General features: G+C 45.4%; 2 protein-coding genes, 3 long non-coding RNA genes, 1 other non-coding gene and 1 pseudogene across 27 annotated transcripts; 2 read left to right on the forward strand and 5 right to left on the reverse strand.

The window, feature by feature from the left end:
• The first annotated feature begins 3,631 nt into the window (after nt 1-3,631).
• Nucleotides 3,632-4,902, forward strand: LOC101701498 (uncharacterized protein C3orf38 pseudogene; annotated as a pseudogene).
• A 73,390-nt stretch (nt 4,903-78,292) lies between these two features.
• LOC147824041 (uncharacterized) lies at nt 78,293-94,821 on the reverse strand. Of its 3 annotated transcripts, XR_015442965.1 has the most exons (4): nt 93,232-94,821; nt 91,620-92,242; nt 85,436-90,743; nt 78,293-84,591 (listed from the first exon to the last, which is right to left on the reverse strand). It is a non-coding gene; the product is annotated as an uncharacterized LOC147824041 (long non-coding RNA). The 3 variants fall into 3 exon arrangements; XR_015442966.1 differs by lacking the exon at nt 78,293-84,591 and having other exon boundaries at nt 84,652-90,743; nt 92,127-92,242; XR_015442964.1 differs by lacking the exon at nt 78,293-84,591 and having other exon boundaries at nt 84,652-90,743.
• A 62-nt stretch (nt 94,822-94,883) lies between these two features.
• Nucleotides 94,884-430,792, forward strand: Oxr1 (oxidation resistance 1). 18 transcript variants are annotated; one of them, XM_087190810.1, is made up of 18 exons: nt 94,899-95,000; nt 164,361-164,493; nt 256,713-256,909; nt 310,373-310,486; nt 365,251-365,333; nt 368,825-368,932; nt 369,841-369,954; nt 380,811-380,963; nt 383,802-383,986; nt 386,701-387,452; nt 390,694-390,862; nt 393,385-393,547; nt 420,215-420,295; nt 422,037-422,162; nt 422,844-422,996; nt 424,838-424,933; nt 425,909-425,982; nt 428,908-430,792. In XM_087190810.1, exons 5-18 carry the CDS (start codon nt 365,295-365,297, stop codon nt 429,041-429,043), a joined length of 2,349 nt encoding a protein of 782 aa, XP_087046936.1. In that variant the 5' UTR covers nt 94,899-95,000; nt 164,361-164,493; nt 256,713-256,909; nt 310,373-310,486; nt 365,251-365,294; the 3' UTR covers nt 429,044-430,792. The 18 variants fall into 18 exon arrangements, with proteins under 18 accessions (XP_004850332.1, XP_087046933.1, XP_087046936.1 ...); XM_087190803.1 differs by lacking the exon at nt 310,373-310,486 and adding an exon at nt 118,453-118,653 and having other exon boundaries at nt 94,952-95,000; XM_087190805.1 differs by lacking the exon at nt 310,373-310,486 and adding an exon at nt 284,828-285,988 and having other exon boundaries at nt 94,990-95,652.
• On the reverse strand, nt 305,386-305,492 carry LOC147824042 (U6 spliceosomal RNA). Its single transcript, XR_015443002.1, has one exon. It is a non-coding gene; the product is annotated as a U6 spliceosomal RNA (small nuclear RNA).
• Nucleotides 336,988-355,754, reverse strand: LOC147824043 (uncharacterized). 3 transcript variants are annotated; one of them, XR_015442967.1, is made up of 3 exons: nt 354,101-355,754; nt 338,791-353,882; nt 336,988-338,448 (listed from the first exon to the last, which is right to left on the reverse strand). It is a non-coding gene; the product is annotated as an uncharacterized LOC147824043 (long non-coding RNA). The 3 variants fall into 3 exon arrangements; XR_015442969.1 differs by having other exon boundaries at nt 338,791-353,191; nt 353,736-355,754; XR_015442968.1 differs by having other exon boundaries at nt 338,791-344,367; nt 345,641-355,754.
• A 2,575-nt stretch (nt 430,793-433,367) lies between the features above and the next one.
• Nucleotides 433,368-440,034, reverse strand: Abra (actin binding Rho activating protein). Its single transcript, XM_004850281.3, has 2 exons — nt 438,971-440,034; nt 433,368-434,977 (listed from the first exon to the last, which is right to left on the reverse strand). Exons 1-2 carry the CDS (start codon nt 439,798-439,800, stop codon nt 434,500-434,502), a joined length of 1,308 nt encoding a protein of 435 aa, XP_004850338.2. The 5' UTR covers nt 439,801-440,034; the 3' UTR covers nt 433,368-434,499.
• A 32,234-nt stretch (nt 440,035-472,268) lies between these two features.
• Nucleotides 472,269-477,281, reverse strand: LOC147824044 (uncharacterized). Its single transcript, XR_015443001.1, has 3 exons — nt 476,884-477,281; nt 476,249-476,496; nt 472,269-472,404 (listed from the first exon to the last, which is right to left on the reverse strand). It is a non-coding gene; the product is annotated as an uncharacterized LOC147824044 (long non-coding RNA).
• Nucleotides 477,282-576,716: the final 99,435 nt, after the last annotated feature.

A 576,716-nucleotide genomic window follows, 5' to 3' on the forward strand; every position in this document is an offset into this window, starting at 1 on the left:
TACTTATTTTCTCATAGTCTTGAAAATTGAGAACATTCAAGGGACTTTCAAATGAATATTTTGTAGGCTTCTAGTAAGGAATCTTCAAAATTGAACATAACTCTCAAATCACACAGTCGATAGATAACTTGATTATTGAAGGAAATGTTAGCTTTTCTACAATGGAGATAGGCAGGCATCACAGTGGACAAACGGAGCAAAAATGTACAAAGCAGAAGGACGACTGCGCATGTCACTGTGGAGATCTGGACCCGACTCCTCTCCTGAAGGTTCATCTTCCAGTTCCTAGAGGACACCTAGGAGCTTAACGTCACTTTCTTCCAACTGCAGTATTTTTAAGTTTCCCCTTGAAATATTAGACGATTTAAAACTCCAGACAGGAAGGAGCTTTTCCCTGCAACATCTCAATAGTTTATTCCTTGTTAAATCCAGAAACAAAGAGAACAGAAAACAACAAAACCTCAAGACACAGCGAGACGCTTTTCAGCAGCAGCACCGTGCCCAGCTCTGCACTGAGCTTCCTTTTTTCTTGCTGTTGCAGACATTAAAGGTGGAAATGAATCTGCTGATTTCTGCTCAGCCGCTGAGCAGCAGCACCTGCAGGCCTGATTAACAGCAGGTCCTGCCAGCTCTGAGGGAGATCTCTGACTAGTTTCCTTCAGTCCTGTGGGGGGGACGCGGATGGAAAGCGAGCTGACCAAGAAGGCGTTTGGGGAACGTGGAAGAACACTGAAAGGTAATCAGTCATCTAAGGAAACTGCCAGGGGCATTCTCTACCTAGCGTGGAAAGGAAACGTGACCCTGATTTACTGCATCAAGCAACAGTTTTCCAAGCACAGGAAGCTGTGTTTACCAACAGAGAACGTCAGGCCGCTTGGTGGTTATGAGGCCCAAGAATTAAAATGAACTCTATCACTACCGCCAGATTCCCGGAAGGACGATGACCTGGTGTAGGCTGCATGTGCGAGGGCGGTGGCCGAGAGCGCCCCTTATCCACCTGCCAGCAGCACCAGGAGAGAAGCAGCGATGCACATCGATCGGTGAGGTGGGGCAGGGAGCCCACTATGAAGGAGAGCTGATAACTACGGCACCTGAGAGAATCAAAGCAGCTCGAGCCACACATGCAATGTCGGAATCATTTCAATTCCCTGGGTCTCTTCTATTCTCTGTCTAAAAATAACTGGAAGAAATCCCATCTGTTTAAAATTCAGGGTACAAAATTTAAAACATAGAACATTAGAAACCAGTGTTCAGTGATGACATCTTTGCATGTAGATTGAAGACAAAATATACAGGAAGAACAGGAAAATAAAAACAAAATGTTAAAAAAAATAAGATTACAGCCAAATCTTCGTCAGAAGCAAGCAAAACCAAGGGGATAATAGTCCACCTGTGATTTTCCACATGACTCCACTCCTTTAAATAATTTGTAGAAGTATTTGGTCAGTTCTGGACTTGCAAGGACTCCAGCTAAAAGAATACAAAATTTTGTTATGACTCTGTCATCTCACCTGAATCTCACAAACTTGCCTCTGTCGGCGTTAATTTTGACAATGTAAAGTGCCTGGGATTCCTTAAACTGGGCCCTCAGGATTTTAAACATCTCACCACCGGTAAGTAAAACTCATTCTGGGTATAAGAAGCTACATAAAATAAATTTCAAGTGTGAGTTTCTGATCACACACAGTACGATCTAAGAGGATAGATCAACCTGACTCAGAAAAAGTAATCTGAAAAATTTCATTCAAATACTCCCACCGTGAAGTTGGCTTCCATCACTGTGATGCACGCATCCCCCGTCCGGGCTGGTCATGGCCGTCTCCATGTGCTGTCGAGCTGCGTCTGGGCATGTACATCTGCCTTCACATCCCTGTGAGTCCACGGCCATTCCCTGGATCCACCCCAACCTGATGGCTTCATTTAAGTTTGGTAAAGAGAGGCCCTCAAACAGGTCACATTCTGAGGAACTGAGACTGAGGGCCACAGCATAGCAAGTTTGGAGACACAGTCCACTCAGAGCAGCACATAGTAGGTATTCAATTACAGAGTAATTGTGAACAAAGAATAACACCTAGGTGGACACAGATGTTGTGATTGATTAATTTATTGTAGTGGTGACAAAGGGTCTTTTAGTTTATACACAAAAGGTCTAGATAATATATGAATGGACCAAAAGAATAGAAAAAGGATATGGTCAGATCACTGTGATGATGAAAACAATCTGCAAATTTAGTGTGTATGTATCTATAATAAAAACTTTTGTTATTTGTAACACTTTCAATTCATGTTAGGAAATTTTCAAAAAGAATCTGCAAGTCCTGAAGTACTTATTGTTTTTAGTAAATAAATTGCTCTAAACATTCAGAAACAAGCAATTTTGGAAATAAAAATTTTTAGTCACCAGAGAGACACATGTCTCACCATCCATGGTAATTTAAAAAGCAGTGTCAATGTAGTAGAAATGATAATCATTGGTAGATATTAAGTTTATGAAGGTGAGAAAATCATGAATAAAGTTGTACTAAGAATAGCTCAGGTTTGGGTACATTCACCTTGTTCAACACCTTTAAGCTTTCTAATCAACAACAGCGGAATGTACATTCTTTATCAGTGCATGTCATATATTTATCAAGATAAATCATATCCTGGGCCTATTGGCAGGTCTCAAACAAATTCAAAATATTCAAGACATATAAACTGCTTTCTCTTACTACCATGATATTAATCAATAACAGAAATAGTCCCAGAGAAGTCCCAAAATACATGGAAACTAACCCCCTTCAAAATAAATCATGGGTTAAGGAAGAAGTCAAAAGGAAAATTGTGGTGTCTTGAACTGACTGAAAATTAAAATGCTGTATCAAAATTTGTGGGATGATGGCTGGGGATGTAGCTCAGTAGTTCTACTGTCTGCCTCGAAAGCACAAGGTCCCAAGTTCGATCCCCGGTACCCAAAAAAAAAAAAAAAATTGTGGGATGCTGATAAAGCAATAAATAGAAAAAAACTAAATGCCTGTCTTTAAAAAAATGGATCTCAGATTCTACTTTAAAAAAACCCACAGATTTAAAAAAAATAAAAGCAAACAGAAAAAAAGTGTAAAGTTCAGGCAGGGCAGGATCTATGGACTAGAAATCAGAAAAGGAACAAAGAAAATCCATAAAATCTCAGCATGGTTATCAATAAAGTTGGGAAACCTCCAAGTGGCTGGATCAGATGACTCAGTGGGATTGGGGTTTGGACATTTCCTCAGAGTGCCCAGAGCTCTGCCAGTCACCATCAGGGCCCAGCTTTCTTGATGGTGGACCCGAAAAAGGACACCTTCCTGCTGTCTCGTCTGCCCCCGCCTCTTCGGGCTCTCCTTGGGGCTGCTGATGGGGTTTCCACTTCACTGAGTTCTAATAGCTTCATGGGTACCATACTCACCCTAGACACAGAGCTTCTGCAGACGAGGTGGACAGGTGTTGGAAGAGAGGAATATGTAAGATACCCAGCGTGTACAAGGGGAACTCGCAGAGTGCCTGAAGGGACTGCAGGATATTTCTCTTGCTCATGGCTTCTAATTTGCTTTATCCTAGTAGGGAGTCCAAGCCTCTTTTAACATTCCTTGTCCACCTATATTTTCTCTTTGAAGGATTGCATTCTCATACGTTTTTTTCACTTTTTATTGTTTTTGCTTACTGGCTTCTAAGTTTCCCACTTTACAAATGAAAAGCTACCCAAAATATGATATATGAAATCTATTAAATATTCTTCAATGGGGTCAAGATGTCTGGGCTCAGTCAGTCAGAGATGGAAGGCTGTCATAATCTGCTCAGCCTACTGGACAACGACGAGATCATGGCCCTGTGCAACACCATCACCAACTGCCTGGTGCATCCTGAGAACCGCCAAGATGCTATTCGAGCAATGCTAGCATACAGTCAAAGTGTAGAAGAACTTCTGAGGCATAGAAAAGTCCACTGAGAAGTCATATTTAAATATGTAAGTACTTGGCAACATGGGAGATTGTTGTATCTCCTGCTGCTGAGAAACACAATCTTATTCAGCACGCCAAAGATTGCTGGGACAAGCGATCGAAGCTGAAACTGAAAAAAATGCCAGAGCCAGTTACAAAGAAGGAGGATATCCAACTCTTTCAACAGCAGGCAAAAAAAAGATAAAAAGGCTGAAAAAGTTGATTTTCGTCGCCTAGGAGAAGAATTTTGTCACTGGTTCTTTGAACTTCTCAATTCTCAGAATCCTTTAATGGGACCACCTCAAGATGAATGGAGGCCACGGCACGTCTGGCATGATGTCACGCTTCAGTTTTACTACAACACATCAGAACAAAATGTGATGGGCTACCACGGAGCAAGAGTTGTGGCCCTTCGCTTGCTGTCACTAGTAAAAGAAGAATTTCTTTTTCTTAGCCCCAAGTTAGAGTCTTGTGGGCTGAAATGTGCTTCTTCTCCCCATGGATTAGTTATGATTGGAGTTGCAGGGACTGTCCACCGAGCGGACACTTGTTTAGGCATTTTTGAACAAATCTTTGGACTATCCACTGTCATTTTGTGGAAAATACTTGGAAGATCAAATTTATCAGCCTGAGAATCATTGGAGAAAATTCCCTTGCTCTTGGAAGAGTACTGAAACCTGCTGTTACATTTCAACAGTAATCTAGAGGCTTTTTATAATGTCATCCCTTAGTGTGATAACATTGGAGTAAGACTTAATGTAAAGCGGGCACTGGACATTGGGACTGGAGACCAGGCTGCATGTAGTGGAAATGAGGCATTGTTAAACAAAAGAGAACCCAGGTTACCTAACCCTCTGAAGCACTGACTGTGTATCATCTTAAAACATCTTTATACAGAAACTCTTGCAAATACACCAGTAATTTCTAAGTGATTTCAGATGTGACAATTGACATATTTTCATTGAAACACCTTTCTCTACTACACACTTACATATTAGGTGAATATTTGCCTATTTCTACCTGAGTTATAGTAAAAGTTCTGAGAAGTTCCTGGAGTTCATCAAATAAATCCCACTTTAGATGTAATTAACCGTGTGTCTTAGAAACCAAGTAATATCTTCATTGTACTATTCTACCACTATCTATACTTCCCACGTGGGAAAGGATTACTAGTGTTCAAGGCTTCCTTAAGTTATTTATTTACTTTTCTCTAAATCCAGATATTGGATATTTTACAAATGCATCTCACTCCCGTGTTCTTTTTTAAAAACTTAAATATTGTAGAGATATTTAATGTAAACTCAGGGTTCTCATTTTAGAAAACCCAAATGACATTCATGCAAAAATCTAATAATTTAGCAGGGAAAGAAAAATTTACTGCCTCTTTGTTTATAGAACATTTCTCAAAGTTACTGCTCTTGTCGAAGCTAAATAATTCTCATAATCTACAATATGTTTCTTATTATTTTGGGCAACAATGACTGTTATTCTTAAAATAGATCTTATTCCTAGCTAGGCTTAAGCTAACAGCTTTATTGAGCATTTATTAAAACAACATAGAGGAAATATACTGTTGAAATTTTAAAGGGATACCCAGTTCTAAATTTTAAGTGAATTATTACTGTTATTCTTGATTGATCTTGTCAGACATGAAACCCCGTGAACTTACAACGTGGTTATACATATACATGTGTCAACATACACCCCACATCGTAATCTTATTAAGAATTATCTCTAATTTGTGTTGCTAGGTCTGAGTCACAAAGTTGGATTGCTGGTTTAATAACATTGATGCTTTAAAATTTAAATTCCTAATTATCCAGCAACTTTGTTGATCCTGGATTTAGTTAAGGAATTTTAATGTATAAAAGTGCCACTTAGGAATAAAATTCAACTGGAAAGTACAATGATGTATAGGTTAAGTTTTAACATATGTCATGATCCTCTAGGGAGACTGATACAAATATTGGAAGCAGTAGAAAAACACTCATCTTTTTTGTATATTTAATGACATTCCTCTTAGGAGTACAAATTGGTATGTCTGAAAATAAGAACTTTAATAAAGGAAGGAAATCCCTTTTGTCTGTGTAAAACACAAAAACAAAAAATATTCTTCTAACATTTTATTGTTTTGTATTAGGAATAAATTCTTAATTCACTATTTTTGTATCACCTTTATTTTCTTCCAGAATAAATGTTGGTTATAGCATCACTTATATGAAATAAACAGTTGAATTTCCTGTAGTATTGAAATGCAGGAACTTTGATACAAAGAGTTTCTATATACAATGAAAAATATATTTTAGGATTCTTTGTTTTTCCAAAAGTATTTTTGTTTTGTTCCAATATTAATATCCATCTACTATATTTATACTGAAGTTAACAAGTCCCCACAAATTTTTAAATTGTTTATTGGTTATTTTAGATTTTATGGCTATATAATGCTATCATCTGCAAATGCAAAATGTGTTTCTCCTTTCCCAATATTTAACATTTTTTTCTTATTTTATTGTTCTGGCCAGAATTACTGTCAATATCATGGCCCAGGGATAATTTGGAGTATTCCTAATTCCTGATTTTAATGGAAATGACTTAGCCTCTCACTAGTGGGTACATTTGCTTTGGGCTTGGCAAATGGCCTTTATTGTGTTTAAATATTTGTTTGTATTCCTTTTAAAATCTGAATTTTTTACTTCACAAATAGGTATTGAGAAGCCTAACTTATGAAAATATAATTATTTAAATGTAGAATGCAATAATATAAAGTTGGTCTAATCAGTTAACTTTAATTATGGATGAGATTTTATTCTTATTTTAGTTAACATCTTCATTTAGAACATATACTAAATTTTATTAAAGCACTTTTAGGGCCAGGGGTTTAGCTCAGTGGTTCCACCGCCTGCCTCGCAAGTGTAAGGACCCGAGTTCAATCCCCAGTACCAAAAAAAAAAAAGAATAAAGCATTTTTATCATCAATTATATAAACAGCAATCCCCCACCTATAATTTGTAGATGTGTTTAATGATTCTAATCATGATATGTATTATATTGTTGACTGAAATTGTTTTCTTAGAATAAAGCTTATTTGGTCATGTTGAATTAATCTTAACTTACTGATGAATTTAATAAATGGATATTAGAGATTTTACATATTTATAAGTGAATTAGAGCTATGCTTCCTTTTTTGTACTTATAACACATACATACATATATATATATCATGTAGAACGTATTTGCATTAATTTGATGCTTTCAAAAATATTATTCTGTTTTCTAAAATGATTCAAGTGCAATAAGAAGCAAGTCCTCCTTAAAAATTAAGTGAAAATGAGCCACAAACCCAGGCTTACACCTTCTTAATGTGGCGACTTTTCAATTATCATTACAAGTTCTTATTAGGCATCGATCTATTTCACTGCTCTGCTTCTGTGGATCAATTTTTGTAGTTTTCTTTGTAGGAAATCATTTTCTTCAGATCCTTAAATTTCTTGCCATACATTCTTGTTTGGTTTTTTTGTTTTTTGGTACCGGGGATCAAACTCAGGTCCTTGAGCCTGTGCAGCAGGCGGTGAAACCATTGAGCTAAATCCCTGGCCCAGCCATACATTTTTTAGAGTTATGCAAAGTTATATAAAATAATCTTCTACCATTCTAAAATTACTTCTAAATCTCTATATATTCCCTGAATATTAATATCAGGTTTTTTCCTGTCTCTGTTTCCTTAATCTGGAATGCCATAGTTCTATCTATCACATTGCACAAAGTATAAACTTTTTGTTTCATTTATCCCTCCTATTGCTGGTTGTTTTGAATTTCTTTCAACTCAGACTTTAGTAAAAGTCTTAATTACTGTTGGCTTGACAACAAGGCTCTGAAAGACTAGCTTTTAGACCTAAAGTGTTCATGTTTCTTTGTGAACGGAAAAGCTAAAGTCTCCCTGAGGAATCTACTGCATATTGAATGTCTTCTGTGTCCACGTTGCCACTGGTGCTTATCTTTCCCAGATTCACTGGTGAAGCAGAAATACCTTGGAAGGGAGGACATGGAAGTCACATGCAGGCTTCGTAAGGAACTGACCCCTCCATAAAGGTGAGCCTATTTATGCTCTGCGCTGCAGGCTCACTGTGTGAACTCTCATGCCTGCTTTGGAGCTTTTCCTGGGACCACTAGATTCTTTCACCAACTAAAGGGGAAGTTGAGCACAGACAAGAGCAGTCTCTAGCTATGATGGCAAAAAGAAAGGATGCAAGGAGATTTAAGGCAAACCCAAAGCAAGTAAGACTCTTTTTCTCTAAGATAATTATGTCTTGTGTCTGTTATCTCTATTCATGTCATTTGTCTTACCCCCAAAAGTTCTTTTAAAAACTTGAGTTCTACTAAACAAAACTTCTGTTTACGTTAAATTTGTCACAAGCACTACAATAACCTGACAAATCTCCAGCACCTGTGAGTATCACCTTTCAGTCCAAAGCGTGAAGGTTAACATTATTTGGAAAAAGGGTCTTTGTGGATGTCATTAAGATCCTGTGATGAAGACACAATCCTGGATTACTCTGGGCTGTGAACACCCTCAGAGTGTCCTTAGCAGAGGACAGGAAGGCCTGACAAAGACACACACACATACAGGAGAAAGTGAAGCAGGGACAAGGTGGTGTGGCCACATGGCTGGAGCATGGAGAAATGTCCACAACCAGCAGGCAGCAAGAGGCAGGGCCAGAGTCCCTCTTCCTGTGGGGACGCGTGGGTTTTAGGCTTTGCTGCCAGCTCTGAGGGGGGAGGGTGACTTTCTATTGATTTAGGTCAACAAATCTGTTATAGCGGCCCTAGGAATCTATTTGGATCATTTTATGTCATAAATCCAGACTTTTAAGATATGTCCAGCAGCAAGCTTTAGAGTCTAACATAATCGTATCTCTTGTCATTTTGGATAGGAACTGAAATACTTGTTCAGTTCACAAAGATTTGTTTTAAATAGACATCTTTCATGGAGACCAGGGAGCTGAAGGCCAATCAGTAAAACTTCTCTGACTCCTGGTCCTAAGCCTGAGGACATTTCCTGCCCATGTGTGTAATGATCTTGGACAAAGAACTCAGTGTTCATTAAAATCCATCAGCGGATGAGCAGAGATTTGTGTCTCACTGATTTCAGTTGCATGAGTTTCCTTTTTTTTCTTTTAGATATCCATAAGCTGATGCTTGATGGAGAGAACTTTTGGAAAGGCCAAGCCAAGCAAAATTTTATTTATCTACATCTTCTAACTTTTTATTAATACTGAAATTAATGTGTAATCAGATTCCATTATAATAAAAACGGAAGGATTATCTTGCCTTAATTATAGAGACTCATTTGCACATGAATCACCAGGCTTTATCTCCATCTTACAGTGGTTTTGAAAAGTATGTTTTAGTATTTGCATTTTAGAAATGAGATGGATCAAAATTAGAGAGGTTAAGTCACTTGCTGAAGGTCATAACCCTACTAAGGTAGAAACAGAAGACTCGGTGGCTCCTAAGCCTCTGTTACTTTCCCTGGACCCTGACGCCTGCTGCCCCACCCTGAATGAAGAAAATAAAACTTAACAGGGTAAGGTTGGAGCTGCCTCCTCTTTGTCCCTTTCTTCTCCTCCCCAATCCCTCATCTCTTTTCTTCTCTTCTTTAATCAAAAGTGTCATTGAGTTGGCTGGAGAGACAATCAAAATTATCATTTTTAAATAAGAAAATATATACTGAGTTCCTATGCCTGGGTTCACATAATTAGGAAAAAATCGGTGTCAGCACTGAATTTTCTTGTGCTACATCTGCTGTGCTCTGCTGTGTCTCAAGTTATTTTGGTCTAAATCCCTCAAGAATATCACGTGTACTTAGGAAAGTATTTAACTCTCTGATTTTGCCTATTCTCCTACTCTAACTTATTATATACCTCATGGTATATAATCTCTCCAACTGCCCAAGAAACAAGTCTCCAAGTCATCTGCAGCTCTGTCTACTCCTCCCGTCGCAGCCTCTCCTTGCACGTCATAGAGAACTGCTTGTTAACGTCAATCATCTATCCTGCCTACAAATGGCAGTTCTTATGTCCTACGAATGGAGGTCATAGACCCACCGAACATCTAATAAAATGCCCTACAGGCAAGAGCATGAGGCTTCGCGGAGTTCTCCGACGTACTGGAACACCCTCAGACCCTGGACTCACAGCCTCAGCCTGGTGAGACTCTCCTTCATAGGCCTCAGCTTCCTACCCCCTTTCCTCGTTTTTCTTGTAAGTTAGGGTTTAACCCTTCATCCAGTTCTCCAACCCTGTCCCAGTCAATTCACTAAGCACATGGCAAGACAGTCATTCAAGAACAAATGCCTGAGCATGCCACACCCTGGCAACGATGTTCTGGAGCAAGCTCCAGCAGCTGGCAAGAGTGGATGTCGGCACTGCTTCGCAGTTTCCGGTTCAGGGACATCAAGTGACATCTTGAAATCAACCACAGTGGGGCCTTTTCCCTCACAAAAATTGAAGAATGTCACAATTTGGAGAAGGGGTTCACCAACACACTAACGTCTACATTTTCCAACATTGGTATTTCCCATTACCTACAAACTCTTCAGCGTGTACAGCCTCTGCAATCTGGCCTTCAACTTCCTGTCCCACCCCACAGTCAGCCATTCTCTGTGGACCGCACATCACGGTCTCCACCCTCACCAGCCACTCCTTGCTTCCTGATTGCACCAAATGGTTTTCCACCCTGCAACTCAGCAGGTGCCAGTCCCAGCGCGGAGAACCCCTCCTCTCAGAACCACTGTGTTCCAAGCCAGTCTTCAGTGCTGCCCTTCTTATCAGGTCTTCTCTAAGACACCACTCCAAATAGGCGCTACTCGGAGATCCAGTACTGCTTTACCCTGTCATGACATTTTGCAGCTGTTTAGTAAGTGTGAATTTATTGAGGGCCTTCTAGGCACTGATAATACTTTTCTATCGGTTCTAAATTTATTGTAAACGCCTTCTGGGAAAAGATTGCATTATTTATTTTCGATCCTCCACAGTGAGCCACTGTGCTAACTACAGAACTTTTCCCATTGGTCAATAAAACTGTCGAGTTTAAGTTATTTCTGGTTCCAGTACAATTCAATACCTCATTTGATTTTTCATAGCGCCCCAGTAGTGAAGCCAGAATTAGCTCAATATATGTGTCCTATTTAACATTCAGTCAAGTTGAAAATGTTTATCAACTATTAAGACAGTAGAAGATAATGTCCCTACACACTCCTTTGTCTTTAAAGCACACCTAGAAGTACTTCCGGGTCATTGGTTTCTTGCAGGTTAATTTGGGACCTGCTTGACTTTGTGCTGTGAACCCCAGTGAGAACAGAGTTTGGTAAAGCGACTTTTAGAAGTGGCTCTGCCAAACTTTGGTGGATATTAACTGGGCTGGGTGTCACATCTTCTCAGTGACTCATTCCTCAGAGCAGTCAGGAAGAATGAATATTTCTATTCCTAAATTCCCAAAGTGGAAAGGAAGGCAAGGAGATGTGTGGTTTGTCTGCATTTAGCATGAAATGTGTGCAGCATATGCACTGTCACAAGTGGCCAGACAGCATTTTAATTGCTCGTGTAACCTCCAGAAAGAGTCACCATCTGCTGGAACTGAAGACTCGAAGATCTAAAACCTGACAGAAAACTGAGAGCTCATAATAAGCCATAAAACCTAGTCACAAATCTCGGGAAACAGCCACAGTAGAATGTAATTTATCTACAAATAGGAAAAGTATAATGGCACCAATTAGAAGAGATGCATTCCTGGGGGAAGAGTGCAACATGACAGAGAGCTTTAACCTTTGGAGCACAGCCCTCAACGTAAGCACTGTCATTGTGGCCAAGGTGCCAGCCCCCATCCCAATCGACCCTTAGCCCTGCAAAGACTATATATTCACCATCAAGACTAGTTTCCATCAAGCGATCCAAGGCTAGATGACACTTTCACAGCACCAAGCTACTCCCCTTTGGAGATGTCAAAGTTGTGCGGCAGATCATTTGCTACCTTCATATTTTGCAAGAAATATTGGTCAATATTAGAACCAAACTGCTGTCCCCATGTGCTTCTAGGTGCACGACACAGTCCTCAAAGGGTTGAAAGTCTCCTAGCAAAGTCCTAGCAAGTCTCCTTCTCTGCTCCCAGAGTCCCTGGCTGGCTTACAAGGCTGAGCTCTAGGTAACATTTCAGCGAAGCCCTGCCCTAACCACCCACCATCACCACTCAGCAAACACTGGTTCATTACAACGGCAGCCCACGCTCCTTGGGGTCGTCTGAGTTTCACCTCATTCTTCCCTTCAGTCTTCACCACGTCTCTCTGAGATCAGCACCATCAGCCCCACTTTGCATTAAAGAAAACTGGACATCAAAAGTTGTTTGGTTCTTGTTTTTAGGGTTGTGCTCAACATGATGGGAAGTGAATATTAAAGCTGACATGCCAACCTGGGCAGTCTGGGACCAGTGCCCATACATTTAGCCACATATAATATGCACTAATAACTTGCATGCGGTGGAACTTTCTTTCTGAGCTTGGGTCTCGGGGCTCATGTTCGGGGGTAAACTAGACACATTCATTTTTAATTATTAAATGTCTGCTGTGTGCCAGGCACCTAGTGCTGCTGGGAATCTGCAAACCAGTCACATGTGGCCTTGCCATTTGTATCTTGGGAGAGAGGAGACCTCTGTGTGACAAAGCCTCGGGGCATGGTGTGGCTTGATGGCAGGACAGCACAGAGGTCTGAGAGAGGACACAGCACCACGAGACCCAGGCCATGGAGATTAGGGAAGAAGCTGCTGTGTAGGGCTTTGCAGGTGGAATTCAGTTTCAATCTTGCTATGAGCTTATCCTGAAACACCCAGGGAAGAACAACATAACAGAATGCACTGTAGCACAATGCAGTGTAGTCATCTGCAGAGTGACACCGTCAGGAATGTGTGTTGTCATGGGTGCTACGACTGTGAGCACTGTCACAGGATGTGGATACCCATGTGCTTCTGGACTGGGGCTCTTCTTAGATGCAGTTCTTTCCGTCATCCTTGGCCACTGTATAAAAGCATCTCCTGTAATTCTTTTGTACCACCTGAGTTTCTTTTTCTTTTCAAAGCAGTTAATGCATTTTAACTAAACAACTGCTGCTTTGCTTCTTTAGTGTCTTTCTTTCACTGAGCTGCATGGCCTACTGATGCAGAAACATGTCCACATGCACTCTGCCTAGCACAGCACATGGTGCCTAAGCAGCATTCAGTAAATGCTGATGGTGCACAGGTGGGGTCCTGAGGTGCCTCACCCTGGCGGAGAGAATGTAGCAGTGAGGCCCTCCAGTGGCAGGAATGGCTCAGTGTGTGTGGAGCACAGGGGTGAGGGGCCACTCTAAGTAGCACGCTTCCTGACTATTCCCGATGGCAAAAAAGTACCATTGAGATGTGTTTTGAGGTTGGAGGTGGCAGTTATCAGAATTGTTTTACGTAAAACAATCTTCTTCCAATATTGTAGGGTATAATCATTAGGGGCACAGGCCAGAACAGGAAAACACTTACAAGATTTCTACCCCAGTCAAAGCAGGCAATAGGAGACGGGATGTGGAGAGCAGGCAGCCTGCTTACACAACAATGAGGAGTCGCTCGTTTTCTTTTAAAAGCTTTACTCTTGGCAAAAGTAAAGAACAAGTGTTAATTAAACCGTTTTATTAGTCCTTCCTTCTGTTATATTTTGGCTCAATAATTTAGATTTCTAGAGAATTTACGGTTGTTAGAGTTCTGAGAACATGGTTAATATAGAAAGCATTTCACAGAATTAAGTCAGCCAAAAGCCAACACTAATATTTCTTCCAGGGAAAATTGTTTTCCATTACCAGCAAAAATAAGAAAAAGCATGAAATTTTGGAATTTTTCTAGTTCTTATACTGCTGTGCCCAGATTGATCATCTATACCACTAAACAGTAATATTTTTGTGACTTAAATTTGTTATGTGGCCAATTGTATTTAAAACAATATTAAATCAGCCTCATCTTTGCAACATCAATGAGCCCACAATTCAGAGTGCTGTTGCGCTTTTCTAACACCTATGAAGATATTAATCATGGCAAACGGTATTTGCTTACCGCTAACAGCATTCCGTCGTGTCGCCACCAAGGGGGGCAGCAAGGAGGCCAGGACTGTGAGCGCTGCCCCTGCAAATGGAGCAAATCAGGTCGCAAAAGAAGCAAACACGAGTCATAGTGTGAGGAGCTTCGCTCAGACTGCACATCCACCGTGTCTGTGTGGGGCAAACAGAGACCAGTTTCTTTTCACCTGGGAAATGATAGCGGCAGTCAAGGAATCTAGAAGGTCTCTGTTTTCCACTGCTAATATACTATGCAACAGCTTAAATCACTCCAACAGAAACCGTTTTCCTTTACCAGCCAAAATGAAAAAAGCAGAAATTTTTAGAAAAAAGAAATTTCAATCTTTAGGCTGCTGGTTAGTCTGAAAGAGAATGTTCGCTCTAAGGAAATCCTAATTCTTCAACTTTCTTCTAGACCAGATGTATTAGTACACAATTTTGCAAAGTTTTTGTTACTGTTCCTTTGTTTCTTTCTGCAGTGTTTATGGTTCTGAGTGTATGGCTACATGAGAAGACACTAGAATACAGTATGTATATATATAATTTACTAAGCTATTTTTGGTCACAGAGGTTTAATATGATACTGCAGAATAAATGTGAACCACCTTAAATCTAGGCAATCTGAAACCTAAGAAATCTTTTATGTCATATTTCTCAAATATTTCAAGCCAATAAAATATAAAACTGATGGCAAAATTGTAATCACTAGTTTTAGATGTAAAGTGATAAGTTTGTAAAACCTAACAAGTGAAGGTTTGCTTTATAATTCCTCATTTTAGTCTAGTTTTTAAATCAGTGGTATTTACCAAATATCCACATGATGAATTAATTGAATCAAGTGCTCCCTTACCAAACCACCGTACTGTAACCAACTAATACATAATTCAGCAAAATCTCATTACTTTCTTTTCTGTTATTTTGGAATATGTAGTGGTCTAAACAGGTTGAGCTTCAATTTATCTTCTAGATATTATAGATTTTTTTTTTAAATTGCCAAATTCCAATATTGTTAACAAGGGATCTATCTAATTGGCTTAAAAGTTAAGGTCACCCAATTACTTGGGGGATTTACAAAAAAGAAACTACTTTAATCACAGTAGTTGCAGAAAATACAAAAGGTAAGCTGAAAACTTAAAATTTTCTCCGGCCTTTATGCCCAGCTAACATTTTATTTTTTATTTTTATGCAAAGATGTTTAAGTGTATGTATGAGAATTATAAATATTTATAATTTAAAATATTTATATAACTTACATATACTTGGAAATATTCAAAGATCTGTATATATGTGAATGTATATATAAGTATATAATGTATATAATATGCTACTAAATCCTTTGCTTAATAATGTTTTTGATTTATTTTATAGCTCAGATTTTCTCCACGAGAATTAAATCCATGTAATAATCCAAAGAAAGGTAAAAGATATACACATAGATGAATATTATCTTGCTATTATACCATAAATATATGTGGTAAACTAGAAAGAGAGGTCTATAGTAATAAAAATTTAAGTGAGATACAAAAAACTAACACAATACAAAATACTGACTAGACCAAAATGAAAGTAAAATGCTGATGTGTACCGTAATATATACTTTTATTACACCTGTATGGGTGAAGAGATTTTTCTCATGAACATTAATGATACATTTACATATATTTCAGTGCATATCAAAATCCTGCAAGATAAAGAGTTTGAAAAACTTTAAAAAATATATAGTGCCTTAAGATAGATGTCTTACATGCGCATTATGAGCACATATATCGAGCATATATCTAAAGTTCACATTTCACATGTGAAGAAACACATTTCCCAGTTTCTTAGACCGTCTAGACTTGGGGAACCCAATTGGTACCGAGTTGCTCAGGTTCTGGTTTTTCAGACAGAACATTCTATCCTATCACCAATGGGCATCACAGTGTTTTCACTTCTGTGTTAGGAAAAATGTTTATTATTCACATGGACAGATTTCTGAATTTATTAAATTCTCACTATGGTCAGTGTTTCTCTCATGCCTTTTGAATTTTTTCCAAGGGAAGTCTTCTCTGGCATTCTAAATCTAAACAATAACAATACGTTGCATTCCATAGCTTTGTCCAAAATTGTAGGCAAGCAAACTAGAAATAAGAAATATCTTTTGAACTTTGAGATTAATTAAAATCTATGTATGTGTTTTGTAATTTAACTCTGTATATATTGAGAGATTTAAAGAAAATAGCAATTAAAATAACTTGTCATCTGATTGCAGATAATAAAGCAAAGCTGGCTAACTCTGCCATCTGAAACGTCAGAAATGGTCTCTGACCATCATTTTTTCCACTATTACCCATCTTTTTGTTTGTTTTTGGGTTTTTTGTTTGCTTTTTGTGGTGGGCTTCACGGTGCTAGACGTGAACTGTGCCGCAGGAGCCTCCTGTCTGATACAGTGCATTTCGGCAACACTGTAACGGAGCATGTCTGTGCGTGCAGAGCATATTTCACGTCTTTTCTTCTGCCGGGAATCGCTGCCACTTTCTCTCCCGGCTCACCTTTGCGTGGCCATTCACTGCGGCAGCTCTCACCCCCCCCCCATCCCCGGGGAACTGCCCTCCCTCACACAGGCCTGTGGCTGTGGAATTCCCACATTCCTCCCTGGGGCCGATTTAAACTCTTTCCCCATGTCCGACTTGCTCGTGTGCCTGCTGTCTAAAGACGGGGCCCCCTCCCTTCTCAACACTAGAATAGCCAACTTTGACTGTCCTCTGTGTCCTCTGTGTGATGTTCTACCTGCCGCATCCTCGGGGAAAACACGGCTTGAATAACTTCTCAGAGCCCAGATTCTTTTCCCTTTCAGTCCTGTGACTCAAGCCCATGGCTGCTCTACCACTGAGCGACAAACCATTTTTTATTTTTTATTTTGATACAGAGCTCACTGAGTGGCCCAGACCCCAGGTAGCTTTGAACTTTACAGCCTCCCAGCTCTGCCTCCCTGTAGCTGGGATTACAGGCCCGAGCCGCCATGCCCAGTGCCATGAAATTCTGCATAGTACTTATCACAATAGTATGTTTATATATATACGAAATTATTTTTCTTTTAGAATATTTAATTTGCTCCAGTTTTACACACCTTCCTGGACTTCGCTGTTGTACTCAACAATACCAAAGGAAAGGCTCTGTGTCAGCTACTATTCCTGTCTCAGATGGGCCCTGGAAACAGACAAATGCTCATTAGTTCATTTATTAATTGTTGAACATTAACATTGTTGCCAGGTTTCAGTTACTGTGTACAGTGCTAAAGTAAAAATCCTCTACATTCATATTTTATGTGCTGACCTAGGGGATAGTTTCTAAGGATTTAGACACTACTTTTAAGAATTCACATATTTTACATTGTTATGAATATGATCAGGTTGAGTTCTTGAAAAGCTACAAAATCTTATAATTTTAAAAAAGAATACATAGAATTCCAGTTACCCTATGAACCTGCCAGCAATAGGTGATAAAGATATGTCCTCAGCCTAATGAGAGTAAAGCAATATGTCCTTAATTTTAATTTTTAATGTTAATGAAGTTTGAAATCTTTCTGTGGATTTGTTGGCTATTTGGATTTATTTCCTTTTGTATTGCCTATCAGTATATATTGCCTATTTTCCTTTTCATTATTTTTCCTTATTTATCAATATGTAAAAGATTTTTTGATACATTACATATATTAGCTCTTTGTGTGAAATGTGAATTACAGTTTTTTAAATTCACATATTTGTGAATTGGTATTATAGTATTTTATGCCTTGTAAGCATTTCATATTTTAAATGCTTTAACTATTAGTTTAAATAATTAAATGTTTATCTTCTTTTATATCCCTGCTGTGTCTCAGTTAAGAAGTATCCACTTAACTTTACATACATTCATAGTGTTTCTTGCAAAATATTTACTTGTATATTTATTTTTGGGGTTTAATATTAACCTACCTATATTCTGAATATGGTGTAAGATGTGCTTACTTTTAATTATTCTAAGATAAATTGCCAGTTGATCCAGCATGGCTTAATAAGTAATTTCTTTTCTTCACTGATGTGAAATTAGTTTTGGTAAATGTGATAGATTTGTATGTGTAATAGGTCTATTGCTGGATTTTTCTATTTTGTTCTATAATTTATCCACTCTACATCAATAGCATATCAGTCTGGTTACAAAAGTTTATTTTTTAGTATTTTGATATCTTAAAAAGAGATACACATTATTCTTCTAATTCTTCATATATCTGGCTGTATTTTGGTGTTAAATCTGCTAAATATATTTAAGGTTATTTTGAACAATTTTCCCTACTTTTCAGTAATAAGTTACCTTTGCCTACAAAGTTATCGGGATTCCAGGAAGTTTATAAACGCATAATATTGTAAGTTAAATTAATTTTTGAAACTCGTATTTTCTCCTGTGTGCCTTACCATCAAAGACTATTACAAGGCCCTCCCATGCTTGCCCTGGCTGCTGACCGCAGGTCTGCTGGCTTTTGGTCTTTGCGGGGAGCTCTTTCCTCTTGCGACCTGCAGGCACTGGTCTATCTCTTCCTGCGGTCCTGGGCCGGCGAGAGGTCCAGAATGGCTTTTATGTTCTACTCCTCTGCAGACGCCTGCCCTCCAGACGGATGCCACCGTCGTGCAGTCCTGCAGGAACCTGCCCAGGTGGGTGCTGAGGGTGAGACCCCTGTGGCCTGGGTGGAGTTGGGGAACCTTTCCACCGGCCACTGGGAGCTTCTTCAGTTCGGAGGGAAAACAAAACTTAAAAACAATCACCTTCTCATATCTGTTCCGTTTTCCTCTCAAGATCTTTATTTCTCACCTTTTGATTCTCCTGGATCTACCCACTAACTCGCTTGTATTTTTCAGTCTATACGGCCAACTTTTATTTCCCTCTGTACTTTGGAACATTTGAGCTTGATCTTCAGGACTCAACTCTGTAACTCAAGTCTCGACAGAAATCCTTCTGCCCTCCGTTTATAGACTGGGTTGTGGAATTCGCATTTCAGCTCTGAGACTCACCTCTTCGTGCCTCTGAAGCGCTGTCTCGCGTGGGATCTGTCTGGTTTTCCCCATCTTCCTGTTTCCGACTGGGCTCCATTGTTCAGTCTGCCCCCAGGTGCTGCTGACTGTGCGGTGCAGGGTGCTCACAGGGGTGCCGGTCTCTGTGTTCCTCGGCCCCCAGTCCGGACGCCCGAGTCAGCCCCGCAGAGGCCCTGCCAGAGGGAGATGCGCTGTTCCTGCTGCTCCTGTCCTCTCTGAACCCAGCGAGCTCGGGCCATACCTCAGTTCCTGCGGCTCTGGGTAGGGACACATGGCCCGAGGCTCAGGCTCCTGGCCTTCACCTGCAGGGCCACCCTTCCCTGAGGGTCCGCGCCCTCCCTTCCTCCCCCAGGCTCCCTGCCTGTCTGCAGTGGTCCCCGGACCTGCAGGAGAGAAATCCCGGTACCGATTTCCTCAGCGGGATGCCGCCATCTGCACACCTCTGCTGGCCGGGTCTGGAGCCCCCGCCTCCTGAGAGTCACGGGCCGCGACAAGCGGACCAGGGACAGGAGAGTTCTGCTTTGGTTCCCACAACAGCTCTCCCGGGTCTCCTCTGAGAGCCGTGTCCCACTGACCACGCTGTCTGTCCAGCCCCTACCCGGCCCTGCAGCAAATTAATGCGGCTCTCATCAGCCTTCTCCAGAGTGCGCGTTTGTCCTATGAATCCGCAAAGAATTTTTCAGTTAAGCAGTCGGCCCACTTTTCTTCCTTCTCTGCCCTGCGTGTACGCCTCGCAAGATGTTTCCGAATCAGGCGCGTGCTAAACTTGCCGCACAGAGTCTTCGGGCTTTCTCTGTTCAGCCGATGAGTCTCAGTGACTCCCTGGCGCCCGGGCTGTCTCAGAGAAGAGAGGAGGAAAGCTTCCTCCCCGGCAGACTTCGTCCCCCAGGACAGGATGCGCCCGCCTCACCTGGGAGCGACCAGTTTCCCCTAGAGCCAGAGACTCCCGAAGCCACTTGGTGGGAGCTGGGCGAGCACCAGAGACCAGGCTTTCCCAAGGTAGCGAAAAGCCCGTGGAGCGCTCTCCCCTTCCTCTTCCTCTGGAGCGGGCCGTCGCCCGGCCTGACAGCAGCTCTCTTCGTGCTCAGGCCGACAGTGCACAGGTGGAAAGGGCAGCCCGCCCGGGCCTCTTCGCCGGGAACTTTCCATGAACGCCCCGCTAGCTCCCTTCCCGGCGCCCTGCTCCAGTGCCCACCACGGTGTCCACCGCGCCAGCGGTCCTCACGCTGTGGACGTTATAACCCAGCGTCCCACCGGGCCCACATCTGGGCGTGGAAGCCAAGGACAAGGGTTAAAGACCTGCTTCTCGCTACTTAGGCTGCCAAATGCTGGCGCACTGGCAGCCCCGGGAACCTGGAGAAAATCCAAAACTCAGGCACCAGGGTCAGGCGGCTGAGCCAGGCTCTGAAAGGCTCCCTGATGATAAATATGCGCTCTGCAGGGCCAGAAATCTGAGAAGATACTGCACTGTGGCAGGAAGGAATGGGCCCTGAGCCTCTGGTGAGGAGACACTGCGCTCTCCACCTCTGTATGCATGCAGAATGCCTCGATGCATTCTCACGCCATGGCTCCCGGTGTGCACAAACTCCATGCTGGATTCGAACAGGATCCACGGCATTTATCAGGTACTTTCAGCACACAGTGGAAGTGGTCTGTGCTTCTCTCCACCCCAATAATATGGATTCTCTAATTCCAAAGAGGCAGGGGAAACCACTCACTCCTCCACTTGATCCTGGGAAAACTTACTCTGAATAATAAGCAAAAAATTCCTTCCTAGGTCTTTCCATGAATACTTACTAAATGCTTAGGACACACAAGGCTCTACCTTAGCGCTAGAATACAGCATAACGAAGAACAAAATTCCTTGTTAATGACAAATATTAAACTAAACAGATAAGGTCCCTGCCATCACTGATATTATATTCTAATGTAAGGCCCCAGATACACAGATAGAGGAGTAGGCAGTTAGATATTAAGCTAGCTAGAGAGACGGATAGATATGGTGATCTTAAACTGGAGAAATATTAAATGTAGCAAGAAAGATGGGGACTGGGTACTCAGAGAAACTCATTTTAAGAGAGAATTCTGTAGCTGAGACCCAAATAAAGAGAAGTTTTAGGCATGAAAGAAGAACAAGCGAATGCATTCTTCAGCAGAGAGGAGCCCAGATGATGGAAAAGCAGGGAGTGGAGACAGGAACCTCCTGGGAGCGAGGACCCAGAGCGCCGCCCCTTTGGTGGGTCCTGCAGGCCCTGAGCAGGACAGGATTTAGGGCATTAGGCACAGTGGGAAGCCGTTAGAACATTTTCACAGTAAAGTCTTTCTCTGCAGAAGAAACCCTTCTGAACTTCACCATCCCCAAACAACGATGCAGGGGTTCAGGCTCCCGCCCTCAAGTGCCTCTGCCATTTTAAGCAGGTGGTTTCCTTAGAAGGAAAAAGAATCAGAACTCACACGTGGAAAGTTTTATGTGCCAGGCCTCCAAGGGATGACAGTCTTGTCTTCATACTTCATCAGCTAGAACTCGACACAATGCTGTCCCCAGCTACAAGAGAAACTGAGAAGTTTAGGCTACTGAGCTCAGTGAGAAGAGGATCTGGGTTTAGTGATTACCTAGCTGCCTGCAGCTGTGATGTCTTTAGCTCAGATTTTAATCCCCAACTTCTACTACTGGGAGTACTAAGAACAAGACAGGAACTGTAAGAGTGGCTCTTCACCCTGGAGTTTTTATCTAATTCTTCTACTTCTCCAAGCAGAATGTCTTACTAACTCCCACATTCAGTACTATTATGCCTGAGTACTTCTACTGCTGGCATCCAATACTGAATACAAACCATGCCAGAGACTCTACCCATCTCCCAGTATCCATTCTTCCCTCCTTGTACAGTAACTTAACACCCAAAGTTCAGCTTGAGGCAGGCTGTGTGGACCAACATTTCCCTGCCTCACGTGTGACCAGTTTACAATACGACTGTGTTTGGGCAAACAAAATGATACCTAGAGCTAGAACATGTATCTGAACTGCAAGTTGGAAGGCATACTACACACCATAGAGCAGTAGGTGACAGGAGCTTGGCTCCTTCATGATTTTGGAGCTGCCATGCCAGAGTGGAACTTGCTTACATTCGTATGAGAGGAAAACTAATTTATGATAGGTATGGAGTCTCCATTATCTTGAGTTTTCCTTACTTGTTGCTGGGTGCAGTAATCCTTACCAATACCCTAACTTTGCACCATGTTTGATACTAGGTGCTTTATAAGCATTATACACTTTGAATTGTATAGCATCTCAAAAAGTGGGCACCATTTTACCCACTGCATAGGTAAAACCAGGGCTCAGTACAGTTAAATAATTGCTCATAGCTAGTAAATAATTGCACACCAAAGCAAGTCTACCCATTTCGAAGCAAGTGTTATCCACCAACATAGCATATTGTCATTCAGAGAATAGAATCTACTTCACGTTTTAGGTTCAATTTAGCCACAAGTCAGAGAGACACTCCCGGAAACATAGCCATGACTCTCCCTTACCACAGTGCCCCACTGAGGCTTTGGTAATCTTGTATCCTCTTCCAAGACTTGAGCTTCTTGTGCCTTGGTAGTGCCTAGTAGTGAATTCCAGCACTGAACTCCAATTTCGGTGAGTTGAACTCTTGCAAATCCTGCAACCTCCCCCTGGCCTTACCAACTTTGCCAACGCCTTGGCCCACGGAGGATCTAATGTCCCTTCTCTCGGCCTTGGTGCTGTGCTTGGGTCAACCCCGGTTATCTGTGCTGTGCATCGCTTGTCCACCACGTTACTGTCCTCCTCTCATCATGTCATAGCCCTGCTGGTCCCCTGATCCTACTCAGGAGTGTGGTGAGGGAGGTCTGGGATATAGACTGTCTGGCGTAGCCTGGCCAAACTCAGACATGAACTTTAGCGTTAGCTCCCTTAGGGCTGGGCAGTTGCCTAACCTGCCCAGGCTTCAGCTTCTTTCTTCTTCCAAAAACAAAAATTGAAGAGGAAGAGGAGGAAGAGAAGCCACAGGATTTTTATGAGAGTTAAGAGAGACAGTTTGATAAGGCTTGCATAAGTCTACTTAGAAAATGCTAGTTACTGTTGCTGTTATCAGCGGCATCTTTAGCTCTGATTCCAAGATAAATCACATCTGACCTCTTCCTGTGCATCCGCTTCCTGTTTCTAAGTAATGACTTTCACTGCTTCTCATCGACTCTATCAAATTTTTCACAAGAACTGCTCTAAATCAGGTTATTTGTCTACTTGTCCCTTTCCTGTAATAGATTGAAAGGCTCTTAAGGGAAAGAAGATGTCTCACTCAATGTTACTTCCTCTAAAACATACTGAGTACACAAATATATTTCATAAATTCTTTAAGACCATAAAGTCAAAATGACTCATTTTAGAGAAGAAAATTGAGCCTCAGTACAATAAAACTTCTGGCCATGTCAGTAGAGCTAGTTAGTGGGGAAACTGAACCAAAAACACATCAAAGGTATTCTTGCTACAGGAATCTTTCAAAGCCAAGATCCAATGTTCCCTTCTTTATTTTCTTCTTCTGAACCTTATTCATGGCTATATCACTGTCTCTCTTATAAAACACGGTGCTCTATTTTCATATTAATTCCTCTATTGCTGGTGAAGTCACAGATACTGCAATAACTTAGTTATCAATTGTTCCAATAGCATCTGAAGCAGTTCCTAAAACATGAAGGTTGACAACAAATGTGTGCTGAATTTAATTAAAAAGAGTAAGCACCCTTGATATTTCTGTCTAAATCCCAGGCACACTGTGGCCAGTCCTTTAGTAGAGGAGGGACCCACGGTTTAGTAAAATTTCACCTGGGAGCGTCCGAGCAGCCCAGCAGAGTTCAGGCTTGCAAGGAGCCCATGATATCCAGAGGTGCTCTAACCCTTACCCTGCTGTACAGGACACAAACACCGCTGCCCAGCAGAGAAGCACCCCAGGTAACCACCCTCCTCTGTCAGCTGCTGAGCTCCCGGGAACCCTTGGCGATGTCACTGGGCACCGGAATCATTTTTGCCCAAAGGGTGCAAAACTCAGTCCACTGAGCAGCTAAGAATCATCACTTGGGGTGGAATTTGTGAAGGTCGAGACTTTTCAGAATGTGTGCTCCTCCCAAATGTGCTGATAGTCAGGAGTCTGGAGAGCAGTGGGCCTGGAGGGGGCACTGAAGGGTGGAAAAGGACGTCCTCTCTGGGTGCGTCAGTATGGGTTGCTTTGTCTCTTGCAGCCTCTGACTTGGTTTTTGTTCATTCCCTAAGTAACCCTCATAGATTCAGGAATTAAAAGCTTGGATCTGGAGTTAATTCAGGTTTATCTTCATGTTGAAAAGTCTGACTACCACCATGAAAACAGATTCCCTTTCTTTCAGGTTGACAAGAGCAGCAAAAGGAAGAAGGAAAAGAAGGAAGGGAAGGAAGGGAAGGAAAGAGAAAGGAGTTAGGCAGGGCCGACTGGAGGAGAGAGGAGCTTGCTGTCTGCGCACAGAGGTCATCTGGCGTGTCCGCACCACGCAGGTGAGAGGTGCCGTCCCCGAGGCAGCCGGGAGGACAGAACCGGCGACCCGAGACAGTGCTCTCCATCCCCACTCCCACGGCCCGCCAGCACGGGAGGCCCAGCCTCTTCTCTTCGGACCGGTCACGTCTCGGCAAGGCTCAGGGCGAGGTGAGGACCGGACCGAGCCCCACCCTGAGGAAGGTACAAAGTGCCGAGTAAGGGCTCACTGCTTCTCGCGTCTCTTGAGCTTAATTGTGGTAGCTTTTAGAGATCGGTGAAGATTTCCTGGCTCATCCCCAGGAGCAGGGCAGTACTTAGCCAGTGCGCTGGTGAAATGCAGTCAGTACCGTAACCCAACACCACCCCGTAGCAAATACTGGTTCAGTTCTTACTTAACTCCGCGACAAAATTGAAAAAGGAAATTTTTAGATTAGAAGATGTTAGAACACAAAGCTTATTAATCTCTAAGAGCTAATGATTTTTGTTTCTGACTCCAAGTTAAGTATGTTAACCACAAAGCAAACCATATGGGCTTCTCTCAACTGTTATCATACTGAATGAGTCCAGGTGGAGCACACATTTCCAACATGCCTTCTATGGGATTTAGCTTCCGCCTCAGCCCGCTCACTGCCAAATGGGATAGCTTTTTTCACACAGTATCTTACAGCCACACGTACAGCATAACCGTCCCCAAAATGGTGTTAACTTGTAACTTAGAGAGGGAAAACCTCTAATTCTGCTTTGTTGAACTCCTTCCCATTCGTTTGTCAAACAAACAGAAACTTCCTCACTGTGTCTCTAATTCATAGGTTGCCTCCCCTTCACACGGAGCTACATCTCCAGCCCTTTTAGGGACAGGGTCTTGCTAGGTCGCTAACTGGGCTTCAACTTGTGATCCTCCTGCCCCAGCCTCCCAGGGTGCTGGGATCACAGGCGGGCACCACCACGTCCCGCTGCCCATGTTCTTCCTTATCCATTCTCCCTCATCCTTGTTGGAATGTCAGCTCTGACATATTGAACCATGAGGACAGGGCTCCAGGGAGCTAGGCAGGGCTGGTCCCTGAGGTCTGGCAGCAGAATTGCTGTCCCCGCCGCGCCCTGACCTGCAGACCTCCCAACTGAAGACAGAGGCACCTGCGTCCTCTTCAAACCACTCTTGCTTGTTGTGGCTTAATCACCCGCACCTGCAGTGAAGTCCAGCTGATTTAACATCCAAGGCAGAGTGTATAGAGATCTGAGCACACTCAGGCTTTGACCAGTGTGTGGGCGGCACCCACAGCTGTGATCCAAATGCCAGAACCACTCCAGGAACAAAAGATATGGACATCTTCAAGGGGGAGGACACAGCCTTGCTGTAAAAGATTGCTTGGCCAAAGTTATTAATCATAAAAAAATAAATATGGCTCACTTAGATATACGACATCCCTAGGGGCATGATGGCAATCTGAGTCTGGGTTATTTGTCTGGAATAATGTCATCTGACTTTGAGCTGAGCCTGGGAGAACTCTCCTTTTGAGATGATGTGTGACTAACCCTGGGGACTAGATGCAATGACGTTTGGGGAGGAAACAGTTTGCAGACGGCCTGGCCCGGAGCTGCCCTGCCTCTGTCTGCTCACTCACCCTGGGGCTGCCACGCAGAGCTCCCTGTGAAATGTCACGGCAGGGTGCAGACGACAAGGCCAACTGTCACAAGGCAAGGACAACCTGACCACATGACTAGCTCCCAAGTCGCAGATTCAAAGTGAGTGCCCTGGCCAGTCCGTTCCCTCGGGAGCACTCCATCCTGGGGCCTCTCCAGGACCCCAGGCCTCCACCTGCTCCATTTCCTCAACATCCACGCTCTCCTTTCCACTGCTTCCTCCCCATGACCTGCAGAGCTTCCAGTCTGGCTCTTCTGCTCTTCTTCCTTCCAAGCTTTCTAGCTTCTTGCCTTTACAGCAAATGTCTTAGAAAGCATTTCTTGCTGGTTCTTGAAACTGGCTTCGTTGTTGTGAGCACCACCCCGGCTCTGATCAGCTGCTTTATTCGGGCTCGTGAATACCGGCCCACGTGCATGGACTTTTCTAGGCCTGGTTCTGCTCGATCACTGGTGCTCCCAGTTGCCTCTGAATCTCAGCCTCCTCTCAAGCCACTGTGCTCTGGTAGCCACTGCCCCTGCAGGTCCCTTCCTCTCAGCCACGCCTCCTTCACAGCTGTCCTGAGCTACAGTGGTCGAGGTCTCTTCCTCCTTCTCTGATGTCTTCTGACAGTTTCTCTTGCACAGTTATTTTCCCAAAATTAGATATATGTCCCTCAAAGTCTATACCCAGCACATCCTGCTTCTCCCTGTGTGCTGCCTGAAAGAAATACTCGCTCACGGTCAGCTCCATGCAAATGATTCTCTAATAAAATGTCTCAAGCCCCAAAATCCCTTTCAAGCTCCAAACCAGATGGTCTCTGTACACCTTACACACCTGTGGTATAAAGCATTAAGCAATCAAAGTATTCAAACAGAGCCACCTCTCACCCCTCCACTCTCTCTCCTGCTTCTGCCTGCCTGGCCCCACTTCATGCCACTCCCTCTGAGGTTCCTAACCCAAGGGACCTATTCCCAGCTCTTGAACCCATTGCCAGCTCTAAGTAAGCAGGGGACACTGCCCGGGCTGTGGCCAGTGTGAAGATCAAGCACAGATCCTTGAAGGGGCCTTAGTCGCGCGCCAGCCCTGACCCCTGAGCACACGCACTGACCCTCGTCACCCGCTCACTTTCCTCCTGACGGACTCTGACCCAGCCGCACAAGCCCTCCCTGTCCATGTTACAGCCCACAGTCTCTCTGCACGCTCCCATACTCAATGATCCTTCACATGGTTTCCATAGTTACCGATGCTAAAAGAAATCCAATCCAGTTGTTGGTCTCATTAAAAATAATAAATAAAAACCTTCAGTTGCTCTCCATTGCACTCGGAACAGAATCTCTGCTCCGCCCAGAACATACACCTCGACACAGCCCATGTGTAAGCCTGCGGAAATGACCACGAGCACAGCCACCCAGCCCATTCCAGCTGCTGCAGCCCACGGCGTCTGCCCTGGGAGGGCTGTCCGGGCACCTGAGGGCCACCCAGTTATGAATGACACACCAAGAAACCAGAATGTTTATGGAGCAGCAATAAGAAAAAATGTCAAGCAGTTGACACTAATTCAAAAGTAATTCCAGTCTTTATAAGTTCTTCTTGGAAAAGATTACCAGAAATTCAATTTATACCCCACAGCATTGCTCTGCACAAAACATTTTTCTCTCTTGTCCACTCAAATTCCCTCTTTCTAGGGCCTATTGTTTGCTAAATCCTTAAAAAAATCTTTCTGGTCTACTGAAGTGCTGTTCAGTTTCTCACTCTGGCTTCACATTTAATGTTTTTTTATTTTTTTGTGGGGGGGCTTTGCTTTTTTAATCAGTTTCTGGGTTCTGCAGCACAAAAGCAAACAAAGGCAGGGATCAATCCTTTTCTGTAGCCACTCAGGCCTGCCTGTCTCATTATTCCCACAAAGGCCCAGAAATAGGGCTGGAAAAGAAGGACCCCAAGCAGCACAATTTGGGACGGTTCACATGTTTAAAATATTCTGTCTTCAGATAAAAAAATGACCAGAATTTCCCTGCTGGGGTTACCATGCAAGGAGCATGAGGAAGAGGGGCAGAGACAGCCCCACAGGGTGACATCCGAGTTGAGCGGGAAGAATGGGCTCAGGAAGGGCAGGGTCAGAGCTGGAAACCAGTGCGGGGCTCTGTCCCAAGGCCGCGGAGTACAAGCCAAGTCCCAGCTCTGCAGGCTGGTAAGGAAGACCAAGGAAGCAGCCCCTGTAGCTGCGGGGTGTGTGTGTGTGTGTGTGTGTGTGTGTGTGTGTGTGTAGCCGTGCACTAGTGCAGTATGCTGAGTCACCCCTGACAGCTGGAGGTGTTAGTGTCAGTGTCGGCTCACTGAGAACTGGGCCCTGCCTGCCTCCTGCAGCCCACTGTCTAGGCTCCTAGGTGGACGCCCTCCCGAAAGGCTGCACTGCGCCTTCTTGGGCCCTTCCTGTGTTCCAAGGGATGAAATCTGGATGAACTGGAATGCACTGCTCCCGACCCGCGGATGAGCCGCAGTGAGCTGGGAGAGAGGAGGCAAGGAGAACGCGGCCGCTGTCTCCCACCCTCCCACCCTCCCAGAGTTACGCCCCTGCAGGTTTCTCCGTTCTCGTGTGGACCCTTGGTATGTGCCGTAGGGGCACAGTGGTACTTCGTATGTAGCACTTATTCCTTTCTGCAAGATACGGCATTATGACTAGTGTGATGAATATCCGTTTTCTCACTTTAGCTCTTATTTGTGCATTTAATTTTCTACCTCATAATTCATAGTCATGAAACCGCAAGCCAATCCGATCGTAAAATGTTACTGAAACTTAGCATCTGCAGCACCTGTCTCCTGCTCTCCCAAGCATGCAACTCAGAACAGATTAGTGGTTCTCATACTGGTTTGGCAGTGCATGGATGTATGATTAAACAATATATCTTGCCTCTTTTCAACTTTTAAAAAGTTTCAACTTAAACAATATTGTGAAAAGTGAATTACTTTTCATTTAATATCACGCTATAAAAATGCATCCATGTCGTTGTGCTTAGATGTGGATCATTTACTTTCATGGTTATGAGCAAATTCACCACTACACAAGTGGACTTTCAAAGCCTGCTGTCGGACCACTCCCTGAGCCCAGGATGCTCAGGCACTTGGCTTCGAATGGAGCTCCTCCGACTGCTTTCCCCAGACCGAGAGATGACAAAAAATGCTGGAGTTAGCAGGCAAACCCAAGAAAGCAGTTATTCTAAATATGTTTAAAGACATAAAGTAAATAAACAAGCAAAGATGGGGAGAGTGAGAGTAGAAAATGGAGCTAGGAAAACCAGAGGAACTTTCAGAACTAAGAAATACGACATCTGAGATGAGACGTTCACGGAATGGCTCAGAAAGACTGGACACTAGAGAAGAACAGGCCAGTGAACTCAGGATGATTCAGCAGAAACTGTTCAAACTGAAGCACCGAGGGGAAAAGGGCCAGGGCCAGGGGACTGGGCTGTGTGACCCTTGGAGTGACGATGAGCTCTGAAACAGATGAGTAATTAGAGTCCCAGTAGAGGAGAAAGACATGGAGGGGGGGAAGCGAAGGAAGAGAGGAAGAATGAATAAAAGAAAGAAAAAGGAATGCCCCAAATCTCTCAAATTTGACAAAAAATACTAACACACAAATCAAAGGTGCTTAACAAACCCCAAACAGGGGAAAGCCCCAATTAGAAAGAAGAAATGTGAACAATTCCTTCTTTTCTCTCAGTACCGAGATTGAACCCAGCGCCTTTGCACTGAGCTAACATCTCCACTCGTTTTTATTTTTTATTGTAAGGCAGGATCTCACTAAGTTACTGTTTTCCAGGCAGGGCTCAAACTTGAGATCCTGCCTCAGCCTCCCAGAGTAAGAAGAACCTTTTAACAGGAATCAATAATAATTCTGTGAACGGGCAGGAGAAGGTAGCAGCTCACTGTGCAGCCTTCGGAGATGACTCTCAGGGCCTAAGTCTCTGCATTTCATTCATCTAGGGGGAACTCGAGCAAGTGCCTTTTCTGTGTCCCCATCTGCAAGGACACGGTCGGTCGGGCCCAGGCTCCCCTCCACAGTCTCGTGTGCAAGTCCACGAGCGGACACACGAACAGCATCTGGAGCAGCCTCGACATGTGGAGCACAAACATCCTCCTTTTAAGTAAAAGGAAAATCCTTCAGGGAAAACCCCTAAAGTAAATAGGGCACTACAAAGACCTCCCACCGTTTTGAACTATATGTAAATGCATTTATTTTGCCCCTTGCAAGTTTCTGCATTATCTAGCTATATGTCCCCATGCGTCCATCTCCTAAAACTCAACACATCTACGACAGTAGGGGCTACATTCAAACAAAGGACAAACCCAGATATTTTCAAATTGCCAATATTCTTGACATTAAGTATAAGAATACAACATTCTTTGTCTAATACATGTTCTAAATGTACAGAATATTTGTGACTTGCAAAGTGGATCTTCATGCTAGGCATATTCTTTTTCAGCCCCTATGTCATTATAATTTCTAGAGGTAGATTCACTTTTTGTGTAATCAACAGTAACAGATTGTCTATAGCTTAACAGGCACAAAATATAGCATGTATGCATTTGCAGTACTGGGGTCTGACCCCAGCACCTTCACACTGCACTACATCTTTAGGCCATTTTTTATTTTTGATTTTGAGGCATGGTCTCTACGTTGCTAAGGTGCTCAGGATGGGATTGAATTTGCAGATCTCCTGCCTCAGCCTCCCTGTTCTGGGATTACAGGCATGCACCACCACACCTAGCCATACCATGTTACCTCTTTTATTGTTCACTAGTAATGTCTTTCCTTGTTATCCGAATTTAGTTTTAAAGTATTCATTCACTCAAATTATTGATTACACAAAACCTAAGTTGACTTTTGAAAATAGTGAGCTAGTGATAATTTAAAAAAATTATTTGGCCTGACTAGAAACTAATTTAGCTCTATGGCTAAATCTGTAGTTACCTTTTCCAAAATCATGACTCACTTAATAGTTTTACTGATCAAAAACATTCAGAGCACATTTGACTGCAGAATATAGGGAAGACTTTAATCCACTTCTTCAATGGCTATTGAGGTACTATGCTTTGGGACATGTACATGAATAAAATGAAACACTAGCTGTTCTTTAAAAATTAACTGTCCAAATATTCTCAATCGACAGCTCATGGATATTTATTAGACAATTCAATGAAAAAAATAGCCACCTCAAAGGACTTAACACTTCATGATAATTTTTTAGAAAAATATTTTGCTACCTCCCTCCCAGTTTCCTATTTAATGTTTGCCCTTCTGCATCTATATAACATAATTATAAATTGACCCCCAAAGATCTAGGGTGTCCACATTCTTTCTATATCACCATAGAAATGGTTATTTTTCTTTTTAAAAAATGATTTCCTTTTCATCCATGCTTTTCACAGCTTAAGTACAAACTTCTCTCTGACAGTAGTTCCATGGCATGGCAAGGACGGGACAGGTGACAGCAGAGTTCTGAGTCGTCTTGTGATAGACTGCTTTGTGGCTTCGGGCACATTGCTTACACTGTGAAGGCCCAGCTTTATACTCTGGAAACTGGGAAGACTGTGCCGGGAATTTTGTAAAATCCCTTTGAGCAGCGAGATGCTGTGACTCTCTGATTCTCGCTGTAATTCTGCCACTCGTGGTCTATCCCTTAATCCCAGCTGTCTTTGGGGTATTTTCATTTGGATGTCCCATATCCCGAAATTTAGTATGTAAAAAAATCAATAGAATCTAAAACAATGTTTCTATCCAAAGTTTATTTTCTCCATGTCCTTGTCATCGTTATGCAACTCTATCCCCTTCTTTATGTTTTTAAACCCATGAGAAATTACCTATCGCCCTTGCCACTCTGAGTCCAGCCAGTCAATTTAAGAAAGATGGAAGACAGAAAGAGAAAGAAGAGAAGATCACTCACTTATCTTCAAACCACACCAAAACTTTGGTGACATTTATGAGAGCTTCTAAAATTTTTTCAGTCAATGCCAGACTTAAGAAGTGAACCTTATCTAAGGTCTATTCCAGGACCGAAATATTGGTTTAGTTTCCGAATTTGCTTCTAGTGGTGCATTCAAAATGAATTGGACTTCAGAAAGCACTCTGCCTTCTCTGCCCCTCTGCACTCGGGTTCCATGCTGTCCGGAGAGCAGGAGCAGCAGAGCCAGGCCTGCTTCCCACCTGAGACCTGCCCTGCCCGAGGCCCCCAGAGCGGGGCTCAGGCACAGGCAGCAGCTGCAGGAGGCAGAGAGGCAGCCGGGGGAGGCCGGGCTTCCTGGACGCCCCCCTTCTGACTTCTGTGCATTCAAAGCGGAACTTAGCAGGGATCTTATTAGAAAATTTGACTACAAACACTTGAGACATTTAATAAAACTGAAAGAGAAGCCCAGGTTTGTCTCCAAATAGCCTTTACCCCTTTGTAGATTTCTAATCTGGGTTAGATAAGTGGCCAGAGGTTTTTGAGGGGAGATGCATTTGTCAAACTAACCCAATACCAGAAATAATCACTTCTATCCACTGGGGTGTGGGACAAGGATGCAAACAGAAGAGCAAAACACCTCGCTGTCACTCTGTTCCACAGCAGCTTCTCACCTGGAAATAGCCTCACTGTTCACAGGTACCTCCTACACAGAATTATGAAAAGAACCACTTTGTAACGATTCTCATATTTTTATAGCTGATCGTCAGACCTGGTAAACACGGGGTGCCCCAGACCACGATGTCTCACATCTGTCTGCTCTCCTAACCGCACGCAGCCCTCGCTGCTCTCTGAGGAGGCGATGTCGCGTCCACCGCGGGTCCCTGCACACGTGGCCTTAGCCTGGCCACTCTGAGCAGGCCTGCAGTGGGCCGGGAGGGAAATGCAGTTTGCTGAAAGATGCCAAAACAGTGTGTGAAAAAGGGTTCCAGCTCTCGTACCTGGGACAGTGTACCAGTTTTCTCCTTCTCTGAAATGGTCTCACCCAGCCCAGCGGGATGCAAACAAAATTAGCCTGGTGCTTCACAAGCATTCCCCCAGTAAGAGAAAACTCCAAGCTCTGCCTCCTACTGCGGAGCTCACTCCCCTGGAGCGCCGAGGGCTCCCCGGCCGTACAGGCTTAGGAGACAGGCTTTCTGCGGCCTGCTTCTCTCCTCAGAAATTCTCATCCATGCAAGTCGGACACGACCAGCCGCACAGGGGCCACAACTCCCGCCCACAGATGTCTCCACACGAGCCAGGTGCTGAGGAAGAGCCTCTGGGGGGGGGCGTGGGCTCGCTCCGCGCCAGCGCTGTGTACAGAGTCGCGTGTTCAGCGCAGTTTAACTTGGAGTAAAGGTGCTGAGAGTGGACGTCTGCCTCTCTCTGAGCAGCAGAGAGAGGGCCCATGAGTTAGGGTTAGGATACCAGAGTTAGGGTTTTATGGGTTTGAATGAAGAGTTAACTTCTATTCTTCGTTCCCCAGTTCCTCTCACAAGCGGATGCTAGATCTTGTCAGGCACTTTTTGTCCATATTTTGAGATGACCTCATGGATTTTCTTCTTTATGCCATTAATAAGGTAAGCTAAATCGGCAGATTCAGAACGAGAGGTCAAGCTTGCACTCCTGTGCTCGTAGTCGCTCGCATCTGTCACCAGCCTGGGGAATGATCAGTTTCTGCACAATCAGCTGCTGGCTTTCTATTTCACGGATTACTTGATCGTATCTTCATTTCCTTGTAGTAATTCGCACTTGTCCTCCCCTTATTTTGTAGCTCTTCTCCTCCTTCTATCCTGGGACTGAACTCAGGGCCACTATGCCCCTGTGCGATGCTCCCAGCCCCTTTTCATTCTGAGACAGAGACTAACTTGCCCAGGCTGCTGAGAGCTTCCCATCCCCCTGCCGCAGCCTCCGGAGTAGCTGGGATCTAGCTTGCTACTATGTAACCATAAGTCGTTAATCTTCAACCTTCTTTTCATGCTAATGTGAGTATTTAAATCCATAAATGTCCCCATTGGCCCTGCTTTTCCTGTGCTGTATTTTCATTATTATTCATTTTAAAGCACATTCTAGATTCTTTGTGATTTCTCCTTTTACAATAATTTTTATTTAATTTTCAAATATTTTATGATTTCCTAGTTATTCCAATTGCTATTTATATCGAATTTCCTTTCCTAAGGAAAAAACAAGCCATCTTTGAAAATATACTGTGATGTGTTATATGGGCTACCATATGATCTATGTTGGTAAATGTAGTGTTTGTGCTTTCTCAAATGTATGTTTTGGTGTTATATAAATGCCATTTAGTTCAATGTGATCAGTAATGTTGTCTGGATCAATATTATTTTTATTAATCTTCTGTCTAGCTGTTCTGTAAGTTGATGACAGAGTGGCTTTAAAACCTCCAAACCCGATAGTGCAATTGTTAGATTTTGTCTAATTATATCATGTATTTTGAAAGACTTTAAAACTTTCAAGTATAATTTACCCCTCCTGTCGTCTGTATCATTGTATGTATTTTTGCTGTATACATGCTTTATTGTTGTTGTACATAAATTCTACAAAAGTTTCAATCATTGTCCATAGTTAATATTCCATTATATTTCTACACAAATATGCCCTTCTTGAACTTCCATTTTTTATCTGATAATATTTTCCTTCTGAGTGGAAATTTTTCCTTAAGTTATTGTTTAAAGTTTGCTTTGTTCCAAGCAAAGACCTTCTGATGATAAATTACCTCAGTTTAGTTTGTCTGAACACATACTTGTTGCCATTTAATTTTAGACAGGTATTTCCACTGAATATAGAATCCTAGGTTGGAAGCTATTTTTATTAAGTACTTTAAATATACTTGTCTTTTGTCTCATGGCTTTCATGGTTTAATTTTTTATGTTGAAAAGACAACTATCAGCCCTGCTATTGGTCCTTCAAATTCCTATGCATTCTTCTCTCTTTGCAGCTTGTATTTCCTCATGTTCTTTGGTTTTAGCACTTTGAATTTGGTATCTTCCTTGGGTTTGTCTTCCTTGAGGCCAACCAAGAATTTGAATATATAGGTTTATGCTTTCATGAGTCTTTTTAAATTCTCAACCTTTATCTCCTTGAATATTGTCTCTGCAGTATCTTCTCTATTCCCAATTATTCATATGTCAGTTGAATGTGTCCTACATACCTCTTAGAGTGTATTATTTCAATTTTTTATTATATTCTCTCCCTGTGCTTCATTTTGCTAATTTCTATTGACCTGTCTCAAGTTTACTAATCCAAGTGAGTTCAGTCTTCCATTACACCTACCTTTGACTTCTTAATTTCAAAGTTTATTTTCAGTTCTATAATTTCCTTCTCATCATTTTTAATAGATTCTACTTCCCTTATAAAGTTGTATCTTTTAATCCATTTTTTCCATTTTCCATCTATTAACATATTAATTGTAGCTGCTTTAAAATTGTCTATTCTCGGATCTGAGAGTTAGTGAAATTATGTTTCCATAGTCTTTTTTTCCAATTTTTATTTTTAGCACATAATGATTACATTCCTTATGGAGAGTTGGTACTTGTACAAAGCACATATCAGTTCTTTTTTCAAGCTTTTAAAAAATCTTGGTTTTATGTCATGTTTTCACATCTCTTCATAAATTCTTGAAATTCTTTACTGTATGTAGACATTGCTTGAAAAGAAACTTTAAGCTCTAAACAATGAGGGCTTTGCTTTTTGGCAGTTATCTGGAGGGCAAATCACTGGGGTACAACCAGGGATTGTACTGTGCTGAGACTGGAGTTTGGAGGATGTTTTCTGACCCTAAGGCCACCCAAGTGTATTAGTTTCATTTTGTTGTCCTGACAAATTACCACAAATTTAGTTTGTGAAGTCTTGTATTTGCTTCCGTGTCACTGGCACACAGTAACTGACACGCACAACTTAAAGGAGGAGAGGCTTAATCTGGCTCATGGTTTTGGGGATTCAGTCCATGGCTGGCTGGCTTCAAGATAGAAACATCATGGCGGAAGGGTATGGCAGAGCAAAGATGGCTCATGGTAGCCAGGAAGCAGAGCAGGGGAAGAGTGCAGGGAAGGAGGGGTGAGATGTCAGACATAGACCCCAAGATCACATGCCTATGACTCACTCAGATATACCCAGAAGTGTGCTTTACTAATCCCTGAGGGAGGTATCAAACTAATCAAAGTTCACGCTACACCGTAAGTGTTGCAGTCAGAAGTCTAACACAGATCACCCTTGGTTAAAATCAAAGTGTACCCAAAGCTGCTTCCCTCCTGAAGAATACAGCATGCAATCTGTTCCTCTGCCTTTTCCTTGGCTCGTGGCTCCTTCTACCCTTAAAGCCAGCAGTTTAACCTCTGTCTGTCTCTCTGTCTCCCTCTCCTCTCCTCCCCTTCCCCCCTCTCCTCTCCTCTCTTCTGCCCTCCCTCCCAAACTTCCCTTAAACCCTCCGCCTTTTGAGGACCCTTGTGATTACACTGGGCATGTCCAGATGAGCCAGATAATCTCCTTCACGGCCCTTAAGTGCCTTGTGTGTTCATAGCCCTGTTGCCATGTCTGTGACTTTTCCTCTAGGAAGAGGGTGTAGACACCTTCAGGGAGTATTGTTCCACCTATCACACCAGGCTTTGCTTTTGTTCCTCAAATGTGGCTGTCCAGGTTTTGCTTCACTGCCTGGATCTGGGTAGATTCAGGAAGACTTAGCTCTGCCCGATGGGGATGTGAGCCCGTATTTCCTTCTCCTGCTGAGAGGCATAGGCACTATTTTATGCAGGATGGAAAAATTCTCTGAGGACCTGAGGCACGATCAATTCCTGAGCACATGGGGAATGTCCTGGAATTCATGGGGAAGAGCATTTCAGGAACAGAAGTGCACTCAGATGTGCTGAGGCAGCAGCACACTGTGCACACTAAGACATGATGTGTTTCTAAGCCCAGAGTGGCTGCAGTGTAATAAAGGTGAATAGTGGAAAACAGTTGGAAAATTACCTCTCACCCACATAACCTAAGGCCCTTAAAGCTAAGCAGCAGGGTCTATATTTTAATTTAGTTAGAATCAGAAGCCTTTGGGAGGTTTTGCAGGGTAGAGTAACTTGATCTAATTTGCTACTTTTAAATTTATCTCATTTCCCATCATAGCTGTGTCACCTTTCCACTGCTGTGACAAAATAGATGAGATCATCGACTTTTAACAATAGAAGGTTTCAGGCACATGGCTTCACAGGTTTCCATCCATGGTTATGGGTGCCATGGTCCTGGGGCTTTTGGGGAGGAAGAACGGGGAATGGGGTAGGTTGTGGAGCAAACCTGCTCACATCATGGTGGTGGAGAGGCAGAGAGAGCGTGCGGCCAGACTGGGGTCTCAATGTCCTATTCAAAGCCCACCCCAGTGACCTGAGCCTTCCCAAGGCCCCACCTAAAACTCCCGCCACTGCCCAGCTGCAGGACAGCCCAGTGACTGGTCCTGTACATGGGCCTGTGGAGCCACTTAGAAGCCAAACCATAGCAATAACTCTACCATGAAGCCCCCACAATCCTCCCGGAATTAGAGTACTAATGAGATATTATACAGTATAGGTACACACATGCATGTGCATACATATGCTAATCATATATACTATGAATTGAGTAACTGAGGCTTAGATTAGTTAAATGATTTCTCAAATGTATACTGTCAATAAGTGACAGAGCTTGAATATTTAATCCTTTCATCTTTAAAACTACCCATAATCCTGCTTCACTCTGCATCATAATTGAGATTTGCTCACACATCTATTGTACTGACCACCGCACAGAATGTTTGAGATGTATTAGTTCTTGTTTCAAATGTTAGTTGCTAAGAGCATTGCTAAGAGCGATGGGCTTGAATTTGACTCCTTTTTAATTTGAGTTTCAGCACCTTCTTATTATGCATATAAAAAGAACTTTTCAGTAGAAATAGATTCCAGCTTCACTTTTTAAGGAGAAAACCTAAAACAGCTTTTGTAAAATCTCCATTAAATCTCAGTAACCTTGCCACCTGATCTCTCATTCAGTCAGCCTTTCAAAGACAGTCCAGCAGTCAGGAGACAACTTAGAAGTACTGGATTCCTTTAGAAATGTCCCAGACTCTTGCTTTCTAAACCACCATATTACCTTAAGTGGCTATTAAATATGAAAAAATGGACAAAAGAATGAAATGGTTTCATCTAGCACTAAATTTGTTAATGTTCCACTGACCTGGAATACAGCGCAAGTAGGTGAACAATAGAAAAAGGAAACCCTACCACAGCTGCAGTTGCCGCGTGCCCTGCAGTCGTTTGATGAACATCAGCCTGCCTTGACTTTACGTAATGCCTGAGAGAGAAGAGGAACGGAAGGGCTAGGATGCCACACTCCCACGTCCCACTTCTCTCCCAAGTGAAGAGAGGCTGCCTGCCCCGGTGCCAGACTGTCTGCTTTAAAGAACCCAGGGGACAAAGAAGTAGAGAAACGTCTAACACTATGCATACTTTAAACAATCAAATTTCAAATTTATAGAAGAAAAACTGAGAATAACTAACAACTCAGATAAAATATTTCGATCATCTTACATAGATGAATAAGAAAATATAAATAAATACAGAAGTTAAAAATGCCAAAATAAAAAAAGAAAGAAAAAGAATCAAGTCTCTCTGTTCCCCAGGCTGCTTCCAACCTGAGAGTTCATTTTTCAAACTCAGCTCCTTAGAGCTCCCGTCATATCCATTGTAGTTAACTTTTAACTCTCCAATGAATAAATTAATGAAATGTAACTCACATTTTCAGAAGACAACACACAACCATCTATGAATGTTCTGTGTATTCTCTTGATCTCAGAAAATAGCACACATACATTGCTACTGTAATCTCCCAAGCAACAAACAACAGGAATGATAAGTGGCAGACACAGTACTAAAGCGCTGGTTTCTCAGGAAGAAAATAACCTTCCATTTGGGCTATTAGAACTATCCTGGAAACAGAAGTATGGTGGGTTAACCTTGGTTGTCTACTTGATTGCCTGGAGAGAAATAGGAGATTAGCAAAGCCGACTTCTGGGTGTGTCTGGTGGTGTTAGGGTGTGACTTGAGGTTTACACTGCCTTCCTCCTCGCTTTCTGCTTCCTGGCTGTCAGGACATGAGCAGCTTTCTTCCTCCACGCCCTTCTGCCATGATGTTTCTGCCTTGGAGCCGAGTGACCATGGACTATAATGTCTGAAGTTGTGAGCAAAAATAAACATCTCTTCCTTCAAGTTGTAAGTGTCAGGAACTTTCTTCCAGGAATGGGAAAGCTAATACAGTAAACAAGACTTCCATTTAGCAATTAATTTGAGCTAATTTATAAATATACAAAGCAGCATTAGGAAAAGCATCCCAGAAGAAATTGCTGGATGTGTATGTGTTGGGGGGGGGGCACCTCTACCTTACAATTTACATTGAAAGCTCACAAGTTAGAATGGATAGAAACTATGGCTAAAGAGCTTTTGGCTCCTTGAAAACTCTCATACCGTGAAAGACGATGGTTGTCTCCAATGGTCATGAGCTGTCTGTCACAGGAAGTGTTCAAACACAAGCAGTCTAACACTGATTAGTCGTATTAGTCATGCACCAGAGGACTGGAAGGAATAGGTTTCCACCAAAGCCCCTTCCCCCCCTGGAGCACTGTGATTCGATAATAATGTGTTTAACGAGAATAGGGGAGGGTTAAAAATAGGGAGGTATTGATTAAGTCAAACTAGAGAACTGATCAAGGGAAAAGATAGTGAATAAAGCACTGGAGAACAGCATCAATGTATCTTTTGCAGCAGTTTAAAACACTGATTCTATATCACTTGTCACCTAGTAGAGTATTTAAAATTGAAAACAATCACTTTTCTTCTTAACATAGTTACTTCAGAAGTATTTAAATTATTTTGGAGAAACATTTACAGCCTTTGCAATTTTTGTGGAAATCTCTCGTGATTTTAAAATTTTATTTTTTTAGGGCTTGGGTTTCCGACCGGCTGCCCTCAAGACCCTGCACACGCTCAGACTTATGACCTTGAAACACAGACATTCTCTGCAGCAAGGACACATCAATGCAGACACAAGAATTAAAAGAAAAACACCTATTTGCACCTTAAGTAGGTCGACGTAGTGCTGCCTCTTTGTTTATTCTTTCATCTCATCCTTGGTTTATACTCTTGATAAATGAACTCCCAAACATCAAATGAAGAAAACAGAAAATGTGATTCAAGATGAATCTTAGTGAATAGTCACTGCTGTGGCCAGCATGGTGTGGGTCTTGCAAGGAACCTGGGAGTAAATATTACTGTGAGAGGCTGTTCTCCTGCCTCCTGTCTCCTTTGCACATCAGAGCATCTAGGTCAGCTGAGCCTGCTTCCCTGGTGACTCACAGGAGATTATATAAATTGTTGGTCATGCTGTAAAGGCTTGCTTAAAATAAAACTTATTTCAGGGAATAGAAATGTTGTTTTCCAATTTCTTCACAATTCCAGTTTGCCGTTAAAATGTACCATGAAAGGTAAAGAAAGCCTTAACACGATTTTGTTAAATGTTGAACATCAGATCAGATTCTTCTGTCTGTATTTGCACGTTAAAGGACCAAGTATGAATGCGTATTCGTCCTCCACAATAGTGAAACAGCACGTCACAGTTAGGTCACTCCCTCACCAGCATTTAATTGGTATTAAAGAGCTCACTCTATGAGGAGCTCTCACGGTCTGCGTTCCTGTTGGCCACTTACTTTCACATTGCGAGTGTCAACGATCTAACATGATTTGGGCAGCATAACTTCAACACTATAAAAAAATTAGATTCCTTTCATGAATAAGTCTTGGAAAAATGAACTTTTGTGGAATGATTAGAATATGAATTATCTGAGTTGATTATTTCTGTCTGTTCTCTGCTCCAGCTTTGGAAGTTCACCCCGTTTCTGGATCTCTCTGTTCTCTCCTCGTACTGTTTCACCCCAGTACAGTCAATGAAGTCTCCACAGAGGCCCTGACTTGGGCCATCCCGTGTAAGGAGGCCATCAGAGCAGGCCAGTGCAGGACAGCAGTTCCTATGGCTCCTTGGAGCTCGCCTGTTTCCAGGGTACACGGTTCTGGTATTACTGAAGAAGGGTTTTTCCTTTTGAACTCCTCCTTTTGGGGTACACTGCAGTATTCCTAGTTCAGTTTTCATGGCTTTCATTTCCAGCTCTTTCCTTATACAAAAAAGTATCCCTCCTCCTAAAGTCTTTGTGAATTTTCCTAACCTCTGTTTTTCCTACTTGTTTATTTGAGGAGATGATTTAAAGGGCTCATTTCCTGGGATGCCTTGTCCAGTTCATCTGTCCTACATTAAGACAAGTTCTCAAGGCAGATATCTCCCCTGTTCACATTGTGAAACCCAGAGCTGGATACACATATCTGTCTTGTGTTAAAGTCTGAAAACCTCTCTCCATCACAGCCAGTTATTCCAATGTCAAATATATAAATGAGGCAGACTGTGCCACTTCCCGCAGTGAAACTGTGTCGGAAGCCTACGAATACCACTGAAGAGCGAGTGGGCACCGGCCAGTGCTAACTGCGCTCGCATGCGCTGTCTCCCTTAGTCCTGCCAGCGCTCTGATTAAGTGTGTGTATTTTCAGCAAAAAGATAATGAAAGCAGAACCCAGAAAAGTGAGTAACTCACGAAGTGCGCAAAGCTAAGAACTAGCAGGGATGGGATTTAAGGTCAGGGCTCCTCAATTTAAGTCTAGTGGTTATTTTTCTCGTTTTTCATTTTTAAAAGTTAATTTTATTGCTACATTTTAGGTATACAGAAGTCACATTTATCATAGGGCGTTTGTACCTATGCATGACCCTATCTTAATTCTTCTTTTTTCCCGTTCACCTCCCCTTCCTTAACCTCTCTCCCCCTTCTCATTTACAGAAGCTTTGTTTCCATTTTTTTCTTCTAATCTCTCTTTTTCTTTTCCCTTTCTTCCTTTCCCACTCCTCCTGCTCTAGTTCCCCTTCCCATTGGAACATTTTCTTCCTATTTCACAATACCTGTTACACGTTTTGGTCCTTATTTACCCTTTCTGTTTCTCACCCCAGAGAAACAATGCAATGTTTAAACATCTATGTCCAATTTATTTCACTGAAGAGTGTGGTCTCAAGGTGCATCCATTTACCTAGAAATGTCTCAAGTTTATCCTTCTTTGGTGCAGAGTAGTACTCCATTATATAAAAAACCACATCTTCTCATCCATCGATCAGTTGATGGGCACTTGGGCTGTTGCCAAGCTTTAGCTATTACAGACTGTGCCACTATGAACACGGGTGAGCATATATTCCTGTGGCGTGATGCTTTTCATTCTCTTGGGAAGATACCAAGAAGGGGGATAGCTGGGTCAAATGGGACCTCTAGCTTTAGTTTTTTGAGGAATTTCTAGGCTGATTTCCACAGTGGTTGCACCAGTCTGCACTCCCACCAGCAGTGGAGAAGGGTTAATTTCTCCCTATAGCCTGACCAATGTGTTTATTTTTCTTACCATGCTTCCCATACTCTGTCAAGTGTCAAAATCAGAATGAGGATATGGAAGTTGAGTTCATACTGGCCTCCTGCCCAGCTGTGTGGTTTCATGTTGACCTTAACTCTTCCATACAGAAGCTTTCCTGTTAATAAATTATTTACCACTTTATGGAGATGTTTTTTAAAATTTGTGAATATAAAGATAATCATGAAAATAAACTCTTGTACCTATGCCTTTGGCAGAATCAGCCTAAATCCAATGGGAACTAATCAATAAGCCTTAGGAAAATCTAAAGTGTGTCATTTTCCCATAGGAACCAGTGCGGGGTCTTGAGGATGCATTTCTAGCAGGCAAAGAATTCTACACAGCCTTGAAAAGAGTAGATCATGATTGCTGCATGCCAGTGGATCTTATGGAGATGGAGCCATTTGAAATATTTCAAAACAAATTGTATATTAAGGACCTAACAACTTCTATAGAGTATGTTGTCATTGAACGAAGGAGAGATTTTTCTAGGAAAAAGCGGATCTTCTCATTTGAACTAAGTCTCAATGAGAGTAGCGGGAAAAGGAAAGGCAAGAACTCCAATCTTTGATCAGAATGGAAAGAGATAATTCCACCATCTGCCTCACTCCTCCTTTGGGGCACCCAAAACAAAGTTTGGAAAGGGATATGTGCAAAGAAAGAAATCCAGCAGTTGTAATTGTCTTGGGATGAACTAAATACATCTTAGATGCCCCGCCACATTACACAGCTCAACTGCAGTAACCCTGCCTTCCTTGTCTAAGCACGTCACCTCCTCCCTCCTTTTCCCTCCTGTCCCTCCTTAAACAATAGTATGATTTTATTCTTTATGTTATGATCCCATGGAATAGCAGAGCATTTTCAAGAGTTCATGTTTTTAATTTGATCTTAAGCAAATAACTTAGTCTTTGAGTTCTCTTTCCTTATCTCCTTTCTAGCTACAAGCTGTCTCTAATCCCTGGGAATGGCCTGGACACAAATCTGATGGAGGTTTCTGAAAGGGTTGTGTCATATCTGACATATTCATCGCTGAACAAAGAATGCAGTATATAACAAGAGTAACATAGATATTTGATGACTGAGGAGTTATTTTGTCTTTAAACAAATGTTTGACCATATTAATGAAACTCCAAGTTTCTCAGCTCAAGATGTGTTATTGCAGCTTAACTTCAAATATTTACCTAATCTGCTTCTCATATGACCGTCTGAACCCCTCTGTGCCGGGAGCCCAGACAGTGGAGGGCAGGCATGAATTCAGCAGGGCTGTGGTCTGGGGGTGGTGTCAGCTGAACTGTGCTGGGGTCCAGGGAGAAAAGAAGGATCATGTCACAGAGGGACTGTGTCAATGGCATCTCATCCTAATGGACATCAAGCCAGGGCTGCATCCAGAGCCAAGGGCAGGTCAAAATAATACTAGAAACTAGCAATAATGGATCAAATTGGAGGAAAGACAGTCAGGGGCCTCCGTGGTCGCTGCTGGGTTGTGGGTGCGCTAACCCAGATGCGCAGGTCCTACAGATGTGACCCTTTCACACCAGGGAGAGACAACAGGAGCCCAGATATAGGGCAGAGGGTTTCCCTTAGGTGAGGCACCTCCCTGTTCCCGGGAAGCTTCCGGTCTCTGAAGGTTATCCCTGTGTTCTCGCGATGCTGGGCAGCCCAGCGTCAGTATGTAACAGAATTATCCTGCAGAGCTCAGGAGGAACTGAGGTGCCAAGCTTCTCAGTTATCTTGTGGGAAATGTTCACTCTTTCCTGTGGTGCAGAGAAGTGGGAAAAAAACAGGCAAAACAATGGAAGTGAGAAGAAAGAAGGAATTTAGAACAATAATTATTTTAAAAGTTTACCATGAATCTAATTGAAACGCGCTGGCTGGTGGTTTAACCAATGCTTTGTGCATGTATGTTTTAGACTAAGATTCGGTGCTCGGAGGCACAGCGTGTGTTAGCAGAGACATAAAGTGTTCAGGCTGTTCCGGTGCCACAGGGGACAGCACTAGACTTTTCGATCTGACACTGTAAAGAGAGATCTATAGCTTGGATCTAAGACAGTAACAATTTACAACCGAGTCATGCCCTTGTTCTCCTCGTGTCCGAGAGGGATCCACTGATTTCTGAATCTCTTAGTTTCTGGAAGTAGGTGAGCTCACTATATCTTGCAGGGTTTTCTTCAAAGCCCTACTAAATCTTAATTACTATCTTAATTGACAAAGGATAAAGACATTTTTCAAAATTGCCAAATCAAGGTTAGAGGTCATTGAAATAGTAATCAGTGTCAAAGCTTTGGTGATGAACTTGATTCCCCATAATATTTGGCCGCTTCTGCCTTTCACTTTTCTATAAATGGGCAACCCCCCTTGTCAAGAGGTCTCGTGAAACTCAATTTATAGTCCACATTATTCTTTAACCTCTCTCCTAGTATTTGTTGTGTATATTACTTTTATAAACTAAAACAAACATGTCCAATAATATTATCTTGCCTATGGTTATTCTTCGTAAAAACATCCCCAGTAGGTTTTAGCATATAACTGCCATATCTATGATACAACTTGTCTCTAAAAATGAGACTTTCAGAACGACGATTGTGCTTCGCTGATTACAGCAATCAGTGCTATCTTGGGCCAGGAAAATTCATGCCCAAAGGAAAGGAATCAGAGCCAGACACAAAAGCCACGAATGCAAAGTGAACACCAAAGAAGACCTTCTCTTTGCTCATCCCACCCATAGAATTTGTTTTATCAAGATTTCTTTTAATATCTAGAATGGCAAATGAAGAATTAACATATAAGGATAAAAAGTCCTCTAAATATTTCCCTTTGGCTTCCACAGCAGCTTTTCTCAAAATGTGCTCTAATAAAAAAGTTCCACAAGTTCCCTATGGGTGAGAAAAATAGTAGACAATTCTATTTTCAAATAAAGATCCAACACTGTAATTCTCTCCAAGATTTACCCTAATTACTAGCATTTTAAAAGTTCTGTAAAAACTCTACTATGAAGAAAACTATTCTATTTTATTCTGCTTAGCATTTCCTAAATGCATTTGACCATGGTATGCTTTTATTGCTAACCATGAACTAGAACACATTTTAGGGATCTCCACATTACTGAAATTTCATATATGAAATATGAAAAAGAGAAAGAATGACCTTCTAAATTAGGAAGCCAGAATGCAGAATGCAGGGGTTGCTTGGCAGAGCTGCAAAGGTCTATGTTATGGTTTATATTTGGATGTCACCCTAAAGTCTCATGCGCTCAGAGGTGAGGCTTCTGGGAGGTGATTAGATCATGGTGTGGGCTACTTGACTTGCATGTGTGACATTGGATCATGGGAGAGTGATACTCATCGCTGGATTAGTCCACTGATAGGTTTAGAGTTGGGTGTGATTTTGCAAGGTGAATGTTGGTAGAAAGAGGTAGGTCACTCTGGATGTGGCCTGGAAGGGTGTCTGTCTCTCCTCTTCCCTTGATCCCTCTCTGCTTCCTGCCTGCTCTGCCATGAGCTCTTTCTCTTCAGCCATGCTGCCCTGCCTTGGGGCCAGCTGACTATGGACTGAAATCTCTACAAACTGTGAGCTAAATAAACCTCTCCTCCTTTAACTTATGGGTGCAGGGTATTTTGTCCCAGCAAAGAGAAAGTAACTAAGACTGTCTAGGACCAAAGAGTCTCAAATTTCAGAAGGAATTCAAATTTTCAGTGTTTTTCTAAACAAAATCTCTCCCCAGATTAAAGAAAAAAATATCCCAGAGAAACACATATGCAGATTCACATATGCACATAAACAATGCAGACCAGAAATCACAGCTGAAGTGATGGCTAATAATAGACCATGATGACCAGCTAAGAATGTTCCATTGTCCATCTGAGCCACCTTCACAAAGATGACACATGGAGTCCACCCCTTGTCCAATCATTTACCAATGTTCCACTGGTTTATGGAGACTACGTTCAGAATAACAATTTCTCTAGGTCATTTTTGCCACATTCCAGCTCAAACAGGAATTGGAAATATGCACGACCTGCACCCGTGCGTGTCTGGCTGTCACTACTTTCCTCTCCTCAGCAGTGAGACTGCTTGATCATCTCATGTGGAACTCCGTGTTCCCTGCCCCGGAGGATTTCAGGAAGATCCCGTCTGGTACTCAGCAGTGAGTATACACGTGGGTGCCTCTCGCTGGACAGCCTAATGTCCAGCTTCACCAGCCGAGTCAATGCTGGGTGACTTATAGTCTTAAAATTCATTCCCAGCTGAGACCAGAGATTGTGTTTCTGGTCTGCACTCTGTGCCTTGAGCCCAAATCAATTCCTGGATGTATACAGGGCATTTAGATTTCCTACAACTGCAGAGCAAGTGGGCTTACCCACAGGCTGCAGGGAAAGCTAAGAGCGGAGACAGGGCGCGGTGTCCCAGCTGGCCTGGCAACAAGGCTGTGTGATTCTCATCGCCCAAAATCGGGAACTCGTGTTCCTTAAACAACAACACATCCAGAAACAGTCCCAGAACCTTACTGGGCCAAAGACTACAGATGGGGAAAATGGGTCTCTGTAAAGATAAACATTTCGAAGGCAAAGAGCGGACTGAGCTTCTTGCTTCTCAATGTGCCCCTAGTATGAAAACTTCTACTCCTCCTGTATCTGTGAATCCAGCCTCCAGCTGCCAAGAAGAGTAGAAAATGAGTAGACAAATAATGTCATTTGAGTCACTTCAACTATGGGATAATAGCCAGATAACTGTGGGACAAGGATGTCAGGATTTTTTTTTACATTATCTTGAGTTTCTGGTATAATCCTCACCATTTTCTTGGGGGCCACATTGGATCAGTCATTCCCCCACTACTGCCATCTACTCCATTAATAATCAGTATTTATTAGTAGCTTGTGGTATTAGTTCTGCATGAAGCCATCTCAAGGAAAAAATTTACTTTAAGAATCCAGATTTCCAACAAAATAAATGGAAAATTGCTTGGGCTATTTGGCTTGTCAATTGAGACCTTAGTTTATGTCCCTGACCTTATTTTTATGTCAGAATTTAAGGGTCTACTGTCCAATGTCTATTGTTGTCTACATGACACAATAATCCATTATGGTTTTAAATTAATTTGTCTTTTATAATCATTAAATTTTACAACATACCCATAAAAGTTTCTTTGAAACATTCTAACTTTGTCTTTCAAAGCATTTTGTGGTACAATTCTAGTTTTAAATTTTGTGTTGAAAATTTATGCTTAACAGAAATAAAAAAATGTTCTGGATTTTTAAAATCTCTGAGTATGAACCTTGAAATAAATTAGAATTTAAAAAGGCTGGAACCAGAAATGCTGGTCATCAATCTGCCACATTCTCTATTTGTGCCTACTTACTGAGTATTATATTAAGCTAAGGGCAACACTTCAGCTTCTTCCTGTGAACATGTTCTGTTGAATGTGCTACAAAAAGGATAATGTTCTAAAGGAGCCCAGAGTTGATGTGAAAACTTTAACCTACTTATAATTTTAGTTGTTCACATTCAGCTTGCTCAAGAACAGTAACTTCGTGATTTTTTAGCAGTTCAATCCCCTTTTGGGTAATACAGCATGTGTTAGTCACTTTTCTGTTGCTGGAACAAATTACCTGACACACATAATTTAAAACAGAAATTTGTTTTGGCTCATGACATCAGAGAGTTCAGTGCATGGTCAGGTAGCTCCATTGCCTTTAGGTTGTGGTGAGGCAGAAATATAACTGTGGAACAGTGTGGTTGAGGAAAGCTGCTCACCTCATAGCAGCCAGGGAGCATAGTAAGCAGGAAAGAGCAAGAAAGACAGGGGGTGGAAACAAGATCTACCCCTGTGACCCCCTTCTTCCAACCAGGCTCTACTCCTAATAGCCCACTCAGTTATACACTCATCACTGGATGAATCCACTCGTAAGATGAACACCACATGATCAGGATCCAGTTGCCTCTTTAGGCCCCTTCTTTGAACACGGCTGTGTGGGGGACCCAGCCCTCAATACACAAGTCTCTGGGGGGACACTGGCACTTAACCCCTAACCTAGTGCTTAGCCCAAATTTGATTGGTGAGCTGGAATCTCAATGTCCTCAGACTATTGCAGGGGCTTCCCTGGTTCTCTGGGGGTCAGAGTTGTGTCCTTGAACCCCAGAACAATGGCTGGAGAGCCAAAGCAGCATCTGATGCCTATGTCTATGGCCTGCCAGCTACCATCTGCTTCTGAACATCCTCCCTACACTCTGTTACACATCAAGTGGCACACGGCTGTCAAATTGGCTATCCAGCGGACTCTTCCTTCCTACCCTCTGCCACATGCTGCCTGCTGCTGTGTGGATTTGCTGTTTTACCAGCTGAGAATCACATTGTGAAGGCAGATCCATAGTTTCAGACCTCTCACCTGGTGTGTTTGCATTTTCCTCTCTGTATAGGCCTGTGTCACAGAACACTTAAAGGCTGTATTTTAAAAAGCTATTTTTCACAGCTATATCAGAGACATAATCCTACTTGATACAGAACAGCTACACAATTTTTTTTCCTATTCAAACCTACAAGGAGTGGCCAAATAACCATAAGGTGTTAAAAATAGAAATATGTGGCAATCAGTGTGATTGCTAGCCTTACAAAAACAGATAATCCTGGGAAGGTTTCTGAGTGCTAAAAAGACAAAATGAGGATAACTGCAAACAGCAAAGCTTGGAGAAAGTGAAGAGTAGAAAATTAAAATGATAAATACCAGGGGCCTTGAGAGGCATAGGTTCTCTAGGAAAAACATCCATGTTCCTTCCTAACAAAGATATATATTAACACAGCCCTAGCCTGTGCTAGAACCTGGAAAATCAGCAATTTGGAAGGTTGAAAAGAGGCTTTTATAGAAGTTAGCACGCTCCGGACTGTAGTAGATTCTCAATGGGTGCTGATAGCGTGGTATAAGAATCTCAGGAGGAAGTGCAGGTGGTAGAGTGTCAGCTTGGCCCCGAGGTAGGCAGCTTGAGGTACCCACATGGAGATGTGAAGAGGTCAGATGGAGTTACAGTGGTGCACCAGGAGATCCCACTCAGAGATGTATATCCGGGAGTTATCTGCTCAGAACAATGGGACACACACCTGCACTTATCTGGACCACGTTGCACTGGACAACTAGGACTTTGACTGGAAGATGGAGAGATAATTAAAAAGAAGCAGACAACACTGCAGGTCCAAGAAAGACTAAACACAGTCATTAGGACAAAGAGCAACACCAATCCATTGACAAAACTGGAAGTGGGCATTGATGTTCTCACAAGGAAGAGAATAGGCAGGACTCCTGATAAATTCCCAAAACAACAAACATGATACTTTTTTTGAAAAACTTTCCTAGGCATCCTACAGAGAACACTGTCTCCATAAGCCCTCAAAATGTGAGACAGGATTCAAAAGGAGGGTGATGCATAAATTAATCCTCTAAGGGTTCTTGCATAATTTCCTTTAAAATCAGGCTTGACTCATTCATTAAAATTCTAATTATACTTATTTGTGTTGCTACCCATTTCACGGTCTGAATCCCAGATGCTGCAGCTCTATGATGCCTGGGAAAACGTCACTGTTATCCACCCAGCAATGTACGTCAGGCTAGCCTGTGCATGGTGATATGGTAGGCACACACGGAGACTTGCCTGAGTGAATGACCGGATGGCTTGTCTTCTTATCAAGTATGGAGATTAATATATGTGATAATTTGCTGAGTGGATATACTACATGAACCCATGGGTGTTGAAAGGATTCAGAGGTCTTCTGTTCCAAGCCTGAATTTGGATCTGTTCTATAGATAGATTTTCAAAGACTAAAGATGTTAATGAGTAAGTATTTTAGACCTTTGCATTTAAAAAAAAATTCACATCCTATCTGACTTCTGATCTTAGAAATAATTTCAGTGATGAAACATAAAAGGTAAAAGGTGATATAATTAATGGTTCATTATTTCTACTCCCACATGGAACATTCTATTCATGGTTTAATTTCATTTGAACAGCGTTCTTCTTTTCCTTGCTTTCATACAGAAAATATTAACCCACAGCCAGGAATAAAATGTATACAAAAATCAGATCAAATAATCTTCTTCACTTCTCAATAAAAGTCATTTTGACACAAAACTTTCAATAGTTCTGAGCTCTAATGTACAGGGGGGAAACTAGCTCTCTTCTGAGGGCCTTTCTAGGGATTTTCTCCATCTGGCAATGGTGAGGGAGACGAATTTATTTTTAATTAGCTAGTTATTTTTCAGCTGGATGTTTTGTTTTTAATGCAATGGTCCTTTCAGGGTCTCCTTTTCTTTCTGAACCAAATTTGGCTTAGTATCGCATGACGTGTACTTAAGGGACATTTTGGAATTCTTCTTTTCCTTTAGCGTCATCTTCCCAGCTGGTGTATTCCCCAGTCTACCCATAACGTGTAACCACTGCTCGCTTATTTTCTGCCCCCACCCCTCCACCTTCCCCATTCCCTCCAAGCTCCTCTCTGAGCAGAATCAGCCTTAGTTGCTTTCATTCCGCAGTTTCAAGGATGGCGTCCGTCTGTCTGCACCTAGTGCACAGGTTCAGCCATAGCTTCAGGATCTGCCTCTGCCCCTTCAGCTCACCTCACCCTCCCTCTCACCAAGACTCCCTCCATCCTGCTATGAAACATGGTCTCCCTTTATTTGAATTCTGATAGCTCCGTGTTTATACTTTGTGGAACATATAAACATTTATTTGTATAGAAAGTGCTCGTAAGTAGAAGCATTCCACCAATTTCTAATCTTCAAGGCCAGGCTCTGAGCCCTTGAGACCATATAATTAACCTTCACTTTGCCTTAGTCTGTATTATTTAACTACATTGATTATTTCATTATTTACATTATAATTACCACTAACTCAGGTCTAGGAAACATTTCACAGAAATCACAATTTAGCCATTTAGTCTCTAGTCGTCTTCATCAAGAACCTAAACTGTGGGAACATTTTATACTTAGAAATAACAGAACACTGACCTTTATGGCATATCATGAAAGATTTTATCAGACGAAAAGTAGACTGATTTTCTGAAAGCTAATTATCCAATCCAAGTCCTCCTTGTGAATTCCGCTTCGGTCCACGTGAAGTCTCCTCATGCTAAGACATTTTCCCATTTAACACAGATGAGGCACTGTTCCCTTCAACTTGCATCCCTAATTTATGTCACTTTGAAGCCTTCACGAATGTCCTCAAGGTCACCACCAACCGGGCTATCATCTTGGTAAAACAGCACTGCTTCATCAGGCCATTTTTCCTTCTAAGTCATTTACTTCATTTAGTTGGCGTGACCTCAATCCTTTGCTACAGCCATTCTGGGGAAGTGAAAACAGAATGTTTTAAGGTTATTTTGTTGCTTAACTTGTACTCATTTTTTTTAAAAAAAACTATTCTCTGAAATGAGTGTGGGAATTTAGAAAACAAATAGAGTTATCACTGATTTTTTTCCTTCTCAAGTTTTTCTTCTTTAAAATAACAAATAATGGTGTAAGAAGGCAAGGAGAAGCATAGCACATGCAACCTTAAGTGAGTCAAAGTCCCTTGCACCAAGCCTCTGAGTAAATGAGTCGGTAGGTGTGTCCCATTCAGTCATGTGAGGAGGGTCAACAGACAGCAAAGATGGGGCCCACTGTGTCCAGGGGGAAGGTGAGACGCGTATGCTCAGTGCGTGGTTTTAGGGCTTGATCAAAGAGAAGTTTAAGTGCATCCATATGAAGCCTTCGCTGTGTAAACCGTAGCTCTCTGGGAGTAGCTGCATCTGTCCCGGAAACCCCGAGGCAGGAAAGAAAGAGAGCAGGATGGCCAGTAGAACTGGGTCTCAATGACTGTGATCCACTCAGGATCACAGAGAATGATTCAGTGCGTGCAAATGTCTTCCTTGCTTATGGCAAAACTAACCCATGGTCTACGCAAACAAAATGAAACGTAGCTAGAGAGAAGTAAGGTGGGGAGTTGGAGTCGTGTGTTGGATGAGTGGAAAAATACTTACTTTTGTCTCTGGAATACAAGGAACCAGGCCTATTTGTGAAAACTTCCTTCCTACTCCCTTAGCCAGTTCACTTCCCCGGGCCTCTTGAGTTGGAGAGTCAGTCTTTCTTCTTTCCTATTGGTTTCCCAAACTACCCAGCTGCTGACTTTGATGCCAAGATTCAGAGGTGCAACGAAATCAGCACTCCACCCGAGCGCTCCTACTCTGTCTCTTTCTCCCTCTCTGTGCGGCAGCCCTGCTGTGCTGAGCTGATGTGACAGGGAGGGACATCTTCACACATCTGGACTCGGCTTCCTCTGCTCCGAGCTCAGCTCTGACCCTTCTGACTGCAGAAGGAAGTTACTGCAAAGCCGGAGCCTGAGCCCTTCATGTATAGCACTGATAAACACAAACACCATCAATACTCCTTTCAATCCCCTTTTTCCAGTGAAGCAAATGTTTGAAATGCTATAGTTTTCAGATATTTAGTCCGGAGCTGGGGGTGTCTGGGGCAGGAGCTGGGGGTGTAAAGGATGATGCTGGTAACTCTGTGGCGGTTTCTTCCTATATCTGCGGTTCCCTAACCCTAACCCTGATCCTCCCTTCCTGCACGGCAACCCTTGTGCAGAGCCAGCTCTCAGAGCAACTTTGAGTTTCAGGAAAGGGTCAGAGCCTCCAGAGAGGAGTTCTTGATTACTCCAAGCCCATGAGGCCATGACAAGTCCATGTCTCCTGCCAGGGACTGGCTTAGGGAAAGTCTTGCCGTCTGATTCTGGAGGAGACAGGAGAGAATCGCTGGTAAATAAGTCATGCTCTTCGGAAAATTATTTTTTTCCCCTTTAAAAAGAAAAAAGAGGTTGTCGCTGTTGCTGGAGCGTTGCTGGGGAAAATGTGATGGTTGCTCTTTTGCAGCCGTCTGGACGCCAAGAGAAGTCAAAAGGAGGGCAAGGCTGACCTGTGAAGGAGGAAACCTGCCCTCTCAGGCCTCTTCCACAGGAGGTTAGAGGCGGACCTGAGCTGGCTGAAGCTGGGTTGAGTTTCTTCCTTACAGCAGGCAGCACAGCCCCGGACTCAAGGTCCTCCTGAGTTGGGTGAGTGAGGAGCGAGGTCAGGGGCCAGGTGTGGACTTCTGGCCACCCCGGATGAGGAGGACGGATCACAGTGGCATCATCCAGGGCTTCCTTCATAACAAAGGACCCCAAAACAACAGACCAAAGGAAGCTCGCTGGAACCTCGCGTGGTCCAACTTCTATGCAATGTCACATTAAAAATACAGCCGTCTCATTTTGTAAAACTCACAAATCAAATAATTCCAATATTTCCTTGGCTCCTCAAAAACACCAAGAGCTTGTAATGAGATTACTACATTTCTAATTTACAGCAAAAAGTTGGGGGGTAAAAGCCTTTTTCTGCTTCAATGTTGTCCACAGAAATGTTGGTTGCTCCCCAAAACCTCTTTTGCAACCAATTTTAACTCAGTCGGCAGCTGCTCACCACCCCATGCAAGCTCCTCTCCGCCAAGTCTGTCTGGTCAGGTGTCAGGACAGCTCGATGGCAGTCCTGACTTCCCCAAGCCCGTCGCTGTTCCGTGTTGCCTGGATTCTGGGGCACCAACTTCCAAGAAGTGACCTGGCAGTGTGAGGTTTCTCTAGGGCCCAGCGGCCGGAGCTGTGAGCACTCACACTTCCGACGGTGCTACTGCTGTGTTCTCAGAACTCACAGCTCCCAACCATGTGTGGGACACTCAGCAGGACAAGCGACCTGCTTTCTTCAGCAAGGACTTTTGAAGAGGGGAGGAAGAAAAAGATCAAGATGAGAGGAGAACTGAAGCATACGGTGAATTGTGTTTATGTGCACGGTATGCTGGTCACACTTTTGAACTGTCATTAACCCCCAGAGACGTTTACTAAAATATCCGTCGATCTGCTTACGTGCTTGGGTATTTGCTTCTAGTGGAAGCGGCCACCAATTGATCATTGTTGAAGCTGGTAAACGAGTCAATCCTATTCTTAGAAGTATACTACACGTTTCTGTCTTTTTCTGTTAGTTGTTGAAATCTGCAATAAAAGAGAAAGAAAATGAGGCCGGGAGGGAGGGAGGAAAGCAGGCAGGCGAAAAGAAGATTTGAGAGAAAACCCCGTGGCGGACGCGGAGGAGCCCGACCCTGGGAGCTGGGTGAGTGGGGCCCCTTGTTCTGGCCTTGGAGGAAGCTCCGCAGAGACCACGTCCCATCCGAGAGCCCCTTGGAGTCCCGGGAGCCCGGAGCCGCCGCTGCTGCGCACTTCCTCACCCGCATTAGCACCTGCAGCCGGCGCTGCACCGAGCTCGCTGGGTTCTGAAGGACACAGCGGCCTTTCCAGCCTCGCCCAGCTCCGGCCTGCTGACTCTGACGTCCCCACGGGAAGCTCGCGCGCCACGGCTTTGCTGACAGACCTGCAGCCGGACGGAGGATAAGACCGTCTTTAGACAGATTTGTGGCGATGATTTTGTCCTCTATGCCATGAACCATGTGCCAAATGAGTTTTTAAACCTGCCTTTTTTATTTCATGTAAATGTGTGTATTTATCTTCTCGTTTCTTCTCCATATTTAATACAATCTGCGTGTGAAGAGAAGGCCATAGGCCAACTTATATTTAAATATCTCATTTGAAGTTCTCTCAGAAAATATAAAATTATATTTTCAATCATTATGACTCACTCTTCTATAAAAAAACCATAAGTCCAGATTCTAATACCTGTAAAATATGTGCTCAGTTTTATTCATCTGTTAATGGTTCTGCTGCAGGATTTTTTCACAGCTGATTTTCATTTCTATAATACAGGGCCAGTTTCCAAGTCTGCAGAGCTGATGTGAGTCTGAGCTACTGAAGCTTACATGGCTGTCAAATGCTGAGCACATGCGTCTCCCTTTAACTTAGCGTTTACCTTGTACAAATATATCTGAAAGCATCAGCTCCTTACCTTTAAGCTGTGGCGTTCTTTGGGACACGTGAGAAGCTCAGGTTGCAGGACAGTGGTCAACGACGGTTCCCAAGGAAGACTGACAGAGACTGTAATCAGATGGGGGACATGGACCCAAGCATAAAAAGGGTAGAGGGACCTTACTTGGGGGGACATTCATCTTTTCTTATCTATGAATCCCTTTTATATTTGTAAAATTATCCAAGGCTAAAGACGCAATAGCAAAAGGCCGCCAACCCCAGTGGATGGGTTTCCGAGCCCACTGTGATGCAGGCTCAGCGGATCAGAGGGTCTGGAGCCTGGAGCCACTGACAGAGAGCAGCAGGGACTCGGGAAAGTGAGTCCTGCTGCAGGAGAAGTAGGCCCAGCACAGGGTGCCCACGGGCTGGCAGTGTCACCATGACAAAGCGAGTGCCCAGTGCCGGGTAGGATGTGGGTGTGAACCCTGGCAGGGGCAGCAGCGCTAGTTTTCCTATCAGGCTGCTGCTCCAAACTAGATTTCTCTTTTGATTCTGCTCGCATAATCGCCTTTTATTCTCATACTTTACCCTTTTCCTGAGCCGACCCCTCGTGTCTGCCCAAGTTGCTAGCCCACCACGAGCTCACCCGCATCGTCCCCTTGGGCCCTCGCCAGGGCGTTAAGTCAGTCTGCCTTTACCCAAGCTGAGTGTTACCGAACCCGCCCGAGCACCCCACGTCCGGGGCCCCACTCCTCACAGCTGCTCAGGCGCAGCTTCTGGGAGCCTCTGACCTCACGTTTCTCAGCTGAGACCATGCTAGACGCGTTTCTCAAACTCCCCTTAAGTCTTTCCTCCTTTCATCCTCGTGCCATCTTGTCTTCCACAGGTGAAAAATCTTAACCATTCCTCCTTTCCTGCCAGGCAACCATGAGACTCAGCTCCCAGTCCCGTTCCTCAAGTGAGCTCCTGGACCACCACCACCACCCTCCCTGCAGAAGGGATGGGTCAAAGATGCCCACAGGTGCCGGTGCTCTTGGCTGGATACCTGTGGGGGAGACAGACTGGGTAGAGGAAAGACCTGACTCTGGGAAGTCGGGATGACCCCCTCCAGAGCTGTCCCCAACTGGGGACAGGAGCTGAGGCACCACCCAGCAGGGTTTGGCAGCTTCTCCATCTGAGCACATCTCCGAAGCAAGGGGCAGCCCAGTGCTATCTGCAGAACCCCAGGAGCCCCGGCGGACATGCTTAGCGTATACAGAGCATAACTCTGCCACCGGAAGTCACCGCTTCACCTAGGGGACAGGAGGACCAGGGGACCCCTGGGGCAACTAGTGCTCCCGGGACTGTTGGGGAAAATAATGGAAAAGTAGAGGAACACATATGGCTAGACTCTTTTAACTGGCAGCATGCGACTTTGCAGATAACAATACACACGCCCTTAAGAGTCTACACACAACAGTATTTTTGTAGGGAGCTGTGTGGGCATTCCTCCTAGTCTAACCTTCAGGATTTAGGTAGACAAGGAGGAGAGGAGGGGCTTGCAGGCAGCGACGCAGCAGGACAAAAGCCTAACACAAAGAAATGATCAGTGCACGGGGAAACATTTGATATCAAAGTCTTTGCACCGGAAATAAAGGTTTGAAGGTGAAAACCTCCAAGTGTATTCCTTGCGCACCTGGACAAATCAATCAAAGTATCACGTATCTACATTGCCCAAGTTATTGTGTACATTTTGAATGATAAATCAGTGTGATCTTTGTTTGCTGGTAAAGCTACAACTGTAATCTTACATTGCTCATAATTAGCCTTTCTTGCTTGTCCATTACTTTATCGTGTTCAGCATTCAATCCCAAATGGTCTCAGGAGGAAAGCAGCACTACAGCTTTATTTGTGTGATCGACCAGACTGGCTCAGCTGGACGTCTCGGTCACTGACCTGCACTGGTGCCCTCCGAACACTTTCTCATGCGTTTGCATGTTGTCTCTGCAGCAGGGTGGATGTTGAACTCTTCCCTATTAGTCATTCTGTTGCTGGCTAATCTGCCTGCTCAGAGTGGCAGGAGTGCTCAAGCTGGTCACAGCGGGACACAGTGGCTTTCTGCAAATATCTCGGGGCTCCCTGGGAAGGCACTGCATAGCCTTCCATGCCATCTGGGTCCTAAATAGACCCTCTAATCCCTGCTCAGTTAGTCTACCTGATGCTCATCAACACATATTTATTTAGTGCCTACTATGTGAAAGAAATGTAGAAAGGTGATTTGTGGAAGAATTGTACATTGGGAAGAATGTACGCAAAGATTTTCTTCACATTCAAATGTGTGCCTGCAAATATGCATTTTATTCAGCCTTTCAATGATCAAGAAAAGGTATAAATCTATATATGTGAATTGATGATAGCAGTATGGTGTTCTAAGCCATCTGTCTTCAGGTAATTATACTAGTCATGAAAGGAAGGGAGGAGCCATTGCCCTCAGCTGGTGAAGCCTCACCCATTCCCCATCCTCAAATGAGCAGATGTCCTGAGAGAAATAGAAGGAGAGGCTGGGTAGGGCAGAGGGGAGTCCTCAGAGAAGCAATTCTCCCCATCATGCATGCAGCCATTGATATTACTCCACATTACTTCTGCTCTCTTTATTTATTTTATTTTTATTTTTTATTTTTATTTTGGTTTGAGACAGGTCTTGCAATGTAGTCCGGGCTAATCTTGAACTTACTATGTAGCCCAAGCTGGCCTAGAATTTATGGCAATCCTCTTGCCTCAGCCACCCATGTGCTGGGATTCTAGGTGTGTGTCGGCACACCCAGCTTCTTGTACTCTCTCTATAAGGGAAAAAATCCTGCCAAGAAGTGAAAATGGGAAGAATGTGCTTGAGTATTGCCCATTGCAGATGATGCTGTTTCCTCAGTGTCTGGGCAGACTTGTGTTTGTGGAGCACTTGCCACCAGCACTGGCTGAGTTACAGAGTAGTGTTTCAGTCCTCACAGGGTGATGTCCGCACCAGCAGTGAGGAAGGGGTGCCCAGTGTGTCCTGGGCATTGCTCTGCACTCACAGTCAGGGCACGAGCCCACCGCTGCCATCACGGTGTCCCCGCCCGATGCAGCCAGCTCCTGGGACTCTCAGAGGTGAGAGCAGCACCTGGGTGGGTGTCGGTTCCCTGGGTCTGGAAGCAGCAGGGTGAGAGTGAGGCCATCCTGGACTGGGAGGGGGATCAGGAGCTCCGGTCAGCACCCATGTGGGGCTTGGACCTGTGTGAGCTTCACTCAGACAGGGAGCTCACAGCCTGGAAAGGCGAGGCCACTACTCATGGAGCAAGCTGAAGCGCTTTTCATGTCCCTCTGGAGCTCCGAGCTCTTAAATCCCGTTATGGGCCCTACATATTTTTTCTTGTGTTGCATGGGACAAATCTCTATTTCACATGATGTCGCATAAATATTCGGTGTTTTTGTTCATATTTCCACTTTGGTCCCTTTGTTCTGTTTTAAAGTGTGGTGTCATTTAGCAAAGCGTGTCCAAATGGACCACAGTGGACAGTCTCCTTTTTAAGCTTTAAAACAGTCCTGGCATTCAGCAGGAAATGCACCACATGGGTGCGGTGAGGCCACCATCGGGTCCTTTTTATTTTCCTATACTTTTCTTGAGGCCCAAGAGCCCACTAGTTCCTCCAGTGAAGGATGGAGTGAGCATGAGGCCAGCTGCAGAGCATGAGGCCTCCCCACAGCCAACTCCCTCAGGCTGGCCGCCCCTGTGTCATGGCGCCGTCTTAACTCCTTACCATTGAGATCATCCACCACAGTGGTGATCATCCTGTTTGTACCACTGAATGTCGTCTCTCGTTGAAGTCCATAACACTATGTTACTGTATCTTCTCCCGTAATTAGGCATTTTTTGGTAAATGAAAGAAAAATAAAGGACAATTTTAATAAAACTATGAAACTTCATTAATCTACATGGATTCTAGAAAGTTCTTCAAGATAGCTAATTAGAGTCTTGAGATTAAATCTCAACATGATTATATATTTAAACAAGAAAAATCTGGAATTCTTCAGTTGGAATATAAAAAGGAAGTAGCCTGGAAATATTTCCTTTTATTTTCTTCAAAAAATAAAAATACAGGCAAAGTGAAAAGAAGCTTAGAACATTAAAATGTAGCTGGCATAGCAGATGTAGAATAAATGTAGAATGAAATCAAAAGTCTCTTTAATCCAGGGACTCAGATGTGAGAGCTATGTCCTTAAATACAGGAAATGACTACTATCTGTTCTTTTCTTTTAAAGTACAGGGCATACTGTATTAAAAGAAAAATCAGACAGCAGAAAGAACAAAATAAATTATTTGTCAACATTTTAGGAAGGAAGTTATTACAATTTTTCTCACTCTCGGATTGCTTTTTGCAGTGTGCAGGTTGAATGCACTTGAGCAAACACTGGAAAACATCCAGGATATTCTGGAAATTATGAACTAACTAACTGGAGACTGTGAGACCAGATGGTAGCTACCTGAAATTTTAAATAAACCCAAGAATGAAATTGCTGAATGGTGACTCACTGTCCAGAAACCGTTCTCTGAAAGTGCAGTGGTGGGAAAGATGGAGAGTTGGGCCTGAGGAGGCCTTGAGCGTGAGACAGGACCCCAGGAGACGCCGGAGACAGCACCCAGCAAGTCACTGTCAGGCGTCAAGTCACTGCAGCGCTAACCTCTCCAAACCAAGATTCCTGGTCTCTGAGGAGGAAATCATGCTGGAGCAGTGAATGTGGAGGGAGAAGAACAGAAACATGCCTGTCCATTCTGCAAACATCGACGGGGTCCCTGCCTGGTGCCAGGGAAAAAGATACATTTCAAAGTATTCCCAAACCCAAGAATCTCAACTTAGTTTGTGGGGGGAAAAAAAGCAAATCGATATAACGGTGCTTAAAACTTGGTGGCTTTCTGAGGAATCTCCATACTGATTTCCATAGTGGTTGTACTGGTTCTCATTCCCACCAGTAGCACAGAAGGAGTTCCTTTTCCCCTCAGCATTGCCAGCATGTGTTATTATTGATTTCTTGATGGTAGCCACTCTTTCTGAAGTAAGATGGAGTCTCAATGTTGTTCTAATTTGCATTTCTCTAATGACCGGGGATCTCGAGCATTTTTTCATGTATTACTGGCCATTTGTACTTCTCTTCTGAGAAGTGTCTGTTCTCACAATGAATGTAATCAAATACCACAAATACGTACTATCAGTAAAAACAAATTTTTTAAAAACTTGGATTTTCCAGGACGTACACTTCCATATCCTACAACAGCTTTGCCTCAAAGAATGTGGAATCCAGAACCCCTCTGTGTACTTGTCTTTCACTTCATCGTGGCCAAGCTCAAACCTGCTGGACTTGGACAGGAAGGCATGTTGGAAGCAGAAGACTCGGAGGACAAAATCCCACGGACAGGGGAAGGGAAGTCACAAAAGAGGCCATGGGCTTAAAGAGCAGGGTGGCAGGGAGTTCGAGGGAACACATGGCAGCTAAGCAGAGGTCTAGATGTCTGTCCTCCCTCTGCCACATTGGCTTGGGGAGTTTCTGACACTCTTGCATTATTACCTCAAAGAATGTGCCCAGCTCAAAGTCACAGGAAAGATTTCTAAAGAGAATTGCTATGGGGCAGACACACAAGTATGTGAGAAGCTGTAACTCCATTAGGCGAGTCTAACAAGCAAAAGATATGGTGAAAAATTGAAAATACTTCATCTCTGAGAGCAAGAGGCCAACTCCACTCACAGAATCCAACAGTACCGAAGCAGACCTGTCCCACCTCCTCCTCCCCGAGCAGCCCATTCAGGCAGAGCTGAGATGGAAAAGGAGACACAGGCGTGCTCTGGCGACCTGCTCCTGCCGGACTCACCAGCGAGGCTGCCCCTGGGACCCATTAGGCACTAATATGGCCACTCCAGCTCATCCACCTGGGATAAACCCAGGCGGATTTTAAGTGTCTACAATTTTTTTGATCCAATGTTTATCTTTAAATGAAGAGAAAAAATTATGAAGATATGAGAGTTGCTTTAAGTTGGGGACAGAGAAAGGAAAAGGTAGACACAGAGAATAAACAGATACAGAAGAGCATTTGATGCAGTGATTTGAAAATCATGCCCAATAAGACGTTATTGTTTTGTTGTTCCACTTCTAAAGGGTAAAAGTTCAAATATTTTAGCGCCAACAATAAATATCATACGGGCTTACAACAATCTCATTCATTATTTAAAATGAAACTCCTTCCTAGCCTAGGCCTCATTCTCTAGCTTCCTTATCATCTTTAGTAAAAAGGAAAGAATAAATAAGTTACCGCTGGAATTAGGCTAGGGCTCCCTGATGCTCATGGCAGCTCACTGCAGTTTCCCCTTGCTGTCTTTCACAGTTGAACGTAGTAATTCTTCACGAGACGCCTGTCTGTATTTCTTGCATCGACTTCAAAGCTCCAGAGTGGCCTGGATTTGCCCACCACTGAGTCCTAGGACCCGTCCTGCTGTGGACACATAGTAGGTTGTCAAATATTTGCTAAGGAATGAATGGCAGCATAAATAGCAGGAGCAGGAATGGGTTCCAGGGTCAGGGTGCTGTACAGCTCAGTGGCAGGGCCAGGGTATCTGCTAGGAGTCTGGCTTGGTAACATAATAGGAGACAGAGCACAGAGACATGTGTTTCCAGAATCAGAGTGAGTAGAAACCTGCTTCCCCATGCTCAAGTGTGTCTCCTACATTCTCTGTGTGGAGGTAAGGACAGCATTGTAGGTGCCATTACTTGCTAATAATGACTCCGCGCATCCCCTGAGCTGCTCGCTTTGCCTCGCCCACCTTGTTGTACCTGTGTTAGACTTCACCACAGTTTGACTTGGGCCAAAGTTGATATTTAAGCAGCTCACACCCATCTACAGTTAGTCCTTTGAACAGCTCTGCCTTTAACCCGAGGATCTCTAAAGAAAGGCAGCCCACCCCTGGATGGCACAGAGAGTTCACTTCACTTTGTTATGGTGTGTGTTTTGCTCAGTGCCCAGGGACATGGACTTGCACTGCGAGGGCTGCGGTCGCTGACTCGGCATCCCCCTTCACAGCCGGTGCTGAGGGAGGAACAGGCGGCGCTCGGCTAAGCCAGAACAGCATGGAACCTTTTGCAACTCACAAACATGGATTCAGTTTAAATCATAAGGAAAAATACATGTGCAGATGGAAAGAAATGTTTTATTGTATAACATTAATAGATTTGTATGGCATAATATTAACGTATTTGCCTTTATCCCAGTTGAAATTTATGATTTTTTAAAATTTTATGGAGAAAGAACCCCACAAATGCAAAATGATCTTGTATGGGCTCTGAGGAGGAAGTGGCTTGGGTAAACCCATCCACCATCCTGAAGAAATCTCTGGTCTCAGAAGATGCGCTCCACTCCAATCAGGGTGCACGCTGGCCCAGCCTCTCCTGTATTTTATTTTACTGCAAATCAATCTTTAGAAATGGAAAATTTCATTAAACACAATTACTTCCATTTTGTAAATATCTTTCAATGCTTTTCAGAGCTAAAGACTTAAGTTGCCCTGAGGCTGCTAAAGTGCAGACAATTAGAACAGGCATGAACTATAACCCTCTATTTGATTTATTTCATTCCCTTGGTGTATGTGTGTGTACCGAACTGGGGGTGAACCCAGGGCCTCTTGCCTGCGGGACAAGGGCTCCACCACACAGCTACACCCCCAACCGTCAGCCATCAGTTTTTCAATTCATCTATGTTTTTAAATTTACTTGTGGGAAAGATCGACCCTCCTCCAGCCCCATGCTAATCCTATCTCCAACGTGTGGTAACTACAATGGCTTCCATGGCAGAGCAAATAAAAGAACAAGACAGGGGCAGGGTCTAGCAGAAAGTTTGCAAGCCTCACATGACAAGTGTAATTGAAAGCTGTCCCTCACGCGATACCCACACTGCTTGCACACCCACTAACGGCTTCGGTGCCCTCTGTACAATGGGAACAATAGTTAAGTTCATAGGAATGGAACGTTTAACACCTTGCTATTTCCCCTTTATCTACCTCCTAAAAGAAGAACCCAATCAAAAGTGCTCAATCAAAGGTAGAAGCCGCTATTTTGAAAAGATGCAATTACTTAGCCACTGACTGAATTGCCATAGTGGAGAAAGATCTCCTCATTAGGACAATTTTCAGTAGCCCAAGATAATCATGCAACTACTTGCATCTAGGACACAGTGCCAGTGAGTGCGGAAGGGTTGGCATCTGATTGGTTAACATTACTGTAAAGATTTGGAATGAAGTTGATGGAAAATGTAGGACATGATTCAATGATAGCATGGACTCCTGGTAACCATGATGGCTGCTGCTTCATATACAGTTTCTGCATTGAAACTGAGTTATAATTATCGAATAAAGAATCTCCTGTTTATTGAATGCAGGTATCTGATTGTTGCTCTTGAGTTCAGGATATCCATTTTTAGACCTCAAAGGCATAATCCTGTACATGTGTTTTGGCTATTTAGAGATGGTTTGTCTAGAATTGTCTGTATCTCCAAGCTCAGATGCCAGCAGAGTCTATAGTCCCACCAGACCAGACTGAAATATGCATTAATATTGATATCTATCTCATAATTAGTATTAATTTCCCTGAGGTTATTTTAATGATCCTAAACATGCCTTGGCACTTGGAGATGCTGATGGACCTTCTCCAGGCTCCCAAAGCATTTTCTGAATTTGGCTGCATATTTTTGCTTAGTGGAACAAGTTTGAATCTTGCAAATCAAATTTTAATTAAAATAAATTAGCTCGATTGTAGGCTTTCTGATTTTTTTAGTTGCACTGTTTTAATTATTCATATTAAGTAAAGAGCTGAGTTGAGGGAAAGCTGCCGAAGATGATAGATGTTTTTCTTGAGCCAAACAGAAGCATAAGGAGTAGGGAAAGTCATAGGTAGCCAAGCTAAAGCCGTCTGGTTAGTTTTACTTTAATAAGCAAGTATGTTTTTTGAACCAGAGCTCAAAGTCTTGTACCTTTTTCTCCTAAAAAGCTGGTAGAAGACAGTGAGTTTTTCCTCTCCTCCAAGCCTAGCATATATTAAAAAGGGAGAGCAAAAATCATTTAGCAGTGTTTTCCAAAGGAGAGGGGCAGCAAACATCCTAGGAGATAGTCTCCAGTTCCTGTGACGGAGTTCAGAATAAATGCACGGATGCTTCACTAAGAAGATTCAATGATTCCTGCCCTGAACTAAGAAAAAAGAAGCCAAGTGCTACCTGATGAAGGTGCGGGCAGGCAAGAGTCCAAAGAGGACATGAAGTCACAAGAGAGACCCTGTGAGATGTCCAGTCCTCCATCAAGGGCCCAGGGATTGAACCCTTTGCAGACTCCACAAAATCCTTCCCTCGCTTCAGCAAAGCCACATGATTCTGGGGCCCCTAGAAGAGCTAGAAGTGCACTTCTTGAGCCTGAATTACAGTTTTGCATTGGATATTCTCCCAGACTTCATTTTGTGTCTAACCAGCAAAGGGAAAAGTGCTTCATACCTTCTTTCAATATTAAGTGGTGATGCTAAGGAAAACTAACTTGAATTTATTCTGTTCAGCCTAATCAGTATGAAGGAAAGGACAGATGGTCCTGTCTTTTTGTTTGCTTGTTTGTTTTTGCTTTTGCATTCTTTCCATATACAATATCAAGTCTTTTCTGGAAAGAGGTGAGTCCTATGCCAGAGTCTAGGTATTTCGGAGAAAGTATATAATCATTTTGGGGGCTTTAAGATACAAATTCATTGGGAGTGCTACTTTTGTAATAGTAAGAGGGAGTTTTGGATCAGTGCGGAAGTTGGAGAAGCCAGGATTCAGTTCACAGAATTGCACTAGTCCCTGTATGTGACTGGACAAAGCCGTGCCCTGGAGGAGGACTCTGCTCTCCTAGAGCAGAAAGGAGGGACTTTGGCTTGAGGTGCTATGCCACTTCCAAGCACAATGGTAAGAGGACACAACACAGAAACTGCAGTGCTCCTGGGCCCCAACCACAGTTCTAAATAGGAAGGGTCCAGGACCCACGAGGGACGGAAACACCACCACCAGATTCAAGAGTCAAAGAGCCAGGTGATCCATCCACAGGCATTGACTTGTTTAATATGAAGACAAATAGGTCCTGCAAGTTCACTGCAGATGTTGGAAGAAAAATGAGCTTGTGCCAACTAAACATGTCCTGGGTCTTGTTTCTGATATTAGGATGGCATTTTAAATCTTAGCTGGAGAAGATCACTGATCAGGAAAATGTGTTTTCTTTATTTTTTTAACTATATTTTTAGTAGGTAATTTATTCACCAATTTCAAAGTTGAAAACCAAGGAAAGGAGATGTGATGGAGACGGTAACTTTCACCCCTGTGACCCAGCCTCTTCCTTCATGGCCACTGCCATTATCGACTTCTTGAATTTGCTGCCAGAGATGCATTATAGGAGTGCATGCTCATTGTTCTCATCTCTTCTTGCATAAAGAGTGCTGCACTGCATGTGTGTCCTGGAAAACATTCCAATTCTGTACACAAAAAGAATGTCTGCAGATTGTTCCAAACTTAATTTCTCTCATAAGATGGCTGGCATATCAGTTGCTTCCAGTCCATTGCTATTACAACCCTAATGCTCCAATGAGTATTCTTCAATGAGTAGTCTTTACATAGTACAAATATATTTGTGAAATAAATTCCCAGAAAGAGAAATGTAAGATCATAGTATAAATGCATTAGCGCTTTTGGTAACTGTTGCCAAATTATATCCCATAGAAGTTATAGCAGTTAGCAGGGCATGGTGGTGCATGCTTATAATCCCAGCACTCTGAGAGGCTGAGGCAGGAGAATTACAAGTTTGAGCCCAGCTTGGGCAACTTTGTAATTTAGTGAGACCCTCTCTTAAAACAAAAGGTGAAACAATAAGCTAGGGACGTAGCTCAATGCAAAGGCCTTCAACTCAATCCTCAGTGGTACAAAAAAAAGTTGTTAATGTATATTCTCGCCATTGTTTACATAATGTTATTACATGTGATACTGCTCATTTTATATATGAAAAAATAAGATATCAGATTGGTGGTAATTTGACTTTTATTATGATAGAGGTTGAATATCTTTCCATATAATAATATTTGTATCTATTGCTGGGACATATCATGCCATCCACATAAAAATAAATTGTTCGTGATTCTCATTCGGGTTATGAGGTCCCTGTTCCGATTAACTGATCATTTGTAGGCCTGTGTGAAAGCTGTTAAAATACTACCTGCTTCACAACTAGGATTGGTTATGAAAGTGTTCATAATATTAATATATATGAAATAAAACATTCATCTCCAAGCAGAGGATATAGAAGGCTATAGAGTAGAGGGCTTAAATCCCATATCAAAACCTTTACCATTCTGGAATAAGTCTGAGTACTGGGAAAGGACCTGTTTTGGAGGGAGGCCTGCCTTATGACTCTATCTTTAGGATGCTGTGTTCCTAGCAGGTAAGATCAGGGGAAAGGGGAAAATGAAACAAAGTAAAACATTTCATGTGCAAATTAGGCCATGCTCATACCCTACTGTAGGTATATTTTGTCATAACCGCCATGAAGACATTTGAACTTTTAAGTGAAGCCCGAGTAAAGGAAGTAAAAATGAAACTCATTTGTATGCTGCATTTATATGATAAATATGATTCATGGAAAAATATGTCAAAAATTTAGCAAAATAATAAATGTATGAACTGTTCCATCAATTAAATCAGATTGAAAAACTCATGACTTTATCATTTACCAAGACTATCAAGTAGAAATTCAAATTTCTTTTGAACACATAGCAGACAAGTTACGGGTTAATTATTTAAAAAGAAGTCATGTTTCATAGCCCAAGAAAATATCATTTTAACAGCAAAGTGTGAGACATTAAGAAGTTTTACTTAGATTTGACTTTTCAGTGTCTGTCCAGTCTTGCTCCGTGTGGGGATAAGCCATTATGCTCGCAGCCCTGCTTTGACACATCCTTCACCAAAGCATGTCTGGAAATCACACATGAGGACCTCATCCTCTATCCATATCAGAAACCAGCAGTGGGGCTTAATATTAATTATGTGTAATTGTGCACCTAGATGGAGTCTCTAGGTGAAAACTGAGCTTTATGGAAGAATCAAAGTATTCTATCACTACTACTGGGTGAGAAAATTTATGCAGACAGATAAATGTCAGTGGAGACTTGTGTACACAGAGGGGAAGCCAGTCGGGCTTCCTGGTCTGCAGACAGAGTTGTAACGTGGACAGGATCTCTTTAAGGCACCCAGACTGCAAGGTCCATGTTTGTATTGGCACGAATAAGTCAGTAAACATTTGCTGGTGCCCCAAGTGGTGGGGAATTCAAAATAAATTTTGTTTATAAAAATTTAACTTGGATAAATAATCAGTCTAATATAATTAAAATGACTAATGGAAAAGTATATAGAAGTTTTAAGAATCAGACCAAGAGTGTACACAGGCAGGAAATTGGACAGTTCCATGGAGCTAAATCATATTTAGGTTATAAAATTTACCTGGACCCATCCAATATTTATGAAATACACTGAATAAAGAAGTAGTTCAGGGCCGGGGATTTAGCTCAGTTCTGCTGCCTGCCTTGCAAGCACAAGGTCCCAAGTTCAATCCTCGGAACCACAAAAAAAAAAAAAGTAGTTCAAATTGAAGCAGATGTTGCTAATGACTGGAACCCCTGAGAACTGGCTGAGTTTTAGGGCCAGCAAGGTTATGGAAATCCATGAGCACTGCTGTGGTGTGGGTGGAGATGTGTAAGACAGTCCACACTTAAGTCTAGGTCAGACTTTGCCAATATTAAGAGGAAGAGGCTATTCACTGGTAACAAATACCTAGTGGAAGAATAAAACTTGATTTAATGGTCATACAGAAGTATCAACCAGTGTTTCAAAATAATTATCATATATAATTTACAAGTTAACATAGAAAGAGCTGATAATAGCTATATAGTTAATCAGCCACTGCCATACATTGTGCTTTTAGTTGTGGCTTATTATTTTCCCCCTTTTATTAAAGAGTGGCATATCTGCAAAAAAGTGCACTAATTATAAGCATATACTATGTTAAATGATTATGAGTGGAAGACATCTACTTAGGCCAAGGGATAACAAAGGATTCCTCATGGCCCCTGCCGATTTCCAGCTCTGTAGAGACACTCTGACTTTAAGCAGGCTCGATTACTTTTACTTGGTATAAATCTTACAGATCACATACCACTTTGTTTCTGGATTCTTTTGTTCAGGGCTGCATTTGTGCATTTCTTCAGTGTTTGCTTATGTTTGTTTCCTTTTCTCAATGGATAAAGAATCATGATCTCTTGAGAACAGTGCACTAGACAGCTGAGAGCATCAGTGACGCCCGTTCATTTTCCTTTCTCCTAAAGTGAACTGCCCCATTTGCCAGCCTGATGCTCCTCATCTGACTGCTTGGGTCAGAATTCTAAACTCATGTTCACTGCAGCACACATAAAAGTATCTGCTTCGCCCTGAGAGACTGGTATTGCATACCCAACCACCCCATCTGTGGAAAAACCCAGAAATTCTAGTAACTGTCCCCCAAAGAAACCAATGGCGATTTAATTAAAGCACCTTATGTTATATCAGATTATAACTGATGTTGTTGATATAGGGGGAAGAGATGTAACTCCCAAACCTACTAGATATCTGAAATGAGAGTTTGTGTTCTTTAAAATTGAAGAATGAATTCTAGGAACAATGGAGGTTAAGAGTAGGAAAAATTTATTGGGAGAAAGAAAGCTTCTGTCTAAGAGAGACAGAAGGGGGACCGGAAAGTGGGCTGCCTGCCCACCCCACATTTCAAAGATGTTTTATACAGCAAAGCTAGGTGGTGAGGGGGGTACAAACTGGGACAAAACTATGACCAACCAATAAGATTACAAGTACAGTCACCCAGCTAATATTGATTAAATGGGGATCAAATGGGAAGACAAGTCACATACAAGGAATTTCCCATTTAGAATATCAATCACTGCTCTCTATCTCTAGGGGAAGTAGTACTTCTTTTCCTTTCTATAATACTAACCAGTGAATGTGCCTCAATTGTTCCCCATGTTGGTTCCTTGCTGTGTTGGCTCCTGGAGGGCTGGTGCCTTAAGGGAGGCTCTGTCTACCTGCCAACAAGATATCTAACTAACTTACCTATCTATAATATTGTGCCTCTTAGGGGGACATCCCTGTAAGGTTCCATTGCCCTGAATTAATTCTGTCACTTCTGCAACTAAAGGAAATCAGTGCTTTTCAGAATGAAGTAAGAGCATTTGGGAGATACTCTGAGAACTGGGGATATCACACTTGGACTCAAAGGCTAAGAAAACCCAGACCTGCTTTGATTTGTAAATTATCTTAGCCTGCATCTTAAATTAGTAAAAAATGGAAAAGCATAGAGATGGACGTTAAGTGAGCACAACCCTGGACTAAAGCTACGAGACAAGTTGATGGCTATGTGGAACTTGTGGATGGAGGACCCTTCAACCTCAGAGGAGAAGGCTTCTGCCTAGCAACTGGCAACCTCTCTGGGATCCGGCTGGGGCCTATTTTTAGTTGTCTTCTGTTACTGAGCCAGATGAATTCTGCTCCTTCTTTCATTTGGCTTTGGAAAGTGGCCAAATTCTAGGATCTACTGTTCTTTAAATAGTATAGCTGCCATCTGTTTGCAATCATTAGGAAAAAGTGGAGACGTGGAATAGGCCATGGTCTCTTGGTTATTCCTGTCTGATTGGACTGCAAGAGATTAAGCTATCTGTCATGTGACTTTGCCTCCTTCTCTTTTGACATGTGGAACTGGCAAACTGTCCTTGAGTGGAATGAGACAGCAAGGTTTCATCTAGGTTTTTCCTGGGAAATAATTGACATAACTACTAACAAGTGAAATAAAGTGAAACTACAGCATATCTTGTATTCCTTCCTGCAGAATATCCTGACAGTTTGGCATGTCTTCTCAATTCCCTGATAAAGGACTCATGTGTCTAATATGGTTTACGCGTCTACCCATAAACCAATCAACTTCGACTGGGAGAGGACCCCGTTGTACAACACAAAGTAACTGCCATGGTACGAGGCTGTAAATTGTAAGAAAACGCACCCACGTAGAGCCATGGGGACAGTCCATGGGTGACCAACCCCGCCACTCCTGTCTTTGAGCGTGGTGTTTGGTGATGGCCTTCCAGCTAGAATCTTGCTATTGTTGTATGTAAGGACTTTATTTCCGTGTCCCTTTCTATTTTTCCTGACCCCGGTCTGCCTCAAGTGACATAAACAGCTTCAGAAGTGAAGGCTGGGTCTCCGACCATCTTCACTTGACCATGTCTATCCAGTTTGATGACTCACCCAAATCTTGTGATGAACAATTTTAAAGAAAAGACCTCAGGGCACTTAATATATTGAGATAATATAAAAAATAGGACAAATGGTTCCACTTACTCATTTATTTCTGTATTCATTAAAAATATTTATTGGGCACTTTAATATGTGAGACACTGAACTCGATGAGTTATGATGCCTTTGAAGACACAGAAGATGTGACCTCACTTTCATGGACAATACTACTAAATTTATTTCACACATTTGACATTCTAAGTCCTGATATTGGGAACTTGGCTGTGAGCCTAGCCCCAAACTCACTTATTCTTGTGTGGTCATTTGGAACAACTTTGTAGTAAGTCAGTCTGGAAAAGATACATCACAAGTCATAAAAATGTTTGCATAATTTAACCTAGTGATTCATGTTTAAGATTTATCCCAAGAGAAAAGCACACAGAAGATATTTATTGGATCATTGTATTTATTATTAAAAAAACCAAGAAAACTTCTGCCTGCACAAAAATGAGAAAGAGAATTGAAAGGTTATGTCAATAGCATTGAACAAATAACTATTAAAATTCAACAAGAAAAAAAACAAGTATCTCTATTAAAAAATGAGCAGAAGATCTGAAGACTTCCCTCAGCAAAGAAGATATGCAGATGGCAATATGAGAAGATTATCAACATCATATGTCAAAAGGTAGTTGAAATTTAAACAACAATGAGCTACTACCATATAAGTATTCAAATGACTAAAATCCAAAATCTGTCAAGGAGTTTGAAAAAGAATCTCTCCAACTTATTATGGTGACAGTGCTAAATAATGTGGCCACTTTAGAAGACTGCCTGTTTCTTGCAAAACTAATTCTGCTTTTATGATCCAGCAACAGCTCTCCTTACATTTACCAAACAAGCTAAAAACTTGGTTCTACTCAAAACTCGGAACACAATACCTGTAGTAGTTCCAAAACTTGGAAGCAACCAAGGTGCCCTTCAGGGAGTAAGTGAAATGCAGTGCACCTGTATAGTGGAAGCTTATTTAGTGATATAAACAACCCTACCCTACCCGAGTGCTGCTGGATGAAAGGAGGCAATCGGAAAAGGCTGCATATTCTGCTTCCAACTCTGCAGCATTCTAAGCAAGGCCAAGCTGTGGACACAACGGAAGTGTCTATGGTTTCCAGGGCTGGCAGGTAGGAAGGAGGGATGTGTAGATGGAGCACAGGGACTGTATAGAGTTGTGAAACCATTCCGTGTTGTATTGTCACAATGGGTACGTGTTATTTTTCATTTGTCATAACTCACAGAATTCATGACTCAACCTTAATGTAAGCTGCTGTGGACTTTCCTTAATGACAGTGTGACATTTTTAGCTCATTAATTATAGCAAATGTTCTGCACTGTGCAACTATTTAGTACCAGGTAGAACCAGGTGGGGTAATGAGGTGCTAGGGATGACAGTATACTGAGAAAGGCTAATTTTGGATTAATTGTTCTGTAAACTCCATACAGCTTCTTAAAAATTAAGTAATTAATTTTTTAATGAAGTAAAAATAGATTGGCTCTTGTGAGCTCTTTACGTATTTCTAAAAATCAAATATTCCTCATAGTCGCTCTTACACAGCGTGGGATCAAAACATACAGTGAATATTTAAATTTTTTGAAAAATAATTACAGCAAAAGACAAATTGTCATTAATCCCCCTTAAAACACTCCCTTCACTTTGAACACATTTACCCCACTATTCTTGCCACTTCCTGAAACAGTTTTTTTCTGAGTGTCTTTAGTTGCACTGTTGTGCCTGCCTTAATTCCTGAATCAACTGAAAACATTGACCTTTTGTCTTAGCTAGTTTTCTCATTGCTGAGACAAAATACCCAACACCCAAATTAAAGGAGAAAAGATTTATTGTAGCTCAAAGTTTGTAGAGGTTTCAGTCTATAGTTAGCTGGTTCCAAGGTAGGGTGGCCTGGCAGAGAGGCATTGCAGAGGAGAAACAGTTCATGGTGAGCAGGTAGCAAAGCAGCAAGCAGCAGCAGCCTCTCCCTTTTATCACTTCCAGGATACCAGCCTTTTGGGTGGTGCCACCTACACCCAGGGTGGGCCTTCCCATTATTCACACTGAGAAGTATGCTGAACCAGTCAGTGGACTAACTGAGTAATCACACACTCTTGATCCCAGCATCACACACTTTACCCCAGTGTCACACACCCTAGATTCAGCCACCTCTGAAAAGTCCCTCCTCTGCCCACATGAGGCTTTGAGGGGACATCTAGACACAAGCCATAACACTTTCTATGGGCTTTGTGTCTGGGGAAGACCCAGAATTCACATGGTGCTAGATCCATGAGTAAGGTGGATGAGGACATGGCATACTGTTTTTATTTGATGGAAATTGCTGCAAACATATTGAATTTCTTCAAGACTCTGAAGCAGTCAGGAAAAGACAGTCACAAAAGAGGAATTTCAGAACTTTCAGAAAATGGCAGGAAAGATGAGATAAGTGTGTCTAAAGAGGGGAAAGTATTTTGAGGGGCATCAATGGCAAGATGTTTTTTACTGTAATAATTTTTTTAAAAAATTCAATTGAAACATTCACCAAAGTTTTGGATCATATATCCTACTTTCTTTAGTAGATAGTACTTTCTCCACAGATTTGCCCGAATAAATCCTGTATGGAATGAATAAAGGAGATGTTCTTTTGGTCATCAGATCCTGTATAAGAAACCTGGCCTTGAAACTTCAAAATGTAATCTTATAATCTTGAAATTATAAGTGAATTTATACTACTCTATATGGTACAAACTAAAAATATGAGTTAAAATTAAATTTCAAATTTTAAGATAACAAATTTATTTCTTATCTAAGAGACTAAGACAAGTTCTCTATTGGATTTAACTATATGGTAAAATACTGGAAGTAAATCAAACCAGTTAAATGACTCTGGCACCAAGATTTGGTAAGATAATATTATTTTGGCCTCTTTTAAGAAAATCATGTGTTAGAAGAACCCATCTTTATTAATGTTAACACTGGATCCAAAATAGATCTTCTCTTGTGAGCTCCTGCTTCTAATTAAAGTGTGGAAATTTCTCAAGTTAATTAACTGGCTCTGGTTGAATTTCCCTAATGGTGGATTTTCCCACTCATGAGAAGCGTAGGAAGAAGACTTCTGTTTCAGTGAACAATGCATTCGGTACCAATATTTTCATACCTTATAGTGAAATCACAGTTTGTATTTGGGGTCTTCTGAGTGGATTATTTCTAAAGGCCTCCTCCTCTTTGATTCCCAGCCCAAGCTTACTTGGTCCTGGAAAGTTTTCAGGGCATTCCCACTCATTTTGGTAACTCTGCATGGACTCCTGCCTGCAGCACCCACCTCTGCCTCTCTCTCTGTCAGGCCCCCCCAAAACTTGGCTCTTCAGACCCTAGCTCCTGCAGGGCCGTTCTTGATGTATTGTCACAGTTCAAGTGCCTATCACAGTAGGTGTCTAATGAATATATGTTGTTGAGAACAGTAGTATTCATATCTTTGCATTCTAAGGAATTATACCCTCAAAGTATTTTAAGTGATAATGTAACTACTTAAAGAAATGATGCTCTTGGTTCAGAAAGGAATTGTGGCACCTTAATGGCATTGTCCAGCTAAGAACTAGTGTCTTACGGAGAAGCTTAAGTCTGTCATAGTAATGTGCACGATTGAGAGACTCAGAGATGAAATACAGCATTCCATGAACCTGCCTTTAGGATTGAAATCTCATATTCAACCCATTTTTATGTGAGTAATGATGTGAAAATGAGTCCTTATTAGCGTTTGCTAAGAACCAGATAGCATATTGCTACATTATATTTAGTGTGTGCTATCATATTATAATCATTAGGTAAAAGTTGCTTTTCCCATATATAATCTCAATATATGATATATATTATCTTGATCATTTTTATCTCCTTTCCCCACATGTTCCCTTCACCCTCCTCGTCATATCTGCTTCCTCAGCTCCAAAATGTCTACCTCCCTGTTTCCAAATTCTCTCCTTTATTTTGTTCTTTAAGTTATTTATATTTTGGTTTACCATATAAAGAAACCATGTGATACTTAATTTTCTGCATCTGATTTATTTCATTTAATATTAATATTATACTCTTTCTTCATGACTGAGTAGTACTTCATTTTCTTTATCCATTTATCTGTTTATGGATATGTGGGCTGTTTCTAAAATTTAGCTACAGTATTGTGAATTTGGCTGCTATAAACATGGATGTGCAGGTACCACTGTAACGTTATGTTTTTAGTTTTTTGCCAAAATACCCAGAGGAGGTATAGCTGGGTGAAATGGAATTTCTGTTTTCATTTTATGAGGAATCTTCACACCGATTTCCATAGTGGCTTGCTAGTTTGCATTCCCATCAAGAATATAGAAGTTTCCTTTTACTGCACATACTGTCCAGCATTTGTTGTTTTTTGAGTTCTCCTGATGGTAGCCATTCTTTCTGGAGTAAGATAGAATCTCACAGTCATTTTGACTTGCATTTCCCTAGTGGCCAAAGATGCTGAGCACTTTTTCACGTACTTTGTGCTTCTTCTGGGAAGTGTCTATTCTTTTCGGTTGTCCATTGTTTTGATTTGGTCTTTTGTTTTGGGGCCTCATTTTTTAGTTGTTTATATATTATAGGTATCAGTGCTATACCAGAGGAATTTTCCCCATTCTGTAGGCTATCTCTTCACTCTCTTGAATAATTGTTCTTGGATAAAATCCCAACCCACTGCCAGGATCCCACTGCTAGGCCCTCACCAATCCCACTTCCTACCTGTCCCTCCTTGCTCTCCCAACTTTAGCTAAGTGTCCTTTACAGTTTATACTTGGGCATCCCTCTGAAGCCTCACACACTCAGTAATTGGACTGTGGCAGTGCACTGCTGCACCTGCTATGGTTTTGGGGAGACGTAGCTGGCCGGAAGAGGTGGGTCACTGGAAGTTGCATCTCACTCCCCAGCTCCTCCCTTCTCTCTCTGCTTCCCAGCCATGACTTGAGCAGCTTTCTGCTGCCACACACTTGCCCCACCATGCTGTTTCTGCCCTGGAGCCAGCCAACTAGGGATTGAAACCTCTAAAAACTGTGAGCCCCAATAAACTTCTCCTCCTTTACTTTGCATGTATTGGGTGCTGTGTCGCAGGAATGAGAAAATGACTGAGGCAGTGTCCTTTTTAAATGTCTCCAGCCATTGCTCCAGGCTCTTCCTAACCTTGAAGCAGTTGCACACCTGTCTACCTCAGAGCTGGGAACCCTTTCCCCTTCCTCTTCACCAGCTACCTCCTACTCATGCACCAGGTCCCAGTTCACCTGCCACTTCTGAGACAACTCCTCCAGCTCCTTCCCACATCGAAATCTGGTCCTTCTTATTGTTCCCTCTCACAATACCCATTCTTGTCTTCCATACTTCTCATTAAAATGAGATATGTAGTGAGATCTTATATTAAAAAATAAAATAAAATAAAGGGCTAGGAATGTATCCCAGTGTGAAGGCTCTGGGTTCAATTCCCAGTGCATGCAAGCAAGCACATGTGAACACACACACACACACACACACACACACACACACACAGAGCTGCTGTAAGCCCAGTTACACATGAGCAAGTGGATGACTCTACTCCTACAGGGCATGTGCAGTTGGGGACAGCACTGCAGAGCCGGGTGTCAAGTGGAGACCCCAAAGCAGAGCTCCCACATTGAGCTACAGAGGAGTCACCCATGATGTGTAACCCCTGCCTGGCTTGGTCGAGAAATCCATGAGATGTTTCTGAGAAATGTGTCTGCACTCAATTTTGCTGAAGATGTTTCTGCTGCTGGAAATGACCAAGCCCTTAGTCAAGGAAAACAGAAGAAAAGGAAAAACTTTCAGAGAAAACTGATTTGGAGATGGAGAAAGGAAACAAAGTCAGTCTTGCTGAGGAACAGGACAGTGAAGGCAGTCTTCAAGAGAGGAAAATGTAAATATAAGACCAATACAGAGAAACTAGGAAGATCCTTTCCAAATAGATGGAGCAACAAGAGATAGAGGGAGTCTGGAGGGGGGAGGCAAAGGGGATGGGGAAAAGAACTGAAAGGAGAAAATGATGAAAACAGAGCTTCTGCAAACGTGAAGGAGGGTTCTTCCAACCAAGAGCTGGAAGAATCAGGGAGAGAGGGGAGGGGTAAGGAAAGAGAAAAAACAAAACAAAACAGTATTAAAATGTATTGTGTACACATACCAATTCCCGACAAGACATGCAATCATTATGCATTGCAAACGTACTAATAAAAAAATTGAAGAAGAACCACGTGCAGCCTGAGGCCAAGAACCCCTACACCCCACGCAGAACAGGGAGGAGGAGCCCCAGCGGTGGGGGAGGCGGACAGAGCAAACGCAAATGTGCACGGGGCGCAGTAAGAAGAAGTGGCTGAGGGTGTGGAGCCTGTGGAGCCTGAGGTTCCAAAACCGGAAGAGGAAGCTGGGGTTCTTCCTGGTGGAAGGAGGTGAACGTCGTGCTGCTGAGTTCAGGTGTTGGAGGCCTCAGGGCAGGAAGGCCGAGGCTGGGAGGCCTGACCTCTACAACCTGTCCAGTCAGAAGACAGCAGTCTGCGGAAAGAGGAAGAAGATGAGAGTGGCATCGAACTTGGCAGAGCAAGGGGTTCTGGGGGCCAGAGTCAGGCGGTTCCAGCCCCGAGGAGCAGTGGGCCCTCGCCCTTTGGAGAAACCACCGGCACGGAGAAGGACCTCGCGAAGTTCCACATCCCCTTCCTACCTAAGACTCTGTCTTCAGAAAGCTAAAGAGTGCTGCCGCCACCGCCTGTCCTCCCAGCTTTGCTGTCCAGCTGAGCAGAACCCTCGTCCAGCTCCATGGAAGTCGCCTGTGGGCTGCACAGGAACATGACCCGGGCGTTCACGGAGACAGACTGGGGCACCCTGGTCAGCCCCCGAGCCTCTCCGAGTGGCCTCCAACCGAGCAGAGCCGAGGCCCCTCCGCGGGTGCCCACCCGCCAAAGAGAAGGCCCAGGTCATGGACTTCTGAGCACAGCACAGCCCCTCGCTTTTGGACAGGGCATTAACGTTAAAAGCACTCGCGCTATGTATCTAGCAATCGTTCTATTGAAATGCCGCCTTCCTCACGCCCTCATTTGTAGAAGGCTCTTCGTATTTTTGAGTGGATTATTATAGCAAAGAGGAGCTAGAATTATAGAAAATATACTTCACAAAATACAATTTTAAGTGACTTTATTTTAAAATAATGTTATCCAAAAATTTATGTTTGGAAAAAAGGTATGTGTCTATAATTTCAATAGCTTCTTGTCTCTTTTTTTAATAACTCACATAAACAATTTTTAAAAACCATTCCTTTTGGGGTCCCTGCCTGCCTCACAAGCGCAAGGTCCTGAGTTCGATCCCCGGGACCAAAACAAACAAACCATTCCTTTTAAAGTTAATTTTTTTCTCATAGAATTACAAGCCATCTTCTAAGAAGCAGTCCTTTGATTTTGTCACAGAGAAAGTTGAAGACAATATTCAGAATTTCACACATGGAATCCTTCACAACATCAAGTTTGAAGAAAGGCTAGTATTTTCATGGGCCCACTTACCACAAGTCTCCTTTTGCAAACCTTTTGAAAATGGTTAACCAGTGCCACAGGGCCTTCTCCTATTCTAAGATCTCCAGTTTTAAAAAAAGTTCCACAGTACTTATAAAGCACTCATTTTTCAACTCATTGTATATAACTGTGAGTTAATGCTTTACTTTTCATTTATCTTCCCAGATAGATTTAATGCTTCTTCTAGAGAGTAGAGGCTGTTTTTCACATTTAAAAATAAACTGTCCTCATTGCGATACAGAGCACTTGGATTGCACAAGTATTTGCTAAATAAATTGATTCCCAATTATTTTATTGAGCCAAGGAGTCAAAATGTAATAACCAGCTGAAAGTTTTGATCTTGATGCTTTTACAGGGAGTAGGAAATAATTGCAGAAAGGTCCATGCTGTTTGTCCAGTAGGTCATTGAGAGAATTCTCTGAAGAGGGCCTGGCTTACTGAACAATTATGTGCCAGAGTTCTAATAGATATTCATCGCATTTGATACTCTCAACAGCCTTATGGAGTTGACATTATGGTTATTATTCTGCAGTTAACGAAACTAATCCTAAGTTAAATTTTTAAAAAATGTACATTATTTTTAAGGTTCATGCTTGGTGCTGTACATTCTACTACTTACGACAAATGCAAAATTATATGTATCCACCATTAAAATGTTATACAGAGCAGTTTCACTACTCTAAAAATCCTCTATCAAATGCCTATTCATCCCTCTTCCTTTCCTAACTCCTGGGAGCTGCTGATCCTTTTGGGGTCTCCATAGTTTTCTCTTTTCCAGAATGCCATATAGTATGTAGCCGTTTGGGGTTTGCTTCCTTTTCTTAGCATTGTCCATCTAATTTTCCTTGCGTCTTCTCCTGACTTGGTAGATCATTTCTTGTTATCAATGAGTAATGCTCCATTTATAGGTTACCACATGTTAGTATCCATTTGTCTAGCGAAGGGCACCTTGGGTGCTTCCAAGTTTTGGCAGTTATGAATATTGCTGGTAGACATTCATTTGTAGGTTGTTGATAGTCAAGTATGAAAGCCATGTAAGTGTCCATTGAAGGATGAAGGGATAAAAGAAACATTTGTGCCTATATACAATAAAATATTTCTCAGCCTTAAAAATGTAAGGAATTCCATTATTAGGAACACCGTGGATGAACCTGGGCGATGTTATGCTAAGGCACAGCAAGGTAATACCACATGTTCTCTAGCCTATATGGGAATCCCAAAGAATCAAACTCATGGAAAACAGGGAGTAGGAGGGAGGTCACCAGGGGCTGGCAGGTGAAAGAAATGAGGGAGCATTGGCCAAATACTAAAGTTCTTCAGTTTTTGGTTGATTATGTCTAAAGACCTAATATACAGCATGGAGATTGTAGTTAATGTATTATATGCTTGAAATTTGCTAAGACCATAAATAAGAGTTCAGATCACTAATAAAGAAAAACTCAGTAACTCTGTGAGGTTATGGATTTGCACATTAGCTTAATTGTGGTAATGATTTCACAGTGTACATGGATGTCAAAATGTCACTTTGCACATGATAAAAATGTACAGTTTATACTTGTCAGTCACATCTCAATCAAGCAAGGGGAGGCTAAGGGTAGAGCAAAGCAGGACTTTAAAACTTTAGGAGAATAAGTTACTTATTTCTTGGGTAAACAAAATTATTACATCTATAGTTCTTTCAATCCTATTGTTTCAGATAGAAATTAACACTGCCACATACCTTTAAGAGAAGATTTTTCCTCTAATATAGTAGTAACATCAGGAGGTTGGAAATATCCATTCCATCATTCAGATATTTTCAGCCCACAGGAGGAAGAGAAAATTATGCTAAACTAATGGACCAAAATGATGATTTTTGAACTCACAAAGAAGTGCCCTAATAAAGTTGCCATTCATATAGATATATGTATATATGTGAATGTATGAATAAATAAAACGTACAGTAAAATTCCCAGAAAGCGCAAGTCGTTGGTAGTGCCAACCCTTAAGGGAATCAGAGGCACAAAGTGATTAAGAAACACAATTCTGGGGGGCTGATCAGAACTGAAACTCAGGGGATACAAATTTCAGGCAGGCTGAGGCGTGGTATGGGGTCTTTCAGATATCAGAGCAGTATTACAGGCAGAACCACCTGGTGATGCAGGCAGGCAGCAAGAAAAAGGTTGGGTAATTCAAGAACATATGGAAAGCAGTTCTCAGAAAAGGAACAGAGAAAGGACAAAAAGTCAGGAAAGGAGGAAGAGGCAGGCCAACGTTGGCAGCTCTCTGTAGGGTTGGAATAGTCTCTGATGGACATGCTGCCTTCCAGCTCAGGAACCATGGGATGTAGCAAGTTTTGCCCTTGTGGAGTTTCAATCTATGCTAGAGAAAGGATGTGTATGGCTCACACAGCGTCAGAAATTTGTTTTGAGGAAGATGTGATTGATGCTTGTGCTCCCTGTATAGTCTTTTAGGGTAACGTGATCTGCTTTTATCTGTTTAATTTTAATTTTCCCAATATAGCCATCTGGGTATCATGCTAAGATGGTAGGCTCATGCATAGGGACATTTTTGTATTAAAAAACTATCTGCAAAATTTTTTTGCTAAATAGTCTTCCTGAGTTTCAATGTGAAAGTACAGAATATTTTTCTGACTTTTTTCAAAAATTATTAGGAGTTTTAAATGTCACTTCAGTCTGGACACCCATTATTATTGGGAATAGGGTTTTAGGTATCATCCTTTGGATTCTACATAAGTCATTGTCAGTTCCTTTGAGCATACAGAGATCATGATGCTACTGTGGATGTCGCCTTCACAACTTGAAAAAATCCTACAACTAATTAAAGTATGTTTTACTAACATTTGTAGGGTTTTTTTGGAAAAATTTATTTTTCTTTAAGAAGTCTTGGTTACTTTGAACTTTTAAGAACTTGTGTGATTCTGTAAGACTTGTTTTAAAATTACCCCAAAGTATTAGAATGTGACATTTTGATAATAATTTTTTTTTGGTATGGAACTTTGAACTGGCAGTAAACAATGAGAAGATGGAAAAATGAATTTGAAGCCACTGAATGGATCTGTTGACCACACAACCCAATATCTCAACCCAAAGGAAACAAGCACACTGGATTCCTAGTTCCTGGCCTCCCCACTTGCAGAAGGCACCAGCACAGGCTTCCCCACAGTGTGTCCTGAGCAATGATAAGCCCACAAGACGTTCATTCCCAGCGTGGCTGGACGTCACGGTCCGTTAGGGAATGATGCATGTCAGACCCACTCTCTGGGCAGTTGCTCAGACTTAATAGCAAAGAACTTGCTTTGTTTTGTAACATCTGATGTTTCTTAAATGTACATGGTAGAAACTCCTTTCCTGCCCCACCCTCAGGGAGAAGCTAATGATTTTTTTCAGACCTCAGAGTCCAAGGAGCAAACCTTGTAAAAATTTCTCACATAGGGTTTAACTTGAGAACTATAACACAAACAACCAAAATCAAAGAGGCAAAAAGTAAGGGGAGTAAACAGTTGTAACTATAGCACATATTTCATTTAAAACTCATATGTAGTTCAATGATTTGCATGGTTTCATGTCCATATCTGCTTATGTTCCTTTGGAAAGCAAAGTTCCCAAATGTGCAAGAACACACAAGTTATTCTAAGTGAGCTTACTTTGACCCATTATTAAAAACTGCCTAATCAGGGGCGGGGCTTTAGCTCAGTGGTGCCATCTCCTGCCTCACAAGCACAAGGTCCTGAGTTCTATCTCTGGTACCACCCCCCCGCCAAAAATACCCAAAAGCTGCCCAGTCAGTGTTAAATGACACTGTGGATTCCATGGGTGCCCACATATATTTGCTGTAGGCATAGATGGGTGTGGGTTTCATGCTGTGTGACTCAGGAAGGCAAAAAGAGATCGAGGTGTACAGGAGCAGTTTCTTCCCAGGGGTCAGTTTTCCTAGGTCTTATTTCTTTGCATCGAGCTTTGGCAGATTTTTGCATGGGGTTGAAACATCACAGCCAGCATCACCCGAGAGGAATGAGCCAGCAAGACTCCAAGGCTGTCCGCGAGCCTCATCATTCCAAGCAAAACAAATCAGGACCTGAGCCTTTCTACCCATCCACTCCCTCTGCAGGACACCTGGCAGGACCTGCACCTACAGACAGATGCAGAGTGGCATTTGTGCCAATGGTGACTCACAAAGAGCAAACAACAGGAAGTGAGAGATGCTACCTCCGAGATGATGGCTCTGAGAAACGCCTCTCATGAATGCGTCTCTGAAATGGTCAACAATTATTTGATTTAAATTTGTGTAATTGGAGAATTAATCTAGTTGGAGGGAGAAAAGCAGGTAGAAGCCAGAGAGTGCGCAACAAAGGTGTACAGTGGTGGCATGAGAAGATCCGTGAGAATGAGCAGCTCACACTGATGGGTGGTGAAACAGTCTGGTCTGATCGCAGCAGCCAAGCCTCCACCTGGGCCATGAACCAGGATGGCAGAAGCATGCAGCATGTCCTCTGTTGGGCGTGACTTCTCCGCACTGCTTCTTTTAGAGCTGTCGTTCAAGATAAATGCTCTCATCTCTTTGCACCAAAGACAAGGAAGTTCTAGAAATTCCCTCGTTACTCTGATGGTGTCCAATAAAGAGAAAATGGAAGAGAAAGAAAAGGAGGGGGAGAAGGTGGTTTTCCTTCCGGTCACAAAGCTACAGCAGAACACCCAGCCTTATGTCCATGACATAGCCTGAAGGAAACAGCACTTCTTTGGGGGCTTATTATCCAGAGGAACTTCTCCCTGGAAGCGCTCCTCACAGCTTGCTCTTCTGAGTGGGGCCTCGTGTCCTGGGCCAGGACTTGCAAAACAGGGCAGTGCGCTGCTTCTGTAAAGCACATGGTCACTGCTGGCCAGCAGAGGTCATTGGAACAAAACCATGGTGTTGTCAGGGAAGAAGGAAGTAGGAACGGACTCTGAGCCAACATCTCCCCCGCCCTGTGGTTTTTCTTTGAAGAAGTCTTTATTTTGCAAGACCAGTATTTATATCCCTTTGCTCTTGTCTCCTTCTGATTGGTAGAGGTTCTTCAGCATCCAGCCTCCCTTGGTGTGGTAGGGGCACCCGCTCCCCCGTGGCTTGCTTGTGTTTTAAGAGCATATGTGAGCTGAGGGTTCGGGCGGGGGCAGTATGGGCCAGAGATCCGGCCCGGTCCAGCTGCTTGGTCAGCCCCTCTGCCCTCGGCCTGGCCTTGCCCGGTGATGGCACCTTTGCAGTGCTTGCTGCCCACCTGGGTCTTGCCACAACCACCTCCCCATTCTCAGGTGACAGGGTTGCCTTGGAGTGATGCCCCGCTCAGTGGAAAGGATTGGCACGCCATGCACACATCCTCACAGAGCAGTGAGCATCGTCACTGGGCCAGGACATCTGTGGTGTAAGCCCCGTGCAAGAGCAGGTACATCCATCGGCTGAGGCAGAGAGGGTCTCCCAGCCTGAGGACACCACCCGGCACCTGGGTCCAGCCATGCCTGGAGCTGACCTTCCTGTGGGCATTTCCATTGTATGGCCCATGTGCTACCTTTCTCAGTCTCCAGATGAACTCTTGCCACTGCCTAATAAGCACGTCACCTTCCTCCTGCTGCCCTTTGGAAGCACATTTTTTACTTCTTTTAATAAATGTCCTGTACTTATCCGTTGGCATGTCTTCATTGTTCTTGGCCTCCACAGATTTTTGTTCCCCACCAAACACTGATGAACGATGACAGGGGAAATAAACACTCCATTCTACAGGAAGGCCTTCTGGATTTCCTCCACTGGAAATAACCTCCCTTGCCCTTCAGTTCCCATGAGCTGTCATTCACTAACCTGTCACTTTTCGTGAGCTTTCTAAAGCAGTACTGCTCTTTATTATACAGTATCTGGTGCACTTAGAACCCCAGGAGCATCTTGTTTATGATTTGTTTGTTACCTGAAATTAGTAGAATAAATGAATGAACAAATAAATAAATAACAGCCAAACATCCTTAGATAACATTTTGTCTCCTTTGTATTTTAAATTTGTAACAAAGTTTAGCCTTTATTTTAAAACTGATGAAGTTTCAGAGACTACTTTCTTTTAGGTAAAACAGCTAGATGAATTCTAGTTTAAATAATTATGAACGTCTAACTTTTAATATTATGTAAAACTTGTCTTGGCTTGGGCACTGCGATGGCTTCACGTGACTTCCCTGTTCCCTGGGAAAACAGAGTCTTGCGCTCTGGCCAACCCCACTGCCAAGGCAGTTTCTAAAGGGAAGAAGACCCAAGCCAGTCACCCAGGGCAGGCGCAGAGCAAAGGCTGGGGCACAAAGACAAGTGGCAAAGAGCAGGTGATGACTTGTAATAGGGATGGAAACACTGAGAGACAGTGTAGGTGAAGAACAGATATCAGATGCAAAACTGGTAGAAGCACACAGCTACCACTACTGTGTTCTACACTTGACTAGTCAAGAGAACCAGATCTCATGTCTAGCGTTCTTACCAAAGCAAAGTAAAATTTTAAAGAATAATACATGGTAGAAACAAATCAAATGTCTACCCCTCCCCCCAAAAAAAACATTTCATAGAACTCTGCTATTTTTAAAGCATTGTCCCAGAACTCCAGGTACTGCCTAGTGGCATTTGAGATTTAATATATATAATTTCAAATTAGAAGCCAAAGTGAAAAGCAAGGAATAGCAAAACCTAGACAAGTCTGAAACCTCCAATTGTAACTTATAAACTAGTTTTCCTTTTACTTTGTATTCAAGAAAGTACTCAAGAATTCCACTGACCTTTTTTTCCTTTTTTTCAACACTGCCAGGTCTGTAACCTTGTCCAAGTATCTGTTGCATCTCTTACAACAACTCTAGGAATTCTAGGCTTCATTATTTCCTTCATTTCCTGATGAGGAAACTGAACCCCAGGGAAGTTGTTCCTGCAGCATCAGTCTGAGGAGCAGCATTTTCTAAGAAGAAAGCTTTCATGTCCTGACTTTCACCTCAGAACAAGTATTCGTAATACAATATGTGTCTAGTACGTACTATTCATGTGCTTCCTGAGATCCTGAAAATAGGAAATTTAGCAATCAGTCTACACCTAGCTGAAGACACAAACATGGAAGGCGATCAGGAGGGGGCATTGGTGGGCTGTTCAGTGGCTTCTCTACACTTCCTTTCAATCCTCCCGAGTCACAGGATTCTGATAGCTTTGCATTCTCTTGCTCTTTTTCTTCCTCCACATTTTTCCTATCTTGCATTGAATAGATAGGCACACGGTAGTGATTAGGGAAGCTAGCCCAGGCTGCACCGTATTGGACAAACTAGCTCATGGCGGAAGGTCTTGGACTTCTTTCATGAGATCAGGCATACTTAGGAAAGAACTGCTTGTGCAAGGTTTCATGAGTGACAGCGCAGTATGAAAGGAGAGAGCCTGCCAGTGTGTGCTGACATCGCCTCACTATTTTACACAAGGTGGTGCTTTTTACTGAACCTTTGGGAAGACAGATATTTTGTTGGAATATCAGAACCGTAATCGGTGAGATTTCCAGAACACAATAGCACTGAGTTCTGTTGTGCTGCCTGTGTGGATAGATGCTGAATCATCTCTCTTTCCCTACTTGACAAGAACTTTTAACACATCTGTCTACCTGACATTCAGATTTCTAATTTTCTTTGTGAGAAAAACAAAAACTCTGTGACACCCTGGCTGAGCAAACTGCGTAGGAAGAAAGAAATCTGTCTGTTTCCATTTGGGAGAAAGGGCTAAGGATGCTGGTTTAGGACATGAGAAGGAAATTGAGAGAAAGTGAAAAGATGTACAAACCATTTGGAGACATTGGGAAGAGATGATAATAAAGCCGGCACCAATTTGTGCTTAACATTTACCCTTGGCTCTGGCAGGGTGGTTATTTATCCTTGTGAGTGGCCCGTGGTCCCAGTTGGCTTGTGCCTTCCTTTTAAATCCAGCACCTAGCTGAAAGCTTTTCTCTGCAGTGATTGCCAAAAATCCTTGGCTGTCTACACATCATAAAGAGCAAAATGAAGATTTGAAGAAAATGCCTAAAGACAAGTCTCTGTTTCTGTAAATCCTTAACTAAAAAGAGGATCATCCCCCAGGAAAGGGAAGAGAAGCAATTCCTTCAACGGTGAGAGGACTGGTATGGAGGAGACTTGTTCTAGTCTTGGAAGCAGATGAAATCCCTAAAGTTTATGAATAGCAGGGCCTCAGAAAATGGCCAGGGGTCCTACCTGCACGTGGGATAGAAAGAGGTATGTGGCCTTCATGGAGGCCAGCTGTGACTGATCAGTGACTGAGGTGGGTCAATGATGTGTCAGCTTCGTGTGCCCTCTGCATGCCATCCAGGGCTGGACAGCCTCCACAGGCTTCTTGAGGGAAACCCCACCCATTCCACCTGGTGGCCTCCAGGACTCAGTCGACTCCACAGGGGCATCTCATGTACAGATATTTCTGTGGACTCAAAATCATGGCTGCTTCATGTTTCGAGTGTTTCCAGTCTTGCACAACATCGAGGGGAAATATATTTTTATAACAAGGTCTACCTGTCTTATTTTTGGAAAGATACAAAACGTATAAAATGAATGTAATGCTACTACCCAGACATCAGCATGTCTACATTCGGGTTGATGCATTTTTCATTTCCTCCATTAGCTTTTGAAAAGAACAAGAGTTTGCTAAAATCTTTCTCACAGAAGATGGAATTGCAGGAGTCACTGGGAACAACCAGCGCTGCTCCCTTGAAACCTGACGGTGTTCTGCTCTGCTGTAGAAAGGGTTCCACATGTTCTCCTTCTGGTCATCCTTGCCTTCCACCCACACTGGCTGTGGGCCATGTGCTGCCGTTGAAATTGTATCTGCGACAAGTGTAGCCCTCAGCTCCACATGGACAGCAGATAGGAAATGAGTAGCTGCAACCATCAGATCTGAAGAGGAGAGAGTAGAGGATGACACTATGCGGGCAGCCAGGGAAGGGGGAGTCTGAGCAGTGAGGGCTAAGCTGAGTCCAGGCAGGAGTTGGTACTCAGCAGACTCACTGCCTGGCGCTGGCACTGGTGATGCCCATCTCTGTTTTGTTGTGTAGACTTTCTCTGCTGGCACATTGTACTTGGTTGAAAGTTTCCACTCATTCTCTCTCTTCTTAGGAGTTTTTTTTTAAAAATGCAATTTAATTTTTAGTAAAAACTCTTCACCAATTTATTTTGGATAGGCAAAAAACATTACATATTGCTTACCATTAATGGCTTCCTCTAACAAATTCTGATAGAAAGTAATAGCTCAGTGATGTTTCCTTTTTGTTTACTCTTTTCTTTCATTTCCTTGACCTTCTGTCTTATTAACTATGCATCATCTTGATGTTCCATGAACTGTTTGGTCAAAACTAAATGGTAAAAGCAAAAAAAAAATACACAATAGAACATCATCATTGCCCTATGTGACCAACATCTTCCTAGCCTCTCTCAAAGTAAGCAATTATTCTGTCCTTTTTCATAAATGGGAGAACATTGAAACAAAAGTCACTGAGAATGAGGACATTTAGAACGCTATTACCTATTCCAATCCATTCGTTCTCCAAATGATTTCACATCAAATCTTACCTTAGAAGAATTCAAATACAATGCTTGGCAGTAAAAACTTCATCCCTACCTAGAGGGGATGGTTGCTATAAAACATCTACATTCTTCAGAAGAGGCATAAGAAGACATCTTGTCCTTATTTTTTGTAGGTACCAGGACTAGGCTGGAACAGTGGTGGTGAATAAGGCAGATGTCATTGTTCACATGGGACCCATAGTCCAGCTGGGATCAGGAAGATAAAGTAAATAATTGGGAAGATAAATACATACATTTTCATGTGAGTCTCTCCCTGGCACACACACGTCTTACCATGATGCCTATGTACTATTCACTCACCACCAGGTCCCAGCTGTGCGATATCAGCAGTGTGATGATCCAGAATAAACCTGGTGATGATGAAGCAATCAAGAACCCTCTGGACTGTATCTTACACCTTGGGACTCAACATGACCTTTCCCTGTGACACTGAGTGAAGGGGAAATCCATTCCCAGCTGGGCTCAGTGTTTATGAGTACAATGGAAAACATTTGGCAAACAGATCACATGCTATTGGGCATCAGGAGCGGTCCTCAGTGTTCCACAAGGAGGCCTAACTGAGCAGCTGACAACCCTCTGCCTTGACCCAGGTCCACATCACTAGTGGATGAAGTGAGTTAGGCTGGTGGGGACACGACTATAGTCACCGCCTGCCATCCTCCCCAGGGCCTGGTGGTACACTTCTCTCTGTTGTTTCCCCAGCAATGCAATGTTGCTTTGGCTTCCTGTACTGCTAGGGTGGTTATGGTCTGCAGGGTTTGTTTTCGGTTTTATTTTTTGGCTTTCCCACCTTGGCTCCCCATTCAGGGTAAAATCTGAGAGCTGAGGCCATTGCTGGGTTGTCTCCCCCACCCCAAGGAGGGGAACTCAGCACAGAAAGCACTCAGGGCCTGCTGTGCATGCAGGGCATTGGGTCAGCACACAGGTTCTCTATGTGACTTGCCACGGACCATGCTGGCATCCTGGGTCAGGGTCCTGTCAGCCACCTCTGAAGCTATGGGCATCCTGGTAACCAACCTGGGGCCTCTGGGCAAGATCAGGAGGAATGCAGGCATCTCCTGGTGATGCAGGACTCGCCTGCCTTTGAGTGCACCTAGACTCCAGGGCCCACTCCAGGTCTGAAGAACAGATCAGGAGACGATTTGCTCTTGTGATAGTGCAAGTCAGGTCTAGGCTGACCTCAACCGCAGGCATCTTGGTTGTAGAGATTAAGCCGTGTAATGGACAGTGCAAAGTGGAACTTTACAAGTTAGGGTTTTTCTTTTAGAGACAAATAGTTTCTCCAGGTGTCCTCAGGCTTAGGGCATAAAGACTCCCCCAGGTCTTCTCAGCTCAGAAGAACGGACAGAATATGCAGGTGCCAGCAGCCCCAGGAGGCCACAGCTGAAGAGGCCAGAAGTGATAAAGCAAGTGTGGAGCTCAACACTGACTCTGTGTTCCCCTCAGCTCCTTACTACCAACGTCCCTTGTCCGCCTGTGCAGGGAAGACGGTGACCTGAGACAAACGGGCCCTCCATGTCCGCCAAGCTGGCCTTCAATAAACCCTTTTCCTTTTTACCCAAACATTATAGCCTCCTTTGATTTGGTCAGTGGTGCACAAATGAACCTGAGGATAAGAACCTAAGTGGCCAGAAACAGCAGGAACTTAGTGTAATATTCAGACTTTTCAGTCCTCGGGACTTTGTAATCCTTTAGTCACTCCCAAGGACCCGTGTAGGTCACACCTTTCTGATACACCCACCCTATCACCTACTGTGACAGTCACACCTGCCTTGACTCTGGGGGTTAAGTTGCTACCTGGACTCCTATACCCTAATGACCCTTATTTCCTTTAAATCGTAGGAGCTGTTCCCATCATGCTGTGTCCTGGTCACAGCTGTCTGGTCACTCCTACTGTGTGTTCATCAGGCCCTCACTGCAGTTACCCACGGGAGATGATGTAAGGCCACTCAGGTTGCAGTGCAGGTAACGCTTTACCAACCACTGTCATGGACGGCGTAAGTGTCTCTTCATGTCCGCCTCCACGTCCTGAATCAGCAATTTCTGTGAAACGAAAACATGATGGGATGTCCTCATTCGCCTTATCTGCCTCCATATGACTTCTGACTCTTTCCCAAATTCAACATGACCACAAAAGGCAAAGTCTTGAATTGATCCAGGACTTTGAGACAGCAATGACAGTGCAACTCAAGACACTCTGGAAAGAGGACTTCCAGAGAGGCTTCAGAAAGTGCATTCAGACTTTCAGAAAGTGTGTTCAAAGGGAGGAGAAGTATTCTGAGGAAGATTAATAGCAATGTGTCTTTTACTGTAATATTTTGAAAATTCAATCATTGCCCATATCTTCTGAGTGAACTCTTGCGTTGTAGCTTGGGTTGACATAATTAGCACTTTTTGTTAATGGTAGTGTGGTCAATTTTGAAGGAAGTCTGAGAAGAGTAACAGTCAAAATACTTATTTTGTCTTGTAGAGTCTGGAAAACAGAGTGGTTAAGAGCCTGGATTAGAATCTGGGGTCAAATCATTTACTATCTTCATAACCAAATTGCCTGACATTATCAAATCTAAAATATCATTGGCCAATCATTAAAACAGAAAAGATGTGTTCTACGTTTATGAAGGTTAAAATGTAGATTATTTTATCTTAGAGCTGAGAGAGTATTCATCCCTTGATCCGCAGTTGTAACACCTGGGTTCCTCAGGAGTCACCATCCTGCCTGGTCCACACCTGCAGTCCCATCCTGCCTAGCTCAGCCTCTGGGAAGGGCCTCAGTAATGAGTGTGGACCTTGGTGCCATTTTTTTCTGCTAACTCAACCTATCTGCTCCTCACAGTCTTAGACGGGCATCTAATCTGAGCTGCTTGGATCAAGATTTTTCCCTGGGATTCTCCCTCTCCCCATATTGAAAAATATATTTAATTATTTTTGGAGTAATTTTATATTTATAGAAAATATGCAAAGTTAGTTTGGAGAGTTCCTGTATACCCTTCATTCAGTTTACCCTGTAGCTGACATCTATCATTTGTGTAAACTAAGAAATTCACACTGGTATATTACTATTAATTACAGTGCAGTTTTAACTTTTTCCCATTAATGTCATTTTGTTCCAGAATCAAATCCAAGGTACTGAATCTACACTGGGTTTAGTTTTTGTGCCCCTTTGGTCCCATTGAGCTGTGATAGTGTCTTACTTTTTCCTTGCTTTTCCTTAATGACTTGATTTAGAGGAGTGCTGGGTGAACATTTTGTAGCATGTCCTTCAATTTCGATTTGTATGACATTTTCCTCCTGATTGGACTGGAGTAGTAAATTTGGGAAAGAACTGTAAAAATGAAGACACTCTTCTTACCTACATCATGACGGGATATCACAAGCAGCATCTGTTCGGCATCCCTGGTGACACTGACCTGCACCTTGAGGTGAAAGATTGCTATGGGATCTAAGTCACTGCTATGCAAAGCGAGTATCCACTACTGAGCCAGACATGTAGAGATGCATTACTGTTGGGTATTATTACTGTTAATTTATAAAGACTTGTATTTAAATCAGTATATGTACAAGTATTGTGGAAATAAACGAATGGTGGTGACTTTCTTGATAGTACTTGGGAATCTGAGACAGTACACTAAAAATATGTCATTATTGGATTGGGCTCAAAGAGGAGAGAGAAGACCTCGGTTTTGTCAAGACCTGGCTGCTTGCTCAGCAGCTAAGCCATGTTTGCCTTAGATTTAGAAGCAAGAAAAGAGCACCCTGGTATTTGAAGTAGATAATCGTGCACATTCTCTTCCCCGAGGAAAGGGCCATCAGAGCTGTTTCTGCAAGAGCATCTTTGATTCACAAACACTGTGCTTACCCTTAATGTCCCCTGACTGTTACTGGAGGGGTTTCAGCCTGCAGGAGCACAAAGGGGTGGTGCTGAACATGTACATCTTCAGTGCACATCGTGAGTTGATCTGATAGGACATTTGTCTGCAGTCATGAAATGAAAGAATAATTGGAGCAAAGGTGACTTAGTATAATTTTCGTTTAGTTCTTTACATTTAATTTTGTTTTCACAAAGGAGCAACAGCTATCTAGTAAATGAACTTTTAACAGGTCTTTAATGAGGCTGTCTTGAAATTTCCTTTTTTTGGTAAATTTATGAACAAATGGTTTCCCATTTCCAGTGTAGTTGTGATTTTCAGCCAGGTCCATACCCTTGTCCAAGTGGGCTGTCTCTGTTTGCAGGCAGAATGCACTCAGGGGCCGGGCCAGTACCCGCAAACGTGAGAGGTTTGGGCAGTGATACGGGCCACTCTTAAGGGATTCGAAGTTGATAATTTTTGTTACAAAAAGTAGAAGACAAAGGGAGGCAGACGGCGGATGGTGACTCGAGCACAGTCTGTACCTCCTGACGTCTACCCCTGGGGGCCGACTGTTCCAGACCCCATGTTCTCCTTCTGGAAACCCAGGAGTGGGCCAGCAAGCATCCCTTGGGAACTGAAGGTCAGAATACACACAAATGAAAACTCCGGTGCTCTGGTGCCAGTCCTCCAACAACTTCAGTTCACTGGGGAACTAAAATAAAGGTAGCACAGAACGAGAGGGACAAACAGCTAAGGAAAAAAATGTCCAGAAAAGGAAAAGAACTAGGAAAAAGGAGGAGGAATAATCAAAGTGTTGTGTGGAAGAAATGCAGAGAGAAGGTCCTGGAAGAGGACGCAAAGGATTCCAGGAGGAAGCAGGTTAAGGGACACATTCTGGACCTGATGCTTTTAATATAACTGCAAATGCAGTTTACGTGAACTGATCCCTGGACTGCATTCACTTATTTATAGACAAATATGAAAAGGACTACTATGTGAATTATGTGGGGCTTGAGAATGAGAGAAAAGGAAAACCAGCCAGTTATTTACATAGTTCAGCGGTGGCCCGGGAGAAAGACACAGGAGCTGTAAAAACAACAGTGCTTCCCCTACCTGTGCAGATGGGGGCCACAGGGGAAAGCCCAGTTTTCATTAGCAACTGCTTTACTAGTGATCACGCATGCCCCACCAGAACAGACAGAATGAGTTTCTGTCCTGGAGAGAAGATCGGGGGCTGGGGCCTCGGCTGCCCTGGGAGCTCCTTAGGTGGCTCTGATGAGCAGCCGCACTTTGGAAGTAAGCAGGCCCTGAAATAAAGATTTTGAAGAGCCAGGGAAGAGGCCGAACTGTCGCCCTCAGACCAATCAAAGTGTGCACCCAGCGAGCGATCACTTCAAAGCACTTCTACACTTCTGCTCTTCTCTGCGGAACGCGAACCCCCAGATTCGCAGCAGGCATGCATCCCTTCTTCCACGGGGAAACAGGGGGAGGCCAACACCCCGTCCCTCGTTCTGCTACTCGGTACTTTGCTTCGGGAATCTTTCTTCCTCCAGGAGGACGGACAAGTTCACGTGTGTGGGCGGGGCAAGCTCATTCGCTCAACAGAGCCAGGGACTCGGTTCCAACCAGCAATCAGCTTCGCACACGTCCTCACCTGTGTGGGCCCAGACCTGCGCTGCGGTCCTAATCGGAGAAGCTAACAGGGACGGAGGTGGGGAGCGAGGGAGGAACGTGAGCTCTCCGCTGTCTGCGAGCTGGAGCGCAGCCCTCCCAGGCCTTGTAGTTAGCGTTGCAGGGACGATCCGCACCTTCTCTGCCTTACTGTCCCTTGTCACTCGGAATCCGGAAAATGCGATGTTTTGGAACAACTCGCTTAGGAAGGAAAGCCCGAGGCTTTAGAATTAAAACGTGCTGCTTCTCGTGACCGTGGTGCAGGAGCCGGATGTCGCGGGGTCCACGGCACCAAAGTTCGGTCGGAGGAGGAAGAGTGGGGGCATCAGGCCGAACGCAGGGTTTACTCCCGTCGTTCCCCGCCACCGGAGGCGCGGCCTGCGCGGCTGTCCTTCGGAGCGCCGTCTGGCTTCCCCACGAAGCCGTGCCGGAAAGTCAGGAGGCCGCGCGCGCGCGGCTCCGTCCGCAGACGAGGGCGACGCCGCAGCCCGGAGTCAGGGTGGCGCTGGCCAGGTGTGGTGGGGCCGGGGGACCGGGAAGGGCGGGCGCTCAGCCTCGGCGACGCCACCGGTCTTCAGCGAGGGCAAAACAACTGCCAGGGCCGGGCCGGCTCCGTCCGAGAACCCGGGAAACAGGCCGGCGGGCAGGGCTCCGGGCGGACTTCCGGGCCTTCTGCAGGAGCGAGCGGGCGGGCGGGCGCAGCTCGAGCGCGTCTGGAAGTCGCCGAGCCCACAGCGGCCAGACGCCCCCGAATTCCCGGCCCGGCCCGCAAAACGGGGCCTGGGGCCTCGGTCCGGGTCGGGCTCCGGCTCCGAGGCGCCGCAGACCGGTGGGACGGCAAGGGCGGGTCCCCGACCCCGACCCTTGCGCCCGAGCGCCCCCTCCTGGCCGCCCCGCGGGGCGGGCGCGGGGACAGGGAGCCGCCGTCTCAAGGTCACGGCGTGTTCGCGGACCCCGAACTTTCTCCCCGCCAGGTGCGCGGGGCACCGGGTCTGCAGCGGCTCCGGGCCCGCGGCCGGGGCGGGGGCGGGGCCACGGGGGCGGGGCCCGGCGGCGCGGGCGGGCGGTCCCTTCCGGTGCCGTGCTCCGTGCGCGGCCCCGCCCCTCTCCGCCCGCCCGCGAGACGGTAGCGGCCGCGCAGCCGGGGACGCGGACCTGAGGACGCGGGCGGGGACGGGAGCGCGCAGCCCACACTGCGCCGCCGGGCCTCGGTGAGTGCAGCAGGGATCGGGGCGCTCGTTACTCGGGCGGGGCAGGACTCCGTGCCCAGACCCAGTAGCCGGGACTCGGGCCGGGGCCTCGCCTCACACCCGGGCGGCAGGAATGCTCAGTTCCCAGGGCGGTGCTGCGCTCCGTACCCGGGGACTCGGCACAGGGAGGGCAGGTGCGGCCCCGCCCCGCACCCCACGGCGACCCCGTGCCCGTGGGTGAGGCGCCAGGCTGGGGCATGGACAGGTCCAGGCCTGGGACGGCAGAGGAGCCCTCGGTCTGGAGCTGAGCCCGCCGAGGAGGGGCTGGCCCCGCCGGCAGGGGTCGCCGGAGCCACTCCTGAAGTCCGGGTCTGCTCAGGCCAGGAGCGCGGCAGGTCGGACGCGGGCGGGGACCGCGGACACACTGAGGAGTGCAGCCGCAGGCCGCGGAGGCGGGAGCGGACTTCAGGAGTGTGGGACCTAGCAGGGGCCGGGCTCTGGCAGCCGGCAGCCCCTGGACTCCCGGGGACGGCAGCCAGCCCATGCTGGTGAGCCTTGAACAGAGCCTTTCTCTTGCCATCTGTAAGGTGGAAATTTGAATTAAAAGGCATATGCTGCCATTATCTGCTTCTATGACTTTGGTTTTTCACCAATTCTTCCAGAACATCTAAAGGTAAGATGGCATTCATTTAGCTGTTGGTGCTTTCCTAGCCAGAAGGCGCCGAGATGAAGCATAAACTTGCATGTTTGGCTGTGCATGATGTGCTGTCGGGTCAGCGCTGCGCAGCGTGTTAAATATGGGCAGAGAGGCGCTTGAAAGTGCTGGGGGAGGAAGTGCAGGCTTCCCTTATGCAGGCCAGAGTCCCGGAGGCCAGGCAGCCCTTGCAGCCTAGCCCGAACGTGAAGAACTGTGCTGAGGAGCAGCAGGAGGATCCGGCTGACTCCTCGTGGACACCTCTTGGCTGAGGGTTGTCCCTGAGCCCAGGACAGCACAAGGGACTGCTCAGTGGACCCTCTGCTGCCCGGAGGTGGAGGCATCAGGGGGAGGCAAGGCAGAGCGTGGATTAAGGGCTGATGAGCGGAGCGAGACCGGAGCGTCAGTCACAGTGAACGAAAGGATTTCCTTTCCACGTCCTCTGGTCAGGGATGGATTTTTATCTGCAGGCTCAGAACAGAAGTCCTCAGCGGGAGATGCTTTTGGAGTGTCGAAGCTTTGGGGACAGGTCAGTACTGGCATCTCTGGGGCTAGGCCAGGGTGGCACTGTCCACACTGCATGGTGACGTCACCCCGGAGCAGCGAGGCTGTGTTAGGAGCCACCGTGTGCAGTGCCAACCCGACCCCAGTGCAGCCTTCATGGGCTCCTTCAGATGTCCCTGCGCGAGTCCATCTCGGAAGTCAGGAGGCCGCAGCACGAGGAATCCTTTGCAAACAAGTGTCATGTTCATTTGGTTTAGGAAAATTAAAGAGGTTTCCTCCCAGCAGAACTTCTTCTCAACTTTTAAACAAACCCTAAAATATCCCCGGAGTCTCTAAGGGAAGTGGGCATGCCTGAACTGAGAAGGCGCTTTTGATGAAAACAAGCTAGTACTGCTCTGCAGCGCTGTGTTCAGTGAATGTGCTTTTAGATAGAAAATCTCAATTTGTAAAATTAGTTAAAATGACAACTAGTATGTTCTTCTTTTGAACAAGATTTGGGTTTGAACAAGAATTAGAGAAATATATTTATTAGATGCCCCATATTCCAAAATGCAACCTTAGTGTTTGTAGAAACGGCATGGAAAGGTGAGATTCCCATATGGCCTTTGTGTATTTGGTTTCCCTATTAAATCAATCACATGACATTCTTGAGAAACAAGAAGCCTTTGAGCCTTGGCACAGTGCTTTGCTTGGAAGGGGACAATGGCTTCTGCTCCCGACTGTAATAAGACCTGGGCTGTTCTGATCCCGCCTGCTGGAACTCAGAGCACTGCTGGGGAGAGCTTGGTCGGGGTCACACGAGGCTGGCCGGAGAGAGCAAAGGGGTTGGGCATCTGGCCCATGCGCCATCCCCACCCCCACCCATGGAGCGTCGGTGGGTTGCTTCCAAGTTCATTCTGGAAGGATCATCATTAGGGTTGCTTGCTTCCTCCCGTTCTGGTAACCTTCCCTGCTCTGTGGCCATTAGCATCCCCAGGGCTCCTGAGGAGCAGACACACGCACCTGCGAGGTCTCTGGAGCACCCAGCAGCCTCCTGTCTGTGTGTGCAAACACACACAGCTCTTTCTCGCTCCAGGTGGAGCAGGTTTGTGGCTCTCTGGGGAAGAGGCAGTGAGGAGAGCCTTGTTTCCAGCCCAGCCTGCCTTGATTTCCCTCCTCTGGTCTTGGTCAGGGTGCTCCCTTAAGCTTGTGGTCAGTCTTGTCGTCTTGCTGTTAGACAGGCTGCCTCTCCCTGCCAAGGGCATAGTGCAAGAGGTAAGGAAACAGCTTCCGTGTGTTGGAGAGAGAACATATCACAAAAGCTCAAGAAATGGGACATGAACGCGCATGACCGTGCTCGTAAATTCAGCAGGCATTTGCACCTTCAGCAGTAGTGGCGTCTGTTCAGGCACTGCACTCTTGCATGCATTGTATGCACCCACCTTGTGCATTGTAACCAGTTTGCACAACTAAGTTCATTAGGGTAATAGATTTTGTGTGTGTCTTTTACCAAGCCCATTGGTAAAAAGGAACACAAGGTGGATATTTATTGAATTTGGAGCAGTTGTGGAGATATGTCCCTATCTTTCCAGAGACTTCAGAACACAATTAGGGAAATGCAGAAGGCAGAAGAACCATTCAGGGGAAACACTTGCATAGAATTCTGTGTAGGGAAGCAAAGGAGGGTAAAAAACTGAGGAGCAAGATGTCAGGCTGTGCCTGGCTTTTCCTTCCTTGGGGAATGGTTATTGGTTTTCTTTGGCATCTGGCGGCATAAGTGGCTCCTCCTGCACATTCCTGCTGGACGGCTAGGCACCTCTCTACCCTCTGATAGCCACAGGGCAGCAGAGGGTGATGGCTGCTGCTGGTGGCTGGGGTGAAGCAGGATTTCACACTTTCACACCCTGACAGGAGAAGTGAACATTTTTGTTTGTTTTGTTTTAGGTGCTAGGTATTATAATTTACACCTAAAATGTTCCCCCGAAGTCTCATTTTCAGATTTGGAGCTTTTGGAAGGTGACTGAATCAGGGGGCCGCTTGTATTCATCAGTGGATTAATCCATTGATGAGTTCCTGGTAAAATGTGCTGTTTGTAGCTGGGGCCTGGTTGGAGCTGGGGGCCTGGTTGGAGCTGGGTCCCTGGGGGTGTGATGTGGAAGGGTATATTCTTGTCCCCCGCTCCTCCCTTCTCCCTCTGCTTCTTGGACACTATACATGAGTAGCTTTCCTCCACCAGGCCCTTCCACCATCCTGTTTGTGCCTTGGAGCTGGCCAACCGTAGACTGAACCCACTGAAACTGTGAGCCAAAATAGACCCCTCTTGTAAGTTGCAGGAGTCAGATATTTTGCCTCAGTAATAGGAAAGTAACTAATATACTAGTTAGTACCTACACTTTCAATTTTCAGAGTGTATTAGAGTACACTTATTGGGTGTTTTAGTTTTCTTACTGTAGAGACAAATAACCAACACTCAAAATTAAAAGAGGAAAGGTTTATTTCAGCTCACAGTTTGTGGAGGTTTCATTCCTCAGTTGGCTGGCTCCAAGCAGAGGGGCGTCACAGAGGAGAAACAGTTCATGGTGGGCAGAAGGCAGGAAGGCTGCAAAGTAGTGAAGTAGCAAGCAGCAAGTGATAAGCAGTAATAACAACAGCCCTCTTTCTCTCTCTTATATTCTAGCACTCACACCCAAGTTGAAGCAGCCTTAATCCTAACATTGCACCATGAATCAATACCAGCATCACATTCTTGATCCCTGCATCACACACTCTAGATGGAGCCACCTCTGAAAAGCTCCACCTATGACTGCATGAGGCTTTGCAGGACATCTAGATACAAGCCACGACATTGGGTATACTCCTGGGTGGGCCATGAAATAATAATAGGACAACTCCTTTTGCCTATATAAACAAGCTTGGTACATTCTTGCATGCCAATTCTTATCCCAGTTGGAAGGACGGGTGATGTGAGAGATGAGGATTTTTACAAACACCCTGTGTTGTCCTTGCTGAATTCAAGAACATCTACAACACACACATCTAGCAAGATTTTGAAATTTATGCTGTAGCAAAGGTAAAGAGAGTTTCTATTTTAAAATTTCATTTTACCTTTTCCTTCTTAAGCACTAACAATGCCTGCTAATGTAATGTTGCTATCTGTGGAAGATTTTGCTTTTGTTTATAAGTGCTTATTCAACATAAGAATTAAATGGCCTGGAACATCTCCCAAGGCCTCCAGCCTTCCTTATCTTGTGTCTCTCCTGCCTGTGAAATACTCACTGTGTGATGTTTGGATCTGAATCCTGAGCAGAGATGGCTGATAGTGTCTGCTCCAGCTGTGTGGTGTGGTGTTCTCCATCCTCCTGCTGGCTGTTGAGGGCACACGCAAGGTTACCGAGAGCAGCCTGTTTCATGCAAGGGCATGCGTCTTTCTTGACCTTCGTAGATCTCAGCCCTCTGCAATGGGAAGCCTTACTTTAGATTTGAACAGTGGTGCTGTCAGCAGCTTGGAAACCCACCAATACATTTGGAAAAAACTTACAACAAGCCAGAATACTAACCAGCCGTTAACAAGGAATGCAGCTCAGGGCTAGGGTGACCAAGGGCGTGGTGGTGGAATCTGTCTTGTACTTTCTGTTTTGTGGTGTAGATTAGGTAGGGTTTGACTTCATGGAGCTTCCATTCCCTCATCTGTCAGATGAGATACTTTCTTCTCTGCAGAGTTAGTCGTAGGAACAGAGGAAGTATTTGTAACATAGAGGCACCTATGAAGGGCTGGTGCTGTTGCTTGCCTCTCCATCTAGTGCTGGGGTCTGAATGGGCACGGTCCAGCCAGGGGAGGGGGGATTCAGGCAGAAGGGCAATCAGTGAGCAAATAAGATGGAAAAAATTACAGGGTCGCTCCTAGGTTCAGCTGAGACTTGGAGGCATGTGAGTTCCCCTTGAAAGGTGAGGCTGGGATTCAGGGTTTTGCAGTGAACTATCCCTGCTCGGTGGTACGTACTCTGCATCACTTGCGCCAAATCTTTCTCTCTACCCAAACCTTGTCCACCTTGTCATGAGAAAAGAAGAGTACACTTCTTTTCTCATGACATCCATGTGTGTTTACTTATTTAAAAATGCATATTCAGCTCCAGAACTTCTCAGCTGTTCTACACCAGGTCTTCTATACGCAAAACAGGCAGCCAGCTGGTCTCTAACCAAATCTGTGTGGAAGTTCAATTTAGGTGTTCACCCAAATGATCAAAATGATCAAGCACTCTTTTCTTTTTTCTGATTGGGATTAATATAAATAGGGCTTTAGGTAAAGATGTCTTTTTAAAAATACCACTATAGTTAGTGTCATTTAATTAGAATATTTTTTTTGATGATCAGGAAATTAAGGTTGGCCCTTGTAATAGTTCTGATATTCAGTTATTCTTTTAAAATGAGTTCCATGCTCTTATTGTGTTTTCTGGAAGAGTTTCAGATTCAATAAAAACATAAAAACCTATTGTTAGGCACAGTCTGTTCATTGCCAAATATGTTATATATGTTGTCCTGCTTGTAGTTCATGGTGACCAATATATAATCAATAGGAATAATGAAAGCTATAAAATTAGAAACCAGAACAGATGGAAACTTTGGAAGAACATTTTCCTTATTGTCAGATAAGTCTGATTTCAAATCTCCATTCTCCAGTACCAAGTGTTAAGATTTGGGCAAAGACTTTCTACTTTTTTCTACCTTTTATGAATCATTCCTACAGACGGTGTGCATTAAGAGATCAGTAAAAGTCTTAGCATGCCACCTGGCACCCTTCGTCTCTGTACACCGCTGATTCTTCAGCTACACCCTTGAACGGGGTCCTTTGTGCTTCGGTCAGTTCAGATTCAAGAACCAGAAAGCCTGATAATGATAAGCTCCTGTGGCTGGAGGGCAGATGACTGACTTCGTGGCTGTAACTGACCCGAGTCCTGGTGGGGCCTGACGCGGGACCCAGCGTGTGACCATTCCACTTCCTTGGCTCTGTTCTCATTTAGCAGGCCCTGCCCCTGGGATTGTGGGGTGGCTGCTGCAGCTCACAGGGCTCAGTGAGAATCTCAGGTTCAGATCTGCAGGAGGAGCTTCTCTCCTGACACCTCCCGCAGAGGAAAGAGGAAGCTGCCCTTTCTGGAGCCCCTCAGCTGCCCCTCACATGCCGCTGGCTCCGTTCTGGCGGACAGCGCCAGCTTCCCAACCCACAGGAGCTAGGAGTTGGGACACACGTGTAGGGAGGTGCGTTTTCCATAGACAGGAGGGGATGCTGTCAGGAGGAAGCAGATTTTGTGTGAGCCACATAACTAATGAGAAATCACGTAGCACTTGCCTGTCTGCCCCCCCCACACACACACTGGAATTCCGTTTTCATTTCATGTGGGTCATGCTTAAAACCTAGAGATTTCTTCCTGCACTGGTAATGAATGTATCTGTCTAGTGAACGATCAGAATTGTCAAGATTGAATGAAATGAAAGCACATGAGTACGCTTCCTTCGGTAGACAGCTTAAAGTCTGCAGGGTAAACAGTTTATATTTTGCTACAAATTGTTAAAGGAAAAATTAGTACATCAGTACATTTTCTTGCACGAGATACTTGGTCAAAGGATTACTGTTTTCTGAAAAAAACAATCAAAAAGCTGTCATTATGTAAGTTATGATCTAATGTTCAGTGATTTATCCTCGGATGCGGCGTCCTTCGCTGGCAGCAGGCCCAGCCTCTAGGCACCACATGTCAGTGGATAATGAGGTTTCTCGGATTTATGCAACAAGCAGTTTCTAGTTTCTGTCAGCATGGGCAGCCTGCAGAACATCCCAGGAAGGTTCATTTGTTTGGTCTTTAAAATTTTTTTAAATTCTATAGTCCTCTGGGGAGCTGTTGTAAATGAAGCCTTTCAAATGCAGTCATTTTCCAAGATCAAATGTGGTCTTACGTTTTTGAATTGATATATTAAAGGACTCAGGATTTGTCTCCCATCTATTTTTAACTCTTTGCATAAAATCACAGTGACAAGATGTCAACAGCACACATCACACATTCAGCAGAAGAATGTTAGCAGCCATGATAAGTGGCTTGGATGAAAAAAATATTTTCTTCTGTTTTCATTTCATCCAAGTAGCTCGGTAACATAAATAAATGCAAGTGCCTTACTGTATTTTAAAATGTTTCAGGTTGGGAAAAAAGACTCATATTATCTTTGCATTTTTAAAGTTAGCTTTCAGGCTTCTGGGAAATGAGACTGAGCATACCGGGGGCAGTTGGAGGGGAGACATTTAATAATGAGTGCAAAAGGTGAGAAACTGAGAAACCAGCAGAGCATTTGTTACCTGTAGATTGATTTTGGATCTTAAATTCTTACGAGGGCCAAGCAAGTTGAAGGTGATCGTTGATATAACCAAAGTATCACTGCAGTGAGATGTCCCCTCTTCGCCAGGTTGTGTGTGAATTTCAGACCAGCAGTCCTTGGGTGGGTATGAATGAGCAGAGAAGGCCAGTAGCCAGGTTAACGGTGAAGGTCCAGTTTAGTAATGTGAAATACAAAACTCACAGCCAAGAAAATACAGGCCCAGCCTGGTCTGGTGGAATATTCAGTCATTTTTGGGAAAACCTATAAAGAGGTCATTTTAACAAAGCTGTATGGGCACAGCTTCTGATTATTAAGAGCTTCGGGTCTCCCTAACAAGCACACATCATGTTTGATCATTGAATGTGATGGGGAAAACTTTCTTTGGTTTTGCAGTTCCTACTTATTTTTGCTGTCCTTAACATGAGTGAAAATGAAACACGTTTTAGGCCGGTATGGTGGTACACACCTGCAATCCCAGCACTCCAGGAGGCTGAGGCGGAAGGATTGCAAATTCAAGCCCAGGCTGGGCAACTTAGTAATTTAGTGAGAGCTTGTCTTAAAATAACTAGCTAACTAACTAAATAAAATAAAATAGAAAGGATGAGGAATGTAGGTCAGTGTGAAGCCCCTGGGTTCACGCCCTAGTACTGCCAAAAATGTAAATAAATGAAAAAGAAGGGATAGTGGGTTCGGCACACAGTAGAAAACAGTGCCATCAATCTTTTACATTTTCCATCAGCTTCTTTTGGAGCCCAGCACATAGGTTTGCAGAAACAACAGTAGATCCGTTAGATGGCTGTGCAGGGTGGCTCTGAGCCGCTCGGTACATTAGCATAGGCAGAGTGCTGCAGCTCCATGGGCCCTCGCTCAGAGCTGCACTCAGAAGGGAAGCACTCAGACAAAGCCAGTCTCACATCTCAGTGTTGTGATTTATAGAGTTACGGAACTAAATCAAACAGAAACCAATTCGGGTTAATTTAAGCAGAACATGAATGATCAGATAGTGACAGAGGAGTTCATAGGCTTGCAGGGGAGGATGAGGTATGGAAGCTTGGGAGGGTGGTGCCTCATGGAGGAGCAGCTCTGCCCGGCCTCAGTCCTCAGGCCTCAGTCCTCAGGACGTATCAGAGGGGAAGGGGACTGGAGATGAAGGCAAGTGAGAGCCTGGGGCAGGAGCAGCACATGTGCAGTGGTGGCCCCAGGTGCCATGTGGTCTGTCACGGGAGCACATCATGCTGGGCGGGGACACTACGGGGCGTCAGCAAGCTTGGTGGTGCATTCTGGACAGGAAGAAACAAACCCTTGTTACCCTCGGAGCCGAGGTGCAGCTTTGCAAGATGTAGGGCTCTACAAGTGGATGGAGGGATGGTTGCACCTCCGTGTATGTGGAATTGCTGCTGCTGAACTGTCGCTTACAAAATGTGGGTAAGATGGTAAATTCTTATGTGTGTTGCCCACAATTAAAAAATGTAAAAATTGAGAAGAAAGTGGTTAAATGTTTCAATTCTCACAAGCCAAGTGTGGGCTCCCAGGGTCAGTTAGGGTGAGGTTCCTGGGCAGGACTTTGGCTCAGCGGCCCACAGGGTTCCACAAGGGCGAGGGGTGACACCCTTCCCGTGGGAATAGGCCGCAGACCCCGCCTGTGCAAATGCCATTGGCCACTGGGAGGGCAGAGCCTGGCAGAGGGGACTGTGCCAGTGTGGGGTGTGGTTCCCAGCCAGGCCGGGGCCGACAGACACCGAGACGGGACCAGGCACCTGCAGCGTGGGTCGCCGCAGAGTGCGTGACTGGCCCAGATTGGAAGTGACTGGATGTCGGTCAGCCCAGTGGCGGGGACAGTCACTGGGCCTTCCCTCAGCCATCAGAGCAGTAGAGGACGATGGCCGCACCCACCGCTGTGCCGGGGTCGCGGGGCTCCCTGCTGGCTGGAGCCGGGAAGCGTCACGAAACTCATGGACTTGTGGGCCGCTAGTGGCTGGGCCGTTCCCTGGGAAGCAGGAAGGGCTTCAGAGACTGGGGCAGGGAAAGCAGGAAGCCACGCTGCCTGACCCAGACTTCCCCAAAAGGGACAGCCTGTGTCCTCTCCGAGGGTGTGGTTCACGCACAGAAATACTGCTCCTTTACAGGCTACTCTAGTATCAAAAGGTAAAGGCCTCCATAAATGCACGTGTAACTTTCCTCTACTCTGAACTTCCATCAAGTTAATTATAGTTCTTCAAAGTTAAAGGACTTTTACGGTTCGACTAACGTCCTCTAGAACGAACTTCCAGAATACCCTTCTAGCACTAAGCTTCCCATGAGCAGGTAGGTGGAGTTCAGTCAGAAAATGACTGTTCTTGTTTACTAACCTCTGCCCGAAATTTAGCCTTTTCATTATTGTGAAGCTGAGTCAAAAACCACAGTGCTGTTAGCTCTGCCAGTGACTTCAGCACCACTGGGAGGCACAGAAAAGAACACGTCCCCTTAGTTATTTGCGGCTATTTGTTGGTCATTTATGCTCCTCACAACTTTGAAAAGATGGAAACATCAGCGCTGTTATGTCAGATATCAATAGAGGTGCACACAGCAAGTCAGGTTCTCCTCTTACAGTTTGCGCTGAGTTTCCGTGAAGGTCACAGCCTCTTGTCCTCGGATGCCGTCCTGGGCTGTGAGCAACCCCAGGGTCCTGCGCTCCTGTGGCTCTGGTTGAGACCGTCCAGCCGGTGCTTCAGGGCCCAGCTGAGCCCTGGGCTGGTCCGCAGGGAGAAACACGGGGACAGAGCAGGTCGTGCACCCTTGGGAGGAGCCCAGCGAGTGCAGCGAGACCCGTGCCACCCTGTAGTCTTGCCTAGGGGTGGGCCTGGGTCCCTGGCCCATCCTCCCGCTCTGGGTCTCTGTCCCAGGGGCATGTGGGTGTGGTATGGATCGCCTGGCGGTTCAGGCTCCGGTGCGAGGACCACAGCTGACATCAGAGCTGGAGCAACGCTTCCCTCTGGCAGTCGGATTGGTTCCCTGGCAGGCTAGGTTTGATTTCAATGATCACCTCTCCCCTGCCAGGCTCTCCGTTCTTCTGCTTCTTTTCCTTTAAACTTTCCTTGTTCCGAGGGAGGGCTGTCACTCCAGAGCCATCATCGGATGCCAGCTGGGGCCTCCTGGGGACCCCAGGTCCTGAGGAGTGGGCACTGCTTCCCCTGAGTGGGATTCTACTTCATATTCACACCCATCCCAAGGCAGACTTCCTAAACATCCCAGGGGGCTCAGTTCAGATGGGAACCGACAGGAAGTCTTGCCTGTTTGGGGATAATACCTGCTTTGTTTAACTTCTATTGCTGACCTCCTTGGGGCCTGAGGAACAGCACAAAGATGTAGGAATTTCCCGAAGGGACTAAAATGCTCTCACTGTGTGTTCCGGGAATGCAGATCACACTGAAATGCACCAAATCAAAATATATCCCGGCAAAAATGTGTTTACGGGAGGAAACAGCCGTCTTAGGCTGCCTGGGACTTTTCTATTTTTTCCCACTTTTCTCTGGGCGCCCTGTGGCCAGCATCTGCCGCCAGCATGCCACACCCTTCTGACGGTGGGTGTCTCCTCCAAGCTGGAGGCAGGCGTCCCCTTGGAAACGGGTAAGGTAGGGACGGTTGGGGCAAAGCAGTGCATCCCCCTGAGCAGGCGGTAGTCTAACTGGGGGATGGGGTGATGCGGCCGGAGGGGCCGGAAGCCAGCGGAAGAGGCGCTGGGCACAGGGCTCCTAGGTCCGGCTGCCTGGGACCACGGGGAGGAGCAGAGGACAAAGGGTGCGCCCGTGAGGAAAGCAGGCTGGGGGCTGGGCACGTTAGGGTGGCATCCAGGGAGGCGGAACGGAAGCCAGGGAGGACCGCCTGGAGCTTCGGGAGGCCGAGGAGCTTGGTCTTTGCAGCAGTGGTGACAGGATCGATTTCCCTTTACCGGCATTATGAGACAAGTCGGTGCCTGGGCTTAGCAGACAGGAGGTCTTCTCCTAAGCGCGGGCTTGACACGTCCACCGTGGCACAGGTGCACCAGGACGGAGCCTTTGCTTCGGGTGCCAGTTTCCGGCTCAGAGCAAAGGTGAATGTCTGTCTCGAGGTGCTGAGCCCGGGGCTCTGGACCGCCTGCCCTTGCCGCGCCTTTGAGGAAGTCTTTGTGAAGTTTCCATTGTGAAAAGCTGTTAAACGTGAACTTCAGTCTTCAAGAAAGGGAAGGCATTAAAAATGCTCAGGGGTTTGCTTGTCAGTTTGGTGCCGTAGTTTACCTGTTTAGTTTGACTTTCTCATAAGAGTATGAAGGTTTTACTACTGTAACTGAATTGAAATAACTTGCAACAGAAATCCTTTTGGGGGATGACAATCTCATTTATGTATGAATTTATGGAAAAAACTTGCATTCCCCATTTGGTTAGCAAATATGGGCCCGAACACCCATGTGTCCCTGCCCCGCCTGTCAGTACTCTGAGTTAAAAATCCTTGCAATCTTTCAGTTATTTGAGTAAGAATGTAAGTGCAGTTTTTATTTCATCTGAGTATTACTTTGAAATGGCACAATTTTGTCTATAATCAAGCAGTTCTGCCTCATTTTAGTATTAACTACCAGCAGGCATTAACTAGTTAGCAGCTTATTATATGATTTCATAGAGAGTCAGTCTTTTTGTTTGTTTTCTTTTGTTTTTGGTGTTTTTGAGACAAGGTCTTACTATATGTATCCCAGGCTGGCCTCATGCCTGCAATCCTCCTGCCTCAGCCTCCTGAGTGCTAGAATTACATGTGTGTACCTCCATGCCTAGCTCATCAGTCTGTATTTCTGGATATTCTGGGTATTGGACATTAACAAGCATCCTGCATTTTGATGCTGCGAGCAGCAGCTCTGTGAGTCCCCAGAGCTTCGAGCAAAGGCTGCATGCTCCTTATTGTACCCAGGTCCTTGCTCTGCAGTGAGCAGAGGCAGGAGTATCCTGCTGGTTTTGCAGGGCAGCAGGGACTTCGGAAGGTCCTGCAGACATAGCGGGCACCCGGGCCGTGCGCGGTGCTGTTTTCCTGTTTGGTGCCGTTACACACCATGTCAGCACGCAGGCCATACTTGGCAGCGGGTTGCTTTGCTAAGATCCCACTGCGATGTGGCCTCAGTCTACACCGCCTCCCTCTGTGGGCTCCCTCGCCCTGCAGTCCACTCGCCCAGTCCTGCCCGCCTGCTGCTGTTGCCAGCACACTTGACTCCGTAGCCCCAGCACTGTCACCTGTAGCCTCTGCCCGTGGGGCAGATGTGTGACCTCTTGGTGACAGGAAGGGACTGAGAAGGGGCAGCCGCTGGGGATTGAGGACCCCTGGGAACCCGAGGATGCCTGACCCCTTCTGCTGCTTGAACTCTTATTTCTGCTTCCAACTAAGCTAGTTTGGGTGGGTGTGTTTTCTTCTTCAGGGCTGCCCGTAACAGCTGTCCCTGCACTGAGGTGGCAGCGGGAAGCGAGGGCTGAAGAGGGCCCTGCCCGGTGTGAAGGAGGTGGCCTCCCGCCACCAGAGTCAGGAAGAGCTTTCGAGAGAGACCAGAGGTGTGGGGCTTTTTCTCGCCATTTCCTTTAAATAGCGTTGGACGCTTTACTGCAAGCGCTCTACATGCTGAGATAGCAGAGTGCTGGATTTTCCCCCATACAGAAGGGAGACACTCGGGTTGCTGTGTATGCCAGAGACAAACATGAGAGGTAGCTGGCCGCCTCCTAGTTACTGCCTGGCCACTTGAAATCCATGGATACCTTTATTTGTCATGTATTTGCTTTTAGCATGAGATGTTCCTGTTGTTCAAGAAATAAGATAGTACAGCCCCAGTAATGGTCTCTAACAGGAGTAACAAGGTTAGAGGGACAAGTGGTAAAATAATAAAAGGCAAATTATCTTGTCGACCCTCTAGCTCTAGGAACTCAGCAAAGAGCCATTCATGTTCTCATTTGGCCGTTGAGTAGCTCGAAAACATGAGTTGGTCATTTTGCATAGGAAACTACCACAGCCCGGCTGTTTGGTATCCTCCGTGTCCACTCCTTACAGACGTTTCCTCTTAGAGAGGGGAAGGTACAGAATACGGTGCTGTGCATGAGCCTTGCTGGGGTCTTGTGAGCCCAGAGTGGAGAGCAGACGTTTGTGAAAACCTGCAGCCCTCTGCCTTACACACAGGGATGCTTCCAGGAGCCCTGCCTCACTGTGTACACCTGTGGTAAAGTTTAATTCATAAATCAGGCACAGCAGCAATCAGCAAGTGACAATAAATGTCACTACTGTGACTGCTCTGTCATGAAAGTTACGCATGTGTGGGCGCTGCACTTTTGTGGAATTATTCTGCATTTCATGTTTTTAGACCATAGCTGACCGTGAGTAACTGAAACCTTAGAAAGCAAAACTGAATGGGGGTCTACTCTGAAGAAATTTTGGGGAGTGGCTTGATTTCCATGATGTATTCCTGAAGAGATACATGAACCATATGTAAATGAGGGTTGTTTTTGACTAAAAGGAGGGTGGGCCATCCACAGTATCTCTGGGTCTCCCTTGTCCCATTCCAGTGCTTGTCCTGTAGCTAATAAGGCGTGCTGAGGGGTTATAAGATTAGCCCTCTAGCTAAAAGTAGGATGTGGTTGCTAAGCTATGGGAAGACATGGGCTGTGCTGTAATTCAGAGGCCAGAGGACGTCCTCTCCCGTCGTGTGCTGTAAACATCCTGGTGCATCACTTCTGTCTGGAGGGGAGCAGGCTGCCAGCCCCAACTTTGCACAGGCGTCTGCCTACACCACCGCGTGTACCCTGCAGGCCCCACCTCCTAGGGAGAATGGCGTCTCCGGCCCAGTGATCTCCGAGGAAACCGTGTTCAGTGGACACCTGTCCAGGGGGCAGGCCCGTGCCTCTGGGCAGCTGCTGCACCATGTGGGCGAGGGCTTCGGGAAGGGCCGTCTCCTGACAAGAAAAAATGGTCCTGACCTTCGGGTCCACAGTGGCTGCTGAAGGAGCCGGGTGACCGTTCTCCTGTGGGACTGGGGTTGCCTCCTGCCCTGCCGCTTGACTTGTGTCTCAGTTACTTCTCTCAACACTGAGACACCCACAACCCTGAGGAGGTGAGGTTTACTTCAGCTTGCAGTTTGTAGAGGTCTCAGCCCACAGTCAGCAGGCTCCAGGGCAGGGCGCCTGGCAGAGGGGCTGGCACAGGGGCTTGGTCAGGGTGTGGGGCGGGAAGTGGAGGGCGACCGCGGCAGGAGGGAGGAGAAGCAGACCCAGGCAGCACCCGTGACACCTCCTTTGCGGGGCTTCACTTCCCAGCCCTGCGTTCAGCTATACATTCCCATGGAGCACATCACGGCTGGTGACCGGTCACCTGCCGCAGCCCCTGCTCTGAGCACGCGAGGCTTCGGGGGACAACTGAATGTCAGCAGTGACAGTCCGGTACCACCGTTCCCGAAGCCCGTGGAGCTCACGCACGCAGCCTCCTCGCAGGCTGTTCCACCAGCGGGAATGTTGCCCTCGGAGGTGCCTGCAGCTGGAGCTCAGGCTGCTAACAGAGTTTTCCCACAAGGGCAGGGCTGCGGTGCATCCTGTGGCCATGCAGCGTGCCCGGCACGGAGGCCACCCCCGAGCTGCAGGGAGCCCGACCGAGGGCCTGAGCGGCGAGGATTTGCCGTGGCGTGGCCAGTGCTGGCAGAGGACGAGGAGCCTCCTGACATTTCGCAGAATCAGAGCGAGCGGTAGGCTTGCAGAACCTGGGTGGTGACAGTAAACTTAGGAACCCTGCTTATGGTAAAGCTTGGCAAGTCGCTGCCAGAAAGCCCGGGCATCGTACCCTGCTGTTTGCTGCTGAGATCCTGCTGCACGGGAGGCGCTCTTTCAGGCCAGAGCAGCGCGAACCTTTGGGGAGCAACATCTGGGTGACAGGGAAGGGCCAGCTGTTTCCTGTGGCCTCACACGATTGAGGATCTGCTCAGATTCATATAGGACCCCCCTCCCCCAACACAAACATACATGTTTGCATAATACATTTCAGGCAGCTGTACGGTGTTTTTATTCTGTGTCTCAGGAATTCCCAGCTCATTCATTCATTCTTTCTTTCCTTCGGCACCTGTACTGATGGCCTGCTCTTTGTCACACATGGGAGGATAAGGTAGTGAATCAATGGAAAGATGCCCTCGCTTGCACACAGCACAGTGGCGTTTATACAGACTATCTGCAGCTCAGCACGCGCAGACAGGCGTGGAAGAAAGCGAAGTCTAACAAGGCGATGGGACGCGACAGGTGTGGGGAAGGGCCGCAGTCGTGGGCCCCAGGTGGAGAAGGAGTCCAGGTGGCCTGCAGGTGGGGACAGGATGGGCAGGAAGGAGAGGGAGAGCCACGGGAGCCGCAGGAGTCCCGGAGCCCAGGGAAGTCGCTGGAGGGCGGTGAACCCGGAAGTCCCCGCCTCCAGTCCAGTGAGTGGCAGTGCGAGCTTCGCCACTGGGCGAGGCCGCGACTCGAGTGGGCAGTAGCAGCCGCCCCGTGACATAGATTGTCGGGACCGTGACTGCAAGGGCAGCAGAGTGTTGTTCCGACTGGAAATATTTGAAGATACTGCCAAAGAAATGGTAGTAGTTAACGTAGGAATGATTGCTGGACTCCATACTGAGTGTACAGGAAAGAGAACTATTGTGTTTATGCAGTTGGCATTTAGTTCAGTGCTTTGCAAAGTAATGGACTGACAATTCTCTCTGGCCTGTGACAGTATAAGGAGTTGGTGCCAAAATCCAAGATGAGTTTTTTCTCTTTTTCAGAAATTAAAATTTTGTATTAGTGTTCAGTTCCTAGATTCAAAATAATTTATATACTGCATTCCTCGTGGGAAGCTGGTACATGTACACAGCACATCTTCATTCTTTTTGCTTTTCCTTCCCCTCCCCTCAAATGCTTTTCTTATCGAAGGAAGCTGTGCCTGGATTTCCGGTCTAGCACACGCTCCCATTTTAATCTATTAGAAGGCATCTCCGGAGCAGATTTGTCTGCAGGCTCACTTCTCCCCGGTGCTGGGGTAAGGAAAGCCGTAAACACTGAGCCCAGGTGTGTCCAGGCCCGCGTGCTGTCCGTGAGCTGTGGGTCTTGTATTTGTGCAGTGCGGCATGGTTGCCAGTGTTGCCTGGAGTGTCACACAAATAAATTGTAAAGTACTTCATGGAGCGATATCTTCTTAAAGTTCTAAATCTTCTTAAAGTTCTCCATTTCCATGGGATGTGACTGTGTTTTTTGATAAGCAGGTAAATGGAAGGGAGTAGACTTAAACTCTCACCCCTGCAATGCCAAAGCAGCCCTTGCTTTTGGAGTTGAGCACTGGGCCACTCAAGCTAACCTTTACTTGTTCTTCAAAACAGTTTATGCATCAGCTTTTAGAGAGCATTCACGATCTTTGGACCGTTCTGATTAACGTCTGTCTTTAGGGTTTTTGCAACACTGTTTCTCCTTTATCACTGCACTATTATATATTGGAGGACTGGACTTACTATACCTGCCTCCCCGCAGAGTGTAGGCGAGTAGAAGGAAGGCTGCCTTGTAACTCCAACACTTGGTACACTGCCTGGAAAAGCATAGATATTCAAATGAATCCCTGAAGATAAGTGGGTGTGCCCACACTTAAAGAATAGAGTAGCTGTGTATGTTACAAGGCATAGTGTTTAGTCTTCATGTTTGGTATAATGATCAAGCAAAGACAATAAATGGGAGGTAAATGGCATCAGCTGAAACCTCAGTTATAAAACATGTTAGTACTTATTACACATTGGATTTCTCCGCCATACCTACTAAGTGAGAACAACTGAACCACAGCACTCCAGAAGGAAAGGGCATGACGGGCGGCAGCCTACTGTGCAGCGCATGATGTGTTACACCACGGTGTTGTCATCCGACTGGGGTGATGGGATCTGGTCATTTTGTTTAGCACAGGTTTCTTAATGAATCAGAACTTAGAGCTGAAATGTCCTCCAATTCTTTATTTTTCATCCGAGAGTTCCTGAGTGCCTGCCATGTGCAGTGAAAAAGTTCCTGGTGCCGTCAGAGTGCTAAGCCCGTGGGGAGAGGACGCCGTCTGTCCTTAGGCCGGAGTGAACTGAGGTGAAATGTCATCAGTCTCCCCGACATGTTGGGGTGGCGCAGACCAATCCTGCTCCTGGAGTGGAAATCACGCAGCCGGCCCAGGGGTTGTTCCAGGCTGGCTGCTTCCGCCAATTCCCGGACTTGGTTCCCACGTGTGCTTCGCTCACTAGGGAAGACTGCACCATGGCAGCCGTGTCCTGTTCTTGGTCCTGGGCTCCTGCCGGTTGCCAGTTGCCGATGCCGCCCCACCAGCAGCTCCTGTGGCCTCCGGGTCTGTCAGCAGCTTCTGCTGCCCCGCCTCCTTTTCACTTCCCTTCTTGCTTTGAAGCCCTCAAAGGCTCTGTCAGCTCCCCAGCTATGGGTGCGCTCCCTAATGGCTCCCTCTCGCCCTTCCTGCAGCTGCTCCTAAAAGCAGCTATGGAACAGGTTTAGTGATGGCGCCAGGACCTGCTGGGTAACAGTGGTGTTGATGCACACAGTAATGACAGTGAGGTCTTTCCGAACCTTGGCTGATGCCTGCAAACAGGCAAGCCCCTGGCCTCAGAGGTCTGCAGGTATTTTCTCACTTACTCCTTCTGATACTCCAGGAGGAAGGTACTATTAGAAGTCCATTTTATAGGTGAGTCACAGAGGCGAAGAAAAGTAACTTGCCCAGTGCCCTCCTCAACTGCTACCATCATCGAACGGGAGATGCCTACAGAACCAGCCCCACCTGAGCTCTGCTTCTCCGTTCTCATCCGTGGAAGGTGAAAGTCCAGGGCTGTCCTGGAGTGCAGTGGAGAGGCCTGTGTAAATGCTGCAGCCTAAATGCATTCTGTGGGCAGCCTTTGCCCTGATGGGCTGTGCATTTTTGTCTCTGTGGTCCTCGAGGTTGGTCCTTGGCTGAGGCAGGTTCCAGAGAGAAGGCTCAAGCCAAGACAGCGCCATCTCCAGCCACACCTCTAGTTCTGTGCCGTGCTGGGGCGGGTGTGCTGCAGGTCCGTGTATAATTTCCGTCTTTCTGTTTTGACCTGAGCTGGTAGCAGAGGCTGCAGTAACATTGGTTTCCCTTAAATTAACAACTTAGTCTTGGCCCCCCAGTGCAGTGCAGGGGCCCAGGCTGGATGGCAGCTCTGCTCCCCATCAGCATGGCCTGGGGAGGCACTGTCACCGGGAGCCTCCTGGGAGCCACCTGAGCTCCGCGCTGCTGCACCTGCAGCCCCTGGCATTCCTGTCTGCATCGGACACTTCACTCAGTCAAGGCCGAGTCACTGGAGCCGGTGATCAGGAGGACAGAGCTCAGAGAGATGCTGACGTTTTCACTGCGTTTTCTCTTTGATTAAGACGTATTGCTGTGCTTTGGATTAGACACTTTTCCGAGGGGAAAGAACGCTGCCACTTACTAAATACCTGCCCTTCCTTGGGCACTGTGCTAGCTGTTTCCACAAGATCTAGTGAAAATACGAGTGCTTTTCCACAGAGGCAAATCTTTCATCTAAGAACTCCTTGGGAAAGGGGCAGGGAGAAATGTACAAGATGAAGGCAGTTAACAAAGAACAGTGAAGATTCCTCATGCCCTCTGGGCAGAGGTTTAACCGGAGGAAGCAGGCGATCGTCTTGGCAGACAGAGCGTCCAGATCCAGTGGTGGAGCTAAAGAAGCCGGGCAAAGAAACTAATTCCTTTAGTTCATAGGCAGCCGCATGTTTGCTTACTGTAAGTATGATCTTCCTCTGCCTTCTCTGTCAGATTTGCTGAGGCTTATTGGTGCCTGTCAGGGGGAGACTGGGGAAATCAGGTGCTCACAGGAATCAGTCCTGAGTACAATCTCTGTCTCTACAACACCTGTGTTTTCTGTAGCATTTTGTAGAACATAACAGAAGAGTGGAATCAAATAGGAGATAATGCGAAGATGGATATGTCTAACCAGAAGTATTCAAAGGTGGGACATGGCCGTAGCCAGTATGATCTGAAGTATCGATATTTGTGGGTTTTAAAAACTAAGATGACAATTTTCTGAGCAAACAAAAAGAAGGAAAGAAAAACCAGAAAAAAATCTTGTTCGTTGACAGAAGGATAGACTCATATGAATCTTTCCAGATTGACACATTCTTCCTTCTTATCCTTCCTGGGACACTGAGAAGCAAAACATAAGAAAGCTGTCTGTCTGTCTGTCTATCTATGTGTGTGTTGTATATATGAGTATGTTCACATGTAATGATGCTATTTGATCTCATATATGAGTGTGATAAAAATATGCTTAATGCTTAAATTAAAAATAAAAACTCTTATGGTACAAGACACATTGCCACTAGTCCCCCTCAAAATACTCGCCCTTGCTTCGAACACACTTATTTCATTGCTGTTGTTATTTCTGAAGCCATTCTGGAAGACCTCTTTCCTGAGTGTCTTTTCCTGGGTGCTTTGATGTCCTGAACAAATTAAAGCATTTACAGTAATTTCTGGCCAATAAGGACACTACAGCACGTCCTCATCCACCTTGCTCACCAGAGCTGGCCCCGTGTGACCTGTGGTTCTTCCCCACTGTCAAAGTGACCAGGAAAGGTCAATGCTTTGAATCAGTTGAGGACATCAAGGCAGCTGCAGCAGCGCAAGTAATGACAGTCATACAAGAGGGCTCCAGAGCTGCTTCAGAAGGCAAGAACGATGGGGTCAGTGTGTTCAAAGCGAGGGCTGAGATTTTGAGGGGCATTTGTGGCACTGTGTCATTTACTGGAATCATTTTTAAAAATTTTACATACTATATTTTGTGATCACAACTCACACATAAATGCTCACAAAATGATAAGTTAGACTAAGGTGGGACCTGGATCACAGCAGGTCACGCCTCCCACATGCTGGGGTCCATCGTGGACAGGGCCCCTTTGCCTCAACTCTCTGGAGCTCAGTGGGCCTGGAGCCTGCCTGTGCAGCATCACCTGCCTCGTAGCTGAGAGGAGACACCTCCACCCATCTCAGCCTGTTTAAGAGCTTCTGCGCGCAAGTGCCAGTCCTTCCCATGTGTCATTAGCCTAGGACAAGTACATCAAGTCCTCTCGCAGAAAACACTGTTGACCAGTCAGAGCAGTTCCGGCAGCATCTCGGGACCCTAGCACAATACCAGGCATTGGCACTGTGTCTGCAGGGAGGAGACTGCTGGGTGCTTTCAGAATGCACTTGTATCCGGGGAAGCAGGTCCATTTCCTCCTAGGGGCTTTTGCCAGGTGCTGGAGGATAGTGGTGATAAATAAGAACAGAGCTTTGCTTTGTCCCTTTAACTTCTTACTCTGCCTTTCTTGCCCGTATTCATGACATCCAGTCCCTGTTTCAGTATATAAAGCTCACTGCAGACATCTCCAGTCAGTCCATGTCCGTGGAGAATCTACTTTGCAGGGCACTGGCCGAATGCTTGATCACACTTTCATCTCTTAAAGATACTTTGCTTCTTAGATGATTTAAGGCCTGGAGGAAACAAAGTTAATATCACTTAAAAATACCTCGATGAAGCAGGATAGGGTGGATGAAAGCAGAGCCTGGTTTTGTGGGAGAGACGGGGCAGATGTGTCAGAGAAAATGTCACAGAGCGCCTTGGAGCGGAGTCATGTGGCACTGAGGTGAAGCTTGAACTGCCCTGTGAAGATGAGTGGATTTTGCCAGAGGCAGGAAAGAAGGGGAGTGAAGGACGTGTGGGAACCAAACCAGCGTAAACAAGCAGAGATGCAGGCCAAAATGTAGAGGCTTTTTAAGCCGTACAAGTAATTCTTTTTATTCAGTAGTTGGGGTATAGAATTGGGGAAGCATATTGACAGGCCAGATGTATGGGTTAGGAGAAATCTGTGGAATTGTTTGGGAAGGCCAGCCTTCCCATCCTGTCGCACTGATCTGGCCCAGGCTGTGGAGTGCAGCCCCTCCCTGCCACACCCTGTTCGCCTGCAAAATGCCCCAGCCCAAGCTGCACAGCTTCCTGGCACCCACTCCCTTTGGTTAGCCTGAGTCCTCATCTTCCCCTCCTGGTCTAAGGTTTGCATTTAAGCTACTTGGTTCGCTGGCTTATTCCACTGGGGTACAGTGTGCCGCTCCGGAGGTGACCTGATGGCTCTCCCTCCTCCGAATCACGGCCTTGTCCTGATTTCTGCACCCTGTTCCCACATTGCAGCGCCGCCTGTTACACAGGTGCCCTTAATGAGTTTAGAAAGCAGGAAGTTCTGCAGGTGGAGTCATTTGCAGGGTGAAGAGCATGAGGTTGAGCACTCGAGCCCGGCGCAATGAGCCTCACTGTGCAGTGCAGACTCCTCAGAGACAGCCCAGTGCAGCGTGCTTCGCTCACTGCACAGCCAGAGGTATACGTGCCGGGGAAGAACGACAGGATTTCAGAAGGAGTCGTCTCTGAACAGCAGGAACAGTCTCTGTCTACACCCCCTGCCTCCCGGGAGGTTCTGCAGAGGCTGTCGGGCAGTCTCTTCCCCTCTCTCTTTCCTCTTCCTGTCTGACTTAGAGGATGGACCGTTGGGGTTTGGAAGTGGGCAGAGTGATTGAAGCCCGGAATGTGACAGTTTCAGGTCTGAAAATGTGAATGACAAAACCCAAGTCATCAAACCCGGGACTGTGACCCGGGGTTATCGACACATTATGTTTGGACATAGCTGTAAAGTTACCCCAAATAAGTATAAAGAGCATATTGTGTGGGGCCAAAGAACTTAGAGTCTACTTAGGAATTTTGAAATCACTTATCTTTCAATATAAGCTTTAGCTTGCTTTCAAATTTGGAATATCTACTAGTGATTTAACAAGTGTCTATTTCAGTTGTGGTTGCTTAAAAATGTTATTATTAATTTCTTTTTAGCTGTGAAAATTATTTAAAATTTGATTGATAAAAATTTCTATTTTGAAATGCCTTATGTATTTCCTTAAATAAAATTACTTTGCCCTCCCAGTATACATTACTATTAAATACTTTTGCAGGGGATTTCATTCAGTCGCGTCTTTCTGACGAGAGCCTGAAACCCTGATTAAATTTGGACTGTTTTCAGTCACACCCTCTGACACTTAGTTTACGTCCCAGGGTTTCATCTCTCCAGTCTCTAAATGGCACCTGAACTTCGGTGCTGAACCTCAGCCCGAGACTCTCCCTGCGTTTACTGTGAAGGGCGTGTGCTGTTCTCTCAGCCGGCCTTCGCTCTGCAGCCTTGGCTCAGCGACACATTCTCTAGGCTGCGTGTTTTGGATTTGACCCTCTCTACTGTCTAAGCCTAGAGTTATGCCTACTGCTCACATGGTCCGGATACCACTTGGTCTCAGTGTGGGACATGATCCCCAGCATTTTAATTTGAAGTCAAATTAATGTACAACTTTAAAAATCTTCCAAAACCAGATGGTTTGTATTGTTTTAAAGGATCTAAATCCAAACTCTCTGGAAGAAATATAATGTGAGCAATGTTGGTACATTTAAAATTTTCTAAGAGCAGCAGGAAAAATATAAAAAGAAAAAATTAAATTATTTTTAACAGTTTTTTCCTCCCTCCCTTCCTTTTTTGGTTTTGTGAGAGAGGGTCTCCCTAAGTAATTCAGGCTGTCCTAGAATTCAGCATCCTCCTGCCTCAGCCTCTAGAGTGCTGGAATTACAGCCTTGTACCACCACACCTGCTTAATAATATATTTCATAGCAAGTGTCAAAATATTATTTGAATTGCTAAGGAATATAAAAGACATTACTGTTATAATTAACATCTTTATAAATCTTCAAAATCCAGTGTACCGTATGTGTTGGATTTATATTTCAATTAAATTTAAAAATTCAGCTTCCCCACTGTGCTCACCTATTTTCTTTCTCCTCTGCTTTCCTCCTTCTCCTTCCCTCCCTCCTCCCTTCCTTTTTATCTGCAGTACCGGGGAATGAACCCAGAGCCTTCGCACTGAACTACATCCCCAGCCCTTTTTATTTTTTAAATTTTGAGACAGAGTTGCACTACATCTTGAACTTGTCATTGTCCTGCCTCAGCCTCCCAGCATCTGGGATTACAGCTGTGCACCACATTCCTGGCTTGCACTGGCCTCTCCCCAGTGCTCCGTGGCCGCCAGTGGAAGGTGAGCGTCCTGTTGGAGTCAACTTCTGAACACTGGTTATTTGGGAAATGGTATTTTTGCAGGGCCCAGCTGTGGGAGCAGTTTCAGTTTCACTGTTAATAAGAAGGCTTTGGGGAACAACCAGAACCCTTCCACAGTAGTTGGCGTTCAGCTGATGTGCAGCCAGAAGCTCAAATACCCCTGAAATGTGTTTCCCTTATTTTGGTGGAAATGAAAGTGTAATAACACGCACCAGAGCCACCTGTCTTTTACTACATGCCATTTTAAATAGTAGAAACTTTTATAAAGAAAATAATACAAACCAAATCCAGAAACTTTTGTGCTATTATTTTTCACATGAGAAGAGATTTCTAGTTAGGCCTGGGCTCTGTCCCCAGTACTGAAAAAAACTATTACATTGGAAAAGACTACAGTCACTGACGTCCAAGACTACAGTCACTGACGTCCAAGACTACAGTCACTGATGTCCAAGATGCTGCAGTCCTCGCTTCTCCAGGGCCCACTCAGTCGATTGCATTGGAATAATTCTTGGCCTATGATTTGTTCACTTCCCTTGCTAGTTATCTTTACATTTTCTTAATCATCAAAATATGTTTTACGAAAAGATAACCGCAAAGTTATGTATTCATAGTTTAAGATCTAACACAAGTGAAAGCACACATTTTTGAACTTGAGAGTCAGATTTAGCAAATAAGTACCTTCATACGTTAACAGTTCTCATTGCAGCAAAAACTCCAGGTAAATAAATTTAAATTTTTAGATTTAAGGATTTTTTTTGATGACTTTGCTAAGTTATTTTACAACAGTAAACTGCTCTTTAATCTGTGTTAACTTGAGAAACATTAGATTAAAATAATATTTAATGATTCCCTTAGCCATCTGGATGGATGATAATTTCCCATACTCCTTTCTACCTTCAAACTGCCCCTGAAAGCCTGTCCATCACCTTCCACGACATTCTTGTTTTCTTGTCTTTCTGTTTTAAACTTCCAGAGTAGGCCTTGATTTCTCTGGCCCATAACTTGCTCAGTGGTGTCCGTCTCTGAGATTCATGTTCCGTCATCTGTTTAGGGTTTGTCCTGCCTGTGGAACTATGTCAGTTCTTCCTATCATTTCATAACTGAAGGTTTTATTTGCTGTCTGTAAGTAAAAGCTACAGTCAGTGCTGAAGAGCAAAACTGTGACCTTCAGCTCAGGAGAGGAGAGGAGACTGTCCAAGGGCCTTAGACTTTTAAAAGTAGTTTTTTGGGGGCAACGTTATTTCTTGTTTTTAGATTACCTTCCTCATGCAGTTTTCCTTATCATCTCAGATTTTTAAAAATTAAAATCTAGTATGAATGTAGTTCTCTCGATTTGTGCAGAGCTATTGATGCTATAATACAAACTAGTTTAAACATTTCCTGTACAAGGTGACTCCTTTGGAGACATCAAAGGAGTAATTTTCTTGATGACTCCTTAATTACAATACTAGACCTAAGTGTTTAAACTTAATATCCAAGGAAGATTCACTAGGTTTGGATTCAAAAAGCATAAATCCTTAAAGTAATAATTTTCATTTCATTCTCATTCATAAGAAATTTTGGTTTAAAGCTGCAGGAATCTATTATAATTTGGTTTCATTAAATGTATACTGAGCCTACGACAGCTATTTGCCTAAAAGAGATGAAAAGCTTTATTTACAAAATACAAGGATGTTCATAGCAGTTTTAATTACAATAGTTAAAAACAGGGTGCGGGGGAGACCCACGTGTTCACTAACAAGAATGGATACATGAATGTGGCATCCTGCTGCAGTGGAATAGGCTTAGGGAGGACAGGGAAGGTGGTGAGCTGACACAGAGACATGGGTGTGTCCGTGATTCGGAGTTGAGTAAAAGAATGGCACACTGTATAATCCCTTTTTATGAATCTATAGAACAGCCACAACTAACACGGGTGGCAGGAATCGGAAGAGGTATTGGCTGTGGGATTTGGCGTTGACTGTAAGAAGCAAGAGAACCTTCTGGGGGAATGGTCACGTGGGGCATCTTGATCGGTGTGCTGGCTAGATGGGTGTGCATCATTAGCACTTCTCTGCTTGCACACTTCCTGCTGTGCGCTTCTCTCTGTGTTGGTCCTATGTGTGTTCAGGACAGGATGTAGGTGTTAGCAAGCTGACAGCCACAGGGAGAGACACACGGTGCAGGGAAGGGAGGAGCCGCAGCATTTGTCTCCTCGCCTCCTGTAAGAGGGTGGGGATGCCGACCTGCGTCTAAGTTCCTAAAAATAACAGTGTGACCACTAAGAACTTAGAAAAGGAAGACTGAGTAGCCTGAGTTGCAAAGTCAGCATCTAACAGTTTACGTTTATCAATGTGTTGAAGCGCATCGTAGTGTACTTCAGTGTGATACTTCAGTACCTGCAGGAGGCGCACACCGACAATCCCAGAGCCCCCTTTCCCACTCTGCCCGAGCCCCTCCCAGCCTTTGGATCAAGGTCCACTCCAGATCAGTTTGTTTTGCTGCTTTTTAAATGTGCAAAAGAAAGAACACACGGTACTTGTCTTTCTGTGTCTGACTTAATTTCGCTTCACCTAATGTCCTCCAGGTCCGTCCATTCTGCTGCCAATGGCATGGCTTTATTCCGGGTGACTAAGTGGTGCTGCATTGTCTACACAGGCCCGGATTTCTTTGCACACTCCTCTGTGGATGGGCAGGGAGGCCCGGTCCTTGCCTGAGCCATGGTGAGCGGTGCCATGATATCCGTGAGCCTGCAGGAGTTGCTGGCGCTCTGACTTCTTTTCCTTTGGATGGATACCTAGATCTGTGGTAGACCGGCTGTTGGTTTTTTGAGGAGCCTCCATGCTGGTCTCCGTAAAGGTTGTACTGACTGATATTCCTGCTAAGAGTACAGGGCACTGTGGCGCTTGTAGTGCCTGCACTCTGGGAAGTGGAGGCAGGAAGGTCTTCCGTTCAAGCTCAGCTGGAGCAACCTTACAACTTAGTGAGACCCTGTGTCAAAATAAACAGATTTTAAAGGAGGGCCTGGGATGTAGCTCAGTGCGAAGTTACTGGTTCAATCCCCAGTAACAGACAAAAAGACAGAAGGAAGGAAGGGGGGGCGGGAAGAGAAAAGAAAGGAAAAAGTTCATTTTTCTCTCTGTCTTCACCAGCATTTGTTATTTATTTTGTATTTAATACTCACTATTCCAACTGTAGTTGGGAGTTGTCTCTTTAGAGTTTTGATTCCTTTTCCTTGATAGCTAATGATATCGAACTTCTTTCATATGTTTGTTGGCCATTCGTAGTTCTTCTTTTCAAGTGTTCAGGTCATTTGCCCATTCTTTAATTGGATTACTTGGTTTTGTTAAGATTTTGAGTTCTTTATATGTGTTAGGTATCAATCCTTTGTCTGCAAGTATTTGGCAAATACTCTGTCCCATTCTGTGTTGTCCTTTTGCTCTGTTGATTGTTAGCTTTGCTGTCCTTTGCTGTTTTTTTAGTTTGATACGATCTAATTTATCTGTTTCTGCTTCTGTTTCCTGTGCTTTTGGGGTCATATGCAAAAACTATTGCCTATACCAACGTCCTGAGAGGTTTCCCCAACTAGTAGTGTTGCAATTCCAGAACCTGAATTTGGATACTTGATCCATTTTGAGTTGGTTTTTGTACAGGGTGAGAAATAGGAGTCAGGTTTCAGTATTCTGCATATGGGTATCACGGTTCCTGGCACCATCATGAAAGAGGCATTTTTTCCCAATACTGGGGATTGAACCCAGAGCCTTCCTGCTGGGCTACAGTGCCAGCCTTTCTATGACAGTTTATTTCGAGACAAGGTCTCTCTGTGTCCCTAAATGGCCCAGGCTGGGCTCCAACATGTCCTCCTGCCTCAGCCTCCCAGAGAGGCTGTTCTTTAATATATATCCATGGTGTTTTTGTCATGAATCAGGTCACTATAGATGTGTGACTTTATGTCAGAGTCTACAATCTGTTCTATGCTCTGTTTGTTTATTTTTATCCAAATTTCCCGCGGTTTTGGTTAGTATAGCTCTGTAGTATGTCTCGATACCAGCTGTATTTTCTTTGTTTGAGATTTCTGTAGCTTTTGATGTCTTTGGTGTTTCCATGTGAATTTTACAATTGATGTTTTCCTGTTCTGGACAGAATATCATTGCTATTTTGAAGAAAACAAATTCCACTGAATCTGTAAATTGCTTTGGATAATATCTACATTTTATCAATATTTATTCTTCTGATCCATGAATGTGGGAGATCTTTTCATTTTCTTGTGTCTTCAGTTTTTCTCATCAGTGTTTGGTAATTTTCATGGTAGAGCTCTTTCACTCCCTTGGTCAAAGCTATTCCTAGGTATTTTATAGGTATTGTGAATGGATAGTTCCCACGACTTGTTTCTCAGCAAGCTCATTATTCACCTATTATGAAAATGCCACTGATTCTTCTGTGTTGATTTTGTAACCCGCAGTGCTACTGGATTTGTTTATCAGTTCTGAGATAAACAAATGGTTTTGGTCCGGTCTTTATATTTGTCTGTGTTTCGCATCATATCTGCAAACAGGGATAATTTGCCTTCCTGTCTTTCTGTTGCATGCCATTTACTTCTGTCTCTAATTTCTCTGGCCAAGGCTTTCAGGACAACGTAAGAAATCACCGCTTATTATTTATTCAGATTTGGGAGCCATAAAATGTTTCACAATGAGGTATGAGGAGCAGAGATTGCTCTGTGGGGATAGTGTCTAGCAGGTGGTGTGGCCATGCTGAGGCATCATTTCTCAGCATAAGCTCGACCGTCAGCTGACTCTGTTGCTTTGTACACGCACTGCCTTGATGAAAACAAAAATTAGAAGATGCAGTTTTCCCAGGAAACTGTTTTCCCCATAGAGCTGCACTCACCTGGCTCTCCAGCTCGCCCCGAGTCAGCCCTTCCCTTCCGCTTCACCCACCCGTCATTTCCTGGTTTCCAGAACACCTTGTGCTCGGTTTCATCCTGGGCTCGCGCACACACTGCTCCTTCAGGGTCAAACACTCTTAGCAGTGCTTGTTGCTCATATTTCTCAGGCCTCGTACTTGCTGGATCCAAGATTTTTTTCCTCTTCCTGATTCCTTTTCTTACTCTATGCGTCTGTAGTGGGGTGTTGCTGCACATGAGCAGGAGCCAGATGTGTATCTTTCTCTCAGCCGCCTCCTTGCCAGCGAACTCCATGGCTGGGGCTGGCCTCGAGTCCCACAGATAGATTTTAAATGAACACATAGTTTGAGTTGTTAAAACTGTAGCTCACATTCGAGAGATGATGTAATTGCTGATGTCTACATTCCTGGTTTGTCTACAGATAACTTTCAGGTTGTTCAGGTACGTGTTTTTGAAGGGATGTTTCTGAGAATAGAAGAAAGGCCACAATTATCTTATGTCTACTTCCTGAAATGAGGGCTAGCGTGTTGGGTTCCCAGAGAAGGCACACCTGTGGGATTTATAGACACACTCAGAGAGAGACTGATCAGGGGAGATGGGCTCACATGGCCACGGAGGCTGAGGGCTCTGGCGGTCTGCTGCACTGTTACCGTGCTGATAGAGGCCAGAGGACCTGAGAACCAAGAGGCGGGTGGTGTCGGTCTTGCTGAGTCCAAAGGCCCGAGAACCGGGATGCTGATGTGCAAGGTGTCAGAACACGGTGTCCAGCATGGACAGCAGTTTGCCCTCCTGCCTCTCTGTCCTGCTCCAGCCTCCAGGCACTGCGTGTGCTCGCCAGCCACTGTGCCAGAGCTTCTTTCTCTCTTCAGACTGCCAACGTGAGTGCTGATCTCTTCCACAGACACACTGAGGAGTAATGAGCTTTCCACCGTCTGGACACCCCAGCCTGGCCAGCTGCACGTAAACTTAACCAGCGTGCCGATGACCCACCACCACCTGGGTCAAATCTAGAACAAGGGCCCAGGAATGGCCTGCTTCTCCTGAGTACAAATATATTCCTTGCTGCTGACTGCTTCTCAGTTAGATCAAAACTTAAAGAGAGACACCGCAGATGACTATCTATGCAACAGAAGCGTCCACAGGTTCTCTATTGATTAAGCCTAAAGGCTACTCTCAGAAAAAGCTCCGAGCCATTTAATGCTCTCTTGCATAAACTGTGGTATAGAGCTACAGAGCTATGCAAAGGCTGAAAGTCAGATAAATGTGTATATTGACTTAGGAAAATAAAATACTCAGTATTTAGCTGCCAATGGTTGGGAAAGCAAAATACAAATATTTCTTATTTTGATACAATATTGATTTAATTCTGAAAAGCTTTAGAACTCTGACTCTAGGAAGTATTTATGAGACGATCTCTTAAAAGAAAGAAATATTTGAATTACTTGCTAATACATGCAATTTGTTTCTGTTATAAAATTTCTTCTTTATTTGTAAAGCAAATTATTTTGTTCATTAGATACATGTAAATATATTCATGCATTCCACAATTTTCTTGTATTATATTCTTTCTTAAAACTTACTGGCTCTGTCATATAGAAAGCCAATATACTTAATTGGAAAAGAAATGTGTGTAGCCTCTGGAACTAAAATTTTAAAATCTTAGAATAAGTATACTTTTCAAATTTATTGAAATATTTAGCTGTGTTGTTCATTCTGCATAATATTCATAATATGATCTATCTGTAGTTTTCAGATCTGTAAGTTTAATTCTCATATTAAGCAAAACATTTTCAGAAAAAAAATTAGTTGTGTAGAGTCATAAAAACTTATCTTTCATGATTCTACCTCCAAATCTTAAGTAATATTTTATATGTGCACATATGCATGTGTGTGTCTATGTGTACATGTACATATAGATAGAAGGGTAGAGTACACAGACAATAGATAAGCAGGAATTCATTTCAGGATATGTGATCTAATTATGCCTTCTTTTAATTGACCTAGTAGAGGTCTCCTTTGTTGAGCTCTTAATTAGTATTTTATATCTGGACAGGTCTTACTCTGAAAGGTTAGTTTTTGAAGAGTTTTATGTCTGAGAAGAGATGAAGAAAATAAATTTCTTATTCTCCTAGAGATCATTAGTTTTTCCTTCAGGAGATACAATTTGTTTTTCTCTCATTGTATTCACATGTGAAGACATTTTTCTAATGTCTTACTAAATATAAAATTTTAATAACCTTTGGAAAAACCAATTAGCTTTGATTTTTAAATCTAAATTTTATACTTTTATCAAATTGATACATCTATCTAACTTGAAGGTTACTGGCTTGGCAAGTTCATAGTAGGATAGAGCAGTGCAGGCCCCTACTCCCCCACCTCCCTGTTCTTATTCCTTAGGGGAGCCATGTGCCGTCTCTCCATTGCTTTCCCTTGGGGTGGCCTCTGTGTTCCTATGTCGTCTTTCTTTGTGTTTCTGGGCTGCACGTTGTTATTGTTGGGACTTGAAGGGTCCCCCAGAAGCTCGGGTTGAAGGCTTGTTCTCTGACGCAGCAGTGTTGCGGGGAGGGCTTCTGGGTTGGATCACGAAGCTCTGACATTGATGAGCGTAGACGATCTGTGGGTTAATTCATCACTGGCTCATAATTTGGTGGGCTATTGGGAGGTGATGGAAACTTAGGAGCTGGGGCCTAAAGGAAAGGAGTGGGTCATGGGGAATGACCTTAGGGACTGTAGCTTGTCCCACTCCACTTTCTCTCTGGCTGTCTCACGCTCTTTATCGCCTTCCCTGCATCCTTCCTGCCTGCCGTGAGGTGAGCGGCTGTCCTCCGCCACACCCTTCCGCCATCTTGTCTCTGCCTCTCCACAGGTCTAAAGCAGTGGAGCCAGCTGACCACGGACTGAACCCTCCGAAACTGAATCAAAATATATCTTTCCTCTTTTAAGTTGATTTTCTGAGATATTTTGTCACAGAGAAGAGACACACACGTTTTGTCTTCTAATTTCCGACTGTGGAAGATAGTGATAATTTTTAAAATTTATTTTTCTATCCTTTAAGTTATATCAGTGTTCAGTTAAATTAATATTTAATGCTCATTATTATAGCAATGACAATGTTATTCATAGTTGATAATCTGATCAACCACATTTATTTTCTGTTACAATGTTTTGTTTTTCCTGGTGTTAATAATTAGGACTCTTCCCCCATTCTAATCTTTTAAAAACTCACTTCCAAACTCTTTATTAATAATGCAAAGTTCCTTTCCATAGCTACATTAAAGTCAGATCTTCTGTTGTGTTTTTGTTCTTCTTTTTGCTTTCTTGGAGGATCTCACCGTGTTCTGTGGCTCAGGCCTACTGAGTGTGGCCTGTCCAGCAGCTCTTCAACCCACTTCTCATCCTGAAAATGTCCCTTGTTTCTCTCTTGTCTTGGATATTCTGCCCTCTGGAGTGCATATCTTCCCTTTCCTTCCTGTTTTAGTCAGTCACATTCCCTTATAACTTCTAGAAAAAGCTTATGTAGTTGGAGGTCCATTTTTCAAATAGCGTGTGATATGAAAATTTCTTTACTGTAATATCATGTTTAATAGACAGTTTGGTGGCATAAAAATAAAGGTTAGAAATAATTCCCTGTAGCGCCTCCTCCAGTTTTCATTTTATTTTAGCATTCAGTAGTTGTTCAAAAGTATGATAAAGTTCGGGCACATAATATTTTGGGTTTTGCCTGCTACTTTATTGTTTTCTTTGATGGAAGCTTTTAAGGGTTTCTCTTTATCCGGCATGGTCTAATATTTTATAATGATGTACCTACCCTAGGGTTGCAACTGTTTTATTTATTCCATGAACTACGTGGTGGACTCTTGCTGTCTGTATAGACACATACAGTACTTCAATTCTAGTGTGTGTTCTGTTCTTGTTCCAAGTTTGCAGGTCTTTTCTTATCAGTTTTCTAAAGATTTCTTCTTTTCTCTGGATTTCAGTTTTGTTTCCCTGGTCATTGTCTTGGTTGACCATTCATATTGTGAATAAGACATTTGAAGGCTAAATAAGCATATTGGATATTTCCTGTTTATGGGTAGGACTTGCTGCCTCCTTTTCACCCACTGTGTGCTTCCCACTCTCATTCTCCTGTTTGTGCCTTTTGTAAGGAGGCAGCAGATGCTATCTTGTTTAACTTGGGAGTCTTAAAGATTTTAAGAAGTTTTAAAGATTGGATTTGGTGTAATTTCAGTGCATGCTGAACTGTGTCTATCCTGAGTATATGTTTCCTGCTCTGCCCTCTCTTGCTTTCTTGAAGCATTTAATAGTCATCATGTCGCCAGACTCTATCCTGAGCAAATTAACAGAACAGCTCTGCCTGAGCTCAGCCCAGGAAAGCTTTGGTTTGGGTGGCTTTATCCATAGCAGGTGCAGAGAGTGTGCTGGAGAAATAGCTTTCCAGCATCCTCTTTCTCCTGAGACTCCTTCCTGTGACAGAACATTCCAAGACAAAGTATATTTGTGTGCAGCAAGAGTGCGTGTGCAGTTCCCTCCCAGCTCTGCACACATTCCTTCACTCACCTAGCACTTGTTAGTGCACTGATCCCAGCTCTGCTCTAGCCACTGGCACACAGAAGGACAAAGAGACAAGAATCTCTGCCTGTGGGGCTTGGCCTCTACTCCACTGGTAACTCTCTGTGCAGTGAGCCTGGACATTTACGAAGGATGCAAGCTGTTCTGCGATGCTGTGCTCACTGTGGGCTACCACTCATGCCTGGACCTTACCCCTCACTCATTAGCTCGTCTCATATTCAACCTTGGCTGACAGGGGTAGGGCACTCAGATGCAAAAACATGTGTAAGAATCCACATGAAAATATCAGTGTTTTGAAAACTACCTATAGAGTTTAAATTAATCCATCAACCTCTGTAGTGTGTTATGTGTTATGAATCCATTCCCAGCTAAGTAGGACACCTTAGAAGGGTATAACTTCAAATGACCTCTTTAGGTGTTGCCCTGGCTAGTATCCATGTCTGTGTTTCGTCCTGCTATCGGGGACACTGAGCTGGGACTTCCTGTGGAAGGGCCAACCCTTCGACTACCTGAGATGCATGTGGAGGGATTTCTCATTTAAAAAGTTCCTGCTGGAAACACAATCAGAAAGACCACCAGAGACGACTCAAAAATGGGAGAGTTAGGGGTAAGTGAACATGACCTTGACTTTTTAATTCATTGTTAACTATTCTGTTAAATCCAGTTGTCAGGTCACTGTAGTGCCTGTGAAACTTCATCCATGATGAGGGGATCCCGGGATCTCCCTTCTGGAGAAATAGTTTCTGTCACCTTGACTGCTTTCAAGGTAGTTGTACATGGTGCGGGGAAGTCAGGCCCACTCTTCTCTAAGTTCATACATCTTTTGTAGGAAGTTGTAATTTCAGTTTTAAATCCACTGGAAACCAGTATAATTAAGGTACAGCATTTCTGTCTAGCTGTAGATTTTAGAAACATGCAAATAAAGCACATGATTTCCCATGGTTGTTTGATTTTTATTTGGACGTTTTGAATTTAATGAGATTTTCCTAATGTGGTGACCAGGAGGCTGATACTGATTTTCTGTGGAAGAATTTTTTCCCTTTTCATAAGCACAGTTACCAATTGCAGGATATGTGTTATGATTTTCTGATAAGAAAGAACCCCTTGATCCAGCGCACATACTTTTTTTTCTTGCTAGAACCAAGTGGATCCTTCTAACTACATTGTTGCCTAGAGATACATTCATTCTCTGGCAAGAATCCATGGCCAACAACAAAAAAAAATCATGAAGTTTTTTATGGAACTAAAGCAGTGAATGTAGGTAGGAAGTGCGAGACTCACTGCCAGATGCCCTTCTCACCCTGTCACCTTAATGCTGGGTTAGGCGGGAGTTCAGTGTGTGCCTTCCTGGCTCTGCAGCATGGCTTTCTGAGCACCAGAGAGGAGATCAGAAGTGCTATTCATGCTTTTGGTCACCCTTCTTTATGGAGTTTTAAAAGACGACTGTTGAATCCCAGACTGTTTCCACATAACTAGTTTTAATAGGTGGCATGTAAAGGAAAAATCTGTCAGTATAAAATTTGGAAAATTGTGAACGTATGAACAAATAGATTTTCTTTTTATTAGCACATGTTTCCAGTACACAGTGAGCACATTCATCACGGGGAGTTGGTGCGTGCACATAGCACATCTTCATTCTTTTTCCTTCCCCTTTCTCTTCCTTCCCATCCCCTTCCCTCTGTCTCCTGGACCCCTTCCTTTTTGCAAAAGATCTATCTTCCTGTTTCTGATTGTCTGCCTTTCATTTTGATCTTTAATTTATTTACACTTTGGGTTTCTGAGATAAGAGAAGCCATGTGACTTTCTTTTTGTGATTTACACAGAGCACAGTGTCCGTGTGCTTTATGAGAATGGAGTATCTTATATAAATCCCAAGCTTTGGGGAGCCAGTTTTTCCTTTAGGGGCAGTGTCTATAGAACAGATTCCAGAAAACACCTTGTAGATAGTTCCCATTTATTGCAAACTGAAGTTCATCCTGGTTCTTGATGTTCTTGGTCAAAGAATGACTGTGTCACCAGGACACTTGGGACCACTAGATACTTGTCACCAGTACTTCTCCAGAGCCAAAGGGAAGGCAGGATTTGATATGCTGATTAGTGATGGAGCAGGAGATGAGATGCCTGAGTCTAAAATTGGGTTTAATTACTTCTATATATAAGACACCGAGCAGTTTGCTCACTGCCTGAGCTAAAGTTAAAAGCATTGAGAATTTCAATTCCCATTTATAGGCTATCTATCTCAGTGACATTTAAAACACTTAGAACTGAATCATAGGGGTTTGTTATATGTCAGGCAGGGAACTCGGAAGTAATGAGGCTGCTGTGGGGTAGAGGTCCCCAGTTCCTACACAGAGAAGGAAACGGAGGCCCGGCTCAGGCTGACCCCACACGGCTGCTGACCGCCTGTGCACCCCAAGACAGAACCGCGACAGTAACGGCCTCCCTTCTGTCTCGTCAGGGAAAGGGCACCCCGTGTCCGGAGAAAGTAAGGGGTCTGACGTGAATTCTGAAAGTGCAGTTAAGTGGAACATGACAATATAGACATCATTTTATCTTGAGGGATGACTTCGGTTTTAGTGTCAGTAATCAGAGAGTAAATAGTCCTCAAGAGTTAGATTGAAATATACAAAAATACCCATTTTCTACAACTTTAAGAGTATCTGTAAATATATTTTGTCAGACATTTTGGTAAACTTTTCAACTTGGCATTTCCTGGAGAGGTATTCAATGGAAAGGTCCTAGATTTTTTTTGAATTGCAAACTTATCATTTCCTAAATATCTTATTTTGGTCATTTTAAAATTGTCTGATTTCTTTAGGGGCTGAGTTTCCTTCAATTTAAATTGGGGGAGGGAGTATGTACTTCAAAGTGTTGCTGTAACTATTAAATGGAAGAACTTCTAGAAATCACATGGCACGTGACAATACACCAGGTTAAATTTTCTTCCACTTTTCCATAGTTTAGTAATATTTCTTTATTTTTAAATTGATATTAGCTTATTTGCTATATATGTTAAATACCAATATAAAATACTCAAGCCCTTTTACTACTGGGTAATGTTGTCCTAATTAATTTTTATTTGGAGATCTATAAATTCTGGACTAAAAAATTGTCTTAAAATCTTTTTATTCTGAATCTCATATTTTTTCTCATTTAAATATTTCAGAAATGTTCCAAAAGGCTTTATCAGGACTGGGGACATAGCTCAGCAGCACCGCGCCTGCCTAGCAAGCACAAGGTCCTGAGTTCGCTCCCAGGTACTGGAGAAAAAAAGCAAAAAGGCCTTAGTAGTTCACTCAGATGTACCCGATGGCACCTTGGATGCACAGACAGGTAGTAGAATCAGTGGAGCAAGTGGAGCAGGGAGAAGCTGAAGCCCCGCATAGGTGAACTTGTATTTGCTGCCTTTCTCTGAAAGACTGAAGCACAGACGCCACGTGGCAGTGGTCAGGGGACACTGGCTGCACATCTTAGATGGCACGCTGTCCCCATGTGCATGTCACCTCAGCCCCAGCTCTGCAGGGAGCAGACCACGCAAGCCTAAGTGGGGAAAAAGAACCATCAGGGTAGATTTAACAAAATAAAACATAACAAAACCCACCTTTTTTGGTGTGTGCATTCTTTTTGAACTCTGACATGAACTAAAGAAGAATTATGAAACATTTCTCCAAGGCCCTTAGGAGCAGATAATTTGTGGGACAGATCATGTAGACAGGCAGTGATCTGGAATGATTTGTGTAGATTTATAGTAATTCTTCATACATAAAGGTATATATTTATATCACTGATGTGGCTCAGTATTGGTAACAGTGTGTAAAGAAAAGATCTGACAATTGGAGAAATACAGGCGGCTATATTGGGCAATTATACCCTAATGCAAACCTGTCACTTTGGTTATGAAAAGGAACATTTATAAAACGTATGATTCAAAGCTTCTTCTCTCTGTGTGCGTGTAGACAAACACAGGCTAATAGAGTGACCGGAGAGTTTACCCCCGCAGGTTGAGATATCTAAAAATAACAGCACGCATTTGCTTCGAAGGCTATGATCAATCTCTATTGAAAAGAATGGACAGGGAGACAAGCAGGGCTCTTTGGCCAATCCTGCCTCGTGATCTGTTCCATTATCTGCCCCCTTCTTACCTCTCCTGCTGTTGGGGGTTATAACCACTTACTTACAATGATTTTGTTTTATAAAGGAAGATAAATGAACCTACAATATTAAATCACATTCTTGTTTCTTCATGCTATTTGGGCCCCTGTAAAAGATTCAACGTTGACCTTCCTTCGAAACTGAAGTAAAATGTTAGGCGTTAGGCTACAAAAGACTAGAGATATATTTGTTTTCTCTTTCTAGAGACAGCAAAAATTTTTAACTGCAAGTTTATGCTCAAGTTTGCAACATAACCTAGGATTATTTTACATGAAAATCTGTGCTAACATGATTAAGGTAGAAGTTTCATTTCCTTCACATGGACATTCTGAGATTGAGTCTGGTTTTCCATATTGATCATGTTAGCGAGAGTTGCATAACGAAGAGGCTCAATGTGCATTTTCTGCCAGCCAGGGCCCTGGAGGCTCTCTAGCGAGAGCATCACCAGTCAGAGAGATGCCCACCCCTCCCCATCCCCAGGACAGCGTTTCTGCTTCCGCTTCTGGAGATTTCCTATTTTGAGCAGCGTGAGATCCAACTGCTGCAGCAGGTGCCTGAGAATAGCTTTCTGGAGGAGACTGCTCTCTCCTTTTTTCATGTTTTTCTGACCAAATTTAAAAAGAAACTTAAAAATGTTTACATTGTTCTTCTAAAAATTGAAGCTAAATAAACTTTTTTTGCATTCAGCCACAATACAGTGCATCAAGATTTTAATCTTCTTTCCACGCATAGAAGAGGACACAGTGGAAAACTAAACAAAGCTGTTATGCACAGAATCAATTAGGTGTGAAAAGATAAAATTAATATATTACAAGTGGCCTTGACAGGTACACAATGATGACACTGTCCAGCTCCAGTCCCTCTTATACAAACTTGGTGTGTACGTGAGAAGCTTGTACACGTAGGCATCTCACACAGAAATTCCACTTTGAGTGTGACAAAATCAAAATTATTTTTGAAAATACTGGTGGGCTTTTAAAACACACATGCACACAAACACACAACAAGAAGCTTGAAGTAATTAGTTGTAATTTCTCCCCTGTCATCACAGCAGTACTGATTAATTAAAATCTAATTGTAAGAGGGCCGAGGATTTAGCTCAATGGTTCTGCTGCCTGCCTTGCAAGTGTAAGGACCCGAGTTCGATCCCCGGTACCAAAAAAAAAAATCTAATTGTAAGAAAATGTGCTTTGTAAAAGCTACTTTGTAAGACGTTTTTTAACAAGTAGTCTTAAATGGTAGTCATTTGGGCCAATAACCTTGTTTGGAGTTGCTTCTTTGCTCAGAAATCTTTGACAGCTTCTCGGACCCTGGAAGAAAATTTCAGTTTCTTTGTATGATCCCCAAGGCCTTAAAATATCCCTGTTGCCCACTTCTTCTGTCCCCTGCACCATGTTTTCAGGGCTAGCTGAGCTGCCTGGCTTCCTCACAGAAGTTGCAAACTCAGGCCTCAGCAGTGGTCTCTGAAATACCCCTCTCATCGCTGCCCTGTCTGGAAAATTCCCATTTCTTCTGAATCCCGGCCAGATTACTTTCTTCCTCCTCTGTGTCTCCTCACCCTTCCTCATCACCACTTGGCATCTGTTACCTGTCACTACAAGATACTTGCTTTTCTGCTCTTTCCTCTTTTGTAAAGCAGGTATAAAATATTTACCTTTTTGTCACTGGAGCTTTGCACTTGGTAAAGGAGGGATAAATGAATTGAATCACAGATTTATCTTCAGTAATCCACAGTCATCTTAATGAATGAGGGAGAAAATGTTGGAAATATCTTTCCCTTTGCCTGTGTATATTAATCTTACTGCTGCAGTTGGTGATGGGTAGTTTACATTCTCCCTGTTCTACCCACAACCTCATCCCTCCCTGTGGGCTCCATGAAGATTCCCTGCACAATCCCCCCCCCACCTTTTTTTTCTTAAATTCTTTTATTGATACATTTTAGGTATACAGTATGATGACATTCATCATTGGGAACTTGTACCCTTAGATGATATATCTTGGTTCTTATTTTTTCCCCATTCCCTTGCCCTTCCTTCAACCCCTACACCCCTCCCTATTTACAAAGACTTTGTTTCCATTTATTTCTTATCTCATATTTTTTCCTTCCCCTTCTTTCCTTTCTTCTACCCCTCCCACTTCCCCTACCCCTTTGAACCTTTTCTTCCTATTTCACGTTATCTATTATTCATTTTAATCCTGTTTACACTTTCAGTTTCTCATACCAGAGAAAGTATTTGGTATTTACACATGTGTGTCCTATTTATTTCACTTAAGAGTACTGCCTCAATATGTATCCATTTAGCTATAAATGTCTCTAGTTTTTCATTCTTTACAGCTGAGTAGTACTCCATTTTATTAAAAAACCACATCTTCTTTATCCAGTTTCCAGTTGATGGGCACTTGGGCTGTTTCCAAGCTTTAGCTATTACAAACTGTGGCGCTATAAACATGGGTGAGCATATATCACTGTGGTATGATTCTTTTAATTCTTTTGGGAAGATACCCAGCAGAGGGATAGCTGGGTCAAATGGGACCTCCAGCCCTAGTTCTTTGAGGTATCTCCATACTGATTTCCACAGTGGTTGCACCAGTCTGCACTCCTACCAGCAGTGGAGAAGGGTTCCTTTCTCCCCACAGCCCCACCAGCATTTGTTATTGGTTAATTTCTTGACAGCAGCCATTCTTTCTGGGGTGAGGTGGAATCTCAGTGTTGTTTTCATCTGCATCTCTCCAAGGACCAGTGATGTCGAACATTTTTTCATATGTTTATTGTTTATTTGTTGCTTTTACTTCTTTATCTGAGAAATGTCTATTCATTTCAGATGCCCATGATTTGTTTTTTGTTTTTTGTTTTTTTTGGTTCCAGGGATCAAACTCGGGTCCTTGCGCTTGCACAGCAGGCAGGGAAACCACTGAGCTAAATCCCCGGCTCAAGATGCCCATTTTTGAATTGGGTCTTTAAATTTGGGGGTTTGACTTTTTAAAGTTATTTATAAATTCTAGATAGTACTCCTTTGTCTGAGGAACAGTTGATAAAAAATTTTTCCCACATTGTAGGTTGTCTCTTAGCTCTGTTGGTGGTTTCTCTTGTAGTGCAGAAGCTTTTTAATAAGATGAGATCCCAGTTGTTGATTCTTTGTGCTGGTTCCTGTGCTACTGGGGTTTTGTTCATAAAGTCTTTTCCTATGCCAGTGTCTTCAGGAGTTTTACCTAAATTATCTTCCAGCAAGTTTAATGTTTCTGTTTTAATATTTAGATCTTTATTCCATTTTGATTTTAGTTTAGTGAATAGTGATAGATATGGGTCTAGTTTTAATCTTTGGCAGGTTGAAATCCAGTTTTTCCAACACCATTTATTAAATAGGCTATCTTTCCTCCAGTGAGGATGGTTGACTCCTTTGTCAAAGATTAGGTGGATGAGTATGTCTCCAGTTGTTTCTGCATCTTCTAATCTAGTTCGCTGATCCTCAGGTCTCTTTCTTTGCCAGTACCATACTGTTTTTATCACAGTGGCTTTGTAGTATAGTTTCAAATTGGAAATTGTGGTACCCCCATCATGTCTCTGTTGCCTAGAATGGCATTTGCTATTCTAGGTCTCTTCTGGTTCCAAATGAATTTTTGGATTGTTTTCTCTAGTTCTGTGAAATATACTCTTGGGATTTCAGTTGGGATTGCATTAAATCTATATAGCAGTTTTGGAAGTATGGCCATTTTCACTATCTTGGTTCGTTCCACCCAGGAACAAGGAATGTTTCCATTTTCCTATATCTTCTTGGATCTTTTTTTTCAGAGTGTTGTAGTTTTCAATGTAGAGGTCTTTTTCTTCCTTCATTAGATTGATTCCTAGATATTTCAGTTTTTGAGGTGCTATTGTGAAAGGAATTATTTCCCTAATTTCTCTCTCAGTGACTCTGTTATTTATGTATAAGAAGGCTATTGAGTTTTGAGTGTTGACCTTGTATCCAGCTACTCTACTGAATCTGGTTATTAAGTCTAGAAGTCTTTTGGCAGAGTTTTTTGGGTCTTCTATGTAAGGTACCATATCGTCAGTGAATAAGGACAGTTTAACTTGTTCCTTTCCTATCTTTATTGCTTTTATTTCTTTCTCTTGTCTAATTGCTGTGGCTAATGTTTCCAGAACTATATTGGACAGGAGTCATGATAGTGGGCATCCTTGTCTTGTTCTTGATTTTAGTGTGAAATCACTAAAATCACTAAAAATCCTGTTTTTAGTTTTTGACCATTTAATATGATGTTGGCTGTTGGTTTTTCATAGATAGCCTTAGTCAGGTTGAGATAAAGACCTTCTATTCCAATTTTCTGTAGTGTTTTTATCATGAATGAGTGTTGGATTTTGTCCAATGCTTTTTCTGGATCTATTGAGATGGTCATATGGTTTTTGTCCTTGGTTCTGTTAATATAGTGTATTACATTTATTGATTTATGTATGTTGAACCATCCCTGCATCCCTGGGATAAATCCTACTTGGTCAGGGTGCATGATCTTCTTGATGACCCTCTGTATTCTGTTTGCCAGTATCTTATTGAGGATTTTTGCATCTATGTTCATTAGTGAGATTGCTCTGTAGTTCTCTTTTTTGGTTAGGTCTTTCTCTGGTTTTGGAATCAAAGAAACACTTGCTTCCAGGAATGAATTTGGAAGTATTGCTTCCCTTTCAATTTCACTGAAGAGTTTAAAGAGTAGTGGCAATAGTTCCTCTCTAAATTTCTTACAGAATTCTGCAGTGAAGCCATCAGAACCTGGGCTTTTCTTTGTTGGTAAATTTTTAATTATGTTTTCAATTTCACTGATTGTAATTGGGGTGTTTAGAATTTTTATATCTTCTTCATTCAACTTTGGTAATTCATATGTACCTAGGAATCTGTCCATTTCTTCTGTGTTTTCCATTTTATTAGAGTACTGGTTCTCGAAGTAGGTTTTAATGATACTCTGGATTTCTGTTGGATCTGTTGTGACTTCACCTTTTTCATTCCTAATTTCATGGATTTGAACCTTTTCTTTCCTTTTTTGATTAGGTTGGCTAAGGGTTTATTGATTTTATTTATTTTGAAAAACCAACTCTTCGATTTGTTAATTTTTTTTGAATTGTTCTCTTAGTCTCCATTGCATTGATTTCTGCTCTGATCTTTATAATTCCCTCCCTTGTATGAGCTTTGGGTTTGTCTTGCTCTTCTTTTTCTAGGAGCTTGAGGTTCAGCATTAGGTTGTTTATTTGAGTTCTCTCTGTTTTCCTAGTGTGGGCATTCACTGCAATGAATTTCCCTCTTAGAACTGCTTTCATTTTGTCCCATAGATTCCTGTATGTTGTATTGACATTGTCATTTAATCATAGAAACTGTCTAATTTCTTCTTTATTTTCCTCTGTGACACATTGGTTGTTCAGGAGAGTGTTATTCAATTTCCATGTTTTTGTGGGGTTCTTGCGGTTTCTTATGCTATTGATCTCCAATATTACTGTACTAATGTCTGATAATATACAAGGGATAACTTCAATTCCTTGCATTTACTTAAGGATGTCTTATGAGCTTCCATGTGGTCTATTTTGGAGAGTGACCCATGCCTGCACAATCCCTTTAATGCATTCCCAGCGTCTTGAACCTCCAGTGGTACACGCATGGCTGTCCTAATGGGCAGCTTGCAGCACTGCTGGTAGAAGTGGACAGTCATACATGGGACAGTCACACATGGGACAGTCAGGCATAGGACAGCCACTCACCCACCACCAGTTGTTCAAGCTGCCTGGCAGCAGGACATAGGAATTATGGCCCTGTTGCAAATGTGTTAACCAGCTAAGCTGTATCATACCCAGGCTCCAAGCTGACGCAGGCCCTTATTCCCTGAGACACCCCTCAGCAGTGAATTAGGCCTGTGTCTGACAGAGCTTTCTGTATGGGGACCAGGAAGTGGGCCTGGTGCAAAGCCAGTGGCACTGGCCTCTCTCCTCACAAAGCCCGAAGGACAGGCTGGAGATGCCTCCCTCTGACTGGTGGAGTCTGGTCCCCAGAGGGAGCTCATCTGCAGAGCAGTTACTGGCCAAGTTCATTCTCAGGAAGAAGCAACTCACCAAGAAAAGATTTCAGAGACAGGTTTGTTTTGGTTGAGACAGAGGAAAGAAAACCCATCTTGCTTATGCTGGAGGAAGCAATTAAAGCTCTTGGGTCTGAAGGAGAAAATTACCCTCCAGGGGATTGCAGAAAGCGTTCTCCTGTGGCCTGACAGTCTGCAGAAGCCTTTTCTTTTTCCCTGTACTGAAATATTCAGTGAGGAGACTCATCTTCCTGACAAACACGGGCAGAAGCAGCTGCGGCCTCTTCTCCTTGGGCTGTGAGGGTGTCAGAGAGGGTGACCCTGCAGACAGATGGGCCAGGCAGGAGGGACACGGACCATGCTTCCGGGCAGGAGGACACAGCCACCCTCCATCTTGTGCTGCAGGCCCCGTGGATCTGCTCCAGGGCCCAGGGCAAGGAGCCCTGGTGAGGAGCTGTGGTGAGGAGCGACAGGTCGCAGAGTTTGCCTAGCAGCAGGAGCTGTGGGTGCTCAGGGCTCTCGTCTTCTTCCTAAGTCACGGAGGCCTGAGAGCTGGCCTTCCGGGTCTGGGCACAGCTGGTCAGCTGGGGGGACACGGACACTCTGGACAGGGAGCTGGGGGTGTGGGGTCACAGCACACGGCACTCAGGACTCCCGAAGCCCCTGTGAGGCGCCTTGTCAAGGTGTCCCGGGATGTCCTGGCCAGCCCGCTTTCTTTCCCACTGTCCCCACATATGGGTATGCTCTCTGTCAGCGCCTACCTTGCCTGCACCGCCTTGTGGCTTGCCATCCCTCAGGGCCTCCTTTCTGCCCTGTTGTGGGGTCGCCCACAAAGACGAGGCCAGGCCGAAAGGCTCCTTAACAGGGGAGCGGGAACTGTGAAACTTGCCCCGAGCACTTCTGTGCGCCCCTGGGCCCTCGGGGCATCTCTGTGCCTGCTTCTGCCGCTTGGAGGTGCCCTTCCGGGTAGAGTCGGGCAAATGCGGCTTTATTCACTGGGAACCCACCGAGTACTTCCTCCTTTCAGGACAGTGAGGATGAAATCTGCCATTCTTCCCCTCCCTCCTCCCGCCCCTTCACGCTCCTTTCTCCTCTCTGCCCTCTGTCTTGCTCCTTCTTGACAATGTTCTGTATGGCTTACGCACTCTGGCAGGTGGAAGCATTGATTCATATGCACAAGACTTCTCAGCCCAAGTCTGCAGCACTCCATGTGACAACAGCAAAATGTTTCCAACTCCAGCACCCCTTTTATCTCCACAAATCATAAGTTGACAGCAAAAGTTTTTAAGGAAAATGGTTTTGAAATCACAACTTTTAAAGTTTTGTGACAAAACTTAATTTCTTGATAGGGAAGCTGGCGTTAAACACATTTTTCCATATTAAATACTTCGAGTTGACTTTTTGTTTCAAGGGAAGAAGCCCAGGGATTTATCGTTGACTTGGGGGCTGCACTTCTTTTCCTGCTGCCATCAATGACAGAGTCTGGAGTGAAGGACTGGGGACAGAGGCTGACGGGAGGAGCGGGAGCTGAGGTGGGGGAGGTTGAGTGGAGGGGCCGGGCACAGAGTCCAGGCAGCCTCGGCCAGGCCACACAGCACAGGGGACTCGCCCGGCTCGGTGGGGTGGGGCTGAGACCCAAGACCGTTCAGAAGCTGCTCACTGAGGAGGAGGAGAAGAGAACCCAGTCGCTCTGCTCCAAAGGTGCCTGGCCCAGCCTCCCCCAGTGCATTTTAGTTAGCACTGGGAGTGGTCTTCGCCTGGCTCACAAGGATGTGTTTTCTAGAGCAGTGCTTTAAGCTCGAGTCTTACAACACGCACTTCCCGAGCTGCAAACCACCAAGCATCTGTTGGGCTGGATGTTGGAGAGAACTTGACACTTTTTGTGGAGAGGCCCTAGTCTGAAACTAGGAAATCAAGTTGGTTATTACACTTATTCACCCCTTATATGTGCGTGTGTGTAGAACTTAGAATATGGAAATATAGACTATAGAATATAGTAGGGCATTTTATGTGGGAAAATGTTGTAATTAATACATAATATTTTATGAAAAAATTATTAAATTACTAGGAAAATTCACACATGTACATCTAATCATTTTGATGTCCTGTGATGACAAATTTGGGCTCTAATTTCAATAATAAAACTTAACTTGTAAAAGTTTTCTGCTCCGTCTGACCCCAGATTTGGACTCACCTTGCATGAAGACTGCACTGATTGACCCACTGCCCCCGCAGTTTGATTCTCCATAGTGTTCAAAAGCAAATGAGCTACTTTGTGGAGAACAAAAAGTAGTGAGCAGTTTTTGTCCTCTCAAAAATTCTAGTTTGAACCAAGAAGTGGTTACGTTTTGCTCTTGCTCTTTGATTTCATTTTAATTTCAAAACTAATTTCATGCTTTTAAATGTTAAATTACTATAGGGGGTCTACCTCCTGTCTTTACTTCTAGCATTATCTATTATCTGCTGTGCTAGTTTCTTTTCTGATTAATTGGGAGTACAGCAGTCGTAAGCACAGAAATAGCAGAGGTCGGGACGCTTCCCAGATGAGATTCTGACGTGGGCACATTCACCGGGTGTCTCCATTCCTGTCTTCCTTCTCACCTGAAATGTGCCTTGCTCAATGCGGCTGACTGTGCTGTCATAGTGTTGGTAAAGCCTTCAGGTTCCTGCTGTTTTTTCAACTTCTTACTTTTGAGAAAATCTTTTTAATTTGTTTTGTGATTGGCTTTCTTTAGAAGAGATTCTTCTAAAAAGAATATTTATTAGTTTTCTACTTCAAGGTTCTGTAATAATTGGCTACCCAGAACTAAAAGAATTTTGATTGCCAGTTTATAATTCACCTTATTGATAAGCATAAATAATCTTTTAAAATCCCAGTATTCTATCATCTTGTGTTTCCAAACACTGAAAGTGCTGTTGTTCTTCCGTTGGTCAACGGGACTCTGAACTGCAATTGGCAAAACTGAATTTGGCTTAGCTTGTGGGGACAGGGAGAGGAAGCCCGAGAATGTGAGGTTGATTCAAATGCAGTGGACCCAGGGTCTGAGGGGCCACCGCGCCTCCGGGGTCTGTGTCTCTGCTGCCCTTCCCCACCTCTGCGTTTAGCATCATTTTCGGACAACACCCGGGAGCAGCTTGGCCACCCTCTGTCCCAGGTGTGCACGGCCTTGTAGCCAGCAACCCCACAAAGAAGTGGGGCTCCCTCTGCCCTCCTGTGGGTCTCCCCGGAAGCCCTGCCCATGGCCATTCCCGGCCACACGCACACCTGGATACGTCCTCATCAGTGTCATGGGAAGCTGCCAGGCAGAGGGCAGAGGGTGAGAGGGCTCGGAGAGAGAATGGATGGGAGAGTAAACTGGAGATGGGACAGCAGCAATAGCAGCCCCAGGCTTTTCGGATGCCACGTGTCTGGACCTCTAGCAGTACCTCGGTTCAGTTGCCTTTTAGGATTTCTTCAGTGCAGTGCTCTAAATCTGTAAGAGCCACGGGCAGCTCCCAGACGCCGAACTCAGGTAGAAGCAGGTTCTCCCTCCAGAGGGCCGTCCCCTCAGTCCATTGGGCCGACTACTCAGGGCTCCTGGAGCAACAGAAAGGAGCCAAGTTAGAGTGGGGTGATGCTGCCTGTGTGCTCGCCCGAGCAGGGTCCTTTGAGGTGTTGAAGTGCTCTCAAGTCAGGGTGCAGCTGATGCCGGAGATGGCGGGGCCTCTGCTCCTTGATCCCGAGTCAGGGCCTGCGATGAGCACGTGTGGGCCCTTTGGAGCTTGGGAAGGGGTGCGATGCCCTGGTATTTGTAGGTTAGTTTCTTTTGTTTTACAATAAAGGGAAAGGTGATGTGTTTGTTTTGCTCCTTTTTATTCGTATCCAGTAGAAACATCAAGATTAAAAAAAAATTCTATTTTGAAAGTTACACATAAATTTAATAACAGAGTAGTCGCAGCTGAACTCTTGGGAGTCTCTGGAAGCTCCCTGGGCACAGACTGAGTGTGCTGCACACTGGCTGCTGGGCGCGTTAGACTTCAGTGCCGACCAGCTGCTTCTGAGATTCATAGATGGAGAGAGGACAGTTTCATATGACAGCTAAGCACCCCAGGGCAAAAGGAAGAAAGTAATAGGAAAAAAGGAAACACCTCCCATCCTAGTTATTTTTCTCTCATTCCTGAGACAAAATGCCCAACACCCAAAGTTAAAAGAGGAGAGGTTTATTTAGCTCAGCCTGCGGAAGGTTCAGTCATAATCGCTGGCTCCAAGGCAGGATGGCGCATGGCAGAGGGGCAGCAGTTCATGGCGGCAGAAGCAGCAAAAGCAAGCAAGCGAGGCAACTTAACAGCGTCTTCCTGCCCCCTTTTACCCCACACGTGATTAGGGCAGTGTCAGACAAATATGTGTACGGGTTTAGCAACCATGGCCTTAATCCCAGCATCACACTCCAGATTCAGCCACCTCTGAAAAGCACCCTGTGACCTCGTGGTGGACATGTGGACACAAGCATAGCGTCCTTCTGTCATCTCACCCCAGGATAGTGAGTGTGGCTCAGTCTCCAGTGGCCCAAGTCTTACTCCCTCGTCACGATTTAGAAATGTAAATGTGTCTAATGGAATTAGTGCTGGAGTGGGACCATCGCCCCTTTTCATTTCTGCTTCAGACATTTGCATCTTCCTCCCCTCCCACCCTGCTCAGCCCTGGGCTCTTTCCTCTCTGAGCTGCAAGTGGATAGCAGGGAGGCACCGCTGCTGGGGGATGAGGTGTCCCTTGCTTTGGTGCCTGAGGCTTCCGGCTGCAGGCACAGGCTCCGCCCTCCCACTGGTTACCTGGGCGGCATGGGTGGCAGCAGGCGCCTCTGGGTCTACTGTGGCTCAGAGGAGTTCCTACTTGTAGGCTTGTTTCACAAGGGCTGAGGAATATGTGCACACAGTTTATCTATGTGTAACAGCCGGCATGCCCTAAGTTTGAGCAAAGATTGGTGTTGGCCGGATTTCTCTCTCCCCCAGGCCTGTCCCCCGGGACACACACCCAGGTCTGTCCTGGGATTTGCCAACAGCAGATTCTGTGGTTCCTGACTTGGCGCTCTGTCCTATCTTGTCTTTATTGCGTACCAGAGTCTTTAATGCAGAGTGCATTAGCACTGGCGTTTGCAGTACTTAGCACAGTGCCAGCCTTCCTTGAAGAGGGCTAACGAGTACCTTGAATGTGGACAGCTGTTCAGGTGCCTCGCAGTGGACGTGGCCTTGGTATGTCTACTTCACCCTGCTTCCCAGTTGGCAGTGTGGACGCCTCACTGGAGAAGCCGCTTAACCCGGGGGGCCGTGGGGAACGGAGAGAGGCTGCTCGTCCTGCGGGCCAAGGGCAGTGGCTGATTGGCAGACTGAACATTTTCTCTCCCAACCTGTCTCAGCCGAAGCTAATGTTTGATGCTTCAGAAAGGAAGATACGTGTGAGAATACAAGAGAAGATACTAAAAACAATGGCTCTGGCGGATGTTTCTCTGGGGATGGCTTTTCGCTTTTGCTTTTGCTCCAGTGGAATAGGCTTGGTGAGCACTGGGCATTAGGAACTCCCGCCTGCAGAGGAGCTGCCTTTCCTGTGCTGCAGGGAGCCAGCATGGGCACTGCGGCCACTGACGTCCAGCGCCCCAACTGCGACACCCACGTGTGGGCAGCTCGTGGCACGCTCATCATGACCAGCACTGACACGTTTGCTGAGTCCTTAGGACATGGGGAGCATTTCTTCCGCACAGCTGTGCAGTTGTTTCTAGGCAAAAATAGTTAAGTTTTCTCTGAGTTCTGCAAGCCAGTCTTGATGAATGGTGACCAGATGGCTTTTTAACATTAGGAGGAAAGTATGATGTGCTAAAATGGACGAAGTCGTCATAAGTGTCTTTCAGAATTTGGGGTTGCCCGGTTTATGCCGTGCAGTGACTGGTGTTGGTGAGCGGCCGACCCCTTCACTCCCAGAGCTTGGTCTTGTTCCAGCCCTGGTGATTACTTGCGTGAGTGTGAACTCCTCCTCTGTCCTGTTCCCCCACCTCGTAAATGCTCAAGCTCTCTTAGCTCCTGTCCTCAAGTATAGACATCTCACCCAGCGGCAAAAACTGTAATATATTCTGATTTTCCACTGGCAGCCAAACATTTAAAACCACTCTGTAAATATGATTGGATATTTGCCATTAGTTGATCAAAGTGCAGTATTTGAAAAACTGCTTCGTATGTTTTCACAATAAAAATGTTTTTATTCATTTGTCATTAAAATGTTTATGCACGTTCCTCTGCAGACTTGACGCAGTTGCAGTGACTCAAAGGTATTTTTTTTGGTACCGGGGATCGAACTCCAGTCCTTGCGCTTGCGCAGCAGGCAGCGACACCCCTAAGCTAAATCCCTGGCCCTCAAAGGTATTTTTTAAACAAATTATGAAATTGTCTTAAATAGTTTTCTAGTAGCATTATTATTATCACAATGTAATAAATGATAGCTTTGATTTTACTTGTGATGAATAACGGGAAGAAATGGCATAAATCTCATTTTGAGTTTTTGTTATTTATAATGGGAAAAGGGAAGCACTCCACAGACTACCTTTTAGGAATACTTTTGCACCCTTTGTTATATTAATTTCTTAGAAAGAAGACAGTGTAGATGTGTGTATCTGCTCCTTCCTCACCATCTCAGTTTTGTTTTCACAAAATCTCTGGTAACGTCCTTGAATTTGGGAGTTATAATCAAGTCATGTGTTAAGGAATTAGGATGTAAATGTAAGACATAGTAAAGGAAAAATGTAGGCCGACACGATAAATAGCAGCGTCATTCGAGCTGTGCATGCAGTGTCTTAGGAGTCTGTCTTTGTCTTGTTTCTGTTTTTAGTTGGAATTTTTCCAGTTTAGTCTTTTAAGATTGTTGTAGATTTAGCCCTTATTCTTAGATCTGTGACCTGTTCTAAGTCGGCTTTTTATGTGATGAGACAGGCATCCAAATTCATTTTCTGTTGTTTCAGTACTATTCTTGGCACTCTTCTCGAAAATCAATTGACCACTGATATGGCTTTGTTTCTGGATTCTCAGTTTTATCCTCATGACCTTTGTGTTTCTCTTTATCCTGATACCACGCTACCTTTAGTACTGTAATTTTGTAGTAAATTGAAACATATAAGTCCTCCCGACTTTTTTCTTTTTCAAGATTGTGTTTATGTTAAGTTCCTTAGATTTCCATATGAGCTTAAGGATAAGCTTTCCATTTTTAAAAAAGAAATTACAAAAGGTAGAATTTCTATGGGAATTACATTAAGTCTTAGATAAATTTGGGGTATTGCTTTCATCATAATGTACATCTTCCCATTTATGAACATGGTATATCTCCACTTATTTAGGTCTTCTTTAATTTCTTTCAGTAATGTTTTATACTTTCAGTGTACAAATTTTGCTTTCCTTTTGTTAAATATATTCCTGAGTATTTAAAAATATTTGATTGATATTATAAATGTAATTTTTATTTAATTTCCGTTTTTGGACTTTTCATTGGTGTAACTGAATCTTGTGAATTGATTTTGTAACCGTTTTGAACTCATTTAATTTTCATAATTTAGTTTGTGGAATCCTTAGAAAATACTTTGCCAAGTTTCATGTATGTACCTCAAGCCTCTGGAATTTGTTACATGTCTACCCTTTCTGCTGCTACTCTTAGTTTCAGCTCTTTTACTTTATTTCACTATTTTTTTTGCCAGGCCTACTGCAGGAATTATATACTATTTTTTTCAGTCTCCATTATTTCTGTCCTCTAATTCATCCTCCATGTTAAAGTCAAAATATGCATATTTGGTCATATCATCTTATACCACACTAGTCCTGTCGAGGAATCCTCCAGAGAGTCTGTACTGACTTCCAACGATGAATGACCATACTAGCATCTTTATCTTTCCTCTTCCTTTTCCCCCTTCACTTTCTCCCTTCCTTTTTCCCTCCTTCTGTCCCTCCATCCTCCCTCCACCCCTTCCTTCTTCCTTCCACCATGCTAAGGACCCAGTACTTTCCTTGAAACACTTGCTTTTTCTGCTTTGTTTTATGCTCTACCACACACACACACACACACACACACACACACACACTCACACCTTCAGGCTTTATTGCTGTTTCTAATCACTTCACAAATGTGCTGCACTTTCTGTGGCCTTTCCATATGTTGTTTCCTCTGCCAAAACACTCCCTTTTTGTTGTTCACCCATCGTGACTCAACTTTCAAACTCTGAAGTTACCTTCTCTAGGAAGCCTACCTCGACTTCGCTTGACATGTTCAAGATTGTACCCTTTACTTTTCCCTTCTAGTCCCCAGGTAAACTGTCATGGTAAATTTCAGTCGTTCATTTGTACATCATCACTCTGAGACTGTGAGTTCTTTGGTTCCCAGGCCTCCTGACCTGCCCAGTGGTATGTGGCAGGTGCTCAGAGTATTTGGATGAAAGCTCACTATTAGGCTGACACTGCCCCCTTGGCTGTCCATAATCGGAGATGGGGGCTTCTTCAAACTCTTCCTCATGGGGGACGGGGAATCTCTGCACCTTTCCTTCTTTTGACCCTCCCTCAGCCCCTTGTACCCACGTGGCTCCAGCCACTACAGGAGTAGTCACAGGACAGACTTAAACTAAGTGATTCCTGGAATATTTAATTCCTATTCTAAGTACTAATTCTCTGGGTCCAGAGTTAAAACTCGGTTCAGTGTCTTTAGTTTTCTTTAAAAGAGAAAGTTTTTACCCAGGCATGTAGACTCAAAAGAAACATCCATAAAAAGGCTGGTCTTAATCCTGGCTCATTTTTCTGAGAACTCTGTGTAGGCATGGTGGCATGGCAAGGCCAGCAGGGGAAGGGGTCACAGGGAAAGCCAAGTGCTGCCCTGAGGGCCCAGCCGAGTGCTTGCTGTCTAGCACTCTGGCTCTCCAGGAACACCAGGACTGCTTTGTGTGGTGCAGGACAGGGCAGTAATTTGGCTGTAGGACTTCAGCGTTCTGGTCAGAGGGTGAGAGACCTCGTATAGATGGGACATGTTCCATCATGGTGTCGGGGGCTCTGTAGAGTTCTGAGTTGCTCTCTTTGGGGTCAGTGGGGACGAATCCAGGCATTCAAGAGTGGATTGTCTGGGCATAATCAACTAACCACCTCCTTGTAATGTGTTGGTGGCTCTCCTTCATATTTCTAATGCAGACTTGGGCCTAATTTCAAGCGGATGCATACAATCAAACTGTGCCACCCAACTTTAAATAATTTAGGGTATAGTTTTTGTCCCTTTCACCCCCAGATAGTATTGCCATGAAGGAGAGGCAGTGTCAAACCCCAGAACATTGAGTTCAGCTTTCTCTTATGAAAGTGTTTTATGCTTGGTGACCTGCCATGCCATTCTTAGGAGATGCATGCCAAACAGGTCACTTCCGTACTGCAGCAGATGGAAAACACTCCTTGGTTCTTTGGGTCAGGAACACTGGACCATCATGACTTCTGAATGATACAGAAATGCTGACAAAACCAGTTGCTTACGCCATTACCAAGAGTCATGTAGGCACTGAGGGCAGTCCAGACTTTGTGAGGCAAATGTCTATACCACGATGTTAGGATATTATGAACCTTTAGTAAATGCAAATGTATTTATATTTTGCAAGTGTAAATTTATCATCAAGCAGCCATGGTTAGTATATTTTCTAATTGGGAAATAGCTGAATTATAAAGCATGACTTAAAATATTGAGTTTTGTAATTAACATGGAAATGCAAAATAACTCATGAATATTCTTGCCTCCGTATGAAATTTCAGGTGTGCCTTTTAGTCCAAAGTATCTCTTATGTGGCATATTTAATGAATCAAAACAGTTTGGATGCTATTATTGTTATAAGGAAATAAGTTTATAGTATAGAAACGCTTTGTGCCTGAGTTGATTTACTAAAACAAGAAAATTGGAAGAGCGGAAATAAAATGTGAAAATAGAATAAATGAACAAATGCGGGGCAGGGTAGAAAAGTCAGGACACGATTGAAATCTTGTGCAAGGTCTTTGCTGTAGCGCAGTTCTCCTCCCTGGCTCCTGGGGGAGGGGCTGAGCAGGCACGGGCAGGGCCACAGCAGTGATGGGCGCCACCTGCGGGAGACCCGCGTCCCCGAGCCACCGCTCTGCGGCTGGACCCACAGGAGCCTTGGGAGCGCCTTTGCCAGTGCCTATGGGTCCTGCCTTAGATGTAAATGTTGCCAGAACTTGTTACGTAAAACGGAAGCATCCTAAGAGTTCCAAACATAAAAGTTCTTGAGGTCAGAGCTTTTACTTCAAGATACGAAGGAAAACAAAGTATTCTTCCAAAAAAGGGGTAGAAATATTAAGTCTCAGTTGAAAATTTAATCACCTTTGTCTTATGTTGAAGGATAAATAGAATTGTGTATTCTGTCTGGCATTATGCATTATCAGAAGATTTTTTATTTTAATATTAAAATAGTACATAGTAAAGGCATAAAATTAAAATAGCTATCTAAAAAACTAAAAATTAATTTGGCTTCTCATGGGTTCAGGAGAGCAAATCCTGAACCCTTCCATGCGAAATGTCAGAGCAGTCGTTGTAAGTTCAGTTATGCCTGTAATGACTTATAAGACTAGTTCACAGACTGTCCCATTATCTCCTCAGCTTCGTGCTGTATAGCTTGTTTTTCTTGGAAACACATTTTGATCATTGGTATCTATATAAAGGTTTACTACTTTGGAAGGGAAGTGTGTATTTGCCTGTTGTCAGTCTCTCTCTCTCACATCTTAAATCTAATTAGTTAGAAGGTAAGGTCGTGAATATTCTTCTCCCCCTCAAGTTTCTCTCATCAAAAGAAGAGATTGATTTATGTTATTTAAACAACAGAAATCATTTTTGCGCTAGTTTCTTCTTAGTTTAAAGTTGGTTCTCTAGGACAGAATCAGATTTTAGATTTCACATAGCTCTTCAGCAACAAATTTACATTTTTATTTCCACATTGAGGACCGGGTTTGAAATCTTGCTCTTTGTTGGCTCTTCTCTCTCTTAATTCATCCAGCATAGGATTGATAAATTTACAAATTCCCAGATCATCCATAGCCATTCTGGAGAGCAGCATGGCCGTGGGGTACACATTTCATGATGAGGCCCCTGGATCCTGGAGCCCAGTGAGTTCATTTCTCCCTCATGGCCTTTATTCGTTATTTTGTCTTCCTTCTGATGAAAATACTTCTTTCACTAAGCATGATATTTAGTATTTCTTACTTTTCTCATGTCATAGATAACAAACCTGGGGTGGAGATTAGATGAGTTAAAGTACTTAGAACAAAGCCTGCATGGAATAACCGTTATTAATAAAATATCAGTTATAGTACTTAAAAAACTCAGTGGGCATTGTATTTATGATCTGCTATGTCAGTAATGTCTTCTGTACTTATGTATTCCTTTTCCTAAAGTCACTTTCCAAAACACTTTTCTGAGCTGATGAGGGAATTTTTTAAACCCGTAGCTGAGAGCGCTCCCCACACGGGTGAGGCCCAAGACCACCCTTACCCCGTGGCTTGGTAGAAGCAGCTGTCAGTGAGGGGGATGAAAGCTTGTGCTCTGAGTGGATGGTAGTAATGATCTGCCACCCCAAGTCTCCAGGAGCACACAGGTGACTATGTCACTCTGCTTGAGAAAGCGAAAGTGTGGATAATGATATGTTTTGGAAGTTTCCCTCAAGCTGCTGAATACCTTTTCACTTTTGGCACCATTTTAAAATCTGTACAAATCCATAAATACTTGAGGAAAGAGCTTAAATTGTTCTCTTTTCTCTTCTCTACCTATGAATCACTTCCTGAGAGACTTTCCCTGATCACATCTGCACTGGCCCCATACCTCAGCCCCTTACCTTACTTTTATTCATAGCCTTCATGAGTCCCTGATTTTGTATTCTCTTGACTGCTGAGCATTGCCTTTCCCTCCACTAGGACGCAATCACATGGTGACAACAGCTTTTTACTTGTTTCCTGCTATACTCCTGGCACGTGGGACAACTGTCATACAAGAGGCACCCAAATGTGTGTTGAATGAGTGAGAGGATGAATGAATGGAAAGGCACCAAGGAAACCAAGAGCAGCAACAACTTAAAATTGATCCTACCTGCAGCAATGTTAGAATCTCTAACTTTTTCTCTGAAAGAATCTGTATTATTCAGCATTTACTGATATTTGCAAAGCATTTATAGCAAATCTTACTATAATCTCAAAAACACATTAGGCAGACTTGCATTATTCATAATGCAGAAATCAGCAAATATAAACCCAGTGTGTAAAGATATAAAGTGATAAGCCCAAGCTTAGCTGTCTTATCCGGCCCAAGCGCATTGAAAACATTTCAATTGCTGTTACTGAAAGTTTTATTTTACGTGTTCTATGCAAACGGGAGGGCATTCCAACGCTTTCCTATGTCACTTCTGGGTGATTTCCTTTATACCCACTGCCTAGAGTTACCATCCACGTCTGAGGAGTATGGCCACCGTTTTACAAGTCAGCTCTCTTAGTAGAGCTAGAGCAACAAATGCCATAAACATGGTAAGTAAATTCAGGTTAATGAGACTTGAGTGAGACTGAGCAAAAAGACATGGAAAGCAGCCCACCCTTTCCAAGAACCGAGGCGCTGATGCCTCCCACAGAGTCAGACCCTTGTGTGCCTACTCCAGCTAGGCACCACAGTGTATGTGCCAGGCCACGGGGACCAGTGGGGTTCCCCCTCCCCCAGAGGGACTCGGTCCGGGGAGGGGGCCCAGGAGGCGGTGCTGCACCAGGCCCCCCCTTTCCCAGCACTGCTGCCACCACCGCCGCCACTCAGCACCGCACCCCCTGGGCCACGCTCTTGGGGACAGGAGCCGGCCAGAGCCCTGGCTGCCTGCCCAGCAAGTCCCCAGGCTGAGACAAGCTCGCCTGCACGAGAAGTCCTGCAGCAGGCCACACGCTCCTTCCTTATCCCTGGCCTCCAGGCCATCTTGGCTGCCACTGACCTTGTGCTGCCCCAGAATCTCCTACTCTGACTCCGAGACTGACAGCGTCTCCTGGGTCCCCCACTTCTCTGCTTATTTCTGTTTCTGCATCTCCTGCCAGGTCAGCGCTCTGTCCCCAGTTGTCCGTGTGCTCCGGTTCTGGTCACAGTTCTCTTCTGCATCACAAACTGACAAACTCTTCAGTGTCCATGGCTTCAAACCATCCATTAATGCAGCTGAATGTGAAGCTGCAGATGGAACTCATGACTAGAGTTTCAGACCTGCATGTCCACTTGTGCTCTGGACATCTCTGCCTGCTTAGGTCAGGGCACAGGCACCTGGGGCTCAACAGTGCAAACCTTCATCCATTTCAGTGTTGAACGTTACCCTGCCTTGCGCATTTCCTATCCAAGCAAATGACCTCGCCACCCACCAGTCCAGAACAGTGAAAACCTTGGGGCTGTGTCCACTGCTCACTGTCTTCACTGGACAAATCCAGTCAGCCGATGAATGCTTCCTGTCTCTTCCTACATCAAGCCGCGTGCTGCCTTCGGGTCCACAGTCCTTAGACTGCTGTGATTTTCTCCTCATTTGCTTTTCTGCTTTCTTTCACGGTCTTCCGCCAGCTCTCTCCAGTGCTGCTCGATGATATCTTAAACATTTAAATCTGACTTAAGTTCATTCCCAGGCTGCTTAGACTCCTTCCCAGGCTCTCCATACTTGGAGATGATTGCTGTCCTATTATGCTCTTCCACTTGCAAACAGCAGGAGGTGCCACCCACACTTCTCAGGGAGGAGGACTTTGGGAGGAGCTGGGTGGGAAATGTCAGAGGGGTCAGTTTTATCCATCGTTCTTCTGCCTTCTGCCATGTGGGCCCCAGTCTCAGGTCAGTGTGGCCACTGCAGTCACACGGCACCCGAGTTTAATGTAAAGCAAGAAAGAAAACAAGAAACTCCGGTGAGGATCCCACTGTGATGGCCCTGGGCTACCCTGGGCCAGAGTCTTTCCTGGTGAGCTGCATCACACTGAGCCAAGAGTTTGCACCAGGGAGCTGTCAGTGTGCTGTAGGGATGCTCACTCGCGTTCCCAGCCAGCTCCAACACACAGCGGGTGAGCGGGACTGGGTGTTTACGTGGGACTGTCCCGGGCCACTGGGTGGAGCTGTACGTCTCAGCTGGTTCGGGGAGGGGTCAGTCGGATTCTGATTTAGAGCTCATGGAGCACATGTATTTCTGCAATGCAGGCTGGATTCTCTCTCTATCTGCTATCCAAACAGAACATTCTACCAAGGCAAATTCCTTGAGTGGCAGAATAGAGATGTGGTTCCAGGCAAGGCCAGGTAGGTTAGGCTGTCTGTCTGTCTGCAGGTTGTGTCAGTTTCCCACAGTGGTAGAACGGCCTGGGAAAGCTCACGAGAGTTCGGGAAAACCCATTCACTGAAGGAAAGGTGGCCGGGTAGACATCTCTCAGGTAGGTGGAGGCCGCCAGCTACAGAGCTCGCGACTCTTCCTGCACAGGAGAAACCCTAAAGCCCTAGGATATTATGATTCTTGTGGTGTTTGAAAAGCAGAAGGATCTCGTGCAGTGGACGAGAACCCTTGAAACTGCCCATAAACTGAAGGCACCGTAGATCTGAAGATCTGAAGGAGGTGAAGGAATTTGAGCGCTTGGTGAAGAACTCCATTTCCTGCTGCCAGTCGGGGTGGTGCAAGCTTCACAGCTCTGCAGGAGAATGTCACCTGAAGTTTGCAGAGGGCACTGCCTCTGGGAGCTGCTGAAAATTGGGGTCTGCACACAATAGACTACTACTCTGCCTAAAGAAGGATAAGCTTGAGTCACTTGTAGGAAAATGGATGCACTTGAAGACCATAATATTAATTGAAATAAATCAGACACACAAGGGCAAATATCGCATGGTTTCTCTTCTGTGAGCAACCCAGAGCATAAATAAAGAGCAAAGAAAGACAGATAATGGGAAACAGGGAGATGACTTTTTTGCAAAGGGGAAGGGGACCAAGCAACAGATGGTGGAAACAGGGAGAGGAGGGAAGGAGAGTAAAAGAATGAAGACAAGTTGCGTACAGGCACCAGTGCCTCACTTTGGGCTGCAGACGTGTCCTTATGACATGTGCATGCCAGGGTTGTCCATGGGTGTCCCTGCCTTCTGGAGACTAAGTTTTCGCTGCCCTGGAAGGCAGGGATCTTCCTGAAGGGGGAGCAGGGGGTCAGCTCAGGGTGCAGATCCATCAGTTTTCAGGAAGAAAGGGCCCAGCTGCTCCTCCACCATGCGGCTTCCCAAGCCATGTGCCCACGGGCATCCCCCCCACTCCACCCCCAGCTCATTCTGGACCTTAAAGTGTGGAAGTTCTGAAAACAGACAGTCACTGAATGCATTTTTCCCCTTGAAATAGTTGTTTAAAAGTGTCAGTCTGCCCTGCTGCTGTGTCTTCAATTGGACTGACTTGCAGTGGTCTTTACTGGGACAGCGCACAGGGCAGGGTCCTGCTGCTCCTCAGGACGTGAGTTCTAAACACTGAACCCAGTCCACCCCGGGGTCACACTCCCTAAGAGCCCTGTTCTGCAGCACTGCTCCTGAGTACAGTGACCTATCCCTGAAGGTGTGAGCGTCCCGCAGAGAATCACTTTAAACTGCTTAGTTCCGGAGTGCGGTTTGTGCCGTCAGCAGGGGACAAATCCCCTGGACAGTGGAGGCCTAACCAGCCAGGAAAGGTAAGCTGGGCGCGCCGAGGAGCTCCCAGAGGGTGACATTTAGACGCAGCTCCCTGCAGTTTCCTAAGCACAGAATTGGCCTTTGGTGTAAGTGCCCGCAGGATGGCGTAAGTGCCCGCAGCATGGTGTAAGTGCCCACAGCGTGGCGTAAGTGCATGCAGCATGATTGGAGGCAGAGCTAGGTCTGAGGCCAGTGTAGTAATTTACGGACACGGACATGTGAACTGTGTCTGGCATGCAGGGGTCTCGGGGACTGAGTTCCTGGAGTGACCACACAGTGCATGCTCCGCATCAAGCGCAGAGGATCGGAAATTACCCAAAGAGCCTTTATTTTAAAACCTTTCCCAATTAGGATGTTGTTCCGTTAAGGTTCTGATACTATATAGTTCAAATGCTTTGAAAACATGGTCAGAAAGCTGGTTAAGACTAAAGGTAATAAGGATTGAAATAGAAGACAGTGACTTCAGAATACTGATGGGAAGCAAGACAAAACAGGATCTGGCAACTGTTTAGGAAGTGATTCTGAAAAACATTCTGAAAGTGAGAAATAGGGTCAGACCCATTGATGGGAATGTGAGCATTGCTCAGGACACCCGAAGAGGGAACTTCTAAGTAGTCAGCATGCAGGGCTCCCTGGAGAGCTGCGGACCTGCCTGTCTCCCCCTCCCGAGCTGCAGGGGGAGGAGCTGAGGGGGTGGGCAGGGAGGGCCTGGCTGAGGCTGGAGACCCCAGAGCCGACAGGTGACCTGCAGTGAGGGCGCACCTTGGGGTTCGAGGGGAGTCGGGGGCGGGGGGAGTCCGGTTGCGGGCGGTGGGAGCAGAGGGCAGTGAGGGGCAGGCAGCACCAAGCCAAGGCCACAGCCAGCTTCCAGAAGACAGGGTCACGGCTGGCTGGAGAAGCTGTCTGCAGTTTACACAAGAATAAAGTGATTTGTTCCAGAAAGTCAGGGCAGTGTTAGACGTGGTCAGTTAATGTGAAGAAAAAGCCCCAAACTGAAGTTCTTCAGTGTGGTAATGCATTTAAAAGTAAGCCCAAGGCCATAGCTGATTATTTCTCTAGTCTCGGCGAGTCCTTGGAACCAGCTCTGATGAGCGAGCTCAGATCTTCACCGAGGAAACCTAGTCCCTATGACCGCTGCAGACCAATTACTGCCATGCCCAATTGAGGGCTAATCCCGCCCAGGAAACGATGTTAGTGGCAGGGACATGACAGCTGCCGTGCAGGAAGGACACTCGGATGGGCATGCGCTGGTCTCCAAGGCTACGCCTGTGCCCTTTCCGGCCGTGGCGTGGGCTCTGGGCTCCTGCCAACACTGCCACTCTGGGCGGACCCCACCTGGAAGAGCTGAGCACCCGACCCGAAGGTGATCCCACCGCTGTTCTAGAGGGTCACCTTCATGTCATGCTAGAGATTTTGCCAAGTGATTGCAGACATCGCTGGAATGTCCGGACTTTGCAAGGAAAAAGCAGGTAGGAGCTCACCGTGCCCTCAGCTGGGTTCGCAGGGCACAGAGAAGCACAGAGCTGCACAGGGATGACTTCTCCTTTCGAGTTTTCACAGTTCATGCTTCACAAGTGACAATAAAAGTAGACAAATGTGGAAAATGAGCTGGGAGCAGGGCCAGAGGAAGAGGAGGAGGAGGTGAGGCCCGGGTAAGGGTGACAGCGTGTCAGTCCCTTCGGGTCCCGTGAAGCGGTCAAGAGCCTGCTTTCCCGCGAGGTGAGGCAGAGTGAGCAGCGCGGCCTCGCGGGGTGGCTTCTTCCCGGGTCTTCTACACCCTCCGGAGGGGCCTCCGTCAAGGGTGAAGGCCCAGAGGGCCAGTCACTGGGAGGCAGGCGCGATCCCCCGGCCTGGGCTCCCTGAGAAGGCGAGAGGCCGCGGCGGTCCTGGCTCCTGCACCCCTGCCCACGCAGCCACCGTCCCTCCTCACGGGCAGCAGCGTCCCCTCGGTGTGGTTCCGGTCCAGTCTGTGTCCTCAGGGCTTAGAGACCTTGAGCTCTTCTTCATGTGCCTGTCGCCGCCTGCATGTCCTTTTTCCAGGTCCTTTGCCTGGTTATTAATGGTGCTGTTTACCTTCTTGCTCTTGAGCTGTTTGAGTTCCTTAAGTATCTTGGGTATTAGCCCCTTTCAGACATAAAGTAAATTTTTATGTTTGAAACAGGGTCTAGCTTTGTAGTTCAGGCTGGCCTTGAACAGGATCATCCTGCCTCAGCCAACCAAATGTTGGGATTACAGGGCACTCCACACTCCCCCTCCACACCAAAGTAACAGCTGTAGCCATAAAATATTTTGTCCCCGTTGCCCTTCTCTTGTGGGGCTCCCCAGCTGTGGGGTCTCCTCCAGGATCGCAGGACAGTGGGATTGGAGCCAGGCTAGGGCTGTTGCTGGGTCTGAGGCCGGCAGCCTCTTCCCAGTGCATGGGTGGCACAGATGCCGTAGCCTGGATGGGCCAGGTCCACGGAGCCAGCTGCGCCTCGCGCTCTGCAAGTGGACCTTCCTGTGTGGTGAGGCGCAGCTCACGGGACCTGGGGAGGCTGAGTCAGGCATCTCTTGCAGGTCTCCGGGCAGTGAGCGTTCTCAGGCCGCGGTTGGGGTTGAAGTTCCAGGATGGAGTGGGGACCACGATAGGTCCCCTGCAGGGCGCAGGTGGGAGCGGGCAAGACCTGCACCCCAGCCTTCCTCTGACTCCGGCCGGTGGTCAGCAGCTGGAGGCCTCTGGTGTGCAGATGTGCGGGACGCAACTTGGTAGGAAAGCACCATCCAGGAGAGGTTTAGTGCACTCGTTAACGCTCAGCGTGCTCTGCCCATAAATTGGATGTAGGCTCAGAACGGCTGCAAGTCAAAGACCGAGAAGCTCCAGGGTAAGAGCTCAGCTCTGTGGGCTCTGTGGGATCCTGAAGAGAGAAACTTCTGATCACAGAACCCGAAACCTGCAGAGCAGGCGGGCTTGTGGTAGGCTGGTCAGGAAGGACGTCCAGATTGAGAAACAGCATCATCGGCTGAGACGAGCTGTAGGGGAGCCAGAGGGCGGGAAGAGCCTTTGATTCGATGTAACACAGAGGCAACATCCTGTAGATTTCAAGACATTTCACTATTTCCTTGATAATTTGTTTCATCCACATTTGTTTTTAATCTTTAGCATAAAGACTTTCAGCACACACCCTGAGTGCTTACGGCGCTCATGCTTAAAACCTGGAGCCTTGGATTCTTGTCCATGCAACTTTTGTAGGGTTACTGTTTAAACGTGGAATATATAACATCTGTGTTGATGAGGTAGCGCTTACTTAGGCCAGGGCTCATGGAGCTGCACATTTCCATAACAAAAGCATCTGTAAATATATGGGATAAGTTGTGAAAATGCTTCTGCTTGAATAAAACCACTTTTGATTCTTTTTTGTAAGAACCTTTTTGGTCTATGTCTGGTACTTTGAGTAACTACTTTGAAAATATTGATACACAGCATATGAACTATTGTTATTCTCTTGTTTTGTTAGGAAATTTTGTTTTATGTTTTTATAAAATAGAAAAGTAAAAAGTAATATTTTACCAAGTTTCTTTTATGCATTGTATTACTAAATGGCAAAGTAATTGAAAGTAAATAAACTTATTAAATGCTGTTCCTTTCAGCTGTATTTGAATTCTAAAATCTTATTCATGGATAAAATGATTAAAATAATCATCTTGGGAAAGTGTCTTCCCAACAATCTGGTATTGTACAGGGGGTAATTCAGTTTTAACATTAAATGGGAGGTATTACATTAAACTCATATATATTTTCCTTAACGTTCCACTAAAAGAGAACAATTGTGCCTGTGGTTATGGTTGCAATCCCGGCTGGGCTCACAAGATGTCAAAAGCACTCCATGTATTTCGAAGTTTCCTCTAACGTGAAAATAAGCTGTCATTCTCTTGTGGCAGATGGTGGTTGTAGTAATTAGAATTTTGGCTAAAAACTATAAACTCACTCTCCAGTGTGGAGACTGATGGCAGAGATTTGTAGAAGGGTTGTGAATCATTAAAATGAATATAAAATTTAAATTTGCCTGAAGATCCTAAAGATGCTTTCTGTGGAAAGATTGCATCAATAAGCACTGACTCACTTTAATGTCACTTAGGAGAATAACAAGCCCACTACTGAGGCCTTTGAAAGACATCCGTGATAGAAATGTAAATATGACAAGTGCTCCGTGACACACTATACCTGTCTTCACAGAAGTAAACCAGGTAGTTTATAAGTTGTAAATGAACTTACTATAACACCAACATGAATGTCAAAGCAATTATTGTAATTGCAGTGAATGGTCATTATGGAGTTTTTTGCATTCAAATATTTACTTCATAATCATCCAGCTTTAAAATCAAGAAAATGAAAGTCTCTAGTGTTCATTTTATTTACAGCTCTATTGATAATATGAACTTGACAGATTCCAAGTTGGTACTGATTGAAGGTAAAGGCTATTAAGAGACAGGTCACTTTTTAATATTATTTCCTGCATCTTGGGAAATTATCCTGTAATGTCAGGACCAAAAGCAATACAATACCCTGCCAAAGAAAAATTGTACCAGAGTTGGACAGGGAAGGAAGACTTTCTTCAGTGATACTGAAAAGAAGAGACAGACTGCACTCAATTCTGCTGAAAGAAAAGGCAAAGGGATTTCCAGGCCTCGGGCTCAGCGGGAAGAAAAGCACTGGGGCATGCTGGGCCAGGGATGAGGCTCAGGTTTGCTGATGGGCCACGAGCAGTGTTAGGCTCCGACCCTTCCACAGAGCCCAGAGGTGGGAGTGTTGTCTTCTTTGATGGTTACATTTCAAAGGATGGCTCACAGATCTTTGAGAAACATGCCTGGGTTATAAAACTAAAAAGAGGCTGATAGATTTACATCTCAAACAGGCAGAGAAGGAATTTGGAAGTTCTGGAAGTCAGTGCCCTAAGAAAAGAGTCATGAAGAAATCAGTGTACAGTTCAGTCAAGTTAAGCATTGTGTTAAAGGTATCTTGGTTGACCTTTCACTTGTAGTAAGTTGTACCACATCCACTGGTGAGGTTTAACTACTTTAGACCTAAAGAAGCAAGAGGTTCATATGGCTCCATCTAAGATCCTGGAATCCAGTTTCCTAATGTGTTATTTCTTCATTCTGCAGAAGAAAACAAATCCGGAATTGTGTTCTTTAACTTTACACTCTCTTCTTCCCAAAAAGAACTTATGGAGTATTTTATATGTCTTTAAATAGTGTATATTTGTAAGCATATATTTGCATATGTACATGTGTCTATAAAAACAGGTTAAAAGCTAAAATTGGAGAAAAGGGGGGAAATGTTAGGAGAGATGTATTAGCTTTTGATCACTGTGACAAAATTCCTGAGAATAAAAACTTAAAGGAGGAAAAGTTTTATTTTGGCTCATAGTTTCCATTAGGCCTACGGAGAGGCAGAAACATGGGGGAAGGGCATGGGGAAGGAAAACTCACTTCATGGTGGCCAGAAGGCAGGAGGACAGCAGAGCCATAGAGGAAGGGGCCAGAGACCAGATATAGTCCCCAAGGTCACCCACCCACAATCCAGTCCCTGCAACTAGGCCCCGCCTCCCATGTCATCTTCCTGCAATGCCCTTGAATTAGCATTTCATCAATGGATTAACCAACAGTCCTCATGACCCATTCACCACCAAAACAGTCTATGGGCAACTGAGGCTTCAACACAATGAGCCTTTTGGGGGAAAATTTTGGATCCCAAACATAATATTCCACCCCAGACCCCTCAAAGGTTTATGTTCATCTCACAGTGCAAAATGCATTCAGCCCTTCTCCAAGAATCTCCAAGTCTCAACAGTTCCAGCATTGCTCAATAGTCTAAATCCAAAATCTCCTCAGAGAATGAAGGAAAACTCTTAGCTCTGAGCTCCTGTGAAAATAAAATCAGGTTACATACTCCCAAGATACAGTGTTACAGAGTGAACGGTCCCATTTCAAAAGAGAAATGGGGACATAGAAAGGAAGGATGAAATCCAAGCAAGAATTAAATCCAGCAAAGAAAACATTAACTCCCACATCTCCCCCTGGGGCATGTGGTGGCATGGTGTGGTTTCCAGAGGGCCTGGGCAGCCCTGCCCTATGGTCTTGCTGTCTCACCCGGTGGCCCCTCTCTGCTCTGGTACTGCTGGCCATCTGAGGCTTTCTTTGGCAGACATTCTGTGTTCCTTGCATCTTTCACTTCCTGGGGTCTCCAGTGCAGCTTGGGCTTCACTCTTACAGCTTCATGCATTGCTCTCTTGGGGGCTCCTTGTGGGGATAATGACCCTGTCACATATTGCCTGGCCTTTTAGACCTTTCTTTGAATCCTCCGTGACTCATAACTTGCATTCTGCATGCCTGCTACACCAGCATCAAGTAGATAAGGCCAAGGTCTGCCACCAGCTTGAGCAGCAGGCAGGCTTGCTTGTACCATGGCTACAGAGGCCTCTGATGGCTGAACATAGGGAAATGAATCTTGTGAAATAACCTCCTAGGTGACCCTGTGGGAGCAGGGAGGGCCTCACACTCTTCTCAAAGCAAATACTTTCAAAGGAATTCATACTTGTACACCCTTGAGCCTGAAATGGGAAGGGTCTGGCTAACTCCTTAGATGCCACAAGCATCTTTCCCATTGACCAAGTGCAAAATAATTGGCTTGGTTTTATGGCTCATCTCTTCAGCCACACCTCTTGACTCCAACTTGAAATGATTTTCTTTTCTGGCCAGACTGCAAGTTTTTCAAATCTTTCCACTCTACTTTTTTGGTTTACAATCTCACTGTAAATCTGGCTAAAAGTAGCTGGTGTTATCCATGTCACAGCCTGAGTGCTATGTTATCTTAAAATTTTCTTCACCAGATCAGCTTGTTGGTCACTTTTAAATTCACTCTTACACAGAGTCTTAGGTCACAGACAAAAAGTAGACAAGTTCTTTGTCAGAATGTAATGTGAATGGCCCCACATGAAACTTCCTGATCATGGCCTTTGCTGTCCACATTCCTATCAGCATTATTGTCCTCTGAGTTCACACCATAATTGCCCATGAAGCTCTGCTTATAGCATTGTCGGGCTTCTCTTTGTAGCCTATATTTCCACATCTTTCCAAACTCTTCTCACAAACCAGTTCCAAAGGCTTTTGAACCACATGGTCAGGTATAGTCACAATGACTCCACTCCTGGTTCCAGTTTTCTGATTAGCCAGTTTTCATCTGTGACAAAACACCTGCAAATAACTTAAAGAAGGAAAAGTTTATTTTGGCTCATGATTTTAGAAGTTTTGGTCCATGGTCAGCCAGCTCTGCTGCTTTAGGTTTGTGGTGAGGCAGAAACATTACGGTAGTAGGACATGAAGCAAAGCTGCTCAACTTATGGTGGCCAAGAAGAGGCAGAAGGACAGAGCTGGGGAGAAAGGCACTAGGACGGTATGTAAACCCCAAGGTCATGCCTCCCAGGGTCCACTCCCTTCTGGGCTCTGCCTCCTGTTTCCATCGCCTTCCAAGAATGCCATCAAATTGTGATCTCCAGTGATCCATAGATGACGCTTGAGGCCTCCTGGTTCAGTTGTTTCTCTAGGCCCATCTCTGACCACTGGTGCATTGCTGAGCAAGTCCTGGATACACAAGTCTTTGCAGAACACTTCAGATTTAAATCATAACAAGAAATTGTATATATTTATTGAGAAATATCACAAATTTGTCTCAGAGCTTCTCATAAATTAAAGCACAGAAACAAGTGTAAAATGTTGTGTAATACCCTTAGAATAAATGCAAGTGAGAAACTTAGATCAGTTTTACTGCTGTTGAAATCTAACAGAACTTTTTCCTTTGAGTGCTCATGAAGACAACATTTCTGTGTTGGTGAATAACCCAACAAACCTAATACCTGGTCTCATAGGCCTGATGTTTTGCTTATTTTTTATATTCTCCAATGATCTCTCTCATTGCATACTGTTAGCAAAACTCCAAAGTATAATTCAATAGAAAAAATTTGATTAGGTATTAAAATAATGACAGCCAGACGCCCAGCTTACTAAAGATAGAATTAAGTACACCTAGAAGTACGCGTTGCATCAGACAAATTTCCGTACATATTTTTCTTGGTTGCTGAACCCTTGATAAGAATCAGAGTCCAGATTATGAAAGATGGGAGTGAACTGTTACTGGCAGATTTGGAGTTTGGAGTTTCTGTGTCCTTAACAGCGTAAGTTTGTGTGCTTTCACACCAGCCATGGGCAGAACAGAAGCGCAGGCCTGTTTTGGAGTCTGCAGAGGACTTGGGATGTGGACCTTCAGAGCTGCTTTCTTCACTGGCAGGTTGGAATAATCTTGCCAGTCAGCCTGTATCGAAACTGGAATGCATTAAATCATCGTTCTTTCTCTGTGCGCTGTACCCCTCGCAAGCACACCAACTTTCGTAGTGTTGTTTGTTTATTTACAAACAGGACGGCCTCCATGTTAGACAGTGAGAGTTTTGTTTTGTTCTTTTCAGTACCGGAAATTGAACCCAGGGCCTTTGCACTAAGCTAAATCCCCAGCCTCTTAAAAAATTTTCTTTTTGTGAAAGGGTCTCCCTAATTGGATAAATTCCCCAGGCTAGGCTCAGGCCTTCCATCCTTCTGCCTCAGCCTTGCGGTGTGCAGGGGTTAGAGGCATGTGTTGTCATGCTGGGCCTGGACAGTGGTGTCTTTCTTTGCAGATACTTCATGATTAGCCTTTTTATCCTTAGTATGTAGCTTCATCCTGCAAAATAATAGCGTACAATAAATTTCTTCTTGATATATGCATGATTTAAGAAAGTTAATGTTTCATGTTTAAAATTATAAATAAAGTAATCATAGGCAAAATTATCGTCCAGCCACAGGCTGAGGCCATGTTCCCCTTCCCTGTGTTTGCCATTGTATGGTCGAAGCTCCTTGGGCGCCCAGGTTACTGAGTTTCATGCGTGGTGGCAGACAGCAGTAGACCTCCTCCAGGGTCCCTGCACTGTCCGCTTCACTGCGAGACTGCTCTGGAGCTGGGATATGGGTGCCTAGAATAATTCCTCATTTTCCGGTCTTCCTTTGAGGAAGAGTGGTGAAGTAAGTACGCTCTGTTATGTGTGCATGTCAGGAAGCATCTTACTTTTCCTCCTTCTTCTGCTTGCTGGCTGGAATACAGTCACTTTCCCTGGAGCTCTGGAGCCTCTGGGACCATGAAGAAGAAGCCCGAGTTGAGAGTGGGCACCAAGAAAGGACACCAGGTCTTGGTTCACGGGGTTGCCACATCCTTCTTGGACTCCTTGAGTGCATTTCTATAAGGGGGGAATAAACTGTCTTTTCTAAGACTTTGCTTTGGGATTTTTGGGAAACTTGTGACTAAGCCCAGTGGTAGTAATTTGGGGCGTGTTTTCTTCAGAAACCTTTCCTGGGTCCCTCTTTGTGTGCCCTGTGTGAATTTGTTACAGTACTCACTTCAGGGTGATGATCTCTGCCGTGGAAAGCGTTCTTCAGGGCAGCACCAATGTATTCTGCATGTGTCATTCATCTTTGTCCTCAGGCTGTAGATGCACATAGTATTGGTGTGATCAGAAATACGGTTAATGTTTAAATTAAAATTTAAAAGATTATTGTAATAAAAGACACATTGCTATTAATCTGCCTCAGAATACTCCTCTGATTTGAACACACTTATCTCGTCACTCTTGCTGCTTTCTGAAGCAGGTCAGGAAGTGCTTTTTCTTTAGGGTCTTCATAAGGTGTGATCCGAAATGCGTGACTGCTGCCGTGGGCCACAGAGTGCATCCAGCAGGGAGGTGGGCTCATGAGAACATGGTATGTCCTCACCCACACGCCTCATTAGCCAGGCCTGGTTCCGTGTGACATGACCGTGAGAAGTAAATGTTCTAAACCCACTCAGGGCATTGAGGGAGCCACGACAGTGCAACCAAAGACCCTCACAAGAGAGGACTTCCAGAGCTGCTGCAGGAAGTGGCGCGGAGGGTGGCATCAGTGTGCAGAAGGCAGGGCAGTGTTCTGAGGAGGATCAATGGCAGTGTCTTTTACTGTAATCAAGTTTTAAAATTTTAACATCTATTGTAGTTCCTTATCGCACCATGTACTGTCTGCTTCAAGGAATGAACATTTTAAAAACCTTTCAGTTAGTCTTGAAGTAAGGCATTGAGGTCATCAGATGTGGTTGATTCATGATGTCTTATATTTCAGGAAAAGCGGCTGCGTTGTCTTTGGCTTGCCTTATGCAATACACAGCTGCTGATCTGTTTGAAATGAGTCTGCGCGAGTCACACAGACCGGAGGCATCACTGTGTTCCTCTTTGTTTAGATCTTCTCGAACGGCGTTGTTCTGCAGCAAAGCAAACGGTGCCGGTGGTGTTGTCTCCTGGACCTTCTGATTTCCCGTTGCAAAACCGAGAGGACTCCCAGACCGCTGCCATGTCTGTCTCCAGTCTGCCATGGTGAGTGATCTGCCTTCTGACCCTAAAGGCAAGGCATGTTCTGTAAACCCGTCTTCCATCGGAACGCGGGCCGGGAGGGAACTAACTGGTTTCCTGAGATTGCCGCCCTGCGTGCGGGCGAGCAGTAAGACCCAGGCGACGCCTGCACACTCGGCGCCATGCTGCCTGGAATCCAGAAAGCGCCCTTCGCAGCACGCTGAGTGCCAGTGCCAGGTGCCCTGAGGGTGCGTGGGGCAGGACACAGCACCTGTGGGTGGCCTCCCCCTGGGCTGGCCCTGCTGGGGACTCATAGCTGCAGGCGTGGCTGTGCTGAGGAACGGGCAGCCCTCATCAGAGCCTGCTTTCTGCAGGCTTCCTCCTTCCACCACTCTGCTCCGATCAGGCTGAAGGGAGCTCAGACATGGAGGGGAAGTCCCCTCTAGGTGCCCGTCTCTAAGTAGCCAGCATTCGGAGTCATCTTTGACTTGCAGTTCATATTCAAACGCTGTTTGTGATTTAGGAGGAGAAGTATAAAGATGCTTTTCTGGCAAATCATCAACTTTTCTATGGCAGTGAAGAGTGATCCTAGCACGGATAAATTTGAAGCCATTTTAGTGAACTTTGATTCTTTTTATATAAAGAGCTGCATAAGTGATGTGCACACAAATTCACGGTATTCAATGCATGAAAGTAAGAAAAATCTGGTACTTTTTCCCTCCCTTGGGCACCTTTCACTTGGGGCTGGGAATAGAGATGGCGTCAGATTAAAGGGTTGTTTCCTAATTCAACTGTGCTCCATAAATGTATTTTTACTTAGGTAAGCAATTTCCTTTCAGCAGAAAGCACACTTATTTGTCTAACTTAGAGCAGTATTTCTGAGGGACCTGCTGTTTGCAGATTCTCTAGAATTCATCTTTGTGTCATTGGCCTGGGTTTTGAGGATTATAGCTTGAAAAAAAAAGAATTCAAGGTGTCGAAGTGTATTCTGTAAAAAGTGAAAAGTAGTATTTAAATTGTGAATTGTTATTGCACATTTTCCTTTGATATTATTATTAAAATGAAATTATCATTAACATTTATTTTTTGTAGAATATTTAAACCCTGTCACATTCCTGGGAGGTAGTGATATATTTATTTAAAGCAATTGCACCCCTGGCAGGGACTTGTAGAAGATAAATCCTCAACAGGCAGACAGCATGCCACGAGAGGGGGAAGGGGGGGAACAAGGGAGTGAGTGGAGCAGGAGGAGGGAACGGAGGCGGGAGAAAGAGCATGCGTGAAGAGAGCGGCTGCTGTACCTGGGAGCCGTGCGTGTGGCATGGTCAGTGTTGGAGGCAGCCTGCCCTGATGCGACGTGGTTTGCTTTCGGGCCATCAGAACACAAGGGACAGGGCGCCACCAGGAGGTGGCACACATTCTGTCAGTGTGTGCTGTAGAAACGAGTGACAACACATGAAGCAGGAATTCCGGTGGTCATGAGGGTCTTGTGGGAACGTGTTTGAAATCTGTAAGCATTCTTTCCACAGGCCAGGTTTGGATAGCGCAGAAATTGTGCTAATGGGTGCTTAGAGGTTTCCGTGGACAGCACCCTTCCTTCCTGACACCTCCATACTCCCCGGAGACTGCCACTCGGGGCTCTGCTCTGTCTCTCCAGTGCCCGGCCCTGCCCCGTCCCCACGGCTGAGCGGCCTTTGGTGCCTCCATTCTCCCTGGGGACTGGCACAGGAGAGATCACAAGGGGAGTCTAAGAGGTCCAGCAAGTCGCTGGTTTGTGTCATTTACACTAGTTTAGAAGTCACCGATGTTCTTGTTCCACATGAGCCTTGTCACTTTCGTATTTCCTAACATTTTCTCTATCAGAGTCCTTCACAGAGTTATATTAATTTAATGAAATCTTGTGGCTCTGGTTGGAAATCCTGAAAATACCGACTTCCTCAGAAATACACGGAGTTGGCAGGTCACTGGTGTAAGAGAACGCGGTCGGTCAGTGACCCTCAGGGTCAGGGTGAGGCTGCGTCCGACTCTGGCATTCACTTCACATTCACTTCGCCGCTGGGCAAACTGCCTGGGGCTCTTGAGTGAGCAGCTCGGCAGGCCGTGGTCACATCGCTGTCACCTGGGAGTCCTGTGCTTCCAGTGGATGGGAAAGGACGCTGTGAGGGGCAGCGACGGGCGGACACACCCGCCCACAGTGGAGCTCTCTGGGCACTGCCTCACCGCGGAAGTCCCTGTGCCCCTGCTCTGGTCTCTGGTGCTTCTGAGCGCCACTCTGCCCGGCGTCTTGTCCATGGTAACAGCGAGCTTTGGGCAGAGCTCTTCGCCCTGTGCTCATTTGACCTGCTCACTTTGGAGGTGTGGTAGGACCCACCTGCCCTCCCGCGTGGATTTTCTCTTAACTCTGGGACATGTGTGTGTGGGTGCTTCTAATGCTCCCCATGTTTAATCTACGAATTTAGGAAACATTGGCTAAGTCCTTACATTTTTTAAAACAATGATCCAAGTAATGCTCCTAGCTTTTAAATACCCATTATAAAAATTATCTTTGTGTATTTTTAAAAATATTTTTTCTGTAGCACTTATGTGTATGATATCATATGTTATATTATATATTATAAGTAATCTGACTTTCATGCAGAATCTCAAAGGAAATACAATTTAGGATACTTGTAAGTTTTAGAAAACTGTAGTCTCTCAGCAAAGGAGAACAAAACATTAAAAAGGTATGATTTTATGGCGTGCAAGCTAAGCACTGTCATGAGTGAACAGTCACTTGCCATCTGTTTGGGACACTTTCAGTTATTAACCCACAGAATTCTCATGCCCACTTCCTCAGGGATGTAGTGTTGTTATTTGCATTTTCGTAAGCACCGAGTAGTAGCTTTCCCACATGAACAAAGGCAGCCTAGCCCACTGGCCCTCACCTCACCCCCAGACTTCCTGCCTGACAGCAGTGTTCTCGCTCCATGCATCCCATGTGGAAGTGTTCCCCATGTCCTCCAACATGGATGTTCTGGGCTCTCTTACAAGGATCTGGAGCTGGGGACACTATCGTGTTAGAATAGGAAGGAGACAGGTAAGAAGGCCCCTAATTTCCTGAGGTGGGGACATGGGGAGATCGAGCCTATCAGAGATTCAGTTAAAAGTTGCAAAACCTTAAAGTGAGCCTTTCAAACTATAAAGTAGAATTTTTAGTTCTACTGTTCACTTTGCTGTCTAGAAACGGTCAGATTTCCATCATGATATGAAAGAAATTGAGCAGAAACAAATGACAACATTGCTGTAATTCAGCTGGAGGCTCATAAGTAGCCCATCCCGGAGACCCCGCTGCCAGTCAAGGGCTTTCTGCACCCACAGCCCCACACCCGAATGCACACACTGTCTTTCTGTTACTGTACGCTGACCAGGAATTGAGGGAGAGCCTGGCAGAGGCTTACCTTGTTTTGCAAAAACCCCATCTGTTGGACATCAGCTTATTTTGCACTGTGGTTCCTGAACACGTTTCAGTTTTTGCCCCAGGGTATCTTAGAGACCGCCTGGTGTCCGGCAGAGATGCAGGCAACTCAGCTTGAAGTGGGAGCTGGCAAGAAGTCCCTGGGGAGAGTGAGAGGCAAAGCGGCCAGGCAGAGCCACCCCCAAGCTGGTAGGGGCGTGGCATCCCCAGGAACAGCCATGCAGGGACCATGTGCTACGGAGCTGCGGAAGAGCCGAGGCCCCAACCTCACGAATAAGCACTGCGAAGCCAGCCCAGAGCGTTTTTGGAAACAAAATGGATAGCTGATTTTCCTGCCTGGAATGAAATGGTTTGGGTGTGTTTGTTTCTTGTAAATGCAAATACATGTCTCACATTAATTCCTAAATGTGAAGAAAAATGCTGATTGCAAAGAGCCAAACACTGCAGACAGTTTCAAAGCAGAAACTGAAAATGACCTGCTACTCACAGAAAGCCAATGTTAACAACACTGTTGTCTTATTTTCCATACATATTCGCTGCTCACTTTTTATTGTTACAAAAATGGCCGCAAATCGTTGTGCTACTGTGCTGTCTACTTGTTTCCGCTGGACAGTACCGTGGCAGTTGCTGTTTGATGGCACAGAATGACATGATCACAGATGAAAACCTCTCTTTACAGCACAGTGACTTCCTTTATTTCACTCCTCGAGGTGTGCACTTGTTATTTTCTAACTTTCTTTGTTACAGTTGCAAATGCCCCGCTGTGAGGCGAAACTCTTCCTATGTTGCTGGGTCACAAAGCGCTAGGCATGGGGGACGGGGCCAGTGGGGCAGGCCTGGCCCCGGGGGAGGCACACATTCCGAGAAGGCACCCTATCAGCTGTTCTCCCTTTTTCTTTCTGAGAAAGACCCATCATGGACCCCGCTCTTTTCACCAGGTTCAATTCCTCAGGAGCATTAACATGCTGATAACTGTCCGAGGAATATGTTCTTCCACTTGGCTAATAGAATATGAAAAGGTAAAAAAATACTGTTATGCATCTGTCCATAGACTGCAAATACAACAAACCCCAGCCCGTGTAAGTTATTAGTGTATTGGCAAGTTTGTAAGCTTGGCACAGTCTTCATTGCGTGGCTTTGCAGTTAACAGTGCTGCCACTGAATGTCAGCAAGATCCACACCACTATGAGATGATTACTAATTTGAATCATCTTGTTTATCCAGAAGTGATTATTTTAGAATCCTAGGGTCGACAAAAGTGCCAAGTTAGAAACGTAGAAACTCTGCTTCTCCAAATTATTCACAGTGTGAAACATGTATACCCAAGCCATTTAGTGAAGAAGTGAAGACGCGCCTTCCGTGTCGCCTCTGCCATCCCCATTTCCGAGAGACGTCCCGGGCAGAAGAGGAGCTTGCTCCGAGGAGGGCAGCGGGAGCCAGGCCTTTCCTCAGAAGATGCCGGGGCCACCCTTCAGCAGACAGCCTGTCCCGCTGGTGCCGCAAGCCCCAGGCTCTCAGGGACAGCATCAGAGCCCTGCAGCGGCAGCGGAAGTAGACACCTGGATTAATTATCTCTTTCTGGAGAGGTCACAGGGTGAGAAAAAAAGTCAGAATTACCAACTGTTTGTAATTGTAGAAAAGGAAAAAGAGAAAGGTTTCACATCAATATAAGACCAGGATTTCTAACTGAAAAACATCAGAGAACTCCGTAAGATCGGAGATGCAGTTGGCGAGATGACGGCAGCCTCTCGGCCGGGCGTGTGCGTACCGAACGGACGGACGAATGACTATTGGATGGAGGGAGTGGGAAGAGGGAAGGGGCGTGAGAACCTAAAATCAAAGGATCCTCCTGTCAATGGCAATGAAGTTGTGAATGAGTAGGGAGTACAGATGAGTAAGTTCAGTTCAGGGGAGAACAGGAAAAAATATCCTAGGAAAAGAAAAAGAAGAATAAAATAGACACAACAAAAGCTCAAGGAAAATGAAAAGGTATCTCCCAAAGCACACAAACTTTAAGGGAGGATGTGACTATTTGAGTTAATGTCAGTTTACTGAATTCTGTAAAATTTCAATGTCTTTCTATTCATAATATGCCTTTTCAAGTTGAAATCCCTTCATTATTAAAGTGATTAATACTGTTTTGATTTGAGATTGACACATTAAGTAAATATGTTATATTTTTAGAACCCTCGCCTATTTTTTGGCTTTGAGTAATGTGCCTTTAGAAATGGCTTTTTAGAAGTTAAGCATCGCTGGGTGTGATGGTGTGCGCCTGTTGTCCTAGCATTTGGGGGGCTGAGCCAAGAGGATCTCTGGGAGTTCAAGGCCAGCCTGAACTGCATACATAGTGAGACCCTGTCTCAACAAGCAGAATAAAACAAACAGAAACATTTAAACATTTACAAGAAACTTCCTGAATGTTTTCTTCTTATATCTACCTCTATTTCTCTTTGGAAAAATCTAATAATTAATTAGTAAAGCAATATTTTACTTTTGTTCTTAAACACTAGTGCCAACAAGATATGAGTAACATTTCTGAAGAGAGCCGCTTGGTGGTTCGGTTGGCTTAGAGAACTGTCTTTCTGGGGAGCGGATAGTGTGAGGCTGCAGACGGCCTGTGGGTTCTCTTAGGTCCATTCCCTCGCTCCCCTGGCCACAGTCCATAGAATTAGCTACTGATCATCCCAAAGTCACCACTTTTATTGGGGAAAAATACAAACCCCCAAATTAAGTGCTTTTCAGGAATTGTTATCGGGTCATGTGCATCGCCTTTTTGAATCTCATCTAGGTCAAAAACTCTGGAATATACTTTGGAAAAGTCCTAGTTTACTGTCTTCTGAAAGAGCTACAGTGGGTAACACAGCAGTATGTCCTTAGACCAGTGACAGCGAGCCTTTTAGAGATCTGGAGCCCAAACTGCAACCCAAACCCACTCACTTATCACACGGTGCCAACCCTGCCATTAGAGCTCAATACTGAGGTCTTGGTTTAGAAAAAGTAACTCAGACATTAACATCTTTAGTCCTAGAAGACAAACATGGTAACACTCGTGCCATAGGTTCACCACCATGGCCTTAGACAGTAGAAGCTTTAGCATAAAACTGAAGCATCATTTTAACCCTTAAGGCAAGGTTACTAACCACCACCCCTTCAGGACTCGAACAGTTTATACAAAAATCAGAGAATGGACTGTGAAAAGTTTTTAGTTCATATTAAAAGAGTTATATATGCTAAGGTATGTTATTTTCAATCTCATCAAATAAAATCCACTGTCAAATCTTAAACATCATTTGCTAACAGTGTAGGAAATTACCAACTCTTGTGTTATCCTATTTTACATTCTCCATCTTCTTATTTATTGATTGATTTTCTTTGTTTATTTATTTTGTTTGTTTCTTTTTAACGTTGTGAGATTTCAGCGTGATTTAAAAATTATTCCAATTTAGTGAAAAGAAGAAAAGAATACTTTTCAAGAAATTTATGTTTGCTGAAAGAATTCGGTTCATTAATGTGCACTGGATTTGTGTTCCCCTTTTAAGAGTAGGGTCACTGCTTGAGTTTTGAGAAGAATTTAGGTTGTAAATGAATAGGAATGTTTAAATCTTGCATAACTAGAGGCACGAATTGGTATAGTCTAACAATATACAGACTGATACTGTTTTACTTTATGTACTTTAGAAATGTTTCCATATATTTATATTCACCCGTTTCTTCATTCAGCACATATTTGTGAGTGCCCAGAATGTACAGCCTTTAATTCTGTGGGTCGATGATGGATGAACAGAAGTCTCTGCTTCCGGAAGCTTGTGCTGTAGCGCTGAAGCCAGCTCTGAATAAATGAATACACACTGGCATGACACCCAGTAATGCTCACGGAGAGGACAAATCCAGCAGGGCAGAAGGATGTAGTGTGATGGTGGAGGAGGGGAACTGGTGAGAAAGGGCTCTTCAGAGGAGGTGCTGTGGACACAGAAAGTGCAGAGCTACTCAGGAAAGCATTTCCATTTCCATCACAGCAACAGGGAGTGCAAAGGCCCCAGCAGCAGCCTCAAGGAAGCCGGCTGCGGTGAGGGGGCAGGCCCTGGAAGTGAGCTCCGGAAGGAGGCAGGGAGATGCGCAGGCCAGAGAAACCTGGCTTGCACCCTAGTGTGATGTGACACTTTCCCTCCCTCGCCAGGGTCCCCGTGAAATTTCATGTGAAACACAGATTCAGATTCGGGGCAGTTCGGTGGTGGGCAGAATAGCGGTGGTTGAGAGCAGTGTGGACAGGATCTGATTTCCAAATTCTAAAGGACCTCTTGTGGCCTTCAGAGTTTACCAGGATAACTCGTATTATAGTCTAATCTCGGCACTTGGAAATAGCATCAATGAGATGTGATAATGGTAGAAAAATAATGAGGTAACGACTAACTTTTCTCACCGATACAGCCTCTTTCTCATTACTGTTCATTTAAACTATTTACCATATCTGAATACATTTGAATAACCAAGGACATAGTGTAGATGAGATTTCATCCCTAAGAACATTTTTATCTTCATTAAGAATTTTTACAGTAGATGAATGAATGTTTTTGTAAACTGGGAATAGAGAATTTATCATCATTGCCCAACTTGCGTCTTAGATTTATGATTAAATCTTCTCTCCCCATAAACTCTGAGGGTAATTTCAATACATAAACACCAACTGCATTAAACAATGCATTGCCCACAACATACCAGCTGTTACAATGTGTGTGATTTTAGTGAGGAGCCAGATATAATACGACATCCACCAGGGCCGACCTAGACGCACAGGGAATGTTGGCGATGAAATTACGAGGAGTAGCTTCTTAGAAGAAATGAACCTATTCTAAGATTTTAACTTTCCTATACTTTTTGTGGTAGCTTTTACGTCTTTACTTAGCAAAATAAAAGTTGGAAACACAGTATCGATCCCTACCCTCTCGGGTCTCGCCGTGTACATGTGCTTTTTCAACTGGACCCTAAAACTCAAAAGCCTGGATGGTCTGTTACGCTGGGAATCGTCTCACAGTGGCTGCAGCCGAAGTCTTGGTGTCAGTGGTACGTGATCGAGGTTAGAGCCCAAGCCCCCGGTGGGTGTCTGGCTCCTTTGGGGGGACTCCGAGACGGACAGTGCGACTGTCTGGAGTGGACAATGGCCGTGCCGGCCGCAGTGCCCCTCTGTGTCCCTCTCCGGACCACGGGCCGCTCGCTGCTGGGAGGCAGCGCAGTGCATTCACCCTGCGCCCCGCCTTTCCGGGGGTGACGTCAGGAACACCTATTTCCTACCGCTGCTTTCTGCTCACATTCTGCATTTATGCATTTTCTTCTTTTTTAATAATTACATTTTCTTTCCTGAAAAGCACTAGTTTTTCTACTAGTAGTTCAGACTCATTTTTTATTATATTCGAAGTGAGTTAATTGCTCAATGCTATTGAACTTGCTCCTGCCATTTCCAAGTAGTATGAAGAATCTATTTTTCCTAATAACTAGGCTTGAGCCTTTGAATGTGTTTTAATTCCCCAGCATTTGGAAAGTTAAGTGCATTCCCATCCACACTTTCAGAGGTCACGTAAATTATATTTGCTAGGTTGAAACTATTAATTATAAATATAAAGCTGAACTCAAGTGGAAAGCTCCCTTGATCTGGGTGTGTGTAGACAGAGCAGTGAATGATCTTAGCCTCTTGGGTCCCGAGGACTCAGAGCAGCAGATGAGGCACCCAGCTCACAGGGCTCCCCAGAGGGCGTTCGCCCAGCTCCCTGTCGAGGACCGAGGAAAGCCGTGGCTCTGAGAGATGGAATCGTGCCTGATCATGGACTTGGGGCCCAGGGAGGTCCTCTCCCAGGTGGTTTTCAGCTTTCTGCACTTGAGCTTGGCAGCCCCCTGTTGTGGTGCAAATTGGTTCTGGTCTAGCATTTGACAAAGTGTTAGATTAGCTCAGCTACTCTTCGGTTTCATATTACTGACACAAAGTGTTTTCATAACTGTGACAGAAGAAATTGGAATTTACACAGAGTGATGTCCCCAGTTGCATTTTCATTCAGACATTTTCCCTGAGGTTTTTAGAGCATCATAAAACTGCTCTCAGACACAACATTTGCATAGAATCAGACTCATAGGGATTTTGATGATTTTTTTCAACTGTGGTATTGCTTTTAGGGTTTTATGGAAAATTAGCTAGATATTTGAAGTGATTGTAAAGACGCTGCTGTGAAAAGATTTAAAGTAGGTTATGAATCTGCTTGCGTGGTGAAAACGTGCGTTCTGTTTATTCCTTCCAGGTCCTCATGACATGACTAAGAGAAAGTCATTTTCTTGAAAGAAGGATTTTCTTGATATCCTTAAAAAATTTTTCCAATTCAGATTTTATTTTATTTATTCTTCCTTTTAACTAGAACATGTTTGAGGTGCGTAAAGATTACATTCCTGGCAGGAACAGGTGCGGGTGCGTGACACAGCTCCACTCCTCTACCCCTTCCCTCCCTCGCCTCCCCTGCCTGCATCTCTTGTCCTCTTCAGACTTTAAACATTCGGAGGACAGGCAGGAGTGCTCCTTACTTGGCAAGTTGTGAACGCTGCCCGCTGAAGTCAGGCGCTAAGCGGTGGGTGTTGTCCCCAGGAGAAGAGGTCCACAGGCCGGCCGTGAGGACAGACACCCGGCGGGCACAAGCCTGCACCGCGCTCCCACATGGAGCGTCCCCACGGCCAAACCTCTACCAGAACCTGGGTGGGCTCACAGGGCAGAACGGCTGAAGGTCCAGGGTTATGGTTAGGGAAACGGAAACCCACGTGGGTGAGGGCATACGGCCACCGAGCTGCCCGGTCTGTTGCGTGCAGACCCGTGCACAGTCATGGAGCCCTGTACCTGTCTTTCCAGCTGTGCATCACACAACTTGACAACAGCCTCCTGACAGTGAAGGCTGTGGAGCAACTGATCTGGTTTCGTCCTCTTGGATTTGAACCTTTCGTGGGGAGATTTCCTCATATCAAGGTCCTTCCCTTTCTGTGATTTTCACGGTGTGTATGGAGCCTTTTCTCACGACCTTGAGGTGCATTTACCCAACGCTGCAGAATGTTTTCCAGAAGAAGCTCAGAGGTCCCAGAGGGCGGGGGCTCGAGAATCCAGGATTTTGGACGAGGGAAGTGAGGAGCCCCTCCTTGCCAAGTGGGAAAAATAAAGGTGACATTGGCCTAAGACTGTGGAATGAGAAATATAAAGATAACAGCGGGCTGAGATCTCTGAGTCCCTGTTTAGTTTGAAATGATGTCCTTTCTGATTTTTTGATGTTAATATAGACATTTTATGAAATGAAAGTGATAAGAAATGATCATTGTTGTCTCTAACAGATAAAAGTGGAAATGATCAGCCCCAAATTTGGCCTCTCATTCTGATTTCCAGATCTGTGGCTTTGTAAATCAGTGGTCAGTGGGAGCCACCAGACTAGTCAAATTCATTAGTGAGACGTGTGCCCTGGCTGCAGGGTCCCTGAGAGCAGGCGACCCAGCCTAGGCTCCTGTGAGCGCTCGGCCAGGGCCACCCCGTGCTTGTGCCTGCTTCCGACCCTGGCCCGCCCTGCCTGATCTAGTGCCTTGACTGCTGCTCCTCACTGTCACAGACGCCGTGTGTGCTTGTGCGGGTGCCCTCTTCCCCAGGTCTCCACGGAACATGAATGCTGGAGCATATGTTAATAAGTATTGTGAAGGAGGGGAAACTACAAGTTAGCTTAGAAGCAGTAGTCTGAACAGCGTCTTACTGAATTTCACTGCCCAAAGATTCTTTATCAGGATAAAATATACAAAATATGTGTTCAGCACCTATCACACATAAAGCCATTGATGCTGGACATATCCAAGAGGGTGGCACAGTGGCCTGGGTTTCCAGAATTTACATTACAGTATCTTTATAGAATCTCTTTTTGATCGTTGTTGCCTTTGTCCCTTTCCCGCTGCTGGGACAAACCACCCGGCACCTGCAAGTTAGAAGAGGAAAGGTTCATTTTAGTTCCAGTGTGTAGAGGTTTCAGTGCATAGTCAGCTGGCAGTGTGGCCGAGGGGCTGGCACAGGGAAACAGCTCGTAGCAGGGAGAACACAGGAGGAAGTGCATCTGCAACGACCAGGTGGAAGCCTGGTGTACTCATCTTAAGAGCGTGGTGGCGCACGCTGTAACCCCAGCACTCTGGAGGCTGAGGCAGGAGGAGCGCTGCAAGTTCGGGGCCAGCCTGGGCTACACACTGAGCTCAAGACCTGCCAGAAACTATGTAGCAAGGTCCTGTCTGAGAGAGAGAGAGAGAGAGAGAGAGAGAGAGGGAGGGAGGGAAGGAGAGAGAGAGAGAGGGAGGGAGAGGGAAGAAATAAAATAAGTAGTAAAAAGAGTCGGGGAGCAATGGAGATGGAGACAGAGGGGATTCTCTCCAGGAAAGTGGGTGCGATCTGGGAGAAGGCCACCTCAGGTTGGAAGAAGGGACATTCAAAGCCCTGGGACAGGAGTGTGGAGGGGGAGAACTTCTGGTGGGCACAGAGATGCAGGGCCAGGATGCAAATGCTGGCGAGGTCTCCATGGGTCGCGGCCGCAGGTTGTGTCTTTGCCATCCCCTAGCCTGTGGGTTTGAGTGTGGTTTCTAACCTCACCCCGTCCATCTGTAATCTGCATGTGTACAGTCTCTACCTAATCACCGATCTCTAAGAAAAGTTCTCCAGGTGTGGCTCTGTGGTAGAGCCTCTGCCAGGCACAAGGCCCTCAGCTCCATCCCAGCACTGCAAAATAAAAAGTAAGTAAAATAAAAGTTCCCTATGAAATACTCTGTATGTAGTGCTGAGGGCTTTTTCTTCTTTTTATGCAATGACTTTCTAAACTTCTTTTATGCAGTTTGAGGCAAGCTTTTAATGGAAATGCATCACCCAGTCTGGATCTTGTGAGTACCTGCTGTCATGGCCAGAGTAGAGACGACCACTGATCCCCATCTCAGCAAGGTAAACCAGGGAGCAGCACTCTACACCTGTCCTGTTTCCATACTGTGCGGTCCCCTGCGTGCATCCCCCTCCTGGGGAGGAGACCTCAGGAACCCTGTGGGGCTCAGGCTGCTGACTCCGCTGTGGGCTGCAGGCAGGACGCGGGCTCCGGTTTGCAGGTCCCCAGCCAAGTCCTTGTCATTTCTCCCAGAGTCTGCTTCAGCATATAGTCACAAGATCAACATGAGGGGTCATATTCCTTCCAGCTTGGTTAGTTTGTGGATCTTTGTGTCAGTTTGGAGCTTTCTTTGTGTACTAATCCAAGTCCACAGGTTACAGGGAGTTACAGCATTCTGATTTATGAATGGGGTGATGCACCATGACATCTTATTTTCTCATTGCCAATTTCTTCAGTCAAATACAAATCCTTCCAAGAGAAATCTCCATCTCATTCCCTTCCCGCCGATGGTTCCATGGATAGTAATGCTGGCGGGAGCTTCTTGGTGGTGCCCGGGTCACTGCCAGGCCTCAGTGGTCCTCACATCTGCTCAGCAGGGGCTGAGTTGGGCACTTGCTTCTTTCCTCTGAGTTGTCCTGCCCAGGGCCATCAAGCACAGGGCATTTTTTGCTTGTTTGAATCTTGGGGTTTCCTTTGTGATTAGAGGAGTCTGTGTTTTCTGGGTCCTGGGCTGGGTGATCTGTGACACAGTACAGTGAGTTTTTACGTCTGTTTTGGAAGCTGGGTGATAACTGCTTTATATATAAGATGACTCGCGGCAGGGTCATAACTTGCCCACGTAGGTGGGAGAAAATAGTGAGAGCCTCAGACATCCGGAGTCTGGCCCCAAGCTGCTCATTTCTGTGGTAAGCTGGGGAGGAGGGAGACTGGAAGATGCGGGGAAGGGGAAATTGATAGCATGTCTCTGGAGAGCTCTTGCCTTTCAATTTTAGGTGTCTGTTGTAATGGAAATCATGTTTTGCTGGTGTTAATAATAAAGGATTATAAGGCAGTTTTCATCCCTGACTTGATTGCTAATGAGGCAAAAACACTATTGATCAGTAATGTAATTAGGTTGTAGCATGAAAGGGGTTTTTCACTTTCTCCCTGTAAAACTTCCATACATCGTTAGCATCATTTGTTTCCATGCATCTAACTTCATCTCTGCCCTGTGGCCGGCTGTGTGCTGTGTTAGCTGGGAAACCTATCACCAATGGCACATGTTACATCCTGGAGGCAGCTGTGAGGTTGCATTAGAGTGAGGCACTGCCTGCAAATCAGACGTGCACTCCTGGGCTGCAGCACTGGAAACAGTGCTTTACAAAGAAATTGATGCAATGCTGAGAAGCCCATTAGGACCACCCTGTGTGGGCAGAGGCCCAGGGAGGTGAGGAGTTCAGCCTGTTCCCAGGGTGCTGAGGCAGAAGGACAGGCAGGTGTCCAGGTGAAGTTCAGGCTCTGCACAGTGCGGTGGTCTGGTGGGCAGGACTCAGTGCAATTGGATTTCAGGGCTGTGCCAGTGTAGCTGTCTTCATGTAGTTCATCCTCGTTACCTAAAGGATCTGAGCACTTAAGTCCTATACCCACACTGAGGTTGCCAACAGCGAATTCTTTCATCATGCGGCATTTAGGAGATATATAGATATTTGAGACTAGGCAAAATCGCAAGAGAACTTCCCTTGTCATTAAAGTCCACATCACCAGAAGTGTGATGGGTCCCATGCCTGTGACATAGGCAGCACCAACAGAAGTCTGGGCACCAGGGAGATGATGCCACCTGCAAAACGGTAGTTAAGTCACACAGGGCGTGGCACTCCCTCCTAGTGACTGCATGGTAGAAGAAAGTGCTCAGATGATGCCTATCTGTAAAAAGTGAAGAGGTGGAGCTGGGTGTTTGTCAGCTCTGAGAGAGCGTGGGCATTGGAGCCTGCCGTGATGATGGTATCATTTGTGAGAATGTGTACTGTGTTACCACATTTGATCTTCTCCCAGCCCAGGGCAGTACTGAGACCAACTCCCATCTCACAGATGCTAGAACAGGCACGGGAGGGGCCTGCTGTTCCCGAGGTCACGCAGTTGGAGGATGTGTCCCTAGTGACACGCCCTGTGTCGCCTTGTGTAAGCAGCTGCAGCCCTCACTGCGCCATCCTGGGCCAGCACTGAGTAAGGTCAGAGAGGATTTCCTAGAAAGGAGAGATGCAGAGCCAGCCACCAGGGAGGCTTGGCAGGTGATCACTGCGCCTTCTGTGGAAGAATGCTCTGGATTCAGGGATGCTCAGACACGGGCAGGAGGAGTGGTGCATTCCAAAATCAGGGAGCCCCTTTTCTTGGGTCTGCTCCTAATATGGTGTCTTTTTCTGTAGAGATAGCGATTTGCAGTTGTCTACATACTAAGAGTTGTGAAACACTTTTGATGGTGGTGTTTTACTGTTAAACTTCTTGACCTAAAACAGTGTCAAAGGAGATCTTGTTATTTCCCACTGTACTCCAGGATGGACTCTTATTGTTATTTCCCAAAGATGGAAATAGAAAGTTTTGTTCAGAACTCAAAGTAAACATCCCAGGGCAGGACTGTGTAAATGCTTCAAAGAAGAAAGGTTGCCAAAAGTTTTCATTATTTTCCCTGGGTGGCAGCTATGGTCTGTGACAGTTAGGAATTTCAGCAGATGAAAGACAACTTCCCTTTGATTCTCTAATGAGAATGTTCCAAGAGCAAGCTGGAAAAAAGCCTCTAGAGAAAATTCTCATCCATACTTTGCAAATACTGTATCATATGCTTCATTTGTTGCAATTCATATAAAGTGGCTCCACATAAGGATACACAACACATCTTAGCTCTCCTTACATGAATTTTAAAAAAAGCTACAATTTCCTATAAGTTATAAATGCCATATTAAACAAGTATAACTAATATTTCTTGAGCTCTCAGTATCTAACAAACCACGGTCCAAACACTTTACATTTTAATGCACACCAGCCTGGGGTCTAAAAATTAGGAAAATCTCCTTTCCTCTTTCCTGCCCAAGTGCATGGGCAATGAGTGTCTAAGGTGGGACCTGAACCTGAGCAGCCTTGCTCCAGGTCCTCTGGGTGGCTTCTGTCTCTCCAGCAGGGACCTGGGTCCCCAGGCTCACTTGATCCTGCTCTGGTCCCATTCTGGACCATCTTCTGAACTCAGGAAAGCACCTTTGTCAGACTCCTTTGCAGCTAGACTTTCCACCTGTTCTAGGCTTCACCAAGCAGCTCAGTCTCTGGAGACTGAGGACATGGAGACCATGTGGACCTCACCTGTAGCCATGGGGGCTGGTGAAGGCTGAGCTTTAGCTGCTCATCAGGGAAGGCAGTGGTGGCAGCACAAGATTTCCACTTGAACAGTGGTGGGAACCTGTAGCACGTGTGCTGCAGTGGGCTGTTTGTATCACTGAAAGCTCTAAAAGGTTCACTGTGACTGCTCTAGAACATTCCTGGGGTAGAGGTGAGAGCTTCTGGAACTACTTCCCATCCTGCTGTCAGATCCTTTCCATGAAACCAGCCAGTTAACACTCCCAAAGATAAGATCCCTGCTGGGATAAGAGCACTTCAGGCTCATGCAGAACCTGGCTGGCCCTGCTGGCCCTCCAGCTGAACAGTTGAGAGTCCCTTATTGTTAACACAGAGGACCAGGTGGGCCGGGAAGAGATCCCTTAGGCACTCGTTGAAGCCAGTTTTTCCATAGGGGTTATCTCCTCCATCCCCGAGGTCCTCGCCCCAAAAACCATTGCATTTCTGGGAGATAATGTATTTCCTGTAAAAAATAAAAAACACTGTGATGAGGAATGACAGAAGTCACACAGTTAGGAAGGGGCAAGCACACACTGCCTGTTAGATCAGTACCTCAGTTCTGGAGAGGCAGAGTGGGGGAAATGCTCGAACTTGTCTCATTTTATGCTTCTCATCTTGCCCTTGCCTGCCCCCAAATCACGGGGATGGCAGCGCTCACCTGGGTCCTGGAAGGTGTGGACAGGGTAACTCGGGAGGTGTTCCTGCCCAGGAGCAATCCCTGAGGAAATGGGGCGTTTCTGAGACAGTGAGCCTACAGGTTAGAGGGGTGGACGGAAGTACAGAGGAAGGAAAGACAAGGTCGGAAAGAGAAGCTTAGGAAAAGATGCGGCTTCCATCATGTGTGCATTTGGAGCAGGCTTGGAAACAGGCTCTGAAGGTCATAGGAACTGGAGAGTTACATGACAGCAGGTGGAAAGAGACAGAGGGAAGAACAGGCATGACGCTTCTCTAGTCACCCCAAAGAGGGGCGAACCCCGGAGGTGTAAATCTGGAGATGGCAGCAGGTTAGCAAAGGGCCGTGGCCAGGTCCAGTGAGACTTGTTACGGAAGCCGGTGGCCAAAACGAGCTTAGAGGTCGGCAGGGGATGGGTGTTGTCCCGAGACGGGGTGAGGATGAAGTCCGGAGACCAGCTGTCCTCGAAGCATGACTTCAACTTCAGTGTCAGTGTCAGGGGAAGGGGGCAAAGGCGGCGGAGCAGCGGCTCACGGATCACTCGCTCTTTCTCGTCCTTGCCCAGTGACCTTTGTGACTGACGTGACGGGCTCCGGGCTCCCCGTGTCCCTGGCAGAACTCCTCTCCGCCTGGACGTAACTGTGCTGAGAAAGGCTGTCCAGGAAGGAAGGCGCTCTTCTGAGGTTCGCGGTGTTCCCCTGAGGTTTTTAGTCTGGGTCTCACTTCTGCTTTTGTTTCTGTTACGCATCTGTGCACAATGAGCGGGCCCTGGGATCTCGGCTGCTGATGAAGCACCTCAAGGGCCGTCAGCGGGGCTCAGGACCATCTCCTTTCCCTCGTGGAAAGTTTTAACAATGGAAAAGCACAAGCACCTGATGTCTAGGGCTGTGTTCCTCCCGGAGGCTAATTTCCAGGGCAGGATGGGCAGGCATGGGCTCTGGACCGGCCACAGTGCACGCCGGTTTCCGAGGGACGAGATGGGCCGAAGCGCTCCTCGCCGTCAGGGCTGAGCACAGCCCGTGCGGCTCATGGGACGAGCTGGTGCCCGGCGAGCATGGGCTCACTCGCCATGACGCGGTTATCTCCAGGCCACTTCAGTGCAGGTGCTGCCGAAGCCAGCACAATCTCCAGGCCATTTATTTTGTAGCATCAGCTGTCCCGGAGCACAGTAAGGACCAGGAATCGAGGCTGAAATGACCTTCGTCCCTACAGAGCCAAGGCTCACGAGCTTTCCTTTTTTAAAAAAAATTTTATGGATTTTTTTTCCCAATAAGTTTATTGGCACATTTTAGGTATAAAATACAGTCACATTCATCACTGGGATCTTGCACCTTTACATGATGCATCTTGGTTCTTATTTTTTCTCCATTCTCCTGCCCTCCCTTCACCCCCTCCACCCTTCCCTATTTGCAAAGATTTTGTTTCCAGTTTTTCCTTTTCTCATATTTTTTCTTTTCCCTTCTTTCCTTTCCCCTACCCCTCCCACTTCCCCTGCTCCTTTAGACCTTTACTTCCTATTACAGAATATCAATTATACATTTTTAAAATTATAATATCAAGATCTAGGAGATATTACCACAGATTTTACAGAATTTAAAAGGATATAGAAAGCATATTACAAAAATAGTTTTTGAAATAAATTTGACAACTTCTATGAAGTACCTTGGAAGACAAATTAATGAAACTGACTCTGGAAGAAATATAAAATTTGAATAGCACCTATTAAAGAAAGTATATTCCTAGCTTGAAAACCTACCTATGTGACAACAGCAGGCTCGTGTACATTTTAACTGATAAATTATATCAAACAATTAAAGCAGAAAAAAGAAGGAACATTTCTCCCCTCATTTTAGGAAATCAACATTGTGCTAATCCTAAAACTGGATAAAGATAATAGAAGAAAAAAGTATGAACATAGATAGAAATTTGTTTAACAAAACAAACTATTAGAAGTCAGATCTGGCAGTATGTAGAAAGTGGTTTTATTATGGGGATGGCAGTGTTGGTTCAGCATTGGAAGATCCACCCCCAAAAGTCATCATTTTAACAGAGGAAAGGAAAAAGCCATAGGATCCTGTCACTAGTTGGAGAAAAAGTATTGGACTAAATTCTACAGCTGTTCATGGTAAAAGCTATCAGGAGACTAGAGGTAGAACAGAACCTTCTCAACAGATTAAAGACGTGTACTCCATACTTCCAGTGAGAATGCCTTATATGAATGGAGAAGATATAATGCTTTCTCCCTAAGGTGGGGAACAAGGACAGATATGCTTACTCTTTATCTGTCCATTAAACTTTGAAACCTAGTCCCCACCAAAATAGTCTGGCAATAAAATGACACAACTAGGATAGGATTGGCAAGGTAGAAGCAAAATCTTTATATGTAGATGAAATGATCATCTGCAGAGAAAATACTAAGAAATCTCTAGGAGCCCCTAGAACTTGTGCTTGAATTTAGCAGGATTAGAAAACACAAGGTATGTATAAAACTTCAGGTCTGTGTATACTTGCTATAAATGAAGAACTGGATATTGAAATTTAAAAGTTATGTAGGAGTAAAAAGACCTAGAAAAGTAAAAAGAAAAAAAACCAAACTGTCGGAATACGTTTACTACCTAATTTTAAGACTTCCTCTAAAGCTACAGTAATCAAGGCAATGTTCACGTGATTTCCTTGCATTCACCACTCAGGCGAATCCCTTTTATTGTAAAACCAATTTTAAAAAGTGTAGGTGTGGCTTCCCAGCCATGAGAAACTGGAAGCAATGAAAGGCCTGAGGAGGGGAGGTGGCCACGGAAAACAAGGTGACTTCATCAGGAAGTCAGGCAAGGAATCCAGCTCAGGAGTGGACGGACGGAGGTAAACACCAGGGTGGTCTCCCCAGGCCTAGGAGAACCACTTCGAGGCCTGTGTAGGAATCAGATTCGCTAACTTTGAGCAGAACTGGACAGTGGATGTTCCACCCAGGCTGTGTAGTTGGTCAGTCCTTCCCAAGGCCTCCCAGGACCATAGGTTCCGAGGGTCTCGCTTCAGGGCAGCACCCTGCAGCTGTGGTTTTACCTTCTGGCCCTGTGACGTTCCCTCACCCCTGCTCGACTGCTCAGGCAGTGAACTTGGCTGCAAAGCTGGTCATGTAAATTCTTTGGGCTTTGGAAGACATCCGCCTTGTCCAGCAAGAGCCATGTGTCCGCTCCCAATTCACAGTTTTCTTCCTGGGTTAGTCTAAAGCCCAGGTGTCTAAAACTTAGCTCCTCAAGTCTCTGTACAGCTCTGGGGTAGGAGTGGTGTTTGAACGGCCTGTGAACTAAGCGCTCGGTCTTGGCCCCTTCAGCCCCTCCTTTGTCAATGAGAAACGGGAGCCAGCTGTGCAGAACCACAGAAGGCTGTTACCTTCCCGAGCCTTCCTCCTGAGGGCATCCTGTGCACGGCAGTCAGAATCAGTGTCGCTGCTGCTGACCCCAGTGGTTAGGAAAAGATTAAATTATCTAAGGTGAAATTTGATCAAGTCATACCTACTGTACACAAAGAAAGCAAAGAAGAACTAATGCATTTTGGGAATATACCCGTGAAAATGTTCAATGCTAGAAAGATAGATTTAGATTATTTTGTAAATTAAATTCTGTGGAGCATCCATATACCATCATTGCTGGGTAATGAAACACTTCTGTATTTGACTGTGCATTTTTGCAAGAGAACAAGGTATTCTTTAGGAATCATGAGAATTGTCTGCCTACCAATCCAGGGATTTTATGTCTGCAGAGCTGAACTAAATTTCTAAGTGGCATTTTCATCTTTATTGTTATTAATATTTTCTCTCAGTGCTGGGGCTCAGACTCAGGGACTTCGGATCCTGAGTCCTGGACGCAGACCACAGCCCTGCCCGGGTGGTGTCCTCACCATCATGGCAGAGCGATTTGTGCACTGGCCCGTGTGTCGGGACGCTGTGCGAGGCCGAACGACCCTGTCTCCCATTGCGCCGTTAGTGCAGATGTGACTCAGCAGAACCGTTTGCCTCCTGTAAAAGTATAGATTTAACCTCAGCAATTCTGATATTTTCTATTTGATAGTAAATACCTTTGGAGCGCAACTGGGAAGACACATCTCCAGGGCGTCACTGTCTTTCGGATATAATTACCTTTGCTTGGTCTTAGATTTAAAATTTATCCATCCTGGGTATATCATAGAATCCGCCATTTCTTCCTTCCCGATTTTTACTGAAGTTCAATTTTTACTTTGTTAGAACTGTTTAACATGTTAATGTCACAATGAGCAGTACACATTTACATTTGAAATTTTCTTGGTTGTAGATAATGAAGGTCTTATGTCTTTGTTTATTCAACAAATATTATCTGAGTGCCTGTTTTGTGCCACTATTAGAAACAGCATGAGACACCTTAAAATGCCTGCCTTGCTAAAATAGCTCTCGCCCTGGGCGGGGCAGGCAGCGAAACGTAGTTCACGCTCATGTAGGGCCTGCTGTGTGCCTAGCACTGTTTTAGAATTTGATCTTTCCGGGTGCTGATCCAGTTCATCCTTCCCAAGGGCTCTCAGAGCTGGGGGTGTTCTGGTCCCCCATTCTGTACACAAGGAACCCGATACAGAGGGGCCCAGGGTCACAGGGCGAGTTAGGGTCCAGCCCGGACTGTCATCTCACAGATGACACACCCAGGTTCCCATGCTGCACAGATTGGAAGGTCCTAACAGTTGCTGCACAGTGATTCCGCAGCAGAGCTTCCGACTGGAAAACAAGCGGTCAGTCCGCTAATGGGAAGCGTAATGAAAATGCTTGGTCGGTGGCACTGGAGTGCAGCAGACACACGCGGGAAGAGCCTCGCCTACTGACCTCCCTACGCTCCCCTGTGCGAGTGGTGGCCTAGGCATGTCCCTGACTAAAGTCCATACTCAGTTGCTCACTTGGGATGGCTCATTCATATTCCTCACATTGTGCTCTCCTTGCTGACCAGCCAGGCTCTAGAGGAACGTGGACAAAGTTGGTACGTCAGCAGAGGTGACTGCGACTCCCTTGACGCCCCCCGCACCCACTCCTGGCATGCAGACCGTCCCCCGTACTTCCGTCTGGTGGTTATTTCCCACCCCGTGGAGGGGTGCTCGTCCGTACACCTCAGAATTTGATCGGCCGATAGGCAACTGCCTGGTATACCCCTCAGAGTACCGAGTTACGTTTTGTCCCAGGATGCTTGGGGAGAAAGCCTTAACCCTAGGAAATGTCTCTGAGTCACCTGTAGGTACTAAATAGGACTAAACTTCTACAATAATCTCCATCTATATGCTGTTACTATCAAATTATACTAAGTACTTGACATACATATATAATATGTGATTACCACTAGGATTTCATATTCCTATAAATTGCATTTTATCTGAAACACAGTAAGTTATTAGCCAGAAAAAAAACACTACTTACATATTCTTTAGGTGATTTTAGCTATTTAAGTTTAACACACATTTTAGGAAAATTGTAAAAGAGATATTTTAAGGAAATAGTAGAGAGCACATTTTAAATTGGAATCCCTAACTAAAAAGATAGATTCATTACTCTACAGATTAACTACTTCCTCAGCGATTAAATGACCAACAACATCTGATCTACAAAGTTTATCCTGAAGTTTGAGGAGAAGCATATTTCCAGCTACAGAACCATAGCCATGGACAAGTCTTGGCACGGTGCTTTTTTTAAAAAACAAAATCTTTAAAACCAGAGGACATTTTAAAGGATGTGTTTAATAGATGTAATAAACTTCTATGACAATATCAAAAAAGATAAAATATTTTGGAAGTGTGAATCACACACTTGGCATATGGCCACCAGCCTCACTTTTAGGAAACTGCCCAAACTAACCCTGGCATTCACACGGAAACCTGCTCGAGGGTGTGTACAGCAGCTGCTCACACTGCTCATGAGCATGAGAGCCAGCAATACGGACACCCTGCGGGAGGGACGGGAGCGAGAGCTAAGCAGCCGTGGTGGGGGATCCTTCAGCAGCAAAGCCATGGCAGGCAGCGCCATGGTGAATCTCAAGTGCTTGTTACTGGAAAGAAGCCAGGCCCAGGGGTTCTGTAGCTCTGTGTACATGGCACCTGGTAGAAGTATAGCCAGGGGAGCAGGTCCTTCTGCCAGGTGTGGTGTTTGGGTTCTCAGGGGTGTGCGGCGGTGGGATGTTCCATGTGCCCCGGTACAGGATCTGCACAGTGGAGCACTGCAAGGGCGAACTTCGACGTATGCAAATAGAAGTTTTAAAAATCACCCCCAGAGTGTTTGGAGATAACAAGATGGGATGCAGACTGACAAGTAAATTATACTTTTCTATAGATGTGTCGCACGATCTCACTGCAATTAACAGGAAAAATGTAATTGACCTACATAGCTTCAGAAAGTATTGTTTTTAATGGCAAAGGAAAAGCAAGGCAAGAACTGTGAATGAGCGCCATCCTCTGGCGTGTATCTAGCTGGCAGCTGGTTTTACCAGCAGTCCTGAAACTGCTGTGTGTGTTAGTGTGTTTTGGACAAGGGGAGCCAGGTTTACCATTTAGTAAGTTCCTGTGGTGTCATGCTGGGCTGGAGCCAGCAGTATGGACACACTCCAGTAGGCCCAGAAACACGTGTCCGTGTGGCAGTCTATGTGTAAGCACGCTTCTCCTACTCGGTTCCGAGAGGGCCCAGAAGCAGCGGCAGACCAAGAATAAGGGTCCCCAGGTCTCACTGTTTAAAAACCACCCTAATAGAAGGAGCGAGAATTCTGTTTTAGGGGCGATACAGGAAAAATGCAAGATGAGCCTAGAACGTCTGCTGGGGTTAGGGATGAGGAAGGGCCAGGGCAATTCAGACACTGAGGGGCTCATCATGCATGAGGCCCTGTGTTCAGTCCCCAGCATTGAAAAGGAAAAGCGTGCTAAAAAAGAGTAAATGAATAAAATAGCAGTAACAAAGAATAGCCAGGTGTGGTGGTACATGCCTGTGATCCCAGCACTCGGGAGGCTGAGGCAGGGGGAACACCCTAGTTTGAGGCCAGGGTGGGCTACATAGTGAGTTCAAGACCAGCCTGAACTACACAGCAAGAGCCTTTCTCAAAAAACCAATAACAACAACAAAAACAAGAAAACCAAAGAGCAGGGCACATCACAGGGCCACAGGAACCAATCCAAATGAGTTCCCAGTGGTCAGAAGCAAAAGAAATTGAGCAAGTAAGTATAGTGAAATCGTGTTAGATTATTATACAATAAATTCCCATGAGTTCCTGCTTCTGTTAATGAATAATTTAATAACCCAATGAAGGGGGAGAACAGAACAATTGCAGAGGACTTTGGGTAACGGGCGTGGAGTAAGCCCTCCAGAAGCTGTGCGGAGAGTCCATCCATGTAGTCTCCATCTGGGAGGAGCCTGGGAGGACAGGACGGAGAGGCCAGCGCTCGTGGTGGAGAAGGCTGGCGGGGTCCTGTCTCTGGCGATGTCACCCTGCAGGGTCCCTGAGCAGAGGCCCTCCCCTTCCTGTGATGATGGTCCCCAAGCCCGTACCCACCCTCAGTATACAAGAAAAACACCAGCGACCAAAACCGAGGGGCCTCCTGCAAAATACTGGGCCGGAATGCTTAACCTTGTCCAGGGTTAAAACAAGGAAAGACAGAACCTGTCAGAGGCCAGAGGAGATGAAGAAGAGCAGAAGGCAGATGTGGGGGGAGCCCTGGGCTGAGCCCCAGGCAGTAAAACAGCCGTGGAAAAACTGGTGGGCTGGATCCAAACTTGCAACCCTCCTGCCTCAGACTCCCAGAGAGCTGGGATTACAGGTGGTGCACCATGCCTGCTGAATTCTGATTTTTAAAAATTTGTTTCTCTATTGTGCTCACTCATTTGTACCTGCCATAATGCTTTTGGTGCCCTTTGGGCCAGTTGAAAATACTTAACTGTGAAGTTTAAGTGTAACCAACTGTCAGTTAGACAGTGAACCTACTAAATAATCTTGACTCAGTTTTCCCTTCTCTGCATGGATGTACCAAGTCCATAATCGCCCCTGTGCACTTCATTTTGTCGTGTCGGGATTGGATGAGTGAAGGTGGCAGAGAGGCTCTGGAATGTGAAGCAGTCCGTGTGCAGGTTGCACTGGGCTGGGGGAGTCCTGCTCACAGCTGTCCTGGTGTCTCCTCCTCAGCCCTTTCGCAGCCCGCCCTGGTTTACCTGCCTGGGGACAAGTGAGTAGCAGTGAGTTGCTATAGCTCGTCCTGGGCCTCACGATCTGACAGCATCTGCCTTTCGCAGCAGGTCCTCGGTGACAAGTGACAGCACGTTTGACGTAGGATTTCACCAGCCCAGGGCACTCCCCTGAGCTGTGCAGTGTAGGCTGTGGCTAGAAGCCTTCTGCAGAGCCACAGGGAGGGGCTCAGCCATGATGGCCTTCTCCGGAGCCTCCTGTGCATCCAGCACGCGGGCGAGGAACTGGGGCCTCGGGCCTCCGTGTAACTAGCTGCTGCTCTGCAGCTCAGGCCTGCCACTCCCCACCTCGTGTTTGCCTCTGCAGTACCCTGAGTTCTCCAGGAAGCCCCAGTGTCTTCTTCCTCATTTCAACTGCCTATGTTTCTGGCTAATCAAAGAAAATCTGTCACAAGCAGCGACATAGCACCCTGACAGGCTTTGTGTCTGCTCTGTTCCCTTTTGGTCAATACCCCTGCTTTACTTCAGTTGATCTCAGAACTGATCAGTGTTTTGTCTTTTCAGAACCCACATTCTTTCTGACTCCATTTGTGATTATCAGCCTTCCAACTATTTTGATTGAATTTTGGTTCCGTATCTTTTAGCAGTTACATATGTTGCCCTATTTTAATGACAGTGCATATTTAGGTTCTTTGTGTCCATTCTGACATCAGTAAGTGTGCTCCCCAACAAACCGCTGGACTTTCCTTATACCCCACCACTGCATGCATAGCACATGCCCAAAGGTGCCTCTGAGGACTCGACACGCCTTCCGGTGGTAAACAGTGACGGAAGATCGTGTCTGTACTGAATGAAATTACCTTCTAGAACATGCTGCAGAGCAATCAGTTCAACCACGCTGGGCTTTATGATTTTGGTTTTCTGGCTACTCTCTTAAAAAACCCAAAGAGAATAATGTAGAATGAATACTTTTGGACTGAAAGACTCCCAGTGTTTCTCCAACATCAGCAAAATACTCCTTTAAATCAATTTCCTCTTTTACTAACAATATTAAAATGTTCAAAATAATATTTTAAGCCTTTATTTTTTAAATTAACATAAATTGATTTTGTACTGAGTTGCTATGCAGATTTGGCAAATTGCTTTAGAGAGGGAGATGCTTAGTTGTAACATCCAGTTTTAGTTGGGAAAATAGCTCAGACTTAAATTTACTGTGTTACAAAATGAAATGCTTGTAATAAAACACATTAGCACGGTCCCGTCTGAATCATGGTTAGAGGCAGAACAGCTAGTTGTGATCTGTAAATAAGGTGAGCCTGGAGGTGTCACATTTCTGCTGAATGGATTATGACAGATACAAGTAGGACTATGTTTTAAGGGATTAAAGGGTCCTTTTTAGCTCATATAGTACCTGGCTGAGTAGCTGCTACTTGAAATTTCAGTGTTGGCACGTATTATAATAAATGGTACACAAATTATAGGAAGTGCAAAATTAAAGACAGACAGGAAATGAAACATTTTAGGTTTGAATTTTGGTGGCTGTTGGGGAGCTCAGACTCTAAACCACAGATCTGTCCTAGCCGCCAGATGGAGCAGTTGCAGAAACGGGCAGAATCCTCCATTTTCCCTTCACCGCGCCCTGTGTGGTGATTGCATCAGGGGGTGAAGCCTGCTTCCCTTTGCTTGAATCTGGCAAACTTGGTGACCTCAGCTGGTGGGGAGGCCTGAGCTCCCCTGGGCCTCCCTGTCACCATGCGGACAGCCCCAGGCTGGCTTTCTAGAGGACAAGCAGCCAGGGGAACAGCCTGAGGCGGGCCACTGTCCCCACACGGCCCCAGCAATAGAACAGAGGACTGAGAGGGTCAACAGAGCAAATCGCAGCTGCCTGCAAGTAAGGAAGCAGGCCCAGCGAGGCAGAAAGGACCAGGGCTGCAACCAGCCTGGGGTAGTGAGCAGTGTGCTCAGGGGCGGCTGTTGCTGGAAGGCCCTGAGTTCGGTGTGCTTTGCTAGGTGCGAAGGCAGCTGACACACACAGAGCAGCCCTTCACAGAGCGAGGCCAGCCAACACCGCATGAAGGAGCTGTGTGCTTTGTAACCCTACACAGCGAACCTGGAACATTCGTATGTCCTCAGCCCAGCCCGCTCCTCCAGAGGACCGTGGCTCCCGGGGTCTGTGGCTGGAGGAGCCCACCTGCGCCCCCTGTCTCCACAGCCCGAGCTTGTTGTGGGATTGCTCAGCACCCTGTTTGCTCTTTCTCTTCTGTGAGAACGGAGGAGTCTGGACTCATTAACCTCGAGAATGGCAGTCTCACTTGATCTCCAGCGCAACTGCTGCATTTATTCAGAAACATGCAAATCAGACTTTCACGTGATAGAAGCTGGGTTGTTTTTGAGTCAAGACTATAAGATGTCCAGAGCTGAGGTGTGTTGTGTACGTGATCCAACGCCCTGCGCTGAGTGTTCTCATGACGCATTGCAAGCAAGGACTAACAAGACACGTGAGATGCCCTGCTGGTCTCCGCTTTGCCAATGCAGTCGCATATAGGTATGGGTATGTGTGCATAACTGCGTTTTTAAAGTATCTTTATCCACACAAAACCTTGCACACTGATATTTGTAGCAACTTTATTTGTAGCTGCCAAAACTTGGAAGTGGCCAAGATTTCCTCAAATAGATAGAAGCATAGTTAAAAGCTCAGTGCTTCCTGCAGACAAGGGATTACACCGCTAAAAAATGAGTTCCAAGTCCTGGAAAGTCAGTGAGGACCTTGGATGCAATCTGAGAAGGCTGTGTACTTAGGGTTCTGATTCTGTACATTCTGGAAAAAACAAAACTGTGGAGACAGAGAGAGTAAATTGCTGGGGGGCAGGGGGCGGGAGTGAGCAGCTGGCACTTGGAGGATTTTTAGCCTGCCAAACTGCCTCTCGTGGGGCTATCACAGTGGCACTGTCTTTCCACATCTGTCCACAGCAGGAATGAGCAGCGCACCGAACCCAGGGTGAATGCGAGGTCTCAGGCCTGGCAAGGGTCTGTTAGGCTCGCCAGCTGGAGCTGGGGGCTGTGGGTGCATGAGGTGGGGGAACCGGGGCTCTGCTATGTGCTGGGCTTGGCTGTGGAGCTGTCCCTGTCAGCTTCTCCATGCTGGGACAGGACACCCATGTGGCCGGCTTCACGGGCTCACTGGCGCAGTGCACCTGGGCTGCAGCAAGGCAGAAACATGGGGCGACCCGCTGGGCGAGGAAAGCAGGGAGGAGCCAGGATGAGGAGGGTACTGGGCACAGGATCCCTCAGACCCACGCCCAGAGATGGCCCGGCCAGGACCTCCAGGAGACGACCCAGCTCTTGCTCGACACAGGAACCTGGGCGACAGTTGACGTCTCAGCAGGAACAACTGGAAGTTTATACAGAGCAAAGTTGGTTTAGGAAACATATCTGAAGTTTGGGGAGCACTGTCCCTCTCTGCCCCTCCTGGGGATTCCCGGGTGTCTGAAGTGCACTAACGTCCTGCACATGTACTTCCGTGACAGCCTAGCAGGTGACAAGGTGCAGCTCTGTGAAGTGGATGCAATCTGAGACCCGTAATTCACTGTCAGTGCGGGAGGCTGGGATTTGTCTAAAGAGCAAGCAGTTTCTCCTGTGAATCGGAAGAATTTTGCCTGGAGGGGCCTGAAAACCAAGGGTACGTTCCTGATCAGCTTGCAGTGCTCTGCTTCTTAGAGCTGCTGTTTGACCAGTGCTTGCTGCAGATCAATGTAACATGAAGGCTGTCATTGTAATGAGCAGTGAGACCACTGTGAGAAACTGGAGACTCAACAAAGACTCTCCTAATCTGAAGGGGCTGTGGAGGTCAGATTCCCCGAACACCTCCTTTTCTGCTTTGAGGCTGGAACTCCTGCAGCTGGAAAGCTCTGGGGGCTCTGGGGTCAGTGGCTGAGCTGGCTGGGGTGGCGCTACACCGGGCAGACTGGGTCCAGGTGGAAGACAGGGCACAGAAGCACCTGTATGGCTCAGAGGAGAGACTGGCTCAGAAATCTCAGCCCTGACCTTGAATGGGCTTGACTTTGAGTTCTCCAAGTAAATTCTCTCACTGGAGAGGGTTAATCTGGCCTTGTGGACATTTGCATGCACCACTGAAAACCTAGCTCCAGAATCACCAGGCTCCTGTGCCAGAGCTGTTGGCCACGCCCCTCCACAGGCAATGCCACCCCGTGTCACAGCTGCCATTCCCACTCCCTGTGACCCCGGGGGAGGGACACAATGCCCAGAAATATGGTGTGACTTGAATTTGCCAGTGGAACGGGGGCAGGAGCCAGTGCAGCGCAGACACTTGGCCACCAGGAACCCCAGGGAGCTGAGCTGGGGAGATCTCACGTGCTGCCCAGACGCTGTGAGATTTCTAGTTCTTGTACATAAGCAACAGAAAGATTGTTTTCTCCTGTTTCCATTTCAGACAGAAGCAAAGCTGTTCTGGGGAGGGTCTGCGATGACTCACACCCTGTCTGGTGCAGGTTCACTCTTCTCCTCTTCTTCCCCCTGTCCTGGGCTCTGTGTGTGCTTTAGACGGGAGGAGCTCAGGGACCTTCCATTCCTGGCCTCCCCTCCTCCCAAGGAGAAGCACTGAGCTGGCAAGTTGAGTGGGCGCCCTATGGGAACTGTACACCAGCAGCTTTGCTGTAGGAATTGCCCCCATGTTCCCGGCGTCTGGGCAAGATGCACAGGAGGATTAGGGAGATGCGGACGAGGGGACAGCAGGCAGAGTCAGGTGACCCCGCAGCCTGTCAGGGGAGGGAGAGACCTGTGCTCTGGGGGGAGTTCTGTGAGCAGAGGTGCGCTGGGCAGGGCCCCGGGCCTATGGGAAGGGGCTTAGGGGAGAAAACACCGGGCGCTCCTGATGCCCGGACGGCACTGATGGGGGGGGGGGTGAGGGGGTTCATCTTCTCCCCTCAAGTGCCTGGCGCCTGTTCTGCCTTCAGGAAGGCTCTGTCCACAGAGGGGAGCAAGGACACACACCACTGATTACTGCCGTTATCAAAATCGTTGTTGCTAGTTAATTTTCCAAAAGCAGAGAAATTAAGAACATCCCTAGGGTTTGGTCCAATAAAAGAAAGATTATTTTAGCCTGGAACACAATATAAAGCTTTTTTGGGGGGTACAGATATTTTTACTTGACCATATCAAGTTGTTAGGAAATGATTATACAGTTTGGCCTTGGAAGAATTGAGAAAGCTGTTTCTTTCCCAAGAAATTAAATCAAGTTTTTCTTATATAAGAAATACCAGATATTTAACTGTACTCAGTACACAAAGCCAATGTGATATAGGGGAGGAGATGCAACTCCCAAACCCGCTGGATAACCGAAACTCGAGTTCGTGTTCTCTAAAATTGAAGAATGAATTCTAGGAACAGAGGTTAAGAATAGGAAAAATTTATTGGGAGGAAGAACGCTTCTGCCTAAGAGTGACAGAAAGGGGACGGAAAGTGCGCTGCCCGCCCACCCCACGGTTCAAAGATGTTTTCTACAGCAAAGCCAGGTGGTGAGGTGGGCACAAAGTGGGACAAACTATAAGGCCCAATGGAGACTTACAAGGTGGGACAAAACCGTGACCAACCAATAAGATTACAAGTACAGTCACCCAGGCGATATTGACTAAGTGGGAATCAAATGGGAAAACAAGGCACATCCAAGGAATTTCCCACTTAGAATGTCACTCACTGCCATCTGTCCCCAGGGGAAGTAGCACCTCCTCTTTCTATAATGCTGACCAGTGCATGTGCCTCAATTGTTCTCCGGGTTGGCTCCCATCTACAGTAAATGAAATCATGACACTAATGAGCACTGAACTTGAAGTACTCTGAGCAACTTTAGATACAGATCTGAGGGTGATGTGCATGGAATTGACCTCCAGACTGCTCGGGAATCCTCATGACTCAGTCTGGGCCTTCCCTGACCATACAGTGGCTCTGTATGAAAGGTTTTCTTGTGGCCTGGGTCTCTTTGATGGAAAGAATTTGATTGGCTTCTGATCTTGGAATACATAAAATAATGGCATCCAGTCTTTAAAAGGGGTTTAGTGAATTTGGTGATTTGTTTTTCGTATCTCTTCACTTTTTCCCTTAGGGAGTCGCTTCGCAAATGTTTTGTGTTAGAAAGGATGTGACAGTGCCTCATGCCATTAAAAAGCAAAAGGAAAAGCTCTGCCTTTGATGTGTTGGAATGGATTTTGTAAAATGTCTGCAGGAGCCAGTACACACACACCTCTCTCTCTCTTTGAAAACTGACAGTAAAATGGCAGTCCTGTAACCAACAATGAATGTTTAATTCCCTATTATTTCAAAACCAGTCTAGAGGTTGAAAGAGACTGGAATTTTGTTTTGCCCTTGGTCACATTTGTTTCCAGGAGGAAAAGAAGGAATGTGCACCAGTTTTTCTGTAGCCTGAATTGTAGCTTGGTTTCTCTGTAAGCATCTGGATAGCACTGATACCTTTTTCAGTGGGGAGAATTTGCCTGAGAAAAGAAGTAAATGGGGCTGCTTTCTCTTGGAAATTAGGGACCCAGTTCCTTGACTTTTAATCACACCCAGTGAAGACCTAGTGTCTTCTGTGTGGGAAGTACAGGTAGCAGAGGAAGTTAGCTCCTCAATCATCTTTAGAAGAAAGATTTGATTTGTCAGTAGTTTGATTCATTAGTGAAAATCGGCCTGGAGTCTTCTCTGCAAAGGAGCCCTGGGCCTTCAGGAAGAGTGGCCTGGGGGCCACGGAGTTCATTCCGGGGTGTTCCCAGGACTGTCTTCCTAGTGGGGCCAGGCGTTCACAGGCCTAGCAGGGAAGTCAGCCAGAGTCCCTGCCCTGCAAACCGGAGGTGTGGCTGAGCTCTGCGGGATGTGGCTCAGCAGAGTCCCTTAGCTTCCTGGGAGGAGCAGGGGAGTGGAAGGGGCTTCCGGGGCTCTGACTGAGCACCTCGGAGAAAGGTGCAGTCCTACCAGCGCCTTAATTGCCTGTGGATCCTAAGCTTCCCAGGACCTATCTGTCCCTGTTGTGTCTGTGGTTTATGTGTGTCTCCCAGAGTGGTTCGTTTGTTCAGGAATGCTGATCTTTCATCTTGCCCTTTATTGATCAGTAAGTCACCCTCGAGGCCCCCAGGTTCCTACTCCAGTGAAGCTGCTGCAATTCCGACAGCGCACAACCTTCCCAGTCTCTTCCCGGTTAGAATCCATCACCTCAGCGTTAGCTGACTGTGGAATTGTGTAAGAGAGAAGGCGCCTCACGAGAGGACGGAGATTCCGAGGGAAATCTGACCTGGACAGAGAGAACTGCTGCAGAGGGTGCCCTTATGCTGAGCCCTGGGCGACAGCCTCCCTGCTCTGGTCCGGAGCTTGCTGGGGTCCCTAGGAGTTCAGCAGCCTGGGGAGGCTGGAGAGTGAGGAGGGACTGTGAGTGTGTGAGTGTGTGTGGGTGTGTGGGTGTGTGTGGTGTCTGGGTCTCGGATCCAGGGCCTTGCCCGTGCCGGGCTGGACCGGCACTGAGCTACTGCCCAAGCCTGGGTAACACCGATCCCTAGGACTCTGGCCTTCGAGGCGGAGTGGTTGAGGCTGCGTGCTGCTTCGCACTCGATGCTGTGGGGTTACAGTTTAGCATTCCACCTTGATGCAGGCGGGCTCCCCACGCGGGGTGGGCTGAGGCTGAGCCGCCAGGTGCACGGAACACTGGGCATCGCAGGGCCCGGTGAGGGATGGGGCCAGCGTGCCCTGCACCTCCGCTGTGCTGCAGTGGTTTTGGTTGTTTTGGTTTTTGGTTTGGTTTTTTTTTTGGTACCGGGGATTGAACTTGGGGTAGCAGGCGGCGAAACTACTGAGCTAAATCCCTGGCCCTGTGCTGCAGTGTTTTGATGATTTTCTTGTCTTTGGCTTTTCCCACCTACTGCACAGGATCACGGTGAGGACTGAATGTGGAATTCCCATACAGTTCTGAGTGCTCTCCCAATACATGTTAGTACTGAACGCCAAAACACTGTCTGCCATTTGCTAGACTGTCGAGGCCTGAGTGGCTCTGATCTGGGAGGACAGTCCGGGCGGCGAGGTGAACGTGCAGCCGGGTCACGTGGTCCTGGCTGGCACCGCCTGCTCCTTATTATTTGCTCCTGTGATGAATTATGTGTGGCCTGCCCCCAGGGGAGTTTGCTTCATAGTGCAGCTGGTTAACTTGGCATCTAGGTAAATAAAAATAAACAAAAACATTTCACCAGGGCTATAGCTGTTGCCACTGTGAATGCAGTCTGAAAACTGTGAGGGCCCTCGGAGGGCAGGTCCCTGGGAAACTCTGTCCACAGTCGCAGCCCGGGAGCCCTGTGGGAGCTGTCAGGCACCTCTGAGGCTGGGCTGTGCTCAGGAAGTGACTTTTGTGTTTCTGAGTTGTGTGCGGTAGTGTGCCAGGCGGCTTCTGCGCAGCCTCTGCATCTTTAAACTCGGACAGAACAGCTGTGCTGTACACGCAGAGGGAAAGGGCCGTGGGTGTCCTCCCTCCTGTGGTCCCCCTTTCTCTGAGTGAGGAATCTGTCCGCCCTGCCCAGCAGCCTCCACCCAGAGAAAAACAAGCCCAGCTGTCGGCTCTGATAAGCTGCTGGGAAGGTGAAGTCCTCCAAATGTGCTTTCAAGCAGGGTTTTACATAAAACAGTTGTTTCTTGCTTAGGCAGAAGTTAGTGTCGGTCCTTTGCAGAAAAGCTTAGAAAATGCATGTAAACAAAGAGGGAGGATGTCAGGCTTATCCGTAATCCAGTCTGGTAAGCCTTTGACTTTTGCTGTGCACTTCCCCAGGATTTTCTGTATATTTAAGTGGCTGATAGGGTCACACCTGTCATCTGCTTCTTCCTCCTAATTCGTGAGCACCTTCCACATCACTGAGAATTCCCAGTAACACGATTTTAATGGCAACCTCCAAGCAGCCATTAAATGAAGGTGAACACTCTGCTATGCAGTTCATTGTTATGTTTAACTGTAGCTCTCTGCCATGCGCACACTGTTTCTATTTTTCACTGTTAGGAGAACAAGGCAACAAGCAGCCGTCTGACAAAATCCTCCAACATCAGTTATTTTCTCAGTGTGAGTTCCCACCTACAGGAGTAAGAGATCAAGGGTACGTTAAATCAGAAGCATCTGGGGAGCTTGGTCCACTCAGCCTCTTGCTCAGTCTTACCTCCACTAGCAATTTTATGAGATTTTAGATTTAAATGACAGTTTAAGTGGGATTATGTAAGTTTTATTCATATTATTTTCCTACTAGGGAAGATGAGAGTTTTCTTTATGCGTGTTACCATGCACTTTTCTTCCTTCGGGGCCAACACATTTCAGGGACCTTTTAGTCTATTTTGAATGATTTCATTCATCATTGACCAAAAAAATAATTTGAAGACTAATTTGGGATTAGCTCATGAAAACTGAGGACAGTGGCCTTTCACTCAGATTTGCAGGTGGTTAGCATACTTTGACTCTGATGATTAGCTTGTAATATTACTTTACTTTGCTTCAATAACATAGAGAATAATACTGGTAACTCCTGTGACAGAATGTGTTTTGTGAAAACTTACAGTTTGCCACTGTGATAAATCTGCACAGTTTTGCTGCTCCATGATGAATGAAAGAGTTCAAAATAGGCTAAACAAGCACTGCAACTCCATCCTGTTGATTTGAAAGAGAGAAATGTGAGTAAAATTAGCCCGTGCTCTGCTGTGGAGGGGATGCGATCTGCTCATTTATTCTTCCATGTGTCCATCCATGCATCCATCCGTCCATCCATCCCTCCGTCCACTAGTATGGGCTAGGTTCCCAGGAGGCCAGGGAGGCCTCTAACAAGACTAGAGAGAGCAATGTGGGCTTCCTGAGGATGGAGCCAGTGAGGCACAGCGAGGCAGCTGCAACGAAGTGGAAAACAGACCGGGACTGTGGGTGGAGGAGGAGTCAGGGCAAGGCCACAGGAGGCTGGGAGCAGGCAGTTCTCGATTCCCCAGGACTGGTCCGCAGTGTCCATGCCACCCTCACCGTGCCTAGTTTCCCTGTCCCTTCTGGGGGTAATGGTGGATGCCTGGCGGGGTTGGAACCACTGTAAGATGAGCTGATGACCTGAAACTGTCACCCAGCTGCGAGCCCCCCCCTCCATGGCCCGCACTTGTGCCTCCTCTGACTTCCCATCTTGGTCTCAGCACTAGCAGGAAGGCCCCTGGTCTGCAGGGACCTGGTCTTGGAAGTCCTGTGCCTGCTGGTCCTTGCTGCTCCTGCCCTCGGGCGGCAGAGGAGAGTTCCAGTGTGGGCGTGGATGTCTCCCTGGCCTGTCCTGGCACAGGGGTGGCCTCAGCGCGCTGGGTGGTCCCGGCTTATTCCTGAAGGAACATCATCCCCTGGAGAGGGCGGTGATTGGGGTGAAGACCCCCAGGAGGGCGGCGTGGGTTCAGATCTGAGCGGTGGTCGGCGTCCTCACTTGTCCATGTGTGTACCTGCCGCCTTTCAGGGCCCGCGCGTGACCCCGGTGAGTACGAAGCTCACAGGGCAGGGATGGAATCGGGCTCGGCCCTCATTCTCACTGCTAACGTGGTACACACCGATGGAGTGTCTCGGGTGTGTCAGTGCTTATGCACAGGTGCAGGGCTCCAGAAGGACAGATGTCCAGGAGGAGAACAGAGAGCAGCAGACTCTGAAAGGGCCAAGTGCATGGCGGAGCTCGTGATGGTTGGAAGCCAATGCTTTAAGCTGGCAGCCACTGTTACTATGACGTGTGCTGGTATTTTCCTTGTCTTCCTGAAATTCTAGCAGACAGTATTAATTTCGTTAATTCCACCATTACCTGCTGTGATTGTTTGGTGCTGTATGGAGACTGTTTTGACAGATGAACCCTCTAAGAAAAGTTGAGAAATCTTGGATGAAAAGCTGGTGATGAATCAGTTCTGTGATGTTCCACTATGGAGCAAAACCCAGATCCTGGGCCTGCAGTCATGGTTGGGGCCCGGGGTCTGCCACCTTTCACAGTTAAGCTCAGTGTGGTGGAAATGCACATATGTATAGCATTCATAGTATATTGGGCTCCAAACAAAGTTTTCTCAATTGCTGTTCAAATAGAAATATCTACGATGATGGAAATGTTCTAGAATTGTATTGTCTAATACTGAGCAACTAAATTTTTTATTTTATATAATTTAATTAACTGGTGGCTGCTGTATTGAACAGCATAGCTATGAGCAGTGGCTTAAACCAATACGAGGATTTTTCTCACATAGGAGAAGTCTGGAACTAGAAGGACAGGGACACAGTAAGTGCCTGGGGGTGTTGTTAAGCACAGGAGCTCCTCCCCCGCTAGCCCTCAGCAGCCCTATCGATTTCCTGCCACCCCCTCAGCCTCAAGAGGCCCACTGCAGCTCATCCTCTTCTCCTCAGGAAGGAAGGGGTCAGGTAGGAGGTGGCCTTGTCTTGGGAGGCTCTTCTGTGGTCACAGAAGGCTTTTGTCCACCTTCAGGAGGACCTGAGAGTTCAGGGATTCCTCTTACCAGCTGTATGAGTCGTTTCTTGTCCCTGAGACATGATACCTGATGCCCACACTCTGAGGAAGCCCGGGCTTTGGTAAGCAGCCTGCAGGTGTCCTGGGCCCGACCTTCCAGCCAACGGGCTCCCAGCCCTGAATTGCGCAGCAGAGCCGGGGTGTCCCACTCCTGGGAGGCTAAGCTCGTCACCCCCAGGACCCTCAGAGCAGAAGAGGAAGAGCAGAGCAGGAGAGGAGGAGGAAAGAGGGGTGTGGAGTGATGGTAGCAGTGAGTAGACAGGGCCACACATGCTGTTGGCACTGGTGCTGTTGCCACGCTGGAACCTACAGCTCCTCGCTCTGGTACCCATGCCCCTCACTGCTCTGGCCAGCTCAGCTGCCCATGCGCCTCTGATGCTTGTTAAGGGTGTGATTTTAACTGCAGGAATGCATCTGGCTGAGGTATATTCCTCCTCGGGGAGGAAAGAGCATGAGCCATCGGAAGCGGACCCTCTGTCAGGTGTCTTCCCCTGGGTCCACCCTCTGCACAGGGACAAACCCAGGAGGACTGGGCTCTGCACTCTGCAGTCCACAGCACCCACCCCAGCACCCACGATGAGGAGTGCCCAAGGGTGACGGCTGAGGAACTGAGTTAATCAGTGGTGCATCATCCACAGAGAAAAGAAAGCATCAGGTGACCGTTCGTGTGTAGAGGAGAAGTCTTTAGAGAAATATGAAAACCAGAATATTATGAAGATAATAATTTAGGCATCCAGTTGCCCACAGCCCAGAAAGAACAAATTTTAGGATGATATTTGCATCCGAATTTTTTATCGTAAATAAAATAGAAAGTTGAATTTGCCTATAATTTTCTAAGGAGGCAAAGCTAGTGTGTGTTTGACTTGTATATTCTTAGGCTTTTACTCCATGTAACTTGATTCACAGACAACAGATCTGCCTGGCTCTGCCTGCAAAATGTATCCTCACCACGATCCCTTGGCCGCTTCCTGCCACTTCCTGCATCCAGCCCCTGTCACCTTGGCTCCGGTTACCACCCTGCTCTGCTCCCAGCCCCTGGCCCTGCATGGGTCCTGCGGAGCTGGGACCTGAAGTGTACTGGGCCGGTACTGCTAACAAAGTGGGTGCTTCGTGCCTGTATTACGGCTTTATGAGAGGATCTAAGAGAGGTTTACCCACGGGCCAGTCTTCACCGGGGCATTCCATTGCCAAGCGTCAGAAGCCTGGGGTTCATAGAAAGCCTGGGGGCAGTGGCCCTGGCCCTGCAGCCCCCACACCTTTCTGGAATTGAGGGTGTCCTGGCCTCAACCTCGTGCTCTAGTGGTGGCAGGGAAGTGGGTCCACAGGTCAACTCCCGTGGAGGGACGGGGAGAGGCGTGCTGGACCTGTCCCGGCACTGCGTGACTGTCACGTCGCAGAGCAGGACAGCAGTACCACCCAGGAGCAGGTGGAACAGGCATAGGCAGGACCCCAGCGAGGCTGCAGGTATCTGTTCCCCTTTCGGAGATTTCCAGCCCCGGGACTGCCTTGCAGACCCACACGCCACGCTCCACACAGTGTCCCTGTGCATCCTCGGGGAGAGCCACCCGCTGCGTTCTTGTCTCTCCTGGTGGGAAAATACGCCACTTGGTTAAGGAAATGGTTTGAAAGTACCCACATACCTGTGATGTACCTCCTAACTGAAACAGCAAGCCTGTCAACGTCCAGGGAAGATTAGTTTCAGAAACTAAAACTAAGCTTCGGGTAAGGAAACAAAATTATTTAGTGTCCCATTTTACAGCTTATTTTTGCATTCAATAAAATAGCCCTCTTCGTAGCTCCAATATAAAGTCATTTACACTGAGCAAAATTTCTCCCACCTTTTGTTTTGAGGCAACGCTGTTTTCTGTCTCTCCCGCCGCCAAACATACTTTTTGCTGGTACCGCTGGCAGTGCACAGTGGTGACGTTGGTCATGGGCAGTTGGCGGTGGACATCACCCAGTGTGACCACTCTTTATCAGCACTTCCACAGTCTTTATTTCATCATCTTTGTCCACTTGACGCGGGGGGCAGCGTGCACCCTTCGGGAGAGAAAATCAGCAGGAGGCGCCTTGGAAGCCCAGGAGCGCCCCTGAGGAGGAGTCAGGCAGGATCAGGGCCCCATTTCGGCAGTAGCTGCAGTGTATGAGTGGTGAGGAGCGAGTTCTGAGTCCTAGGACGACCGCCAGTGACGTCCTGTGCAGTCTCTCTAGCGACAGCTGTCCCAGGCCTGCCAGCAGCGGGAGCTTCCTCACTGGAACGGCGAGCTGGCCCTGCGGTGGACGGGAGGGCACCGTGGCCCTCAGGAGAGCCTGCCTGCTGTCCCCAACAGGCCTGGAGGCTGCTGGCTTTGGGGCTGTGGGCTGCGTGAAAAGCCCTGGGGCTGGGGCTGAGGGCAGTGTGGGCAGAGGGGAGATCACCCAGCACAGCCAGCACATACAGTGCCATGAGGGAGGCCGGGTGGGCAGGACTGCTGCCGGTGCTCAGTCTGCAGGTGCTGCTCTGGCCGATCTGGGGTGTAGGAGGTCCGCTCTCTCCATAAATAGCAGCGCAGAGGTAGATGCAGGGGAGAAGGACTAGACTGATGGAAATTTACATCCTAATTCAGAGTAGTCTCAGTAAGAAGTGAGGAGCTTGAGAAACCCTCGCAGACCAGAGCAATGATCTCATCTTCATATGCTACAATGTTGCCCAAGCAGGAGCCACAGTTCATATCACCATGTGCTGCAAATGAAGACTATCACTATCCCTATCCCGGAAGTGCAATTTGCAAACAAGAACACAAAATACCACATTAAAATGTTTAAGTTGACTACACATTGAGATGATACGATTTGTACATATTGTGCTAAAATTATTAAAAGTAATTGTGTTTTAATGTGGCTCCAGGACATTTAAAGTCACGTCATGCCTCCTGGCGTATGACTTTTGGACAATACTGTTTTACTCGACCAAGAATACAGGGCAGAGTCACAGTTTAAACCCGGGCTTACATCTACATTTGTTGCTTGTAGCTAGACAATGATGTAACTGCTGTGATATTTATGTGGTTTTTCTCCCTCCACACTGAAAGGCCATGGATGCCGCTAGTGGAGGAACCCTCCAGAAGAATATACGTCATGGAGAACTACACGGCACGAAGTTAGCACCTGGGCCCTTCCCAGCTCCCGGTGACAGAATAGCCAAATTTCCTTAACCTTTCATCACTGTATTTTACCATAGGCCTCGTCGTGCATCTGAGAGTATCAAGCCACTGATGAATAGATTACTATGTCGTTTCCACATCATTTTTTCATTTTCAAAGAGCCATGTGATTTGGTTTGTAGATGTCTTTTTGGATATAGATGATTTAAAAATAACATGGATGACAGTATTTGACAGTTGAAATTTTTGAATACTTAGGTGGAAAAGTTTATCTCCCACCTTTGAAAAAAATAAAATGGTAAAAAAGTATTATCAAATTTGAGGTTAAAATAATAGTATAGCGTGTTAACCAAGATGATCAGAGCGAAGTTTTTTAACCAACTTGTATTCTCAGGCCAGATGTGTAATGATAATTAACACCCCTAGTATAGCTGTTACCCATTGTTTATTTTTATAGCTGAGCTTGGATTTATAAATATCTTTCAAAACTGCATTCCTTGAGTTTTTAGAAAAGAAAGTGTCACGTAAAAGCTTACTTTCAAGATTCTTATAGATATTTATGAGTCCATGCCCCCTATATACACACTATGCGGATGACTGTGTTAGGAGAACTTAATATAAGCCGTAGAACTGAAGAACAAGCATCAAGACTTTAGAGGAGGCCGGGGCAGGGGGCATCAGCAGTCCGAGGGGAGTTCCTCTGCTGGGGTTTCCGGGCTTCATCTGCTGGCCCCTCTGCTGTGGCCATGGGTGGCAAAGCTGACGCAGCCCTGGTCGTTGCCTTCCTGCTCCTGCGCCTGCTCCTGCGCCTGCGCCTGCACCTGGGGGCCGACCAGGCCACACGCCCACCCCGCTGTCCGTTTCTGCCAGGGCCTCCAGGCTCCTGGCTCCCCCAGGCCTTGCTCACTAAGCAGGGCACGGCTGCCCACCCTGCTCCCCACCCATGCCCATCACTTGTTGCATTTCATGGACTTTATTTGCTTTATGAGTTTACGCTAAGTGTCCACTTAAACCGTTTCTGTCTGAATAAAGATGCTCAGGACAGGAATCGGGAACTTCCAAGCTGATTAGTTTACCGCTGGCACGATTCCGGCGGGCTGCAAAGCCTTGGGAAGATTTCTAGGCATGGCAAGCCTGTCCTCCCTGTTTCTCCTAAAGCACAGGAATGTGCAGGTCCTCCTGGAGAATAACGGCAAAGTGGGTTCCGCAGAGCTGGGTGAGGCTGCCTGAGGCTCAGGCTGGCCGTGGTCCCCAGGGTGCGCATGCCATCTCACAGCACGACCGGGACCAGGCCTGAGCAGCTCTGAGAGCTGCTTGCAGGGAGGAGCGGCCCTGTCCTGGTTGCAGTGCAGTGGCAGTCGGCTTTGTGCATGTTGCTCTCCAATCCAGGCAGATGGATGAGAGCAGCAGCCCGGGAAAGCGAAGTGCTGCGTCCTCATCACTGCGGCCCTGGAAGCTGGGACAGAGATGCCTGTTGTGTCCAACCTGTTCCACTCAACCCCTGTGACTTTCTGTCCCTTTTCCACTCCCTGGAAATCCAAGCAGGACCCTCTCCCAAGGCTGCTCCTGAGCACTGCCACAGCACCATTAGCCGTGTACTGAGGGCTCCCTCTCTGCTGCCTCTTCTCTGTGGCCCTCTCAGGCATGTTCCTCACGTGCCTGCCTGGGGAGTGGTGGCATGCAGCACCCCCTTGTGCCTGGCCAGATGGCAGCACCCTGCTGAAGACAGCAGGTGGGGCTGGTGTCCTTTCCCCTGGGTACCAGCGCCACCCACCGGCCGCTCCTGCTGGGGCCCACAAGGAGGGCTCACAGGTAACTGGACACGGGGGACCTAGGCTCTGGCAGAGCTGGGAAGTTGCCTGCTCGCAGCCTGCACAGAAGCCACAAGGAACAAGGGCCTCCCAGGTAGGGGCCTCCCGCGGCCTCCAGCTGCGGTTTCTTCCTCTTCCTGGGCCGCCTAGGCAGTAGATCTGATTTCTGCACAAGGAGGGATCCACTCTCTCTGCTTATAGAACCAAATGGTGGGTTTCTTTGGCCGTTGAGTTCCTGGCACTGAACAGGCCTGGGAGCAGGCAGACTGCCAGTGGCTCAGCACTGAAGGAAGGCACCTCTGACAGGTCCTGAGCCGATCCCTTTCAAAGCCGTAGTTCCGGATGACTTTTAAAAGGCGTCCTCATATCACCTCTGCAGCCTGTCACTTGTGAACAGCTCTTATTATGTGACTTGAATGTTTTTAATTGGCATGGAGAGGTAATCATGATTTGTGCTGTCAAATGGAAGTGTATGGGTCACTTAGATATTGCAGAATGCTGTATTTAACCTAAATATATTAAGAAGAATTACTCAGAAAACAGGAATCATGAGGCCTGCTGTCTGTGGTCCTCTGAGAATAACAGGGTTAGAAGTTCACTTGTCCTGGTGGCATGCAGGAGTGTCTGGACACGGTGTGTGGTCGCTGTCCCAGGTGCTGCCGGTGGCCTTGTGAGCATGAATGTAGCGGGGAACATCTCGCCCTCCTTCCATCACTCGTTCTCATTCTTTTCCACTGTCAAGTTCTGTTTTCTTTTCCTTTGTTTCATGGTTTTTAAGAACTTTCTAATTTCAAATTTATATTTTTGTATTATCTAACATAATAAATCTATTTTTCTTTTCTGATATAGAAATTATAGATGAGGTGGGAAAACACATAGCTTTTAAAACTTGCTTATTTAACCAGACTCCTTAATTTGCAGTCTGGTCCTTGGTCGGACATTTATAGTTGATTGTGAATTTTTATCTTGGAAGGCAGAAGACCACAGTCATCCAGGAAGTTAATTTTTCTATTTGAATGACACAGATGTCTTAGAGATTAAGGCTTCCTTGCTTCCTTCACTCACTCTGACTGTTTGCTAGGAGAAAAGGCTTGTGCTTCCTGGCTTCCTCCCATCAATAGTGGATGGAGCCTGGGAGGTTCAGGCTGGCCCATGGGGCCAGGGGCCGGGAGGGAGGCAGCACGGGGCCCGCTCAGCTTCCCAGGGGCATCGCCGTTGTGGGCCGGCTGCAGCGCTGAGGGCTGAGCTGTCCTCACCCCTGCTTCCTTAGGACTGAGACCTTAGGTGGAAGACCAGTAAGACCAGAAGCCACCAGCCTCCTGCAGTTGGCAGATGGTGCCCGGAGCCCTTGGTAGCTTGGTTTTAAAACAATGAAAGATTTTTAAAAAATTAAATCCAATGTAATATTTTAAAATTCCCTCTACATTTTCTTCATTACATGTTTGAGGTATGAACTCTGCTTATTGATGTAAACAGAACAGTAGAAGATGTTCCTAGCAAAGTTGGTGGTGGCACACCCCTCCCTCAGTTTCTCTGTGGCTGTGGGGAGTTCCCCGCAGGACCTTAAACAGCACACGTATGTGCTTGCTCATGTTCTATGTAAAAATTTACATATAGATTTTTTTAACCTATAGATTTTTCAAGACAGATGAAAATGGGATATCAGCGTGTCTGATGCTGGATGTAGCCCAGCATTCCCCCGCATGGGCTCGGTCCGAAGTGCTCTGTGTGGGTGGATCAGCAGTTGCCTGGGTGTCTGGAATCCATGCCTGCCAGGTAGGGCAGAAGGGGCTGGTGCTTTAGCCGGGCCCAAGTCTGCTTCTGGAGCCCTTGCTGGGAACACTGCAGCATCTCAGTGACCATGACCAGAATGGCCGGCCCCATCCCAATGCACGCTTCTTAAGCTGGCCCGGCCCCTCACCTGCAGGCATGGCGTGGATGCCTTCGTGTTTGTCTCCATGTATCTCCTCCAGTTTCTCCGGAGCACACTGGAAGAACATAGAAATGTAGAAATTGGGCAATCTTTGGCCAATCAATGTTCAATCTTTGCCCATGAAGGAAAACCCACCAAGTTGCTAAAATTGTAAACTCTGGATGGGAAAGAAAAAAACCAAACAAGAAGCAAGTGAAAAAAAAAAAGTCAGACAGGCTGAAGTGAGCACATCACCTGGAGTCTCCCCGGGAATGTGCTTCCCGCGGTGGCAGGGCAGCAGCCCTGTGCAGAGCCCGTGCCTGGCCCAGGTCCTGGAGCCTGGCAGCCCCCACAGAGCGGGGCAGCCAGGTGACCTGAGCCGGGCTGTGGCCTCCACCTGACGCCACATACATATCAAAGAGAAGTGGGGCAGCTGTATTGTTTATTCCTTGCATTTTCTCAAATTGCAAAGTCTTTATAAATACGAACTCAAATTCAGCAGGTAGCTTTTCATCTACTCCATAAAAATAACAGCATCCCAAATACTGACATTCAATTAAATTAGCCATTGGAGATATTCAATTAAATCAACCCTTTAATATATATGTATATATGTTAGGTGCATGTACATACATATGCCATATATTTACCGCATATATTGTGTATTTAAATAGAATATGCTCAGAAATAGAAAAGAGTAACTTTGAATTAACAGAAGATTTCTTTATAATTTGTTATCTTTACCAAAACAAAAATAGAGAAGGATTCTTGAATCACTTTGTTTCCATCACTAGTTAGCTTTTGTTTCTGTTTTTTCAAAATGTTTCATGGAATAATTCTAAAGACAGGCCCACTGTTGATATTGTGTTTGTAAAGAACAAAAAGTTAAACTGGCCACTAGTTTCCTGCCCTTGCATTTTGCTTTATGGAAATGTTCTAAGTTGATTTCGTGCCTCGCTGGTGCCCCAGTAGGAGTCCCTCCCCCTGTTTTACTGTTGTGAAACCTTCTGAAAGCTCTTTCTAGGGTGGCTTTTGGGTTCAGCGCAGTTCAGAAGAATAAAGCACTTTAGTGCTATTAGAGTATCAGCCGCAAGGAGGGCAGGGCCCCTCAGGTCTGCCGTGCTGTCCCTTCCTGTGATGCAAGGCCTCCAGCTACCGCTGTCTTGTCTCTCCTGGCTGCTGAGGAGTGTCCTACCTCAGCCTCACAACATTGAAAACAGCGCCCCAGGTGCACAGCTCGGGGTTTTGGTGCCAGCTGAGCTCTGCCTGGAGCCCCCTCCCTGCATGGTTCCCACCTGGCTCCCTGTGCCGCCCTGGGGTGCCCTGCTCTGGACCCCCATGCAGTGCGTAGCCTCAGCAGCCTAGCCCCTGCTCCCTGAGAACTCTCTGCTCCATGTAGGCCCAGGGTGCAGCATGGTGCTTTGCCCTCGGTATGGGGTAGATTAAGGCTGAAGTGCTCGTACCACTTGGAAATGAAGAGAACGTGTGAGGATTGAGCAGCTGTCGCCTGCACTCAGGGGAAGGTGCTGGAATTGTCCCTGGAGTTTTCTGACTGTGATCCTGGGCATGGGCTGTGCGAGACCTGGTGAAACCCTTTCCCTGCCCTGTGTGGCGCCCCATGCCCGCTGTACCCCACCCAGCTAGGGCGGGACCAGCACCCTCTCCTGTCTGTCGCCCTACACCTGGCTCTGAGAGGTGAATCCCCTCAGAGCACGGTAATCACATCCTTCCTGGTGGGCAGATCTCATCACAAGGGGGCACCTGTTCCAGGTGCTCCAGCTGCCCTGCGTGAGTGTGGCTGGTGCAGTGCAGGGCGGTGTCACGTTTCGATGTCCCAGCACCCCCGTGGGCTCACATGCACACCTGTCTCATCACGTCTGTGACGCGACAATCTCAGCACTCCGTTGCTTTGTGTGTGACTACAACATCTTCCAATTAAGTTATGACACAGTGCTTTCTTATGCTTTGAATTCTTGTTTACTCTGATTGAAGACCTTCTTTAGACTTCTTCAGACCTTTTATCAGATATCACTGTTGGGCATAAAAAGGGAAATGAAGGTGACCTAAGGCAGTTGAGCTTCCTTTTACCTCTTTGATTTAAGGCCTGAGTGGAGTCCCCCACGCCAGCCGTGGACGCCCACGTTGCTCACCTGCGATGCTGCGCCCTGGCTCATCTCAGGCCTTGAGTGGAGGGCCTTCTCGGGGCTCCCTCTGGGTTGATGGCATGTTAGGGGTGGGAGTTCCTAAACTGCCACCTGCCCACCTGCATCCAGATCTCAGAGGAGTTAGAGTGAGGGTCAGAGAGGGGAGAGGACGCAGGAAGGCAAGGATGAAGGAGAGGAAGCCGGTGGCGGCACGGGGGATGCAGCAGTGTGGTTAGGGTCGCTGTGGGCGCCAGTCTGTCCAGGGTCCCCTCTTCCGTCACTCAGCCCCGCAAGCTCCTGCTCCGACCTGGGGCAGGTCTTGTGCTCTTGCATTTATTCTGTTTACTTTCCATGGGACGTTTTCTCTTTGTAAAATACCTCTTGTTTTACTCGCCATGTAGTAATCGTACACTTGGTAGGAGCAGTCTGACCTCGGTGCGTGCAACCGTGGCTGAGGTCAGAGCGGGAGCTGCCGCGTCCGTCACCTCCAGCCTCTGCCGCTTCCTCCTGGGCAGAGCATTCATGGTCCTCTCTCTACTTCTTTCTGAAGTCACCCTGCTGCGCTGCACAAGGTCAGAAGTTGCTCTTCCTGCCCAGCGGTGGTTTGCACCCCTGTACTCCTCTCTCTGTCCCTTCCTCCCCTCTCCCAGCCTCCCGGAAGCCCTGCCCTGCCCGCCACTACATAAGTGAGAACATGCAGTGTACGTATTTGTCTTTTGGTTTCTGGCTTATTTAACATAACATAATGGCCTCCAGGCTCATCCATGATACCAAAGGGGCAGGATTTCCTTCTTCAGGGGCCTGATATTACTGTGTTGTGTGCACCCCATTTCTTTATCCATGTGTCCATCGATAGTCACCTAGGATGGCTCCATCAATTGCTGCAGTAAATATGGGGGTGCTGATGTCTTCTCCATTCGAATGGCAGTTCCTTTGGATGTGTACCCAGTGGTGTGACGGCTGGATCACACGGTTCCTCTAGTTCTGGTCTTTTGAAGGACCTCCATGCTGTCTTCCATAATGGCTGCGCCAATTCACATCTCTGCCCGCAGCCCGCAATCCCTCTCTCTACACCCTGTGCCGGTTGGCACTTTTACCTTTAAGGTTTTCTCTTCTCAGAGCAGCACTGATCCTTCCCAATGGGATTTAAACACTGTCTCCAGGGCTTTCTCAGTTCCCCAGATGCTCGGTCTCCTCCCCTGTGGTATTCTCTGGGCACTTGGTGTATACTCATTTGAACAACTCTCGTATTTTCCCCATACGTGAACATTCCAGGATAAGATCCAGGTTTGTCATAGCTCTCACTGTGCCTTAGCTTGCTGTTTATCTGTGCGCTATTTAGCTGCCTGTGGTTTGGTGTCTCTGCTCCCTCCGCTGGCTGTGGGACGCTGTCCTAGCTTGTCCTGGGGACCTTGAGGTGCTACTGCTGCCGTGGGTCTGCATCCCCTGACAGAGGGCTGTCCATCTGGTTCAGTCTTTATATTCTGCCTTCGTCAAGTACAAAGTTTTGCTTAAAAACCTCTCTGACCCAATAACCGCATTCCCCCATGCGGTGCAGTTTATTTGATAAACGGTGATGGACATCTCCACGATGTGTACATGAAAACCAACACATAGACGAGCACCTGGAAACGGCAACCAAAAGCAATTTTAGGAGCTTTAGGGCCAAGGCTGAGGCCCCTGCTGAAACGCTGTCCTGTTAGCACAGACGTCGCCAAGGCCAAGCGCAAGCGCCCTAATTTCATTACAGGCATCCAGATCAGGAGTGTGCGCCTGAGCCCTCGTGGTAGCCCTGACTCCGGCTATTTATTGACCTCCACGGGGTTCTCTGAGTGGGGCTAACGAGGGGCTGTTGGGACCCTCCCCAGAGTCCTGCGAATCAGTGTTGGCCGTGTGGCTCTTGGGACAGCAGTGCCAACTCCCTGGGTTGTGCAGCTGCTCAGATGCCGAAGCAGGAGGATGAGTTTTGGGTGAGGCCACGGACTCCGAGACCCAGAAGCTGTATTGTGACCCCGAGTCTGACATCACAGACCCAGACTCATCCCCAAGGTCTGACCCGGCGTTTGCCTCTTGTCTGGAAAACTCAGTGCTGCTCAGTCCCTGGAGGATATTTTCTATACCGTTTTCGTTACTAGGTTTTGACTATTAAATTCCATAAATTTAATGGCATCTCACTGCAAGCTATATACATGGAGAGTTAATAACTATTGCTTTTAATACAGATAGAAGAAAGAGCTAAAAAAGAACATTTTGTATCGTATCCCCAGAGGAAAGGATCTATAATATAGGATTAAACGGAGAGCTTCTTAGAATTCTGAGTCACTGCAGAGTCAGAAAGAGATGAGTCATCGCAGGTCACTAGAGGGAGGAGAGCTGGAAATAGAACCCAGAGCCATCCCTTCCGTCCACGCCCACTTCCGTGAGGGCTCTGGGCCACTCACTGAGCTGTAAGACGGTGGCACAGTCCCACTGCTTCCAGAGGCGCTCTGATGATGGACTTCCCGGGCTGCAAGTTTGCTCAGCCGAGGCAGGGTAAGCACTGATTACTAGGAAGGCAGTGAATTTCTTACATAATAAAAATCTTTGAAAAAGCATTGAATCAGTCATATCTAGCACCACTGTCTGGTTTTAGTCTCATTGATAAAGTAATTATATTGGAAACTGTGTAAAATATTAATGTCATTTGGTGGAAAGAGAGAAATTGAATCCCGTGGGATGAGCTTTTGCTCCACACTGTGGTTTCATGTGGCCCCTAGAACTTTGGCCGTGATAAGCAACACAGGGCGCATCATGAGGAGCTCTGTGCTTCCTTGCCAGCCTGGCTCTTCCCTCGGCCCACCTGGTACAGCCGCAGAGCCCCGGTCAGCTGAGGGAGTTCAGCCCAGAGAGGCTCAGGGATCCACAGACCAGATAAGTAAACGTGTCCGCATGTGCGTGTGTGCGCTTGCCTGTGTGCTCACCTGTCCTTTGCAGCTGTGGTCACTGTACGCATTGGCCCCTTGGTCAGTGTTCATCCTGTGCTTCAGTCCCTTCTGTTGGCAAACTAGGATGGACTGGTTGGCTGCAATCAGTCCTCTGATGGGTACAGGGCTCACTGGTGAGCACATAATCCCTTTTCTCACCACCTGGCCCTGTGGCCACACGAGTCCCTTCTCCCTTCCTGTCCACCTGTCATATATGTGAACCTGTTTCTGTCCCACGCAGGCACCTTTCAGGGGAAAGGTGGGCTTGGATCTTGGACGGCTCAGGTCCGGCCCAGGTGCTGTCGTTTACTTGGATCCGACTGGCGTGGCCCAGCTTGCTGGGAAAGGCCAGGTGGCTCTGAATGCCCCAGTGGCCACCACGTGAGCTTCCTGCTTTGCCCGCTTAGTAGCTGACACTCTTCGTGCCTCAGTGAAGGTGCCAGCAGGATGACACTGTGCTCACCCGCTGTGCTTACCCACTCACACATGCCAAGTAGAGGGGCCATGAGGACGCTGACTCTTACCTCCTGCAGCCACTCACCCGGTTCCCACTACCTTGCCAAGTCCAGGAGGGAGCGCCTCGTGGAGGCACAGGGCACGCTCGGCCCCATGGGCTCTGTTTGTCACTTGCCACTGCCCTGGGCTTCACCCTCGACTTCATCGCTCTCCGTCAGTGAGTCCAGGAGTGGGTCCCGGAGAGATGCTTGGCACCTGGGGAGATCTGCAGAGACGTTCCTTACACTCCCAGGCAGGCTGGTCCCTCAGGGGCGGCCCTGGTTGGTTTCCAAGTAGAGGATTCAGTGCCTCATCATCTTTTCATGTGTGCGAAACATGAGTTGCCCTACATTCCGCTTCCAGTTGTCTAGGGATGGCTGCATGGAAGACACGTGGTGGATTGTAAGGAGCCGAAAGCCTGGGTTCTACTTCCTGCTGTGCTGTTGCCTGGCAGGTGCAGTGACAGGGTCCCCGAGGCCTGTGCTCATGCCCTGCGCCCAGCTGGGCCCGTCTGTCCTAGTGAGACCATCGGGCTGGTTGCCCCACTGTGTGATAGCAAGTTGATCAGCGTGCACCGGCTGGGCACGTTCTCCCTCCTGGGTCGGCTGTGGAGCAGACTGCACAGCAGGCCAAGTCCTCCTCTCACTCAGCGTGTGCAGCCACGCCCAGCCTGGCCCCTGCCCTCCATTAGGAGACCAGCTGGTGAGCCAGAATCTTAGATTAACACAAAAGGATGTTTCACACAGAATTACACACAATATGTATAGTTGGGTAACTCATTTTACATTAGGTAGTAGTTATGTATAAGTGATGTCGTAGATTATCCTGCGTCTGTATTGAGTTGATACAAAATCGCCATTAGTCATACAGTTTGTACTGATACACCCTGGAGAAGTGAGGCAGAGCGGAGCAGGCAGCGTGCTGGGCCTGGGGGAGAGCCCAGAAGGGTGTGGCTGCCCCCAAGGCGTGTAAGCGAGTGTGCATCCCAGCATCCCAGCCTCGCACGTGCCCTGCACTGCTGCAGAGCACACAAGGGCGGCCCTGGGACACTCGGTGAGTGCACCCCACTCTTCCTGGGTTCCAGGGCCTTCTCAAATGCAGGTCTGACCCGGGGAAGGTTGCCGAGAGGGTGAGTTCACTCCCCTTAAGCAAATTTAAACATAAAGTGGGGATTTGGGTAGGAACCAAGCCCTGAGTATATAGTTTAAACAGATGACCTTTTACGGCTATTTTAAACCTGAAAATAGAGGATGCTTGTTAATCTCCTTTTTTTAAACTGACGCTAATAATACCTATCTTGGCTCATGTGTTGTTATGGAGATCAGGAAAGAAAATGCCCATGAAGTGTCCCAGAAATGTAAGAATAAGTGCTTCTGTTGCGCCAGAGGAAGTTACCCACTGATGAGCGTGAGTCAGAGCTGACTAAACCAGTTGCTCACCGGCATCTGTGAGGAGCGTCCAGGTTGAAGCACACAAAGATACCACAGGCGCTTGTACTGTTCAGGCTGCAAAGGGCACTGACTCACTTTAAAGGGATCTGGCTTACCGGTGGACTTATTTTCCTTTATATTCACTTGTTGCTTTGTTGCATCAGTGTGTTCTTTTGCTGCCTTGTGCTGGTTTTTGTTTGCTGGTTGGTCTGTGTTGTGTGTCTCAGGAAAGCAGTTGTGGGAAAGGAAAATAATCTATTGCAGAACATTCTACCTCCATGAAAAATTTAGTAGAATTCAATCATTTAAGAGAAATGAAGTTAAATTCCCAGATTTATATTCCCACAGTAGTCTTAATTAGACCTCATAGGGCACCGGGTTTACCTGATTGTTAGATTTTAGGCAGCACACGAAAGTAGAAACGAGATATTGTATTCCTCTGAATTGCTATTTCGGCCTTGAACGTGCTGGTCCATTTCTGCATGTCTGCCTCAGTCATTCCCCATTCACAGACCCACAGTGGAGAGCAGGGACCTAGCCTGCCCCTCCAAGGGAACGGCAGATGCCGCAGGAGACTCTGGGTAAAGCTCCCGAGAGTCCAGGAGAGGCTTTGAGGAAACAGCCTCCGGGAGCAGTGTCCAGGCGTTCCCAGCATCGTCGTTAGAATAGAAAGAATAGAAAGCCCCTGGAAGGACTCACCTCCAAGAGGGCTGCCAGGAGCCAGGAGTCAGGCTCTGATGACACTGGCACTGTGCCCATGCGCTGGACACAGCTGCCCATGACCCTCTCCTCCTAGTACATTTCTGTCCTTGTCACATTTCAGTCCTAACTGGTGCAACCATCCACATTCCTTCTGACAGCAACAGTGCTTTACTTCCTGTCATTCTTCGTCATCGAGCCTTTCCCTGCCATTTATCCTCCCGTGTAGTAGTTACCAGTCTGCAGTTCGCAGGCTTTATAAGATTTCCCAATACCAGGAACTGGTGGACATGAATATTACCTGCATTCTTCAGAATCCACTTATTTTCCTATGCTTACTTCATCCAATTTAGAGAAACAAACAGCGAGTCAAAGAAACTGGCAGAAAACAGTGTGGACAGTCTGCTTGTCCTGATGAGGCTTGGTCCTGCCTCACTTACGTGACCTTTCTTGTGACCTTAGCTACCGTAGGTCCCGGTAGTATTGGGAGGGGTCAGCAAACCCGTTATCCATTTACTGCATGGTTGAACACTCAGGTTTCCAGGTTAAGTCAGCATCTGCTGAAGGCAGTATTTCTCAACACTTTTCCTAACTGCACCTTCTCTCTATAAGGCGACCTCTTAGACATGTTTTCCTGGTCTTCTCCCGCAATAAAATTTTTCTGCCACAAACACAGCCTGCATGTGTTCATGTTCCGTGGGCCCTGGAGGCCCTGAGCTTCGCAGCAACACCCTAGCTCTTCACACTGAGCCAGGAGTGACAGGGCCTGGGCCACCACCTCTGCCCCAACAGGTGCCCTAGGTCGAGGGCACGGCTGGGCTGTGGCTCGTGGCCGTGATTCAGATCCCTGTCCAGCCGTGGTAAGCGGCTGACCTCCTAGCCTCAGCGGGCAGGCACGGTAAGGGGCATTGCGCCGTGGCGCTGTCATTGCAGAGGTGCTTGGGGCAGCCCAGCTGAGCTAGGGTCCAAGAAACCCCAGTGTGTGGACTCCAGTGCCCTGGGTGGCATCAGAACCTGAGTGGTCACCTTGGTAGGAGCAGAGTCCTCCTCCACTCATAGCCCCTGTTTCTTCATTGATGTATGATTTCATCGGCGACCACAGACCCTCCGAGTGCATAGTACAGCGTGGGACTGTGTGCCCGCCTGTGGCCCGAGCTTTGCTGCCTGTCAACTGCACACCTGTGATCACATCTCAGCACGCCGATTTCTAAACCTTCCTCGTTATCCTCATTCCTTTGCCTGTAGCCCAGGGCTTGAACCCGGAATGTTGGCAGAGAAGCTGTGCATTCGCCAAGTGTCCCCTGCACGGTAGCGGTTCTCTCTGCATTGCAGAGCATGCTGAGCCCTGCTGCACTGACCCTCCAACATCCTGTGATTTGCCTTGTAAGTCTGTGCCAGGAAGTCTGGCAGCATAGTTAGTGGAGTGAAGTTCAACTACTAGGGAAAAATATGTTGTGTTTTTCTAGACCAAAAAAAGAAAAAAGGGAATAGACTAGATCCATAGGTCCATGGGGAAAGGGGAAGATCTTTGCCCCTGTGGGGGTTTGCATTAGAAAATGCTAATATTGGAAAGTTGGGGGAAGACCTGAAGGAGAAACTATTCCTTTTCCAAATCGTCCCAGAATGAAGGAGCCTTTGATGTGGGGCTCTTAGATACTTTTCACTTCTAAGGAGAAAAATGCAATAGGGAAAGGGTGTAAAATGGTTTGTGGGATGAGATCTTAGGCGATCTGGCTGAGGAAAGGCCTGGCTGTGCCGGGGTGGGGGGGTGGGGGGGGATCAGCACCAGAGGGGAAGGGAGTCGATGAGCTGCTGGGTGAGGGTTTCTGGGGAAGGAGGCGCGAGCACCAAGGCCTGCAGGGAGCGCGCCTGGTGCACTTGGCGAGGCTCCGGTGAGGGGGAGGCCAGAGCAGTGACAGGAAACAGTGACGCAGGGCAAGGAGAGGCCTAGCCTTAGCGCCTGGGAGCTGAGGGCTGGGACCCTGAGCTTGGAGTAGGGTGGGCAGGCCCCAGAGAGGGCTGGGCAGAGGGTGGGCAGCAGACTGGCTCAGGCCCAGGATTTCCTCATCTGCTGAGTCACAGAGCCCCCGAGAAGTGACCTTGACTTGGACCAGAGTCGTGGAGGTGATGGGAGGATGAGAGCAGTGGTGACACTGCAGATGTGCTTTGCAAACCTACCCTGAGGGTTTAATGGACCAGTCATGGAGAATGAGAGAAAGAGAAATCACGGATGATGTGAGGCATTGTCTTAAGCAGGAGCGGTGTGAGCAGCAGCGTTTCCGTTAGCATCCTCCCCCCTGGTCCCTGGGTTAGGGATTGCCGACTGGAACGTGGGTGCAGGGTGCTGTGATGGACCTTCTCCAGACCTCCCCGAAGGCCCCTGTCCAGAGCACGGGTCTCCACTGCTGGGCTTTCTGGATCTGCATGAGTCCCTGCTATGCCTCATGTTGGTATTTGGCATAGCTCTTTTCCTTCCTGGATCTATTGTTCCTCAACTGTATTGTGTGTCTTCAAGTTTTTCTGTCATATATTCAGAACACAGTTCAGAACCATCTTACTTTACAGGAGGTCTGGATTTCATAAGAAGACAAACTTTCATTATTGTTTATTAAATTGATCTTCACAGGATAAGCTTAGAAAAGACCAGAGGATTAGAAGGGAAACATTAATATTATTAGTTTGAAAAATGACTTGTTCCTTCTAGAGTCTCAATGGGAGGGGGGTGGGCGGAGAAGGACTTTCCTTTCAGTGATTATTCTTTTAATTCAAATACTTTACATTCAACAATAGTGTAATTTGATTATGTTCTTGATCACTCTTTGGAAGCTAAACATTTAACCTAGAAATTACATTATATATTTATATATATGTATAAATTCAATTATTTATATCTTTATAAATATCATTCCCAGGAATGTAATATATTTCCAATTCAATTTACATTTGTTGATTTTGCCCCCAGAGAAAACATAATTTTGCACTAAGTCTAATGTAGAGAGCATAGCAGAATGAAAGCAAGGTCGGGCCTGTCAGGGAGTGCAGTGTGGCTCACGGAATTCAGTTATATTTGAAACACGTGGCATGACATTGGGGCATGGAAGGCCCTTAATAAGTTTGACTCGTCTTCACAGAGATAACATTCTGGCAATGGATAGCGAATACCCACCCCCATGAATCTATGAAATGTGAGAGCAATCAGACATGGTCAGGTGCCTGATAGCTAGTTTCCATTTGCCACTGCACACCTTCCGCACCATGGAATCATCATCCACTTCCAGCTTGTCGGCTTCGCTCCTTGGTGCTTCCATCAGAACTCTGACCATCGAAGAACACCCTCCCGATTTGCAGGCAAGGACGCTTGCTGACAGTAAGTCACTCTGTTTGGGGCCACACCTGCCATTTTTCCTCCTTTAAACTCCTCCATGCTGAGAGGCATCAGGTGACCCAGGCTTCCCAAGCTCCGATCAGCACACCACCTGCACATTTTCCCTCACTCTCTCTTGAGGAGCAAACAAGATTCACTGGCATATTCATTCATTGTAGCCTTCAATAATTTGAAGCCTAATTATTATTTTAAAAAACTATTATTCTATGTCTATTTTGACCAAAGGTGAATACTTGCTTAAAGATACAGTCCTGGAATGGCCAGGTTCAGGGATGAAGGCCCCACGCACCTGAGCATCAGCCCAAGCCAGCCAGTGATGCGCTTGGGCCCACGCCGTCCCTCACTTACAGGAACACTGAGCTTTGGAAAGCCGCTCTTTTTATAGTAAGCAGCAAGCAAACCTTTGTCCTGCAGGGTGACATCGCGTCATCTTCCTTTCCCCTTACAGACTCACCCAGAGCACTGGCCAGGTAGAAAGCAATCGGGGCCTTGAGGCTGGGGCTTCCAGCAGGAGCCCCAAGGAAGACTGATTCTCCCAACACAGTGCTTGTATTTCTGAGCTTCAGCCATCTAAGCTCTTTTGTAGATAGTGTTGGCAACTATGAAACCCATAATTTCAAGCATCCAAATAATGCCATTAGAAAATGGAAACAGTTTGCCAGTTATTTCTTCGTGTTTAGACATTAATCCAAAATGACCAAGTTGATTGCAGTTGGATTAGGTTGGAATATGAGGATAGAGTTTGCCTGAGCTAGAAGGAGAGTGACTGAGACAGAGGCTGAGAGATAAATAAACACCCACTCCAGTTCCTCGAGGTGGGGTGATACAGGGAAAGACACAGGGAAATGAGCAGTGGGGTGGGTTCACTCGTTCTTACCTTTTCTTTGGTAAACATTCATCCATCACCACATTTTAGTCTAGGTCTTGGTCATACAGCTGTGAAGAGACCAACCAGGTCCTTGCCCTCATGGAACCCACACCTTAGTGAGTTTAGTCAGGAAGTAAATATGTGAGCAGTAAGGAGCAGATCACGATGTTCAGCGAAGACCTCTCCCAGCAGCAAACTTTCTTTTTTTTTCTTTGCAATACTGGGGATTAAACCCAGAAGTTCACACTGAGCTACATCCCCAGCTCTTTATTATTTGTTTATCGTCTGTTTTTGAGATGCAGGCTCACTAAGTTACTAAGCTGCCCAGGCTGGGTTTGGACTTGTGAACTTCCTGCCTCAGCCTTGCAGAGTTCTGGGCCCACAGGTGTGCACTGCCTATTGAGGAGCTAACATTTGGGTAGAACAAGACCTATAACAAAGTAAGTTTGTTTACCCATCTGACAACTGCAAAAGAAGCCAGAAGGGCTGCAGTGGGATGAGTCGGGGCAGAAAAGGAGGAAAGACCAGAGTGGTTAGGGCTGGGGGAGCACATCGGGGCTGCATCCTTGTCACCTTCGTCATTCTTTCTGAGCAGAGGGAGACTGCAGGATTCTGAACAACAGAGGCAGCCCTGTGAACATAAAACCTGCCACAGAAGCCTATCAGAATGCCTGCTTTGTGTGGAGTTTGTGCATTAAGAACCAGATGGTCCACCAAAGTGCAGTAGCAAACGTTCTCCCAGCTGGACATGTATTTTGCTACAGAGCGGAGTTTGGGTGTCAGATAGAATGTGGGTGTCAGTAAAAGAGAAGAATCAAGGAGAAGTTCCAGAGCAACTGACAGAATGGAGTTTGCACCGCCTGAGGTGGGACGGAGATGGGACGGGTTGAAGGACGGAAGTGTGTTCTGTACTTGCAGACTTTGCAGTGAGGAGCAGGCGTCCACCGGAGGTGCCCATAGGTTTTGAGACTTTGGCAGAGGTGTGGTGTGGAGATGAAGTTGGGAAGCTGTCTGCATGTGCAGTAAGTGGATCTTGCAGCTGTGGCATCCCTAAGGCAGGGAGGGCGCACAGGAAGGGGACCAAGGACACAGTGCAGGAGCCTGGGAGGTGGCGATGGGCGGATAGGAGGAAAGGCGGTGGGTGTGCTGCCCTGAAAGTTAGGAAGGAAGTGGCAACGTGCCATCTGCCGTGGAAAGTGGACAAGGAGGTGAGGACCACTGACTGACCACAAGCTGTGGTGAAGTGGAGGTCAGTGCTGACTTTGAGGGGTGACTGCATAGCCAGAATGGACCGGAGAGCCAACAGAGAGAGACAGCCAGGAGAGCATGGTCAGCTTCCATCCAACTCCCTGGACGCCGTGTGTCAAGGACGCGGCACAGTAGCTTCTGGGCAAGTGGGGCCAGAGTGCTTGGAGAGCAGCAGTGTGTTTGGCTGTGGATGGCGGTGGCCCAGGAGAAAGGCAAAGAGCGGAGGGAAGCACTGGAGCATTGCGCTTGAGCAGGTAAGAGCAAATAGACTGTTGCACAGAAGCAGAGAATTAATAATTTGAATATTAATATGGAGCAGGGGTTGATTGGGGAAAGTGGCTTTTCTAATAATGGATTAGAGGACTTTACCCCGCCTTGCTCCCACACCTCTGGAGCAGCCCGCAGCGGGCAAAACCCAGCCTGGGCTGGGCCCGGGGGCGAGACTGCCTTGCTGTGCCCCAGGTGGCTTCCTGCTTCATTCCCTTCAGCTCTCCCGGACAGTAAAGGACAGCCGTGCCTCACTTTCTTTTCTGGCACATTGAGCACAGTAGATGAGGTTACTTGCTGTCCGTACACCTGGTGACCAAGGTACAAGCAGATTTTGAGAATCGTATCCTGGATTCCTGCCATGCCAGGGATTTAAGGGGCTTCGCACCCCAAGCACAGAACATCAAGCTGATGATTCTGAGTTTAAAGTAATGAGAGACACTTTTGTCATTTTAAAATTTTTCTCTGAAAACAATTCTAAAAGATCCATCCCCAAAATGCATGAAGCAACAGCAGTACCTTGGGTACAGATACATTCTGTCAGCTTTGAAGCGGAAAGCACCCTTTGTTTTTACCACTTATTTTGAAGTAAGTCTAGACTTAGAGGAAAGTTAAAAACATAGTCAGTGTTCCCGTATGCCCCTCAGCAAGAGCCCCAAAAGTTAGTGTCTTACAGGGAGGTGAGTCTTACAGCTGTGCAGATGGGAAGGGACCAGAAGGAGGGTGACGGGAGGGGAGAAGCCATGTAGCAAGGATTGAGACGTGTTATGGGCATACGCCAGCTCCCTACAACCAGCGCAACCATTGTGTACTCCAAAATGCACTGCTAAAAGTGAACACATATATATGGAATGTTTAACTTTATAAAAAAAAGGAAAATGGGCCTAGATGGAATACTACTGAGTCATAGTCCCTAGTGACGTAGGAAAAACCTCGAATTCTATTGGCTCCCGTAGAGCCCAGGTTTCAGGGCTGCTGTACTCCAAGTTTAAAGGGCACCACCTTGCCTTGTGTCGGTCCCCCTGGCGTGGTGGACCTCAGTCTCAGCCTCCCTGTGTTAGGAAGAGGGAGGAAAAGCAACTTCTGTCTCTCTCTCCTGGACTTTAGGGACAATGGAGAGGAAGGCTCTTGTCCCCACACCCACCTAGTCTGTGTTGGCTGTACTCATTCCTGAACCAGCTGCCAGCCCAGGAAGAGCGGCCCAGGGGCTCTGGGCTGATCTCCTGCCCCGCCCTGGGGTTCAGTCAGGGTTCCTGGAGATGTGTGGCTGAAGGGACAGAGGGTTGCTTCTCCTGGAGGGACAGTCAAGCAGCTATGACAAGAAGGGTGAATGTATGCGCAGTGATCGAACTGAAGCTGATCTACTGCGCCCCTCCGCTGTGCTTAACTCTAGAGCGGAAAGCGCTTCAGCGTACAACAGCCTCCTGCTAGAGTGAAAGGCACCACACCAGTGCCGCTTCTCAGTCTCTGCTCAGGCTGCGGAGGAGACACACGTAATTAATGAAATTGCCTTCATTTGTCCTTCCTGTCTTCCTAACATTAGTATTCACATTTCCCTTTGAATATCAGCCCGTGGTCATCTTTCTCCGGAGTGTGTCCCTATTCAGCCAGGAACGAGGAGTCCCGCTCCATCTGGTCTCTGGTCTGGGCCACACATGCCTGTGGTTTTGCACCTCTTCTGCCTAGCTTTTACTCGGTTTTTTTGTTGGTGGGTTTTTCTTTCCTCCTAACAACAAGCCATGTTGCTGGGGATTTAGCTCAGTGGTTCTGCCACCTGCCTTGCAAGCGCAAGGGCCCAAGTTCAATCCCCGGTACCAAAAAAAACAAAACAAAACAAAAACAAGCTATGTTGCAAACTGCATGACTGCATGATGAGGACCAGGGTACGCTCTTCCACCATTGCAGTGTTTTTCAGCATCGTCTGATTACACCTCAGTGGTGCGCTCTCAACACTGTTGAGATGCATCAGGCCTGGGGTACTGTGGGGGAAAGGAGAGAAAGCTGTCTGAATGCGACATGTGGATCCTGCTAGAAGCTCACCTTGACCACTTGCTTTCCTGCAGCCCTAAAGCAAGCTAGAACTTAATGCCACAGCCCAGCTAAGCTGCTGCCACAGCTGGACACCTGAATGTGCCCAGTGACAGTGAACAGAGAAAGGTCAGAGAACACCACTGTGGCCCAGCGGCAGTCACCCAGTGGCTGCCTTCCCCTGCCTTCAAAAACACCCCTGAAAGCACTTGTAAAAATGCCTGTTGTTTAGGCAACAAATGCTCTCATTAGCATCTCTGGGTTTCTACAGGAGAATAAAGCAAGTGTTGGGGCTCTGAGTACTAGATTGTAGGTTGAAAGGAAACTAAATGTAACCTTTTGTTTTGTAAAATAATAAACTCCCAAGATAACCACAAGGGCTTTCTTTAACACAAAGAGTATGTCTTTTTATTCTCTAGAAGGCTATAGAGAGAGGCATGTGATAGGTCCACGAGTTCACAGGAATCAAGACATTTTAATAAAGTAGGGTTTCACAGGGTATAATTTCTGACGGGAAGCACAGAGGACTTTACAGAGAAGCATTTCCATTTGTCCAGAGGTAAACTCGAGTAGTTCGAAAAGTATCACAGTCCTTCTAGGCACTTGCCATGGAACGGTTCCCATGTCCTGAGTGTGCAGAGCCTGAGCAGCAGAAGCGTCAGCCCCGCCTGTCCAGCCTTGCTGAGAGAAACTAAGGAGAAGCCCTGATTTCCCCTGCCTGCTACTCGCGTCATTTGGGCCAAAGGGCAGGAGTCCAGGGCCTTTGCTGGCTGGTGGAAAGGCTGTCGGGTTAAACGCTGAAGTCTGACTGCTCATCTAGGAGGACTACACAAACACGTCGCCTTTCCTGTCCCTTCCTGTCTAGTATTCCCTGAAGACTGGCAACGCAGGCTCTCAGAAACCCAAAGGGTTCGTTTTTTTCTGTTTCCCAGTAAATTAGCACCCTGTGAGCTGGGGTGAATCCTGCTACTCCTACTGCGGCGGGAGGGCAGGCGCCGTCCAGCCTGGGACGGAACCCCAGGCACCCGGCAAATGTGTGATCTCGAGTGCGCCCTTCTCGGTCCTGCAAGCCCGTGGGCCTCAGTTTCCTCTTCTGCCATGCAGGGCTGCTGCTCCAGTCCCTGCCCCAGAGGACACATGCGAGAAGGAAGCAGCAGCTCAGGCGCAGACTCGAGCCAGGTGTCTGCCCCCAGTCCCTTGTGGCCGCGAGGAGCCCCACGAGCTCCCGTGCCTCTGCCTCCTCTGTAGAAACAGCCCAGTCCATGCCAGGTTTCTGTGTCGCATGGAGAGCGGGCTCTGAGGTTTCTGCTGTAGGTGGTGATGTCATCATTGTTTCTGTCTGCCTCAGGATCACTGCAGGAATTCACGGGACAATCAGACCAGTCTCGGGGCTGCAGCCTCAGTGATGCTAGGGCGGACTTTGTTGCACACACGTCAGGCTGTACTGTGAGGTTGTGTTGTTCTCAGGTCAGAGCAAAGCACAGCTGGGGCAGAGGGAATCCATGGAAGCGCTGTGTGACTGGTGTCCTGTGTGTTCCTGCACCAAAGATCGAGGGTGACACCGACCCCTCTGGGCTGCACACAATGACGGGGAGCTAGCTGTGGTCCCCAAGAGACCCTCACAGAGATGCCTAGGAGTTTAGGATCAGGCCCAATCTTATGCAACCAACAGTTCTGCAAAGGTCAGGGATGCTGGAAGGAACTCTAATTTTTGTTGACAGTATTATTTCACAAACCTATCATCTTTAGTATATCTTTAAAAACTGACCAGTCCCTAGCCAGATTGCCATGAACTAAAATTACTGGGGTCCAAATCGGTTACATTTTCCTGTAGCATTGAAAGTTAACATTAGCAAGATTGTATTGTGACTCTATTGCAAGGCAGAATAACGTGCAATAAAAATACCGTGTGGTTGAATTCTTTTATGACCCCCAGATAAGTAAAAGAGTGCTTGGCAAAAAGAGCACCTATTTTAAAAAGTGCAGTAATTGGTTAAAAAAAATAAACTCTGGACTTAGTAACACCTAGAAAAGGAGTATTTTAGGGTGACGATTGGGTAAGCCACTGGGAAAAGCCAGTAGGGGGCCCTGTGCCTTTGAGATAGTTAATATATAGTTGTAACATAACCTGTATGATTGATTCTAAAAATTATTTGATTATAGGAAAGGATTATTATATAATTCCTCTGACTGCTTATTTTTCACTGTCAACCTATCATAACTTAGCAGCAAGAAAAATTTTCCTGAAAGTAAGGGTTAAAATTTAGAATAGGTTTCTAAGAAAAGTTGGAAACTGTGTGTGGATGTGTGTGTGTGTGTGTGTGTGTGTGTGTGTGTTGTGTTTGTGGCTGTGCATATACTGTCCTTGAAAGTGAAAAATTACATTTAAATGCATTTAAATAGCTGTCATAGTTTATTTATGCATTTCCCTTCCAGCCTTATACCTCTGATAATTTCTAGATAGTCTTCATTGAACACCATAGCAATTCAGTGCCCATTTCCTGAGAAGAGGAGAAAAATTATGACTTTTTAATAGGTTGATCACTTTAACAATTTCATCCTAATTTAATATTGCACTAATTTTCAGAATGCAATTTCAGTAATTGGCTTCTTGGTCTAAATTCTTCATCCTCGGCCTGAATACCGCTGGTCCCTGTCTGTTTCTCTAGGAGGGCATCTGTTTGAATCGCTCTTGGAAATCGGTGCCGACTCCATGCTGATGGTGACTATGCAGGCGGGCTCTCTCTAAACCTAGTGCAGAAGCCGAAACCTTCCGATCCCTGCCCCTTGACAGGCCCTGTGTGAGGTCTGATGCGCCTACCAAGTCTTTGTTACCCTCTGCAGAATCGCTTCCAGTTTCTCTCCACATTGCGCCTGCTGCTCAGGGGAAAGCATATTTCCGGAGTTCATTTTCAGGCTGATGCATGACACCCTTCCCTTCCAGAGGGCACCAAGGCATGGCTGCCCCAGCTCAGAGCCCTCATCCAGGGCAGGGCCCACCGAGCCCTTCCCTCTGCCCAGTCTTCAGGCTGTGTGCTCCTTACAGCCGGCCATTTAGTTGAGCCAGGCCCTGTATGAACTAGACATTTGCATAAAAACTCAGGGTGGCTTCCATGAGTCACTGCTGTAAGTTTAGTCAGAATCCACACCTGCCTGAACTAGAAGTAGCATTTTGGAATATAAAGATTTGGGCCTTAGAAAGGGGTTGGGGAAGTGAGAGGGGTAGGGGAAAGGAATGAAGGCAAAGGAAAAAATATGAGAAAAAATCTGGAAACAAAGCCTTTGTAAACGGAGGAGTGGAGGGGTGAAGGGGAAGGGGAAAAAATAAGAACCAAGATACTCATATAAAGGTGCAAGATCCCAATGATGAATGTAACTGTATTATATACTAAAATGCAGCAATAAAAGAATTTAAGAGGGGAAAAAAGATTTGAACCTTAGAATGCACTCACCGAAAGATTAGACTTTCTAAACTTGCTTTAAAGAGCCAACTTAAGAGGGGATGTCAGTAGTTTGGGCATATTTACAGTGTGGTGTTTTCAGTTGTGAAGTTGGCTTCTGGTGCAGGTGGAAGCTGTGAGAGCTGTGACAGTTGGTGATTACTAGCATTTTGCCAGTCCTGGCCTCTGATGTTTCTAACAACTGTAGTAGCAACACTTCAGATTTTGGGAGTGCCCCAGCCCCTCTCAGCGGTCCCCAAAGGACTGGTTTGTTTCCATAAAGCTTGAAGCTACTGGTGACAAGCCATTGTGACGGGCTGGAAAGATGACAGCGGAAGGAGGAGAAATCCCAAAAGGTTAATGATGCTAACATCATGTAGCAAAACACAGGCCGAGCCGGGATCTCCGGCTGCTCCACGTTGCTAGGCTGCTCTGTTATCTGGCTTCTAACATTCCCGCCTATTATGGCTACAGCATTTTGCTTCTGCACTTTTTCTCATTTTCTTTTTGTAAAGGCCTAATGTGAGTAGGTTTTACTTTAATTGGGCTTATGAAAAAATCTTAAGCACTATGGGTACAATAGCGCCTTTATTCTTAAAATGTTATTTTATCGTAATGCTGTACTTTGGCTGAGTGGCTGCAGAAGATGATGAATTACAGGAAGATTGCAGCCACAGACCATCTGGGCACTAGCTTTGCTTCATTCGTATGCGTCCACCCTGCCCACGGACTAGATCATCAGTGTTTGGAAGGCATCGTGGTGCCCAGAGTAAACCCTCAGGACTCAGCCCAGCACTGTGGCTTCAGCAGGTGTCTCCAGGCCCAGGATCTGTCAGGTAGCCAGCTTGGGGCACTAAGGGAGGTATGGGGCCTGTGAGAGGGAAGAGCTGGGCTGTAGCAGATCACATCAGATCTTTCTTTTCTAGTCATTATCTCAGGCATTTTGTCACAGTGGCAGAAACCAGACAAGCACATAGTGAGACACTGGAGGATGTGCATGACTCCATGCATCCTCTGCCTATTCCTAGCTGTGTGATCATAGCCTTACCTAAGCTTTCCCAGCCTTAATTGCTCACAGAAATAAAAGTAACTGTCCATGTCAGAGTGGGTTGTTTGAATCAAATTATGTAATGTGCATGAAGAACTCTCTAGACCAATGAAATGCCATGTGGCTCCAAGGATGAGAATGACTGATTATTTCTCTAATAAATTCAGGTGATGGTTATTGTTTAAAAGCCTCCTTGATTCAGTTCACTGAGTAAAATAAATCAGCATCTTCGAATCTTACACAGTAATCTCTAGCACTGTTAGGACAGACCATTAAACAAGGCAGATGACACGACACCCAGGCCAGGGCTAGAACTACACAGGAATGAGGAGGTGGGTGACAATAGCCTCCTATTTCTTTGAAAAAATATATAGCGCTCATCAAAAGACAGCCAAGTGGTTTAGTAAAATATGCTTAGCTCTCAGTCTTAAACAGCTGGGGCTCAGTGATATGTAAGCCATTAAGACTAGACGGTAAGTAAGGGGTCTTTATAGTGAGGCAGTGTAACATGGTTCACTTCCACCTCGATTCTACTGCTAGAGTAAATAAGAGACTCTTAGAAAATTACATTAAAGATTTTCAACAGTACACATTACATATATAGAGAGAGAACATAACCATATATAGACAGTTGTGAGTACTGATGTTTCTTGAAATGCAAACAAAGCTTCCTAAGTCTATAGTGCATGGTCGTCTGACGAATTGTTTTCATACCTCCAGTAACAATGCCTGACCGCTCCCTTCTTAGTAGACAGAACTTGAAATTAAGGAAAAATGTGAAGTACTTTGGGGCTAGAGAACCAAGAGACTAAATTCTTAAAACGATCTCTGATAAAGAAAAATATGCAAATCCTCCTCTTCATTTTGCCACCTGTCATTTTGACATTTTAACTTGTTTATTTTGAAAAAAAGTCTAAAACACACTTTCAGGGACTCATGGTTTGATTGCTGTTACGTCTACACCTGTGTCTCAGAATTAGCATGCATCATACTTTGTTTGACTCTTGGGCATCTTCCTCCAGAGAGGCGTAGTGATGCATTATGGGTAGGTCAGGCTAGAACTCATTCTGACTCTTCTGTGTACCCATGATGCTTTTAGACTTCCACAAGCAGAATATGTAAGAAGGGATAGTTCAGCTACTGATGTTAAACAGGAAATTGGAGGAAGAGGAAGAAAACCATATGTGCATAGCAGACTTGGGTGGCTTCCTCCTTCCTTCATTAAATAATCATTCACGGACTGCCAGCTCTGGGACAGACACTACCGTGCCTTATATTTAAATACATTGTGGAGATGTAATGGGGGAAGCTGCACAACTGCAGAGATTGAGAGCCAGTGACATCAGGGTGCCCTGTTGGCTCTCGATGCTGCTGCGCCTCAAGCAGGTGTCCCTGATGGGGCTGTACTGGCTGGGCCAGGACGTGCTGCCTTAGGACCCTCGGGCCATCCAGTGGACGGGCACACAGCAGGGGTAGGAACTGAACCCTTACTGAGGGATCTAGCCAAGCAAGCCTCAGCAATGAGCGGCAGGCAGGAGGCCGAGGCAGTGTGGAGCAATGGAAACAGGAAGGGTGGAATCAGCAAAGCTCTGCCTCTGGGAGCCTTCTGAGACTGAGGAACCACTGTTTCTTCACTTGCAGGAGGTGGGGATGGAAATGCCTGGCCCTGAAGGCTGCTCCACAGTGTTCATCATGCGCCTGAACTCACCTCAGACAGCAGATCGGGGTTACTTTCCTTGGCGCTGGACTGGCTGCAGCGTCAGCCGTATAGTTTGATGTGTATCAGATACCATAGACTCAGTAGCTGAGAAAATACTAAAATCTCTGACTCCTAGAACTTGCGGGATTTGTGTGTTCACTCTTGATTTTACTTCACTGTGGCTTCAAAGACTATCTGAGAGGAGTGGCTTTAGTAGTGAGTAGAATGTGTTTTAGCAAATAGTTTCCTTAATGCTTAGTTGTTTGGGCCTTAAACTAATATGAAGATAAATAATCTTCACAGCTAATGAAACTGATGCTGGAAGCTTTTAAAACTGTCACTTGTTCACCTGGCTTCTGTCAGAAAACAAAGTGGGAAAAGCTAGCTCTATCCACTAGGGTAGAGGAAATAAAGAAATGAGATTCCTTTCCAACAAGTAAATTGTAGAACAAATACCATGTAGCAGAGCAGTCAGCTGAGGCTGATTCCCAGGCAAGACATCTGTGTGCAAAGGAGATGAAGTGCAGTTTAATCCAGAGTTGATAGCAGTGGAAAGAGCAATGCAGGCGATTCAGTGAGAGAACACCTGACGGACAGGCTCCAGCCCAAGCGGGACAGAGGAGAGGGCTTGGGCCTGGCCCCTGACCCTGAGTTCACTGCACGTGTGCTGCTGAGATCAGCGCTGGACTGAATCTTCACCAGAGGCTTCCAGCTGTAATTTTGATCTGAATCTTTAGTTCGTATGTAGACCAATGGAAATCTGTTCCGCTTGAAACCACGAGTGATGCTTAGTACAAATTAACGACCGACGTTTTGACTGTAATGTACTAGTCTCTTGGAAATCTTGCTACTTGCAAATTTTCTTCCATGCCTCAATAACTACACTTCCAGGGGCCCACATCTGAGGACCGGGTTTTGTACAATGGCGACATCACTACACACCAATGTGGGCAGTCTGTCTGAAAAATTAACTGGGCTCCTGTCAACATCTTTGCCAAAAACCCCTTCATTCAAATTGGAGTGGTTTTATCCTGGTCTCAATTAGAATGGTTGAATTTATATTTGATTTTTTTCCAGGATTCAGACCAAGGGAATTTGATTAGGTTATTAGTATCTAATTCCATTTGTTAAAAATGAGTGGTTATAAAATCTAGATAGCCTTGGTATGGTAATGGATTTTCAGATGCAACGTTAAGGACATGATCCACAAGAGAGAATTGAGGGAGAGAGGATGAATGGATGGAGTATGGGGGTGTTTTAGGCCAAATACACTGTTTACCGTGGTCAAATACCCTGTGTTTTAGGACAATGGTTCTATAATCAGGAATATCTGTCATTATACATTTTTCTAAACTCATTGAATATACAACACCAAGGCTGAATCTTACTGTAAACTCTAGACTTTGGGTGATTATGTCACTATAAGTTCCTCAGTTGTAACCCATGTACCACTCTAGTGGTGATGTAAGTATTGGGAGAGGCTCTACATTTGTGGGGGTATGAGATAGAAGGGAACTATCTTGATTTCTGCTCGATTTTGCTGTAAACTTAGAACTGCTCCAAACATAAAGTCTTTAAAAAGCAAACAGGCAAGCTTTGCACTGATACCAAGGGCACTACAAGAAAATTATAGCTCAGTATCTTTGATGAGCATAGATAAAGAAATCCTCAACAAAATATGAGCAAGCCAAATTCAAAAGCACACTGAGCCAGGTGTGGTGGCACATGCCCATAATCCCAGCACTCAGGAAGCTCAGGCAGGAGAATCACCAAGTTTGAGGCCAGCCTGAAAACTCAACATAGTGAGTTCAAGGCCATACATAGCAAGACCTGAACTGCATAGCGAGACCCTCTCAAAAAACAAATTAAAAATAAAAAAGCATACTGAAAGGCTCATTCACCACTGTCAATGGAATTTATCCCTCAAATGCAAGGGTGCTTCAAAATATGCAGATCAATAAATCTGACTTGCCTTATAAATGGAATGAAAAACAAAGACCATGTGCTCAAACAGATGCAAAAGATATTCAACCAAATGCTACCTCTTTTCATGATTAAACACTCTTAACAACTTACTCAGAGAGGAGTATACCTCAGCAGAAATAAAGGCCTCCTGACTTCACACTCAGAGATGAAAAGTTGAAAGTTTTTCCTGGGATCTGGATGAAGATAAGAATATCTGCCTTTGCCAGTGCTGTTCAACATTGCTCTAGAAATCCTACCCAGAGAAATTAGGCAGCAGCATAACAGAAGGCCTCCAGTAGGAAGGAAGAAGACTAGTTGTCTTTGTTTGTAGATGACGTCTTAAATATATAGAAACCCCAAAGGCAAAAAATGTGTTCAAACAAACTAATGAATTCAGTAACATTGCAGGATACAAAATCAATCAACGTCCCCAAGTTAGCAGCATTTCTGTCACACACAAACTGTCTGAAAAAGATATCAAGAAAATTCGATTTATAATAGCTATAAAAAATAAAATACCTAGGAACAGTTTTAGCCCAGGAGCTGGGAAATCTGTATACTACAAACTAAATCATTGATGAAAGAAATTGAGGAAGATAACAAATAAATGAGAAAATCTCATGTTCATAGATGAGAATAATTAATTTTTAAAATACCCTTACTACCCAGAGAATATGGAAATGCAATGAAATCTCTATATGAATTCCAGTGACATTATTTTAAAGAGTAAAAAAACACTAAAACTTTTAAGGGACCGCCAAAGACTGAATAGGAAAACCAGAGGCACCACAAAACCATTTGGTATCAAAATCTACAAGGCTATAGTCTTGGCACTGCTAAAAGTGAGATACAGATCGAGGAGCTGCGTAGAGCCCAGAAACAAATCCACACGTTTCTGGTCAGTTTTGATAAAGATGCCAAGAATATACAGTAAGAAAAAAGATAATCTCTTGAAAGGATGGTCTTGGAAAAATGGATAATAACACTTGGATAAAAATGAAATTAGACTCCCATTGACACTATTTAAAAATAACAATTCAAGGGCCAGGGATTTAGCTCAGCGGTTCAGGCTCCTGCCACGCAAGCTCAAGGTCCTGAGTTCAATCCCCAGTACCAAAAAAAACAAAAACAAAAACAAAAAACCAAACCAATTCAAATGCACTAAAGATGTAAAGAAACCAGGTAGTGACAAGTGCTGGGAGGCTGCAGGTAAAGGCATCCTGGACACCGAGGCAGGGCCTGGGTGGAGCAGCCAGCCTGGTGCTCAGGACTCTGCCCCTGCGGGACTGTGTTCCCTCCCCTCCCGAGACGCCACTGTCCTTCTGGCCAGGCTGATTTCTCCTGGGAGTCAGGTCTTCCACTTGAAGAGCAGAGTCATGTTCTGCTGTTTCCATTCCACACTGCTGTCACAGTCGCCTCCCGTAGGGCTGGACAGGGAGGGGCCTGGGATGCAGATTCTCAGCATGCCACATGGACCCCCAGGCAGGGTGAGTGGGAGGGTTAGGGCAGAGTCCGCACAGGCTGCTGTGTCCAGCCCTGCAGTGTGGCGTCCACAGGGCCCTTGCCAGGACCAGTGTCGCCCAGCTCGGCCTTCTCTGATGAGCCCACCCTGAAGCCTCAGTTGAGAGCGCATTGCAGATGTTGGGCAGCCCTCTCATCTTGTGGAGGCATCACCCGAGCACATGGGAAGCAGCAGCTGTGGCCTGCAGGACAAGAAGAGCTGCCCACCCTGCAGCCTGGCCTTCCCCGGCTCGCTTGACATTGGATCTGTGCAGCATTTGCATTTTAGCTCTGTTGTAGGAGTTTTTGTAGCAAATAGTGAAAACTTAAGGCTGGTTATATTGTTTATGTTGTCACTAAAAACAAGGAACGCCCCCTCCACAACCCCTCCAGACCCCAGGCAGTGTGAGCTGGGAAACGAGGTCTGGTAGGGCCGCCTGGGCTGAAGCCACAGCTGCCCCTGCCCTCCCCTGCTTCCCTCCCACTGAGCGGCTTGGGAATCACACTCACCTCCCGGAGGCTGAGGGGCCGATACAGACAGGGCACCTCGGGGCGGGGACCCTGGTCGGCGGGCACAGGCTCTACAGACACCACGGTCAGTCAGCCACGAGGGGCCTCGTTAAATGTCCGGTCAGGCTCCGTAGATCTGGGTGGGGCTGGATGATGCTGCCTTCCTGTCTCCTGTCCCCAGCAGGTGTACAAGGTCACTGGCAGGTGGAGCGGGGGATTCTTGTGGTCCCTGCAGTCTGAGTCCTGCTCCCCTTTTCCATTTCTCCTGTGATAGCTTGTGCAGTTTCTTTATTGTTCATTTATCCCATATGTCATCCAGTAGAACTGCAGTTCTAGAGGGCACAGACCCTCCCTGCTCGATCACCGCAGAGTTCCCCACCAGGACAACGCTGCCTGGGGAGGCGGCCACAGCCCAAATCCTGGGCCGAAAGCCCCCGAGCCACCCCAGGTATGGGAGAGGGTAGGGAGTAGATGGATGAGGAATGAGAGCAGTCTGAGCCCCTGTGTAGAGGGGCGGGATCTTCCTAGTAAGTATAATGTGTCAATTTTGTGTCGTGTGCAAGTGCAGTAAAAGTTCTTGGCATGAGGCTATTGCAGGGAAGACATAAAAGCTGTTCTAGTCCTGGAAGAAGGCAAATGTTTCCAAAACTACTGAGAGGGAAGGGAGGAGCATGTTCCATGCAGACAGAGTGGGACAGTATCATTTTTGAGGAGTTGTTCTGGGAAATCGCAGAAAGAAATGCACAAAGACACAGAATTCAGGCAAAATTACAAAGGCTTTACTTGCAAGCAGGCAGGACCACCAGAAACTAGTCTGGTCAGTGTCTGCACACCCTTTGTTCAGTGTTTCCTTTTTATATCCTTTTTAGCCATTATCTCATCCCTAGTGGTCTTTGCTGAGCAAAATTCCAGTTTCTGCTTAATGGTTAGACACAGGTGGTTTCTATCACTGATTACAGGCACAAACACATGACAGTTAAAGCACATGTATCACAAACTCACCCAAGCTTTGCAGCTTTGTTTTTAAGATGTTATCTGAAGGAGGGCTACAAGGGAAAAGAGTCATATATCACTTTAAACAATCAAACAACCCGAGCAACAGGCTTAGGCAAGCTTTAAAGGGATACATTACCTATTTTGCTTTAATAATTCCCTTAATAGTCTACTAAGCTACCTAAATTTTCTTTATTATTCCTTCCTCTGTTTATTTCGGGATAATTCTTCTATCCATTATAAGTTTTGTCCAGGTAATCTACGTTTCTTAACACTATCATTTGATAGTGTTGAGCTGCAGCAATGCACTGATGTATAAATTTTGAAATCCATGGGATGACACAAGGACCAGACATTAATATTAATATTATAACAAGGAGGGACTCAGAAAAGGTCCTATCCAAGTTTCCCATCCTGTTAAAGTTAATTCCATAAGATGGCTCTCCTGTACCAAATTCATTATCAAGAGCTTTGATCTGATCTTTTAGTTTGTCTAGTGATTCTTGCACTGTACAAAGTTTATTAGCATAATAACACTCTTCTCTGAGAAATAAGCAAGTCCCTCCTTTCTGCCTGTGAGAGCTCACCTATTCTTTAACACAACATTGGCTAGAGAATCTAGCTGGGTTTTTAAGGCCTGAAGGGCATCTCAAATTTCCTCAAGATCTTTTCTAATTTCTTGTCCCAGTGAAATATACTGTTTTTGTCCTAGGCCAATGGCTGTTGCTCCTAGAGCAAAACTTCCTGTGATTTCAAGGCCAGCTAGGGTGGGCAGCACTGCTAGGTCTCTCTTTGTTTGAGTTAATTGCACTGGGGAGATGATTTGTAAAGATTCCCTCCTTATGGCTGTTGGAGTGTAAACAGATAAATTTGGGATTAGAATTCCCAGAGCACATATTGTGGTGATTTTTCCCAAGATCACCTTGTACACTCCATCCTTACAAATGAAAAAGGTCCCATTAGGTGCCACATAATTGTTTTCTTCTTTCAACAAGACCAAACTTGTACAAGTATTATTTATCCCATTATTTCTTTGTCCCCCTGAGAAAACATGTTCCATTTCCAATAACCCTAGAAGGATATTTCAGAAGTGAATGCATAGCTGTCCTAGTGGTACTAAGAGTTAGGTTGGTATAGATTCCTATAGCTTCAAAAGGCATCAGATTTAAAGGGGCACATAACCAAAAATCTGATGCCAACTTCTCATCTGTCTGCATGAGCAATGTATGGGTGCTATTAATCAAATTTATCGTATCTATTCCCATATAATTTTGGGAATGCCCTTTTAGCATGGCTTGGATTTCTTGGAGGGCAAGGGTCTTTCCTATTTCAGGGGGATCAGTTTTTCATATCTTTTTGATTTGTAATGTCCACTGTTTTATCTTTTGGGGCCCTATATAAGTGTGATACACTACTCCTTGTGACCAAATAGGAGTCCATGAGGCTGACATATACATAGATATATGATTACATTGACCCTGTTTGCAATTATCACAATTGCCAGAATGCGCTACATCCAAGTCATTGAGCCAGACCCTTGTTTTTTCTTTGCAATATAACTTCTCATTAGAATAGCCCCCACAGTCAGAAGCTACCCCAGGCCCCCCCTAATATTCTTTTGGGCAGGCATCAAAGAACATTGTAAATGGATAGCCTTCCAGTTCCCATTTACCATTTAAAAAGTCACATTGTTCATCAAACTTTTCATCACTAGGCTTAAACACCTGCAGTTCAAAAACAAAGAAACAGAGCAATGGTGGTCTGGCATAGCACAAGAGCCCATGTTGCTTTTCTTGGTGCTCCCATTCTTTAGCCATGCATTGACTCACCACCCTCCGGAGTGGTGAGGGCAAGGCTTTGAGTGCGTTGTCTTTTCTACCATTCAGTGTTGGCCTCGGTGTGGGATTTCTTTACTTGGGAGTGGTGAATCCATAGTTGGATCTCGGTGACCCTGACAGCTGTGGGAGTAACCATATGTGTAACATACGTTCCTTCCCATCTGGGTTGTAAGGGCATCTTTTTCCAACTTTTAAGATAAATTAAATCACCATGCTTAATCAAGTGTGCAGGAGTCATAGTTGGTAAGCCTTCCTTTGTTCTCAACTGACCTTGTATATGGTTACATGTTTTTCCTAATTCTAACACCTACACTTCCATAGTAGAGGTTCCTAATTGTGTGAGGTTACCTGTAAAATCTCTTAAGTATGCAAGGGGGCCTTCCAAACAATATTTCATAAGGGGTGAATCCCATATGGCCTGGAGTGTTCCTTATTTTCAGTAAGGCCATAGGAAGCAAATCTATCCATGGTCCCTGTGTAGTTAAACAAAACTTTGTTAATGTACTTTTGATAGCTCTATTCATTCTTTCTACTTCCCATAACTTTGTGGCCTATATGCAGTATGTAAATATCATTTAAGGGTAGCATTTTAACCAAAGTTTGCAAAGTATCTGCTATAAAGGCTGGTCCATTGTCACTTCCCATAGAGAATGGGAGGCCAAAGTGAAGAATAATTTCCCTTAACAACACTTGACACATTTCTGAAGCCTTTTTTGTTCGAGTAGGGAAGGCCTCAGTCCATCCAGAGTACATACAAACGCAAACTAACAAATACTTATAGCCTCTACAGGGTGGCAATTCTGTAAAATCCACTTGGATATCTTCAAAGTGACTAGTCCTAGCTCTTTGGATTCCTGGGAGTGGTTTCGGTCCTGTGGTAGGATTTATCTTTTGGCAGGCCTGACATCTCCGAGATACCTGTTCACATAGAGCAGCCACATGAGGGATGTAAAAATATTTCTCTAGTAGCTTTTGTAATGCAGTCTTGGCTCCATGTGTTAACTCATGATACCACTTTACCCAGTAATAGGATGAAGCTTCAGGAATAACTAGTCTCCCTTCTGGAAGTACCCACATGTCTCCTTGTTTCTCTGCACACTGTTCTTTAGCCCAGATATTCTTCTTGTCTGAATATATTATAGAAATCTGTGGCTTTTGAGCACTTTGTCGTGCAGCTTCTGTCCATGTTAGCATGGCCATTTGTAGTTTTTGGTTGGCATCCTTCTTGGCTTCCATGTCTGCTTTATTATTACCTGTGTAATGAAGTCTTTGCCTTTCTGATGTCCTGGACAATGAATTACTGTGACTTTGCTAGGTTCCCACACTGCATCTAGCAACTGTACAATTTCCTGTTTATTTTTAATTTGCTTCCCTTCTGCTGTGAGAAGACCTCGCTCTCGATAAATCATGCCATGAATGTGCAATGTAGCAAATGCATAGCGAGAATTTGTGTATGTATTTACCTTCTTACTCTTTGCCCATTGGAGTGCCTGTATGAGTGCCCAGTGCTCAGCATGTTGTGCCAACCAGCCAAAAGGAAGGGGCCTGGCTAAGATCACCTCATCCTTCATGGTTACGGCATGTTCAGCATGATGAACTCCATCTTCCATGAAGCTGCTCCCATCCGTGAAAAGAACGAGGTCAGCATCAGACAAGGGTGTCATTTGCAGGTCTGGGTGGCTGGAAAAGAGCTCATTGGTGACACTCAAGCAGTCATGAATGGGAGGGCCTGTCACCATGGGCAAGAAGGTAGCAGGATTTAAAGTTTTTACAGGAATATACTGTAAATGGGGGTTCTCACAGACAAGGGCTTGGTACTGAGTAACCTGATTATTTGAGAGCTATCGATGCCCTCTTGTGTTCAGCAGTTCTAGGACTGCATGTGGAACCTGCACTATCAGTTCCTGTCCTACAGTTAGCTTGTCTGCTTCTTGAATTAACAAAACTGAGGCTGCTAAAGCCCAAAGGCAAGGAGGCCACTCTTTTGCTAATGGATCTAAAATTTTAGACAAGTATTCCACTGGTTGGTTCCATGGGCCTACTTCTTGGGTTAACACTCCAAGGGCCACATGGTTTTTCTCAAGTCACATATAGAGTAAAAGACCACTTTACCTCTGGTGTGCCTAGGGCTGGGGTGGCTGCCAAAGTCAATTTTAGTTTCTTAAAAGCTTTCTTTTGTTCTATAGTCCAAAGTAGATGATCCTCCTCCTTTCCCTTTAGGACTTCATAAAGGGGTTTAGAGATTTCGGCAAAACCCAGAATCCAAATCCTGCGGAAGCCTGCCTCCCCTTGGAACTCTCTCAGCTGTTTCTTTGTTTGGGGTTCAGGGATGGCACTAATAGCCTGTTTTCTTTCATTTCCTAGGTAACTCATGCCCTGCATTATTTGGAATCCTAAATATTTAACATACTGTCCACAAATCTGGGCTTTCTTCCATGATACCTTATATCCGGCTTCCTGTAAGTGCAGCAACTACCCTTTGGTGCCTTCCCAGCACTATTCTTGGGTTGGGCTGCATAACAGTAAGTCATAGTGCTCTGTTCCACTGTCTACCATAAAAGACATATTTTGGCCCCCAATCATTATATTGACCATGGGCTTGTGGGGGCCTAACTGCATCGAGCCCAGTCTGTGTCAGTCACTGTCTTCCATCACAGGCAATGTGCAACAATGTCCTTTCTTTCCTTTAATTCCGGCTTTTTTTTTTCTTTGAGCTTTGGGCACTTGTTTTTATAGTGTTCTTTCTCTTTACAATATGCACACTGGTCAAACTCTAAATCCTCACATCTAAAGGCTTTCTTCTGCTTTCCCTCTGGTTTTGTTCCCTGTCTTTCTTTTTCTCTCTCTTCCTAGGCTCCCATAGCCACTTCTATGTACTTGGCCCTCCTCTTATCTTGGTCATCTTCCTTCCTTGCTCATTCTCTATCTCTCGCTGACTCTTTGTTCACATGCACTTTCCTAGCTAATTGCAACAGTTGTGTTATATTTATGCCCTCCCAAGTTTCTTGCTTCTGAATCTTCCTTGTAATATCTGAAGCTGACTGAGTTACAAAGGTCATATTGATTAACTGATGATTATCAGGAACAGCAGGGTCAAATGGTGTGTACATTCTGTAGACCTTGTAGAGCCACTCATAAAATTTCTCATGGCTCTCATCGGGCTCCTGCTGTGTCTCTGACACTTTAATCATATTTGTAGGTCTTTTACTCATGGTTTGTATCCCTCCCAGAAGGGCCTTCCAATAATTAAGCTTTCCTGGCCTGCTGGGGTATTGGGATTCTAATCAGACTGCACATTTACTGGAAACTGATGTTCATGCCAAGCATGTGTATTTTGCATGTCTCCCAAAATCCTAGGGGCATTAATCTTTTGAATTTCTCCTAAAACTCTCTGCATTTCTTTAGAGGTTAACAAAGTTCTACAAAGTTCTTTACAGTCCTCCCAATTAGGACGATGGGTAGCAAAGATGGAATCAAATAATTGAAGCATTTTGGAGGGGTCTTGGCAGAGAATAAATGACTTTCTTTTTCTCTGGTCCTAGCCTCCTTTGTCCCTTTTTTTAAAGTCAAATCTCAAATACTGCACCTTGGTCTGACATATTCATGCCTTTTCCCAACAGCCTTTTTTTTTTTTTTTAACTCACTATAAAGGAGGAGGTCATATTGTAACCTGTTGGCTCTTAAACCCTTTGAAGATGACCAATGTACATATATTACAGTAACATATTTAGAATTTAACCCTTTGATGACAACCAATGTAAACATATTTAAACTTTTCATAACAAACTTGAAACCAACAAACAAACATACATATTTTCTTGATAAATCACTTCTGCACATCTTTTGACATACCTAAGCCTTCTGGTCTTGTATATCTCTTTTTATCTTCCTAACAAGACAAACATACAAAAAATTTTTATATCAAAATTGTATCTCTTTTACTTACAGCTTTTTAATATTTTTTATCTCACTTACTATAGACCTTTTACCACAAACTTGTCTTTAGCTATTAAAATTGTAAAGTGTCCCTTTTTTTGTTCTCAGATTGTTACACTTTAAACTTGGTTGGCTGCCAATAGAATGGTAGTAACCTTGAGTTTTTATCAACAAAGTACAGAAAAGAGCAAGTTAACTCTATAATTACGGTTGAAGAATTTGCAATGAACAAGAAATATTTTAAGCACAACAATTAAACATCAACTCAAACTGAAACACAGATACATCTATCAATTAGCTAAAATTTGTAACTTGATTTTTCTTGTAAAATTTCTTTATGTCTAGTAGAGCACAGTTATACTTTCTCTGGCTTTGTTTTATGCTCTTCAGAACTTTCTTAGCTGTTTTCAATCCATTAGTTATTTTCTCTTTTCAGTTTTTTTTCTTCCAATTTGAGTGTAAGCCCTATTCAATCCTCCCTTGAGTCTGACCACAGCACGCACCCTCTGGTGCACTAAAGCCAAGCAGTTCTCATGTTTTTGTCCCTGCCTCCTCCACACCTGTGAATTTAGCAACACAAAAGGAGGGGGAAAGTCTAAATTCTCTCGGTCCAGCTCTGAAAGGACCGTTTCCTTTTCAGCATTGTCCCCTTTCTTTTTTTCTTTTTTTGGTACCAGGGATTGAACTCAGGACCTTGTGCTTGCAAGGCAGCTACCAGAACCACTGAGCTAAATCCCTGGCCCCAGCATTGTCCCCTTTCTGACAGAGGACCAGGATATTGCTTTTTGCTTCTAGGGCACACATATGAAGCCAAGGAGGCATTCTGTGGCACAATTCGAGCCATAAATCAATATAGGAAAATTGATCTGGATGTTCCCATCCAGGGGCGGTGACTATGAGCCAGACAGACCAGATGAGACCCTCATCTAGGGATCTCTCAGTTGGCCAAGCTGGACAAAGCATGGGCCATTCTAACTCACAAAAGGTTCTAAGTTTTTTGAGTTTCATCTTAATACCATAATTTCCAGTAAAATCTTTCTTAAAATTCCTAAGCATGCATTCCAAAACAGTAGGACGAGATGTTTCTGCCCCCACGATCGGCCAATCAGAGTGTTGGTGTGTGGGTGGGTGCCCTTGTACAGAGACGCAAGACAAACAAAGGTGGGGTGGCTGCTCGAAAGTGACCCACTCGCTCGCCTGCCTGGCTACAGGCCTCTCGGTCACTTTAAGGTCCATTCAGGCTAAGGTGGGCTGTTGTGTAAGCTCACCATTGTGCCTTTGTTAAACGCAACCACAGAACCAAAAGACAGACCACACACAAGTTCTGCGACTCGGGGAGGACTCTTTAAGTGCAAGCGCTTCCTCCCTCTGTCTTGGTTCCACAGCTCGTCCCACTGACTTTCCAGAACTCTTTCATTCACACATTTATTCAGAAGTTATCACATTCCCTCCTGGTGACCCCCTAACGATAACAAAAACAAATGGAAGAAGCTACCTCCCCAAATGGCAAAGCACAAGGGGTGATCAGGCTCCTTGTGCTGTATTTGCCCAAAGTTACAAAATACAAATTCACAAAATGAAACCAAAGCAAAACCAAAAGTTACCGACTAGGGGTTTCCCAGGGTTTCTCACCCAGCAAAGGAAAGAGACAGAGGAGACACCAGCAGCAGCAGCACTCCTTCTGTTGTCCTCCATCTCGGGTTCGGGCAATCCTCAGCCAGTGAGCAGGTCTCCATGTCCTGTTGGCAAGCCTAGGAAGTCAGTCCCAGGGGCACACCTTTCCTCTCGAGGAGAGGGAGAGCCGCTCCCTCCGGTGGGTTTTGGGCCAATGCCCCAAAAGGCTATTTTATTCCCGATTCCTGGCCATCGCACCAAATGTTCCGGAAAATCGTGGGAAGAAATGCACAGAGACACAGAATTCGGGTAAAATAACAAAGGCTTTACTTGCAAGCAGGCAGGACCACCAGAAACTGGTCTGGTCAGTGTCTGCATGCCTTTTGTTCAGCATTTCCTTTTTAGCCATTATCTCTTCCCTAGTGGTCTTTGCTGAGCAAACAAAATTCCAGTTTCTGCTTAATGGTTAGACACAGGTGGTTTCTATCACTGATTACAGGCACAAACACATGACAGTTAAAGCACATATATCACCAATCCACCCAAGCTTTGCAAGTTTGTTTTTAAGACATTATCTGAAGGAGGGCTACAAGGGAAAAGAATCATATATCACTTCAAACAACCAGAGCAACAGGCTTAGGCAAGTTTTAAAGGGATACACTACCTATTTTGCTTTAATAACTACCTTAACAGTTAGTCTACTAAGCTACCTAAAACTTTTCTCTATCAGGGTCACCTTATGTTTTAACCCCTGTAAAGTCTCCCTATTTCCAGTCAGTTATGTGGTTCCCCAGTTTTCCAGACGCAGGAAATTTGCAGTGCCAACAGCAGACATTCCTAGAAGAGTGCTCTTGGGTTCTGCTGCTTCAGGTTGGATAGAAGCAAGGAGTGTGCGTTGGCAGGGCTCCTGGAGAAAGAGCCCCCACAGCAGGAGAGCATTTGGTCTGAGCAGAGGACACTACCCCTGGGGTGGCTCCTCTTTTCCTGACCAAGGTGGGCGAGAGCTACAGAGGAAGCCATTGAAAAGAAGTTCATTTTATCAGGATTGTTTAAAAGTTTGAACATAGTGACTTATATGTTTATTTATTAATTCATGGGATAATAAGACCTGGGATCATGTTTATTAACTTTGACACAGTGATGAGCAGAGACTTAACTATTCTGTGATACAAAGAATCTTGGCTCTGATAGAGTAACAGGTGCTGCTGGTCCTGGCCGACTTCCCTGGCAGGGTGCTTGGCTTCTGAAGTGATACTCCTGCCTTGCTCAGCAGGCAGAGTAAACTCCATGTCCACAGGAGCCGGTGCCTGTGTGAACTGCCGGGATTCAGCACTCCCGCTAGGTGTGTTGGAGGAGAGTTAATAAACAACTCCAGTGGTATGAACGGCACTCTCCAGATTCACGACGCTGACTGAGTTGATGTATTGACTCAGAAAAGCTGACACCCATCATCTTGCCAAATTCATATCAGGATGAAGTTAATTTAGCAGTGTGGGTCCCTAGTACTTAATCGTTTCTTTGTGACAGGTAATTCTTTTTCAATCTGTTAGAAAATTTTACAAGTGTTCAGTTGGTGTTTTTCTGTAATAGCCTCTGTTGCCTTACTTTATCTCAAAATATGGCAAAAGTATTACCTGTGTTATTATGAGACAGTAATCTAAGTAAAACTATGCATGAATAGTTTTTGTTATTACCTAGTTCATCTGGAGAATTTTATTCCTTGACACTCTTGGAAGTATCTCTGTGTCTAGCCCCTGTGGCACCGAAAGTATGCACTTGGGGAGGGTGGAAGCCCACAATTTTAAACCCTTGTCTGTGCTTCTTGGCCTGGTGTTTCTTTCAGTCGCACTCTGATGTGCTAGGAAGTAATTCAGCCTGTCTTTGTGGGGGAGGGAGTCTTCTGTGGAAGGAGCGTGTGTGTGCGCGCATGTGTGTGCGCGCATGTGCGTTTGTGTTGTCATCCACACATGTTAGAGAATGAGCCCCTGTGTGCGTTGGTAGAGAAGGCTGCATCTTCTCACTCTCCAGTATGCACGTGTTACTTTCTGCCCACTTTGCAGCCCGATTATCTCCCTGTGTTTATCATGTGTGTGTATATCGCCCAGGGAAAGCCGTTTATAGGATTAATTCATGTACTTTTAACTGAATTCAAGTGTCCTTGTTCATCTTTAATTTCATGTGTTTGGCTTCATGTGTTTCTGCTGGAGAGTTCCGGAGTTTTATGTTTTGTTTGAGTACCACCTTGCAATATTATAGTAAGATATAACTTTTAAGAAAGCAATGAAATTGTTTCAACATTTATTCAGACCATTTCTAAAATATGTTCTGAGGTTTACTGACTAGATAGTAAATCCACACATGGAAAGAACTATTAAACATAAACTCTGCTGCATTGTTATACAAAAATAGATATAATAAAATACATAAAGGGAAATATTCTATCTGCAGAAGCAGTAAAGTCTTGCCTGCTGACAGACACGTCTCACAAGACAGTTTTCGGCCTATGCATCCTAGCTTCAGTCAGATGCTGTTTGGAGTCCAGGACCCACTCCTCATCGGCGTCAGGCTTCTGCAGTCAAACCCTGCTCATGTTCTGAGCCACATTTGCCTGTCCCTTTGCACCCTGGCACAGCACAAGCGCTGTGTGCTTGGGTCACACGTGCAGAGTCACGGCAGTTTGTCACTTAGGAAACTTTGAAAAGAGTCTTCTGTGGAGTTCTCCAAGACTGGGCTCCATGTTGTGTTCTTCCACATCCCTGTACAGCAGGGAACCAGCTACACAGGTGCTACCTCTTTGCGTGAAGGGGGAAGAGACACTTAGTAGCACAGATATTCTGTCTTCCTGAGAGCTCCGATTTCTCCCAGGAGGTGATTAGCAGGGTGCCTTCTCATTAATACGACTTTTGCTTTGTGATAAGATGCACAATCATGAAAAACGTGTCTTTCCTGGGTACCACGTAGTGACAGTCGTCCTGAATCAGGGAAAGTGTGCGCATGTTTTATGTGATCTATTTATTTTATTCTCTTCCCTTCCTGTGATCCAAACCTTTGTGCAGCATAATTACTCTCTCCTCTCTGTTTTCCATATAAAAATGACGAATAGATTCTTCTTTGTATATCTAGAGGTTTTCTCCCCAAAACAGACATGATCCTTCACTTCTACTGTGTTGGAAAGATGAAAACAAACAGCACCCCAGCCACATCCTCCGAAGTCGCTACTGCCCTTCAAATGAGTGTGTGGCGAGAATAACGCACAAGTTCCACCGGTTCCCGTCTTCTTTCTGGAATTTTTAAAAAGCTAGTAGAACCGTACTCCGTATTTCATGTTGGAGGAGAAAGGAAGTGCAGTGCTATGACTAGGTAGCCGCTGTGAGTCCTGGGTAAGGGGTTCGCTGGGTCCTGACCCCAGCAGGGCTCCTGACATCCACAGGGCGTGCATGGGAGAAGGAAGCCTTCTTTCCCGAGATACTGACTGGCTTGTCGCAGTGCTGGCAGTGACTTGCACTGCAAATCATTGTCTGAAATAGTAAAGTAGTACTGTGGTGCTTGTGCCATTGAGAAGTAAAGGCTAAATAGGTGGTCCTGAGCTTTCATTTGCTTACGATGACAAAAGCCAGTGGCCCAGGAGCCTTGGTGACCACTAATGTCCCTGGCTGGCTGTGGCTCTCCTTAGATCTTTCTGCTGCAAGTTATCATCACATACAGACTGGTTAAAGAGCCACCGAGAATGCCAAGGAGATCAAATAAGCATCATCACGAGGGAGAAAGGCAGCGGAGACAGGACACGCAAGTGCTGTGTTGATGTGGCATTCTGCTCCCTGTATATTTAAAATTCTCTGCAGGGAACCTTACATTTTGAATGCAGAATGGATGCAGTGTTGCTTGGCTAGCACAGAATCGGTCTTTGAGTGTGGCGGGATTGCTGGAGCAGCAGAAACCCTGTCCCAAGTCCTGGGCTGAATTAGTGGACCAGGCAGGCTGGCTTCCAACTCAACATCATTATCAAGGGACTCAGGTTCACAGAGTTGGAAAGGAACTGTGCCAGCGATGGGTAGCCTGGAGAAAACACAGATAAAAGCAGGTGTGGGGTGGACAGCTTGAGGCCGGGTGCCGAGGATGGTGTCCTGGCCAGGCCCGGTGACCGGAGCCAGCCCTGCATGAGGGAGGAAGGCTTCTGAGCGGCAGTGACCTCTGGGGAAGTTCCAGGCTGGTTCCATCTCGAGCAGAGCCAGAGTGGGCCGGGCTGGGAGACAGGGCCGCAGGTCCGCGTCGGGTGGGTAGCCCGATGCAGGACCCTCCAAGGCTACAACAGCTCAGGCTGTTTGAAACAGCGCCTTCTCTGTGGGTGGAGGAAGCCGCAAGAGGAGGCTGCCTGACAGCATGGCCCATGTGGAGAGCTGGCGCTCCTGTGGGGCCCCGGCTGTGACATGCCTCTGCCTCTGGGAGCGCAGCTCTGCCAGAAAAAGTGCTTCCCTGTGACCTGGGCGAGAAAAGTGGGCTCCCCAGCTTCCCCTGCCTGTTGCGTCTGCTTGGTGTGTTCTTCTGGATCCCCTACAGACACAGCTGATGAGGACATTTCCACTGCCAGGAGAAGGCGAAGACTGTTAAACTCGGGATCCTCAGTACTTGGGGTGGCGCTGAGACCAGACTTACTGACCAGTAAGGAAGACTCATCGAGCCGAGGACCTTTCTGGAGCTTTCTTAGGCAGTGTCCTTAGGCCTGGAAGCATCATTTTCCAAAGCTGTGCTTTGAGAAATGGATCAGGGTGGCTGTCAGGTGTCTGCAGGACCGGCCTCAGGTACAGGCAGGCCGGCAGCTCCGGGCCGGGCGCGCTTGGCATGCACACTTGGGCAGAGCACCACCTTTGCTGTCTTGAATTCTTCATTTTTAAGGAGAAGCCTCAAATAATTCTGGGTGCCCTGAATAATAGTGAGCACAGAGCTCAGGAAACACTATGAAAATCTGTACATAGGAGGCATAGAGAGAAATGAGACTAACGATTCTGAATCAAGGGGTTTGGATGAAAGAGAATCCATCACCTGCAGAAGCTGGGAAGCCCTAGTCCAGGGGCCCTCTTGTTCCAGACTTCTACCTGCCCATGAAGGACGGTGCCCTTAGCTAATTTATTCAGCCGACTGTCCACTCTTCTCGGAGATGAGACCCATCTCTCCATTTTGTTTTGTCGCACGTTGGTAACAGGAAGTACCTATGTTCTCTGTTTTTATTTCTGGATCTTTCATTTTTCCTTCTGTTTTTTGAGACAAGGTCCCCCAGTGCCGGCCAGGCTGGCCTCAAACGCCTGCCCGAGTCGGCTGAGTGCTTCTGCTTCCTTCCCTTTCTGCAGCTCCTCTGTGAAGTAGCCCTGACCCCATTCCTGTTTCTGCTGCTCTTTCCCTCAGTTTGTCTAATCCGGGCTTCACGTCTCTCTTATTCTAATGATCCCCAGTAGCAGCAGCTCACCAGTAGCTCCCTGCTGCAGCTTCCTGCATTTCTCACAGGTGGCAAAGGGTAACCAGAGGAAAATCTACCTGAATACTGAAACTTCTTGGAAAATTCACCCTAGAACTTGTCATTTTGTAGTTTTACTTTATAAATCCATCTCCTTTATGCAGCCCTTTCCTTTTATCTTGATAACCCCAGCACTCAGCAAAGGGCACTGGACTCTAAGCCTCCCATGGATATACAGAAAGTGAATGAAACAAGTCGAAGGTTTTAACCCTAAGTGACCCTGAGTGGAGGCGTGTTTCTTCCTTCACCACTCCAAGCGTCTCTTGGCCAGAGCCTCAATGGGCTTCAGAGCAGTTAGTGCCGCCCAGCTCTGTTCCTGACAGAAGACGGGACCACAGTTTTCTGTTTCAGCTGGGACAGAAAGGCCACTGCTGCTTCAAATTTCCAAATGAGGCTGGAGCTGCTGCTAAGACCCGAAATGCTGATGGCCAGCAACTGAGCTCCTGCCCTCAGCCAGTCACTGACCTGGGCACAGGCTCTTCGAGACAGCAGTCAGGGTTCCAGGAGCCCCGTCCCTGCAGGGATGGTTGAGGGACGCGTGGGCTCATCTCTCCTCAGCTGGGCTCCCAGGGACGCTCAGGAGCCAGGGCCGAGGCCTCCACTCAAGGCACCTGGAGACCACAGTGTCAGTGAATCTCTAAGGAAGTGAGCAGGCGACAGGAAACAGGAAGTAGATCTCCTGCAAGTGGGAAGGGGAACCGGGATGGGGAGGGATAGGAGGAATGAGGGTGGGTTCTGTAGGCCCTGACCCCTCCCCGAGTGAATCCCTGTGCGCTGCAGACCCGTGCTGTGGAACGCTGGACCAAACCGGACCAAACTCACGGTCAGAGGTGTGGAGGGGTGGCTGCTGGGACGTGGCCGGCACAGACCCTGGTTCCCTGTGGGGCCCTGGGCCACAGCAGGAGCCCGCCCCAGAGGGAGGCGCCCAGCACAGCCCTGGGGCCAGAGCCCACTCACACAGCAGGAGGCTGCAGGCTGGTGGCCCCAGCTCCACCGCAGCCGGCAAGAGCAGAGGCAGGGCCACCGCCCAGGGAGCGCAGCGGCACCTGCAGGAGACCCCAGAATCCGGCGGGGCCCGGGCGCGGGGCTCGGGATGTGGTGGTGACGTCAGCACTGCAGATGTGGGGCTCGGGGGCCGGCTGCGTGTGCCCGGGACCACGGGGCTCTCCTGGGACCCGGAGCCCAGGGAGAGGAGCCTGAGCGGCCCCTGAAACCTGTGTGCCGATCTGATCTCAAGTGCCGGCTGTCGCTCGGCTAAGTGTTCCCGGTACACGGCCCTGCCCTGGGGTGTTGACGTGCCCCAGGAATCTGTTTATCCCGGTGCCGTCCAGGCGTGAGTGGTGGCCACCATGTGGCCCACAGTGCACAGTGCAGAGGTGATGGGACAGCCCCGACCTTGGGCAGCTTACAGCGCTGCGTTCAAGGCTGCTTTGTCGTTTGTTTATCAGGCACGGCACTAGCTCAGGGGGCAACAGTTCAGCACTGCTCCTGGAGCAGTAGTTAAGCTAGGGCTCCTACCCTTTTAGACGTCTCCAGTCTACGGTTAAATACAGTGACCCTTGACTTATGAACTCAATTCGCCTCAAGGGCTGGTTGTAACTCAAGTAGGTCAGTGAAGCCTCGGGCTCCTACACAGCCTTCCGCGTCTCTCTCCTGCACACAGGCAGAGCTCAGTGTCCTTAGAGAGACCCTGACCCAGGACCTCTCAGTGAACCCCACACAGGAGCGGATGCTGTCCTGCTCCTTCCAGAGCTCTTTAGGGTTAAATCTGTGTCTGAGATCATCTGGAAGCACAAGCAGCTGGCATTTGGGTTGTAACTCAAGACTTTGGTCTTCTGTTCAAACTAAAATTCTTGTTGTAACTCAAGTTGTTCACATGTCAGGTCAGTTGTAACTCAAGGATCCACTGTATTGCTATTTCTGCCATCATCAGATTTTTTTTCTTGTTTTTAATGATTGATTAAATACATTGCTATTAAGAGTTACGTAGGAGCGAGCGTTCAAGGGGTCTTCTGCAGTCAGAGATCAACATATGTGGACGTGTATTTCCCTCTCCCCCAGCTTTGTCCATGTAAATACTCACTTCCCTCACCAGCCTGCATTTATTTTTCTTCTGCTGTAATTTGCCACCTGAGCAGTGCAAGACATGGACAGTGGGAATGAAGTCCTCCTCTGCACCCTCACTAAATGGACTCGAGTTTAAAGGCTCTTCTCTCCTGAACCTGGTTCTTCAGCCTTTAATCCAACCATAATTTTTAGGATCAGAATTTCAGAAACGGAATCAAAGTTATAAACAAGGAGATAGCCCTGCTGTGCTTCACAGAGCTGTTATGAACAGTGCGGCTGCTAACCACAAAAACCGGACAGTGATTTCTTTTTCTTTTTTTGGTACCAGGGATCAAACTGGGGACCTTGCACCTGTGAGGCAGGCAGCAGAACCACTGAGCTACATCCCCGGGGGACTGTGATTTCTTGAGAAAGGTTTGGGAGGCTGTGACTGAGCCAGACCAAGGATGGAAGAGGATGGGCAAAGTCAGCGTTGTGCGTGGCCTGTGTGGCCGGGGTCACCACGAGGAGGCGATTCCTTCGCTGACTGACTCTGCAGTCTTCCACTCCCAGAGTGCAGGCCACTGTGGTGAGTCACCAGGGACTTGCACCTCTGGCCCTGTCAGAGTGCACTGTGAGCTGAGAGACGGCAGAGAAGTGTGGGTGTGACTCGTGCCTCCTCAGACTTGCTGCAGGCGCGGCACAGGGCAGCCCTGAGGCACAGCCTGGGCAGCAGGGAGCAGGCGGTGAGGGGCCACTGCTCAGACCTGCGAGAGAGAGGAGCCAGGGCAACCTGCAGAGCCCTCCAGTCCGGCCGTACGCAAGGGGCTCAGAGACGGGCAGGAAGGAGCAGCAGGGTTGGGGTCAGGCCTGCGGCCTGGAAGTCAGTCTGAAATCCATCCTGCCTCAGGGGAAGCACCTGGCCTTCATGGTGGAGGCCTTCGCCATGTGGCCTGAGGCGCAGAATGCTAGCTGTGGCTGCCCCCGGGGAGACAGGAAGCAGGAGATGAAGTCTGAGGGAGAGCAGAGGGTGGCGGTCAGGGTCAGACAGGCGGCTGGGACGTGTGCAGAAAGCAGACCCAGAGAGGTGTGCTTGGGAAGCAGAACACGGGGTGTGGGTGGACCGGAAGTGGAGCGTGCCGTGTGCGTGGCTGTGTGGCTTGTGGAGAGGGCGAGAGGACTGAGTCCAGAGCTTGTAGGCCCCGCCAGGCGCTCCGTGTGCCGCACACCCTAGCGGATGCTGGGCAGCTGCTGGGTACTTAGGTCTCCAGGTCCAGAAAGGGCTGGGCTGGAGCTATCAATGTGGGGATTCTGCATATCAGCGTTTGGTCCCATTAGTGACGTTAGTGACGGAGCAGCTGAGGAGACCAAACCCGCGGAGAGAGGCCCAACTCGTCAGACGCGTGGATCACAAAATTAGGGGTGGTGGAAAAAGAGCGCCCCTGAAAGGACAGAGCAAGGGAGGTGCTAGAATTGCGTGTCAGTAAGATGGTAGAATGTCTGGCCACAGAGGAGGTGGTTTTCATCAAAGGAAGTTGAGTCCCAGCTGTTCCCAGAACGCACCTCACTCACACGTCCTATGGGCGATGGCACCGTGCACTTTCCCCACCTGCCCACCTTAGGACCACTCTTAGATCCGCTTGATGAAGGATGAACTCTCGGAGATTCAATAAGTTGCCCCACATCCCCCAGGAGCCAAGGATTAGACGTAGCGTTCAACTTGCAGGGTCTGCGGTCCACTCCTGTGCTGGCTCCTCCAGAGGAAGGGCAGAAGACGGACCCCCGAAGGCCCCCCTCAGCTGGAAACCAGGTGGACTGCAGGTGTCAGCGGGCTCAGCGGGAGTGCCGGGTGGCAGGAGCAGGAGCTGTGTGTGGGGACCGGGTCGGCTGGGAGGTATGGTGGGTTGGCGCGTGGTGGAGGGAGGCGGACCAGGTGAGCAGGAAGGAGAGGTCACTGACCACTGACTGGGGGCAGAGGGAGGCCTTCTCCTTGCTTCCAGTTCCTCCTTGGTGCATCCAATGGAAGCCCCTTTCTGAAGGGTCTGGAAGAGACCCCTCCGGCTTTTCCTGTGGCCCCTGTCACCCAGGGCCTCCACCGGCTTCTCCCAGGGCACCAACAGCTGCCTGAGGGCGGGCCCACCCGCACGCTTCTCTAGTGCCAGCTGTGACTGGCCTCTGCTCCTGCACCTCTTTCTCAATTGGCTCAGGGCTTACAGGAAACTTCAGATCTTAGGAGAGGATGCAGCTGGACTCAGAGGACACAGGGAGAGACTGGCCTTACTGTGCCCGAGAGAAGCATTCTGCCGTGGTAAGGAAAGAGATGCGAGGTTGTAGCACTGCTGTGGGGAAGATGACCTTAAAGGCAGGTGACGTGTTTACCACAGAAAGGCTGTGCTGGGGCGCAGCCAGCCATCCTGTGTGAAGACACTGGATTCCAACAAGGAAGCTTAGCACATTACCTAGCGCTTCTCACAGCCAGGAAGAGGCCGCACACATGGTCGCTCATCAGACTACAAGGAGGGTCGGTTGTCAAAAAATCTTTCAATCAAGAATGCAATCTGATATTTAAAAAACACAAAATGTCCTATTGCTTTAAAGGCATTTAGTCTTAAGCATGTTTTTGTTTTTTGTTTTTTGTTTTTTTGGTACCGGGGATCAAACTTGGGTCCTTGCGCTTGCGCAGCAGGCGGTGAAACCACTGAGCTAAATCCCTGGCCCAGCATGTTTTATATTCATCAGTAAGATGATTTAACGAAGTCATGAACTAATGGGTCAATTAGATGTTTTCTCTCCACTTGCTAAATTAATAAATAAATAGGAGACCTGTATTTTTCTAACGTGTCTCTTCCCCTTATTTCTTGTGTCTTTATTTTGATAAATTGAGATGAGAAGCGGTTTGACCACACTGGCATTTTAATTGTAAACTGCTGGGCTTTGGCCCAGACTCTTACTACCTGCAGAAGTTGTTGTGATTAACTCTGGAGTTGCCTTATGTTGTACACAGGCAAAACTACATTTTAATCAGGCAGTCCATATGCTTGGGACAGATAGTTTGTAATAGGGCCTGTTAAAAATAGATTCCTCTAATTAGCAGTGTTGGATAGAAGCCTAAAGTCTTAAGTCTGATATACTGATTCCTTCTTCCTAAAACAAATAAACAGAATGAATTGATGTGGCAGTAGCCTGTTAGAAATCATTTCATCAAAGGTCATGAAATTAAATTTCAGCTCTGAGAGTTATTGCAGAAGACTGTTTAACATTACAACAATTTGACTTCAACCCATGATCTTTGGATTTACATAAAGTGCTTCTACTTTCTAGCTTTTCCAGTTGAAAGACTTTGAAGTTCTGAGGCAAAACTGAAATAAATTGGATAGTTATGTAATTTCAGAGTGAATGCTTGCAGCATAATGTTACGGTCAAAAGTACATGGAAGGGGAAGCTCACAAGAAATTACTACAATGAACTTAATACTTTGAAACTTTATAGTAAAACAAGAATGTAAAAAATTTTTAATGATCTAGGAACATATAGCACATATTTCTTTTTTTTATTCATTAAGTTTATCGTACATTTTAGGTATACAATATGTTTACATTTATCATTGGGTGCTTGTACCTGTACATGATCTCTCTTGGTTCTTATTTTTTCCCCTTCCCCTGCCCTCCCTTCACCCCCTCCACCCCACCCTATTTACACAGACTTTGTTTCTGTTTTTTCCTTTTCTCATATTAATTCCATTCCCTTCTTTCCTTTCCCCTACCCCTCCCACTTCCCCTTCCCCTTCGGACCTTTGCTTCCTATTTCACGTTATCTATTTGACATTTTGATCCTCAATTACACTTGCAGTTTCTCACACCAGAGAAACTATTCGGTATTTACACGTGTGTGCCCTGTTTATTTCACTTAAGAGTGTGGCCTCAGTGTGCATCCATTAGCTATAACTGTCTCTAGTTTCTCGTTGAACACAATTAAGATGCCTGACCGTTGTGTTGCTAAAGCACTCGATCCTAAACTCAGACCCAGGTCTTTGGCCCCGGAGCCCTGTTCTTTTTGCTCCGCCATACCGCCGTGGAAGATTTCATCTAAGGCTGTCAACTTGTCATGCTGTGGAACGTTGGTGACTGAACAGCTGAGATATTTCTGAGTCTTTTGTGCTGTTAATGATGTTAATGCATTTCCTTTTCCTCTCTAAGCTGTGATACAGGTTCCCACAAAGGATGGGAAGGAGGAGATGTTTTGTGGGTGCATCTGCTCCCGGGATGTTCCCAGCCTGAGTCATTTAGTTTATGTTCACGGTTTTTATATGTGGTCTTGATTGCACTGCTGCTTTGTTTCTTGTGCTTTTTGCCATGGTAGACCCTTCCTTCATGCACCTATTTACTTACCCAGTGCCACAGACCCCCTGCAGGTGTGCTGCTGGGGCCCGCTGAGGGGGTGAGCAGAGCAGCATCTCTGCGCTGTCGTAATCAGGTGACCAGTGCTGGGACTCCAGCAGCAGTGCTGCTTCCTTGTGCCTGGCTCTGTGGTGGGCTGGGGCATGTGAACCAGCTGGTGACCTAGAGAGAGACCTGGGCATCTTCTGTCAGAGGTCAGGACAAATGCTAACCTTCAGCAGTAGAGTTTATTAAGCTCTGGAGAAGCTGAGCTAGTTTGGAATTTAATTTCTCATGTATATAGCATCACATTAGGTATAGTAGCGAAGAGTCCATGTAAGCATCTATACAAGTCTTATTATTTGCATTGGTCTTGGGTTTCAAAGTTGAATTCAATTGCATTTAACAAGAAAATACCTTGTTTTTGCTAGGATGTCTAGCAAACCATTCCTAGGTCTCATTGTATCCATGATCTGATACTTGGATTTCCAACTCTGAATTTCCTAGCTATAGGGAAGCATGAATGTCTTAGCATGGATCCAGGGTTAGAAGCAGGTTTAGTACAAAAAGCTCCCTAGGTTTTGTGTACCGTTAACTGTTCCAATATCGGTTTCTCTTCCCAAGGACACTTCTGCTTAAGCATTTTTCCATTGGTTTGGAATTGTAAAATAAATGCGTGTTGTTCCAGACTCTACATTTATGAGTTTCCACCTCAGTCCTGCAAGCAGGGGCGAGAAGGGCACCTTGACCACAGCTGGCATGGAGTGAGGCCACTCAGTTCTCCTCCAGGGCATGGCCTCCTTGTTCAGTGCACAGTTTGCCAATCTGCCATTTCTTCTGTGGCTGAACTTCTAAATGGGCCTGCTTTCCTGCTGATTTTGTGGTTTGTTTTGAGCTGCTGATTTTGACTCAGACAGCACAGGAAGGGTAACAAAAGCCCTTAATTTTGCAGTGTGAAATGTTTTAGGCACTTGCTCCCCAAGTTTCTTTCTGAGTGACTTGAGACTTTTGCAGCAGCTCTGATACCCAACTTAGGAAGCCTGCACTCTCAGCAGCTTCACTACTTTAAATAACATCCCTGCAGAGGCTGTCTCTGCAGCAGGGAGGCAGCTGCTCCATGGGAGGGGCTGTGCGGGCCCCAGAGAGGCTCCCTGCTGCAGAGTCATCAAGGACTGGCCCTGAACTGTCGGGCTTTGGGGACAGGTGTCCACACGCATTCATGTCCACGTCCACATACTTCTCATACACGTCCATGTCCGTGTACTCATCTATGTACACAGGCATGACAGATGAACGGGGCATGGTGTGAGTGTATGCAGCTACGACCAGCACCATAGATTGTATGGGATTCTACCACCTGTCTTCACGGGAGTGAGCACACTATATTCACAACAGCTTTTCTTAGCTAAAGCAGGCAGATATTATAAAAATCCCAAAGAGCAAGGCCTGAATTGTTCAAATCCTTGCCTAACGTCACCTGGCCTGCAGGTGTAGAGCTGAAATGCACCTTTGCTCCTAAGTCCAGGGTGTGGCCTGTGGGTCCCAATCCTGGGTTGGATTCCAGCCCCTCCCTCTCTCCAGTGCCCCCTTGCTCCCTCCTCTTTCCTCTGAAAATGTAAAGCACGTTCAACACAGATCCTTTCCGTGCCCATTAAGAGATTATTTTTGTCTCTTTGTAATGTTTCATTTATTCTCCAAGGGCATTTCATGTCATGCACGGCTACATATCCCACTGTGCTATATTTATAATTCTTTAACACATTTAATTAAGAATATTGCTTAAACCATAGAAAGACTTCCCCTTCCATGAAATTTGGAAATTGAAGGTAGCATTTAGCAGTTTCCTTGTCACCCACAGTAGCTGTTCTTAGACTCTTAAGAGTCACTCAGTTACCCACACACTTCTGCCTTCTAAGAATGTGAGTGAGGCCCGGCTGTCCACGAGGCCTGGATGTCGCCAACAGAGCTGGAGCTGGAAACGCTTCAGGCTGTGCTGGGGACGGGGAAGAAGGAGGAGGAAGGTGCCGAGGGCCCCTTCTGCCTCCTGTGCTCCGCTCCTTCCCCTGTGGCTGTGGAAAGGGCTGTCGGGCACCGGACATCTCGAGGCCACGTGGTCTCTGTCAGTGCCAGCCTCTCGAGCCGTCACCAGTGTGCTGTGTTGGTTTGTGTGTCCCTGTTCCCGGACTCCCTCTGCGAGAACCAAAGCTCCACAGTACCGGATGCTGGCCTGTGTCATTCCCCATGCAGCCTTGGGGTCCCCAACACTATGTGGCCCGGCGCAGCCGCCAGGGGGACCCAGACTGGGCTGCACTCCGCTCCCGGCCTCCGAGGCTGCCAGGCCGAGAGCGGCCTTCTGTTCGGCTTTGCAGTGGTTTCCTGGGGCACTGGCGCCCCGTAACCGTTAGTACACAGTCCTTGCTGTGTGTGAGCAAGCTTAGAAGTCATCCGTGCTTATACAGAAATGTTTCCTGAGATGTAACATATACCCAGGAAAATGCAGAAGTCACAGGGCAGCACGTTCAGGAAGCAAAACATCCTGGCACCCGATACCCAGATCAGAAAGCAGAAAACCGATGGTGATGAGCCTCAGGGGCCGACAGGAGGATGCCCTGCAGATGACACTGACAGCACCGCACCTCTGCACAGCACAGTCCTTTCATCATCCTTCTCTGAGCTGCAGTTGTTTATATTTCACTCATATCTAGCTGTATTCTTGAAAATACTCCTTGTAGAGCTGAATTCAAAAGTTAAGGGTGCTATCATTGTCTGATAGGACCTTTTAGATTACTAGAGAAATAAAAGTCCTTTATCACCTTACATTTTGATACATTTGCTGAATTTTATATCAAAGGCTTTATTCATTTTTCTATTGAAGTATTTTTGCCTCATTAATATATAAGGTACACTGTGATGCTGGAATCACTAGATCGTTATTTTAACGAGATCTTTCTAAATGATTAGGCAGAACAGCATTTTTCCAACTGGCTTCCAAAAAATACTTTTCTTTGAATAGTCTCACCATGCAGCCCAGGCTGGCCCTGAACTCATGGTGATCCCCCTGCTGGGGGGGATCCCAAGTGCTGGGGTTACCGAAGTATACCACCCTGCCTGGCTCCAAAAAATGTGTGGCACATTTCTCTTAAAATCCTGTAGAGAAGATGTATGATGTCGGAGTAGCCTTTTTCAAGGCCAGTGGAGCTGTTGCTGGAAAGGTTACAGCGAGACAGACATGGGATGAACTGTCTGAGTCACAGCCCTGTGCTCTTCTGTGCAGGCTGAAGAAAAAGTCGCAGTCGGTGGACATGACCGCTCCAGGGTTCAGGCCCTTGGCAGGGGCGGGGAAGCCAGCGCCCCAGGTCGGGAAGGCTGCAGCGCCCAAGACTCCCACCATCGAGGAGGAGCAGCAGAACACGGCCAATGCCCAGCACCAGCCACCGCGCCGGAGCGGGCTGCAGAGGTTCTACACCATCGGTGAGTGTGCGGCACACTCGTGTGCCCTCCGGGCATCGCAGGGCCGAATGGGAATGGGGAGGCTCTGGGGAAGCAGCGCCCCTCTGGCTTGGTCTGCTCTGTCTGCAGTGCTGACCTGAGGCTGATGGAGCCGAGTGTGGAGTCTGCACTGCGGGTCGGGACCTGCTGGCCTCTGCGTCCCTGGCCTGGGCTGCAGGGGACCAGGCTTCGTGTCCCTCCCTCCCAGACTCAGTGACACCTGCGGTTCCAGACCCTGTGGGAGCCCTGTGGGCTGGCAGACGAATCGAGGGGAACGCACAGCTTTCTCTGCCGTGTTTGTCCAGCATGCCTGGGAAAACCACAGCAGTTTTCAGTGTCCTGGGTCTGTTGGGGAAAAAGCGATTACACACGTCAGGGACTGCGGCTGCTGTGGCCTTCCTCTCCTTCATTTTGGAGGAATTCCATCACATTATAAAGTCTTTCTCGAGGCCCGTACAGGCCTGTAACCCCAGCACTGTGGGAGCCCGAGGCAGGACTACAAGTTTAAGTCTGGCCTGGGCAACTCAGTGACTTAGTGGGATCCTGTCTCGGAATAAAACTCAAAAGGGCTGGGAGTGTAGCCCAGTGCAAAGGTCCTGTGCCCAAGCCCCAGGATGGCCAAAAGATTAAAATAGAGTAAGGCGTCCTCGTAGGGACTGGCTTCTCAGGCTGGCCAGCATCTTGGCAGAGCTTTCCTGGGTGCCCAGCGCCCTGGCCGGCGGGTGCTACCCCAAGGACGTGCTTTTCTCGGAATCTCAGCGTCTGTGCCCTCCGCGTCGCCTCCCCGCGTCCCTGGGCTTTGGCAGGCTCTGACACCTCGGGGCGGATGGCCTCCGCCCGGCCTCCGGGTCAGTCGTCCAGGGCGCGCGCAGAGCCTGGCCGCCGCAGCCGCTGTCACTCGCTGCCAGTGTGTCCTCTCTTCCCCCCGGGATCTTCGGTCAGCAGGCGCCAGAAGGCCTGACGTCCCGGGTGTGGGCGGTGCATGTTCCGACAGCTCCGGCTAACGTTTGTCCACCGGCAGAGCCCGCGCTCGCCAGTGGCTTCTGCGCCACAGCTGCCCGCGCCTCTGCTGCTTCCCTGATGCGTTAACTGGCCGGAGGCCGGAGGCGGCCGCGGGACTGGGAGCCCCAGACGCCGCTGGCCTCGCCTCCACATCCTCAGGAGTCACCCAGGGAACGGCGGCCTTCGCGCCCCGGTGCTCGGCCTGGGCCCTCGCGCCCTCTCGTGGTCGGGCGCAGCACTGCACGTAAAGATGGCAACCAAGTTCCAAGTTTAAATTTAGGCAGCAATTCTAGGATTTAAGAATTGCCAAAAAAAAAAAAACCCAAAAAGAGCTAGAAGAACATTGTGGCCACTGAAATATCTCTCGGTGGCTAACGAGTGGCTGCAGCAGCTTCTCTAGAAATTTTTGGGTCTCCCAGTTTTCCTTGTGAACTTGTGGATAGGATGTTTCCGGGTTGAAGGAACCCTAGGAACAGCGCTTCCAGCGCCTTGCACCTTAACTGGCTCCAGAACTTACTTATCCCCAATAATAACAGCAGCGTGATATAGCAGCAAAATGCTCCGCATAAGCCCATTCTGTTTTATAAGGACGACCAGCCTGAGCAAGTGTGACATGGTTTCATGGATTTGGGCTGAGCGGAAGGGCAGTCTGCACCGTGCGAAATGCCGAGTCTCCTTCAGAGGAGCGGGAAGGGGCGGCCTCACCCAGGCGGTGGCTCGGGAGCGCCTCCCTGCCCTGCAGGTGCTGGCCGTGCTACCTTACACAGTATTTGCCCTTCCTTGGCCTTCATTTTCCAGCTGCCCAGGAGAGCAGTTACACCAGATCAGGCTTTCTGCTTAAAACAGCTCCCCCTCAGCAGGCGGCAGCGCTGCAGCCCAGGAGTCTGCGGGGCCCTTCCGGGTTCACCCGCAGGCACCACAAGGCCACACTCAAGATGCCCGGGGAGTTTGGACCAGCAGAAGATATGCTGCCAGGCTCCTGAGTTTTTCAGTGCATTTTAATTTCGCGTGGTGTTGGGCTTCGTGGTGGGGTCTTCAGGCGGCGGAGGTCGTGTGTAGATCACTACAGCCCCTGCCAGCCCTCGCCTGCCCTGTATTTCCTCTCTCTCCTCTGGTAAGAAGCCTCCCTTCTACAGCACTTTCCTGTCCCCTTTGATTTTGCCTTTCAGATTCCACGTATCAGGGAGAGCATCCAGTATTTGTCTTTCTGAGTCTAGCTTGTTGCATCTAACACGATGATCCCCAGTTCCACCCATTTTCCCGCAAACGACATGATTGCGTTCTTCTCTCTGCATTCTGTGTGTCTAACCCATTTCTCCCCCATTCACCTGGTCCCGCGCCTTCGCTGTCGTGAGTGTGTGGTGACCGACACAGGTGTGCGGGCCTCCAGACTGCAGTTCCCCCGGGAGCCGTGGCCCTCTGGTGGGCCTCACTCTGCTCTCAGACCCCGCCCCTGCCCGCCCGACCTTCAGACTGCCGATCTGCCTCACCCTCTGCTCTTTGCGCTCTCGGCATCTCTGACCTCTACTCCTACCCACTTCCTGCCCCTTCTACTCCTTCTGCACTCAGACGCCACACAGGCAGACCCTGTTCCCTGGGGACTGCCCCTGCGCTGCCCATTCTTCCTGTTGCTGTTCAGTCTTAGATCACTTTTAAACGGAATCTCAACTCACTAAATTAATTTCGTAGCCGATTAACAACTTGTGTCCTGCAGTTTGAAAAACCACGGGACTAGATATGGAGTCTTTTAAACCCTAAAAGTCTATTATTTTTAAAATGAGGGTTATTAATTTGAACTAGAATCATAAAGATATCAACTTAGTGGGCCAGCACTAACGCTCCGCCACTCTCGGTTCAGTGAGATGCGTGTAAGGGCTCCGGAGCAAGTCGGGCACCAGCGTACGGGCCATGGGGAGAGCCGGAAGTGCACGGCCCAGCCCTCGGGAGACAGGAAGTCTGGGCGGCATTGAGCCTGCCTGCTGGGGGTGGCCGGGCTGGGTCCCCTCCGAGTGGGCCTGAGAGAACCCGCAGAACTTGCCCTCCTCGGAGATCTTGCTCTCGAGTCACCCGCTCACCCGCGTTCCCGAGTTGCACGGGTGGCCGCTGGCTTCTAGCACAAGAGGCCTCAGCCCACGCCTCCTCCTGGCCACTCAGTGCCTTCCCAGTCCCTTCCGGCTCCGTTCAGGCGAAGAATTCTGGCCTTGTTTGGGGACCCCTTGTAAGTCAGACTTTCCTACGTAAGAAAATGAGACCATTCACTTAGGAATCCATTGCTTATTCATTCAGTAAATGTAAATTATTCAATAAACAGTTAATAAATTGCTGCACGCCTTGTCCAAAGCACTGCCACACCCTGGTCAGCAAGACCAAGTTTCAGGCTGGTGCACAGATCCTAGTGAGGGGCGTGGGGACCGAGGTCAGCGTTTCACAGTGCCGAGGATTGATGCAGTTTTAAAGGGAAATAGCAGGTCAAGAGGCAAAGTCAGTAGAGAGGTTACCCACATGTTTCCAAGTCTTACAGAGTCCAGAGTCGTTGGGAACCTTCCAGCAGATGAAGTATCTCAGTTCTGAGACATCAATTAGGCTGCTTTCAGTTACAGGACATTGGGGGTATTAATAACAGATTTTGCAGAGCACTGTTTTTGCCTTCCTCAGAAGAGGATTAGCTTATGAAAAGACTAATGGAATTGATATTTGCAGCACGAAGAAACAAATGATTCAGGGGAACCGAGTGACCCTCTAGCCTCCCATGTTATTTTCGGGGAGAAGCATCCAGATGTTCTTTGTTTCCAGCAGGGAAAGAGTGAGGCGCATTAAGCTGGAACACAGGAAAGTGAAATTAAAGAGCAAGGAGGACTGAGTAAGTTTCAAGGTGTTCCAGAGAGTCCTGCTTGTCTGTGAGCGTGGCCGTTGTCTGTTTAGGAAGTTTCAGGTGTCCAGGGACGGGGAAGGGTCACACAAGCAGCACGGAGACCCTGCGTGTTCCGGCGGGCACAGGAAGCTGGCAAAGGGCCTGGGTTCCTGTCATGCTCGTGAGGTCCCGGAGCCACCGTCCTGTGGACGGGTAGGTTCCTCGCCAGGCGTGCTGCTCCTCCAGCCTCTCTGCCTTCTGAACAGCCGCCGTCTGTCAGGATTTCGCCTAAGCTTCCCAAGGCCTGGCTGGGCCTTCTGCAAGTCTGGCCAACTCGAGGAGATTTCAGAGCACCTGTATGTACCCATGCTTGATCTATTCAGCAACTGACAAACCTCTGTGACCGTGATGCGTGCTTATGATGCAAGCAGCACACATCCTAGGGCCACCGAGGAGAGTTCCAGGCTCTCGAGTCCAGAGAGGTGAGTGATTCGCACCCCAGGGAGCACAGAGCCCGGCCTCTGCACACATCTCGGCCCAGTGCTCTTCTCACATGCACAGGCAAACTTGGGCCACACCCGGAAATCTCTCCCGGGTTCCCGGGGGCCAGGCCAGGCCCTGATGGTGAAGTGCAGCCGCGGGGAACATTCCTCATGAGCCTGGACTTCATCACAGGGGCCAGCCTCTTCCTCCCTTCTTACCATGCTGGCTCCCTCCCCTTTCTCTCTCCCTCTTTCTGCCTCCCTTTATCTTCTCTTTCTCTTCTTTCCCTCCTTCCTTCCCTGCTTCCTGGAGTTAAAAGAGCTGTGTGTCTTGAAATGCTGCCTGGTCAATAGTATTCGTTGGGAGGTTCTTTCATAAAATTTGTTCCACTTAATCCCCTTACTGCCAGATATCAAGTTGGGAAATGGTCCCTAAAATATCCTTTTGGGATTTTACTGGTGTGTGAAATTGTAAAATCTCAAATCCAATGATCCTGCCTCTTGCCCTGGCTGCAGGATAGGACACTTCCAGCATTCTGAGCTCCGTGAGGCACCCTAAATGCAAATTTGTATCCTACTTTCTGCAGGCGGCTTACGCATTGAGCTGAAACCTGCAGGATTAGGGGCACCTTGGGAATTCTCAGGAGTTGACAAAATTAAAACAGTAATAACTAGTTTGGAAACTACAAGGAGAAAGCAAGACACACATTTAACTGCTTTTTAATTGTAGTACACCAGACATTTTAAAATATCATCGCCTAATTTGTATGCTTCTCATCTTGGTTAGGTTTTTAATTATAAGAAAGAAAAAGACCAATTCTAAAATGAACATACTGTAGCAGGTTTTTAAGGAAAGGTTAATATTGCTGGAGATGATGCATCCTGCAGCAGGGAACCGGGTCACCGCTGAGCTGGAAGTCTGCAGAGGGAAGCGGGTCTGCACCCCATCATTGTCTGTATGCTGGGCAGTGGGGCCCGGCTCCCAGGGTCCCGAGTCCCTACACCCCTGGGAAAAGTGTCTTTGCTTTGTCTGTTCTGACGGTGTGATGACTTTTTCTATTTCCCGTGTCACCAGAGTATCTAGGAAAGTTGTTTCATTCTAAAGCTCCCTCTTGTTCATAGAAGGTAGAATTCCCTAAAGGACCTGGGACTTTTAAGTGAGAAGGGTACATATGTAAAAGTGCCTACTGTGCAGTTGTTATTAAGATGGTGGACTTTGAAGACATTTAGAATCCAAGTTCAATTTTTTGCTCATTTGTGGAATAAGAAGACCTTGGGATCTGTATGGGTCTGTGAGTGTGTACAGTCAGTGTGTCCATGTGCATATGTGTTGGCAAGTGGTATTTGATTGGATTTTTATTTTATAGCTTTTTAGATTTATAAATCCACTTTAAACTGTGAGGTCAAGGAAAACATACAAGCAAAAACTCCTTTCAACTCTAAAATAAATGTGAAAGCTTTATTTCATTCAAGGGAAATCATATATTTTTGAGTAATCATTTATCCAATTTTAACTAAATTTTACTAAGCAGCAGGAAGTATTCTCAGAAGGAGGAAAAGTATATCCACTTGATGTCTCAGTAGATTAGTGATATTTATAATGTGCTGGATAATCTTGCCAACTCTGATTTTAGAGAGCCAGCGCTGTGGTTTGTAGAGTTGCTTTATTCATTTTTGCCCTGATTCTTGGATTGTTCTCTGTCAGAAGTAATCAAGCTAAAATCAAGAAACTCAATCACAGCTTAATCACAGCTGTGATAAATGGATTAAGAAAAGCCAATAACCTTGAGGTTTCTCTGGCCAAATTGTGTTTAAGTTGCAGTGTAATAGTCTTATAACTTATTAAAAACAAATTATGCCTGTCAAATAATTTAATGATTTCTAAACTGACTGATTAAGCCTATATTGGTTTAAATTGTGGAATAACCAAAATGAACAATGTTCATGCTTAAGAAATAATCATGATCCTGTTTGAAATGTGCTAAATTCCTACTAAAATAAGTCTTTCAGTTCTGTTAGCCAGCAAAACTTGACCTTTCCACCCACCAGTGTTGGTAGGAATGTTCCATGCATGGAGCTGTGGCTGAGGGAGAAAATGACAGATTATTACCAGTGAGAAAAGCCTGTGTTATTCTCCACACTTAAGGACAGAATTAATGGCAAATTTAAGGAGTGAAATAATATGTCCCAATTTCTTCTGTATTTACACTTTTTAAGAATATGAATTTAAAGAGCCTCTGCGATCTTGACTACCTTCAGAATCAAAACTATCGGTCTTTTCTCATTTTAAAAAACAACTTTTATTTCCACTTCGAGTCTAAGACATCACCTGTACAAGCCCTGCAGGCTTCGTCCTCCTGAATGAAATTTTGACCTTGTTCACAACTATGAAACTGTGACCACTGTGACTTAGGGAAATGGAAAAACAATTGAAAGACGCAATGAGGGAGCTTCTACTGCCCTTTATCCCAAGGATTTGAAACCAGTTTACTACAGCTTTGTTACTTGGGATAACACAGCCAAGATGCTGAGCGTTTAAATGATCATTCGCAGTAAATTCATTACGAAACATGTGAACCTCTAGTGACAAACAAGCTCTTAGTAAGCAAATTCAAAAATTTACTAATTCAAACTTTGTAGTTGTCTGGAAAAACCTTGAGATTAAAGCTTTTGTGTTGGTACAGTCTGTGTGGATTTATAAATGGAAACATTTCTGAGCACAGAAAGTAATAGTTTCAGCAAATTAGCTTGGCAAGCAGCTTAATAAGTGAAAATCCATGTGAAGAGACATTAATGTGCTGTTTTCAAGAAACGTTAACTGTTAGTTAATCGATTGGATGACAGTCCTAAAATGGAACTTCAGTGTTATCTGAGTAGCTCCTTAGGTTGACGTTCTTGGGGAGAGAGCCCATATGGTTCACAGTCAGCGCCAGCAAACTTCCACGTCCTATTGGCTCTGGTCTCTTTGGCCAAATGCTTGGCAAGCCAGTTTCATAAATTTAGGGAGCTTTCTGGCTTTTATGCTGAAAGACATTCTAGGTTGAACAAAAGTCTGTAGGAAGAAGGAAAATACAAGAATGTGTGACATACTCAGGACGTGGTTGGCGAGTGGGGTGCAGTAGGTGGGTATGGAATAAAGACGGAGAGGTGGTTGGCAGCTGGTTTCGCAGGAACAGTTTGCGAAGTGATGCTGTGGACAGTGGAGTCCCGTTTGTCCTCTCGCCAGCTGTTGGAATCTTCAATTAGTACAGTTGCGCCGCTGCGTGAGGGTGAGCAGCCTTTGCAGTGCATGAATGTCTTGATGGAAGGAAGCTGGTGCCCTTTGTTTCAGGTTGATGACCTCAGACAGTTCTGACAAACACAAAGGTGCAAATGACATGAACAGGCAGGGGTGTGCTGCAGAGCAAAGCGAAAGGTCCAGCAAAAAGCTCGCGCCCGAGTTCTTCACAGAACGCGAGTCAGGAAGGGCCCGAGGTGCTGGACACTGGGTGATCATCTCACTTACACTGCAGAGAGACCTGGCGGTGGAGGGCTTTTTAAATCCTCATGGCACGCGACCTTGGAAGCAGTCAAGCGGAATTTCAGTCCACACTGGGCTTCGAGCACCTCTTCTGTGCATTAAAGGCCACTTTCTCCACGGTGTATGTCTTGTCATCTTGGGCAGCATCAACTCTGGATAAATTGTAAATTTTGCTGTGGAACTCTTTTTGTTTTTGTTTTAGAGTAGGAAAATTTATTGGCGAATAGGGATGGGGAATAGGAGCGGCTCCTGAGAGGGAGGAGGGTCCGGAATGGCTCCCTGTGCAACTTGTTATCGATTGACATTACAGTTGATAAAAGCAGAGGAAGCATTTGTGGTTCCTGAGGAGCAATAATAAGTAATTGATAAACAGGTATGCAGTTAATCTGGCTCCGAGAGTTATACTTCTCATGTGTGTATTTGAAATAACATTTTATAATTAATGTATTGTTCCCAGTGAAGCTATAAGCAGCCCTGGCCATATTTTCTCGGTAGGAGCAGAGTGCTGTCCGGGTTTGAAGACTGATCTGGTTTGGCTTGGGAGGTGTGTGTGTGTGTGTGTGTGTGTGTGTGTGTGTGCGTGTTCTTTAGTGAAAACTAAGGAGTTCAGTCATTTACATGCATTATGGTCTGGAAAATGATAAACCTATAAAATTTCAATAGTTTTTTGATGGGAATCAAATTCAAGCTACTAAATGTATTGTTAAAGAAATGGTAAATTAATAAAAATGTTTTGCAGAGGACCCTACTGTAAGATCCTTAAGAATGAATCATATCAAACCTCTCTTAAAGAGAAAACTTAAGGATTAGAAAAATGTCATACAGAAATATCAGTGAACACTGACAGAGTTCTTAAAATTGTCATTTTAAAAGAGAAGGAAGGGGCCAGGGATTTAGCTCAGCGGTTCCGCGGCCTGCCTCAAAAGAGCCAGGACCTGAGTTCAATCCCCGGTACCCCCCTAAAAAAATAAATAAATAAAATAAAAAGAGAGGGAAATATACAGGAATGCAGTGCTCGGGCTCAAAGGATAGCTGAGCGGCCAGGTCCCTGTGGGGGTGCTCCAGAACCAGAGCCCGGCCTGAGCCAGGAGAGCCTGATTCAAAGGCTGTGCCCCTCACCACACAGTGCGGGGCTGTTTGCTTCATTGGGCTGAACCTCAGTTCTTCATTGTTAAAAGGAAGATATTCCCTATGTCCCTGTGCTTTTCCAGGAATTAAATATGAACAATATATTTTAAAATTAGGATATCCTTTAAAATATGTTTAAATATTTAACAAAACCTATTTATAATATTTTATGAATATAATTCATGCTTTTAAAACACTTAGAAATGGCAGGCATGTAGTGGTAAATAAATAAAAGTCATAATGCTGTGCCTGGATATGTTAGCCACGTTCCTATTGCTGGGACCAAATTCTTGACAAACACAACTTAAAGGAGAAAGGATTTATTTGACTCAGGGTTTGGAAAGATGCAGTGCATGGGCAGCGGCTCAAGGCAGAAACATCACGGCAGGAGGGCCTGGCAGAGGAATGTGGCTCACCTCATGGCATCCAAGAAAGAGAGAAAGGCAGGAGCCAGAGACGAAGGGGCCAGGGACAGGACGAACCCTTCAAATGGCTCTCGCAGTGACCCACTTCACCAGTTACGCCCCACCTCCCAGCAGGCCCCTGAGCTGTGGACACATCAGTCCGTGGGTGAGGTTTGTGGCCTCGCCATCCAGCACTGCTCTCAGCCCCTCAGCTCCGCCTCCCCACTGCCCGTCATGGGGGATCAAGTCCTTCACATGAGTCTTGGAAGGTGTTTTAGGTTTCAAATGTACAAGGGCCTAAAGCCGATCACTAATGATTTCCAGTCCTGGGGCCGCTGCCAACAAGCTATACTCACGCCATACGTTCTTCCTAGTTTCCCTCAGGAAATACAAGTTCTTTCCACTCTTATTCTTTACATTATTGTCCACCAAGAGAAGCACCATGGTGAAGAAATGAAGGAAACAAGATTGATATAAACGCAGCTCTCTGCACACCGCCTGATTTGGGGAGTCAGTCACATGCGCCAGGCATGGCCCTCCCCAGGACTCGAGGGGGTGGCCCGGGACCACCTCAACCACCGCTCAGCTCCCAGCACAATGGTGAGGGTTTGCTTTACATACAGCCCTGCACACCCTCCTACATACATTGAAGCATCCTCCGGTTACTGGTGATAACCAATCAATGCTCTGTAAATGGTCATCGTGCTATATTATTTAGGAATAATGACACGATAAAAATGTCGTGCTCAGTACAGACAGTTTTTCTTCTCTTTTTGATCCCTGGTTGGTTGGCTGAACCTGTGGTCGTGGAGCTGATGGATGTTGAGGCCCCCCGAATAGCGCAGACATTGCATCTGGTGCCTTATCTCAGACCAGCGTTTGATTCTTCCTTACCACACCAGCACCTGGGAAAACAGCTCCGCTGATGAGTAGCTGATGTCTTAGAGAAGCGCAGAAGCAGTTCCCTGGGGTGTGAGGAGCCACAGAAAGGGCTGACCTCGGTGAAGGTTGGAGAAGCAGAGTGCGGATTAGCATGGAGTAGACCAGACATGGGGGCCAAGGGAGCGAGGGAGGGTGGGACACACTGTGCTGGAGAAGGGTGTTTACGGCGAAGAGGGGCCATTCTGGGCCCCTTGGCCACATGATCAAGTCTCCTCAACTCCAGTGTTGGAGTTCTGAAATTTTTATCTTCACCTGTACACAGCCAGCGCTCAGGCAGGTTGAGCGGCTTGCCAGAGAGTGCCCTGTTAGGAACTTCTGGAGTAGGGACTCTGTGGGCCAGAAGCCCCACCCTGCATCCTGCCTTCAGTGAGTGGAGGGTCCTGTCCTTCACAGGCAGAGCTCACGCACTGCACACTTCTGTCGCTGGCAGATTACCTGCCCAAGCACTTCACAGGGAATTCTCTACGTCAGCGTGGATGGGCTGTACGCGGAGATTCCACTGAGTAGTACCCGCTGTGAAGTTCCAAAATGAAGCAAGTTTACAAAGAACAACACAGTATGTGGCCTAAATAAGTGTTGATTAAGCTGGTGGTGCACCTAATTGGAGAGGACACCCCTGTCTGGGTTTGTATGATGTTCTACACGCAACTACCGGAGAGGTGGAAAGCAGAGCTTCATGGACATGAATTCTTCTGAAGAGCTTAAAAAGCTCATGCGAAAAGACATGTTTTGCTTCCCAATCTGTATTTCTGTCAGTCTGGAGAGAAAGATTACACATAGTCACATATTTACCTACATACAACCCTAAAAATGTCTTAGTAAATTTCCAGTGTGGAATAAGCTTTTTAAAAAATCTCTGTTTCCTTCAGTAAAACTGTGATAATGTCACTGCATATAAATAGATTTCCTTTAAATGTTTCAAGTATGTCATGCTGTTAGGAATAACCAGAAAGCAGTAACAGGAAAAGAACGAAATTTCTCATTATTGCGCCCGAGGTCTGGCCCACGATTCACAGAGCCCCGCACGGAGGGAGGGAGCCCTGGCTTCTCCTGGCGTCTCCTCCCAAGCTCTCTCCTGTGGGGCTGTTCTGATGGGATCTTAGGGGAAGCATCGGTGACAGAAAGGCTTAGGACAGCAGCACTCCCGGGCGTCCGAGCCTGTGGGTCCCTGCGCGTGACAGGTCAGAGCCTCAGCTCCACGGCCCCACAATGGGTGACTCCGCAGGCGCCCGTGGGATTTGTGTACTTTCCCCAAAGCACCGGCTTGAGCAACGTTGAAGGAACTAACATTCTACATGCTTCCCTGTTCATTCTTCTCAGTGGCAGAGGGGACAGGCTGGTGTGAGTGTGAGTGTGATTTAGAAGCTAGTGCTCTTGTCAAAGCCTAACTCCAGAGGGAGAAAGGTGTGCGCCACACACAGGTAACGGGCGAGTTCCCGACACTAGGACACTTTCCGCTTCCTCTTCCTTTAGGAGCATTTTTGTCAGCAAATGTGATCCCGTTAAAAAGTGAGGCAGGCACCCTTCATCCTGGAAGTGCTCTTAAGGGTGGTCTGAAGTGTTTTCTGTGGGGAAGTAGTTGAATGTGTGTACATATTACCACGAGAGGTGCTGCCAAGAGAAAAGCATGCTCTTCTTGGAGTGTCCAGTTCTTTTTACTGATTTACACCTATGTAAGAATACTGTTTTCCCCTGCAAATAAATATAATGGAAAAACTGTCATGCTGAAACTCATCAACACAGGAGATAGTGAATTCTCTATGAACTTTTAAAAAAGATTTAATAATATATTTTATTAACTTCACACAAAATTTTTAATTCAACATCTCTACCTATGAAATTATTAATGGAATATTCACATTTTATACAAAAACCTATGATTTAGGTCCCTTAACTTTTACTGTAAATTTCAACTGAGATGCTAACTTTTAATTTAAAAATATTTTAACTTGTCACACTTGTACATATTTATGAGGTACTGAATGATGCTCTGATTCATGTACAAATTGAGCAGTGATCCATTACTGAAATTTTTAACAAAAGATGATTATAGATAGAGCTGGAATGATTTGCAGAGATCTGAAGAAGGGTATTTTAAATGACTCTCAAGTATCTCCTATTATCTAATTAATTTTTGTGACCATCCTGAAATGAGATAAGAACCTTCACACTGGTGAGTATGCTTGCATAGACTGTATCATCTCACCATCTAGATTTTGATGATGGTAGGAGAGTTTATCTTCTAGGATTTATCACTTCAAAAGTGATGACCTAGAAGCAAGTCGATATTGCCCAGAATTGCCTGTCTCTCACCATTGTTTTTAATATTTTCTCAGAGTTTGAGATCAGGCCTTGTCAGCCCTAACATTAATACCATTTTGGACCAAATAATTAATTGTTGTGGAGGCCATCCTGGCCTTATAGGGTGCTGGCCAGGTCGCTTGGCCTACCCCGCCAGAGGCTGATGGCACCACCCCCAGGGTGACGGCCGGCAGTCTCCCGGAAATTACCAGGTGTTGTCCAGAAGTGATGTCACCCCTGGTTAAGGACCATTTTTCTAGGCGGTGCAGTAGACACTGAAAGGGAGACAAAATTATAAAAATATAATTGTAGATAATTGTAAATAGTGTGATTGCCTGCCTGGTACAGCCAAGGCATTCAATTGAAGAGGTATTTGAACTAAAGACTTCAGTAAAGTAGCAAAAACAGCATAAATACAGTTGACCTACATCTGTTTATTCTGCATCCTCTGATTTCTCCAAGTATAGAGTGGAAACTTCAAACAACAACCAAAAATTTTGTCTGTGATGAACATATGCAGACTTTTTCTTCTCATTATTCCCCAAACTATAATGTTTAACAACTTTTGACATAATGTTTACGTTCTTAGGTATTAAGAATAACCTAGCTATTATTTAAAGTATCCAAGATGATGTGTGGATGTTATACATAAACACGACATTGTTTACGTAAGGGACTCCGGCATCTGTAGATTCTGGCATCTGAGAAGCATCCTAGAGCCAACTCCTACAGACACCAGGGACCACTGTGTACAGAATTCAATAACCATTCATAACATGGTAGAAATGGTAATTTAAAGGTCCCTTCTACAATGGACAGCAGAAAATATTAGAAAAACATAAGCAAGAAATATGGGAACATCATAAAAAGAAAGGCATGAAATTCATTTTGCTTTCCCAGACACCAAAGGATACCAGAAACATATATAATTAAGACAGTGGGAAACTGATACAATGACTAACCCACACACCAGTAGAATAGAAAAAGTTGCCTCAAAACTGACCTTAATTTACATGAAACGTTAGTTTCAAATGGTAGCTTCATAAATCAGACAGCAAAACAAGTAAGTGGTAATAGCATAGTTGTTAGCCTTCTGGGGATGTACAATGGTGCAGGCACTACACAAACCAATATGGCGGCTGCACAGATTTACCTCACACTTCACCAATCCATAACACAGATAAAGACTCTTGCATCCCACAGTGCAGGTTCTTATTCTCCTCAAGGGCCCGTCCTTTCTTCTTCACCAAGCTTCTTGACATTTACCCTTGGACTTAACAGTCATCTCATCCATCCTTTAACCACTTTGAGTTCTGTTAGCTATCTGTCCCTCGTAGGTAATTCCATGTCAGGATATGGCTAGCGTTCACTGTGAAAAGAGCTCTTAGCTCTCTTCTGCTCAACTGTGCATAGTTTTAGACTTCGATCACTGTATTCCCAGGACATATCCCAGTAGGTTTGTTATTTATAAAGTACACTTATCAAGGAATTCTTCATTTTGTAATTTGTGGTAGTTATACATACAACTTGGTGTTCTAACCCTCTTAAGTGAACAACTCAGTGGCGTTAGATGTGCTTACATTATGTAGCCATCACCAACCACCATCTACCCACATAACTTTTCATCCTGCAAAACTAAACTTTGTACCCATTGAACAAGAACACCCTATTCTTCCGTCCACCTCACCCTGGAAGTCACCACTCTGGCATTTATCCCTGAGTGGATACTTACTACTTACTCTAGGTAGTTCATGTAAATGTAAATTTGTCCTTCTACAACTGGCTTATTTCACTTGGTGTAATAGCTTCAGGTTTCATCCTTATTCCAGTGAGCATCGGAAGTTCCTTCCTTTTTAAGCTTAAGACTGAATAATTTTCCACTATGTGTCACATTTTATCTGTTCATCCCTCAGTGGATAATCTGGTTGCTTCCACCTCTGTGCTCATGTGAATAATGCTGCTGTAAACATGAATGCACAAATATCTGTTTATGTCTCTGCTTTCAATTTTTGTGGTATATAGAGACGTGCAACTGCTGAATTAAGTTTTTGAGGAGCTGTCATGAGGAGTCTTCATAGAGGCTGCACCATTTTACCTTCCCACGGGCATGAACAAGAAGAGTCCAGTTTCTCCGCATCCTTGCCACTTGGTATTTTCTATTTTTTAAAAAAATGACAGTCCTCCCAATGCATGTGAAGTAGTGTGAATGGCTTATTTTTTTCCCCCTTTGGTACTGGGGATCGAACTCGGGACCTTGTGCTTGCAAGGCAGGTGGCGGAACCACTGACTGCATCCTTGGCCCTGAATCACTCATTTGTATAATAGGGGGATCTCAGCAGTTTTTAACCAGACTCACTCATTTGCCCAAAACAATTGCTTGAGGATAAATGTCTGCCTAGCACTTGTCCTATCTCCAGACCAGCGCTCCTCCCAGGAAGCCAGAATGTCCCGGCGGTCGGGCAAGGGGACACGAGAGACAGGAAACTTATTTTATGTCTCTTTTGCCTTTCTCTTGCTTTATGGTGAAACATTTTCTAATCTCTCATTGCAAAAAAGAGAGAGATAACCTGAAAATTATGAGGCTGTAAATGAAACAACTCTTAAAATGTTTTAATCCACAAAAAGCTCACCAAGAGATGAGCAAATACTGTTTTGTCCACTAACCAGTACAATAGGTTGAATTTAAAAGCAGCTACCCTTCTCCCGCTCACCAGTGAACTGATGAGCAGGTGAAGCGCACTGGTTATCAGGACGCTGCGTTGGGCCCCGAGGAGGTGCTGCGGGGGGCGTTGCCAGGGGTGAGAGGCCAGGCCTGCGAGGGGCGGCATTCACAATGGCTTTGTCATCCTGTTAATGCGAAGACATTTGAATTTGATGTTGGACTTTCTCACAAGATCTGAGGATTCAGAAATAATGGGGCCCTGAATGTTACAAATGTGTCGCTTTCCGGCACGCGATACCAGCTGCAGAGACAGAACTGGTTGTGTAAGTGTGCAGTGCCAGGGTTCTTCCCCTCACTGGACCTGGCTGCAACAGGAAAGCAGCCCGGAGCTTTGACGAGCGCATTACAGCAGACACAGACCACCCCTGCCTCAAAGACACAGTGGTGCAATGATGTCATGTGCGCTCCGGCTGTGGTCTGCTCTGGGGAACTGGAACGTGGCTCCTGGGAGCAGGGAGGCGGCAGTGGCACGGGGCCGCTGCAGACCCTGCCAGCCCCACATTCTCCCTCCGCGTGCACATCAGACGCCCGCCCAAACTTAGGTCCTGAGCTCCGGGGAGGTGGGATGCACTGTCCCGGAAGTTCCCCCAGGGCGGACACACAGGAGACACAGCTGGACATGTGAGGAATTTCTGGGTGAACGCTGATGTGAGCGCCTGTCTGAGCACGACTGGGAGAGTCCGGGGTGCTCAGAGCTCCGGAGTTTTATGTCTGCACGGGACACCAAGGCTGATTTCTGACCAGTTCCTCTCATACCTGTTTTCAAATGACGATTTCTGCCCACATCCACCCACCCGCTGCGATAAATGCCCTGGCCTTGGTGGCTTAGGAGTGACAAGTGTGCTTCTCACTGCTCCAGAGCTGGGAAGACGGGGCCGAGGCCCGGCAGCTGTGGGGTGCGGGGAGCGGCCCTCCAGCTCCTAGACAGCCCTGTGCTCCTGCTGTCCTGGCACATGGGGCGGGAAGCTCCTGGGCTGCCTTCCCTGGAGCGAACTCATGCCCAAGGGTCTTCCCTCGTGATCTAACCACCCTGTGACACTGAGTGACCATGGCCCACATGAGCCACCCTCGCCCTGTGGCTCCCATTTGGGAAGATCACCACCGGGCCGGCCATGCTGAATAAACACACGATATTTCTGAGTCCTTCCTATTTGCCTGGCATGGTGCTAGCGAGCTTTTCCTGAATATCTAAATTTTACCCTGGTTACCAATGCTGTGGGACCAGTGCTATCCTCCCTTGGGCTCCTGAGAGGAGCCTGGGGCATTAGGAGCTTCCACATCACTCGTAGCCCACTGAGAAGCAGCGACAGGAACCTGTGCCAGCGTCTTGGGTTCCACTGGGCAGGTGTCACTGTGCATCCACAGCAGGTGATCCCAAATCGCTCCCTGAGCAGAGGGTCCCGTGCAGAGGGACGTCTTAGTCACAGCTCGCAAGACACTCGGTGAACACCAGGTGAGAACAAGCCGACCGATGGCACATCTGCGCTGCAGCATCTGCCAGACTCCGTAGGAAGCCCTCAGAAGTGGCCACCTGGATTGCATCCGATGGAAACAGCCCAGTAGTTTCTTCCTCCCAGATGGGCCTCTCTCACCTCGCCCTCAGCTAATTAACAACCCATGGCTCTTCAGACACAAGCCTTTGAAACCTTCTCCAGTCCCAGAGTGAGTCTTTGCTTCCTTTATGCTTCCATGCTGTTATTCCTTTTTCACTGGGCCACTTCATTGGAATCATGGAATTCAAACTGTCTACTATCAAGAGTAGTTACATTTTAAATAAGTACAAAAATTAGGCAGAAAATCCACTAGCACAGAGTGTTGTGTTTCTGAAGAAACAGTCCATTAACTAGTATTCAACCAACACCAGCTATACAGCATTTGATAATTACTGTGATTCAGGGGTATTTCTTATTGAAATAAGCAAAACTTAGTTGAAACACAGTGATTAACAAGAGCGATCAACAAAAATATCACTTGAAAGTCCCTTTCTGCTCACTTTGGTTCATGTACAAAAATATACAAACTTTTAATTAGCAACTTGTTTGGCATCTGGTTGGCATCTTCGCTCTTCCAGGCTGCAGTGAAGTTGCCCTGAGAGCTATTGGAATTGAGGTTTTGCTTGTGGTAACAGCTCAGTTTTGAAATGCTGAGCTCAAATCCAAGCTCCGCGTTTTAGAGAGAGACAAGGGAGAGGGTTCCGGCCCTGTTCCAGTTTTAGTGCTACCTAAATAATTAAGTCACTGTGCTTCAGAGGAGGGAGTTTGGTGTATAACCATTGGTAGTAGGGTCCCAAGGGGGAAATGCGCATGCGGAGGACAGGAGGGTTTGTCTGTCCTGCAGGACACTTGCGCCTCCTCCTGGCCAAAGCTGCTCAAGTTGTGCTCGCCAGTAGAGGAGTTCGTGGCTCAACTCTGTAATCAGGAAGGTTCCACCTAAGAAGAGAAGCCAGATGGTGCTTTTAAAAAAAGAATCTTCTAAATAGTCTTATTTCTAAAAATGAAGCAAATAAATTTTGCTCTTGTCTTTCAACTTCTGTATGAATATTCTGTGTGGGCAGTTAGCTGTTTTCTATTCTCAGACAGAAATATAAGGATCTCAGTCCTACCCTTGTAACATTTACAAGTCAAAGTTGAGTGCAGTATATTCAGGCCTCAGAAATCCACAAGGACTTCACAGGCAGTAAATCCTAAGCCCTCCTGATAGACAGAGCTTTGTAAACTTAGCTGATAATGACTAGATGTACTTGTGAAAAACCACAAAGCAAAAGTGCTTTGAGATTCCATTTATTCTCCATGACTTCCTGAGAGAGGATTTGGTGACTCTTGCATTTGCAAAAGATAAAATAAACAGATTTTCTGGTAGATGGAAGTGGCCTAAGACTATCTTTATCCTGAGGTTTTCAGACACAAAACTCACTTGAAAGATAGGCAAGTTCATTAGCATAAATTCCATTTCCCTTCAAGGCAGTGACCATGGTGAGTTCACTTTGTGCAAATCCCATGCTTCTCTTTCTGTGGCCCTGTGGTGGAATCACGATTCACTCATCTCCAAATAAATGACAGCAATGATTAGGTTAGAAGAACACAGTCTTTTTAAAAGGGGAACAATTTCAGTATGCATGATTAGAAATATATTCTTACTAGAAAGAAAATTCAACCTAAACTCTTCCACACTAAAAGTTAATCCAAAGCTAAATTTGTGATGCCATTTTACTCACACATAACTTATGTTCCAGCATTACATTTTCAATCACATGTGTAAGTGCTAGATATAGACAAAGATGGAAATACTGAAGTTAGAGGTAGCGCGTCACCCCTTCCCTCCTGCAGATCCTCTGCATCCTTTCCTTCATGCTCCCTGCATTGGAGCCCATGCAGACTCCCTTCCGGAAACCCTTCCTAGCACTTCTGTCTTGGTGCTTGATAGGTTACCCTAGAAATACTCTGGCCCGCATTGCCTGAAGCTCCACACGGACCAAGTTTGTGTCCTGTTTATCTTTGTTTCCAAGAACCTAGCACAGTGCTGGGTGTGTAGGAATAATGAAACGTTCAGTCCTCCATGCCAGGTATTCACACGAACATCATTAACCCCTACTGTGCCGGACGGTTTTCTCCCCATTTCCTTTCTGTGACCTCGGCCCCAGGTCTTCTCTGCTACTCTAGGATGCCCAAGGTGCTCAGCGGTGCATCCTCTGTGCCAGTGCCTCTCAAGCTTCCTGCTGTGGGCACCACCAGGGAGCTGGACACAGACAGGTGCCCGGGACAGGGGATGACCCACACTACATCACCCAGCCTAATCACGCAAAATCACCAGATCCCATCAGTGCCCGTTCTGTAAAATGGCTGCCCACACTTTCATCATGGTTATCTGTTCATTTAAAAAAAATTTTGAGACAGGTTTATTTTGAGACTAAGTTGATAAGTTGCCCACAGTGGGCTCAAACTTGCCATTGTCCTGCCTCAGCCTCCCAGATCACGGTTAATTTTGTTACGTGAATTTCATCTTTATTTCCATGATCTAATCTAGTATCCTAGATTGGACCCGGATTAGACCCTGAGCCAGAAAATAGTATTAGCAGGAAAACTGGTGTTATTCAAATAAACCTATAGATTAGTTAGATGATTCTCTCCTATTTTCTGCTTTTGATATTGCACTATGATTAAGGCGTTAACAGCAGAAGAAGCTGGGTGAGATCTAAAACCCTCAGTGTCATTATTGCTGCTTTACTGTAGTATTATTTAAAATTAAAAAGTTTAAAAAATTGAATGACTTACTCATTCTCTAGTGTTCTGATTTAAATCCTCTCGGCTCTAATATAAGCATCAAAAATCCCCGCAAGTGATTTGATTGTAGCAGACAAACAAATTGAGAACCAGTGCTCTAAGCCAGCAGTGGTTGGCACTGGCTGTCCCTAGAGTTGCCTTAAGGTTCCTTTTAAACCCTAATGTTTATTCCTGCTGTGCAGGAGTGAGGCCAAGGTATTGGCATTTTTATTCATTTTTATTTCTTGAACAAATTTTATAGTGTATTTTTAAGGAAGACAGGATGATGTTATGAGATACACGTGGGGTAAAATTGCTGCTGCAGTCAGGTAAGTTAACATAGTGCCCATCCCCCATCTTGGCAATAGCAGTTACCAGATTCGGGGGCGAAGAAATACACTGTTGTGAGCTGCAGGCCTGTGCACTCTGTGCTGCGGTTTTTAGGCTCCTTCCACTTAAGTATATCTGCTACTTTGTCTCCTTTGAGTGACATCTCCCACCCACTCCCAAGCCTTATTAATGACCTTTTTATATTTCTAAAAAGCTCTTCAGGTGGCCCATCAGCCATGCCTGGGTCTACCCTGGAGCTGAGGTCCCCATATGCGTGATCATCAGTGTATCCCATCCTGCTTCATGGTTGCCAGCATGGTCCTGAGCATGTCGAGGTAGAGGATCCCACTCCAAACCTACCGAATCAGTGTTCAGGGGCAGTGGTTTTGTTAACATGTACCCGAGATCGTGTGCTCTGAAAGGCCTGGGGAGTACGGCAAGCTGTGGAAGGGCTGTAGATTTGGTCCACACTCTGGCAATGAAGCTTGAGGTTCTGCTTAGAAAGCTTCCCCAAGATGGTCGCAGCCTGAGGAAGTAGTGTGAGCAGTACGGCTTCCCTGGGGTAGAAGCACGCGTGGGAGGGGTTGTGCGTGAGGGCTTGGGGTACACTCTGTGTACGTGCGTTAGAGACAGAGGAGCAGACCGTGAAGTCCCCGCCTCACAGAAATTGCATTTCAGTGTTGAGAGACATTGGAAGGGCAGGGAGAGGGAAGAGAACCAAAAGGATCACGATGTGATGTATAATGGACCGGTTTCCCACAGCGGGCACTCATAATGTATAACAAAAATATACTAATAGAAGGGGGAGAAAAAAGAAAGGCATTTGATAAACGAGTACATTATAAGTGAATGTAGTATTTCAGATAAGTTACTCTTAAAGTAACTTTAAAACAGCCCAGGTTCTATCAACAAATAAATAATCAAATTGCGGAGTGTTTCTCCAATGGAAGATTTTGCAACCATTAAAGAAATGAAATGCCACTACGTGCTGCGATGTGGCTAAATCTTGAGAAAGGTTTTAAGTGAAATAAACTGGACGGAGAAGGTCACATAGTGTATTATCCCATATACATGGAACATTTGGAAAACACAAATCCATAGGGATGGAATGCAGACTTGGCATCAAGTCTGAGCAAGTACAGCATTTCCTTGTGAGGTGTTGGAAGATAGAATTGACATTTACACAGGATTACCAAGGCACTAAATGCTTGATGCTTTAAATTGGTTAATTCAATGTTATGTATTTTACCTCAATAAAGCTAATAATAAATGTTTAAAATTCAGTCAGATGGCACAAGGAAAGGGGCAGATGGAGAGTGGACACCGTCGGGAAAGCATCTCCAAAAAGATTACTTCGAAGACTGAAATGATCAGAAGCAGCCAGTCCTACACGCATGGCCAGAAGCAGAAGATGACAAAAGCAGAGGGCAGCAGGTGCCTGGGGCCTTTGTAGGAGCTGCGGGTGTAGCAGGAAGAGAAGCAAGGTCCCCTCAAGAGGAGGCCGGCAGGCGGGGAGTCCGGTGGGAGGCTGGACTCCAGGTGCAGACCCACTCAGCCCTGACTCTGCTGGGTGCGGGGTGGTTAATGTTATCAGCCGCATTCACTGCCTCTGTAAAACAGGATGATAGAAGGACCCAGTTCATAATTTGCTATAATTGAATGAGGTCTTGCAGAGAAAGCTGAGCACAGCAGGAAGCCAAATGTACTTAAAAAACAAGAGGCAAAAAAGGAATTGAAAATTCACTTCATAGAAAGGCCCTTGTTATGCAAGATGCCGAGCTGCCCAGCTGCCCCGGCTCTGCATAGCCATCTCTCCTCCCTGGTTGTGTAACAGCAGCCTCTGCCCCTGCTCCACAGGCCCTGCTCTGTGTCCGTGTCCACGCTTCACTGCCGAGAGTCCCTGCCGACCCTCCTGTCCCTCTGGCTCCTCTGAGCTTGCCTTGGGTAGCTCCAGGTGGAACTTCCTGTTCGTCCTTGGAGATGAGCCATTCCCTTGCCTCCCTCATTAATTCTGTAACCTAGAAGCAAATGTTTTGCTGCCTGAGCAAGTGTCCACCTGCAGTTTATGTCCGACTGCTTATGTGAATTAGTTATTTCCTCTTCTCATTTGTAGAACACATTTTTCCTGTCTCCTTCAGTGTTCGCTCTAACGGTAGTTAATGAAACATTGTCTGTATTGAGCCTTTCCAATTCATTAAGATTTTCTTCTTTTTCTAATAAAGGCAACATGACCCATTACCTGGAAAGCTGATCAGTAGAATTTAAAGAAACCTTTCCTCTTTACAGGTACTTAAAACCATTTTAATTTCTTGCTGTCTTTAATAAGGTACCTGAAGCACTGGGAGTAACTCCAGACGTAGCTGTAAGGTAATGCTTATTGTAAAGTGAGATTTAATCATGTAAGCCCTAGAGGATTATGTTATCTTCGGAGTCTATAGATCTGGCCTCAGTTTCTCCTAAATGACAGCACGACTGACGCCAACTCAGGTCTTGTCTCCTGGGCATAATCATCTGAGCACAGAGTTCAGGTCCAAGAATTAACAGACTGTATGGAAAAGCCAGTGTGCTATGGAATTCTGTGGTTTTTTCCTTGGGAACATGTTTATTTTAAGGCAACTCCGGAGAGAAAATAAAAGTAAATCTTTCCCTAGATTCTATTTGTTGCATTCAGCACATAAATCTTATGGCAATGAAAAGGAACCTTGAGATTCAGGATTTATTCTCCGTTTCTGCCGCCAGTTTGTTTCTGGATCTCCGGTGGTCTGGGCTGCCGGCAGGGCAGCTGTCTGGGGTGGCAGCCCTAGCTGTCCACTGCACAGGACCAGAGTGCTGCTCATGGCCCTGATTCACAGCGCCCGTCCCACGCATTGCAGGCTTCCTGTCTCAGCCTCCTGTGGCCCTAGCGTCTGACCCCTGATGAGCTTCCCCCTTCGTTTGGCACTGCTGCTCCCTGTGCGTCCTCACTGAGGCACTCACTGCCCACATCCCTGTGTCTCTCTGCCCCATCCGCCCCGAGTTCCAGGAAACCCACGTCAAGAACAAACACGGGTTACAGAAATGCTTCTCGGGAATTTGGCACCAATTTTGAATTGAAAAACAGTGGCAGTGCTTGTGTCTCGGGCTGAGCGTTTTCCAGATCTTTGTGTCCGCCTCCTTTTTGGTTGTACATTCCTTTTTCCCTTCTTGCATTTTGCTGTGAGCAGTCAGGAGACGCCAACCCTTACCCTCAACCTCTGCTTGGCTGTTGCTTCTTCCAAAACTCTGTTTCATTGCTCAAACGGCCGTAAATCATGGGGACACAAAACACAACCCGGCAGGTTACTTCCTGCCTTACAACAAACCAGGATGGGCTTCTTTGAGTTTCCAGGCCATTCCTTGCTCTCATCTGAGGCTTCATTGGACTGTCCCATGGCGCCCGCAGGGCTTCAGCGCTCCTTAGTCCTTGGGCAGTCTGGGCGACAGCTTCCTGGGGAGCCCTCTTCTCTGCAGCCCTGCCCTGTGCTGGGATCTCCTCTGGCGTCAGCCTCTACCCGGCTCCAGAGTCACTCCACATTCCCAGCTGTTTGTGCAGTGGCACCCGCTTCTGGGTATCAATTCCTGTCTTTGTTTGGGCAGCTCTCGCAAAATACGTTAGAGTGGATATTTGCTGTCACAAAATACTTTTTGATAACAGAAATCGATCGCTCACAGGCCCAGAGGTTGGGAGGCCCAGGGCCCAGGCACCAGCACATTCGCCCTCTGAAACAGGTCCTGTCCTCTTCAGAGATATCTCTGCAGGGCTGAGCTGCCCCCAGCCTGGTCCCGAGCCTGAGGGCTCTGTCCTTGTGACCTCGTGCGTCACCTCCCAGATGTCCCACTTCTTAATACCAGCATTCAGGGATGCAGTTTCAACATGAATTTTGGAGGAACAGATGGTCAGTTTGAAGAAACACCAACATCCCAACATTGTAATAATCCTACTTGTATAGGACAAAAAAAGACTCACTTTTCCCCTAATAGAAAATAAAAACGAAGTTAATGGAGACTTACTCAATTACACAGTTCTCCAAAGAGAGGCACACCCCATTTTGAAAAGTGTCATGGGTTAAAATCCCTGAGAAACAGAAAGCTAGAGGTAATATGGGGTGGAGGCCAGGAGTCTCTATTTAAAGTTCTTACTGGTACCGAGATTGGAGACCTGCAGGCTATGGAGTATTCACTGGGCGAGGACCTGCAGTCCTCGGGTAAGAGAAAGAGGCCCTGCAGCTGGTGAGGATGAGGCCCACAGGTGCCTGTTGCAAGCCTTTAGAGTCCCTTGCACTCTCCATGCAGCTCCGACCCCGGAAGCTGCCCTGGCAGCCCCAAGCTCCCAACGCACTCGCTCCCTTCTGTGGGGGAGGGAAGGCTGGCCAGGATCACTCAGCAGGAGCTCCTGCCCTGCACCCCGACATGGCACCTGAGAACCCCTCCCGAAGCCCTGCCTGCCCGGAAGCAGTCTTGGCTGAGCAAGGACTTGGGCAGGGTGGTGAGCGAGTTGCAGAACACTCCCCAGGGGCCGTGCAAGGAGATGTCACCCTCTGAGCAGCCCATCTCACTGGCATCCAATGTGCTAACAAAATACTTGACTAAGAGCTTACCTCTCACTCGTGGAATGTTTTGCTTCTCCACTCTCTGTCTCCCTGGGTGCAAGAAGAGGTAGGAGGGAACTGTGTCCTTTGTGCACGCTTGCTGTGCATTCTGAACGTCTCAGTGTTGAGTTTATTTATATTCCATCACGTGGGCCAAGCGCTAAAGGCAAGTTCCTTGGGCTGTGAAAAGATTACTCACTGCTTGCCAGGTGCTCCTGCGGTTTCATCAGCTCCACAAGTGTGTTTAAGTGCTGTCTCGAAAGGAAGGGAGACCAACTTTAATACCATGACTTTTAATTGTGCTTCCCTTAGTGAGGAATGAGTTCCGATACTTTTTTTTTTTTTTTTTTTTGGTACCAGAAATCAAACTCGGGACCTTGCACGTGTGAGGCAGGCAGTGGCAGCACTGAGGTAAACCCTCGGGCCTCCGATCCAATTTTTGCCTTCATCTGTTTACATTGCTTTCTGTGAGCACACTGTTAGATACTGATCCAAACAAGAATTTGCTTCTCTGATGTTTATTTACCAAATTTCTCATAATACCAAATACAAATACAATTAAAATGGGGCTCTTTGGAAGCCAACGCTGGTGTGTCAAAATGGTAAATATATTACATAGTTCGAAAATCAGATTTTCAGTGCATCCCTTAAGAACATAAAATACTCAGGGAGCTCTGCTAAGGGTAGTACAAACAAAGGAAATGAAAACCAAGGAATTTTCTTAAATGATGTTCTACAGCTCTCCATTCTAGTTTATTAACAAATACAGGATAGCTTCAATTAAAGTGGAAAGGAGATTCATTGCATGAAGCCAGCTATCCAGAGGATATTCCGTCACTAAATATTTACCAACAGCCATTGAACGATGGCCAAAAGAAAACCCAATTACTGGATCGTGCTTTCAATGATGATGTTTCATGCTCGTCCCTTGGCCTTGGACAAGTTTCTTAGCCTCTCAGAGTTGGCACATTCCCATCGATGAGATGAGTGAATTAAACCCCGTGACCTACAAGATCCTCTTCTCATTGGAAATTCAGTGACTTTCTGATCACTGACCTTAGTAGATCTTGTTGTCTTCTGACAACCAAGTCATGAAAGAAGGTCTGATTTTGGACTTAGACATGAGTTGGAACCTTGTTTCCTCACTTCCTAGTTGTATGAACATGAATAAAATACCTTTTTTCATGCTTCTTCATTTTGTGTAAAAAATAGAAGACGTTGACCTCGTGGGATTGTAATAAATAAACAAAAAGGAAGTTGGTAAAGCGCCAAACATAGAACCCTCTACTTCTCAGGCTCTCAGTAGCTACATTCCCTTTCTCCTCGTACTCACCGTGGAGACCCCAGCTCTGACCTCCTCTGATGCCTTCTGCCCCTGATCCCGGTGAAAGATCGCAGTCTGGGAACACATGGGGTGAGACGCAGCTTGGCATTGCAGAACATGTGGCCTAAAAGGCCACTCTCTTCCCTCTGAGTTGTCCTGCTAAGAAGGACAGCGCCACCACAAACAGCGGCCCTTCCTGCCATCTGTCTGCCTGTCAGGAAGGCTGGCGTCAGTCGAACCTGGTGAGTTCCTTCTCAGCCATCAGAAGGTGGCTTCCTAATCGGAAACCTTTCTCGCTGCTCTTTCACCAGTTTTTCCACATTGCTGGCTGTTGTATGCCCTAATTTTTTAATTAAAAATAATATGGTTCTTTGTTCATTATGTAAGACACAGAATAAGTTATGCATAAACATGCTTTCCAGAGAGAGCTGCGTTGGATGAGGAGCCTTCTCATCAACCTGCAGGAGTCACGCTGGCATGCTGTGTGCTCTCCTTGACCCCAGGTCTGCGCTGCTCCAAGCCAGGGGTGGCTTTGGCAAAAACAACAACAAAAGCAAACAAACAAAAACCCACCTAGAATTGTCAAGCCCAAGTAATGTACTCATTATTTAGGAAAGGATTACATATTGCCAAATTGCTTTCCAAAGACTAGCCATTTCCCTATGCTCATAGACCTTATGTTGAAAAACATTTAAAAACTCAGTTTAGAAAGTAAGTCTTTGGGTGTGAAACGTTGAGTAGTGAGAAAAGCCATCTGCACGCTCTGTGACCAGCTAAGGACTTAGGCCATCTTCCCAAACCCTTTGCTGGACTCAGGATCTCCAACCCCACAAGGATGCAGTCTTACTGAAAGTGGAAAGTGAGTCCCATTTGCTGTTTTGCTAATCTGCTGAACTTAGAACAAAGAGTAGCAAAGTTCATATAAATTTTCCACTGCCAAATTCCTATCCAAACTTGCACATTGACATTCCACCACTGTGCATCAACATCATTTTCCGAAGGTCATATTTCACCTTTGCATAGTTTATCATTGCCCACTTAATTGATCCTAAACTGTTCCAAAATCCAGAAAACTGTAGAATCTCGTGAAGTATTGTACTCTGCGCAGTATTCTACCATGATGGACTTAGATGCTAAGGACCTGTGTGGGAGATGTTCTTCCAAGGTAAATAGATTCTTATTTGTGCCTTGAGATGCAAATGCTTTGGAATAACCAGAGCACACTGCAGCTGAGCGTGGCCTCGTGCAATTCCAAAGCTGCTGCCTCCCCGTGCACACACTGGCACAGGCAGCTGGCTGGTTTACCGGAGCTGGACACCAGTGCGAGTCACACTCCCATTTCCATCCCCACTTCCGTGTGGGCAGTAAACTTAGCCATGCCCACTTGTGCTCCCAGGGGTCAGGACAGTCGGTCCTGCTGCCTCCACTGTGTCTGTCCCTCCAGATTCAAATCCTCCACCCCAAGGATGCTCCAGACTCCTTGGAATTCAGAGCCAGTGCATGGGACTCTGCATTGCACAGAGCTCAGTTTGGTGTGATCAGTGAGTGACTGGTGGGAGCTTTAGAGATGAGTTTGCTGTTTATGCAGTGGTCATCATGAGCATCAGGAAGGATAGGTGACCTGTGGAGGAGGCCAAGATCGGGAGGAGTGGGGAATTCAAAAAGAGAAGAGGTAAACAGGATGTTGGAAGAAGAAAAACAGGAAATTCGAACCTGTGTATGGTAGAATGCCTTCACTTTTACCTTCAGGGGAAGAAGGTAAGTATAGAAAAGAAAAGTGCCAAAGAATCAGAGGAAATGATAGGAAGAAAGCAAAGAATGAGCGAGAGTCAACCATGCTTTAACAGTAGAGACGGGGGGTGAGCCGTGGGGGCTCTGAACAGCTTACAGCTGGGGAGAAATCTGGAAATGGCTCTGATAAAGCATCACTTGAGGCCTGAGCTGCCTGTGATGGAAAGACTGAGGGAAGATAGTTGCTAGCTGTCAGGCAAGTCTAGTAAGCACAGTCGTGTTTTCTCTTTGTTCTAGAGTCCGTGAATTATATCTTATTTGAGAGACATTGAAGTTATCTCAAAATTGTCTAGAAAATTCTCAACTTTTCTAAAGCACAATTGTAATTCTTACAATGTTGGACAATTTTAATGAGGCAAGATGATGAAGTTCCAAAAAGTGACACGAAGTGGCATCGCCCTCGGCCTGTGTTTGGTTGTTAGAGAGTCAGCGTTCACCGGCACCAACGTGGTGTAAAAGCAGGAGCCTGTGCTTCAGAGGTTCAAGTCCCAGCAGCAGTGTGAAAGACCGACTGCTGTGCCTGAGCATCGAGTCTTCCCTGAGCCGCCTCGCCTGCCCCTATCAGTGGAGAGCCGTCCTTTCCAACTCTGTGAAGAAATAAAATCGTGTACATTACAGACCTGGCTCGATCGAGGCAAAGAGCTAATGTGAGTTTCTTTCCCATCACATTCCTGTCAATGCAAGAAAGGTCTGCAGAGGATCACGAAATTAAACCTACTGTGCCACGTGGTGCCTACATGTAGGGGAGCAAGGGAACCACTGCGAGGGAGGCTGTGGTGTTACCGGAAATGTGAGACTGTGTGGAGTTGCGTCTCAGCCTTGAATTTGCCTCGTTTCTCGATGGCTCTCTCAGGATGCTTTCGGTTGAGCTTTAGTGATGAGAAAAACTATCTCCAGTTGATTTGAGCAAATAGAAAATTCTTGGGCCCATGAGACAGAGCCCACAGGTGAGCCAACGTGGGCTGAGCCGCTCTGTCCAGAGAAAAGCTGCAAGAAGAACCCATCTTCATGTTCTCTCCATCTCTACCCGGCTCCCTCGGTGCTGACTCTGATGGCAGGGCCTTCCCACTCGTGGCTGTCTTGCTTGAGCGCAGATTTCCTCCTGATCAAGATGCCATGCTGACACGGCTCCCGTGAGCCTCCGCTCCTGTTCCTGTTCACAGAGATCATAATTCATCCAGTGGTGAACAGTTGAGGACCTGGAGTCACATGTTATGTCTTGTTCACATCCAGCAAAGCAGAGTCCAAACAGAAGCCCAGCTGCTTGGCCTGCACGATCAGCTGCGACTACTTCCCATCCTGTCGCGGTAACGTTGCTGTTCATGGGGTTCTCCAGGGACTTAGGCCTGAGCTGTGGGTCCTGCTTGTGGCCTGGAGGTCAAGGCAGCTGCTCTTGCGGTGAGTGGATTGCACTGGAGAGGGTGAACAGGACAGGGGTGCTGTGGCCAGGAGTAAAGAGAAAACACGCAACACGTCAGGTGGCCCCCAGGCGATATCCAAAGAGAGCAGCTTCCATTCATCGGCTCACGCTGCTGTGACCAAATCCTGCAGGCAGGATGGCTCACACAATGGAAATGCATTTCTTCACAGTCCAGAAAGTCAGAGGCCACTGGGCCAGCGTGTCAGGTTCTGGGGTTTTGTGAGGGCTGCCTTTGTACTGTGTGCTTACAGTGTGCGTGTGCGTGCGTGCGTGTGTGCGTGTGTGTGGGTGTGCTTGCACGTGCACTTAAGAGAGACCGAACTCTCCTGTCTACGATGCCTATCATCACAGCCCCACTCTCATGGCCTCGTGTGAACTCATTGCTCCCCCAAAGCGCTTTCCCTGAACACCTCCGTATTGGCATTCAAGGCCTCAGGGGAATGAGTCAGTCCACAAGCTTCTACCTGACCTCAAAATACATGTCCTTCACACATGTAACGTGCTGTCCCTGCAACCCCAGCCATTCCACCTTCAACTCTGATCTCACATCAGATCCTGGCCTTAATGTTATGTACATCATACTTGGTGAGAGTCGTAGGAGACATCATCTGAGACCAGCGTGCTCTGGGGCTGCAAACCTGTGAACCAGAGATTCCTGCTTCCAGAGTCTGCCAGCGGACAGAGACCGGAGGGAGAAGCAGGAAGCTGAGGAAGCCCAAGACACGAGCGAGTCCAAAGCTTAGATCTTGGGTCTGGTGTTGCCCTTCACTTTGCTGCTGCTGCTCCCCCCCTGGCCTGGGAGAGCCGCCTGTGGCTGGGTCTGTGGGCACGGGAGGGGACAGGCCTGTCTCTGGGGCCAGGGGTGTGGCAGTCCTGCCCGCCTGGGCAGCGCGTTCTGGATGGGCAGTTTCACAGCCAGTGGCTACTGCAGCTGTGCTGTGGAGTTCCGAAGCGCAGTATCTTCCTGTTTCCTGCAGTCTGCACCCCGTATTTTAAATGGGCTGGTCTCTGCTCGTTTACCCTGCCTGCCTTCCTGGCCTCTGGTGGGTGGCTGACACCGTCCGAGGATCGCACTTAGGGTCTCTGTCAGGCAGTTGCTGGGCTGCTGCAAATGTTCTCTGCAGAGCATGCTTTCTTGGCTTTCACATATAGACAGTTGGACAATTTCCTAAAGCTCCAAGTTCTTCTTCCTGTTACGCAGCAATTCCTTACTCAGTCCCTCTCCCTTTCCTCATACTTTCCCATGAGCAGGGAGGAAAACCCAAGCCACATCTGCAGTATTTTGCTTGCAAATCTCTTTGGCTAAATATCCCGTTTTATTGCTTGCAAGCTGTGCCTTGTGCAAAGTGATAGGCTGTGATTCAGTCCTGCTACTTGCTCCGGAGTAAGCACGCAGCCTCTCCTCTAGCTGCAGGAACATCTGCCCATTTCAGGGTGAGGTGTCGCCCCCCAGCCTTCTCGTCAGCATTTCTAGGGTCCACCTCAAACCTCCTGGCCTCTACCGCTCCCTGCAGTTCCAGAGCCGCATCTGCTCTCTAGGTGTCTGTCACAGCAGCGCCTCCTTCTTGGCATCAGAATCTGTATCAGGGTTCTCCAGGGAAACAAAAGCAGCAGGAGACGATGGGATGATGTGTGGCCGGATGTGTGGAGGGAGGCAGAGTGTGTGTGTGAACAGATTTCACGCTGAGGAACAGGCCCAGATCTGCAGTCAGCACTGGAGGTGCAGGAGATGATGGTGCCGGGAGCCCGGGCTGAGTCTGGAGCCTGAGAGTCAGAAAGGCGCTGAGGCCAGTTCTAGTTCAGAAGAGCTCATGAGCAGCCTGACAGCTGGGAGAAGCAGATGCTGCAGGCCAACTGAGGCCTGGGGTGAGAGCAGCCCAGCCCAGGCGGTCAGGTGCGAGCTGTCTCCCGCCTTCTCCTATCTCCAGGCTCCATGCAGCGGACGTAGCAGGAAGAGGGCCCACCCTCCCGGGCTGCTGTCCTGGTGCTAATCTTACCCGGGTGCCCAGGCCGCATCCCTACACCTGGGCAGTGTCTGGCACCTGGGCATCTGTGGCTTGGCCAGGCTGCTGTACAAAATGGTCACTGGGGGCCGGGGATGTAGCTCAGTGGTTCCATCACCTGCCCTGGAGGCACAAGGACCTGAGTTCCATCCCCAGTACCAAAAAAAAGGTCACCGGCAGTTTCTATGTATATACACATGACATGGGCACACTTATGTGTGTCCTATATTATACACACATCTCCTATGTTACATGCATTTCACATGTTGTGGAAAACAAGGAAGCTGGAGGTTTATCCTATACTTTCAGAAATTCAAGGAAGAGTTTACTAAGTGGAACATTATAAGCACAACATCTGCCCAGCAGATTTACTGTACTCACTAGTGATTCTGCTAAGTAAGCTCAGAAGCTCTGGGCAAGTAATAACTTCTTGGATACATATTTTGTTTTCTGACCTTTTAATTTAGAGAAACATAATTTTGAAAACTAAAATAGCACATTAATATATCCTTTGGTCCTTCAAGTAAAGCCAGTATTCTGTTGCTGTCTCTTCGTGATTTGGTGTCCAAGAGGGAGCTGTGGTGCGTTTAAGATTTAAATAGAGCAAGGAAGGTTTCTTTGTGCTTAAGATACCAGATCTGAAGTGGCTGATGTTGTCTTGTGAACAGCTGAGAACCAAAGACTTGTCTCGGACAGGGGTTGGAAGCCATGTGACCTGAAAGTACTTCCAACATTCTCCAAGTAAATCAATTCTTTGCATCTCACTTGAGTTTGAGCTACATGGGATATAATGTGTGAACTTTAATTTGGGAAAAAGACATTCATTCTTAGAAGAAACTTAGACGGCTTCTGGAACATTGGGTTAAGTAGTGCGGCATTCTTCAGTCTCGAATGGCTCTATTGATTGGCCTATAGAATTGTTTACTTACAATGTTTAAATGCTAAGGAGTGGATACTAAACATGATGATGTTAGTTTGGGGATAATTAATGATGATCTAATCTTCTAAGTGTAATCAAGCAAACTGCCCTTGCCAGAGAGAAGCAGCCATGGTTGAGGTACTAATTTGTCTTCTGTAACAAGGGCCCACACAGTTTGTCTTTGTCCTACACAACAGTCCAAGGGCAGGGCTGTCAGGGTCAGGCCAGTGGTTCCGGCAAGCTCCTCTCACTTCCTTAACTGCAGGGCCACTCTTGGTCTGAGAAGAGTTCTCTAGGACTCTCTGGCCTCTGGTTTCAGCTGAGAAAAGGCAAGAGGAGAGGAAGACACAGAACTGTCCTTCAAGGGACATCCCCAGGAGGCGCCTGTCACCTCTGCCCTTCTCCTTAGCCGGAAATCCACCCCTGGCCAGGCCCAGGCTGAGCGGCCTCAGATGGACAGCACATGCCCAGGTCAGCCCAGGCTCCGCAGCAGCTGAGCAGGCTCGGGGAGGCCGCCCTGCTTCTGACTACCAGGACCTAGGGCCAGCGCTCTGGTTCCTCCCATGGGTGTGCCAGGTGTGCAAAAGCAAACTTGTGGACAAGAAATAAGACTATTTTCTATTTATTTAATAAAATACATGATTTCTATACATTTTCAGTTACAATTTAGAAATTATTAAGGAAATGGAATAATGTGTAGGGCTGTGTGACGGTGACCCCTCTCTTCTTGGTTGGCATTAGTACACATTTGCGATACATCCGTCCTGCGGCCACGTCTTCGTGCTCTGACCCCTCATCCTTCCTCTTCCTTCCTCCCCCATCCCTAGGTCCCCTTCCACCTGCAGGAAGATTCTTATCCACAGAGATTATACCTCTGCTGCAGTTACCATGAGTTCTAGATTCCAGAATTTTCTAAACACATATGCTTTATTTCTGTTTTTTAAAATGTACATTTTTTAATGTTTGGGAAATAATGGAAAATATAATGAACACAACAATTGACATAATTTCATTAGCCAGAGATGAACATTTACAGTTTAGTGCATTTCTTTTATAGCTTCTTACAGAACTTTTCTTTCTTTTTTTATTTTATTTTGTATTCCATTAACTTTATTGGTACATTTTAGATATAATTATGATCACATTCATTGTGGAGAATTTGTATCTGTGCATGATGTATCTTGGTTCTTGTTCATTCCCTATTCCCCTTCCTTCCCTTCCACCCCTCCACATCACCTATTTACAAAAAATTTGTTTCCATTCTTGCTTTGTTTTCTCATATTTTTTCCTTCCCTTCATTCCCATTCTCCTCCCCCTCCCCCTTCCCCTGCCCTTTTGGACCTTTTCTTTCTATTTCACATTATCTATTATACCTTTTAGTCCTTATTTACACTTTCAGTTTCTCACACCAGAGAAACTATTCTGTATTTACATATGTGTGTCCTATTTATTTCACTTAAGAGGATGGCCTCAATATGCATCCATTTAGCCATAAATGTCTCTAGTTTCTGGTTCTTTATGGCTGAGTAGTATTCCATTTTATATAAAAAAAAACCCCACATCTTCTTTATCCAGTCTCCAGTTGATGGGCACTCGGGTTGTTTCCAAGCTTTAGCTATTACAAACTGTGCCGCTATAAACATGGGTGTGCATATATTGCTGTGGTATGATGCTTTTAAATCTTTTGGGAAGATACCCAGCAGGAGAATAGCTGGGTCAAATGGGACCTCTAATCCTAGTTCTTTGAGGAATCTTCACACTGAAAACCTGTAGTCCAACAAGACGGAAAACACAGAAGAAATAAACAGATTCCTAGATACATATGAATTACCAAAGTTGAACCAAGAAGATATAAAACTTCTAAACAACTTAGTATCAATCAATGAAATTGAAAACATTATTAAAAATTTACCAACAAAGAAAAGCCTAGATCCTGATGACTTCACTGCTAAATTCTACAAGAAATTTAGAGAAGAACTATTGCCACTACTTCTCAAACTCTTTAATGAAATTGAAAGGGACACAATACTCCCAAATTCATTGCTGGAAGCAAGCATCACCTTGATCCCCAAAGCAGAGAAAGATCCAAGCGAAAAAGAGAACTATAGGCCAATCTCACTAATGAACATAGATGCAAAAATCCTTAAGATACAGGTAAATAGAATGCAGAAGATCATCAAGAAGATCATACACCCTGACCAAGTAGGATTCATCCCAGGGGTGCAGGGATGGTTCAACATACACAAATCAATAAATGTAATACACTATATCAATAGAGCCAAGGACAAAAACCATATGATCATCTCAATAGATACAGAGAAAGCATTGGACAAAACCTAACATGCATTTATGATAAACACCCTACAGAAAATCAGAATAGATAGTCTTTATCTCAACCTGATACAAGTCATCTATGATAAACATCCAACATTATACTAAACAGTCAAAAACTGAAATCTTTCATGCTAAAATCGGGAACAAGACAAGGATGTCCACTATCACCACTCCTGTTCAATATAGTCCTGCAAATATTAGCCATAGCAATTAGACAAGAGAAAGAAATAAAAGGAATAAAGATTGGAAAAGAAGAAGTTAAACTGTCATTATTTGCAGATGACATGATACGCTATAGAGAAGACCCCATAAACTCCACCAAAAGACTTCTAAACTTAATAACCAGATTCAGTAGAGTAGCTGGATACAAGGTCCACACTCAAAAATCAAAACCTTTCCTGTACATGAATAACAGGCTCACTGAGAGAGAAATTGAGGAAACAATTCCTTTCACAGTAGCATCCAAAAAAATGAAATATCTAGGAATCAATCTAATGAAAGAAGTAAAAGGCCTCTACTTTGAAAACTATAGCACTCTGAAAAAAGAGATCCAAGAAGATATAGGAAAATGGAAAGACATCCCTTGTTCCTGTATAGGAAGAACCAATTTAGTGAAAATGGCCATACTTCCAAAACTGCTATATAGATTCAATGCAATCCCAATTGAAATCCCAACAGTGTATTTCACAGAACTAGAGAAAACAACCCAAAAATTCACTTGTAACTAGAAGAGACCCAGAATGGCAAAAGCAATTCTAGGCAACAAAGACAAGGCAGGGGGTATCAGAATCCACAACTTGAAACTATACTACAAAGCCACTGTGATAAAAACAGCATGGTACTACTAGCAAAGAAACAGACCCGAGGATCAGTGGAACAGATCAGAAGATGCAGAAACAACTCCAGACACACTCAGCCACCTCATCTTTGACAAAGAAGCCAATCATCCTCACTGGAGGAAAGATAGCCTATTTAATAAATGGTGTTGGAAAAACTGGGTTTCAATTTGTCAAAGATTAAAACTAGACCCTGATCTTTCACCATGCACTAAACTAAAATTGAAATGGATCATAGATCTAAATATTAAAACAAACACTAATCCTGCTGGAATTTAGGTTAGGAGGTACTCTTGAAGACATTGGTGTAGGAAAAGATTTTATGAACAAAACCTCAGTCACACAGGAACTAGCACAAAGAACCAACAACTGGGATCTCATCTTAATGAAAAGCTTCTGCACAGAAAGAGAAACCACCAACAGAGCTAAGAGACAACCTATAACGTGGAAAAAAAATTTCAACAGCTGTTCCTCAGACAAAGGACTACTATCTAGAATATATAAAGAACTGAAAACAATCAGACCCCCAAATATAATGACCTAATCCAAAAATGAGCATCTGAAATGAACAGACATTTCTCAGATGAAGAATTAGAATCAGCAAATAAACATATGAAAAAAATGTTCAACATCACTGGTCTTTCGAGAGATGCAGATGAAAACAACACTGAGATTCCACCTCACCCCACAAAGAATGGCTGCTATCAAGAAATCAACCACTAACAAATGCTGGCAGGGCTGTGGGGAGAAAGGAACCCTTCTCCATTGTTGGTGGGAGTGCAGACTGGTGCAACCACTGTGGAAATCAGTGTGGGGATTTTTCTTTCTATTTACATATTTATACACAGTTTTGCATTTTTAACCTGATAATGTCTATTTTTCTTGCATCATTAAAGCATGATTCTAGATACCATTTTTAATGTTTGTTTTAATTTACACTTTAGAGGTACCAGAATTCTCTCAACATATTATGAATATTAGGTGCTTTGGGTGCCCAGTCTCAGGACTGACAGTGCTCCTGTGAACATCCTGTGCATACATTTTTGTTTGCTTTTTGAGGTAATAGACTTCAATGAAATGGAGCATTTTAAAGACTCTCGATCTACATTGCTAAATCACTTTCCCTCAAAAAGTTGTGGAAATGTATGATTAAGTAAATGTTGCCAGATTGATTAGGAGAGGAGGGACACGCACAGCCCCTTGGGAGTGGCAGCCTCGGTGTGGTTTTCTGTGAGTCTCTGGTGCTTCCACGTGTGCCCTGAACTGTAGGATTTGGCTCCCTTGCTTCAGTGCAAATATAAAAAGCACTTTTGCCCAAAGGTAGAGCTCTAGGGCAGGGACAAAGCAGAAATAGATATTTCATTTCATGACCCCTACGTTTCATATGCTAAATTTCATGGCATCAACCAATTTGATGCAGCTAGGAATTTTTAAGAATATATCTTATATAAGATTATGTATTGATTTGCTTAAATGATGGTGCCTCATTTATGTGCCAAAGCTGCTGCAGTTTTCTCAGAAGACTAAATTCTCATTTCAAAGCTCATTAAATCTGAATTCAGCTAAAATCTTAACCCATTTGATTATATGACTTTCAAGTCTATGGCAGATTTAAAGGACAAATTAGAAAAGAGCAGGGCGCCATGAATAGCCAGTAATAACTGAGGGGTTGACCACGTAGGGAGAGGTTGTTCACAACATACACACAAAACCCAGAAATCATGTTTCATAAAAATACTAATGTTTTATTATAGCAATAGCATTTAATTAAATTATGACTCCTCTATCCCCAAAATATTAAGAAATCCTTAAATTTTACATGTTTAATATCCTAATGAACAATCCTTTAGAATAAAGGGTAAAGTTAAATATAACTTTGCAAATAAAATTTGGTCAGAATTATGATATTCAAATTGAAAAGAATTCTTGGAAAAATAAAATGTTAACTATCATTTTCTTGGGAGTGCTTAGGATTTTTTTATTTTCTAAATATTTTCTAAAATTTGTATATGTGTATTACTCTAATAAAATAATTCATGTTATTTTAGAGTATTATTCTAGTAATTTTAAGAATGCAAATCAAGCCGGGTGTGGTGGTACATGCCTGTAATCACAGCACTTAGAAGGCTGAGGCAGGAGGATTGCCAAGAATTTGAGACCAACCTGGGCTACATAGTGAGTTCAATGCCAGCCTGAACTACACAGTAAGACCCTGTCTCAAAAAAAAAAAAAAAAAGAATGCAAATTATGCTTGTGCATTCTAGTATCATGTAAAGTTATACAATAATTTGTACTTATAGTATTAGCCAAGTTGACCAAGAAATATCCCATTTGGCCCCACAGTTTGTGTTGCAGATCTGGAATATAATCTGTTCTCAAATGTTTTTCTTCACCATAAAAATAAATATATAGTTTGTGTAAAATACAAAATGTAAACCAGCAGGAAGCAGAATGCCTAGAGATGATATTAAGAATGATTATTCAGCTAGTAGTCTATTGAGCATGTCTCCTGGATGCTTTAGGATTTATTTTCTCTGTGAAGAAATGATCTTAAAGATTGATCATCTATTTTGACATTATTTATCCAGAAAGAGTGCTCTTGATATATAAATAATATCTTCTTCACAAATTAAAATTATACTTCAGTTCAGTAGAAGTTTAATAACTTTAACCCCCCAAAAAATTTAAAAATTTTTCACATTCACTCCTTTATATGTAGGAGCATACTGTTTATAAATTGGTTTTTGTAGCATTTCTTCATTGGAAATTTTTTCTTGGTATTTTGCAGTAACTTTTAGGTGCAGTACTTTTACGTAGAAGAATTCACATTTTCGAGAAAAGTATGAATTGCATAAACTATTTCCTTTAATAACAGCTTGAAATTAGACTCTAAATTTTCTAAACTAAGAACGTGAACAGTTGCACAATTTCCTTTTTAAATGATAAAATGCACTGAACCTTTGATTACACGGGCCAGATTCTGAGTCCAGCCTGCAAAGCAAGTTCCCGGGTGGTCTAGTGGCTAGGATTCAGTCTGCAAAGCAAGCTCCTGCTTTGCGAACTGCGGCCTGCCCTGTTCCACCAGCAGGGGGCTCCGAGGGAGCAGCGAGGGTGCAGCGTTGCCTCCCATGGGCCCCTGGGGCCTTGGCCTTGTTGGGTAGGGCTCATTCCTTCTAGCTGAGTTCTGTTTACTTTGCAGGGAAATCCGCTCCTGCATAGAATCTTGACAGCTCTATTTGAGTGAGGGATGTGAGGTTTTCAACACAATGTGTCTTCCCCAGAAACATTTTAAGGAAGCTAAGAATTTCCTGTATCTGCTGTTTGTGTAACTGAAGTGTGGCAGAAACACAAGAGGAAAAACAACTTACAGATTTCCTGTGGTTGTAGAGTAGAGCAATTGGTGATTTCTAAAATAGATTAAGTTCACTGTCCTCCTTGCGTGTGCACTACACTGATCACCAAATTCCCATGCCTAACACACCTGTTAAGTGCTCAGCTTGCTGTCTCCATGGCGTTAGTGTGTTTTCGCCCCAAGGCTGTCTAGGTCTCCCCATTACTCTCCACCCTGTGCCTGCCATGATTGGAATTCAGCCTGGACCGCGGTGGCAGCCCTGCCCTTAGTCCTGCCTACTCTTAGCTGCTCTGGCCCCAGAAGCTCCCGCCCATCTGCTGCCCGTCTGAAGCCAGGGCTATTTGGATCCTAGGGCTTCTGAGCCAGCTCTGCACCCCTGGCTTAGCTTGGCCACGTCTCGGGCTTACTGCTTGGCTTCTATCTGCGGAATTCCCCTGCTTCTGACTGTGCTCGGTTATCCAGTGGCCACTCGAGACTCATCCTTTCCTGCTGAGAGCCTCTCTTTACTATTCCTTGCCCTTGTGGCAGAATTTGTGTCGTTCTGCTTCTCCTAGGGTCCTTTCGTGCTGCTGAGGCCCTCAGTTAACACTGGTCTGACAGACTCAGCCTCTGTTCCAGCTAAATAAAATCAGGAAAACTTGGGCAAAGTGCACAGAACCACGCCACAGGCACGTGGTGTCCACCCTCTACATGGATTTCACCTCAGAAGCTAAATATTCCCCTGGGCATTCCTTATGGACGTGAATAACGGGCTCCCTTAAACCTAAGGACACATCTGTTTCTTCAGTCTCAGGGCCACCACTATTCTCCCCATCGTTAAAAGCAACCTAAAATTATTTAGAGGGAGACAAGTGGGAAGGTGTAGACTTCTAATGCAATGGTGGCTGCACTTAGAGATTTAAGATTCGGGATGGAAACAAACCCAGTGCGATAGCAAGAATACTTGGAAGAGACCTCAGCAACTCGCTGCTTATGGCTCGATTCCAAGGAAATGTGCCCAATAACTGCAAAGTAAGTTTGAATTCACGCCTTTCTATGCTCTTATTTTTTGTTTGCCTGGAATGTCAACTGTTGGAGAAAGCAGACCCCTGCTGCTGAAGAGTAGAAACTAACCTGATAGTAGAATACTGTGCTAACAGCTGTGGATATGGATATTTGCAGAGTGGCTCTTCTGTGGAGTGTCAGAATTTGCCAACATTTGGCTAGAAAGAAATATTAGAATGTATGCTGTCTGTAGTATTTTGACTCTGTGGTTTATGTTCCAAAAATATCGACAGCCTTTACCTTATATAAATATTATTTGATTTTCTTTTTCCATTTTTCATTTCATTAGTAGAAACTTCTAGAAGCAAGTATCCTTTTCATCCTAAACATGAGAGCAAATTAATAAAATGATGAAATTATAATACATATAATGTCACATTTATTTCCTATGAGAGCAATACTGAGATTCGCAAAAGAATTGCTAGTAGGAAAAAATCAGAAATTTAGCATTCTCTAGCCAGTGACTGGTAAATTTTCTAAAACTGTCAGATAATTCATAAAACTAATGGATAAAAAGACAGCAGACAGACTTTTAATGGAGGACAAGGAAAATATTGGTGAAATTTAGAGAGAGAAATAAAAGTAGCAGAACTTTTAGGTACAACAAGATTATGTGGAAGTGCAAGAGTTCGAGTTAATAATAAGCTTAAAGCAAAGGACCTTCTTTGTAGCAGCTAAAAATAGCAATCCTGAGGCCAGCAGGTTTTCTTCCAATATCCATTGTGTTCTGGTCAGCCAGCATGACCAAAAAAGGAAAGGAACAAAACCAGAAATGGCCCTGCCATTTTGGAGCTTAGTTATTTCTTCTTGGTACTAGTGGACAGTGGAGAGCATTAGACATTGCTAATGTTAAAGAAGCAGTCACTTTATTGAGTTTATCATTTACTTAATAATAACAAAGTTAGAGGAAAAATACTAGTGTTGTGTGTATAGTGAAAAAAGACACTAAGGAATAGTAGCACTGAATTTCCGGTCTCTAGAAAATAACTGCAGGGGCGGGGATTTAGCTCAGTGGTTCCAGCGCCAGCCTCGCAACCGCAAGGTCCTGAATTCAATCCCCGGTACCAAAAAAAAAGAAAGAAAGAAAATAACTACAGGTATCATTTGACCGACAGGTTTGTTTTACTAAGGAATCACCTGCTGATAATGTGGTCAGATTTTGGAGAAGTCTGTGGACTCAGTCACAGTTCAAGTGCCCATGACACAAAGAGCAAGCTTCTTAGAGAAAACTGAGAAAAGGAGAACCCAAAAACGTTGGCTTACGGCACAGCTGCTTTAGGGACACGTGGAGATGGTGAGTCAAGCTCAGTGAGCCCTAGCACTGTTTCTTTCCTTTCTACCTTAGCAGAGGCTTTGGCTGATGAAATAACACGGAGCACCATCCTGACACACACTAACAGCAGAGGCGACAAGCTATTTGACTTCCTTTTTTTTTCTTTGTACCAGGGATTGAACTCAGGGCCTTGCGCTTGCGAGGCAGGCAGCAGCACCACTGAGCTGAATCCCAGCCCAAGCTATTTGACTTCTGTTTTGTTGTAAGACTTGCTTCAAAGACCGTCGTTGCATCTCTTCCATGGCGTGCTATGGCCTTAAGCCAAGGGTATCTAACCACATCCAGTTCCTCTGACAGGGAAGCTACCTCTACTGACTGACTCCTCCACCTGACTCCTGGGTCCGCTAGCATTGCTGCTGAAGCTCCTGATGCCGTCCCCTGTTGTTCCTTTTATGGGAAGCCCCTTTCAAACTATCCCTCAAGAGCATCAGAATAGTTTCTCGTGGTTCCCTACTACGCACCTGGTTTCCAGGAAGAAGGTCCCCCTGCCCTCCCTGGAAGAGTGGCCCCCTCTCTCAGGCCCGCCAGCCAGTCCCCTTGGCAATGCCTTCCATAGCCCTGCCCAGCCCAGCCTGGGTCTGGGCGCAGCACGGTATACTGACCAGACTTTCCGAAGTAATTTTCTTTTGGCACCTTCATTACAAAGTTTTTATATCATTTAGGGATAGGACAGGCTAATGCTGGCTCAACCAGCATCAACATCTCTCATCCCTTGTAGGGTATGGACACACCAGCCCATGGTTTTCAGCCAGAAGCAAAAAAGGGTTCTATTTCTATTTCCATAGCTTCTACACTTCTAGGGTGTAATTGCAGTTGTGCTGTTTTTAATTTATTTCAATCTATTAGGTTTTTAGTTAGATGATTTGCCTTTTGTGAAAAACTTTCAAATCATTTCTGTTTAAATATCTAACTTCCATACATGAAATGAATATTAATTAGAAAATATAATTTTTCTTAAGATTTAAGAATGATTCATAAATCTGGGTATTTTTATAAAGATATAGTCACTTGATTCTGTTAACTCATAAATTTAACAAATTGAGTTCTAAAATATACTCAATTTGTAAACCTAGTTCAACATCTTTAAACATTGCAAACTATATTTCTGCACGTATATAATTTGTATATATACCCTTTAAATGCCCAATAGGCAAACTTACTAAAATGCTAACAGCTGGGGCCGGGGATTTAGCTCAGTGGTTCCACCACCTGCCCTGCAAGTGCAAGGACCCTTGTTCTATCCCTGGTACCAAAAAAAAAAAAAAAATGCTAACAGCCAACCCTTGCTAAACCCTTAAATTACCTTCCTCTAAAACTAGGAAACTACAAATGTAGAAATCAGATTCTCCTAAGCATTCCCAGCATCTTCAAGTCAGGACTGGAACCAAGAGTCCCGGAAAGAAGCCTGATGAGGGGCAACGGTAGTGTCTGTTCTTTGCAATGGTTGGCTGAGTAACTGGAAGGATTTTGTCGCTAGGAGAAGGCCCGAGAGGCCTGAACACAAAGGAAGAGAGGACAGCACTGAATGTTCAAAGTTGAGCAGGCTGAAGAAACCTACGCCAGGTGTGGGAAAGCAGACAAGCTAGGCGAATAGTGCAGAACTCAGAAGCAGTTGGTGATGTTGAGTGTTTTAGGAAGTAGGAATAAAAGGAAGATTTTTAAAGTCTGGTTAAAAAGTACAAGAGAAAAGACCTAAAGTTACTGGCATTCAGAATTCTCCTGAGATGCAGCTCAACCAAAGCAATTTATAGTAAAGGCCACAGTTGGCCACAGTTGGGAAATTTCAAAACATGGGCACCAAAGAAAAGACTCTCAGATCTTCACGAGGACATATTTACTCAATGAGTCAGAGCCGCGTGAAACTTCTCTACAGCAAAACAAGAAGCTAGAAAAGAATAGGGTGTGGCTTCAAAATTCTCATGATAAATTACTCCCTATCAAGGGTTTTACTAAAATTATAAATCAAGTGTCAGAGTAGAATAAAACTATTTTCAGAGTGTTCATTTTTAGAATTTCCCTCCTGTGGACAATTTGAGTGTTCCCCTAGTATGAGAAAATAAAACAAGAAAGACAAAGACATGGAATCCATGAAGCAGGGTGTCCTCGAGGAAAGAGGGCCCGGCCTTTCCAAGGGCGAGTCTGATGAGACAGCGCTGTTTCCTGGCACTTCCTGACAAGGCACATTCCTGTGAGCATGTTTCTATTCATTGTTCATTGTTCAGGGCTCTTTCAATTGGGAAAGTCCTGCCCTTCGGTTCCGGGACTTTTTCTTGTGTTATTTCCTAGCTGTTTCTGTTTTGGGCTCTCTTTCTGGAGCTCCCATCTGGATGATAGTTCAGGCTGCTCCAGGATGTGGGAAGGAGAGGGGATGAAGGGGACTGTTCATTGTGGAGTTGCAGAAGAACTGACGGCTTTCTTAATTCTTGTGGGACTTCGATAAAATATTAAAACTGAACATAAAACATAATTAAATCAGAATGTAAATTAGAAAATCCTTTGCGCTTCTGTGAATTCAAGTTGAACAGTGTTCATGTCTTCGTCATCTTTTCACTTGTTTGGGGAGTGCATTTTCCTGGGATTTAAAGTTGTTCCTCCAACAAACAAGCATGGGATTCGCTACTGGGTGCTGGCTCTCGAATAGGGCTTCTCAGGATGCTGCTAAGACAATTCCTCCTACATGCAGGCTAGTAAGCCATGTCCCTTCTGCTAATGGGACTTTTTAAACCCACTATTTTTTTTTCCATTAAGTTTATTGGTACATTTTAGGTAAACAATAAAGTTACATTCATCATTGGGATCTTGTACCTTTACATGATGCATCTTGGTTCTTAATTTTTCCCCCTTCCCCTGCCCTCCCTTCACCCCTCCACCCCTCCCTATTTGCAAAGACTTTATTTCCATTTTTTCTTTTCTCATATTTTTTCTTTTCCCTTCTTTCCTTTCCCCTACCCCTCCCATTTCTCCTACTTTAGACCTTTTCTTCCTATTTCACAATATCAGTTATTCATTTTGATTCTTATTTATTTATACTTTTAGTTTTTCACACTAGAGAAACTATTCGGTATTTACACGTGTGTCCTATTTCACTTAAGAGTATAGCTTCACTGTGTATCCACTTAGCTATAAATGTCTCTACTTTCTCTTTTTATGGCTGAAGAGTACCCCATTTTATTAAAAAAACCCACATCTTCTTTATCCAGTTTCCAGTTGATGGGCACTTGAGCTCTTTCCAAGCTTTAGCTATTACAAACTATGCCACTATAAACATAGATGCACATATATCGCTGTGGTATTCTTTTAATTCTTTGGGGAAGATACCCAGTAGGGGAATAGTTGGGTCAAATGGGACCTGTAGCCCTAGTTCTTTGAGGTATCTTCATACTGACTTCCACAGTGGTTGCACCAGTCTGCACTCCCACCAACAATGGAGAAGGGTTCCTTTCTCCCCACACCCCCGCCAGCTTTTGTTATTGGTTGATTTCTTGATAGCAGCCATTCTTTGTAGGGTGAGGTGGAATCTCAGCATTGTTTTCATTTGCATCTCTTGAATGACCAGTGTTGTTGAACATTTTTTCATACATTTATTTGCTGCTTTTACTTCTTTGTCTGAGAAATGTCTGTTCATTTCAGATGCTCATTTTTTTAATTCGGTCTTTATACTTGGGGTTTTTTTAATTTCTTTATACTGATTTTTTTTGAGTTCTTTATACATTCTAGATAGTAGACCTTTGTCTGAGGAACCACTGGTAAAAATTTTTTCCCACATGGTAGGTTGTCTCTTAGCTCTGTTGGTGGTTTCTCTTGCAGTGCAGAAGCTTTTTAATAAGATGAGATCCCAGTTGTTGATTCTTTATGCTAGTTCCCATGCTACTGAGGTTTTGTTCATAAAGGCTTTTCCTATGCCAATGTCTTCAAGAGTTCTACCTTATTTTCCAGCAAGTTTAGTGTTTCTGTTTTAATATTTAGATCCTTAATCCATTTTGATCTTAGTTTAGTGCATGGTGATAGATATGGGTCTAGTTTTAACCTTAGGTAGGTTGAAATCCAGTTTTTCAAACACCATTTATTAAATAGACTATCTTTCCTCTAATGAGGGTGGTTGGCTCCTTTGTCAAAGATGAGGTGGCTGAGTATGTCTGGAGTTGTTTCTGCATCTTCTAATCTGTTCCACTTATCCTCGGGTCTGTTTCTTTGCCAGTACCATGCTGTTTTTAATACAGTGGCTCTATAGTATAGTTTCAAGTTGGGGATTGTGATACCCCCTGCCATGTCTTTGTTGCCTAGAATTGCTTTTGCTATTTTAAGTCTCTTCTTGTTCCAAATGAATTTTTGGATAGTTTTCTCAAGGTCTGTGAAGTATGCTGCTGGAATTTCAATTGGGATTGCATTGAATCTATATAGCAGTTTTGGAAGTATGGCCATTTTTACTATATTGATTCTTCCTACCCAGGATCAAGGGATGTCTTTCCATTTTCTGATATTGTCTTCAATCTCTCTTTTCAGAGTGTTGTAGTTTTCAATGTAGAGGTCTTTTGCTTCCTTCATTAGATTAATTCCTAGATATTTCATTTTTTTGGATGCTACCGTGAAAGGGATTGTTTCCCTAATTTCTCTCTCAGTCAGCCTGTTATTCATGTACAAGAAGGCTTTTGATTTTTGAGTGTTGACCTTGTATCTAGCTACTCTACTGAATCTGTCAATTAAGTCTAGAAGTCTTTTGGTGGAGTTTTTTGGGTCTTCTACGTAGAGTATCATGTCATCAGCAAATAATGACAGTTTAACTTCTTCTTTTCCTATCTTTATTCCTTTTATTTCTTTCTCTTGTCTAATTGCCATGGCTAATGTTTCCAGAACTATATTGAACAGGAGTGGTGATAGTGGACATCCTTGTCTTGTTCCTGATTTTAGCGTGAAAGTTTTCAGTTTTTGACCACTTAATATGATGTTGGCTTTTGGTTTTTCATAGATAGCCTTTATCAAGTTAAGATGAAGACCATCTATTCCCATTTTTGGCAGGGTTTTTATCATGAATGGGTGTTGAATTTTGTTAAATGCTTTTTCTGCATCTATAGAGATGATCATATGGTTTTTGTCCTTGGTTCTGTTAATATAATGTATTGCATTTATCGATTTACGTATGTTGAACCATCTTTGCATCCCCAGGATAAATCTGACTTGGTCAGGGTGTATGATCTTCTTGATGACCCTCTGTATTCTGTTTTCCAGTATCTTGTTGAGGATTTTTGCATCTATGTTCATTAGGGAAATTGGCCTGTAGTTCTCTTTTTAGGTTGTGTATTTCCCTCCTTATGAAATCACAGTAACACTTGCTCTCAGGAATGAATTTGGAAGTATTGCTTCCCTTTCGATTTCACTGACGAGTTTAAAGAGTAGTGGCACTAGTTCTTCTCTAAATGTCTTGTAGAATTCAGCATTGAAGCCATCAGGACCTGGATTTTTCTTTGATGGTAAAGTTTTAATTATATTTTCAATTTCACTGATTGTAATTGGGGTGTTTAGAATTTTTATATCTGCTTTGTTCAACTTTGGTAATTCACATGTGTCTAGAAATCTGTCCATTTCTTCAGTGTTTTCCATTTTACTAGAGTACAGGTTCTCGAAGTAGGTATTGATGGTCCTCTGGATTTCTGCTGGATTTGTTGTGACTTCACCTTTTCCATTCCTAATTGCATGGATTTGAGTCTTTTCTTTCCTTGTTTTGGTAAGGTTGGCTAAGAGTTTTATTTTTATTTATTCTTTCAAAAAATCAACTCTCGATTCATTGATTTTTTTTGTATCATTCTTTAGTCTCCATTGCATTGATTTCTGCTCTGATCTTTATAATTTCCTCCCTTGTATGAGCTTTGGGTTTGTCTTTCTCTTCTTTTTCAAGGAGTTTAAGATTCAGCATTAGGTTGTTTATTTGAGCTCGCTTTGTTTTCCTAATGTGGGCATTCACTATGAATTTCCCTTGTACAACTGCTTTCATTGTGTCCCATAGATTCATGTATGTTGTACTGGCATCATCATTTAATTGTAAAAACTGTCTAATCTTTTCTTTACTTTCCTAATAACTTCAATTCCTTTGCATTTACGTAAACATTTCTATGAATAAGTATGTAGTCTATTTTGGAGAATGACCCATGTGCAGCTGAAAAGAATATATATTTTGATTTTTGGGGGTGGAACACTCTGTAGAAGTCTATTAAGTCCATTTGTTCAAAACCTTGGTTTGGTTCTAGTATTTCATTGTGTGTTTTTTAAATTTTATTGGTACAATTTAAGTATACAATATGACATTCATCATTGGAACTTTGCACCTTTACGTAATCTCTCATTTCTTCTTTTTCCCCCTTCCCCTGCCTTCCCCATTTACAAAGACTTTGTTTCCATTTTTCATTTTCTCATATTAATTCCATTCCCTTCTTTCCTTTCCCCTACCCTTCCCACTTCCCCTTCCCCTTTGCCCCTTGTCTGGTATTTCATTGTTGATTTTTTTGTCTAGATGATATGTCTATTTGTGACATTGGGATACTGAGGTCCCTCACTACAATTGTATTATGGTTTTTCTTGTCCATTAATATTACGTTTTGTATTGTTGGGAGCATTAGTATTTGGTGCATAAATATTTATGACTGTCATTTCTTCCTCTTGGATTGTTCCCTTTACAAGGATGTAGTGACCTTCTTTGTCTCTCTTAGTTTTTGTTTGAAATTTACTTTTTCTGCAAATCAGATTGCTACCCCTGCTTTTTTCTGGGTTCCTGTCCCATGGAGAACTGTTTTCCATCCTTTTACTTTCAGTCTATGAGGTTTTATTTGAACGAAGTGTTTCTTGAACACAGCTTATTGTTGGATTTTGCTTCTTAATCCATTCTACCAGCCAGTCTGTTTCTTTTGATTGGTGAATTGAGGCCATTAACATTGATGGTTATAACTGATATGGATTGACTTATCATTGTCATGTTATTTTCCTGTTGTTGACTCTTTTATTTTTCCCCCTCTCCCTTTAATTTCTTGCCTTGCCTGATGGATTTGCTCTGTTGGGCCTCATGGAGTTATGACCTTCACTGTCTTTTTCTAGAATATTTTCTAGAATTGTTTCGAGTGCTGGTTTGGTATTCATGAAGTTTCTCAGGTGTTCTTTGTCATGGAAGTTTCTTATTTCCCCATCAATTTGGAAAGATAGTTTTGCAGGATATATCAGTCTAGGTTGGAGGTTGTTTTCTTTTTGGGCTTGAAATACCTCACTCCAGGCTCTCCTGCACTTGAGGGTTTGTGTTGAAAAGTCTGTTGTGATTCTGATGGGCTTTCCTTTGCATGTGATTTGTTTCTTTTCTCTAACTACGTGTAGCATTTTGTTCTTCTGTTGGATTTCCGGGATCTTGAATATTATATGTCTAGGTGTAGATTTTTTTTGATCATGGCTAGTTGGAGTCCTATATGCCTCACTTATCTGTATGTCAAATTCTTTTCTGCTGTTTGGGAAGTTTTCTGTCATTAATTCTGTGAACAGTTTTTTATGTCATTTGTAATTTCTCCTGGTTTTTCTTGGAAAAATATGGAACGCTTCAGGAATCTGTGTGTCATCCTTGCACAGGGGCCATGCTAATCTTCTCTGTACCGTTCCAATTTTAGTATATGTGCTGTGGAAGCGAACACAAGCCCACTCTTTTCTTATGACCTCGGGCCCCACTTGTTCCCTTGTTTTCTTTTCTTGTAACTTCAGGCAACATTTTCCCAGTCCGACTTCCAGGGTTATCTAACCATTAACCAGATCAAAATTATCTTTTCTGCTTAACTGAATTCAGTGCTTTTTTTTTTTATTTTACATTCCTTCTATATCCGCTGTTCAGTCCAATATAGTAATTTAAATTAACTCCTTTTGAAGCAATATCCTCTGAAGAAGGCAAAGAAATGAATGAATAAGTGAACACAGCAAATAAGTGTGCTGTTGTAGATCAAGTGATTTAGGTGCCGGGAGGGGAAGCGGTCGAGCCATGTAAAGGAGATGGGAGCAGCCTGCCCGGTGAGTTGCCTTTCTTCATTTAACCTTGGTGGAGCAGGCAGCTGAGGTGCAGACTGGAAGCCGGAGAGGGAGCCCGAGGGAACCCAGACCCAGGGTGGGAGGCGCTCTGCGCCATTCAGAAGCCTGTGGGCCGCTGCCAGCGAGGGCTCCACGCCCGGAAGCTCACTTGGCCTGGCCGAGGCCCTCCTTCCAGTCAGATGGCAGAGCAGAGCGTCAGGGCCTGAGCAGCCCCCCAAGGTCGGCCTCAGGAGCTGCTAGACTCAGGGCGGCCGGGGCAGCAGGATGGGTGGGAGGCCGCCGGTGATTCCCGAGGCCCACGAAGGGACCTGTGAGAAGCAGATCGAAGCCACAACCAAAACAGGAGGTGAGCCACCTGGGAGGACTGCAGCAGGGAAGCAAGGACTCCCGGAACTCTCGGGCGGGGCGGGGCGGGGCTCACTCGGCTCACTTCCAGGCGCCGCTTCAGAGGCAGAGGTCCTGGCTGCGCACGCGGAGTGGGTGCTGGAGACTCCGTGGCTGCGGCTGCGTGGGACGTTGATGCAGGAGTCTGAGCAGGCAGACAGCAACCCAGACCCTCGGTGAGCTCCAGGACGCGAGGCCAGAGCGCCCAGCACCGAGGCCGAAGCTGCGGGCGGCGTCTGAGGAGAGCCCGGCCTGGCGGGGTCTGGCAGCCGGAAGAGGGCCTGTGAGCAGAGGCTGGGAGCTGCCTGGCCTGGCCGGGGAGCAGCGGCGCGGGGCTGGCCGGGAGACCCCGCAGGCCGGCCCGGACTCCCCTCTCCTCTGAACGGACCCCACTGCCGACGGCAAGGCCTCCATGAGCCCCTGCCCAGTCTCCTCGCAAAGGCGCACCCGTGATCGCAGGGGGCGTTGGGGCATCTAGATGGACCGGAAAGCAGTGATCTAGCAGCCGGGCCACATTTCCCATCGCCACCGAGCACGCTGGTGTGCAGCCCCCCGAGGGGCGGGCCCTGCTTGTCTTACACGCAGCTCACACGTGATGCACACGCGCGCAGCTGCTGCCCAGCCCAGGTAAAGCCCAGGCCTCAGCGTTTCTCCTCCCTCTCTTCTGCAGAGCTCTCCGAGTCTCCTTCCTGCGCGGCCTCTCATTCGCCGATATCCAGGTGGGACCATTATTAACCCCGGAACTGCTGAGCACAGCTACGGCTTTTGACCTGAGGAAAAGGAGGAAAAGAGCCCCAGATGAGAGAAGGGAAAGATAAAGGTTTAGATCAGATCGATGGACCACGACCTACGACCTAAGGCCAGCTGAAAGGGGCGAGGGAGAGGGACGGAGCCAAGGATGAGGCGGAGACTGGGACCGTCCCAGCGGCCTCCCGAATCACCTTGAGTTTCCCGTGACGGCAGTGCTGGGCATCAGGCTAACTGGACTCTGAACCTCATAGTTAAGGACCTCTTTAAGCAAAGATGAGAACATTGCTTGGTTTGTGTTTATTGGCAGGAGTTTGCATAACCCCTCATCTGCTCTTTAACCAAGCTCTTTCTTCTTGTGGGGTGTAATAGCCATAGCTTCCTCTCGGGGCCTGCAGATCTGGGCTGCACGATGCTCACCTCTGCATGTTTTAATGTCTTACTCACAGGACTGGTGTGGAAGTACGTAGCATACTTACGGATAAGTCTTCTCTTAGGATTCCCCACATTCTGAGCTCACACAGCTGTTAACAGCACCACCTGGAACTAGAAAGCCAGCTCCACTGCTGCCCACTTGGATAGACTCAGGCAAGGACGAGTTTTCCCTGCGCAGAGTCCTCCCCTTCTTCCTCAGAAGACATCGGTTCTCTCCAGTCTCACAGGCCTGAGGGACTGCAGGACTGAAGTGCAGACTCCAGCAGCCGCCGAAGAGAAGCCAGGGGACCACAAGTGGCCACAGTGGCATGGATTCTGGGAGGCCCAGGACCCGTCGTCTATAAAGTCACTTCTCCCCACTTCATAGCTTTGCCTCCTCCCTATAAAGTTAAAAGTCGGATTATCTGTAGTGTGTGTGCTCACAAACACCCGCGAGGGCAGAAGCGGAAGTCATGAGCTCTGCACTGGTAGAATCCTTATTCTTGAGTAAGTAGCTAATCAATAGGAAAAGGCTGATACATAAAATAAGTTAAGATGGCCCTGGTACTCTGAACAGCAGTGGCAGTGACTAGCGGGAGCAGGACCCTGAGAACAAGGCAGGAGGCCTGGCAAAGGCTTCCCGAGAGGGCTGCAACTGTCAGGCAGCACTTACCTCACAGATGCAGTGTGGGCAGGGCCAGGTCACGGAGACACAACACAGATCTCCGCAAAGACTTCAGGGTCCAGAAGTGAGCAGGGCAGGCACTTCTGCAAAACAACACTGGCGTGGAGAGAGGCACCGGGCTTTTGAGTTTCCAGGGAAACATCAAGAGCAAAGCTCAGAAGTGGCCGTGAGCAGCATGAAGGAGCAGAAAGCAGTGCCCACGAAGCTGCCTGTGCGGATGAGGGGAGGGCAGCAAAGGTGGCTGGTGCTTGAGTTTTCTCCGGGTCATAGAGGAATCCAGGGGAGGGTTTTCCTGCAGGGAGTGAGCCAGTTCCTGGGAGAGCAGGTCACCCTGGAGGCTGTACACAAGAGCTAGGAAAGGGCAGCTGGTGAGCAGAGGTGGCTTCCACCCCCGCCGGTGTCCACGTCAGGAAGCCCGGCACCTGCTCCCCTGTCCTCTCCCCAGAGCTACAGCCTGGATTCTCTCTGATGTCGTCTTCTCCTTTCATGGTCCCTTTCCTGGGGCGGCTCCCAGCCTGGGCCTCTAGAGTCACCTGAAGGTGGGACAGTGACTCCCCCACTCCCATGCCATCAGTTGCAGTGAAAGACCCCACTGCCTCCCAGGTGGCCCGGAGCCGGGCAAGTGACCTTGTGCCACGTGGACCAGATCTTTGGCGGGATCCCCACCGAGCTCAGAACCCACTTCATCGAGTTGAGGGTCGATTTCCTCTTTGTGGAAAATGTGAAGACCAGCTCTCCCATTTCTAAACATAAAGTCCTGCTCCGTTCCTAAGGCTCTTCCCAGTAACAAGGGTGCTGGAATCAGAAATGCTTCCGATTTCCTTTGGTTGGACATGTTCTCCTTCCCAAACTGAGTGGAGTGTTCTAGGACTGCCCTGCCACACTGTGTCCATTCCGTCTGGACCAGCGCCTTCTCCATCCAACCGTGTTGGGGCAGAGGAGAAGCTCCTCAGCCAGCTCTCTGGAGGGGCAGACAGGCATGGAGATGGGAGTGAGGACCAGGTCTCCACTGCAGTGGACACAGGCAGTGCACGTGCACCTTCGCTGTGGGGAAGGAGACCCAGTCCAGCCTTTGTCCTCCTGTGGCGTGGGCAGAGCTGAGCGGCCAGGTTCCTCTGAGGTGTTGTCCCACCTCAGCTTCCTCTCTGCCACGACGGCTGGCATCGGCTCCCCAGTGCCCAGACTCTTGGCGGGGCGCCTGCACTCCAGGTTGGCCGGGCCTTCGCTGCTGCCTCTGTATGCTTCATCGCCTGTCACAGACCACCGGCCTTTCTTTCCAGTCCCTCCCTCCCGCCTGCCACTTGGCTCTGGCCCAAGCCTCTTGCCTCAGTGTCCCTGCTGCCTCCAGGGCCCCCTCCCCAGCCCCCCTGTGGAGGACGGAGCCACCAAGCTGCTTCCTCATTTGCAAGACAGATAATGCATCTCGTGGGGCAGCTGGAGAGTTAAATGGCTTAGCAGAAAGCTTGGCTCGGAAGTCCTGCGTAACGGGCAGCCATTCTGTAACTCGGGCATTGTTTCCTCCTCAGGAGCACCGAGGGCCTCAGGACGAAAAGCAGACCCTCAGCTTGGCCTTCAGCGCCTTCCAGATCGGCAACCCAGTCAGCTGCTCGGATCCCACTGCCCGTACAAATATCGCAGGGATCCCAGCACAGCGTGCCCCTTGGCCTTTCCCAGGCACCGCATCCCCGCCTGCTGCTTTCTCCTCCCCTCTCGGCCTCTCCCCTTTCCACTGCAGCTGCGCTTTGAGAGCGTTCTGTGAAGCTTTTCCGGAAGCTGGACTGTACAGTGACCACTTCTCGTGAGCCTGCGGTATTTCAGGGGCAGCCCCCGTGTGGCCCCTGGCCTAGGACACTCGTGGCTTGGGTACCGCCACGTTGGTGGGTCTGCCCTCGAATGGTGAGTGGGTCTGTCTGTTGGAGCCAGGACTGAGGGTCTGAGGGTCCCACACAGACCCCTGACCCGGCTGTCCGGGGCTGACACCCAGCCACCCCCAGGGTGCGCCCTCCTACGTGTATTTCCCATAAAAGCATTGTACAGAGCTTCAGGCTCAGAATGATAGCAGGTAATGAACCAACCTAAATATCAGTGTGGAAAGTAAGACCACAGAGTCGAAGTTCCTGTTGTTTCCCTTGGCTGTGTACAGGAAGGAGCAGGCTTGGGCGACCTGCCAAGCCCCACTGGGCAGCCTCTGTGTCGAAATTGCCTGGCGGGCTGTGGTTTGTGTGAAGAGGGAAGCAAACATCTCGATGGTGTATGTGCTTGCAGGTACGCAGACCTGGAGGAAGCCAGCCTGCTGAGATGTCACCCCGTCCTGGTGTCACGGGCCACGAAGCCACGGGTTAGAAGATTGCTGGTGATGCATTTTCAGAAGCTCTGATGGTACAGCGGAAGTAAACACACTTAGTGTCTTAGGCTGGGGAGGCCTCAGTTCTTCTCTAACTGGCAGCTTAAGGACAGCTGGCTCTGGTGCTAGTAAGGGTGTGTCTTGTCTGTAGCCCTGGTACAGCACATCTCTAACGGGGTGCCTGCACCAATGTCTCTGTGTAAGGAAATCTTGTCACCTTTTAAATTAATTGAAAATCAAGTTAACTCACCACCCATTTCACCTTGCAGTTGGTAAAATGGTCCAGAAACCAGCAGAGCTGGGGACAGTGCTCTTTGTGGCCCCAAGGGGCAGGAGGGATGTGGGAGCCAGGGCCCCATGCTTGGCCATCTGCTGGTTTAAGAACCTGACCGCTCAGCTGGCAGGCACAGCTCGTGCGCAAGACCCTCGGTGTCCTCATCCGTCTCTGCCTCAGTGTGAATGTGCCCAGAATCTTCTCTAAGAGGGGGTTGAGTTGAAAATAATAAAAATGACCCTTGAATCCTAAGAGGCCGCCAGGAGGGTGGATGAGGACAGCGTCCGAGGCTAGAGGACTGCTGACCGCTGATCTCTGGCAGGGTCACACGGCTGGCAGGAGAAGAGCTGGGCCCCTCCATGTGCAGGCTCTGCCTTCTCACAGCCCATGCACCTGCAGGCCCTCGTCCCCAGGAAAGGGGCAGCCAGGAGCCCTGTGGGGACTGGCAGGGCACCCTGTCCGGTTGAGCAGGCAGGTGTGTTCAGCTCCAACAGGCTGCTGCCCAGAAGAAACCCTGCCTCCTGCACCAGGTTTCAGTGAAAGTTGCATCCCAGTTTTGATGAAAAGCTGTCTGCTCTTTGAGTAGTGATGATACATTATTTTAAAATTGCAACTTACAGACAGAACCATGCTTGCCTTTGTGTGGACGGGATGTGGCCTTCGGACCACCTATTGGAAACTCGCGTTAATGTTCAAGAGACTCTGGGGCAGGGCATGCACAGCACTGGCCTTTTGCTTTGTGAACATTCAGGTGCACATCACAGTCACAGGCCCCCTTCAACAGAGGCTCCCTAGGAGTGCCAGCACCACACTCCGGGACAAGTGGAAATGCAGCATTTCGCCTATTTTATGGTCCCTTTTATGAGCATGCACTGGTGGTGGGAATGGCCTTCACCCCTCGCTCATAAACGAGCCCACAAATGGGCCCACAGGCATAACGGGGCGGGGGGGTGGCACTTCCACCAAAGGTGCAAATACTCTGGATCAGCACTCACAGAACTCCGTTTGTGCCGGGTGGGGCTGGACAAGGGGTCTGGGGCCACGGCACTGTAGCTGTAGAGACCTCAGTCAGCAAGACAGACTAACAGGAGCTCTTGTAAAAGCAAGTGTGGATAAGCCTGTGGATGGGTGAAACCTGCATCCTAAATGTCTCTTCATCCCATCTTGTTACTTCAACTTACCATATGTTTTTTAAAAACAAAAGTTCAGCAGAGCTTTCCACAAACTGGTCCTTTCTCCTCTGTCATTCAGTCATTCCATTAATATTTATCGAGCACCTTCTAGCACCTGTTCCCAGGTGAGGTGCGGGTGGGCAGTCAGTTGACCACACACAGGAAGACCCTCGCCCTCGTGAGCTCCGATTCTGGAACTGATAAGTGGTGAATTTCCTGGCAGATCAAGAGGAAACAAGTGGGCTGCAAGGGACAAAGATGGAGCAGGCTGGGAGTGGAAAGGACAGGTGGCCAGAGAGGGTGGCTGGTGGCTTCCGAGCAGTGGCTGGCAGAGGGGAGCCAGGGGGTTTCGGTTGAGTCTCCCATGCAGTACAAAGCTGTTCTTCACAGGATCCCAAATGGCCTGGTCAGGCTGAGGCACTGCTGGTGCCATGAGGGTTTGCAGAGTCCGCAGCTCCCAAGCAGAGAGACAGCGCTGTGGTCTGAAAGTGGACGTTGACATCTACCCCAAGGTGATGTTCTCAGGAAGCCAGCCCCTGGGAGGGAGGGGATTCGCCCCAGAGGAGGCTGAGGCCTGAGGAAAGGGGTTGGCGTCCCTACGGAGGCTGAAGATATCTGGGATGGGTATTTTGTATTTGTCCAGTGAAGACAAGAATTTTACAGCAGCTCTCTGCAAAGCTTCGTTTACAGAGTCCATGCGTTTGTATTTGATGTTCGCTGTATCTCATTGAGGCAGTGGAATATTCTGGATAGAAACAGGAAGCTCAGATTTGCTTACATTTCCTGTCTTCCTCCGGTCCCCCTAAATCCTTGGTCACAGCCCTCAAGGCCCCTCTGGACCTGGCATCTGCTTACCTCTCCATGCCATCCCTTGAGATGTCCCTTAGCCATCTACACTTCGCCACAGGGCTAGTTCCTTCCTGGGCTTGTGAAGCTCTGCATCCTCTGGCCCCTTGCACCTGCCGGTTTGCATACTTGCCCTGGCCATCGAAGATGCTCCCCTCTCTGCTCGGGCATCGCTGTGCCGTAAGGCAGCCTTCTGGCCCTGGGCCTCCACCCACTGTGTGCACACCACCTGGTCCCCCAGGCTGCCCCGGAGCCTCCCCTTCGCACAGCTGAGCCTTCTAAACTTATTTTGTGGAGCTACCACTTCCACATGGCAAACCTCTAGTCCATTGGTGGCGAACCTATGGCACGAGTGCCGCAGGGGCTGAGTGTTATCATTGCAAGCTCTAAAAGGTTCGCCACCAGGGCTGGCTTAGGAATCAGCGTTTCCTCCTCTCTTTTTGAGTTGTTCTTGACCCTTCGGGATGACAGCCTAGTGGCTTTGTACCCACCTCCTCTGCACGCGGATGTGCTCTCCATGTCCCCTTGGCCCCTTCTGACTTGTCTCTTCCTGCCAGGTGCTGCCTGGCCTGGCCCTGCTCTGCATCTCAGCAGAGATAGGAGGTGGTTCCCTTTTCCTTTCTCCAGGCCTTCCCGGCCTGCTGGCAGGTAATTCATCCTCCAGTCCCGCTGGGGCTGCGCTCCTGGCCTCAGAAGCTCCCCACACCACTGCTCTGGGTCATCTCACAGTCCAGCTCCTGCAGGCTCAGGGTGTGCGGCAGCTCCCAGCTTTGCCGTTGCTCCTTCAAGGCACATACAGAGCTTCTGGAAGCTGATGCGGCAGGAGAGAGGGAAAACAGAGTCACAGCCCGGTAATTTAAAGTAGGTGCTGATGTTCCACTGCACAGTATGGTGAGCTTGGTATCGATAACAAATATTAATTTCAAAAGAGCTGGAAGAAAGGACTTTGACATCTTGGCCACAAAGAAATGATCAGAGGATGCAGCGCTAGATCTCCTGATACTGGCAGTGAGTCTCCTGCTTGGTTATTACACAGTGCACACATGCATGGAGACCTAACAGTGCCCCCTCAGATACTGTGCAGTTGCTAACTGTCAATCAGGAACAAAGCATACATAGAACTTTGGAAACTGCTTATCCTTAGGCACATCTGCCAGATATCCTAGTGGCAGCTTGCCGACTGCAGTGGAGAAAAGTGCACCAAGGTGTTTTATTTAATGTGAAATTTTCACTGTTGTCTCCAAGCAGTTCTCACTTGGCTCTCACGACCCGTGGGGTGCTTTACAGATGAGGCGTAGAGAAGTTAAAGGGACTTTCGGGTCCAAAATCGCTCGGAAGGAGCAGGATGAGCCCCGGCCAGGCCCTGCTCAGGTGCTCTGCTCTGTGTGCCATCTGGCCTGGCGGAGCTTGTGCCGATTTAACAGCAGGGACATCCGGGCCGGAGCCCACCGGGCCACTGCTTCCTCCGTTGCTCCTGCTCAGACTCCTGCATCGTCATGCGTTCTTAGAGTAATGAGCCTCCCAGCACTGGCACACACCGTTAAATCATCCACACAAGCTCCCCGTTAACCAGAGCTCCAGACCACCTTGCACAGCTGACACGATTCGAAAGAGCACATCAGAAGGGAGGAATTCGAGTTCTGACTCTGCCTCCACTCTCCTGTGTGGAACTTATTGGAACGCAGTGAGGGGAAGAACTTAAAGAGAACTTTTGCTTTTTTAACAAATGACTACAAGTGCAAACAGCATGTAAATATTTAATCTAAACATGTGACTACCAAAGAAAATGATTTTCCTAAGTAACAGTTTTCATGGTTGGCAGATGTTGTTCTTTGTGTCCTTACAGTGCTTTTTCATGTCAGACATCTAGGCAGGAAGCGTGCTCTTCTGCAAGTCCATGATGTGAGAGGTCACAAAGTCATTGTCATTACTGTATGAAATTATAGCCCTGGCAACTCAGATATACCCGATGAAACAAAAATTACTCATGGATGTCTGAGATTATATTTTAATATTAATTTACATTAACTATTTTGTGTTAGGAAAACCAAAAGATTGCAAAATTCAAAATGCAAGTGGTTTTTTTTAGCTACAAAGACCATAGCTATATAGTAATTTTAACTCGTGTCTTTTAATATTTTTAGAAAGCATAAAAATATCTATAAAAACAAATGCATGGGCAGAGCCATTGCTAATTTTAAACACTTCATATTCGTAATATTCACATTGACCCAGTCCAGACAGCATACATTCAGGGTAAAGTTTCAGTAGAAGTTTTGTCCTTCAATACAGTCTTTAAAAATTGAATCTCACGATGATGGTGTACTTGCCCACAGAAAATTAACAGGAAGTGCCTGATATTTTAATTAGATGTAATTACCCTAAATGAAAACTTTGTAAGGAATTTTTTTACTCATATCCCCAATTTAAAACAATATTCTCCTTACAGATTTCTTTCAATAAATCTTGAAAAATTACTCAAAAATGGCATTTGGAGAAATGTCCGTTGTGCTATTATTAAGTTTCCTAGGAAAGGTTAAGTTGTAATTTTGGAGAAAATTATACACAGATGAGAAAGAGGGATGTTGTGGACAAGCTGCAGGGCCTCACCTGCCAACCTTGCTTCCTTCAGGGTAAACGGGAGGACAGTAGACCTGCTTCTTGCACAAGTGAGTAATGGTGCTACTGCTGCACTGCTGCCTGGCACGAGAAAGCGGCAGCGCCCCCTCTGCAGGGCACTGATGAACCTCCTCCTGTGGTAAAAGTGGATGGCAGGACACACAGCCCTCAGCCACAGTGGCTTAAAATTGTACATCGGTAAAATCGGTTGTAGTTACAACTCAGTGATGTAAAATTTACAAAACTGAGCCCGAATCCAGTATTTACACAGTTAAGGAGACTTACTTTATACATCTTGCTTCTCATGTCCAGTCTGGATCATGGGATTTTCAACAAGGAGCAAAAAGGGATTCTTGAATTTTCTTTTGGTCCATGTGTGTATTGGAGTGTATCAAGTTTCTCACTGGAAAAGGTTAAGTTAATATTTTGATAACAGATAAAATCCTTGAAGTGAGCCACAGGCTTTAGTAATGAGAATTAGATTTCCTGGGCTAGCATGTCAGGGTTTAAAAGGTGGAGAAAGATTGCGAGATAGACCTTGATGATAATTTTTAGTGTAAAGTTCATATCCCTCCACAATAACAACTCTTTCGACTTACTTCCTCGACCTTTACTACCCTCCGTCCAGGCGACAGGAGAGACCTTGAGGAGTCCAAGTGTGGAAAGCCATGTGCTGCTTTCGAGCCAGCAGCAGCTACTGCTGTAAATAAGTGTATGCTTCATTTCTAAACAGTAGGAGTGACAGAAGCCTTGGGAATTCAAGAGCATACGCCCTATCTAAAGACACTCAACTCAACTTAAAGACAAATAGCGTGCTTTCCAGACAAAACCCCTCCACGAAGCCCACGGCTCCACAGGCTGCTACTCTGCCAGTTAGCCCTGCCCAGCCTTCTCCTATGGGCTCGAACCCTTCCTGGAACATCCCTGCCCATGAACGATTCCAGGGATGGGAGCTCAACAGCACTTGGAACTGCCGAGTCCACTGTGGGTCATTCTTGGTGGTAGGTAGTGGGCTTTCACAGTAGATTGCTGTGACCAACAGTGGCCCCATAGCATTCCTTCACTTTTGTGTCCTTGCTTGAGATTCTATCCCCGCTGAGGAGTGTGGTGCTTTGTTTCATGGGTGACAGGATTGTCCCTCAAGTGAGAAAGGCCCCACACACATATCCAGCCTTACTTACATGGGCCACATCTGTCTCGGCAAGGCCGGGTGGCCATTTGCATGTTTCCACTCCTTCACACGTGTGCTGAGCTGTGTCCTTGAAGCTAGGCAAGATGTATGTGCTGGGTAACAAGCAGCTCGAAGGACAGGAAGGGCTCTGCTTTCCTAGGACTACATTCTAGTCGGGGAAATGAACAGTGAGCAAGGAAACAGAATCAAAACAATGGAGTTACCACAGCTCTCTGCAGAAAAGGGGCAGGAGTGGTATGCAGGAAGGGGCCAGGTCATGCAGGGGATGGAGGGCAGGAGGAGTCCGCAGCTCCTGAGAACACAGCCAGAAGCCACTGCTGGATTAGAAGCAGAAGAAGTGCCTGGTCTTAACTGTTTGCAGAAGACGGCTAACACGTAGACAGTGTGGAAAATTCAGGAAATGCAAACAGTATTTAAAAGAAAATGCAAGAAACTATCACCCAGACGTAAGGACAGTTCGGGCAGGAAGTTTGCTGGACAGGATTCTAAGTGCTTCCTGTCTCCGCCCACTCAGGCTGGTCTCACACGGGGAGGCTTCAACAAGGCTGTGTGCCCTTCAGGAGCCTGAGGATCCAAGATCACAGTGCGTGTGGGGAGGACTCTCCCTTGGTGTGCAGACAGACGCCTTTCCCTTGTGTCCTCGTCTGCGAGCGCTCTGGTGGCCTCTTCTGACAGCCTGTGAAGGTGCCAGTCCCATCCTGGGCTTCCGCTGTCCTGACTAGACCCTGATTAGCTCCCCAAGGCCCTAGCTGCTGGCGCCATTGCGTGGTAGCCAGGGTTTCAGCCTCTGAGCTGTGGGAAGACACAAACATGCTGTCCACACCAGCTTGCAAGGTCCCTGCCTGGGAATGCACACCCTGCGTCCTCTGCCTCTTGAGCATCTTGAGGAAAGGACTGTGATGTGAACAGGGAGATGCCCTGTCACCGTGAAGCTGTGTTATGTGGCAGAGTCAAAGGGATTTTGAAAATATCATGAAGGTCCTGACCCAGCTGGTGTTTGGCTATGCAGGAGGATTATTATCTTGGGTGGGCCTGACATAGTCAGGTGAGCCCTTTGAAAGATGGTCTAGAGGTCAGAGCAACTCAGAGAAGCAGATGGGCTTTCCTCGGTTGGCTTGAAGGAACCACTTTCATCTGCAGGAGCCAGGGGGACAGAGGACAGTGGGGCCTCCATGCTGAGGGTCTCAGTCCTGCAACCAGAAGGAAGTGAATTATGCCAAGCAGTGATCTCTCCCAGCTGAGACGGATCCCAGCCCTCGTCCACACCTGATCTCAGCCTGGGGACCCTGAAGAGAGATCCCAGCAGACCAGCCCTGGACCCTGGCTGCAAAACTGGTGGGCAGTAACTTGGGAAACTACTTCTCATGGTTTAAGCCACTAGATTCATGGCCATTTGTTACCCGGCAATAGAAAGCTAATACAAAGGGATGACAGGAGCTTCTCTATGGCCAAACTGACAGAAGAGGCCGTGTTGAGGTCGCTGTCGTGTTCGGGAAGGGACACAGAATGGGCTCTGGCAGCAGAGACAGGGAGGGCGAGGAGACAGATCTGAAGTGGTACAGGCCAGGCTGAAAGAGGTTTCGGAGGGGAAAGGAAGGAAATGATCCAGAATAAGTCTTGGGATTGGGGTCTGGGCATATGTGTAGTCAGTTTTTGAAAATTCGAACATAACATCACTTCCCATTTTATTCTTTTCTCTACTTGACAGTCAAAACCATGTGTTAGTGATTGCAAAATATCCTACTGCGTGATAGTACATATTTAACCAGTCCTTATTCACCTAATATTAGACAGTAAACTGCTTCTCTCTCACTTTGTAAATGATGTCCTACTGAGTATTCTTATTACTTGGATTTTTAAAAATTCAAATATATTATATCCTGCTTTAGAAAGGTGACTTAAATTACATTCCTTCCAACAGTGTGTAAGAGAGCTGGTTGATGCACTTCCTCCACTATTCTGATTTTAAAGGCATCTTTGTCGATTTGAAGGCAAAACAAATGTGAGCCCTATGCTTGCGCTTCCTCCTGCTGTGCGTGGAGGGTGCACCGCAGGGTCTGATGTGTGCTCTGTCTCTCCCCCTGGCCTGGCTCTCGCTGTATTCACAGTGCATGGGCCCGGGTTCCAATCCCCACCAGCGGGCACCCAGGGAGGCAGCACAGGTGGAAGCCACACGCCCTTGGGGACAGCAGGGACATTTCCTCAGAGGTTTCCCAAGACTCTGCCTGGAATCAGAAAGCTTGTCCTCCTTTGCAAATCACTGTCTCCAAAAAACAGAGTGTAAATAGTGTTTACATCATTTGCCTATACAAAAGGAAAAGCAAGTCTTTAATATTTTTCATCCTGTTTTTCTATATTTTAAAAATGGTATATGGTAGATAATGCTACTCTGTCTCGGATAAAAGTGTCCAGCAAATCCTTGCCATATTTTTTTAATTCATTAAGTTTATTGGTACATTTTAGGTATACAGTGTGATGACATTCATCATTGGGATCTTGTACCTTTCCATAATCTCTCTTGGTTCTTGTTTTTCACCCATTCCCCTGCTCTCCCTTCAACCCCTCCAGTCCTCCCTATTTACAAAGACTTTGTTTCCAGTTTTTCCATTTTCTCATATTAATTCCATTCCCTTCTTTCCTTTCCCCTAGCCCTCCCACTTCCCCTTCCCCTTTGTCCCTTTTCTTCCTATTTCACATTATCTATTACACCTTTTAGTCCTTCTTTACACTTTCAGTTTCTCACACCAGAGAAACTTCAGTATTTACACCTGTGTCCTATTTATTTCACTTAAGAGTATCGCCTCAGTGTGCATCCATTAGCTCTAAATGTCTCCAGTTTCTCGTGATTTATGCCTTGATAACATATTTTGAGAACACAGTGAGCGGTGTGGGTCCTCCGTGTGTGAAGGGTGTGTTATTTCACACTGGTTTTCTCTGATGCAGGGCTTAGGATGAGTGATTGTTATTTTATTTTTATTACTTTTCTGTATTGCCCAAACATCTAATATTGAACATGTAATTCTCCTTAAAAAGAAAAATCTGAACAGTGCTTCAGGGTTAGCACATGCTTAAAGATAATTTGGAAAGCAGTTCTTTGAAAATGCTTTAAAACTCAAGGCGAAACAGAAGCAACCTGAACAGTGCCAGGGATGAAATGGGAAAGTGGGCGTGAGATGTGTTCGGACTGACGCTGGGACACTTGGCCTCAAAGTAGAAGTGCTTCTGTAGGGTTCAGAAGTTAGCAAACTGCTCTTTATACGGTGTGGGGAGGGCCAGCAACAATGACGTAGGTCGTAGGTCCCGCGGGGGCAGGGGGAGGCCGGCAGGGAAGGAGCGGGGCAGCGTCTGTGGGGCAGCCGGGCCGAAGCCTCTGTTAGTGAAGACAGGATCTGGGTCTGTAGGCGGCCCTTGTCCTAGGTACTTTCTTCATCGCTGAGACAGAATACCCGACACCCATAGTTGAAGGAGGAGAGAGGCTTGTTTAGCCTCACAGTTTGTAGAGGTTTCAGTCCGAGGCAGGGTGGCACATGGCAGAGGGGCATCGCAGAGGAGAAACAGCACCAGGCAAGCGGAAGGCAGCCAAGTCATGAGGCAGCAAGCGAGCGCAGCAGCCCTCTCTGTCCATGTGTCGTATCCAGGCTCCCCGCTCACACCGGGATGGGCAGCCTTGGCCCTAGCATCCCACGTGAACCTTCCCAGCTTCCTATCCTTGATCCCAGCAGCACACACCCTAGATCCAGCCACCTCCAAAGGCCCCACCTACGACTGTGTGCGGCTTTGGGGGACATCTAGATGTAAGCCCTAACATACTTATTATTTTATTTTTTTAGTTAATTACAGTAGTGCCTCAGTTCAGGAACTTAATTTGTCCTACAATTCTGGAAAAGACGGCCACATTTGTGTTTATGTGGGAAAGGTGGCAGTGGTTGTGTTAATCGCCTGATACAGAGTTTGCCAACAAAGACAAAATTTTGCCAAATGCTTCTGTTTGCAATTCAAATAGTTGGCAAACAAAAGCATTGTGAACCAAGGTACCACTATATGTTGCTACAATAAATCTTAGTTTAAAATTCATATCTAAGGCAACTGATTAGTTTCATAGCCAATACATTTAGACTCCTATTTTGTGCTCTTTCCTTGTTGAATATGTTGTCTACCTATGAGTTTTGTTGTGCTTCGTAGTCATGGACTGAGAAATTATTTGAACAACAGATCGTTAATAGCCAAGAGCAGCAGAACAGGAAAATATGGCTATTGCCAGAACAAGGTATTGTGATTAATGACACAAGAGAACAAAGCTTGTACCTGGAGCTCGAGATGTAGTACCCTTCACAGGGTGTGAAGGAAGGGCCATTCGCTGCACACATCTATACTTTCTGGGAATCTTGCAAACAGCACTTACTTGCCAGCATATTCTACTTCCTGTCATGTATAGTAATGTTGACATCCTGCAAATTAGATAGAGCATGGAATTGTGGCTTTTTGTGAAATTCTGTGGGCATTACTACTTTTGGTTTTGCCCATTTGCTTTCTGTGGACAAATGTAATATATGCAGTCACAAAACTCAGTTGCTTTGCTGAAGTGTTAGGTTGCATAATTTTAGACAGACTGAAAATAAAAAGGAGAGAGGAGGTGTTTTACTGACTAAATCTTTCCACTCAGTGCACAGCTGTTTGCAGGACCTAGAAGTCCTGCCTACCTTGGAATCATTGTTACGTCAGCTTCACTTGTTCATTCTCATAGAGCTGTTTGACAAAAAGTGTTTATACAATATGCATGAAGGTTCTACCAAGGAGAAAGCATTTCAGAAATAATTTAAATGGGTTGCCCTGGCCATGTTTGAAAACACGTGTGTGTGCATGGGTGTGATTCGCACACCTCTTCACAATGAGGAGCACGGGATGCGGGTCCTGGAGGCAGAGGCCAGCCCTGAGGTCCTGTACACACGGGGGGCACCTCAGCTGGGGTCCTGGGAAGCCTTGCGAGCTGAGAGGTGAGGTCCTGCACTGAGGCAAAGGGATTTGTGCTGAAGGGGCGGGAGGGAAAAATTCCGCTAGGGAAGCAAGCTTGTAGAAGAGTGTGCTGTCTGGTTCAAGAGAGAAAAACCATGTCATAGTTTATGTTTAAAAGGTAGATTTTTAAATAGAGGAGTTACCAAAATATAAACTAGGAATTAAAGCTCGAGGACCGGGTGCTGTGCTGGCTTCTCACCTTGTCCATTTGGCCAGGCAGTTTCCTGTCCAGGGAGACCCAACCCGGCCTGCTGTGGGGGGAGCCAGGACAGGACGTTTGGGTTTCCAGAAGCAGGTGGTACCAACGGGCTCCAGCGCCTCATTCAGGTTGAAGCAACCTAAAAACTAAGCTCCAAGAAATTGCAATTGGTTATCTGGGCTGGGCCCTTCTTAGTTTACGCCTGAGGGCATCTGATAAACAGTGAGAGTCATCCCAACAGGAGCCGAAGCACCTGATTTGACTACATGTGGGTGTCACCCATTCCTGCTTCACCATACAGTGAGCTCAGTACCTTTAGATGAGGAGTGTATGGAGGGGTTGTCTAAGAAAGGAGGCTTAGGGTGCCGCTTTAGGGGTGCGTGTGTGTGTGTGTGTGTGTGTGTGTGTGTGTGTGTGATTGTTGTTTGCTTGCTTGTTTGTTTTACAGTACCGGGGACTGAACTCAGGGCCTTCATGCTGAGCCACATTCTTTGCCATTTTTTGCTTCTTTGAGATATGGTCTGGCCACCATGCCTGGCTTTTCTAGATGTTTTGGAATAATCTGAAGGAAAAGAAAATATGGAGATGTAGCTCCATGGTAGAGTGCTTGACTAGCACATTCGAGGCAAGGGCCTGGGCTTGATCCTGACACTGCAAATGTGATACAGATATAAATTAGATGTAGAGACAAAGATACGGATGTGAGTGTGGACTTTTGTATCAGACCTGGATTTGACTTCTCTAAATCTTTGTTTGCATTTTCCATGAAATGATGATGATAATAGGTCCAGCTTCAGTGGTGTGTAGAATATTTACCAGATATATTGGTTTTCTATTATAACAAATTGCTAAAAACTTACTAGCTTAAAACACCACAGATTTATTGTTGTGGCATCCCATAGTCCAAAGAGCGTCCGACTGGCCTTGCGTCCCGGCCCACAGGCTGCCCCTCTCTGGCCGGCCTCGACAGAACCCTCGACTCCCTCTTCTCCCCAGGGCCACTGGGTCCAGGCCATCTGGCGTCTTCCAAGCTGGCAGCACCAGTGGCTCTGTCTCCTCAGTGTCCCCGGACTCCTGACTCTCCTCCTCCTCCCCACTTCGGGAACCCACAGGTCACATGGGTCCAGCCATTAGCCCACCCCTCAGGCAGCAGACCGCAGCCCTAGCTCCACCTGAACCTTTAAGTGGGGAGTAGTCACGGCTTCCAGCAGTTACGGTGAGAATGCGCTTAGGGCTACAGCTGAGGAGCGCCTGGGACCTCTGCTCCTCACAGGGGAGAGGCATTCCTGGCAGCCTCGTGATGTGGTGATGTGCAGATGAGTGGACGCCCCTGACCAGTGTTCCAGAACCCAGACAGCGCGAGCCCCAGCTCACGGCATTTCGACCCCTCTCACAAACAGCAGTCGCACTGTGCCTCAGAGCTGGACGTAAACAGCGGGGTGGTGACACCTGGCCTCAGTGTGCAGGCCTTGTGAGTGTCCTGCTGTCTTCTCTGTGCCTTCCCCATCTGAGGCCTTTCATTGCAGTGGTACTGACGCCCCGGAAGTGGAACTTGAGCACTAACCTTCCTGTTGGGTTTAAAGCACCCCAAGTCCAGCTGTGAGCTGAGCACCTCCCCCGGGTTCCTGTGTCTCTGAGGACAAATTTCACAGAACCCTGTGGATGTGAGCTGTCCCTGCTCCCAGCCAGTGGCCCGGGAAGCGCTGCTCTTCCTGTGCCCGATGTGTGGCCATCGGGTCTCCAGGCCTGCGCTCCCTGAGGCTCTCAGCATGGAAGCCCTGTTCCTCCCTGGCGCTGGCAGCCCAAGCTTCCGGTGTTTCAGTCTGGACTGCAGACCAGCTTGCTGCCTTCTGCTTTCTTCCCGACTGATTTGTGCCCTCACCGGAGATTGATTCAGTTCTCTCTTGTTCTTCCACCTTAAACCTGTTCTTCCACCTTGAAAGGAGCCAGCCCAGGCAGTACACCAAAGGGCACGAAACGATTTTAAAGCTCCCACCCTATGCCAGACATGTGTTGGGACACTGTGCATACATTATCTCCCTTAACGCTAAGGTGGAAGCTCTTTCTCCTTTTTGTCAGGGATTCAATCAGGGTGCGGAGGGCTGTGTTCTAATTTGCAAAAGCAGCAAAATGTGTGGCAAAGACAAAAGTCAAACTCAGGTATGCCTGACTTGGAAAACCTAGTTTTCCGGGAGTCTCCAGGAGGGCCTGGCCTTTGACTTTGGTTTAAGGTGTCCATGTTGTTAAGGTGGCCTGAGTTCCAGTACTCGAGCAAATCGTCCAGTGGCCTGAGGACAAGTGTGTCCTAGTTTAGTCATCGTGTTGGTGGTTTCTGTGGGACGCTAACAATGGTTATGTGTATCACGTTCATCGAAGGTCTAGTGCTTGTCGAACATCTCCCGAGCTTGCAGATTAGTCCAGGGAGATCTCTCACAGTTTTTAAATACAAGCTGCGATGTAATCTTTCCAGGTGTGGTGGCTTTGAGCCACAGTAAATTAGGGCTCTTGCGCAGGAAAGCAATTTTGACAAATCTGTTCTTTTCCACTGGAGATCAATCTCTGCCCAGGGACAGGACAAAACATGCTTTTCTTCTTTGACCAGAACGCCCACAAGGGAAGCAGAAACCAGTTAAGCAACTTTGCAAGTGGGCGGAAGGGTGCCCTTGACAAAGCTGCCTTTGTGCCTCTGGACTGCCCAGGGCCCTGCGGCTCAGCTGGAGGTAGCCAAACCAGGATTTAGCTCCAGCTGGGGCTTGGTGCATTGCTCTTTTTGGTATTCCAGTTTGGACTCTGAAAGCTCACCTGCATCAGGAAGTCTACCTTGTAGAATGAACCTTGTCCTTCCATCCAACATTCTACTTTATCTTTTCCTGATTGGTTTGTCTTTATTTAAGAGCAAGAAACATAACCAGGTGGTTTAATTATAGGAAGAGTGTTTTCTGGGCCTTAAGAAATTTCCTTGGTCATGAAAAAAGGATCTAAGGAAACGGTCTTAGATCTAAGCAATCTAAGACTTGCCCTCTAGGATTCTGTGCAGAGGATGAAAAAGTTGCAAGAAATGGTCTTCAGTAATATAAATAAACACCTTTAAAACCATATTATTTCTTTTTTAGGAAAGAAAATACAAGTTAATTGACCTATTAAATATAGTTCTTAGACTCTATGTAGTTGTGGAGGCTGAGCATTGCAAACTGGCTTTAATTTGAGAACCAGAAAGGCTCCCTGGAACCATTATTAGGTCAGTAATCAAAACAGCCATGCAGACAACAGATGATAAAAGAGCATTAGATCAGTGTGGAATTTACTAAAGTTCGAAGTCTACACTGAGCTATGGAAAAGAATATCTGCATTCATAGGTGATAGACATTTAAGTATTTAGGGGTAAAAGATCATCATGTGTGTAATTTACCCTTAAATAGTACAGCAAATGTCTATGTATCTATCATATATATGAAAGAGAATGAAATGTAAAGAAAATAGGGTAAAATGTTAATAGTACCTGAATCTAAGTACAACACCTATGAGACTGTTCTTCCTAAGCAATATCAATTCACTTGTCTGGGCAGGTGATGCGAAAATCTAAACTTCCAGACCAGAGGATGATTATAAACTACACGCAGGCCCACAGCTTGGCCCTGTCCAGACTTTGGGTGGTGACAGAGTGTGCTTTTGCTTTGGAACAGCAGTGACTTTTATCAGGAAGTACAATGCATTGTTTTAGAAATAGAACAGCAAGCCCCACTTTTCACACCGGTTTCCAGGCAGATGGTCTTCACAGACCAAATGCAGTGTAACTCGGTACACACCTCTGGATGGTCAAAGCTAGGAAGGTAGCTGCGTCCTGCAGCACGCAGGAGGCCCTCGGTTCCATCCCCAGCACTGCAAATAACCCACCAGTCTGTTTTCAAGAGAAATGTCTGTCTCCAGGATTGCCCTACCCAACGGAAAGATCGGTAACTACTTCCCAAAATGACTTCTATTCCATTTTCTTTTCTTATTAACCTGTCTCTGTAATCATTTCATTGTTTTTCCCTTTCATTTTCATGTATTTGATCTTTGTTTTTCCCCTTGCTGACATCCAAAATCTGAAGGATCGTCTCTCTTAGGTTGAAAAAGATCTAATAAGAATATGCTGTTAAGTTTTTGTGGAATAAAATGAAAAAATATATAAAATAGAAGAGAAAAAGGAGAGAAAAATAATATAAAAATAGAAATCAGTATATAAAGCATCCAATTCATGACCAGTGAATTTTTATAAGATAAAAAGTTAAAAGTACCCATTTTAAGCAGTTTCCAAATCACCTTTGATATAAATATTTTAATCAAACATTAACTTCACATGAGTCTTGTAGGGTGTGAGCGTCTTCATACATATTGTGTGACTTGTTATATATGTGGCCATCATCCATTTTCTTTCTTTTTATCAGAGCTGGAAATCAAGCTCAGAACTCATTTCAGAACTCGTTTCTCATTGTGAGGATTTTTCCTACTTCATTTCCTTACTGTATCTCTTTTCTGAAAACTTTGAATTTTCCAAATCAGATAGTTAAGCAAGGCTTTGTTTTCAGAGTTGACTGGGAGCCACTTCTGTATTACTAAGGATGCAGATGACCACGGCTCCTCCAGACACAGCGGGCCGCACAGGAGATGTGTACAGTACATGCTTTATGGTCCTCACACCACGGTGATCACCGGGAAGCCAGGGTCCATGGGGCACTTGCTACATGCCAGGCTGTGTGCTAAGCCTCGTACATGTGTTAAACCATTAAATCTGCGCAGCGAGCTATGAGGTAGAAAATATTAAAATCCCAGCTTCCCTGAGGCAACCCTGAGAGGGTGAAGGGTCAAGTGACAGAGGGACAGAGACTTGAACCTGGGGACCTTCCCAGGAGTCCTCACGGCTCCGCAGAAAAGCATGCTCCTGCCTGACCGGAGGACTTTTCACCAAGGGGACCGCAGAACTGCAGGGGACTTTCCCTTCCGGAGTCAGAAAGTGCATTCGTGAGGACAGAGAAGGCAGTGCGAACCGCGAACTGTTCAGCCCACCCGGAAGGCGGTGCCCTCCGAGCAACGCTGCCTTGGGTAGTGCTCCTGGGCCTGCTCTGGTGAGGGCCCTTCCGGGCCATTCTGTGAAGCCCGACGTGCTCCGTGCCCCCACAAGCATGACCTGCGCCAGCGCTGCCGCAAGCCCGTGGGCACTACCTTCAAGCCTCTCTCGCCAGTCACCGCTCTGCCCTCCGCGCAAGGAGCCGTCTGCACGAGCAGCTGCGGAGCGGAGCGGACGGAGCAGAGCGGACGGAGCGGAGCGGACGGAGCGGAGCGGACGGAGCAGAGCCCGTTTCCTCTGGCCAGGACAGCCCTCGCCTCCGCGTCGCCCCGACCACTGGCTTCAGGACTGACCCCGGAACCACTCATCACTCCTGCAGCCACACCTGTCCCCGGCCAGCGCCGCTCCTGAGGGAGAGCGAGCCCCCTCCCGGAAACGCTCAGATCCAGTGAAGGCCACGTCCTTGGCACTGTGATAGGAGACGTTAGCCCCAGGACTTTATCACCCCGCCTTCCAAGAATTAACGGCCCTGGTGAGCTCCAAACTATCTAACTCCTGGGAGGACTTTTTTCTTGCCATAAACTTTTTTTTCAAAAGGACTATATGCACCAACCTTAAAAACAAAGGAAAAAACTCTCTTTGAAAAAGCTCAAGCAGATGTAATCAAGTAGATTTATTAAGCTCATAAAAATAAAATTTAAATCCTGGACATTTAAAGTCCTATTTTCACAGATTGGTCAGTGGATATGGTATGATGATGAATGTAAGGAAAATAAAGACTTACACCAGAAAAATAATACAGAACAGAAGCTAGAGGGGAGGCTGAAGTGGCTTTCTTGACTATAACGTTAAAATGTTTTCAAGTGAGTCTCTTGGCAGCCTGCACTCAGAAGTGTAGGGCAGCCAATGTTCGCCAGAAACTGTGTTCATTAGACAGCTCTAGCCAATTAAAGATCTACTTGCTGTCAGTCTTGAAAGAACTAAATTTAGGTGACCTGGTACTCAAGTCTTTCTTTTCTGATTCCTACTAAAAGCAAATGAGATAGAGCAAATGACAAATATTGGGAAATACCCATCTTGTGTGTCCATGGTACATACACAGATAAATGGCTATAAATGTATACTTACAGGGATAGTCATCATATGACCAGTTCACAGGTGTGCGTGATATGGAATTGTTTGGGCTCGTGTGTGTGTGTGTGTGTGTGTGTGTGTGTGTGTGTGTTTTAGGGCTCTTACCAATATTCAAGCAACACAAATATCTGCATGAGATGTAAATATGTAGAAGCCCCATATTTGCATATTCTGCAGATGCTGAAAACCATATTTGTTTATGCTTTGTTTGGAGCAGGGTGTGTATGTGTGTGTGCGCGCACACAAGTATGTGCTTTCTTTTGTAACATGAAGTCTGGCTTTAAAAGGAGCTAATTCCTTCCTGCTTTCTACCTGCTGCCTCTCTTGTTTCCTGGGAGTCTGAAGCTATGCTGAGCACCTGGAAGCTGAAGACAGAGCCTCTTCAGAACACTTGTGGTTACCATGGAGGAAAGGCAGGAAGCATGCTATTGTTAATTTCCTATACACAGCTAGCTCAGCAGAACCCTGAGGATGAGGGACAGCTCCCAGGATGGCTGTGTGCCCTTGGGAGGGTGTCAGGGGGAGCTCTGAGCGAGCAGCTACCTACAGAGGGCGCTCTCGGGGTTAGCTTCACTCTGATGTGACAGGATGGAGCCCAGGACCCGAATAAGCTACCAGGTTAGGAAGGTAACAGAAATTAACACCTACTAGGCACCTCTTACAGCAGTGCCAGGAACTTAACCAGACGCTCACATCGGTTGTCTTATTTACTTGAGGGCTTTCACGAGGAATGCTGCTGGAACTGGAAAGCCTTGAGAGTTGGTAGCAGATGCCAATGCAGCTCTGTAGAGAAGAGGAGAATTTGGGAGTGGGTATATTGCCATTGTACCGTTTCCCTTTAAAAACACATAGACCCGGTCACGCGCTTTTTCGTCAGTGAGTGGCTTGTGGAGTGCTCAGCACCTGACCGGACCACAGCTCTGTATCACGTGCAGCGCCGCGGCCCGTCTGCATCCCACCCTCGCGGGGCCGGAGGGGTGGTCGTGAGAACTTGTTTTCTCCGTGATGCTTGCCAGTGCCGTGTGCACTAAGTCTTCACACAGTTCTCAAGGTCTTGGTGTCTTATTTACCTCGGAAACCCACCTTTGGGCATCCAGTAGCTTTTGAACTTGCAAAGTTCTCTACCAACTGAGCTGAAACTTCCTCTTCCCAATTGTTGCAACCCCAGCCCCCAAATAAAACACCATATTGCAAAACCAAAAAATGCAGTATTGAAACCTGTGTGTGTCTCGGTGCATTGCCCTTGAAAGAGCTCGTAAATATGATGACGGGAGACAGAGGGCAGGCGATAGCCGCCAGCATTTTCTCCAGGGTCCTAAAGTTTAGGACACGAACAGTCAGAAAGCCCTAGGCGACCCGCGCTGCCAGGTGCTCCAGTGTCAGTGAACGTGGACTCAGAAGAGGCCCAGTAGGAAGAAGAGAGTTTTCATATAAAGCATCACCTGGCTGGTACCCGCCTCATTGACGCCGCCGGCTGTCGGCCTGTTCGGACTGGACTGTAAAAGGGGGATTTGTTAAGGGTGCCCTTGCCCTCACTGACTTCGTAATGAGAAGCGGGGCAGAACTAGAGGCGGAGTCTCTCTCCCTCATCCCTGCGAGATTTCACGGGTCAGCGTGGGGACGCGTCAAGCCGCACGCACTGGCCCTGCGTCCACTGTGTCTGCAGGCCGGGGAGGTGCAGCAGGTGTCTGTGCGCAGAGACAGAGCCGGAGCCCTGCACACCGGGTCAGGACTGGGCGCGGAGGCTGCGCCGGAGAGAAAGTGTGCTTCTCAGGAAGCGCCCTCGCCAGTCCTGGCTCCTCTGGGGAGAGCACAGCTACTGCTGGCTGCGCAGGGCTGGCTGGAGGACTCCGAAATGTTCTGCCCTCGGAAGGGTACGTGGCAGTGTGCCTGCCCGCCGGCGAGCAGGGCACTGGGGCAGGCAGAGAGGCAGGTGTAGAGCGAGGGCTTGCTGAGGGCTCTCGGATCCCGCGGCGCCATGTGGATTTGTCCTGCGCGTTTCTGTAGCTGCTACCTGCGGAGACGGCTGGGTGGGGAGGCCAGCGGGAGGGAGCTGTGGGAATGGCACAGACTCTGCATAGAAGGCGTGTCAAGGGGGAGCTGCACAGTGTGCACACATTTCCTTATGATTTGCAGCGGGAGCATAAGGCAGAGCTCTGAGAAGTAGGTTCACACGCGATTAGGGGTCCGACTCGTGTCCAGTGGCCGTTTGTAACGAGGCACTGGGGACTCTGATGTTTCATTAGTTCACAGGACTGCATTTGTGGCTAAGATTTCCGTATTGCCCGTCGTGTCCTTCACTGAAAATCTACAGAACTAGGGTAATGAGTGAGCCCATGCCATGTTCCTGCTCCTATCACCACCAAAGCTGGGTTTTCAGAGACTAGAAATGCATTTCTTTAGAGGTTTCCTAACCATCCTCTTAACAAATTTGCTGAAATGTCTTTACTTTCCTTTAGCGGCTTATTATTTAAATTCTCTCAATTCCAGAGACATGAGGAGAGAAATAGATAGGAATTGTTTCCTTTTTTAAAGTTTTGGCCAAACAAGCCAAAATAACATTAGCATTGATGGACCAACATGTACTTTTAAATGGGAGGAATAAAGATATAAAAAGGTCTGAGGCATGAAAGGAAGCTCTTTGATTGTTAATGCATACAGCAGATGGAATTCATTATTGACTTTTTAAAATGAAATTGCTTGGCATTATCATTTATTTATAGTTTTGCCTTCCAAAAGAAGTCATTATCATTAACTAGTTAGTTAATCACAAGCAGCCACGTGACAACATCAACGTGTGTATCATTAACCACTCAGTCCTGAAGTTAGAGATGGTGCAAGAGATTATCCCTTTCCAGTTGGCAATAAGTTTATGAGTATAATGAACAGTTAAAGGTCACACATTTTTTTTTCTTTTATTGGGGTAATTTCAAAAGCAATTATTCGACATCATAGGACAATTTACTTTGAAATTCTCATTGCAGAAACAGAAATGTTTTAAATACAAGTAAACAATTTAATTACATTTTTCCAGCTCAGTGCACAGATACTGTGATGGTCATCACAATATACACAGAATCCCCAAGTAGAATATTTAGATGATTGGTGCAGCCCAAACACATCTTTAGTTTTAATCACAAATTCTAGTTTTTAGTCAATGGGGAGGCTGATAATCAGTCACAGCAGATTTACTTTCTAATCAGTTCCAACCATTTAATCAATTACATTTAGTTCAAATTTGAGAAGTATTAAAATTATCTTCATAGTTTTAAAAATACACAAGAATGAGAAAATCTTTGGAATTAGGCATGAAGCGTTCACTGTTAAAAGATCCATGAAGCCCCTTTCAGAGCAATATTTTAAAGCGTCGTTTCACGGGCAGGACATTTCCTTAGACAACCAGGGGCTTTGGTGTTCCCAGGCCGCAGACACTGCTGAACTTCGCAGGAGCTCCTGGATCAGGGGGATCCGGATCCGGCCCCTCCCTCCTCTGCTCGGCAAGTTCTTCCTTCCCAGCTGCTGACTCCTCCCCCTCCCCTCCCCTTTCCCCTCCTCCTCCCCTCCCCCTCCCCTTCGCCTCCCCGGACCCCTCAGGCCCTCCCAGCATTTGCATAGCAGACGTCTTTCTGCACAAGTGGCCCTGTTTTCTTCAGCCATGGCTGTCACCTTGAGACTGGAGGACAGTGATGAATATTTTATCCTCAGCACTTAAAGGCTCTGCGGTTGGATCCTGCACTGTGTGCCTGGCTCCCCCGCCACTCCTAATGAATCCTTATTGATTGTCAGTGAGGTTGTGTTGGGCTGAGTTTGAGACGTTTCCTACCCTCTGCAGTTACTGCTCCCGAATGTCCTCCATTCCAAGATGCAGCTTTGTAACCTTCTAACCTCCAGCAGCGCCCTAACACCGGTGCTCAGACTGCTGGGATTCGGTCTGCAGGTGTTTGGCAGCCTCTGCTCCGTTTCCTTTCTCTGGCCGGGAGTGAAACCAGGTCCTCGCGCGTGCTGTGCCACGGAGCCGAGCTTGGTGCCCAGCCGGTTTCTTTCCAGTCCTTTTTTCTTGGTGGACCATCACAAATTTTGGTTTAATGAAGTACAGCAGTAAGAGAATACAGATTAATCCACGTACGCTGTGCTATCAGATGAGCATTTCGCAGGCAAACTCTGTGAGCTGATTCTGTGCTTCAGTGGCTTCTCTGGCCAGTTCTGGTCTCACCGAATCGCTTTCCCACCCTCGCTCCAGGCCCTGTGGGTACCTGCTCAAGGCCAGATGACTGGCCACCCCGGGAAACCCTCAGAGGACATTAGCAGTAATGTAATTACCAGGGTGCAACTGCGATGAAATGGAAAGGTACAAGATTTTGAAACTGAAGACCTAGGTTCAAGTTACGTTCTGCTCTTTATGACTATGGGTTTTAAATAATCTGAAATTTATTCTCAGAACTTCCAGGTGTACATGCACTGACATAATAGGAATCATTTCTTCATTACAAATTCTACTGAAATTCTTCATTCGAATTGTTAGGGCAATTTGTAAAACACATTGTACCCGTAAAAATATTGGAAATGAAATATATATGAGAGCACTTTTTAAGGGATGGATGACTGTAAAATTATACATTTTAAGATGAGTGGATGCTATTGTGAAAGGAATTGATCGCCCCATTTCTCTGTCAGTAAGTCTGTTTTTTGTGTACCGAAAAGCTATTGATTTTTGTGTGTTGACCTTGTATCCAGCTACTTTACTGAATTTGGTTATTAAGTCTTTTGGTGGAGTTCTTGGGATGTTCTATACAGAGTATCATGTCATCTGCAAATAATGACAATTTGACTTCTTCATTTCCTATTTTTCTTGTCTAATTGCCATGGCTAATGTTTCCAAAACTGTATTGAACAGGAGTGGTGGTAGTGGACATCCTTGTCTTGTTCCTGATCTTAGTGTGAAGGATTTCAGGTTTTGACCATTTAGTATGGTATTGGCTGTTGGTTTCTCATAGATGGCTTTTATCAGATTGAGGTAGAGTCCATCAAGGACTAAAAGGTATAACAGATAATGTGAAACAGGAAGAAAAGGGGCAAAGGGGAAGGGGAAGTGGGAGGGGTAGGGAAAGGGAAAGAAGGGAATGGAATTAATATGAGAAAAAGAAAAAATGGAAACAAAGTCTTTGTAAATAGGGAGGGATGGAGGGGGTGAGGAGAGGGCAGGGGAAGGGGAAAATATGAACCAAGATGGATCATGTACAGGTGCAGATCTCCAATGACGAGCGTCATTATATTGTACACCTAAAATGTACCAATATAGCTCGAGCGAGCTGTGTTCCCCATCAAATCAGTGAGCCACAGCCCAGAGCGCCTCCGTGGTTTTAAAACTAACAGACATGACTTAGATCGTCCAATTCCTGGTTTCCTCCTCTTATTTAAGAAACAGCAGAGGCACATTTGGCGGTCTCGGAGCAGGTGCACATTTTGGTGCGATGACACAGGATTTCCACCATGGGCTTTCCCAGTGACTTCCCCCTTTGGGGCCTGTTAACTCTCCACTGTCGGGGACACCATCCTTCCCAGAGGCACCCAGGCTTGCCAAACGTACTCTCTTGGAATGCACTGGGGATTTTCTGCTCTCCTCTCATCCACTTCTTACCCACAAAGGAGACTGCAGAATGTGTTTTGCTGAATGTCAGTCCTTAATGCTTAGAATCTAATGGTGCTCTGGGGTTGAAAGTGCCCTCGCACACACCTCCTTTTCACTGGTTTCCCATCGTGGAGGAGATGCAGGCAATCCGTGTTTTCTGGTGTCCCTCACTGAAGGGGCCCTTCCCAGAGACCCTCTCCTCACTCGGGAAGCATTACAGCTGCAAGTGAATGTGCCTGGGGACCCACAGCCCAGCCCACGGGTGGCCAGGAGAAGGCCTCATGCCCCGTGCCAGCTGTGCCTGCATGGGAATTGATGCACAAACTGAACCCCATGGGGTCACTCACGCTGCTACCTTTGGAGGCAGAACCTTTTTCCTGGCATAAGAAAGAATGCAGATTTTTCAGCTTAAAACCTCATATTACAACTTGCCAATTACAAACAAATTTCACATACGAACATAAATAGCACTGCCTGAAAGCTGTAGTCTTCAAAGCCCTTTTATAAAAAATAAACACAAAACAAATCAAAACTGATTAGGACAGCTGTGTGCATTTGAGGATACTTTTCCTGTATTGACTTTCATAGTTTCAAGAATATACAATAAGAGTAAAATAGTGTCCTTGTATCTTCAAAACACTGCTGACTTCAATGGTACTGAAATTACTGCTCTTACGTAGAAACCCCATTGCTACAGTGACTATAAAATACAAGAAATACAAAAACAATAAATGTGTAACAGATGTATTGTTTTGAGGACAGGGCCCTTTTGGGAGCAAGGAAGTGCTTGCTGCATTAAGACATGTTCCGATGGAAAGGGGACTTAGTCATCCATGGAAATTCCGTTCTCTCCTAAACTCTATCTGCCAGTGGAAAGTATTCCAGTATGTCATTTAAGTCACTTTATTTCCAACCAAAAGTTATGACTCTACCACCAACATTTTCATACTTCATAATATACCGAATGTGGTGGCAAGGTTGGAATCTCAGCACTCAGGAGGCCAAGGCAGAAGGGTTTCGAGTTTGGGGCCAGCCAGGCTCCATAGGGAGTTCGGGGTCAGTGTGGACTCTACATGGGATCCTGTCTCAAACACACCAAGACGTAATAATAATAATCATACATGGGGCTGAAAAATGCTTTCCAGTCCCAATTTAGGTTGGAAAACACACTGGGTTTACTTGATACTAAGCACTGGCTTTACATGTTTTAACTTAACACAATATTACACAATAATGTATGCTTTCTCCCCTAAGCTGTATTAATATCTCCGTCGGTGGAGGCTCCATTTGTCTGCTGCTCAGCCGAGAGACAGTTCTCAGTCCCACACCAGTTGCTGTCCCTCGGCACCTGGGCGCCCAGCTCTGCGGGCCGGATTCCCAGGACGGATCCCGAACTGCCCAGGCGCACAGCACACACCGCACCCTAGGCTACACCCAGCGGCCGTCTCCCCTGCCCTGCACCAGCTCAGGCCAGGAGGCAGCTGGAGGAGCAGGCTGGGCTGGGCTGGGACTCCTCCGTGCCTCGCCCAAGCCTGCCAGGGCCGCGAGTCTGCCAGGGAAAGCCAGCCCAGGCCTGGTCCACGCGCCTCTCTCCCCAAATGCGCATTCCCCTCCGCACTACAGCCCACCCTCCCACGGCCATCGCACGCTCTCCCGAGCCCCCACGCAGCCCCTTGCCAGGCCTTCGCCCCCTCTCTGCTCAGCTGCATCCTCACCGCTCCACCTTCTCCGCCTCGGCCCTCATCGGTCATCCATCTGTGTGTGTGCAAGTTTAACTTTCTTCCTGGAGTGCAACCTTCACCAGGAAGGAACTCTTGTCTGCTTTTTTCTTTCCTGTTCTACCCTGTGCCCCAAGAGCAGGCCTGGCACACGGCAAGTCCTCAGTGACCGTGTAGAATTACGTCTTCAGATCCATCCTACCCGTTAGGTGCAGTCATTGCCTTCAGTTTACAGATGAGGAAGAAACAAAAACATTAAGAAATGGACTCAAGGTCAGATAAGCCAAGCAAGTGTCAGACACAGGATTCATACCTAGGTCTCTAGAGTTTATGCTCCAGTTCTTTACTAGCGTGGCTTACCATTTTAAGTGACTGAGTAAATTAACTGGAAGAAAAGAGCAACCTATAGGTTTATCTATTTTCTAGAACTGTTTTCAGTATGCTTTCCTCCGAGCTAAATGGAAAGTCCAGTGTTCCCTGACGAAGCACAGATTCAGCAAAGCTTTTTTGTGCGTCACTTCTCTAAAGAATTTTTAGAGAAGAAATGAGATTTTTATGTGGTAATAGTAACGTAACCTGTGTACAATGGCGAGAGTCAGCACTGTGGAAAATTTTAAATGAAGAAGTGTATTTAATGTTAACTACGTTCCAAAGCACTGGGACGACAGATTTGTGATGCAAGTGGAATCTGAGCAGAGAGACCAGCACCTGGGCAGCGGACGGACGACTGTGCGCTTCTCTGCGCGTCATGGGACCTGGGTCTACAGGCCGCTGAGACCAGGCCCCCTCGGGAGAGGGAGTTCTGGGGCAGGAGTGAAAGCCTCCGGGGAAGGAATGGTTTGCAAAGAGGCGCAGGCGAACGCCAGGCCAGGGTGACTGTGACTGATGCGCTGCGCGACTGTTCCCAGGGCGGAGCCAGCCAGGCGAGGACGCTGCTGGGGATTAGAGCGCGACCCAGACCCTGCGGGGTGCCCTCCCTGGGCATGTCCTGCCTGGGGCAGCCCTGGGCGCCCACGCGCGGCTTCCGGGAAGCCCGCTGGTTCACGGCTCCCAGGCCATCGCAGTCTGTTCGTTCACAGGCTGCAGGCTGCTCACAAGACATTCTCTTCCAAATCCTTACTTTTGCTGACATGCTCCGCGAACTTCAGATTCCTACTATTGGCAGAGTATTTTTCAGGGCCGTCCCCTCAGCCGGCTGCTGTGGCTTCTGTCCTTGTCTCCTTGTCCCTGCCTTGCCGGGCCCTGGAAGTCAGGTTCCCAGCCGACCACTTCCCTGGCTCTCCTCCCTGTCACCCAGGCCCGGCCAGCGGCCTAGCTCAGGACAGGTGCTGGCCTCAGCCCCTGCGAAGAGGTGGTCTTTACCTCGGCAGGCGGGCAGGAGAGGCCGGGCCGCAGAGTGAGGGTTCCACGGCCGGCCTGCTGTCCTTCGCGACCAGAGCGAATTGGATTTGCGTGCACGGCGTAATCCACACAACCGTTAGCTCTGTTCTCCTCTAACCTTGTTCCCCGACATCTCTGTGCCCTGTGCAGAGCTGACGTTATCCTTTGCCCGCGACGCCCGCCCCAGCCCCCCCACGTGCACGCGCACACACACACACGCGCGCACACACATGCATACCATGCACACACGTGCACACACGCGCACACACACGCACACACGTTCTGATTCCCCACCAATAATTAAGTTGTCAAAAAAGCTCTTAGGGTTATTATTCATCAGTGTCGATCTTTTTCTCAGTTTCAAACACAGTATATATATTTAATAACTTAACATTTCATAATTTCAAAAATTCCTTAGTATGTTTACAACTTCTGATTTCTTCCATTTAAATATTTCAAACTAAACCTGAAATTTAGGAAATTGACATTTTAAAATGCGTCATGATTTTAATGTGTTCAAGAACTTTTTAAAAGAGCTAGCACACATTTCTTCTTCTTCTATTTGTTCTTATTCTAAAATTGCAATTCTTATGAAACACGTAAGCCCATTTTCTCTTCTGTCTTGACACTTTGCTCCAAATAGTTCTCACTCATGTCAGCAGCCACCTGGGTCTCAAAGCACACAGACCTGGCGGGTGGACAGTGGAAATCAGGGAGGGGAAGCAGGTCCTGTCAGCACAGCCGGCTCAGGGCAGAGGGTAGAGCGTGTGCTGCAGAAGCACCCCGCCCCTGTGGCTTTCAGTGGAGCACAGGCGGGCCCGCAGCCCGGAGCAGTCTACAGCCTGGTGCCTCCGACGGGTTTTAAGTTTCCCTTGCATTCCTTGCTCTCTGATTATGAATTTTGCTAGTGAGAGTCTCCAGCAAAAACAGCAGAAAGGGACAACGGATTCATACTGGAAAAACTACTGCCAAAATAAGAGGAAACAACTTTTGCAGGGAGGAGTGGTAAAATGAGTCTAGTTTGTGTGGACTGACTCCCCTTGAATCCACGTGGTAGATTAATGATGGCAACATCATCAGTGTATGAAGATGACATCCAGTCCTCCCATTTGTGGCAGGCAGCTCATTTACTGTCTTTTCAAAGATGATTAGAACCTTACCCCACTCCGCAGTCATGAAAACCATCTAAAAAAACCACCGTTGCTGCAGGACTCATGGCTAGAGCAGCAAGCGTTTGGTTGGTGGGTCCTGGAGTGCCTGCCATGCAGATGGAACCCAGGTGAGGCCCAGCAGACCCTCCAGCCCCTCCTGAGGCCTGTGGCAGCGCAGAAGGAGCGTTCCGTGCCTGCTGTCAGAGTGGTTTACTGTAGGGAAACCCCGACGGCCTCCCGCCTCTCTTCCATCATCCTGCCCGCCCCATCCCAGTCCATACCACCATCCTGTTGACCTTCCCGAGTCAGACTTCTGTCTTCTACAAAACCCTTGAAGATCCCTCCCTTGCCTGCCTCCGATAGCCCATGCCCGCTACTGTGGCACACACAGTCTCGTGTGGTTTGCACCCTGATGCCAGCGTCTCCTGGGCTCGGTGCGCTCCTCAGAGAGCCGATGTTAGAGAGGTTGTCCATTAGATTTTCACCAGGGTGCGATGAGAAAGTGCACCCGAGGTACTTAATGAGCAGGGTCTTTTGCGCTCTTGTCACCTAGACTGGGTGCTTGTCTGTGCTCTTCAGTCTTCCTCTCAGCCTGTGAGCCATGGATGTTTTATAACCCCATTCTATGAGTAAAATGATAAAAAGCTTAAAAACAGATTGGAAAGGTCAGGCAACTTGCCCTAGGTCACGCCTACAGATAGAAATGGAGTTGTAACCTCACCTTCCCAACTGCAAACCCATGCTTTTATAGATTTTCCTGCTGCCTGGCACCCTGCCTGGTGTAGAATTCCAGTTTATTAAATATTCATTTAAAAAACTAATTACTACAAAACCTAGAGTATCCGGAAAGTGATGTTTTTCCCTTGCTTCCCTCACCCACCAAGGTGAGAGGATGGATCCCCTCCTCTACTCTTTCTCTACGCTCCAGGGTCCTCCCTGCTGGCCTTTTCCATCCTGGCACTCACCACACTGTGTCTGGATGTCTGTTGGTGTTTCTGACACCCTGATTTGGGGCAGTTCCTGGGCAGCAGGCCCTGCATTGCCACCGTCTCATCCTCAGAGCTGGACGTCAGGGCAGCACTCAGCCATTGGTGAACCACTGCAGGGTCGATGGTGAGTCCATGTAGAATTCTGAAGTGTGTGGTGCTCCCTTTCTCAAAACACCAAGCTCCTACTTCCACGACATGTTAACTGGACCAGCCCTTCAGTGAGCACTCCACAAGAACACAGCCAGACTTAGAAAGAGGACAAATTCCCTGTTGCACTTCATTCCTCTTTTCCTCCATTAAATTGAGAACATTTTCTTGCCAGATGAGAAAGAGACAGGGTGTTGAAGGAGAGAAGAGGTGATTAAAATTAGTAAAGTAGAATGTGAACCCTTCTTTAAAAACAGTAGTTAGGCCTGGTGACAAGTTCGCCAAGACTCAAGTATGCTTTGTTGATTCTCTGATACTTTTTACAGTCGTTTTCGAACACTGTCATATCTACATTCACAGCATTTCTGAGAGGTTAGAAAGTGAGGAAATGCTCCCAAACCCTCACACTGGAGAACTTAAGGGAGATCAGCTGATGAGCACATGGTCACCCGTGAGTCAGGGAGTTCCAGGAGCAGAGCCAGTCATGCTTTCTGAACAACTGGGTAAAACTAGAAGATGCCACAACTGCTGGTCCTTATTGCCAGGGTCCACGTGCTATTTTTCCATGCTTTGTAGCAAAGATAAAAATTCATAAATACATTTATTCTTTTGGTTATTATGTACTATTATGTCAAAAATACCAGTACAGACACTATTGACACAGATCCACATATCAGCACAAAAGCATTGTATCAGTTATAGAAAAAATCACATGAATATTCATTGTTCATCATTATTCTGCTGAAGAAAAGAGAAGACATTATTTTTAATAACTTGTTTTTTCTAAAAACTTGTGTGACAGGACCCTCATCCCTGAGTGAGACTCAACAGCCGTAAGATCTGAAGCCGACGTGGTACCTGCTCTGGAGGAAATCGTTAGGGCATGGAACAAAATGGTAGTTGTTGCGGCCTAACTGCACCTTACAGTCCCATTCTGCAGAGAGGAAACCCTCTGTGCGCTCAGAGATGAGCCCTAGCATCTCACCCACTTCTAAGTGTGTGGGGAGCACTGGGTGGGCCCGCAGACCGCCCTCCTCGGCTTCCTTTCCTTCCCCGCAGCCTGGAGAGCACGCCACTCCCCTTCCCCTGCACGTGTGTAAACACGGCCAGCTCACAGATCCTTGAAACTGGAAAGGAGATGCACAGTGGGAACCCAACCTGCGCATCTCAGATAAGGAAACGGAGGCACGGGAATGGATGTTGTGCCAGTGAATCTTGTATCTCATTCTGGAGCCCAAGCCCTGGGCCAGTGCGCTTTGTTGTTCTTGGGTCTTGTGGAGGTCTTGTTCGTGTTCTTACCTGGTAGGTACAGCGGAAGTGATGGGCCCACGGAAAGATCAAGACGTGACGTGAGCCAGGACAGGAGGTGGTAAGACAGTGGCCAGGAAGGGAGGAAGGTAAAGAACCTGTATTAGAGGGCAGACTTCATGGGCCAATTGCGTGTTACACACTTAGAAGTCTACTAGAATTGTTTTCTGTATAGCATTGGAAAAACACATGCTTCGGTTTCCCAATTTCCAACACTTGCCTAATTCCAAGCCTTATCAGCTCTTAGCCTTGAGCATAGAAACTGCTCTCTGCTGCCCTGGGAGCAGAGCAGGAGGGCAGGAGGCTGGAGCCAGGCTGGGCGTGGAGGCAGCTGGAGCTGGGCGTGGCTGGCGGTGCCAGCGGTGGGAGGCCAGGAAGTAAGGCGAGGATGGAGGCGGAGGATGCGGAGCGGGAGGAAAAGCCCGCCTGGCGCTGCAGACGAGAGATTTACTAACTCTCCGAGGTGAGGCGCTCCTTCTAGCGTGTCTTTAGGCTCTACATTTGCAGAGATATACATGGATATAGACGTGTAAACCCTCACAGCCTATGGCTTTCTAAAATCTCACAACTATTGTAGCCTGACCGTCATCTGAATGAGGAAGATCACTGAGGTCTCCACGTGCACGGAAGCACCAAGTTCAGAAGGAGAAAACAGGCTTCAGGACATTCACCCTTGAACTGTCCTGCATTTCCCTTCTCATTTATCAGTTATCAGGTGGTACTTGAGGGAGCAACAAAAACTTACCCAAATATTTTTGTGGCTTTAATTTGTAAGTAGTCATAAGTTTAATTGTATAAGGTAAACTATTTCATGCATGTGAGTCTAGATTCAGGGCATTTAGTAATCACTTAAATATTTTCATTGTATTGTAGTATTTATTCATTTAATTCACTCAGCAAGTTATTTATTGACTAGCTTCTATGTGCCAGCAGTGAGGTAGAGTATGTCAGAAAGGATCATAATCAGACCCGTGAACGTCCAAATGTTCAGCAGCTTTCAGCACAGATTTGCTTGGGGGAACATACTGCTGAGGTAGTCATTTAATTCCCAGTGGAGAAATCCCGAGTGAAGGATTAGTCCAGTGTTCTGAGGAAACGCTATGTCTGCTATTATAGTAGGATGTTCTATTCCACATTATCCCTCTTTAGGATATGGTGTCAAAATATACTAAGTATTTAGTTTGGAAATTAAAATAAAATCAGAGGTCCTAGGAATATATTTAGTTTGTATCCTAGACAAGAAGACAAAAATGTATCTATACTCAGTGAGAAAGTTATTGATGTTTCCTACATTTAAATACAAACTGGAAAGACTGGTTTCCTAGAAAGTTTTGAGTGAAGAAAATATAACAGGATCCAGTTACACATTTTCAGATTTTAATAAAAAGTTTGAGGAGGAAGATAGTTTTCTTCATGGTTGGTGTAAAGGCAGATTTTAAGATTTTCTTTTATCTGTGCGTTTGTAGTTCACGTCATCCACAGTCACTGGGTCTTGGGGAGTGGTTATGTGTACGTATCAGCGTGTTTTCTTTAGTCCCTTCCCGTCCTGTCCTCCCTCCCCGTGCAGTTCCCCTGTGTACTTGTAGATAGTCTCAGCTCATGTTATAGCCATAATGCTTACATTAATTGGGGTTATTAGGCTCCTGTATAGGGAGCATCTGTATTCTTCTCATTTCCCCTTCCCTCTTCCTCACCCCTCACCCTTGTTCCCTTGGACCACTTTCCTATTGCAAGAGATCCATCCCCTGTACCTTTCTCTCCATCCTTTATCATTTTCTTTGTACTTTGCTTCACTCAAATGAGAGATACCATACAGTATTGAAGCTTGTGTGTCTGGTTCATTTCACTCAACATTATATTTTCCAGGTGCATCCATTTTCCTATAAATGCCTCAATTTTGTCATTTTTTATAGTCGAGTACTAGTCCATTATATATAGATACCATTGTCTTTATCCAGTTGTCTGTTGATGGGTATACAAACTACTTCCAGGATATTGCTATTATAAATGGTGCTTCTATAAATATTGGTGTTCATGTACTGCTGTAGTTTGGTGACTTAAGCTCTTTGGGGATGATACCTAGCAGGGGGATAGCTGGGTCATGTGAAATTTCTAATTTCAGTTCTTTGATAAATCTCTATGCTGATTTCCATAATGGTTGTACTAGTTTGCATTCCCACCAACAATGAAGGAGGGTTCCTTTCTTATCACAGCCATGCCAGCACTTGTATTTGATTTCCTAATGATTGCCATTCTTTCCAAAGTAAGATGAAATATTAGCATTGTTTTCAATCTGCATTTCTCTAATGGCCAGAGATGCTGAACATGTTTTCACATATTTGTTGATCATTTGTATTTCTTCCCCTGTGAAGTGTTTGTTCATTTCTCTAGCCCATTTCTTGACTGGGTCTTTAATTTTAGGTGTTTTGTTTGCTTCTTAGTTCCTGGTATATTGTAGATATTAGTCCTGTTTGAGTGGCTGGCAAATTTTTTTTCCTACTCTATAGGTTGTCTCTTCATTCTACTGATTCCTTTGCTGCACAGAAGCTTTTCAGCCTGATATAATCCCAGTTTTTGATCCTTGCTATTTCTTGTGCAATTGAGGTCCTGTTTAGAAAACCCTTTCCTACACCTGCCTCTAAGTGTTTCATCGCCCAGTAGGTTTAATATCTGCTTTAGCATTTGGGTCTTTGATCCATTTTTATTTTAATTTAGTACATGGTGAGAGATGATAAGGGTCTAGCTTCAATCTTCTGCACACAGGTAACCAGTTTTCCTAATACCACTTGCTGAATAGGCTGTCTTCCCTGCAAAATATGCTTTTGGCCTGAATGCAGATTTTTGCCTTCAAGTGGTATCATATTTGTCCATACTTAGCTTTGCAATGCCATCCAGTACTTGAGTGATTAATTACAAAGGCATTCTCTGTGTCTTTTGGATTTATGTGGATGAATTTTGGGGAACTACTTTGGCCTAAAGTTTTAACATGCTTTTAAAATGCTGTTATGTGGGCTGGGGATTTAGCTCAGTGGTTCCGCTGCCTGCCTCACAAGCGCAAGGTCCAGAATTAGATCCCTGGTACTAAAAAAAAATTTTTTAATGCTATTATGTTTGCTTCTGGATAATTATATTCCATCTATCTCCCATTTATGTTGATCTTTTAATCAATTATTTCAGGCTAAATGAAACCAAATGTCTGAAAATAAAACAAGTTGTCAAATAAAATGCCCTGTGGTCTAATGGGAGATGGGTTTTCCTGTTGGCTAAAGCTCATTCTGAGTTGATCTTGATTCCAGTTCAGGTGTGATGGATGTGTGGATGGACAGACAGACAGATAGCTAAAGAAGAAGACACTTTTTATATAATATGCTTTTATATTTAAGTTTCTGCCACCTTTTGTTAAGTTCAATGTAACTATGTAGTTTATCAGATAATTTTTTCTTTACTCATATCATATGTGAATACTATGGTTCCAAAAACCTCATAATAACAACAGTAATAATAATAAACACAAAGCCATTGTAGTAGTACTGCTCTCTTCTTCTGTTACTGTATGGCTGTCTTACAAATAACTCTTCAAAAGGAATCAACTTTCAAAATATTCCTTCAATTATCTTGCTACGGTCTCAGTACTCCTTGCTAATTCTCCCTTCATGTTCTATTCTCCATATCATTAAACTGAGAGCACATTTCTCTGCCACAAATGTACTCAGAGCCCCATAGAAAAAGCATCTGAGAAAATTAAACTCACAGGAAAAGAAGAAGGAGCAAAGTGTGGAACAGTGTTGGACTCCTCCCCTGATTTATTTTGGCCCCCATAATCCGGGCCAACACTTGCTTGTTGTGAAAGCTGACCGGAAGTTACTCTGCACTAATGGAATTTATTAGAAGGAAAGGAATAATTTCCAAGTCACGGCCTTAACTTATAATTGCAGACTTTGTGTCCATGTAAATTACCTGCTGCGTTCATAAATCCAGCCATGAGAAGATGCGGAATGTTCTGTGCTGTTCTGGATTGTCCTCAGCCTCCTTCTCCAGCTTCTTTGATTCCCCGGAGGCCCAGGTTTACCTGGGGAATTCTCCCGACTGCAGAGGCCTCTTACAGAAAGATAAGGAAACAGGAGTCTACAAACTTAGCTTCAGTAAGCTGTTGAAGGTTTCCTCTCTCTAAATCCCTTTCTTCAAAACAAAAATTTATTTATTCCCAGTGACACAGAGAAAGACCAAATAAATTCATTTAGGGTTCATATGAATAATAAGCTTAGTGTTTTGTAATATCTACTCAGGTAGTTTATTTTGAACCATTTCATATTGTATGATTTTATTACTTAAATTTCTATGGTGAATTACCAAGAAAGACATAAGATATAAGATATGAGAAACAAAAACAGCCTTATTTAAAGGCTTTATGAGCCATTATAACTTGAAAAAAAGATAAAAAGGAAACCCTGAGAAACTCATGGTGTGCTCACTTTTAGGGTTCTGCCTAGCTCTGTGGTGCACACTGCATGAAAGAAGAGAAAAGCTGTATCCAACATATAAAAGAATCTGAAATGAACACAGGGAGGAAAAGCTGGTTTGAGAAGAAAAGCTCTAGCAACTAAAACATTTGACCTTGAAGGAGAAAAATGATAAACTAGGGCCGGGGATTTAGCTCAGTGGTTTTGCTGCCTGCTGCGCAAACACAAGGACCCGAGTTTGATCCCTGGTACCAAAAAAAAAAAAAAAAAGAAAAAGAAAGATGATAAACTCAACAACAATAAAGCAGCATACACACTATTATCACACCCATTTCACAGATGAGAAATGGAGATTTGGGGAAATGAGAGTAACTAGTTTAAGGTCATATCAGGCATAAGTGATAGAGACAGAAGTCATAGAAATTTGGCCTTAGAGCCTGCTCTGTAACACCATAGAAGCATCATAAGAAAGATGTTCATATAGATTGACTAGTTCACTGAATCAGAGAACCCCTTAAGATATTCAAACCAAAGAAGGCGAGCTTAAATCTATACAGGTTTTTGGAGTTAACATCATTTATAGAAAGTAAGGGGAAAAGAGGAGGAATAATTTAGATAATCAAACATGTAAATCCAGATCATGGGATTGAGCCTAGGATACTGACCCATTTGTGCAACAATGGCATGCAACAAACAGACCAAAATTTTAAAAACCCAAATAAAACGAAACCAAGCTTTTGGTAGGTTCTTGTTGCTCAAAGTGCAGCCCACCTGAAGTCCAGCCACAAAAGCACTACCTGGGCCACTGTCAGAAATTCAATACATATGTCCGGGCCTCGGTGAATCTTAGGGCCCCACCTCATTCATTTGCATTTTAAAGTCTGAGGAACAGTAGATGACCAGAGACTTACCCAAGTAAAACATATAGACCTGTCTGGATCGTGATTCAGACTCTGGCCCGTGGAGAAGTTTGCTCATGGAGTAGTTCATAGATTCCACCTTGAGATGAGGCGCCAAGTGCACTAATATGATAACAGCACCAGGTAGTTTTAGATGAATGTCCAAGTCTTTAAAATTTAGGTACTGATGCTGAAGCCAAACATCTGGAATTTGCTTTCAAATCTTTCTGCAATGATGCAAATGGGACAAAACCCTGAAAACTGCCGAACATGTACAATCAGCCATTCTTTCCTACTGCTTTAGGGTATGATAGAATTTTTCATAAAATTCCCTTAATGATGAAATGAGATAATTCTAAAGAATTTCACTAATACCTATAAGAAAGAATGTTTCTCAAAGTAATAGTGGTTAATCATTTAATGAGACACCAGAAAATCTTTCTTCAAATCATTTTTTAAAATAGGACACATTCATTGGTCTGGGGCAATTTTAGATGCAGTCCTGGTGAAAGCCAGAAGACAAAAAATGTATAACGTTCTCTTTATCAAAAAAGATTCTATAGTATACGTTGCACTTTGTGAGTATGTTGGACCCTGGATCTCAGCTCTGACCCCTTAGTTATGACCCAACTCTAGCCAGTGTGATTTTTTGGTGATGGTTGTTTCATCACAGGTAGTTCAGTTCCATGGCTGATGGAATCTTGGAGTTACCTGCTCGTCCAGGTCAAGCATTTAATGGGGCGTCCTGTGATTTCATTCTTATGAGGCTCTGTGCTTATAGCTGCAGACAAGCACTTTTGATGGGTGTGATCACTCAGAACCCTGGAAGCTGGTGTGAGCTTGTCCTATAGAAAGCTATTCCTTTCAACACTGTATAAAGCCCCTAATGGACTTAACCCCCTGTAAAGCTTATCAGTATTTTCTTTCTGCAAAATGAGGGTTTCAGAGGAGACCTCTGCAGTAGGTTCTGGTCTCCTGCTCAGTGCTACGGCGCAAGGCTGAGAAAAAACTAAAAGAACTGAAGAGAGAGAGAAACCGGAGAGCCAGGATGGCCAGTGCTGAGCAAGCAGCAAAGGCACTGGTCAGTCCAAGCCACTGATTTTTATTGGTAATCAATTGGGGTAAAGGTGAAGTAGGTGCAAAAGGGGAACTACGACTTGTGAGGACATGAAGTCACTATGGACACTAATGCAAGCAAGGCTTGCAATGGACAAGACAAAGCATTCCGGAATTAGGAACAGAATAGACAAAATACGGGGTTGTAGTTAGAACCTTGTCCTTTGAGTTAAGAAGGTTTTAGTTGTGGGAATGGAATTTGGGTTCTAGTTACTCTGACCTGGGCACGTAGGCTTCGGCCAGACTTGCTTCTTAAAACAAGCCAGTTGAGGCGTTAACTCCTTACAGCCTGCACTGTGTACAGCCTGCTTTGGGCATAATCAATGTTGTGGTCCCCTACAGGAGGGGCTCAGCTACAAGCTACTAAACACCAATCTCTCCTGCAACTCCAGTGGTGGTGTTTGTGGCAATGTTTTATAGTTTCTGGTTCCACCCTACACAAACCCAAGAGTAGTTCTCAAAGACTGAGAGATGCAACCAACACCCCCCGAGGTGAACACCATACTATTGCAGATGAGCCTGGGTTAATAAGTGGCTTGAGTTTATAACGTGAGCCACAGGTCCGCACACACTGCTCCAGAATCCTCCCCGTCTCAAATGCAAGTAGCTCCCTACGTGGGACTGTGTTCGGTCTACTGGTTGAGACGTTAAGAAATCATGTAGAGGAGCCAGGCATTCTCTTCAGACAAATGTTGATTAGGAGGACTCAGTGAGCAGCCTCGTGGGTGCCAGGAGGGAAGGCTGAGTCCACCGTGGGGCAGGGTGGCCACACTCAGGGCCCTGCCACCGCCCAGCCCACAGGCTCACCACCTCGGCAGCCGAGCCCTTCCATGTGTGGTCTCCTCCGTCTCCCTCACCCTTCTGGCGAGTGCCGGTCACCTGTCTCTCTGTGCTCTTCGCAACAGCGGCCACTGTCTAAATTCTGCATCACTCCCGAGCCCGAAGTCAGCATGAGGAAAACGTGGTGGTAGCGTTGGGATCAGTTTCTGCACCCCTCGAACTTGCTCCCCACCTCCACCCCTACTGCCTGTTTGTTCTGCCGCAGGACCTGTCAACATGTTCGACTACAGAATTTTAATGGGAATATGTTTCCAAACCTTGTTGCTACTCTTGAAAAATTATCATTGCCATTATAAAGCATAATATTCAAGAAATCTAAAATGCCTTTACCACTGCAGATGAATTTTAGAGGAAGCACGATGTAGTTTCATAGTCCAAAGAACTAATAAATCCTGCAGAGCAAAATCTTATTTCCTTTTCCTACTTTAAACATCTTATTCTGTTTAAAGAATGAGCTTTAGTGTGTGTGTGTAGCTGGATGGGTTCTGCAGGGGTAAAACCATAGGACAGGCATGTTTTAGAATCATGTCCCCCAAAAAGGGAAGGACATGATCAGGCAGAGAGAAAAATGAACACGTTGAATAGTTTTTTTACCTTATTAATGAAGGAATCGGTGGGATGTTACAGCCAGGTCAAAGGAGACCCTAACAAAGTACCAGGACGTGAGGTGATTGGAGTACATGCGCTCTCCGGGGCTCACTCTCCCACTGTGGGGAGCAAAGTCAACTCAAAAATTACTTTTCCACTACTGTCCGCTTTTACCACTTGCAGGGTTGTAAATCAGAGCCCTGTAACCTGGAGGAGCATGCTGTACACCGTGTGGTTCTCCACTCAAGTACGGAGCTTTGTGCTCAACCATGCAGTCTGTCCCCCCGCCTGGGGCTCCTTTTTGGCAGGGAGAAGCACAGCTTCCTGGGCTGACATTCACGTCTGGCTACAGGCTCTTTCCAGCTCTCCTGCTACCCTGCCTGGCACCCTGCACCCGCGTTCACCCTTACACATTCTGCCAACCCGTCAAGTCCCTGACAGACTGCCACCTCCTCCCAGAAGCCACGCTCTGTTTTGTCCACACTTCAGGAATCACCGCCCTTGTGAGGGAAGACCCCCTGGTGGTCCTCAGCACCTGCCCTGTGTATGGGCTGCACAGACCGACCGTGCTGGAGAGCTGGGTGGGACACAGACCCCCCCACCCCACATCAGCGGATCTGAGGGCCAGTCTGTGGGGCTGCTTTCTCGCACATTCTGGTTTATGTTGGCATGAGAACCAGCACCTTAGGGCCACACTTCAAGAACCACCGCTCAGGTGTCAAAAAACCAATTTCCAGTAAGTTCAGTTGAGAAATCTAAACAGCTTTCCTCCGCCTCTTCTTAATGATTCATGAATCTGGCAGTGTCCCATCTGTAAAACGAAAAGCTGAATCGAGGAGGTGGGCTCTACAGGCAGCAGGGGCTGAAGGAGCAGAAACAAGGAAAAGTGGGTTAGCCCATTTCATGGTGGTTAAAACAGAAGGAACTTTCTTGTCAGACCACCTCAGGTTGGCAGGCCACCATTCAGGATGCTTCTAGAATGAACCAGAAGGCAGTGGAGGAGCAAATCATGCTAATGAACACAGTCAGTCAGCTGTGCTAATAGTCTCCATTCTCAGAGACAGAAACATAAAAAAAGGCGATGCAGTAGTAGAAGTGTAGCTGACCTAGCCACAGCCCTTCCAGAACAAGCACGTCGACTCTTACAACCTCCTTCCAACTGCCACTGCCCAATCGCAAGGCTGTGACTGCTGAATCCAGGAGGCCTCATATTTCACAAGGCAACATTCCCCCTTGTGCCTTCTCTTTCTCTGTTTATACTATGAAAAACCCTAAAACTGACACAAGGACTTCCACATGTGAAAGATGTGATCGAAAAAATATGGCCATGGTTTAACTTTTAAAAATACATATATCATGATAAAGGACACATTCCACATCACCCTGCCCACCCCCTCACTCAAACACACCTATCCCATTGCTTGTGTCACTTTCTGAAGCAGCTCTGGAGTCCTCTTTTCTGAATGTCTTTAATTGAGCTGACATGGCTGCCTCAATGTCCTGAACTGGTTAAAAACATTGACCTGCCATGGTCACTTTGACCTTGCAGAAGAGCCAGAAGCCACACTGCCAGATCTGGTGAATAAGCTGGATAAGGACACATTGTAATGTTTTTGAGAGAAATTGGCAATATGTAAATGGCAATATGGTGATTAATACAGCATGATCATTAATCATAATATATGGTGAATGTTTACATTTTAAAATGATTTTTTTCTCCATAGTTCTAAAAGCAATTCACTTTTTCTCTAATGTAGTTATAGTTTAGGTGAATTTTTAAAATGGCACTTTATGAGCATAGATGTGTTTTACAAGTTCAAATTCATACTTTGTAATTTTGAAGATGCTTATTGAATTGGGCTAATTCAAAACTAAATTTTTACACTGAGAGAGGTGAACCATGGGATTCTTTTTAGCTTTAGTACCTTGCCATTCAACCCATTTTGCTTTGGTCATTTGTTGGTTTGTTTCTGGTTTTATTATATCAAAAAGATCCTTACTCACATACATAAAAGATAAAAGAATAGTCCTACAAACTCACAATATTCTTCAGAATACAGAAATGTAGGTGATGCCTGAAAAATAAATGTATTAGCCTGACAACATAAATCAGATGGCCTTACAATTAAAAATGTAACCCAAGCGTTTGTAAAACCTTGTATCATTCGGAGTAAGCCAGGTTTAAGTTATGGTGCTGACTGAACCCCGTCCTTGGGGACTTGTGATAATAAGTCTTTATTTGTGGATGTATTTCCTGCCCATATTACTTGTCCAGCTGAGGTTGGGGCAGGGGCTCCAATCCACATAGGTCCTGGGGGGTCAGGCTGAGGGAAGCCCCTGCATCTTGTACAGTACCATGGTGCAGAGCACCTGGAGGAGAAAACACTGGCTATTCTTTCCCCATTTGTATGTAAAACATGAACATTCTGCTCAGTGAGTGCCAGAACTAATTAATACCTACTTTAAGAAGTTAGGATATTGTTTCCATGAATTAATGTACAGAATGGCCTGGAAGCACTACAAAGCAGCACATCTCAAACTTCACTCATAAGTGAAAAATGGAGCTTGCTGAGTCCTCCCTCACCTTGCAACCCTGGAATCTGGATCTCTGGGTATAGTTGGAGAATTTGCATTTTAAGAAAAGTTCCACAACAGATCCTCATTACTGAGAGGAAGTACTGCTGTGAACAAGGTACATTTTTAAAGTAAAGGCAAGGCAGTAACTAGATCTGTGGGTTTAAGGTTAGCTGGTCTGCAGTGTAGGGAAGGGTTAAAGAGGAGGGAAGCTGGAGGAGGAGAGTTTCACTTCCCCACCTGATGTGCATTTAATGAGCCAACACAAATCCACGCACTTCTCTGTCAGGCAGTGGGTTAGCAGGACCAGCTGTAGCAGCGGAGGGCCTACAGATGCTGGTGTCAATTTCTCTGTATATTTTAGGAATCTCGTCCCACCCCTTCCTTCCTAACTCCTAGAAACCCAGGAGGGTAGGTGAAGTGGCTGCCAACCAGGTCTTGTGCAGTTTGTTCAGAAAGGCTGCTGCTGATGTCCTGGGCTGCCACGCCCCTCTGGGAGACACCACTGTTCAGGGGGTGGGCCTGTCCTGCTTCTCTATGGAGAGGAGGCTGGAAATCCTCTAATTTTCCTTTAAACCCGTGAGGGAGGCAGAGCCTGGAGTTCTGAATGTGGTTATACTGCTGTGTCTGCTGCTTCCTAGGAAGACCAAGAATGAAGAGCAGAGCAGCAACAGGAGAAAGTGATGCTTGCAAGATTCTTTTTAAAAATCAAAGCTTTCCAGTTGGTGCTGGATCACTTAAAGCTGGCCTGACCAGGTCCCGCTCTCTTCCTTTCTGCCCGCTGCCTTTGGCCCACTCACCAGGTGCCATCAGCGCCTCTCCTAAATAGCACTTGGTTTGAGAGTGGGGAATCAAGAATCTCTGCACACTTTGGGAAGAGGAACAGGCCCTCCTCCCTTCTAAAATTATGCTCAGCACTAAGAGTTTGCTGCTTGGGCACCATGGCTGAAACAAGGGTCCTACTGATAAAGGGGACAGTGTCACCCTATCATTTATGGCCATGCTTCCTTTTGCTCGTATCAGTACAACCCTGGGTTCATATTTCCCCGCACAGGAGAGAACAACCCCAAACACCCTAATCACTAGTTACAAGTTTAAGCTGGAGACTTGCATTTTGGCATAAAAGCATCTAATAACTAGTAACAGATTCTCCTTAAATTATTTTGCCCTTTCTTTTACATTTTTCCATTACCTTAAAAAAATACAAATCAGGGGCGGGGATTTAGCTCAGTGGTTCCTTTGCCTGCCTCACAAGCACAAGGTCCAGAGTTTGATCCCCAGCACCAAAAAAAAAAAATACAAATCAAAAACAGGGAAATTATTTCAGTAATGCTCACCTAAAAACTCTAAGAATTTTAATGCTGTATAATTTTAAACAGTCTGAAATTAATATATTAAAGCTTTTATTATACTACAAATGTTCCTCTGATGAGCTTTTCAGATTAAAAATGATTGGTATCAAAATTCACAACTTGTCAAGGCTTATTATACAGTGAAAAGAGGAAGTAGAAGCAGAGCGGAGAGGAAAAGCCCGGAAGATTATGATCATCATAAGGCTAGGAAGGCAGTCCTGTCTGAAGAGTCTCTGCAAAGACAGGCAAAGAACCTAAGGCCAACAGGAAGGCACATGTTGGGCTTCACCGTGTAGCCTTCTTCCGTATAGATAAGCTATGGTTCCTGAAGACTTTCAGGGCTTTGTGAAGTTCTCCCAACTTCAGGCACACATGGTGATGCTGCTTGGCGTGTGCTCAGTGAGCTGAGGGAAACTGATTCCAAAGCCAGAAGCAGCTACCTTGCAAGTATGGGGTATTTTGGGCTGTAATTATGTAATTATAATTACAACCTTCAATGGGATATGAAAATAGTACCAAAATAACTCTAAGACAAGTTGATGTGAGTTCCTATGACCTAGGTTTTAATTACAGTCCACCTTATTGGTGGTATTGATGGGTCCCTGCTTGCCTATGTTGTATTTTCTGTCAAATTTGGGAGTTAAGAAATTTTAGACGGGTTTTCAGAATTGAGAAAAAAGTCACTTGATGTTTAATAGGGTTTGTAGTGATGATATCCAGGTTTGAGGTCTACCACTGGGTATTATTTTTTTAACCACTTGCCAGTCCAATTATTTAAATCTAGGATGACCAAACATTGCATATTTTTTCATTAACTTTTATAAGAGAACAGGAAATACAAAAATGACAATTTTATCAAAATGACACCTGCCGAGAGACACTCAGGAGCCAGTACCTAGACAGACACAGTGCCCCACTGACGCTCTGGGTGAGCTGTTAAGTGGTTACATCAGTATTGGTTTTTCCCACTCTGGAGAGGCCATATCAAATCTGTGTCACACATTCTTCAATGCTTTAATCTTGGTTGTATCCAAATCCACACTCTTTTCCTCTCTGCGGTAGTGCTGGCACACAGAAGGACTTCGATGTAACCCTTTTAATGGAGAAGGAATTCTCAGGCTTTATAGAAAAGGTTAAAGTCAAAGGTGACCCATGTGGCCATCTGGCAAGCTAGGCCTTAGGTTTCCTGACAGCTCCAACCTGTACTGACTGCACAGCCATCCTGTTCCTTAACACTTTGGAAACCTCTCTGACAGTGTCCACCTGATTGATTCAGTCGTCCCACTTACTGGATTTGAGTGCTGACACTGACATTTCTATCTCATAAAATAGTAGCCAGGTGGATATAATGTGATTATCTTGACTTGACAAAACTATTTTTTCATTCTGCTCTTTTAGCTTCTGTCAGTTCTTTTCTGAGTGACTGGTCTTTTAATGAGAACAGATTTCACATCTACCATTTTGCTGAAAGATGTGCAGACACATGACACACCCAGACCCATCTCTCCCTGTTTTCTTAAGATGCTGTACAGTAGTTCTACTTCCAGTTTAAATCAATATTTGCCCCCTAAGAGCCAGTAATTTTATTGGCATTAAAAGGTATTTTCAAAAGGTGATGAATACAAAGTTGCAGCTACCCCTAATAGCCTGGAAGTATGCCAGGAAGTAGTTATAAATAGAAAAGCCACTGGATGGAATCTTTTTTTTTTTTTGGATGGAATCTTGATAAAGAAGTGGGATTGAGTTCAGAGAGCTTGATGCACAGTGTGATTTAAAGGTGGGAGCTGGGGAAGGAACAAAGAGATTGAGGAGAGAGAATATTAACCAGGACTAACCAGAATAGTTCTCTCAAAACATGAACAATTTAATGAATCTATTAAGAAATATAAAAATCACAAAGCAATGTTTACTGGTAATCTACTTCTGGTTATTTTTAAGTAACTGAATATATCATTCTTTTCACATAAAAATAAAATCAGAAGACAGGGATGGTGGCACTCACCTGTAATTCCACCATTCTGAAAAGGCTGAAACAGAAGGATCCCCAGTTTGAGTCCAGCTGGGGCAGCTAGGTCACTTAGTAAGACGCTGTCTCAAAAAATAAAAAAGGGGGCCAGGGATTTAGCTCAGTGGTTCTGCCGCTTGCCTCGCAAGCGCAAGGACCCGAGTTTGACCTCCAGTACCAAAAATATAAAAAATAAAAAAGGCCTCCTTGCAAGAGGATGAAATTTTCTGTGTCTACAAAGAAAAATTTTAATAGGGAATTATTGAATCTGTAGATTAGGCAAATGGCATTGTAATACCCCTTTGTATATGTATTCAAGTGAAATATGTCAACAAAACATCATACACAGATTCTCACAACATTTTTCCCAACATCCCCCCCAAAAGGGAACAATTCAGATGTCCACCAACCAATGGATAGATAAATGTGACCTATCTATATGGTGCAACATTATTTGGCAGGAAAAATGAATGAAGTACCAGTACATGCTACAACATGGAAACCCTCAGAAAAATTAAGGGAAAGAACCCAGACCCTAGGCTGCAAGAAGGAAGGGCGAGTGACTTCAAGTGGATAAGAGGCTTCTTCTTTAGATGGTGTAAATGTTCAAGGTTAAGGGTTGGTTCACAACTGTGTAACTACACTAGCAGGTGAATTTTATGGTGCGTAAGTTATATACCAACAAAACTTTAAAAAATGAGGCAAAAGGTAGCTTCCAGGTGCAGGTATGGTATACAAGGAAACTTTTGTTAAGGGCGGCGGGGTCTTTCGTGACTAATATAGGTCAGGCAAGAGGGAAGGAGCTATAGTGAAGGGAGAGAACAGACCTGAGGACTAATAAGGCTAGCAAGGCGCAGGTGTGAAACCAGACTAGGACCAGAGGCACAGCGGAGGAGAGGTGTGGGCCAGGAGGGAGGCAAGACTGGGGGAGAAGCCTGTGCGCACCCTGGGGAGCGAAAGGGAGAGAAGGGCGTGTTCGCCTTGGAAAGGAGCTGCGTAGTGAATCTGGTTCTTCCGTGTAAGTGCGCAGGCCCGGACCATCCCGGGAGCAGCAAAGGCAGGGGGCTGCGTGAATGCGGAGCAGCGGCTGGGTTCCAGTGGGTCCGAAAAGCGCGCAGTCACGCAGGTGACACGCCTCTCTCCGGCAGCTTGGCGGGCAACACTCCCTGCAGGTTTCTGCTCAAGTTGGACATACAAGTGAAATTTGAACCTGGTACGAACAAAACTTAGCCGGCTAGTTGGATGGGCTTAGCAGACTGGCGAATGCCAAGGAAGCGGGAAACACAGCCGAAAGCGCGCTTCAGTTGCGGCGTGGGGCCGGGCTCACGCCCCGGAGCTCCCGAAAGATCAGCGCGGGCCGCCCCCGGGGTTCGCCCTCGGGACTCAGAGCTCCCAGGGCCTTCTCCGAGTGGGCCGGCGGGCCGCGGCGGAGCCCGGGAAGGCGCGCGACGCGAGGGGCAGGACGCGGGAACTTCCCGCCAGTTTTAACCGCGCCCCGCCACCCCGCGCGGCCCGAAGGTAGCCCTCCCCACCTCCTGCTCCCCGCCAGGCCCGGTTCCTCCAGTCCTTCAGCTCTCGCTCGGCCAGGGCCCGCCCGAGGCCCCGCCCCGCCGTTTTCCTCGAGGCCCCGCCCACCAGCGGCCCCGCCCCGCCCCTCGTCCCGGTCAGGCCCGCCGTCCTGTCAGGCCGGGTCGGTGAGGCATGGAGTCGCAGGCGGTGCGCACCGGGAAGTGCCTGCTGCGGGGCTCGGCCTCGCGCCTGTGGGCCCCGCGCGGGCCGGCGACGCGGGACGAGGGCCCCGGTGAGCGCCCGCCCGCCCTCGCTCCCTCGCTCTCACCTCGCTCCGCCCCTCCTCCCGCCCGCTGTTCTCGGGGCGCCGCCGGCGCGGGCCGGGGTGTGAGTTCACCGCCGCGCCGGGAAGGGCGGGCCGCCGGGGGCCGAGCCCGGAGAGCGGCGGCAGCGGGCACCCGCGGGCGCGGAGTGAGCTCCTTCCGGGGCGGGCGGCTGTGGGCCGGAGCCGTCGCGGTGTCCTGGGCGGGGGCAGCCCGGGCCGGGGGCGCCGGTGGGGGGGGAGGCCCCTGCGCCTGGCCGAGCCCGTGCCGACCGCCCTCCGGGGCCGCCGGGGACCGCGCGTCGGGCCGAGTGACGTCGCGGGAGGGGATAGGACCGCGCGGCCGCCCCTAGCCCTGCGTCCGGGAGCCGACGCCCCCGGGCCTCGGCTGCCTCGGGCTAGGTGCGCTCGGTGCGGAGTTTGTCCCTGGCCGGAAGCCCGCCCGGCCAGAGAAGAGCGCTCAGTGGTGAAAACAGTCCAGGGGGGTGCGGTGCCGAACGCGGAAAGCTGTTGGAGACGTAAGTGCCCTAGCAATTATTTGAGCACCCTCTTCATACTTGGAGTAAGTATGACTTCCTTAAGTTTTTCCCTTACTTACTTATTCATTTTTGTTTATGTTTCAATTCTGAGGATTGACCCTTGGGGATTGCCACATTTCCGGCCCTTTTTACTTTATTTTGTATTTGGAGAAAAAGTTTTGCCGCATTGCCCAGGTTGGCTTTGAACTTGAGCCTCCTGCCCCAGCCTCCCGAGTAGCTGGGATGACAGGCATGCACCCAACAAATTTTCCTCACTTTCGAGAAGTGATATATATGTTAAAAATAAGTGGTTCTAGGGTCGGGGAGTTAGCTCAGTGGTGCCGCCGCCTGCCCTGCAAGCGCAAAGTCCAGAGTTCCATCCCCAATGCTAAAAAAGAAAAAAGAAAAAAATGGTTCTACTTAAATTTGTAGCCAGCCATTGGTTGCAGTGAGAATCCTGATCTTGGCAGTGGCCTCCAGGTGGGTTTGGCTGCAGGGGTTGCTCCTCGCATTTGTGTCATTCAGAATGAGTTTCTGTCAGGCTTTTTGAAAGATTTCTTCTCTTTTGTGCTGTGACTACTCTTGCATTAGTTTAGTTTTTTGTTTTTAATGTAACAGTTGCTCTCAAGTTTCCTGCTGTTACCCTTCCTGAAATCCCAAGCAGTCCAGTGTACTGTGGTGATGTCTCTTGTAGACGCTTTCTGTCACTTCACACCCGCTTCTTGGGTCATGATCTCGCCCCTCATAGTTTCATGTTCAACGGTGATGTTAATTAGGCAGTTTTACCAGTGACAGATGAAGGACAGACCAGATCAAGACTCTCCGATCTTACCCTTTCTACAAACAAACCACTTCCTGGAGTGTTAGCACTCTGCTGCCTTGGGCCAGGGTGGCTGGGGGGCTGCCTTGCTTCTCATCAGGTGAGGTCCCCCTCAGGAAAGCCTTCATCAAGGCTGGAATGCCTTGAGTTATTGCCCTACTTAGTAACACTTACAAATGGAACATGGTACAGTGTTCATTCCTGCTTATACCATGATTTGATTAAAACAAATTTTTTGTACTTTTAAGTATTGCTCTTTTTTTGGTGGAACCATAGCCCACATTGTGTAGCCTTTAAAACTGTTCACTTTACTAGATCATATGGTAATAAATAAGTATAAGTCTGTAGATTTCACTAGTCTCAACTCAGTGTAATATAAGAGTTTTTATCAAACTGTCCAGTTCTATTTTCTCAGTTGGCGTCAGGATCCTTTTTTGTTTCATTTACTTTCAGCAACCAAAGCAGTATTAGTCAAAACTCATTGTCTTTATTTTAAAATTTCAGTCTCATGTTCAATGTAGTCTCCTACTCCTGGTCCCATCAGGGATGGGTTTGGAGTGGAGCCAGGGCGTGGTCTGTCTCGTAAACCCTGCCCTCCCTGTCCTCTGGCACAGCTCCTCTTAACCTTGGCTTGTGAGAAGACTTGGAAGCAGGGCCACTCACTCTCCTGGCGCAGCCCTCCTCCTTTGCCTCTTGGTAGGAAGGTGGTAGTGGCCAATCATAGCAGTGGAAGTGATGCAGGAACCAGTGTTGCTCCGATGGCATCTTCTATGTCTAGGTGCCGACTTGGCAGCCAACAGTTCTTTCTAATTTGAATGTGGACTTTTAGCATCTTTTAATACCAACTACAGACTTTAATTACAAATTGTTGAAGTTTCATAACATATGTTATTGTTTTTATGTGTCTGTTTAATCAGAGTTTATGAAAAATGAAGTAAAATGGAATATATTAAATTTCTGTCACCTGAATTACTTTACATGTCATGGAAGAACTATTTAGTAATATTTCTTAAATTAAATGATTATCCATGAAACTTATATTTTGTAAATTTGAATTTTAAATAGGTTTCTTTTATCTAGGAACCTTTGCTTGTCAATTTGCTAAAATATTTCTTGAAGTACTAAGTATTTGTGACTATGGAGGTATAGAGGGCTGAATTTAAAAGGTTCACATAGTCTTCAAGGAGCTTAATGAGGGAGCAAAACAAGAAATTCTGTTCTGTTGATTTGACTTTGAATCACAAGCTCATTCCAACAAATTCTGTGTTAGAACTTATTTCACTTTACAGCAATAACAGCATCAAATCCATATATGCTGAATGTGTATACCTGAAGGAGCCTGAAATTTATATTCCTATCACTGATAATCATGGAGAATAAATAAACCAAGACTTGGAATTTCAGTTTTCTCTTTGACTACACTTTTGCATTTTAGGGCCATTATTAAATAAAATCAAGAAGACTTGAACACATTACTGGGACAGCTGATCCGAGCCTCCATGGCTGCTACACGACTATGGGTAGTAGCATAAATAGTCAGGATACATTGAACAGAGGAAATGCTCCAGGGCAGGATGGAACAAGATGAACTGAGTTTAATTGTGCTACTCAGAATGGCGTGATATTTAACTTACTATTTCTGGAGTTTTTATTTAATATTGTTCTATCACAATTGACTTGGGCACCTGAAACTGTGAAATGAAATGAGAGATTGGAATGGTATTTTATTTTTTATTTTTTTGATGCTGGGGATTGAACTCGGGACCTTGCACTTGCGAGGCAGGCTGTGGAACCACTGAGCTAAATCCTGGCCCCGGGAATGGTATTTTAAAAAAGGTTCTTTCATGGTCATCATTAACTTTAGTGGTGGAACTATACAAAAAAGGAGTATGTTTTAAGGTCAAATGCAGGTGTTAGAAGAAGGCTAAACTTTGTTTTTGTTTCCTCGCAGTCAGTGAAAAGAAGAAAATGTGATCAGGTATAAATCACAGTGTCTAAGATAAAGATGAACCTGTTGCTTAGCAAGGCAGGAGAAACAGTTATTCCTCATATTGAGATTAGAGAGAAAAACATTTCTTATGGAACTCTGTGAAGAACATAAGAAAACAGAAGAGATACCCGATGCCTTCTTAATAAATAGAGGTTCCAGTTTCAAGAAGCTGTTTCTAAGGCACCATTCTTTAATGTAGTTCATTGGTATAATTCCGAAATGCAAGTTAGTAAGATCAGCTCTGTTCGGGACAAAACAATCCAAATATGCAGTTATCTCCTGGTCTGTCTGAACTGAGGGATAGGTTTAGATTATGGTGATGTCAGGGTTTTAGATCAGATGTGCCCAACCCCCACCTCCCTGGCCACGTGTGGGCCTGGACAGCTAGTTATGAGACCTACATGATTCTAAACTTCTAACATTATATGACTTCTGTGATATTTTTGTGAGTGAATAGGTGGTGATGAAGTGCTGAGTTGGGGAGTGGGGTTCACCCCACCTTCTGTGCCGGACACACATAGTTGTCCCGTTGAAACCCGTGTGTCTCACAGGTCACACTCTGACTTGGAGAGTAAAACTTGCACCGCTGCTGTTAGTGCTTTGACCTACCCCTGTGCTTGTGTGCACCAACAATACTGCATGTCTCATAAGGTCCAAGGCGATTTGTCTCCGCTCAGTGTGGCCCACCCAAGCTAAAGGTTGGACACCTATGCTTTAGATGTGGGATTGCTCGAGCAGCGATACTCAGTAGCATTTCCTGCAAAGGTGGACATGTTCAAACGTGGCCAGTGAGCACTTGAAATGTGGCTGGTGCAGATAAGAAACAGTTGAAGAGTTTGGATCCTGGATTTTTTTTTTTTAATCTACATTATCCGTTTTAAGTAGCAAGGCTCTGGAGGCTTCAGTGATATGGCCCTTTCACTTAGTTAAAGCCACCAGAAATGCTCCTGGGTGTATGTTAGCATCTAAGAGCTAGGTGGGCACTAGAGGGGAACATGAATGGAGTGCGAGATGTTTCCAAATAAAGGAGAGAGGAGTGTGCAGAAGGAATTAGATGGATGCTTCACAAAGATTAAGTAGAATAAAATTTATCAAACATACTACTCAGTTTATTTGTTCCAAGGCAGGTGCAGTGATTTCAGTCCACTGTAGAGTCAGTAGGAGGTGGTAAAGATGGCAAAAGTAGATTTATACTTTTTAAAAATTAAACTATTGAAGGAAGGTAGGGTACCATTTAGCGGAAGATAGACTTGAGGGGAAACTGAAGAACTTTATTTTGTTTTGGTTTTGATTATAGATAAAAAATCAATAGAGAATGAAAGGTTGAAAATTTTTCCTTCATTACCCCACTATAGAGTACCATTTCACCAGAAAAGTTATAATCAACCTATCTTTTACATTTATAAGATACTTTTAAAATGTTTGAATTTTAAAAATTTATATTATTGAGTTTGAAAATACTTGTAGCTTGATATTTTTAAATAGAACTTTTTATCACCAGTTACTGAAACTATAATACTTTGTCTCAATAAGAGACTTGTAGTCCATTAAACTAGATTTTATATTGTTTTCATCTTGGAGTCCGGGTTTGTTATCTTCTGGTTTGCCTTTCTGTTACCCAAATGTTCTTTTTACCTTCCTTGTTAATTCCTTGGTTAAATTTTTTTTCAGGTCTTCTGAGCTTGGTAATAGCAAGCTACATAATTCGGACTACCCAGCTGAGAACAAAATGCTGGACCAAAACAAAAAAAATGTTATGAAGGGTATCAGAAAGCTAACTGATAGCCAAGCATGGTGGTCAATGCCTATAATCCCAGCACTTTGGAAGGCTAAGGCAGGGAGATCACTTATTTGAGCCCAGCCTGGGCAGCTTAGCCACTTGAAAGACCATGTCTGAAAATAAAAATTAAAAAGAAAAAATAGAATAAAGACTGAAAATATAGGTCAGATGAAGGCCCTGGGTTTAATCTTCAGTACTGCAAAACAAAGCTAACTGGTAAGATTAGGATATAAGGGAAGTCAGAAATCTAAGGAATAAGGCTCCCACTTTTGAGGGTTTCTTCCCCCTGAGGGAAGCAGAATCCAGAAAAATAAACTGAGTTATTAAATGTGCTCTTTACAAGTTATAAGTATAAGGAGACAAAGGATAAGGTCCACCACAGGTAAGAGGTTGCCCTGGAGAATTCTTACTTTGTAACTGAAAATACTCTTATCATTTGGGTAAAGATAAACCAAAGCAAGGGCTGAAAGTATAGCTCAAAGGCGGAGGTAATGCATAGCATGTTCAGGGCACTGGGTTTGATTTCCAGCAGAAGATACACACACACACAAACTGAATAGCTAGGCTCTTCTCTTCTAGAGTGATAGTTTGGCTTCAGATTATAATTTCTGCATCTTCATTAACAAGATCTGTTATTGGTGGTGTCCTTAGGCACCTCATAGCAGAATACATTAATCCTCTGAAGAAATGTAACTGTAGACTGCACATTTAGTATTCAGCACACATTGCAATTAGATACATGGCAAGACAAGATTTAAGAAGTAACAGAGAATAGAATCAGACCCACAGGCCCTATAGATATTGTAGATTTCAGATTTTAAATGGCTATGTTGAGAATTTTTAGCTAATTGAGAATATTTTAGAGAAGTACAAAGTATAAAAAAAGAGAAATTACTATTTTAGAATTGAAAAGTATAATCCCTCCAGTGAGGACTTTGATGGATAGATTTAATGGCAAATTAGACAGCACAGAAAGAATTAGGGCAGTGGAAGATGAGTTAGAAGAAAGTAGCCGAAATAAATGAAGTCTCAAAAGAATGGATAACAGAAGAGGGTTCGCACACAGCACAATGAGAAGTTCTACTATGGGTATCTTCGACTCCCTGAAGAAAAGAGAAGAAAGGGGCAGGCACAGTAAAGAGATAATGGCTGAATACTCGAAACTGAAGAAAGTCTGTAGTTAACAGATTCAGGCATTGGCATGAGCCCCTAGTGGAAAACCTCATCTTAAAGTCAATGAGAAGAAATAATTGTGTTCCTTGAGTGATGTCCTAAGAATGGTCTTGATTTTCTATTAGAAACAGTAGAAACTAAAAAGCTAAAAATCTGTGTCATTAAAGTGTTAAAACAGCTATTATCCTGATTCTGTTACCTGAAGTTGCCGGGAAGTGCAATAGAAATGATAAATATGAGTACACAACTAAATGAATGTTGATTGTCTGAATTTCTTATGATCATATATACATATATGTAATTAAAATACATACCAAAATATTGCATATCAGTCTTGGCAGTGCCAGTTTTCAGCATCCTTGTGTCACCTGGAAAGTGGTTAAAAATGATGCTTAATATTAAATACTTCAGGCTGTCATCTCTGGGATAACAACTAGAATAGTTAGCATGTGTTAACTTCTACATTAATGGCAAGGAAATGAAAAATGAGTCAGTCACAATCCTGAAAAGACAAGAAAGGAGAGTGGACAAGTGAGAAGACAATAGAAAAACAGACAAAAGCGACCTGCTTAGAGACACATCAACAGCACACAGGTAGAAAAAGGTGAGAGTAGAAAAGCAAATTGTAGTTCATGCAAAGGTGATGTATTAACGTCAGCCAAAGCAGGCTTTTTTTTTTTTTTTTTTTTTTTGAGAAATGGTCTTGCTGTGTACTCCAGCCTGGCCTCAAACTCGTGATCCTCCTGCCTCAGCCTCCCAAGTGCTGGGGTTACAGGTGTGCGCCACCACACCTGGCTAGTAGCAGACTTTTTAAGGTGAAAAGTATTCTGAGAAAAGATTCATTTCACCAGGAAGATAACCTGAAAACACGATCTCAAAATACAGAAATCAGAGAGACCTACAGAGAACCCAGTAGCCCTTAATTGTAGTGGGAGATTTTTGTCTCCGTTACTAACTTACAGAATAAGCAGACAAAAGTAAGCGAACAGCAGTCAGCAAACTTGGCTTCTCAGATAGGGAGATACACATGCAAGTGTTCAGCTGATGCCAGTAACATGTCCCCAGTTTGGTAACAAAAAGTTTCCAGGCATTGCCAAATACCCCCTTGGGGGAGAGACAGAAGTTACCCCTGGTTGAGAGCCACTGGTGTGTAGTGGTGACTGCATCGACTATCCTCTGACCCCATGAAGCTGATATTGAAGGGAGGAGCTATGAGCGCAGAGTCAGTGGGCAGAGTGAATTCCATCCCTGCTCTTTTCTTCCTGTTGTAATTGGCTCTGCTTTTCCGTCCCTGTGTCCTCAGTTGTACAGTAGGGACATAATGGTGCTTGCTTCATAGGGTCAGTGCATTCTATGAAATAGGAATGTGAAGTACTTGGAACAGTGATTGGCATGTCTAGATGAATAATATTCACTTATTTTTATTAATAAACCACAAGTCTATACATTGCTGCTGATCTTTAGTCAGTTTTATGAGGAAGAATAGGGCTGTACTCTCAGTCTGGATTCCTATTTGCTGGCCTGTGTTTCGAAAGCTTAAGTTACCAGGGAAGAGATACGGCTAGCTAACAGTGGTGATTACTTTCAAGTCTCTGATCCTGTGATGATGTGATTGTATTCTCAGAATAATAGAAAAAAGCTTACTTCATTGTATTCTGACAGTTGTAAATGACAATATTGGTAATTAAAATTTTAAACTCATATAAAAATTACCAAATATTTACAATTTTAAATTAAAGCAAACCTGTCAATTTGTTTAGAATTTTAAACTTTGTGAGGTTGCTATATTAATTTTATTGCCTTGAACTGCATTCTATGGTGAGCTCTTAAAAGTGATAAAGTAATTGCAAACTTCTTTATGAGTTAATGTTCAGGGAACTTTGGAGATATTGTGAAAAACTACTTTAGGTTCAGCATACCTAATCCAAAAAATCCAAACTCCCACATGTTCCAAAATCCAAAAAATTTTGAGCTTCAATACAAATATTTCTATATCCAACAAAATCTAGAATCTGAACTGCCTGGTTCCAAGCATTTTAGAAAAGAGGAAATCAACCTATAGTAGACAAAATAAATGTAGACTAACAGTAACTGCAAGAATCAGTGGAGCAGAGAAATGCTATTAGTTAAAAGCAGTCTGTAATTGTCTTTTTCATTGCTTGAGAAGTTTAAATTGCAAAATGTAGAAAGTGTTTTTGGCTCTCTCTGCTATTTATGGAATAACAAAATATTACTTTAAATTTACTTTAGAATAGTTTCATATTTTATTTTCTCGTCAGATAAGAATTTCAGATGTCTTGATGAGCAAATGTGAAATAATTTGCACAGAATCTGAAATTAAATAAAAGGATTTTTTTGTTTTGGGCAGTACTGAGAATTAAACGCAGGGCCTTTGCACTGAGCTACATACATCTCTGTAGCTTGTATTATTTTTCACTTTGAGACAGGGTCTTGCAAAGCAGTGCCCAGGCTAGCTCAAACTTGCAGTCCTCCTGCCTCAGCCTCCCAGAGTGCTGAGGTTGCAGGTGTGAGAAGTATGTTTATATATAATAGAATACCTTAATTTACTTCATGGCAAGTAAATTGTGATGATAGCAGTATATCACAAAGAAGACTGTCTTTGTGACTTGTAGAAATAGAAGAGTTTTCTCCTGTGAGAAAACTGTACGTTTTTCAAACTTTGGTTAATAATAATAATATATCTTCAAATATATGTTTAAAAAATGTCTTCAAAAATGGTTTATTATAATCATTAAATATGTAGAAAGAAATGGTCTATAATTTAGTTTTTAATAGCTTCTGTTGACAGGTTTTGAATTAACTTCTAATTATGATATGGTCATATCGGTCAGTTTCTCACACGAGCAAGAAGTAACTACAGTTTGTTTGTACAGTTGGTTTCCCCCCAAACTGAAATCCCAGGGAACAAGCCGCACTGTGTGTGAGGTGTCTCCCTGGCAAGTTCTCTTCAGTAGTCCTTGACAGTACTCTGACAGAAAAATGACATTCATAGGGATTTGCCTCTATTTTTTCAGACACTGGCCAAAAGAAGAACCTAGAAAAGAAAGATGGGAGACGAATGTCTTTTCAGAAACCTAAAGGGACTCTTGAGTACACTGTAAGTTACTTGCTTTTGAAAAAGCAATTTTTATTTGTAATTATCTTATTTAAGACTCTATACTACAAATAAGGAAAGAATTGATAATTGCCTTATTTTTAAAATCTGTGCTCCCTTTGGGTAACTTTTATTGTTAATAATACTTAAGTTCTGAATTACATGTTAGGATTTTTTTTCCTTAATGAGACGCTTTACTGTGAGCTACAGAGATAGCATTCCAGCAAGTTTAATATTGATGATACTTCACTGGGGTAGTAAGAATAATTCTTATTAGGTTAGGCTTGTAGGAAAATATTTGCTTTTTTAGAAACATAATCTTCATTATGTTGGCACCAGTGCTAATACTATTGCGTAACAACGGAGGGAACACTGGGAAGATGAGTTGACAGCTCAGCTTCATTAGCCCTGAAAATGAAGCTTTTCCTGTGTCCTTGAAATGACCCTGTGCTTCTCAGCTCTGGGTACTGAGGGGAACTGAAGTGAGAAATTGACTGTATGGTGTCCCGCTAATTGGAATTAATGTAAATATTGTTTATTTAGGTAATGTTAACTTGTTGTAAGACAGTTATTTTAACTGAGGCTAATTTTATTAGTGTTTTTCTAACGTATTAGAGAAAAAACAGCTACTTTATTCATGTATTTAGTATTAATTTATCATGAAACCTTTTAGTAAGAATCTATTATTTTCCATGAATACTTAAAATTGAACAAATTTTCAGAATTTTGAGTTAGATTCTATTTTTGTGTACTACATAATTATTTGAGATTTTAAGTATTTGGGGAAGGTCTGATTTTTAAAGTAGGATTACATTTATTACTATCAGAAGAATCTAAAGCATATTATAAACTGAATTGCTTATGTTTGTGCCTATATAGTTGAAAAGTTGAGTCAGTTCATGTGGTAAAGGATTAAATAATATAATTTGATATATTCCTTAGCATTTATTAAGGCACAAGATTATAGGCTTAAGGTATAAGATAGTTATTTATACATGTAATCATGATTATGCAGATTTGTAAAGTTTTGAATTTAGGAATTTACCATTTGTTCGCTGTACTTCAATGAAACTTCTGTTATCTGTAGCAAAATTAAAGTTAAATTTAGAAACCCTATTGTTTTGAAGAGAAGGCTAATTGAAAAATTTTGCCTAAATGTTACAAATAAGCTTTGGAAAATCAAGTATTGACTAGAAATCATATGAAACATCTTCTAAGAGGTCTTTATTTGGACTTTTATTTTTTTATTTTTTATTCTTTATTCCACATGCCAAATTCTAAAAGAAACACTTTTCTAGAACTAGGTAAGATACCATTTTATACTCTAGTCTTACTATAGTCTCCAAAATACTTATACAAAATTTAGGAAGATTTCGTATAACATCTTTAAATAACATGACTTTATTTAGGACAGTATATATTTTTCTTAAATTTTATATCACAGTGTTTCTTCTAAAATATTTATGATCTAGCTCAAATATATTTCCAGACCACATATATATATATATATATATATATATATATATATATATATATAATATATACTATAACCTTAAGGTATGGATATAAATGTAGTATAAGTATGTATAACTTTAAATTTATGTATTGTGTTTATACTGCCTAATTATACAGAGTGATATCACTAAATGGAAATCAAAAGTAGATCTTAAAAATGCTTTACAATCCTACCTCCTTCCTTCTCAACTAAGATTCCGATGACTTCCCACTCAAATATCCCTCTTACCTTCAGACCCAGGGGATGGTTTTACTTCGGACTCATCCTTCATTCTCTCTAGTTTTACTTTCTTCTTCCTGAGGTTGTGTTCTGTCAGTGAGGATTTATAACTGGAAAATCAGATTGTGTCTCAAAAATCTGCATTGTACCCTCTTTCCTGGCAGTCTAGCTGGGTATAGATTTGTAGGTTGACAGTTACTTTTCTTTCAGCATTGTGGAGATAATGATCTTTTACCTTGCGTTCTTCTTTTGCTCTGTTTTTGTTCATTTCTAGTTAATCTTTTTTCCTTAGGTTGCTTTTAAAGTTTCCTCTTTGTCTCTGTAGTTCTACAGTGGCACTGTGATAAGCCTAGATTTAGACATTTTATTTATATTGGTTATAATGTTTTTTAAACCTTAGAAATCATATCATTTATCAATTTTAGAAAAATTATCAACCTTCTTCAAGTATGGCCTCTCCTGTATCTCTTCTCTTTTCAGAACCCTGCTTTATTCTTGAAACTAATTGTGCTCCACTTTGCTAGCATTGCTCTTCATTGTCATGTGTTCTTGCTCTTGTTTTAATTGTATCTTCCATCTACATTGCTGGCTGCTCTTCTCTTCTTGATCAGATGTGATTGGTCCCTTATTTCTTTTCTCTTTTCTACTGATGTTGATTCTGTCCCTTGAAGAGCTTAAGAACTTCATCAACTATATGGAATGAGGCCAAGCCTTTTTCTGTGCTTACCTGTCTAGATTCTGACATTTCCTACTGTCACTTTATATTTGACAAATTATAGAAAACCTCCTCTTCCTCCATCCCTCCACAATACTGGATTTTCTTATTTCCATTCATTCTGTTACTCATCCAGGCTGGAATTTTTAGAGTTGGCATCTGTTGCTTTGTCACATTTATTTCCCTGATTTAACTGCTATGACTAGCACAATTCCATTCCATCTATGGATGCTTTCTCTTGAATCTTGGTTAGAAATCTCTACCTTCATCTCTTTCTTTAAATGCTATTCCATAAAGCTAATCAACTGTGGGAGTGTCATTTTGGTTTTTCTGCATGTATTCTCTTGTCCCAACCTGTTTTGTATATGTCATAAGGTGCCACTAAAGCTGTCTGATTCCTGTGCTTTATAACTGTTGATTTTTAAATTACCTTTATCATCCTTTTAAAAGGCACTGTGAGGATAAAATACGTGATTAATAAGAGTGTACTTTGGAAATTCTCAGATATTACCACAAAATAACATGGGGTTTTTAAATTATCTCAATAAAGTAGATGATCTATGAGCATATTATGTAGATGAGGGAGATTGCACAGATGGAAGGAAACAGAACTAGATTAGTACCTCAAGTATTTGGGATAAATTTGGTTTTACAGAGCCATTAAAGAAAATATGTGCATTTATTGTATTTTTACCCGCCACACATATGTCTACTTTTCCTGATTTCTCAGTCTTCTGCAACATAATTCTAAATGCCTTTTAGCCCTGTCCTTTATAGAAATTTAATTCTAGTTACTCACTGTCTTTGAAATCTGCTTCATGAAGATGCTTTGGATGATTGAGGTGGAAGAGATAGTATTCCACAAACATTTTGTATTTGTATGCCTCCTAACCTTGTATTATCATTACTTTGAAACATTTCTTGTTAGTTATCCAAGATGAAAATATTGTCTATTGAATACTCCAGATGTATTGGTTATGAAATTTTATAATTTAGTTTTTCTGTTTTGACAGATTAAAATAACTTATTCTTTCTTTTAAATAGGTTGAATCAAGAGATTCCTTGAATAGCATAGCCCTGAAATTTGATACAACACCCAATGAACTTGTTCAGTTAAATAAGTTATTCTCCCGATCAGTCGTGACTGGACAGGTATTATCTTTGTTTAAATGTGTTGATGTTTAGAATCATTAAGTAGAAAATATTCATTGCACATAGTTAATAATGTAGAAAATTTGAGAAGAATACTTTTATGTGTGCTTTGAACATATTGGCCCTATGAGTGAAAGCTGTCTTTATGTCTTAATTGTAAATTGACTTTTCAAATAAAGCTTTAGAATTTTAAAAATTATTCAGCGCAGTACTATGTACAGGTATATGATTAAAAATTCCAATTTTTAAGTTATTTTTCCATTTCAAATTTCTAATTTCTTTTCCAGAAACAGCCAGTTAGGAGGTTGCATCTACTTTCAGAAATATTATACCCTGTTTTGGGGAGTTTTGTTTGTTTCTTTCCTTGTTCTGAATTTAACTTTGAAAATGTTCCATCTAAGCACAACACTTTTTCATGTGTGCATAAGATGCATTGTGTTGATATACCATAGTTTGGTTAACTAGTTGCTCTAAGCTTTAGGGTGTTTCTACTCCATTAATTTTAACATGGCTGTGGTGAACACTCTCGCACTTCTCTGTATTTATATGCATGTATTTCTTAGGGTAAATTTCTAGAAGTAAAATGGCTGAGTCAAAGAGATATGTGCATTTTAAATTTTTTTAACTATTGCCAATTTGTCTCCAAAACAAGGGACTCTATTATTTGAGAATTATTGCTTCTCACCACCTTTTGACAGTATGTCTTATCAAATGTGTCTCAATTGATTTTGAATATTCTTTATTTTTACTATGTTAGGCCTGTTATGGTAATAAATATCACTGCATTCTGAATATTTTTATTTTTTCTGTTTATTACTAAAGATCATTTTAATGGTGCTTGCTTACAGAAATCCTCTGATCACTAACATCACAGTTTAACTGAACCTCTATGTGACATTTTCTTGCAGGTTTTGTATGTTCCTGACCCTGAATATGTCTCCAGTGCTGAGAGCTCTCCATCTCTAAGCCCTATAAGTCCTCTGTCCCCAACGTCATCTGAGGCTGAATTTGATAAGACCGCTGTAAGTACTGCTCTGTGCAGATAGCTGTGGAGAAATCCCTCTGTATATACTGCATTGCTCATGTGTTTTGTTCTTCTCTGACTATGGTTAGGATGAAATCATAGCTTTTCATTTTGTTAAATTTCTAAGTCTCAGTTTTTAAAATGAAACATTCTTTCATTAAACCAGATAGTTTAAACTGATTTATCTTCTTCGGTGGCAATGGTCCATAGATATAAACTATATTGTAGACACTAAGTAATTTAGTTTACAAAGGAATTTTGCCTAGAAAACATGAGATTATCATGATAGGAAGTTCCTGTACAATTTGAATTTTATTTCTATTTCTGTAAACATATAACACTAGTACTTAGAACTCTTAAATGAGTGCACTTTGGTAGTCTGCCTTTTAAAGATAAATTATCTTAGTCACGTTCAAGTATTAACATGAGATTAATTTATCTAACATTAATAAGAAATGTGCATTCTGTGCACATTACATTTTACAAATGAATATCAAGGAACTAAACTTTATTAATCAGTTTAATTGAGCTCTCTGAAAGGAAGTGTGTCTCTTTGCCCTTTCTGTACGCATCAGTTCTCTCCGTAATTTCCCACTTTCATTAAGAGCTCTTGTTTCTGTGTGTGAGGCTGTTCCTGTGCTCAGTGCCTGGGACCCTGCAGGGCTTCTCACATGGCTTTGGTGACTTTGGAGACACCTTTTTTCTTTGCTGCCTCCATTTGGCCTCATAACACTTGAGATACCAAATGACAGGCCAGAGATTTAGCTCAGTGGTTCCGGCGCCTGCCTTGCAAGCACAAGGTCCCGAGTTCGATCCCCGGTACCAAAAAAAAACAAGATACCAAATGACAAACTGGTAACAAAATATAAGTTATTAATTAATTTACCCTCAATTACTCATTTCTAAGTTCTAGTTCCATATTTACTTTCTAAGCTCTAGTATTCCTCTTCTTTTGTGGAATAATTAAATATTATTATTGATAGCTTTATATCCTTGCCCAGGGCCTTTTTGCTCTGTGTGTGTGTGTGCGCGCGCGTGCACGCGCATGGAGGGGTGTGTACAACATGTGAGTGTGTGAGAGAGACAGAGGCGTGAAGTCTTCCAAATGTTTACCTGTAGCATTTCTTGTCTTTATAAATACGGAAACGCTGTACTTCAGAAAGCCACTTGAAAGGAATGAGAGTGAGAATGTTCCCTGACCTGAGGAGTATCCCTCATTTGAAATGCTTGGGACCAGAAGTGCGTCAGCTTTTGAAATGTTAGCATGTATGTAGTGAGTTGTCTTGGTGACGGGCCCGGAGTTTACACGTGAAGTTCATGCACATAGAGTGTGCATCTGAGACACAGAGCCTGAGGGTGATTGCACCCCAGGTGTCAGTTTGCCTGAGTTTGAACTCCAGCCAGTCACCTAGGGTCAGATTTGAAATTGGCCATTTGTGGCCTCCTGGCAGCACTCAGAAAATTTTGAGTTTTGGAGCATTTCAGATTTCAGATTTTCACCCAAGGGATGCTCAGTCTGTATATATTTGTTGTCATTATTGATGAAGAATAGAAATCAGATTTTAATGGTAGCTATTGCTGAGAAAAAGGACAAGCATAAGAAAAACTTTCAACATAACCATACTATTTTCCCAAGGGACTTACAAAGATAAGAGTTGTGATTGAAAATAATGCTCAAATTAAAAAATATATAAAAATATATATAAAAAATATATTACAGTGAGATGCATTGCCAGTAATCCCCTCAGGAACCATCACTCTTGCCACTTTCTGAAGCAGCTCTGGAAGTCTTCTTTTGTGTCTTTAGTTGCACTGTTGTGGCTGCCTTGATATCCTGAATCAATTCAAAATATTTCCCTTTTATAGTCATTTTGACTTTGAGGAAGAGCCAGAAGTCACAGGGTACAGGATGAAGACAGATAGTAATGTTTTAGGAGCCTGCCTTTATGTAGGATGCACTGGGCAAAAGCTTTTGTTGAATTTTTGATCACAACTCTTTCATACACTCAGAAAAGAGGACTTCCAGAACTGCTTCAGAAAGTGGCAAAAATGATGGGATAAGTGTGTTGAAATAAGGGATGAGGATGGGGGAGTATTTTGAGGTGGATTAATAGCAATCTGTCTTTCACTATAATAAAGTTTTTAAAATTTAAACATTATAGTTTTGTATTGCCTTCGTATATGCATAAGGGGGCAATTTCGAAAGAAAACTGGGTAATGTTGGGTTAATTTACCATGTGTTTCAAACCCTAAAGCAGGATTGTGTAAAAAGGTAAACTCTTAACGTCTTTGCAGACTAGAAGCCCATGGGGTCCCCTCCTGTCCCTCTGCTTTAAGCCAAATCTGCCTATCCTTTGCTTTCTTGGAAAGCATGAAAAGCACCAGCAAGGTGAAAATGTTCTCCTATGTGAAAGTGTTCTCTTCAGTTTTGCCATGGAGTAAAAGTTGGAGAGAATAATAAAGCCTGGTCAAAGCTCCTGTCAGAGGTGGCCCAGAAGTATCCTTCAATATGAAGACTCCTGTGAACAAATTCCTCCCCTTGGGATGGGTCAGAGAAAAAGGTCAGAGATGAAAGAGCTCTTCAACTTCCTTTCCCCAGGATGATAGCCATCAGTTTCTGTCAAAAAGATTGTGTGCAGTAGTTAGAAAGGAGTCTTTTGAACAGTGATTTTATAATCTTTAGTTATTTTTAAATATGTTATCGGACTCCAAAATATTCCTGTGTAATTATCTGCACATCTCAAGTGCTGATATTTTCTGTACTGTAATTGTTAGATCTCTTCTACTTCATATCATTAATGCGTATCCTGAGAAGCAAGGACATTGTTTTATTAAGTAGAGTTAGTATTCATATTCAATAATGTCTATTAGTATTGATTGTTACTACATGTTCTTCCCAGAAATTGTCATTTCACATTCCCAGTGGCCACTAATAGGTTTCTGAATGTCTGGCTTCGTAGGGGCTTACCTGTGAGCCTAAAATATTTTGCTCCTTGACTTTGTAAAATTATACATAGTTTGATTTTTCTTTTTTTTTAGTAATTTGTTTTTGTATCAAGTATAATCTTTGGAAATTTACAGGACCAAACAATTTTTTCCCTTTTTCTGTACTGGTGGATGAAGACTCATAGGAGGTGCAACCCAAGCAAGAGTGGAAAAAAGGAGAAAATGGCTACATTGACTGTGTCCGAAGCAGTTCTAAGCACTTTGAGAGTATTGTCAGTGTGGCCTCAGCTTGGTGAGGGGCCCTGGCCGGCGCGTTTGTGTGCCCCTTCATTCTGTCTCCCTTGGGCGGCAGTGGGCAGCACTGGACTCCTGTGGGTCTTGGCCTTTCCGGCGCACCAGCAAAAGATGAGTGCGAAGGGAAGAGAGTAAGACGGGAGCATGTTTCCTCCTTCCAGGATCACCACAGAGCCGACATCCCTCCACATCTCTCTCCTCCCGCCAGCCACCCTTTCTTCAGAGCCTTCTCTGCCTTCATTTAGGCCTCTTGCTCTCGTCCTTCCTCTTTAGGACCTCGGACCAAAACAGGCCTGAAGTTTTGTATTCTTACCTTGATGAATAGTCCTGTTTTTCATTTTTCTTAAAATTATGCAGTCTGATGCACTGACCAAATACACTGTTACTTCTGTTTTACAGAGGAAGACTCTAAGGGCAAGAAGTTAACTAATTTGCCTCTCAGGTCACTCAGGAAGCTAATAGCGGAGCTAGGGTTTTAGTTGATGTAGTCCAGAGTCTGTGTTCTTTGTTACTCCTGTGTACTGGGATTGATAACCCAGACACTGCAGTTGCTCTGTAAGTAATGGATCGAAAGATAAGTGATAATTACCCATTGTAAGAGGTTGTAGGGATAGCTGCCACTTTGCCCTATTTTCTTCTCATAGGATTCTTTAACTTTCACAGCCTTTTTATAAATATAGAACCTACTTTTGTTTTCTACTCCTTTTCATCTTTATTCATTATGCTAATGCCATTGTAGGTTAGAACTATTAATGTGATATACTTAGAAATTCAGAGTAAAAATGTTTAAAATAAGTAATGTGGAAAAATGAAATAATTTTAAATTTTTATTTATGCTTCTGTTAATATACTCCATTGAAGGAAGGGATATGCAGATACTCATTTTCTTTAATGTAAAATACTTTGTATTATAATCAATTTAATAGATGATAGTAAAAATAGAATTTTTACTAATAATAATTGGTTTGGAAATAGAATTTTGAAAAACTATTGAAAAGGTTCTAGAAAGTACCTACATGAAATCCTAAAGGAAGAAAAACTATTAAAAATCAGTGATGGAGTTTAGGCATGTTAAATGCTTCTCTAACTGCTGTAGTTGTTGTCTTCCACCTAAGCATTACTTACTGTGTACTTTGTTTAGAACATTAATCTACAGTAAATAAGTTATCAGCTCTATTTTAGTTTTTTTTTTTGATACTGGGGATCGAACTCGGGTCCTTGTGCTTGCGCAGCAGGCAGTGAAACCACTGAGCTAAATCCCTGGCCCTATCAGCCCTATTTTGAAAGTGAAGAAATTAAGACCCAGAGAGAAGAATGGCGAGTTCACACAAGTCATGCAGTGGACAAGCGGTAGAGCTCAGGTGTAACCGACAGCGTGTTGTGTTCTCTCCACCTTTGGCACTGGCCGAGGAACCAAACGCTGAGGACCGACAGTGCAGAGACTCTACAGCCAAGACAAACCGTGTCCAGTCTCAAGTGTCAGACAAGCGTGGGCGGGACAGATGGAATTTCAGCTTGACCAGAGCAAGAATAAACGTTAGCTTATAATTCAGAAGTGCTGTTTAAAATGATGAAAAGGTGAACAGAAGCATCAGCATTGCAGTTTTTAACATTGCTGGACTTTTAAATAAAGCTGTTAGGCTATTTACATGACTTCAACGTTGTTAGTCGCCTGCATTCATTTTTTAGCCTTTCTGTAACAAAGGATCACGGACTGATGGTGCTGTGACAGAAATTCATCTCCTCAGTGTGGAGGCCGGAAGTCTGACCTCAGGCTGTGTGGATGGCCCTTGCTCCTCTCGATCTGCAGGGCAGGAGCATCCTTGCCCAGCATCACCAGGAACCCTTGGCGTTCCTTGGTGTGTAGCTGTGTTGCTCCAGCTCCGCCCTGCGCATCACAGAGCTGCCTTCCCCTCACGGTGCTCCTCACTTCATGAGCAGCAGGCAGTAGTGATGAGTTAGGGTGCACTTCACTCCCCACAGCCTCAGCTTACCTGATTATCTCTGCAAAAGCCTCCTTCCAGGTAAAGCCCCAGCCCGGAGGACTAGGAGTTGGGACTTGAGTGTCTCATTTGGGAGACACAGTTAACCCATTACATGGACTCTTGTAGCATCTCAAGAGAATTAGAGGCTTGATAGTACACAATAGAATTTATATTACAGAATTTCATCTCAGTTATTTTTTAAGAGAAAGGTGACTTCAGATTTTTAACTATGCTTAAGTCAGATTTTCAAAAACATTTCAGTACATATTCTTCACTTATAAGATGAGAAGTTACATGGAAGTGTGTGATTAATTTCTCAGAGAGATTGGGGAGCTTGTGAATATTTGTGAATATTTGTGACTTCTGTGAAACAAACCTTTTTAAATCTAACTAATAGCATAATTAATCAGCATCTTGAAGATGTATACCTGTGTACCTAAAAACATGTTAATTACAAGTCATAGCAGATGTGGAAGAAGTTACAAAAACTAGACAAAAATGGCAGTATAGTTTGAAAAGATTAAATATTGCATATACTTGAAGAATTGCTCACATATGCCATGCTTAAGTCACAAACCTTGCCTTTCTTATTCTTTGTCTCTGTTTTTCAACTTCAAACCACTAATACCTACTCCATAAAAAATTATATATATGAAATACATTTTATATTTTGCATACTATATAAATTAGAATTTTAACTTTAAGGATTTTAAACTTAAATTTTAATATGTGAATATATACAACTTATTCTATTTAATGTGAGCTTATATAAATATTATTTCCATACAATATATAATATAAATTATGTCAAATGTAGTATAGTATATTATATACAGTTTAGCTTTGTTTTTTTTTAACTGATTTTAAATTCAACTTATTGGGGAATTACAAATTTTAATATGTACTGTTTAGTAAACTACGTTATACCCCAACCTTATATTCTCAGAACAAAATGTTATACTTCATATCTGATAAAATTGAACTACATAGTAGGATTTTACATTTATTTAGATATTAGGAAGCCAATTCCTTATATAGAAGAAATTCTCATATTTCTAACATCAGAAGAAATGGTTAAGTTACAGGATGACAGTTATCTTCCAGTGTCCGGGTGGGAATATCATTTCCATGATTAGAATTACAAGTTGATCCTGTTTGGTTTTTAACGTAGCTCCCAAGAGGCTCAGAGCCAGGTCCAAAGCCCCAAGTACAGCACTAATGGGGTTCCTTACAGTTGTACTTTTTCTTCACTCTTGGTTTTTGTAATTTGTATCTTAGCGTTCTGCACGTTGATTTCAAGCAGTCTCGACTTCTTGGTTGTAAGAGCCATTTCTAAGAAGTGAAATGTAAATCTGAAGGATATGGTTAAATATAATTTACAGGAGATGCTGGACTGTCATCCCAGCACTAGGGAGACTGAGGCAGGCAAGTCACCACAAGTTCCAGGCCAGCCTGGGCTACACAGTGAATTTGAGGTCAGCCTGAACTACATACCAAGACCCTGTCTCAACCACTCCCAAATTGGTTTTTGAAAAAAAAAAAATTACAAGAGATAACTGACATTCATTGTCTATTGGATTGAATAAAGAAATAGTATACACTATTTTAAAAGCAAACGTTTTCTTTTAGAGTATATTGCACATACATGATATATGAAAGAAGTACAGATGTTGGTATTTTAGTACCTGAATGGCTTTTAAACCTATGTTTTAATTATGTGTTACTTGTAAACATTTCTGTAAATTTCAACCACAAAGGGATAAAAACACAGTAAAACCCCAGTAAGAAGTGACGTGAAATGTTCAAAGTTACTAGTTTATTGTAATAATTGATAGTAACACTGTAAAACCTGTAGTGAAATTACACAAAAAGGATGACTAATTCAACATTTTAAAACCACTGTCCTAATAAACCTTAGCTTTTTCACATTTGAGTCTGCAGGGAAATATTGAGCCTAGATAGATATTTACACTTCTTATTTGTAAAAATCTTTCCTTTGGTCCAGGGGTTTAGCTCAGTGGTTTCGCCGCCTGCTGCGCAAGCACAAGGACCTGAGTTCGATCCCTGGTACCAAAAAAAATCTTTCCTTTGCTGGTGGCTAAAATAAAATGGCACAGAGAAATATTAGAAAGTCCTCAGATGAGTTTCAAAACTACTACATTAAGAGACAGAATTAGGGCTGGGGATTTTGCTCAGTAGTTTTGCCGCCTGCTGCGCGCAAACACAAGGACCCGAGTTCAAGCCCCGGTACCAAAAAAAACAAAAACAAAAAGAGCCAGAATTAATAAATATCTGTTAAAACCAGCTACCTAGAGATACTGATACTTTGAATAATGAGCATTTATGTAAGTTGCAATGAAGTCTGATAATTCATCTGAAAAACTTTGATCTTTTTTTGAAAAAAATTATCTCTTTTGTATATATTTTGTGCATTTACTAATAAGCTAACTTTAGGATTACATTGAAAAATCAAGATTTCTGTAGATACTGAGTGGTAGAATTTAGGACTTCGAAAAAACTCAGAGATCTTGTTATTCCGTGAGGTATATCTTCATTTGAGGAAAGCACTGACAGTGTACTGTATTCTGATATATAAAATATGTATTGAGTAACACTTGCATAGTGGGTAACAGGATGATCAGTTGGACTTGGGAGTAACTGAGCAGTCAAATGTGTTGGTAGCTTTTTGCCCACTTCCAGGGCCTTTCTGGTACCTCTGCACGAGGCGATATTTTTCTTGGCGCATTTGTCCATCATTTGATAGAAGATCGGAAAGGGATGGTTTAATTACACATAAACTCACAAGTCCTTTTGCAGCTCAGCTTTGTCTTACTCATTTGGCAGGTTACAGAATTTGACTTAAGCATAAGTTTCCTTAAAAACTAAGATCATTCATTATATATACTTCATTTGAGTGAGTTAAAAATGAAATGGCCCATGTAACACACTTAGATGTAGCAGATTTTTAGTAACTATCCTCTGAGGTTATTAATATCACCTATTTGATCAGCTGTGCTGAATTAAATTTATATACATGATAAAAAGCTCTTAGATATGTTAAGTATCAGACAACAGAATGAGTGTAAAGTTATTAATTTGCATCAGAATATGAAAAAATTAAGAACTTTTAACAGATACAATTGAGCAGTGTTATGTGATCATTAAAATCTACTTTAGGTTATTAAAATAATTGAATAGTTGTATACTAAATATTGTTGGTTTGCAGTATATTGACTAGTCTGTCCTTCCTTCAAAAGTGTCCCAGTGCTAAGGATTCAGCCTACGTTTTAGGAGGGTTATGTGAAAGGATTTGAAGGAGGTAAATTCATTGGCTAGGATACAAAAAGTCACATGAAAGTTTGGTATCTCTTTTCACTTACCTCAGAGTCTATGAGATTGAAGAGAAAGCAATCTTATTTATTTTTTAATAGCATATATTTGTAGTACATAATGTTTCCATTCCTCGTGGGGGGTTGGCACAGGTACATAACACATCCGATGTCTTATTCATCCCCTTTCTCTTCTGCCCTCTCCTTCCACCTCTTGACCTTCTTCTCCTTTGAGAAAGATCTGTCTTACTTCCTATTTTCTATCTTTTATTTTGATCTTTATTTATATTTTGAGTTTCTCATCTAAAAGAAACCATGTGATATTTAAGCTTATGTGTTTTATTTATTTCACTTAACATTATGGTCTCAAGGTACATCCATTTTCTTACAAATCACTCAAGTTTATCTTTATGGCAGAGTAGTCATCCATTGTATGTACTCCTGTAATTTTTTTTTGTACCAGGGATCAAACTCAAGGCTAGCGCTTGCCAGGCAGGTGCTGTGCCGCTGAGCTACATCCCCAGCCCAGAGTCCATTGTATGTAAATAACCATATTTTCTTTATTGATTAGGCTGCTTCCAAGATTTAGCTATGGTGAGTTGTGCTGCTGTAAATATGAGTATGCATGTGTCACTGTAATATGATGTCTTTAACTTTTTTCAGGAAGAATCCTAGAAGGGGAATAGCTGGATTAAATAGAATTCCTAGTATTACTTTTTTAAGGAATCTCCATTCTGATTTCCATAGTGGTTGACTAGTTTGCATTCTCACCAACAATCTGGAAGGACAATGTTATTTATTATCTCCAAAAGCTAAATTAGAGCTACTAGATAGATGTGTTATAAAGCTCAGAACCTTGCTGCTATGAAAACTCTTCTACAAAACAGTGTGCCTTTGTTCATAAGGTACAAAATGCCTCTGTGGAGATATTTAAAACAGGTTTAAAGGCAGCTTCTAAAGGCATCTACCTTCCTCCAAGGAGCAGAATATTGAACTTTTCATGGAGAGAATTTCTATAATATTTAAAGGGCCTGTGAACTTAGATATAAAAATTCTAAGTGCAGTCTAAAATTTTTTAAATTAAGAAATATAAAAACGTAAATCAATACCCGGAATACCTGTGACTTTATCCTCAGATGTTTTCAGATCACTTTAGAGTTGTAGAAACCACAAAATGTCATTTATAGTCATTAGGTAAGAGTTATGTTCAACATTAAGTTTTCAGTCACTACTAGATCTTATTTAATGTATTAATAGAGAATACATATCACTGTATTTCCAATTTCCTTCTTAAAATGTTTTGATCATTTCAATATATGTAATTGCTTTGCTTTATAAGTCTATATTTTATTTTAACCATTCAACAGCCCTCTGAGAAGAAGTCCATAGATTACACTGTGAGAACGGCTCATGGCATTGGGAAAGCTAAATTGGGATCTCAGTGATCCTTTGTAAAGTAGTGTTGATAAACTTGCAGTAGTTTCAAATTTCAGACTTTTCCAGTGAGTGGGTTTTGCTGAATACCTAGGTACCACAGACAAGGTCTTCACCTTTTCTTTGATCCCAGCACTTCATGGTTATTAGATTCTCTTATCAGGGTTAGTGGTTTAATTCATGAGTGCCTGAGCATCTGTGTGTTGGGGTATGAGTGTAGGTATATGTGTGATGTTGTTCTTAATGCTTCCTGGATAATTATACATGTGTGTGTGTACCTGTACGTATATAGGCATATACACTGTATATTTTATGTGCATATATATATGTATATCACTGAAAATGTAAGTTGTATTTCAGGTTTTTATTGAGTGTATTAGTCAACTTTCCCATTGCTGAACACAACACCTGACACCCACTACTTCGAGAGGTTTAATTTGGCTCAGGTTTTAAGGAAATTCAGTCCATGGTAAGCTGGTTCTGAGACAGAAACATTGGAAGGGTGTGGCAGAGCAGAGCAGGCTAGTTCACAGAGCCTGGGAATTAGAGCCGGGGAAGAGTGTTAGAGAGGAAGAGGTTGGTGAGGGCACAGACTAGACCCCAGGGTCACGCCTCCAAGCCCCAGGCAGACACACCAAAGAGTGTGCTCCACCAAGCCCTGGGGTGGATCCCAAAGCAAACCAAGGTGGTGCTCCACCTTAACAGCCACATGAAGCAGGAAAACATTTTTACATAACACTGTTTTGGGTGACTTCTAGAATGTGGACCGAAAGAAGAGAATTTATTGGGAAAAGCTATTCATTTGCCTTTAATACTCTATTTATTTTACATAGTTTTCTAAAGTACCCTTTTCTTTTTCTTTTAAGAATCTTGATGCAGTCCATCCAAAAGAAGCAACTCCTTCATCTACACTTACTGGTATTCGGCTAGCACAGGTTGTATCTTCAACTTCTGAAGAAGAGGAAGCATTTACTGAGAAATTTCTTAAAATTAATTGCAAATACATTACTGTTGGCAAGGTAATGGATGACACTTTAGAGAAAACTTTTAATCATGCCTTATCCACTATTAATGTCAGACACTTTGACGTTTATGTTTTAAATCATCAATGCCTGAATATTTAAACAAGGTATTGGTGGTAACTGTTAGTTTGAGTTAGTATGGACCTTGCTCATAACAGAAGAGTCTGGTGGGCTGTTGCAAGTGTTAAAGCCCATGGGATGTCAACAAATTCACTATCATAAGGCACAGTTAATTTATTCCCACTGGGATATTTCAAAAAGCATGTAAAAAAGACTACTTCTAGGTAATGTTTGGAATGCTAACTTTTCCAAACAGTATAATATACCAAAAAAAGATAACTATTCATTAAGCACCTATTAGATGCCAGAAACTATTTGAGGTATATTAATTGATTTATCAACTAAAAATAATATTATAGAATAGCTAGCCTTATTTCTTCTTACAGGAAAAAAAAGGTCCAAAAAGGTGACTGGTCAAAACATTTTTAGGATGGTCAGAATTCAGACTTGGTTTGAATCTGTGTATCTACAATACCTTGCTGCTTTTCTAAGCAAAACCTTCAAGTTTGCAGAGGAAATGCTGTAAACGCTGAATTGAAAAATAAATTCCAGGTTTTACTTAGAATGTGACCATAACATGACAAGGACTTTAGAAGTCATACATGACAATCATGACTTTATACTTGTAATTCATAAATTGTTTTTTAGTTTGAAAGTTGCTGCTATAGACACAGAATCAGGTTGCCAAGGCTTTCTTTCTCCTTTAAAATTTAATGATGCTGTTCCACTGTTTTCAGGCTTGCAGTTTTGCAGTCTTCTGTTATTTGATGTTCTGTAAGAAAAAGTGTCTTCGATTACACAAAATATTCTCTTTATCGCTAATTTTGAACAATTTGATTATGATGTGCATTGATGTATCTTTCATATTTGTCCATTCGGCTTCTTGGATCTGTGAATTTGTAGCTTAATTCAAATTTGGAAAATTTTTAGCCATATATCTTCAAATGTTTTTTCTTTCTCATCCTTTTTTGTTCATTCTTCGAGAACTTCATTTATATCATTTTTGGCTGTCTAACATCTTACACAGCTCTCTGATACTCTTCATTTTTTCTTTTTTCATTCGGTATAATTGCAATGGTTGTATTTTAAGGGCAGTGTTTCCCATTGTGTCTAATATGTTAATTATATTCAGGATACTTTCATCTCCATCATTGTTATTTTCAACTAAGTCCAAACGGGGCCTCATACTTTCCATATCCCCACTTATCATGCACAATCTCTCTTCTGTACTCTAGAATAGAGTTATAGTAATTGTATTAATGCTTTTCTCCCAAGTTTCTTTCACTTTCTCACTTCTGTGTCTTTTTGTGTTTGTTGATTTTTTTTCTCTTTGGTGAGGGTCATTTTTTTCTGTTTCTTCCTCTGAATTATAGTTTCTCCTCAGATGCCAGACACAGTAAATTCTGTCTTCTTGGGTGCTGACTGTTTTTGTATTCCTGTACTTATTCCTGTACTTTTTTCCTGGGACATGGTTAAGTTTTTTAGAAACGGTTTGATCTGATCCTGGCTTGTTTTTAAGTTTTGCTCGGCAAGCCCGCAGCTGCCCTTGTCTTAACTGATAGTCTCACTTGTTGAGACACTGCCCTAGAGATTCTGTGGCCCTGTAAGTACAGGCTGTCCCTCTGGTTCACAAGGACTCAAGCTGCGTGCGACTGCAGACCCCGGGAGTCGCATCCTCTGCTTCTGTGGAGTGCTGCTTGCTCGTCTCTGGATGTGCTGTGTGTGCAGCTGGTGGTCAGCACTCCTCTCCAGCTCAGAGGGACCTCTCTGCACCCCAGAATCTTCTTGCAGAGCAGCATTTCCTGTCCCCATCTCCTTACATGCCACCTGAAAACCCTGTCCACCCAAGGTGTCCAGGGATGAGGGTGGAGCTTAGTCTCCGTGGTTCTCTGTCTTGTTCAGATATCACTGGCCAGCAGCCTTTCAGTATCGAAAAAGTTATTTCATGCATACTGTGTGTGTTTTTAGTAGTTTTTGGCAGAATTAGTTTTGGCTCGAAGCAGAAGTTTATTTGCAGGTATCTAAATGTGCTTCAAGGATCAAAGTGCACACAGGGCCATTGGGCCTGTACCCTGATGTTCTTGGAATATAATCTCTTGTTGGAGCCTGGCTGTGTTTATGCTAACGCATAGAAGAAAATAGTCAGAAGTTTTACTTTCTCCTGCAAGTTTTCCCCTTTCTTCTTCCCACAGATCAATCATACTAAAAGTTCTTTACATAAAATATTGAAACTTGTCAACAATGATTATAATTATTAAATTATGGTGGAGTTAAAGCTAAAAAAATAAAATCAATACAAGCTTCTCTCTCTGCCTGAATAGAATCCCAAATTGTAGTCTTTTTATCTTTTGGTATTTACAGAAATATTATAAGTGGTAACTTTTCTTTTGCGGATAGACTTTATTTTCTGACAGAAGTAATTTCTCCTTAAAAGATTAGTCAGACAGTTGCACAAAGCAGGTAGAAGTTGTTAATTCTAAAAAGTAATTTGTGCTTAAAGTTTCTGAAAATCATGTGGTTTAAGATGATACTTATTAGGAGATTCTTGCTCACCTTAGTCTTAATTTAATGCCGATAATACGTCAGGAGTTAAGAAACAGTGTTATGTTTCATTTTGAAATTTTTTGTTAAATGTTTCCATGAGATTATCATCATTCTAGAATTTAATATATATGATAGCTGACCTAGCAGCATAAGAAAATTAGTAAAATAGTTTCAATAGTTTTAAAATTTTGAACTTTGAAAAGTAAGCATCACTTTCTTTTTTCACCATAGGGCACAGTCAGTGGTGTGCTGCTGGTTACACCAAACAACATCATGTTCGATCCACATAAGGCCGACCCTTTGGTCCAGGAGAACGGCTGTGAGGAATATGGCATCATGTGTCCCATGGAGGAGGTGATGTCGGCCGCAATGTGCAGAGACATTCTGGACAGCGAAGTAAAGGAGTCTTTCCCCGGGTAAGAGCGGTGCTTACCTCCGCTGCAGTCGGTTGTGCCCAGAGTTGGCCCTGCTCTGATACTTGCAGCTGTTTTTAGTAATTTTATTACACCCATTTTTCATTTTATCAGTAATGAAACAAGAAATATATGCAGTAATAAAAGATTATTCTTAATGCACCTAGAATAGTTAGGAATTATTTAATTATTTTAAATTTATACATGTTTTTGTTCAGAGAACCAGATAGTTGAAGAGTAACGTATCAGTGTTTACCACATCAGTGTTTTTAGATATAGCATTAAGAATTCTAACCTGTTGACTTCTAATCATTGTGAAAGATAGTTTTCAGATTTTTCTCAGAAGTACTTGAAGGGTGAGGTATAGATCTGACAGTGTATAGCCGGAATAACTGCATTTTTTCAATTTATTCACTTATATGTTTTCGCTCTTCTCCCCTGAAAAAGTATAAAACACAAAGTAGAGAACCCACAAGTTGCACTTAAATGTTAACTTCAGAATACACTGATCGGGGGTTTGTGTGATAAGGCAGCACAGCTGAGATAACGGGTCGGGCACAGCCTTTGGAAGTGATGTGCTTGACCAGTCTAATGACCCGAGAGAAGGAAAGCAATGAGAAATAAAAGAAAGAGGATAAAATATAGCTACACCAAAGGAGGGCAGAAAGGAAGAGAATTGATGTGTAATAGAGAAGAACTTCCCTGTTCTCCACATATGATTCTGTTGACTTAAAGAGATGGTGATGGCACTGTAAAATTAACCCTTCAGAAGAAAAACTTACAAAGGATAAAGGAGAAAATTATTTTTTAATCTGAGGAAGATTACATGAGTTGTTAGGACACCTGTGATAGAATAAAATCCCTTATTGGAAAAGTGTCTATCATATCTTCTTCACAACAGATACTATTTTGCTTAATAAGTTAATCTTTATAGTCCTAGATAATTCCTAGGTGTCATTATCCTCTACTATTGTTATAGTTATAAATTTTCCAAAGCCAATTTCAGCAAATAAAGATTATTGAGGGCTACTGAAGGGATGAGACTCAGGTGAAAGAAAGAATGAAAGGTTAGATCGAAAGATCAAGAGGGCAGAAATCACATGTGGATGTGTAATGTCCGCCAGTGCCCTTTCCCATTTGTGTTAGTGTACCGGGGGCTCTTACTCTGAACAGTCTGTGACCGTTCTTTACGATGTTGTAGCTCTGTCAGCTGGAAGGACTATGTATTTCATCCAAACAGTAAACATGCCTTCAAAAATGAGTTTTTTAACTTTCGCCTTATAAGATAATTAAAAACAGTATTTTGCACCAAATCTGATAAACAAAGCAAATAGTTTTTCTGAGCAATGTTTTGTATGAAAAATGAGGTAAAAAAATTTGATTGGTTTTTTCATACTGCTTGGAAAATTGATTTCAAAGATATTTTCTGGGACTGTATTGAACAGTAGAAACAGTGTTGGCATAAATGTTTAGCCTTTCAACATATTAACTTTGAAAAGTACAGCACTTATATAAATATTTATCCTGTTAGGTTTGTTCTCCTCCTCCTCCTACCTAATTCTGTTCAGACAAAATTTCCCGGAACGTGTTGCTTGTTGAAACCTCCTAAGGATGCAGTTTGAGTGAATCACCAGTAGATGATGCCATAACATATTAAATAACATGAATTAGACACTTTTATGAAAAGATGAATTCAGTACAAAGGCAGCATAGATAGGAATTGGACTTCAAATAACATTTTAAAATAAATGGTACTCATCCTAGTTATAAAAATTATGCATACTTGTTACAGAATCTTTGAAAAATCTAAAATAACAGAACAAAAGAAGAGTTATCCAGATTCACCACCCAGAGAAAGCCAGTTATTTTTGTGTGGATGTATTTTCCAGTCTCTTCTCTGCAGGATATTTTCACCTGGTCCACCAGCTGTACATGCACAAAGGTTAACACTTTCTGCAGTGAGAATTCATGGAGTTTCCATGAATTACAAAATACTTGGAACCATCATTCCTCATTATTGACTTATGCTTCATAACATAGACATTCACACTGCTTCTTTCCAGAATATAAACTGCAGCCTGTGAACACTAGTGCTTACCTAAACAAATGGCACATACAATGGAATCTAGACCTAGCTATGAACCATACACTTATACTTTATCTATATTCTTCACCTGGACAAGTTCTCCTAAAAGTGTTATTAAGAGTGGTTGTCACTGTGAATATATCCTGGAGGTGTATTTGCTTCAGTTCTGTTCAGTTTGGATTCAACCCTCGCTTGTGAGTCAGTATCTTGGTTTAATCTCTATTTAAGCGTAAATAAGCACTGTGCATGTATGTGTGATAAATTAATGCATTCTTTTTTATAAGATTTAAAAGTTTAATTGAAAATTTCTCTTAAATTTATTTTCTACATTCCATAAATGAGTAAATTTCAATTTAAAATTAAAACTTCATCCAGAATGTTTGGTATCAAATTTTCTTAGAGTAGATTATCTGCAAGGAAATCTTACACTGATATTTTCCAAATCTTGATCTATTGATATGAAAGTTTGACTTAGTCTACATGAGTAAATTAAATTTTTATGTTCTGTTGAGATGTGTACTTTGTGTTTTTCAAAAGCCTCTTCGGTAAGATTAATTCAGTAGTCAGTTTGTGGAAAGTAAAATAGTACAATTTTTAAAATCTAACCATTTTTAATTTTGTTTAATGACAGAGAAATAGATCTGTTATCAGGAAAGGACTTCTGCCATTTAAAGAAAATAAAAGAAATGAATACCAAGGAAATAGACTTGAGAACTCGTGATGCAGGTATTGACAGTGCCAGCACTGCTCCCCGAAGCATGGAGGAGGGTCTCTCTGAGGATGTGTTCATGGAGTCAGAGCTCTCTGCCATCCGAGAGGAGCATGTCTCTTCCGATAAATCATCTGGGACATCCTCAGACTCTGTACAAACTGTCTGTCAGACTGAGGTAGGAGGATTGACAGCCCAGCCAGAGTCTAGTAATCCTCCTGCTCACTTAAAAGCCAACACTGGACATTCTGCCAAGGGAGTTGGGGCTGTGTCTAATGAAAGAGATTTAAGTCATCTTGAAATGGCCTCTCAGGATGGAGAGCGGGTAATGGATAAGCTTCAGGAAGCATCAGGCCCTACGGAAGCAAGCCCAATCGTCAAAGGTCACACAGACCAGGGTCCTTTGCCTCATGAGCATTCGCTACAGCAAGACAGAGGTGGAAGAGAAAACTTGTCTTGTGGAGAAGCAACAGAATTTGAACAAAAGCAAACTATTGACAAAGGCCAGGAAGGAAAGGAGCAAAGTTGGAACTCAGAGACAGAGGTCGAAGAGCTGCGCAAACTCTGGAAAACTCACACTATGCAGCAGACTAAACAGCACAGGGAAAATATTCAGCAGGTCTCACAAAAAGAGATGAAGCATAAGACTGCATCTACTGATGGACATGTAGAAGGTAAGGGTTAAGGAGTGTATGGAGAGAGTTCTTCTTACGTAGTGTGTTCTCTCTTTCTCCACCAACTCTCAGGCAGTCTGAAGGACCCCCTGACGGAGGTGCTCTGGAACAGTGTCTGGTCTTGGTGTCCGGGTCTTTCTCATCCCCCAGAGCTGTGGCCGTCACACGTACCTCTTCTGCACACATGCTCAACTCCTCACATTCTCTCTAAATCGTGCCCTGAAAGTGCACACAGGCTGTATATCTTTTAGGACTCCATTTTCCATTTTAGTTTTTGGTTTGTCTTTTATCATTGCACGTCATGTTCTAATTGCAGTTTATAACTGCCAAGGTTGTATTCCACCTTTTTATATTTGAAGTGTGGTTAGACAGAAAAGACTGTCTCTAGAATTTTTCCAAGTATCCAGAAGTTCTGTCTTCATCTGATGTTTTCCTTTAAAAACAAACATTCAGGGTCAATAAAAATATAATCTTTTCTTTCAGTTCTGTTTGTGGGTTCTATTGATTATGAAAATTAGAGTGGTAGGCTATCTCTTATTTCTCACATACTGTGCTTCTTCCTTAATATGTTATGGGTTAAGTAGGCCATAGCTCAAGTAGCTTAGGAAACATTTCTTACGTTAATTCTATTAGAAGATCACCCCAGATTAATCCAATTTGCATATGAATTTTTCTTTTCAAAAAATTTTATTGTGGTAAAATATACATGGAATAAGACAGCATTTTGACTTTTTAAATTGTAAAATATAAGTTTTACCCTTTAAACAATTTTTGAGCACTTCAATGGCACTAAGTGAATTCATTTTTGTTGTGCAACCATCACCTACATCTGTCTCTGGAGCTTTTTTGTCTTCCCAAACTGAAACTGTACTTGATAGACAGTAAATTGTGGTGGTTCTCCCTGTCCCACGCCCTTGGCCCCCACAGTTCTGCTTTTTGTCTCTGTCTTTAGTCTGGCTACTTTATGTAAGTGGAGTCACATAGTATTTGTTTGTTTTGCCTGACTCCTTTCACCTAGCACTGTCCTTCAAGGCTCTTCCATGGTACAGTACATGTTAGGGTTTCCTGCATTTTTAAGGCCAACTAACCAGCACCCGTGGTATATGCACACCATGTTTTGTCAGTCGGTTCATTCACCGATGGACATGTGTGTGGTGTCTGGATTTTGGCTGTTGTGAAAAATACTGTTGTGAATACTGGTGTGTAAGCATTGGAGTCCCATCTTGCAATTTTTGGGGGTCCCATTCCCAGAAGTGGAATTGCTGGATTATATGGTAAATCTGTGTTTGTATTTTTGAAGAATCATCTGTTTTCTACAGTGGCTGCACCATTTTACATCTCCACCAGCAACACATGAAATTCTGTTCAGTTTTTATAATACTGAATTTTCTTTTCATCATCCAGTTGAGATACCTTGAAGACCTAAGGATGCTGTGTATTAACTATTAATGCATACATTTACTTGAAGCAAGTTCTGTAAAAGATTTCACGGTTACGTAGGTTTTTTTCCTTATTTAGAACTAATGAATACTGTATGTATTAGTGAACATTTGACAAATATATGATGTTTCTACACAATTTATAAAAAACCTAGAGTTGGGCCGGGCATTTAGCTCAGTGGCACTGCACCTGCCTCGCAAGTGCGAAGTCCTGAGTTTGATTCCCGGTACAAAAAACAAACAAACAAACCTGGATTTATCACTTGTATGAGCATTGTTAATACCTAGTACACTAATTCTTGGAAGTGTTTGTATTCATGTGGATGCCTGCCTGCATGCACACATGTGTATATATAATTTTGATATTTGTATATATCTGCACATATAGATTTTTTAATATGAAATCAGGATTATATTTAGTGTTTATCCTTTTTTCAACTTAACATTTATGTTATGAACATTTTTGTATGTCATAGTTCTTTGAAAACATGGTTTTAATAACCCTATAATTTATTCAACCATTTCCATATTGTTAATACATTCAGCTGTTATTAACAATTCAGATTAAGACTTACTATCTTTAATGTAAACAGTGCTGATATAAATATCTTTATTTGTATGGTCATAAATGATTTATTATTATTTGTATATATCTGATAGTTACTTGATATTTTGAAATCTTGAAAAAAAGTGATAGACTAATGTTAATAAGTTATGAGTGTAAAGAAAATTAATAGAGGCAGTCCTATCATAGCCAATACCAAAAGGAGAAAAATTGGTAGATGTTTTTAGGTATGTCTAAATAATTGCTATTTGGGTTCTTTTTTAACAGAATAAAAGTTAATTTTAAGTAACTTGATACTGTATAATAGGGAAATATTAAAAGTTTCTGATCTTTATGATTTTATAGCAATACATAATTTATGTATTAAATACAGAGTTGTAGAATACTTCTTTGGGAAGAATGTTATGAATTCCTCATTTTAGCCAGTGTAAATTTTGGGTCTCAAATAGATTATGTATTTTGCCCAACTTTATACTGAAAAAAAAAAAAAAAAAAAAGCCAGTACCCATATCTCTGTAAGTGTATTTTCCGTCAAGGTATATTGCCTTAGGATGAATTAATATCCACCTTCCTAAACTCAACTGTATTATCAGACCCTCAGTATACCTTATATCAGCATCTCTCATTGGAAGAGTTAGAGATAATTCAGGCTTAATTAACTGTCCAAACAAGTTGGCTGCACCTAGCATATTGTTCATTGATTTGTCATACCTTTATATGCATATAAAAGTCTCGAAAATGTTTTTCTTGTCTGTAGTAACCATGTTAAAGGAAGCCTTTAAAAAGTTTTGAAACTTATTTAGATATTCTAAAGACTGATGGAGAATATGCAGAAAATTCTATATGAATATCTAATTAGCATAGTTGTTATAAACAAAAATTTAAGGGCTGGGGATGTGGCTCAGTGACTCAGTGCCTGCCTGGCAAGCATGAAGCCCGGAGTTCAATTCCTGGTATTAAAAAAAAAAAAAAAAAATTAAAGGGTTCCTGAAGCTTTTGCATTTTTTTCGTAATATTCCTAGACACAGTCTCAGTCCATTAACTTGTCTTTCATTTAGTCTTGCTATATCTGTGACTTTACCTTTGATGGCAAATAATACAAGTTGCTGCAGTGAATTCACCTGGGTAGCAGTAAAATGAGTTTTATTTGTGGTTGGGAGTTAGAAGGTAGAACTACGAATGAATTTCACTGTGATGCATGAAAATTGAGTGAGGACTGTCTGCATCTCACATCTAGGTTCTGCAGCTCCAGAGGAAAAGAGGAGGCATCGATTGCATAAATTCTTATGTCTCAGGGTTGGAAAACCAATGAGGAAGACATTCGTGTCTCAAGCAAGTGCTACCATGCAGCAGTATGCGCAGAGAGACAAGAAACATGAGTACTGGTTCGCCGTGCCTCAGGAAAGGTAAAAAATGAAGGAGAAATGAAAACATTTTAAGGTTCCCCAAGTTAGAATTACTGTGTATATCACAATATGAGTGGCAAAGTGCAGTACTTTGAGGCATATAGTTTCTAATTAAAAGTAGACATTTAATCTATTTTAAATCATTTAGCTTGTATTTGATCCTCTTTAATTTGCTCCATTTGTAATTGCATCTTTGTAATATATTGAAAAAAAAGTGTGAACATGTACCAGATTTTAGTAAAGTGAAAAAGAGTACTTAAGACCCTCGAAATGTTGACTGGTATGGCACTTTTCTGAAGGCAGTGAATGATGTATAATCCCTTTATTTAAATTCCTTCAAATATGTCGATTGTCTACTACATACATGACCCCAAATTAGTCACTAAAAGCTTGTGGTGGTCCTCAAGCTGTTTTTGTATACTCTCTGCACAGTAAAATCTTTTGTTTTAAGTTTTAGCAGTTGTAAAAGGTTCCTGTTGTATTATAAATATTTACATTTTCATTTTAAACTGTTGATCTTTTAAATGCTGCATACCCAGTAGAATCTAAACATCATAACAATTATCCCTTTACCATTATCTGCTTAAAAACAACTTGAAAGTACTTTTCAACAGTTAAAAACAGCATCATTACTTTTTAGCTCTGAACTTGTATTTTCCTTTTTACCTTCCCACAGAGTATAATTATAAGGTATTTTTATCCCTTAAAATCATTCTTCACAACAAACTACCTACACTTATGCGTTTATTATCTGTGTGTATGTCCACTGAAATTGCATTTATTTTACAACTTCCTGTGACTGCTGTCAGAGTAGTAAAGCTCCTGAGTTAGCCTGCCTCAGCTTGATGTGTGCTGGCAAGAAATACAGTCATCCATTGATGAATGTTGTCTGTGGAAAGGGTGAGACAGGGTTCAGCATCTCATCTATCCCTTCCTTTGTTGTTTTTCTGCAAGTACTGAGAAGCTTTGTTAATGAGTCAGTTACACAAGAAGAATTTTATTATAATGTTACTCAGTTCTTTAAATGTTTTTGTGTATGTTCCAAAAAATTACCTTTCTTTTACCAAATTAATTTTACTGATCATCAGTAAACACAACTCCATTGAAAACTTAAGTTTTGGGGAAGAACGTACCACCCAGTCTTATAGTTATTTCCTGCTTCAACAGCAGTCTTGGGCACCTTGAAAGTTTTTATATTTTAAGGCATGTACCATTGTAAAAATCTGAATGGATGAGCATATATTCTTCTACAACTTAGGAAAAACATTTGAGTGAAAGCAGAGAACAAGGAGTCTGCATGATATCTTGACGCAAGAGATTAGTATAAGCAGAGAGTAGCATAGAAATTGAGGATGTAGAAATTAATGCCCTTAGCTCTGAAGTATCCATGTACCTCTTGGAAAGCTTTTCGATGTTGCTTTGAATACTACTACTTTTGAGTATAAAATGATAAAAGGCTCCCTCTTCTCCTACCCCACCAAATTATACAGAACAGTGTGTGTACCTGCTACAAAACGTCATAATAGTAAAAAGTATATGTTATGATTTACATAATTAATGAATACTTGAAAGCGATTGAACCAGATAATCAAATTTGCCAGTTGTCTTTAAATGACAAAAATTAAAAATTCTAACTATATTTAGTTTTCTTACTATTCTTGGTTATATTTTAACTTTTACATAGTTTTTGTTTTAATATTGTCCTTGAACCTTGCTAATATTCATTAAAAATTAATATTACTAGGATTCTGAACTTCATTGTAGTCATGTACCTTATGAAAATTTCTCTGATAGTGATAAAGTATCTGAAAAATGAAAAGTTAATGCTCTTTGACTATGTCAGCTATCACATAAGCTAAGGATGTGTACTTCTCAGAACCATTTTTATTGATTGTCATATGTTAGCTGAGAATTTTCTAATCAATTTTGAATTATTTGTGCTAAAGTCAATAGATATTTAAGATGTGTGTTTGGCCTTAAATATTTTTACCAGGGAATGCAACCTCCAGCTTTACTGTAGTTAGCAAAACACTAGGAAGGGAAACAAAAATTTAAAAGATCAGGTCACCTATCATGAACCAATAATTCAATATGTATACCTGATACCATGTAAATTAAGGAAATTAAACTTCTGTTAACTTGAGAAACTTTAATACAATGTTCAGGTTTTAAAATGGGTAACTAGTGATTGTTTGCATATGTTTTAATCATTAGATCATTGTGTGACTGAGGTGACAGTTGTAGATTCCATCACTAGTATCTTTAAGAAGGAAAAACATTTCTGTATCTATCATCAGACCCAGTCCAAAGCAGCCAAGAAAAATCTTAATATAGTTTTTTCAGAACAACCTGAGATCACAGCTAAATAAGGTCTTTCACATAATAGGCTATATCTTTTTATTTAAAGCAATATATTTTGTATATATTTAAGTCTTCATGTTTTATCAAGGTATTTCACAAATACAATTTTATAATTGTAACCAGTACAGAATAGTGGTTCTGACAGATTCTTGTACTAACAGGACAGACCACTTGTATGCCTTCTTCATTCAGTGGAGCCCAGAAATCTATGCAGAAGACATTGGCGAGTACACCAGAGAACCTGGGTTCATAGTAGTAAAAAAGACCGAGGAGTCTGAAACAAATGAGGATCCTACTAGTCAAGCAGCAGCCAGAGACTGGGAGGTAAGGAGAAGATAGGAAGGTTTCATCCATCTTCTTTGTATGAATTTATAGCTTTATGGTAATAAAAATATAAGTGATCTTTGTACCAAAGAGTGTTATTTTAAAAGTTCAGGTTCATTCTCAGTGCATTTGTGTGTATCCCATGAATCTGAGTAGTGACTGTCATACTGTTTGTCACTTTGCTTTTGCTTTATAATACTAGAAACCTGTTGGCAACAAAATGACTTTTTTTTTTTTTTTTTTTTTTTTTTTTTGGTACCGGGGATCGAACTCGGGTCCTTGCACTTGCACAGCAGGCGGTGAAACCACTGAGCTAAATCCCCGGCCCAACAAAATGACTTTTGATGAGTGTATTTTATAATATTTGGTGTAGAAAAGAGTAATAATATGGCAAAGAAAGAAATGATATTAATTGCTGTTACATTTTCATAAAACATTACTTGAGGTTTGCTTCACTTTGATTTTATCTCCTGCATGGAGCAGGCTCAGCATTCACTTAACCCATGCAGGCAAGGTGCTAGTCCTTTCTGACTTTGGGGCTTATGCCTTGTCTCGATTTGAATAGCAGTAATAACGTTAGGGAAATAAGCTGGTGCTAATTTTATGAAGTAACAAAAGTTTTGGTTTTTTTTTTTTTTTTTTGGTACTGGGGATCGAACTTGGGACCTTGGACTTGTGAGTCAGGCGATGGAACCACTGAGCTAAATCCCTGGCCCTAAGTAACAAAAATTTTATGTGCTCAAATTCAATGAATTTTTGTAAGTGACCCAATTAATACTGATAAGCTTTTGGTTAACTCCTTTTAAGATTGCATTCTCTCATTTTAAGATTGCATTCTCTCATTTTACTTGCTTTTCACTGTAGGGTTGATGGAGTCACACTATATATTTTTGTTCTTGCTGGAATTCATCTCTGATTTATTAGAAAATATAGAGCAGATGCTAAAATGTAACAATAAGTGGAATCAGATTTTGTTGTTTGGTCAATGTTTGTGGTGGTTTATGTGATACGAATTTACTATGCATGCACTTAACATGTATAATGATCCAAGATATACATGGTATGTCTTTTGTTTAAAATGTGAACCTGTTTTGGAATGTCTCTGATTTCATTCTGTGTAGTACATAAAGCATCTATTTCTACGGCAATTCCAATGTAGTGGAGGGAAAGAAGTAAAAATATATTGAGAATTTATTTTGAGCTCTCTTAATACTTAAACCTAACATTAATCTTCTTACCAGCATTATTTATAATAGCCCAAAACTGGGAAGAATGTGAATGCCCATCACTAGGTGAATAAAGGGATGTATTTTGGGATATTCATAAAATCCTAAATAACATATCCCAAATCACGTAGCAGTAAGAAGGAAGGGTCTACTGGTACAGGCAACAGCATGGCTGCATCTTACAGACACAGAGTGTGTGCTGTGTGACTCATGTGTGAGTCAGGGGAAGGGTAGCTGGAAGCCCAGCAGACCACTGGCTACTGGGCCCTGGAGGAGTGGAAGGAGCCCCGGAGATGCACAGCTCCTTCTGGGTGGTGGTCACACAGGTGATGGCACGTCTGAAAGAAAAAGAAAATTCCTGAGCTGCGTTTTTATTAGCTCTCGGAGTAGTGAAGATTACCAAAGATGTGTGCCTATACTAAGAAGACAACAGTCGAGGTAGAGCAGAACAAGATGAATTCGTACTGGCCTGCTGCTTAGGGTTAGTGGCAACCAGGTTAGGGTGGAGTTTCTAACTCAGGAGGTCAGCTGGGAGATTACAGTGTTTTCAGTTAAGAAAGGGAAGTAAGAGCTTTTCATCAGTTAAGGTTGGAGCATTGAACTTTGGAAATAGTAGACTGCTCTTTTATAGACTTAAAAGAACTGCGTAAGTTTCTGTGGAAGATTTTGCAGATTGTATTTTCCAGCTTAGAAAACACAGATGTCTCCTCACCTGTCCTTGGACCAAATTGGTTCAAATGAAAGTCAAAGAGAAAGAAAATATAATTTTGTAAACTTTTTGCTACTTTATCTAGAAACAACTATGTGGCCATCAAGTAGTTGAACTGTGGTTAATGCAGCTAAAGAACAGGGTTATTTAGATTTCAAAACTGAAATTAATTAATTTAGAATTTGTACATGTGATCTTTTTCAAGTACAAATTTTATGAAATCTAAATATCTAAATCGAAGGTGAGGTAGTACTTCCTATGAAAATTTAGTGTCTAAGATATGTTGTAGTGTAAAATATTCTTTTTCTGATAGATACAGGCACCACTAGCCACATGTAGCTATTGAACATTTAAAATGTGGTCAGAATGAATTGAGATGTGCTGTAATGTAAAATAACACACTAAATTTTAGTAACTTTTAATTGAAAGAGAAAATCTTATTTCTACGCTGATTAATATTTAAACGATAATATTTTAGATATATTAGGTTAAATAAAATATTAAAATTCATTCACTTTTTTCTTTGTTAATGTGGCTGCTAGAAAAATTTATAGTGGCGTGTACTCTGCTCTGTATCTTTCTAACATAGTGTGTGTTTAGTGCCTGATAGATAGTAACAAAAACAATTTGTTAAACTAATGAATACTTATTTAAGTGAGAGAGTAATTTTAAATGTTAAAATGATCTTTCAGAAAAGAATCTGGCTAGAGCACTTGTATAAATCAATAGTATTTGAAAGTGACAAATGATTAAAATTTTTTCTCCCTAGGTATGGAGAATAGGTGCTTTAGAATTTAGGATATATTTATTATGGCTACCAATTTGGGCATGGATCTGTTTGATTAGAATAACTGCTGTATTTACTTTTATTTTTTCCTGATGCTTAGAAGATGTTTATTATCAGGCGGAAATGTTACATGAACTGGAGAAACTCGAATGTGGTAAACTTTCCATTTTCCATTCCCTTCTTCTCCCACTATCTGAATCAAGGCCAGTAGGCAGGGATTTGCCAGTCTACTCCATCCTCAGAGCTAAAAAATGTTTACTGCTGAGTCACTCATCCTCAGAAATATTTATTGGATTGGTGAATAAATTTGGACATAGGTTAAAGTAGAGCGTAAAGCTTTTTATCTTTCAAAATTGGTCTTTATCCTAAAATAAGTTCTTGTAACATATATGCTAAATAGTTAATTATAAACTCATAGACTCTGGAAATTAGAATTAACTGCCAGTTCAGCCTCTTTGTCATTTTACATTTTGCAGTATTCTTTGTTCCGTTTTAACATACAAGTGATAGGGAATTTATACGTCAAAGGGCAGTACTTTTCATTTTAGGGAAGCCCTGTTAGAAAGTTCTTGTTATGGTAAGTGTAAAGAAATGTGTCTGTAAATTTGTTTTATTTGTCTGTTCTCCAGCTTAGTGCACATTAGCAACAATAGCAGAACTTTTCTGTGTCCTATGATAACGTGATAATATTTACCTTCCTTTTTCGCTTTGTTCCCGGATCGTTTTTCCCAGTACTTCAACTGTTCATGGATTCTTTGCAGACCCTGTATTATCCTTATCATTACCCTTAGCTGTGTCAGAGCATTTATAAACTCTGAGAGGCACCCCAGATTACTAAAATGTGCCCTTGGGATAGCAAAAAATTCTATAATACTTAAAAAAATTTAATTCCACAATATGAGAATTGAAAGCCAGTCCTTAATTATGTTGTTGAATGTAATTAGAAAGGGCAGGAACTTAAGAATTAGAAATATGAGAACAGCATGAAGAAAGAACAGAGATTTGTAAAGTGAGGGTGGACCGTCAGAAACCTGTGTTTACCAAAAAAATTTAGGCAGGTTTTGAGTGGTGAGGAGTGAGAGCTTCTAGGGGCATTTCAGAGTACTTCCTGAGCAGTGGGATAAGGGTCTGGGAAACACTGTCCATGGGGAGGAGTCCATTTTGCTCTCCGGCCATGTGCAGTATCTTCTGAACATACTGTGTGGTGAGTCCTTGGTGTGTGAGGGAGCCTTACTGAACATTGCATGAGCCTGCTGCTGTTGCTGAGAGAGGAGTTTTTTAAACAATCAAAGCAAAGAATGACTCAAGAAACCTTTCTCCATAGTGAACAAAATGTGTGGTTTTGGTGCAGCACCTGTAACCAGTGTAATATGAATTATGAGCTGTGCTATTATTGGGGCCTTAACAACATCCCCTTGCAACTGCGAAGGAACCGTTTATTTTAGAATCTGTCCTCCTAGTCTTTCAGTCTGCAGCCTTAGGAGTCAGTACATGGAGTGTGGGTAGTGAGGACACTGCTTTCTGTGGGCTTTGCATTCTGCAATCGCGTATGCTTCCTATTTCTCGGTCTTTTCACTGCAAGGTGAGGTAGGTCCTAAGGTAAAGGTAAGATGCCTCCTACCACCCACTGTTTCTTGATGATAGCTTTGTTTGATAAGAGGACAAAAGTGAGAGATTACTAATGTGATGGAATCACATGTACCAGTTACTTGGCCTTATTTTAGTGTACTTCATCTATGTCCCTCTTCAGTTAACCTTTTTTCAAGTGTGTTAAAAAAATTTTAAACATATATAATATGTATCTACTTTGACAGTTTGTTTTTTGAGTCAGGATCTAACTAAGTACCAAATATTGGGGTTAAAATGTGTCTTGAGTCTCTCTGAATGTGAGTTTGCCATCTACTTTTTTTTCTTTTCTTTATTTAATATTAATTTTTAAGAAATCAAACTTTTCCTGTAGAAAGTCCCACAGTTAGGATTCTCCTGATTGCATCCCAATGGTGTCTATTAAGATGGATTTCCTGTAAACTGACCTATAGACCTAGGGCTCCAGTTTAAAGAATAGGTCGCTATCTTCATTCTATAGATAACATCTCCAAGCTTATTTCTTGCTTAGCTAAAGTTCTAAAATAAGTTCTAATAAGTCATAGTGGTATGTCTCTTAATTTAGAAGCAATGTTCTTTAGTCCACACCAAGTTCTTAACTTTGGCAGAGTCTTTGAATCATCTACAGGAGCTTTCAAGTGTCTTTTTGTTCGAGCCATACTCAGAACTATTAAGTCACATTCTTGCATCTTGAAGAGTGGCCTGGTGGTTACACTGTGCAGTCCTGGTGCTTACTAACCCAAGCCAACAACATAGAAACACTGAGACTGGAGAGATCCTCTAGACTATTTGAGCCACACTACACTTAAGGTTCACAGTCCCTGTCATGCAAGTAACATTGCACAAGATGTTTTTCACAGTATTCCTTTTATCTGGTTGCTGCACCCAGAGCAAACTTGGTTCGCTATAGATAAAGGTCTCTTTAATCACTCTGTGCCTTGATTCATTCTTTCTTTCATTTATATTTTTAAGATGGGTCTTTCTATGTAGCTCTGGTTGGCTTCCATGTAGCTGTGCAGTCTAGAGTGGCCTCAAACTCCCCATCATCCTGCCTCAGCCTCCCACGTGCTGAGACGATAGGTATCCACTGCCCTGCCGTCTTAGTTACTTTTCTCTCATTGCTCAGACAAAGTATCTGACATCCAGAGTTGAAGGGGAAAAGGTTTATTTGGCTTACAGTTCGGAGGGCACGGTGGCAGAGGAACAACAGTTCATGGCCGTAGAAGCAGCAAAAAGCAACAAGAGACCTTAACAGTGTCTTTTTGCTCCTTTTATCTTATTCAGACTGCTGGGGTTCAGTGATGCCAAACCAATCACTTGTGTGTAGTAGTTTACTACTCACACACTCTTAATCCTAGCATCTCACATTCCAGATTTAGGTACCTTCGAAAAAGACTGCACGAGGCTTTGGGGGGGACATCTAGACACAAGCCACTACACATGCCTTGACTTTTTTTAACTTTTGTGGTGCTGAGGATTGAACCCAGGACCTTTACACTGAGCTACACCCCAAACTGCTTTTATTTTTTACTTTGAGACAAGGTCTCACTGAGTTGTTCAACCTGAGCATGAACTTGGGATCCTCCTGTCTCATCTTCCCACAGTGCTGACATTACAGGCATGTGCTGCCACACCTAGTTTGTGCCTTGATTTTTTTTAAAAATAACTTTATGATCAAACACACACATATACAAAAATTAAAGCCATTCTAAGAAGAACACTGCAAGGGAAAAAAATCTGCAATAATATTCAAATATAGTAGAACTCAACCAAAACAAAACTGAAAAGCACTTAAACATTTTTCCATATAACTTAAAAAAACATCTCAAGCACCAACAAGACACCAGAGGATGTGATTTGTTTCAGAAAGATCCCCAAAACCAACACTGAACAAATAGTGGTCTGGAAAAAAACTCCAGTTAGCTAGCAGACTCCACGTAAGCCAAACTTCTCCCTAAGTTAAATTTCGATACAGTCATATGGCACGCAATGGAAACACAATCCGAGAAATATGTTATTAGGCCATTTCATCCGTGTGTATCCTTAATTACACTTTCAGGTTCTCACACTAGAGAAACTATTCGGTATTTACACATGTGTGTCCTATTTATTTCACTTAAGAGTACCGCCTCAATGTCCATCTATTTAGCTACAAATGTCTCTAGTTTCTCATTCTTTATGGCTGAGTAGTACTCCATTTTATAAAAAAAAACACATCTTCTTTATCCAGTTTCCAGTCGATGGGCATTTGGGCTGTTTCCAAGCTTTATCTATTACAAACTGTGCCGCTATAAACATGGGTGCACATATATCACTGTAGTACAATTCTTTTAATTCTTTTGGGAAGATACCTAGCAGGGGAATAGCTGGGAATAGCAGGGGAATAGGTCGAATGGGACCTCTAGCCCTAGTTCTTTGAGGAATCTCCATACTGATTTCCACAGTGGTTACACCAGTCTGCACTCCCACCAGCAATGCAGAAGGGTTCCTTTCTCCCCGAAATCCTCCCAGTATTTGTTATTGGGTGATTTCTTAATAGCAGCCATTCTTTCTGGGGTGAGGTGGAATCTCAGTGTTGTTTTCATCTGCATCTCTTGAATAACCAGTGATGTTGAACATTTTTTCGTATAATTATTTGCTGCTTTTACTTCTTTGTCTGAGAAATGTCTGTTTATTTCGGATGCCACAGCTAGTTTGTGCCTTGATTTTTTAAAAACATATTGCATCAATTGTAGCCATGTGGGTGCAATTAATTTTGGCATAGCTTTCTTACAAAGGACTTGTGTACTCAGAGATAGTACATAGATAGGAGGAAAAATATACCATGCTGTAAGCCAGTGACCTTTTAGTTTTGTGTTCTTCAGTTTTGTCCATCAAGTATCCATTAAAGTTTAATATGCTTGCCAAGTCCCCAAGATTCCATGGTATATCCTAAAACCGAAACCACAGTAAGCCTGAGTTATCTGTGAAGTCTGTTTTAAGATTCATATAAATCTTTACATTGTTTATAGCAGCCCAATTCATAGTAGCTAAATCTTGGAAGCAGCCCATATGTCCATCAACAGGTGAATGGATAAAGAAAATGTGATAGTTATGCCCAGTGGAGTACTGCTCTGCCATACAGAAAGGATAACCTTGAATCGTTTGTAGGAAAATGGATGCATGTTGAGACCATGGTGTTAGTGAAAAAAAATCAGACACACAAGCTTAAATACCACATGAAACCCAAAATATAAATAGAGAGCAAAATAGAAGATATGAAGTAGGAAGATGGATCTTAAATGGGCAGAAGATAAAAAGATGGAGGGAGGGGGATGGGATAAAAGAGGAATTAAGATGTGTGACACACATATGCCAGCTCCCCACAAGGAATGTGATTATTAGGTACTGCAAACGTGTTCTAATAACAGTAAAAAAGGGGGAAAATTAAATTTCTTACGAAGTAAAAAGGATGTGACCCTAAGATGCACCAGTTCTCCCCATCCTCGGGTCACAATGTCCCATCCCACTGAGCTGTGTCCTGCACTTGGCATCCAGACACGGGCTCTGCACTGATAGCTGATGGTCTGGATCTCACCACACAGCCTCGAGGGAGGGCTTTGTTCCACTTCCTTTAGGTTGACTTCTTACTCCTTTTGGAATAAGACCTGGGAGAAAAAAATTTTCCAAAAACTTTTATCCCTGAAATTAATATCAGCTCCATATTTCCTATACTGAATTCCCTCACTAAAACACCACTGCTTTTAGAAGTGATAGCTAAAAACAACTTAGACACTGGCATCATTTTTTAAATATATATATATATATTTATTGGTACATTTTAGGTATAAAATACATTTACATTTATCATTGGGTGTTTGTACCAGAACATGATGCATCTTAGTTTTTATTTTTTCTCCCATCACCTGTGCACCCTTCACCCCCTCCACCTTTCCCTATGTACACAGAGTTTGATTCCATTTTTTTTTTTCTCATAATTTTTTTCTTTCCTTTCTTCCCTTTCCCCTGTCCCTTCCACCATCCCCAAACCCTTGGACCTTTTTTTATTTCAAATTATCAATTATTCATTTTAATCGTTTTCTTCCTTATTTACACTTTCAATTTCTCACACTAGAGAAACTATTCAGTATTTACACATGTGTGTCCTATTTATTTCACTTAAGAGTATGGCCTCAGGGCCAGGGATTTAGCTCAGTGGTTTCGCCGCCTGCTGTGCAAGCACAAGGACCCGAGTTCGATCCCTGGTAACAAAAAAGAAAACTCTTTTTGGCCTCAATATGCATCCATTTAGCTATAAATGTCTCTAGTTTCTCATTCTTTATGGCTGAGTAGTACTCCATTTTATAAAAAAAAACACATTTTCTTTATCCAGTTTCCAGTCGATGGGCACTTGGGCTGTTTTCAAGCTTTAGCTATTACAAATTGTGCTGCTATAAACATAGGTGCACATATATCTCTGTGGTATGATTCTTTTAATTCTTTGGGGAAGATTCCCAGTAGGGGAATAGCTGGCTCAAATGGGACCTGTAGTCCTAGTTCTTTGAGATATTGCCATACTGATTTCAACAGTGGTTGCACCAATCTGCACTCCCACCAATAATGGAGAAGGGTTCCTTTCTCCCCACACCCCTGCCAGCATTTGTTATTGGTTGATTTCTTGATAGCAGCCATTGTTTGTGGGATGAGGTGGAATCTCAGTGTTGTTTTTATCTGCATCTCTCAAATGACCAGTGATGTTGAACATTTTTTCATATATTTACTTGCTGTTTTTACTTCTTTGTCTGAGAAATGTCTGTTCATTTCGGATGCCCCTTTTTGAATTGGGTCTTTGAATTTGGGAGGTCTGACTTTTTCAGTTCTTTATATATTCTTGATAGTAGACCTTTGTCTGAGCTACAGCCGCTAAATATTTCTTCCCACATTGTAGGTTGTCTCTCAGGTCTGTTGGTGGTTTCTCTTGCAGTGCAGAAGCTTTTTAATACGATGAGATCCCAGTTGTTGATTCTTTGTGCTAGCTCCCATGCTACTGAAGATTTGTTCATAAAGTCTTTTCGTATGGACACTGGCATCATTGAATTAGTTGTAATTGATTTATTTAGAAGTTTGCCTCCAAGGCTTGTGCTTTTTGATTAGAAAATGTGTCACTAAGATTGTATGTCAGTAGGCTGTTTAACATATTAATGTTTTTCAATTTTGAAATGATTAGTATTTAAAGAAAACTGCTTAAAATTTGTTTCCCACATTGTAGGTTGTCTCTTAGCTCTGTTGGTGGTTTCTCTTGCAGTGCAGAAGCTTTTTAATAAGATGAGATCCCAGTTGTTGATTCTTTGTGCTAGTTCCCGTGCTACTGAGGTTTTGTTCATAAAGTCTTTTCCTATGCCCATGTCTTCAAGAGTTCTACCTAATTTATTTCCAGCAAGTTTAGTGTTTCTGTCTTAATATTTAGATTTTTAATCCACTTTGATGTTAGTTTAGTGCATGGTGATAGGTATGGGTCTAGTTTTAATCTTTGGCAGGTTGAAATCCAGTTTTTCCAACACCATTTATTAAATAAGCTATCTTTCCTCCAATGAGGGTGGTTGGCTTCTTTGTCAAAGATGAGGTGGCTGAGTATGTCTGAAGTTGTTTCTGCATCTTCTAATCTATTCCACTGATCCTCGGGTCTGTTTCTTTGCCAGTACCATGCTGTTTTTATCACCATAGCTTTGTAGTATAGTTTCAATTTGGGGATTGTGATACCCCCAGCCTTGTCTCTGTTGCCTAGAATTGCTTTTGCAATTTGGGAAAAAATTTTTAGCAGCTGTACCTTAGACAAAGGACTACTATATATAAAGAACTGAAAAAAATCAGACCCCCCCCCCAAATTCAAAGACCCAATTCAAAAATGGGCATCTGAAATGAACAGACATTTCTCAGATAAAGAAGTAAAAGCAGCAAATAAATATATGAAAAAATGTTCAACATCACTGGTCATTCAAGAGATGCAGATGAAAACAACACTGAGATTCCACCTCACCCCAGAAAGAATGGCTGCTATCAAGAAATCAGCCAATAAGAAATGCTGGCAGGGGTGTGGGGAGAAAGGAACCCTTCTCCATTGTTGGTGGGAGTGCAGACTGGTGCAACCACTGTGGAAGTCAGTATGAAGATACCTCAAAGAACTAGGGCTGGAAGTCCCATTTGACCCAGCTATTCCCCTGCTGGGGATTTTCCCCAAAGAATTAAAAAAATCATACCACAGTGATATATGTGCACCCATGTTTATAGCGGCACAGTTTGTAATAGCTAAAGCTTGGAAGCAGCCCAAGTGGCCATCAACTGGAGACTGGATAAAGAAGATGTGCTTTTTTTTTAATAAAATGGAATACTACTCAGACGTAAAGAATGAAAAAGTAGAGTCATTTATAGCTAAATGGATGCACATTGAGGCAGTACTGTTAAGTGAAATAAATAGGACACACATGTGTAAATACCGAATAGTTTCTCTAGTGTGAGAAACTGAAAGTGTAAATAAGGATTAAAATGATTAAAATGAATGATTGATAATTTGAAATAGGAAAAGGTCCAAGGGTGTAGGGTGGTGGGAGGGGAAGGGGAAAGGGAAGAAGGGAAAGGAAAAATGATGAGAAAAGAAAAAAATGGAAACAAAGTCTTTGTAAATAGGGAAGGGTGGAGGGGGTGAAGGGTGTGCAGGCAATGGGGGAAAAATTAGAATCTAAATTTAAAAAATAAAATAAATAATAAAAAAAAGGAAACTTCTTTGTGCTGTTCACTTCTTACCCTTGCCATAGCATTGACTAAAAAATAGATATCCCATACAGTTTTGGTTCTGAGATAGTTGCTCCTCTGTAGGTGTTTAGGTTACTCACATTTTCTTAATCCACCAAAGCTCAGGTACTCATTCAAGTATAAATGTAAATATGTTAAAAATTACATCTAGACTATTACTCAGAACACTTTAAAATCTGCCTTCTAGCTTAGTTTTAAAAGTTATTTATATCATCTCCTCATTTTGATTTTAATTTCTAGTGTTCTTCATTTTAATTGTATAAAGTAAGATAGTTAACCTAAGCTAACTTAGTATTGCAGGCCCTGAAATGTACCCCGGGGTGTCACGATCAGAGCTGTCCGGTGCCGTGTGGAGCTGTGGGCATGGCTGTCCCTGGCTGCAGTTGTTGCCATGGTCTGCATTGCCCGCAGAAGTTGTCGTGTTGGCACTGCTGCAGTTTCTAGGATGCACTTGTCAAAGCTTCAGTTATTTAGTCAGCGTCTTATTGTCTGTAAATTGCCAGGTCATGAATATTCTGGTGTTCATTGTCATAGACACATTTCTGATATTGTTAGTAAAGTGTGAGTAATACCCAAATTAAAATTGTGTCAGTATGTCAAACAACAAATGAAGAACTTCCCTTCTCTGCTGTCTTGTCTAAGGTCGCCATGCCAAGGGAGACCACACTTCCCAGGGAAGGATGGAGAATAGCAATGCACAGAACAGGCCATGCTGCTCTTGGTGTTCTGCTGTTCCTCATATCTCATACTTTAGTTTGAGCATGTATAATATCTTTCATCCCAGAATCTGGCTAGAAGTTCCGACCGGTTTTGAACCCCCCCCCCATTATATAATCTTAGTAGTTATTGAGTGGCGAGCCTGGAAGGAGCGGACGGGGTGGGACATGGCCTGCGTTTGGGGCCGCTGAGGCCATGTGCAGTTGGTGCTGGTGACTGGCAGGGGCTGTCGGGGTGCGGGAGGCCTGTTCCCTGAGGATGCCCGTGGGGTGCACTGGGGTGTGGAGAGGTGGTGCTGTGTCTGCGAGAAGGGGCAAGGTGCCCTTCAGGTGGGGGTATGTTCCCGTGCGCTGCGCCGCGACAGCGCTGTTGTTCTGCTGCAGTGAGCCCCAGATAAGCTCAGTTCACATGCGTTTCAGCTATATTTATCCTTGCTGGTTAATCTAAAAGCTCCCGTCTTTGGCTGTATTTAGCGCACCACTGTTTAGTGGAGCATAGTAAAAGGATGCATGTTGAATATAAGTACCTATCAATAAATAGTTGCTTGGGCCGGGGATTTAGCTCAGTGATTCCACCGCCTGCCTCTCAAGCGCAAGGTCCCGAGTTCGATCCCCAGTATCCCCAAAAAATAAATAAATAAATAGATGCTAGGAAATGCTGTTCAAAATGAACCTTATTTAAGAATATCTGCATAAAAGATAAAATTTTATAGGATTCTTGGTTACAGAATTTTGTGATTGTATGATCAAACAGTAAAATGTTAATTGAAAAAAATGATTTGTGTAATTTAAGAGGGAATGGCGAAGTTGTACTTGCTACTTTTTTTGTGTCCAAGGTGCATGTAGTCTCCTTGTTAGTGTACAGATTTGGAAATCCGTGTCTGTGTCTTTAAACGTCTGACTGAGCCCTCTCTGCACATTCTGGTGCAGTGCAACCAAACCTCAGCCTGGGAAACCCTCTCTTCCCTCCCAGCCTGCGCTCTCCACTCAGCACTGTCTGTGCTCAGCCGCTACTGAGTGATTAGCTCTTGCTCTCGTCAATCACATCTTTGTCCCCAACAAACTGTTCTGTCACTGTAGTAGGGCTCAGGTGTTGGGAATTCAGCTTTGACAGAAGAATGCTTCTGAGAACTGTTCCTACGTGATCTGATGTAACTGAACTTGCTCTGGGAAGGAAATGTCTCGCCTCTGGTATGGGAAAAAAGGGAGAAGACATGAACCAGTTAATCATAAATACACTCTGGTAAATCTTTGTCAGTTATTTCCATTTCTATATATACTAGTCCTTTTATGGTGGCATTATGTAAAACTACAATTTATGAAACTATAAGCATAATGTTTATAAAATGTAAAATTGTATCATTGCAGAAAATACCTTTATTTCTGTTGATTCTAAATATCTTCCAAATAAGACATTAATAAGGGAATATAATTTTGTAAAAGTATTTTTGATTTTATTATTCTCACCAAGAAGACACCAAATCTTAAGTGCTGCCTTAAAGCTCTTATTTGAGCTTAACTTTGTAGGAAAATATTCACAATTTTTCTTGTTTAAAAATGGAGTAGAACAGAATAAATAGCTTTTAATTTTGTTGACTAGCTCCAACTAGATATTGTTTTAATATTTATTACAGTGAGAAATCGCATTTCAGAAGTCTGAGAAAAAAATTTTCTTAAAGTTTTTCAAACAGTTTTTCAGCATTTTTACTTAACTAGAACCTTAAAAAATAGTCTTATAAAGGAAAATACCAACCAGCCATACTGTTTTAAAGAGTGGTAGTTTTCAGTATAAATATACGTGCGTATTTGTTCTAAAATGTATTGCCAATTGCTTTTCCTGTGGTAATTCAGGATTATATTTTTCCTTCTGAACGTTAATTGTATTTTTACTATAAGTATGGATGGGCTAAATAAGGCCACATAGAAACTCTGAACCCCAGGAGTCCCTGGAAATGTCCCCAAGCATCTGTCCTTTCTGAAATGGTTCCTTTTTTTTTTTTTTTTTTTTTGGTACCAGGGATCGAACTTGGGTCCTTACACTTGGGAGGCAGGTGACAGAACCACTGAGCTAAATCCCTGGCCCCTTTCTGAAATGTTAAGCATGTCAGAATACAAAAAAAGGCAGTTGTTTTTAATTATAATTTCCAGTTTTTGTTTATAGTAAACTGCACAGAAGGGATTAGGAACCTGAAATGATTACATTTTTTAAATTTTTGATTGGGTTTACCACATTAGTAGTTAGCACAGTTCTTTCGTTTTGTGTTTTGTTTTTTTTTTAACCAAGAACAGTGTACCTTTCATGTATTTTTTATTTAGTTTGAGTACATATTTTCATAAATTTACTAAGATTTCATTACAGTTTATTTCAAATAAGGCAAAATAAATTGTGGATGCTTTAAATTGTATAGGCCAGTATAATGTGCATGATGCACTCATCACACTCCCTGATACCTTCTTGGAGCTGGGACATGGTTTTATCATATTTTTATCCTTTTCCTGAGCAGTTATGCTTCTCCTTGCTCATCAGCTCTGCCCATACATTTAGTGAGAGAGTGTGTATCCACACGTCCGTGTGTGTAATTTCATTGAACTTACGCCATCACTTTGAAAGTACAGTGCTCTTCTCATTTTGAAGCTGAGGGAGCTGGGGGCTGGAATGGCTGCTGCATTCTCCAGGGAATGGTCACTACACTCTTGGGGGGACTGTCGCTGTGCTCTTAAGGGACCAGTCACTGCGCTCCTAGGGGATGGTCAGTGTACTCTTGGTGGACAGTCACTGCCTCTTGGAGTCCTTGAGTGTAGAGACAGAGGGTCCTTAGCATGGTTTTGCTTCAACAGGCAGCCTTTGGGTTTCCAGAGTGGTGCAGTGTGTGTCCCAATTGATAGGCAAGCTTGGTACTGGTGATCTCACTGTTTTCTTTACTTTAGGAGCTCTAGGGCAGGGAGGGACTTCAGAAAATGAGGTTTGAAAAAGAGTAGCAGTTCTTCACATACCTATCTGTAGTAGATACTCACAGGATATTAACAAGTATTTATGTGTGTTTTATTGTAAAACATTTGCTCTATAGTCAGTTCCAACTTAATTGAAAAGATCTGTGCATATATTCAATATAGAATTTGGTTTTGTATTTGAGTCAGTAGTTGAAGAATGTATCTATTAAATATGCAAGTTACAAGGCATACTAATAAAATGAGTATCTTTGAACCCCCCACTACTCAGTATAGGAATTAGAACAACACTGATGCGGTCTCACCTGCCTGTTTTCTCGATCTTGTCTTCCCCCAAATTGATAATCACATCCTTGAATTTTGTGTTTATGCTTTCCTTGTCTTTAAAAAAAAATAATAGATTTTACTGTTGAGAGCAGTTTTATGTTTACAGAAAAATTAAATGGAGATATAGGTTCCCTTAAGCCCTATTTCCTGGTAAACACAATTCCCCCATTACTTATGTGTGGTATTTCTACCGTACATTTGTTACAATTTGTGAACTAATATTGACATAATATTATCACCCAAAGTCTATAGTTAGCATAGGGTTCACTTCTCTGTGTTATATATTCTATGGGACTTGACAAATATTTAATGATATGTATCTCTAGTTGCAGGATCATGTTGTATAATTTTACTGCCCTAACAATTCCCTGTGCTGCACTTGCTCATCCTTTATTTGTCCCCCTGAACAACTAGTACCCACTGATATTTTTACTCTTTGTGTAATTTTGCTTTTTCAAGAGTGTCATGTAGTTGGAAATATGCAGTATGTGACCTTTTCAAATTGGCTTTTTTCACTTAGTTATATGCACTTAAGATTCCTTCTCCCTTGGCTTATCGGCTCATTTCTTTTTATAGCCAAATAATATTCCACTCTATAGTTATGTCAGTTCAACTACTGAAGGGTGTCTTGGTTGTTCTTCTGCATTTTGGCACGTATGAATAAAAGCTATCATAGACTTTCACCTGTAGACTTTGTGTGAACAAAAGTGTTCAGGTGGTACAATTACTGGATCATATGGGAAAACTGTACTTAGTTTTATAAGAAACTCCTGAAATGTCTTCCCAAGTGATGGTAGCATTTTTATTATCCCAGCAATGAGTGAAAATCCCTGTCGGTGCTCTAGATTTTGCCATTCTAATAGGTGTGTAGTGGCCTCTTCTTGTAACTTGCACTTCTGTGGTGACTAATGATACTGCCATCTGCAAGTCTCTTTTGGTGAGTTGTTTGTTCTGATCTTTTACCCATGTTTTAACTTGGTCATTTGATTTCTTACTGTTGAATTTTAAGAATTATTCAAATATTTTGAATAAAAATGCTTTATCAGGTCTGTATGTTGCGAAGATGTTCTTCTACTCTGTGGCTTGCCTTTTTATTCTCTTGACAGTGTCTTTCACATGGCAGAAGTTCTTACTTTTTAAAAAAAGCCAACATCTTACTTTTCTTTCGTGATCATGGTTTCATTGTTTCATCTAAAAATGCATCTTCAAACCCAAGGTCACCTAGATTTTTTGGTCATATATTATCTTCAAAGAGTTTTAGAGTTTTATATTTTGGGGGTTGATTTTCATGAAAAACAAAGGTTGTGTCTTTTTTTTTTTTTTTTTCGCATGCTTCAGCAACTCAGCCCTTTGGGAAAAAGACAATCTTTTCTCCATTGACTGGTCTTTGCTTCTTCTCAAAAATCAGTTGAGTATATTTGTGTGCATCAATTTGTAACTCCTCTATTCTGTTCCATTTACCCAGTTGCCAGTTCTTTGGCCAAGACCACACTGTCTTGATTACTATAGCTTTATAGTATAATAAATGTTGAGGCTGAGTAGTGTCAGTCCTCCCGCTTTGTTTTTCATTATTGTGTTGCCTATTCTGGTCTTTCCCTATAAACTTTTCATATGAACTTTAAAAACCATTTGCCTCTAGCTTCAAAATCACTTGGTGGAATTAATTGGAATTGTGTTGAATCTATAGGTCAAGTTGGGGAGAACCGATGCCTGATATTGGGTCTTACTATCCATGAACATGGGATACATTTATTTAAATCTTTGCTACCCGAACAATTTTGCACCTTTCTTCATGAAGATCTTTAAAATATTTTGTTAGACTTATACATAAGTATTTTATTTATTTGGTCCCATTATAGACAGTATTATTTTTTAATTTCAAATTCCACGTTCTTATTAAGAAGTAACCGATTATTGTACATTAATCTTGTATCCTGCAAACTGTGTTAATCTAGTCCTATATTGCTTTGGCTGATTCCTTGGAATTTTCTGAATTGACAGTCGTGTCATCTGCTAACAAAGGGAGTTTTATTTCTTCCTTATCTGTATGCTTTTTTCCCCCTGTCTTACTGCATGATCTGGGACTTCCTGGACAGTGTTGAATAGGAGTTGGTGAGGGGCTCATTCTTAACTTGCACCCAATCTTAGAGGGAAAGAATCTTGTTTCTGACAATTACTTGTGATATTAACAGTGCGGTTTTTTTTGTACATGTTCTTTATCAAGTTAAGAGAATTCTCTATTCCCAGTTGCTGAGTGTGTTTATCATAAATGAATATTAGATTTTGATTTATGCTTTTTCTGCACCTATTAATATTATCACATGATTTTTATTCTTTAGCTTCTTGGTGTAATGGATTACAACAGTTGATTTTCAAATATTGAACCACACTTGCATTCTGGAATAAGTCCTCCTTGGTCATTGTATATAATTCTTTTTATAGTTTGTTTCATTCAATTTGCTGGGTTTTGTTTTTTTTTGAGGATTTATGCATGTATTTTCATGAGAGATAATCTGTATTTTTCCTTCCTTGTAATGTTTGTATTTGTTTATTTTTAATGAGGTTAATGCTGGCCTCACAGAATGATTTGCTAATACTTTGTTGAGGATTTATGCATGTATTTTCATGAGACATAATGATATGTAGTTTTTCTTTCTTGTAATGTCTTTATTTGTTTTTTTATTAGGGTAATGCTGGCCTCACAGAATGAGTTAGTAAGTATTCCCTCTGCTTCTATTTTCTACAAGAGATTGTGGAGAATTAGTATTTCTTCCTTTAATGTTTGATATTTACCAGTTAATTCATCTGGTACTGTTGCTTTCTGTCTTGAAAGGTTATTGACTATTGGTTCAATTTATTTAGTAGTCATAGGTCTAATCAGATGATCTGTTTCTTCTTGTGTGATTTTTCGTGATTTGTATCTTTCCAAGAATTGATCTTCCATTCTTTTCTGCCTTCTCTGTTTTTAAGTGAAAATCTTATGTAATTCCACACTTTATTAACATATCAGTTATACTTTCATTTTTTAACTTTTCTTACTATTTGTCCTAGTATTTGCAATGCCCTTTTTAAAAAGTATAGTTAGAGGTACCGTTTCTCTTTTCCCTCTCTACTTTGCAATATAGAAAATCATTTGTCCTGACACTTCTTTGTAACACATCTGTTTTCGTAAGGTTATGCTGTGCCATATATCATACAGCAAGTTTTTTTTATGTATTATTTTTAAATTTTATTTTTTCTTCCTTTCTTTATTTTCTGTGGTGTTGGGAATTGAACCAGGGCCTTATGCACGTGAGGCTGTGCTCCATCACAGCAACATGGCCAGTTCTCATATCTCATACATCAAGTTTTATCTCCCTGTGGACCCAAGAAGGAAGATATTATTATTCTAATTTTAGGTTGTTTCGTTTTTTTAGCTAATTGAAGCTTGCATGTCTATACTGTTGGTGAAATTCCTTCAGTTTAGTTCTTTAGGAAATCTAAAGTCAGTGAGTATCTGTATACCCTCTCCTGGACAGCAGGAAAAAAGAACCCTTGATGCCCCTATTGCCCATCTTCCCAGGTGCTTACTGTTGTAGTCTGTGTTCGTTCTGCTCTTTTATTACATTACAAATCATATGTTGTTGTTTTACTCGGACAATGTTTGCTTGGATTTACATAAACCTTGACCATTTTAGGTGTTTGTTTTCTTTCCTTCTTGTATTTCAAACCATTCTTTTGTGATTATTTTTCCTCTTCCTGGTATATATAATCTTAGAAATTTCTTCTGTGAATATTTTTGAGAGTTAACACTTTTCATTTCTGTTTATCTGAAAATGCAATCAGCCCTCATATCTTTGAGTGTTATATCTGCAGATTCAACCAACCATGTATTGAAAAATAGAAAAAAAAATTGGTTTCACGTGAATTTTATGAATGTTTTTTCTAGTTCTGTGAAGAAGGCTGTTGGTATTTTGATAGGAATTGCATTAAATCTGTATATCATTTTCAGTAATATGGCCATATATATAGCCAAAGCAATCCTCAGTAAAAAGAACAAAACAAGAAGCATTTTAATCCCAGATTTCAAGTTACACTACAAAGCTACAGTAGTAAAAATAGTATGGTACTAGCACAAAAATAGACATGTACACCAGTGGAATAGAGTAGAAGAAGTAGAAACAGCCCCACACACATTCAACCATCTGATTTTTGACAAAAGGGCTAAAAACATGCTGGAGAAAAGATAATCTCTTTAACAGCAATGCTGGGAAAATTGGATATCCACCACGTGCAATAGGATGAATCTAGACCCGTATCCCTCACCCTGTAGAAAAATCAAATGAAAAAGGATCAAAGACCTACTTATAAAAAAAAAACACTGAATCTATTGGAAGATAAAATAGTTAACACACTTGAAGACAAAGGCCTAGGCAAGGACATCCTGAACAGATCTCCAGTTGCACAAGAAATAATTCCAAGAATCAATAAGTAGGATTATATCAAATTAAAAATTATCTTCAGAGCAGAGGAAACAACCAACCGAGTGAAGAGACAACCTACAGAATGGGAGAAATAATTTTGCTAGATACTTCTCTGATAGAGTACTAATTTCTCGACTATAAAGAGCTAAAAAAAAGAAAATCAGACTTCCCCCATGAAAGACCCAGTCAAAAAATGGACAATTGAAATGAATAGACACTTTTCAAAAGAAGCCATACAAATAGTCAATAAGCACATTTAAAAAATCCTTGGTGTCTTTGGCCATTAGAGAAATGCAAATTGAAGCAGTACTGAGATTCCATCTACTCCAATGAGAATGGCTATCATCAGAGACTCAAAGCAATATCAGCGATGAGGATGAATAAAGCAACATGTTTTCATTGTTGGTGGGAATGTAATCTAGCACAGCTACTATGGAAATCAGTCTGAAGGTTCCTCAAAAAGCAAATTAGAAAATTCCATTTGCCCCAGCTATACCTTTCCTGGGTATCTTCCCAAAAGCTAAAGACATCATATTAGGATGAGCAAATCACAGTAGTTAAATTATGGAAACAGCCTAGGTATCCATCAATGGATGACTAGATAAAGAAAATGTGATTGATATATATAATGTAATATATGTATAATAAAGTGTTACTTAGCCAGAAAGAAGGATAAATTTGAGATTTTTTGTAGGAAAATGAATGGAACTTGAGATGATAATGTTTAATGTAGTAAGACATGCAGTGAAAGCTAAATATCACATGGTTTTTCTTATATGAGAAACCCAAAATATGAATAATTTAAAGAGCAAAATAAAGGAGAGATGGTAGGAAACAGGGAGGCTGATGTTTTGAAGGTAGAGAAGGGTATCTGGGAAAGGGGAAGAGGATAGGGTGGGCAAGGCAAGGATTAAAAAATCACTAAGAGGAGAAACCCACTTTCTAGCCCCCCTCTGTCTTTCTTAGACAGAAGCTATCTTTCTCTCTAATGTTTTTCTACTCTTAACCTTCATTGTTCCTAGAATTCATTCTTCGATTTTAGAGAACACGAACTTGCACTTCAGATATCTAGAAAGTTTGGGAGTTGCGTCTTCCCCCTGTATCATTTTGGAGGTCTTCCACCGAGATTACTGGTAGGAGATGGGGAACTCCATATCTGAACCTTGTACTCCTTTGGAATGTATTAAGGAGCAATTTAGCATTTTTCTATACCCATATGTGGTGTACCTACCTCCTAAAGCCAAAATAAGGCCTCACAGTTAAGAGTTTGCCTTAAATCTCAGAAGAGAATTTGGACTTGGACTTTTGAGCGATGGTGAAATGGTCAGGATTTTGACAACTCTTATTAGAGATGGACTAAATTCCTTTTGCATGAGTCTTTTGGGGGCTAGGAATGAAATATTATAGCTTATATCTAGATATCCCTCCAAAGCTTCATGTGCCCATAGGTGGGGCTTTTGGGAGGTGGCTGGATCGTGAGTGTGCAATACTAAAAGTCCACTGGTTGCTTTAGCATAGTTCTGGGTGTGGATGATGGATTTACTGCAGTGTAACCAACCTATATTGGCCACCAACCATTATAGGCTTGTAGCCAGGATGGAATAAAAAGGGAAGGAAGAAGAAAGACACACTGCTTCCTGTCTGCCATCCCATGGACTATTCCTCCTTGTCATGGCTCTCTGCCATGTTTCCCTACATTGGGGCCAGCTGACTATGGACTGAAACTTGGCAAACTGTGAGCTAACATAAACCTTTCCTCCTTTAACTTGCAGGTGTTGAGTATATTGTCTCAGAGACAACAAGGTAACTAAGACAATGACAAAGTGCTTTTCTAGCATATATGAGATCTTGGGATTGAGTCTCAGCACTAACATAAATAAATAATTAAAAATCTCATAAGACTTGAAATAAGTGTGGTGGTTAATGGCGATTCAGTATAGTAAAGGGAGGGGGGATGGAAAAAGGTTAATCACTGGTTATTATGTCACAAAGAGGATCAAGAAGTTGTGCTGTGCTATTGGATGGTAGGGTGACTACTAACAACATAATGTTTTGTACACTTCACAAAGATAGAATAAAGTATTTTGAAAGTTTTCACCATAAAGAAATTATAAATATTTGAGAAGACAAAAAAATGACCAAGATATGATAGATATGAATTAATTCCCCAAAACAAATATAACTGTTTTGTATCACAAACATATTCTAGTAAATACATGAAATAAATGTTTTAAAATGGTCTGTACTAATTATGTACAGACTTTTTTGTCATATTCCCAAACAATACAGTAGCTTTTGCCAAGCATTGATAATTGTACTAAGTATTATAAGTAATCTAGCAATGATAAAGTCTATGAGAAGATGTGAATCGATTTTATACAAATATCACACCGTTTTATCCGAGGAGCCTGAACATCTAAATTTTGTGTCTGTACAGGATTCAGTTCCTTGTGGTTGCTGAGAGAGACAGGTGTATTTTTATTTCCCACATCTTGTAAAATAGTTTGCTTCAATGAACAATTCTAGATTGACCATTTAATTTCTGCCTCGGGGGGTTGTGTGTTTTATGACCTTTCATTGTGAGCATCCTCCATCCTTCAGCTCCTGTTTGCTGAAATGAGGGCCTGGGGCCTGGGATAAGGCTGTCCTGAGCAGGTTTGTGCTGGCCCTGAGCAAGCTTGCTTCCTGCTCCATTAGAGTTTGGAAATTTGTTCACTGATTACCATTAATGATGTCTCTTTAGGTACTGTGCTAGGATTTTTACTGAGAGTGCTGTTTACTTATTTCTTCTGTAGGGTTCACAGAGCACTTCTAGAATCTATAGATTCTTGTCTTAATTCTGGAAAATTCTCAAGTATTAGCTTAGATGTTTTGTTTTTGGTGAGATCTGATGGGATCAGATTTAGACCATATCTTACTATTCACAAGTCTCCCATTCTCTTTTTTTTTTACCATCTCCTTGTTCTCAGTAATTATTGTAGGTAATTTCAGCTGTTTCCTAGTTTGCTGAATCACGTCAGCTTTTTAATTGGTTGATTTTCTACAAATATTTTCTACAGTTACTATTCCATAAAAGTTCTATTTGGTTATTTTCTAGATGTGCTTTTCAATTTTTAATCTTCTTGCTTGCTTGGTTTTTGGGTGTTTTTTGTTTTGTTTCGTTTTTAGCATTTCCACACATAGTTTATGTCTGATACTTTCAACACCTGAGTTGGTTCAGTGTTTCAGTTACTTGTGTTGGGCTTTGTGAAGTTAAATTACCTTGTGAGCACCAGCCCCGGGATTATGTATCCCTCACAGACTGTGCTGTGTCTATTAATCATCTTTCAGAGTCATTGGCTCACATGGGACTTGAGCTTGGTGTTGGGTTTCTACTTTTATTTTTTGAATGGTGAGATATACGTAGATGCTTTAAAATATTCATTGAAGTCAAGGATAAAACTGGAAGAACAAATTGAATGAAACAGGAGGTCAGTAATTTAAAATCATATTGAATATTAATTTTAAAACTTTATAATATTATCCTTTTAAGTTTTAACTAATGGAAAAGATAAGTTTCACAAAAACCCCATTAACTCAGTATATAAATTTATATTCATTTATCAAAAGACAAACAGATCCAAAGGAATTAAATGTTGGGCAAAGAAACCCTTACTTTTTTATTTCAAAACTATATTCTCGTTCCTCAGATTATACAGAATACTGAGATTCAAGATTATGTAGTGAGTGTTCTTCTCCCCTGATACTCTTGAAGTACACAAGATTATTACTTTTTTATGAGACTGTTTTTATAGTTTTTGTTCAGGGAGCTAATACAGTGCATGCATATTGTAACTCAGTGGTTCTAAGTATAGGTTTCTGTTTCACTAGAAGGACAGTGACTAGGTCTGCTTTCTTGTTAAAATCTTTGTCATCTGCAAATATATTTTATTAGGAAGTGATGTTTAGATGCAGAAGATTTGTTCAAATCCAAACTATCGTAATGTGTTTACTTTTAATTCATTCTGCTTTTAGTATTTTGTTCCTCTAACAATTCTGTTTTTCAGTTATCTAATTTGTGAGGTTTTATTTTTTTTCTTATATCTCTTTTATTGTAGTTCCACGAAGGGTTATTTTTAAAACAATAGTTTTAATTAGGCAAAATGAAATGCAGGTTTATTGCAATCCAGGTCTTACTTTGTGAAGTAAGAATGAAGACTGCTGTGTATGATGAAGCGCAAGCTTATGTGACTTTGGACATGCTGTTATAGTCCCGTTTTGTTAGTGACAGTAGCTGAGACTTGTAGTTCCTCCTTCTTTAACATATGTTTGGAATACCATGGTTAAGTCTACATAACGATGGTTAATAGCACTTTTCTTCCTATCACATGTTTTACTAAGAGAGTGTAAAATCTGGCACAATCACAGATACCTATGAGACTTTCCTTAGTTTGCAAGGCAAGTGGAGGAAGAGGAGACTGGGGAGTTTGGATCGAGTCAGAGGGACCGCTGGAGTCTCCAGAAGGAGGACGTGGGCCAGGTGGGCACTGAGCAACGTGTCTCCTAGGCGAACGTGTTCATGTTCGCAGGCCTCCCAGCAGCTGCCCATTTTCTTTACTTTTTGGATTGCCGTTCCCTGGCCATGTGTAACAGAGATGGGTGAATTTAATCCTACATGACTATTCTGTGATTCTGTGGAAATGTTTCAGAAAATAGTAGCCATGTGTGAGGGTCCTCGGTCAGAGACTGGAAAGGCTGGATGGAGGGTGGCACTCGGCTCTTCGGTCAGGCCACAGATCGTTACCACTCAGTAACCACTTAGGCAGGTAATGACTGTTCTTAGAGAGGGCTTGGTTTCCTCAGTGTGTACCCTGATAATTAGGAGTGTGAGGTGGGACATCTAAGGGAGTGTGTCTTTTGGCTACTAGGTGTAATCTTTGGGGCACAGTAACAAAATCTGTTTTATCAAGTGCACAAAATTTAATGTAAGACTAATTCAAGTTCTATTACATATTCTAGAAATCTGCATCACTTTATACCCATTTTTTTAAAGGTGGAAGTATATTTTTGTATTCATTTTCCTCTTTAATTCAAACTTTCTTATGACAATTTCCTGTATCTTCAATCATCAAGATACGAGTAAATGTTAGGGTTTGAGGGGCTGTAATTTTTTAAGTCCTAGGAAAACTACAGTTCAAAAAGTATAAATGGGAAGGTGGATTTGTGACATTAAAGAAATTGCTTTACCACAGTATGAGCTTAGACTCAGGATGGCTGTTGATTGTTCTTCATTCATTGCTACCCTTGATGATACATAGACTGTAACTGATCCAGCTTGTAAGCATGACTCAGTTTCCTTCCATCCAAAGAGTGGAATTTGGTTCATAAACACATAAAAGAATAGGGTTAACTGGAAGGATGCAGAGGATTAGGTAAGTCTCATGATTTGAGAGTTCTTGTCTAAGGGATACCATGGAAAAAAGAAAAAAAATATATAATTGTCCATTAAATATTTTATAAAGACTTCTTTTTCTGGCCAAAGAAAACCATGGCTATGATTTTTCATTTTTAGTACCTGATATTTCTTTATTGAAAATTCTGTTTTTAACTGAAAGATCTTTATTATTTTTACCTAATGCTGTAATATTTTGAGATCAACCATTCAAAATATATAAATTAGTTAATCTCAAACCTAAAATATTTGAATGCCAAAAATAAATAAGGAGTCTCTTCAGCCACTGTTATTTAATCCTTAGGGTAATTGATAAAAAGAGATGGAGTAAAAATGTAAAGAGTAGTTATTCTTACTAGAATGTTAGGCACTGTACTCGGCTGTCTCCTCACTTAATCAACACTCAGATCCTCTGGTCTATTCCTGTGACCCCACCTGTGCTGGAGGGAGAAACCCCTGGACGAGCCAGTGAGTCCAGATGGACTTCCAGGTTGGATGCCTTGTTGCTCACAGAACTCATTATCGTACTCGTGGCCAGAGTAGAAATCTGTCCTGATTGTCTTCCTTTTTTCTCTTATCTTTGTAGCTTTCAGCAAGCTGTGCATAGTTGGCGACCTGCCTTAGGAGTCTACCTCTCTGGGTTGGGTGGTCTCCGTGCATGTGGGCTGCAGCCAGGGTGCCACAGCTCAGGGAACCGGTGCTTGTCTAGGATGCCGTTTGTTCACTGTGTTCTGCAAACAGTTTTGTAATTATGTCGTCATCTGAAAAAGCTGTAACTGTTGTGTCAATCTGAAGAAACTTGTGGGTTTTTGTTTGTGTGGATTTTCTATACATACAGATCTGTCATATGTGGCTTTCAAATTCCTCACCAAGCAAGAGCATGATCCAGGCACTTAAGGAAGATAGAGAATTCCCTGAGGAGATTAGGCTTTAGCAAAGTTGTTAAGCCTTAGTCACACATAACAAAAAAGCAAAAACTAGAAAATGCGTAAAAGACTAAGGTAGACATGCCTGAGAAGGTGCTGTGGATTAGACATGCTTTGGGAAATTTAAATTTCAACTGTGTTGAGCTTACTTTTTTCTTGCCTTGGTTTTCAGTGTCCTTTTGTTTGCCCCCTTTCCCTCTTTCTCTCTGACACAGATGGGTATGTTCATCACCTGCACCTGGAAAAAATTCTTCCCTCGAGACCGTTAGGATGTAATGTTTGAGCTCAGTTGGTTTGAGGAGATGGTTGAAACCACCACTTTCTTGTGAGCTGCAAGACTAGGAGATTTTTAGATGTTCTCTTTGATGTTAGTAAAGCATGTTATAGTTTACATAGTGTTTGCTATATAAAAACTGCAATATCTGTTATGTCAAGTCCAGTCTATATGAAGTAGTCCATAAAATAAATCCTTTGTTTCCAATTTGTTGGATGTAGTGGTGAAACTCATTCTTGTGTGTTTCTCTCGAGTTTGATAGATAAATCTCTTGACTTTTCAGCGTGGAGTGGGAAAACAATTCCTGATTACAGTTCTTTTCCCCATTTAAATTTCTCGTTTTTTCTTTTCTCTTTGCTCTCTTTTCTCTCCCTCCCTCTCTCCCTGCCCACTCTGATTTTCTTTGTTTTGGGATATTTTTCTCAACTGTCAGTGGAATTATTGTCTTCCTGTCTCCACATTCAGGTAGTGTCAGTGGCTGAGTATCACCGCAGGATCGATGCTCTAAATACTGAAGAACTTCGCACTCTCTGCAGACGTCTCCAGGTGCCCTCCATAGTTCCCACCCTCCGGAGATTAAGTACTCCTGGGCTTTAGTGTCCTTTGTCAGGGAAGATGTCACATTTGACAGCTTTGTTTTGACTCCAGCACTAAAGTAACCCATCAGAAAATTCTTTTTGTACTGAAGAATGTAGTATTGCTTTAGAGATCTGTGGGATTCTTTTCTGTCATCTTTTCATTTGAAAAGTATTCAGAATAATTTTCTGTCACTTCAGAACTGTGTTTCCTTGAGTGATGAGTTTTCATTCATGTTTAACATTGGAAGAATGCCTGAGATTCGAGATTTACTATGAAACAGAATCGAAAATGTGGGTTTATAGGACAATTTTTTAAATTTAATGGGCAGCAAGGCTTAATTTTTTTTTCTCTTCTTTAAGGCTATTTCAGTTGTTATAACTCCACATCACATATCATAAGGGGAAAAATTCTTTTTGTTCTTGAGATATTCTTAATTGGTATAAGAAATACTCTGGAATAGTATAAATCAGGCACCAGAATGAGATAAATTATTTAAAATTGCATGAAATAATCTTCATGATTTTTTTAAAAAATGAGATATCCAATTGAAAACTCATTTTTCAATGTGTGCATTATCAGCTGTGTGTCTCCAGCATCTTAGTGTAAGCTAAGGTATGTTTTCATGGCTTTGCTAGACCTGCTGGTATTTTTCTTTTCTTTTCATGCTGCCTTGGATTTCTTTTTCTTTTTTCTTTAAATTTTCACATCACTGATGATGTGAAAGCATTCACATTTAGCTTCTCATCATATACAGTGCAGTTGTATAGCATGTACTTGTTGAAGACAGGCACCGTGCAGATCTGCCAAGAGATACACTAGAGGCCAGAGTAACCCAGCTATTCCATTCCCGTGTGGAGTTAGCTGCCGGGCTCTGCTTCATTTTAGTGATCTGCTCCACAGAATTCTGTGTATTTTCCAACTTAAAGGTTTGATCAATAATAGTTATGTTTCATATCCTTTATTTTCTAATGTTTATATATTAAAATTAATACAAAAAGTAAGTACTAACAGAATAGACTGTATAGTAGTAAGTTTTTAAAAGGTCAATCAACATTTTTAACATTTAAGCTAACATTTTATCATTTTAAGAATATACCAAGCAAAGCAGGAGATCTAATTTTTTTTTTTAAATTGTGAACAAATTAACTTCAAAATTTATTGTTTCAAATAGAAAAAAATGTAGTGTTTAAAAGTTAAAAACTGAAGGCATTTTTAAGAATGGGAACTTTTTCAGTGAAGCAAATAAGTGTAGACATACGAAGGAGAAGAAAATGACATGCTTTTTATTTTATTGTTCTTTAATGTTTTGATTCCCGGGAAGATTTCATAATTGTTTTTGACAAATGTTAAGTTTAGTATGAAAAAGTAATCCTACATATTTTAAGTAGCACTCAATTAGCTACTTAGTTTCGCGCTTCAAGGGCTAAAGTTTGCGTGGAACTGTGTCCCATTACGTGGGACTCCTTAGTCCAAATAGACTCTCGCGACCGGTAAATTCATTACTGGTTCTTGCTCACGCAGTGGATGAGAATTGTCTGAAGGTCTTTCTCTGTATTGGACACACCACTGGTGGTGGGCATCTTAGCCTTATCAAACCCTAAGCTAAAGCTTCAGTCCTGAGGTATAAAATGTTACTTAACGCGAAAGACAAACTCTGGAGAGCTTGTCGGAATCGTGTAGTAACGCACTGCTCCCGTTTCCTTCTCAGATCACCACCAGGGAAGACATCAGCTCAAAGCAGGCGGCTCCCGCAAAAGCAGAGCTGGAGTCTGAATCTTTCCGACCCAACCTCAGTGACCCCAGCGAGCTCCTGCAGCCAGACCATATCGAGAAGGTGTGACCATCTGTGCGCATGCATGTTGGGTGTGTTCTGTTCTCCGGGTTGTAGCTGCTGCTCCTCTGGCCTGAAGAGGAAGGCACCAAAGCTCAGCAACTGGTGTTAACAGAGGGAGGAGCAGCTGGATATAAGTGACGCTAAGAGAGTGACCCACAGCAGCCCAGGCCAGCCTGGGTCGAGACCCGCGCTTGGTCTGTCCCTCTATGCTGTCACTGCCCGTGTTTTATCTCATGTGGTCCTGACAACAGCTGTAGGAGTTGGGTGTTGTCAGTGTGCAGAATTTTTATAAGTGAAGAAATTGTTCACATGGATTAAGTTACTGAAGCCTGATTTTGAACCCTGATTATCTGGCTCCAGAGCCCATGATCTGAAAAGTGTTTCAGTAATCAGGGAGCAGCCCATCTAATTTTTGATAGTTCAGTACAGTGGGCACAAGCAAAAGTAATCTGTTTTTCTTACCTCTGGTTCTTCATGAATCTTTTCCTACTGGAAAACTAATATTTCATGCTGAGAAATACATGATTAAATTTCAAGTATCTCAGGATCTTTGAGAATGATAAACTACTGGTTTTTCTTTTTCTAGCCTGCATTTTCTAAGTACAATAAGTTCCAACTCCTGTTAGTATCCTGTATACTGATAATAAGCTATTGAGTAAAAGCTGGCATTTCCCCCCTAAGCTCACCAAGCATCTTCCACCAAGAACCATTGGCTACCCGTGGACTCTGGTCTATGGGACGGGCAAGCACGGCACCAGCCTGAAGACCCTCTACAGGGCAATGGCGGGTCTGGACACCCCGGTGCTGCTGGTGATCAAAGACAGTGACGGCCAGGTAGGAACACTAACTGCGCAGGAACCCTGTCATGAGAGAAATTATTTCAACAGCACATTGTACTGTGTAAGTGGTAATTATGGGGTAGTTATAAGATGCAAGTTTCTGCTGAGTGGAATAGAGGATAAATGTGAGTAATATGAACATGAATATGAATAACGAGGAGTTTTGTCTTCACCGATTTTGGTGTGTTAGAGAAGAACATCTAATTCTATGAATATCTTGATATTGAGCAAAATATACTAAGTATAGTAAGATCCAAAAAAGAGTGAAAGTGGGGTTTAAAGAGTTATTCATATCAGTGAGGTTCGTAGGAAGGGCAAGGGTTGACAGTCGCGAAGCCCGGGTAGCATTGTGATGGATAAAGGTGATTGCAGTTGGTTGTGGTGGCACAGGCCTGTGTCCTAGCACTCTGGGAGGCTGAGGCAGGAAGGTGGCAAATTCGAGCCCAGCCCGGGCAGCTTAGCAACTTAGTGAGACTCTGTCTCAGAGTAAAAACTAAAAAGTTTTGGGGGTATGTAACTCAGTGCAGAGGCCCTGGGTTCAATTCCCAGTACGGTTTTAAAAATGGATTGTTTAATAGTAATAGGAAGAACAAAACCATAGACAAGAGAGAAACATTGGTTTGCCCTTAGCTTTGGAGGGGTCAGTTCAGCTCACTGGAGAGGAAGGAGAAAGTGAGTCAGCAATGTTGATTAAAACGGATTGCTGGTGACATTGGTAGCTTTGCTGTCTGCTGTGTGCTGTGTGCTTGACTGGTCAGCTCAGCTGTGTTACACCGTTTGATCATTAGTGCCCGAGGAGGTTAACACAGTCTTCCCTGCTTGGAGTTAACTCGCCCAAGGTCATATGTTCAAGCAAAGGCTCTGGTAGAGTGCATTCCTGCTACAGCCATGGCACAGGGGAGGGTCACACGCGTGGTCTAGATGGAAATCACCCAGTGAAGAGGAGGGCACCGTGATTCCACTCAGGCTGTCCATGAGTGGGCAGGCTGTGTCTGTGTGGTGCTAGGCTGCTGCTCTCGGAAGAGGCACGGGGGAGCTTCTCAAGCTTCTCACCAGTGCTCTGTGTCGGGTCTGAATGTCATGGGGGGCTTGGCTTTGTGATGATTCCACAGTGACTGTGTTTTTGCATTTCATGGACTTACTTCCCTGTATATATAGATTAACGTTTCAGTCAGAACATCTTTTAAAAATTAGAAGTGTAAAGAAAGACTGTGAGGAGAGAGAGTAACTCCAGAAATCACCTGCCAGCCTCTGATGTCCTGCTGTGATGTGCAGCTGAGGGCCCAGGCACTGAAGCAGCGCATCCCACTGTCTCGTGGTCATCACTCCTGATGCCAGGCCATCTGCTGTGTGCCATACACGGCCAAGGCTGAAGGACCAACAGCCCAAAACAGAGCCTACGCATGGGATCCCGGTTTTCTAATGATACAGAAAACAGTAACTTGTATTTTAGTACTAGAATATTTATCTGGACTGGAGGATTTTTGCTTTTCTCAGCACTGTGACAGAATGTTATCCTTATTATATATACATCACCCATGTAAGTCCTCCTGAAATGTATTTACCACTTTTTAAACTGTCTACTTAACTGTTATAATAAATATCTTTTTAGATTTCAAAGTTAGGAAACATCTCAATTTTCCCTATTAAGAAGTTGATGTGTTTTGCATATGATGAGAATGTGAATGATATATCATTTTTCTCTTTTTAAGAACAAGTGCATAAAGTATTCCAGATTTCAATTTTTTGCATTTTATTTAAGCATAAATAATGAGGGTAATGCTTAATGAAACAAATTGATAGCCGTGTTCTTGAACATCCCTTTGTAATCCCTAGGTCTTTGGGGCATTAGCATCGGAGCCATTCAAAGTGAGCGATGGCTTTTATGGGACGGGAGAGACCTTTGTGTTCACATTCTGTCCAGAGTTTGAGGTAAGGAATACTGTTGTGTATCTGTTTACATAAAGAGATGGCATAGCAAAGAAAACACACACTTCGGTTCATGGTCATTTAGGTTCAAATGTGAGATTTTCCCTAACAGGATTAACATTGTCCGTTAAAAATAAGAGTGTGTGTTCTTTACCAGAGGTGTCTATGAACAAAATAGGAAGGACCAGCTAACACGGCAGAAGTTCTCTTAAACGCCTGTGCTTGCCAGTGCTTTCCGTTCTCTGGGCAATGCGTACCCGTTGATACACCCGAGTCTGTCATCGCTACAGGCTTCCTAAGCTCCTCCTTATTCTCAAACCTTGTTATGAGGTTGCTACCTCATAGCTATAATAACATTAATTAAGTGACATTTACTGTGAAAATACCAGTGTTAAAAAGATTTATTGAAAACGATAATGAATACTTTTGAAAACCATGGTAAAGCTGAGGTTCTACATATTGCTGTTATATTAGGTTTAGGTAAAACACACAGAAAAGATTAGAACAAATATTTAAGAATATTAATGGCTAGTTTTGTTCTCAGATTTCTCAAATGTTTTTAACGTTTTACTTTTCTTCAGAGAAATTGAAACTGGAAATATAAATATGTATCATAAGTGTGATCACTGTAAGAATGATGAATACCAAATCCATACCTGAAGAAAAGACCTTGGCCCTGTTTCCGAGTACTGTACATTTATATTTAGTGTTAAAAGAAAAACTAATGTCAGAAGAGAGAAGTGTGTCTAAGGAGCTAACAAAATATTTGAGGAAGTGAGATAAGCAGCCTTACAGGGCAGGGCGTGCTTTCGGGGCTGGTCACACAGACACCTCTGAAACCCAAAGCGCTGGGGCCCTGCTGGGCTGAGCTGTAGGAGTTACTTAGGGTAGACTTTGCCAATCCCTGGGTTTGGGAGAACTAGCTGTTTAGTGACCATTGTCAGCTGTACATGTCAAGCTTTTTTTCCATTCTTATAGGTCTTTAAGTGGACGGGAGATAATATGTTTTTTATCAAAGGAGACATGGATTCATTAGCTTTTGGTGGTGGAGGGTAAGTCTCTTGAGCATTTCACCATGAGATTTTAAAAAATTTTTTATTTTAATGTAATAGAAGTTGATATTAATAAAGAAAATATAAAAGCCATTCTATGAAAAAATAAGTTTTCATAACAAAAATTATTAGAGAATAACAATGGTAAATACGTTGTATATTATGATCTTAAAAGAATATATTTTCATTTGCTAATCTCTTTTGAAGAAACTTGGAGAATGCTTTGGGATTATTTATAAATCAGTTGTCTTTGGAAAATCCTGACATTAGAATCCAGACTTGTAGGTTATGGCAAAGAAAGTATATTTATAAGAAGATACCCAAGTATAGTATTTGAAAGTTGGTAAAGTATTTGTTTCTTCATTTTTAAATGCTATTTAGTTCATTCCCTTTAAACTTCTTACCTTAGAGTATAGTAGCTCTTTGATATTTGAAAGGAAACTAACCACCTTACTACCTTTGAACTTCTCAAATTCTCACATATAACATGGTGGGATGTCATTTTTCCCAATGTGTAGGACAAATCTAAGAGTGATCCTATTAGTTTTCTCTGGAAACTATTTTGATTAATGTTTTAGACAATAGGAGAGATTTGTTTTCCCACAAAAACTTTTGGTGACCCCTGAATGATCAGGGTTTTGGCCTGTTTGAGCAGTACGGGTCAATCCAGTGGATACTTTTGGCGTCCCGAGCACTGGGAGGAGCTTGATTCTTTTTTGTGGTGTTGAGAGACAGCCTGTGCTGCTCCCGGACAGACCCTGCTTCTCAGACAGGGCTTAGGAACCAGTTCCTTCCTTGGTGCTGTCGGACACAGGCGCTGAATGGTGTCCAGGCTTGTAAGCATGTTATGTTACCGTACCCTATAATTAAGGGTCTGTCATTCTAATTTTTTCAGGCCTTGTTGGCCTATGAGAATACTTAGCATCCTAGGTGATTCTGACAAATTTTCTTACAACTTCCTTATAAATAGGTATTTCGAAGAGACAATCACGGTGATTAAAAAGTAACCATGGTTATAGTAGCCTTCTAGGTTACTTTTTAGTTTTTGGACTCAACATATACGGTTTATGTGATCCATTCACACTTTTTTTTTTTGGTACCGGGGCTCAAACTCGGGTCCTTGTGCTTGCACAGCAGGCGGTGAAACCACTGAGCTAAATCCCCGGCCTATTCACACCTTTTTTGGCAGGGTGAGAGCATCATTTAGCTCTCCCCTAAGTGGTATTCTTACTTGTGATTCTTATAGCTCTCCAAGAAAGCCTCATAGTCATGATACAATTTGAAGCTGATGTCTGCTGAAACTGGATTTTGATTTCATAACATGATTCCATCAAACTAAAGTAACCATTGGAGCATTTGATAGGAAGACAAATTTCCCATCTTTTGGGAAAAAGTATACATTTAGAAAATAGAAACCATGGGAACTGAATGCTCCAGAATTCTAACCAGGAACCTTATGTCATAGTCCATTTTCTGTTGCTATAGCTAAAAACCTGAAGCTGGGTACTTAAAAGAAAAGAGGTTTATTTAGCTCACAGATCTGGGGGCTGCAAGTCTGAGATTGAGCAGCCGATCTGTTTGGGCTTTGCTGAGGGGCCCCTGCAGCTCCATCACAATATAGCAGAAAAGTAGGAAGAAAAACAGCCTTGTGCAGCAGAGATTGCCTGGCAAGACAGGAAGCTGGGAGGCTCAGGCAAGAGGCTTGCTCTAACAGATCCTTTCACAGGGATGGTTCGAGGTCCCATGGGAACCCATGAGACTCTGCCTGGGATGGTGCCCTGCCTAGGGAGGAAATTGCTTCTGCTAGCCCTTCCTCTTACATGTTCCGCCCCTCTCAACATAGCTGCACTGTGGACCACACTTGTAGTACATGAACCTTGGTGGGGCAGAGGGCACCCTCAGGCACTCCCCAAAATCAAGTCATGATGTGGCAGGCTTCCCATGGGCTGTGCAGTTACACGACCTGCTTCGGATTCCAGCTGTCTCACACTACACATGAGACCTTAAACAAGGTCCTCACAGCCTAAATTTTCCTCTGCTCTAAATGCCACACAGATGTGTGGGGGTTTCCACTGAAATGTAACTAGTCATATTTTTAAAAGTCTCACTCTCCTGTGATATCTAAGATGATGTTTAGAGACAGGAATATCTCTGAACGCTGTGAGAATGAGCACTCTTTGTCCACTTGCCTCTTCTGATTGGCGAGAGAAGCTCCCCATAGGGTGGAGAGCAGTCCTGTCATTGCGTGTATTTTCTCTCTAGGTTTGCATTTCAGTTAAATAAGTTGGACCTTATTATCTGTCTTTTATTAAGTTCCTGTTATACCTGTGTTCTGTCCCTCTGATAAAGAATCTCATTATCATGTCCTTATCCATTTGAAGCCTTTCAAACTGAGCTCTTTTATTAAATTACTTCTTACTCAGAAAACCAGAATTATTTTCACAAAGTTTAGCATCTTAGGGAAAACAAATTCTAGTTGCTCATACTGATCATTTTTAACAGTAAAATTTCTCTTTCTGGATATTTTAAAGAAATATAAACTTTATTCACCAGACTTTTAACATTAATTGCACTTTTAGATGATATAGAGGTTCATACCTTAAAGAAGTCACGTTAAATATATTAAAATCATATGACAAAAGAAACTTATAAAGCCAAGTAGAGAATTACAGAGTGGCACTTGTCTCAAAAACTAATTCTGTATGAATTTAATTTTAAATAACTCATTCCTTGGTCTGCATAGGAAATAAATGATTTTATACTGGGATAAGAACAAAAGAAAATTGCTTGTCAGGGTAGGAAAGAGAAGGAAGAGTTTGGAAAAATTAATGGTTTCAGGCCTGTTGAATACTGAAATGCCTCATTTAAATTATTTTACAATTTATGGCATGAGTATTAAGGTATTGTTACTTTTATGTATTGCAGAGGAGAATTTGCTCTTTGGCTTGATGGAGATCTCTACCATGGAAGAAGCCATTCTTGTAAAACATTTGGGAATCATACACTTTCTAAAAAGGAAGACTTCTTTATCCAAGACATTGAAATCTGGTCTTTTGAATAAGTACAGTGCTGTCTCTCTGAGCAGGATAATGGCCCAAACCTGACATGGACAGGCACTGTTTGGAATGTTCAAGAAGCAATACAATGTAACAACGTTTCACTCGTGCTTTAAAATTAGTCTGTCACCATTTCTTACAGCTATAATTTTGGAGTTTATTTTTCCAGTCACGTTCCTGTCCCAGAGTTCCTTAGGGTTAGCCTATGGCAGGGTCCACACTGAGTGATAGCTTTTTCGTCTGAATTTTGACAGCATTTTGATCATAGTGACCACTTTGTTTTCAATCCATGCTTTCTCAGTCTTCTGATAGGATGGTGCTCTTCTGTTGATCCCAGTTTTAAAATTCCATTGTTTGTGTTACTAGAACAGTGTAATGCGGGCACTGAGGGAATGACACCTTCCTCCACGTGAGGTGTCACGGGTGACGTGTGGAGCTGCTCACCTGCTCTTACGAAAGAGGAACCAACCGCATGCCGAAAGAACACACACTTCACAGACCACTGAGTTCTAGTTTCGATTCACACTATAACATTCTCTTTCTTAATTTTGCACGTACTCTCCATTTCATTTTAAGAAAATGGAATTTGAGGAGAATTCCGATTGTAAGAGTACAGCAGTGCACATGATCTGCAGGTTTGGGCTCATGCTTTCATCATTGGCTCCTCAGATAAAGAGCTCAAATTGACAAAGGAGAACGAGAACTTAATGATTCTATTGGATTTAGTATATTAAGCAAGAAATTCTAGTATTTACTATTTATAGCTTAATAGGGCATTATCATAAATACACAGACCACACATGGATGCATCAGCTGCATATTTCTCAACTTACTGTGTCAGGTATACTGTTTTATAGTTTAATTGTTTTAGCCTTGTTGCACACCAGCCCCTAAAATATAGGCTTTTTTCTGTTCAAAAGGAAAAAAGTGTTTTTCTTTTTTTAGTGGTATATGTTACTTTCATTAGTATTTGCTCTTACAAAGGGCAGTGATTGTAGTAGACAATATTGTAGCTCAGTAGACTTGGTGAATATGCAAACTTACTGTCAAGTGACCTCAAAAAAATGAAAAGATAGAATACACTAGTAGTTCTTATCCTCTTTTGTAGGAAACCAATAATAAGCCATTGTGGCAATAATTCGTCAGTTAAATTTCAAAGCTTCATGTGACGCAAAAAGAAAAAACCAAAAAAACCCCTGCTGTTATTCATGTGACAGTGACTTTGTGCTGAGATTTCAGCAATTCCAGATAAACATGTATATCTTGTAAATTAATGTTTAAAGTAGTTTCGTTCTTACAGAAAGTGTTGATTGCCAGGTTGCTTATAGCACTTTATTCTGAAAATGAAATTATAAGCCAAATATGTTGGCTTACATAGTTTTAGTTGAAAAATACTTAAATATATTTGGTGAGATGATAATAATCTAAAGAAAGCATAATACTAATCAGAAGCAGACCCAGTATTCTGCTAAGATGCTAGGGCTGCATATGGATAGAGACACAGGGCGTTCCTTCCTTGGCTCTGTAATGCTCTCGTTATAAGTTAATAACCGTGTATAGATTACATGTTTACAGCATAGGGAATTGTAAATAAATACATCAGGTTTTTTCTCCCTTTGGTCTTCCACAGCAGTATTATTGTCTTTGTGGAGTTGACTAATCATAAAATAAAATTTTAAAAATCCCGTAATGGATTTCAATTACAATAAGGTCATAGTGGTGTATACTAAATAAAATTAAATACGTAAATACAATCTTGAGTTTGGATTTATTTAATAATCAAGTCCTTTTCATGTATCAACACGCTGTCATCTGTGTTTGAGCCCACATTGTGTAGGTGCGGGGGTTGTAGTGGCAAAGGCTGTGTTGAGCTAGAGGCGGCACTGCGGTTTGCAGAGACAGGAAGAGGGCCTTGGCACATGGGAGAAGCGCATCGTTTAATATTTTCACAGTACACTTTTCATGTGGGTGAGAGTGCATGACAAGCCCTGTGTATGCATTGCCAAGAAAGGCGTTCACCCCACAGGGACAAGGAAGAGCATCGGAGTGGACAAGAGATGTGGTGGAGCTTGCACTAGGGGAGCATCTCTGAAAAATAGATTCCAGAAGGAAAGACTGGAGACAAGAGCAAGATAGGAGCTGTGGTGAAAGCAGCAAAGTGATGCGGTCCGGGTAAGAACAGTGGTAATGGCGATGAGGAAGGAAGCTTGGACTTGGAAGAGATTTAGGAGTTGAATGTTGCTCAGGTGTCAGACAGAAAGCTAAAGACAGCACTCAGAAGCTTCAGATGGCCAGAGGAGAGACAGGCAGGGGCAGTGGAAGGACGCGGGTCATGGATGCTCCAATGCGACACGGGAAGTTGGAGAACTGACTCAGTATTCCACTCTGAAAGACAGAATGCTCTAACAGCTGCACAGAAAGCTATATGTAAGGGGGAAACGCCTCACAGATCGCAGTCCAGGTTCCAGAGAGGGTTCTGAGGTTGATGTTTGCAGTATCGTGACATTAAGTGACAGGCAGAAGGAAAGACTGCACACTTCCATCTCAAGAAGTTAAACTGAACCTAAACCCGCAGAATGTGGGACAAAATAAAGATATAAGCAGAAGTCAAGATTAAATACAAATACACAACACAGTCTGAGAATAGTCTAATTTCCAGCGGCCATCATAAGGAATGTAAAAAAGCACTGCAGGCCTCAAGAGATAGGAGACAGGGCCAGGGACTTAGCTCCATGGTTCCGCCACCTGCCTCACAGGCGCAAGGTCCTGAGTTCGATCCCCGGTCCCCCCCCCAAAGAGACATTTGGACTTTGTGTCCCTAACCTTGCCAACAGAGGGACAATGGAGAAGCATTACATTTTTATATTATAGAATTTGAATCTGCCAGTTAGGGAAAAAAAATAGCCTGCCCACAAAAAACCTCAGGCCCAGATGGTTCCACTGGGTAATTTTTCTAGATTGTTAAGGTAAGAATACTATTTGTTTTAAATGAATTCTCCCAGGGCAGTGAGGAAAGAACACTTCTGAAATTGTCTTAATGCCAAAATGTTAAAATATTCATCAAAATAGAAAATTATGGAACAATCTATCAGAACTGCAAAGCTAAAAAAATAAAATTCAACAATATATAAAATATTTCATAACCAAATTATTCTAGGAAAAGCTAGAGCAGGTAACATTTTTAATGTGCTATTTATCATATTAACAAAAAAATAGTATCATCTGTAGATGCAAAAAAAATAAGATTCAATACCTGTTTATGATGAAAACTTAAGGAAATCTTCAATCTTAAACCATCACTGCAGAATATACAGGACTCATCTGAAAGTTTGGAACAGGAAAACCCTGCAGAATGGGAACTCAATTGTATACTACCTATTAGTAGGAATTTATAGTTATCTATTATAAAATATAATTAGTTTGTATTCTCTTTGATGATAAAAAAATGTTCACTAAAGCTTGTTTGCTAAGTTGTACAACTGTTTGTCAAAAGGTCCTCAGTTTTTCAGTTGTGAATGTCCCTATCAGTTTCTAGAATAATAATAATTCGGGTGAGGATAGAGTATTTTGGGGGTTCCAGATCAGGAAACAGAACACATGGTCTTATAATTACATAAAATACATTCAGCACTTTTTTTTTTTTTTGGTACCAGGGATCGAACTCGGGTCCTTGTGCTTGCGCAGCAGGCGGCAAAACCACTGAGCTAAATCCCCAGCCCTACATTCAGCATTTTAACATACATTAAAGAAAAAATGGCAACCCAGGAGCTATTCCTGTGTCACAGGAACAGCTCTTGGATGACACACACCTCGCGAGAGTGTGCAGTGACCCCCATGGGCGCCCCACCACAGAGACCAGCTTCCTGAGTTCACAGGCCTGATTCAGAGTGCTGGGTATCTAGGAATGGGGCTTTTACTCCATCCTCAGACTCAAACTGATTTTGAATAATCTCTGTCAATGGCTACATAAAGTTACCATTTATAGTTGAATGTGAGGGACCGCTTGCTTGAAGCATTGCTCCAAATGTTCTGTGGATTCTAGGAGAAACCTAAGTTGTACTCTACAATTTTATTGTATTTCAGACACAAGAGAATGGTATTGTGGAATATAATCTAAAATTAGTATGAAAAGTACAGCAAATATTCATGCCTTTTAAAAATTTTTTTGACAGGTTTCACTTCTATAACACCAGTGTCAAAATTCTAAGAAATATTTGTCATTAGTGTATAATTTTATAAATCTGCTTTGGAAACAAAAATAAACATTTTCTTTCAGAACATGATGGAACTTTCAGTTTGAAAGAGAATCATACATCAAAGCAAAGGTAATTCTTAAGGTAGTTTGCTGTGTGTTTTATTTTAAACCTAACACAATTATGAATACTTCATATTTTGAGGTATAATCATTTGACCTAATTTCTTGTATTTACCACCAAAATAGTATAATGATGTGTTGTAACTTTGATCAAATTTGGTAAGAGTTGTATCTCACATTTTATCCACTTTGTTTTTAGGATTATATAAGGCCATTGAATCTAGTCAAGGAGAAATTAACAAGCAACAGTTTACATGAAACAGTTGGCTCCCTGCTGTCATGTTGACTGTACCTTTTTTTTTTTTTTTTACCTTGGTAGGACTAATATTGCTTTTTCATGACTTTTAGACAAAATTTTCTGTGTTAAAATGCAAGAGAAAATCAAAATGTCTTAAATTGGTTTTTAATTCAATGATTCAATAAGATTCTCCTACTGCCTTTGTCTTTCTTTTGTTGTGCTTTGACGTAGTGTAAGCAGCATGACTCCTTAAAACTTCGAGGAAAACATCCTGGTCCAGGAAGTCCCAGGGAGGCTGGGAGCCCAGTCCCCGTGGGGAAAGTGACCGCTGCTGGTCCTGTGGCCACAGCTGCGCCTGTTCTGGAGCGGGAGGCTGGGAGTCCAGGCCCCCGGAGGAAGCATGGGAGCTTCCGCCCCTCACTGAAGATGCAGCTTGTCAGAGATGCAACGATTTAAAAAGTAATACAGGTCCAACCTCTTGGAAAATTGTAGTTTAACCAGATTGATTGGAATCTTTTTTCATAAAAAACGACACTGACATATTTTGCAATCTTTATCAGCAATCAACATTCCTCCTAACTGCAAGATTTAATTAAAATCTGTAGTAATTTTTTCAGGGGATAGCCAAGTATTTTTCTCTGAGAAGGCAAGGGGAGTTTTAAATATTAACACTTTTGTTACACTTAATAACATTCTGTGAGTGCATTCTGAAATGTCTACTGTGTGCTGTCTTCAAGCTTCTTCAGACACAGTGCAAAATTCATTTATGTAAAAACTGTTTAATATGTGCTAACTTGTCACTGAGCAGCTTGCACCTCAGTTTGTAATGGGCTGGCATTGAACAGTAGGGTGGGGTGGGCCGCATCTGACTTGGTGAAGGCTCACAACAGCAGGGCAGCGACTCCTGATCACTCCAGCAGGGTGATGACCACATGGTCATCGCGGCCCTGCCACAGCATTTCTCCTTCAAAGTGCACCAGGCCGTGCTTCCTGGCACGCAGCAGGATGCCCACCACCTTGTCGGAAATGCGCACGTATCTGTCGAAGAGCTCTCCAAAGGTGACCTGCACACTGCTGGGCGGTCTGTGGCGCGCCATGGTGCGGATGACCAGGCACAGCTCCATGATCTCACGGTGGATGTGCTGCTCGGCGCGCTGGGCCCGCTCTGCAGTCTTGGAGCCCGCCCTGGGCCGGCCGTAGCCCTCGTCCCCTCTGTGCAGGCGCTTGGACATGGCCAGCTCATAGTCGAACTCCTCACTGAAGGGGTTGAGCTTCTGGGTCTGGATGTGCTCGGCTGCCCACTGCTGCCACCGGCCCCTCAGGCTGCCCACCTGGCTGAGCTTCCGGTGGGCCTTGCAGCTGAGCTGCTCCGAGTACCTGCTGGCCCTGCGGGAGAGAGGGCGGAGGGTCAGGACAGCAGCGTGGTGGCAGGTGCCTGCACGTGCGTCCGAGAGCGCATCGTTAGGCTTTGCTCATTGTAAATACGTGCACGCGCCCTAGCGGAAGTTGGGAAGGAAGAAAAGGCACGCGCGCCCACCACTTGGTATGGATGCACTTCCGGATTATGTTCTCCGTGAGTAACCAGGATAGTGATACTACACTAATTAAAGAAAAAATAAACTTCCTTACACAGAATTCATGCGAATGTGTATCTTCAGGCTGCGTGCAGTGACACTTAGGAACTGGACTACTCTCAGTGTCTGGGGATCCACCTCGAGGACCTCCAAATCGGTTATTTCCCAAAGACAAGCTTCACACCACCGCACGTACATTGCGCTGTTCAGTCACGTCGAGGTGCCGCGCGTGGGACTGGTGAGAAGGTAGATACCGCTGTATCGGTGATGCAGGAAACCCTTAGGGCCTCCCGTTTCACAGAGTCCAGCAGCGCTGCGCTGCCTTCTTCTAATGCCTCCGCTCCTGCTGCCCACCGTCTGGGCGCGGTACCGCAGTCCTGCTCCACAGGCGGCAGTGCCGGGGAAACGGACTCCCCACGTCGCCAAACTGAAGCGGTGGCGGCCTGTGCTGCGAGGTGCAGGGGCGTGGCTGGAGCCACCCGGCAGGGGCTCTGGGTGCAGTGCGCGCAGGCAGAACTGTGGGCTGAGCTCCACGCGCTTCCCCTGCCTGCGGTGCTGCGCTCAGCCCGCCGCTGCCCAGCGAGCAGTGAGTTCTCCAGGTGCAAGCGCATGCGTGCGTGCGTGCGTGCGTGCGTACCCTGTGAGCCTGGAATGCATTTTCTTATCGGAACAAACCCAGTTTGGCAAGGTGGACCAGCGGTATCATGAAGGTGCAGGCCTAGTTTTAAAATGATCAAATATCGCTTTTAAGAAACTTCCCTGCCAGCCAGTTGTGGTGGTTCTGCCTGCCATCACAGCACTCAGGAGGCTGAGGCAGGAAGACCGTGGGCCCAAGGCTAGCCTGGACCAGTCAGAACCTGTCTTTAAAAACAAAACCAGAACAAACTCCCCACCATTTCTCCATTTCCAGTCTGCTGGCCGCGTTCCCCTCGCCGCCCTCCTCATCCTCACGGCCACCTGCCCTCCCTGTCCGCCGGCACGGCCTCTGGCGGAAGCACTGCCACCGTGGGGGGGGGAGGCCGTCTGCGCGGGGCCTGCTGGGCTCTGCGGGCGCAGTGCTCACCGCACCCACTGTGAGTGGGAGCCCGGAACAGTGCACAGCGCGGCTGCGTTCTCCCTGAGGTGTTCCAGGTCTCCCGGGCAGGGGCGCAGCCTCGAGCATGGCCGGATTCAGGAGGCTCTGCAGGGATGGCCTGGGCGTGCTCTGAAGAGCAGGGCCGTCGGCAGCTGCCTCAGCTCAGGAGACCGGGGCGGGCCGGGGCGGGGGGGGGGGGGAGCCGAGGTCGCACTGCCCGCTGAAGGGGGCGGGGGGCTGGCTGGCGCCTCCCGCTGGGAGCTTTCCTCCTGCCCTGGCCTTGCTCCGTAGTTTCACTGTAGCCGCATGCAGAAAACCAGGACGGACTTCACCGGGAGGGCACAGCACACAGAGACTACACTCAGTCACGACAGCTCTCCAGCTCTGCGTCTGAGACAGTGCTGCAGGCCGTCCTCCGTCCTGGTCCTCACCGTCACCTGGCCCTGCTCAGCTGCCCACGACGGAGCGAACCCTGTCCCCTGAGGCCGTGGTGGTCAAGGCCAGGCATCGTCTTCACAAAAAGCCCAGCTGCCTTGTCTTGGCAGGACCCAAGTCCCACGACCTTGAGGCCGGGGCTCCCGCCAGGAGACTTGAAGTCCGCCAGGAGAAGGTTCACAGTGGAGTTCTCCAGGTCGCTCTGTCTCCTGAGCACCAACTGTGGTCCGTCCCTCACTGCAAAACATTCCCCATGTAGAGCTTGGGGTGCTGTGACCCCAGCCCTTACTAGGGCATCTACTAGGCACCGTCTTAGGCACCTGTCAGATTTTCAGTGATGGAAAAAACCCACAAATAACCACTGACATCACATTTGTGAAAATAACCCAAGCAAGACAAATTTGAGTTTAGGACACAGTTGTAACTACATGAAACGTTTGTGCATCAGGCCGGAGAAGGCAGTAGCACATGGACAAATGAAAATCATGATGGCATCCACATGACAGTTAATTTTTTAAATCTTTTTTTTTTTGGTATTGTATTGATTTTCTAATTTCAAGGAAGCCAAACAAATAAGGAAATTCTCAAAATAGCATCCAGAGATAATTTGTTTAAACTGTATGTTATATGGGTCTCTGATGTAGGTTTTATTTTCTTCTACTTTTAAATAGGAACTTAAGACTCCCTGAGTGTAAAAACTCAGTGTCTTGGGAGACGGGAAGGGGTTGTCATGGTAGGGAATCTGTGAAGAAAAGAAACACTTATGGTTTACAGGAATCACTTTCTGACCTCATTACATTGTCAAATTGTAACTCCCAGTAATAAGAAAAGAGAAACAAAGGAAAATCATCTAATTCTGTAATCACTACATTCTTTATATTTTCAATTTTTAAAAAATCTAGAAATACCAGGTTTAAATTAGGACTAGGAATTCTATACCCTGGGTATCACGTCAGCCAATGAATCTAGTGCCAGATTATCCAGTTTTTAAGATTTTCAGGTGAAAAGGTGAAAAAGCTTACTTAAAAAGCTTTAAAACAAATCTATGTGTAAGTTGAAAGAAATCAAAGCATCGGACTGACACATCACACATATTTTAGGGGAGCAACATGGGATTCGGCTCCACTTTCTCAGTTTCTTCCTTTTTAGGAATTAAGTCTTCTTACAATCAATCCAGCAGTTCCCCCATGCTGCTGTGTGAGAAAACTGCACCTCCCAGCCACGGTAATGGGTCTGGGAAAGTCTGGCTTTGCACGCCAGAACGCTTCCCTAAACCTGCTTCTTGCCTCGGCTGTCTGGCCGGGTGTGCTATGCACGTGGGGACGCGTTCTGTCACGGCCCTGCCGCCTGGGGTGAGGCCTGCACAGGCGGGTGAGCCCCTTCCCCAGTGCTGCACGGACATGCCTGGCACCTGGGGCTCTGAGAAGGTGGAGGTGCCTCCCATAGCCCCACGCTAGAGCCTGCTGTGGCCAGGCGCCCTGGGGCGGGGCTGGTCCCGCAGTGCTGGGGAGGCTGACCCTCCTGCCCTGCCCTTTGCTAATTAGTCATGGACCCTGACACCGGAAGGCAGTGAGGTCGCCTCAGTCAGTGTCCCGAAGCTGGTCTGAGGCCTGGCCTGGGTTCTGCTTTCGCGTGGCTGCTCCCCAGAATCCCAGGAAAGAGTCCTTGGCCGGAGCACTGGGCTAGGGGAGGCAGGAGCCGCCCTTTGGGAGAGAAAGGCGCCTACAACCGACAGTCAGTGACAGAATGGTGGCACCGCCTTCCTTTCTGGAGCAACGGTTGAGATCCGCTCTCAGGCCAAAGGCCGCCTTGGACCTGGGCTGAGTTCCCTGCAGAGCTGGGACTCCCTCTGCCTGCTGCATGGGTCCCCTGGGTCCCCGAGGTCCCCAACCCCGGAAGGCAGGGTGGGGTTAGCCACCCATCCCCGGCCTGAGAACCACCTTGCTGGCATCCTGAAGGGGGGAGGGGCAGGCCCGAGGTCCAACACACGAGGGGCTTCGCGGCATGACTGTTACATGACCCCCATGGCATGGAGTGTCACCCCACTGCCAGACATGGACACAGACTTAGGAGGCCCCAGGCACCAGGATCCCCCACCCCAAGAAGGCACCCGTGCAGCCTCACTCCAGAAGTGCCAAGGGCGTTCCGGGGGACCCTGGACAGGAGTGGCAGGGACCAGCGGCTCTGGTCTGCGGTGGGGTGGCACTGCCCTTTGGGCCTTCCTGGCCTCTCAGATCCCGACCTGCTCCTGGACTCCAGTGACCCCGGGCCGGAGTGCAGGCTTTGTCCACTTACTGAGAGGCCAGGGGGCGCTTGATCGTGGTGGCGGCTGCCTGGGCCACCTCCTGCTCCGGCTGTTCCTCCGCCTCGCCGTAGCCGCTGTCCTCCGTGTCCACACTGTCGCTCTTCCACGTGGACGCCTCCCGCCCCAGCTCCTTCCAGCCCCTGCTCAGCGCCGACACCAGGTGGCCACACTTCCTCCTGCGGGTCGGGGACTCGCGGCTGTGGAGGAGCCTGTCCAGGGCGTCCTCAGGCTGTGCGGGGCCACCCTCCTGCTTGTACTTGCGGCTGAGGACGCGCACGTCGCCCCCTCTCTCACAGGCCTTGCTCAGGATGCTCTTGCTCACCTCTTTCCTTCTGATGCGAGAGGCCTCAGTGGCCTCCTCTGGGCTGTGTCCATTTTCGTTCCCCCCAGGCTGTGAGGTCCGGGACTTTGTGGTGCCCCGAGCTTCCTGCAGGGCAGCAGGGGGCACAGCTGGCTGGGGAGCAGGGGCTGCATCCTGGGTCCCTCCTGGCACCCAGCCCGCGGGCTCCTGGGCCTGCCTGGTGCTGTTCTCCGTGGCCCACTGCTGCCAGCCACGGGCCAGGTTGATGACCAGGGCGGCCGTGCGCACCTTGCGCAGGCTCCTCTTGCCCAGCCCCCCCTCTCTTTCCTTCTGTCCGGGGGCCATGCCGCCTGCCCTACCCGGCCCTCCTGAGGCCTGTGTGTCTAAAGTGAGCGTGGCCCAGCGAAGAGCCCGGGCTTTAAATAGAAGGAAGGGGTGGGCAGAGAAGGGGACCCGGGGACGGTGGAAACTATGAGAAGCACTGGGCACCAGGATGTGGTGCCTTTGCCCTGATGGCATTCTTTTTTTAAACCCTGACAGCTCCAGTTTTCATCGGGCAGAGGGCCATCTCGCTGGTGAAGGACAGTGACAAGCTCCCTCCCTGCCTTCCCCAAGTGCCACAGTAGAAATTACTAGATCAGATCATGTGCTCAGCCTTATGTCTCCCTTGACCTTAAACCGTGATCCTATCGCTTACAGCAGCCTGTGGTGTGTGTACAAACCGCACCCAAAACAGTATGGGCTTTCCCAGACCTCAGCCTGTAATACAGCTGTTATTCGGTCCCATTTTATACCTGAGCAAAATGCATTTGAACTGCCTACTGCTGAGCCTCAAACCCAAATCTAACCCAAAGCTTGAACCTCCTGTAGTCTTACCAAAGATCCTATGTTATATTTTTCTTTTGCCTTCAATTTAAACCTTCGAAGATCATTGGATCCAATTTTCCAGATGAGAAAAATCAAAGTCCAGAGGGAAACCAAGTTCAAATAGTTAAAGGCTAATTGAATTTTAGAAGCTATAAATCTTTTTGAATATTTGGTTTAAAATATATAGAGACAAAACAAATGAGTGCTATCGGAAGTACACAGAATTCCTCCCTGCTTTGTTTTAAAGTTGGCTTTAAGGTTCACAGAGGCAACGACATGTTTTTCAACCTTCAGAACAAAGACTGAACTTAATATTGTTCAAAGATCTAGAAAGACAGGTCATATGGACAGTAAAAGAACCATCGAAGCAGTATATTAAACCAGAAAGAAGTGCACAGGCTCAGCACTGAATACTTTCTTAAGACAAATAAGATAATTTTCCTCATTCGACAGTTCTCTGGGCTGACCCTGTGTCCTTTGAACCTGCACGCAGTTCATCTACTGATGGAAAACTGCTGTCAGACAACATTAATAAAAGTATGAAAGTTAATTACTTCTGATGGTGAGACACATTTATTTGGAAAACAATGTTGACGTCCGCTTTTCATCCTGTTGGTGGTTTATGTTCTAGTATTAAAACTATCTGGGAGCGGATTTAGTACTCTGTTCTCAGAGTTCAACAGCATGAACCGTGTTAACCGAGGGCCAGCAGTGCAGAATCAAAGTCCCTGCTGATTAATCAGGAGGAAATTGGATCACACGGAAAGAAAACTACCCAAGCCGAGGTTTAAATCCGTGTCAGGACTCTCCGGAGTTCCTCCCTGGAATGGAGGCTCCTCCCAGCCCCGGCCACACCTCGCAGGTGCGAGCGGTGTAGGGGAGACCAGACGCTCGGTGCGAAGGGTCTTCACGCGCACGTGCCCGGCGCTGCAGCTGGCGCCTGCGCTTGGGCTGTCTGCTCACTTCCTTGGTAGGAAACAGAAGCAGCCCCTTAAAACTCTGGTCTTGGGAGATTGGTGTCCATAGCTACTGTGCCCCTTCAAAGGCCAGCGCTGCAGGGTGTGGAAAGTTTGCCCGCCGGTGGACGCCTGCCGTTCCTTCCCAAGAGCGAGGTGTATCTCCTCCCCTGCAGCAGGGGATTCCTATAAACGGACGTCTCTTTCTCAGTCTAGATCCAGATTCTTGGGAGGTACACCTTGTGTTTTACCGTGTGATGTAAAAAAGAAAGGAAAATAAAATCTCAAAGATGTAGGTCAGGTAGGAAGAGATTTACAGAGTTTCCTGTAGAGCTTTTTCCTGTGAAGGTTGGAAGCTGGAGGTGAATTGCAGACACGATTAACGAAGTAATTACCACCTAAGCAATTTGTGACACGTGTGAAATTGTTTTTCAAAATGGATGTTATTATTTGGTCCCATGAAAAATGCTTGGAAGGGGAGAGAGGTTATTTACACATTTCTCCGTATGATACACTTGGAAGTCAGGTGGAGCCAACCTGCAAAGCCACTGACTTGTAAAGAGATTTTAGAAACCTGCATTTGCTCAAAGCTCATATAAAACGCCCATTTCTTTGTTAAAAGTAAACATCGCGTATATCTGAGGTTTACAGCATGATGTAATGGGATACCTAGACAGAAAAACGATTACTACGTGAAGCAAATTAACGTATTTGTCATCTCACGTAGTTACTTTTTGGACAAAAACAGTAAGATCTACTTAGCAAAAATCCCTAGTACAATTTTACTAAGTGCAATTTCATTTTCTGTTTCTGCGTTCCATCTCCAGGTCTTCTCATCCCACAGACAGCAGCCGCATCTTCCCATTTCCTCTCGCAGCCCTCTCCCCGGTACCAGTCTCTCCTGTGAATGTTTGGCCTCTGTTCATTCAGCTTCCCACCCTGTGCTTCGGGAGCATTCTGGTCACGACAGACGGTCGGGGCTCGTCCCCTCACGGCTGGACAGTGCTCTGCGCCTGTCCACCCCGTCCCGTCCTTCTGCTCTGCGTGGATGACGCCGGGTGGTTCCGTGTCTTGGCCCTGAAGGCAGGAGTCCGTGGAAGGTGTGGGCTTCGTCCCCTGGGGTAGGTGTTCGAGGGCGGTGCTGGGTCACAGGTAGCCTCGTTCTCTGCATTTCCTAAGCAGCTGCTCGGCCGCACGCAGAGAGTGAGCAGGCTTCCTTCCCGGTGCCTGCCTGGCCCGCGTTCGTCCCGTCTTTCCGATAACAGACATCCAGACTGGCGTGAGGGATGTCTTGTCTTCCTTGGAGAAACGTCTGTTCAGAGCCTTTGCTCATTTTACAAGTGGATTTTTTTTTTTTGCTATTAAGTTGTAAATTTTTTTTTTTTTTTTTAGAAATTTTGGCTATTGACCCCTTATCAGATACGTGGATTGCTGAGGGCCGGGTATTTAGCTCAGTGGTTTTGCCGCCTGCCTCGCAAGTGCAAGGTCCCGAGTTCGATCCCTGGTACCAAAAAAAAAAAAAAAAAAGATACGTGGTTTGCTAATTTTTCTCACACCATAAGTTGCCTTTTCATTTCATTGATTACTATGCAGACATTTTTTAATTTAAGGTGGTCCCATATATTCATTTTTGCTTTTGAAGCCTGAGCTTCTAATGGGATATCTCAACATTGTTGCCATGGCCGATGTCCAAGATTTATTTTCCCTATGTTCTTTTCTAGGAGTTTTATGATTTTGGGTTTTACAGTTAGGCCTAAAGGTCCATTTTTATTGGTTTTTGGATAGGGGTTTAATTTCATTCTTTTGCCATGGAAAGCCAGTTTTCCCAGCACCAGGTTGTTGAAGAGACCACACTTTTCCTGTTGTGTCTTTTTGGTGACCTTGTTGAAAATTAATTGACTATATTTGTTGTGTTTATGGGCCCACTATTCTACTCCATTGGTCTACATTTCTGTTTTTATGCCAGTGCCATACTGTTTGGATTACTACAGTTTTGCCCAGTAATTTTAAATCAGGAAGTGTGCTGCACCAACTTCTTTTTCTTTTTTAATATTGCTTTGGCTACATGGAAGTTTTTTATGGTTCCATATGAATTTTAGAATTGTTTTCTCTATGTAAAGAATGCAAGTGGAATGTGATAAGGATTTCATTGAATTTGTATACTGCTTTGGAGAGTATAGATATTGTAACAGTTTTAATTTATCCAACCCATGAACATGGGATATATTTTCATTTATTTGTGTCTTCTTCAATTTCTTTCATTGATTTTTTTTAAAGTTTTACTGTATAAATCTTTCATTTTCTTAAATTTTTCTGAAGTATTTCTTTCTGTTTTCATAAATAAGATTATTTTCTTGGTTTCTTTTTTAGCTAAGGCATTTGTGTGTGTGTGTGTGTGTGTGTGTGTGTGTATTTGTGTGTAAATGCTACTGGCTTTTAAATGGTAATTTTATGCCCTGAAACTTTACTGAATTCATTTGTTAGTCCTTATAGCAGTGTGTATATGCCTGTGTGTGTTTAAATATTAGATCATATCATCTATAAATAGTGATGATTTTACTGCTTTCTAATTTGGTGGCTCTCTTTTCTCTCTCTCTTTCTTTCGTTCTTTCTTCCCTTTTCTTCTTTTTCTTTCTTTTTTTCTCCCTTGTCTGATTGCTGTTACTAGTACTTCCAGTACTTTGTTAAACAGAAGTGATGAGACTGAGTATCTTTATTTTATTCTAGATCTTAGTAGAAAATCTTCCATACTTCTACTGATAAAATTTTTTATCCAGAAAGAAAGTTGAACTTTTTAAAATTTATTTATTTAATGAAAAAATAAAACAAAATTTTATAACAAAATAAGAGAATAACAGTAGTTAACATACTGTACACCATAATCTTAAAAGTAGTTTCTCAGAGTATAAGACATAGACAGAAAAGACTCTTACAAGAAAGAAACAAATAATAGCACATCTATGCTAATTGTTTTCATTGATACTGCTAGTTTCTCTTAGTTCATTGAAAGTTGAACATTGAAAAATGCTTTTCTGTGTTGGTTGAAATAATCATGTCATTTCTTTTTCATTTCACTACTGTGATTTATCATATTTATTGATTTACACCTGATAAACTACCCTTCCCTGCCAGGAATAAATCCCACTTGGTGGTGACATACACTCTTGCATGGCTTGTTTATTATGGTTTGCTAATATTTTACTGAGAAGCCATAATTTCATCAACTTCTCTACATAAGCTAATAAGTCCTTTGGTCATACAGTTGGTGAGAAAAAGACTTTAATGAAGAGATAAAAGAGAACTGACTGCAAATGAATCTATTCACTGTTCTTGGAGGGCACACAGTGGGTGAGGCTTATGGCCTCCAAGTGCGAGGGCCCAAAATGAATCTCTTTCCAAGGCTGAGCCAGTCTAGCCGAAGATACACATTAATAGCTGGGAAAGAGCTCTGTTAGAAGTACAAAGAAAGCTTCAGGGTTGATTGAATTTATTGGAAAGACTTCACAGATGTGGCCCAACGTTATCTGGACCTTAAAGAGTAAGGAGGACTTGACTGGTGGATAAGGGCGCTCTAATGTGAAGAAACAACATGAAAAAGCTCACACAGGCATGAAGACACCACAGTACACTCAGGGCCTTCTAATGGCTCAGAGTGGAAACCACAAACCCACGTGTCTAGGTGTCAGGCCATGTAAAGGTGGACCGTGGGCATCTGGTGAATAATGTTTCAAAAGAAGTAAGAAATCTGTATTGAACCTTCTCAGTTCTTAAACACCAGTAGTTATACACACACACACACACACACAATCGTGTGCACACGGGGGTACCATGTGCACCAGCACAGTGCAGCCTGCCTTCGGATTGGGCTCCACTCCTGTCCACACAGTGTGTGAGCTCTGGAGAACAGCGTACAGTGTGTACCGTGTGAGGACAGGGGTCGGGCAGCTCCTCTGCAAAGAACCTCTCCCTCAGCAAGGCCTTATCTCATGGGGACCACGAAATGATCTTCATTAAACCTCCCAAGATACAAGTGCTCCAGAATGAGCATAGTGGAATTGGGAGCTGGAAAATCGGACAGGAAGACTGTTTACAGATGAGCAACGTAATTTTGGAGTCAGCTGAACTCTGAAAGAAGAAAGGCTGGAGAGAGTGAAGCGGGGACCTTCTGAGGCATCAGAGCTGAGTGGCGGGCCAGGGGGAGCGTCGCCTGGGGTGGGCAGTGCAAGAGGGGCAGTGCGCTGAGAAGTTTCCACCTGCAGCTGAAGAGCCTGAGACCCGTGGGCTGTGAGTGAGGAGTCTGACGGCGGGGAGTCGGCCCTGCTTAACTCTGGGGGTCAGGTTCTCGTGGGGGTCACCGAGCGCCCATTCCTGGACCCGAGGGAAGTGAGTGAGACACGTGCGCAGGGGACTCAGCACCTCGCCCGGCCCACGTGAGCTCCGGAAGGGAACCCCGCATTGGCAGCGCGGGGCCGAGTCGCGGAATTAGCGAATTGGAGCTCTCTTCCTCCCCTTGTCTCAGAGCAAGGCTGGTCTTGGGCTGGGGCAGGGTGAGGCCTCAGGTGGGAGGGTCACGTAGGGCCACCTGTCGGGGCCGTGGTTGTAAAGCAAAGCTTATTTAGGGTGTTTTGTGTTGAGGTAGTTGATAAGGTGGAATTTAGGACTATGAGGTCAGAGGAGGCCTGTGTCACTCCCTTGTGGTGACCAGACCTGTGCAGTCTCTCTCCTGGAACCTCCTGCATCCAGAGCTGCTGGTTCCCTATCGCTGAGGAGCATGTTCAACCTTAAATCACATTAGCTTCAGCTGTGGTGCTTCTGAAACCTCAGTCAGCCAAATGCTGTCTGCAGATGGGTCCTGCGTAGGGTCCTGAGCCAGCAGATCCAGTGTCCCATGGGGAGGAGACAGACCCTCAAACTGCTGGATGGTCAGGGACCAGCGGACACACTGTATGAGTGTTTGAGGGCGCAAGGACCACCTGCTTTGTCTTAGTTGACTGCTGTCATTACTGAGACAAAATACCCAACACCCAAAGTTACCGAGGAAAGGTTTCTTTGGCTCACAGTTTGTAAGGTTTTAGTCCATAGTTGACTGGCTCCTAGGCAGGGTGGCATGCAGAGGAGAACAGTCCATGGCAGGCAGAAGGTAGAAGTCAGCAAGCTACAAGGGACAATAGGAGCTTCTTCCTGTCCCTCTACATTTTGTCTAGGCGAGCTGCACTTAGAGTGGGTAGCACTCACACCCAAACTGTGCCAAAGCAATCAGTAGAGAAATTTAGTAATCACACTCCCTTCATCCCAGCATCACACACTCTAGATCCAGCCACGTCTGAAAAGGCCCACCTGTGACATGACTGCATGAGGCTTTCAGGGGACGTCTAGACACAAGCCATAGCATGGTATTAGGCAGTTGGTTTTGCATTCTGGATCTTGTAGAAGTCATTTACCCTGGAAGGAGTTCTTTAACGTCTCTCACACTCAAATCCATTGCCTTAAAATGATGATAATATTCACCTCCTCCCCAATCCATGCTGCTCTCAGATTTATGTGATAGGATGTCCATGCAGAAATGAGCTCAATCCCCAATACACTGTACAGGAGCACCCGTTGGGACAGTTAACACCGTGATACAATATCATTAACACCAGACACTAGGGAGCCTGCTAACCCTCAGCATGAGCAATGCCATAGCAGCTTTTATGTTCTAGAGAATAACAATGTATATAGATCAATAGAGCCCAAAGAAAATTTCAGAGACTAAAATGTCACAAAATCTCACTATCCATTAAACTGTAATCATACTAACTTAACTCAAGAAGCAAATACGTAATTGCTCTTTATGCCTAATTTCTTTGAAAATGGTGCCTCAGAAAACAGCCTTGTAATTGAGACTCAAATGCACTCTTCACTGGCCTAGCCGTGGCTCCCTTTCCACTAGGTCAGACACTAAACTGGGCCAGTTCCTGCCCTGTGAACACCGCACTGCGTTAATGTAGAGCCGTAGCTGCAGTCTGAGGACACCCACGCCCAGAGCACGGTCACAGATCGCGTCCCGATGACCCTGCTACTCACGCATTTGGCAGTGTCGCTCTGAAATTTCGCTCGCCAGCCTCGGCGGCTGCCCGACTGCCCACCACACTCCCCTCGCCCACTCACTTTTGCAGCCTCCTTTTCTCCTCGGCAAACGTCACTCCTGCTTCCCCATCTGCACTCCCAGCGTGCAGCCTGCTGTCCGAGTCCCTCCGTGAGCCCCACCGCCCCCGGGGGCTGCCTGCTGCCCTGTGGTCCTCATGGCCCCTGCTCCTGGGGGTGTGGTGTGCTGGGCTGCTGAGCGCCAGGCCTCCGGGCGGGCGCCCTGGGCCCTGGGACACCGCTCCCCGCAGGCTTTCCCCTCTGCCTCCTTACAGCCTCCAGCCCTCCGCACGCTCCCTCGCGTGGATATGTGTTAGTGTCTGTCCTCAAAAATACACTCTCTGGGCCCCGCGTCCACCCAGTCTGCTCCTCTCCTCCCGATCGGTAAAACTGTTTGGAGAAACCCTGTTTCCCGCCTGTCTCCTTTCCCCGTTTTCCCCTGAACCCAGTGCAAGCGGGTTTTACTTCACAACCGCTCAGGCTCCTCCTGGGCTTTTACCAATAACTTCCACACTTACAGATCTAAGGGTCAATTATCGGCCTGCAGTGGAGTTCTCTGATCAGCAGCACTTGACCCACTAGAAACCCCATTCTGCCTTCTAGCACTTCTTCGCTTGGCCCCAGGGGCGGGGCGTTCTCCTGGTCATCCTTCCACGCCTCTGGGTGCTCCCTCCTTTGTGGGTCCGCTCTCCTCAGTCTTCAGACTGGGCTATGAAGCTCAGCCGGCCTCTCCTCACTGATCAGCACTTACCTCCTGCTGACCTCAGTCTTTCGATGCCATCTTCATGATGACAGCTCCCAAACAAGTGTCTCTGGTCTGACCTCCCCTCGCTCCTGGAACTGTGTATTCAGCAGCTGGCTCGGTTTCCCCACCAGGTAGCTGCTAGTGGCCAACTCAAGTGCAGGGCGAACAGAGCTGAACTCTTGTCTCCTTTGCAACCCAAGCTCCTCACCGCATTCTCCTTTGCAGCTCAAAGTCACGCTTGTTCTGCCAGTTGCTCAGGCTACTGTGTTTGAAGTAACATTCGAATCCTTTCCTTCTCACATGTCTCACACCCAGCCCTCGCCCGCAGCTCGCTGGACCTGCCTGGAACCAAACAGAGTCTGGCGGCTTCTCTGTGTCTCCACCACCACCGTTCCCCTCAGCCTCGCCCGCTCCGCCGTCCTCAGCAGGGCCGTGGACCCTCGCCTGCTCGTCCTGTGGGCTCCCGTGTGGTCGCTCTGCTTCTACTGTCGATCACAGGCCCTGGCGTCAAGATTAGCCACATCCTTTAAAAGCAGGACCACATCACTGTTCAGAACCCTCCTGTGTTTTTTATCTCACTGAGATTAAAACAAAACCCGCACAGTGGTCTGCAAAACCCTACAGCCCTGTCCCCTGTCAGAGTCCCGCCTCCCCTTCTGTCCTGTCCCTCTTTCATGCTGCTGTTCACTTGGCCTCCTCAGCCTTGCGCCTGTGTGTGTCACCGGGCCACCTGCTCTCTCAGTCTTTCCGTCCCTCCTCCCTCCACGCTGGGTTCCACGTCTGCATGTTCAAAGGCCTGTGGAGCCTCTCCTGAGAGAGGGCTCTGCTCGGGAGGCTCGTGTTCTTGTTTCCAGGGCGGCGGGAGCAATGCTTTCTTTCTTTTGTCTTTTTGCAGTGCAGACTGAGAAAGCAGGTGTGGTGCAGTTGGCAGTTGCAGGGGTAAAAGGTGGGACCCCTGGCCCCCTAGAACTGCCTTTTAATACCTTCAGTCAGTGGCAGCGTGGAGGAGGATGCCAGGAGAGTGTGGGTGGATGTAGAGGCCGAGGCACTGCTAGGAAACCACAGCAGACGGCCTCAAGAACAGATGATGACAGCCTGCCCCAAGACAGTGGCAGTAGAGTCGGAAAAGTGGCCTTGAGAACCATAAGGTGAACTTCATTGCTGGGCTTAGGATGAGCTGGCCACAGTCCGATGCTGAGTATAGAATAACGGAGGCATCCAGGATGAGCATGGGCCTCCTGGCTTGGGCTCCCGGGAGCAGTGCTTTAGTTACCTGGAGAGCATGCAGGGAGGCAGCGTTCCAGAGGAGGCTCTGGGCACTCACCCAGGCCAGGGTGACATTCAGGATCCCAGAGTGAGCGACACTCACACGGGTCCAGCCCGGGCATCTGATGCGGGGTCCAGGCTGCTGAGGACTGCGCTCAGCACAGACCCTATCCACCCTGTCCACCCCGCCCTGGGACAGCAGTGCACACCAGTCTCTAAACAAGCTCCGGACCGATCTAATACACAGTTTCTTAGCCCTAACTTCCGATCTGAGTGTAAAACTTCCCCTTCCTCACCAGACACACTCCTTCACGTGGTGCTCCTGGCCTCTTCCTGACACATTCAACCCAATCCTGGTTCCTGTCCAGGGTCTCAGCTTCACCAAGGTCACAGGTGGCCTCTCCCTCCCAAATTCAAGGGATGTTTTTAGTTCTCATTTATTTTAACTTTCTTCACTACTTGATGTTCTTCTTCCATACACATCACGTGCACACGCATATATGTGTGACTGTTGTGTCCATGTGTGTGCGGAAGGACACGGAGTCCTGACAGAAAGAGATCATTTAAGCCTGTAGAAGGGAATGACAACACGTAATGTCGCCCACTCATCTGGTTCCTGCACTCCACACATATTTCATACAAGTCCCAGGCAGCTCCAACCCTGGACCTTGCTGGGACCAGGCTGGGAGTGCTCCTTTCAGGGCAAGATGCATTTAACGAAACATTGCTGACACAGCCCATGGAGCATGGTTTTACCCAACAGATTCCCCGTCTTATGGAAACCACCTGAAAGCAGTATATAAATTTTTAAAAATCTCTCACTCTACCTTCAGTAAAACAGGCCAGAGACAACCGCAGACCCGGAGGTGGGGGAATGGCACGAGGGCCAGCTGAGACTGCTTCGAATCTGGGCTGGGTGCTGAGGAGTCCTGGGGGGGTGATGTGCAGAAGATTTTGAGGAAACATTTTTTGTTGTTTTCTGGTTTTCTTTTTTAAGGAAGAAGTTCACATTCTAGTGAAAAATCTGTGCAGTTTGCTTGCCCAAAAGTGAGCTCTGTTGGCAGGCCTGGCAATGAAATTCCCCCTGGATTTTGTCTGAAAAGCAGCGAGTTCGAAGGTGCCAAGGCTACACAAAGCTACACAAAGCTGTGCACATGTGTGCCATGGCGGGGGGAGACAGCCGGTCTGTGCGGCAGCAGTGGAAGGGTCGGACCCTAACACCCGAAACCTTCGCCAGCCGCTCCCTTCCCACTGCAACCTCCCTAAATGGTCAGTCCGGAAAAACTGAACTCTGTCTGAGCAGTGATGGGCAACTGTTTCTAAAGATCACAGCATGAACTCAAAGACCCTAAGAAAATGTGTGGAAAATACAGCAGACCACACTCACCAGAAAATGATGCCTCAGAACAGATGAAAATGTGAAGCGCTAGCCACAAGCTTCAGGACAAGGAAACATCAGCTCTGTGAAAGAAAAAAGGAAGAGCACAGGGGAGGCAGAGGTCGTGGCGGAGAAAATAATCGGCCAGAAATTAGGGCCGGAAGCAGAAAAGTGGGGATGGAAGAGGTAAGTCTGTTTACAAAGACTGTGACTGGGTACTTGGAAAACAACTTGGAGAAGCAACTGAAAAATTTTAACAATCAATAAAGAGTTCATCGGGTGGTGAGGTAGAAAACTAGTACGCGGTAAACATCAATTATGTATTTGACAAAATTACTTAGAAAATGTGATGGAAGAGATTAACCATTTACAATAGCAGCAAAAATAAAGGTAAAATACCTGTAAATAAACTTACCAATACTTATGCAGAAGCTGAAGGAAGAAAACATAAAGTACTCCTGAAAGACACTGACTAACTGAACAAAGCTAAGGATAACTCCCAACCTGTTAGATGGCAGATGTGTCAAATTCCTGGTCTCACGATGTGAAGAAATGAAGGCCCAAACCAAAGGAAGTAAGGAAATCACTGGGAATAGGGAGCAGACGGCTCCTGGATTTCCGGGAGGGGCCCCGAGTGGGTGGGTCTTTGTCAAGGGTAATTTATACACAACGTGGGTACGGCGTGGGCAGACTGCAGTCAACTATAGGCTCACTCACAAGTAGAGGCGCGTCAAATACTGACCCAGTAGGGAAGCGGGTCACCAGCAGGGTACAGGGAAAGATCACATCATTCAGAAAGGGAGGGGAGTGGGTCCACCCGGGCTTCTGTGCCTAGTGCAGCTCACTGGACCGGACCACGTGGTGCTGATTGCAGTGCAGTCTCATGCTGCAGGTGATCTCTGGGCAGCCACAGCGAGCCTCTCAGAGCTTCCAGTGACACAAACGAGCCGGTGCGGCCCACTTGCCTGGGTCCCCACTGCTGCTCCAGGCCTGGCTCTCTTCAGACTCACGGCCAGCCCAAGCTTGCTTCTCTTCTGCAGACTCCCTGGAGGGCCTGTTCCTCTCTGACTATTATTTCTACCTGACACAGTGTCTATAAGAGGAGGATTTTACACCATTAAGACATCATTTCTTTCTATGATAACTTTCCAATGAAAAATCAATTATTTTCTTACTTTAGAATGAGACCAACTAATTTCTAAAAGTCGCATGAAAGATGAAGCAATCAAGAACAGGCAGGGAAACATTTAAAAGGAAGAAAGTAATTATTAAATAACACATGAATTGACAGACCAGTGGGGAATGCGATGGAAAACAATCTTTACAAACCAACTCCATAATTTAATGCATGATAGAGGTGTCATGTAGGGGAAAATAGACTATTGGGAAGCAGTCATGGAGTCAGAAGATGAGACAGCTAGAGGGAAAGATTTTAAAAGTTCTTGCCATAAAGAAATGAAAAATATTTGATGGGATGTGTATTTATAAATTGATTTAAGCATAACACAATGTATACATGTATCAAAACATTACATGGTGCCCCATTCATGTGTAAAATTTTTATGTTTTTATATATCAGTCAAAAACAAATACATTTTAAATAAATGGTTATGGAAAAGCTAGAGAGCCATGTTGGAGTGTTCAGCATTTATAGCATACACTAGAATTTATTCTAAATAGATCAAAGTGTAACATGTGAAACCATAATCATATTAGAAGAAAATTCCCTTATAAACATAGGGCAGGAATAGTCCTTATAAATGTGACTATCCAGAAGCTATAAAAATTGGTAATTGTTACTATACACATCAAAAGATCTACATGGGAAAAAATAAAACCCTAAAATCTAAGTCAAAAAACAACATATGGAAAAATGCTTGAAATTCATAAGACAAAATAATGTCTCAAATATAGAAAAATTGCACAGAAATTAATGAGAATAAAGCCAACTTCTCAAAGGAAAACAAGGTGGAAATGGGAATAACAAGTTCATTGGTGAAGAAACACAAATGACTTTAATGTATGAAAAATGTCCACCGTTGTTTATAAGAAGGTGGTGAAAGGTAAAATTCCGTGAGATTCTTGCTTTTCTTCAGCCCCAATGACCAAAACCCCACAAATCTGTGTTGGCCTCACACTCTGAGGGCAGCTCACAGGGAAACAGCACAGTTTCATTGCTCCTGGGAGCCACGCATCAGTAAGACTTTGATGAAAATCACTTTGGCAACATTTGTTAAAATTGCTTACCCATATATCTGAGAAATTCCTCTTCTGGGAAATTATCCAAGGGAGTCCAGTGATATCTGTGCAAAGTGAATGCATTTCTCCACACAGTGAAAGACTGAAAGTAGCTTAATTCTCTCCTAGGGCAGAGGTCAGGAGTGGCTGCCTGGCCACCCGCGTGGACATTCCACGTGCAGTACAAATGGCCCTTGGAAAGGGACTTCCTGACAGTTACCAGATGCGAAGCGCCAAGGCATTCTAAGTGAAGAGAGCATGCTATATTACGTACGGCCTCCTATTAAAAAATGGAACATCAGAATGTGTGCTTGAATTTGTGACCGTGTTTAGGAATACAGAAATAACCAGGAGGGGGGATTGAGAAGATCTGACTCTAGGGGGCGCAGCGCAGAGCTCCGGGCGGCGCGCTCCCTCGCCTCTCCGAGGCCTGGCACCTTCCCACCTTCCCTCCTCAGGGAGCTGCTTCCCGCAGCCCCGGGGCAGTTGCTCTGTCTGCCCTGCTCCCCGCGTGTCAGGGCCCCAGAGCCCCGTGACAGACGCTCGCTCCACAGATACCCGTGCAGGAGGGAGCGGCGGAAGCGCAGACCTCGCTGCACGCTGCTGTTCACTTTTGTAACAGACCTGTTCGGAAAGTCAGTTGCAAGGGCGGTAGAGTGAACGGTGAACGGTACGAGGGCCTCAGGCGGCGCCGCAGTCTCCCCTGCAGTCTGCAGGTCTCGGCCTCCACCCCACGACCAGTGGGCCAGCCGAGGCTGAAACCCCGCGCCCCTCTCAGATCCGGCTCCCGCACAGCCCTGCCCGGTAGCAGTGAGCCCGATCCCCGACCGCTCTCCGAGCTGGGCCGCTGTCATCGCAGCAGTGTCCTGCCTCCAAGCTCTGGAGACCCGAAGGCTGAAGTCCAGGCGTCGGCAGGCCGCTCCAGCTACTCGGGCTTCCTGGGCACCTGTCCCCTCTCCTGACCGAGCAATTCCCCCTCCGCCTCTCTGCTCTGAGGACCCAAGTCCGTGGGATTCAGGACCTGCGGGCAGGCAGCACAGGAGCCCGCCCCAAGGCCTTTAACTGGAGCGCATCTTCAAAGGCTTCCCCACGCAGGGCACATCCGCGGAATCTGGGATGCGGACACGTCTTCTGAAGAGCCCCCTCCTGCAGGGTCCCTGTCATGCTCTTTTACTGTCTGACTGCGCTTCGAGCTCTGAGGGTCCTGGACATTGGCTTCGGGTCACACCAGGCCTCTTCACCAGCTGGCCGGGAATGTGAAGCCCTTGGACAGCTCAGGACGCCCGCGAGATGCGATCTCCCCCCGCTCCGCCTCCGCCACAGCAGAGACCGGAAGGTCCAGCTCCTCGCTTGCCGTGACAAGGAGGCGCCGTCTCCGTCCTCCCGCCTGTGTGACCCAGTGCTAAGGACACATCGGACACGGAGTCCGAGCTGGGGCTTCCACGCCCCGCCGCCAGCTGCTGGCCACGGACGTTCATGTTCTAAGGTCTGGCGCGGGGACTCTGAGTTAGGGCGGTTTAGAGCCTCTGACAGGCTCTAAACCTCTCTGTCTCCTGATCTCTCTTAGTGGAGACTCGAACTTGCACACGAGGCTGCAGCAGCTCCTGTCCTCCCGACGGCACACGGGAGGCTGCGGATCCAAGATCGAGCTGCGAGGGGTCAGCACCCTTTTCCAAAGAGGGAAGACAGCAGCTCCCTGCCTGACAGACGCCAGAGGAGAAACTGCGCTCAGCACTCTGTTCTTTGGGAGAGAGAGTCCCTGCCTCAGCCCACAGGAGGGCTAGGGAGGGACGGTGCGGTGAGTTAAGGTGTTTTCCTCAAAGAGGATACTTACTCTCTTCAAAATCCACGGAGGGTTTAACCTTCATTTTCTTTTTCTCCTCTTTAAAAGGAAAAGATTTCTTTGATAAAACAGTTTAGTTTTTCCAAAGAAAATTTCCAGGGAGACCAATTTATGAAACGAAAGTCTATAGGAATCATCTCGTGGTGGATATTGCATTTGTTTTACTACAGTAAACATTTCACCATATGTGTATATATGGCAAGATCTTGCCTTCCACATCTGTCTTATAAACACAATCGAAATAAATTTAAAAAGGAAGAAGAAAGGCTTCCATCTGGGAGGAGGTGCTGACCTGGGTTCCAGGGCCTCTCTTGGCAGATTTTGGGGAGCAAAGCACAGATCCGGGAGCAGGAGATTCCGGGGGGCCGTGACCTGTGCCCAGGGGCTGTTGCTGCTGGGAGAGGACTGTGGGCTCTGAGGGGAAGGTTGGCTGCCATCAGCGGGAGGAGTGCTGCCACCCCACGCTGAGAGGGGACGCTGCGGTCCACGACACCCAGCACCTCCACCCCAGGATTCCAGCGAGGAGTGTGGGGCACGCTGCAGCCTGGCCCAGGCTTCACACCAGCCCAGGCACAGTGCCGGGAGAGGGGCGCTGCTCTCTTAGGTTCCTGTGTCCCTTCTACTGTGGGGACCCGACAGCCTACGTGTGTGGGGAATTCAGGCCCTGCCTGTGAGCCGCAGAGCCCGCTGTCCCTGCCTGTGGGACCGTCCTCCCGTGTGCAGCCCCTGGCCTTCGCTTCTTCCAAGGCCGAGCCACTGAAAGATGAGGTGAGGAAGCAGGTTTATCTCCCAGAACAGGCTTCCCTCTCCATTCTCTTACCCACTAAAGGTTGCGGTTTTCTTGCAAATGCAAATGTGCTTTGCTCTCTTAGCCGGCTGGGAAGCGCCTGAGTTGTGAAGACTGGAAACCGCACCAGATGTAAACGTGCTGCTAAGATAGCACATGTGTGCTCTTCCGCATCAACCAACCCACGATGCCTTTCTGGATGCTCACAAGTCACTCTCGTCTCACACGCAGGTGTCTGTGTCTGTGTACATATTTATCTATATTCTTGTACCAGAAATCTCTGGATTTCTAATGCACTCTAACCCTGAGAGGCCAACATCACTAATTGTTTTCGTGGCAGGAACCACTGTGGGTATATGTTTACCACCCACAAGTACTTGCCTTGGGGATGGCGACAGTAACAGGGATGGGCCAGGCTTTCCTCTAGAAGGTGGTAGGGCTGGAGAAACCAAACCCAGGAAGACCCCCGTGCACAATGCTCCTGTTTGCAAACAATTCAGTTCACAAGAAAAGTCTTTTGGCAAAGTTTTGCTTCGGTTTGCAAACTCCACATGAGTGACAAACATGAGCAAAGTCATCTTCCCCAAAATCGTGTTAAGTTTGTAAATTAAGTTCATAAAACGAGGTACCACTGTAATACCAACACAGCACAACGACAATAATAGTACTGATGATTGTACTAATAACCAGTATAGCTGCTTTTAAAATTCTGAATCCAGCTAAATCAGCATGCATGCATATTAAATGGGCTGTGTTAGGGAAGTTATATGACAAAATTTTAAAAGAATTTCTCCATAGTTAGCAGTACTAGAGGAAAATGTATTTTTAGCTGACAGATATCCCTGCAGAAGACTCTCATAATCTCTGATTTATTCAAGGAAACTAAGAGCGGGATGAAGGAAACGGTGCAGTCACAGCAGGAACATGGCAGAGGTAGGTTCGGGCAGTACTTGTTTCTAGTCGCATCTCGTAATAACAGTTTGGGGAGAGCATTGGCTCCGAGCAGGAGTAACGAGTTAGGGACTGGCATACACAGGCACCCTCAGCCCACAGCCCGCATCCCCACCCCTGCACCTCAGACCTGCAGCAAGGTTTGTGTGGGGTGCAGGGTGCCCCCTTCAGGATGCTGCCGGCTGCCGCAGCTGCACACTGAGCACACCCTGGCCACAGCCGTGCAGTGGGGAAGTGGTAGTGACTCGCTGCCCTGTGGAGGACTGAGGGTGTCCTGCTTCTTTCTGTTCTGTGCGTCTCCCTGCAGCCTTGTCTCGAATTCCCCAGTCATCAGCGCATCAGCCTCCTGCCCTGTACCCTAGCCGGGCTGGAGAGCTGGCCAGGGCTGAGAGTCGGACACAGGAGCACCCAGCAGAGCTCTCAAACTCCTGCTGAGGCCGGAAAGGGAGCTAGGAAAGCAGCAGAGTCCTCCTGCTTTCAGGCTGCAATCAGAGGGGACCAGGAAGATGCCGGAATGACCTGCGTGGGAAGCCACGTTTGGCCACAGGGCTGCAGTCTTGCTGGCTGCTCTAGCCAGGCTTAGAGGGCAGAAAAGAAGAGTTTGTGGTGTCTGGGAAACAAAGACAGGCTGTGAATGGAGTTGGAGAGGCCTCGGGAGTTGTCCTCCTTGACCTGAAAGAGGACTGGCAACTGAAGCAGAGACCATACGACGAGGTAAAGCAACATTTCATGCAGCAAAAATACTCCGGAAATTTAGAAGGCGCTGGAAGGGCTGCAGGGTTGAGACTCATTCTTACAACAGGAGACCGAAAACTAAATATTTGATGCTGGTGTCCATCTCCAGGGTTGTGTGGAAATGCTCTCTCAGGGCAGGTTCATCTCGGCCTGGATTACCTGCCAGTATGGACTCAAGGAGCTATTTTCCCATTAGGAGCTTAACTCTCGAAGTCCGAGTGCCCATTTGCTAAGTAAGACTTTCTCCTGCTCTGGATGTCAGCCTACATCTGCCTCGGTGTGAAATGCACACCTCTGATGCCTTTCTCTCCCTGCTCAAGCATCTCTTTGGGTCCCTGGGCTGGATGTGATTGATGACCTCCTGTCGTCTTTGCCACAGTTTTGGACCCTAAAATCAGAGCCGGGCTGTTCAGTCAGCTCTGGACCATGTGATCTCACTTCCCTCTTGTCTTATCCCCGCTGGACTTGGCTTTGGAGAACAACTTGGAGGCATTTTGGTCGAAAAATACCACTTAATTCCATGGCCTTTCTATTCTTCCATGTCTCCTGGGCAAGCTGAGTGATCAGCTACCTCTTCACATTTCACAGCCGCAAGTGGAACACGCTTCTATTCACTTTTCTGGTCCCCTCCACTTTGCTCAGCGGGCTGGTGGGTTGTGTTTGGAGGAGGGAGCTTGCAAGAGCCCTAAGCCAGCAGCCTCCAGGATGACACAGTCACATGCACCCCCATCACCACCTTTCTTGAGCCTGAGTGTGTCCAAAATGTGTGACCGGAGCCCTGGCAGCGTGGATTCACACCCACTCGGCACTGATGCCTCTGGCTGGCGATTCCACTCCACCCAGCTCTGAGTACAGAGGGACATGCCTCCTCCCTGGCGTATGGAACAGCGCGAGACGCGAGCCCGGGTCTGTGTCCGAGGCTTGGTGCTTTCATGGCAGCACTATTTTAAATGCCTTTTGTGAAGTTAGCCTTTTACTGGAAAGCAACCCAGCATACATGGTGCAACTAAAAACAAGAATACTTTTAAAATGGTAAAGTGCCACCTTCTTATGCGTTAGTCCCATGGAGGGTCTGAAGTATAAACATGTGGGACAGATTCAGATATTTTTATTGCACTCCAGGTCCTCAGCTTTTCTTTCCCAGAGCAAATTATTTCTTAATTGAATCTGCTCTTTGCTTTCAGGATTACCCTGAAAAGCCCTTCTGCAATCCAGCGTACCCATTACTCACCTGCTTCAGCTGAGGCCCGACTCCCCGTCGAGGGCCACTGCTCCACCAGCTGTAACCTGCCTGGCTTGGTCTGCTCGCAGGCAGTGACTGATGAGCAGCTGCTGCTAGAGGCAGAGTCCCAGGTCGGGGCTCAGATCTTGTCTGGTGAGGACCCACTTTCTTGCAGAGACTGTCTCCTCACTGTGCCCCGCATGGAGTCTCTTCTGAGGGCACTGATTCCATGCACGACAGCTTGATCAGCCCCAAAGCCCCACGGCCTCTCAAGCATCTCGGGTGAGGGGCTCAGTGTATGACGCTGGGGGCTGCACCCACCTGCCCTCCACTCAGTGTTCAGTTCCCCCGCCCCCATTCCTGCTCTGAGAGAGGGAGCCGTGGAATAAGTCGTATTTATTCCAAGTCATATTTAGTGACATCAGCAAATTAGGCTTCTCGGTGTGCAGGCAAAAGCATTGTAACTGGATCCACTCAAAAATTATACAACGAATCTTTCTGATCACACACGGGACTGGAAGCACCGAGCTAACGAGCCTGAACACAGGGGAAGATCAGCCTTCCGCTTGGCTCCTGAGAGGCCACTGAGAGGAACCCTTCACCTGGTGCAGCCACCTGGCCCTGCACCACCAGGTCAGCCACGGGTGGACAGGGCACCTCTCCCTTGGGGCAGGCTCTTTTGGATTCGAGTCAGACGGGGCTTTTTGTTTTGTTCTGCTTTTCACTATCCCGGGCATCCTCTTTAGGACTCACTTTCCCTGTCCTCTTCCAGTCCCTCAGAATCACCGCATGTGTGTGAGTGTGTGAAAGACAGAGACAGAGGCGAGCAGGTGGCACTGTGGACACCCCAGTGGCACTTGGCAGTGTCCCAGACGGGAGTCCGGAGCCCCTGAGGACAGGACTGTCGGTGCCAAGTGACCTGCCGGGGGCGCCGCCGGTAACAGAGCAGGCTGCGGCAGGAGGACCGCGGCTTCCGTGAGCAGCAGATGGGGTAAGTCTGTGCTCAGCCACTATGAGCGGTGTGGAGCCAACTGAGGTGCCCGGCTGCTGTGTTAGTGACGCGCTCAGCACCCGAGGCTCACCCGGCTCCTGGTCACGCTGCCCCATCCAGAGCCTCCTGCTCGGAACCCTTCCCTCTGGGGCTGCTGAAGTGTGACCTGAGCTTGGCAGTCTTCATTGACCCCAGAGCTGGGGACTTGGGCCCTAAGGTTCACTACACTCTCCCCTGCCACGCGCTCGGAGCGGAAGCGGGCCTGCAGTCGGGTCTCTGGGCAGACTCCAGCCACCTGTGGACCTCTCGCTGTCTTCCCCCGGCCTCTTGGGTCCCAGGGATAAAAAGATTGACGTCCAAGGCTGCCCCTGGCGGGATAGGCAGCATGACGCCGAGAGGCTTCTGTGTTGTGTCTCAGTCACGCAGTGGCTACCTGAGCTCGGGGGGACTTCCTGGAGCTGCACCTGGGCCCTTTGGCAGAACTGGGCCCCACACACTTCAGAGCACAAACACACAGCCGCTTCACATCTGAGACGCCTACTTACTTCACCCGCTGGGTGCCCGTGTGATTTACCTCTTCGGTCCAGTTTTCACTCACCTGTAATCTGTAGCAATCGCTGGCCTGCTGACTGCAGTGTAGACTACGGAGACTTTGCTCTGCTTTTATTCTTCACGTGAAATGTGTTTTAACAAAGCCTTTTACGGGATTTCAGGTATTTTGACACTTCTTAGTACTTTATGGACCTACTGATTCTACCTTTTAAGACTCTGTTTGGACAATTTTCCAACACAAGAGTGGAGTGCTAGAGAGCTTCCAAGGAGCCTGAGTCCCACACCCAGCAGGGCAATCGTAAGCAAACCCTAGCTTTGCTTTCTCTGCGCTGGTGCCCATTCTTCCTCCATGGTCAGACTGTGCCCAGATGAGTGCTGGACAGTGGATCATTTTACTGATGAGCAGTTCAGTCTGTGTTCCTAAAAGTTAAGGTCTCTCATTCTGCTGCATCTATGAGACTGCCATTGCGTCTACCTTGTATATTGCACCTATACTTCTATAACATCATGATCAGTCAGTTGGGATTTAGATTCCGTCAAATTAACCAGACCTTTAACCTCAGAGAGTTGCAGTTTCTTTACTCAGATGTGATTTCCAGAGAGAGTAGCCAGTGTCTGTGGTCAGCCACTGGATGGCTATGCTAGATCTAGCAGGAGCCTTTGGAGATCAGGGTGATCCACTCTTATGGAAATGCTGGATATTCCCTGGCGACGCCACATACCAAGGCCCAGGAGTACTGGTGGCTCCGAGAAGGCAGGGGCAGGGAGCAGTGACCACCCACAGGCACTGGGGAAGCAGGCTGAGCAGGAGGTAGCCAAGGGTGTCGGAGAAAGTGTTCTCCTCCTTCATGGTCAGCAGGTGACACGGAGGTCAGGTCGAGGCCCTAATTATAGGGTGAGGAGATCACATTGCTCACAGCTGCCTTCACACATTTCCCACCCGCCCACGTCACACAGCCTGGGGGTGGAGGGCAGAGGGGAGAGGCCGGGCTTGGCTCCTCCTCACACCCCAGAATGTTCTTTCCAGTTGGCACCAGGGGCCACGGCAAGAGTGGAAACCCCTTGTCGTAGTCACTTCTGCATTGGTGACACACAGTACCTGCCACACAGGACTTAGAGCCTGGGAGGCTTAGGGTTTCAGAGGGTTCAGCCCATGGTTGATTGCTGTCAAAGCAGAAGCAGCACGGTGGACAGGCCTGCTGTGGAAGAGAGTTGCTTGCAACACAGTGGCCAGGATCCAGAAGCAAAGAGAGGAGCCAGGGAGGGACAGGCACGCTTCCAGGCCCATCCCAGCGACCACCTCCAGCCCGGCCCTGCTCCTAACACAAATCAGCTATGGTGTCCCCATGATGCAGCCTCTTTCCACAGGTGCTGGAATCTGGGGAACGTAGCACCCGTACAGCACGGAAGGGCCGTGCTGCTCCCCTGCTCCCCGCAGCGCCCTCCTCAGGGGCAGCCATGTCCCAGCACCCTCTGGACAGCCCGCTGTGCTCCCGCCCAAGCCTGTCCCCAAGCCTACCCCTGGGGCGGTACTAGAGTCAGGGCTGCGGTGGGCCTGGATGCCCTGAGCAGGGTCTGTCCGGAGGGGGTGGAGCTCCAGGAGGCTGGGGTGGCAAATGTGGGCACGAGGCACAGGGACAGTCACCAACTCCGCCATCAGCCTCCTTTCCAGGCTGTGGAGAGAAGAACGTGTCCAGAGCAGAGGCCACTTGGGGTGGCCCCGGTGGGCACAGGGCAGGTTGCTTCACACTGCAGCGTGCTTCTTGCGTCCACTGCCACCCACTCACCACGGCAGCACCACGTGGTCACCAGAGGGAGAAGGACCCTCGCCGCCCACAGCCTGGTCCTGGTCACACAGGGCTGTCCACCTGGCCGCCCACAGACTCCCACAGGAGCATGGTGCTCGCTTGGCCTTCAGGCTCTGTCCTCAGTGGGGACTCTCATTCTTTGTCCAGCATCTTGCTCCTTCCTAGGCCTCAGTGTAAACGTCCCAGCTCTGGCCAGCTGCTGCAGACCCAGGAGGCCACAGGATGCTGCTGTGTAGTCCCGTCATGCCCTGTCCCTCTGCATGCCTCGCTGGTGCCACTGCTTGCCTGTGAGTGCATGTTCCCTGCTTGACCGTCACCAGCAAGGCCCACCCCACCTCCCACACTGGACTCAGTTCAGGCACAGGAGGCTCCGAACACTGGTGCTGAGGAGGTCAGGTGGGGTTGGGACTCAGCAGAGCTACCCAGGGAACAGGCTGAGACTCTGAACTGGCTTAAGATCTTGATAAGGCACCTAAGTTACCAGGGCTGGAAACATAGCTGGATTACACAGAAATCTATTGTTAAAGAGAGAGGAAGAAGGGTAAGAAGGAGGGGTGGTGGCCCTTCGTCCCTGATGCTCTGGGGGGGACAGCGTCAGCTTCCTGTGGGTGGAGGGCAGCAGTCTGGCATCTCAGAGCCCAGCACCTGGGGCCCCTCCAGACTGCTGCTGCTCCAGAGTGGAGCCCACTGTGGAAGCGGCATCCCCGAGGGCTGCTTGCTGGTCACTGCCCCATGTGCCTGGGGCCCTCGAGTGCACCATCTTTCAGGGCTGCCAGGGCGGCCCCCTGGGGAGCTGAGTCACAGTGCAGCCCATCCTTCTGCTGGGCAGCTCCCACTCAACAGCAGCAGGGTTTCTGTATTTCATTATGAAGTCAGATTTCCTAAAACTTCCACTCATGCACCCCAGTTACAGAGAAACACACTGTGACTTAATCCCCGCCGAGGTGCAGACCCCGAAATGTACATCCATGAAACCCCGCAAAGAGGCCCTGTCAACCGGACTAATGGTCAGGTGAAATGTAAGCCAGAGCTGAGCTGTTATTAATTCAGGTTTCTGTTAGCATGATGGTGGATTACACTTTGCTCTGGGCTCACTTCTTCATTCGACATCACTGTACTTGAATTCACGTCCTGACCTACTCATAAGTTATTAGCAACTAGCTCAGTTGCTTTGTTTAGTTCCTACACCATTTCCCTATTTTTAGATCATCACTGTGTCTGGGAAGAATAGATGACCTTTGGTTTCTTAAGTGTGTGGCAGCCTGAGGTTTCAGAATTTAGGGACATGGTGAGTCTCTTCCCACAGCGGCTGCGGCCTAAACTACCTGAGCTACGCTTGAGCCCCCATGGCCCTCACCTGGCTCTGAAGACCCGACGCCCTTCCCCCAGGGCTTGCCGTGTAACTCAAGCCTCCTCTGGGAGACATCCTGAAGCCACACTGCACCCCCCGCAAGCGAAGTCACAGCGCTCAGCTCTCTGCAGTGTCATTCCAAGTCACTGCCAGGAAAATGCGATGGAGCCTGCAGAGCGAGAACAGTGAGAATGGATGCAAGCAGGCCCTGACACCAGGGCCCCCGGGAAGGGCACACGTGTTTCCCTGCCCTGCGTGTTCCATGTACTGGGAATGGAAAGGGCCGAGGGCTGACACAGGTCCTCCTGGTGTGCATGCCTTGAGTGAACATCAGTTTGATGTTCCCAGCACGTCAGAGTTGTCTTGGCGAGGCAGCCTTTTCTTTCTTCTTCAGGAGATCTTTGAATTTAACAGCGGTCCTCAGCCAGGGTGGGCTTGCTAAATAGCTACATCACTGACCAGCTGGCTCGAGGTGAGGAATTCGAGTACTGAGTCTCAGTTTCTTTCCCCTGAATGCGTGGCTTGGAAACCTTAATTCTAAGGCAAGTAATGTATGGTTCTAAAGTTCCATATTGTTTTCCATGCATGAAGTATAGCTTCGCCGTTTTTTCTCCCTCTCTCTCTCTCTCCCCCGCTCTCCTCTCTCACTGCTGGTTTACTTGTCTTCTGGTAAAGCGTCAGATGTTTCCAATGGCAGGTGACTGGTGGAGATAAGGTGCCTCATGAGATCCATGCACCCCGGGCTCCTTGTTCTGATTGGCCCATGCCCACACACCCTCAGGGCGGTTAGAAAGGAACTCCCCCAGGTGCCTTGTAAGACAGCCAGGGAAGCGCTTCCTGGGTGCCGGCAGCAGGGTTCAGGCAGAGTGAGGCAGGAGGGGGGTCCAGCTCCTTACCCTGGCATCCTCCCGTCCCCTCGCCTTCCCGGTGAGGGCGCCTCTGGCCCCAGACAGTCCTCTCTCCTGCGCTGAGACCTGAGCTCCCTGCCTCTCCCCATTTGTTCTCCAAAAGGAAATGCTGAGGCTGCACACTGAAAGGCTTTCAGATCGCATTTTCCTCTAGGGCCAGCAGCTGCTCTTCCCCAGGGCACAGCAGCTGCCTTTACAGCCTCAGCGTGCCGTGCGGGTGGTGACAGGGATACACACGGCCAACACCCAAGGGCACTGGCGCAGCGCGCAGAATTCGCCTGCCAGAGCATGGGCACCACGCCAGGCACGGGCGATGGCTGACAGCCCCCTGGCAGGACCCCTCCTCTGCCGTGGTGGGACAGGCTGCCCCAGACCTAGCAACCCCACATCTGTTTATTCTCCCAAGGGCAGGGAGCTGGGGGGAGACTCTGGGGACGATGACAGCACGCAGCAGTGCAGGGCCGACTCTGCACCCATGGGACTAGGCATTTTGGTTCCCCACCCTCGGCGGGGGGTTTGGCTGAGGCCGAGTCTGGTCGCTCCTCCTGGGGTTTGTGTGCGCAGCCCCTGCCTCACGCTCATGGACAGCCTAAGGTTGAGTGGGTCCAGCAGACAGCTCTCACTTCTACCAATGGGACAGCAGCTGCCAGCTCTCCCGGCCCCGCCTCCTGGGGTCCCCGAGAGCAGCTCTCCCCTGGCCTTGCGTGCTGTCCACCCGCCTCCCCTCACCGGTGAGCAGCAGGCTGCACATGTTGGCTTCCGACTTAGCAGTCAACTTAAGCAAGTAGGACGGCAAAGCCTTTTGGCTAGGACTTGGCCCTCAGAGGCGACAGCCCACGGTGTGCAGAGGGCATGGGCACCACGGTACCATCCAGCAGAAAGGTAGGGTGGGTCCATCTGGGGAGCCGCCAGCGTGACCCCAGAGGGCCTGACCTTCCTGATGTGCCCTCTTTGAGCCCGAGACTCACACAGGCCCACTGTAGTTCAACATTCAAGCAATAAGCCAACCCCCCAAGAAATCTAGAAGAACTCCAACGTTTTACTTGTGCTGTGTTGAGTATTAATAGGAGGAATCCAACAGTATGTAGTATATACTTATTAAGTTTCTATTTTTCTTCACCAATCTCTCTTACAGTTCCACTTCCCCTGCTAGTTATTCTGTCTTTGGCATTAATCATCTTCCTCGCCTGAGCGGGGAGCCGCGTTCCACTGGAGGGATCCACAGCCACATGACAGCTGAGACAGACCCGGGTGCCGGCAGCCGGGTGTCTCCTCAGCTCCAACTCGCCTCCCTGCAGGAATGCCCCGGGGTGGCGAGTTAGCAGCCTGCCCACTTTGTGCCAGTGAATGTGCCAGCCCAGCGGTTCTGATTTGCTCAGGAGATGAGATGCTCAGATTGCATGGTGCTGTTCAAAACGACACAAAAATGGGTGGTTAGGGCCGGGAATGTAGCTCAGTGGTTCTGCCACCTGACCTACAACCTCAAGGACCTAAGTTCGATCCTGGTACCAAAAAAAATGAAATAAAATAAAAATCAATTGATCAGAACTGTATGGGCTTATTTAAAAAAACAACAACCAAACGGGCAGTTAATTCCATTACCCGAGCTGAGGATGCCCCCTGAGTTTAAAACATAAAATCACAATTTCAAGCATACCTGACCGTGAAATGAAGTCACCAAGCTGACACGGTGAGCTTCTTCCTACATTTTTCTCTTTAAAAGATCTTTTTATTCCCTTGCTTCCTCAGAATCTAGGCCCTGCTGGCAGGCACGCAGAGTGGATGATGAAGGTGTAACACAGGTACGTGAGAGCAAAACTTGAAACTGAGAACATCATCTTGGAAGTGTTTTTTCTTCAAGTGGGGGAAGTCTAGCGGCGTTTTATTTAGATGGCACAGTTCCCTTTGCCCAAGCCGACGCGCACCTGAACTGTGTGGGATAACACTCGGGCGCCTGTGGGCACAGTGGACGGACACGGAGAGGCTGCCCAGGAAGACAGGCGAGGGAAGTCTGCTCCTCCGGCCACATGGCTTCCTTTATTCTGGTCTACCTTTCTGCAGCTTCAGCCTGGTTTTTGTTCTTTTATTTTCACTCAAATCCCGTCTTCCGCTTTCCGCCCTGTGTGGCACAGGTCCCTCAGTGTTCTTGTCTCCCTCCCTCCCTCCCTCCGAGGCTCCTCCCTCCCCTTCTCTAGCGCTGCCTTCTGCAGGTTCTCGCCTGGCCCGATGGCATCTCAGTGGCTCCGCGGCCTTGTCGGCCTCCTGGAGGTCAGCTGCTCCACAGCTGGCCAGATGTTACACGTTCCTCCCGGCCAACTGTCCTGATGTTCCTCTGTAACTTCTCTGGTGATGATTCGTAACTTCACATCCAAGTTTGAATTATTCTTCAAATTCTTAGTGCTCATTTCTACCGTCTATCACTGGCTTTCACACAATGCAATTATTTTATTCATGTGGCACATATTTCTGGAGTACTGACAACGTGATGACAGATCACACAGGTTCTCTGCTTTCACAATTTTGTGTAGGAGAATTTTCTTCACTGTCTTCCATACCTAGAGTGCAAAATTCTCAGAATAGGAGCTGTTTTCATCTTGCCTGCAGCCACCTTCTGCCAGTGGTTGGCAAGTTGACAAGCTCAAGAAAATGCTGGCCAGAATTCACCCACAAATTACAGACAATCAAGGGCAAAAGGAGTCTAGCCTTAAGTACACTGCCTCAGTTAGATATCCGAGTCCCCTCTAAAATAACCCAGTAACTGGTCGCACAGTTCCTGCTGTCACTGGAGGGTTACCGTTTGTCATGGCTGTTTATGGACTTGATGTGAAATGGCTTCATCGGGCTTCTTTTGTGATGAGAAAGAAGGAAACAGATCTGAGCAGAGGGAAGCCAGGAAGGAAGCCGCCGGGCTATGGGGCAGAGGCAGACCACTCGGTACCTCGGAAGTCACACAGACAGCTTGGAAAAAGGCACTGAGCCATTCACCTCATGCAGACCCACTTACGGCAGAGGGTCCAGAAGCAATTCTGCCCTCCAAGTTAGACACGTGCCTTCCATCTGCTGTATAACAGGAGCCACATGCGTGGAGCGGGTGGTACTTAGCTCTCAGGAGGCAGGGTGTCGAGTTCCTGCCGCCCACCCACATCTGTGGCTTTCATGAGCCACAGCAAATGAAACACAAACATGCCGCTGGCATATTAGAAACCACAGAGCTGGGACGGAACCAGGTAGCAGCAGAGGAGTCTGGGTACGGAGCCTGCTGGTCTGCTGTGGCAGCACAAGGCCAGGGCCTGGCCCCACCGTCCCGGGCCTCTGTCCTCCATCCCGGGCCTTCAGGGGACCGTGAAAGGTGCCTGTGAGACTCTCAGATCTAGGAGCAAGGAAGCACCACACTTGTGGCAATAAGAGCCACTAGTTTGCTTTTTGAACAAACGCTTGAGTTCTCACAAGTTATCAGCTAGGATGTTACCCATAGAACCGGGTCTGAATTTTAAACTGAAAAGTATTTTCATAAGCACAGCCAAGGGTGTTCTTCGCGTCGTTCTGCACAGTGTATCCGAGCTGGATGTCAGCAGGAGCGGACTCGACATCGAAAGCTCCTTAGCACCCTGAAATGCCGCGTGCAGGAGCGAGAGCGTTAAGCCAGCAGCCCCGGTGCAGACTGTCCCGGGTCTCGGTGACTGGAAAGGAGCTCTTCAGAGTAACATCCCTGCTCCCCTTTCTTCACCAGACTCGGGACCTCAGGGACACAGTTCCCGAGGCGCCTGGGAGGTCTGCGGCCTGTTTGCCTTTGCCCAGTGGTTAGTGCCGTCTTCTCTGGGTCAGCCCGCGACTCTAGACAGCGAGGAAGTCCCATTCGGCTTTTCCTGCTGCCAAGCCGTAGTCATGCCGGCCCTTTCCTGCTTGAGCGTCTCCTGGGAGGCAGGCAGTTCACAGGTCAGTGTGTGGCAGGGAAGCAGGCAGAGAAAGGCCTGGGCCTCTTCTGGTCCTGGTTCATCTCCTGCTCTGTCTCCGTGTGCCCTCCACCTTTAGCCTGGGGCAGAGGGTTCCATGTCCCCAACCCTGCAGTAAAAAGCCAGATGGATGCTCCAACATCTTCCGCCACTGCCACTTTTAGGCAGAAATTCTCGGCCTCTTGCTCCTGATGGTGAGAGTGCACAGCAGGTTTCTGTACACAAGCCTGCTCCCGGGCCCAGGGAAGCCTGCAGGGAGAGAACAAGACCCGCCTGCCTCCCAGGGGTCCGTGAGGTGTCCAGCTGTCGGGCACACTGTCCATGCCCCAGGCCCAGCAGGGTCAGTCAGCACCGGTAAGGGACCTGTCTGACCTCTTAGCTTAGCAAGGCTGAGGCGCCTCACTGCCATGGACTGCACTGCAGCCTGGCCATTCTTGTCCAACAGCCCCCTTCCCAGGATGGGTTTCTGTACTCAACTTGCGGTTTCAAGTGACAGCCACCTGACTCAGTCTGCTTTAACAGGGCGCAGTGCCTTCTGCAGGCTCACCTCAGAGCGTTTCCATACGGAGCAGCTGGAGCCCATCAGAGCTTCGGTCTGGGCTGAGGCTACTCCAGTGAGGTTGTCGAGCCAGGTGCACTTTCTTGGCACCCATGAATTCTGTTTCCTTGTCCTTGGCTTCATGCTCACACTTCTCAGAGCAATTCTGGCAGATACAGCCAGACGTCCTGAGACTGGCATGCCCTGCTGTTTAGTAGCTTACCAGCCGGCCTTGAGATTGTTCACCGCCCCCGGCCTGGCGGAGCCCACACTCCGCCAAAAGGGTCGCGGTGGGATGGGAGGTCTGTCCTCAGCCACACCAGAAACGCTGTCAGGGGTGGGGTCGCTTCTCCAGGAGAAGCGCTCTCATTACTAAAATAAGAAATTGCCGTTATTAGGATGAGGAACGCGAGATGCTGAGAAAGAGCACAAGGTGGCAGTCAGGATGAGGCGGCTCTGCAGATCTGCAGAGCAGTAGCTTGCCCTGGCACTGCACAGGAGGCTGCTGCGAGTCGGCTTGAAGTGTCATTACAGCGTGACAGCAAGTCTGCGAGGCCTGGATGTGTGCATTTGCTAGATTTAACTGTTTCATGCGCATACATGTATCAAAATATAGCACACACAGCAAATATACACAATTGTTGTTTGTCAGTTGTACTGCAATAAAGCTGGACAGAAAAGAAGTGAATTCAGGGCATGAAAACATGAAATGGTGATGACCCATAAGATATTAAAGAAACCAAACTAGAAAGAAGAAACGGATTTGAAAAGGAGAGAGAAATGGAAAGTCCTGAGAGGCAAGGTGTTTGGGAGGGAGAAGGGTTAGAGGCATTTGCTCTATTGGGGAGACAATTTTCCAGCATTTTTAGGGGTGTCTTGTGAGGTGGTTTTTCTGTCACTGTTTAAGCAGTGTGTTGGGGATTTATCGGTGCTGTCTGCAAGGCTGGCTCTGGGTGCCCGGTTTGGTTTGGGTGCGGGGGTTCTTGGACCCCTTGCCAAGTCTTTAAGGAAAGGAGGTGACTTGGGGTAGTGTGGAGTACACACTTTCCACTCCCATGCCTCAGGAGGACCTTCGGCGTCTCTGACGGGCTGGTGTCCTCTCAACCAAGACTTGGGGGCCCGCAGTTGTAAGATCGGGCATTGTTCCGGCAGCAGCAGCAGCAGCAGCAGCAGAGTCCACCTAGCTGTGCCTCAGAACGCCTCACAGAACCACTGCCCGGCCCTCGGCCTGCGATGTGAACAGGACTAGCCTGGGAGCACCTGGCTGGGGAGAGTGTCAGCACCTGGGTGCGGGAAGCCATCGTGCCAGAGCCCGCGCCAGGGACCCCTGCCGCTTGGTTACTGCAATGTAACCCAGGTGAGCCTCCTGGAGAGGGTGCACAAGCTGTGTGGGCTTGAGTGGGGCCCGTGCCCAGTGATGGTGCCCCCGAAAGGCCACCAGGGCCACGCAGCCACGGTGCCTTGGTCTTAGCAGTGGCGCTGGTGCTGAGGGAAAGGCCAGGTGTGAGCGCGGGTCTGCTGCCTCCTGCCCGGCTAACCACAGATCACTCAGGGCTCAGGTGACTTCCTGGCCTGCAGAAGAGGGAGCAGGCGACTTGGGCCAGCTGCGCCATTGGCGACACTAATTCCGGAGAGCAGGAAGAGCGGGAGCTCCTCCGGTCAGAGGCCCAGGTGCCCACTCCCGCCCGCTGCCATCTGTCGCTGGTCCCAGGTTCTGGCGGCCGCCCGCTGCCTGTGCTGGTCACGCCCATGTCCTCTGCGTTCCACCTGGGAACCGGGAGTCCCCAGTGACACCTGGCCGGGGACACGGAGTCCTCCAGATGGGCACAGGCCAGTGCCTCGCCCGTTGTTTCCTGGTGGATGTGACAGAAACTCTGGCTGCCCATGGTCAGTCTCTGCCGGCAGCAGTGCCCCAGGCGGCAGTGTGGAGCCGCTAGGGCTTCTGCTGTCCTGGTGTCCATGGTGCTGAGGGCGGCTGGCCCCGGAGCTGGCTTCTCCAGGGCACAGCAGCTTGGCGGTGGCCAGGACCAGTCTTCCCAGCACTCTCTGCACTCGGGCTCCTTGGGGCTTTCTCTGGGCTGCCCAGCGTGGTGGCCTCAGAGCAGCTGGCTCCTTAGGCGGCAACTCAGGGCCCCACCCACACTTGAGAGATGGCAGGCGTGGGTCAGCTGCCTTGCAGGGCCTGGCTGCCGTCCCTTCCACTCTGCTCCTGTGCTGGGGCAGCCTGGACATGCCCTGCCAAGGGAAGGAGTGGACTCTGCCTCTGCAGGATCTGCAGGTGAGCTTTCCACCCCTCTGGATGACAAATGTCACTGTGGCCTCCTGCTTGGTTGCTGTCTTTTCCTCTCCCTCCTCTCATACACTACGGGGGGCAGTGTCCGTGCTGGGGCCTAGGAAGAGGCCACATGCTGAGCACCGGCGATGACGGCCAGCAGCTGGCGAGTGGCCTCTGAGGTCCACCCTCCCATGCAGCCACACCACAGGCTTGACTCAGACCCCTCTAGACCTCCTCCTTGGAGGCTCCCACTCTGCATAGTGCTGTTCTTCCAAGTTGCTGTGTAGCGGGCTAGTTTGTTACGCAGCCATAGCTAACTCATACAATGCCTCCCTCGCCCTTCCCCTAAGCACCCCTGGTAAGGGACACTCCGTCAGGGCTGAATGAGCAGACACACAGCCTTTGGCCTTCGAGCTGGTCCACTGTCGCTCACAGCACAAGCTTGTCTTTGTCGTGGGAGTCTTGATCTCTGTTGATTGTCTCGGCTTTGTATAGAATTAAAAACAACCAGGGGCCATTATGTAATTGTCATCTCATGTCAGTGGTATGCACACACACATGCACACGCACTGGCCTGCCAAGTGCAGTTCACACCACAGAGACTTCCCTTTCCCAGTGAGGCAGGCACTGGGGCGGTGCCATCCGCCATAGGCAGAGCTCTCAGTCCAGGACCCTGAGGCACATAAACCAGCCCCAGCACAGAGTGGCCGTGCTGCTGTCCGTGGTGTTTATTTTTCCTGCTCACTTCTCACCTCTGAGCCAATTTACTTGATATCTGGGAGTTATAACAACATTATAAAATAGGCTGATTTTGCTGCCACGTGGCTGGGCTAAGATTTTGCCTTCTCCCTTAGAGGTACAGGACTGAACGTTATTTTTTTGTCAATGTATTTTGGGGTCTCTACAGCCTAAATTATACCTGCTGATCTTTATTTTGGGGTGGGGTGGGGCCCAGGGCCTACGGATAGAGCTGTTTCCTTAGGCTTTTTAAAGGAGATTTTATTTTGAGATAAGCTTTTGCTAAGTTGCACCTGGGCTTGAACTTGCAGGCCTCCTGACTCAGCCCCTGGGAGTGCTGTCTGTAGGCCTGCCCCGTGCACTGAAATACACCAGCTCCTCCGTGAAACTAAGCCAAGCCAGGAAGGGGCTGCTCCGGACAGCTGGCTCCTTGGTAACAGGAGGAGAAACTGGGCGGAGACCCTGCAGTTGGTGCTCCCAGCACCCCTGGCCTGGACTCCCCGGCCCCTCATGACCCTGCGCGTGGGAGGCGCTGAGCGGCAGGGCGTTGGCGTTGCACCCGGCTCCTTCCCCAGGAAAGCCTGACGTCTGATCCACCCTCGGCGGCGTGGTAAACTGAGGCTCAGGGCTGCTTCCTCTCAGCTGCCGCCCTCCCACCCGCGGGCCGGGCCTGGGCGGGCAGTGAGCGCGGTGCCCTTGCCCGGGCTCAGGCTCTGCCGGCCTGCGGCTCTGAGTCCAGCCGGCCGACGGCGACGCCTCGGCCTCTCCTGGGCTGCCGTCCCGCGTGGGTCCAGGGCTCAGTTCCCAGCCGAGTCCGCGCAGTGGGTCCTCCGGCTCTGCCTCGGGACTCTTCCGGGGCTCCTCGCAGCCCCGCAAGCTTCTTTTCTACCTTTTCCTGTAGGGAAATTGGAAACGGGAATTCAACCTTAGAGACAGTCAGCGACCCACTCCCAGCCCGCTGTACTGCAGGGAGGGGGCGGCCTGTCTCCCCGCGGGTGGGCAGGCCCGGGCATGCCTGAGCGGCCTCTGCCTGTCCGTGACCCTGGGGCTCGCAGGCAGATGCAGACAGGAGGCTGAGGCAGAGCAGCTCCTCCGCAGGCGGCACTGCGGGCCGACTTGTGGCCGCAGGAGTAGGAAGCCATCCGAGGAAGATGCGGGCTTCCTTTCTGAGGCGGAGGCCAGTGGCTAATTGGGAAGCACAGCGAGGGCCCACGCGCCTGCTGACACCGCTTCTGCAAGGGCGGGGACCTGGGGCAGCCGCTTCCTTCCCGGGCGAGCTCCTCTGGGCCGGAGCCTTTGCGGAGGAAGCTGAGCTCCTGGGACTGCACTGAGGATCTGAAGTCCTCGCTGCCTGGGCAGAGTGCGGAAGGTGGCGGGGGCGGGGGGGGGGGGGGCGACGCCCCCAGTGAATCAGGAGCTTCGACCCGGACAGCTGTTCCTTCCACAGCCTCCTGCTGGTCGCAGATGAGAAAGGTTAGTGAAATAATTCTTTCTGTTGCAGATCTAGCTGACAGATTCAAGTCTTTCTGCCTCTCAAATGGGGCTTTAATAAGATAGATGTTATATATATTTTCCTATATGATGAAAAAGTTGAGAGTTCGTTTATCATGATGTGCGCTAACAAACCTTTTGTGAGTATTTGTGAATTCGGTACTTGAGATTCCTTTTGATTTTTTTAAATCTCAGGCATACACAGAATGCTGTGCATACTGAAGCAAACTGTTTAAACCATCCTGAGACTTGCTTTTCTTTCCTAGCTCCCCGACACCTGGGGGCCAGGCCATTCGGAGCTGAGCTGAGCTCCACCGGGCTGTGGCCTGGTGTCCCCCGCGGGTGTGAGCCCCGGCATCTGGGGTCTGTCAGCCACGGCTCCCCCACCTCCTCTCTGCATCTGGCTCGGAACACATTTCCTTTCTTTGTTGAGGATCTCCCGTCACACAGTCTTTGTTGCTGGTGGGGTCGAAATCATTTTTAGCTAAATGGCGGTGAACTTACTTCCCGCCTGGTTCCTCTGGTTTTCCCTCTTGGTACTGGGAGCGGAGTGGAGAGGGATGGTCTGTTGGTGAGATGTGCCTGAGCTCCGCTCGGCCTCCCCACTGCGGATTTCGTGTGTTCCCCGGAGGAGCAGCGGAGGACCCAGGCGTCTGCCCGACCCGGCAGTCCCAGGAATGCATCTCGGCGAAGCACAGCCTGTGGAAACGGCTCCCTAAGCGCGGGTGCTGAGTGCCCTTGGTATGGACACATCCAGGCGAAGCCAGTTGACCAGGTGGTTCCCTTCACTCATGGAAAACCAGGGCCCCCGGCAGAAGGTGTCCTCTACCTCCCCGTCTTCAGTCAGGATCCCCGACGCTCAGCACACAGTCACTACTGCTTTCTTCCCCGTGGTAGGATTTGCAAGTCATGCCCATCAGTCCTTTGTTTGTCTGTTGCGGCACTGAGTGGAACCAGGCAGGGCTTTTGCCCTGAGCCACATCCCCAGCCCTTTTTAATGTTTTGAGACAGGGTCTCAAAAGTTGCCTGGGCTTAAACTGGCAATCTTCCTGCCTCAGACTCCCGGAGTACTGGGATTACAGGCATGTGCTGCCATGCCTGGCCATTTACTGTTTTTAGATAAGTCGTCGTAAGATGAATTCTGCTTATTAACACAGGGAAGAGAACGTGTTTATCTGTCACTGTGTAGGGTTGAAGGAGTTCTTTGCGTGCTGTTTAACATCCCTAGGACAGGTGGGGCCGCCTGGAAGTAGGGCCGTGCTGCACTGTGCAGGGGACAGGCTCATCCGTGTCTCCCAGTCTCGGCCCCCCAGTGCCAGGCTTGGCTGTGGGTTGTGCGGGAGGCGCTCAGTCCGGCCCCCAGCGGGAGGCTGCGGCCCTTCCTGTGCACGGGACATCTGGGCACCTTGTGGCGCTGCACCTTTGGGGCATCAAGGACAGCAAGCCCTGTGGCTGCTCTGATTTTCCTAAATTCCTGCCTCCTTGGTCCACAGATGGCAAAGTGAGGCCCTGCCCAGGACCGGCCGCAGTCTCAGTTTGTAGAGCGGCTGAGGTGGGGGCTGGGGCAGGTAGAGGGAGGAGCCGACCCTCCTGGCAGGGCAGAGAGCCATCTTCTGACGCCTGTGCCAGACCTGGGGCAGGAAGCGCCCCCACTGTCCTGTGCACTCTCCACTTGTTGTGTGGGGGCACTGACAGTCGAGAGTGAATGCTGGCCACCATGAGGTTGGTTTAAAAGATCCGGGGTGGGATTTGATCTGGGGCTCTGATGCTAACTTACAACCCAGGAAGGGCGCTCGAACAGGAACTTGGCGTCCGCCGACTTCCACTCTTGTGACTGAGGCCCCTTTGGGGTAACCGAGCCTCTGCCCTGCCTGCGACCCCAGGACCCTTGCTGCATCCCTGGCGAGCCCGAGTGCCACCATGCCTGGCTTGCCCTTAAAGAGGGGTCTGGGTGCCTCCTGGGCCAGCCTCTCGGGCGCTAGAGCCTTTGCTACCATGAACTCCTGAACCTTGGAGAAAGGTCCTGTTTTCTCCCAAATGGAGTCCACGGCGGCAGCTTGCGTTTTGTCATGTTGTGTTAGCCAGTTTTGGATGCTAATTTTAAAATGCATCTTTTAGGATTTTAATTTTAATGATATGGAAGCTAAAAACCAAACTATATTTTACATAATCTTTCACTGATTCTAAGTGTATCCATCTAGATTTACTAGTATCAAAATGGTAGAAAAAAAAATTATCAGATTTAACTTTTAAGGTTCTAGGAAGGGTACATTTTCCCTGGCATCTTTTGACATTGTAATTTCTTCTACTTTAAAATGTTCCTCTACTTTAAAATGTGCATTTTGAATTTTGTAATATAAGAAGATTTCTTTCTTAGCACTGACTCAAACTGTGCTCAGTGGGCAAGGTTACCACTGGTTTCTGAAAAATATATTTTATAATTTTATTATAAAATTTTATTAAATTTGAAAGGAAATATTTTTCAAAACAAAAAAGTTGGGATTTTGGAGATGATCTTCAGATTTTGGTAGCAATTCTGGTAGGTTTTCACAGGTTGCCAGATGTGTGCACCCACTTTTTTAATGTTTTGACCATTGCTTTATGTTATATTCCTTCCATACTTCAAGCTGCAGCCCTGTGTACTCTGTGATTATATTAGCATTCTGTTCTAATATATTAGCATTATATTAGCTCTTGCTTTTTGCCCCAGCACGAAATCCAGTGTTTTTTCTAAACCTTCTGGAAAATCAAGGCATGTTTAAGAGATGGATGATAATTTTCTTTTTTTTTTTTGGTACCAGGGATCGAACTCAGGTCCTTGCGCTTGCACAGCAGGCAGCAAAACCACTGAGTTAAATCCCCTGCCCGATGGATGATATTTTCCAGTGAAATCCAGTATAACCCTTGACATATAAAATGCATCCTGAAGAGCTGTTGAAGACTGAGGGAGAACTGAGTGAGAAGGCAGCTTGGTCTCAGCCCTGGCCACCCCGGGGAGCCAGAGGGGTGGCACCACCTTCCATATGTCCATCAGCACCAGGTGTCCCTCAGGCGACTGAGATGAGAAAAGATCTTCCCCCAAAGTATGGCAGTTTTTGAAAGGGTTTAAACAGAGTTACTAGGCGGCAGGAGCGAAGGAAAGTGCGAACCTGGTGTTCTCTGGGCTCTGTGGGTCACGTGCCGCTCCATCCCGCGCTTTGCTTGAGGGCTGCAGGGCCCCCAGGGGAAGCCAGGGCCTCCGGGCTTACCTCGTGCAGCCAGAGCTGCATGGTCTCGGGCAGGGCTTGCGAGCAGTGGCCTGGTGTCACCTCTCCGTCCCAGGCCCTGCCCCGCCGAGGGCGCCTGTGCTCGCTGTGGAGCGGCGGCCACTGGACTGCGTTCCACCCTTTTGCAACCCTTTCTGCACCGGCATGAGGAGCAGGGCCTGCTGAGGGCTCACGGGCTCCAGCATCCCCGGCACAGAGCGCGGTGTGGATCCCATGGCTGGAGCATCCTCCTAGACAGGTAGGAAATCAGAAAAGCAATTTGGATCTTCGAATCACAGTCAATAAGCTGAAGAACAGCAGTATTCCTTTTTCTAAAACTGTGGAGAAAAATCAAACTTTAAAAATTATTTAAAATGAGCAAATTTTCTGATCTATCTGCTTTGGTTCTTAAAGAGTGTACAGGAAAATTACATAAAAAAGACTACATGCATCAGGCTTTCATGCCTGTGAATGAGGAAAATGGTACAAAACTTGAAAATGGTGGCACATTATTTACAGTTTTAAGGACCAAGAAAAAGCATAATATTCAAAAATTTTATCAGACTCAGGAAGAAAGAGTTTCTGACCAGGAAAACTAAAGAGGAATACACGAAGTGAGAATATGAAGCCTTACTCACCGCGGTGTGGATGGAACTGACTCAGAAACTAGGGAGGTGATGAAGGGGAGCAGCCTTACTCTAGAAAGCACATGGCCGGGCCACCGACGCGGGCCGTGTCCTCTTACTGCTCGATATCACCCTAGGCCCTTCTGTTTTGAAGCAGTTACAGTCCTAGATTATGTTTCCCACATACTTTGTTTCAGAGCAGTGTGGAGTTGTGCAGTGTTTCCAAAGTCTGACAGGACCTAGAGTCAGGTCTGTGTGCAGCAGAGGACACCTGAAAGCCGAGACTCCGGCTTGGCCGGGGTAGAAGGCAGCGTGGCCCCAAGTGCTTGAGGGTTCTGTTTCCTGGTCTGCGAGACAGTTCACTCCTGGAGTTGCAGTGTGTAGTTTTGTGCAGCCGACAGAGCTCAGTCAAACCTAGAAAGCATTTGGTGAATGTTAGATTTAAGTATTGACTGTTTACCATTCATTTCCCATCCACTTTTCGATCTTACCTGAAAGCATGTATAATTCTTTTGTTGTCTTAATTACTAGACTTCCCAAAGTATTTTGATCTTTGGCTATGAAATCTGACTTATCAAACCCTGTTAATAATCTGTAGTTTGAAGCACAAAAATCAGTCGCTTAAAGAAATACTTGGAACATATACATGGCGGAGTTCACACTCATGGTGGGGAGTTCCTCTTGCCATGGGGAGCAGCTGCAGGTTGGAGTCTGTAGATTTCCACGGCTGGCGATCACCTCAGGTTGTGTCTGTCTTCCCTTGGAAGGCCAGGTGTGAAGATTGGTTGGCGGAGAGGCTGAGAGCCCAAGGTGCAGGGCTGGGTGGCCCCGAACATTGGCCACTCCCCTCTCAGTGGCAGCAGACGGCCTGCAGATGTCCCTAGACACTCGCTGTGCTGCCCTGTGAGGCCCGGCTGCGCTGAAAGGACCTCTAGGTTTATAGCTTCCCTGCAGTTCGGTTGAGGATGCAGGGCAAGAAAGGTGAGCAGAGGAGGGGGCACAGGATGGGACAGAAAGGGCCGGGTCTGGGGTGCAGGGAGGGCCCCACATCTGGACCCAGGACCCAGACAGATGTGTGGCTTAGGTGATGCTAAAACCAAGTCTTTAAAGAAATTGGCCAGTTTGAGACTTAGCTTCAAAAAAAGAAAAAGTCCAAACAGAAGATTTAAATTACAGAATTTTGTTGGCCCATTAAAATATACGTAACTAATCCTAGTATTCCTTAATGTGGGAAAGAAGATGCTAAATTATTTAAATATGTCTTTGTATACATTGTTTTGTAAGCTTGATGTATCCTTGGAAACCTAGCTTCACAGAAGATGGCAGTGTGCACAAATGCATATTTTCCAGCGACTTTTAGCATCTGTACCTCCTGAGCTCTGTGAAGGATGTCAGAGGCACAGCCTGGAAAGAGACTTTCATCATTATGACTTCCCAATCCGTGCAAGGCCACCAGGAATAGTGACACATTTACCAACAGGAAAATGAAAGAGCTGTGCCTGTCCACCCCGCAGCCCTCCGCGCACTGACTCGGTCATGGGGCCGGCCCTGCAGGCGCGGTCGCCCCAGCTGCCTAAGGGACTAAGTCTGTAGGGCGCTCTGGGTGGAGGAGGTCACCTGAGGAGGAGATGCCTAGGGTGTCCGGTCAGGCGTGAGAGAGAGGGAGAGGCACGCGCTGTTGAGCTCACGCAGGACAGGGGTGTGGGATGCCCGGGGTGCAGTGGCACTGCCACAAGCCAGCTGCTCAGTGTCCTGGCTCACCTGGAAGTGCGGCTGCCCCGCTGAGACACTTACCGAGGCCACTGCCCCAGGGGACCTGGTGGGAGGAGACTGGCCTGAGGGACAGCGGGCTCTGCATCTCTGCCTTCCTCCCTGACCTGGCCTGGTCAGCACTGTCTATGCCCGGCCTGCAGGGGAGGCTGAGCAGAGCTGCGTGCCCCGGGAGAAGGGCTCCGAGGAGGGGTCTCACCCGGCAGTGAGCTCAGTCCCCGCTGCCCTGCACACTGAGGAGCTGAGCCCCTGACTGCCCAGCCTCACTGGCTCTGTGCCTGCTGCTCTGTGCTCTCCAGCCAGCCAGACTCCTGTGTGAGGCCCTTGGATGGCTCTTTCCCCACTCTTTTTCTTCAGACTGGCAGCCTGGAGAGCTTGCATGGAGTCCATGCGGTGCTTTCCACACTGCTCGGGTCTTAGGGCCGAGCCTCGCTCACGTTCCGTGGCTGATGTGTGAGCAGAGCATCCTGGGCCCGCTCACCTCTGAGTGTCCTCCTCTTAGCTGGAGCCGATCAGACCCGCAGAGCTGCGGACCATCGCCTTGCCCCAGGCTCACACCCCGAAGTCTGGGACCTTTGGGACCCAGGCCCCATGAGCGGGTCTGGCCCTTAGCTTGCTCTGCCCCAAGCCCTAGGTGTGACTGTGGGTGTTCTTAGGCTTGGCCAGGACGACCAAGATTCCTAGCAGACAGGAAAGCATGTGGGAAGTATTTGATTTTACTTGTCAGCACTTCATGAAAAACAAAGGTTCCAACTTTCATAGGATTAATTTTTTTTAAGTAACAAAATTGGTTCATTAAAATGAACTTTATAAAAATTCCTGAATATGATTGTTTTGTATATTTAAAATAATCATATTAGTTTAAATTTAAACTTAAAAAAAAAAATCTACTCCCAAAACTATACCTAAGGTTGGAGAACTGGAAAATGAGGTTGAGGAGACCCCATTCATTGAAGTTTGCCACAAGCCGAACGTGGTATTATGTGATTTGCAGGCCTTAAAAGCTTAATCCTTGTAGCAACGCAGTAAAATTTGTGTTCATATGCCAGCATTCTAGATGAGGAAGCAGAGCCTCACAGAGGTCTAATTTACTGCCCACGACCACGCGGAGAGTCGGTGGCGGAGAGTGGGTTATTTGGGTTCCGTCCAAAGGACACAACAGGCAGCCCGCACCTGGGAAGGAGGAGGAGCCCGGGACCCCAGGAGCGCCCGCCGCTGAAGCAGAGGCTCGGCTCGGGGCAGAGTGGGCTTCGCGGACCTCGCTTTTCCTGAGAGATCAGAATCTGGTCCACACAGAGCTGTTCAGGAGAATCACAGCCACTGATAAAAATCAATCAGTCCCGCTCTGCTGTCTCCTGGCTGCACACACACACACACACACACACACACACACACACACACACACACACACACGGCCTCCCACAGCCGCTGGTGGCGCCTGCCCTCGCTCGGGTTTCCCCTTGGAGTTAGCTGTGGCCGCAGTTTTCCTTGTCCTTGGGTCCCGTCCCCCCCCCCCCCCCCCCCGCCAGCCGGCAGCCGTCCTGGGCTCTAGGTCCTGAGGGAGCTCAGCCTGGGTGACCACGCGCGTCCTTGTTTATGTTCTGTAGCAGGCAACACACGCGCAGCCTGAGCACTGTTTCGGTGCAGCTTGGTTTCTGGCTTCTCTGCTGCTGGAAGGTGTGACCTCGGTGGTCAGGCCGGCCTGTGCATGCGGCTCACTCTGTCCTCCTGGCCCTGCCCGGACTCCATGGAACCCCAGGCCTCGGCTGTGCGGCTCCTGTAGGGAGGCAGGACGGTCTCTGCCAGGCACGGTGAGGTCTGCTGCCCACACGCGCGTGCCTGACAGCCCTGGTCCTCAGAGCCCAGCCAGACGCTGAGGGCTGTGTAAGAGGCTTTCGAGAGCTGCTCACCTGCGCCTCTGCTCGGCTTGCTGCATCCTGCGCACCCTGGCCCAGATCCAGGAGCTGCCTGAGGACGCCAGCTGTCCTCTCCCGTTGCGTCTCTGCAGTGACAGGGACCTGCACAGAGCCGGGCAGCGCCTGCCCCTCCGTGGACTGCCCAGCACTGCCCACGTTGCGTGGACGTCTCCTTCTCCCTCATCTGTGTCCCACTGAGTTATGCGCTCCTGTTTCCATTCCTTGCTAGAAATTTACTTCACCCCTTCCTATGGCCCCGCCCCGAAGAGATTCCTTCTCCTCATAGTCCCAACCGCATGGCCCTTTGCTGTGGAGAGGTCACTGCATCCCCGCAGCTTCTCTGCCCCGCCCCCCCAGGAGCAGTCCTCTGACGCCTTTGCTGCAGGCTCGGTCTCCTTGCTACACCAGCGAGCTGCTGGCCACAGGATTTGTAGTTCCGGCTCTCTGTCAGCTACAGAAACAGACGCGATCGGTCCTTTGTCCTAGGGGAGCGAAGGTGGCTGGGTGGCCTGGACACACTCTGTTCTCCCCAGGCGCATGCGGGCTCGGGTGCACAGACCTGGTAGGAGCTGAGAGGGGACCGACAGTGGGTGGCAGCTGCGTGTGGGCATCACTGGCCCTGAGGAATCCTTCCACAGTCTGGCAAGAACTGTCAGGAACTGGGAGGGGACCCGCAAAGGACAGGAGCAGGAATATGGCGGAGGCCTGAGAATGGGTACAGGTCATCATGAAACAGGAAGAATTAGGATGAAGTCTTCATGAAGTCATTTAGTGGTTGCTACTCTGAAATACTCAGAAGAAAATAAAAATAGTAAGTTGGCAGGACTTAGGAAAGAAATATAAGAAATAAAAGGATATTAGAAATTAAAAACATAAAAGAATTAGCAAAAAACAAAGCTTCCGTGCTGCCAAAAGTGAAATTGGAGATGTGAAAGACAGGCCTAAGGGAATTCACAAAAGAGCCTAAAAGGCTATAGAGTCCAAAAGAGAAAAGGAGCCGTGAGAACACAACAGAAAGGCAAAGGAAATGACACACGAATTGCTATTGAAACTCCTTACGAACACAATGGAAAGACAAACAGAGCAAAATATATTAGAACATGCACGTGGCCAGTTTCCTGCAGTTTTGTGGTTTAGATGGGATATTTTTCCCTTCTTTTTTTTTCCCATTAACTTTATTGGTACATTTTAGGTATAAAATACAGTCACATTCATCCTTGGGATCTTGTACCATTACATGAGTCTCTTGGTTCGTATTTTTTTCCCCCTTCCCCTGCCCACCCTTCACCCCCTCCACCCTTTCCTATTTGCAAAGACTTTGTTTCCATTTTTTTCCTTTTCTCATATTTTTTCTTTTTCCTTTTTTCCTTTCCCCTACCCCTCCCATTTCCCCTGCTCCTTTAGACCTTTTCTTCCTGTTACACAATATCAATTATACATTTTTTAAATTACAATATCAAGATCTAGGAGACATTACCACAGATTTTACACAATTTAAAAGGATATAGAAAGCATATTACAAAAATCTTTTTTGAAATAAATTTGACAACTTCTAAGAAGTACCTTGGAAGACAAATTAATGAAAGTAACTCTGGAGGAAATATAAAATTTGAATAGCACCTATTAAAGAAAGTATATTCCTAGCTTGAAAACCTACCTATATGACAACAGCAGGCTCATAAACATTTTAACTGATAAATTATATCAAACAATTAAAGCAGAAAAAAGAAGGAACACTTCTCCCCTCATTTTAGGAACTCAACATTGTGCTAATCCTAAAATTGGATAAAGATAATAGAAGAAAAAAGAATGAACATAGATAGAAATTTGTTTAACAAAACTATTAGAAGTCAGATCTGGCAGGATGTAGAAAGTGGTTTTGTTATAGGGATGGCAGTGTTGGTTCAGCATTGGAAGATCCACCCCCAAAAGTCATCATTTTAACAGAGGAAAGGCAAAAGCCATATGATCCTGTCACTAGTTGGAGAAAAAGTATTGGACTAAATTCTACAGCTGTTCATGGTAAAAGCTATCAGGAGACTAGAAGTAGAACAGAACCTTCTCAACAGATTAAACACATGTACTCCTCCATACTTCCAGTGAGAATGCTTTATATGAATGGAGAAGATACAATGCTTTCTCCTTAAGGTGGGGAACAAGGGCAGATATGCTTACTCTTTATCTGTCCATTAAACTTTGAAACCTAGGCCCAACCAAAATAGTCTGGCAATAAAATGACACAATTAAGATAGGATTGGCAAGGCAGAAGCAAAATCTTTATATGTAGATGAAATGATCATCTACAGAGAAAATACTAAGAAATCTCTAGGAGCCCCTAGAACTTGTACTTGAATTTAGCAGGATTAGAAAACACAAGGTATATATAAAAATTCAGGTCTGTGTATACTTGCTATAAATGAAGAATTGGATATTGAAACTTAAAAGTTATGTAGGAGTAAAAGGACCTAGAAAAGTAAAAAAAACCCCAAACAAACAGTGTTGGAAGACTTTTAGTACCTAATTATTATTATTATTTTTTTTGGTACCAGGGATCGAACTTGGGTACTTGAGCTTGCGGAGCAGGCAGTGGAACCACTGAGCTAAATCCCCGGCCCCAAATCCAGTACCGAATTTTAAGACTTCTTCTAAAGCTACAGAAATCAAGGCAGTGTTGGTGTAAGGGAAGACATATAGATCATTGGAATAAAACAGAGAATCTAGAAATAGAACCACACATATATGGTCCACTGAGTTTTGAAAGATTATTTAACATTAGCATTTTATAGAATATAAACTCGATTCAAGAGCCGAGGAAGAGATAGTGTTTTCAGCAAACTACACTAGACACTGGTATCTGTATATAAAACATTAACCTCAACCCTTTATTTCCATACATGAAAATAACTTGAAGGGATCTATGAATCTAAATATGAAAACCTAAAAGTATAAAACTTTAAGAAGAAATTATAAGGGAAAATGTTTATGAATTCAGGGTAGGCAAGAACTACCTAGGATACAAAAAAGATAATATATAAAAGAAAAAATTGATAAATGAGATTCCATCAAAATTTAGAACTTTATATGACATCATTAAAATGAAAAGTAGTCCTCAAACAGACCATATTTACAATGCATATAACCTATGACCAGAATATATAAAGAACTCTTATAGCTCATTAATAGACAACCCAATTGAAAAGTAGACATAAGAAGATGATAAATAGCCAGTATAGCACAAGGAAAGGTGTGCAACTCTAGAATCAGAAAAATACTAATCAGTACAATAACAAGATTGAATTATATACTCATTAGGGAGATGAAGTTAAAAGTTTTAAAAGCCTTGTCATAACTTTTTCTTTTTGTTGGATTCTCCCTCTTTGTGTTTAATTTGTCATGCTCAATGGATTCATTCTACTGGATTTCCTGGGGTTGTGATCCTCATTGTCTTTTCCTAGGGTATTGTCTAAAATTTTTTGGAGTGCCACTTTGGTATTCACGAAGTTCCTGAGGTGCTCTTTGTCATGAAAGTATCTTATTTCTCTATCAATTTTGAAAGATAGTTTTGCAGGGTACATCAATCTGGGTTGGAGGCTGTTTTCCTTTAGGGCTTGGAATATGTCACTCCAAGCTCTTCTTGCCTTGAGGGTTTGCATTGAGAAGTCTGCTGTGATTCTGATGGGCTTTCCTTTGTATGTGATTTGTTTCTTTTCTCTCACTTCTTGTAGAATTTTGTTCTTCTGTTGGATTTCTGGAATCCTAACTATTATATTCCTATGTGTAGATTTTTTTTTTCAATCAAGGCTAGCTGGAGTCCTATATGCCTCGCTTATCTGTATGTCAAGTTCTTTTTCCCTGCTTGGGAAGCTTTCTGCCATCACTTCTGTGAACAGTTTTTTTTTATGTCACCTGCACTCCCTCCTCTTTCTTCATTGACTCCAATCAGTCTTATGTTATTCTTCTTTGCATCGTCTAGCAGCTGCTGGATTGATTTCTCATGTTCCCATACAATTTTAAAGCAATTTTTCTTTTCCTGGACACTAATTGCAATCTTATCTTCTATATGTGAAATTCTATCCTCACATTGGTTCATTCTGCTGCACAGACTTTTGATGGAGTTTTTAATCTCTTAGAAATCTGTTTGCATCTGTTTTATGGATTCCATTTGTTTCCTATGTTGGGATTCCATCATGTTCCTGAGCTCCTCTATTTTTTTATCTGTGTCCTCTCTAGATTTATTAATCATGTCTTGCACCATGAGCACAATCTTTGCTGTTATCTGAGTAATTATTTCTGATTTCATTTTTACCAGATCCTCTTTTGTTGCCAGTTCAGAGAGTCCAGGTGGTTGAGTATCAGGTTGTTCCATCTCGTTTCCCTTTGGGGTTCTTGTAGGTGATCTGGAAGTCTGATTTTGAGGCTTGTTTATGTGTCTTCTCATTTCCACGGTGGGGGGGGGTGTCCTTCTGGCACCCACATGGGTCACCTTCTCTGCCCTAGGAGCATGGGATAGTGGTGGGGGAGCTTCCTTCCAGGTGCCTCTTAAGATTTTCTAGTCCTGCCACTCCCTGGAAGTCTCTGCACCCTATTTTCTCTTCTTAAACACCAGAAAGCACTAGGCAGCTAGAACACAGCTTGTGGGGTGCTGAAGATCATACCTGCCAGGCTTTGCCACATATTTACTCCACATGCTCCACCCTTTTCAATAATTATTTTGAAGAGAATTCATATATTTCTTTAAATTAAAAAGAAAAAGCTGAATAAACCCGTTTTCCAAGTTCTGAATGCTGGATGCACAGGGGCAAGTCTAGGAGTTCCCCGTGTGGAGAACATCCAGAAGAGCGCTGCGAATGCCAGTGTCTCTGAGAGCCACACTGCAGCCTAATGTGGGGTGAAGAAGAATCCCACTGGGCCTCCTGGGAGGACACAGAGTCAGTCGGCAGAGTGTGGAAAGGAAAAGCATCGAGTTAATCCTCTTGTGGGTTTGTAACTTGGACTCTGGATGCTGTCTGTCCTGAAAATGTGTCTCAGATTCTATGAGAAATCCATAATTAAATTTTTGGACCTGATTGATGATGAGGCAGGAAATGTAAGAATGGTTAGGGGGAAAAGGGGATAATGACGAGATATTGCTTAATGTAGATGTAATTAGAATCCTGGAAGAAGAACTCAGACTGGAGAAGAAGCAATAATTGAGGTAATAAACCCTAAGAATTTTCACAATTTTGGAAAGATATCAGTACTTCAGCTGAGGAAATACGAGGATAAAGCACAAAATTACACAGGATAAGTAGAAAGAAGTCCTTTATCGAGTGAACTGTAGAACCCTAAAAGCAAAAACAACATAAGAGTAAAAAAAACGTTAATACAAAGAATGGCGATTTGATGGATGACTCACTTCTTCATGGCAGTACCAGATCTAGACAAGCAAACATTTTTAGTGTGCTGAAGAATATCTCTGTCAACCTAAAATTCCGCATCTGGTGAGACCATCTCTCAAGAATATGGATAAAGCAGTCATTTTCTGGCAACAATAATAGAGAATATTTATCAGCAATAAATCTGCCCTGGAGGGTGTTCTGAGGAGGATACCTAGAGCAGGAGAGATACAGGGAAGTTTCCAGGAGGCGAGAAGAGGTGGCCAGCCAAGATACTATGATTTGTGTGATTAAAATCTAGACATTTATTGTGAAAAATGGACATAACTGAGGTTTTTGACCAGAGAGACAGAGATAGAATATGTATAACTCTAAGGCCTAAGGGAGAAAGAGCCCAGGCAGTGGCAGCCTGACAAATATTAGACGGTGGGTGCCTGTGAAGTGGCTGGAGTCTAGCAGAATTGAGATGTTCTAAGAGTGTGTTTCAGGGGAGGAGATCTTAAATAGCATGAGGCTTGGTCTAGATTCAGTTATGCAAGCAAACTGTTAATAAGCATAGTTTACATACTTAGGGGGATAAATGAATTTAGAAGAAGCAAATAAGATGTCCCAATCAATCAAAAGGTGGAAAGATAAGAAAGAAAAAGAAATAGGAAATTGAAGCAGTGAAAAGTACAGATATGCTAGAAACAAGTCAAAACTTTCAATAATCAAAATGGATATAAATTATACAATCTCCAGTCAGAATGGAATACTTGTAAGATTAGATTTTATAGCTGAACTGTTCTGTTTATAGGACATTTTGCTAAAATAGAACACCAAAAATTTGAAAAAGTTAATGGAAATATATTAAGTTAATCAAAAGAGTGAAGATAGCTGAATTAATATCAAGGAACATAGACTCTAGGGTAAAAATGATTTAAAAGTTAACTAAGTGTTATGGCTTGTGTCTTGATGTCACTCCAAAGCTTCATGAGGTCATAGGTGGGGCATTGTAGAAGTCACTGAATCTAGAGAGAGTGATGCTGAGATCAGGGTTGTGTGATTACAAAATTAGCCTACATATTGGTTTGGCATAGTTCTGGGTGTGGATAATTGGAAGATCCACCCTGAGTTGTTAGTGCTACCTGCCCTCAGGCCTGGGCAGAAAGAGGGCTGCTGGAGTCACTTGTTGCTGCTTGCTGCTGGTGCCTTCTGCCTGCCCTACAATGAACTGTTTCTCTGCTGCCATGCCCCTGTGCCATGAGCCATGCTGCCCTGGAGCAAGCCAACTATGGACTGAAACCTCTACAAATCTGAGCTGAAATAAACTTTTCCTCCCTTAACGTTGGGTGGTGGGTATTTTGTCTCAGCAATGAGAAAAGTAACTAAGATATTAACTAACATTAATTTATTATTTTATGAAATTACCCCATAGTGAAAAAAATCTTTTGATTTGCTTGGAAGAAAGAACAATTCTCAGGTGAAACATGATCTCAAATTAAAAAACCCAAAAACCTTCCTGGAGTATGAAGAGAATTGAAAAATCCATCATCCACAGTGATGACGAACCTTCTAGAGCTTTTAATGACAACGAACAACCCACTCTGGAAGGCATACCATAGGTTTGCCGCCACTGAGGGAATGGATCACAGAGTTCGGTAGCTGGTAAAAGAGGGAGGAAAAAATAATTAAGTACAGAGTAGATTTTGAGCAGTAACTAAGAAACTAGGCCGGTGAGACAACAGACTTGCAGCAAGCAGTCGGGGACCAGGCCTGGGCCTCCTGTGAGCAAGCATCTAAACATCAGCCCGTACAGGAGCTGCTGCTGAAAAGGGTTAGCACTGGAGACCCTCAGGGCTCAACTCAAACCCCTGACAAAGCCTATTTATCAGTCTTTACCTTTGTCCTTTTCTATTTCATTTCTAAACTTTAAATCTTTTCTTATAATGAAGTTGGCCATATTTGAATTGAAAACCTGCTGGGTGAAAATATTATTCTCGATTTGTATGCAATTGGACTTTCATTTTTCATGGTCTGGTCAGAAGAAAGCTCACCTACGAGCAAAGCCGATTGAAAATTCCCATCCAGATTTGTGCTTGGCATCAACAAGAGCTGATCTTTTTGTTTTTTTCTGGCTCAGAGGGGAGGACAAATGTCCGCATGTGAGGTGTGGCTGACAGTGTTCCCAGTTGTTTAACCTCCACAGGTGTGCTACAAACTCCTTCTTCCTGTAGCCTTGCCCTGTTCTCTTCTCATCAGGCCTGTGAAAGCAGTCAGAGGACCGAGGTGTGTCAGTGAAGACGGAACTTGTTTATGTTGTGATAAGTGACACTGGGCTCTCTGGTTCTTGAAGAAGGAGTGTGTGTGTGTGTGTGTGTGTGTGTGTGTGTTGTTCGATCAAGGACCAAGGTGCAGCACATTTCAGCTTTCACATCAAACCTCAAGGAAGGAAGCTCCCATCAGAGCCGAGAAACCTCTGATCTGCTCTCAGGAGGCTTTGCTATCACTGTGCAACGTAAACAGTGCCATGCACTGCTAGGGACACTGCTCAGAAAAGGCTGTTGTGAAAAGGAAGAAATGAGATATGGTGAGGGGTTAAAAATTTGAGCTTCCTTTATATTCAGTGCTGGAAAGCTTCCAATCTGGTGTTTTCCTGAGCAAGATCTTGTGTTTTTAAAGTTGATAGGATTCAGCTCCATTTCCTGGTGTCATTCTCCAGAGATCTTGGAAAGTATTCCTGGATCCCGGGCATCTGTCTGGGAGACAAAGCAAAGCGGAACGGGTGGCCGGACGAGACCGCCTCTTCTCTGAGTTGTCATTGTCAAATGAATAGGGCCTCAGCCCGGTCAGAACAGTGACCCTCCCAATGGACCGAGAAGACAGGAAACAGAATCCTGCTATCGCCTTGCAGGGTTGGAGCTGGCACGGGTTTGCAGATAACTCCACACTTCACAGATGCTCGTGGCTGCAGCAAAAGCTATGAAGGGAAATGTGTAACTCTGTGTTGGAGGGCTTGATGTGCCAGGCGTCCCACGCTGGCTTCTTCCATGATCACATGAGTGTGCTGCACAGAGAAGTTTTGAGGCCTGAAGGTGCCTAGGCATCACCTGGCGGATCTGGTTCAATACAGATCTGATTCAGGGCTTTGGGATGTGGGCCGAGATTCTGTATTTTAAACAAACTCCCCATGGGATGCTGATGCTGTTGGTCCTAGGGCCACACCGTGAGTCTAAGGACCCGGAGCTTTGCCTGGTGTGCTTGCAGCCTCTGCTGTGGTTTGTACCTGATGTCCCCCAAAGCTTACCCCACCAGGGGTGGCCTGCAGAAGGTGATTGGATTGTGAGGGGTACAGTGGGCTTGGTTTAGAGGTGGGGTCTGGCTGGAAGAGGTGCATCCCTGGAGGTGTGACCTGGAAGGGTTTCTCTCTCTGCTTCCGGGCCACCAAGAGGTAAGCAGCTGTCTTTCACTGGCCCCTTCTGCCATGCCCTGGAGCCAGCCCTCTATGGGCTAAAATGTCAGCCGAAACACTCCTCCCCTCCTCGAAGGAGGAGGGTGTTGTGGGTGTTGGGCATAGTGTCCCAGTGAGGAGGAAGTACCTAAGACCCCAGGAACAGAAAGCCCCTTCACAGGGGGCGTAGAGACACTGTCACGCCGACTCTGTCTCTGGGTCAGCTCTTTCTGCCTCTGGGTTAACCCTAGCCCTTTACCCTCACCTTTCAATCTGCCTCTTGAATTACTATTTTTGTATATTTGGTTTCCATGTAGTAGCAACTCCTGGACTTCCCTTAGAAATGTTACATATTTATAAGTTCTTTTCAAAATGGGGTGATATTAAGCAGACCCTAAAGTGTGCTAGAACTGCATTTTTCTCCAGGCCCTCAGATAATGACAGTCCAGCTGCGCCCCAAGTCTGACCACAGTGACAGGCTGCAGGGTACAGAGTGCCCTGCCAACAGAAGGCCAGGGAGCCAGTGTGTTCATAGGAGCTACTCAGGCAGATCTCGGGCCTCTCATCAGCTTTGGAGAAAAAATGCTAGCAGAAGGTTTTAACCTGGGCTGCCTCTAGGTACACCTGTGAACTTCTGAAAACTGGCTGGGTGCCAGCCGCAGTGTGGGGCCACTTATTTTGGCATTGGGTGTGGTTGAAAAATCTGCCACTTGATCTGATATGAGGTGGGGCTGAGCACTGCTGTTTGAAAAGCGCTGAAACTAAGCGCCTGGCTCCTCAGAGCAGTTGGATCCTTTCCAGACTTCTAGGTGGGACCCAGGCATTTTTTTCAAGCTGTGTGGTGTTCTTGTGTGGCATGTTAGGACCACTGCCCCAACCCACTTGTCTAGTAAACTCGCTGTCTTTGGGGTGTGTAACTATTTTCGGGTTGTGTGAAAAACTGCTCTCTCTCCTGATGAGATTTTAAGGAAAATTAGCAAAGTGAAGAAGGTTGGCTTTGGGGAAAAAGATGTCAGCTATGAAAACAGGGGCAACGAGAGAGAAGGGCGTGTAGAGGAGCGGATCTGTTGATGTTTGAAGTTGGGGGCTTCTAAGCAAAAGTATGGCACCTCGACAAATGATTGTGAGATAAACCCATTTGTACTTGTGTCGGTGCATGTTTACGGTGTGTCTTTGTCATGAGGAGTAAAAACGCAATCATAATTCTGGGACATTAAGTTAAGACTTGAGATCTTGTTGCACCAGGGCAACTCGTCTGTTAGATGTTCCCACCTGGTGGATGTGTAATCTTCAGCGTTCTCCCTGGGCTGGGCTCTCTTCATCCTGAGCACTATCATAGCCTCCTTGGTTTCTTACCAGCCTCGCTGGCCTGTCCTTGAACACAAAAATAGAAATTATGACAAGCTCATGAGGTATGTTCCTGGGTGTGTGGATTACAACCAGAATGTATTGCTCAGATTGTGTTGCAGAAAATGAGGTGGCAACATCCCATGGGACCATGAAGCCTTGTCATTTCGGTACGGAAAGCAGCTCCACACCAGGAAGCTGCCTGCCACTTCCGGCTGAAGAGGAAATGTGCTTTAAGTTTCTCCACAGTTTACTCAGGGAGAAATCAAGCTCCTGCCCAAGTTAAGACAAAATTGAACTTGTGTGAGTGGTGATGTATTCGGTGGCTCAGCTTATGAACAGTTTAAGTCATTTTGAGTGACACAGAGTCTACATGAAGTCTAATGAAAAATGGTTTTCCCAAAAGTATCACAATATTTTTATATGGTGACTTGTTAAGATTTGATTACCATAAAAAGATTTTCTCTTTGGAATTCCATTCCTTTATTTAGTGAATTCTAGCACCTGTAGCAGGTGTGTTTTAAGGCTCCGGCTAGCTGGCTGATGACTGCTAAGCAGGCATAAAGGTCTTTGCCTTATTCGATCTCTTGCCCTTCACCAAGACATTCTATTTGGGGGAAATTTTAACTTTTGTGTGCTTTCAAAGACATGAGACCAGAGAGGAAGAAAAGGAGCTCTGCCAAATGATTTTCTTATTATTGTTTTTGCCTTAATGTAGGAGACAGGATCAAAAAATACAGTGCAAGTTTAAATTAAAAAACAATTATTACAGTAAAAGATGCGGTGCCATGAATCCCCTCAAAATCTTCCTGCTTGCTTCGAACACATTTGTCCCATCATTCTTGCCACTTCTGGAAGCAGTTCGGAAGTCCTCTCTCATAAGTGTCTTTAGTCATACTGTCACGGCTTCTTCAGGATCCTGAATGAACTCCAGACATTTCCCTTTTATGGTCATTTTGACTTTCAGGAGGAATTAAAAGTCGCACAGTGCCAGGTCTAGTGAATAAGGTGGATGAGGACACCTGCCATGTTTTTAGGACCCTGCCTTTCCATGAATGACACTTAGGAGCATTCACTGTATTTGTGGTAACACCTTATAAAGGTACTCAGGAAAGAGGACTTGCAGAACTGCTTCAGAAAGCGGCAAGCAGGATGGGATAGTGTGTCTTCAGCAAGGGAGAGAATTCGGAGGGAACTCAAGGCAATTTGTCTTTTACTATAATGACTTTTAAAAGTGTAAATACCCATTGTGTATTCTGATCGCACCTTGTAGCTCCCGCAGAGACAGTGCCTCATAGCCAGTAGGTGCCGATGGGAATAGATGAAAGAACCACCAAATATGACCAGGGAAGAGCAGCACAAAGCTGGCAGATGGAGCCGAGTGGCGTGGCTGCCATGGTCTGGATCCGGTCTGTCCCCAGAGGCCGCCCGCTGGGGCAGTGTGGGGCAGCAGGGGCTTCGTTCTTTTCATTTTTGCTTAGCTTTGCACTGTGGTAAAGGCCTATCATTTTATCAGCAGCTTCCTCAGTTCCTCTGCTCCTCATTTTTCCCATTCCTAGTCAAAGCGCGAAGGAAATGCATGATGCTGCATCACACCTGGCCAGCGGTAGTCCCAAGGACGGACCCTCTCCTGAGGAAGCTCTCTGCCTCCCCTCTCCCAGTGTGGGCCCGAGTCATGCTGTCCTCTTGTCAGCTTGTATCAAGGCCCAGAAGAAGTAGATGCCACACTTCAGTGTCTTAGCATTTCCAGACCAGCAGCTGGGGACGTCTGTCTTCTTCGCTGATCTGGGTTTCAAAATATCTGGGCAGCTTACTAATTACGTCTTCTATTAGACTGGCAGGAATTGACATCTTCTCTACTCCTAATGCTAGTGTTTCTCATTCAACCTCCACTTACAGTGGCCCCTTGACTTTGAACTTGACTGGTTCCCGAGGGCTGGTTGTAACTAAGTCAGTACAGCTGAGGTCTGGATGTTCGCCTGGGCGCACGCTGTAGATAACAAGAGCCAGGTGAGTCTTCCATTGACCTAATTAACCCAAGTTCTTCCTATGTCAGGCCAGCCATAATTTGAGCGTCCACTGTAGTTATTTTCAGACTCCAGACTTGGCACTTGGGATAATGCGCTTGGCAGGCCAGAGTCTTCCCCGCTGGTCTCTCCCTGGCAGGCAGTAGGTGCCACACTGCTGTTAGAGCAGAGGGGCTGGGTTGTGGGAGAAATGCTGTGAGAACTCAGAGGTGAGGAAGGGCAGCCCAACTAGACAGGGAGTGCAGTGTCGCTGGGCCTGGGGCTTCTCTCTTGGGGGTTCTGATGCTCTGATGCCTTCAGCCCTCCAAAGCTCCATTATTTACCCACGCCCTCTCGACTATAAAAGACCCCTTAGAACTCTATAAGCTTCTGCAAAACTGAGTATTTCACCGGGTCTTTAAATGGCCTTCACTTAAGGGCGAGAAAACTGATCCACAGGGTCAAAAACTTGATTATAGTAAACACGATAAAGCTTCTTTGACACTCAGTACCAGCCCATTTGGATCAGGACTCCGTGCCCACAGCTTGGCCGCGGGTAAATGGCCTTCCAGTGGCCCGTGCCAGGTTGCGGTGCCTGGCTCTCTAGCACGCTGGCTGTGGCAGGGGCTCTGTTTGCCTCCTGTTCTTGTCCTCCACCCTTTTCTATGTGCAACAATGCAGAGACTGCGTCTTGCCCTGCTGCCGCCGGAGCCATCAGCAACACCGAGAATGCGTTTGAGAACGATTGCTTGCATGTGATGTGTGAAAAAAGGTTTTCCCTGAAGTATCTCAATACTTCTTACATGGTGATTTGTTACAATTAGATTACCCTGAAAAGATTTTCTCTTTGGAATTTCATTCTTTTATTCAATAAAGATTTATGGCCCATTTGCTGTTTGTAAGGCACGTAACAGTTTGGGTGCATTAGTGGACAAAACAGAAAACAAAGATAAATTATCTGTGGCACCATGGAAATTCCATTCTAGTTTGAGAAAGCAGACAGTACGGGGGAAATATGCGATGTGAGTAAATTATACAGATGTTGCCTGATACCGGCACTCAGGAAATAGCAGGATGGGGAGACGCCTGGGAGGAGGCTGTCACTTTAAACAGTGACTGGGGAGGTCCTCACTGGGAGAGGACACTGGAACAGGACTCAGAGAGGTGAGGGGCCCTCGAGGAGGGGGTGCGGGGCTTCACTTGGGTTTCCCTTAGACTCTGGGAGTCTAATTTGCACACAAAGAATCCACCCATTTTATCGGTGAGGCTGAGGAGTTTTGAGAAACTATATTCCTTGTTACATTGTTGCCACCAACGTGTAGAACTTTCTGTCATCTCCACGGGGTTGCCCAGCCAGTCCGCCCTCGCCTGTACTTCCAGCCCTGGGTCATCACTGATCTGCACTCTGCACCTAGGATTTAGATCTGTCCACCCAGACGTTTATGACCATGGAACCACACTGTGTGTGTTCTTGCATCTGCCTTCTGTTGCTCAGCAAGTTTCGGTTCTGTGTTCACCTTTGTTGTGTATCTCGACATTCATCCCTTTCTTCTCCCACTAGTTTGTCATTGAATAAGTAGATTGTGCTTTGTGTTTCCATTGATGTGCTGATGGACGTTTGGCTTACTTCTACTTTCTCATGAGTGCAAATGAGGCTGCCCAGGTGTGGCTTGTGGGCACACATCTCCTGTGTGTACCTAGGCGATGTCTTGATGGGTCATGGGTATGTGTGGCTTTCACTTCCTAAGAAACTGTCAGATGCTTCCTGAATGTTGGCACTGTCACAGTCCCACTGTCAGTAGGTGAGTGGGCCAGGAGCTCTGCATCCTGCTGCCCTTAGGCAGCACAACATTTACAGATTCCCGTGCGCCTGGGACCCAGGTAGTGGCATTTCCTTGTGATTTGAGTTTGAATTCTCTCGATCACTGATGATGCTGACCATTGCTTCATCTTCTTTGTGGTTTGTTCAGATACCTTCTCATTTAAAAAAATTAAATTGCTAATTTTAAAATTATTGCACTGTAGGAAGTCTTTATAATCTAGATATCCATTCTTTGACATATATAGTCTATATAATATTATGCCAGCCTGTGCTTAACTTTCTTAACTTCACTTTCTCAGTATCGATCACTGCGGGCTGGGGATTTAGCTCAGTGTTGCCACCGCCTGCCTCAGTATAGATCACTGAAGTTCCTAAATTTTGTGGACATATGAAGTGATTTGGATGAAGATGTAAATGCTAAATGCAGACGTGAAAGAACTGAATTTTGTATGACAGTGATAATTTTGGTCAGCTCAAGGCCATTTCTTAGGTAACTTCCTGTTCCTCATGTAGCACCTGCTCATAGTTTTCACTCGCTTTTCCTTGGCTTTCGTATTTGTAAGTCTTCTTGGTAGATAATATGTTCCCTTTCATCAGCAAGGCTCTCAGTCTTTCCTCCTCCCTGGGCTGTGTTGTGCTCCCTAGTTTATTTACTTGCTCCTAATTGAATTTCAGGTCTAAGTTCTGTAACTGGTGATTTTGAGGTTGTCTTGGTGATGTTTCTCTTGTGCCCTGGTCAGGGGTCTCTGAGTGCACCTTCACCTGGCTGGCATTGCCAGGGAGGCTGAGGGTCTGCAGCGACTGACATGCAGCTCCAGTCTGAGGCCGAGAGCCTGAGAACCAAGCGAAGCCCCGACAGGAGTTTTGTTCAGCACCCAGGAATCTTCAGGCCCCGGGAGACCTCTGCTTGGGCTCAAGCCAAAGCCATCGGAGCCAAGAGGCTCAGGGGCTCTCAGCAGAGCCTCGGGGCCCCTGGGGCTCAGCCCTGCAGCTCAGTGGTCACTCAGCTGCTGGCTCCACCGCGCCACCAGAGGGGGGGTGTCTGCTCCAGGGAGCTGTGCTCTCCAGGGTCACTTTCCTCCCGAGGTCTCACACACCCAGCGTGACGCCTGACCGACTACCTGGGCAGCCAGGCCCCCGCCAAACTGAAGACAGGTTACCCATTGTACCACGGTGGAGGGAAAATAGCTGGAATTAAAAACAAACAAAAAACCTTCCCTCTTAACATTAGCATGGCCAGCCAAAGCCAGCAAGTGTGGCCCACGGGAGCGAGGGAGGTGGTTGCGTGAGTGAGTGTGGGCCCTGGAGCTGCTACGTGTGCCTGGAGGGCGGCTGCCGTGTGCACCGCACCCCGGTGCTGGTGTTAGGACAACGCCCGCTGGTGCGCTGCCGCTTTTTGCAGAGGGTGCGTTTCGATCTAGTTTGATATGTTTCCAGAGAGCTCGGGAGGGCCCCTCACAACCGCGTCCAGCTGGGGGCACATTCTTCACGGAACCACTGGCTTGAGAACATTCCCTCAGCCTTCCGGGACTTAAAGGAGCAGACATGTAGAGGAAACAGGAAGTCAGATATTTCTGGCTCCCACGAGGTACGAAGCTGCGGTTCAAATCCTTATTTCCGTACAACAGGTTTATCTGGGGATAGAGAGAATTACGCCTCTCCCCGAGTAACTAGAGACAGGACGTGAACCTGCGGTCCTGTCAGAAGCACGCTGCACTGTTCCTTCTTTAGATGTCGGTATATGTTTGCAATGTGTAATAACCCAGTGTGGGGCGCAGGCCCTGCTCCTCCCCTTCCCCGTTGCCCTGATTTTCCAGGGCTTGCGAGGTTCTTGCCACGTACGAATCTCTCTCAGACCGCCCCCCCCCCCCGTCCCCCCGACATTAGCCCTGGCCCACAGCATGGGAAGCAGGCACAGGGAATGTTCCAGGAGCCTGCAGGGACCCCGCGCCTTCTCAGCTCCCTTCCAACCGCCCAACCCGGAGCCCTTGGTATAAATGAGAACTGCAAATACAGGCAGGACATGTGGCTGCAGCCTATAAAAATCCGTTTCTTGGCACTGGCGTCCACTCAGTCTGTCATCTCCCAGCTTGCTTTTGCCTTGACAGAGCCTCTATTGTACCAGGCAGACTAAACCCGAGAGGGTGCATCTGGATTTGGGCTTTGGGTGGGAACTGGCTTAAAGTGTGTTCCCAGTTCGTGCTCTCTCTGTGGATCACATTCTTCAGCTGGGGGAGAACCGCCCCGTCCCTTCCAGTCTACACACAGCTGGGTTTCCCTTCGCTCGGTGAGGCTGGACTGCAGAACAAGGAGCCTTCCCCGCGGGCCAGTGACTGCCGAGACTTCATTCATTTCAAGCTGTAGCAGAAATCTCGACGGTGTAGAGCATTTCGTGAGACATCAGCAGTTTTCTCTCGGTGCAGCTCCCACGTGATGTTTCTGTGGGGCTAGTACTTACTCCTTAGTCCCTGCCACCCCACCCGGAGATTGTGTAGCTGAACGGTTTAAACTTCCCTTAATAAAATACTTTCAATGGGAGGATTTTTATTCCTTAAACCAGGTGGATTCCAGTGATATTTGCCTAACCCTCACTGGCATCAGATATTCACATTAATTCAATTTACTTAAACCTCTAGCAATTTACCAAAAGAAAGGAATTTCTCTGAGATTTTCACATGGTAAAGAATCATTCCACTTAGCATAATTTTCCCCCATAGTTCCAATTTTATATTTAAAATTTTGTATGTTCATATTCTTTCTCATAGTTATTACCACTGTATTATGTGGATAAATTGCCTTTGTATGTAAGTAGATTTGAAATTCTTTTGTGGTGACCAGGAAGCTGGAAGCAGGGCTGGGGAGCAGAGCCAGAGAACAGGGCCCAGGGGCTGAGGACACACCTCTACGCAGACACACTCAAGAGTGTGCTCTATGAAATCCCCGAGCACTTCTGAGACCACTCAGGTTGACATATGGAAATTAACGGTCACCCTGGGAGGCAGGCATAAGGGAGGAGCCCCCGAAACTAGGATGACGTCAAGTCAGGCTGTGTTCTCTGCCAGGCGACTCTGGTGAGGCTGACGAGTGAAGAGATGCACTTGTCACACGGGTGAACCAGACAAGGTACATGGGCGCCACCATATGCAGGCGCTGTGTAAGTCTCAGGCCACTGTGGCCTACAGAGGGAGGAGCTCTGGACTGCGGCCAGCGCTCGGAGGAGCTTGGTTTAGGTAAATGAGGATTTGTCAGATTTTATACGTCCTGCATTTTTTTGAAATCTGATGAAACTAGAAAGCACTCTACAGAGGAACATTGAGAAGCGTCCAATTTTGCCTGCACTACCATGAAGCCACCTTTGAAAATGTGGACCCTGAATTTATCAGCCCTTCTATAAATGTACATTAGAATTTTATCTTTCAGGAGAGTAACAATAAGTTTAGGAGGACGTAACTCATAGAAGCTATTGAATTAGATATGATCACAAGCATTGTGTCAGGTAATATAAAAATGTGTGTGAAGCTGATTTATCAATGGTTACCATAAGTTCACTTTTGTGACTGTCCAGCAATCAGGGACCACACAGGAAGGAATTCATCCCATCGGAAATCAGCCTGGTCCCAAGATCGCTGGTCATAGCGCCATCGCAAGTTGATGATTATCCAGCATCAGGGTTGATGGGAGATTTTCTGAGTGACACAGCCAGCTGGAAACAATGTCTACCGAACATGACCATGGGCTCCAAGCATCCAGAGACTTCACAGGCATGCATCTCGACCATCCTGAATGTCAGTCAGGCAGAAGTATGTTTTTAAAATTATATTTCCATTTTCCAGATGAGCAAGTTGAGACTCAGGCTCAGTAACTCCCTGGCCTAGCCTAATGCCACCGAAGGTTGTCTGCTGGTAATGCTTGGCCTCCCACTCTCTGCACAGTCTAGGCCACGACTCATGAGTGGGATCATTACTTTTGCCAGATCTGCAGGGCTGCTGACCTCTGGAGGGGCAGGAGAAATGTAACAGGTGGGAAAGAAATAAGTTGTCTATGGCAGGTCCCGACTTAACTTATCTGTAAGCATAGAGCTTCCTTAGGAAAGAAGATGAGTGCATTGGAAAAATGTCTCAAGGGTAGCTGTGATAGAGAGAAGGAAGAAAGGAGGTTGGCAGGATCTAGGTGATAACAAGGTCTGTGGCTGGCCAGAGAGGACCTGAATCTTGTTGGCTTCCTTCTCTCCAATCCCTGTTCACATCTTCTCTCACCCTTCCAAACCTCTTTCTTCTTCCTTTGTATAATGTCATCTTCACTAGCTTTCCATCCTGCCAGAACTTTTGTCCTTGGTTTGTATATTTAAAGAAATCATAAATTGTTTCAGGCACCCTGAATCCTGTAACCTCTCCTTAGGAAGAATGGAATTTCCCCAAATAGAGGAGTCAAGCTAAATGAAGGAACCCTCAGGTACATGGACCACAGTGCGTGCTGTGGCATCCGAGCGGCACATGCGTCCCCAGAGAGTGTCCTCCTCCATGTGTCCTCAGCTGGAACACCCACGGACGGATGATGAAACCCTAACCCTGGGCAACAGGCCCAGCCAGTGTTTTTAAAAAGTGCTCGCTTTCTTCCAGTGAGAGGTCATGGCATTGGAGAAACAGTTTCAGTGTCTCTCCACTAATCCAAGTATTTAAAAACGTCTTCCAGAATGATTTTATAATTTTCTCCAATATGATCTTTAAAAAAATTATTTCTGTTTTGTTGTTATTTAAAATGCTTTTAGAATTTCATTTTATGCTTGTTACCAGTGTCCAGAAATGGAATTTTTCTACTGAATTAATTTTTAAACAGAAACAAAAACATAAAGTTGTACGTGTCGCTGGGGTGTCCTGCGCTGTTTCAGTCCAGGTGTACACTGTATAACTCTTAACCTAGGGCAGGCAGGTCTGTCCCTCCAGCATTTGTCACTTCTCTGTGGACAGAACACTCAGAACCCTGTGCTACAGCGTTGCGAGATCGAGCAGCCAGAGCCTGTGAGTCCCATTGAACCGAGCCATGGGCCCACGGGCCAGCCTCCCTCCTGCATCTCCTCTCTGCCTGCCCTGGGCCCACGTCCGCCTTCCACTCCCGGCCACCATGAGCTCCACGTCTCCGTCTACACAGGAGTGAGGTCATTTGCTTTCTGGTTCCTATGGCACAGACACAACACGTATTATCCCTCTGTTCCCACGCGACTCGGAGTGGGTTTAACGTAAGACTTTCCCGCTGGCTCGAACCACTGGTGAGCCATGCGTGAGTGCCCCGTCAGGCGCCTTGGACCGCCGCAGTACAAATGGATCTAATGGCTCTTACCAGTCTTTTTACCACTAAAACTAATAAGAAGCTGCCCAGTGGGACAGTCATGTACATAGCACAGGTGGCTCCAGTCATCTGGCAGTGAGACACACAAATGATAGCCCTGTTGGGAATATGTTGAAGTTGCCTATTGTGATTTGATATTAAAGTTACATCTTCAAAAATGCCGGCCTGCTTCTTTTTTCTCCTCCTTTCTCTATAAGAGCTTCTGGAGCTTTTTTGCTGAGTAGATTTTTAGTTAATTATATGATTTATGATTTAGGGACATTTATGTCTTCTATTTCTTCTAGAGGGACATATGTGTATATTTTCAGGAAATTGTCCATTTTATTTGGGTAATGAAATGTATTGTTATAATATTAATAATATGTTGTTTGTTGGTAACTTTTTTGATTTTTAAAAACCTTGACTAGGGATATGTGTGAGTTGAGCTTTTGCTTGTTTAAAGCTATACCTGGTTCACAGGTAAATCTGCAGGCCCTGAGGAGAAGGGTTGTATTGGCCAGTGTCCTGACGAGAGACACCCTAGGCCTCTTTTGGGAGAGTGATTCTGAGACTCGAGCCGTGGCAGAAGCTGCCTGATCTGTGAATACAATGACTTTGCTCTTGTCCACGACCTGTCAGGTGTGTGTGCGCGTGTGTGTTAATAGTCAAAATTAAGTGTATGCAACGTGTGGAAGTAAGTTCAAAGTACGTACTGTGGTCAAGCAGCAAACCTGTTTTTAAATCGTGCAGTTGCTCATTAAACACATACCATGTGGTGGGCCTGACCTGGGCCAAGCATGTAAAACGGTCAGGCAAGTGTTGGAGGCACTCTCTCCAACCCCTAAGAAAGAGTGGGGCATTCTTAGGGCCAAGATGGGTGGCTGGGTGAAAACACTGTGTCAGCAGCAGCTGACGAAAAGGAAACACAGGGCTTCCTCGGGCTCTTCTCAGCCTAAGTCCTTGTGACAAGAGCACATTTCCCTGCTGCTCCCCGGGGCTCTCTTTGACGTCAGGTTGCTGTCACTCAGGGAGGGGATCACTGGTTTCATACCCCGAGACTGCTGGTGAGACACGGGCACCGAGAATATCTCTTTAACTTTGTTATTCTTTTGTTCAATCGCTGTCACTTCTAATATATCTGGGGAGTGCTTTGGTGACACAGTTATAACCACTCTCGTGAGGCAAAACATTCTGGTTTCAGAACGCATAGTCCACAGTGATAATGCCAGACTCTGAGCTAAGAGTCATTATACAATTTTCGATTGGTTCCAAGTTGCATTTCTGGGGTCAGTATTTTGTGTCTAGTGTGCTTTGGTGGGCTGTAGACAGCAGTGTAACGATAGAGTTGTTTGGACATGCTTTGGAGATCATTTCTATTTTGTTGCCACTTGCATTTGCCTTTCATGGTATCTTCATAGGCTTTCAGAAGAGGGCGGCAGGCAGATGACTATTAAGAGGGTTCTAACTGCTGTCCACCCGACCCAGCGGCAGAACCTCAGCTACTTCCGTCAGAAGAGAGGCGCCTCACAGGCATTTGGGAGTCAGGGTTTTGTCTAGTGTTAGCCCCACAGAAGTTTGTGCACAGTAGCTGTTGCGATACTGTGGATCAACCCCGGCCCTTCACATGGAGTTACATCCCAACCCTTTTTATTTTTTGAGACGGGGTCTCACTAAGTTGTTCAGGCTGGGCTTAAACTTGCCACCCTCCTGCCTCCGTCTCCCTAAGTGACAGCTATTTTTGAGTGGTTGCTATGTGTCAAACAGGATCCCAGCTACTCCAGATACGGACATGTGTCGGGCACTGCGGTGAGTGGGGCGATTGCTCCCCACTTCTGTGTGCGTTCGTGCTCCTCTGCTTCGCTCAGGATGAGCCTCCCGATCCTGCGGAAGTCATGGCTGCAGCTCTGGAGTGGAACACGTGAGCGCCCAGGCCTCAGGAATCTCCCGCGCTGGCGTCCAAAGCTCTGAGTCGGGACCCTTGGCTTGGCAGAGCCAGCGCCTCAGGGTGCAGCCAGGGGTGGCCGGCTGGGACGCTCTGCCTCTGCTGTTCCCTTTATTTCTCACCACAGTGCTGTGGCATTCTTGCTGAGCACAACACAAGACGGAAGAGTCTCAGTCGCTCCCTCCTTGCTGGGACACAGTGCGGGCTCCCACAGCTCTCAGGAGAACAGGTTTACCTTGGCTCCCAGTGTGCAGAGCTTTCAGCCCGCAGTTGGCTGGCTCCGAGGCAGGGCACCGTGGCACCCATGGCAGAGGGGCATCGCAGAGGAGAAACAGTTCGAGGCAAGCAGAAGGCAGCAAAGTAGTGAAGCAGCAAGCAGCAAGCGGTAGCAGCCACCCTCTCTCTGCCCCTTAATTGTTTTGATAACATGTGCTAGGCATCTGAGAGTTATAGATCTTTATAATTATGCAGGAACAATTCCCTGCATCCTCTGAAAGCAAAGCCTCAGCGAGGGGACGCGCTTCGCTCAGATGCAGAACCGAGGCCCAGAGCAGCCGGGGACAGGCGAGACTGGAGCAGCGTTCCCATCACTGAGCAGCATTCCTGCGCCTGCGGCTGACTCGGGGCTGGGCCAGGACTCCAGGGACGGTGAGCGGAGGAGAGGTGGCTTTAAGTTAGCACAACAACAAAATTGCAGTCGGCTTTGTTGAGGCCTTAACACAAGACATTAATTTGTGAAGAAACATTAGCAATAACAAATCTTTCTTGAATTATCCCTGATTGAAATGTTACGGTGCCTGGGTGCCTGTTGATTTAAACAACGTGTATAGCGAAAGGGAAACTTGCCGCTTTGTTTCTTCCTAATGAGGTAGAATTTGCTATTCATCTGCATTTAAAGTATGTTGAATTTTCATCGTGGCCATTCCTATCATTTAATGCTGTTGAACAGCTGAAGAAGACAAACACACGGGCGACAGCAAGGATTTGTTCCCGAGTAATAATCCCAGCAGCGCTTGGCTGCGTCATACTGGGCCAGCGCAGCCCCTGCTGCATGAACCTCAGCCCACCCACCTCCCTCTGGCGCAGGGGGTGTTACCGTAGCCTCATCCTCCACAGGAAGAAAGATCCAGCAGATAGCCAGCCTATTCAGAGCAGGCAGTTGAGGTGAATAGAGTCTTGGCATTAGTTTCCGCAGTGAAGTGTTTTGCAAATGCTGAGCAGTTTAGAAATGAAAAGCAGCAGGAAGGCCTTGGAAGTCTCATGCAGATTTTTCCTGTGGGTTCATTATAGGGATTGTGGGTTCACAAACCACAGTCACAAGTTTGAATCTGAGGTCTCAGAGAAGCACTCAAATCTGGACATCATTTGGCTGTTTTTCTTTCTTTTTCTAGACTGCAATTATTGATATTTGTCAATAACGCACAGTTTTGCTACAAAAAACGTTGACGGTTACACAGCAAAAGGAGCCCAGAAACCCCGTGGGCGGAGAGCAGGGTGCTGCCCTGGGGGCCAGGGGCAACATCATCACAAGTCTCGGTGGGAGCCGCAGCAGGGCCCCTCCAGACTGCTGAGCTGGTCCTGTGTGGAGCTGTGATGCGGAGAAGCACAGAGCCTACACGGCAGAGAGCTGCGGAATTGGAAAGTGCCGTGGAAAAGCATGCTGGCGGAGAGAGAGGTAGCGATCGTCAGACTGAATAAAGATGTGATGTTGTGTACTCAGTGATTTTTGCAGATAAGCCAGAATGGTCTCTGAAATATCTAGGCCTGAAGACATTGTAGCCCACTGACCAAGGAGTGTCTGTAGCAAGGAACAGTGTCCGGATCCTTACTTTTGTACTTGGGTCAGAAATGTCACATGGGGACTGAAATTCCCCAAAAGGCCGTATTGCTTCATGTAAAGAGAAAACATGGGGGAATCATCCTCTTGACTGGGTGTTTCCTCTAGTCACAGGGGATGGGACTCTAGACTACAGAGTGGAAACTCCTTTGTCCCTTTCTGCTGTTGTGCTTGCAGGAGTGTTTGCTTGTGTGTGTGTTTGTGAGAATATTCACAAGGACGTTGCTAAAGTCAGTGTCTCACATTTTTCCCTTTAAGTTGATCCACAGAGGAAATGCCTGACAGTTGTCTACAACATGAAAGGTTGTGCTTCCCGTGAGTGATTACCTTTTAAAATCTTTTGGACAGTGCGTATCTGATAAGTGATTATGTTTTCCCCTTTTCTTTGGACACTAGGAATTTCAAAGTTGAATTCAAAAAACATTTTCATAATTGTATTCTCTTGTTGGAGTCAGTGTTATGCACTGAATTCAATTCGTTGAGAGGCCCCTGCCTTTCTTTATTCTTTGCATGAGGTCCTGATTTGGCTTTGGCCCTGTTGTATTATCTACATCTCTGTATGCGGCTCCGAATCATCTTGACAGCATGTAAGGTAGAATAACCTGAACCAATTGTGTACTTTTCCTTATCAAAACCTGTAAGTATGATAAACAGTGATAAGGAATGAATTATCAGCTATGCCAAAATGACATAGCAGAAAATCACATGCCATGGTTCTCTGAGTATGGACTCTGAAGTGTGAGGGAGATCAGAACTAGGAAAATCTCAATGTGATCTGGCTATGGGAAGGGACAGAGAAGATGATAAACAAATATTAACAAATACTGCATATGTGGGTATTATTTGAGGGAGTTATGGCATCAAAATCACTTAGAATTTGAAATTTTAAAAATGCTTATAGTTAGAAAACTTTTCCCTGTGCCTTTGAGATGTACAAGCTTTGTCATCGACTTGACTTAGTGTGAACCAGTTCCAACTCACCCTGTGTGTTTTTCAGTATTGGCCAATGAGAATATTTAAGGAAGTGAATAAAATTTGTTATTCATTCACTTTGACTAGTTCAAGGCCGGCCTTTTGGAACTAGATGTTAATAGTATGCAGAACAGTGGTGGAATTCGGATTAGAACAGGCAGTTTGGTGCTGTCCTTTAATCCCTGTCTTGTGTCGTTTGTATCTGTTGCAGTGGGCAACGTGTTAACACGCAGTGGCTCATGACCCCTGGGCGGAAGAGCTCGGAGCCCGGGAGTTCTGCCTCTCATCCCTTGCTTGATAGGGGCTGCTGGGCTCTCCAGCGTGGCCCTGGGCTGACTCAGGAGCTCGAAGCCGGACAATGGGAACCTAGGCTCTGGGGTGGAATCGGGATGCATATGCTCGGAGTTTGTCATCCATACCCAGTCGCGTTGCTCAACCTGCTGTGAACAAGGCGGGAGGTTTCATCTTCCCACCGAGGAGCAGCGAACAATTGACACAGTCATACCGCACACCACACTGCTGCACACAAAGGCCTGATCCCTTCTGCTTTGCTTTGCTTGCCTGGGCTGGTACCATGCTTAGCCCAATCCGCCCGACTCCCTGGCATGCACCTGATGCATCTTATGGTCTCGACCCTGGTTCAGAGGAGCTCATCTCTCACGTCCTGTGTGTCCTAGGATGCCAACTGCAAGAGGATGGTTCCCAAAATAGAAGCCTCTCAGTGTGGTCTTGCATTCTTTTCTAGTCTGTTTCATACAGGATAACTAGAGAAAATACACATGTGACCTTGGAAAAAGTTGGAGAAATGTAGCATGTTTACTTCATAGAATTGTCCCTGTCCTGGCTGGTTCTCTGGCACACAGTAAGTGCTCAGTAACTGGTGTCCATTTTTGATAATATCTCAAGCTTAACCTCTGTATTTATTCTTAGAGCTTACCTAATACTTGAACAGTCATATAGGGAAATAATTTACTAAAAACTTGAACAAAGTCTTATTAAATGACTCATTATATTAATATAGTAGAACATACATATACAAAGTGGAAAGTGTGTGTGAGAAACATCATATATGTGGTCTGTTGAAAACGTCAGGTAGATGTACCGGATGATGTGAAGACCCCTCACATAAATCCACACCCTCTAATTCACTGTGACCCTCCAGAGCTTCATGAAAATTGTTGGAAAGGAGGGATGTAGACAACATCTTCCACTCCCTTGGTAGCATGATCACCAGGCAATTCTAACTCTGGCTGCCTGTACTGTGGATCTTTTCACCATTACTCCTTAGGTTTCTGTGACGATTGGGCAGCATCCAGAGGTTCAGTTGAATGTGAATGACTTCGAACAAACTGAGACTTCCCATCCTTACTTATTTTATTGAAGCACATATGGTTTTTGTTGTTGTTGTTGGTGGTGGTGGTGTCAGGGATCGAACTTGGGACCTTGTGCTTGCGAGGCAGGTGGCAGAACCACTGAGCTAAATCCCTGGCCCAATGCACACATGGTTTTAAAGTGGAAGGGCCAAAATATTCCATAAAATATGTTTTAAATTCAATAAATCCAAGACTCTTAGCAGGAGTTTGAACACAATGAAATCAACATGTGTGGCAGAGATTTGCGTAGTCCGGCAGCCGGCAACATGCCTGTGGACCAATTCTGACTTGAAAATTCTGCCGAGCTGTAGCGAGAGTGGATGTGTTGCTTAGGTCAGTCCAGTTCTTGGAATTGTGGCCAAAGCTTCGTTGGAAGATAAATGAGTGATGTCACAGGGTGTCACCCACGCACCCGAGGCAGCTCTTCCAGTCTTCGTGCATGGTCTCGGAGCGCAGGGCTTGCTTTTCTTCGTCTTCTCCTTTAAGGAGATTTTACCCCCAGGGTAGAAATCCAATTATTCCTTGGCTTGTAATTGTCCTTTTTCGTTTGTGCAGATGTAAGCTGAAGGACACGGTATACAGGGAGAGGGCTGGGGAGTCAGTACTGGGGACCGGGGGTGGCGTGTGAGCTCTGTGGGCAGTGTCTAGCAGGCACTCGCGTGGCTGGAAACCCTGCACCCTGTGCGAATCAGTGCTCTAGAAACTGGGACAGGCGCTTCCCCCTGGTTTGTAACTGCAGAGATGTGTGACCTTTATTCCTGATGGGGCTGTAACACATGGCCACAAGAGCTGGACGGTACACTTCGCAGCATCTCGATGAGTGAGTGCCTTCGCAAATTGAAGTGTTCTGACTCAGCGGCAACAGTGACCCTCAGCTGAGGTCCTTGGGCTTGGTCTCTTAGGGTTTTGCCCTGTGCTGTGTTTCTTAAAACTGAATGTGTAACGGAGAATCTGTTTTTAATGTGTGGGATTATCCTACAATTTTCCTTAGCAAGAGGAGTAGGTCAACTACAGTTTAAATGTGAGGAGCTGCAGTAGGGACGGGCATTTCTCTGGGACGAGGACGGGGCAGAGTCTGAGGCATTTGCCAGCGTGGCACAGCCCTGAGGGGCACGGGCACAAGACTCCCTAGAAGCCCCACCGTCAGGGTGAGGAGGGATTCCACTGGTTGGGCCTGGTTCCCATGGCGATCTGGATATTGTTGGTCTCTGGCATAATCGAGGCAGAGCTGCATATCATGTTAAATAAGAGGCAGCGACTCAGCTGCAATCGCTTTTCCTTCTGATTTCTGAGAGAGAGCGACTGAGGGGAGAGCATTTGTAAGTAGCAGTTGGAGGAGCAGTGGTAAAGGAGAGAGAGCACTGAGATTTAATTTTTCAGTCAAGCAGAGTTAATGGAGCATGGAAATGGAAGGGTTTCCCATGCTTCCTCTAGCTCTATGTCCTCCAATTTCATCAGATAAGACCGGAGCATGCCCTTAGCTTTCTGTGTGGGCTGACAAAGGTCATTTTGTGTGGTGCTTTTAGGTGAATGTTGGCTGCTGCCCCTGGAACTTCTATCTTTATGAGGGAAATACAATTGTAGATGTCTTCTCAAGCTGATTGATAGGCAATGAGAGAGTGAAACAGGAGCTCTCTCTCCAAGAAACAAGGAAAAGTTGCTTTTGTTAAATGGGGCAGAGATACCCGCTGTCCTCTTGCGATTGTTGTGTCTAATTTAGTGCCATGCAGGCTGGAGTGGGCAGGAGAAAGCAGGCACAGCTTCCCAGTGGGCCACGCCTCGGGGGCTGGGAGGGCCTCACTGGACCACATGTCCCACAGGCTCCAGAGCCACCGAAAGTCTCTGATGATTGGAAGTCTCTGTGCCTGTAAATCATTAGTACAAGACCTGGGAGAAAGGGTTTGCTGGGCCAGGGTGTCTGGTCCTAATTTTAATGAATAAGACTTAATAAGGTTTAGATTCAGTTCTTTGTTTTCAGGCCAAAATGATTCTCCCTCCCCCCTGTAGCATCTCCTTCTCAAAGCTGAAGTCAAACACCACCCGGGACACGATGCAGGTTACTGTTTATCAGGCAGCACATCCTTCTCCTATGTTTCCTTCCATTCTTAAATATATGCGTGCATCTTCACTTGGAAGGAGATTGCTGTTGTCTGTGGAGATGGACAGAAATGAGCAGATGACGGGGCCCGTCTCCAGACAACCACTGTTGATCTCAGGAGAGGGCGTCATGTTTGGGAGGGCAGACCTGTGCCTCTGTCAGGGTTGGGGCTGAGTCAAGGAAGACTTCACACGGAGCACGTGGAGAAAAGAAAATTCCAGGCATGAAGAATCGACATGGAAAGCTAAGGTATTTTTAGTTGGTTAGGTCTGGTCTAGACTCTGGCGAAGGTCTAACCACACACTCAGCTGGCTTTCGGTGTTGACTTGAGATCGTGAGAGGGGAGAGAATTTGGGGACCAAAAACAGGAGCAAAGGTTCAACCCTGACTCTCACTGAGATTCCCAGGTGCCTCAGCATCCGAGCCACACGGTGCACAGGGTATTCTTCAGTAGGAAGATCCAGAGCTTTGGAGCACAGAGCAAGAAGTTTCCCAGCTTCGGAGAAAGTCTAAGGAGAAGGGGTGTTTTCCGTGAAAGGTTGCTGTGAGGTTCTTGCGTTTGATCGCTGACAGTGTCTATATAGGCATCAGATGAGTTAAATGTGAAGTACTGATGAGGCCAGGTAATTATCTCATAGTTGGAAGAGCAAATTTAGGCTTCCGGAAAGAGACTGCGATGCAGATGCAGATTCGAGAGCGCTACTGTGGAGCTGGTAGCTGATGCCAAGGGGCAATAGGGTGGACACCCAAAGTCACTGCACACGAAGCCACAAAGCCCCAGATTTTAATTCGTGTTCAGAGCAACTGAGAGAAATGGTGGTTGGCATTGGTCTGTAGCCAACCCATCAGTAATTCCTCTCTTCTTCTTAACCCTACCCAGGCTTTTGTTGGACATTCATACATCTTCCCCTTATGTTGCTGAGGTTTCCTAGGAAGTTGACTCAATTCCAGGCTGGAGATGAGCCAGGTTTAGTGTAGCTGTCTAACGTAACTCTATGCCATTACGATGCAGATTGCTCTGAGGCCCAAGACAATCAGCATGTGGCATTTCCAGGAGGGGAGGGATTCACTTAAGGAGGCAGAAGGACCTAAGCGTATTAAATTGGACATGTGGGAAATTCCTGGGAAAACAGCCTGAAAAACACTCCCCATACCTGAGAGGCACAACACAGGGTAAAACTATAGGGGAGAAGCAGAGAGAAGGAAAGACAGCGGGACCAGCAGGAACTCCCTTGTCAAATCAGCTCTGAAATCTGCCCTGAGTGACAGTTTCAGTTTCATTAACTTGTAAGTAGTTATTGTCTTGACCAACTTTAGCCATGTTTTCCTTTGTTTGAAATGGAAAGATCCTTAATGAATATGAGGAATGCAGCGAATAATATTGTGTTGCATACTGAAAATGTGCTAAGATCATAGATTTTGGGTGGTCCTACCATGAGAGAAGTTGAAGTTAGAGGTGGATGGGTAGGGGCTGGTTTTCTTGGCATGGAAACCTCTGTCCTCTGTGCATAAAGCACCACGCAGCGCACCCTAAGTGCGTGTGATGAAGGAGACACCTCAGTCAGATGGCTCAGAGCTGGGGTCCGTGTGGGCTCAGGGGTCCCAGTTGACACCCATCTTTGCCGAAGCAGCCCTGGTGGCTGGAGGGACAGAAGCAGGTTCAAGGACGGAAGCTAGTGGAAGAAGGAATGGGGGGGATGGAGACAGTGAGCTCTATGGGAGCAGGCCTTGTGTCTTTTCAAAATACAGGATTCCACCTGCAGCACCTAGAAGAGGGCCTGATGCACAGCACACACTCAGTGCATATGAGAGAGCCAGTGAGCGTGCAAACATGAACTGCACTTCCATATTTTCGTTTAAGAAATGTGAGAGATCTGGGCATGCTGGTACCTGGCTGTAATCCCAGCATTCTGGGAGGCTGAGGCAGGAGGATTCCCAATTTGAACCCAGCCTGGACAACATGGTGATTTAATGAGATCATGTCTCAAAATCAAAAATTAAAAAGGGCTCAGGATGTAGCTCAGTTCAAAGGCCCTGGGTTCAATCCCCAGCCCAATACCACACACCACACGTGTGTGCACATGCACACACACACACACACACACACACACACGTTCCTGTGCGGTGCCAGGGATGTGGCTCAGTGATGCAGTGCTTGCCTAGCAGGTGTAAAGCACCTGTTCTAACCCCTAGCAATGTAAGCCCCACCCTCATCCCTCAAAAGAATAAGGATCAGTGAGCAGAGACTGTGTAAGTAAAATGCTGAAAAAGGTAGGGTTAAGTATAAAAATTTTTAAGTTAGAAAAATTTTAGTTTGGGATGATCCAAACTAATTAGAAGAAATTTAGACGAAAACAAAAACCAATAGAAAGAGTTGGGAAATATGAAGAATAGATCTAGAAAATTTTTGAGAAGGTGAAATTTTCAGAGGAAAAAATAGGCTATTCACGAAAGAGGAAAAATGAGGTGGAAAATGATAGACCAAGGGCTGCGGATCACCCGGAGGGGAAGTGACCGCTGAGGATGTTGATGTGATTTACCAGCGATGAGGAAGACTGCAGGTGTGGATCGGGAGGATTCACATACTCCGAGGAAGAAGGAGGCCCCTGACAGCCTCCCACCAGAAGGAACCTCAACAGAAGTGGAGCGAAGATGGGAAGCACACACTCTTCAAAGGTATCAGATGTACTTAGAATGTACCTAAATTGATGCAAATACATCCAAATGTCTGTGAGTCCTGACGGAATAGCAAGGAATGCACAATTCAGAGCCAAGTACAAACCTCTGAGACAGAAGGAACAAAGAGCGACCCTGTCACCTCGGGTTCTGCAAACCCACAGCCTGGGGTGACCACGCCCTGGGAACAGGGGCATCAGAAGAGCAGCACATCCACACCCCGCATGGGGAAGTAGCTGTGAGGAGCAAGAGATGAGTGTGTGATGCAGGGTGTCGGGAAGGAAAAGGTAAATTCTGTTGTACAGAATTCCAAGTCAAGATTGGAAAAAGTAGCATTAGCAGCAAAACATCAAAAGCAAGAAAAAGGAATAAGAGCAAGCAAATAGCAGTAAAAATGAGTCCCCAAAAAGGAAAGCATGCAAACAGACCCTTGATTCCTGTAGCATTCGCAGGGATGGCCGTGTCAGGGAGCCTGTGTCCAGGTGGGTGCCTGTGAAGTCTGCTGTCTCCTGCCCATGTCTCAGGCTGCCCCTCCGCACACTGCGACGAGGGGCACAGGTCTTGCTGGCAGTGCGGTCCGGGCCTCCCGAGCGGCCTGCACAGGTCGAGCCCCTTCCCTTGGCTGATGCCAGTGGCGGTGATGCAGTGCCTACAGTGTGGGTAACTCATGCTTTCTCTGCGTCTGGGGACCTAACAGTGTGACCGTAAGGGTCGACAGACAGGCAGGCAGACAGACAGGCAGACAGGCTCTTCAACCCCGCCACTGAGAACTTTCTTCCAGCTAAAATATCTCTCCTCCGAAGACCCCACAGGGGTGCTGGGTCATTCGCAGAGGGTTGGACGGATTGTGAGGTTGATCGTGGGGAGCATATTTAGAACTTATTCGTGTAAGTTTGATGTGTGATTACAAACTTTTAAGATTTACGTGAAGTGCTATAACTTCCTATACAAATGTTTTATAAGGTTGTGGTTACTGACAGCTTTATGGCTAAAAGTTGAATTTCTCTGGGATTGAACAGAGGGCTCGTTAAGCAGTGGGATATGAAGGAGGGACTTTGATTAAGCTGATGTCCCCTAAGTGAGGCCGCACTGGCCCCCGGGACGCACTCTGGGTCATCAGGTCGCCATGCTGGGGCCTGGCCACCCCCAAGGCTCGCGCTGGCCCCAAGTTCAGCTTTGCCAAGCGTTTCTGCTTAGGGCTCCTGGCTAATGCCATGTGCATGTCATTCAGAAGAGTGCTTGCAGTCTGGCGCTTTTTATTTATGTTACCAGGACAGCTCACAGAATGGTTCTCATCAAATACAGTTGTGCTTTGCAATTTTACTATCAAGCCTGCCAAAAAAATTTGTTTACAAATCCTAGTTTCCTCGGTGGCTGTATCCTGCTTTATAACTGCATCATCAGGCACCCTGCATTTGTGCAGTGGGTGTTGGGGTCTCTCCCCGTGTTACTATCGAGTCTTTGGGCTCGCAGCCCAGTCTCTTAGACCAAGGAATGAATGTGTAGACAGGAGCCGAGAGCCAGGTGTCCCCGAGAGTCCGGACTGCAGACATACATTTATGGAAGCTTTCTTCATAATCGCCAAAACTCGAGAGCAGCCAATGTGATCTTCAGAAAGGGAATAATCAATGGGGTACTTCCACACAATAGAATATTATTCAGCCCTGGAAAAGAATGACGACCAGCCCATGGAAACAAACAGAGGACGCGTGTGTGAGTGAGAAACCAACCTCGGAAAACCACGCACATCAAGATTGACTTTCTGGGGAGGGCAAGACCCCAGTGACTGAAAATATTGGTGGTGGCTGGCGCTTCTTCAGGAGGCTGGGTGGATTCTTCCAGAGGAGTCACAGGGCACCGGCATCCTTGGTGCTTGCTGCCGGGGTGGTGCCCGTTTATGGACCCACAGAACGAACACCTTCCAGAGGGAGCATGGGGGACCCTGGCTCTGGGTGACGTCGGCTCAGCATCTGCGACGCATGCGCTGCACACTGCGACCTTGGTGCTGAGGAAGGTCGTGTGTCGACCTCTGGCTATGGGGACGAGGGATGCATGGAAACTCTGCACCTTTGTTGGATTTTCCTATGAACCGAAAACTTCCTGAAGAAGTAAACTTTATAAAAAAGAAAAGAAGTGAGGCCCGGATTTGAGCCTGCGTTGAGTCAGGAGGCTGTGTTGGGTCAGACCTCAGCTGTGGTCCTTGCACCCCACAAATCACACTGAGCAGAGCGATCCAGACGCTGGGGTGCAGGCCACTGAGCTAAGCCTCTCCCACGGTCAGTGCACTCCCTGCAGCCTATCCACCTGAGGAATCAGAACTATCTAAGAACCAGTTTCACTGCGGTTGGTGCCGTTGGGATTCTCAGTTCAAGATGACTGAGCTGTGGTTGAAAAACACAGGGAATGTTTAAATTTTCAGAAATTTATTACAGCAAGAGACACATTGCCATGAAGCCCCTCAGAGACCTCCCTCTCCCCATGCGCACACACTCTTCCCACTGTCCTTGCCAGTTTCTGCAGCCGCTCTGCAGGCCTCTTTCCTGGGGGTCTTTAGTTGTGTGGTTGTGGCTGCCTTGCACTGAATGGATTCAAAATGTTTACTCTCAGGGTCATCTTGACTTTGGGGAGGAGCCAGAAGTCACATGGGTCAGACCCTGGGCTGGTGGCTGAGGACGCAACGCCATGTTTGTAGGAGCCCGACTTTCCACTGGACGCCTTTCGGTGACACCTCATGAAGACCCTATTGCAGCCTGGCGGGGAGCACGGGCTCGTAGCTTCATGTCCCTCATCGCCTGCCACTGGCCTGGTTAGGGGTCGGCCAGGCACCTTTTGGGGATCAGCTGAGCAGAGCCCTCTGCTGAATCGAAGCTGAAGATTTTGTGGATCGAGGTGTGTGCAGGGCTCCTCACCTGGGATTACGCCTGTGGACATCAGCCAGCCACAGTCAGCGGCAGTCTGAAAAGACTGAATGGAAAATCCCAGAAATACTGGATTCAGGAGTTCTGATTACATTCTGAGCTGTGTGATGGCATCTCTACCCCACTCGGCCCACCTGTGTGTGGACCCCGCCTTTGCACTGTGCGTCCAGTGTGAAGATCTCCATTGCTATGTAACCATTACCCTAAAACTCGGTGTCTGAGAGCAGAAGCCCTTATGCTCGCCGCTTGGGTGGGGTGGGAAGTGTGGGCAGCCCAGCTGCTGGATCTCTGGTGATGTGGCAGCTGAGGTAACAGGACTGCTGTGGCCTGCGCTGGAGCCCAGGTCAGGCTTTGTGAGGCCAAGCTTCCTGCTGGGCCTGGGCGGAGACCTCCCAGCTGTGGTCCTCTCTGGAGGCAGCTCGTGATTGGCTTCCTCTGGGCCAGCGCTGGGCAGACAGGAGGACTGGAGGGCCACTTGGGCATAGCCACATCCCCAAAGTCTTCTACACAGCGTCACCTCGTTCTGTTGTTAGAAACGAACCGTGAGGCCCAGGCTCTGCTCAGGATGGGGACCAAAGTGCAGGGGAGGCGTGGAAGGATTTGTGGACGTACACTCAAGTCCACCACCTGTGCATTTGTATTTCTCTCTGTGCTGTCCTTTTCCTTTAGGATGTGAAGGACAGATTACAGAGAACGAGAGTGCAGGTGATCCTCAAATGAAAGTGGGCTTACATCCTGGGAAACCCATCACGAGTTGGGGATTGCATAAATCAAAGACACCTGGAACACGTCCAGCCCACCGAGCACCCCTGCCAGGCAGCCTGCAAGCTCATGTGTCCTGTGTGCTCCTGACGCACAGCCAGGAGTGTGGGGTCTCCCAGCACTGTCCCGGAAGGGCGGGGCTCCAAGTTTCTGTCGCTGTTGCTCCATTGTAAAGTGGAAAAAAATCACAAGTGGAAGCATTGTAAGTTGAAGACTCTGTCTCCATAATATGCATGGATTGACACTAATGAGCCTGGGGCATTTTATAGGGATTTAGGGACAGCTCTTTGAGGCTCACTGTTTTGCTGACTGGATGGACATTTACCATGCTCAACCGAGAGAAGCTTCGCTTCAGCCACCAAGCTCCTCAAGTCTTTATTTCTGGGCTTTAAGGGTCTTTAAAAATGATCAGATCTCCTTCTTATGGCTCCTGCAAGAAGTCTTCAAGTCAAATTTTTTGGCTGAAGTTTAACAAAATTAAAAATGTTTTATATATTTTGAGAACTAGTCTGTCAGACCTGACTCTCTTATCTCTTGCCATAGCTTTTCCATATTGCAATTTTCAACCTATTTAATTTATACATCCACTTAGCACGCAGTCTGGAAGACCTCTTCTTGTCCTTGTTTGGAATGAGGCAGAGGTACACTGTGTGGGCTTCGTCGTCCCACAGTAATGGCCCTTGCTTAGGGAATGCTCATCATGTGTCAGTCACCTTGTGGATGTGGAGATGTGCTGTGGAAACGCTGCACTCTCTTACCCGTGCTGCAGGAGGATTGAGAGCAGCCAGCACTTCCAGTACGGGACTCAGAGCTGCCGCCCTCTCGGAGCCTGAGCACCTGAAGACGAGGTGCAGTGGAACCCCAGGTGGCCAGTGAGAGTGAGCCTGACCGCTGGGTGCTGCAAGGGGCTCGCCTCTGTAACCACCCTTGAGCCCCAAGATAAACCCTACAGCGGCAGTAGTAGGAGGCAGAAGGAGGGTGGTGCTGGGGGAGGACAGCTTTGTCACGGGCGATGTGTGGGCGAGTGACTGAGGCTGTGGTGTGCCTGTGACAGTCCCTTCCCATCTGTGCCCCTGGACTGGGATCCAGGGTAGTGTTTCCCTTGGCATTCACTCCTCGTGCACAAGGGGACTCTGTGCCTCTCCTGCCTTAAATCAGTCTGAACAAATCACTGCAGCAGCCAGGCAGCGCTCCTGCCTGAGTTAAATGCACGCCCTGAAGTCGGAGAGAAAGCGGGAGGCATGTGCTTCGTGGATCTCTTGGCTGTGGATGGCAGAAAACCAATTTTATGAGATTCAGGTTCACAGTTTGCTTTTAATCTGCCTTTTTAGAAGACCCACATAATTATTTTCACTCTCAGATCCTCCACATGAGTGGCTATGGGAGCAGTGGATGTGACGCAGTGTGTGACCAGTTCCTGGAGGCCTCCGACAGGTGCGGGTCGGGGGCCCCTGGTCTGTGATACTCAGGTGCTGACGCAGCCCGGAGACAACTCGGCCATCCACCCTCGGGACAGGAATCTCATCACTGTGGCTCCTCCTTCCTTTGTGTCACACACGCGCTCTACTCCAGACCCCGAAGCAGAGGGCAGACTGGAAGCTATTATGCAAACGACTCATAATTGAAGAGCAAATCCTATCTCTTCTTTGGTGTCAATACTAACTGGATATGTTTAGGGGGTATTTTTGCAGAATATGAGGAAGTAACTTAAAATTGAATAGAGCGGTAGATGGAGAGTCCTGGGAAGGAAAGTAATATAGTTAAGCCATTTTTCCAAAATACTCTATGTTCAGATCTCTGAAATTATAAAAGAAATGATCTTTTCAGGAAATGGCTAGAAAACTGCAGACAATCCTTAGAGAAGGTTTAGGAAAGAACTTGGCTGGAATGTTGGATTTTTGGTTCCAATCTTTTGTTCAAATTTGTACTTTCTGAAGTATTGAGGCCAAAAGAAATTTCATCTGATATATGTCTATATCTATCTAGCCAAATAATTGAAGCAAAATTAAGATCTATAGTTAAATAATTCCCACAGCTCTTTAGATTGCTCCTTACCTAAGGTAACATTAGCTCACATCTAGTGATGAGGATGGTACAGAGTTCCTGAGAAAACAACCAACGGCACCTCCATTTGTCCACCTGGCCAGTTCTCACCCAGCACCTGCTGTGCTGGCTGCTGCTCTAGGTACTGGGGACTCAGCTGGGGAAAGGCAGAACACAAAGGTCCCGTGCTCTGGAGCTACGGTCTAAGTAGGGGTGACCCTCTGTGACACAGTGTAAAGCTGGTTGGCTGATGGCGCTGTGTGCTAGAGGGAAAGCGAGAGGGGCTGGAGGGAGTGTGGGTGAAGAGCGAGGCTTCCAAGGTTGCAGTCAGGGGAGGCGCCCAGCAGAGACGCCACGCTGGGGGAGACACCGTCCACGGTGAGATCTGGGGGACCCAGCCGGGGGTGATGAGCTAAGGCCTGGCTCGGAGCCTCTGAGGCCGGCAGCTGGAGGAAAGGAGGAGGCCAGCGGGGCCGGGGCAGGAGTGGGCACCATGGAGCTTCTCCTCACACACGGCAGGGGCTTGGGCTGCTGGTCCCACGGTTTCCAAACGTGAGCGCTGCTGGTCTTTACTGTAGGTTGTTGTGGGTGTCACAGGAGTGGAGCAGCATCTCTGACTGCCTCACCGTCCAGAGTGAACGCCTGACAATCTGCAGGGATGAGTACCTTCTCTGGAACTGTGATTTCACAAAGGCCAGCGGTCTAAGGATGTGCTTTGTGGTTGCTGCTGGAGGCATGGCCAACCCTGCACCTGGAAGATGTGGAGACTGCAGGAGCTACTCGGGTGTGGAGAGGCCTGCAGTCCATACCCGAGACCGTCGGGGACACAGGGTGGACAGCGGCTCCTCTGCAAGCCCTCACTGGGCAGCGGGTGGCTCCGGCTCCAGCTCTGGTTGCAGGTGCCCAGGGACCCAGGCGGCCTGAGATGTGGAGGGGCTCGGGGGACACTGACGGCAGTGCCTGGGATGGAGCCGGAGAGGTTTGCTCTGTGTCCCTAGAAGACCCAGTTCGAAGCAGGCCAGCTGGTGAGTTCAGCGTGAGGGGCCTTCGGTTACAGTTGTTCTGGGACGAATCCGAGACCCACACATGGATCTGGACCAAGATACGCAGTTCAGGGGAGGTCCACTGTGGTGGGGTCCCCTACTTCTGACCCTGGACGCTCCTTACTGAAATGTGGGATGTAGGCAGTTACATCTGTAGCAAAGCCTTGCGGGATTCCGCCCATGCCCTGAGCACGGCACAACGGAAGCCCAGGGAAGAAAGTGGCTCTCAGGCTTTGTAACGGCTTTGTCCCTGGATGGAGACACCAAGGGCTGGGGTTGGAAATCGATCAGTGGCCAAGCAGCGAAAATGAAGCTAGAGTGTCTGCAGGCACTCCTTGTCTAACAGCCGAGTTCCACTCCTGTGACGAGGTTGTTGAATGAATCGGTCGCTAAATGAGGAATTGTATACCATATGTACATTACAACATTCAAAACAAAGAAATGTCAAAGAAAACTCCAACTTGCTGACTTTACTTGCACAACTCTTACATGCAGGACTTTGATGTGTAACAGAACAAAGCTATAGTACTGTACAGTACAGTACAATTGCAAAAATGACAGTGCTGTGCTGTAGAAGAAGCCACCAGAAAACCAAACTGCCACTCAGGTTCCTGGGTCCTAAGTCCGAACGCAGGCTTTCAGTCCAGTGTGCCTCAGTCTTAAGTCGGAACAGTGGTTCACCAGGTGCATCATTAAGCAAGGGATATCTGTACTGTATTCATCAGAGTTCTAGTGATACTAACAAAGGTTAGAACCCACCTGGATGCCTAAGGAAAGTTTGCGGTATTCTGTGGCTCCATGCGATGGAGATTACAAGGCCAGAAGCTCTGCTTGGTGGGAAATTAAGTTTTGCAAAGTGTCATATGATAGCATTCTCCTCTGCACACATCTGCACACACACACACACATGCACGTGCACGCACACACGGAATCAGAGTGGACTTCACCAAATGCTAGCCATCATTACTTCTGGTGGTGTGACCCTCGTAGCTTGCATTCTGACTTTTCTTATTTGTATATCTGTAATATCTGTAAGGAAGCAGGCTGTTTGGGGAAGCCATTTCTTTCTTGGAGCCTTCAGTTTTCTATCACGAGCGACCAGGCCGCATGTAGGGTGGAGGTCGTAGCTGGGACTTGGCAAATGAGGCTGTGGCCTGGCCTGGTCTGGTTTAAAGCCGGTCCAGATGGCCAGGATGCTGTACTTAGTAAACAGCTTGCTGCATGGCCTATTTAATTCTAATTTGCCATGGTTCAGAACATCTTGAATTACTTTGGTATTGATTTTGTAATTTTGTAAGCCCCTAAATTTTGGAGGTCGAAAAAATTGCTCAGAGTTCCTATGTTAAATTACCTTTTCCTCTGCTTTCTGAGGGCCTCGCCTAGAAAATAATAGCATATTTATAATAATGGTATTGAACTTTGACAATTGGGTGGGGTGAAAATCTGGCTAATTATGAGGCTTACTTCATTAGCAAAGCAAATAATGTTTAGAGGAGAAGAACATTTCATAGCACAAATGAAGGATAATAAATGAGCCAATTAAAAACTACTCAGCATGCTTGAAAACAACATTACTTTCTATTGACCATGAAACATTGTTGTTTCAAAATGAAGGGTCATTAAGCATGTGTGCTTATGCTTTGTAAAGTGTTAATACTGATTTCTTAATCGTAGAGAAAAGTATGGTTTTGAAGGTGCTCCACTTAAAAAGTCTATTGTGTGGCATTTACTTTCAGCATCAGAATACTTTTGAAGGATACGCGAGTACTCTGGTGGGTAATACTGGAGAATTTAATAAATATGATAAAAGTAATCATTGAATCCAAACGTCTTTGGCAGTAACTGCATTTATTTCATTCTATCTTTAAATGGATAACATATATTTTGCTTAAATGTATCAATTGTGAAATCAGAAAACTTGTTTTCTCTGCAGATATAATTTATAGAGCACGGCTTCTAGCGCAGTGACCAGCATACGCTGCTGGCAGATGAACGCTCGCGACTTGTCTGTCCTGTGCACACAGCATGAGACTCCACCCACACTCTTCACCGTTCCTTGCTTTTATTTTTAAATCCCTCATTTTTGCCTAAGGACTAGAAGACACCTAACAGCTCTTACTGAGCACAGGGCACCCGTTCTGGGCCCTTTGGCCAGGTCCGGTCTGCCGTGGACGGACTTCCGTCTCCCGGCAAGTTGGCAGCAGGCGGCCGTGTCCCTGCTGCTGAGCAGAAGCCATCTTTGCTTCATTCCTCGGTTTCCCTCAGAGCTGAGATGCAGGCGAGTTGAGCCCAGACTGGATGGGAGAGGCCTGGGAAAGTGGGCTGCAGTGGGTTTCCAGAGGTGCCTGCGAGGGAGGGCTCGGAGCTCCCCTGCAGTCCCAGGACCACTCAGCCTTCGTCCCTTCTCGCTCCAGCCCGTCTACTGCTTGCATCTAAAACCTTAGTGGTTTGAAATCACGAAGCTGATTTTGTTGGGGAAGGAACAGCCAGAGAAGTTGGTTGGACCATGTCGGCGTGTCCTACTGCGAGCCAAGCTGCTCCCTGTCCGGCTCTAGAATCCGCTGGGAGATCAGTCCTGGCTCCTCACAGCCTGTGTCTCAAGACAGCAGCGAGCGGCTCCTCATCCTCCCGGGCTCAGGCGCTGCCTGGGGTGTGGATTCGATCGTCATTCAGTTTGGTGAGGACGGAGCACGATACGGCCGTGCCTGCCTCATTTCACATTTTCCCCTTCTTTGCTTTGGCAGCCGTGTGAAGGGACAGCTCTAGCGGGGACCTGGCCTCGGTCAGCCTGGTGTGCCCGCGTGTGCTGTGATGAGGCGTCTCCCGCTGCTCCCTCGATGGGCACGCGCGGCGGCTGAGCAGCGAGAGCAGGCGGGGTGTGGAGGCTGAGGTCCCCACAGCGCAGAGCCCAGCCCTGTCACGCTGCTCCCAGAGGCAAGTTCCTGTGCCAACCGCTTCCGGCTGCCACACCACCCAATCCCTTCACCCTCCTTGGTGCATCTGGTGAAATGTGGACACTGCTGATTCAGTCTTTCTTTTGTGTTCCGTAGCCCTTCAAGAACAAGGGCTTGGTTTTGCCTCCTCGTCCGTCCCCAATGACCTGCTCCGTCTCTGGGGAGTCCGCCGTGTGTGGGGCTGGAGGTGCAGAGTTGCTTTCCAGGTGCAGCAGGGACTGTGCAGATGGTAACGCTGGGCTGGAAGGTCCCTGTGTGCCGTGGAGCCCAAGCCTGTGGTGGAGGTGTGTTAGGGGTTCAGCTGGCCGAGGGTCACCAGCCTGCGGTCAGCCTCCCACCTGGGACCCTCCAGGCCCCCCTCCCCCCTCCGTCCATCCCCCATCCGTTCCCCTCCTCCCCAGCCTGTCAGGGCTCTGTGTGGCCTCCGCAGGTCCCTCCCACAGGGAAGGCGGGAGCTGGGAGAGCGCCCGGCGCTGGCCTCCCTCTGCCTGTGGAGTGTGCGTCTGCGATGTGGCTCAGGAGGGCGGAGAGGCCGTGAGAGAGCCTCACCGCCTGGCCTCCTCCACAGTGCCCAGGGCTGGAGGAGACTTCTCGTGGCCCCATTTTGCTGGACCTCACGGCGGCCAAGGTGAAACAAAAGGGATCGGCTCAGAGAGAAGCCCAGAGCCTCCCGTGCCCTCGTTGTGGGCGTGCTCGCCCGCGCACATCTCCTTCGGATGGACGCAGGCCTGCAGGGTTTAACCCCTCGTACTGATAGTTGGCCACATCTCCTGAACCTTCCCTTTGGAAACATGCATGGACCAACAGCTTAAAGAACGGGAGATGGGGGTGGGGGGACAGGCAGGGCGAGTAAAGCCACAGCTGCCCGCGGTCCCCTCCTGTCTCTGTCAGCCCCCCGGGGGAACATTTCTGCCTTCCGCACAGTCTCTGCTTCCATTTCCTGCTCATTGTCAGCGTTGCTGGACGGCACAGTGTCGCCGTGACCAGGGACTCTGTGGGGATGCTCCCCCGGCGGCCCAGGGCTGTGGGTGGAGTCTGCTCTGTGCGGGGAGCTCACTGCACTGATGTGCGGGCTGACTACCCCACTACGGAGTTTAGATGGAGCACACGATGCTTTGCAGATGTCTGACGATGTGAAGCCACAGCATTTTAAGCTATCACAGATGCACGGCGGGCGTGCGTAACTCAGATGCCGAGCGCGCGCCTTGCAGACGTGACAGAACCCTCATTCTCCCGTCGCTCCATCAGCCAGCGGGCAGCTGCTCCATCCTCCTGTCCAGAGCCAGCTGAGGTCACAAGACACTGTCCTAAGTGAAAACTAAGCGCATCCTGTCCGGGCGGCTCCCGCCACCCCGGGGCCGCCTGAGAGACCTGACTTTCCCCTCCAGGCTCAGCTGGCCAGGCACCTCCGAGCCTCCCTGCGCTACCCTCCTGCCTGCCTTACCTGCCCAGGGCTAGGGGCGGAGGGGCAAGGGCTGCTCTGCGGAGGACTCCGTGGAGACCACCTGCTTGCTGTCCCTTGCCGCAGGAAACCGCGCCTGTCCATTCTGCCGCGTGCTCGCGGCCACGGGCTCTGCCCAGTCGGAGCCATCTTTCTGCGCCTCGAGCCTACGATTTCCCCCCCTCCCTGGGTGATTAGGTGGAGCGTCTGAGCAGCCCCTTCCCCGAGCGCATGGTGCCGCCCCTCTGCTCAGCAGCCAGGCCTTCTCACGGCTCACGTCAAGGACAGGGCAACAAGCGCCGCGTCCTGCAGGTCCCCCGAGAAGACCACGCACGTCGGTGTGTCCCTGCGCGACAGGCGGGGAGATGAACGTGTCACGGGGACGTCTGGAGTGCGTGCCCTCGGGGCCGCCCCTGGGCGCACGCAGCGCACGGCACAGCGTCGGTGCTGGGGAGATCTGGCCATCGAGTGGGACACAGCGCCTCTCCGAGAGCAGCACGCGCACCACAGTCCAGGGCTACAGCCTCTTAAAATCACCCTGAGCTTCTAGCGCAGGGGCCTGGCAGTCGGCAACTCATGCTTTCTGTTCATGAGCTGTGGGGGCCCGGTAGTGAGCCTGAGAGCCCGGAGCTGTGAGCGCTGGGCGAGTCTGACGGCCCGGGAGGGATGCAGGTAGGACGTCCCCCGAGGGTCCACCCACTCCCGCCCCAGGTGAGAAAGCAGGACATTGCTCCATGCCACCGAGGCCGGGGGTCGAGGCCTGCCCTCTCCCAGTCTTCTGTGGAAGTGCGGTGGTCAGGGCGGGGTCCCCCTCCTGGAGTGAACCCCGCATGCTGGAGCTCTGGCTGGGTCCTCTCTGCTACCCCACATTCGCTGTGATATTTACCCTTGCTGCTTGTACCACAGGTGGCGCCTACTATAAGACACGCCCTGCTGGTCCTGGTGAGGTGGTCTCGTCACAGTGCCTGGGCTGTCCGATTAGGCCGCCTCAAATGGGAAGTGGCTCCTTTGGCCTTCGATGGAGTCTCGCCAACTGCTGGAGCCTTGCTGGAGCCCCAGACCTGCCCTGAAAAAGTGAAACGGGGCAACGAAGCTTATGGCCTAGATGTAGGGTTCCCCTAGTTTGGAAGGCAATCGGGTTTCGGCGCTGTGCCGTCAGGGGACTCACCCTTCAGGCATTCATGGCTGTGTGTGCTGCTGGGAGCTGGGCCTGGCTGGAGGTGCCCTGGGAGTGACCTGGGGGGATTCTGGTCCCCAGTGCCTCTGTCCCCTCTCTGCTTCCTGGCTGCCGTGAGGTAATCAGCTTTCCGCCACTAGGCTGTCTCTGCCTCAGTCCGCTAACCAGGGACTGTGTTACCCAAAACAATGAGCCAAAATAAAACTGTCCTCTGTAAGTCGTGGGGGTCGGTATTTTGTCCCTGCGTTGGGAAGCGACATCTGAAACGGGATCTGGATGAGGTGGCCTTGTCCTTCTCAACGGTAAGTGGCCCGGGCTGGGCTGTGGAGTTAGGGAGACGAAGGACCCCCGAGGAGCTGCGTCTGATCAAAACAGTGAGAAGAGGAAGGGGCTGGGGGGCAGCCCCCACATTAGGTGGAGTGACCAAGCTCCAGGAAGCGGGGTGGATGGATCGGAAACTGAAGCATGTCTAATGGGAAGCGGTGGTGGACATACGGAATCCGAAGGAGTCACAGAGGGCACAGGGAAGAGACCAGCAGGGGTGTAGCAGAGAAGAGAAATCAACCTCAGGCTGGAGCAGTCGGCCGGAGACTGAGTCGAGGGGTCCCTGTGCTGTGGTTTACTGTCACCCTCGCCGAGCCTGTCAGAGCGCACAGACGCAGAAGAGGCATCCACAGTCGCCCTCTTTCCTGTGGGGGAGGCGACACAGAGCTCTTGGTGGAAACTGCCGCCGCCGGCAGCACCATCTGGTAGAAGTGGCCTCACTCATGCCTCGGAGTCTTCACACTGAAAGACAACTGTCTCTCCCGTGGGGAATAACTGAGCATGCCTGCAAGTCCTCAGGTTCTTTTTGCAGACCGAAGGGCCCAGGAAACTTGTCCTCTGGTCTTCAGTTTGAGGTAATGTTGGCCATGACTCAAAGACTGGCCACCTTCTGAATGCAACACGGCAGGCCCTCCTTCGTCTGGCCGAGTCACTGGTGGGGAATTTGAATTATCAGAGAAGCATGAAGGATGAGGGGCAGCTCGAGGAGACTTCTATTCCACCAGAGCCTGCTGAGGTCACCTGGAGTGAGCATTTGCAGGTATCCAGACCTCCACCCGGCTGGCTGGAGCATTCGGTGAAGACTCTTGGAATCTGTTATAACCTGGATGACCGGCAACTGTGTATCCATTATCAGATTTGCTGGAGAGGCACTCTTCTCAGTAGAGGGAAATTCTGACTCCAGTTCTGTGTTCCCTGATTATAATGAACACCCGGAGCTGCAGTCCTCCAGGAAGAACAATGTGGAGAATGCCCTATTTTAAAATGTTACAGCGTCAAGTCAAGGAATGGGACCACTTCTCCAAGATCTAGTTAGTTCTACAGCTAGATGGTCACCTGACCATCGGGGAGAAAGATGTCTACATAGCTGCTTCCTAGACTGCTGGCTCAAAAGCAGTTTTTCCTTGAGGACTTGACAAGAGAAACTGCCCCTGGCGGCATGGTTTACCCTGAGCCAAGAGCCTGCTGCAGCCACTGGCCCCTGTGTTGGAGCCCTTCCCGGCAGGCCGGCGCACGCAGCGTTCTCCTGGGCCATCGCTGGGGACCTGGCTGCATGGGCTGCAGGGATCACTGGAAACCACGCTGGCTGGGAAGTGGTGACTCCTGAATCGATGCAGAAGAACACACTGACTGCCTCGTCCTGGACGGAGATGGTCCCAGGACACATTGGTGCAGAACTGACCCTGGAAGGGGAGTTAGGGGATGGGAAACTTTTTTCTTGATTTGCAATTTGTGTGTGGACTGGCAGCCCTGTCTGCCTCTCAGAGCTGCCTGGCAGCAGTTCAGAGTACAAACGCGTCAGAGCCTCCCCAGGGTGAGGAGGCCTCCGTGGGATGCGCGGCTGGACCTAAGGAGGACAAACCTGTGTGTGTCTCAGTGACTCTTTCTCCAAGCCAGCAGTGACTCCACAGCGGTGGGCGGGCTGATCGCACCTCCATCGAAGGAAGTAGTGGAGGTGCTGCTGTGAACTGGAAGTCACTGCTGAAACCTCTGTAGATCCTTTGCTGAGAGGCAGCCCTGGCTGTGGAGATGCTGCACCTGGTCTCCACAGGCAGTGCACACACACTGTCCTCTCCTGCCCCTCGACAGCCTCCCTAGCCTGGTGGCCTCCCAACAGCGTCGGGAAACACAGCACTGTTACCCAGGGAGTCATACCCTTCTGTGTTTTATTTTTCTCCCAAGCATCTCTTACCTCAAAAAACACTCCATAGTATTTTGGGAACATTTAGGTTTCGTTATTTCCCTGCCCTTCCACTAGAATGTGGCCCTTGAGGGTGGAAGTTTACCTCCACCCCATCCCTGGACTGGGCTGAACTCCAGTGTTTGATTATCATATTTCACGTGGACCCTTGTGAACGAAGCCGCAGCCGCTGTAGAATCAGTATTTGTTGAACACATAACAGCTGCCTGCCTCTCTCTTAACTGATAATTTTAAATATTTTTCAAAGCTGACTATTCTAAAAATGAGAGGTGTAAATTTTTAAAACAAAGTTTAATAAGTTGCTTAGGTATTTTTTTCTTATTGTAGTACTCTACATTGTTTCAATGAAAAAAGGTTACCTCAGGGAGAGTCTAAAGATTTCACTGTTCCTCCTATATTTTAAGAAGAATTTTTCAAGAAAAGCATACACAATTCTTCTTATGACCAGGGAAAAAAAATCTTTGGACATGTTTCAGTGATTCCTGTTAATGTTTGGAATTTTTAACATCTGGACAAAGAAATTCAGAAGACCAGTCCCACAGGAGACATAGATAAGGTCTTTCCTAGTTCAGAAGCTGCTGGAATCTTAGTGTTTCTCCTTCACTTTGTGCTTCTTTGTTATGTATTTACCCTGGCCAAAGAGTGAAATTGCTAAATTCAAAAGCATCCTCAGACCAGGAGAATTTTGTGTATATACTTAAGAATCATTATAAGTAAAAGTAAGCTCCTTGGAATGGAAAGGAAATAGCAAATTTAAATCTTTGTTGCTGTTCTACTTAATTCAAAGCTCTTGTTTTTCTTTCTAAGATGGATCAATTTTAGTTTTCCCTTTGCTTCATATTGTGGAATATTGCTTAAGGTTTATTTTGATTTTTGTCAATTTCTTTATTTGTTATTAGAGTGAGCAAATTGTTAAGGTAACACAGGTAATGACATATGAAGCCCTTTAGGAGGAATACTAGGTGATTTACAAACATTTTCTTAACAACCCTGTGAAAGAGACACAGAGCAAATAATTCTTTTGTTCTTGTGTATCCACCTGCGCTGACCTTACAGCCGCTCATCCTGTGGTGCATTTTAGCTCTTTCCTGCTGGTTTTCTACGGCCCATGTCACATGGAAGTAGGGATTCCCAGGCTGGGGTTGGAGCAGAATCTTCAGAAACAGATGGTGGGAGCGGAAGGGAAAGGGGCTCACTTAGCCTGCTCAATTGCTGTGTGGAGTGTTCAGGTCCGGTGCAGGACTTCAGCTCTCCAGGGAGACACTATTGTCCCTGTGACTTTTATGTTATGCACACAGAGTGCTAGAGAACTGGCTCTGAAGTACTAAAATCTTGAATTAGTTCATCACAGTGCTGTACCAGTGTGGGATTTTTGTAGTGTTGGGGATGGAAACCCCAGGCCTTGTACTACTAGGAGTGCTTGGCCACCCAGCTACCCCCCAGCCCAGCAATGTAACCCCGGGACTGACTTCTCTGCGCCTCAGTCTCCTCGCTGTTTTACACGCACTCCACCTGCTCGTCTAAACGCACTGCCTGGGCCACGTACCTTGGATGCTGATGCCGACTGCCTTGGGGTACGGACTCAAGACGTTCAGTGACTCGGCTCGAGAGTAGGGCAAGGTGGTCTGGCTGAGGCTAAACAGGCTGCACTGTGTCATATCCTACAATGCACCTTTCTGTCCCGGCCCTGGGGACCCGGGCTCCAGGAAGGAAACAAAGATGGCACACGAGAGGCCAGAAACAAGGAAAACAGGAAGCATCAGATCCAGGCTGCAAGCACTGTCCTGACCGGAGAAAACCTGGACTTCGTCCTCAGCCTCTACAATGGTTTTAAGAGGAAAGTGGAGCTGCATATACACTGATCATTCCAGTTCAACTACATATGTTCAATATTTGAAAAACATTTATCTGTTACAACATGGACCTTACATATTAGCTAATTATTTACTCCCTCTTCTAAAAACAAAAAAAAAAAAGAAAAAGAAAATAGCAGTTTTGGGCCAGATGGAAAGAAACAGTACACAGAGACCCATGTTATACTTTATGGATGGTTCAGGAGGTCTTCATGGTAATTTGAAAATGTACATTTTTTCCTTATGTATTTTGTTTTAGACCATCAGTCCTGCTGGAGGTCATTTTGTGCAGTTAATATAAACATTTTCTGTGGGTTAACTTTTGCATAATCCATTCCTTTGCATCAATTTGTGGCAACACTTTTATGGTCTGCAAAAACCTTGATTAGAACTGAAGTTTGTGCGTTTGTATATGGAAATATGTTTTACATTTATTTTCTATTGGTTTATGCTTTGGTAGCTTACACCTTAGTCATATTTTCATGTAGAATTGCTGCACTTGGCAGTTCCTCTCCCAGGAGGGGCAGCCCTTGCACTAGGAGCCATAGTGCGCCTGAAATGGTGGCCATGGTCAGGAGGGAAGGCTGCCCCGAAGTGCCGCCCTAAACGTGACCTGCCCGACGTGCCAGGGTGAGCCAGGAAGCTGGAAACCTGCCCATGGAAATGCCTGGCGCGCCTTGGAAGAAATGTGCCATCTAAATGCAAATATGTTTTCCTTTAGAAAGAAAAAACCTTTCTCTGGCAATAGAAACTGGTTTCCGTAGGATTTGGAGTTAGCATTCCAGTTTCTCAACTGATTGAAACCATTGGCTGTCTTATTTACCCATGTTCTCTGGACTTAGTGCCATCTGCTGCTCATTGTCGGAGCATGTGAAACTCCTGGGATCTGAATCCGCCAGCAGATTCCCTTGCTACGGTCCAATTTCTGTGGCACGCTGGCTCCACTTTTCTTGGTAGCCCCAGTGTTCACTTTGCTGAAATGAGTGCTCTGTTGTGCATCTCCCATGAACGGAACTCAAGTTCCTAATTTCCAGGAGAAATGATAAGACACATGTAAGTTGTTATAGCTTAAATTATTCCGGCCCCGTTCCTGACACTGTTTCGCTTTTGATAACTAGAGCTGGTCTTTCTCTCCCTTTTCATTTGGTCCCCGAACCAAACTCATGCACCTCCCGTTGCTGTCGGGGGGTGGTGGGCGGCGTGTGGGTCTGCGGAGCGGGAAGCGCCTGGCGACCCAGCGGGCGGTGGACAGCGCATCCTCGCGGGGGTGAGGGGAAGCGAGGCGGGACCAAGCCCTGAGCCCCTGTGCTGGCGCCCTTGTTAAAAGAGGGATCGGTCAGGGCAGACGAAGACGCTTGCAGGGAGACACGGAGGGAGGGACGAACGCTGGGCCCTCCGGGCGCGGGGCGGGCGCGGCAGGAGGCCGCTCTTCCTCCGTGCTGAGCAGGAAGCGCCCGGCTGAGGCCGGGTGTTCAGGCCAGTCCTGCAGTCCCGGTGCTTTGTTCCTCAACCCTAGCAAACGAAGTGAGTTCCCAAGTCTTCTTAGCTCTCTGCCTTTTTCATTCTTTTAAAGCGTGGACGGCGCTTCTCTCTAAGGCGTGTTCAAAATGTATCTGTCATTTAAGTTCTGGTCGCTCCAAGGGCAACTCGTTTGCGAGAACTTCATGGAAAGCAAACTCCTCATAAGAGGTGGAGGCGCCACCTCCTTCGCTGCAGCCCTCTTCCTAGGGAGAAGCGGGGTTCACTGAGGCTTCATCTGTGTTTCCCGCATGACTAATGCTGCTGAGCGTTTTTCGTGTCCTTATTAGCGATTTGTGTATTTCTTTAGAGAAACATGTAAGACCATGTTTTAAGGTGCACGCTTTGCTGTCCATCCGGTTGCCCATTATGTGTCCTTCTTACCTGACTGCCTGGGTTGAGCCCGCAGTGCAAAGACATATGGAGGCTGCAGACACGAGCAACCTTTCTGGCGGCTGATGGGAGGGAGGCTTCCATTCACTCGCACTAAGTTGCCCTGCTCGCTGGGCGCCTCCACGCATCCCTTTTATGTGCTGACCAAAAGCCTTCCTAGGCCTAGCTTGCTGAGTGTCTTCGGAATGAAGCATGCTGGTGCCCTTTTCTGCATCCCTGGAGATGACCGTGTTGGCACTCCTTCTGTGAACATGGCATCTCACACTGCCAGAGGTTCATGTGCCCCGTCTGGCCACGAGTGTGACACTGAGCATGCTGCTGTGGTGGGTTTGCTCCTGGATGGTTTTTGGGCCTGGATTCATAAAGGATGTTGATCCGCAGTTTTCTGGTGATGTCTTTTCGTTTTAGGGTCAGAATAATACTGGCTTCATAGAGTGAGTTAAAGCGTTCCTCTCTGTGCTAGTACTTGGAGAAGTTCAGGAAGGACGGGTGTTAATTCTCTTATCATCACCGGGATGTTTCTCTGGAAAGTAGTTTCTCTCTCCGGGCTCTCTGGAAACTCCAACTGGAGATGTCTGGCTCTAGCTTCTGGTGCAGTGACTCAGCGCCTGCTCCCCGGCCAGCTCCTGCCGCTGGCGGCGAATCATCCTCTCTTCCTCCCGGGGGTTTCATTATTCAGGCTCCAAGATACTAGCATCAGGCTTCCCACGGGTTCCCCAAGTACCTCAGAAGCCATGAGGGGACCCTCTCTCTCCGTGTCCTCTGTGGGTGTGGAGGAAAATGCTAATAACAACTCTCACAAGTTTTACCGTGGAAATGTTCTCTCCCATCACACAGGGGCTACCATCTGTCCTCAGAGACTGCCAAAACCAGAAAAACATTCTAATTTAGTATGGTGATATTCATCGTGTTCTAGAATGACAAGTCAGAGAAATTAGAAATTGAAAAGGAAATGATGCTAACACTTTTTAAATGTCAACGAGAACTTGTAGGAGGATTTTTAGACAACTATGATAATGAAAGCGTTGTAGTATTGGACCAGGATTGGATGAACAGACAAATGCAACAGAACATCAGAAATCTGCAGCAAGCATATGTGCAGCGTGGGCTACGGCAGGAGGGGTGGCTCCAATGAATGAGCAAAGGATTTACGTATGAATGGGCCTCCGACAACAGGTTACCCAGGTGGTTAAAATAATAAATTCTAGTCTCACTCCATAATCAAAGTTCAGATCCATGTGGATTCAAGGACAAATTGTGAAGAGCAAGACTTCACAATTTTAAAATAATGTGCAGAAGATGTTTATCACCACAGGGGAGGAAACGCCTTCAATCATGACACCACGAAACTATTACATAAAAGAGACGTGGTTGTATAATTTAACTAATGTATTGATTTAAAAATCATCATTGTTTCTCAGCCCTTTGGTCAAGATCAAGGGTAAAAATCACCATCATCACAACTGGAGGTAAGTCAGTTAAAAAGTTGGCAAAGGGTATGAAAAGGTGATTCTCTGAGGAAGAAACGCAAATGATGAATATGTATGTGTATGCTAGGTATCGTGAGTAAAAAGGAACAAGAAGGAGATTCTGCTTCATACCGTCGAATTGGCCAGCATTTTACACGCCAGGCGAGAGCAGGCGCCAGGCTTCTTGGGTGGCTGTGTAAATCTCGGGCTGAAGAGCGGAAAGCACTGTCCCGTGGTTCTGGGCCTGGACCCCAGAGGAAGGTGTTGGGGCCCTGACCTCCAGGTGACCTGGGCACCGCCGCTCTGAGCTCTGTGCTCGGGCCCTCTCCTTCCCTCCTGGCGTGGTTTTCTCTTCTACGAGAGTCTGGGCCTAATTTTCCCTTCTTCCCACGGACCCTGGCCATCTGAAGTAGAGTCCAGCCTTCTTCCTCATCTTAACCTCGTTTAAATTTCATCAGCAATGTCTCTCTTTCTACATCAGGTCTTGTCGTCAGCACTGGGGTTAAGATCTTGAATATGGGTTTAGGGGACCCACAATTCAACCCACAGTAGCGAGTATGGCTAAGGATGTAAAGTAGTGCAGACTCACAATGTCCACCAGTACCATTGCTCTAAGAAGCGGTTTGTAACGGCTCCTAAAATGGTGCTATGAAGTAACAGTACTCCAGAAAGTCCCTGCCAGAGGTCTGCCCCAGAGACCAAACCAGTATTCCTTCATGTTTCAACGAGGGTGAGTGTCGGAAACACCAACTGAGGAAATTTTCAAACAAGTTACAGGATGATTCAGAAGTGATTCTACACACATCTGTGTATATAGGGTTAGACACTTAAATCTGGGAGGCGAAGGATACGCAGCACCTTCCAGTGGCTTTAAGCCAGCCATGTTAGCGTGTGCGTGTAATCCCAGCACTCTGGGAGGCTGAAGCAGCTCATAAGTTCAAGCCTAGCTTGAGCAACTTAGCAGGACCCTGTCTCAAAATAAAAAAATTAAGATGAGATGGGGATAAAGCTCAGTGTGAAAGTTCAGTATGAAGTGGGCTTTTGTTAGGGAAAAGGAGAAGGGCATGGGATTTAATGGACAGTGATGGCACAACTGTGTTTAATATTTGGTTTTCTAAAAAAAAATAAAGAAAATATGATACAATGTTAATATTTATTAAATCTGACTTAGGCACATGGCTTTTCACTATATTAGTCTCTCTAATTTTCCATGTTTGAAATATTTCATAACAAAAATAGTTTTTAAAACCTCAGCAGGGTGGAACAATGTGTTGGCAATAATAAGATAAATTTAAGAGGGAGGAATGAAAGAGGAAACCTAACCTTGAATCAAGCGGAAACTCCACCAATTGGGGGGATGCACAGTAGGGGCAGGTGGGTTAAAGGGAGAATTTGTTTAGTGTCTAGATTAGATTGGACTACAGTTTCATGTGTCAATACCACTAGGGCCTGGCAACAAATCTGCTTTGTGCTAAGGCTTCACCTTCACCTCGTGGGGAGACTCTGGAGTGGAAAACCCCAGCACTGCTGGCCACAGCCTGGGCTGCAGCTGTGCAGAGCAGAGTGAGAGGACCCGCTGTGACCTGTGGCTGGGAACGGGCCGGAGCCTCTGGGCAGTGTGTGGCAGTCCCGCCCTGTGGGTGGGGTGGGCTGCCCTGTGGGGACAGGGGTGGGTCGGGCATCGGGGTGACGACAGCGAGACGCTGGTCCCAGAGAGGACTCTGGGTAGGATGGCCAGGGACGAGGTCCCCCCTGGAAAGCAGCAAGTGCCTGGGGGCTGCAGAGCACAAGCCCCACTATTTCCAGAAACAACAGTGGCCAGTGTTCTGGGTTTCATGGACCAGATAGTTTCCAGGTCCTGCTTTTCAAAGGGAGATTGTCACAGTTGAACAGACAGCAAAAAACCTAAACAGACTCTACCTACTTTCACTGTCATTTATGGAAATAGCATTTTCATACCAAAACAATGAGGCGCATTACCCCAGGATGGTTTCTGAAAAAAAGAAAGTTGGCCATTTTGCACTGGTGATTTCTTTAAAAGTTTATATTTAAACACTTTCAAATAAAGGAAAAATAGCTTGTGTTCTTATATGTAATTGATTTCTTGATTACATATAAGGGGTGACTGAAAACATGGTGAATGTTTTAATTTGAAAATTTTATTACAGTAAAAGAAATACTGCTGTTGAGACCCCTCAAAACTCTCCCTTTCCCTTTGAACACACTGTGCCACCATTCTGGCCACTTTGGGAAGCAGTTCTGGAAGTCCTCTTTCCTGAGTGTCCTCATAAGATTTGGTCAGAAATATGGTGACTGCTGCTGTGCCCATCCAGCAGAAAGATGGGCTGGTAAGGGCGTGAAGCTGTCCTCATGCGGCTTATTCAGCAGCTCTGGTACCGTGTGATTTGGGGTCCCCCCAAGTCAGAGTGACCAGGAAGGATAAGCCAATTGAGGACACTGAGGCAGCCATGACAGCCCAATAAAGACACTACAAAAGAGACTTCCAGAACTGCTTGCAAGGTGGCAAGAATGGTGGGATAGATGTGTTTAAAAGGCAGGAAAGTATTTTGAGGGCAATGTGTCTTTATTGTTATATTTTTAAACAGTTAAATAAACTGTATTCTTCAATTATACCTTGTATATCATTTTGGGAATTCATACATAGACTGGAATAATATGAAGTCAAATTTAAATGTCCAATCTATTCCTGGCATTTATTTTTGTTTTGAGTCATTCAAACTTACTGTTTGTTCTAGGGGTAAAAGCAAATTCCAGGTGACATTTCCCTTACCTTAGAATATGGGAGGTAGACGAGGGAAGCCAAGGAACACCAGTGTGGCTTTCGCCAGCTGCTGTGTGGAACTTTTTAGGCCATAGCAGAGCAGAAGCTGAGAGCCAGGTTTGTAGAAGGCAGAGGCCAGGCTAAGAGTTCCAAATGGCAGCTCATGAGCAGGGCCTCGGAGCTCCAACCCAGGAAAAATGCTGCACAGATTGGATACGCTTATGAAGGAGGAAGCTGGTTCCTCTCCTCTCTCACAGACTGGGGCAGTCCAGGGAAGTCACTCCAGAACATTTCTCAACACCCACACTTATCCTTTGGGGCAGAACTTTTGTTGTTATCAGGGGTGTCCACGTGTTGTAGGGTATTCTCAACATTCCTGGCCTGAACTTCTTAGCTATCACTAGTGCCTTTCCGACTCCAGCTGTGACAATGGTGACTGTCTCTGGACACGTCGAGTGTTTCCCTGGGTGCAGTTGCTCCTCGGGGGAGCTACCTATGTGGAAGAGCTTTGGCCTGTTCTCATCCCGGAGTGCACGGACATACATGTACGTTGAAAGTACCTTGTCTTAACCACAGGGAAGCCCAGATAGGGCTGGAAGAGGCTGAGTGTGAGCAGTCTTGGACTCTCTCCTGTTTAGTTGCAGATCTTTCTTCTTTGGGACATGGATAAAAATATCTGGGAACAGATTTCAGCTGTGCTTGAGTGTAGGGAACCTGATGAACCCTCGAATACTGTGGCTGCCCTCCTTGCACTAATCAGTTTTGATGAATGCAGTGGCTCTTTATCTGGCTGTTTCTTCTTTTTCAAGCATTACCTCAAGGTATTTGGAAAGTATTTATAAAGTTTTTTTGTCTGACCATTACATTTCCATCATCCACCCAAAAGCCATCAAAATGTTAACTTCATTATTTGGGGAAAATCCTTACTTATGTAGACAACCTTCTCTCAAACTCATACATATGATTTCTCTTATTTTAGGCTTGGCTTTCTGCCTGGATGAAAAGTAGGAACTGATTTGTATTTTCCTTTGAGAAAAGGATTTGTGAACCTTTTGTTTTCCAGTGCTGTTGGAATTCTGCAACCATGTAGTACACAGATGGAAATAGCTTGCTTTGTTTTTCCTCCTCAGGGAAAATTATGCTCTATATGGAGGGACTAGAACTGTGTCTGCAACACATTGGGACCCTTGAAAACGGCAAAATGGACAAGGTACTAATCCGTTAAGTAAGAGTGAGGGATCTGCTTCACCACGTGCAGTAAGGAGATACAGAGGCAGAGGTAGGAGCGAAGGACGGTGTCCATGGGCACGGTTGTTGCTTGGCGCTGTGGCACGGGGGGTCCCAGATGGCCCTGGATTGGAAGCGGATGCCCAAGGTCACACAGAGATGGAGTGGAGCCGGGCCGGATGGGTCATGAGGGGCCTCTGTGGGTAGGGCAAGGAGCTGGCCTAGCACACACTCTGCCCCACCGGGTGCTGGGCTGGGTTGTCCGGCAGAGCAGGGTCCCCACCAGAAAAGGCTCTGACAGATTCGGTCTGTGGACTTGGAATTCCAGCCTCTAGAGCTGTAAGAAAATTTCCTTCATAAATCATCTGGTCTGTGATAGTAACCGCAAACGGAAAACAGACTACGACAGCAGGTCATCTACGTGAATCTCCTGCAGGCTGAAATCCATCGTCATTTCTTGAAGGAACTGGTGGAGGTGTCTGGATCCTGCGCTGGCCGGGGTGTTGGTCTTGCTCGAGTTCTGAGTCCCGCTTACTCTGACAGGGCGGAGAAGCTCGGGCGCTGAGAGGCCGCGTGCCCCACGCGCCTCCTCGAGGACTCGGAGAGAACGGGCCTGCATCCGGCCAGACCTCGTGGTCTACAACCGCTCAGCCCCACAGGGTTCAAATCACTCACTGCTCACCAAGGCGCTGTGCTGGGCTGGGGTAGACGTTGCGGTCTTGCTTTGCTTACGGGTTCTGTTTGTCAATTCAGATGCAGCTGTTGCCAGAGACAGAACAAATGCAAATGAAAGGAGTGCAAGACCCAAATAAGCAAATAACAGCCCTTTTACTGTTCAGTTTTCCCCGCCTTCTGTTGCCTGGGCCATTTGCCCTCTCACCCCTGGAGGAGACCGGCCCTCCCACCTGGTGTTGGGCTGTGTTGGGCTGTGGCGATCTCCCCGCTTTTCCAGGACCCTGAGCGACGCCTCCACGGTCTGTTTCACTGTAGCCCACTCTCCGGCGGCAACCGCTGGAACACGCATTCAGCCCCGCCTCTGCGCTCTGCTCGCAGATGCAGCGCATTGCCTAACCCTGCTTGTTCAAATGTCCTTGATTTTCTCGTTCCAGTTCTCTTTTCTTTTTTTTTGCGGTACCGGGAATTGAACTCAGGACCTTGTGACTGCAAGGCAGGCAGTCTCTTCTCTTAGTTCTTTTCAGACACTGCGAACTTAATGATCGTCATGCACGTGCTGCTTTTGTGTTTGAATTTATTTCTGTCCAGAAATTTTCCCTTGTTCTCAGCAGGCTGCTTGTGTGACATGTTAGCTGCCTTTTGGCTAAATGTGGTGACTTTACTGCATTTCTGTAAATATTGCTTACTCACGGTGAACTTTCAAGGTAACCATACTCCATACTCTGAGCTGATTATCACTGTATTTTCTCTTACATTTTCTGAGATAAGAATATAGACATTTTCTGCTCTCGTATTGGCCCTGAGCCCTTTTGGAGCACATGTTCTTGGGACAGAAAATCACAGGTGAGTCACACCACATCCTACTTCCACTTTCTTGCAGTGTCTTTTGATAAACAGACGGTCTAACTATCAATGTAGGTGGTTTTGGTTTTTCTTTTCACTTCCAGTTAACATTTTCTCTATTCTGAGATCATAAAGATTACTTTCTATATTTTCCTCTAAAAGTTCAAATATTTTCTCTTTTGTGTGGAATGTTTTAGTGAGTTGGATTTGATGTTTAAGTGTTTTATAAACAAAGAATCAACTTTATTAGTTCTGTTTAGAATTAGCCTGGCCCCTTTCTGGTGCTGCCTTCTCTTCCGTGTCTGGTTCTGGACCTGATTTTCTGCTGTCCAACCCCGACGGGCACTGGGCCCTCCTGGGGGTGGTGTCCCTGGCTTCCTGACGTAGCTGTAGGGTAAACTTTGGGATCTGATAGGTCTTTCTTGCTCACCTGTCCTTCTTCATTTATGCTCATCCACAATTAGGGCTTTGTTTTTCAGATTTTAGCATTAGCTCATCAAGTTCCTCAAAAACCTTGTGCCTGTTATGATTGTAAAAAAATTAAATCTATGATCTAATTTAAGGGAAATAGAAAAAGACATTATTATGATATTAAATTTTTGATATTGGAGAAAAAAACTAAATTTATATTCCAATTTAAAGAGACATTCGAGGATGTCAAACTACCTCAGCTATCAGAGGTTTTTAAGCCTTTCTTTCTTAGATTCTTATATATCCTATTTAAAATACCTAACTCACGATGTTAATGTATTTTGTCACTATGAATAACATATTTTAAAAATATTTTCTAACTCCATAGCTGCCATTGGTTAACACAGTAATTGTTAATTTTTGAATATTGTTATTGCACTTGGCCACCTTGTAAAGCGCTCCTTAATTCTTTCCGCTGGATTGTGGAAATGGTTGCGCCTTCGTTAATGGTGACAGCTGAGCCTCTCCGTCCTCATGATCTTCTCTTTCAGCGCACACAGATTCTGTAGTCCAAGATGACACAGAAGAGATGGCTCTGGCTCCTCTTCAGTGACTGTCTTTACCGTCCTCTGAAGGTTTCTTTTTCCCTTGCAAATGCTTTTATCCAACAGAAGAAACTGTTTTCTATTTCTGCTTTCCTAAGGACTTTATTTAGTTTTGTGGGGAAAGAATGTTGGATTACAGCAAATGCTTTTTCTGCATCTACTGAAATGGTCATATGATTTTTCATATTGAACCTGGAAATGGAGCGCTTTACATTTATAGAATTTTAATATTACATCATCTTCGATTATTGAAGTTAACTCAACCTCTTCATGACTTTTTAATACACTGCTACATTTGGATTACTAATATTTTAAAAATTAATTCATTTACTTGACAAATACAAAGGTACCTTGGTTCACTAACTTAATTCTTTCCATGATTCTGGTCATAAATCCAACTGGATGAGAACCGAATCAAATTTCCCCATAAGGTCAACATTGAAACTAACCATTGAATTTGATTCAGTTCTTGTCCAATTCGGTTTGTGACCAGAATCATGGAAGGAATTAAGTTCACGAAAGTATCACTATCTTTATTGTGTACAGCATGATGCTTTGAAATAGGTGGACATTAAGCTAACGTGCATTACCTCACACCCTTACCCTTTTCTGTGTTAGGGACAGTTGAATTTCTCTCAGCGATGTGCCATTGTACAACACACTGCTACACCTAAAGTCACTATGTTGTACTACTGACCTTTTGGCCTTGTTCCTGTCTGAAATTCTTTGTCTTTTGGCCAATGTCTTCCCAACCCCCCTCAGTCTCTGGTCCTGGAAACCAACAACTCTCTGTAGATTCCACATAAAAGTGCACTTCTCTGTGTATGGCTGGGTTATTTTACTATTGTAGTGTTCCAGCTGCAGCTGGCAGTCCCGGATGATAGGGTTTCCTTCTCCAAGGCTGGCTGGCACTCCATGGGGTTCTTTGCTGCTCCTGTTGATGGCACCTTGGTTGGATTCTGTGTCTTTGGTCTTGGGTGGTGGACGCTGCTCTGCCATGCTGGTTTTGGTTCCTCTGGATATATTCAAGTAGTGACATTACAGTTGAGTGAATAATTCTCTGTTATGATTTCTGAGTTGTCCTGTGAGTGCAGTTGGCAGTTTTACTAGATTTGACTAGATTTGCATGGCTTTTTGTTTTTGTTTTGTTTTGTTTTTTATTTTGGTCAAGGTAAAACCAGAATCAAGAAATGAGTAAGATCTGGGGATTTAGCTCAGTGGTTCTGCCGCCTGCCCTGCAAGCTCAAGGACCCAAGTTCGATCCCTGGTACCAAAAAAAAAAAAAAAAAGAATCAGAAACATAAAAAAAAAATAAAAAGAAATGAGTAAGAAAGCATTTCTTCTTTCCCAGCTTCCTGATGGATTTTATAAATTATTGAAATTTTTGGCAGGCTGTATTTTCCAAAAATGGTCGCAGCACTGTTTTAATCCCATGACCTCAGCCAGAATGCAGTGATACCTTGAAGAGGGGAAAGGTGTTTTCCTCCCCTTCGAACATCAGCGGCATGGCAGGATCCCTGGGCCAGATGTCTGAACATCTCGGTGATGACCCACAGAGTAACTTTGGTCTGCTGTCTCTGGGGATGCTCAGCCTTGGACCATGGCCACCAGGCTGTGAGGAAGGCCAGCCACGCACGGGGCCACACACAGGAGGTGCCCTTGCTGATATCATGCTGGGTCTCAGCAGCCCATCCCAGGTGCCCCACTGTGCGAGCCACGGAGCTGTCAGAGGGCCCAGGCAGCTGGGAGGGCAGACGGGAGCTGTCCCCTCCCTGTCCCACTGTGTCCCCACCGTGGTCTGTGTGAGCCTGAGCCTTGTGAGCAATGGAATGTGGTTATTTTAAGCCAGTAGGTTTGGGGTGTAGGGCTCCTGAACGTTAGCTAACTCCGGCCAACACAGACTATCTGCAAATATTTCTTCTTGGGTAGCATTTGGTTGCTTATATTTTTACTCTTTTTGTCTAGGTTTTCAAATTTCTGTTATAAAATTGTTCATAAAACTGCATACTTAAATTGACCAAACCTTTAATTTTTAAGCAAAAACTTTAATCCAAACAGATAATTTCCTTCCTGTTACTCTCTGGCAAACCCACTCACATTTTACGCTGCTTGAGGACTTATCTGAACTGTCTCCACACTCTACTTTGTGCTTTCTGTTTGTTCCACTTTCACTTGCTTTTTTCCCCTTCTTTGTATTTTTAAAACTGTATTGATTTAGAATTTATTTTTCCTTGAGTTTTCCCCCATCTTACCCGTCTAATCTTAGTTATTACATTAGCATTTTACCAGGAATTCTTAGCAATTTAAAAGTCTAAAGAGCTGATTTCTTTACTATTCTAAAAAATTCAGGACTCTAGAATTTCTTTTTGGTCTTTTAAAAACTCAATGTGCTACAGCACATTTAATATATCTTATTGTTTGTTACTGTATTTTAAATTTTCCTTAGCTATCTCATAATGTGGTCCTTTTCTACTTTTACCAGTTGGTTCCAGTGTCTCTAGTTCTTGGCAGTTTAATTTGTTTCTCGCGACTCTCAGTCATTGTGACCGATCTGATTGATTGCTAGGTGATTAAAAATCATCCTGAGCTCATTTTCACGGTGTGATCTCCATGATCCTGAGAGCCCAGGGTCCCGGCCCCAGCAGCCAAAGGTGGCAGGTCTGGAAGCCCTTGCCTCCTGGAGGCCCCTTCCTCGCCGTGGGCTGTCCTGACATGAGGATGCCCTGGTGTCCCAGCTGCGCCCAGGGCTGGAGGGGGCGCCCGACTCCGCTGTCTGCTGATGCCACAAGCAGGCCCTCGCCCTCACAGTCCTTCCTCTCCCTGTGCTTTCTGCTTTTCCCTGCTCAGCTCCTCGCGGGGCTTCCTCTGCTTCCACCTTTGGAGATTTCCTACATTTGTGAGCCCAGTTCCGCTTTCCAGAGCAGCTTGTCGAGTCCGCAGGGTGTCTGTGAGAACCTCACCGGGCCTCCCAACACCCGGGTCAGTGCGGCCTCTCTCGAGGTCCCAGTGCCCTGGCCGGGCAGTGCTCCTCACAGAGTTCTGCACAGCGGCTGGCTTGGTCCAGTTGATTTTCCTCAGGTGCCAGACATTTCGGACTTCATGGAAATTCCACTATGTTATCAGATACTTAAACTAGTTTAATAAAATATGGACAGAAATGCTAAATTATATTTGAAAAGGAGATGTCGGTTTCACATGTATAAACTCCTTGGAAAAATGGTTTCCAAGCAGATTTGTCGATGTATGCTTTTCTCCTTTCCGAAGTCATTCTTCCAGCCCATACTACAGGAAAACACAGCATCTGGAAGAATACTGAACTTGGGGTCAGAAAAACTAGACTGTGATCTTAGCTTGGATGCTAAGCATGTGATCTTCAACAATGTAATTAACTTCTCTGGGCCCGAATTTCCTCATTTGTATAATGGAGATAATTTCTATTTCATAGTTTGTATAGGAATTAAGTCAGCCAAATGAGGTAATGTGTGTGTATTTACCCATCCTGGTGTCCAGCTTATAGTGGACCACTGGAAATATTAATTTTCTTTCCTTCCTATGACATCTTTGAGTTAATGTAACTACTTGTATGATTTCCAAGAATTTATTTTGAATTTTTTATGCCATTCATTCATTTCTGGGCCAACCTATAGTCTTATCTCTCAGTTGAGAGTTAATTTTAATAAAAAGTGCAAACTGTTATTCCTCCCTGTACACATTAAGCTACTTTCAAGATAAGGAAAGTGATGTCTGATTGTAGTTAAAAATGTGAGCAATGCTCGTGTAACTTTCGTGAGTCGGCATCTGGAATTGATCTCCAGAACCCTGATTAACAGGACCAGCGTGATGAACCCCAGATGTTCCAGCACAGCTATGTCTCGAGGTACACTGGGTCAGGATGGGATGCAGAGAAGGAGGGCAAACATTTGGAAGAACCAGGCATCAAAACACCTGAGGTTTAGCTGTGGGCAAGGGACTTCTCTCTAAATGAACCTCCCTGACTAAGTTTTATAGGTGTTATTAAAACAGAGGTCCAGTCTGATACCCTTAATAACATCACCCACACTTGCAAATATCTAGGTTATGCAAGGTCATGTGGTCAGACAAATAATATACAGTCCCTGCCCTGAGGCACTAGGTTTAGTGGGAGAAGGGTTGGGGACAGTCCCTGCAGTCAGTCCTGAGTGCTGCGTGAAGGCTGCCTGCAGAGGCAGCCAGGCCTTCCAGGCAGATAAGGTTTCCCAGGGGTGTGGGCTCAGAGCCTTAGTGCTCCACTCCATCTGCATGCAGGCGGCTGATGCGGCCCCACTTCATGGTGCTGGAGCTCCGAAGGGCGTGGGATAACTTGACATGTCGTAAAGCTGCATTGAAACAGCAGTCTCCGAAACTGTAAAACTGAAGTATTTTGACAATCTAATCCTGTGTCTCAATGGTAAAAACTTGATGATTCATCACACGGTCTTTCCATCATTTGGTACAGCTTCTGGAAAAACAATAAATATTTCAGCCGTTCTTTCCCACAATTTGTGCTGCTCAGTGGAGGAATGCATTTGCTTTCTGCGACTGCTTTCTTGCTCTCAGGCGTGCCTTTGGCTGTGGACAGAAAAAGAAAATCAGAAATCCTCTGACTTACTTAAAAGCTGGGGGTACTTTTTGTGACATACTTTACTTCTTATAAAATCTCCATTTCTTCTTTCAAGGAAATGAGCTCTGAGTGAAAATAAGCAAAATATGTATTTTAAGGAGAACTCCAATGCCCCATTGACAACAATTTTGAAAAGAATAAAATATGTTGAAATCACATGCTTTCAGAGGTAAAGGAGAGGGATAAAGTATAAAACAGTGACCCAGTGACCAGAATTGGGAGCCCGGCTGTTCCTCCCAGAGGTCCTCTGGCTCAGCCGAGCTTCTGCTCCTGTGTCCCCCTCGGCTGTGCTTCCTCCTTTGGCTGTCACTTGGCCTTTGGTCCTTGATGTCCCCCTGTACTGCGCATCACCAGAGATTTCCCATAAGCCCCGGGGTCACTGACATAGCCGCATTGAGACGGTGCAGCCAGGCCTGCTGTCTCCAGCCTTCCCATTCCCTGGACACCTCTGACCTTCCGGAGCGCTGTCCTAATCTGTCGTGCCCAGAAACACCCGTCCTTCTGGGCCTGCTGAAGCCACTTGCTGCCCATTTCTATCACCTGCTGGGTAGCCCTTCTCAGGCTCGGTGCCTGGTGCTCCCACCTGCTTCGACTCTGACTGCGACAAGGGGCCCTTCAAATTTGCACTGGACACCACATCCCCTGTCCTCGGATCTGCTCAGCACATGCTGACAAAAAGAATACTTTCCACGTCCTTGTCGCTGTGCCGGTTCCAGCCTTCTGATGTCACTGCAGCGGTCCAGAAGGAATTTCTTCCCTTAATCACTGGACACCCCACCCTGTCTGCACCCAGGTTCTCTTCTTGTGACGATGATTTCCTGGCCCTCTTGTCTCCATGGAGACCTTTCCTCGGCCATCCTGCTGGGCAGTTTTCCGTGACTTCACCTTCTCTCTTCTCCTCATGGGGCTCATTCTGATAATGGCTGAGAGGAACTGCCTCCCTTTATTTACTCATCTATAGTTATGTAGAGGACAAGCCCGTGACATCCATGGCCCAGCAGCTGTGGAGCAGGCAGGCAGTCGAGTGGCCATGCATATGGATGTTTGGCCGATGTCTTCTAAGCCTTTCTGGCTTTTGTAGGGTTGAAGGGGAGTTCTTCCTTCCCTCCAGAGCTCCTGGTCTTCCAGTCTGCTGAGATAAACTCATAGCAGACAGACGAGCAGGGGAAACAGCACACACATTTATCTATGTGCATGGTGGCCTCACACTAAAGGGACCCGGCAAGGTCCAGAAGCTTCTGTGCCTTTCTTCCTGGGGGACAGGAAGTGGGGACACAGGCAGTTTTAGAGGGTGACAGATCATGTTAGGGGAGATGGATGGGATCTGAGAAGACATTGTAGACTGGGACAAAGTTCCTCTTGTCTCTGGGTGTGGCGTTTGGTTCCAGTTTCTCCCTCTGTGATATGAGTTGAAGCTCCTTAGTGAATGAAATTTTAAGAAAATGGAAGCAAACTGTGTTCCTCTTTGGTGAATCCGATCTTCACAGAGATTTGAGGACTTCAGAGAAGAGCCTTGGCCAGCATTTGCCGATGGGCAAGGACTTTTAAAAACAGTTGCTATGACAGATGCACACTTGGGAGTGACCCCGGGACCCTTCAGTTCTTAGGACAGGCACTGTGACCTTTCATCTCCCTTGTTCCTGTACCTGGCATGCGTCCTAATGCATTTTAAGAACATACACGTTTTTACTAAGTGAGAGAACATGAACTAACATCTTACATTCATAAGAATTCACTAGTTACATCATCTTATCATATAAAACCTATCATTAAAATCCTAGATCATTAGAGCAAAATCCAAGTGAGATTAATTTGCTAAGAAAAGAAAACATCAATTGTAAGATGTAGCTACTCCTCCTTGAGTTCCCCAATTGAGGTTTTATCTAACTGCAGAGTAGAAACATTTGAAAACAATCATGTCTATACTGAGCATTTGTAGAGTTTTCCTTGCCTTTATTGCCTAAATAGTATAGCATAGCAACTACCTCCACGACCTTCTTGCCACCGGAGACATGAAGGTGGAGATCGTCTGAACCACACGGGAGGCTGCCCAGGGGTCATGGACAGATGTGGGCCATTTATATAAGGAACGTGAGTCTGGGGACCCGGGACCGCCCACCCATGGACAGTGAGGAGGCGACATAAACATCACTGGGAAGCATTGCCACTTGGTGCCCCAGTGCTGACACCTCTCTGAGACAGAACGGTCAGGCAGTTGGGTTTCTTGTAACTAAGGGGTCCTTCCCCATATTTTAGGGTGTTCTGTGGGTTCCAGTCCACTCACGAGGCAGAGGACATCCTCATTTATCAGCAGTAGCAGTGAATCCATAATGGTCCCTTTTTTTTGAGGTCCCTGGGGGTGAAGCTGCAGAAGGGGGCGCCAGTCCTGACCCCAAATGAGCAGGAGCATTCTGACTGCAGGGCCTGCGGTCCCCAGGGTGCCAGCCCTCTTGGGGCTCAAGCAGGGTCGTTGAGGACTCTGAGTGGGCTCCCCGGGCACTGTGCCCCTGGCCCTTTCTAGCACTCTGTCCTTGCCCCACCGAAGGCCAGTTGCAGAGCAGGGCAGACTGGGCCAGCATCTGCCAGCCGCAGGCTCCCCGCCAGAGCCACAGTGCAGGGTGGCTCTGACCTGAAACCATGTCTATAAAAGGCTTTGTTCTGCTGTCTTTTCCAGGACAATGGAGCCACTCGATTACAGCAGTCAGGTTTGTTAAGGAAGCAGTTTCGAGTGGTTACAAGTGATTTTCCCCAGGGGCCTGGCTGATGGGTTGGTGTTTCCAGAATGCACCGTTCCCAGGCTAGTCACCACCAGGCCGCTGTCCCTTTTCTATTCTGTTCTTCTCCGCTTTTAAAGCATTTTTCTGGCTGAAGCAATAAGAGGAAAGATCTCAACTTGAATCTGTCAGGACAATCCAAATATAGTAATGTTAGGCAAGATGAGATGTTTGCAAATATAAAATAAAGCTGCATGGTACCAGAATATGCCAGCCCCAAATACGCCTCTTTGCCAGTGGGATTATTTTGTTCTGAGTCCATTTAGAGCTAGCAGAATTGGGAAAAGCTCCAAAAGAGTTTCCATTTGTAAAGACATCTTCCACCTAGAAAGTCTGATGAAAGAGAAGTCGCTGATAGCTGCACCACAAACCGCCCTGCACAGCCCTTCCTTGCCTTATTCTCCTTCACCCCTGCAGCCCGCTGCCCCTCTCCAGGCACCACCGGCTCCCTCTCTCAATTCGCTCGGGCACAAGCTCTCACTGGCTCTTGGGGTGCTCTGCCCGTGCTCCCAGGCCTATGCACCAGCACAAGTTCATAAACTTCTGCTTGTTTTCTCTGTCTGTGGCAATTTATAGGGTCCCAAGCTGGAGAACCTAAAAAGAGCAGAGAAGATTGTTTTTACCCTTCCCAGCAGGGCCATAAAATTCGTAGCAATGCATAAATACCAAGGGGAAGTGTTCATGAGTGCAGGACTCATGTGCTCATGGGAGTGAGTGCGAGAGGTCATGGAGAAACAGCCTGGCAGGCCCACGGTGCCGGCAGAGGGGTGAGGTGGCCTCCTCCGGGTGGTGATGGGGAGGAAGCTGGGCACAGCTGGAGCAAAGAGAGCGACGTCGCTGCTGGACTCCCTCTGCATCTGCACTGGCCGAGGTGGGGATCTGACTCTGGCTAGGAGAAGCGCCTCAGGCTGCCGTGCTGTGTGGGTGGATCATGAGTGGCAGCTACTCAGATGCCCAGGGGAGAAGTTAGGAAGAGCTCCAGGGAAGCACTGGGAAGGAGAGGAAGTTAAAAGAAGGACAGCGACTGCCATGGCCTGCACTGCGTGTGAGCAGGCAGCAGGTGGACTCCAGGTCTCAGGCTGGGAGCAGCTGTTTGCCAACACGTCCTCTGCACATGCCTGGCTTTTCTTCCAGCATCAGATCAGAAGTACCCAGCCCGCTCTCCTGATCCAGAGTTCCTTTGTCAGGCACCTGGCCAGGCAGGGGCTTCCTGGGCTCTGCTCCTGAAGAATCACATCACCCTCCTGTCCTCACCAGGAACAGGACAGCTGTCCAGCTGTGGCAGGTGTGGGTGACGGACACTGTGCGAGTGACTCTCACGGTCTTGTCTTTGTGTCATCCTCCTGCAAGCCTCATGAGGAAGGACTGAGGCTCTCTCCCAGGCAGAGGCCATGGGCTTTGTTTAGCTGCAGGATCAGCTGTGAAGCTAAAGGAAGCCAGCACAAGCCGGCACAGAGTAACGGTGGGGAGCCCTGAACAGGCACCATGGGAACAGCTGGGCAGCTGTCACCCACGTGCTGTCCCTAGACTAGAAATGAAGCCCTTTGTGGCCAGGCTCTAGCTGCATGGTCTTGGGGAAAATTAGTTACCTTTTCTGAGCTCTCCTCATCTAAATAACAAGGTTGAGTGATCTTCCTCAATCACAAAATAGTGGATTGATACAGAACAATGTTTCCACGTGTCTTGTTGCAGTGTCTGTATGGAACGATGTGTCTCTATGTACTGTGTGTCTAAGTGTACACAGGCCCATGCTGGTATCGGTAACCCTAACACCCTGCATTGCTAGTTCCGGTGCCACACATTTGCTAACAATTCTTCATGCCTCCACAGCTATTTCTCTAGATAGCTTTGGAGTAAATGCTTTTAGAATTTTCATTTCATGCAGGAGAAAGGTGACATCCTTTGTAATATTAATTTGCCTAGAATACAAAGCTACTAAGCACCCAACCTGGGGTTTTAGTCAACGTTGGCTGATAGTAAGCTGATACTTCTAACCATCATTCTCTGTCATCTTGTGTAAGTAAAGTACTTACCGTGGTGCCTAGTCAATACCAAATATAAAATATTACTATTATTTTCTTTAGTCTAAAATCAAATCATACTGTCGCTGGTATAGCATATGTACTCTGTGAACTGTCCAGTGTCTTGTGAAACTAAAATTTGTTCCCTGTATTTGTGAACCTAATATTGAGCAAAGCAGAATCAGAAAGAAAACAAGTCTTTCATATTTTAAGACATTCATGACGGGGTTGTAATTCATACATCTCGCTGCCAGGCGGCTCTGAACCACCCGTGGGACATGTGACCTGCTGGGGACCACATTCCCATGTGCTGGATGGGGACGGCGTGAATTATGTGAGACTTGAGGGTCATCAGAACCCTCAGGAGGCCAGGGGAGAGGCTCCAGGAAGAACACAGCGTAGTCCCGGACTTCCACTAATGTGGGGATCCCGCAGGCTTAGGGAGCTCCCAGTGCATCTTGGAGGTGGCTGTGGACTGAAGTGGCCACAGTGCTAGCAGGTGGGAAAAGCCTGGCTCAGATGGCGGAGTGACTGCTGCTCCCCCAGAGGCCGGGAGAAATCGCAGGTCGAGGCTCTCCGGGGCTTGGCCTGACCTTGGTGAGTAGTACAGCGAACTCACAGGCAGGCAGCCCCGCCCTGTGGTCAGAGAACTCAGAGCTGCAGAATGCCAGGAACTGAGCTCTGCATGCTGCAGGGTTCAGTGTCCGCACCCCATTTCCGATTCCTACTCTACCCTCTTCCTAATGCCTGCTGGAGCCACATTCTAGGTGAATCCAGATGCCCAAGAGTTGTACCCGTTTCATGGCATCATGTGCTGCGGTGCCGAGCCCCAGACAAATATGGCTCAGGCCACATCTGGCCAGTGGAAATCCTGAAGAAAAATGGTACCAGGTGGCAACTCAACCTTACTAAACACTGTTAGTTATTCCTAAAGGGACAGCTGAATCCATGTTTAAGGAGCTTATACTAAGGGTGCTCACACTGTGCTATTTGACGTGGTTCTCAGAGTGATGGAAATTAAATTACCCAGGGGTGCAGGTCTGCCTACACACAGGCACACTGGGTCTGCAGGTGAAACACGGCTGTGCTTGCTCCCCTGGCCTGAGCACCAGTCTGGCTGGCGTGGAAGATGGCGGCCTCCATGCTGTGCTGGCTGTGGAGCACAGCTGGTGCATGCAGGGACTGGGACTGGCACTCACCCACACAGTGGCTCCAGTGGGAAGGTGACAGCGGCCACACTCGGAACTTTGGGAGGAGAGTGAGACCCTCATCACAAAACCCTGTCACAGCTGACGTTTCTTCAATAAGTGCGGCTACTTGTTAGTGATCCCTAGGATCAAAGGGCATCTTGGAACGTAGTATCTGTTCTTCCACTGTGCAGGAGGCTGAGAATACCTGCATTTCTTCAAATGAAACCTCAAATAATCAATTTGAGCTGTAGAATATGCTGGAAAATTTCACCTCAAAAGAAAATCTGGGGCAAGTTTGGACGAGAGCAGAGTTGTAACAGTAGCCACGGCTGTACCCCTGCGGCTGGGAGCAGCCTCGGTCTCCACCTGCGAGACCCTCTGTCTCCAGGCTCTGGACTGCCCTTCTCACATAGGGAAGTGCCCTTTCCTGTGACCCTGGGCCCACGAGATCGTGTTTCTTCGCTGTTTATCCACAGGCAGTGCTTCTAATACTTGTCATGCTGGAGGTGATGTTTTTGGTAAACAGGCGAGATTTATGTTTGCCAAGTTCCTTTTACTTTTTTTAGTCTTTCCTTGCACTCCTGTGTCGGATTAACAATAATTATGATAAACTGGTTAATAAAGTTATTTTATCCAATTGTCAACTCATTTGTCTAATTATTAGTCCTGGCTCTGTTTCTTCACTGTTTACCCTTTCGCTTTCTTGCACTTTGATTCTCATTCTTTCAGCCTCAGTGTGAATAAGTCTGAACTGACCACTCAATTAAAAACCCAGGAAGTGGTTAATGACCACTTTTGAAGGTGTCAACATCTACAATTCAAAGCTGTGCAGAGGGAGGCTCAGAGCCTCAGGAAAATGGCAGCGTGCAGCCGCCACTTTGTGGCAGGGCTGACGTCCGGGTGGCTGCCCTGTCCTTTCCGCACTCCTCCTACTCCCGTGCTCCCACTGGGCTGGCTCCGCGGGGACACCACGGCTCTGCGACGGTGACGGGCTCGGGTCTTCTCCCAGGATGAGCTCCTTCTTCGGTTTTCCGTCCTTGTCCTTGTCCAGCCTGGGCGCAGCCTCAGCTCTCGGGAGCCCCGTCTGACCTCCCCGGGCTTGGCGCCTGCGTGCTGCCCACGCTCCAGGGGCCTCTCACCCCGGCGGCCTTCCTAGGCCATTGCAGCCTGCGATTCGCACTTGCTGAGGGACCCCAGCACACCTCGGCTGCTCTTCCCAAAGCCGTCCTTCCAGGAGAGTCAGAATGCGGCTGGGCGGAGTTGGGTAGCCAGTGGGAGCAGGCAGGACCGCGGCCAGGCTGGCAGGCGCGGGGTAGCAGCACCTGTCAGGGAGCCACCGCCCAGAAGCAGGGTGAGGCGGACCCTGGCCTCCCCAACGCCCCTCCTGCCTCTCCCCGGGACCCTGCTGGTGAACACGCTCAGCTTCTAGAATCTACTCCCAGCTGGAAATAGGAGTTTTCAGCTTTTCAGTATCAGTCGCCTCGAAATCACTTAGGAAGCAAAAAGGGGAATCGGGTAAGCATTGCATTTGTTTGGTTTTTATCAACACGAAGTGAAGAATGTTGGGCAAATAGTTATAATGACATGGAGAGCAGCGACAGTCAAAGACGTTGCCTGAGTTTCTCCGTCGTCTGCAATGCAGCTTCCAGCGCTCCGTGTCCGGCCCTGCCCGAGGGCTCTCAGGGCGCCTCGGTAATGAGTATTTGACAAAGCGTTTCCCCCACCGAGTTCCGGAGGCATCTCCGCTGGGGGTTATTATTTTGACCTCCTAACTGGAAGGAATCTGTCCTGGTCACTCCCTAACCCCACGTAGAAGGACTCAAAGCATAGCATTTAAGATCTACATGACTTCCAGTACAGGGAAGCTGAGCAGGATGGAAGAATATCTTGTAGAAAGATATTAGACTTATGTTAGATTACATAAGAAACTATCAGCATTATAGGAAATCTAAGCAAGCTAGTCAGTTAGCAAAGTCAAATAAATAGTGGATTACCAAACAACAAAGGTTAGGGTTTATTACTTAATAGCAAAAAAACCTTCTCTAGAGGTTTCAGAAGTAGTTACAGTAACATCAACGACCGAAATAAAATTGACAACAGCATTAAAATTGACATATAAACTTTTATGTCTTCTTTAAATGAAGACAAACTATGTTGTTTAATCAGTTAGTAGTAGAAAAAGTTATGAATGCAGTAATAAGAGACATTTACCCCATAAGTAAGTTTTTCAATAGAATTTTTAATTGGGCTCTAAATTGGTCACCTCAACCAGCTTTATTAAAAACACACAGGTATGAAACATGCTGCAAGAGAATAAATCTAATTATTAATCTTTGAAGAATGAATTAGCTTTTAAGAACTCAGGATTATATACAGATAACAAAAGTTGGTATTATATAATGGACACTTCTATTTTGATTTCTATTTTGGTTTTATTTTTGCCCTGTCTTCTATTTCTGGGAGGAGAAAATGTTCCTAAGGCTCTTGTTCTCTGTTTCACAAAAGCATTTAAAGCAGGTTTTCATTGTGAGTTCTTCTTAAATACGAATGTTTTTATTTCCCACTGGCCTAGTAAGTTCAATAAATTGAGTGTTGGAAATTAGATTCTTTAAAAACTATGTGGCCTACAGCATTCCTAAGCTATAGTTCATTTAATTTTATTTCAAAAACCTTTTGTGGTGCAGTTGTGCTGTTTCCCTGAAATGAAGACCTAACTGGAAAATAATCAGCCCTGAAACAGGAGATCAGCAATGGCAGCCCCGATGGGCCTGTCCTCGCCGCACCTGCCTGACAGCCGCTACTGAGCAAGAGAATAGCAGCTAGGTCTCCTCCCCTGAGTGACTGGTCACCACCATGCAACGACCAGCGAGGGCTGGTTTCGGGGGAACACTGCGTCATTAGAAAACTAGGCAGTTCCAGATCACTGCTGAAATAACACTGCATTTGAAGTAAAAACAGTTTTGAACCTTTGAACAGAAACACAGTTCTTACTCTCTGAGGAAGCTGCAGAATTATTTATTCCCAGTGCAGTCAAAGGGGGCTTGGGTCAGGCTCTCCAGAGCAGAGCCTGAGATGAGGGTTTGGTGTAGGCCTGTCCAGGGACAGCTCTTCAGAAAAGTCAACTGGAGGGAAAGCACAGAGGTGAAGCATAGAGGCCTGGAGGGAGTAGGCATGTGAGGCCTGGGCGCTGGGAGTGGGTTGGGGCTCACAGTGGGGACCACGCCCCGCTGCAGGACAGAGCCCTGTCTGCAGGAGCCCACCCTCAGGAGGACGAAGCCCTCAGCCCTAGCTGCAGCTGGGGCTGGGCGGTTCCCTGCTCCATGGGCCCAGGGCTGCCTGGTGCACACCAGCAGCGAGGCACAGCCACTCACGCATCAGCAGTGCGAAGAGGGGAGCCCGGCGTGCAGAGTCTGTAACTTGGTCGTGTGACACAGCAATGCAGGGAGGATCGGGCCTACTATCTGTGGACCTGTGCTGTATGCCGAGGAGGGGAGGGAGGATGCTGTCTGCAGCCAGGCGGGTGGTCTGTCTGTCTGATCCGCCCCATGCCCGGCTTGTAGACCCTCTGCCCGGCTGAGCTCCCTCCCTGAACCTCTCCTGGTCCTGAGTGCTTTTCAGTTCACAAGCTCTTCACTCATGTGTGCTCTGCTAAATTGATCTGTCTGAAGTTTTGTTTTCATGGCAAGACTTACATGGGGCATTCTATCTATCTTCACATATTTAGAATTTTCCCTAAGGTAGCAGTCAGAGGACATAATAAACCTGTACAGTGTTATCACAGCATCAGTGAGAACTCCTCAGGAGACACATCTCAGCCTCTCATCAGCTAAGTGGCTACTCTGTTTGGTAGCAAACACCCTATTAAGAGCTTCCTGAATCTCAGATAATCATCTTTCAAAACCGTGCATTAACTGGGTAGTTTACATTCTGTTTCATGTCATTCTCGCAGAACCTAAGGATAAATGTACAGAGTGCCGTAGCAAGCACTATATAAAGGTACACACTACTTCATTCAGAAAATATTTCCTCACTGTCAGATATCAGTCATTGTCCCAGGAACGAGTGTTATAGCAAATCCATGCTACCAATAATTGGTGTATTAAACATAAGTAAATAACTCACAGACCAAGCTAGGAAAGCATACATGTCAAAGAGAAAACTAAAGGCAGGAGTTGAGGTGGGGAGTGCAAAAGGAAGATGTAAAAACGTGACCCCAGGGCTGTGTTGAGGTGTTCGGGTTGAGGGGGGGTGTGCCTGCCCGGAGGAGCCGCGGTCAGTGGGGTGGGGGCGCAGAGTCCCTAATGCAGGATGTGCCTGGGTCCCGGTGAGCAGACAGCAGACCACCGTGCTGAAGTCACAGGGAGAGCAGCCAAGGGGAAGGCCAGAGAGGGACCCAAGTGCCGGGCAGCACAAGGCCTTCTTAGTCCTGGGTGAGGACTTGGTTTTGCCCCTGAGCAGGATGGACGCCATGGGAGGGTCGGCCAGGGAGCGCCACCAGGCGGCAGACATGGTTTGTGCTTGCAGAGGACTGGTCACAGGGAGGAGGAAGAGTGGTTGGGAGAGAGAGGATGTGGCCTCCGCACCACGTTGGTGACAGAAGTCCCGAGGGGTCAGAGCCTGCGTTTGTACTGAGGAGTCTAATGCCAGGCTGGTGTGAGGGCGAGAGAGCCAGGGAGCCGCTGGTGCAGGGTTTGGGCTGAGGGCTGAAAGGCTGACGCGGCACGAACGGAGGTGGAGAAGGCAGGGAGGTTGGCGCGGAGCTGGGACAGCAGTTTCACGGGAAGCGGACCCTGAGCCATCCCGGGACGCTGACGTGTGACCCCAGTTTGCAGGATGGAGCAAATGAGATAAGGAGAAGGGCACGACTCAGGAAAGCACCAGACCCACAGGCCCCGGCGACACAGGGAGCTGAGGCGTCCACAGGAGGAGCCGCAGGAGGAGAGTCGAGACTGAGCCCGGTTGTGGACAGAGACTCCTCTCTGGCTACGGTCGAGGAAACGGAGTGTGAATGGGGGTTTGCCTTTGGTTGGCTAATTGCTGACCCTCTCTGTTGGAGCTGCAATGCGGAGTGGATCTGTCTCCTTAGGTCAGGCACAACACAGACCAGCCTTAGGGCAGGGAAGCCTCGCTGTGTGACCCTAAGCGGTGACGCCTGTTCACGCACATTTGTCCACACCCACAGAACACACAACGCCAGGAGCGAACCCACGGAAGCGGTAGATGCCGGAAGGTGTCGCTAGTGTTCACCCGCCCTTGTCGCCCGTCCCCCGTTCGTCGTTTCCGTGCTCTCCCTGACACCCAGCAGCCGCTGATTCCTTCGCGTCTTCGTGGTTCGGCTCTGCTCGGAATGTCACCCTCACAGCACGTGGCCTTCCAGACCACCTCCTTTCGGGTGTTAATGTGAATTAAAGTTTCTTCTACCTCTTGTCATGGCTGGCAGCTCATTTCTTTCAGCACCGAATAGCGTTCTCTTTCTCGCGTGCATTGCCGTATGTTTACGTATTCACTGACCGAAGGCTGTCTTGGCTGCGTCCGCACTGGACAATTATGAAGGACCTGTTGTGAACATCCGTGCAGGTGTTGTGTAGACATTTCCCACTCCCTGGGTTGCAATCCACAGAGCCGACGGCTGTGTGACAGGGTGACAGCCCCCCCCCCCCCCCGCCGTCCCTCCGTGTGGCTGCGCCCCCAGTGGTGAAGCCCCCATCGTGCTGCACCCTCACCTGCACCGACAGAATCAAGACCTTGCACCTTTGGCCCTCCTCATAGTTGTGTAATGATATTGCTTAAAATTTGAAACTTACTGTCACATCATTTCGAAGGTCTTTACATATAGTTGCCGTCTGTATATCTTCCTCACTGAGCTATGAGTTCAAGTATTTTTCCTCGGTTTTAATTGGGCTTTAGGAAATAACTATGTTTTCAATAGTACAAGCGAGGCAGCCAGCATGCCTGCGTGGAGGCATTCCCACCCCACCTGAATGGTTTGGCTTTTGTTTTTGGTCACTGTGGCTGTCAACATGCATCATGACAGAGGACTGTAAAATTATGTCCTGAGCCATCTCCTCTTTCTGTGAATGTTAAAGACAACCAGAAAAGCCAGCAAAACAAAAGCACACGGGAAGGGAGATCAGCAAGATGACAGGATAGGACCTTCTGTTAAGTCACGAACACACCTTCCCAGAGTGAAGGAACGGGAGAGAGCAGAGAGACAAGAGCCTGGCACTGCACGGCGAGGGAAAGCCAGTTATCATTTCCCTCTGTGGGGCCAAGGAGAGAGCAGAGAGCCCTAGACTTTGCCTCCAGTCCCCGAGACAGGTGGTCCCTGAAACTGAGCTGTCAGGGCCTTGTTTGCCTCAGACCTGCCTGGCCCGTCTGCAGTCAACCAACCCCAGGCCAACCCCGTTCTCCAGGATCCAGGAGAACCCAGCACAGGGTCTGCCCAGGGGCCCAGTTCCTCCCAAACCCAGGGCCAGTCCAGCCCACACAGCCCAGAGGGAAAGGCTGGTGCTCGCGAGACACAGTGGCAGGTTTGCTGGAGTCAGGTCCACACATCGCCCCAGGCCCCAGGCCTGCGACACTCACTCTAAGCATGCCAGGGCTGCGCCGTCGCTGGCCCTTCGCTCCAGCCCACCCAAGTGGATCCTAGCCCTGAGCTGGGCCCTGAGGCTCTAGGCACAGGTGCGATGCCAGCACCATGATCCCAGGCATCTATCTGCCCAGGCATACTCAGTCTCATGCTTGCATTAGCGCCAGATCCTCCTGGCCACCAGTGCATCCCATCCTATCTGCGGTCACCCAAGAGCCAGGTGCTGGGTCAGCATCCGCAGGCGGAGGGCTCAGTGCCACCTTTGCAGCCCCAGGCCCACCTGTGCCAGTGCCAGCCCAGCCTCTGTGGACTTGGCTTCCGGCCCTGAAGACTCAGAATCCAGTCCACCCTCCTACCAGGTGTTCAGCTGTGGACCTCAGTCTCAGGTTGGCCCTCCCATGACCAAATAAACAGGGGCACTCCATGGGTACAAGACCCAGAGCTCCCATGCTGGGTCACCATGCATGCACCCAGGCCTGAGCCAGCCTGCTGGAGGGTGGCAGGGCAGGTCTGCAGGTGGAACACGGCAGACACCGTCCCAGAATCACTCTGCAGGCTCCAGGTGAAAGGCTTTCCAGACAAAGCCCACATCTAAAGGCCGACCAGGGCCACTTCAAGTGTGCAGGCTCACACTGTCACCGTGGTCGAGAACATCGGGGAACATCAGCACCCAAAGGACAACTGAGAACCAGTGGCTAACGCTGGAGCAACAGAGATGGGCAAATGTTTCTGCTATGAATTCAACAGAATTGTTTTAAGGAAGCTCAGCAGACTTCACTAAGAAACAGAGAAAAATAATGAAATTGACAAAACAACGAATGGCTGATACTGGAAATTTAGCAGATTGAAACAGATATTGAAAAACAGAAATGCTGCAGCTGAAATCTATGGTGCATAAAATGAAAGGAAGTGCACAGAACATACTGGCCAAAGAGACCAAGAGAAGAAAGTATCTGTGGTCTCAAAGGCCAGTCACTGAAAATATTCAGCCAGACGTGAAGAGTGAGGGACTAAAAAGGATAAAGTGCAAATACTTGAGTTTTTGTTGGTTAAGGAGAAGAGAGACAAAGGGATAGAAAACTTAGTTAAAATAATAATAAAAATTTCCAAATCTTGGAAAATACAGAACTATCCAAGTACAGAAAGATCAAAGATGTGTTTCAATCTAAACAAAAAATATACAAAGATACAATCAAACAGACAAAAATGAAAAAGAGGATCTTGAAAACCACGAGTGAAGAAAGCAGATCACATATGCAGGGATTTCAGTAAGGCCAGCAGCTGATTCCTCAGCAGTCACGAAGCAGCTCCACACAACGTGGGGTGACAGTCAGAGTGGAGAGGGGCAAGAAAGCTGTCCTGCAGGAACAAGAACCTGGCAAAGTTGTCCTGTGGATATAATGGAGATAAAAGCTCTCCCAGAGAGAGTGAAGCGGGGATTCCTACCACAGCCATCTCAGAAGAGGCGCTGACGGGGGCTTCAGAGCCGAGAGAAGACGCCTGCCATGGTCTGACTGGTTTGCTTCCCAGGATCCAAGCGTTGGAAACTTGAGGTGGTAGAGGGGGTGCAGCACTGCAGAGGTCAGAGGTCACGGAGACCTGCCCCAGAGGGGTTTCTACTTTCAGAGGCCAGTTCTTCCTCTCAGTGGGGTGCTATCTGCTATTTGCCTTCCTCAGAGGCCTCGGCGTGGGGCCACCTCTGATCCTGGATTTCCAGTCTCCAAAGCTGTGAGCCGAATAAAAATGAAGCTGGCTACTGCTGATATTTTGTTATAGTAATGCAAAACAGATGAGAATAGGTAAGAAATAATACAAAAACATCGTTTCCTCCTGTACATTTTATCAATGCATATTAATTGTATAGAATATTGGGTTTCCGCGGGGCATTTTCACACACGATGTAACACACTTTGTTCATATCCACCCACCACCTGCTTCGTCCCCCCTTGCTGGACCCCCTTCTACTATCTATCAGCCTCCCATCTACTTTGATCTCTTCTCTTCCCCTTGGATTCCATATGTGAAGGAAAACACACAATACTTGTCTGAGTCTAGCCTATTTTGCTTAACATGATCTCCAGTTCCACCCACTTTCCTGATAATGACATGATTTCATTTTTTAAGGCTGAATAATTCTCCATTGTGTATGTATACCACATTTCCTTTACCCATTCATCCACTGAGAGGCACTCAGCCTGACTGCATCTTGGCTGTTGTGAATTATGCCATGATAAGCTGGGGAATGTAGATACCTCTACAGTACGACTTTTATCCTCTGGATATATGCCAAGGAGTGGTATAGTTGGATCATATCATAGTTCTTTTTCTGATTTATACCAAACTTATTTCTCCCATACTTATTTCCATAACAGGTGTACGAATTTACATTCTCAGCAACAGTGTGTACAGTTTTCCTTTCCACTGTGTCCTTGTCAGTGCTTATTATTTTTGTATAGTTGATGATACCATTTTGACTGCAGATGGAATATTTAATATTTGTTTGCATTATCAAATGGCTAAAAATTGTGTACTTTTTTCACATAATCATTCATCATTTGTATTCCTTTTGAGAAGTATCTGTTCAATTCATTGGCTCATGATTACTTGTCTTTTGGTGTTTAGTTTTTTGAGTGCTTTATATATTCTGGATATTAATCTTTCTTGAAGAATTATTGGCAAAGATTCTCTCTCATTCTCTAGGTTATCTCTTCACCATTATTATTTCCTAAGCTATTTAAGTCCTGTTCAGGAAATCTTTGCCTGTGCCTGTATCTTGAAACAAAAATAACATCCTGTTTAAGATGACTGGAACAAGTGCATCCTTTCTATAGTCTGGGTGCTGAATGTCCTCCAAAGTTCTGGCTGTTAAAAAGCTGGTCACTGAGGTGGCACTGCTGTAGGTGTGGGACTTCAGGAAGCTGGGCCTAGTGAGAGGTCCTTAGGTAACCACGGACGTGTCCCCAAAGGGGATTATAAGATCCTGGTCTCTCCCCTTTCTGTTTCCTGCCCCGTGAAGGGAGCAACTTCGTCACATGCTTCTGCCAGGAACGTGCTTCCCCACTGGAAGAGGCAAAGTGATGGGCCACTCAGTCCTGGACTGTAATATCCAAACCCATGAGGAAAAAAGTAGTCCCTTTTTCTTTTGTTAATTGTCTCAGGTATTTTGTCAGAGTCACAGAAAGCTGATGAAAAGAACAGTCAAATTCAGAGTTTTCTAACACTGTCATGGTGGTATGTAAATCACTTATATGTATGAAGGTTAAAAGAAAAAACATTAGGACTTCCAGGAAGATGGCAGAAGAGAAGCAGAGAAATAGCCTCTCCAATATTTGGAATCCAGACATTGGAATATAGCAATGTGAGGAAGAGCAGGGAAGTGAGTCCCGGGAACCCAGCAAGTACAGGGAACAGGAAAGGGGATGTTACTAGAACCTCTGCATCAGGTCCTAGTCTCCTGCAAACAACAATAGCACAAGGTGAATTAATTAATATAAAGACAGAAATGGGACCTGGAGAAGAAGCTGAGGTTTGGCCTGATCAATGCTGCTCTGGCGGCAAAAACCCCAGACCCTGAGTTTGCCACACCTTTATTCAGAACATCAGCAGAAACAAAAGTAGCAAATGACTCAGAGGGTGGCAGTGATGGTTTTAGAACAATGAGGAACCATGCAGATGTAGATTTGATTCCTCCCAGGATGTTTCCAGCCTTGGAGCATCACAGCATCATGGGACCATTCAGGTCTAGCTGTGACCAGAGGTGAAAACAGTTTTGTCTCAACATGCTGGTCTGCAGACAGGAAAACTAGGCCCTACTCATGATTTAATTATGAAACAGTTCTCCCCCCAAAATCATGAAGAATTGTTCCCGACAAGCAGGGATCTGAAGAGAGGATTAGAGCCCATGGGGTGATGAAAGAGAGGGACCACAGTGTGCAGGAGAGAGGTGGCAAGTGGTGCTTCTCTCAGTCCCAGCTTGTGGCATGGAAAGGGCACCTCAAACCTGCAGACACATGGTGACTACTGGTGGCCCCAGAGGCCTCCACAGAGAAATGCATAAGTGGAACAGAGCAGGAGATGCTGTGGACTACAGTGGCTGGTTATTTATTTGGGTTGAGATGTCCCCCAGGAGAGGGCAGTTGGCCAATAGCCATTTTGGAACGGGGACAAGGGAAATGAGAACTCAGAACAGCTTTGCACTGGCTCCATCTAGTGGCTCCAAGTGTCATGGTGAGGCACAACCAAGTTCAAGTTTGCAGGTCAGGGAGCTGAGTCCAAGCTGGCAGGGAGTCGAGTTCAAGACAATAGTAGTGACTCAGAGTGTTGTGGGGTGAAAAACTCTGTCCCAGCCTCACAGCCAGAACCAGAAGCAGCCTGAACTTCAGTAGAACTAAGGGCCGGGTTGGCTGGGATTATCTAGCAGGGCTGTAATTCTGCTGCTGGCTTAATGGGGTCAGTCATCATGGATGTGGGCTCTGTCTGCCCCCTCTGTCCCAGTGACAGCAGAGACATGCCCTGAAGTGGACATTTTTTCTTTTTCTTTTTTCCTTGCTTTACCTTTTTGTTTTAATTTTTTAATTAAAAAATATTTTTATTTTCTCTTTTTTTTGCTTTTTCTTGTTTGTTCTTGTTTTTATGAGTGAGAACACTGTTTTGAGTTTTTTGTTTTTGTTCTTTGCTTGTTCCTATTTCTTCCCCTCCTGTCTTCTTCACCAGTTCTCAAAGCTTGGATAATCTTCCTTTGTCCTCCAGGCCTTGCTTCTTATCCCTTTCTCTTCTTGTATTTCTTTATTTTTTCCCCTAACTTCTTTTAAACTTTCTCCCCCAAGGGTAAAATCACCATATTGATGGAATACTTACTGTACACAATTTTCTGGTTTGTTTTAGATTTGGATATATAGCTAAAAATCCTGTTCATATGGTTAAAAGGGGCAAATTAATAGTTACCACAGTTTGTCATTTTCTAGGGTGTGTTTGATGCTATTGTTATTACTGACTGTTTTACTTTAGTCAAGGTGACATAATTGTTCTGATCAATTGTTCTTCCTGGTATGCCAAGACTGAGATTGCCTGAGGGTCATAAACAATACTGTAGGGTAGTGCCAAAGAACCAGGGGCTGGGCCAAATAGCAACTTCTCATCCCCAATAAATTGAAGAGGTAGAATCTTGCAACAGAATCAAAACCCTAAAGCCAGCTACACCTGGAAGACACCTCTGAGAGGTAGTTATTTCCTAAGGGTTCTTGATTCTTGCAATAAAGGTACCTAACATAAATAATTTATAAGCACCAATGTGGAAATTAAATTTAAAAAAATAAAGAAAATGAGAAGACATGGAAACGAGATGCAACCTCAAACTTCCAGCTCATCAAAGGCAAATCTAGGACCAATGAGGTGCAGCAATTCAAAAACCACCCACCTGGACTCTCTGATGTGGTAACAACAGAGGGAACAAAGCAAATGAATGAGGCGCTAGAAAGAAATCAAATAAATAATTTCTCAGATAACTTCAGAGATGATGGCCATAATGAAGGGCATGATTAGTGAATCTAGAGAAGATAGAGATAAAAAATAAAGGAGCATAGGAAAATGATGGAAGGTGTGAATTCCCAACATAGGAAAGAAATGGAATCCATGAAACAGATTCAATCAGATATAGAGGAGATTAAAAATTCTATTGAAAGTACGTGCAGCAGAATGAGCCAGTGTGAGGACAGAATATCAGGTATAGAAGACAAGATTGTGGTTAGTGATCATGAAAAGAAAGATTTCTTAAAAATAACAAGGGACAATGAAAAATCAATCCAACAGCTGCTAGATGATGCAAAAAAGAATAACAAAATTGATCAGAGTCAATGAGGAAGCAGGAGATAGTGTAAATGACATAAAAAACCTGTTTATAAAAGTAATGGCAGAAAAATTCCCAAGTATAGAAAAGAATTTGACATACAGATAGGTGAGGCAAATAGAACTCCAATTAGCCATGATAAAAAAATCTACACCAAGGCATATAATAGTCAAGATTCCAGAAATTCAGCACAAGAACAGAATATTAAAAGCTGTTAGAGAAAATAAACAAGTCACTTATAAAAGAAAGCCCACCAGAATTACACCAGACTTCTCAACGAAAAAACCATTAAGTCAAGGAGATCTTGGAGTGAAGTATTTCAAGCCCTAAAAGAAAACAACTTCCAAGCCAGATTGATGTATCCTACAAAACTATCTTTCAAAATTGATGAAGAAATAAGATACTTCTATGACAAAAGAACATCCAAAGAAATTCATGACTATCAAACTAGCACTCCAAAATATTCAACTCCATGAGCCCCAACAGAATGAATCCACCAGGCAAGGCAAGCAATTAAACAGAGGGGGAAGAAATGGAACCAACAACAGCAAAATGACACAACAAGGATAAGTCAATACATATCAGTTATAACCATCAATGTAAATTGTCTCAATTCACCAATGAAAAGAAAACAGACTTGTAGAATGGATCAAGAAACAAGATCCAACAATATGCTGCATACAAGAAACACATTTAATTCAAAAAGAAATTCAGACTGAAAATCAAAGGATAGAAAACAATACTACATGTGACAGAAACCGAGAAAAAAGCAAGGATAGCTATTCTATTTGCAAACAAAGTGGATTTCAAGCCAATACTGATCAAGAGAGACAAAGAAGGTCACTACATACTTGTTAAGAGAACAAGCCAAGAGGAAGAGACAACAATGATAAATATATATGTACTAAAGACCAGCACATCCAGCTATATAAAACAAATATTAACAGACATGAAAAATCAATAAGAAATATACAATTGTAATGGAGGACCGCAATATCCCACTATCACAAATAAGAAGATCAACTAGACAAAAAAAAATCAACAAAGAAACATCAGAACTGAACCACATTTTTGAACAAATGGACTTAGTAGATGTCTACAGAGTGCTGCACCCCATAACAGCAGAATATACATTCTTCTCAGCTGCACATGGGACGTTCTCCAAAATAGACCACATACTAGCTCATAGAACATGCTTAAGTAAATGCAAAGGAATTGAAATCATCTCATGCATATTATCAAAAATAGTGCAATAAAATTGGAACTCAATGGCAAAAGAAACCACAAAAATTTCATAAACATATGGAAATTAAATAACACCCTCTTGATGTTACAGATGAATGGGTCACAAATGAAATTAAAGAAGAAATCAGACAGTTTCTACAATTATATGATAATGCCACCCCAATATACCAAAACTTATGGGATGCAGTAAAAGCAGTCCTACGGGGGAATCTATAGTGGTCAATTCCCACAGCAGAAAAATAGAACAAGCTCCAATAAATAATTTAATATTGAACTTCAAACTTCTAGAAAAACAAGAGCAAGTCAAGCCCAAAGCTCATGCAAAGGAGGAAATAATAAAGATTAGAGAAGAAATTAATGCAACTGAAACTAAAAATAAATACAAAAAAATGTTAATGAATTGGGCCAGGGGTTTAGCTCAGTGGTTCCACCACCTGCCTCGCAAGTGCAAGGTGTCAAGTTCAATCCTCAGTACCAAAAAAAAAAAAAAAAAAAAAAAAAAAAAATCAATGAATCAAAGAGTTGGTTTTTTTGAAGATTAAATGAAATCAACAAATCCTTAGCCAACCTTATCAAAAAAGGAAAGACAAGACTCAAATCCATGCAATTAAGAATTGAAAAGGTGAAATCAAAAGGAATCCTGCAGAAATCCAAAAGATCATTAATACGTGCTTCGAGAACCTATGTTCTAATAAGATGGAAAACACAGAAAAAATGGAAAGATTCCTAGATACATGTGAAGTGCCAAAACTGAATCAAAAAGCTATAATGATTCTAAATAATATAATATCATCAATGAAATTGATGATGTAATTGAAAACCTACCAATAAAGAAGAGTCCAGGTCCTGACAGATTCACTGCTGAATTTTACAAGAAATTTAGAGATTTAATGCCACTACTCCTCAAAATAGTTAATGAAATTGAAAGGGCAGCAATACTCTCAAACTCATTCCTGGAAGCAAGCATTATCCTGATACCAAAACCAGAGAAGGATCCAATAAAAAAAGAGAATTATAGGCTAATCTCCTTAATGAACATAAAGGCAAAAATGCCCAGTAAGATACGGGCAAACAGAATGCAGCAAATCAACAAGAAGATTATGCACCATGGCCAAGTTGGATTCATCCCAGGGATGGCTCAATGTACACAAATCAATAAATGTAATATACCATATTAACAGAGTCAAGGACAAAAACCACATGATCATCTCAATAGATGCAGAAAAGGCATTTGACAAAGCCCAACACCCATTCATGATAAAAACCCTACAGAAAATTGGAATAGATGGTATTTATCTCAATCTTATAAAAGTCATCTATAACAAACCAACAACCAACATCATACTAAATGGACAAAAACTGAAAACTTTCACTATAAAATCAGAAGCAAGACAAATATGTCCACTATCACCACTCTTACTCAATATAATTATGGAAGCATTAGCCAGAGCAGTTAGACAAGTGAAAGAAATAAATGGGATAAAGATAGAAAAGGAAGAAGTTAAATTATCATAATTTGTAGATAACACAATACTTTACATAGAAGACCCCAAAAATTCCACCTAAAGACTCCTGGATTTAATAACCAAATGGAGTAGTGTAGCTGGATATAAAGTCAACACTCAAAAATCAGTAACATTCTTGTACACAAATAACAAACTCATTGAGAGAGAAATTAGGGGAAAATCCACCTTTTATAATAACATCCAAAGAAAATGAAATACTTAGAAATCAATCTAACAAAAGAAGTAAAAGATCTTTATATTGAAAACTACAGTACTCTGAAGAAAAGAGACTGAAGAGATCATCAGAAATGGGAAGATATTCCTTGTTTTTGGGTGGAAGAACCAACATAGTGAAAATGGTCATACTCCCAAAGTTGTTACACAGATTTAATGCAATCCTGATGAAAATAACAATAACATAGCTCATAAAATTAGAGCAAACAATCCTATAGTTCATGTGGAACCAGAAGAGAATTAGAAGAGCAAAAGCAATCCTGGGCCACAAAGGTAAGGCAGGAGGCATCAAAACCCCTGACTTGAAATTATACTACAAAGCTACAGTGATTAAAAACAGCATGGTACTGGAGGAAAAAAACAGACCCAAGGATAAGTGGAACAGACTAGAAGGTGCAGAAAACAGCTCCAAAACACACTCAGCCACCTAATCTTTGACAAAGAGGCCAAACACCATCATTAGAACAAAGATAGCCTCGTTAATAAATGGTGCTGGAAAAATTGGATTTTCATATGCCAAAGACTAAAATATCTCTCACCACACACTAAGCTAAAATCAAAATGGATCAAAGATGTAAATATTAAAACAGAAACACTAAATCTGCTGGAAGATAGAATAAGTAGAACTCTTGGAGACATAGGTATAGGCAAAGACTTTATGAACAAAATCCCAATCACACAGGAAATATCACAGAGAATCAACAACTGGGATCTCATTTTATTAAAAAGCTTTTGCCCAGCAAAAGAAACCACCAACAGAGTGAAGAGACAACCCACAGAGTGGGAAAAAATTTTGCTAGCTGTTCCTCAGATAAAAGACTAATATCTAGAATCTATAAAGAACTAAAAAAAAATCAAACTCCCCAAATTTAAAGACCCAATCCAAAAATGGGCATCTGAATAAATAAACACTTCTCAGATAAAGGAGAAAGAACAAATAAAAATGTAAAAAAATGTTCAACATCATTGGTCATTTGAGAGATGCAAATTAAAACAACACTGCGATTCCATCTCATTCCAGAAAAAATGGCTATTATCAAGAAATCAACCAATAATAAATACTGGCAGAGGTACGGGGATAAAGGAAGCCTTCTCCACTGTTGGTGGGAGTGTAGGCTGGTGAAACCACTGTGGGAATCAGTGTGGAAATTCCTCAAAAAACTAAAACTAGAGGCTCCATTTGATGCAGGTATTCCTCTTCTTGGTGTCTTCCTGGAAGAATTAAAAGCATCATACCACAGTGATATATGCACACCCATGTTCATAGCTGCACAGTTTGTAATAGCTAAAGCTTGGAAACAGCCCGCATGCCCATTAACCAATGAATGAATAAAGAAGATGAGTTTTTTTTTATAGTGGAGTACTGTACTACTCTGCCATTAAGAAGGATAAACTTGAGACATTTCTAGGTAAATGGATGACCCTGAGACCATACTCTGAAGTGAAATAAAGGAGACACACGTGTTTAAATATTGCATTGTTTCTCTGATGTGAGAAAGTGTAATTAAGAACCAAAACGTATAGTAGACATTTTGAAATAGGAAGAAAATGTACAAATGGGAAGGGGGTCAAGGGTGGGGGTAAAAGGAAAAAAATAAAAACAAAGCTTTTGTGAAGAGGGGTGGAAGGCAGGGGAAGGGAATGGGAAAAAAAGAAAAATCAAGATAGATCACGTACAGGTACAAATTCCGTATGATAAATGTGATCATTATGTACATTATGTATATCTAAAGTGTACCAGTAAAATAATTAATTAAATAAAGAAAAAAGAAAAAAACGTTAAAAACAATAATGGATACAAAATTTGTTAAGAGATGCATAATATGAAAAAATGTAAATTGTGACAAAAGAAAATGTGGGAGGAGTGGAACAAAACCCTGTTAACTTAATTAAAAATTATGTTGCTGTCACCTTAAAATAGCTCATTATACTCATAAAGTGTTTTATGTAAGCCTCATGGTAAATACAAAGCAAAAGCCTGAAGTAAATTCACCAAACATAGGAACGAAGGGCTCCAAACATCCTGCTAGAGAAAATCATTCCATGACAAAGTAAGACATGAGAAGAAGACAGATGGAAAGGATTTATAAAACAAACAGGGAAAAATTAACAAAATGACTATAGTAAACTTTTACCTAGTAGTAACCAGCTTAAATGTGAATTAATTTCTCCAATTAAAAGACAGAGTAGGTGAATGAAGAAAAATAAATACCTAACTATGTGCTGTGTACAAGAGACTCACTTCACCTGTCAGGATACATGTAGACTGAAAAGTGACTGAGAAACTTATTTCATACATGTGAAAGTCCAAGGAGAGAAGTAGCAGCTGTATTTCTATTACAGTCAATAATTTCAAGTCAAACATGTAAAATGTGGAGTATAGCTCAGGGGTAGAACACTTGTTTGGCATGCATAAGCCTGGGGTTCAATTCCCAGCACCCACACACATGTAAAATGAGACAAAGTCATATATGATGATTAAGGGAGAAATTCAATAAGAGAATATAGAATTATAAATATATACATGCCTAACATCAGAACATCAGATACGTAAAGCACATGTTACTAGATTTGAAGATACAGACTTACAGACAGTAATATAATAGAGGAATTCAATAACCCTCTTTTAAAAACGGTCATGATTTGGATGGAAATCAATAAGGAAACGTTGGCCTTGAACCACACTTTAGACCAAATAGAACTAACAGACATAGAGAAAACATTCCATCCACAGCAGAACACACATTCTCTTCATGCATACATGATACAGTCTCCAAGACAGATCATATGTTAGGCCACAAAACAAGACTTAATAAATTTAAGATGACTGAAATCATATCAAGTATCCTTTTCCAACCACAATGGTGCAAGATCAGAAATCAGTAATAGAATTTTTGGAAAAATGACAGTTGTGCAAATTAAACAACATGCTCCTAAATAACCAGTGGGTCAAAGAGAAAAACATAAAAGGGAATGAAAACCATCTTGAGACAAACAAAAATGGGCACATGACACAGCAAACTTACAGGATGCAGCAAAAGCAAAAACTTACAGGATGCAAGATGGAGACTGAACACTTGCTCCTGAGAAGAAAAAAGATCTCAAGCAATGTATTCTTGCATCTCAGGGAACAAGAAGAATACATAAAGGCCAGTGTTTGTGAAAGGACATTAAGTAATGAATATCAGACAAAAAAATAAAAAGCAACTAGAAAAACATTAGAAAAAGAAGCCAAACTAAGAGTTGGTTTTATAAAAGATAAAATTCTCTAGGTTCAAAATCAGAAACAAAACAGGAGACATCACAACTGATAACATACAAATGAAAAGGATCGGAGTACTTTGAACAATTACCACAATTGAATAGCCCAGAATAAACAGGTATATTCGTAGGCACATACATGCTACCAAGTCTGAATTATGAAGAAAGAAAATGAACAGACCAATAAATAAGTAAGGATATTGAATCCATAATGAAAATTCTTCTGTCAAAGCAAAGCTCAGAATCTGATGGCTTCACTGCTGAATTCTAACAAATACTAAAAGAATCATACAAATTTTTCTCCAATTCATCCACAAAACTGAAGTGGAAAATATACTTCCAAATTAATTTTATGAGGCCAGCATTACCCTAATTCCAAAGCCAGACCAGGAAGCTGAGCAGAGGAAAATGATGGTGCACATGGAGGCAGAAATCCTCAACAAACGCTAGCACAGTGAATTTAACAGCAGCGAGTAGAAGGGCCCCGCACCACGATGGAAGGGAGGGCTCCACACACGCCTTCGCGGACGTAGTTGCCCACGCCGGGCCAGGCCAGGGGCGCAAGCTGCACCACCTTCATCTCACCCGAGACGAAAAATCCGCTCTTGAAATGCGGAGGTCTTTGCATGAGCAAAGGTCTCACCGTAGGAACAGAAGAAATGCACCTCGGTAAAGTGTGTGTATGGCAAGACAGTCCCGGCTCACCTGCAGCGGTGAGTAGTTGGAAGCTTTTTCGCCGAGACCCGGAGCAAGGTCGCCAGTGTGCGCTCACCACTTCTGTTCAACACAGGACTGGAGATCCAGCTCGGGCTCCGGCAAGGGAAAGAGATAAAGGCATCTAAGTCAGATAGGCAGAAGTTAGATTGTCCCTGTTTATAGGCGACACCATATCATTCACAGAAAACCCTGAAACCTCTGCAGAAACTGTCGTAATAGACATGTTCCCATACTCTTTAAGTTATGACACCAGCAGGCCCGGGTCAGTACCATTTTATCTACTAACAAACTAAGAAACATACAGTATCAGGAAAACAAATCACCTTTACAATAGCTACAAAAAATGGAATACTTAGGAATGAATTTAAGGAGATAAAAGACTTGTATACTGAAACACATGAAACACCGGGGAAAACGTGGAAGACACAGGCAGAAAGAAAGATGTTCCCATTCATGTGTTGGATGTGGATTGTTAAAATGTCCACATTACACAAAGCAATCTTGCCAGGTGTGAGGGCACACACTTGTAATCCCAGTACTCAGGAGGCCGAGACAGGAGGATCACCACAAGTTTTTGAGGCCAGACTGGATTATGTAGTAAGTTCAAGGCCAGCCTGAACTACATAGCAAGACCTTGTCTCAAAAACAAAACAAAACACCAAAAAGCAATCTCCAAAATACTTTGGTGGCTTTTGCACAGAAACAGAAAATAATAACCCTAGAATAGAATCATAAAAGACCCCGAAGAGCCTAAACAATCTTGAGTGGGAAGAACAAAGCTGGAAATGTCACACTACCAAAAGTCAAAATGTACCACAAGACCACCGTAGACAAAGCAGCACTGTAATAGAACAGAAACAGACAGACAGACACTAGAACAAAATAGAGTCCACACACACACCGGTGCACTTATACTCATCTGATTTTCTACAGCGATTCCAAGGAACAAGAGGGGAAAGTGTCATCTCTTCAATGAGTGGTGCAGGAAAAATTAGTATCGCATGCAGAAGAAGAAATGATACCCAGTCTCCTCCATACACAAAACTCCACTCAAAATTCATTAAAAGCTCAAACGTAAGACTAGAAACAATAAAGCTACTAGAAGATAACAAAGCACAAGCTGCATGGCATTGGTGTGGGCAGTGATTCTTCAGTTACGAACTCAAAAGCACAGGCAACAAAAGTAAAAATAGGCAGGTGGGATTACATTAGGCCAATAGCAAAGCAAAGGGCACAATAAACAGGGTGAAGGGACAACTCACAGAATGGAAGGTTTTAGACCCAATATTTGATAACTGCATAGTATCTGAAATGTGTATGAACTCAAATAAATCAAGTGTAAGAAAACAACCCAATTGAAAAATGGGCAAAGGATCTACAGAGACATTTCTCAAAGGAAGACTTAAAAATTGGCCAACATTTATAGGAAAAAATATTCAAAATCACTAATCAAAAAATTGTGAATTAAAGCCACTATGAGTTTACTGCCGCACGCTTGTGAACACAGCCCATGATCAAAAACAGTAAAGTGGGGGAGATGGGAGAGAGAAAATGGAACACTTCCACTCCTGCGGGCACTTTCTGTGAGCTGTGGGGAGCGCCTCCGCGCCCTAGCACTGAGTTACCGCGACCCAGCAGCTCCACACCTGGGGCTGCAGCCACCGGGAGAGGAGGCATCAGGCTGTGGAGATGACTGCAGCCCTACCGCCACAGCCCCGAGAGCAGCCCGTGTCTCTGCCAGGGACACGCACACGAGCGAAGCCAGCCTCGAACCCACCCTGCCCGTGTGACAGCTGGGCGAACCGGCGCATTATGTTCACAGCCAGGCACGGAGCGGCAGCGGGACTGTGAAGCAGCTGAGCTCGCGGAAGGAAGGAAGCCTGCTTGTGCAAAAGGTTCCTGAGGCAGTGAGTGCGGAGTGGGACGCGCTGCTGCAGGGGACAGCCCCCCAGGGGAGAACCGTGATCTCGGCCAACGCCTGCGCAGCACGTGACTACAGCTAGTAACGGCCCACCCAGCATTAAAGATTGCAAAGAGCGGATTGTTAATGGTTTCATGCAAAAAGTGAGCATGTGAAGTAATACATTTGCTAATTTAGCCATTCTACAGCGTATACATATATCACAACATGTTGTATGCCATTCAATTTTTATTAAGAAGTTTTAAAAATGGGAAAAGAATCAGTCATAGAGTTAACACGGTTTTAAAATTTCTTCCCATTAATAAATTTCCTTTTATTACACACACACACACACACACACACACACACACACGGAGGGCATTACCATTACATATAGCTTTGTATTCACTTGTTCACTGACACGCTATTTTGTGGATTCAACGTAACTAATATCCATTGAAAATCCTCTTCAACATTGCCTGTCAAATGACCCGTGACTATGATATCTTTTCAACAAGACAGCTTTGGTGCATACATCAGTGATATTTTCTAGATGGCAACGCTTGGTGTATGCAGGAAGCAGCGTGGAGAGGCCTGTCCATGGCGACGGGCCAGAGTCCTGCCCTGCTGGTTGGCAGGGTCACTGGTGCCGACACTGCAGCCAGCAGTCATTGATGTTAGTCATTTGCCTGTTAAACGCTGCTTATATGTTTAATGTCTCTTTGGGATGAAAACCCAAGTGATTGCTGCAGTGTATAATGGGCCTTTACATTAAAAATTTGGTGTTAAATTTAGGAGACTTTTTTGTTTTCTTTTATCTAAAATGAATTATTCTAATGTCCATGTTTCTTCTTGGAGTCTTTATTTGAATATAAAAGTCTTCAGTGTTACTTAGCAATCAATCTGTGAGGATGCTATGTGTTTATTTTTATTTAGAAATAAATATTTGAATTTCACCTATTTGCATGAAGCATTTGCAGTAGTTTATGCTTGGACCAAGTTTATACTATCAAAACTACTTTTTAGTTTGTCTAACCTGATCGAAGAGGTGACCAGCTAGTAGAAAATTATATTTAAGGAAAACTTTCTATATAAAAAGGAAATTGCTAATTTTGAAAGTTGAAAACTAAACATAGCATTATACTGAGGATAATTTAATCTTTGATAATTTATAATTTATTTTTTGAATTATAAAAGAGTTAAACTATAAACATCAGTTGCTTTTGTATTAATGGATATTTTGAAGTTTACTAATACAGATCAAGAATATTAGAGGTGGTGGAACCCAGATATTTTAATTTACTCAAAGTGTACCAGATGCCTGGAGTTAGGTAAATTCAATCCTGAGGAGAAGAAAGACCCAGGTCGTCTGAGCTCTGGTTCACCCATTTTCTCACCTCAACGACTTCATCCTGAGTTGTAAGCTTACACAGTCAGTGTAATGTTTGGTCAATTAGTTCTTGTCCAATGATATCAGGAGATATTTATGGCTTAATGTTTTGATAACATGATCAAATTACTACAATATTCCTATAACTTTAAAATGCCATCATTTGCAATAAAAGTGGTCACTTTAATTATAGTGGTTCAGGAAAAAAAGCCCACCATCACATGAAAGTTGTAATGTCCTTAATTTCAGAACATAACATGTATTTGTTAGATGCAATCACATGTACTTTTTGTGTGCTCTGGCTTACATATTTAAACTGAGTTCAGACACACACATAAAAGCCCCTTACTGACACGCTGGACCCATGGATAGCTACCAAGCTCAGATCCGGGCCCCATGGAGTGGAATCTAGTGATATCCATGACAGAACCCTACCGACTGCTGCTCCATTACCCGAACAGGCTCTTGAGTGGAAAACTGAGTCTGTCACCCATTTCCTGTGATTACAAGCTCAAGCTGGTCCTGGTTAGGATGATGGATCTCTCAAGTCCTGGTCAGACTCGAACCTTTCCTCTCAGCTCTGCCTCTCTCTTGGACCCACATGATTTGTTCCCATGTTCTATGCCCGCGGCTGTTTGGAGCTCAGCCTGCAGAGGACAGATGCTTTCTGTCTGAACTCCATGGATCCCGTCAACTGTGATTCTACTGTTTGTCTGTTTTTGCTCACCACTGCGCAAATCCATGGAAAGGGAGAGCTACAGAAAACACAGCTCACTCTTGCTACTCCTTCCAAGGGCTCTCAAGTAACCAGAGTGACTGACGTATTTCTGGTAAGTTTAGCAGGAAATGCGCTATTGCCTGGATGAATTGCTGTTGGGGGAACATCTTTCACAATGGAAACTCTTTTAAAATCTTAAATCCTTCATAGTTGCAGCTGCCTTTCACTCAACACCCATACAAACCCACAAACAGCAACAAACCCTTGCCCTATGGTCTTGTGTCTGTAAGAAGACATAGATTTCAGTTTTGCTTTTAACAACATCTGAACGCTTTTGGCTCTCAAAGATATTTGTTCTTTAGACTATTTGCAATGCACATAGAGAAGAAGGGACCAGTTACTTCCAAGTTGTTGAGAGTGGAACAAAAACAAGTTGTAGTGGGCTCAGATGGTTTCGTGGCATTGTTCTTTTTGTTTTCTCCACACTTTTCATTCGTGCATATTGGCTTTACAGATTAATGGGTTTTGTTTTGGCAGAGTTGGACATGCATATAACGTAGCTAAATAGATGCTAATAGAAAAGCGAGAAAATCAGAAACAGCAGCTGCCTTTACCAGATTCTAGGACAAAAGAGCCCACAGACATAATTTTCCTAATTTTACTTTACTTCAATTTGGCTTCGTAATTTTTTAAATTTTAAAGATTTATATGTTTGTTACCGTTGGAGAATAATAGGCCAAGGTAATAGTATTTAGAAATTTTGAATTGCATGAGGCAAGTTTCGTATCATTTTTAAGAGGTGGAAAATGCTGAGTTCAGAGCATAATGTTAATACCACAAAAATCAGTCTATTTTTCATACTCTTGACAAAGATCCTTCAAGTGAGCCTTTGGGGATTAAAAAAACCAAATAGTGGAACCAAGTGGATATTAGGTGTGAGTCTGAGATATGTGACGCTCGTGCTGTGTTCACCCTTTCCAACTGAAAGCAGACGGTAGAACGCCTGCTACCCTGTTTATCATTCACAGGCAAGAGAGAGCTATGCTCTCCTCCAAGATGGAACCCAGGGAAGCCAGCAAACTTTGAAATTTCTCCACACAGCACCAGTTTAGTGGAGTAGCAGTGGGCTCAAAATGGTGGCCTGGCACGAGTAGAAGAACACTTGGGACAGCCCCACAAGACATTTCCTGGCCCCAGACAGGCCAGGGAAAATATCTAACTATCTCATTGTTCAGAGTGGAAGAGAAGTGGGCGAATGACAGCAGGTCAGAAAGAACCTCTCAGTTTGACTGAGTCTTAAGAGACTTTGTGGACCAGTGATGATGGCCAGGAGAACAGCTTGAAACCACACTGAGCAGGCTTTAAGATATTATTGAATTGGCTTATAATTCAGCTATTGATTAAATTTATGAGTCATTACAAGGCCTACATGTGACTTGCAAAATGAATCTCTGGCTGGTGTACGGAGACAGAATTCCCTATGCCAAGGGTCACAATTGAGATCTCAATGATCAATGAAATTGTGACATTTCTAATAGCAAGAAAACACTACAGCTGAAGAATTGACTGTGTAGCCATTCTCCAAGATAAAATGTTAGCTAAAGATAACACAGGTGACTTGTTAGCTACGACCTGCAGATAGCACAGGTGGTGTGTTAACTGTGACCCATCCTTCACAAGCACACCTAGTTACTCCCCTTCTACAAGCCTGGCTCATCAGTGCTTCAGCTCTGCTGTTCCCTACATCTGCCCTTACGCCCCTTGCTAGGTTGTATAATCATAGATACTGACTAATCCAGAGCTCATGGTCTTGGCCAGGAAAGAGTGAAGGTCAGGAGGTCTTAACCAGGAGAGAGCTAAGATCAGATCCTGTTACCCCCAGTAAACTATCGTTTGTTCTTATTTCTTCATTCTCGTTCTTTGTTCTGTTATTCTTTTATCCTCTGCTGTCCCTCGGCTAGGTGATTGGGCATTACCTGATGAATGGTGTAGGGATCTGCGTGGGTGCCGCCGAGGAGGACGAGATGTCAGCGATGAGATGATGACCAATGGCCAAATCCTCCTGCCCATCTCCCACACACTCATCCTCACAAAATTCTCTGAGGACTTAGGCAAGGAAACCTCATGCTAGCTAGTGTAAATGGAATGTGACTAATTGTAATCAGAATTAACTAAAATCAGGTGCTTGGGGATTGAGTTGATTTCTAGAAGACAATGGAGCCATATTATTTTTGTATAACTGAATGTTGTAACCTCATAATTTATACAGTACTAGTATTCCTCTCCTCTTTCTTGTGTATCCTTCAGTGAAACCAATCCTATCTTGGGGCATGTATTTGTTACCATTTCTTGCCGGCACAAAATACCTCACATACACAATTAGAGGAGGAGAAGTTTAATTTGGCTCATGTTTCAGAGGTCTCGGTCCATGGCAGGCTGACTCTGTTGCTTTGGGTCTAGGGTGAAGCATAAATGAGGTGGTGGAAGGGTGTGGTGGAGGAAAGGTATTCAGTTCGGGATGGGGAGGCACACAGAGCAAGGGCACCAGGGGAGAGGTGAGCAGATATAGTCCCCAAGGTCATGCCCCTTGACCCACTCTCTGTCCAGGCCCACCTCCTAATTTCCACCACCTCTCAACATAGCCATCAAATGATGGTCTCACTGATAGCTTAATCCACTGGTGAAGTCAGACTCTCATGACCGAATCACCTTCTGAATATAGGAGACTTTGAGGGACATTTAAGGTCTAAACCATAACAGGGCTTGATAATCATTAAGTAAATGTTAGTTTCTCAAAGCAGGGTATAAAACAAATAGTTTATAAAGACAGTCACTTAAGAAACCCATCAGCCAAGCATGTTGCACTGTGGCAGGCATAAATAAATTCCACACAAGCAGTTAGGTCCAGCTGGTGGATGCTAGCTATTTCCTCAGGTGATACCAGATTAAGTTGTGCATCTCAAGATGCTAGGCTGTAAGATTTTCCCACTGTAGGAAGCTCATGGGATTAGACAATGAATGAAAGGAAAACAAACTCACATTGCCCACTACCACTCAGAGGCATTGGCTCCTAAAACACCTGACAGCCACAAATTAAAAGAGGAAAGATTTTCTTTGGCTCACGATTTCAGAGGTGTCAGTCCATGGTAACTGGCTCCATGGTGGAAGGCCTGGCAGAGGAGAGGTATTCAGCTCCTGCTGGTCAAGAAACAGATGGCAGGGAAAGGGGCAGGTACCAGATACAGTCCCCAAGGTCATAGTCCCCAACGTCACAGTCCCCAAGATCACACTACCGTGACCCACCCAGACCCACCCAGAACAGTGCTTCACTAATCTAGGCATCTCTCAAGCTAATCAAGTTGAAGATCAAGATTAACCCTCACAGAAGGAAACTTTCCCCACATTGTTCAATCTCTCTCCACTACTTGCTCTGATATATGTGGCTAAATTTTGGTTTGAAAGTTCTAACTCTGATAGACATGGCCCCAGAAAACACACTATCTGGGTTGATAACTTCTCCATCTCAAGAAGTCAAAACAATGTGGCTTCTTTCTTCTCCAAGTGCAGAGAGGGCAACAACATCCAACTGTTTCCAAATAACATCTTAATCCCAAAACAAGCTGTCTATGTGGAAACAGGCTTAAGAGACTACTTGGTTTCTAAACTCCTATCTGCCATCAGTCTTTGTCTTCAAAGTACAAGCCAGTTTTTGACAATGACTATTGTAAAAAGAAAACCAGTTGTATATACTTAACTGTGAACTCAGTTCACATAATTATTTTCTTTAAAAGTAAATTTAAGTAAGATAAATCAGACACAGCTTAAATATTACACAATTACTCTTATATGAGAAGCACAAAATATAAATAAATTCTAGAGCAAAATAAAAGATAGACAATAGGAAACAGGAAGACAGATCTTTTGGAAAAGGGAAGGGGACCAGTGGAAGGAAGGAAGAAGGGAATAAAAAAATGAATGATGTGCTATGTACACACCAACTTCCCACGAGGAATGTGATCATTATGTACTGCAAACATGTACTAATAAAAATTTAAAAGGTAAGCTTTTTAATTATTTTGAGCTATGAAAGACAGTCAAGCCATACTAAATTTTATTGTTAACTGATTCTTACTAAGTGACTATTAGAGGCACAATTATGGATAAAAAGAGATTTTATGGGATTTCAAGCTTAATTTAAGAGGCTTTCTTTAAAAACTTATGAAATATACAAAGAAAAACTTAGTTTTTACAGTTAATTTATAATGAAACCCATCAATACAAAATCTAAAAATGAAGGTTGACGTACACCAACAAAGCTGTACATTGCTCAGGTTTCTCCCAGAAACTGTCAATGTGTCCCAAAAAGACAAGGGGCCAAGAACTGTGCGTTTCATCAGCTTCAGCAGCATCCCTCTGTGGGCAGTTGCTGGGCACCGGCGGGATGACAGAGATCGGGTGCACACCTATCGTATCAGGACTCTCGGGGACTGAGGCAGGAGGATGGCAAGCTCAAGTCCATCCCAGGCAATTTAGTGACCTAGCAAGGCCCTGTCTCAAAAACTAAAAAAGGGCTGGGGATGCAGTTCAGTCTAAAGGTTCAATCTCCAGTACTGAAAAACAAATGAAAGGAAAAGATCAAAACAGGAACTTTGTTATCTTGTATCTGTTATGTCATCGTCCCTATCTTAGTCCCAAAGTTAGGAAGGTCCACCTCACCGAGGTTAAGAAACTTGAATGAGATCACACAGCTAATAACCGACAGAGCAAAAATCCTAATACACCAAGTGTTATTCATTCCAAATTACTTATGTTCCTTGCATAACACTAACTTCAATTAATACACCCTTGAAAATGATACTTGATGTCCTGTCAGTTGCATTTAAACACAAAGAGGGGAGGCAGAGCTGTTTGTGCCTGCCTTCTCTCATCCTTTCAATTTACTTTACATGTAAACTCAATCTTGGCCACGGATTAGTGTTTTAGTAGCCAATTCTTAGATGAACATTAGATTTGTGTTAAGATTCTGGGAACAATTTTATGTTCTCCAGTAGATCCTGGGTGAAAACCAGGCTGGGCATAGTTTTTGTAAAATCCCACGAGTGCTGTTACTGATCAGGTACTGACATGCCACTTAACAGTCGGCTGAAAACGGGCCACTCGACGTCTTCTTGGATTCATCCTGGAACTGGATTTTTTTCAGCAAAGGATCTGGAATCGTTGGCTTCAGGCTTAGGTTTGTGATTCACTTGGGCCCCAGTGCTGGGCCTCGAAGGAAGACAGAGCTCCCAGTTTCCTCTATGCTTGGGCCAGTGCCCACTCAGGTCACTGCTTCTTGCCATTTCCGGGCCAGTGAGCTGCTCTTCATGCTTGGAGGAAATCTTAGGGTTCCGAGAAGAGGCAGTGTCGTGATGGGTGGACTGACAAGTGTCAGGGTTTCTAGGTGGGTTAAAGTCTGGGTGAAAAGGAAAGACCTCCCAACACACCTGTGGATGCGTGCAGAGCGCGCCGGTACCTGCTGAAGCTTGGGGTGGCCCAACGTGCTTCTCTGGGCGCTGGCTGCAGGGCCTCA

This window comes from Heterocephalus glaber, unplaced genomic scaffold, assembly GCF_053883595.1.
Source record: "Heterocephalus glaber isolate CG9 unplaced genomic scaffold, H.glaber_assembly_v1.0 deba00001556, whole genome shotgun sequence".
Lineage (NCBI taxonomy): Eukaryota > Metazoa > Chordata > Mammalia > Rodentia > Bathyergidae > Heterocephalus > Heterocephalus glaber.

What these genes read in the sequence shown, in the direction of transcription:
- Oxr1 (XM_004850275.3), top strand. Translation starts at nt 164,471, where the DNA reads ATGTCTGTCTCCAGTCTGCCATG. An exon ending in GATCAGTCGTGACTGGACAG is followed by an intron (nt 368,933 to 369,840) that starts GTATTATCTTTG and finishes ATTTTCTTGCAG; the next exon opens with GTTTTGTATGTTCCTGACCC. An exon ending in TTAGCTTTTGGTGGTGGAGG is followed by an intron (nt 425,983 to 428,907) that starts GTAAGTCTCTTG and finishes TATGTATTGCAG; the next exon opens with AGGAGAATTTGCTCTTTGGC.
- Abra (XM_004850281.3), bottom strand. Translation starts at nt 439,800, where the DNA reads ATGCCATCAGGGCAAAGGCACCACATCCTGGTGCCCAGTGCTTCTCAT. An exon ending in AAGCGCCCCCTGGCCTCTCA is followed by an intron (nt 434,978 to 438,970) that starts GTAAGTGGACAA and finishes TCTCTCCCGCAG; the next exon opens with GGCCAGCAGGTACTCGGAGC.